The sequence below is a fragment of the Macaca nemestrina genome, chromosome 19 (assembly GCF_043159975.1).
Source record: "Macaca nemestrina isolate mMacNem1 chromosome 19, mMacNem.hap1, whole genome shotgun sequence".
NCBI lineage: Eukaryota > Metazoa > Chordata > Mammalia > Primates > Cercopithecidae > Macaca > Macaca nemestrina.
In genome coordinates, this window is record NC_092143.1 from 6,133,185 (window position 1) to 6,709,900 (window position 576,716).

At 41.0% G+C, this 576,716-nt stretch overlaps 2 protein-coding genes, 4 long non-coding RNA genes and 1 pseudogene across 16 annotated transcripts; 4 read left to right on the plus strand and 3 right to left on the minus strand.

Annotated features, from left to right (window-relative positions):
* Window positions 1–36,926: 36,926 nt before the first annotated feature.
* LOC105489336 (translocase of inner mitochondrial membrane 21) lies at window positions 36,927–46,546 on the minus strand. Its single transcript, XM_011754083.3, has 6 exons — window positions 45,948–46,546; window positions 40,126–40,188; window positions 39,930–40,027; window positions 37,631–37,704; window positions 37,442–37,547; window positions 36,927–37,342 (listed from the first exon to the last, which is right to left on the minus strand). The coding sequence occupies exons 1-6, from the start codon at window positions 46,246–46,248 to the stop codon at window positions 37,238–37,240; spliced, it is 747 nt and encodes a 248-aa protein (XP_011752385.2). The 5' UTR covers window positions 46,249–46,546; the 3' UTR covers window positions 36,927–37,237.
* Window positions 46,547–47,223: 677 nt separating this feature from the next.
* On the plus strand, window positions 47,224–124,118 carry LOC105489337 (F-box protein 15). Of its 5 annotated transcripts, XM_071085180.1 has the most exons (11): window positions 47,279–47,377; window positions 48,072–48,195; window positions 53,368–53,478; window positions 57,772–57,876; window positions 63,217–63,459; window positions 64,254–64,463; window positions 67,781–67,907; window positions 69,313–69,395; window positions 70,380–70,522; window positions 113,904–114,028; window positions 123,641–124,116. In XM_071085180.1, exons 4-11 carry the CDS (start codon window positions 57,773–57,775, stop codon window positions 123,908–123,910), a joined length of 1,305 nt encoding a protein of 434 aa, XP_070941281.1. In that variant the 5' UTR covers window positions 47,279–47,377; window positions 48,072–48,195; window positions 53,368–53,478; window position 57,772; the 3' UTR covers window positions 123,911–124,116. The 5 variants fall into 5 exon arrangements, with proteins under 5 accessions (XP_011752388.2, XP_011752389.2, XP_011752386.2 ...); XM_011754084.3 differs by lacking the exon at window positions 48,072–48,195 and having other exon boundaries at window positions 47,225–47,377; window positions 123,641–124,118; XM_011754088.3 differs by lacking the exon at window positions 47,279–47,377 and having other exon boundaries at window positions 47,413–48,195.
* A 15,422-nt stretch (window positions 124,119–139,540) lies between these two features.
* On the plus strand, window positions 139,541–412,822 carry LOC105489339 (uncharacterized). 7 transcript variants are annotated; one of them, XR_011616761.1, is made up of 7 exons: window positions 139,541–140,351; window positions 398,650–398,729; window positions 399,913–400,028; window positions 406,561–406,634; window positions 406,775–406,825; window positions 408,631–408,865; window positions 410,223–412,822. It is a non-coding gene; the product is annotated as an uncharacterized lncRNA (long non-coding RNA). The 7 variants fall into 7 exon arrangements; XR_011616764.1 differs by lacking the exon at window positions 139,541–140,351 and adding an exon at window positions 213,121–215,722; XR_011616765.1 differs by lacking the exon at window positions 139,541–140,351 and adding an exon at window positions 390,948–391,332 and having other exon boundaries at window positions 399,913–400,159.
* Window positions 347,925–361,485, plus strand: LOC105489359 (cleavage and polyadenylation specificity factor subunit 5 pseudogene; annotated as a pseudogene).
* On the minus strand, window positions 376,602–390,942 carry LOC105489340 (uncharacterized). Its single transcript, XR_011616767.1, has 3 exons — window positions 390,865–390,942; window positions 386,291–386,406; window positions 376,602–376,738 (listed from the first exon to the last, which is right to left on the minus strand). It is a non-coding gene; the product is annotated as an uncharacterized lncRNA (long non-coding RNA).
* Window positions 412,823–416,310: 3,488 nt separating the features above from the next.
* On the minus strand, window positions 416,311–460,262 carry LOC139359968 (uncharacterized). Its single transcript, XR_011616769.1, has 3 exons — window positions 459,177–460,262; window positions 421,620–421,750; window positions 416,311–416,435 (listed from the first exon to the last, which is right to left on the minus strand). It is a non-coding gene; the product is annotated as an uncharacterized lncRNA (long non-coding RNA).
* On the plus strand, window positions 418,354–421,838 carry LOC105489338 (uncharacterized). The gene is made up of 3 exons (XR_011616768.1): window positions 418,354–419,388; window positions 420,914–421,169; window positions 421,718–421,838. It is a non-coding gene; the product is annotated as an uncharacterized lncRNA (long non-coding RNA).
* Window positions 460,263–576,716: the final 116,454 nt, after the last annotated feature.

Genomic DNA, 576,716 nt, shown 5'->3' on the forward strand with positions numbered 1-576,716 from the left:
CCAGCTCCCTTCCCTCCGCCTTTGGACAGGCCGCACCTCCCACCTGAAATGTCCTCTTTCTGCCACCCACATTGCCCCGCTCCTTCTCGCACACGCAGCTTGGCTGTCGGCACCCTGTCTGTGTTTACTCCCCTGCCCGCCCTGGGGAATGTGTCACACTGGGTGGTAGCTGCCAGGTGCCCAACTGTTGCCCACACTGTAACGTGCAGTTTCCTCCATGATGGAGACTGAGTCTTTCTCGGCTTCCTATCCCCTGGGCCTAACCGAAAGCCTGGTGCAAAGTAGGAACTCAAAGTTCGTGGAATGAAGGAAGGAAATTTTAGTCTATGGCATCACTAGAAAGAACTTTACTTCCTTATTGATTAATGGCTTTTATTATTAGTTATTTTCACCATTTTTTGAGGGTGTTGGTGTTTAGCCTCTTAGTCTTCTCTGATTGTGAAATGTTTTCCTTGATTTTGATTGTTAGAATTGCAACTATATGTTTTTAAAATTGAGCCATCCATCGCCGGGCACGGTGGCTCACACCTGTAATCCCAGCACTTTGGGAGGCTGAGGTAGGTGGATCACCAGGTCAGGAGTTCGAGACCAGTCTGGCCAACACAGTGAAACCTCATCTCTACTAAAAATACAAAAAATTAGCCAGGCGTGGTGGCAGGTGCCTGTTGCCCCAGCTACTTAGAAGGCTGAGGCAGGAGAATGGCGTGAACCCGGGAGGTGGAGGTTGCAGTGGGCCGAGATCACCCCATTGCACTCCAGCCCAGGCAGCAGTGCGAGACTCCATCTCAAAAAAAAAAAAAGCCATCCATTGAGGGTGAGGAAGAGCATGGCCTGGGAGGATCAGCTAACCTGGGCTACTTGCTGAGTAACCTGGAACAGCCACTCCACCAGATCTCTGAATCTCAGCTTCCTCCTTGGACAGAGGGAGACATTAATAGCACATCTCAAAGGGCCCTGTGGTTGCACAGGGAGAGTTTAAATTAGTGGAAAAGCTCTGGTTGGTATTTCTGTTGCTGCTTCTTCTATTATGATGATGAGTTAAATAGCATAGAATGATGACTTCATAATTATTTCCACATCAAGAATTCTATGATCTTGGAAATAGAAGCATTATATTCCCCCGGCCCCATGACCCCAGTTTTGGATGATTTACAATTGACTCTGGAGTAGAGCATGTGTGTTTGTCTTAGATATTAGAGATGTGTGTGTGTGCGTGTGTGGGCATGTGTGTGTGCGTGTGTGCATGTGTGTGCGTGTGTGTTTGTCTTAGATATTAGAGATGTGTGTGTGCGTGTGTGTGTGTATGCGTGTGTGTGCGTGTGTGCGTGTGTGCGCGTTTGCGCACGTGTGTGCACATGTTTGTCTTAGATATTAGAGATGTGTGTGTGCACGTGTGTGCGTGTCTGCGTGTGTGTGCGTGCATGTGTGTGTGCGTGTGTGTGCGTGTGTGTGTGTGTGTGCATGTGTGTGCGTGTGTGTTTGTCTTAGACATTAGAGATGTGTGTGCGTGTATGTATGCGTGTGTGTGCGTGTGTGCGTGTATGCACGTGTTTGTGCACGTGTATGCGTGCGTGTATGCACGTGTGTGTTTGTCTTAGATATTAGAGATGTGTGTGCGCGTGTGTGCGTGTCTGCGTGTGTGTGCGTGCATGTGTGTGTGCGTGTGTGTGCGTGTGTGTGCGTGTGTGCATGTGTGTGTGTGTGTTTGTATGTGACAGAGACACAGACAGAGACAAAGCATTTTTGCAGGTATACATGCTAAAATGGTTGCTGAAGCAATCAGAAGAGTCCTGAGAGGAGAGGTCATCCAAGGAAGGCACTTCTTGAAACATAGATTTGAAAGTTGGAATGAGTTTTCTGTTTAAAATGATAAGAGGGTGCTCAGTCTGGCTGGAGGCCTGGTATTCTGGGGTGGAGAAGGCAGCTCTCTCCCGCATAGAGAAGACGCATGAATGTGCTGGCTGGATCGTAGCTGACTCCGAGACAGAGTATTGTGGGAAATAGACGATTATGTAGGGGAGAAGGAGTTAGAGAATGTTAGAAGTACGAGATAAAGGGTTGCAAATTGACTTTGAGAGGCAATTTGGTACCATGGCATATTTCTGAGCAGGGTAATAACATACTCAAAAGGAAAATAAGCAAGTTGTTTATATTTTGGGAACCACTGGGAAATGCTTAAAGTTTATAGATTCGATTCTAACCATACTAAAAATTTTCAACTCCTTAAGCTCAACAAATAATGACTGTTTGAACCTGAGAGTAGTCCTTAAAGGTAACTCTCTTTTTGTAGGAAATACTTTGTTTTGTTGCATACTCAGAAGTAGGGTGAACAGTGGAAAATAACATATTGCAGAGAATTTAAACAAAATGCTTGACTTGCCAGAGACTGCATCACAAATCAGAATTGCAACTTAATTTTTACCTAACAAGAACCAATTAGGGACTCCTCACAGAAGATAAGGAGGCAAACTGTGAAATTTGCAAAGGAGGCTCTTGGACAAGTAGCTGGGCTGGTAATTAGGATGCTTCACTGTTCCTCTGAGTCATTACCCACGGGAGTCTGTCCAGGAATTTTAAATCTTTGCCGGAGGTGCAGCAGAGGGCCAGGCGGACTGTGATTTCTTTAGTAGCTTCTGTCTGACTTCATGGTTTTAAATGGGGGAATGATGGTCTAATTTACACTTTAAAAGCATCCCTTCCAATGCTGTGTGGAGAACAGACAGAGAGGCAGGACCAGGCATGCAGGACCAGAGGTGCCCTCTTGCTGCAGACAAAGCGTGTTGGTGGTTTGGTCCAGAGAGGTCACAGTGGAGATGTCAGAGACATGTGAACCAGAGCAACTGCATCTTAAATAGGAGCTGGGAAAAATGAGGCCGAAATCTACTGGGCTGCATTCCCAGATGGTTAAGGCATTCTAAGTCATGGGATGAGAAAGGAGGTCAGCACAAAATACAAGTTATAAAGACCTTGCTGATAAAACAACTTGCAGTAAAGAAGCTGGCTAAAATCCACCAAAACCGAAATGGCAACGAGAGTGACCTCCGGTTGTCCTCACTGCTACACTCCCACCAGCGCCGTGACAGTTTACAAATGCCATGGCAATGTCAGGAAGTTACCCTATATGGTCTAAAAGGGGGAGACATTAAAAATCCACCCCTTGTTTAGTATATCACCGAGAAATAACCATAAAAATGGGCAACCAGCAGCCCTCGGGGCTGCTCTGTCTATGGAGTAGCCATTCTTTCATTCTTTTACTTTCTTAGTAAATTCGCTTTCACTTCCCAACTCGCCCTGAATTCTTTCTTGTGCAAGATCTAAGAAGCCTCTCTTGGGGTCTGGATTGGGACCCCTTTCCTGTAACAGAGATAATGAGAGAGGAAGAGATTTGGAAGGTACAACTGGTAAAACTTGTGGAAATGTTAGATCTGAAGTAGAAACAAGGAGGATGGTGGTACTACTTCTCAGGTGGGGAAGGCCGGAGGAGGGAAGTTCCTGAGTGAGAGAAAGTCAATGTTTTGCTTTGCATGTACAAAGATTGAAGATGCCCATTAGATATCCAAGCAGAGATGTCATATAATCTGCTGTTAAAGGCAGCCTCAGTGCTGAAGGTAAGTCATATATTGATGTTATTAAAAGACACAGGACCAAAACAGATCAACTAAGGAGAGTGTGTAGACAAAGAAGAGAGAGGGCTTTGGGCCAAGGCATGAAGTTTTTCAGCCTTTAAGGTTCAGAGAGAAGAGAATAAAGCAGCCAGAGTGATGAAGAAGGACCTTAGAGAGGTAGGAGGAGGCCGTGAGGGTAGCATCCTGGAGGCCAAGAGCATATGGCATCTCAAGAAGTTGTCACCAGCCTCTGTCACCACTAGTAGATCAAGTATAATGTGGGCAGACAGGTGATAACTGGATTTCACTACACAGAGGGTGCTGGTGACTGTAACAAGAGAGTTTGGGGATAGGAATGGCAAGGAAAGAAAACTGAATGGGGCTGGACGCAGTGGCTCATGCCTGTAATTCCAGCACTTTGGGAGGCCAAGGCAGGAGGATAGCTTGAGGCCAGGAGTTCAAAATCAGCCTAGGCAACAGAGTGAGACCCCCTCTGTACAAAAACTTTTTTAAAAAAATTAGCTGAGTGTAGTGGTGCATAATAGTCCCAGCTACTTGGGAGACGGAGGCAGGAGGATTGTTTGAGCCAGGAGGTCGAGGCTGCAGTGAACTGTCATTCAGCCACCGTACTCCAGCCTGGGTGACAGAGTGAGACCCTGTCAAAAACAAACAAAAACAAACACCTAAATAGAGTGGGTCAAGAAGAGCAGGGACTGGGGAATAATTTTATTTAAGCTAGATGATAGGCACATGGGTGTTTATTATAACATTTTTATATGCCTTAAGATTTCATGATGAAATAGTTTGAAGACAAATAATGTATCACTTATTCTAAAACATTTTTAAAAAATATGTGGAATTCTAAGGGTTAAGATTAATTTAAAATGTATAATGTGAATTTTATATCAACCAGACAGTAAGAGGAGGAACAGAGGGAAAGAGGTAAAGTGGCAAGGAGGAGAGAGGAAGGGAGGCCGGGAGGTGAAGACGTGGGAAGAGCACTGTTGTCTACTCTGGCAGAAGAAAAATAAGTCTGGAGCCTGGGTGGGGAGGGCCACGAGTGATTTATTTATCTATTTACTTATTTACTTAAGAGATGAGGTCTTGCTCTATCGCCCAGGCTGGAGTGCAATGCTGAGATCATGGCTCACTGTAACCTCGAACTCCTGGGCTCAAGGGATCCTCTTGCTTTGGCCTCCCAAAGTGCTGGGATTACAGGTATGAGCCACCTCACCTGGCCTGATTTTTTAAAAAAACATAAATGTGCAGAGGTGGTGCAGCTGGGATAAAGGAAAAGCACATCGTTAAGAGTTTCAACACCCTTAATATATAACGAGATGCTCTGCCTTGAAGCTTGTGCCAATTGCGACTCTCACCTGTAGAAAATCTGCATCTGTTTCATGACTCACCGTTAACAGCCTTGAGTAAATGCTCTAAAACAATCAAAATAAGCCAAAAGAGGCAGGAAAGGAGAGACACAGGAATTAAAAAGAGAGGAGGCAAATAGGAAGGCTGGAGTGGATGTATTAATGTAAGATAAAGTCCATTTCAAAGTGAAATGAATCATGAGTGACAAATAAGCACTTCATAATGAGGAAAGGATCAATTCAGCAGGAAGATATAGCAATCATAAATGTATATGCGTTCCATAACAGAGCTTCAAAATCCATGAGGCAAAAATGACAGAATTAAAGAGAGAGGTACACACTACCACCATCATAATTTGAGGTTTTAATATTCCTCTCTCAAACAGTGATAGAGTAACTGGACCAAAGTCCAGCAGAGATGCGGCCGATCTCAACAGCATGGTCAGCACCATGGCCTATGTAACATTTGCATCAATTGTGAAAGTGATGAGGATGGGTTCTGGCCCCCGTGGTACAGCCACAGCCTGGGCTGTGTTCTACAATCGCTGCTCCAGGACCTTGCATGGACTGCTTTCCCACTGGGTGCCTTGATTTTTCCATCTGTAAAGTAAAATGATAATGGTGCCGACATCATCTGTTTTAAAAAGTATTGTATGAGATGATGCATAAAAAGCAAGTCAGCATAACAGCTGACCTGTATTAAATGTTCAACATACGCTGTTTATTGCTGTAGAATCAGTTAGACAGCATTTGGTTACCTGGCAGAATCCTGTGGAAACACAGTCTTGCCCAAGCCTCACTCTGAGTTGCTTCCAAACTTTTTTGTGTTTCCTGCTGTTTCAGTTTCCCTTCCAATCCCAGGATGAGCTCATGATCCTTCCAGTATTTCAAAGCAGCCCTAGTGATACAGGAGTTGAAGGGAAATGATTTAGGCAAATAGTGAGGTAGGAGTGTCCTCAGTAAGGTTTTCTTTTTAATGAAAAGCGGTCCTCAAATCATTTCTTTTCTACCAAAGAGCAGCCTCTAAAATCAAGCTGCAGACATAGATAAGCAAGCTGGAAGCTTGCACAGGTGAATACTGGCAGCTGTGCCAATAGGAAAAGTCTGCCTGGGGGGCAGGTATGTTCAACACAGAGGCTCCATCTTCCCTTTTCTTTGTCAACCACATGTACAATAAGGAACAGACAACGTGGTGCTGGCCCAGTAGAGAACCCATCTGCATAATAAAAGATTAAGGTGGGGTGGCCAGCTTCTTTGCACACTGTGTAAATAGCATATCTGGTCCAACCAGTCTTTGGGTCCTATGTAAATCAGACACTGCCTCTTCAAGGCAGTCTGTAAAACCCGGTGCACTTTGCCGTGGACCAGAAGTCCCACTTGGAGGCCCGTCTCTCTCTGCAAGAGAGAGAGCTATTGTCTTTTCTCTTTCTTTCGCCTGTTAAACCTCTGCTCTAAACTCACTTCTAGTGTGTCCACTTCCTTGATTCCCTTCGCGTGACACAACGAACTTCTGGTATTTACCTCAGACAATGACGCTGCTTCACTAGGTGCCCGAGGCCAAACCTCAAAAATTCCAGTTTACCTACATTTACTGTCCCACACAGGAGGGCATGCAATTTTCACCTTTCCCACCCCTGCTTGGTTCTCATGGGCCTCAAAGGGGCCCTAAACTACAGCCCCGCTTTGAGACCCTTGGAGAATTTTCCAATGCCTTTAACAAAGGTGAGACGGCAGCTGCTCCCGGCACCACCTGGGATACCCGTCAAACCTGCATTTTCCACCTTTTGTGTTATTGGAACTTTAGAATTAATACCTCTGTATGATTAATGCCTCTGTATGATTATTAATATTGTCCTAGAATATATAAATTATAATTAAATGTAGTTAAGGGTCTCGCTCTTGAAAAGAAACTGAGATGAATGTTTGGTGAATGGAGGAATCCTCCTGTGTCACAAATCTTTTCTCCCTAACTGGCACATTTGTATTTTCTCCCTAAGTGGCACATTTGTATTTCTTTAGAGAAGAACAGTGAATAAAAGAGGTAAATAAAGCAAAGTAAATTGCCCTTTTCAAGTCTGCCACCTGTCAACACCCCAGAAGAGCGTTTTCTTCCTATTGTAAGAATCAAGGCTCATAGGTATGTGCTAAAGGGTAATGAGGCAAGTTAAGATCTTCTGAAATACTGCTAGTGAAATTTAGCCCCTTGTCACCAAAGACTTACAAAAACCTAAAGCCATTTCCCTTCATTAAAAAACATGAGCAGTGAAACCTACTACATTGGCTTTCCGGAAACCAAAGAAAAGGACCTTGCTAAATTTCTGTCAGACAAACAATACCTTGTAGACTGACCTTCTTAAGTCAGATGGCGGCTTTAGGGGGTGAGCCTGGAACCTTTCTCTGAAGTGGTGGTGAGTAGAGAATAATGTAGGGAAACGGAAAGGTCCTAGCCCCCAAAAACCTCCCTACCCACTGGCTTGTGCCTTCTAGATCACATTCTAAGCTCCTGTACTTTGGAGATCTGAATTTCCCAACACACACACTATGGGCTTCTTAAATGGAACTCTCAACAAACTGCAACAGAAAGATGGTTAATGAGTAAGGTGGAACTTATTAAAGAGAAAGAGGCATAATTACAGTTTGAAGACAGGTTTAAAAATTAAAGCCGATAGGTTGTAGTGGAAATAAAATAGAAATTTTAAACATTTTAATTAAATTGTTTAAATTAAATTACTTCATTTCCATTTAAATTAACTTTAATTAACATAATGTGACATTATGAGCTTTAAAAAAAAGTTTTTCCCTGATTTCCTCGGGAAATGTGGCCTAAGGAGTATGATGGCGCCGCCCCGCCGGGTCCTGTGTGCTCCCACTGCCTGAGTCACGGTTCTCTCCAGCATCATTCTCCACCCCTCCAGACAGTGCTCTTGGAGGAAATGCATTCCATATATCGGGCCTCTCAATGATATCACGACAAAGGAACTGGCATAAATAAACTTTTGATGGTCTCATTGCGGTAACTTGAGCTTAAAAAGAAAATGACAACGTTAGTTCAGGTAAGGTCAGTTTTTGCAGACCTGTGAATTTGTAAGGATGCTTGGGAAAGAAAAGCTAATCTCAAATGTACCAAAAAGGAATGTGAATGTATTAGGGTGTGCCTACTTTTTATTGGTGTTAATAAGTAGAGGGATGTTAGTGTACACATGTGTGGGGTTCACTCTCTTAAGTTCATGTCTACTACGAAGCACAGATATGCTCTTGTTTCCTCTGTGTAAGACGAGAGCAAGGAGTAGAAGGGATTGAATTGCCCAGTGAAAGGAGGATCTGTGTGTAGAATAGGAAGGGCTGCTGGGCACGTGGAGTGGAGAGGAGGGGACAGGTGGAGACAGAAGGGAAGAGATGGGGGCAGGTTGGGGACAGGAGGGGAGAAGTGGGGGCAGGAGGGAGGAGAGTGGAGAGGAGCGGTAGGAGGGAGAGGAGGGGAGAGGTCAGGGAGAGGAAGGGAGAGGTGGGGGAGAGGTGGGGAGAGAAGGGAAGACACGGGGGACAGGTTAAGGAAAGGAGGGGAGAGGTGGGGACAGGTTGGGGAGAGGAGGAGGGGAGAGGTGGGGGACAGGTTGGGGAGAGGAGGGGAGAGGTGTGGGATAGGTTGGGAAGAGGAGGAGGGGAGAGGTGGGGGACAGGTTGGGGAGAGGAGGGGAGAGGTGGGGGACAGGTTAAGGAAAGGAGGGGAGAGGTGGGGGACAGGTTGGGGAGAGGAGGGGAGAGGTGTGGGATAGGTTGGGAAGAGGAGGAGGGGAGAGGTGGGGGACAGGTTGGGGAGAGGAGGAGGGGAGAGGTGTGGGACAGGTTGGGAAGAGGAGGAGGGGAGAGGTGGGGGACAGGTTGGGGAGAGGAGGAGGGGAGAGGTGGGGGACAGGTTAAGGAAAGGAGGGGAGAGGTGGGGGACAGGTTGGGGAGAGGAGGGGAGAGGTGTGGGATAGGTTGGGAAGAGGAGGAGGGGAGAGGTGGGGGACAGGTTGGGGAGAGGAGGAGGGGAGAGGTGGGGGACAGGTTGGGAAGAGGAGGAGGGGAGAGGTGGGGGACAGGTTGGGGAGAGGAGGAGGGGAGAGGTGGGGGACAGGTTGGGGAGAGGAGGGGAGAGGTGGGGGACAGGTTAAGGAAAGGAGGGGAGAGGTGGGGGACAGGTTGGGGAGAGGAGGGGAGAGGTGTGGGATAGGTTGGGAAGAGGAGGAGGGGAGAGGTGGGGGACAGGTTGGGGAGAGGAGGAGGGGAGAGGTGGGGGACAGGTTGGGGAGAGGAGGGGAGAGGTGGGGGACAGGTTGGGGAGAGGAGGGGAGAGGTGGGGGACAGTTTGGGGAGAGGAGGGGAGAGGTGGGGGACAGGTTGGGGAGAGGAGGGGAGAGGTGGGGTAGAAGAGGGGAGAGGTAGGGGAGAGGAGGGGAGAGGTAGGGGAGAGGTAGGGGAGAGGAGGGGAGAGGTAGGGGAGAGGTAGGGGAGAGGAGGGGAGAGGTCCGGGAGAGGAAGGGAGAGGTGGGGAGAGAAGGGAAGAGGGGGGTACAGGCCGGGAAGAGGAGGGGAGAGGTGGGGAGAGGGAGAGGAGTGGTGGAGGACCTGTGGGGAAGATACAGGGAGAGGCAGCGGAGAGGAGCAGGGGAGTTGGAGGGAGCTGGTGCAGGGGGAGGCACAGCCTCCAGGAGGATGCAGCACAGAGGCACCAGGTGAGCCTCCTGGTTGATGGACCAGCTGATTGTCTTAAGCAGAAAGTCATCGATGCAGACCGTCTCCTGGGAGAAAATCTTTCTAAGTTATCATATTAATTGTAATGAGAGGTGAATCAGGCACAGGTTGAGGCATGAGTGCAGCTGAACCAAGCTTAGGGGCAAATCTTTCCTGGGAGAAAGCTCCAGATGCATAAGCTAACCCTCATGTAGAGCAGCCGCTGACCCAGGCCCCAGGGCTGGAGGGTCCCGTGGAGCCCCTGCAAGGCTGCCCCCTGGAGAGCCCAGCCCGGCCCTGGGGAGGATGGCTCGGAAGCAGGTGCCAGGGGGTCTTCCCGTGGCCCTGAGCTGAGGCTCAGCAGCCCAGGAGACCCCCCTGCTTTCCCACCCTGGGTCGCCTTCCTCCTTTCCTGTCTTGCTTCCCAGCCCTTCCTGGCGTTTTCTGGGATCACCTCCCCAATAGCCTAAGCGTCTGCTTCTGGAGGAGCTCACATGGAGGGCCTTGGCGACTGACAGGTGATGTTGAAGAGCAGGAGGGCGTCTGGCTCGGGCTTGAAGGGCATCGCCTGGCCCGTGTGCTTGGGAGCACTGCCCAAGGTGAACCTACGAGGCCCCAAGCAGGGCTGCTGTGTGCTGGCAGGGTCTCCTGATACCTGTGCCTGTGATGATCACAGTAGCATGATTAGGTCAGATGGACCGATGAAAGTGAGAGACAGAAGGCCTTCAAGTGAAGCTGTGGCAGTTCCTAGCCCAGAGCCCGTGAAGAAGATGGTGATGGAGGCTCGCAGACCTCCTCATGAGGTCAGCCTCCCTGCAGGGGGATCAGTGCTGCGACAGCCATCCCACCCCTGTCCAGTGGCCCCACCGGATGATAGCGTTTGCAGTGAAGCATTTTCCCTGGGTATCGGTCATGTGCAGGGGACAGAAAGGAGATTTATATGAAATTAAGAAGAGGAATGGACAGAGCCCGATAGACTGAGACTGCCGCGTCGGGGCAAGCCCTTCATCTGAAGAAGGTAAAGACGCTGGCCCCGCAGGGAACGGCCGCTCTCTGATGGGCATCGCGTTCCACTTCCCGCCTTCTAATTTTTCAGTCTTTTTATGACTCTCTGCCATCTGGTCTCAAAAGCTGAAGAACATTTGTGTACAGATGAGAATTTTCCTCCAGCGAGGCAGAACAGACAGCAGGCTGTAAATATTTTATACTTTCCAGGATCATTTTCTTTCAGAGTATTAAGAATTCATGCCAACATTTGAGAATGGATCGCGGGAGGAATGCCATGCTGAGTGGAACGCTTGCTGTGGACAAAGATGGAGAGAAAGAGCTCGAATACATTCAGAGCTGAGATTTCACAGCGCTGCCACAGCCTTTAATTAAATGTGGTCGACTCACCTACCCACTAACACACATTTTAACTGTCCCACACGGATTGCTTTTTTAGAAAAAACAATTTTTAAAAAACAATCTCCAACTTACAGGAAAATTGCAAGTGCACTATAAAAACCTTTTTTCCTGCGTCACCTGGAAATAAACTGCTGATATGATCCTACATTACTTCCACATCCTTTAGTGTGTACTTTCTACAAACGAGGACATTCTCCTACTTGATGAGCCGAATTGGGCCTCCTCTGTGAAATTTATATGTTGAATGTTGAAGTTCTCCTCACTAGTACCTCAGAATGTGGCTGTATTTACAGATAGTGCCTTAAAGAAGAAATGAAGTAAAAATGAGATCATTAGGATGTGCCCTAATCTAATCTGATGGGTGTCCTTAAAATAAGGAGATTAGAAAACAGTCATGCAGAGAAGGCCGACCATGTGTGGCCACAGTAAGAAGACGGCTTTGGTTTTATAACCTAACAAAATTTATGGTACAGTAGAGAAGGGTAAATCGATCTTTGCTCCAAGGATATAGCCATCTGAACCGACAATTCTATGAGTTTTACAATTCTTAGGGCAAGTTTGTGTGACTTTTTTGCTGCCTTCAAGTATAAAAAGGTCTTGCTACCTTAAAATCCTTTTCTTGACTCTCCCAAACACTCCTGGGGTCTGTCCCTTCTGGTTCCTCCTGTTGGTTGCCTAACTTGTTGGGAAGGTGATCTTTCAACTGATGTGGATTTTCACCCACCATCCCTCATGATGCCGCTTCCTCTGCTCCATGAACGTGCCCCTTATGGTCTCCAGGAATGCCCCCTTTGTTCTTCAATTCTGGATGCCTCTGAAGCAGAAGCCACTGCTTTCCTGTCACTGCGCAATGCCACTCGTGTTTTGGTTTCTGTGTTAGTTGACTGTGGTTGCTGTAACACTTGATCGGGAGCTGGGTGGCTTAACACGGTAGACATTTATTCTCACTCAGTTCTGGAGGCCAGAAGTGCAAAATCAAGGGATTGGCAGAGTGCTTCCCTCTGGAGGCTGCAGGCTGGGGGATCCTTCCTTGGTTCTTTCCAGTTTCTGTGGCTCCAGGCACCCTTGGTGTCCCTGGCTTGTGGCAGCATCGCTCCAGTCTCTGCCTTCATCTTCCTGTGGTTGTCTTTCATCCGTGTGTCCTTTTCTGTCTCTTCTAAGGATGCTCCTGTTGGATTTTGGGCCCCTCCAATGCAGTATGATCTCCTATCCGGCCTTACTTTGGTTACATCTGCAAAAACCCTATTTTCAATTAAGGTCACGTTCTGAGGTTTCAGGAGAACTTGAATTTGGTGGGGACAAGATTTGACTCACGGAAGCATCTATGTGGAGGCTTGTGTCTGATGCTCCGTGTCTGTGGCCAGTGCTGGATTAGGGTGTCTGTCAGACTGTTGCTCTCGACCCAGTGTCACACCCTGAGTCATGCCCTTCTTCATGGCTTCCAGCACTGGATAGTCCAAGTACGTGTCTGAATGACACACAGTTCTCAGTCTCCAGTACTGAACCGCGCAGAACCCAGTACTGTCGGCCGTCGGTCCCACACGCCAGCACACCTGACCCTGGAATCAGGCACGTCTAATGCAAACGTGTGTTCACTCTGTCCCTCCAGCCTCACCAGCCAAGCCCATGTCCCAGCTTCTCCACTGTGTCAGAGGTATCTTTCACTCTTGCAACTTCCAGGCTAAGCTTCTTAGTGTCATTTATGATGTGGCCACTTGAGAATTTACGGCAGTGAAAGAAACAGTGGGCCCTGTAATGGGCTGATTGAGAAAGGAAATCATGAGGAGACTTCCTTCTTAAGGTAGATTCCTTTTGGGTAAGTTATGAAGATAGCTCAGAGTTACTAAATAATGTATGCTTATAAATGATTATATTGTTCATAGCTTCAATTAAAAATAATTTTAATTTTTGCTACTCTTCAAGTATTTAAAAACGAAGACAAATGGCTATCACCAACTTGTAGGTATGTCAATTATAGAGGGTAAATAATAAGAAAGGAAGATAGATTTTTTTAGTGGTATTTAATAAAATAGAAGGGAAACGAAGGGCTTGCTTTTCCTTTAAAAGCAGTTAAATGCTGCATTGGTGGTGCTGAGATTCTCCTCAATTTCTCATTTTTACATTACTCTTTTGCATTTTGACATGGTGTGGGTCACATGTGTTAGGCTCTCCCTGAAAAATAACATTGAATTCTTGTTGTCACACATTTCCACTGTGTAGAAAAATGTGGCATTTAATTCTCAAAGTGCATTCTTAGTGAATGTGAATGGTTACTTTAGAGCAAGGGCTGGGTGACAGCGCAACAGCTCATGTTTATTGAGCCTTGAATATTCCAGAGATCATGCTGGGCTGGGGATGAATGTTTGCCTCTGACTCTGTCTCTGTATCACTGAGAGGTAAACTGATACTCAGAGGCTGAGCAAAATTATCCACGTCCCTCAACAAAGTCAGTGGCAGAACGAGGATTTCATTCCTGGGTCCATCTAGCTCTATAGCTATGCCCCTAACTACTTAACTATAACGATAGAAAACATTTTCAAATCATAGTGGAATACTACTGTGACTTTCAAAGTACTATTAAGATTTCTCAGGCCGGGCGCAGTGGCTCACGCCTGTAATCCCAGCACTTTGGGAGGCCGAGGCGGGTGGATCATGAGATCAGGAGATTGAGACCATCCTGGCTAACACGATGAAGCCCCGTCTCTACTAAAAAAAGAAATACAAAAAAAAAAAAAAATTAGCTGGGCATGGTGATGGGCGCCTGTAGTCCCAGCTACTCGGGAGGCTGAGGCAGGAGAATGGCATGAACCCGGGAGGTGGAGCTTGCAGTGAGCCGAGAAAGCGCCACTGCACTCCAGCCTGGGCGACAGAGCGAGACTCCGTCTCAAAAAAAAAAAAAAGATTTCTCAGAAGACTTCTTTCCTTAAAGAGTGGAAATGTAGGTTACCTAATAATTTCTACAACGTTCCTGCAACCATGCCTAGAAGAAAAGCCACACGGAGGTGACACCTTCCTCCCTCTGCCTCCTGGTTAGCTCAGCCCTCATGGTCTCAGGTCCAGCACCCTGGACAATGAGGTGAGGTCGGAGCTGTCTGACCTCTGGCTCCACTGTGCTTCAGAGACTGGGGAGCCGACGTTCTCTCACATGGGAAGCAATCAGAGGGAAAGACGAGAAAGGACTCTGACGAGGAAAACCATAATAATGAATAAAGGTGGAGGGGCAGACAATGATAATAAAAGTTATATGCAGAGTACACTGTATGAGAAAAGATTTCCAAGCATAAAGAAACGATTTCTCCTTTCGGTGATAAATCCAGATCATAACTTTTAAAACGTAGTGAAACTCCATGACAAGGTTTTAAAACAGACATACAGAGTAGCTTTACTACTTCCCCAAATAGTTCTGCTCAATATAATTTCAAACAAGGTATTTGAATTAGATGTTTTCAAAATCCTTCAGAGCTAGGGATTTATTTCCTTTTTGCCATGGAAATTATTTTGACCCAAAGACAGAATCTAATTAAGCTAAACCGTTTAAGTACACTAAACAATTGAGTCTTCCTTTTCGTTCTGAAAATATGTTCAAATTTGAAGACTGGTCTCCTATAAATTGTAATGAACTCTGACTTCCTATGAATACTTTTTCATGTCATAATTTCTATAAAGAACTATAGACTGTTCCAAAGTCCATTTCAGGTAAGCGGAACAATCGCATCTGAGATTTCTCTAGGGCAATAATGTCAAAAGGAGTTCACAGCAGCCTCTATAAGGGGCATTAAGGTGAACAGAGACCCAAATTATATTTTGAATAAGAGATAATCTGCACTTTCAACCTTGAGCGGGTGGTGACTGTAGCTATAACAGACTGAATCCCTTCGGTTCCTCCTAACCAAGGCTCCTAATGTCTCCTCAGATATCACAGAGCTCCATGTTCATGAATATCATCATTTCTGCCTTTATAGTTTTCAGGAGGAAAAAAAAGAAATGGCTCTGCGAATGGCAAGGTTGTTTGTAGTACTTTGTTAGTTACAGCCCACTCTATTCTCAGCACTTAGCTCGCAATGGCTTTTCCACACTCAGAGCACAGCAGAGGCTGAGCTGGAGGGAGGCAGCCTGGAAACCTTGCTGTCACCTTCGCTGGCCACTGTCCTCCGGCACACACGGAGCCCAGCAGAAGCGGCATTAAGGACATCTTTCTTTGCTCTCACCGGGTAGAGTCAAATCATTTACCTCTGCAGCAGGTTAAATGTCTTCCCAAAGCGGAGCCGCCTTCTGTGTGCCCACGTTTATTAAATTACCGCAGATGTCGTGTGAACAGATGGGCGCGCCCCTGAGAGGCGAGGCTGCGAGGGAGAGGGCCCTGCAGCGGGGGCTCTGGAGAAGGAGCTGCTCACTGGCAGCCCTGGCGGCATCTTTCCCATTCTCACCGCTGCATGTTTACTGAATCCTTGCAAAGGCCCTTGTCCCGAGAAAAAGGGCAGCAGAATTAGAGAGCCGGGACCAGCAGCAGGAAACCCTCAGAGAACAAAGTGGTGGCTGAAGTCATAAGATCCGAGCGTGGAGGTGTCCTCCTAGCCAGCTGTTCCCAATCACCGTGTGACTTGAGGAATTCACTAAAAATAATCAACTCTTGGGCCCTGTCATGGAGTAAAGGGTGCTCCCTCCCCATATGTCTGTGTCCTAATATCCAGACCCTGTGAACGTGAGCTTATTTGGAAAGGGTCTTTTGAGATGTAATTAAACAGATGATCTTGAGATGGGTCATCCTGGACTATGTGGGTGGGTCCTAAATCCAATGACAGTTGTCCTTAGAAGAGAGACGATGGTGAGACACCCAGAGAGAAGGCTCTGCAAGGAGGGAGGGAGGCCGAGATTGCAGGGAGGCACCAGAAGCTGGGAGAGGCAGGAGGGACTCTTCCCTGGAACCTGCAGAGTGAGCGCCGCCCTGAGGACACCTTGCTGTCAGACTTGTGTGCTCCGGACCCGCCAGCAATAAACCTCTTGTAAGCCAGGCTGTCGTTGGTTGTTTCAGCAGCTGCAGGAGAAAAATGCAGATCCTGGCCCGGGGCCTCCTGAAATGCAGTTTTAGGAAGCTCTAAAGTGCTTCTGAGGATCAGATAGACCAAGATATACCCTCCGTGTCACTGATCAGGATTAGAGGTTTTTGACGCCTGCTGCATATCAAATTACCTGGGAAGCTTTGAAATTACTCGAGATGTTCAGGGTGTACCTGCAGAAGTCCTGACTCAGGCGACCTGGGGCGGATGATTCTAATCACAGGACGTTTGAGACCCACGTCAGATGTTAACAAGCTAAGATGTGGATCTTCTTGTCCCTCGAGTGGAGGGGTTGGTTCCTGCTGACTCCACAGCTGCTGGTGCTGGAGGCCGCCACTGTCCTTTGCCTCCAGGGCACTGCCCACATTGCACTCTCCCATTTTCCTGCCCTTTCTCCACGGGCTTCCACCTTTTCTTTTAAACGGAGGCATTATTACAGAACACCCAGATCTTAGATATACGGCCTTGAGTTGTGGCAGCTGTGTGTATTTGTACAACTCCACGCGATGGCAGGATCTCCACCAAGGATCTTCCAAGGATTTCCACCCTGGAAGATCTCCTCCATTTAGTTCTCCCAGCCCACAAAGCAAACAACTTTACGACTTCTATCACTGCACATGACTTCTGTTTGTTCCCTTAAGGTGACAGTTTTTTTTTCTGACTGTTTTACGACTTCTTTATTTTGGCTTTCATCAATGGGCCCCTGACGTGCCTAGCTGTTGTTTTCTTGGTTTGTATATCTCACTGAGCTCCTTGGATTTGTGGGTTGTTGTTTTTCATCGAGTTTGGAATGGACTTTGGCCACAATGTCTTCAAGAATTGTTTTTTCTCCCCATTTTCGATTGATGCTCTCCTTCTGGGTCTCTGATTTTTTTGTCTTTAAAGTATCAATTCTGGCCTGGCACGGTGGATTACCCTTGTAATCCCAGCACTTTGGGTGGCCAAGGCGGATGGATCACTTGAGGCCAGGAGTTCAAGAGCAGCCTGGTCAACATAGTGAAACTCCATCTCTATTAATAATATGGAAATTAGCCGGGCATGGTGGTGCATGCCTGTAGTCCCAGCTCTTTGGGAGGCTGAGGCAGGAGAATTGCTTGAACCTGGGAGGTGGAGGTTGCAGTGAGCCGAGATTGCACTCCTGCACTCTAGCCTGGGCAATACAGTGAGACTTTATCTCACAAAAAAAAAAAAAAAAAAAAAAAACCAGACAATAAATAAAGTATCAAAAGTATTAATTCTATGCTAAAAAGCCCCGAATCAGATGTCTCCATTCCTGTTCTTTCTTCTGAGTTCTAAGCTTGCTGCTGAATGCCAGTGGTCTGTGTGTGAGAAGTGTTTCAAATTCCCTAACTGAACTTGTAATTTTACTCCCCGCGCCCACCCCCCTTTCTGTGTTACCAGCTTCTATGACCACTTTGAGGCCATTATTCTCCTCACATATAAAGTTGTACGCATTAAGGCAGCACTTTCCAAATGCTGTTCCTTGTGGAATTGCTTCTTGAGGTGTGAATAAATATTCTCTGTGTGTGTATCTGTGTGTTTCTGTGAGAGGAAATTCTCTCTTCAAATAACTTTGAGACCACCTTCATCCTAACTCCCCACTTAGATATTGACTGTTACAAGTTTTTTCAGTGAACTTAGACATCCTGCAGTTGAGAAGTGTTTTTAACTTAAAAGTTAAAGTGTCATTTCATATTTTTAAAAAAATCATTTTACCATAAAATTGTTTCTTAAAAATAGGAAGTCTGATAAAATCCATGGAGCAAATTTTGGAAAATATTACCACAGGGCCATCTTTGGCTAACTTTTCTTCTCCATGTACATCTGGTCGGTTTCCAATCCTCCGCATCCTACTTACCAACATCTCCCAATCCTGCTTCTGCCTCATGTCCCCATTCACTTCCGCAGCCTGGCCGTTAAGCTTCCGTCACCTCTCAGGCTGAGGGCATCTTCTCTGAGCTAGCTCCTCTCTTTTTAACTTCTCACCTTTTAAATCCAGTTTTCGCCAGGTGCAGTGGCTCACGTCTATAACCCCAGCACTTTGGAAGACCGAGGCAGGTGGATCACGAGGTCAGGAGTTCAAGACCAGCCTGACCAACATGGTGAAACCCCGTCTCTACTAAAAGTACAAAAATTAGCCAGATGTGGTGGTGGGTGCCTGTAATCCCAGCTACTCAGGAGACTGAGGCAGGAGAATCGCTTGAACCCAGGAGGTGGAGGTTGCAGTGAGCTGAGATCACGCCACTGTGCTCTAGCCTGGGCGACAGAGTGAGACTCGGTCTCAAAAAAAAAAAAAATAAATAAAATAAACCCAGTTTTTACTTGGCTGGCAGAGTGATCTTGAACACAAGTCAGTCTCTTAAAAACTTTCGATGGCTACCCATCACACAAGGAAGGAAACCCAGTCTCCTCAGCAAAGGATCAAGTATTTGTCACGCTCAGCGTTTCCTCACCACCCCCGCCCCACACCCAAGGCTGTGGCACCCCAGTGGGAGCCCTCCATGAGGAAAAAGAAGCAGGAAGCCGGTTTCAGGCAGGGTGGAGTTACAGGCCGGGAGGCGAGGCTGGCAGTGTTACCTAGAGGAGCATCCTTGGGACCACAGAGCTGGGCGGGGAAGAGAGATGGAAGCACCCTCCGTAGACTGCACCCAAGCCAGTTGCTGACAGAAACAGTGTAGTGAGTGCAGCTGGGAGGATTGGGAGGACTGGGTGAGGAAGGGAGGAGGAACCAGGGAGGAGGACAGGGCTGACAGCGCCGAGCAGGAAGTGGACTTGGCCACAAGGAAAGGAGGGCTGGCATTGCCAGGCTTTTCCTTGAGCGGGTTCTGACCCTCTCCTCAGGATGCAGGAGGTGGTGGCCAGGTGGGACCTTCCTCACCCCATCCTCACTGCTTCCCTACAAGGTGCAGTGATGGCTTAGAGCCTGTTTCTGGGCCCCTGTGCACAGGAACACCTGAAGCCTTCCCCAGTCCTGCCCTTAGAATGAATTAGCTCCCTCTTCTCTGATCTCAGCGCTCGCCTTATTTTTGGCATGTTGTCCTGTGTTGTTGATATTTTTGTTCCCCCCATGGGAGCTCACCACAGGGCCAGGTGAGACCATTGGGATTTGCCCGGTGAGATCCTCCTCTTGCTCGCAGCATCTTCCTGAGTGTGCAGCGTGTGCAGGTGCGGTGGGAAGATCCACACTACGGAGTTAGTACTTTCCCCGAGGAATAGATTGCACCCTTTCCTTCACTCCAGTCTTTCTTAGAACTTTACATGCAATTAATTCTCAGAAAGAATTACACGATCAGCACTATCATTATCCCATTTATAGATAAGGCAGTAGGCAATTTACGGAGAAGTAAAGTAAATGATCTGTCACAGTGATAGAATTCAGACTTGATACAGTTAAAGCTGTCTGAATTCTGAGCCCAAATGCTCAATTGTGAAGCTGTATTGCTCAAGAGAAGAAAAGTTGATTGAGTCTCTGGACCTGCTTACTGCAAACAAAAAAAGTGAAAATATGAGGAGCTGGTCTGAGAATGAGATGGGGTCCTGGTATTAACATTAGAAAGATCGGGGAGGGGGTGGGGAGCTCTCTGTGGGCCTGAGCTGACCTGAGGAAAGGGCACCTTTCTCACTTGATGCTTCTCCCAATCCACGAGACTCCTCCTTACCTTTAATGATCCAGTGACACCTAAAAGGTTCACTTTGCTGATTTTAAACCAAGAAGAAAGGATATCAACACCTGTCGACATGGTTGTGTTTAGGGCCTGTTTAAGGCACTAGTCTTTATTATAGCTTTTATTACAGTCTGAGAGAATATGGAGATGAGGAAACAGAGGAGTGGGGACAGCAGAGAGAGGAGGGAGGGACATCAGAGAGACAGAGAAGCACGAGAGAAAGGGCACAAATGGCCAGGCATGGTGGCTCACGCCTGTAATCCCAGCACCTTGGGAGGCCAACGTAGATGGATCACCTCAGGTCAGGAGTTCAAGACCAGCCTGGCCAACATGGTGAAATCCCTTCTCTACTAAAAATACAAAAAATTTGCTGGGCATGGTGGTGGGTGCTTGTAATCCCAGTTACTTGGGAGGCTGAGGCAGGAGAATTGCTTGAACTCGAGAGGCAGAGGTTGCAGCGAGCCGAGATCGCACCATTGGACTTCAGCCTGAGCAATAAGAGTGAGACTCTGTTTCAAAAAATAAAAAAAGAAAAGAGAAAGGGCACAAACAAGGGCTGTAACCTGGGGACACTGAGGCTTGATGGGCTTCCAATGAGAGTTAGCCAGAAGCTGAGTCCCGCTGTTTCCTTGGGACATGAGCTTCTGTGTGGGGTCACCTGGATTTTGAAGCGTTTCATGTCATTTAACTGCTGATCAGAACTCTCCACACACTGAAACACCAGTTCTTTTGTTGAGACTCTAGAAGTCTGTGGGTGCCCTTCGCACAGGAGAAATGCAAGCTGCCCCCTTGAAAAACATCCTCAGAGTTGCAACCACAGGGGCCAAGTCAAGAACACTTCAAAGACTGGATGCAATCCAGCCAAGAGGTTGGCTCGTCCCCTCAGCCAGCTCTCCCCTGTGCTACCAGAAGGAGAGCCTCGCAGAGCTGCGGCAGGCGGCGTTGGCATGGATGAGAAACTTCTACATGGGTCTTGGTGAATGCATTGGCATTCCTGGGTGAAATACATTAAAAATGAAATAAATCCACATTCATAACAAATAATGACACAGTCACCTTTGATAGGGTAAAAATGAACACTTTTGTAATCCTTTGATATGAAAAATAATGAGCCCATGAAGATTCAATTACATTATTTGCAGCTACTTGAAGCATATTCTTTTTATCTCATTTCTTGTATCTATAGGCTAAATACAAATCGATATCAATGCTGATGATGTTTAGCTTAATAAGTTTATGTCTTTTATCTGAATTATTCCTAAATAAAATTGACAGCAGTATTCACAGCTTATAACACAGAGCAGCCAGTGGCTTCCAGAAAAAGTATAGGTAATTCTCATCATCTTGTCAGAGACAAGGGGTCTGTTGGGTTCATCTAGAAATCAAGACATATTCCTTTAGAGGCTTCCCCATGGGCAGTAAGCTATTTGCCTCACTTGTCATTTATTTGTTGATAGCATTTACATGTCTTTGAAACAATGCTGACAACTTTGCCTAAATAAGTGAACATTCCCATGTCCATTCTCAGGTAGCCAGAACAGTCAGTGGGTGTGAGCAATACGTTCTCATAAATGTGACTCATGTTTGGACTAAGTATCATCATTGACCAGATCATTTTGTCCTTCTCCCCATTAGTCGTGCCACCCTCCCATGATGTTATAATACCCATCAAATAATCGTGACTGTCAGCAATAAATGCAGCAACTGACAGCAGCTGCAAGGAATGAAATCACGATTGTCCACGCGATGAATTTGACCTTTTCAACTAGGCTTTAATTTTGGTATGCTTTTCCCCCCTTTTTATAAACTACTCAGATCTCAAGGTAATAAGCATGTAAAGTAAAACCTGTTAAACATCTTATGCTGTATTAACCATTCCTTTAACTGTTTTTAAACAAATTCCATGTTCATCACAAATTCCAGAAAAAGCAGAGAGTGTAGAAAAAGAGGAGAGAGAGGAACATTTTATAATTTTTAGGAGATGTCGGTATTATGTTTATAAACCAGAAAAGCACAGACTAATCTTTTCCTAGGCTGGATGAGAAATCTGGAAATAGGATATTGGTGGTACAAGGGGAAGAGTGCCTTAGGAAGGGTCTTGGGGAAATTTGGGGAGTACCTTTCTTCCAAGCTACACACAGCCAACTGTTGGTAGCACCGTATTCCACACAGCGAGAAGCATGGTGGGGCCAAGATGTCACTCTGGAAGGTCAACAGATAAGTGCAGAATATCTCATGCGAACGATTGAAAGCAAATGGTGACTCTGAGCTATGTAGGAGCTTCTCATGTAAATGGCTGCGCCACCTTCACTGCAGAATAAATGTGTTATCATGAAAACATTCTCTTGTAAACATGAACAAAATCTGTAGGGTCAAATCAATAGATTCCCATTAAAGCATTTACTGTGGTTCTAGTAACTATTTGATCAGAATATCCTTCTTTTTTGGCATTTTTGTTTTGTCGTATTATAAAGTAAGTGGTCTTACAAGGTGATTGTTCCATAACCATTTTTTTTTTTTTTTTTTTTTTTGCTGCCTTATTCCACACCCTGAACAGCAGCATATGTGTTTCTCCTGCCAACCCTGCTCCTCATGGTGATTCAGCCTTCTAGAGGCATTAGATTTATGTTGCTAATGCAAGACCACGTTTGTGTGCAACGGGACACATCCGCCATTTTTGCAGCCTTCGATCTCTCATGGCCGGCCCTCCAGGAATTTGGTAGCTTTCTCAGTCACTTTTTGAGTAACGCATTGCTTGGGTATTAGAACTATAGGTACTTATAAGGTTTAGATTTAATACTTTTTTTCCTGAGAACCTATTAACATTCAAATACTGTAGTAACTGGAGGTACAGGAGTTAAAATGATACCTTCTCTATGTACAAAGTAAAAGGAAGGCAAGAAACACACCGACAGTTACGGGGTAACCAGGTGCCAGCTACTGCTGAAGCTCCTTCCCTATGACCTCATATGGTCCTTACAAAATCCCTAAGAAGTAGGTATTATTGACCTCATTTAAGAGATGGGGAAACTGAAATGTAGGGAGGTAAAAAAAAAAATAAACAAACAAAACAACAACAACAAAAAAACATGAAAGGCAACATTAGGTGATGTGTAAACACTCAGGATTTGAAAATCAGACGGGCCTGGGTTTCGATCCCCGGTTCCAGGCCGTGTATGGTAAGATGACCTTGGGCCACACGCTGCTGTAGCAGATGCTTTTGGTTGCCTCCCAAGGGGTGATCTCCCACAAGGTGGGTCCATATTTCAATCCTGGAACCTGCGGATATTATCTTCTATGGTACAGCATGTGCTTAAGTTAAGGATCTTGAGAGGATACATTCGTCCCGGGTTATGTGGGTGGGTCCTAAATTCTAGGGCATGTATTTTTGTAAGACAGACGCACAGAAGAGAAGACAAGTACGGAGGAGATTATGATGTGAAGATGGAGGCAGAGACTGGGGTGATGCGGCCGCAAGCCTCCGAATGCCTGGAGCCACCACATGCTCCAAGAGGCAAGAAAGGACCCTCCCCTGGAGCCTCCCTCGGGAGCTGGGTCTGGCTGACACTTTGGTTTTTGGACTTGTAACTTCCAGAGCTGTGAGACAACAAACTGTTGTCTTAAGCCACCCAGTTTGTAGAAATGTGTTATGGTAGCTGCAGAGAACGGACACACCCATTTCCCACCCGTTCCCAGCTTCTTTCTGGTCACTAGGTCCTCAGTGCTCTTCATGCATCCCTCCTCAGGGAAGCTGCTGTCCTCTCCAGCCCAGACGTAGTGTCTGACTAGTCTAAGACAACCATAGACGCCTTATTTTCATCACCCGTGAGGACTGAGGGCAGAGACACTTGGCAGTGTTCTTGCTCCTGACCCTTGGGGAGAGGCCAGATGACAGGGCTGGCTTCTGGAAAAGGTTTTATCAGTCAACCTAAGGGCAATCTAAGAAGGTGCCAGGTCAAAGTCAGGCAGGTCTGCAAAGTGGGGTCCCCAGAGCAACATGGAGCAAGACAAAGGGGATGCTGGGAAGAATTGGAGCTGGGTTGGTCTGGGGAAGCCGGTGGCAGTGGGAGAGGTGGAAGACTAATATGGTTTGGGTATTTGTCCCCCAAATCTCATGCTGCAATATAATCCCCAGAGTTGGAAGTGGGGTCTGGTGGGAGGTGTTTGGGTCATGGGGGTGGATACCGCATGGCTTGGTGTTGTCCTTGTGATAGTGAGTTCGGTTGTTTAAGTGTGTGGCACCTCCCATCCTCCTCTTGTTCCTGCTCCCGTCATGTGATACGATGGCTCCCCCCACACCTTCCACCATGAGTGAAAGCTCCCTGAGGCCTTCCCAGAAGCCGAGTAGATGCTGGCACCGTGCTTCCTATAAAGCCTGCAGAACCACGAGCCAATCAAACTCCTTTTCTTTATAAATTACCCAGTCTTAGGTATTTCTCTTCTTTTTTTCGATTTTTATTTTCAGTTCAGGGGTACATGTGCAGGTTTGTTACACAGGTAAACTTGTGTCATGGGGGTTTGTTTTACAGATTATTTCATCACCCAGGGATTATGCTAGTACCCATTAGTTATTTTTCCTGATCCTCTCCCTCCTCCCACCCTCCGTGATAGGCCCCAGTATGTGTTGTTTATAGCAACACAAGAAGGGCCTAAAACAGGGGCTGACCCAGGACAATATCTCATCTGAGGGTCGGGGGCCGAGGGTGAGTGTCTAAGCAGGGTTGATCTGATGAGCTCCAAATGGAAGGAGCAACCAAGCATTTGAACCAGAACATTCATTCAAAGTAGACACAAATATGGGACTCTCAGCCCTCATAGTCCTGCACTGTGGCACCATCGTGATCCTTTTAAATAGATTCCAGCATGGAGGGTGAGGGTGAAGTTTTACTTGTCCTCCCATTTGTTATATGATAGATATTTTTTAGAAAATTCGATTATCATTCCTATAGACATATTACTTCCCAAATTTTTAAATAAATTAAATGGAGAGACCATAGAAAATCCCAAAAGGGCTTTCAATGGATGTTGATGAAAATAATGCTAAATATTATGTTAAAGTAAAGAGCTAACATTAGCTAGAGTATTTCTGAACAAGAAGAGTAGGGAGAGTAGATTTCTTTTACTAGGTATCAGTATCTACTATGAAGCTATGTAGTAAATAGATTAGGGCAATATTGGTATTAGCAAAAATTAACCAATAGAATGAAAGAGAGCCCAAAAACAGACCTATACACATACAGGATTTCAGTGTATGACAGACATAGATGTCAGTTCAGTAAATGCAGGTGGAATGCATGGTCATCCATATGGAAAACATAAAGTTGGATCACTACTTCATACTCTTAAAAGAAAAATAATCAGCTCCAGATGAATTAAGGACTTAATATCAAAAACAAAACTTAAAATGGTTAATAGACAATGGAGATGAATATCCTTTCAATCTTGGTTTAGATTCCTTACATAAAAACTGGAGAAAGAGTACCTACATAAGACACATTACTTTTTACTTTAAAAGAAAAGATACTCTTGGTCTTGACTTTATTATTGTTAAAAACATTTGATCATCCAAAGATACCACAAATAAAGCAAAATAGCAAGTTTAAAACTTGGAGATAGTATTTTATGCACACAACCAGTGGAATATTACTATCAAATACATAAAAACCCTCTTACAAGTTAATAAGAAAATAGAGGCCAGGCACGATGGCTTATACCTGTAATTCCAACACTTTGGGAGGCCGAGGTGGGTGGATCACTTGAGGTCAGAAGTTTGAGACCAGCCTGGCTAATATAGTGAAACCCGTCTCTACTAAAAGTACAAAAATTATCAGGGATTGGTAGTGGGCGCCTGTAATCCCAGCTACTCGGGAGGCAGAGGCAGGAGAATCGCTTGAGCCTGGGAAGAGGAGGTTGCAGTGAGCCCAGATCATGCCACTGCACTCTAGCCTGGGCAACAGAGTAAGACTTGGTCTCAAAAAAACAAAAAAAACACACAAACAAAAAAGAAAATAGAAAAATACCAATAAAAGCACATGCAAAAGACATGAACAGGCATTTATCCAGAAGAAGGAACACATAAACCATATAAAAATGTTCATTAATGATTAGTGAACGGCAGTCAAGACCACAAAGAGATACCTTTTACACCATGTGGCTGGCAAATATGAACAAGACTGACAGTCACAGGGCAAGGCAGGATGCGACGCCACAGGGTTTCTTACAATGCACGGCTGGAAGTCGTGTTGTTATAATCACTTACAACTTCTTAAAGCTGGCTGCCGTAACAGAATACCACAGGCTCGGGGGCTTAAACAACAGACGTTTATTTTCCCACAGTCCTGGAGGCTGAAAGTCCAAGATCAAGGTGTCAGCACGGTGGGTTTCTCCTGAGATCTCTCCTCGGCTTGCAGATGTCCACCTTCTCGCAGTGGCCTCACATACTCTTTCCTCTGCGAATGCCTCCCTGGTGTCTCTGTGGCCCGGATTTCCTCGTTAGAAGGACAAATCAGATTGCATGGGGGCCCTCCACCCCCGAAAGGCCTCATTGTAACTTAATCACCCCTTTAAAAGCCGTATCCTCAAATTCGGCTACATTCAGAGGTGCTGGGGTTGGGCTTCATCACAGGGGTTTTGGAGGCCAGAGGGAGACATAGTTCAGTCTGTAACAGGGGGCGTCAGCCTCTGCTACCCTTAGCTTTCCCATCGCTTCTTTCCGTGGTTCTGTCCTTACTTCCTTTCTGGCCTGTCCATCCGTCCAGCCGTCTACGATCTGTGCATCTCGCCTGTCCATCCCTGTCATCCACCTGTCCCTCCTCTCCTGTGCAGGCTCCTCTTCTTCTCCTTGGGCCTCGGCGTCACTGTCCCTCAGCTTTCAGCCTGCTTTGCTCTCCTTCCTCATCTCACATTAGGGAGAGTCATTACCATTCACTCTCCCTAGTCACATTCTGAACAAAAGGCATTCCAGGAAACAAAGCATCCGGCTGCCACTGCACAGCGACAGTGACATTCTGCTTAGGTGCAATCCAGCGTCCCCGTTTCCTAGCTCTGTGACCAGCCTGTGCATCAGTTACTTCATAGGTAAAGCTGGACTGCTGGCAGTAGCTAGGAGTTGTCAGGAATGTGAAACCGGCTGATACTTGTGTGGTACTTAGAACAATGACTGGCATGTTGTGAGGGTTACATGGGAGTTTGTTAAATAAATACATAAAACCGCGAGAAACTCCTTACCTCATGTTTAACTAGCAAGTTCGTTTCAACCGTAGGGCTTCAACGGAAGAGTGCCAGCTGCTTCCTTGTGCAGCACTGAGTGCTGTGTTCTCCAGGTCTGTGCTCAATCAGTACTTGTTAATTTGGTAACAAATTACGAGATTTGTTTAAAATGCGCTTATACTCTATTAATTATCACTGATACAGAAATAAGTTGTAAGCGTGAAGACAACTATTCCACTTGGCTCATGGTTCTTTTGCGCAGTTTCTAATAAGATAAAAAAGAAAACAATCTTTCAAAAGAGCCTGGGTGGGGAGTGTGGAGAGGCAACCTTGCTGCAACAGGGATGAATTGCAGGGGCTCGGGCGGCCTCCAGCCCCGCTGCCTGTGAGTTTATCCTTAAGCTCATTGATCTCATAGCTTGAGCCGAGGCGAGCACTGCCTGTTTCTGCTTTGGGTCTAGCTTGGCACCCTGATCTCATGGCAACACTCACACTTCTCTAGGCAGTGGCAGAGAGGAGCTGCTCCTCGTGCCGCAGGCTCACCTTGCCAGTTCCTTTCTGTCCGTCTCTCTGTCAGCATCCCCTGCGTCCCAGCAGCTGCTCACCCCTCCTAACCACAGCCAGGGCGAGGGCAATGGTAGCAGCCACCCCTTCCGGCCTCTGCTCTGCTCTTTCAGGGCCAGCGACCTCTGTCTGGCCTTGGGCCCGTACTCGCGCCTCCAGCAGGCAGAGGCTGGCTGCCCGCCACCTCAGCTCCTCCAGATCTGTCAGGCCTGCGGCTCCACCCCTCACTTTCAAGGGCAGAAAAGGGCCTGGATTTTTCTGAGGTCTGGAAGGGACAAGATTGAGGATACTAACACTGAACATGGAGGATCCCTGCATGCTAGATCTCTGAAGATGAGGCTCCCATCCAATCAGTGGGAGGCACTACAGTCTCGAACCAGGTCACAGAAATCTTTGCGCCTGATCTGATATCTGATTCCTAGGAAGAGAAGGCCACCTTCTGTAGAGGGGGCAGGAGGATGAAAGGACACTTTCTGTTTTGTCTCATAAATGGAGGCATATTTAGCGTACTTAGACTAGCATTATGGCAGAGGAATGGATGGAAATTACAGAAATTTTGAAAGAATCATAGGAGTCAAAGACTAATTGGCAATACATGTTTAAAAATACAGAGGGTTTAAAGAACAATCTAGGATCTTAAGCCTGGGGAGGGAAGGAGTGGATGGCAATGGTGACTGCGGGCTATGGAAATCAGTAAGAACCTGGGGGAGCTGGAGCTGGTTGTAGGGGGATGGTGAGTGCAGAGCTGGGTGTGTGGAAGCTGAGGTGACGGCAGGACTTGTCACATGGAGACTGAACCTGCCCAGCTGCAGCAGGCAATGCTCAGAAAGCTCGAGGCTGGAGATGCAGATTTGGGTGTTACCCCAAAAACATGGCAACAGAAACTGCGACAGCCAAGAGTCAGTCACATGAGGCAGAGTTCACCTGGATGATGGTCGGTTATGGATACGGCCCCACGCTGTCATATCTGCAACCAGTACCTTTCCAAGAAACAGCACAGAAACAAATAGAACTAAGTATTCCAAGGGCTATATTTATGATTACCAAGCCTTAGTTTTCTGCAAATTTGGAATTCATGTATTTATTTATATATTTATTTATTATGTGGTGCCTTAGGGTTCTCCAGAGAAACAGAACTAATAGGATATATAGAGCTGTAAAGAAAGAGGCTCGGCATGGGAATTGGCTCACACAGTTATGGAGGCTGTGCATCAGGCTCGGCCACCTGTAAGCAGGAAAGCCGGTGGTGTTGGTTTCAGTTCCACTCTGAAGCCCTGAGAAGCGGAGGAGCCCAGTCTGAGTCTGAGGTCCCAAGAACTGGGAGCACTCATGTCTGGGAGCAGGAGGAGATGAACGTCCCAGCTCCAGCAGAGCACAACTTCTCCCCCTGCCTTTGTGCTCTATTCCAGCCGTCAAAGGACTGCACAATGGTGAGGGTGGGGCCTCTTTACAGTCCATTGATTCAAATGCCAACCTCTTCTGGAAATGCCCTCACACACACACACCCAGAAATATTGCTTTACCAGTTATCTGAGCACGCCTTAGCTCAGTCAGGTTAACGTATACAACTCACCATCATCTACGGAAAGAATCTTTTGATTTTTGTCTTTTTTCAGGATTAAAACCATGTTGGGACTCTCCCAGAAATAAGGTATGGCCTCTCCTCCCACCATTGTTGTATGTAAGAACCATCTTGGAAACGTGCGTATGTTCTCAGAAGACGTTTACAAAGGATTTCAATACAGGTTATTAAAGAAAAAATTATTCATGACTTTAAGGAAGACGTTATTCAAAGGGGGCCGTGATGATAGGAACAGGGACCACTTCAATGGGGTCTTGCAGTTGGGGAGAGATTGGACTCAGCTCCAACAAGAAGTGGTGATTTATGGCCAAGGACAGGATGGGGGTCAGTGGATGGAAAATTACTACGAGGAGACAGCACGGATAAGAGGGTTCTGGCTGAAATTATGACTGTTTGGGAAGGCAGGCCAGGGTGCTCAGATACCAAGGGTGGGGGATTTTTGCTAAGCTGACTTGGCAGGATTCCTGCTCACAGCGGATTTTACAAGGACAGAGGGAAGCCTAGGCTTGAGGCTAGTCAATCACAGGACTCAGGAATTCAGCTAAAGTTTTGGTTGAAGGAGAGTCTTCATCAAAGTAAAGCTGAGACGGCAATGATTATGGTCATGACTGGCCATTTTATGTTTCTAAACAGGGTAGTTCTGCCTTGGAATCATCACAGTAAAGGCAGTCTGTGGATTCAGCCCCTGGTGTTGACTTGGCCTGTGCTTTTGAACCTTGAAATAGCTGAGCCAAGGCCTCAGCCATGCTGGGTTCAGTGGGAGGGAGCACAGTTCAGCCCAGGGCTTTATGAATATGCTACAGAGGGCTTGTCATCAGCTTCTCTTATGTGACAGGCCAAGTGTTCCCCACCTCCATGATGGGTACAGCACATCCGGGCAGGAAGGACAGCAAGTGTCCATTTCCTTGCGGTTCTCCTACAGTCTGTAACCACTCCATTTCATTAGCAAATTGTGTGTTCTATCTATGATGCCAGAGGATGGGAGGTGCTGTAGGGGCTGAACTAAAATGGTATCAGGAAAGGTCCGTTCCAGACCCCTGGAATGAAGCGTCTAGCAAGCAGGAAGCCCTCGCTCTTGTTCCAGGTCAGGTGGCACTAAAAGCAGCGGGCTGAATGCATGCGTGAGAACTCATTTCCGGTTAGTGCTTGGGATGTTTTCAAGAACCCCTGGAGTCCCAGGCTCCCCATCAGTAAAACTGGGCTGCCTGGTCAGCCCCCCAGGGCTGTGATGACAGCAGGTAAGGTCTGGTGAGCAGGGCTTTCCCACATAGATGGCCGGAGGACTGTGGGCGATGGGGCTGGCTACCTTTTGTGTTCCATAAATGTACTGTCAATAATTATGGGCTACCAAAACATGTCTCGAGGACCTAATTTTTATGTGGAAGTTTATGGAATCCTGTAGAAGACTTTTGAAAATGCAACTGAGGGACGGAGAAACCTTACCCATAAAAACACCACTTCCATCACCGCTCTGGTAAGAAAGGAATATTCAGGTGGCCCAATGTTAAACATTAAGAAAATTCCAAGTACCTGGGAATGTCTACTACCAAAACAGACACAACAGTCTTCAAACAAAACATCACTAGAACCTCTGAAAATAAGGGTATAGAGGAGGGAACCCAGGGAGGGGCGCCTGTCCAGAAGCTGGACCGTGGTGGGAGGACCGGCAGAACGGTGGAGCCTAACTTCCCAATCAGGCCTTTGTGAACCGGATTCAGCTTTCTCAGGACCACTGGCGATCACTGAAGGACGTGGGGAGCACCAGAGTACAATCAGCTCCTGGGCAGCGAGGAGGACAGACACGCGGGAGTGATTTGGGGCAGATGGTGATTTCGGAGATGACTCTAATTTCCTAGCTGACAGCAGCTGTGAGCAGCAGACAAAGACAGGGCGGAGGAATGGGAGTAGCAAGTGGACTAAAAACCAATTTAAGGAGAATGGAGGAAAAAGTGTGTCACCAAAATTGTGAGGTTAGAAACAATTTAGGATATAGAAAGAAAAACATGAGTGAAAGAAACAAACGTAACAATACTATCGTGGGGAAAAAGAACAGAAAGCAGGATTTTCACAGATCTGTATATTAATGCATGGAGTTTGGGAAGACTTAAAAATTTCATGTAATGAGGCTAATAAAACCTAAGGCTGCGAGCAGGCTGAAGGATACACTCAGGTTTGGAACATAAGCCTGGGATGGCAAGCAGTGTAATGTACCCATGCTAACATTTATGAAATACTTGGTGTGTATAAGGTATAACTTGTATGCAGGTGTAGATCCAAGTTTTCGGGGTCCAAGGGTTAGACAGGTTTTGGAGTCTTCCATAAGAAAGGAAATAATTATAAACCTGAAATTAAGTACTGGGCTTGGGAATCTGTGAAAATGAGGGGCCCCAAAACTTAAGTTTTGTGACCTTCTGGGTAACTCACCCCCCGTAGTGAAAGGTATATAGTAACAGAATGAACACCCAGCAACCCACCACACCGTGTAAGAATTTGTCCAAGATGAACCCCTGGGAAACTCACTGTCATCCTCCTACCTCCTCACCAGAAACAAACATTCTCCGGAAGCCTCAGCTTACCTTTCCCTTGCATTTCTTCACAGGGTTTTGACACATACGTATGTATCTCCAAAGAGTAGTTACTTAGCTCCGTATTTCTGAACTCTATATAAATTCTGTCAGAATACCTATTTAATCTTGCAATCTGCCTTTTTTGCTCGAAGTGTTGGTTAGATTCATTGGTGCTGGCAAATGCAGCTATTAGCTCCTTTTCCCTTGCTTGTCGAAACAAAGGCAGTTCCTGCTTTCCACACCTGTGAAACTCACGTTAAGTCAGAACTCTCGCCTCAACTTGCACGGTCCCATGGCAACCGAAATTGGGCATCACAATTTTTTTCCACCAATCTTTTGTCAAAACTTGCCACTTTTTGTTCTTACATATGTTATATTCAGCTCCAGGGCCACGGGCAAGAGTACTTCTATGGTGAACACCCAGGGGAGGAAATTCTGCGTCATGGAGAATCTGCAGCTTCAACTTTTCTGAATAATGCCACGTTGGCCAGCCAGGTGGTTCCACGAATATACGTCCCACCAGCAGGGGATGAGAGTTCCCTCTGCTCCATCCACTGTGTTATTGATTAAAAGTTTCTTACCAATCCGGCAGATGAAAACTAGTAACCCGTTCTGCATTTTCTTGATTTTAGTGAGACTGAAAGTATTTTTGGAAGTGTATTGTCTTCACGTTTTCCTCTTTACTGAAATGGTCTTTTGCCCGTTAGGGCAGCTTTTCCCCCTTTTTTGGGGGCTCCTTTGTGTGTCTCAAAGTGATGTTTTCTTGGCTTTGTGTTCTTTAAAGTTTCTCTTTCGTGGCTTTTTTTTTTTTTTTTTTTCTGATAAAGTTCTTGATTTTAAAAATCAAACTTTTTCTTTATGGTTTCTAATTTTGTGTCTTATTTAAGAAATCCGTTCCAAAATGTCATAAGGATCTTCTCCTGCCTAGTTTTGCAAGCGTAAAGGTTTTACTTTTCCTGGAATGGACTCTTGTGTGGTATGGGGTAGAGACTGACTTTCATTTTCTCCCACATGGATACGTGATTGTCTCAGCACTATTTGTTGAACACTGAACCCTTTCCATTGCACTGTAATGTAACCTCTGACACATAACTAGTTTCCACAAGTGTGTAAGCCTGTTCTGGGGTCTCTATTTTGTTCCGTTTGTTCCACTGCCTCAATTGTCTATCGATGCATGAATGCCTTGCTGCGCTGATTACTGGCGCTTTCTAGGAAGTGCAGATACCTGGTTGGGGAAGTATCTCTGCCTCGAGCTTCCATAAGGTGTGCATTCTTCAAAGAAACAGGTCAGCTCGGAGTAGCCCAGCAGGCTCACCACAGATCAGTCCAGCGACCTGCCTCACCCATTCCTACACCTGCGAGCCCTGCGTGAGCGGATGGCACAGCTATGCAGACCAGCATCATCACTCGCTTTCTGTGGTATCTCACGCTGGCCACTGTTCCCTAGTCAGTTTCCTCCCTTCTCCTTCAGGGCTTCTTCCAAGCTTTCATCTTTCTCTTTAAGTCCCAACGCCACCCTGCCTTGCCACTCAGCTGACGACACACAGAGGCTGACCAGCTGGGCTCGGCTGCCAATGCGTCATCTTTCCACAAACTCCTCTGCCTGAGCTGCTCTCCTGCCTCCGGTCAGCTCTGCTCTGAGTCGAACCTGCCAAGACCTTACTCCACTATTCTCTTTGATCTTCCATGGGTTTCCAACCTCTCCTCCATGGCCTCCCTTCCTTTAGCACATTCCCCATTTCTTTCATCCTTAACAAAAATATAAATCAAACCAATTTACAACTCAAAACAAAAAATAAAATCCTTTCCTCAGAATCTGCTAACCATTACAGGGTAAGAGGGGATTGCAAGATGGTGCTGGCCAGATGACCCCAACACACGGCAAGCCTGCCTCAACTGGCCAGCGTGCTCTCCCCGGGCAATGCCATTGCCCCCTCGGCTCCAGCTACTTCCTCTCTGCAGGCCACTCCTAATCTCCTCCAGTTCAGACAGCATCCTGAGCGCCAGACTTGAGAAGCCTGTTGCTTCTAGGCCTTCACCTGGCTGACCGATGCACCTTGAGCTCAATGTACAACTGACTGTTTTCTGCTCATGACCCATTCCTGTCCTGGATTTTAAGAGTCGATCAGAGGCCTGAGTTATTCTCGACTCCTCCCCATGTGACTCTGGATTTTAACATAGTCAGAGGCCTGAGTTATTCTCAACTCCTCCCGCTGTGTGACTGGATTTTAACAATCAGAGGCCTGAGTTATTCTTGACTCCTCCCCCGTGTGACTTCCCACATGCACTTGGTCACAAAGTCCTGTCCTTCACTCAGCCCCACACATTTCTCAAATGTACCAACTCCTCTCTAGCTTTATCCTCTCTCATCTCAACGACTACGGTAACCTTTACCTGGCCTCTGCCAAATGCAAGCCGTCCTGCACACAACTACCGCTTCTAAATACAGACACAACAGCTTATTCCCACTCAGATTCCTACGATGCTCTTCAGGCCTACAGGATCAAAACCTTAACCCTGTCCCATGATACACCTGGCCCCTGCATTCTACACCCCGCCCTCAAGCATTTCGGTGGCACTGGACGACTCTAGTCTGACATATAGCATACCCTCAAACAATATGCTGCATGAAATCTAACAGATGGAACACATGAGTGGTACTATATAAAATCAATAGTAAGTGTAACCCTGAGTGGAAATCTATGAATTAGGAATTGGGGAACTGTCTCTGGATGAGAATAAAAGAAACAGAAGTAATATTGTAGTGGCTTACAAAATGGAAATGGATAAAGCATTACTAGCATCGATCAACAATAGTTATGAAGGCAGCTTGCAAGGCAGTCAGGCTGGAAATCTCACTGGGCTAAAAGCAGAACTTCTGATAAACTCTTGCCTTCTTCATTAAGGAGGAAGAGCAAACAGTGACTGGAGAGTCTGCTCTAGAGTTAGTTGTGAAAAGAGTTCACTGATCAGGTGTGGAGGAGTGACAGAGGCCTTGGAGGAAAATGACCAGAGCATTTGCAAATTCAGAAATATGACAGAAGGGGGATACCAGGCAGAGTCAGATATGTGCCCTAGAATTCAGAGCAAAAGTGGGAGTAAGCCCATGGACACAGACACCACAATCAAAGTGGATTAAAGAGGGTCTTCAAAAAAGGGAAATTGTAACATTTAGTAGGGTACATCAGAGGTAACGAAAACAGAGATCTAGAGAGTTACACATCACATTCTCCTGTGGCTATATGGAAGAATCTCTTACAGATACCGAAATTTTTCCTTTTGAAAAAGTAATTTAGTTTTATTTTTAATTATAAAAGCTGAATTTTTTCTTTTTTTTTTGAGATGAAGTCTTGCTCTGTCACTCAGGCTGGAGTGCAGTGGCATGATCTCAGCTCACTGCAACCTCTGCTTTCTGGGTTCAAGCGATTCTCCTGTCTCAGTCTCCCAAGCAGATGAGATTACAGGAGTGCGTCAACATGCCCGGCTAATTTTTTTTTTTGTATTTTTAGTAGACAGGGTTTCACCATGTTGGCCAGGCTGGTCTTGAACTCCTGACCTCCAGTGATCCACCTGTCTCGGCTTCCCAAAGTGCTGGGATTACAGGCGTGAGTCACTGTGTCTGGCCAAAAGCTCAGATCTTAAAGGGGCATGAGCATATTGTAAAATGGGAGGTACATAAAAATGAATCTAGAAAAAGCAAACGGTCTTAAGCCAAATGACAGGGCCATGGAGGGTGGCTAAATCCCCACCTGACCTCTGATGCTGGGCTTCTCCAGCAAGCTACAGTTTGAGCAGGTCCTCTGAAGAGCAGGGCTGCTGTTTTGAGTTTAGGATAGCAAGTGGAACTTCTCAGCCTGTTAAATGTTGACATTTCAGTGAATACTGAAACTGAACATTCTATAGCAAAGGAAAAAATGATTAGGAGAGAAAGTCTAAGTTAAGGACTCATCCAGTCAAAGTGTGTTACATCAGGGAGACAAGAGGCTCTGCTATGATATTTTCCATACTCCTCAAATGTTGGAAATTTCATCTAAAACAAGCAGTCAAACCAAGAAACTAACTAAATTAAGTAGGGAGATAAAGTAAACAAGCAAGATAGATTGCCTGGAGGTCTCTCTATCCTGAATATCCCAAAATTTCAAGAACACATCTGAAATTCCTCTACAGACAGTTCTAAGGGAGATGGAACAAACACATCAGAGGGGATACCTCACAATGAAGCCACCACAGATAAACATGGTTCTAGACCCCTCCCAATGCACATAGGGCTTATACAGATATGGAATTGGGATCTTGTAAGTGAAGGTCACTTTTTGCCAAATCTCCAGCAAATACTTCAAATAAAATAGAATCCCCCCCCCCCTTTTTTTTAAAGGGGGCCTCACACACATATTTGAGTATGTCTGTCATTCACTCCCATGCTCTTTTGGCAGTCAGAAGTATCAGTGCAAGCAAGTTCTAAATGGGATGAGAGCACTTCATGGCCGCCTTCTATGGTCCAGGCTTGTACCTCTCATCACACTGCCATCCTAACAACCCACACAACGGGGACGCCTGATGAGGCTAAGGTGCCTGCGCAGGCCCACACCCTGTTAGAAAAGGTGGGATGGGTGCCCAGGTCTACCCGACTTGGGAGTGTGTACTTTTCCTGCTATGTACAAGGCCCTTAATTCACAGAGGGGGAAATATGAGTCAGATTCCTAAAACTCACACAATTTTGAAGAATGTATTTACCATCTGGTTCCCTATGGTCCTCAACCATTTTCACGTTTTTTTTTTTTTTTGAGACGGAGTCTCGCTCTGTCGCCCAGGCTAGAGTGCAGTGGCGCGATCTCGGCTCACTGCAAGCTCCGCCTCCCGGGCTTACGCCATTCTCCTGCCTCAGCCTCCCGAGTAGCTGGGACTACAGGCGCCCGCCACCTCGCCCGGCTAGTTTTTTGTATTTTTTAGTAGAGACGGGGTTTCACCGTGTTCGCCAGGATGGTCTCGATCTCCTGACCGCGTGATCCGCTGGTCTCGGCCTCCCAAAGTGCTGGGATTACAGGCTTGAGCCACCGCGCCCGGCCCATTTTCACGTTTATCTCAAGTCAGATTCCAAAGTATGTGGAAGGCAGCTGCTAACGACATATTTGTTAATTTTATTCTGCAGACATTATACAGTTCTATAATATAAAATGAATACAATACTAAAATCTATTTCCTTTATTTACATGGCATAAAATTTTCAATAACAAACATCTAATCATGAAAGATGGTGTTAGAGCAGAAATACTGTCATGATTGAGTCAATAGGAGAACATAAAATATGCTGTATTTCATAATTTTTCCATAAGAAAATGTCTAGTTTGTTTAAATGCAACAAATACTGTATTAGATTCACTTTATAAACCATACACTCCTTCCTGTCTTTTGAACACATTCTGGAAGACAGCTGTGAAGAACAGAGTAGTGAGTCCACGCCATTCAACATCCGTCAGAAACCTGCTTGCTTGCTTATTTTAATCATCTTGGGATCGATTATCTTCAATGATAATAGTTCTTCTAGGATAAGATTCAATTTCTACAAATATATATCGAAAATCATATTCACCACTTTCTCGGTTCTGAAAAAAATGTAGTGTTTCCAGGTATTATTTTCCTTTCCAGAACTTAAATAACACCGCGCTCAGAACCTCTGACCCCACGACCCACAATTCCCACACCTCTTTTACTTCCGCATACACCGTTCCTTGCTTCCCTGGCTCAGAGCCCTCAATGTAGAATTTCACACGTGTGTGTTTCAGCTCATCTTTTACATATTCAGTGAAACTGTCAAGAAAACGAAATATCAGTCTAAGTTCCTTTCATTTAAAAATTTCCCCAGAGCTTCCTCTGAATTCAAGCCACGGTACCTGACGTGCTGCCGGCGACCCCGCCTTGTCACCTCCCCATAGCCTTTAACAGGCTCACCAAAGACAGCGATTACCTGCAGAACAAGGACAGTGCTTTATTTTGTGTTATTTTTTAAGCTTACTAAAGAAATAATTTCTAACAATCCAAATGATTTTAGGAAAAAAAAAATCAGAAAGCATAGGACCTTTACAAAAATGACTACTCCTGGCTCACGCCTGTAATCCCAGCACTTTGGGAGGCCGAGGCAGGTGGATCACGAGGTCAGGAGTTCAAGACTAGCGTAGTCAACTAGGTGAAACCCCATCTCTACTAAAAAATACAAAAATCAGCCAGGCGTGGTGGTGTGCATCTATAGTCGCAGCTACTCAGGAGGCTGAGGCAGGAGAATCGCTCAAACCCAGTGGGCAGAAGCTGCAGTGAGCCAAGATCGTGCCACCGCACTCCAGCCTGGGTGACAGTGAGACTCCGTCTCAAAAAAAAACCAAAAAACAAAAAACAAAAAACCAAACAAAAAATGACCACTCTAATAAGAAAACTGAAAAAAGGGTTATTATACAAAAATCATCCCATAAATGATTGAAACAAATATTTCATGCACACAGATTAAAATAGGTAGCTTTATGGTGTGACTTGTAGTTTCAGAACAATGTAGGTTGAAATGATGCAGTTCCTGCTCCCCTTATAGAAAACAAACATAACAACACAGAGTTCAGATGTTTCTCTACTAACCCCTTATGGTTTGAAGATAAAATATATGAATATTTTTAATGAAATTTAATTAATAACATCTAACACTAAAATATGAGATAAAAAAATTTTAAAGTCACTAAACACAGTGAAGAAAAAGAAAACAGATAATAATGACATTTAAAATAAATCAGAGCTACAGGTGTGAATCCATTATTTCTAATGAGAAAATCCACATGAAGTAGAAATGTAGATTTTATTGAATTCAAAATGCAAATACTGTGGAACCCCCCCAAAAAATATAAATTTGATATTAAACTAAAAAAATTTGACCCTCAACTCTATGAAATTTATCTTATTTTGTCCGTTTGTGGAGTATCTTCAGTATCACATTTTCCAGGATAAAAAGAAGTAATATGTAAGATGATATTTCAGAATTGTGTAGCACAAACAGATAGAACAATTTACTTTAATCTATTAAACATATAAATATCAACACCCATCAAGATTTTCTGTTTTTCAAGCAGACACAGTACCCAGCAAAGAGAAGGGTACCCCTTAAAAATGGTGACAAAATTGTTAAAGTTTCATTATTATTTGTAGAGCTTTTTCAGGCAGCAAATTAAGGTATGACTTTAATAGTATCTCACTATTGTATATTCTGTTTGTTCAAAATGCTGAAAAAATCTATGAAAGGCTGAGTTTGTGAATAAAACAGCAACTCTTCATCTCTTTCCAGAGACGCGTCCTAACATTTAATAAGGTTACACCCATAGGTACTTCCGGAGTCTGTAAAGAATGTTTCTTGTCAGATATAATTTGGATTCCCAATAACTATCATGGGAACCTTCCTAATTTCCTGGTTTTCACCTCTGAGATACTTTACCCTCCCTGCCTCTTTTTCCATGGTTACCACTGACTGTCCAGAGTTCAATGAAGAGAAATCAGTGGATTTAAAAGGAAAGATGCCAGAGATCCTTAGCTTCTGAGGTTTCCACCCTGACACGATTAGAAAAACTGGTGGAACATTCAGAGCCAGGGCCCCAGGGCAGATCAGCACTGGGCTCTATACTGAGCACACTGTGGATTCAAATCTTTCTCCTCTTCAGGGGCTGCAAATGCGAGCTAGGATGTTACCCCTTGGTCTGTGTGAAGAACACCCCTAATATTTATGATGATAATGGCAGACAGTTACCGGCTGTTATCTTTCAATGTGAATGAAGTTGGATTTCAATGAGTAATATTTTCAGTGCTGAAGCTTTCCATCAGGGAGTAAGAAATCTGGCACTTCCCAGGCCACACGACCATGAGGTCATGCATCAGGCTTTAAAAAGACTAGAAACTTACCATGAGTTTGGTATTTTGGTGTATTCTAAGAATTTAATATCTATGAACAACCAGCAAAATGACTCTCTTGTACAATTAGCATGAAAACATCTGTACACTGAGTTTTGGGTTCTCTTAAAGAACAAAGACCTAATAATGTAATGATAAGTCAACCATTATGTATTATTATGTGAATTTCACTAGCGTGAGAACTGGTTCTTGAATTCTGCCCACTTCCTCCTCCCAACTCATCAGAGTTCATGTAACTCAATCTTGAGAACTAACCTCGGGATGTAATCTGCATTTTTCTAAGGCTCTCCCATATATCTTGCTAGGACTGGATGAAGAAAAAAGTTCTTTGAAAATCGTGTAAAACAAGCCACCTGAAATCACAGAAAACAAAGATGAAGCAAAGCAAGGACAACAGAAAAAGGCCAGCTGAAAAGACATTCAAGGGCTTATACTTGCTGTTTTTTGCAACCTGTAATGCTGATTCCAAAAAGCACCACTATTAAATAGGTAAAATCTCTTCCGGCTTCTTTCACTGTAAAGAGAAAACACCAATGGGTTACGTGTGCTGGCTGGGAGCAGGCGTGCTTGTATGCTGCTTTTTGCTTCTTGTGAGAGAAAGGCAGCCTCCAGATCAAAGCAAGGGCTCTGCGTGTGCTCAGGAGCAGCTGTTCTGAAAACTCCCTGTGTGTCGGCGCCTCAGCAGAATTCTCAGAGCAGGGCTTGGGAATCTATGTTTTAATTCAGGATGAAGAAATCCTTTTAACAAGTGATCCAGTTCACAACTGCCATAGGTTAAGCAACACTGAACCAAGGTCTGCCACTCCCAGATTAGGAAGAGTGTTGGCTTCTGTCAACCGAACGGGTAAGGGACTGAATGGACCAAAATGGGTGTCAACTCTTAACAGTCAGTAACTAGCTTGAATGCCAGTCCCATCCCACACTGACTGGTGCATGAAAACAGAATTGTGTTCGGAACAGGAATTTGGTTGGCCAGAAAGATTTATGAATTAAACTTAGAAAATGAAGAATATACACAGACCAGACATTTGTTTTCCCACACTAATAAAATACGTGCATATGGGTTAAACAGATGCACTGAGAGCTAGAGAAACTCAATCAAGACAGTGTCAGGGGACAGCGTATATACGTATGTATAGCTATAAATAAATGTATTTGTATTATACAGAAATACATATACAAATACCCTTATTTGTCCCTATTACCCAAATCAGGTCATTGGTCTCAACACCCTAGATTCCCGATTGTCCCTCCCAACATTTCATTCCTGCCTTGCTTAGCATATCAGATGAATCTTCCTATTTTTTCACTTACCAACAGCTACTGTGTATCTACTATGTGTATCTTCATATATATGCAAAGAGCTATAACATTACACTTACACTACCTTAACATTACAATTATGACTATGCTTTTCACCGATGCTGAGAAAGTGAGTCACCTCCTGGCATTATGTTTATAGACTAATTTATTCACCACATTAGCAATTCAGACTTCAGAAATATAAATCTTTAAAACATTTTTAAGAAAAAAACTTTTAGAAGAAAATTTTAACAGAGGTTGCTGCTATTTTCTATTCTATATAAAAAGCTTCTATTACGTTTATAAAACAAAATTGTTTAAAGTAAGTCTTTAGCTAATACAACGCTTGTTTAAAAGTAGTCTTTAGCGTATCACGATCCTTCAAGTTTTCAGCAAGGTTCCCAACTTTGAAGACATTATTCAAAAAATAAAAAGACCTCATCTGCCAAAGTCTGTGTAATTCATGGGACTGACTCAAACAGCTGTCACAAATCCAATTTCCCTTCCGAGGTTCAGGAGTTGGGGCTCACTACTCATTCCACTCTCAGTGTGGAATTTCAATAAATATTACCTGCCAGTTATGTGCCAAGTCCCAGGTTGAGAACACAATAACAACTAATTAGTTCTCGTAAGTATCCTTATTTGTCCTTGTTACCCAAACCAGGTCACTGGCCCTAACACCTTGGATTTTTGACTGTCCGTTCCAAAAATTCACTCCTGCCTTGCTTAGGGTTTCTGACAGGTCTTTTCCACTTATTTGGATAAACAACAGCTCCTGTATATCTGTTATATATAAAGCCCTGTGCTAAACATTCTCCATATTCTACACATTTAAAACATTTCTGTTTGTTACTTTATAGCTGTCTCCAACAGAAGCTGCTCACTGTCTAACTTTCTCAACCCTATCAGACCTAATAGTTTCATGCAAAAAACCCTTGCGCCATTTATTTGCTTCTGCAATTCTCTACCTCTCCTGTAGTGGGTGCTGTGGTATGGGTGCTCCCAGCTGCAGGGAACACTGGAAGCTGACAGTTGTCAGCTGAGGTCCTCTCTGGGCATTCCATAAGACAGCTTCCTCACTTAGGTCACGGCACATCCCTGGACCAGCCCATACTCAACGCCTGGTTGATGCAGAAGCATAAGACTCAGCCCCCACATTAGGCAGAAGGACAGTGACTGGCCAGCTCAGCCCCAGAGGTCCCCAGAGCAGCAGCTGAGGCCCCAGCTGCAAATGTACTTCAGCTTCTCCCTCTCCCCAGTCCTGCTTCCCTCACTCCCAAGATGTATTCTGAGAGCACTCCCTGATAAACCTCCTTACGTAAATCCCACTTCCCTGGGAAGCCAACCTACAACGGTGCTACTGGGAGTGGTAAGCAGCTCTCAATTTGGATTTTGGAGCTGGCTCGCTGGCCACTGGCTGGCAGTGAGGACCCTGTCCCCGGTGGTAGGGGGCTACTGACAGCACCTGTCATATAGCTGTAGGGCAGCTGATGCAGCTCTCACCAATGGGGACCTGGGATGGAACACTGGTGGAAGGGAATGTACTGGCTGGTGTGTTATTCTGGGAGTTTAGGGGGAATCAGCAATTTTAAGGACTTATATCAGATGGCTGTGGCTGGGGCCATGGATAATCTGGGAGAGGGACGGTGAGATGATGTGTGTAACTAATCATCAGTGAAGGTGAGTGCCAAGGGCAGGAGCCTCCTCCCGGCAGAACAAGACTCAAATTACACCCAGAGGGCAGAAAATGCGGGGGTCAGGTCTGGGGCGTAAGCGCTTCAGGGAGTTTGGCATTTCAAGCACATGAGATCTCCTACACCAAGGCCAGGGTCCTGATTTGGGAGGAAAGGGAACCTAAAGCTGGGTAGGGGGCCCTTGAGGTCAATGTTGTAAAAAAATCTTGAATCCTCAGATTCTCCTGACCCCTCTAGCCCTGAAGAAGCCGCTCATTGTCTGGTTGACACTTCCTCCATCTTGGAAACTGGGTGAGGGGTGGGTGGGGGCTTCTGCCTAGCAAGATACGTGCTGCTCTCAGGAGGTCTCTCCACCTCCCCCCCGGCCAAGTTACAACACAACCGGGCATGAGAAGGATGAGAAGGAACAATACTTGGAAGGAGCTGGAGGCCACCCCAGCAGCAGCCAGGGGAACATAGACCCCACTGCTTCTTAAGGGTGGTGTGTCAAGGCACAGAACACAAAAACGGCTGAGAGTTGATCAGCATGGGGCACACTCCTGTGATGAATTTAGCAAACAGGCAAGCACCCTGGGAACTGATATGCAGCTGGCTAGGTTTGCTCCTGGAAACTTCGAGACAGTGATGGTCCACATTAAGTAAAAGTGACAGAACAGCCATGGCAAACTAGAGGAAAGGCTCAACAGCCTCCAAGAATGGGGATGCTACCACAGATATAAGATATAAAGCCCGAAAACCCACCAGCTGACGATGTTCTTAGGAGCGACAGGAGGACACTGTATACCAAAGCCACAAGGAAGCCACAGTTACATCTTTACAGAACACGATGCCCTGACAGAAATGGAGATGAAAGAATTCTGAAGCAGAGACCAGGTTGGGGTGTTAAACAGAAGTCAAGATGGATGCCACCATCATAACTAACGGCAAGGCTGGAGTAGCAGTCGGGAGTGTCTGACTTACAGAGGGCAACAGAGCTGATGACTAGAACAGTGTTCTCAAGGGGAAGACTCAAGGGCAGCGGACAAGGCTGCTTCTGAATTACACAGTCATGAGAAATTAACCTCAGATGACTCCTGAGGCTGAAGGCAGTTGCTCTAATGCAAAGCTCTGAACATTGCCCCGGTTTCTGGACCTGAACCAGTTTTCAGACCTGGAACCCATTTACTGAAGGAAAGTGTATGTGACTGACTACCCCGGTCCTTCACCAAAAGGACCTATAGTTATCAACTTGGACATAGTCTGTGCTGACAGAGATATCCAAGGACCCAAAGAGTCATGATGACCCCCCGACCACCCCCCACCCCCCCGACAGCATGTAAGAAGCTCACAGCTGGGTCCAGGGACTTATCTGGTAATAATTTCCTTGATTTCCAAATGTATAAATCAAGGGGATGTACTGAGTAATTGGCAACAATAACTCCCACTTTAGTTCCTTTGGAAGTGGGTTAAGAGCTATCAGAGTGGGAAAAGTCAAATGGAAGCCTCTGAAACTGCCCCAGTGACCAAGGTAATAAATTAAAAATGGTATCACATCCATGGGGAATGGCAGAAAGAGTGCAATTCTTAGAGACCTTAGATACAGGCATGGTGGCCCCTATCACAGTCCCTTGTAATTTACCAGTCTTCCTTTACAAAACACAAATAGGCGCTGGAGAATGACAGTGGTTAACTGCAAACTTAACCAAGTGGCAGCCGGGGTACACATGCAATGCCACACATGGTAACTTTACACGGCAGTGCATTAACACAATCTCATGGTATTGGCCATTGATTTGAAGAATGCCTTCTATTCAGAAGCAGCAGCAGGAGTAGTGTGTAGTAACATGAAACAGATAATAACAGTGTATGTTTATGATCCTGACCAGGATTTGCTAATTCTCTCACCCTCTGTTGTTACAGTCTTAAGGGAGTGAAACTTTCTGGATCTGGGCTGTCTAATACAGTAGCCACTCGCCACTCATGGGTATTTCAGTTCAATTTTAAATTAATTAAAATTCCGTTCTTCAGTAACATAATTTAGCAACATTTCAAGTGCTCAAAATAGCTACAAGTGGCCAGGAACTACCCAAATGGACAGCATAAATATAGGACATTTCTATGACTGCAGAAAGTTTTATTTGAATAATGCTGTTCTGGACATTCAGCAGAATATCACATTTGTCTACTATGTTTACACTATCGTGTTAGAGCCCAGAAGTAACAAGTGGCAAGTGTGTTAGAAGGCTTGGTCAGACAAGCTGCAAGTGTGAGAGGTGGGCCCAACAAAGATGCAGAGGCTCACCAACACATGAGCCGACCTCATGGGGCTACACTGGGGTGTGCCAGGACATGCCCTCCCAAGTAAAAGACAATTGTACCCTATACCTACTACCACAATGTTTCTTTGAATTCTGGACACAGCATATTCCATATTTGGGAATGTTGCTCCCATCCATTCATTCAGCAACAAGGACTGTCACCTCTGAATGGGGTGCAGATCAGGGAAGGGGTCCCTAAGCAGGCCTGGCATGCAGTGCAAGCAGCAGCACTGTTGCCTGAGCCAGATTACCTGACACACATGCTGTTTGCCACTTCTATGCCTTTCACCTCTGCATACGGATTGTTCCTTCGTGCTGAACTATTACGAATGAAAAACTAGGTTTTTGGCATATTCAGCAGATTACAAAACAATTGGTAGAATATGATTCAATTTTTTGGGTTAAAAATTATTAAAAGGTATGTGTATGAAAGTGCAAAATGTTAAAAATAGTCATCTTTGTGTGGTATAATCATGGGGCCTAAATTGCTTTGTCCTTTTTTTCCTACAAATCACATGCGAAATGAAGAAATTAAAAAAAAATCTTAAAATATCTGTGAACACATCTCTGACTTTCCCTGACAAATTACATTCCATCCTCCCTAGTTTATGTTTTTCTATTATTGCAGGTAACATACGAAAGTTTTCCCTATTGATTATGAGTCAATAATCTCTCTCTCTCTTTTTATCCTATCCAATTACTCTTTATTATATGTAACGGAGCCAATACAACTTGAGAAAAATTTCCCAAACATAACGAAAGAAAGTTATATCAAATTAAAGATCAACTTTCAAATCTGAGTTCCAATCTGTGAAGAAAACTGTAGGTCTATATGTTCTAGCTCTAAATTATGTTTAAACGGCTTTTAAAAATTCATGTTAATTGCTTTTTCACCTTTAGTAGTGAACTTGGTGTAAAAGAGCATTGGCAGCTCTTGTCACGTCTGTTGAAAGACCAATCATTAAAGTACTCCTTTTTACCTTTTTGTGATGTTGGGACGGCGGTTCCCTCTCTTTGACTCCTGTGTACAGACACTTGTTTGCTGCTACCCTCCTTTGCTTTCCGGGGGCTCGGTCCCTGCGTCCAGATGGTTTTCTGAGTGACTCCAAGAATACATCTAGGTCGCACTGTTTTCTTTTGATATTGAAGCCCCCATCTCAAACTGGGCTCAGTCTTCAAGCACGCTTTGTTAAGCACAATGTGGGGCAAAAGCAATCGCTTTGCCGAGGACCTGTGCAGCTTCTCCGTATACTGTATGGCTCGTAGAAAAGTACAAATCATGTTCACAGAAAATCGTTCCGCTTAGGGACGATGCTAGCTACAATTAGTAAAGTTTTCGGGTTCACTACATATCTGGCCGGACACGTACTCAAACCTATACGTTTACATTACATGGCGTGTTAGGCAAAAACGTTGGCTTCAGCAGCGTAAATGAAAACGAAAAATCTCCAGGGAGAACCTGATGTCTACCTTCCCTTCTGTTTTCTTTGAATCAACACGCTCTGATTACCTTCTGGGCTGACATTCACAGTGTCCCCGCCATGTCTTCGCAAAGTCACCTGGGAAACCCCCCGTCTTCCTGGGAATAGTAGTTTGAAGACCTCGCTCTTAACTGGGATGCGGCAATGGGGCGCGCACAAGAGACTACATCTCCCACAATTCAAGGCGGCCAGAGCACGGCGCAGGCCGTTCCCGCGCCCCCAGGCGCTTCCGTGCCCAGCGCCTGCGCAGACGCTGCGCGTCCTTGGAGAGGCGGGAAGGCGGGGAGTTGGTGGGGTAATTGGTACCACAGACCCTACGTAATTCAAGCGGGACTTGCAAAAGCCAAATTAGCAGTTACACACTACGTGTTTTCCTTATCCTTCTAGAGTGGACTGTGCACAGTGGGAAGTACTCCCTCTGACTGTGGTCTTTTCTATTCCGCGTGGGCAAATGATTTCGTTTTTGCATTTCACTGTGTTTTCAGAAAAGCCGGACAAAAAAGAGTCAGCAAGTGGAGATGAACGAGGCCGCTGCAAAGCAGGCACCGGTTTCCTAAATGGTTAAGCCGAGGACTTGCTTAGCGCCCTTGGTGGCAGAATGTAGGGGTGGGGAAAGAAGCTGGGGCCCGGAAGTTTCTAGAAGCCCGCTTTGCGAGCGGCTGTCTGGCGCGGTGCCGTCTGCGCACGCGCCAGGCCAGCGGTACTTTTGTACTTGCGCATGGGCGTAAGGGGTTGTGGCGACGCGCGGGCGTGGGGGCGGTGCGTGCCCTCCTAGTTTCCGCCCTTGAGCGGGTCTATGGTGAACTCGTCTCCATGGCGACTGGACGCGGTCGGATCTTGCAGCAGCACTGGCTCGGCCTCCAGACGCTGCGCGGGCCCAGCAGGGGAGGTGGCGCGGCCCGGGGGCGCGCCAGGACCTTTGGGTTCAGGTGACTGTAGGGCCTGCGGGTGGGGTCCGCTGGCGGGAAGCCCCTCACTGCGCGGCCCCACTCTCTCCACCGTGTATTTTATTCGTCCAGCTTGGCACAAGGCCCGCGGCCCTCTTCAACGTGAGAAGGGTCTGGAAGAACGACCGGAGGAAATCCTTTCTACCCTGCAATGTGGGGTTCCCTAAGTTATAACACAAGTAGAGTAGCCTCTCGGGGAAATATTTTTTCTCGCGGCGCCTGTGGTCGGGGTTACGCTCACTTGCCACGACAGCTGCAGGTCCAAGAGGTTGCTTCTCCGGGATGCGTGCCATAGATTCACGTGTGCCCCGCCCCTGCCTTCGTATTTTTGCTCTTCTGTGACCAAGAATCTCCCTTCGTCTTTTTCATGACCTTACAACTTAGGGAAGTAGAGTCTGCTCATCAAAACCTTATAAATTTACACCCTCATCCCCCAAGCAGATACCTCTGGCAGGCAGGTTGGTCTGGCGGGTAGGGGGTCAGCACTTTGTCCACCTCCAACATCAAGGCCAAGTTGCCATCTACATCACCAGGTCTTGCTCAGCTCCTAGTCCCGTTCTGCCTGTCTTCCTGTCTACATGCAGGAGCCTGTGGTACTCTTATTCTGCTCCCTAGAGGGTCGTCTCTCCATTTCTCTTGGGGTTTCCTGGAACTGAAGCGTGGTCCTCTCCTACAGTGAGAGAGAAGGCAATTTTGAAGACTTAGGAAAGGAGCAGGAGGCTGCATCTGCTTTCCAGAAGCATCTTCAGCGTGAAGAAGTAAAATGATCCAGTGCATCAGAAGTATCAGCATGCATAATGGTACCTTATGAAATCCCTCTCATTATATCGTGAGCTGTTCACTAGCTGTGGACCCATCTCTGCAGTTAGTTTACAGATGGAGGGATAATGCTAAGAATGGTTTACATTCTTGAGGATTATCTTTCTGCTTGTAAGACTCCTTGATTTATAAGTATGGAAAGTCATACATATTTTGCCTTCTAATAAATCAATGGTGTATGTTTTAAGCATACAAAGGGAGTCTATTATGTACTAGTTGAACTACTTGTTTTTTTCCCCCCTCAATCTCCAGAACTATGTCCTCACTAGGTCTCCATTACTTCCACTTAACTGTTTTCAGAAGCCCATCCCTGTTGCTTAGTGCTATGATAATAGTTCTTTTTTTTTTTTTTTTTTTTGAGTCGGAGTCTCGCTCTCTCGCCCAGGCTGGAGTGCAGTGGCCGGATCTCAGCTCACTGCAAGCTCCGCCTCCCGGGTCTACGCCATTCTCCTGCCTCAGCCTCCTGAGTAGCTGGGACTACAGGCGCCCGCCACCATGCCGGGCTAGTTTTTTGTATTTTTTTAGTAGAGACGGGGTTTCATCGTGTTAGCCAGGCTGGTCTCGATCTCCTGACCTCGTGATCCGCCCGTCTCGGCCTCCCAAAGTGCTGGGATTACAGGCTTGAGCCACCGCGCCCGGCCCGATAATAGTTCTTAATTGAATACCTATAATGCTAGATATACCACAAATCTTGTCACAAATAGAATGGTGACAGTGCCTGCAAAAATTATTTCATGTAGGAGAAAAAGGAGGAATTTAAATAGGAAACTTGAACTTTTAATAAATTTGCTGCTGTTACTAAAATTAGTCTTTACATAGTGCTCCATTGGAGGAAGCAGAATGATTAGTCTTTACATAGTGCTCCATTGGAGGAAGCAGAATGATTTTTATACGATGAATCTTATCCTTTGTAAGTTGAGTGAATTTCCTGGATTGATGTAATTAGAGGGCCTGTCATCATGCCTGGAATGGGAACCTGCATTTCAAGCTGATTTGGAAATGTACGCATTATTTTTGGTAAAGAAAAGTCCACTGCTAAAAATAGAACGATTGGCTATGGTCAAAGCAGGTGGTTGTTTTAATGTCTTTCTGTGGAAAATTAGATGTTGTTAAGGAATCAGTGTTCCCTTTTTAACACAAAATGTGAATAAGTATAACTGTCACAAACTGTAAGAAGTGTAGCAGAAAGCATATTAAGTTGGCTTAATTTGTACCTGGTGTAATTTATTTGATTTGCCAGATATTTAAAATGAAGCACAGTCTTTAGGTTTTTAAAATATTGGACTTATTCAAAGCTATCAGACAAAACCTATCACTTGAAAGAAAGTATTTTCAAATTAAATTTATCTTGCTAAATGTATCAGTGTATGTCTGCACTTAACCTTGTAGACATACAGATCTGTATAGAAACATAAATGGAACTTGCTGATTTGTTAATTCTGTGGCCCTTAAAAATGTGCAATTGGGGCCGGGCGCAGTGGCTCACGCCTGTAATCCCAGCACTTTGGGAGGCCGAGGCGGGCGGATCACGAGGTCAGGAGATCGAGACCATCCTGGCTAACACGGTGAAATCCCGTCTCTACTAAAAATACAAAAAAAAATTAGCCGGGCATGGTGGCGGGCACCTGTAGTAGCAGCTACTCGGGAGGCCGAGGCAGGAGAATGGCGTGAACCTGGGAGGAGGAGCTTGCAGTGAGCTGAGATCGTGCTACTACACTCCAGCCTGGGCGACAGAGTGAGACTCCGTCTAAAAAAAAAAAAAAGTGCAGTTGGTTTATTTTATGGAGAAATAGAAATGTGTTTTCAATAGTGTTAGAAGGTACATTGATGAGATATATGATCTTATATAAGACATGGTAAAGAGAGCTCTGACAGGACATTAAGGAGATGAGGGTCTCAGAGACTCTTTGCTTCTAGCTGGTGACCTTACGTCCCTTTAGTTGCCTTGTTGGAGCCTTAGTCTTCTAAACTGAAATGAGGGACTCAATGAGATCCATTTTAATTGTGAAAAAACAAAACAGCAAGAAATAAGCTTTGACGTTTTAACAGTGTGAAAACATGTTTGTAATAAAATAGCGTTCATATTCCAATTAAATAAAGGATGAAGTGTCTTAAAGCACTTGTACATTACCTTGTGCAGAGTGTATGACTAAGAAGTATTTGTAGAATTGACCTACAATAAGCCCTGTTCAATGTTTTAGTCAAAGATAGAGGCATATCCATTCGTTACTGAATTAGGGTTTCAGATTAGGGAAAAGGATTTGGTACTTAAAAAAATTAACTAGTACCAAACAGGATTTATTTGCTTAATCATTATTTTAAACTGTCTTTGAATGGGGAGAGTTACAGCATGATTTTAAGGAAGTTACTAAGATAATTTTATTTACATATATTTTATATGCATATATATTTACAAAACAGGTGACTTTATTTAATATCTTAAATATCTTAATTTCTTAATATTTAATATCTTAAATAAATTTATATTTGATGAACTGCAAGAATATTTATGTTTGAAGTATATACATATAATTATTCATATGATGCTTAGGGTATGTGTGGACTCAGACTCTAGTACAGCCAAGCCCCACGCTTCTATGGGGTTAAGGGTTACAGGTTTGGAGCTCCTGATAGGGATTGTTATTATTTGATGGAGGAATGATAGAAATTCCCTTTATTCAAAGCTTAAGTGTTAGAATCCTCTGTCAATTGTAGATATTTTATCTTTGAATATGTAGCATAAGTCTATGTAGACTTTATAAGAATAATAACCATTTAAAAATGTCATGCTTTTAAATAATTTTAGAATGTATTACAAATTTGTTTACTGTGTTGACTAGTGACAGTAAACAAAGTGTATTATACCTTCTAAAAGTTATCTGTGTCCACCTGGAACCCCAGGATGTGACTTTATTTGGATATAGGATCTCTGCAGGTGTAACTAGTTAAGATGAGGTCATACTGGATGAGGGAGAGTCCTAAGTGCAATATGAATGATATCCTTATAAGAAGAGGCACAGAGACAGATATGCCCAGAGGGAAGATTGCTCTGTGAAGATGGAGGCAGAGATTGGAGTTATGCTGACACAAACTAAGGGATACCAGGGATTTCTGGCAACCACCAGAAAAAGGAATGATCCTCCCTAGAGCCTTCAGAGGGAGTGCGGTCCTGTTGACAACGTGAGTTTTGGACATCTGGCTACTAAGACATGAAACAATACATTTCTGTTGTTCTGAGTCACCCAGTTCGTGAAGGCAGTCTTAGGAAACGAATGCAATTAGAAAATGATATTTTACTTCTGATTACTATTTTAGGACCACATTAATGGAGCCTAAGCTTTTCTCCTGTGGAAATCTGTGTTTAAACAAAATTTCCAACAGAAGTAGAAAAATACATAACACAGGCAGAATTATCTGATTAAAGGAAGAGAGGGTATTGCAAAAATTTCCAAATTAGCCTTTCTTCCTGTCATTTCTCCCTGTCTTCCTGCCCTGCAGAGCACAGATTGAAAACAATTGGCTAGAAAGTCATATAAGACCAAAAGTACATTAAGCACCTTTTACTGGAGCTGGAATGGAAAGGCATGTGGAGGCAGCATTTTTTTTTTACTTGGTGCATTTTTACTCTTCCAGGATCTGGAAAAGTTTACCTTATGCAACTTCTTCTTTGTTGAGATGCCAGTGGGGCAGCTGATCACTAGTATTCGTGGAGGGCCTACCCTGTACCAGCTACTGTGCTTTTTTCTAGAGAGAAAGATCTGCAAAGGGAAGAGGAATTTACTCTGTGACTGCTCGGAAGCATGTGGGGAATTGTGCCTGTTGAGCAGGGCAGGCAGGTGCCAGTGGGTGCTTTGAGTGCCTCCCGGCGTATGCATATCATGATGCTGTCTTGCGGTAGGCTCCAGGCTGTACTATCACCTGGCCAGCTGAGGCCTGGGCAAGGGCTCGTTTTTCACCACTTGTGTCATCTAATAGGTTGTGCTTAGAGTTGAGGGTCATCCTCTGTGAAGACCAGTTGTGTGTGGATTTCATACTTCAGCTTTCTTCCAAGTTCTTAGGACACCTCTGTTTTGCTCCCAATTGTTGCCCTCCTCTATGAATGTTCTTTCAAATGTATCTGGGGAATTAATGTGTTATGAAAAACTGAAGGTGGTCACTGCACAAAATACGTATTTGAAGCAATGGTGTTGGTGAACTGAGCGTATACCTAATGTACCCTCTAGGATTTAGCCACTTCTCAAATAGCACACCTAGAAGGAGGTGCGTCAATAACCAATACCTGTGTGTTGTACGTTGCTTAAAGCAGAAGCTTCCAAACCTTTCCTAGAGAAATAGTGTAACCACTCGTGACTCTCCGGGTGTGCTGTTGCCTAGACATGGAGGCTGTGAGCTGCATGATTTTCTGGTGTTTCGGATTCCCTCAAGGTGCTGTTGAGTACTGCTGGTTTTGAGGACTGATCTTAATAAAATTTATTTTAGGAACCTCTGAAAAAGACTCGCTGCATAAAAATATTATATGCTATTTCATTGAATCTATAAAACCATTGATTCTAAGATGTACTACTGTTTTCTGTACCACTAAAATAAAAAGATGGCCAGTGAGGTTAAAATGTAAAAGTCTGTGGATGAGTATTTGGTAGTTTGTCTATGACTGCAAAAACTGGAGTTGGAACCCTCAAAGATCAGAAAAGTTGTAGATTATGTTGACAGTTCTAGTTCACTAATTTCAAGTTTTTTTTTTTTAAAAAAACCTTTAATGATTTCTGTTATATCCAAATTGGCCAATCAATACACTAACTTTATCCTTTTTGTTTCCATTAAATGTATCTGATAGCACCTCTTTGATATGTTGAAAGCCTATAATGAGAGCATATATTTCTAAACCTTAGGGTGAAAGCACATCAGAGTAAGTACGGTCTTCAGGTTTCCTTACCAGGACACTAAAGGTTTCACTGTCTCTTCTTTCCTTCTCCCTCCCTTTCTTCCTTACTTACCATCTTTCCTTCCTCCGTTCCTCTTTTTCTTTGCAGAAATGGAGTTTTTCAATGAGTAATCTTTGGAGTTTAGGAATCCTTTGGAATTCTGTAGAAGGGAATAGATAATTCACCTCCTTTGATAATTACATAATTTGAATTTCCCACATTTACTTTCAGAAAGGGGCCAGGGGTCAAGTGTTCTGCAGGCTCTGCTGCCCCGAGATGCCATGCCAGAGGCGGACGGCACTGGGAGAGCTCTTTCTCCTGCTGTTCTGGGGTCCTGGATGGGTAAGTAGCAGAAGTAGACTGTCTCTTTTGGGGGCCTCTAGGCATGGGGTTATTAGAGAAAGTTATGATGCTGTATATACCAAGTTGCTATTTTGAGCTTGCTAAGAATAGGATTGTGTGGGAAGACAGTACAGCATGGAGCGTTTCATGAGTCATGGGCCTGTCACCACTATCCTTATGAGATGAACTTTATGAAACGAAACTTCAAGAAGTGACAAGTAAATTGAATTTTCCTTTTATTAAAATATTCTTCAAAAATATTCACTTTTGAGTTGATAAAGACCCTTGAAAAAGGAGAAAGAAGATTAAAGTGTGTTTTCCTGAAAGCTTAAGAGCTCTGTTCATTTCTCAGCTTTCAATATCTGGGAGCCCATTTGCCATAGCAAGATTCTGTACTGTGACCCTCAGCACCAAGAACCACAGAAGCTTTAAAAAATTATTATTTGTAATTGATGCTCAGAAGTCCATAGATTTGTACTGTAGTAACATTTATGGAACACCAATTATATGCTAAGTATCGTGGGGAGCCTGAAAGCTTGAGACGATCACAGAGACATTTTACACTGCAGGAAGCTAGGCCCACGTAGTCTGCATATTGCAGAACTGTGTGATTCAGATATAAGTTGCCTGATTTCAAGTTCTGGGCTTTTAACACTGTATCATAGCTAGCTCAGCTAACAATGTATGTATTTGTATACAAATTTCAGTGTGTTTTAAAAAAGAAAAAGCAAAAAGGATTTTTAATTCAGGTCATTAATTTCAGCTTAAAACCCTAGCTCTGGGAATAGGCTGTTTTACAGTCATCTGATATGAGAAACGGAGCAAATATTCAGTTGGTTAGTCCATCCATTAAATATTTGAGGACCTGCTCTGTAGCAGATACCGTTCTTGGTACTGGGACACAAGTGGTGAGCCCCTCACATGTTCTCACGAAGCTGATGGTTAGTCGGGGAGGCAGATTTAAAATACAGTGAGTTGGGATACCTGTTGTCGAGAAAACAAATGGATCCCCAAATCCAGAATAATGGGGTGGCATGGTGAGGAAAGACTTATTTGAGGAGGTGCATTTGAGATGAGAACTGAACATTGAGATTCGAGAGCTATGAGAGGAGCTTGCCAGTGAGGGGAGACCACAGGTGTGGTGGGGGCTCCAGATGCTACAGGAGCAGTGTGGGAGTGGGGGAGCCCATCAGGCTTGGCTACCAGGCTCTGGAGAAGAGGGTGGATGTCATGTAATTTCCCAGATTATCTTGTTTACTTATTTACCTCTCTTCTCTAGAAGTAGGGAAGATGCAGAGACAAGTGGCAGATATATTTGGAGGCATAGCTGACATGGTTCGTTTATGAATTAGATGTAGGTGTGAGGGGGAAACAGACAAGTAGGAATCCGAAGCTGTTGGCTGAAGCAGTAGCACAGATTGAGGTGCTGTTAGCTGAGATGGAAGAGAGGTGGGGTCGGGGCAGAAGAGAGGGCCGTGATGGTGACTTTGGACTGGTTACAGGTGAGATGTCTGGGATGCGTTCAAAGGAGGATGCCAGATGGATTATGGATGTGTCAGTCTGGCTCAGGATGAGGCCTGGTGGGGTCAGCAGTCATGGAGCTGGGTGAGGTACTTAGGGAAAGGGTGGGGAAGGGAAGGCAAAGGTGACTCAGGAGCAAGCTTGGAAGACCCGGGGCAGTGAGAACCAACCAAGCAGGCCAGGGAAGAGCCCTGAGGTCCAAGAAATTGAGGAGAGGCTGTGTGTGAAGCAGAGGAGGAGACAGCCTGAAACACAAGAGCAGTCAGTGACCTGCGGCCTGGGGAGGCAGGGGGAGGAGGCAGCAGGGCATGGTGGCCCCTCAGAGCTGTTGCAGGTGAATGCAAGGGAAGGGGCTGGCCACTCGTTTTCGTATTTGTGTGTGTTCTATTCCACACTGAAATGTAAAAAGCAAAAAAGGGGGCATGGAGGTGGAGGCAACAGGTGTAGACAACTGTTTTGTTTTCTTTTGTTCTTTCCCAGAGCTTGGCAGAGCGAGGGAGCCTAGAAATTAGGTGGTGGCTCCAGAGAGATCAGGGTGGGGAGAAGCAAAGGAAGAGTGTGGTTTCAGGATGAGAGATTCGGGGTGATTCAGAGGCTCATATCAACAGTGTGGAAGAGGGAGGCAGGAACCAGAGACTGAGGTCCTTGTGCAGAAACCGTGAGGACCTAGAGCACAGGTGCTTGGATGCAGGGAAGTGAGCGTTCTCCATCGGAATGGGGAAGACAGTGAGGAAAACAGGAATATTGGGATAGATCCACAATATGAAACAGGGACAAGGACGTGTTCACATTTGAATTCCCACAGTACTGAAAATGAACATGCACAAATTAACATTCTCAGGGAAGCTTGTTGGTTCAAAGCAGTTTCTTTGTTCTACATTTTGAACGGTCCTGCCTCTCACCTCCCCTTTCCCTTATCTCCCTATCATCCTCTCTCCTTACCCCATACAAAGTGAAATAACTAGAATCCAACAGAAAGTAATCCAATATGGGTATAAACATTGATTGTACTAGGTTAGAAGAAATTGTTTGAACAATAATTAAGAAGGTATTCTATCTCCACTGTCTTAACTGTAAAGTAGAGATTTTCTCCTTTTGCTAGGACACAGAGAAACCCCCTTTTCCTTAGGTTAGTCCAGTGGGGAGGAAGGTGAAAACCTGCTGAATGCCTGTCTTAAGTGGGATTTTATTCCAGTTAAATAATTCTGGTAGTTGCTGGATACTTTTCTGAAATGTCGTTAAGCCCAACTCTGTTTTTTTTTTTTTTTTTTTTTTTAAATTGTACTGATTTAAAAAATAATAGATAGGAAGTTTTGGGAAGTAGTTAAATCAAAATATGAAAATTATATGCAATGAATAATCCAAATGGTCACAAAAATGTTTTCTTGCAACTTTGCTGTCTCTAGCATTAGAGACTTTTTCTCTTTGAAAGTATCTAATTTATTGACTCTGAATGGGAGGGATTTGATTTGGGGGACTGATCTAAGTAATGCTTAAGCAAAGCTTTTTGTTTAAACTCTCAGAACGTCTCTGGTTAACTGTAGCTGGGGCTTTGAGCAGTGGGGACATTTACATGGTGATACATATCCAACAGGCATGGCGTTAACTGTCTTTTTTCTGAGAATCTGCTTTATTCCTTCTCAGTATTATCAGGATTTTGGGACTGATAACCTGTAACCTGATTTTCTTGAAAAAGAAACAAATTTAAAATCATAACAATCACAAGTAGACAGTATGGGCAAGCCCTTTTAAATTGGACAAAAGATTTCTCCCCTTACTCCTTTATCCCTAGAACTGCCCACCACCAACCCTTGATACAATCTGTGGTAGCTCTCACCTGCCCTTTTGCTGAAGATTCATAGAGGCATACTCCTGACTTCTTGACACTAGTGATACTTTCTAGTCACTTTCAGATTATTACTGTGTTTTATAGAATTTTGAGGTCATAGAAATAGGTGGAGTATAGAGACTACATCTCAATATCATATTTAGGCATACAAATAAAACAGACACTTCAGAAAAAATTTATGGCCCTTGGTGTCTCCTTGAAGCCCCAGAGGAAGCAGTCAAAAGCCCAAGGGTGCTCAGAAGGCGACGCCTGGGATTGGTGTGGGCGAGGTCGGAATAAGCTGGTATTTCCCATTATACTTACTTTTCTGGGGAAAGGGATTCTGTGTTTTTCTTATTACTACCTACGAATATGTTCTCTGATTCTCTTTATCTCACTAAAGAAACATACGTAGTTTAGTCCAGGTTTAGTGGTAACATGGTGAAACAAAAAATACAAAAAATTAGCCAGGCGTGGCAGCATGTGCCTGTAGTCCCAGCTGCTGGGGAGGCTAAGGTGGGAGAATGGCTGGAGCCCAGGAATTCAGGACTGCAGTGAGCCCTGATCATGCCACTGCGTTCTAGCCTGAGTAACAGAGCAAGACTCTCTCTCTACAAAAATAATAATAAAAAAAGACATAGTTTCATGGGGGACACTGAAATTCTGCCTGTTGATTCACAGTGTGTGAACATGATTAAAATGCGAGGAAGTTAGCTCTTCCAACCCTTGACTCTATTTATGGTTTATGTCATGAGAATTAGAATAACCAGAAAATTTCAATAAAGAAAATAATTGAAGATGAGGGTACAGTTTGCCTTTTGTACAGGAGGAGTCTGTCTATGGCCTTCTATTTACAGATGAGCAGCCAGTTGTTTTCTGGGTGATCTGTAGATTAAGCCCTGGTCCACTCTGGTGATTTGTTTTTCCTTTTTCTGTTTTTGCAGAATGCCTTCAGAAATCTTGCTGAAGATATTTTCCTACTTGGATGCTGTGAGCCTGCTGTGTGCTGGATGTGTGAGCAGGCGCTTTTACCATCTAGCCAATGACAAGTAAGCAGAAATCCAAGTCTCTGTTATGTTTTGATGACAGTTTGATGGAAGTCAGGAAGATTAGTAACTTTTTAACCATTTTTAAGAATTTAAGAGAATTCAGGAGTATTTTTGCACACGTGGAAATGTCGAATGCTTTAACTATGAAATTTTCAAATATTTGCATTTATATGCTTAAAATGAATATACTTTGCATGGAAAAAAATCAAACTTGTTATTGCTGTAGCTGTTAGAGAATGCAGCTTCAGGTCTGTTGTCAGGAGGTCTTGGCTGTATTCCCCACAGTATCAGACCTAATCACAGAGTCTCAGGCAGCACTGCAGGGACTTGCTGGCTTTGATCCTGGCGCTTCGTTTGCAGAGCAGAATGAGTGCTCTCTGCTGATGGCCAAGCAGATTCTAAAGAAAGAGAAGGAAGAGGCTAAGTTAGGTGTACTTAGCTTCTCCTCCCAAACATGCCAATCAAGTTAACTTACTCTGTGGGGAGAGCAAAGTGGACAGAGAGCGGCCAAGACTGTCCTCTCCTGGAGGCTGTACCCTTGGAAGCAGGGAGCCAAAAGTGAGGGGTTCACCTGTGGTCATCTGGGCTTGCAGGGGGCAGATCTAGGAAGGAAGGGGAGAAGCCTCTGCTTCTGTTTGTCACTGTAATCTTAGCCTGCATCTCAGAATTATATCTTGGAGGGAGAGATGGTGAAATCTGGCTTTTTAGGCCCCTCTCTCATTCAGCATCAAAAGATCAGACAAATATTGTTCCTACGTAGAACCTACATGTCAGCTGGGGAAATCAGCAAGATGAGAGGGAATGCAGGTTTTAACTGGTGGTTTTGTTTACTAGGTAAGGAGATGGAGAATGGCAGAAGGAGGGCTGTCATATTAGTTAACCCTGGAACATGGTGGGCAAGAATGTCATTTGGTGCAGTGGTTCTCAAATGCCATCCAGAGAAGACTACATATGAACCACCTGGGAAAGTTTAAAAAATTTCCATCCCTAGTCTGCATTTCTAGAGATTATAATTTAGTGCTTTGAAATCTGTATTTAAAAAATTCTCTGGTTGGGTGCGGTGGCTCACGCCTATAATCCCAACACTTTGGGAGGCCAAGGCGAGTGGATCATGAGGTCAGGAGATAGAGACCATCCTGGCTAACATGGTGAAACCCCGTCTCTACTAAAAATACAAAAAATTAGCCGGGCATGGTGGTGGGCGCCTGTAGTCCCAGCTACTCGGGACTTGGGAGGCTGAGGCAAGAGAATGGTGTGAACCCGGGAGGCGGAGCTTGCAGTGAGCCGAGATCGCGCCGCTGCATTCCAGCCTGAGCAACAGAGCGAGACTCCGTCTCAAAATAAATAAATAAATTAAAAAAAAAATTCTCCAGGTCATACTAATGAATAGTCAAGTTCTGAAATGACTAATCTAGTCCATCTTTGATGTTAGGTGTATGCCACTTAAGTGAGGAACTCAGAGTAAGCCCTCAGATCTCATTAAATCTGTCCTCAACCACTGTCATACTCTGAAGAGGACATACACTGTTCCCTAGTTGGAGAGGTGATTTTTCTTTTAATTTAAAGAGATGTTTCCTGTATGGAAGAATGTATGTCTGTCTATGTCAATACATGCGCGCGCACACACACACACACACGTACATATCAAAGAATGAACTAATAATGTTCTTCACAGTAGTTACACAATGAATTAGAGCATTTTCTACATTTCCCTTACTTAATGATTCTTGTAGTTTACATAGTTGAGATTTATTTGTTTTACCAAGCCTCATGTGGAAATTTGATCCCCAGTGTTGGAACTGGGGCCTAATGGGAGCCGTTTGGGTCATGGGAGCAGATCCCTCCTGAATGGCTTGGTGCCTTCCTTGTAGTTCTTGCTCTAGAGCTGGTTGTTTAAAAGAGCCTGGCAGACCTCCCTTCCTTCTCTCTTGCTCACTCACTCTATTTCTCTCTCTCTCTGCCATGTGATCTCTGCACAGTTGGCTTGCCTTGGTTTTCTGCCATGTGTAGAGGCTTCCTGAGGCTTCACCAGAGGCAGATGCTGGTGTCGTGCTCCTTATACAGCCTGCAGAACTATGAGCCAAATAAACCTCTTTGCTTTACAGATTACCCAGCTTCAAGTATTCCTTTGTAGCAACACAAAGAGACAAAGACAATGATCTAATAAGAGATGAAGGTGGTCACTAAAAGAAAGCACAGCAAGGCATTTTTCAAGGAAGGAGTCAACCAAATGTCTAAAACTGTAGCATTCTGGGGGGTTCCCACTTTATTTAACGGTAGAATTCAGACTCTTCAGATAAGCTAATAAATTGTATGTTTCTTTACTGTCTCCGCTCTTCACTTCACCTGCATGGTGAAGAAACCAGGCCTGGAATCAGATTTGGAGCACAGCTGTAGTGATGTTTTTTGCATACTTTTAGTATTACTCGTGTGCCCTCCTCACTTTCTTGGAAGTTGCCGTTTGGAAATAAGAGCTTCTGATGAAATTGCACTCACATTTCTTTTCTTTTTCAAAGGACATATTTAATTGTGCTAAGTTGAGTTGCACTTTTTAGGTCCTGCAAAAGGACCTAAAGAGGCATAGTCTGACTCTTAAAGTCAACGTCTGATCATGAAGTCAGACTACAGAAAAGGATGTGTGATAATTGAACGAGTAATCAATACGTGTTTTTGAAAAGTTTACAGTGTATTCTAAGCGTTGCTTCTGAAGAGAGGGCAAGCACACATAGTGTAGCAAGTTACGCTCTGATGACTTGTGGGCAGACATGCTTGAAGGGCAGGGGGCTCCCCAGTGCCCCATCCCGGGGGGGCTACTCTCTTCTGCATGAGTGCCAGTCTCTGCATGGGAATAACAAGGATGTGTGGATGAGGTGGCCTCTGGTTTATCACAAGGGGGTTTTATTTGCCATGTACTCTGGCAAACACTATTTATCTGAACATTAAATTGGCCCCATTTTCTAAACAACTTGGTTGAGTTTCCCTGAGCTTGTTGGTAGTTATATTGGATAAATATGCTCTTGTCCTTGAATCTGACTAGGCCTTCTAACAGGATGGAGCATTTGGGGATCAAGAAGTAAATATGTTTGGGTTTTTGAGACTGTGAAAGGCATCTGAACCTTAACATTTGTGTATTATAAAAAATCAAGGGGAACCATCTGCAATATAAAATGTTTTTACTTAGGTTCATTTACAGTAAGTAATATATGATCGTGTGTGAACATAGTTTATCATAGGAATGTTAGGTGTGGTTATTGTTACTAGCTTCATGTGGAGTTTATGCTGTGATTCCCATCTCTGCAACAGTGTTTTTGCAGTTGGTAAGTGCTAACACATGTAAAAATAGTATCAGAGGTTGTTTAGATAGTGCTGATGTGAGGAATTCAAGGCTCCATAAAGGTCCTGCTAAAGGAATACTTACATAGAGTGAAATGCTGAGTAAAATAAATGTGAAGAAAACACAAGCAAGCTTTTATGCAAAGGAAGTTTTAAAAGTGTCTATTCAAAGGATTTTGGTGAAACAGTTTCAGCTTTACTTAAATGTACTCAACTCATCATCACATTGCATCTATCCGCTTACATAGGAAAGTCTAGAAATTTCTGAATTGAAAACACTGACACTTTAATATAAAAGCTGGGCATGAAGTGATTTTTCGGATTTTTCAGAGTGAGAAATGACTTGAGAAACCCACACTAGGAAGAGAATTCAACCAGGGTCTGACTATGTGTGAGCTTGCATTTGTTGGGAAGTCCATGTAATGTCTGAGTCAAGGAGGTGGCGTTCTGAAGCCATGTGTTTGAGAAATGGCCCTTTTCTGCTGCAATAGTCCTGCCTCCCCAGAGCGCCCAGGCTTCTCCCCAGGGGTCCTGCTGCAGTTCAGGACCCCCGCTCTGTGGGAGAATCGCTTTCTCCCTGCAGCCTCCAGGCCATTGACTGCTTCATCCCATACTGCTCTGAGCAGTAATGTGGAGACATAAATGAGCAAATGATTCATGTTTAAAATGCAAAGTTTGCCTTTCAGGTAAGGAACTGATTTTAATCCCGGACTCAGTTTTCCCTGTGTCTTCCTTCTCTTTCCTGGTGGTGGTGGAGAGTACTGGCTGAGAGGGAGGAGCCCTCAGGCCAGCTCACTGCCACCACTCGTGGGGCTTCTCCCGGCCTCTTAGAAGAGATGAGGGGAAGGAACAGACTTTGAGTCAGAGCTGAGTTTGAATTCCCAGATTGAGGCTTATTGACTCTCTGAATTTGGCGAGCTTATTCAGTTTCTTTGACCCATTTCTTTGTGATTGAAGAGGCAGTGAAACCCAGGTGATAACAGTGTGAGCTATGGTTCAGATCCCAGCTTCACTATACACTTGAGTGCACATACCTGGGCCAGCTCACCTTGCATCTGAGCCTCAGTGACAGCATCTGTGCAGTGGGAACAGGAATACCAGCACCTCTTGGTTTCTTTGTGAGGAATAAATGAGTAACGTATAATACATAAAGTGGTTAAACAATGCTTGACACATAGTAAGTGTTGAAAAAACTTAATGTTAACTATTGTTTAGTTGTTACCATTAAAAATCTTCACTTTTTTTTTATCTTTGTGAAAGCCTATTCCTTGTTGAAAGTTAAAAAATAGCAAAAAGAATGTACAATTCCAGTGTTCCCTATTGAAATTTCTTGGTGTGTGTACATACATCCTTTCTGATTTTTTAAAAAGCATGTATATATTTAAAAACAAGAATCATATTACATATACTTTCTGTTACTTTTAAAATACTAGATTTCCTATTCCATTACTGATATAAGAGGCAGTGGTTTTTGGTGGTGTTTTTGGTGGTGTTGAATTTAAAACACTAAATCTGAAACTGCAACTCACTTTAACAGATGAACGTTCAACTGTAAATATTCAGCTTGACTTATTCATGGAATTGGATTTTTTTTTTTTTTTTTTTTTTTTTTTTTTTTTTTGAGACGGAGTCTCGGTCTGTCGCCCAGGCTGGAGTGCAGTGGCCGGATCTCAGCTCACTGCAAGCTCCGCCTCCTGGGTTCACGCCATTCTCCTGCCTCAGCCTCCCGAGTAGCTGGGACTACAGGCGCCCACCGCCTCGCCCGGCTAGTTTTTTGTATTTTTTAGTAGAGATGGGGTTTCACTGGGTTATCCAGGATGGTCTCGATCTCCTGACCTCGTGATCCGCCGGTCTCGGCCTCCCAAAGTGCTGGGATTACAGGCTTGAGCCACCGCGCCCGGCCGGAATTGGATTATTTGAGAATATTATGCATCTCTAATTTGATATATTATGACTAAGGTAGGTGACAGTGTCTCTTAGTTAACATATTTCCTCTTTTCCCTCCAGTTTTATTTGGATCAGAATCTACTCAACCGCATTTTCACCTACAAGATCAAATTGGAAAGTTAATTCAGTAGAGAAGATAGCTGTGTCTGTGAGCTTTCTGTCAGTTCAGGATAAAGAAGCTGGTTATTGGAAGAAAGAATATATCACAAAACAAATAGCATCTGTAAAAGCCGCACTAGCTGACATTCTCAAACCTGTCAACCCTTACACAGGCCTTCCAGTTAAGACCAAAGAGGCCCTCAGGTACGCAGTGTGTTCCAAAAGAGAATGATGGCATCAGCTCAAAGTATCATGTACATAGGACATATGTGCAATTTAGATTGTGTGGGACCATCTCTAGTATTTTTGTGTGTTTTGGGCATCTATAAAATATGTAGCATTTTCCTATTCCACATAGCCTTCTGCATTGCCAGTTCAACCAATTGCAGATCATAAGTATTGGTAGGGGTGGGGGGAACCTGAAACAATAATATCAGTGTAAAATACAAATAAAACCAGTACATTATACATAGTAACAGTTTGCACAGCATTTACATTGTATTAGGTATTATCAGTAATCTCCACATGATTTAAATAATACGGGAGGAGGAGCTTAGGTTATATGCAGATACTATGCCATTTATATAAGGGATTTGAACGTCCACAGATTTTGGTATCACGGGGGTCCTAGAACCAATTTCCTGTGGAGACAGAGGGATAACTAGTAAATAGCCTAAAGTTTTAATGAAAAGCAGAAGTAACCGACTTATCTGCTGTAGTACAGTGAGAATGTTCAAGGTCTCTTTTCTGGGCAGAATCTTTGTCTTATTTATATATTGCCAGTACCTGGAAGATCATGGATGTTCAGTGGGTGTTAGGTGAGGAGAGAAAGTCTGAAGAGAGTACTATTGTTGAAATGAAAATTGAACTGGGCATGTTCTGAGAATTTTGACTTTGGATTTTGAGGAACTAGATGCTTTAGAGAAGATATGTGAAATTGCCTTTAGCATTTTTTTTTCCAATGAGGCAAACATTGTTAGTTTTTTTTCTTTCTCCAGAATGTTTGGTTTAGGTTGGGCAATTATACTGAAAGAAAAAAGTGGAAAAGAATATATCATGGAGCATGTTGATCTTTCCGTAAATGACACATCAGTTACTGTTATATGGTATGGCAAAAACTGGCCGTGCCTAGCGTCATTGTCAACCTTAGATTTATGTGGTGTGACACCAGTTTTTATGGACTGGTATAAAACTCCCACCAAACATAGGTAAGTACCAATCAGCAGAACTGTTGAGTGAGAGCATCTTATGTGTAAATATTACTTGGCATTACTTTTGTAATTAAAAAATAAGAGCAGTGTTTTATAATTTTATCACATATTAAATGTACATTCTGCATTACTGTAGAAGAGGAAAATAATGCATTTTATCACATTTCTGATTAGGTCTAAATTTAAGTTCCTCATATCTTGGTTGTCTTTAATGGTAGAGAATGATATTCTAGTTAACAACATTTCCTGGATGATTGATGGCTAACCTTTGAGGTTTTTCATTTTAACCATCTTAACAGAAAGATATGTGGTATCTTCCTTCTTTAGTAAATGGAATACTAATCGTAGTCTAAATATGAGGAAACCAAGTCATAATGATCAGTTATTTTGTCTGCCTTCTGTTGAACTTACTAGATATGTGATCTTGTGCAAGTAACTTACTCTTTTTATGTCTCCATTCTCTCCTCTCTGAAATAAGATGATCATTATACTGGCATAGTATTTAGCATATATGACTGCAGTGAATAAGACTGATCAAAAGATATCACTGTAGAGTGTGTAGATCAGCTAAGTGTGCAGCACATGGGTAATGCTTAGTGAGCCCTTTACTATTCTGTTGTCAGGTGGCTTTGCACTGAGTCCATATTCACTATGAGGCTGGCATCTGCCTTTGAGCAGCTCTCTCAGGCTCTCTTTTTCATCATTGATTGCTTCCTCCTGAAAGCTGGATTATGGCATGCTTAGCATCCTCATCTCTGGAGCAAGCTAGCATAGCTTTATATAAGATATATTGCAAATATCAAGGTAATACCTGCCTTCTTCCACACTGGTTTCCTGCCCTCCCAATTCCTTCACTGTCTCAGTATTCTTTGACTTTTCAGGAATATTTACCATGTCGTTTTCTTACCATCCTTGCATGCTGCAGTTGCACCCACTGGTTTCTCTCCTGTCTGTCCTTGCTATGGAGGATGCTGTGATATCTGACATTAGTGCCTGCCGTCTCCATGGAGGGACAGCGTTCTTTCATGGTTTCCCTGGATACAGGCACTTTTCTTTTCTTTTTTCTTTTTTTTTTTTTTGCAGCTCTGTAACTGGGGACCCTGTTTTTGGCTCCTCTCCATGGCGCCTGCTCTTTGAGCACTGTTTTAGTGATTACTGAGCTCTCTTTCCATGCTCTGAATGTAAGACTTTTCAGACCTCTTGGTGCTGGCAAATCCAGGTTTTATTGTACTCTAAAAATATTCTTGACATTATGACAACAAATGAATTATTCTTCCTGAATATATTATGGAGAATACTTTGGAAACAGTTACCTTTTTAAAAAATTGTACTTTTATTTGGATAAATCTTTGAAATTTCTTGTGGTATCATGAAGGAAGTCAGCTTTTTCTAATGTGGTAATTAGACTTTATGCATTTCAAAATTACGTTTGGAGAATAAGTCCACAAACTGTACTAGTTTTGCTAAACAGTATGTTACTTGGCATATCATGAGATGTTATTTACAGATATTAGGACAAAATGGCTAACACTAATTCAAATGATCCTGAAGAATTAAGTTAAATGGATAATGTTGAGTTATAAAGCTCAGTTAAAGACAGTATTTCCCTAAAATGGTCATCAAGGTCAAAAGTAATAGATACTGTAGACTGCCAAATGCTAGAGTTCATTGGGAAAATTCATTTGATGTAATTTATTTCCATGGGACCTCAATGGACTTCAGCCAGCCTTTGATAAACTGCGATAAACAAAACTAAAAGTGTTTTTTAGGAATTTGTTTTGATCGACACTTTTATTGCAAGTTTGTAACTGAAGCTTTCATCATGCAGGAATATAAATCCTTGTGTGCGTCTGTGTGACAGCCCAGAGGAGACTCTGCGGTTTTTATTTGGGTCTTTCTTGTTTCCTCTATGAGAAGTTTTTCAACAACAGTGAAAGCCTTATTGATGTAATTTGGGTTCCCCTGTAATTTATACCTTTCTAGTCAGATTCTCAATTTTCTTCCTTGCCAGCATTTTCTGCTCTGCAGCTTGTGCCATCCCACCCTAAATTTGTGAGAACTGCTGGGGAAACTTCAGCCTTAGTTTCTGTGTCTGTGGCTGTGAGGCCAAGCACATGAGGACTCAGCACATTCTCAGAGTCTATTTAATAAGTACCTCTACAGCCAGATTTTCAGAGAAGAAGGTTTCTCACATCCCCACCCAGTTGCCTCTGTCCACACTAATGATACTAGCAGGGACTGCAATTTATTGAGCACCTGCCCCACACCCTGTGCTCTCGTCCCCACTGAGCAGGCTGGTGATTTCATACACGAAGAACCAGCCTGTGATAGTCACAAAGTCACTGTAGGTCGAAGCTAAGGTTTTACCTCAGGTTTCTCTGACTCCATGGTGAGGTTCCTGACCCTGCATTTATCCTCCTCCAAGTGTATTCTGCATTTTTGCTGGGTTTATTTCTAATTTCTACATCACACACGCTCACCGACCATCTCTCCTTACCCAGCTGTGGTTCTCTGCACAAGAAGTTATTTTGAAAAGTTGAACATGGGACTAAGGTCATGTGGTAGCTGCAGATCTGGTTTTGATGCCTCACAGTCCCTTCCACTTTGAAACAGGACTGCAGCTGGTGTCCTTTTTAACTCGCTTATTTAATGTACCTTTGAATACCTATTGCCTGCTGACTGTGCTTGAGGTGCTGGGCACCACCTGTCGAATGAGATGTGACCCCAGCTCCTTAGGGATTTCAGTTTAATGCTGTATTAGTGTCTCCTTTATGAAAACACTGGTGATTTAGTTTCAGTTTATTTCTGATGTGTCAACTTTCACCTTCTCTGAGTTATCCTTGATAATAACTGTAAAAGACCCATCTGCTTTCCAACCACCTCCTGAGACCACCCATTCTTATGTCACTTGAAATAGTGTATCTTTGCTTCTGTGGCGTTTCACTCACTTGACTAGGAATGCACAGTGAGTGTCTGCTTTAGATTGTATTGTGCTGGGTTTTGAGGGAATAGAACAGGAGACAGTTCTACCACTTCACCACTTTCCTGATATTTCAGCTTCCTCCTGGCTGGGTCATTGAGTTGACAGTAAGAGCAAGATGGAGGGGAAGAAAAACCGATTTGGGTTGGAAATCTGAATGTATCCATTTTGCCTTTTATTCATTTGTGTCCCCACCCTGCCAACGTGCCACTTAGTTTGAGCACATCATTAACATGCTCTTCAAACACATTTGTGATACGCTAAAGAGAACTGGCAACACTATAGACAGGAAAGCTCACTTCTCTCTCTCCTTTCCTTGGCATAACGTTCAAAGACTCCGATGGCATTCTTTAATTGCAAAGTACAATCTGAGTCATTTGACCATATCTACCATGATTGGCTGTGACAGACTCATTCGGATCTTCTGCCTGCACCCTGGCCTCCTGGTGGGAGTGTGGAAGGTAAGACTTGAGTGCCTGTATGTACTGTGTCATTTCCCCATCACAATACCACATTTACTTACCATTGTGTGTGACATCAAATGTAAAATGCTTTAAGTCTTTTCACTAACTGCAATCTGTTTTACATCTCACCAACCTCATTTTTCCAAACTAACCTGGCCCTCTGCTCCACCGAGGCTGTTCTGCTATTCTGGTATCATAGACAACTGTGCTATCTGTTGTTCTGCTGTTCAGCTGTCATAGACAACAACCTCTTCCTGCCTTCATGTTTTCCTTCGTGTTACTCCTTTAATGTCATGTGGCTTTCCCATTTCCAATCAGTCCATGTTCCTTCTCTTCCTTTCATGCTCTTTCTTTGACAACGTCTCCCCTTACTATGTGTTCAGCACGCTCGTCTCCCAAGCACGTTTCTGATCCTGTAGGTGCGGCTTTGAGTGAAATCTGCTCTTCAGGGTCAGGTGTCTAAGATGTTATCCTTTCTCTCTGCATAAGATTTCTTGTTTCCCCACGTCTGGCTGATATTTTAAGATAGTAGTTCACAAATCTGATTCTGCATTGGCATTATGCATTGGTTTACAATGACTAGATGGAATTAAGACCCCAGCTTCAGACAACGCAATCCTCTAGTCCCTTTTCCTTTCCTCAGCCGACTGTGGCCGTCAGTTTTTCTTTCCATTCTCCCCTTTCTGTGTGAAGGTGGCTTGTGGGTGAGACTGCAGCTTGCCTGCTCTGCATTCTGTGACTCGCATGCATTCAGCTGTGTCGGGTGCAGAGTTGTGAGCACTCTGGTGGCTTCGATTGTCCTCTGCCTGGCTACTGGAGAGTGGCACCTTCGGATTTACCATTTGGGGTCACCTACGCCCATCAGTGTCAGCTGTGAATCTGGGGAGAAATGGAGGTCAGTCCCCAAATAGTCGCATTTTCTGCTATTCAACCTGATGGACAAGTGAAGAAGTTGAATCTAATCATTCCCACCACGTTGGCCAAATCAGGCAGTTACTTGCAAGAGGAATGTTGTGTCAGTGAAGTTCAGTATTTGTGAAATTAATATGGTATCTGTGAAGGTCTTTGAAAAGCGTTTGAAACAGCCTGGAACTAACTGCGTAGTTTCACAACTGTCATATATATCTTTTGATATTTCGCAAGCTCTGGGCTGTGAGTTCTTTTGGTCCTGTGTGCTCTGCATATTTGGGTGAATTGTGGTCCTGCTGTCAATATGAAATGTAAGTCTTATTAGATAGTAATAACATATTAGCAGTAATAATGCATTAGCACTGTGGTGATCTTATGGTTGGAAGAAACTGCATCTATCTGCAAGATGAATGTGCTGTGATCTTCACAATGACCTTGTGAAAAATTTAAACATTTTGGTTGAAATATATATTCTTCTTAATTAACTTTTCAGAAGGAGGAAGAATTGGCTTTTGTTATGGCAAATCTTCATTTTCATCACCTTGTGGAGAGAAGCACATTAGGCTCGGCCACTATGTATGTATTTATATGTGGGTGTGTTGAATTTTTGTACGGTAAATATAAAGTATTAGAAGTTGATGCCATCTTAATATCCTGAGAATGGCTGCAGAGATATTCTGTTTTTAATCAGTAAACACAAACCAACAGGCATAATTATTTGGCTGTTGCTAAAATAATTGGATTATTCACAAGTACATATTTGCTGTATTTATTCTGGGTTAAGGAATTTATACCTAGTAGGATGTTATTTATATGGGTAGGACAGCTTCATTACTTTAAGATGCCACTACTGTCCTTCAAGTTCTTGCTCTTATGTGAATTTTCACATCTCGTGAGGCACGTAGATGCATGGCCCTTGGGCTGACCCTGGCCTGCGGATGATTCTGTCTGGTGTGGACAGTGTGTGTCTTTCAGTGAACTGTGTCTTTAGGTGGGGCACAGGCTTCCCATTTCACTACAGCTCTCACCCTTTTCCTGTGGACTTACACTCTTCCTTACTCACTGTTGTTTTTTTTTATTACCTGAGAAGCTCCTGAATATTTTTGAATTTGTCACCTTATGTAGTCATGTTTTTCTTGTTGAATAAAACTTTGTGTTGGCTTTGGGTCTGCCTGGATGTCTGTCTGTCCTGCAGATCGGTGTTCAGTGCCTTTTCCTGCTGAGCGCTTCTGTCCACTGGACACTGAGAACAACATGGGGGCAGAGTGGCCTTTGTAGAGTGGCCATCCTGGGATCAGCTGCAGAAACACGTGCACCCGTGCTGGGCTGTGGCTGCCTACAGAACTCACATCATTGCCTGTTGTTACAGAAGTTGGTAAAAGGAACATTGAGCAGTCTTTTAAGTTCCTGGTATTGAAGATTATAGGGAATCCTATGGTGTTTCATTTGTAGGAGGTAGTGCTTTCATATGGATGGTAATTTTTTAAAAAGTGTTTTCAAACCAAGAATTTTGTCCCTGGCACTGACAAATTTGCATGTCTCTTTTGTTTTGCTTTTCAGTCCCTATGAACTACCTCCACATAGCCCGTTTTTGGATGATAGCCCCGAGTATGGACTGCACGGCTACCAACTCCATGTTGATCTGCACAGTGGTGGAATTTTCTACCTGTGTGGTACATTTCGCAATCTCTTCACCAAGAAAGGTGACATTAATTGAGTTTTTATTTTATTATGAAATTAAAGGTTGAGATGAGGGAACCAATTTTTATGTCTGAGTTAAGAATTGCCCTCACTGGTCACTTTATAATTTTTTGGCACCAGTGTCCTCCTAGACCCGTGTGTCATCCCAGGGCTTGTGAAAGTCCTCACCGGACCAAGTCTCTTCAGCGCTGGCTCTGTCTCCTTCACCACCGTCACTCTCAATGCCACCTCCTGCGGGTAGCCCCTACTCATCTTCTCTACCGTGTCATTATTTTTCCATGCAGTCTGCTTTCCCCAGACTTCTTCCCTTCTTTCTCAAAGGAATGTGGTAAATTTGCCAGCAGGGCCTGTGCCACTCCAGGATGAGAGTAAAGAGAAACCAGCCTTTCTCCTCTACATACTGCATTGGTGTTTGCCAATCCTGCCAAAGCCAGGACAGAGGCTGGGCAGACAGAGAAAAGGAGGGGGCTTAGGCCAAGCAGGAAAAAAGTCAGAATGCCCCATTCTGACTTGTCTGATTATTTCCTTTTGGTTTCATTCATCTATAGCCAAGTTTCCTACATGAAACTTAGAGTTTCATGTAAGAACTTGGTTAGATTCAAGTTTAACATTTCTGGTAAAAATATTTTAAAAGGGAAGTTATGTACTTCATTTTGCATTATATTGAGAGGTATGTAATGTCAGGTTGTCCCATTATTACTAATGCCAGGTTTTATCGTCTGGTTAAGATGGTGACCACTAGATGTCTTCATTATTAAAAGTATTCTTTTCCAGATACCCTGCTCCTCCAAAGTCTTTCATCTAGTGGACTTGACACCCATTAATGATCTTTGCCTAAATCAAATATTTTGTTTAAAAATGTTGATTTTCTAATTATGTCACTATTTCTATATTTATCCACTGAGCTTTTGTAAATAACTTTCTCTTATCACCTGGGTGAACTTCTAAAAAGGCAGAGCAAATGCTTAATTCTTTCCTTTTAACTGCCAATTTTCAGATGAAGAAATTGATGTTACAGAGCAAAAGGGGCTTGCTGCCCGATGTGCTAGAACCCAATGCTGTGACACCAGGTTTTTGAGAAAAGAAAAGCTTTTTATGGCTGGTCCACTAACAAGGAGACAGGAGTCCAGCTGAAACCTATCTCCTCATGCTGGCTTTAACGCAGGAATTTTTTTAGAAAAGGTTTAGGGCGTGGATTCTGGGATTAGTAGGTGATTCGTGGAAGGAAAGGGGAGGTCCAGAAGGTCCTCAGGCATGGTGCAGTTATCTCTTCCTGCCCTCATGGGTCACTTGCAAATTCAGGAGGAGTTAATATGAAACGTGGTGGGAATTCGGGCTGTGATGTCAGAAAGCTCCATCTGTGAAAACTCCAGTTGGCCATATTGGTTCCGACGGATTTCAGCTAGTTTTGTCTTACAAGTGGAGGGAGTTTTAGTATTTCAGTAAGTCGCTTTTTTTTCTTATCTGCTATCTTGCAAACTCAAGCATTTCTGTCAGTCATTAGTTTCTTTAACTCTGTGGAACATGGTTTCATTGATGCAGTAGTCATCTACTGTGGTAGAAAAAATTTGAGCTCTTCTTCTTTCCTCCTCGGCCCCACCCTTGTTTAGTGTCACTTTGGACTCTGGGATATTTACTTATTCAATAATTTATAGTCAGTTATAGACATTTCTTTTTGAAGTTAAAATTGTCCCCAGCTTTTTGGGTGGGGTCTGCTTCAGGCTGCTCCTGTGTCCTATAGATAACCCATTTGCCTTTGAGTCTTCCTTGCTTTTTGGCTCAGGAAGATTTCTAGGTTTTCTTGTGTGTGTTGGCATTTTTATCAGAATTGTTCAATTCCATATATTAACCTGAGGTGTATTAACATCTTTGTTGTTGAATTGTTCCATCCAAGAATGTGGAACGTCTTTCAGTTTGTTTAAAAATACTTTTATGTCTTTTAGGAGTGTTTCAGAATTTTCTTCATACTAGTTTTGTACATTTCTTGTTAAGATATTTATGAAGTATTTAATTCTTGTTACTTCTCTTTTGTTTTATCTTCCAGTTGTTTTGTAATTTCTTTGTAAGGTTTTGGTCTCATAGAATGAGTTAGGAAGTATTCTTTCCTCTTGGATTTTTTGGAGGATTTTTGCATAGAATTGGTAGTATTTCTTCCTTGTTTGGTAGAATTCATCTATGAAGTCATCAAAGCCTGGACCTTTCTTTATGAAAAGATGTTTAACTACAGTTTCCTTTTCTTTCAAAGAGATAGAGCTATTTAGGTTATTCATTTCTTCTTGAGTGAGCTTTGGTATTTTTTTGTCTTTTAAGGAATTTGTCCATTTTATCTAAGTTGCTGAATTTATTGGCATAAAGTTCTTCATAATAGTCCCTTATTATCTTTTTCATGTCTATAGAATCTGTAGTGACATGACGTGATTCCTGATATTGGTAATTCGTGTATTCTTTCTTTTTTTCCTGATCAGTGTGATTGGAAGTTTATCAATTTTATTGATCTTCTCAGAGACCTAACTTTTGGTTTTATTGACTTTTTTCCTGTATTCTGTTTTGTATTTCATTGAATTGCATGTTGATTTTTATTCTTTCTACTTTTTTTCTGCTTATGTTTTAATTTGCTCTCTTTTTCATTTCTTGAGGGAGAAGTGGAAATTATTGATTTGGGAACTTTCGTATTATATTAAGATGTTTGATGCTATGAACTTCCACCTAAGTACTGCTTTAGTGGCATCCCACAAATTCTGATATGTTTTATTTCATTTTTATTCACTTTAAAATACTTTCTAATTTCCCTTTTATTTCTTCTTTGATCTATGGGTTAGATAGAAGTGTGTAATCTAGTTTCCAAATATTTGGGGATTTTCTGGAGATCTTTCTGTTACTGAGTTCTAATTTAATTCGATTGTGGTCAAGAAGTATGCTTTGTATTGCTTGAATTTTTTAAAGTGACTGAAATCTGTTGTATGTTCCAGAATATGATCTCTTTTGGTCTATGTTCTGTGTGTACTTGAGAAGAATGTGTTCTGCTATTGTCAAGTAGCGTGTTCTACCATAGTAATCAGGTCAGATCGGTTGAGAGAGTTGTTTTTTTTTTTTTTTTTTTTTTTTGCCTATCAATTACTGAGAGGGGGTGTTGAAATCTCCAACTCTAATAGTGAATTGTTTGCTGTTTTATCAGTTTTTGCCATGTGTATTTTGAAGCTCTGTTCTATTCATGAACATTGGAGACTATGATATCCCTTTGGCTAAGTACACACTGAGTACACTGTTGAGGGTGTCGCCAGTGTGCCCCAGTGCATGCCAAGGGTACAAACGCTGTGCCTTATATGCCAGTATTAGCTGAGAACTGAGTCTCTGCTCTCCATGTCTGCAGCCCTCATAGAGTGTTGAATTGGGCATCTAGCCTGACCTGTGCCACCACTGTGAGCAGCTGTCCTGGGAAATGGGGGAACAAGATGCAATTTCCACAGCGATGAGGTGAGATGGCTGGCCGGTCCCAGCCACAGCTGCTCCTCAGAGCTCTCCTTCCCCTTTAAACCTTGTGAACCATTATGGAGCCCTGTGTGTCCCCACTTTGCCTCCCCCGCCTCAGCCCACACTGCTGCTGTTCCCTCTCTGGCCTTATCCCTTTCTGTCCTCACCACTCTAGCTCTGCTGCAGCTTTAATGAGTTCCTCTCTGTTCCTTGACTGTGTCAGGCCTGCTGTGGCCTCAGATTCTTGGTGTGCCCCTCTCGCCTGCAGTGTTACTGCCCTGGATCTCAGCATGGGTCCCCGGGGTCGTGTTTCTCTGAGCCTGATTCACTGACTGCTTCTCAGTGAGGCTTTACCCACTTTGCTACACCTAGAAGCCCTCAGTTTCCCCATTTCTCACCTGCCCGGTTCAGTTTTTCTCCATAACACTATCTAACACACAGAGTTTACTTATTTAGGTAGTTTGTATGTTTAAGAGAAGTAACTTGAACAAGGCAGTATTTTGGTTTATTTTGTTCAGGACTGTCATGGCACATAGTAGGCATGCACATAAATATCACAGAGAATGGGTGGCTCCCAAAGGCCACGCAGTTGAGGGGCTCTTAGATAGACTCTTCTGGGCCTATTACCTTAAAGCTCTTTCTGTTTCTTTGGCTAAAGGATTCTCAGCTGCATTGGCCAGGATCTTTTTGGTCAAAGCTCTTGCAGTTCTCTGTTGCCTCTAGAGGCAAAGATGCAGCTTCAGGATGCTGCAGAGCAGAGCTGCAAGCTGGCGCTCCTTGTAGGACCAAAGCAAGGTCAGCGAGGGCCTGAGCCTCTCCACCAGGAGAGAGAAGCCCTGCCTCATCCTGCCTCTCAGGGTCTGGGGAGGCCCCAGGAGGCTGCTGTGTGGTTCCAGATCTTCCACTGCTGGTCTTCCTCCACTGCCTTAATTCCTTTTCTTTTACAACCCAGAGGAAGGGCATCAGAATTCCCCTTCTAAAGTACATGACTGTGTACTTCTCTCTGTAAAGAAAAAGCCTCACAAATTCAAGGTCTGGCAGAATACTTTCTACCTTTGTACCTATGGTGGGTTACTTGGCTAGACAAATAAAAATGAAATTTGTGTTTAGGTACTTAGTGTCTGTATCATCCTCTCATTACAAGGCAAACATCAGGAACTTGTGCTGTTTCTCATCTGAGATGGTTTATAAGACATAGCTTTTGCAGTATACCAACTATTCTATAAAAATTGCTTCCAAGATACTAGTTATATTACTTTCAATTTTTAAAATGTTTATTTTGAAATAATTTTACATTGTACAAATACAGAGAACTCCTGTACAGTCTTTATACAGAATTTACCAAATTACAACATTATTTGCCATTAAAAATCATTTTTTCTTTCTCTTTCTCTCTCTCTCTCCCTTTCTCTGGGTGTGTGTATAATGTTAATAGACCCCTTGATGTTTATATGACTTGTGTGTATATACATATATATACACATACACACATATATACACATACATATGTATGTATATATAAACACACACATATATACACATACACGTACATACACGCACACAGGTCATAAAATCATCAAGGGGAATATTAGCATTATTAACATTACGAATCTCAAAGTGCTGTTACAAGCATGAGCCACCACACCCTGACCTACCTTTATGTGGTGAGGTGTGGTGGCTCATGTTTGTAATCCTAGCAATTTGAGAGGCTGAGGCAGGCAGATCACTTGAGCCCGGAAGTTCCAGACCAGCCTGGGCATCATGGTGAAACCCTGTCTCTACAAAAAAATTCAAAAATTAGCTGGGCATGATTACATGCACCTGAAGTCTCAGCTACTTGAGAGGTTGAGGGTGGGAGGATCTAGAGTTCCAGGGTGCAGTGAGACATGATTGTGCCCCTACACTCCAGCCTGGGCAACAGAGCAAGACCCTGTCTCAAAAAAAAAGAAATATATATGTAGAAGTTGTATGTTAGAATCCATATACATGTAGAATTATCCCATCACTCTATTATTGAGGAGTTAGGCTGGTTAGGTGCTAGGTCTGTCTCAGGGGAATATCTAGAACTGCAGAGAAGAGGACCCGCCATTCATTATTGCATACAAATACAGCATAACATTGATTAATTTTTATATTGCATTCCTCATACCTAAAATATGCCCGTAATAATGATGAATATGATAGTAATAGGGAACATTTATGAGCACTCATTATAGGTTTCTGCTAAATGTTTCGTGTAAAGTATTTCACTTCCTCTTCATAGCAAGCCTGAGCCGTGGGTACTCTTACCTCCCCATGTTATTGATGAGGAGTCAGAAGCTGGTAGTGAGTCAGGTCTCTGTTCTGTAAAGCTAGCAGGTGGCACAGTCTGCACTCAGGTCTGTGCGACTCCAGAGCTGGGTACGTCCTGCTTCCTGCAATATACTTCCTGTATATTTTTGCCTTTTAAATGATGTACTTTTAGAGTATATCTTCTTGTGTGTGTGTGACTGTCAGTGTATTTCCAAAGTTTTGGCATTGTAACTGTGGTCAGGGTAGGCTGCTGACTTGCTGGAGTAATATTTAAGCCAATTTTGTGTTAACGTGAATAAACCCCTTGATGGTTATATGATTGTTATAATGCATAAGAGGTTAAGTTAAATGAAGGAGAATGGGAAACTGAGATAGGAATAATTAGCCTTTTATGATTTCCCCCCAATAAAAAGATGACAAAGTAGAATTTCCAAGGTGGGCTCAAATATATTTCCAGTTCCCATGGTTGCACTACTAGAAGTCAGCAGAGGGCGCTGTTGTCATCAGAGTGTCTTCATAACATTTTAAAAAGTATTATACAAATAGAATGTCCTCTGTAGTTTTTGAGAAACTCTCTTGTGGTACCATGTGGTATATTTAGTAAATTTCAGCTTTGTCATTGCATTTGGGGATAAAGCACTTTGCCCCCATTAAAAAAAAAATACTTTCTTCCTATCAAGGATAAAATGTTCTATCATCACGTCTCTGGAATGTGGGTGGCTCTCTGCTCTGTTCATCCTCCGTGAGACCTGAGAAGCCTGGCTGGACGCTAACCAGGCAGGCTGTAGGGAGCTGCGGGAAGTAAAGGGATGCGGCTGGGTGGTTTGGGGTTCATTCATTAACAAACAGTTACTGAATGCAGGAGATGGGCCACACAGAGGGAAGCCCCGCCTTCATGTGATCCCTGCCTGATAGGGTTAGGGACAGAGAGAGGCTGGAATCCAGGCACAGACATGAGCAGGGAGGGGTGGCATAAAGGATTCCTGGAAGGTTCTGAGGAAGGGCACACCAGGAGGAGGTGGGGTGGAGATGAAGTGACCAGTTGCAGTGTCCAGACAGGTTACTGGGGAGGGGTCCAGGCCTGGGTAGTAGGGTCGTGTGGTAGTGGAAAGGATAAAACTTCAACTATGACATAATTTATTAATAGAGCCAGAATTTGGTCATTCTGTATGGACATTTCCAGGATTCTATTTTTGAATAAGGGATTTTATGACTGCTCCAATTTAGTCCACCAAGTCATTGCAATCCTATTAAAAATCCCAATGGAAATTTATTAGCAAACTTGCAAAGTAGAGTCTAAAATCACTTTGGAAATGCACATATGCATATTAAATGGCTGAGAAATTTTGTTTTAAATTTTTAATTATGAGAAAGTATAATCTTTTCTATGTATACAGGCTACAGAAAAATAATACAATAAAAAACCATGTAGCCACCACAGTTTAGAAATAGGCCAGCACCACAGACTTTGAAGCCACCTGCGTGTCCCCAACCTCCTCTCATCTGCTTCTTTTCCTGCCAGAGGGAACCACCATTCTGACTGTTAATTGTTCCCTTGCTTTTCCTTTTTTTGTTTTGGTAATTAAACATCTTTGTATTGTGAAAAGACACACAGAGATATGCGTAAGACATTATTGTAAAGAAAACACCTGTGTGATCACCATCCAGGTCTTAAGTTTTGAAAATGAATTGAGAGGGGGCTGGCTTAGCAGATGTTAACCACTCTGAAACTACAGTAACCAAGAAAGTGCAGTATCACTAAAGAAATAGATTCCCGGGGGAGTGGAGCAAAATGTCTTTCACATCTTTTGCAGTTCCAGATTTTTCTGTCAAATTATTTTTGTATACATAAATCCTTTATTCACATTTTAATAAATATTAGACTCATAAAAAAAGCAATGAGTATCTATTTTGATTATACATTATGCATTATGATATATCTACATACCAGTGTTTATCTTCATCCTTTAAAAGATACATATGTATTTCTTTAGAAAGTATAGAATGCACTGTGTAGAATAATTTGCCTTATATGGCTAAAAGGATCTCTAGAGTTGTATATGTAGAGAATGCAAATAATCAAAGGATTTGTGTTTGTTTTCAGACAGAACAATCCCAATGAAGCATTCAGAGTGAGTTCTGGCAGTTTAATGTCGTCTACCTCTTGGTCACGATATTTTCTCTGAACAAAATATCCCTTTGTTCTATTTTCTTAACTCTGTCCCATGAACTTTGGTACAAGGTCCTTTGAGTTTTTTTCAATATCTGTTACTAAAAACAAACCAGAAGAAGCCCGTTAACTCTTGGTGCCTGGGATTAGGTTCTCAAGTCACAGAGTGGGAAGAGTATTTCCAAACTGACTCAGTGGTAAATGCTCAGAAATAAGCGTCACCTCATTGGCTGACCAGCAACATCTCCCAGCTCAGCCAGCGCTGCAGTCATCCATTTTGAGGCAACAGCTTATGTCTCTTAGCTTTGAGTTCTGACATGTCTCCAATGGGCTCAGCTCCCAGGCCAGTGGACACTAAGTCTTGCTCTAGTTTTCTTCCTCTGTTGTCCTTTCAGATCTGAGGATGTTCTATTTTGGCGTGGTTAGGAGGACCCTAGGTCCTCTAATTCCATAAAATATTGCTCATGCTTCTAGGCATTATTTTCCCTCAGTAAGAAGCTGTGTCTAGGGAAAGGCTTTTTGACCTGTCTGCACTACCCGATAGTGAATAAAAAGGATTTCTGTCCTTTCTTTTTTCCTTATAGGTTTATGTGACTGCTTCTCCTTGGAACTTTGTCATACTCCTCCCCCAAGGAACTGGGAAGTGTCCTTTCTTTGTATTTTTATGTGTTCTGCGACTTTGTCAAGTCATGGCTATATTGAAAATTTTAAAAAGGATCCATCTAATTTCTTCTCAAAGAAAAATGTATAATCCCCGGACTTGCACATATTGTTACCTGCTTCTTTGTGTATTGCCACTAAAATTAAGCTAAAAGGAAGTTTAGATGAAGAAATATTTTGCTATCTGAATTGGATTTATGAGGGGAAAGAAGGAATGTGCGTAAATAGTGAAGGAAATACTGAAAGAGTAATTTGTAAATGAAAAGTTAAGGTGAGCTTTTAACAGTGCCTGTGGGTTTTTCTGTATAACTTTTGTTTTCTGTTCTTTTGGGAATGTAAATAGGTGACATTGGCTCCCTAATTTCAGTGCTTCACTAGGAGGACTCCCAGGATTCAGGATATGGTTGCATTATCGGCTAAGATTTATGACAGTGAAAGGATACAGAACAAAGTCAGCAAAGATAGAAAGGGCATGGGGTAAAGTCTGCAGGAAACCAGTGCAAGCTCAGAATCCTTCCCCATGGGGTCGACACAAAGTGCTCTTAATTCCTCCAAGAATGAGTTGTGACCAGACGTGTGAAATGTCTATCATTAGACAGCTCTAATGAGAGCTCATTAGAGACTCAGCACCCAGGGTTTTTACTGGGGGCTTGTCACATTGGCAGTCTCTGCCTGGCACTGGCAGAATTCCAGACTCTCAGAAGCAAAGAGGATGTTCAGCATTAACCACGTTATACAAATTGTTTAGGTACGGGAACCACCCCTACTGGTTAGGGAATGGTGGGTGAGAACACTTCTGAAATCCAAATGCTTAGACCACATCCAAGGGCCAGGCTTGCAAGCAGATCTTCCTAAGAATTGACAGTGTGAGGCCTGCTGTGTGAACTCTTTTCAGCATAGCTGTCCATGAGCACTCTGATGAGGTGATGGTGCCACCACATGAAAGAGAAGACAGGAAATAGTCCAGTTGTGTCTTTGAAGTGTAAATAGAGCTTGCCAAAGGGGCCTGATCAGCAAGGCAAAGTATGAAGAAATGTATATTTATTTGATTTTTGTATCAGGCTAATTATTACCAATTTTCAGAAACTGAAGGAAAAAGGTTTTGCATGGTGCAGTATATTGTAGTATTTTTATCAGTATTGAGAGGAAGAGGAATACTAAAGAATCTAAGGGAGGTAAATCTTAAATAACAAAGTATGCTGCTTCTGTCATTTGAGTTTTTCTAAAAATAGACGGTACTTTTTAGAGCAGTTTTAGGTTCACAGCAAAACTGGGAGGAAGGTACAGAGATTTCCCATATAGCTTCTGCCCCACAAAACCATAACCTCTTTCATGATTAATATCCCACACTAGAGTGGACAATGTTGGCATATCATAATCACCCAAGGTCCTACTGTAGTTTATGGCAGGGTTTACTCTTGGTGTTATGCATTTAATGAGTTTGGACAAATATTAATGGTCCGTTTTCACTATTATGGTAGTATACAGAGCAGTTTCACTACCCTAAAAATCCTCTGAGCTTCACCTATTCATCCATCCCTTCTCCCTAATTCCTAGCAACCACTAGCCTTTTTGCTGTCTCCATCCTTTTTCCTTTTTCAGAATATCATATGATTGGAATCTTACAGTATTAAGCTTTTCAGACCAGCTTCTTTCACTTAGTAATATGCATTTAAGTTTTCTCCATGTCTTTTCATGGCTTGATAGTTCATTTCTTTTCAGTGCTGGATAATATCACATTGTCTGGATGTACCACAGTTTATTCATCTATTGAAAGACATCTTGGTTGCTTCCAAGTTTTAGCAAGTATGCATAAAGCTGGTATAAGCATCCATGTGCAGGTTTTTATGGACACAGGTTTTTAACTCCTTTCAGTAAATACCAAGGAGTGTGCTTGCTGGATCGTGTGGTACGAGTGTGTTTAATTTTGTAAGAAATGGCCAAACTGTCTTCCAGAGTGACTGTAGTATTTTGCATTGCTATCAGCCATAAATGAAAGTTACTATTGCTCTGCATTCTTACCAGCATTTGGTGTTGTCAGTGTCCTGGATTTTGGCCATTCTTTCAGATTCTTTTGGATTTTCTACCGAGATGGTTATGTCATCTCTGAACAAAGAGTTTTATTTCTTCCTTCCCAATCACGATACCTTCTATTTCCTTTTCTTGTCTTATTGCATTAGCTAGGACTTCCAGTATGATGTGGAAAAGCACCGATGAGAGGAGTCATCCTTGCTGTGTTCCTGATCTTAATGAGAAAGTGTTGAGTTTCTCACCATAAAGCACAATGTTAACTACAGCGTTTATGTAGCTATTCTTTATTAAGTTGAGAAAGTTCCCCTGTATTCCTTTTTTTCCCTGGATTTTGTTGAATGCTGTTTCTGTATGTGTTATGATCATGTGATTTTTCTTCTTAAGCCTGTTGTGTGATGAATTACATTAATTGATTTTCAATGTTGAACCAGCTATGTTGACCTTGGAGAAATTCTACTTGATCATAATATATAATTATTTTTCTACATTGTTGAATTTGACTTGCTGATATTTTGTTGAGGATTGTTGTATCTTTATTCATGAGAGTTACTTGTCTATAGTTTTCTTCTCTTGCAATGTTTTTGGTTTTGAAATTAGAGCAAAGCTGGCCTTATAGAATGAGTTAGCAAGTATTCCCTTTACTTCTATCTTTTGAAAGAGATTTTAGAGAATTGATATAATTTCTTCCTTAAATATTTGGTAGAATTTACCAGTGAACTCATTTGGGCCTGGTGCTTTCTGTTTTACAAGGTTATTAATTATTGATTCAATTTCTTTAATAGCTATAGACCTATTTAGATTATCTATTTCTTCTTGTGTAAATTTTGGCAGATGGTGTCTTTCAAGGAATTGGCCCATTTCATCTAGATTATCAAATGTGTGGGCATAGCTTTGTTCATAGTATTCTCCTATTATCTTTTTAATATCCATGGGAGCTACACTGATGTTCCCATTTTTCATTTCTGATATTAACAATTTGTAGTCTCTCTTTTTCTCTTAGTTTACCTTGCTAGATGCTTATTGCTTTTATTCTTATTTCCAAAAAACCAGCTTTCAGTTTCATAGATTTTTCTACATTGATCTTCTGTTTTTAATTTTACTGATTCTTCCTTTAATTTTTATTCTTTTTTTCTTATTAGTCTGGATTTAATTTGCTCATATTTTTCTAGTTTCTTAAGATGTGAAAGCTTAGATTGTTGATTTTAGATCTTTCTTCTTTTCTAATATATGAATTTAATGCCGTAAATTTCCATTTAAGCACCGCTTTTACTGCCTCCCACAAAATTTGTTAAGTTGTGTTTTCATTCTCATTTACTTCAGAACATTTTTAACTTTTTCTTGGAATTTCTTTTTTGACTCATGTGTTATTTAGAAATCTGTTATTCAGTCTCCAAGTACTTTGGAATTTTCCAGCTAACTTTCTGTTATTGATACCTAGTTTAATTGTATCAATTTGCAGACATTGTATGATTTCCAGTCTTGTAAATTTGTTAAGGTAAGTTTTATGTTTTGTTTTTTTGTTTTTCTGAGACAGAGCCTCAGGTGATCCACCTGCCTCAGCCTCCCAAGTGCTGGGATTACAGGTGTGAGCCACCGCGCCTGGCCAAGGTGTGTTTTATGGTTTTATGACCCATAATGTGGTCTGTCTTTGTAAATGTTCCACGTGAGCTTGAGAAGAATGTGCATTCTGCTCATATTGTATGATGTAGTCTATAAATATCCATTATACCCAGTTAATTTATGACATTGTTGAGTTCACTTACGTCCTTACTGATTTTCTGCCTGCTGGATCTGTCAATTTCTGATAGGTGTTGATGTCTCCACCTATAATAGTGGGTTAGTTTATTTCTCCTTGCTGTTCTATTAGTTTTTGCTGCAGATATTTTGATGTTCTGTTGCTAATCACATACACATTAAGAATTGTTATAGCATTTTGGAAAATTGATCTCTTTATCAGTATCAGATGGCCCCTCTTTATCCCTGGTAAGTTTCCTTGCTCTGAAGCATGCTGTGTCTGACATGTAGCTACTTACGTTTTCTTTTGATTGGTGTTAGCATGGTTTATTTTTTTCTTTCCACTTAATTTGTATGTATCTTTACATTTAAAGTGAGTTTCTTATTGGCCATATATAGTTAGGTCTTGTTTTTTTCTACCAACTCTGAGAATCTCTGTCTCTTAATTGGTATATTTAGACCACTGGTGTTTAAAGTTATTATCAATACAGTTGGAGAGGTATATACTGTATTTGTTATTGTTTTCTATTTGTTACTTTTGTTCTTTATTCCTATTTATGTATTCTATGCTTTTTCTGCATTTTGTAGTTTTAATTGAGCATTTTATAAGATTCCATTTTGTCTTCTTTTTAGCATTTCACTTATACTTGTTTTTAAACTTTTATAGTGGTTGCTCTACAATTCACCACATTTACCACAAATCCATTCACTTTCACATAACACTCTGCCACTTCACAGGTATTGCAAATACCTTACAATAACAAAATAATCCAAATTCCTCCCTCCCAATCTTTGTATCATTGCTGTTTCTCCTTTTGCTTATAAATAAGCATATATATATATATATATGCACACATATGTATATGTATTTGAATATATTATTACTATTATTGTTTTGGGCAAACTGTTATTTGTTAGGTCAATTATGAATAAGGAAGTGAAAGCTTTTATTTTTTCGCTTATTCCTTCAGTGCTCTTTATTTCTTTATGTAGATCCAAGTTTCTGACCTTTATCATTTTCCTTTTTTTTTTTTTTTAATTATTATACTTCAAGTTCTAGGGTACATGTGCACAACATGCAGGTTTGTTACATAGGTATACATGTGCCATGTTGGTTTGCTGCACCCATCAACTTGTCATCTACAGTAGGTATTTCTCCTAATGCTATCCCTCCCCCAGCCCCCCATCCCCAAACAGACCCCGGTGTGTGATGTTCCCTGCCCTGTGTCCGTGTGTTCTCATTGTTCACCTCCCACCTATGAGTGAGAACATGTGGTGTTTGGTTTTCTGTCCTTGTGATAGGTTGCTGAGAATGATGGTTTCCAGCTTCATCTGTGTCCCTGCAAAGGACATGAACTCATCCTTTTTTATGGCTGCATAGTATTCCATGGTATATATGTGCCACATTTTCTTAATCCAGTCTATCACTGGACATTTGGGTTGGTTCCAAGTCTTCGCTATTGTAAATAGTGCCACAATAAACATGTGTGTATGTGTCTTTATAGCAGCATGATTTATAATCCTTTGGGTATATACCCGGTAATGGGATCACTGGGTCAAGTGGTATTTCTTGTTCTAGATCCTTGAGGAATCACCACATTGTCTTCCACAATGATTGCACTAATTTACACTCCCACCAACAGTGTAAAAAGCATTTCTATTTCTCCATATCTTCTCAAGCATTTGTTGTTTCCTGCCTTTTTAATGATCACCCATTCTAACTGGCATGAGATGGTATCTCATTGTGGTTTTGATTTGCATTTCTCTGATGACCACTGATGATGAGCATTTTTTCATGTGTCTGTTGGCTGCATAAATGTCTTCTTTTGAGAAGTGTCTGTTCATATCCTTCACCCACTTTTTGATGGGGTTGGTTTTTTCTTGTAAATTTGTTTAAGTTCTTTGTAGATTCTGAATATTGGCTCTTTGTCAGATGATCATTTTCCTTTTCTTTTACAAGGCAGGTCTAGAGGCAACAAATTCCTTCAATATTTGTTTTTCTTTTCTTTTTTTTTTTTTTGAGACAGAGTCTCGCTCTGTTGCCCAGGCTGGAGTGTACTGGCGCAATCTTGGCTCACTGTAAGCTCCGCCTCCCGGGTTCCCGCCATTCTCCTGCCTCAGCCTCCTGAGTAGCTGGGACTACAGGCGCCCGCCACCACGCCCAGCTAATTTTTTGTATTTTTAGTAGAGACAGAGTTTCACCGTGTTAGCCAGGATGGTCTTGATCTCCTGACCTCATGATCTGCCAGCCTCAGCCTCCCAAAGTGCTGGGATTTCAGGCGTGAGCCACCACTCCTGGCCAATATTTGTTTTTCTAAGAAAGTCTTTATTTCCTTTTCACTTTTGATAGATAATTTTGCAGGGTAGAGAATTCTACGTTGGTGGATTTTTTCTCTCAACACTTAATGCTTCAAATGTTTTACTCTGTTCTCTTCTTGCTTGCCTGGTTTCTGAGGAAAAGTCAGATGTAATTCTTATCTTTGCTCCTCTATAGGTAATGTGTTCTTTTCCTCTAGTTTCTTTCAGGATCTTAAAATTTTTGATTTTCTGTAGTTTGAAGATTATACACCTAGGTGTAGTTTTGGGGAGCATTTATCCTGCTTGGTGTTCTCTGAGCTTCCTGTATCTATGGTTTGATGTCTGACCTTAACTTGGGGACATCTTCAGTCATTATTGTTTCAAGTATTTCTTCTGTTTCCTTCTCTTTCTTCTCATTATGGTATTTCCATTGCATGTAAATTACACCTTTTGTGGTTTTCTTGTAGTTGTTGGATATTCTGTTCTGGTTTTTTTTCTGTCTTTTTTTTTTTTCTCTTTGCTTCTCAGTTTTCGAGGTTTATATCAAAGTATCCCTAAGTTCAGAAATTATTTACTCAGCTCTAGCCTACTAATAAGCCCAACAAAGGTATTCTTCATCTGTTACTGGACTTTTAATCTCTGGCATTTATTTTGGGTCTTAGAGTTTCTACTTTTCTGTTTACATTGTTTACCTATTCTTGCATGCTGTCTTTTTAAAAAAAATTTTTTTATCCCTTACAGTCCTTAGTCTGTTAATCTTAGTTGATTTAAACTCCCAGTCTGATAATTCCAACATCCCTGCCACAGCTGAGTGTGGTTCTGTCGCTTGCTCTGTCTCTTCATACTGTGTGTTTTGCTTTTTAGTATACCTTGTAATTTTTTCTTGATAGCTGGACATGATGTCCTGGGTAAAAGGAACCACAAAAAACAGTAATGTGGTGGTAAGGTGTCTGTGTGTGGTAAGCATTTTCTAGTCCTTTGGTTAGATCTCAGTCTTTGAGTGAGCCTGTGACCCCAGATTGTGAACTTCACAGGCACTGCTCTGGTCCCCCACTTTACAACATCCAGAATGGCTGGAGGGATGGGGCTGCGGTTTAGTGTTTCTCTTCCTTCGGGTAGGTTAGGCTCGATAACTCCCCTAGTAGGTTATTCTCTAGTTAGTTTCTCCTGAGGAAAAGCCTCGTTAAGTAGCATAGAATGCTCTGGTATATTTCGGTGTTTCCTTTCCCCTTCATTTTCCAGGGGAGTGGAGGAATATTTTTCTGATACTCACTGTGAGAACCAGGTGAAGCTTCTAGAGGTAAAACTCGCATAAATGTGCCCACACCCCTTGACTGGGTTCCCCTTAAGTTTTTAACTCTCAGACTTGCCCACACTGAGTCTCTAGCAGCTTATCATTTACAGCTCAGGTTTCCCTTTTTTTTGGTACTGGTTCTTATGGAGGTTTTGGCTCAATGGAGCTACGACTCTCTGTATTCTCCTGTCTGTCTCTCTAATTTTGGGACAGTGGTTTGCCCTATGACTTTACTTTTCTTACAGATCTAACAAGACTTGATTTTTACTTGTTGTTAGGATGGAGTGGTGACTTCCAACGTTTTTAAAAATGAACTGGAAACCAGTCACATTTTACTTTTTATCTGAATTGCTATTAAAATACTAAGAAAATGTGGCACATATACACCATGGAATACTATGCAGCCATAAAAAAGGATGAGTTCATGTCCTTTGTAGGGACATGGATGAAGCTGGAAAACATCATTCTCAGCAAACTATTGCAAGGACAAAAAAACCAAATACAGCATGTTCTCACTCATAGGTGGGAATTGAACGATGAGAACACTTGGACACAGGAAGGGGAGCATGACACACTGGGGTCTGTCATGGGGTAGGGGGAGGGGGGAGGGGTAGCATTAGGAGATATACCTAATGTAAATGACGAGTTAATGGGTGCAGCACACCAACATGGCACATGTATACATATGTAACAAACCTGCACATTGTGCACATGTACCCTAGAACTTAAAGTATAATAATAAAAAAAAAACTAATGTCTTCTTTGACTTCAGCTTTTGAAATTCCACATATAAGTGGGATCATGCAGTATTTGTTTCTCTGTTCTTTGGTTATTTCACTGAACATAATGTCTTCTGGATTCATCCATATTATTATAAATGATAGAATTTCTTGTTTTTTTTTTTATAGAATATCACTGTGTACCCCATAAATATGTTTAATTATTGTCAATCAAAAGTAAAATAAAACAAAAAACAATTATCTTTTTGATTATGAGATTTGAAAATTCAGAATATATAGAATTTATAAAGAAGCAAATAAAAATCATTCAAGGACAACTATTGTTTATGTTTTGGTTCATTTTCAAATATATAGCTCTCTTTATATCCTTAGAGAACATTATATGAACAATATTACATTCTTTTTCCTTTTAAATTACATTGTGAGTGTTTTTCAAATGCCACTAAATAGTTCTTGAAAACTTGATTTTGAAAAATTGTATAATATTCCATTGTTTGGCTTTTTTATGATTTACTGACCCATTCTCCTAATGCTGTACATTTAGTATCCACTTTTCATGATTATAGCACTGTTATCATGACCATTATTTTGAAAAATATCTATTGATTTGAGAGGTGAAAAGGACATCTGATTGTTTTAAATTTGCATTGCCTGAATGTTAGGTTGACTATTTTAAAAATTGACTATCACAGAGGTTTATGGTTTTTATAGCAACCATATTGCAGGCTGTTTAAGGGGCTTCTTCTTAGGATCTGACTTTAGTACCACCTCTTACTATGTGTGTAACCTTAATCAATTACCACAGTGTCCTTGCTCACAAAATAAGGAAAACATTAGTATCTCCCTTATGAGGTACTAAAGAATGCTTCAAATGTGCTTGGTGCTGTTATTGTTGTTCATTATCATATTTCTTTTCTAATTGAATATTCATTATTCATATTCAATTGGTTGCATTGTTTTAAATGTTTATAAGATTCATATGCATTACATTTGTTGAAAATCTTTTCCCATTTTGTCTTTTGCTTTCTAATTTTGTACATATTGTTTTGAATCTCAGAGGTTTTTAACTGCATGTCAATAATTAATGTTGCATCTTTCAAATTTTTGTAGATATGGTAAGTTCTGCTCTTGAATAAAAGGCAAATACTCAACTATATTTTCTTTAGATTGAGTATTTCTCCTTTTTCAACCTATGCTTCCTTTTGATTAACATAAAAATTACACATAGCTTACAGATTCCTGTACCCTTACCTGTTAGGATTATTCTTGTCTGTTAAGAATAAGTACACCTTCTTTTATCTCTACCGGGCAAGAAGATACTTCAAGCTTTCCTTGTTCAATTTGTTGTGAAATATGTTCCCTAGCCCATTATAAAATTTTTTACTAGTGAACTTTGTCAAAGATTTCTTGATTATTTTTATCCATTTATGCTTTTAGATGTTTTTAATATTCACCTGGCCAGATTTTAAAATATCTTCTTTGTATTTTGAGCAGATTCATATGAAATCTGTATATTTATTTGGAATGGATTGATATATTTTTATTTGGAATTTTCATCTATCCCTCCAACTACAGACATACCTTGCTTTTTTGTGTTTTGTTTTATTATGCTCATACATACTGCATTTAAAAATCTTTTGAGGGCCAGGCACAGTGGCTCATGCCTGTAATCCCAGCACTTTGGGAGGCTGAGGTGGGCAGATCATGAGGTCAAGAGTTTGAGACTGACCAACATGGTGAAACCCCACCTCTCCTAAAAATACAAAAAAAAAAAAAAAATATGAACTGGGTATGGTGGCATGTGCCTGTAATCCCAGCTACTCAGGAGGCTGAGGCAGGAAAATCACTTGAACCCAGGAGGCTGAGATTGCAGTGAGCCACGATCACACCACTGCACTCCAACCTGGGTGACAAGGTGAGACTCTGTCTCAAAAAAAAAAAAAAGTCTTTTGGGAAATAATTTTTTAAAATTGATGCCTAATAGATGTACATATTTTCAGGATACATGTGATAATATATTTATATAATGTTTGCAGATCAAATAATATACTTGTGATGTTCACCATTTTAAGGGTTTTTATGTTAGAAACATTTGAATTCTTTAATTCTAACTATTTTGAAATATATAATAGACAATCATAAACTGTAGTCACTCTACTGGCCTAACACTAGGTTTTATCTCTTCTCTCAAACTATATATTTGTACTCATTAACTTCTCCTCATCTCTGTCCTTCCTTACCTCCAGTAATGACTAATCTACTCTCTGTCTTCATGAGATACACATTTTAAGCTCCCACATAAAAGTGAGAACATGCAATATTTGTTTTCCTGTTCTTAGATTATTTTACTTAATATAATTACCTCCAGTTTCATCTATGTTGCTGCAGATGGCAGGATTGCATTCTTCTTAGTGGCTGAATTATATTTCATTTTGTATATATTTCACATTTTCTTTATTCATTCATCCATAGATTTACACTTAGATTAATTCCATATTTTGGTTATTGTGAATAGTGCTGCAGTAGACATGGTTTGGTGCAGACATGTTAAAGCACCCCTACTATTATTGTATTATATCCTGTCCCTTCCCTTAGATCTATTAATATTTGATTTATATAATTGGAAGCTCTGCTGTTGGTTGCACAGGTATTTATAATTGTTATATCCTTTTGCCAGATTGACCCCTCTATCATTATTTAGTGACCTTCTTTCTCCATTATTACAGTCTATTTTATCTTGATTTGTAGTTTATTTTACCTGGTAGAAGTACAGCTACACTTTTTCTTTTTTGGTTTGCAATTGTATGGAATATCTTTTTTTAACCCTTTTATTTCAGTGGATGTGTGTCTTCACAGGCGAAGTGGGTCTCCTGTAGGCAGCATATAGTTAGGTTCTGTTTCTTTATCCATTCAGCCACTCTGCCTTTTAATTGGAGAGTTGAGTCAATTTACATTCAGTGTTGTTACTGATAAGGAAACATTTACTACTGCCACTTTGTTGCTTGTTTTCTGGTTGTTTTGTAACCCTTCTATCCTTTTCTTCCTGTCTTTTTTTATTGTTATATTATCTGGTAGAATATTTTAATTTGTTGCTTTTTATTTTTAGTCTATTAATAGGTTTTTTCATTCTTGTACCATGAGGCTTATAAAAACATCTTATAGATATAACGAGTTATTTTAAAGAGATGAAAACCTAGAACACAAACTAAAGAATAGACACAAATAAAGAAATGAGAAAAAAATTACATACTTTAATTACCACTCCCCACCTTATGTTTTGACCTTTAGTTGTCTCAGTTTACATGTTTTTAGGTTACCTATCTCCTAACACGTTGCTGTAGCTATTATTGCTGATAGATTTGTCTTTTGGGCTTCATAGTAGAGTTATGAATGGATTGCATACCACAGTTACAGTTTTAGAATATTCTGAGTTTGTGTGCTTAATTTTACCAGTAGGTTTTCTATCTCCCAGTGTTTTTTTTCACATATTAGTATTTATTTCTTCCAGACTGAAGAACTTCTTTTAGCATTTCTTTTAAGATAGGTCTGGTGTTGGTGAATTCTTTCAGCTTTTGTTTGTCTGGAAGATACTTTATCTCTCCTTCATATTTGAAAGACAGATTTTCCAGATACAGTATTCTTGGATGGCAGTTTTCTTTTTCTTCCAGCACTTTGAAAGTGTCATTTCACTCCCTCCTGGCCCATGTGGTTTCTATTGAGAAATCCATTGCCAGATGAATTTGTGCTCTTTTATGTTATTTGCTTCTTTTCTCTTGCTGCTTTTAGGATCCTGTCTTTGTGCTTGGCCTTTGAGTATTTGATTATTATACGTCCTGGAGTAGTCTTATTTGAATCAAATCTGTTTGGTGTTGTCTAGTATTCTTGTACCTGGATATATCTTTCTCAAGTTTTGGAAAGTTTTCTGTTTTTATTTGAGTAAGTTTTCTACTACTTGTTCTTGCTCAACTTTGAATCTAACACCAATAATTATTAGATCTGGCCTTTTGAGGTAATTTTCTATATCTTATAGTCAGTCTTCATTCCTTTTTCATTCTTTTTTCTTTTTTCCTCGGAATAGGTATTTTCAAATAGCCTGCCTTCTACCTCACTGATACTTTCCTTTGCTTGATCCATTCTGTTTTTGAGAGCCTCCTATGAATTTTTCAGTTCAGCAAATGTATTCATTAGTTCCAAGATTTCTGTTTGACTTTTTACAGTTATTTCAATCTGTTTGCTAAATTTCTCTGATAAATTTCTGAATTGCTTTTCTTTAGATTTATTTTGTATTTCCACAGGTTTTTTGGGGAACAGGTGGTATCTGGTTACATAAGTTATTTAGTGGTGATTTGTGAAATTTTGGTGCACCCATCTCCTGAGCAGTATACAATGAACCCAATTTGTAGTCTTTTATCCCTCATCACCTTCCCACCCTTTCCCCTTGAGTCCCCAAAGTTCATTGTGTCATTACAGCTTTGCATCCTCATAACTTAGTTCCCACTTATGAGTGAAAAATACGATGTTTGATTTTCCATTCGTGAGTTACTTCACTTAGAATAATAGTCTCCAATCCCATCCAGGTTGCTGCACATGCCATTAATTCATCCCTTTTTATGCTGAGTAGTATTCCATTGTTTACATATACCCCACAGTTTCTGTATCCATTTGTTGATTGATGGGCATTTGGACGAGTTCCACATTTTTGCAGTTGTGAACTGTGCTGCTATAAAAATGCATGAACAAGTATCTTTTTTGTATAATGACTTATTTTCCTCTGGGTAGATACCCAGTAGTGGAATTGCTGGATCAAATGGTAGTTCTACTTTCAGTTCTTTAAGGAATCTCCACACTACTTTCCACAGTGGTTGTACTAGTTTACATTCCCTTCAGCAGTATAGAAATGTTTCCTTTGTGCCACATCCATGCCAACATCTGTTACGTTTTGATTTTTTGGTTATGGCCATTCTTGCAGGAGTAAGGTGTTATCGCATTGTGGTTTTGATTTGCACTACCCTGATCATTAGTGATGCTGAACATTTTTTTGTGTTTGTTGGCCATTTGTATATCTTCTTTTGAGAATTGTCTATTCATATTCTTAGCCAACTTTTTGATGGGATTTTTTTCCTTGCTAATTTGTTTGATTTTTTTGTAGATTCTGGATGTTAGTCCTTTGTCACATGTATAGATGGTGAAGATTTTCTCCCACTCTAGTTTGTCGGTTTACTAACTGTTCTTTTGCCATGAAAAAGCTCTTTAGTTTAATTAAGTCCCAGCTATTTATCTTTGTGTTTTGCATTTCCTTTTGGGTTCTTGGTCATGAAATCCTTGCCTAAGCCAATATCTAGAAGGGTTTTTCCAATGTTATCTTCTAGAATTTTTATAGTTTCAGGCCTTAGGTTTAATTCTTTGATTCATCTTGAGTTGATTTTTGTATAAGGCAGGAGATGATGATCCAGTTTCATTCTCCTATATGACTTGCCAATTATCCCAGCACATTTGTTGAATAGGGTGTCCTTTCCCCACTGTATGTTTTTGTTTGCTTTGTTCAAGATCGATTGGCTGTAAGTATTTGGGTTTGTTTCTGGATTCTCTATTCTGTTCCATTGGTCTATGTGTCTATTTTTATACCAGTACCATGCTGTTTTGGTGACTATAGCCTTATAGTATAGTTTGAAATCAGGTTACTGTGTTGTCACCAGATTTGTTCTTTTTACTTAGTCTTGCTTTGGCTATGTGGGCTCTTTTTTGTTTCCATATGAATTTTAGGATTGTTTTTTCTAGTTATGTGAAGAATTACGGTGGTATTTTGATGGGAATTGTATTGAATTTGTAGATTGCTTTTGGCAATATGGTCATTTTCACAATATTGATTCTACCCATCCATGAGCATGAGATGTGTTTTCACTTGTTTGTGTCATATATGATTTCTTTCAGCAGTGTTTTGTAGTTTTCCTTGTAGATTTTTATTGCATTGAGGTATGTCCCTTGTATGCTGATTTTGCTTAGAGCTCTAATCATAAAGCAATGCTACATCTTGTCAGATGCTTTTACAGCATCTATTGAGATGATCATGTGATTTTTGTTTGTAATTCTGTTTATGTGGTGTATCACATTTATTGACTTGCATCATGTAAAACCATCCTTGCATCCCTGGTATGAAACCCACTTGATTGTGGTGGATTATCTTTTTGATATGTTGTTGGATTCAGTTAGTATTTTGTTCAGGATTTTTGCATTTGTATTCATCAGGGATATTGGCCTTTAGTTTTCTTTTTTGGTTATGTCCTATGCTGGTTTTAGTATGAGGGTGATACTGGCTTCATAGAATGGTGTGGGGAGGATTCTTTCTTTCTCTATCTTGTGGAATAGTGTCAATAGGATTGGTACCAATTCTTTGAATGTCTGGTAGAATTCAGCTGTGAATCCATCTGGCCCTGGACTTTTTTGTTGGTGGTAATTTTTATGTTACCATTTCCGTCTCACTGCTTGTTACTGGTCTGTTCAAGGTCTCTAATTCTTCCTTATTTAAGCTAGCAGGGTTGTATATTTCCAGGAATTTATCCATCTCCCCTAGGTTTTCTAGTTTATGTGCATAAAGGTGTTCATAGTAGCCTTGAATGATCTTTTCTATTTCTGTGGTGTCAGTTGTAATATCTCCAATTTCATTTCTAATTGTGCTTATTTGGATTTTCTCTCTTCTTTTCTTGATTAATCTTGCTAATGGTCTATCAATTTTATTTATTTTTTCAAAGAACCACCATTTTGTTCTTTTGTATTTTTTTTTTGTTGTTGTTCAATTTCATTTAGTTCTGTTCTGATCTTGGTTATTTCCTTTATTCTGCTGGGTTTGGGTTTGGTTTGTTCTTGTTTCTCTAGTTCCTTGAGGTATGACCTTAGATTGTCTATTTGTGCTTTTTCAGACTTTTTGATGTAGGGATTTAGGGCTGTGAACTTTCTTCTTACCACCACTTTTGCTGTGTCCTAGAGGTTTGATAGGTTGTCTCATTTTGTCATTCAGCTCAAATAATTTTTATATTTCCATCTTGATTTTATTGTTGACCCAGTGCTCACTGAGGAGCAGGTTATTTAATTTCCATGTATTTGTGTGGTTTTGAAGGTTCCTTTTGGAGTTGATTTCCAGTTTTATTCCACTGTAGTCTGAGAGAGTACTTCATATAATTGCGGTTTTCTTAAATTCGTTGAGACTTGTTTTGTGGCCTATCATGTGGCCTATCTTGGAGAAAGTTCCATGCACTGATGAATAGAATGTATATTCTGTGGTTGTTGGGTAGAATGTTCTGTAAATATCTGTTATGTCCATTTGTTCCAGGGTATAGTTTAAATCCATTGTTTCTTTGTTGACTTTCTGTCTTGATGACCTGTCTGGAGCTGTCAGTGGAGTATTGAAGTTTCCCACTGTTACTGTATTGCTGTGTATCTCATTTCTTACATCTAGTAGTAATTGTTTTATACATTTGGGAGCTCCAGTGTTAGGTGCATATATATTTAGGGCTGTGATATTTTCCTGTTGGACAAAGCCTTTTATCATTACATAATGTCCCCCCGTGTCTTTTTAAACTGCTGTTGCTGTAAAGTTTGTTTTGTATGATATAAGAATGGCTACTCTTGGCCGGGCGCGGTGGCTCAAGCCTGTAATCCCAGCACTTTGGGAGGCCGAGGCGGGTGGATCACGAGGTCAGGAGATCGAGACTATCCTGGCTAACATGGTGAAACCCCGTCTCTACTAAAAATACAAAAAATTAGCCGGGCGTGGTGGTGGGCGCCTGTAGTCTCAGCTACTTGGGAGGCTGAGGCGGGAGAATGGCGTGAACCCGGGAGGCGGAGCTTGCAGTGAGCCGAGATCACGCCACTGCACTCCAGCCTGGGAGACACAGCGAGACTCCGTCTCAAAAAAAAAAAAAAAAAAAAAAAAAAAAAAAGAATGGCTACTCTTGCTCGCTGTTGGTGTCCATTTGCATGGAATATATTTTCCCACCCCTTTACCTTAAGTTTATGTGAGTCCTTAATGTGTTAGATGAGTTTCTTGAAAGCAGCAAATAGTTGGTTGGTGAATTATCCATTCTGCCATTCTGTATCTTTTAAGTGGAGCATTTAGGCCACATTCAATGTTAGTATTGGGACTTAAGGTACTATTCCATTCATTGTGCTATTTGTTGCTTGTATACCTTTTTTAAAAATTATATTTTTGTTTTATAGGTCCTGTGAGATTTATGCTTTTAGAGGTTTTGTTTTGATATGTTTCCAGGATTTGTTTCAAGATTTAGCACTCCTTTTGGCAGTTCTTCTAGTGCTGGCTTGATAGTAGCAAACTCTCTCAGCGTTTGTTTATCTGAAGAAGACTGTATCTTTCTTTCATTTATGAAGCTTAGTTTTGCTGGATACAAAATGTTTGGCTGATAGTTGTTTTGTTTAAGGAGGCTTAACATAGGGCCCCAATCCCTTCTAGCTTGTAGGGTTTCTGCTGAGAAATCTGCTGTTAATCTGATAGGTTTTTATAGGTTTCCTGGTGCTTTTGCCTCACAGCTCTTAAGATTCTTTCCTTTGTCTTAACTTTTGTTTTTTTTTTCTTTGAGATGAAGTCTCGCTCTTTGCCCATACTGGAGTGCAGTGGCGTAATCTTGTGCAACCTTCACCTCCTGGGTTCAAGTGATTCTCCTGCCTCAGCATCCTGAATAGCTGGGACTAAAGGCATGTGCCACCACACCCAGCTAATTTTTGTATTTTTAGTATAGATGGGTTCTGCTATGTTGGCCAAGCTAGTCTTGAACTCCTGGCCTCAATTGATCTGCCCGCCTCGGCCTCCCAAAGTGCTGGGATTACAAGTGTGAGCCACCGTGCCTGGCCTACTTTTTCTTAACTTTAGATAACCTGATGGCAATGTGCCTAGATGATGATCTTTTTGCGATGAGTTTCCCAGGTGTTCTTTGAGCTTCTTATATTTGGATGTCTAGGTCTCTAGCAAAGCCCGTGAAGTTTCCCGATTATTCCCCCAAATATGTTTTCCAAACTTTTAGATTTCTCTTCTTCTCCAGAAATGCCAATTATTCTTAGGTTTGTTCATTTAACATAACTTCAAACTTCTTGGAGGCTTTGTTCATTTTTTCTTATTCTTTTTTCTGTGTCTTTGTTAGATTGGGTTAATTCAAAAACCTTGTCTTCGAGCTCTGAAGTTCTTTCTTCTGCCATGTTCAATTCTATTGCTGAGGCTTTCCTGAGCATTTTGCATTTCTCTAAGTGCACTCATTACTTCCTGAAGTTTTGATTGTTTTTTATTTATGCTCTCAATTTCACTGAAGATTTCTCTCCTCATTTCTTGTATCTTTTTTCAGTTTCCTTAAATTGGGCTTTACCTTTCTCTGGTGCCTCCTTGATTAGCTTAACAACTGACCTTTTGCATTCTTTTTCAGGCAAATCAAGGATTTCATCTTGGTTTGGATTTATTGCTGGTGAGCTAGTGTGAGTTTTTGGGGGATATTAGCCTTGTTTTGTCATATTTCCAGGATTGTTTTTCTGGTTCTTTCTCATTTGGGTAGGCTACGTTAGAAGGAAGGTCTAGGGTTCAAGGCTGCTCTTCAGGTCTTTTGTCCCATGGGGTGTTTGTTGTACTCTCCCAATTTTCCTAGGGATGTGGCTTCCTGAGGGCCAAGCTGTAGTGATTGTTATCTCTCTTCTGGATCTAGCCACCCAGCAGGCCTACCTGCTCTGGGCTGCTACTCGCGGGACAGGGGGGCTGTCTGCACAGAGTCCTGTGATGTGAACTGTCTGCAGGTCTCTCAGCTGTGGATACCAGCTCCTGTTCCAGTGGAGGTGGCAAGGGAGTGAAGTGGACTCTGCAAGGGTTCTTAGTTGTAATTTTGTGTATTGCACTATTTTTGTGCTGGTTGGCCTCCTGCCAGGAGGTTGTGTTTTTAAGAGAGCATCAGCTGTGGTAGTACAGGGAGGATCAGGTGGTAGGTGGGGCCCTAGAACTCCCAAGAGTATATGCCCTTTGTCTTCACCTACCAGGGTGGGTAGGGAAGGACCATCAGGTGGAGACAGGGCTAGGCATGTCTGAGCTCAGACTCTCCTTAGGTGGGTCTTGCTGTGGCTGCTGTGGGGGATGGAGATGTGGTTCCCACATCAATGGAGCTATGTTCCCAGGAAGATTATGGCTGCCTCTGCTGTGTCATGCAGGTTGTCAGGGAAGTGGGGCAAAGCCAACAGTCACAGGCCTCACCCAGCTCCCATGCAACTTAAAAGGCTGGTCTCACTTACACCACACCCCCCCACCCCTCTAATAGCACCAAGTCTGTTTCCAGGCAATGGCTGTACAGGGCTGAGAACTTGCCCCAGTCTACCTGCCTCTCAACTGTGAAAGCAAGGAGGGCTTTCGTGCCTCCCCACCTGTGGCGTCTGCACACGGGATTCACACCCTTCCCCAAGTTCTGGCCAGGAGACATTGTGTTCAGTTGGAGTTGTTACAAAGTTTAGCTGGAGGTTTCCTTTTCCTTTTGGTCTTTTCCCAGTTCCTCTGGCAGCCCTCCCCAAGGATCCTTCCTAGGCAAGACAGAAATGACTTCCTTGTGGACCCAGAGAGCCTGCAGGGCTTTTCCCGCTGCTTCCTCTGCCCCCGTATTTCACTCGGCTCTCTAAATTGACAAAGCTCCAGGTAAGGACCCATGAATCTTCTCCCGTGATCTAGACCTTCAGGTTCTCCAGTGAGGGTGTGTTTTCGGGGTGGGTGATTCTCCTTTCCTACTTCCATAGCTTGGGTACTCACAGTATTTGGAGTGTGTCTTGTGTCCTGCGGGAGTAATCTGCTTCCTTCGGAGGGTCTGTGGCTTTTCTCAGTTTATCGACATGTTTATTTTCCCGAATTGCTTTTCTGTGTTATCTTGGAGATCACCGAGTTTTCTTAAAACTGCTATTTTGAATTCTTGGTCAGAAAGCTCTTGTTAGGGTAACATATCGCCATCTTGTTAGGGTCAGTTACTGGTTTTTTGTTTGTGTTTTTTTTTTTTTTTAACTTTGGGAGATTATGGTTCCCTGTTTGCTCTTCTTTCTTGTGGATGTATGGCTGTATCTTTCCGTTGAATGATTATTTATTCCAGTCTTCTCTGTCTGGTTTCTTTTTTTTTTTTTTATGTGATATATTTGCTTAGCGATTCTTTACTGCCAGGTTGCTGGCTCCTTTTTGGCTCTAGGTGGTGCCTTAAGCCCATTTTCACCTTGGCTGTAGGAACTAATTGGAGTACTGCTTGTCTCAGATGCAGGAGGCCCCAAAGAGTATATCCTGGCAGTATGAGAAGGCTGGCTGGGGGTTTGTGCCCAGGAGTCAGTGGAACATCCATCCTGTGGTGTGGTGCTACTGAACAGCCACAGTGATTTGGTATCTCCTTTGGCTGAGTTACTGAGCTGCATTTCCAGGGCTGGGGATGATAGTCTCACCTCCCCACTTTGACTTTGCCTGTCCTCAAGGATATTTCTCTCTTCAGGCACTCGCAATACTTCCCATGGGTTAAAGTAGGGACAGGTCTCCTGCCAGGGAACCCAAGATGGTGGGGAAGCTGGTTGTCCACCTTAATCTCATGTTTCCATTGTGGATACCATGAGTTGCAGGGAAATTTTCTACGCCCTTGGTTATGGGTAGAGTGGGGGAGGGGTGTCACAGATGTGAAATCCAATTCTATTACCATCTGCTCAGGGTCTTTCACTTCTCTGTGGCCTCAGGAACTGCCTCATTCTCGTATTTGAGTTCTGGAATATTTCTGGTGATAATCTTAGCATTGTGCATTTGTTTTGGTTTTCTGTTGAGGGAAGTGAATCCAGCTTGCTTGTATGCTACCATGTTGGATCTGGAAGTCTAAGATACTGTAGTTTTTACAACTTGAAAGTTTGTGGCACCTCTGCATGGAGCACGTCTGTTGGTGCTGGTTTTCCAATAACGTGTATTCACTTCGAATTTCTGTGTCACATCTTGGTAATTCCCAGTATTTTAAACTTTTTCTCTGTTCTGGTGATTTGTAATCAGAGATCTTTGATGTTACTATTGCAACTGTTTTGGGGCACCTCAGACAGTGCCCATGTAAGATGGCAAACCTGATAGATAACTGTTGTATGTGTTCTGACTGCTCCACTGGCCAGGGATGTTCACCCATCCCTCTCCCTCTCCTCAGGCGCTTCTATTCCCTGAGAAACAAGAATGTTGAAATGAGGCCAATTAATAATCCTACAGTGGCCTCTAACCATTCAAGTGAAAGGAAGAGTTGCATGTCTCTCACTTTACATCAAAAGCTAGAAATGATTAAGTTTAGTGAGGAAGGCATGTTAAAAGCCAAGAGAGGTTGAAAGTTAGGCCTCTTGCACCAAACAACCAAGTCATTAATACAAAGGAAAAGTTTTGAAGGAAATTAAAGTGCCACTCCAGTGAACATACAAATGATAAATCAAAACAGCCTTATGGCTGATATGAAGAAAGTTTCTGTTGTCTGGGTGGAAGATCCAGCTGGCCACAGTATTCCCTTAAGCCAATACCTAATCCAGAGCAAGGACCTAACTCCCTTTTATTCTGTGAATGCTGATAAAAGGTAGGAAGCTGCAGAAGAAAAGTTTGAAGCTAGCAGAGGTTGGATTATGAGGTTTAAGAAAACAAGAAATATCCGTAGCATAAAAGTGCCAGGTACAGCAGCAAGTGCTGAGGGGAAGTTGCAGCAGGTTTTCTGGAAGATCGAGTTAAGAACATTGATGAAGGTGGCTCCACTAAACAATGGATTCTCAGTTTAGATGAGACAGTCTTCTATGGGAAGGAGCTGCTATCGAGGACTTTCATAGCTGGAGAAGAGAAGTCACTGCCTGGCTCAAAGGACAGGTTGACTTTCTTGTTCGTGGCTAATGCAGCTGTTTAAGTGCAAGCCAATCCTCTTTTACCATTCTGAAATCCTAGGGATCTTAAGAAGGCTGCTAAATCTACTTTGTCTCTGCTGTATAAATGGGACAACACAGCCTAGATGATAGCATATCTGTTTATAGCATGGTTTACTGAATAAGTCCACTATTGAGACCCACTTCTCAGAAAGCAAGATTCCTGTATATTAGTCTGTTCTCACATTGCTATAAAGAAATACTCAGGATTAGGTAATTTATAAAGAAAAGAGATTTTATTGGCTCGAGGTTCTGTAGGCTGTACAGGATATAGAGTGGCATCAGCTTTTAAGGAGGCCTCAGGAAGCTTACAGTCATGGTGGAAGGCGAAGTGGGGAGTATGCACATCACATGACAAAAGCTGGAGCAAGAGAAAGGAGGGGAGAGGCCACATACTTTTAAAGAAAACCAGATTTTGCAAGAATTCACTCACTATCATGAGAATAGTACCAAGAGGGTAGCACTAAAGCATTCATGAGAAATCTGCCCCCTGATACAATCAGCTCCCACCAGGCCCTACCTGCAACATTGGAGATTACATTTCATCGTAAGATTTTAGCAGAGGTACATATCTAGACTATATCAATTTCTTTCAAGGTATTACTGCTTATTGAGAATACATCTAGTCATGCAAGAGCTCTGATGGAGATGTACAAAAAGATTAATGTTGTTTTCATGCCTGCTAATGCAGCATCCATTCTGTAATCCACAGATAAAGGGTAATTTCATCCATTAAGTCTTATTTAAGCAATACATTTTATAAGTCTATTGTCTTATAAGTCTTTTTACAAGTCTATAGTTTTATAAGTCTATAGTTTCCATAGATGATGATTCATTTGATGGATCTGGGCAAAGTCAATTGAAAACCTTTCAGAAAGGATTCGCTATTCTAGATGCCATTAAGAACACACATGATTCAAGGGAGGAGGTCAAAATATCAACATTAACAAGAGTTTGGAAGAAGTTGATTCTAACCCTCATGGATGACTTTGAGAGGTTTAAGACTTCACTTGAAGAAGAAACTGCAGATGTGGTAGAAATAGCAAGAGAACTACAGTTAGAAGTGGGGCCTGCTGTGACTACATTGCTTTAATCTTATGATAAAACTTGAGTGGATGAGGAGTTGCTTCTTACAGTGAGCAGGGAAAGTGTTTTCTTGAGATGGAATCTACTCCGGGTGAAGATGCTGTGAACGTTGTTGAAATGACAACAAAAGATTTAGAATATTCCATAAACTTAGTTGATAAAGCAATGTCAAGGTTTCAGAGGCTTGATTCTAATTTTGAAAGAAGTTCTACTATGGGTAAAATGCTATAAAACAGCTTCACATACTATAGATAAATGTTTCATGAAAGGAAGAGTCAATTGATACTGCAAACCTTATTGTTCTCTTAAGAAATTGCTGCAGCTAGGCTGACTAGATGCAGCCAGGAGGAACATACGCCACCGAGGGACTGGGACGTGGGGAAGACAGGGAAGACTGGTGCACTCTGAGCAGATCTTTGGAAGGAAGGCATTGAGAGTGGATGGAGGGAGGATACACATGCCGGGCTGCAGGGGAAGGGAGCTGGGGACCCTGCATGGGGCTACTGCACACCATGACATGTTGTTCCTGGCCCCCAACAACTCCTGGGGAAGGGGTGAGTTGAGCAGACGAGGAGTGACCTACGCTTTCCATGGGCCTCTGGAATCCTGGCAGCAGGAGACCTCATGACACCCACAGACACTTGATCTGGCAGGGAGAGCTGCTTAGAGGGATGATAGGGGCAGGACACTAGCCTGTGTGGAGCTGAGAAGGTTTGGTGTGAGAATGGCTGAGAAGGTTTGGTGTGAGAACATCTGCAGGGGAGCATGGCCAGGGACACCTACTCCCCAAGGCTTGCCAAGATTCTCTAGGAGACTCTAGCCTTAGGGGAACTGCTGGACCGGAATGGAGCAGGGTGATCTTGCCCATGAATTGAGGCCAGTCTCACCTGAGCACCCTTCTGTCTGCTGGCCTCTCCCAGGGCACCAGCTTGGCTGTGCCTGCTTGCAGTGCTGCCTTGGAAACCCAACCATGGCTTAGACCCACATCATAGCTCCTGCACTGGCAGACCACACCTGACCATCAGAGAGCTCCAGCAGAGTGGCCCTCGCTGACACGCACCAGCTGACACACACCAGCCCACATGCATTCATTCCTCATTGCAGACTACCCTATGCCACTTTGCTAGCATGCACTTGTCTGCGGCCCCCCCCTCATTGCTTTGCCGGCACACATGTGTGAGTGAACCTTGCAATACCTTTCTTTCCAGCATGTGGGTGTATGTGCGCTCCACCATGCTATTGCTGCTGGCATGAGCACACCCCCCACCTGTTGTCCATGTGCATTGCTGGCACAAACATGTGCATGGACAACAGCAGGCCTGCCCCCACCCTGTGTTGCCACTTCTGCTGGTATGAACACATGCATGGAGGTCGCCAGCTCTGCGCCTGCCAGCACCCTGCCCCTGTGCCAACACAGCTGTGGGTGTGAATGTGTGTATGGACCCCAGCAGCCTGCCCCCTTCTCTGCCCCACCACCCACTTCTCTGGGCCCACCAGCCCTGTGTCTCAGGTGACAAGCATGCACCCTGCTGTGCTGCTGCTGCTCGCCCATGCAAACAAGCGTGGATCCTGCTGCCTCCACATGATGCTTTATCTGGCACCACCCATTAGAGTGTTGTGACCAGCATTCTGGGAACACTGGCTCCTCTCACACAGCAGGTTTCCATCCTCAGGGGGGTCAAAGAACAAAGCTGGGGTCCTGATATCAGTCTTCCAGAGTTAAAACATGCGGCCTAGGGGTGCTGAACTGAGCGTTGGCCCCCACAAAATCTACCAGAAATGAAACCAGTCAACTCAATCTACCTTATGTCACAATCAAACCCCCAGGGACATCAAAGATAAAAGCAAAAACATACACCTATCCAAAGGACAGCAACTTCAAAGATTGAAGAAATATCAGCCCACACAGATGAGAAGGAACTCGTGCAAGAACTCTGGCAACTCAGGAAGCCGGAGTGTCTTCTTACCTCCAAACGACGACCCTAGTTCCCCCACAATGGTTCTTAACCAGGATGAAATGACTAAAATGACAGAAATATTATTCAGAATATGGATAAGAACAAAAACCATCAACATTCAGAAGAATGTCAAAACCCAATCGAAGAAATCTAAGAACTACAATAAAATGATACAGAAGATGGAAAATGAAATGGTCATTTAAGAAAGAACTAAACTGAGCTGGTGTAGCTGAAAAACTCACTTCGGGAATTTCAGAATACAATCACAAGTAATAACAGAATCAATCAAGCTTGAGGAAGGAATCTGAGCTTAAAGACCAGCTCTACTGAAGATTTCGGTCAGACAAAAATAAAGAAAAAACAATGAAGAAGAATGAAAAAAATCTCCAAGAAGTATGAGATCAAAGAGACCAAATCTACTATGCATCAGCATCCCTGAAAGACATGAAGAGAAAGCAAACAACTTGAAAAACATATTTTATGATAAGATCTGTGAAAATTCCCTCAATCTCTCTGGAGAGGCCAACATTCAAATTCAGGAAGTGCAGAGAACACTTGTGAAACACTACACAAGAAGACCATCCCCAAGACACATAGTCGTCAGATTCTCCAAGGTCAGAATGAAAGAAAAAAACATTAAAGGCAGTTAGGGGGAAGGGGCATGTTACCTACAAAGAGAACTTCATCAAACTAACAGTGGACCTTTCAGCAGAAACCCTACAAGCCAGAAAAGAATGGGGGCCTTTAGTCAGCATTCTTAAAGAAAGTAATTTTCAACTAAGAATTTGATATCCAGTCAAATGAAGCTTCATAAGTGAAAGAGAAAGATCCTTTTCAGACAAACAAATGCTAAGAGATTTTGATGCCACCAGACCTGCCTTACAAGAGGTCCTCAAGGTAGTTGTAAACATGAAAGACTATTACTGTCCACTACAAAAACACACTAAGTGCATAGACCAGTGACACCGTAAAGCAACCACACAAACAAATCTACATAGTAACTGCTAACAACATGACAGCAACAAATCTAGACAAATCAACACAAATCTTGAATATAATCAGGCTAAATGGCACAATTAAAAGGCACAGAGTGGCAAGTGGATTTAGAGAGGCAAGACCCAATGGTTTGCTGTCTTCAGGACACCCATCTCACATGCAGTGACACCCATAGATTCAAGGGATGTAGAATGACAAAAATCTACCAAGCAAACAGAAAAGAGAAAAAAGCAGGGATTACTATTCCAATTTCAGACAAAACAGACTTTAAACCAACAAAAATCAAAATAGAGAAAGAAGGACATTACATAATGATAAAGGGCTCAATTCAACAAGAAGGCCTAACTGTCCTAAATATGGATGCACCCAACACAGGAGCACCCAGATTCATACAGCAAGTTCTTAGAGACCTATGAAGAGACTTAGATAACCAAACAATAATAGTGGGAGACTTCAGTACCCCACTAACAGTATTAGATCATCAAGGCAGAAAACTAACAAAGATATTCAGGACCTGAACTTGACACTTGACCAAATGGACCTAATAGCCATGTACAGAACACTTCACCCCCAAACAGGAGAATATATGTTCTTCTCATCTGTGCATGGCACATACTCCAAAATCAACCACACAACCAGACATAAAACAATCCTCAGCAAATGAAAATAAAGGAAACCAAAATCATACCAACCATGCTCTTGGACCACACAGCACAATAAAAATAGAAATCAATATTAAGAAACTATAACTCAAAACCATACAATTACATGGAAATTGAACAACTTGTTCCTGAGTGACTTTTTGGGAAATGATTGAGGCAGAAATAAAGAAATTATTTGAAACTAATAAGAACAAATATACGATATATCAAAATCTCTGTGACAAAGCTAAGGCAGCATTATGAAGGAAGTTTATAGCACTAAACACACACATCAAAAAGTTATAAAGATCTCAGATTAACAATACAACACCACAACTAGAGGAACTAGAAAACCAAGAGCAAATCAACCCCAAAGTTTGCAGAAGACAAGAAATAACCAAAATCAGAGCTGAACTAAAGGAAATTGAGACGTGAAAAATTCCACTAAATATTAATGAATTCAGGAGTTGTTTTTTTGAAAAAATTAAGATAGACTGCTAGCTAGAGTTATAAAAAATAGAAAAGATACAAATAAATACAATCGGAAATGACAAAGGGAACATTACCACTGACCCCAGAGGAATACAAAAACCCTGAGACTATTATGAACAACTCTATGCACATAAAGCTAGAAAATATAGAAGAAATGGATAAATTCTTGGACTCATACACCCTCCCAAGACTGAACCAGGAAGAAATTGACTCCCTGAACAGATCAGTAATGAGTTCAAAAATTGAATCAATAATAAAAAGCCTGCCAACCAAAAGAAAGCCCCAGACCAGAAGGACTCACAGCCAAATTCTACCAGCTGTATAAAGAAGAGCTGGTACTATTCCTAAGGAAACTATTCCAAAAAATTGAAGTGGAGGGACTCCTCCCTAAGTCATTCTGTGAGGCCAGTGTCATCCTGACACCAAAACCTGGCAGAGACACAATTAAAAAGAAAACTGCAGGCCAATATCCTTGATAAACATAGATGCCAAAATCCTCAACAAAATACTAGCAAACTGAATACAGCAGCACATCAAAAAGCTAATCCACCATGATCAAGTAGGTTTTATCCCCAGGATGCAAGGTTGGTTCAACATATGCAAATCGATAAATGTGACTCATAACAAATAAAACTAAAAACAAAAACCACATGATTATCTCAATAGATGAAGGAAAAGCTTTTGATAAAATTCAACATCACTTCATGATAAAAACCTTCAACAAACTAGGCATTGAAGGAACGTACTTCAAAATAATAAGAGCCATCTATTTCAAATCCAACATTATACTGAATGGGCAAAAACTGGAAGCATTCCCCTTGAAAACTGGAACAAGACAAGGATGCCCTCTCTCACCACTCCAACATAGTACTGGAAGTCCTGTCTAGAGCAATCAGACAATACAAAGACATAAAGGCATCCAGATAGGAAGTCAAACTATCCCTGTTTGCAGGCAAAATGATTATATGACTAAAAACCCCCATAGTCTCTGCCCAAAAACTTGATCTGATAAACAACTTCACCAAAGTTTCAGGATACAAAATTAATGTACAAAAATCAGTAGCATTTCTGTACACCAACAACATCCAAGCTGACAGCCAAATCAAGAACACATTCCCATCCACAAACGCCACAAAAAGAATAAAATACCTAGGGGAACAAAACACACTGGGGCCTGTCGAGGGGTGTGTGTGTGGAAAGAGAGAGCATCAGGATAAATAGGTAAGGCATGTGAGGCTTAATACCTAAGTGATAGGTTGATAGGTGCAGCAAACCACCATGACGCATGTTTACCTATGTAACAAACCCGTACGCCCTGCACATGTATCCCAGAACTTAAGAGAAAAAGAATAAAATACCTATGAATAGGAATACAGCTGACCAGGGAGGTGAAAGACCTCTGTGAGATTTATTTTGTAATTCTGTGAGAATTACAAAACACTCCTCAGTGAAATTAAAGATGACACAAATGGAAAAACATTCCATGCTGATGGATAGGAAGAATCAATATTGTTAAAATAGCCAGACTGCCCAAAATTATTTATAGATTCAATGTTATTCCTATCAAACTACCAGTGAAATTCTCCACAGAATTAGAAAAAACTATTTAAAAATTCATATGGAACAAAAAAAGAGCCCAAATAGTCAAGGCAATCTTAAGCAAAAAGAACAAAGCTGGAGGCATCACACTTCCTGACTTCAAACTATATTACAAGCCTACAGTAGCCAAAACAGCATGGTGCTTGCATAAAAACAGACACATAGATCAATGGAAGAGAATAGAGAGCCCAGAAATAATGCCACACACCTACAACCATCTGATCTTCAACAAAGAGACAAAAGCAATGGGGAAAGGACTTCCTATTCAATAAATGATGGAGGGATAACTGGCTAGCCATATGCAGATGATTGAAGCTGGACCAATTCCTTACACCACATATAAAAATCAACTCAAGATGTATTAAAGACTTAAATGTAAAAACTAAAACTATAAAAACCCTGGAAGATAACCTAATAAATACCATTCTGGATATAGGACTGGCAAAGATTTCATGATGAAGACACCAAAAATAATTGCAACAAAAACAAAAATTGACAAATGGGACTTAAATTAAAGAACTTCTGTACAACAAAAGAAACTATCAGCCAAGTAAACAGACAACCTATTCAATGGGATAAAACATTTGCAAACTCTGCATTTGACAAAGATCTAATATCCAGCATCTGTAAGGAACTTACAAGCAAAAAAAAAAAAAAAAAAAAAAAAAAAAAAAAAAAAATTAAAAAGTGGGCAAAGGACATGAACAGACAATTTTCAAAAGAAGACATACATGCTGCCAACAAGCATATGATAAAATGCTCAACATCACTAATCATTAGAGAAGTGCAAATCAAAGCTACAGTGAGATACCACCTTACACCAGTCAGAATGGCTATTATTAAAAATTCAGAAAAGTGACACAGGCTCACAAGGTTGTGGAGAAAAGGGAACACTTATACACTGCTGGTGTGAATGTAAATTAGTTCAGCCATTGTGGAAAGCAGTTTGGCAACTTCTCAGAGAATTGCAAAGAGAATTACCATTTGACCCAGGAATCCCATTATTGGGTATGTTCCCAAAGGAATATAAGTTATTCTACCATAAAGACACATGCATGTATGTGTTCACTACATCACTATTCACAACAGCAAAGACGTAGAATCAACTTAAATGCCCATCAGTAGTAGACTGGAGAAAATGTGGTACATGTACACCATGGAATGTTATGCAGCCTTGTCCTTTACACCAACATAGATGGAGCTAGAGGCCATTATCTTAAGTGAACTAATGAACAGAAAACAAAATACTGTATGTTCTCACTTACAAGTGAAAGCTAAACATGGAGTACATATGAACACAAAGAAGGGAACAACGGATACGACCAGGTCCTCTTTGAGGGTGGAGGGTTGGAGGAAGGTGAGGATCCAAAAACTACCTATCGAGTACTATGTTTATTACCTGGGTGATGAAATAATCTGTACAAACCCCTGCAACATGCAGTTTACCTATATAACAAACCTCCACATATACTCCTGAACCAAAATAAAAGTTTAAAAAAATGCCACAGCCGCATTCAGCAACCACCATCCTGATCAGTCATCGGTCATCAACATCGAGGCAAGACCTTCCACCAGCAAAAAGATAATGCTTTGCTGAAGACTCAGATGGTCATTAGCATTTTTTAGTAATAAAGTATTTTTGAATTAAAATATGTATATTATTTTTTAGACATAATGCTATTGCACAGTTAAAAGAGTGTAGTATAAACATAACTTTTATATGCGCTGGGGAACCAGAAAATTTATGTGACTTGCTTTTTTTGTGATATTTGCTTTATTCCTGTGGTCAAGAACCAAATCTGCAGTACATCTGAGATATACTTGTTTTTAAGTTTCCCTCTAGTACCCTGGAGAAATGCTTTTATGTAGATCCTGCATCTTTCTCCATTTATTAATACTTATTTTTGTGTTGCCTTTGTGAACAAATTCTTATTTATGATGTTTCCATATTTTGTTAGGTTTGCTCTATATCCTATAGACTTTCTGTAATATACTTTCTATTAAAATACCAATTTAAAACTATTCAGTGCTGGCTGGGTGCGGTGGCTCATGCCTGTAATCCCAGCACTTTGGGAGGCTGAGGTGGGCGGATCACGAGGTCAGGAGATCGAGACCATTCTGGCTGACATGGTGAAACCCCATCTCTACTAAAAATACAAAAAATTAGCGGGGCATGGTGGCGGGCGCTTGTAGTCCCAGCTACTTGGGAGACTGAGGCAGGAGAATGGCGTGAACCCAGGAGGCGGAGCTTGCAGTGAGCCAAGATCGTGCCACTGCACTCCAGCCTGAACAATGGAGCAAGAATCTGTCTCAAAAAACAAAAAACAAAAACAAAACAACAAAACTGTTCAGTGCTTACTCTGTAAGACACAATAGAAAATGTCAAGGGTATGAAAACAAGGTTATGGGCCTTAGAGGTAAGAAATTGTTCAGCTCTTTAGCAGCAGAACCTGATATGTGTAGGTGATCTCGTTATGAAATCCTTCTTTAATGTTTTTGGGTTTTTCTTCAGTTATTTTTGTATATATCATGTTATCATCTTTTTATTGTTGTAATTCCAAAAATAGGTGACTTTTTGTTCTTTCTTGATATTAACAAGTTTCTTGATATTAATTTTTTTTCTGTGTCTAGTTCAGGTTATACTCCCCAAGAATTTATAATAGGTAAAGCATTAGAAACAGTATACTCCTTTCTGAGTGGTAATTACCTAGAAAACTCAGAGCAGATAATTCATTATAGCATATTTATTAGTACTTGTTAGTACGTGTTTTCTTGGTTTGTACATCTGATGACTTATTATGAAAGTAAGTGTTACAAATTAGTGTTTCTCATTTGATGAAATCTAATCAATTTTAAATTTCGTGGTTGTTTTTTCCTGTTTTAAAACTTTTTCTATCCCAGGTTATAAAGATATTCTTCTTTGTTTTTCCTACCATTGTTATGGTTTCAGCTTTTGCATTTTGGTTTGTTATCTGTCCTTAACTGGTTTTGTGTAAATTAGAAGATAGGTTGATGTTCTTTCCCAGTGTGGATGTCCAGTTGTTTTTGTACCATTTGTGAAAAGACTTTCTTTGCTCATCGAATCATTTTGATGACTTTGTCAAAAATCAATTGCTTGTAAAAGTGTGGGTCTATTTCCGAACCCATCTATTCCATTTTATTGATCTATGTGTCTTTTTTTGTTGTTGTTTTGAGACGGAGTCTTGCTCTGTCACTCAGGCTGGAGTGCAGTGGTGCCATCTTGGCTCACTGCAACTTCTGCCTCCTGGGTTCAAGCGATTCTCCCACCTCAGCCTGAGGGATTACAGATGCCTGCCACTGTATTTTTAGTAGGATGGTGTTTCACCATGTTGGCCAGGTGGGTCTCAGACTCCTGCCCTCAGGTGATACGCCTACCTCGGCCTCCCAAAGTGCTGGGATTACAGGTGTGAGCGACCACGCCCAGCCAATCTGTGTGTCTTTTTTTTTTTTTTTTTTTTTTTTTTTTTGAGACGGAGTCTCGCTGTGTTGCCCAGGCTGGAGTGCAGTGGCTGGATCTCAGCTCACTGCAAGCTCTGCCTCCCGGGTTTTTACGTCATTCTCCTGCCTCAGCCTCCCGAGTAGCCGGGACTACAGGCGCCCGCCACCTCGCCCGGCTAGTTTTTTGTATTTTTTAGTAGAGACGGGGTTTCACCGTGTTAGCCAGGATGGTCTCGAACTCCTGACCTCGTGATCCGCCCGTCTCGGCCTCCCAAAGTGCTGGGATTACAGGCTTGAGCCACCGCGCCCGGCCAATCTGTGTGTCTTTATAAACACAGTCCCACACTGTCTTGATTTCTGTTGCTCTATAGTAAGTCTTGAAGTCAACTTTTTTTTTCCTTTCCTAGATTGTTATGGCTATTTTAGGTCCATAGCATTTTCATATGGAGTTTAGAATCATCTTGCCAATATCATTATTTATGTAAGTATTAATTATTTGTAAACAATTTTCTCAAGTACCTGTTGGGATTATGCTTGTGACTGTGTGAAACTATAATAGATAAGTTTGGGTAATTGGACATCTTCACTATATTGGGTCTTCTGATCTACAAACGTGGCACATCTCCACATTCTGCTTGACAATGCACTTGGCAGTCTTTAGATAGAATATTATTATTGAGATAAAGCATAGAGGGTACTTAACACACTTAGCTTGGCATACATAATCAACTACTGTATAATGTTAATATTTATTACCGGTTCCATTCATCCTCACAAAGCCTTATCAAGTGCTATTTGTATCCGTATTTTACTGAGTTTGGAACTTGACCATGGTTATACAGTTAGTAAATGGCTGAGCAGGGTTTGGAATGGGTCTTTATGAGTCTAAAGGCCATGCTTACAGGTACAGTGTCACTGGAAACCAAGGATGGTGAGCCTCAAATTGTATTTTGCTGAATTTTGCAGATGGTCTTGTGTATTGGTAAGTTAAGATTAGAGTCTCCAAGAACAGAATTTATTCTGAATGACTTAAGGGGCACGGGAATTTAATAAAGGATATACTTGCTTATAGTCGGTCTAGGAGAGCCACACTCTGTTTATAGATGCAAAGCCGTGCTCTGTGGTTTGTCTTGTGAAACTGTCACCACTATAGTAACCACTAGCAGCCTCTGGACCTCTGCCCCTGCCAGCATGAGGAGCAGGCCGCTGCCACTGCCTCTGCCAGCAGACGGCTCTTCCCATTCTGTCCCTTCTCTCAATGCTCATTTCTGACCCCAGGTTTGCAGGAACACATGTGTCTCATGGAAGGAGCCTGCATCACCAGTGACCTGCTTATAAGGAGGGCTGGGAGCGGAGGCTGAGCGTGGTGCTCACAGGCTGAGCCATTACCTCGAGTATCGGGAAGCCGTGGCGATTCCACGGTGCATTCTGCTTGCTGATTTCTAACAGACATTTCTCTTGGGAGTAATATGAAAACAAACATGACCATCTGAGTCTGCATTATAAATTCCTGGCTAGCAGATAATTACTTAGTGTATGTTTCACATATTTCTTACTCTGTTGTAACATAGACTCTGGACACAGAACAGGGTTTGGATCGTGTTTCTGCCATTGACCTTGGGCAAGTTACTATTAATCTCCCTGCATCAGTTTTATCACCTGTGAATTCAGAAAATTATAATGCCCAATTAATATTATTATTTGAGGTGTTAACGTATTCTTCTAAGCTATTAAGTGTCTAACTCTGTGGTTGGTATACAGTAAGTACTCAAAAACACACCTATTTTATATACACACACTTTCACACATCTGTTCCATGTGCAGATTGTTTAAATGTAGGAAGAGCTTAACCTTTCTCTGTCTTGTAAGTGGTTACAGAGGGTTGGCGGAAAGAGCTCTGACCTTTGGAGACACCACAGTGTTATAATTGTTCTGAAGTGGGAGAATACCTGGTAATAACAAAATAACAGTCTCTGCTTCCTACAGGGATTTGATGTTTATTAGCTCAGACAGTTGCCATTGAGACGTTAGTGGCTGCTACACTTTGGAGTGCATTTTCTGCCGTGTCCTGGGGACAAGCTGTGTGGAAGATGAGCTCCTGGTTTTCTGTAGGCACCGTCGGCTGCCTGTCTTTGCTGCACCAGTCGAAGGCCTCCCTTGATTTTGCACATGGATGCAGTAGTGCAGGACAGAGCAGAGTCACATCTGGTCCATTCAGAATGTGATTACTGTGCCTCCACTGAGGCCTCGCTTTTCATACACTTCCTCCCTGCCTCCGTGAAGCCCTGCTGAGGTGACGAGGTGATGAGGTGACGGTAGAGCTGTTACCCGGGAATGGTCCGTGTCATTTGGCATTTCTTCCTGCGCCTGGGGAGAGTGGAAGGGAAGCTACACAGTTCTTGCTAATTACTCAGCAGTAGAGAGGAAAATGTGGGCTGCCTCTGTCCTTGGAACAGAAATAAGACGAGGAGAAACCAGCAGCGTGGCATCTGGGCGAGGAGCTCCCCTTTGCGGGCCTGGAAACCCTGCCTCTGTGTCGCCTCTCACTTAAAGGCCCTTGGCAAAGCGTGGGCTATAATCTGGTGACACTGAAGTTGGAGAACACTGTATAACATTTCTAGAACAGAGCTTTGGCTCCCAAGACAGCTTGGCTTTGGTTTTATTTTGTCTCGTGAAATAATCAGGCCAGGGCTGGAGAACACTTGCTCTTTTCCATGATTTTTCCGTCTGCTCTGCCCGGTGACTTGCACCTTCCCTTTGTTCAGACATCCATCTCTGGAGAACTCTCGGGTATGAGTTGTGTTGCTGTGCCTGACGGTCGCTTCTCGGGGTGCATTCAGACGGAACCAGGAAGCTTGTGTCCGTGTGAAGCCGAGTGGTGCCGCGGCTCTCCCTGCCACAGGATGCCTAGGGCAGCAGGGCTAGCGTGCTGCGTGGGTGCGAGGGCTCCTCCATGTGGCCAGGCTGCCGTAGCTGGCTTGGAGCTGGCAGCAGAGGGCCACAGGGTTTGGCCTCCAACTAGGCGGGCATGTGCACGGACTCTCACTCAGTTACAAGCCTGTGCAGAGGTGTTTTCGTGTGAGTTTTTTATTTCATATGAGTTTCTTCCATTCCTCTTCATGTTCGGCTGCTCTCCAGCCCCCTTGTTTCTTTGCCATTTCTCCACCTGCTTTCTTGAGCTCTGTAATTATAGATACCGGTTTCCAGCACTGTTGGCTTACCCATATCAGAAGAACCCTTTCTTCCTTCAGCAACCACCTTTCCATCAGCGACAGGTGGCTATCCAGGCTCACCTCAGCTGGCTTCCCCTGACTCACCTTTGACATCACCTTTCTGGGTACTTGTTAATGTTGCTGTCTCTGGGACACGGATGCATCGCTCTGGCCTCAAGCCGGAGGCTGGGATTGCTGTGCCCATGTTGTCCCCGTCGGTGAGGCCAGGACTTACCAGGGTGAGGTATCCTCATGAAGTCACTGACTGAACGTGCTTGGCTTGTTGTCCTGCATTGGAAGACAGTGATTGAAACAATCTTATGTCTTTTCAGGAAATATTGAAAATGGACATGTGAAGCTCATTGTTATACATTTAAAAAATAACAGAGAACACCTACCTCTTATTGGAAAAGTTGGCCTCTCGTGGAAAACTGATATTTTGGATGGCTGTATAAAGGTAAAAAACAGAACCGTTTTCTTTTCTTCAAGTAACTTGATTTCTATGTAATAAAAAGTCTGTTTATATGTGTAGATGATATAATCATATACGTATGATGTTTCTTTTATAGTTCTGGATTTATTGTTCTAGTTTCTGAAGGTTGGTGCACATTCTGTTAGCCATTGACATCCAGTGGATTCACTCATGAGATGCTTATTGAGGACCTTTCATGTGTCACTGAGAGTTGGAGGGGCAGATAGTCTGCAGCAGCATTTCAGAACACTGTTGATTACAGCCCCCTACTCCCTCAAAGCACCTCTGTTTTGTGGAAAGAGAGTGGAACTGAAGGTTGGACCAGGCAGGCAGCATCTACTCAAAACATCTTGATCATCCATGTACCAATTTAAAACTTTTTGCAGTTATAAATTCATAGTCCAGGATATAGGGATTTCCTTGAACTGTTATATAAAAGATTAGCCACATGGGTGGGAGAGTTGATTTAGTGGTTGGGAAGTGGCAGGGAAGGAGGGAGGAGGAGGAACAGGAGAAAGATGTTCTCACAGTTTTGCTGTCTTCTGTCCTTGTGCCCATGGCTGCTCCTGGTTCTTGTCACTCTCCGTCTTTATTTTGTGGGATGAACAAGATATTTATGGTCCCGGGGACCAGTGGGATCAATCTCCTGTGACTGCGGGGCCTTCCTGTAACATGGCTTTATTCTGCGCTGTGCGTGGGCACCTTGTTAGAACTGTTCGTGATGACGACCGGGACCAAGAGTGGTGTTATCCTGAAGCGCTGTCCCTTGAGCCACTTGATATTTGATACAATGAGATATTTTACAAATCCTATTTATTCATAGCAAATGTTTAAATTTTGGTAAAAATTATGTTTATCACACACCATATTGTTTCATGCCTTTAAGAGAACAGACCTACCTTCTTTCTTTGTCTTCAGATTTCAATAAAGCTTATAATAAAAATAGGTACTAAGATAAAATATTCACATCAAATAGACCTTGAGGATCAAGAAAGGCAGAATATGAATGTGACGGTCTTTGAAAGGGTCAGCATAATTTTTAAGAATAAATTTATTCTGTGTTTTCTGGTAGTCCAGAGCGAGATGAGAGCAGTCGTTTAGTTCTCATTGGGAGAAAAAGGGGAAATGTAGTAATTATACAAAGAAAGCTTTATCCCACTTCTGATCATTAAAAACAAAATCTCCAATGGGACTTTATGTAGGGCAGACTAAGCTACATAATGGACTAACCCTAAATAGCATCTTAGCAGCAGATGCACTCACAGATTTCTCATAGAAGTTCTCAGAGAAGCTGAAGATACAGCTTCAAAATTGGACTTTTACATGAGCTCCAAGCAGTGATTCTGTAGGTTGCTAAACCAGTGTGACTCAGGTGCACAGGTTTTTAGAAAAACAGCTTGATCTGAAAGCAGGATTTTGAGTTTTTAAGGTAGGGAATGGATTGAATGTCCCTGGACAGTTTTCCCCATAAATTCCTCCTCTCAGATGGGCTTTGGGAAAAGATAGCGAATAGCTCAAAGGCTTGTACCTTCTCCCTTGGGCCTGGAGGGAAGATGTGGTTTATTTTCTGTTTGCCTTTTATGCTCTTGGGTTCAGTATTAAGACTAAGCTGTCCTCAGAATTCCCAAAAGAATAGAAAGTCAGATCAGTGATGTCATATTCCTTGTATTTGCTGTGCAGCTCAGATATTTCTCTCCAGGAGTCTGATCACCCTAAGAATAGTGAAATGATAACATATATTTTAAGAAATTGCTTGGAAGGAGTTAAAAACTTTTTTTAAAGCATGGAAAAGCTTAGAAAGTTTCTTAGGTACATATGACTTTTAAAAAAATGTAAAATAAAAACCCTACTCCTTCTGGAAATTGTAGACACAACCTCTGGTGAGGAGCTTCTACTACATAGTTTACGATGCCTGTCAGAGCATAGGCTACTGAGAAAGTGCATCACCCAAATATGATGCTGCTGGAAGGACAGAGAAGTGAGAACATATTAACGATAATGACGGAGGATGCTGCCTGGTTGGGTCGTGTTGTTTGAAGTGATGTGCGGTCATGAAAGGACTTCTGATGTCCTTGGGACCTGCTGTTCCCATGAGAATCTCCGCCTTCCTCCAACCTCAGAGTTGAGTGACCTCCAACACTTAGTGCTGTGGAGGTAATTCAGGTGGAAAGTATCTTTAGCTTGAGTTTCTGGAGCAAAAACTCAACAGATCATACGTTTAATGTGGTAAATCATTAAACTTTAACATTTTTTAAAAATCACATTATAAGCAGGTCAGTTTTTTATTCCTTTTTTTAAAAAGTCAAGCTATGATATCAAATATACTTTAAAGATGCTTTCAGCGGCCATGTGTTAGTACTGAATCCATGCAGGACACTTGCTCTATAAGTGGTTACCATGGTGTTTTACAAAGTCATGTTGAACAGCTAGGCTATCCTCTCAAGGTAACCTTGCTGCGGTCTTCAGTATAAGTCAGGTAATCAAAGTGAAATACTCTCCTGCTCTGTCTCCTCCCAGTGCCTATCAGAATTTCAGACGGATGGATTTTCTTTTGGTGAGGCTTTTCCCGTATGTTTCTTTTATGTTTTTCTTTCACTCCTTGGCATCTTTGATGTTATTTTAATGTTACTTCTAAATCCGTATGGAGATTGGCATCAATTTTTATTTAGACTAGATATTTCAGTGGAGTTCTGTGGTTCTGCTTTGTGTAAGAACAGTTGAGTTCAGTAGAGCCTGCTATGGGCACATCGTGGCTCAGCATGTTGTGGGTGGCCGTGACCCATGAGAAAGGCACCCTGGCCACTTTGCTTGACAAGTCCTGCAGCTGCATGGCTGATTAGGGCTGCTGGTGCTGATACAACTGAACAGCTCAGGAAGAACAGGACAGTCCCACATGTGCAAGTGCTGCCCTCTCCCCAGACGCTGAGTTTTGAGCCTGGCATAGTTCACTGGTCCATGGGGGTGCAGGTGAGCCCCAGACGCTGAGTTTTGAGCCTGGCTTAGTTCACTGGTCCATGGGGGTGCAGGTGAGCCCCAGACGCTGAGTTTTGAGCCTGGCGTAGTTCACTGGTCCATGGGGGTGCAGGTGAGCCCCAGACGCTGAGTTTTGAGCCTGGCGTAGTTCACTGGTCCGTGGGGGTGCAGGTGAGCCCCAGACGCTGAGTTTTGAGCCTGGCGTAGTTCACTGGTCCGTGGGGGCGCCGGTGAGCCCCAGACGCTGAGTTTTGAGCCTGGCGTAGTTCACTGGTCCGTGGGGGCGCCGGTGAGCCCCAGACGCTGAGTTTTGAGCCTGGCGTAGTTCACTGGTCCATGGGGGTGCAGGTGAGGAGAGATTTCCTCCTGCAAGGAGGGTGAGGTCTGCCGACTGCTCAGATGTGTGCCTCCTGGACTTTCAGGGTGCGAGGGACTGATTTAGGAGAGGACTGAAAACAAGCTCTGCGAGGAGAAAGAGGAAAGGGCCAGTGGGAGGAAGGCTCGTGGGAGGTTCTGACATGCATCCGCCTCCAGAAGATTGGGAGTGATTTCTTCTAGAGAAGGAACCCAGTGGAGAAAGAGATGCTTTGGACAGGATGGGAAATAAGGAGCGAGGTTCTAGAGGTGAGGGGCAGCTGGCCCGGGGAGGGGTGCGAGACCCATTGTGCCGCTGCAGCTGGTGCTGAGGTGGGCCTCTTCCTAGCTGGCTGTCCTGCCTGGGGTGGGCTAGTGCTCAGGGACAGGAGTGGGAGTGATTGGGGGGCATTGGAAAGGCTGCTGGGGCAGGTCAGGAGGGGCCTTGAAACCCTCAGGAAAGAATTTGGATTTTGGTGTATCTATGGATGTTGTTAAAGAGTTTGATGTGCGTATCGTGTGCTAGGCCATGTTTTAGGTTAGGAGGGAATTGGAGAACGCTGGACTTTGAGAACTAGGAGGGCTTCAGAAGAGAATCAGCTCCCAGCTCTTGATCTGGCAGCAGAGGGATTGGGAGAGCAGAAAGACTGAGACACCCACTGACGGCTTAGGGCTGTGAGCTGCATCCTCACCAAGGAGCCCATGTGCCCCACCGGCCGCTCCTTCCTGACTTCTGCCAGCGTTTCTCCTCCGCAACCTTCTTGCAGGTGATGGGACCCAGGGCTCCACCTCCTTCCTCCCATGGGATCTAACCACCATCTCTATGCTGGTGGGTTTGGTGAGGTTGTAAGTAACACAGTCAAGTGACTGCTAGCCCAGTGGCTAAGGTCGTGCAGGGTGGTGGGGTGTGGAAGATGGGTGCACCATGCAGTCCCACCTGCTGTGTTATCTCAGAGGTGCTTAGGCCTCAGAGCCTTCTCTCTAAAATGGCCACAGTGGTAATGCCCATTCCAGGAGGGCTCCCGCTGCCTGCCAAGGACAGAGCCATCTGCTGGCCCTCAGTATTGGCTTCGACTCCCCCGTTCTCAGCCTCAGTGAGGCTGCAGCATAGGGTGTTTTTTCTTCTTCCCCACCTGCTCCCCACTCTGGTGTTCTCCTCGCAGCCCAGGCTCTGTGTGTGGTGGTCCCATCATGCAGGAAGCAGTGGGTGCTGTGGAACAGGCTGTGTGGGGCTAGGCACTGCTGTTCCAGGACCACTGCAGCTGATCGCCTGGGAAGGGCATCAGGGAGCAAGGTCAGGTGTCTGAGGGGTTCCTGGGTGGTCTCACTGTGTAGCTTATCTGATGTGAGGGGCCTTAGGCTCTGGCATGCACTCTCCCATCAGGGATTAGGATGTTTCATGCTGGCTGGTGCTTCGCTCGGGTCTCCTGCACAGATAGCAGCCAGTTCATGCCAGTCACTTATTAAACCATCTCATTTTTTCAATGTTTGGAATGTCTTTTTCTCCTTAAATTTCTCTAAGATATACATTTATTGAGTCGAGACCCTTTGACCTGATCATACTGAGATCTGAATGGTCAGCATTTTTGGCCACATCTGATTAGTTATAACTTGTGAAAGTAGTGGTATATAGTTGCTCAGTTTTTGCTGATATCTAAGAGTAGCATTTATATTACAATTAATAAAACATGAATATGGGGCAGAAGTCATGGCATGTAATGAGCCATCCTGAAAAGATAAGCGTTAGAAGATTTTATCCTTGATGTTACTTCTTAGCTTCCTTAGAATTAAATAAAATAGTGAATGTAAACTACTATTTTTCTAGAACATACAACACGTTAAAAACATGGCTCACACCATCTACCCTCATTGATAGAGGCGTTAATCACAGTAGCCAAAAGGTAGAAGAAAACCAAGTGTCCATTTGCAGATAAGTGGATGAACATACTGTAGTCTATCCATGCAATCAAGTATTATTTGGCCTTAGGAAGGAAGGAAATTCTGACGCATGCTACAGTATGGAAGAACTTTGAAGACATGATGCTAAGGGAAATAAGCCAGTCACGAAAGGACAAATACTGTATGACTCCATTATTGAGGTTCCTAGAGTTATCAAATTCATAGAGACGGGAAGTAGAATGGTGGGTGCCAGAGGCTGGAGAAGGGGAAGTGGGGAGTTAGGGTTTAATGGGGACAGAGTTTTAGTTCTACAAAATGAAGAGTTCTGGAGATGAGATAGTAGTGATGGTTATACAACAATGAGAAGGTATGTAAGCCACTGAAATATAGAAGACAAGTGGTGAAGGTGGTAAATTTTATGTTTATTTTACCACAATTAAAATATAGCTCATTCATAATATTATTGTAATAATTATCAGTATCTCCAACTGTGCCTCCTCCCCTGACTCAAGCCCCCACCTAGCTATATCTGTTCACTTGGTGGATTTAGTGGCTTGGGTTCCTCATGGACATTGTGGATTCAACATGTCTAAAATTTGCACGTTTGTTCTTCCTCATATCATCTGCTTCTGTAATGGATAAGCAAATGATTAGGAGACAAAACCTCCGTTCCTGTTACTCCCCCATTCAGATGTGAGATTCTGCTCTGCTTACCTCGTCAGTGTCTCTTCCATTTCTTCTTTCCTGGTGTTTGCTGCCCCTGATGCATTAGGGCTCCTGCTGTCCTACCTTAGTGTTTAATAACAACCAGCATCTCTATCACTACTCTTACCGCCTCCCTCCCATTTTATCACACTCATTCGTTCATTCGGCACATAGTGGCTGAGCTTCAGTGACAGTGTGCATATGCAGGTGGCCAGGGACATGATGCTGAGCTGTGCTGGCCTAAGTCCTGCCCTCGTGGTGCTTAGCATCCATCTCTACCTGCTCTGGCCGGGCCCAGTCGGTTTCAGCACTGCAGCTGCATCAAGTTCTGCATTCAACACACTGGTGTTTCCGCCCATTGGGTACCTGGTCAGTTGAGATGAGAGTGTCAGGGAAACTTCCCCAAGGGACTGGTATTTGAACTGAATGCTGAGATGGACAACGAGAAGATGGGGAGAGGAGCTCTCAGCAGGGGAGTCTGGGTGGCTCTTTGTCAGCTGGGGGCATGGTGTCTTCAAGGGTGAAGGGTCAGTGTGGCTGGAGCACAGATGGCAAGAGGTGGCATTGTGTGCAATGAGGTGGAATGGGCAGATGAGGCCAGGCAAGGCCTTAATGGTAGCCGGAAGGCATTTGGTTCTTTCTTGAGAGCCATGGAAAGTTGTCTCAGGGTTTTAAGCTGTGGGTGGCATGCTCAGACTCATGTTTTGTGAAGGTGTGTCTTCTGAATGTGGAGAATGAGTGGGGGATGAGCTGGATGGCTGCCTTCTTAAAGGAAGAGCAGTCACTTGGTGTCTTAGTCGGCCTGGCCTGAGGTCACAAACCACCGTCAGCTGGGTGGCTTTTAGCACTAGAAACTTATTTCTTATTGTTGTGGAGGCTGAAAGCACCAAGGTCAAAGCATCAACAGATGGGTGTCTGGTGAGGGCCTGCTTCCTAGTTCCTGGAGGCACCTTCTAGCAGTGTCCTCACCTGGGGGAAGGAGTGAGACAGCTCTGTGGGCCTCTTGTATAAGGACCTCAGTCCTATTCATAAGGGCTCTGCTCCCGTGACCTAATCACCTCCCAGAGGCCTCACCTCCTAAAAACAGTCACATTGGTGATCAGATTTTAAGACACGGGGTTTGAGGGGCACAGACATTCAGACCATAGCACTTGGATTAGGGCAGTGGCAATGGAGACGGACAGAAGTAAAGCTGTTGGAAAGAGAGGTAAGAACTAACAGGACTGGGTGAGGGTTGGCGCGTCAGGGCTAGGAGGGAGTCCCCTAGAGTGACGCCCACATTTCAGGCGTGCACAGCCAGATGACTGATGATGGTTTCACCAATCCCTGGGATGAGGAGCACCAGGAGAGCTTTGCTGGGAGAGTCCTGAGTTTGGATGTAGTCCTGCTGGACTTGAGGGTCCCTTGAAAGATCCAGAAGTTGAGTATGCACTTGAATATTTAGGTCTTGAACTTGGAAAAGAAGTTCTGCTGGAGATAAACTTTTGGGAATCACAGGCACGTTGGTGATAGCTTAGGATGTGGATGTAGATGAGTTCCACTTATGGGGAGAGATTCCATAGGGTGAAAATAGGGCCTAGGACCAAGCTGTAGAAACCTCAGCAATGGGAGTGGGTAGAGAGCTACAGGGCTTGTGGGTTCTGGATGCATTTGGGGAGGTGGAATTACTCTTCATGTTTTCTTGAAAAACTAAACACTGCTGAGAGGCAGACTGACAGATGGTCACTAGATTTAGTGGCCTTATCGGTCAGATGATGGAGAAAGGATACCAGGCCAGAGTGGTTTGAGGAGTGAATGGGTATTAATGGACAAATCCAGCGGAGACAGCTCTTTGGAGAGGGCTGTCTGGGAAGCGAGCAAAGAACAGGCATCTATGGGGCCCAGGGAGGCTGTTTCTCTCTCTGTCTCTCTAAGATGGGAGTTACTTGAATGTGTTGAAGGCTGAAAGCTGATGGGAGGACAGAAGTAGTCACTTGAGAGAGGGACGTTGTGCCTTTGCGAGATGAGCTGTGCTGCAGCAGGAGGTTACTGGGCCACACCCGGGAGGAGCAGATGAGAAACACATGCGAGGAGAGGTGGGTGCAGAGGAGCTGGGCTGTGGATCTGCAGTGGGAAGTTGAGGAAAACATCCTTCTCCCCTCTCTGTGAAGGCCAAGGTCCTCTGCAGAGAGCACCCTCCTAGCAGGATGCGGAGGGCTGAGGAAGGAGATGAGGCATTGTTCCATGAGGCGGAGAGGGAGCCACCCAGAGAGCCAGGGTGGGACCCTCAGGCCATGCTGAGGATGGTGCGGCTACATGGGCACCCAGCAGCTCTGTATGCAGCCCTCCCGCTGTGCTTGGTGCTCAGGTCCAGACAGATAGAAAATAACTGGGCTCCTCCAGGGCTGGGGTTTTGCTGGACCTGGACCTCAGTTGTGATGCAAGGGGAACAAGAGAGGTATGTGCATTGGCAAGAGTGTTATTCCAGCGAAGGCCAGTGAAATCTAAAGTGGAAAGGAAAAAGTGGGAGAAGGAAGGGCTGGCCGGTGGGTGGGCTAGGTCCATGGGCAGTGCTCTTCAGGCCTTTTTACATACCCACTGCGTTATGGGCATATACAAACCACACATTCATGTGCAATGAAAACAGCGTTCATGAAATGACGTTTATGCTTACTCTGTGCAATGCATGCTGACTCTGTTCTCTTTCATCTTGTTTCATTTTATTTTGACGAACAGTTGTGTCCTGCTAAGTGTAATTCAGGATGCATTAATAGGTCGTGGCTTGCAGGGTGAAAACACTGAGTGAATCTGAAGTACAGTTGTGGTGGAAATCGTCCGGTGAGTCAGCTGGAAGACGAAGGTGGCAGTTAGAAGACAGGCTGCCTGAGGCGTTGACAGTGGTAGTGGACCACTTCTGGGAGGTGACGTGTCGGCGGTGTGACTGTGGGAGTGAGTAACTGAGGTCAAGTCGAGGAGGAGGTCATGGAGTCGAACAGCTCAGGAGTTGAGAGTCCTGGATACTGAGGCTCCACCAGGGTCCCCACGGATGTTGGGATCACTTGGGATGACAGTGAGACTTGGAAGACTTGGGAGAGAGTGAGAGGGAGAGGCAGGCAGCAGGACTGGCGCCAGAGTCCTGGAAATGAGAGTGGGCACACAGGAGGCTGGCACATGTCAGAGATGCGCATGGAGCAGGGGTGCCGAGCTGAAGTTCAGAGCCTCGGAGGAGCAGGAGGCCTCTCAGAAGAGGGGAGGGGACGGCCTGGTGGTGGCCGTGAAGACCCGGGCACACAGCCACACTGCTTTTCAGAGTGATGCCGCCTCACGCTCGGAAGCACTGACTGGTTGTTGGTGTGATTTGTGTCACATCTGTAGCCTCTGTACTTTAAGTTCCACGAGGACAGGGACAATATCTGTGACACATTTCTCTGAGCTCCCAGTGCTAAGTAAGTCCTAAACTGAGCCCTGTGAGTGCTCCTGTGTATATTTGAGAATGAATATTAAGCGATGAGACACAAGCCCAAGTATTGTCTAGGTTATGAAGTAGGCCATGGAAAACCAATGACAGTATTCTGGATTTGGATGCCACATGCAGCATTTCTAGTCAGTTTTACAGAGGCACGATTTTCTGTGAAAATCAGGTCTGACTGACCTTTTTATCCTTGTCAATCTGTGTTTATTTTGCAGAGTTGTTCCATGATGGACGTGACTCTTTTGGATGAACATGGGAAACCCTTTTGGTGTTTCAGTTCCCCGGTGTGCATGAGATCGCCTGCCACACCCGCTGATGGCCCTAGCTTCTTGGGACAGACGTACAGCGTGGACTACGTCGATGCGGAAGGAAGAGTGCACGTGGAGCTGGTGTGGATCAGAGAGACCGAGGAATACCTTATTGTCAACCTAGTCCTTTACCTTAGTGTCGCAAAAATCAACCGTTGGTTTGGGACTGAATATTAGCAGTAGGTGGCAATTTATTGTTGTTATCTAGTTGTTTATTTTTGACTGGCTTTGTTCTTCGTGTTGAAAGTTAAAATAAAGCAAATCTGCAGAGTGCTGTGTGATGCCTTTCATCTCACATTAGAAATTACGATTTATGGGTCATTTTTAAGTTAATGTTTGAAAGATTCAGTTAAATTTTAAAAATAAAAATAACAGTGAAACTTCATATAAAAAGAAAAAAAGGTATTTACTTCTCTTCCGCCCTGCATTAAAATCTAAGAACTTCTGCTTAAGCAAATGATCATGTGATCACTGTGTGTGGGTGTGTGTGTGGTGTGTGTGTGTGTGTGTAGGGGTATGTTCTTATAACGGTTTTTCTTTTTCTTTATTGGTAAGAAACTCAAATGAGAAAATATACGTAAATATTAATATAAACTTCGTTGTATTCACTAGAATTAGAAAGTGCTACATTCATGACAGTCAGCAGCCATATTGGTATTTAATAAAGTGAAATAGACCAGTGGCCTCATTCACAAGGAAAGATGTATCCGAGATCGTAAGGAAGTTATAGCTTAAAAGAGCAAGGCACGGTACAAGTCCAGTGGGGACACCAGCTCTGTGTGAGTGGGGATGGAGACGGATGAGTTACCGAAACTTCCTCTGCAGAAATATTTTAAGAAAATTGACAGATGATCAGGATTCAAGTAGGGGTGATAAGTATCTAAGCCTATGTTATTTTAGGGCATTTGGTTCTACGTTTGTTTTAGATTACGTTGGTTGCTTTGATTATATTTTTATTCCCCACTTGAAAGTTCCCCTCCAAGGTGATTTTCGACATCCTGCCATGTTCCTTCTCCTCAGGCGTGCATGAGCACATGGCCCGTCTCTGTGTTTCATTCTTCTCCTGTTTAGTGACCCGGCCACTTTCTCTCTGGAGGTGTGTGTATGATGGTGAGCGTGTGAGAGTATAGAATAAAGAGCCTGAAGACAGCAATCAAGTGAAGATGGGGAACAGATATTATGTTCTTGCCCCAAAAAACGTGAGAGTAAAAAGGATTTCTGCTGCTGACACCGTCCTCTGCACTCCTGTTCTCCACGACCTTGGGCCAAAGTCCTGGGGAAGAGAGGAGTCTGAAATGCGGTCAGATGTTGTGAGCACTGGGCTGTGTTATTTCATGGTGTCACCAGTGAGGGAATGTGGAGTGTCTGCCCCAGCTAAGTGAGCATCAGGGGAGGGAGGAGCCACTGGCCTGAGCACTGAGCCCAGATGAGGACCAGGAGTCAGGAGAGGCCAGGGATGCCGAGTGCCACTTACAGAACTGCGTTGGAATACAACCACGAGAAAATGCTGGAGGCCCCCTGAGCCCCCTGGGTTAAATTGTGAGGGACTAGGTGTCCTGACAGTACTGGAAACATAGTAGAACCAGAGAAGGAGCCCTGTTCTCTACCCCCTGTTTAATGATGTTTGGATGGAGGAGGGAAGCCAGGACCTCCAGGGATGGCAGAGTGGAGCTCTATGGATGTGAGCGCCTGCCTTCCCTGCCAGACTGCTAGTCCTGTGAGAAGGGACAATGACCACTCTGGTTCACTGCTTCATCCCCAGCACCTAGGAGCATGCCAGGTGCTCCATAATTGATACTCAATAATGACTTGTCGAATCAATGGAAACTGTTATAGGGATATACCAGCAGCTATGGGAGCACAAAGGAAGCAGGGAGCAATTCTCCGATGATTCTGGGAGTCCCTTAATCTCAGGTGACATCTGAGTTCACCCTGGAAGGGAGGTTTACTGGGCAGCAGTGGGGAAGGGTGAGGCGGAGGAGGCAGTGCTCATAAAGCCTTGGTGCTTTTAAGAGTCTCATCAAAACAGGTGTGCATGCCACACACAACCAAAAGATGCCAGCAGATACCCCTGTCCCAACGTAACTTACACATGTCTGAGATATTAATATTCAGCTTTTAAATCTGTCTCATATTTGCCTCTGTATTTCTAAATATATTTAAACATATCAGATTATGAATTCCACTTTTTGTTTCTCCCAGGACACTTCAGCCCTGGAGTTCCATCTCTTTGCTGTGAACTGCCTGTTCTCCAGCCTTGCTGGGCAGCTGTCATTCTGGGGTTCCCTGCATGCATCCTCCATTTTATGGAATCCTGTCTTCCTCTTTCCTGGTTCATATCCTTTTTTTCAGTGGTACACATTCTCCTGCGGCTTTCTAAGAAAGATGACTGGAAGATACATTTTGAATCTATGAATTTCTGAAAAATGTCTGATGGATAGTTTAATTGGGTACCAAACTGTAGGAAGAAAAATGTTTCCACTGGGAACTTTGAAGACAGGTGTTATCATTGTTGCTGTGTCTCATGCCACTTTGCCTTTTCTTCCTCTCTATGTGGTCTTCTCTCTTTCTCTGGTCGCTGGAAGCTTCTAGGATTTACTCTTCTCTCCTGGTATCTTAAAATCTCAAGATGATGTGCCTTGGAATAGGTTTTTGCGTTCATTATGGGTCATTTTAATCTGTGAACTTGTGTACTTAAGTCTTGGATTTTTAAAAAATCTGACAGTACTTTCTTTGCTTCTTTCAGTTTTGTTAATGAACTGTGATTCTTTCTGGATTAATTCTCTCAAATGCCTTATCTTTTCCATCTGTTCTTCTGTCTTTTAGTCTTTCGTTCTGCTTTATGGAATATTGTATCATTTTTGTATTTTATTTTTTATTTTGATGGTCAGGGTTTTACTTTGTAAGAACTCTGTTTTCTAATTCCTTCTGAAGCATTTGTGTCTGTTTTATAAATGTGATATTTTCTCTAAGGCAGGTGTTGGCAAACTTTTTCTGCCCAGGACCAGATAATAATTGAGGCTTTGTGGGCCATATGGTGTCTGCTGCAACTCCTCAACTGTGCCATTGTAGTGTGAAGTCAGCTATAGATGGGACACAAATGGGCATGGTTGTGTTCCAAAAGGACTTTATTTATAAAAACAGCAGCTGAATTTGGCCTTCAGGCTGTAGTTTGCCAAGTGTAGTTCTGCACACATCTCTAGGTTATTGATTTCAGTTTTCAATAAAGTTTTTATCTGAACCATTTGGCAAAACCATAGTAGTAATAATAGTCTTAGGCAAGAATCTTCAGTAGATACTAAAATATGTGGGTAAAAGTATGATGAGAAAGGAGATATTGACATAGTCTCAAAGATTTTGCCCCAAAATAATATTAGTTTACAAAGGAAAAAATAGGAAGTTCACAGTGAAGGAGCCTAGGACAGCACCTTAACCAGTGCTTAGCGGCGTCAGCAGTGGGCAGATGTTGCCTCCTGATCATGCCATGAGAAAGACACCTTATCATTTTGTGGCATTTTATCAAAAATGTGTAACAAGGATGATACATGGGGAAACATCAGACAAATACAGGTTGAAGGAAACTCTGCACTTATATTTGCACTTGTAGTCTACATTCCCCTTTAAAAGTATCGGGGTGGTAAAAGGCAATGTCTCCTCGACTGGAGGGGGCAGATGAAAGCAACACGTGATCTCAGATGGGACCCTGGATCAGAAGATGGCACTAATGGAACCACAGGTGAAATGTCAAGAGGGCCTGTAGATTATAGCATGTCAATGTTCATTTCCTGACTTTAATATCAAAATGTGATGTCAACATTTGGCAAGTCTGAATGAAGGGCATATGGGAAAGCTTTGTTATATTTTTGCAACTGTTAAATAAACCTGAAATTGTTTCAAAGTAAAAAGTTAACATAAAAAAAGGTTTTCACATCTTCCCATGCCCTTTGTTTTGTGGAATTCAGGCTGTCTTTGTCAGTCTATTTGCCTTGCTCTCAGGCTTGCCTGTTGGAGCCTCTGCTGTCTGCTCTTATTTAAGACTGAAGCCCTCAGAAACGCAGCAGGAGGTCTGCCGAGGGGACCCACTTGTCAGTTGATGGCTACACTGGAGTAATTGGACCTTGCACTGCGTTTGGTACTGGGACCTCCAAATATGAGTATTAGGAAGCCTGTTCTTTAGGGCTGCCAGTTTCTTCACAGAGTTCTCCCATTTCACAAGAGCCCAGGGTTGCGCAAGTGTCCCCCGTGTAAAGGACATGGAGAGGGGCTTGCTGTGGTCACAGCCCGGGGAAGGTAAACCTGACACAGCTTGGGCCGTGCTGAGAAGGGAACAGCATGTCCAGATAGAGTTGGACTTGATTCTTTACATAACAGGAAGTTTTTAAATGTTTTGCTTTGTTTTCATATACAGAGGTAATACATTCAAACAATAGGAAGATATAAATCAGAATATAAACAAAAATTTTGTTTCTAAACTACTCCACCTCCATCTGGCCAAAGTGAATTGTCATTGGTTGGACATGTGGTTTCCACACAGACGGGAAAGGATGGACTGGAGCAGGAGAACATGAAGGCAGGGATAACAGGTGGGAGGTCATGGTGGGAATCTGAGCAGAAGTAACATTTGTGTGCTGTTGGCCTCCTATAATTAAGGGTGTGAGAAAGGGAAGTGGACCAGGACACGGAGCAAAGGATCTTAGGGGAAAATAGTTTACCCTAGTAGTATTTAGGTGGTCAGAGCTTTCCAAACATTAGCAATTCGAAAACAACAGGTAAATCTACTTTGGGATACACTTAAAAATGTCTTTCTCCAGGTTCCTAAATGACAAGACAATATATATATTTTTTTAAATCAAGGGGTTCAGTTTGATATTTATGTTTAGTATTTTTCTTTTGAAGCACTCTCAAACTTACACAACTGTTACAAGTGCAGTTCAAATAACTCTTTTTCTTTTTTAAATGACTGAATCATTTGCGAGTAAATTGCTAACAGGTTGCACCATCACCTCTCAGTACTTTAATGTATATTTGCTACAAACAAGGATAGTCTCCTAATAACATAATCACAGCCACTACAAATCAGGAAATCAACACAACTGATTCTGATGATCTCATACTTAGACGCCCCCATTCACGTTTCCCAAGTTGTCCCAATAATGACCTCATAGCAGAAGGTCCAATTCAGGATCAGGTGCTGTGTTTGGTTGGCCCGTGGCTCTCCTCCCTTCATTCTGGAGTGGCTCCCCAGGCTTGCTGACTATTACAACCTTGACACTTTTGAATGTCACAGGTCAGTTATTTAATAGAATGTCCCTCAATATGAGCTTGTCTCATGTTACGTATTTGATATTGTTTGGCTGTGTCCCCACCCAAATCTCATAATGAATTGTAGTTTCCATAATCCCCACGTGTCATGGGAGGGGCCTGGAGGGAGGTAATTGAACCATAGGGGCGGTTACCTCCATGCTGTTCTCATGATAGTGAGTTCTCATGAGATCTGATGGTTTTATAAGGGGCTTCTCCCCGACTTCGTTCTGCACTCTCCTTGCTGCTGCCATGTGAAGAACGACATGTTTGCTTCCCCTTCCACCATGAAGGTAAGTTTCCGGAGACCTCCCCAGCCATGCAGAACTGTGAGTCAATTAAACTTCTTTTCTTTATAAATTACCCAGTCTCAGGTATTTCTTCAGAGCAGCATGAGAACAGACATACAGCATCTTTGTCAGAAATATTGCAGAAGGGGTGCTGTATTCTCACTGCGTCCTATCAAGGTCATAGGATTTCAATTTGTCCCCTTACCAAACTGTTCCCTGCAGCCGCTGGATGACAATGGTGTCTGGCAGCTTCTCTGAAGTTACTTTTCCCACCTTTGTGATAATTATTTTGTGGGAGGTACTTTGAAACTAGGTAACTCTCCTATTCATCAGCAAACTTTTAACATATTTGTTTCTATCAATGTGGAATCATGGTTTTCTTTTTTTCTCATTGGGTTGTAATCAGTTACCATTATTATTTATTTCTGTGCTCAAATTTTCTCAGGTCTGGCTGGCAGAAGCCCTGGTGAGCTGGCTTCTGTGTTCTCTGATATGTCCCCCACCACTCTCCGGACACTTCCTTTCTGGAATAAGGTGGTTCAGACTCATCCTGTACTTTCCCTGCCACAGCCCTGGAATCAGCCTTTCTTCAAAGAGTGTGCCTTCCTTCTAGTGGAGAGTATTTGGAAACAAAGATCTGGGTGCCAGGCATGCTCATTTCTACTGAGGTGTCACTGCCTCAGTTCCTCTCCAAGAACAGCATCAGGAATGTTAAGTATTCCCCCTCATACATACGCTACACGTTCACTTATATCCTTTCTATTAGGTTGGTGCAAAAGTAATTGCGGTTTTGACATTTAATGGCGAAAACCGCAGTTACTTTTGCACCAACTTAATATATCCGCAGATATTGAAAAGCATGAATTCACCCCTATATCTTCAGTTTCAATACAGCACCACAAGTTCATTCTTGTTTTCTCCTTTGGATGCTTGGCGCTCCCATGCCCACCTGACTCCCATCATCCTGAATCTCTTTCCTCCTCGGGGCATCCCATCCCATCTCCCATCACCCCTCTCCTGCAGATGCCTCGCTTCCTCTCCTGGGCTCTGACAGATTGTGATGAGAGGCTAAGGCATAAGGAGACCCTCCGCAGTAAGCCAGAGCCCCCACCCCTCATGCCTCAGGGCACCCACTCCTGTTTGTGCAGCCCTCACACCCACTCAGGCTCAGAAATGTCACACTCAACCACTGACCTGTAGGATTAAAGATTCTTTTTCATGCCCACAGCATCCTGGCATTCGGATGGATGATGGGCAGAACTCTTGGTTACTTACAGCTCTAAATAAGAGAAGGCTGCCAGATAGGGCCACTTAGGGGTTGCCCCTGAGGACAGGGTAACAGCAAGCTGGCATTGCAGGGGCAGCCTATTAATTGTGAGCTGGGTGTGGAGGGAAGCTAGCTAGGTCTCGCAGCCTCCCTGTGGATTGGCTAATTTGAATAATTCTGTGGTCATATCCTAGTTGTCTGGTACCTGGCCCCAGAGCTATTAAGGCTGGTATATAGTGGACATTGACGATGAGAGCCTGATAAGGGAATTGGTTGGGGTGTGGACTTAATTAACTGCTCAGAAAGGGAACTGACCAGCCTCTATCCTCAAAATCCGGTCAAGCATTAAATGGATACAGCATTAAAAAAAACTGATATGGTTTGGATTTGTGTCCCCACACAAATCTCATTTCAAATTGTAATCCCCATATGTCTGGGGAAGGTTCTGATGGGAGGTGATTGGATCATGGGGCCAGTTTCCCCCATGCTGTTCTCGTGATGGTGAGTGAGTTCTCACGAGATCGGATGGTTTAAAAGCGTGTGGCACTTAACCCCCCTCGCTTTCTCGCTCTGACCACAATGTGAAGAAGGTCCTTGCCTCCCCTTCATATTCTGGGAGGCCTCCCAGTCATGCTTCCTGTTAAACCTGCAGAACTGTGAGTTAATTACACCTCTTTTCTTCATAAATTACCCAGCCAGTCTCACGTAATTCTTTATAGCAATGTGAAAATGAACTAATACAGTAACAAACCAGTTTCCAGCCACTCCTTCTAAGCCCTGCCTCCTCTACCACACACCCCAATCACTCCACCTGGGCCTTAAGGAGTGCTTATTCCACCAGCTTCAGGTGCTGCCTTGCTCTGCTCCACTTAATGTCTTTAGGAATCAACAGTGGGTGAAGGGGAGATATTTCTAAAGGATTAAATATGCTAACATCATGTAAGTTCTGTGTGTCATAAACGTTCACAGATTATACCCAGTAGAAATACTAGCTTTTTGCGGGGACTGACCATCTTAATACTGTGTGTGTTGAAATGCAGTTGTCAGACACATGAAAAGAAAGCATTTACTAATCATACTCCTTTGTCAGAGAGAAAGCTTTTTGTTTGCAAAGCAAGAGGAATTATTGTGCTGGGGTATCTTGACTACAAAGAAAAAATCACGAGGCAGGGCTTGTTGAGCTGAATCAATTCAAGAAAAGTAACAGGTGCAAACTCTTAATCATGCAGTTGGCAAAGAAAATAAGTTTGAGTTACAAGAAAGCATACCTACCACTAGTGTGGAAAAAAAGGACATGCTTTTTATTTCAAGTAAACTCCAGATGCAAAATCTTGTCTGATTCAAAATTAGGTCAGAGATCTGACCATCCTTTGGAAAGTTGACTTTTATATGTAACTTCATAGTTGTCTCTTATTTTCATGAACATCCACCTAAGTCTAATGATCATAACTTCTTCGGAAACAAAATGTTCTCATGGGAAAATCTATGGAAACTATTTTCCCAATGCTTGTAATGGAAAGAGGTTGTGCCTTTAACACATTGGATGGTTTCAGGCACCTGTGAACCTTTGGTGCGTGGAATGTCATGGCATTTACCTGCAGGCTAGGGAGTGTTGTGGTCTTCTGTGGCTGCAAGGCATAACCCCAGGTTCCTGTGAGCTATGAGGAATATGAGCCAGGTCACTGCCAGGTACCTCTCGAGCTGCAAAAGCCCCTGGGGCTGCGAGGCAGGCTCACTAATCACCGCTCTGGGAATTCAACACAAGGCAAGAAAGGAGGGGGGTGCGTAGGACACCCAAATAAATGAGCGCTGCTGTGGGGAAATGAAAGGCATGTTCGAGAGCAGCTGAATGGCAGCTCTACTTTGCCCACTGCAGCCATGGAGGTCCACCAGGCTCCCAGGGAAGAGCTTAGCAGAAAAGGCTGGGCTGCGGGCAAAGCGGGTTAAAGGTGCAGCCACAGACCATGTCAGGTCCCCTGCCACCAGCACAACATGCAAGCCCCAGCAGGGATGCAGGATGCTTGCTCACACACCCATCACTGCAGCTGCGCAGGACGTTGTGGGTGTCAGTTTGTTCCTGAAAATGACATGCAGAGATGAGTGCATGCCCTGAGAAATGTGTAAACACTGGGGATTTGTCAGGTTTTAGAGTCACATGGGGTGGGGCACACAGGTCATCAGCCTCTTTCTCCTGCCTCAGCCTGGACAGCGGGTCTGTGCCAACCCCCTCACTTTACCTTCTGGCCTCCTGGCGATGATAAAAATGAACTCTGAGAGGTGCTCCTCGGGAAAATGCGTGTTTACCGCTTGACATACAGTCACATGATTGAGTTAGTGAAATGGCTATAAGAAATACATGAATCTTTGGGTGTTTGGTTCAGAAAAGTGCCCAGAGATGCAAGATGAAACACCTGTGATTTCTCACTGACTTAATCTTGGGAAAGGAGAAAGTGAAAAATTCACCATGGAATAATAGTAGCTTTCATTTTTAAAAGTTGGAACCTTATTGTGTACCAGGCATTATGCAACAAGCTTCACCTATATTTTTTAAAATCCTCCCAAAACACTATGGGCAGTTGGTATGAAAAGCGGCATTTACAATGAGGAACTGAGCAGAGAGGTTAAATACCCAGAGGTACATATCTGGTACTAGACAAAGCTAGGATTGGCCTGGACAAAGCTAGGATTGGCCTGATTCTAAAGCCCACGGCCTGTTGTCCCATATCTCCACCTGTGCACCCATGGTGCCGGGCGGTGGATGATGGATTATGAACATTTCACACAAGAAAAGGTCGTCATGTAGGTATTTAGCAGAGCTTAAATAAACACATGCAGTAAAGCTCATTCTGTCTAACAGGGATAAGGCTGTTTGAAAGAACTATGTCTTAAATCAGTGAAACTGGTATGTACTAACACAAAGAACTGAGAATAACCAAGTCACTTTGAAGACGTGGAAGGTGGCAGGGCTTGCTCTACCACATGGGAAGGCTTTCTGTAACGCCACAGGAAATTAGAGTGCCCTTTGGTGCAAGAAAAGAGTAAACAGACAAATGGGGCAGAACACAGAACTCAGAAACGGACGCACACCGAAGGACAGCTGTTTTAAGGCAAAGGTGGCATCTCAGAGCAGTGGGGGAAGAATGGACATTTTCATAATGACGCTGGGACAATTATATAGCCATCTGGAAGAAAGAAAAGTGGACCTACTTATACCAAGCCCTAAATGTGGAAAGCAAAGTAAGGAAGTTTCAGGAAGACAATATGGGCAGTATTTCCACGTTCCGTCATCTCTGACGGGCACTCAAGTTGGGAACCATTCTTTTACTTTTTTAGAAATAGGACTCTCACTTTTCTTAGGAAACATACTCTCTCTTTTGATAACTCTTGCTGGAATATTCCTCTCCAAGTTGAATCAGCCCAGAGGCGACACCTGCCCATAAGTAACCTTCAGAAAAGTATGACTCATTGGTCTTATTTCCCCCCACTGGGGGTTGGTAGAACTCTAACCCTGACTGGTCTCACCTGAGTTTTTAAAGGGGAAGAGGAGATGGGCCTCAAAGCATCAACTAAAAAAGCCGTAGGAACAATCTATGTTGCATCAAAGCAGACAGTGCTCTATCTTCTCAGGGCTATAAGGGACATCTTAGTCATCTACAATCAACTCTGAAAAACAAAAGGAAAGTTTTATTATGTAATGTATATATAAAGAGAGCAGGGCATTTGACTCTGCCATTTTAGCCACAATGATGTTTGTTGGGTGCATTATTTTAACAAACTAGACTTGGTGGAAATAACATCTAAAATAAAACTCAGAGGAGTTAAAACTTCACATAAGAACATTAGCCTGGGAAGAAATAATGGTCATTTCAGAAAATGCTCAGGGGCAGACAATTTGATAGGGATCAAAAAAATCAATGAATCAAATTTATATTGTGAAATTTACATGGACAAGAATTGGTCCCAATGAGAAGGAAAAACTGAAAACAGTTCACTTACGCAGTCTTGGTAATTAAACGATCAAGTTGCTTTAATGGCATTTAGTCTTGCTATAATTCTGAGAAAAATATTTTATTGATAAATAGAGCCTAAACATCCTCAGGGTTAAAATAGTAAGGTTAAAACATTCTAAACATTCTAAACATTCTATATTGATTTGAAATATCAAGTGCCTCTTAACTGCACTGTTCTTTAAGCAAAAGTTAGGTATTTTAATAACAGAGACTAGAAGTAATAATGAACAAATAAATGCAATTTGATTTGTCGAAGTCACGAGATTCTAAGTACAGTTTATTTGTAATTTTATTAATGTTGCTATAGTAAAATATTTTAAAATGAGAAATTTAGTTCACGGTTACATTAATTCCACTATTAAACTCTGATGTAAGTAGACTCGAGCCAGCAATAAAAATGATTGGATCTTTTATTTACATGTAACCTACATCCCAGCAGTCTTATATTGGCCCCAATTCTTGTGTTTGTGCAATGCACGCTGATCTTTGCACTATTAGGGCAAGAATTGCTGTTGTCTTGGAATAAGATACTAAGTGACTGTCTGCTTGCTTACAGATTTATAGACCCCATCTACCCATTTTCCCAGAACAAGATACTTTCTTTCCATAATAAGATTCCGTTGGCCACTGTTTTGCAGCTAAATTGCGAATTTGTTCTATTATTGGTTTCACTTAAGTGGAATGAATGGCCATGCCGGAGAAATGCGCTTCTGTGGCAGCCCTGTAAAATGACTATGCTGATGTATCTGTTTAGTAAGGGCTCCATGGACAGCTGAAATAGACCTGTATGATGCCTGACCTGAAATTGTAGGCGTTTGCTCTTCTCTTTCACAAGGAGATAATTATGGTACATCTATAACTGTTGTAAAAAGAGATTCTCAAAGCTATATTGTATAAAAAAGTCCCCAGTCCCCAGATGGTAAAACTTTGTTTCACGGAGGGGCAAAAACGGAAAACCTGCCACACTGCCATTAGGAAAATGTTGAAAGTTTTATTCTGGAGGCAGATAATGCATTATAGTCTCATGGTTTATATTCCCATCACTTTTATTCCTCAAGGGTGTTATTAAATTAGGAAGTATAACCATGCATTTTAATCACTATGATTTAAGAAAATCCTAATAGCAACAGTGAATATTACTTCTGTGTACAGAATCTCCCCTGTCCCCATCTGTGGATGTGAGAAAATCGTTCCCTTAGTTGTGAATATGGGTTTGAAACTTGTTCCTGTATCAGGAGTTAAATATGGCTTCTCGGACAGAATACTTAGGATTGCCTTCAATTATTTTAAATACTCGAGTCTCCCCATGAAAATGGTGAGAGGATCGTGTAGCACATGAATGTGAGCCCTTTGTTTCAGATTTCAGCATGAGCTCCGGATTTTAGATGTACACATTCTCTGTGAGCCACAGCTGATACTTCACACTTAAGTAGCAGGCTCTTGCTCACACTTCATGCCACTCATTCTAAAACTCAGGCCAAGAAAACTGTTCTTCCCCTAACAATAACAAGGGACCCTCAGAAGGAAAGTCAGCAGGCATTTATTTTGTGCTTCTTCAGCACAAGGCAACACCCTGGCTACTTTGGATTCCAAGAGGAAAGGACATGGACAACCAGAGAAACAGACCATGACGTGTGCCATGTCCCAGTTCTGTGCTCTGTGCAGGGAAGAAGGGGAGATGAGGTCTGAGGAGGGAATGAAAAAGTCACCATGGACCTTTGATGCAGGGCAGGTGAGCCCCAACTTGGGGCCTAACCCAGGAGGCTTCCTGGCTTCAGCTAGGAAAGAATTTAAGGGTAAGCTGGTGGTAGAAGAAAACAGGTTTATTAAGGTGGCAGTTATAGCTCCGTGACTGCACCTGCAGAGCAGGGCTACCCACAGGTGGTGCACTGAGAATAGCTGCTCAAAGGCCCTTCTGCAGCCGTATTTATACCCACTTTAAATTACATGCAAACTAAGGGGCAGATCGTGCAGACATTTCTAGAAAAAGGGTGGTAACATTTGGGTCACCAGGTTGTTGCCATGGAAAGGGGCAGTGGCGTCTGCATGTTACTATGGCAATGGTAAACTGACATCCACACTGGTGGGCGTGTCTTAGGAGAGGTGTATCTGCCTCTTCCTTGTTTTAGCTAGTCCTCAATTTGGTCTGGTGTCCAAATTCCACCTTTGGAGTCCAATTGTGCTTCCTACCTCATCTTGAAATACGGGTTGATTTTTGTTTTGTAAAACTGAGGTTATCCAGGTAGGGAGACAAGCATAAGAAAAAAGAAAAGGGAAGAACATGTGGGGAAAATGCAGCTTCCTTTTCAGTGTTCAATAGACCCAATTTTTAAACTAAGTATTGAGTATAACAGTTGATCTCAAAGTGCAGCAAGTGCTCAACAAGTGTGTGGAAAGGAGAAGGTAGGAGATAAATCACAGGGCCGGGAGAGAGGTAGGCAGAGGAGGAGGAGAACTGGAGAAAAAGAAAGAGCTGGGGTCGGGCTTTGGGTAGAGGCCAAAAAGACACCAGGCAAGGTGGCCTGGAGCTGAGGAGGGCCCAGGGGAAAGTGGAATGGGCAGGCTGCTTTCTCCCAAGGCCCAGTGTTTTCCTCTTCTTTGCCTACATAATCCAAATATTTTAATATTCTTATTACAAAGTCTTTTACTCATAGATATTTTTGATATGGGTATAACATTTTAACTTTGTTGTTTGTCAGTGTTTGTCAGTAATACCAGTATGATTCTTTATTTTTTCAATCCATGCATGCTGCTTACATACATAGTCTATACATTATCTACTGGCACTCTTTTTTTTTTTTTTTTTCTGAGACAGTCTTGCTCTGTTGCAGTGCAGTGGTTCGATCACGGCTCACTGCAGCCTCAACCTCCTCAGCTCAAGTGATCTTCGCACCTCAGCTTCCTGAGTCGCTGAGACTACAGGTGGATGTCACCACCTGCAGCTAATTTTTCTATTTTTGTAGAGATGGGAGTCTCCCTATGTTGCCCAGGATAGTTTTGAACTCCTGAGCTCAAGCAGTGCTCTTGGCTCGGTCTTCCATAGTGTTGGGATTATACGCGTGTGCCTCCACACCTGGCTACTGGCACTCTTTAGTTAGATATTTTCATAGATGCCATAAATACTTGGTGTATGTTGCCAGAGGCGATGACGCATTTCTGAGTTCTATACAACAGGCAGAAAGGTTCATGTCCACCATTTCAGGAGCACAATTTTGGGAAAAAATATTAAAATACTATATATTTTATATAGTTTGCTATAATTTCTTTTTCTAAATAAATACATGACCACATCCAGCTTAATTGATTTCACACATGAATCACCTCAAACCTTCAAGTTTTCCCTTTTTAGATGACCTCAAATATGTACCCTTCATGCTATATAGGCCACACAGCAGCCTCTGTAAAAATAGAGTGGAAACATGTTTTTGTGCAAAATTCAAATGCTCCGTCTTCTCTGTTAGGGCTGCAAGGGACGTTCCTGGTCCAGGAGATATTCATGGTCTGGGAGGCTTCCTGTCTCAAACTCTGGCTTAGAGGTCAAGGCTGCCACTGACTGTCTGGGCCAAGCCAGGCTCTGCCTTTCTTTGGCCCTGTGATGTCAGGTGGGTTCCTTCAATTTTCTGTGTCCCAGTTTGCTTGTAAGTGAAGTTGCCATGGCAGAAGAACCTCATGGGGTGTGAGAGGAATAATGGGGCCAAGCACCTACACCAGTAACTGACTCCCATGTCCATCTGGGAGGCCAGCTGACCAGATGTTGAGGTGAGGGAAGGAAATCACTGCCTTTGCAGTACTGAGAACCTGTCAGCTGAAGCTGTTGGTCTCAGAGTGCGAAGCGTTGTTCCCTGTACCTTGAGGACGTCTGTGAAAGGGCCACTTGAGAGAGCTGTGGTGGGAGAAGCAGAGGGAGAATGTTCGCTGGGCCCCACAGCAAGAGAGCATCGCGCCTTGCCCACAGGTCAGTGGCAGACACCCTCATCTGGGCCGCAGCCTGTGCTCGTCACCCACTCTGATCTGCAAACCCTCGGCTCCTGCGTGGCACACTGCAGGCACCGGCGGTCCCAGCCTGTCCCCAGCCTCCCGAACGCAGCTTAGCGAAGGATCCTGGGGCTGGTCAGAGTGACTAAGTGGGCCCCCAGACGATCTCTTGTCATTTGGTTCAACCCCAAAGCTTAGAGCCAAAGGGAAGCCCAGGAAAAAACAGCGAGGGAGGGACATTTAAGTGTTTAACAGCTAAGCGATGAATGATCAAGATCCAAGGAGGAGCCACGTCCTCAGGAAGGCCCCTCTCCTCTCCCACCCAGAGCCACTGCACTGTGGTCGGCGCTGTCTGTCATAGCCACAGGCCATCCATTGGCCACAGCGTCTGCAGTCTCTTCTGCTCTGGTGTGATGGAGATCCAAGGCACTGACTCTGCAGATAGATTGTGGATGCAGCCAGTGGGGAGGTGGCTGTGCCACTGACTCACGCCAGACACAGTAATGGGCAGTCACCGCAGGTCACGAGGCCGCTGGCAGTAATCCTAGCAGTGCATCCTCATCTGCTGGGACACAAGGGCCAGCAGGGTGTGTGGCTGATGGGGCTGAGGCTTTGCTTTCATTGCTCAGATGAGATTTCACCTCATCTGTGCCAGTCATATTTCCTACCTGGTACTTCTGTCTTTGTGTTTGTCTCTATATTCTATTTATCTCTTCTTCTGTCCCTGTCTCTCTGATTCTGTATCTGTCTCTCTGCCCCCCACTTTTTGCCTCTGTCTTTGTTTTAGTCCCTGTCTCTCCGTTTCTGTTTTTCTCTCTTGTTTTCTCTGTCTCTTCCCCCATCCTCATCGGGGACACAGAATTCTGGCTGACCACACTGATTTTAGGGGTGGGTTTTAGGTGGAATCTGCTGTATGTTGACAGGCCTCTTCTGTGCAGTGCAAACACCAGGATGAGTGGAGAGCTCATTTCTTACCGCTGTCTGGGTCTAGGAGGCTAAGTGCAGAATGTGTGGTGAAACCAAACCAGCACAACTCTGTGGAAGTGGCTGTGAGAGGATTGTTAGCCGATTAAACACCAAGACCTTAGATTAATTTAATAATGCCCATGTTTTGATAGACTTCAGAGATGTTTGAAGGCAACAGCTCAACTGATCCCAGGAAGAAGATGAAGGGTGATGGAAAATATTAGTGGAAGAACTCATGAGAGCATCAGGATGCCCCGATCTGCTGAGGCTCTCCTCTGTCAGCCCAGCCACCACTTTTAGGCTGATTGTTTTAGGCTTGATGGTTTAAGAGATTAAAAAAGAAAGGGGGGTGTTGAGAAAGACCTGATCCTGCTCCTCTCCCATCCCAGCCTTATCTTAGCCACCTGCTAGTATTTACCTTTGCTGAGTGTGGGAGTCAGTCACCTGCTGAGCTTGTTACAGCACAGCTGTGGATTCAGCAGGGCTGGGCTGGGCTGGGGCTGGGATTCTGCAGTTCCAAGAAGCTCCCAGGAGATGCTGACTGTGGGTCTGTCCAGGGACTGCGCTTCCAGCAGCAAGGGCAGGAAGTCGAGAAGAAGCTATTCCTGTTACCCAGAGCGAAGGACATTGGCTGACACTCATTTTACTCAAAGTCAAGATTACGGTGCCTTAAAATTCAGAGCCCGGGGTTGGCACCTCTTTTCTTTTGTGCTGCCTGCCTCAGAAACAGACGGGATGTGGCTTTTGGGAAAAGTCGGACCCTGCATCCTCTCCTTTTTTTAGGAGACTCTGCACAGACAGTTGAGCCGGTAAGTAGGACAGGAAATATTTCAGAGCTGGTGTTTTGTATCCCTGAACTTGATCTCAAGCCTGGGGGGGAGGCAGCAGATCCCACGCCCAAGCCACATCCTGCAGCTGAGCACACACACCTCTCAACTGCCACATGGTCGCGTTGTATCTTCAGACAGTTTTGCTATCTAATTGAACTTTGTAGCAAGAGCATTTGTTTTATTTTTCAGATTTTGCCAGGAATTTCAGGAAAGGGAATTTCCCCCAATGTAATTCAACTATTTTTGGGGTGGGAGAGATTCATGTAATTAATTAAACTATTAGGCATATTAATAAAAAATAAAATATATTAATATCAAACTTAGATTTAGCTAATAATTAGACAAATGACCTTCAAGTCAGAGATTCTGCCTTATTCACTGAATATCCCCAGTGCCTAATTTAGCGTCTAATAGCTGCTCAAGAAATACTGACTTCAATTCCTAGTGCAGGTGTTGCTGTGGACTGAATGTCTGTGTTTCCCCAACCCAGGTTCATACGTAGGAGCTCAAATCCACAGCATGATGTGATTTGGAGATGGGGCCTTTAGGAGGTGAATAGGTTGTGGGACTGGAGCCCCCTGATGGGATTAGTGCCCTCATATGAAGAGACACCAGAGAGATTCTCGCTCTCTCTCTCTCTCTCTCTGCCATGTCAAGACACAGAGAAAAGGTGGCTGTCTGCAAGCCAGGGAGAGAGTTCTCATCAGAAACAGTCAGTGGGCACCTTGGTCAGGCATGGCAAACTTTCAGAAGTGCGAGAAATAAATGTCTGTTGTTTAAGCCACCCAGCCCCTGGATTTTTTCTACTGCAGCCCAAGCTAAGGCAGGTAGCAAAATGGATTGATTTCATGTGAGCTTCTAGCCAGGTGTTCCTGGGGTGAGACCTTTTGAAGAAGCATCATACTTCTGCCTTTGTGGAGGTCTTGACAGTCAGTATCCAAGGACTTGGGTGTCCTGGAAATTGCAATCTTAGTTGAACTGTTTTATCTAATGCTGGTCCCCGGAGAACTTTTGCATAAGGGAAATCTGTCTTTGTTGTGTGCGATGGGTAGCTTTATGTGTCCACTTAGCCAAGCCATCGTACTCAGTGAAGTTATCAAACATGAATGTAGGTGCTGCTGCTGCGAAGGCGTTGTGTGGATGTGGTCACAGTCACAGTCAGCTGACTCAGCAAAGGAGATGCCCCTCTGTAATCTGGGCTGCGTCCAGTCACTTGAGGGCCTCAAGGGCACAGATGGAGGTTTCTGGGAGGAGAAGGAATTCTGCCTCAAAACTGCAGCATCCGTTCCTGCCCGAGTTTCCATTCGGCAGCCTGCCCTATGGATTGTGGCCTTCCTACCCCACAAACATGTGAGCCAACTCCTTCAGGTCCCTCTCCTGTTGGATCTGTTTCTCTGGAGAAGGCCGATTGACACCATGTGCTCTACATTGTTTGCTGAGCCCCCGCCTCTGGCGTCCTTCCTTCCTCTCTATGCCCAGTGGCCTCTCGCTGTCACCTGCTGTGGGTCCCCCCTACTCAGATGCACTCCTCCAGTAGGCCCACTCCGTGCTCCAGAACTGACCTTGTTGCTCAGGACCATGTGTCTCGACCCAGGGAGCTCTTGGGAGGTTGTCAGGAGAGAGACAGTGGATTAGGGCAGTGGTCCCCCAAGTCCAGCTTCCTGCGAGTCACTGGAGTCAGTTAACATGCAACTCGCTGGGCCCCACCCCCAGAGTTTCTGGCTCAGAGCATCTGGGTTGGGGCCATGGAATCCGAATTTCCTTTTAAAGAAATTTTTTAAATTATACTTTAAGTTCTGGGATACATGTGCAGAACATGCAGGTTTGTTGCATAGGTATACATGTGCAATGGTGGTTTGCTGCACCCATCAACCCATCATCTACATTAGGTGTTTCTCCTAATGCCATCCCTCCCCTAGCTCCCAACCCCCAGCATCACACACATGGGGCCCTGCAGTGTGTGATGTTCACCTCCCTGTGCCCATATGTTCTCATTGTTCAACTCCCACTTATGAGTGAGAACATGCAGTGTTTGGTTAGCTGTTCCTGTGTTAGTTTGTTGAGAATGATGGTTTCCAGTTTCATCCATGTCCCTGCAAAGGACACGAACTCATCCTTTTTTATGGCTGCATAGTATTCCATGGTGTATATGTGCCACATTATCTTTAACCAATCTATCACTGATGGGCATTTGAGTTGGTTCCAAGTCTTTGCTATTGTGAATAATGCTGCAATACACATATGTGTGCATGTGTCTTTATAGTAGAATGATTTATAAACCTTTGGGTATATACCCAGTAATGGGATTGCTGGGTCAAATGATATTTCTAGTTCTAGATCCTTGAGGACTCACCACACTGTCTTCCACAATGGTTGAACTAATTTACACTCCCACAAACAGTGTAAAAGCGTTCCTATTTCTCCACATCCTCTCCAGCATCTGTTGTATCCTGACTTTTTAAATGATTGCCATTCTAACTGGTGTGAGATGGTATCTGATTGTGGTTTTGATTTGCATTTTTCTAATGAACAGTGATGATGAGGTTTTTTTTTCATTTGTTTGTTGGCCGCATAGATGTCTTCTTTTGAAAAGTGTCTCTTCATATTCTTCACCCATTTTTTGATGGGGTTGTTTTTTTCTTGTAAATTTGTTTAAGTTCTTTGTAGATTCTAGATACTAGCCCTTTGTCAGATTAATAGATTGCAAACATTTTCTCCCATTCTGTGGGTTGCCTATTCACTCTGATGATAGTTTCTTTTGCTATGCAGAAGCTCTTTAGTTTAATTACATCCCATTTGTCAATTCTGGCTTTTGTTGCCATTGCTTTTGGTGTTTTATGAAGTCTTTGCCCATGTCTATCTCATGAATGGTACGGCCTAGGTTTTCTTCTAGGGTTTTTATGGTTTTAGGTCTTAGGTTTAAATCTTTAATCCATCTTGAGTTAATTTTTGTATAATGTGTAAGGAAGGGGCCCAGTTTCAGTTTTCTGCATATGGCTAGCCAGTTTTCCCAACATCATTTATTAAATAGGGAATCCTTTCCCCATTGCTTGTTTTTGTCATATTTCTCAAAGATCAGATGGTTGTAGGTGTGTGGTGTTATTTCTGAGGCCTTTGTTCTGTTCATTGGTCTATATATCTGTTTTGGTACCAGTACCATGCGTTTTGGTTACTGTAGCCTTGTAGTATAGTTTGAAGTTGGGTACTGTGATGCCTCCAGCTTTGTTCTTTTTGCTTAGGATTGTCTTGGCAATGTGGACTCTTTTGGTTCCACATGAACTTTAAAGTAGTTTTTTCCAATTCTGTGAAGAAAGTCAATGGTAGCTTGATAGGAATAGCATGGAATCTATAAATTACTTTGGGCAGTATGGCCATTTTCACAATATTGATTCTTCCTATCTATGAGCATGGGATGTTTTTCCATTTGTTTGTGTCCTCTCTTATTTCCTTGAGCAGTGGTTTGTAGTTCTCCTTGAAGATGTCCTTCACATCCCTCATAAGTTGTATTCCTAGGTATTTTATTCTCTTTGTAGCAATTGTGAATGGGAGTTTACTCATGATTTGGCTTTCTATTATTGGTGTATAGGAATGTTTGTGTCTTTTGCACACTGATTTTGTATCCTGAGACTTTGCTGAAGTTGCTTATCAGCTTAAGGACTTTCGGGGCTGAGACGATGAGGTTTTCTAAATACACAGTCATGTCACCTGCAAACAGGAATAATTTTACTTTCCCTCTTCCTACTTGAATACCCTTTATTTCTTTCTTTTGTCTGATTGCCCTGGCCAGAACTTCCAATACTATGTTGAATAGGAGTGGTGAGAGAGGGCATCCTTTTCTTGTGCCGGTTTTTGAAGGGAATGTTTCCAGCTTTTGCCTATGCAGTATGATATTGGCTGTGGTTTTGTCATAAATAGCTTTTATTATTTTGAGATACATTCCATCAATACCTAGTTTATTGAGCGATTTTAGCATGAAGGGGTGTTGAATTTTATTGAAGGCCTTTTCTGCGTCTATCGAGATAATCGTGTAGTTTTTGTCATTGATTCTGTTTATGTGATGGATTATGTTTATTGATTTGCATATGTTGAACCAGCCTTGTTGTGTCTCTGCCAGATTTTGGTATCAGGATGATGCTGGCCTCATAAAATGAGTTAGTGAGGAGTCCCTCTTTTTCTATTTTATGAAACAGTTTCAGAAGGAATGGTACCAGCTCTTCTTTGTACCTTTGGTAGAATTCAACTGTGAATCCATCTGGTCTTGGGCTTTTTTGGTTGGTAGGCTGTTAATTGCTGCCTCAGTTTCAGAACTTGTTATTGGTCTATTTGGGGATTCTACTTCTTCTTGGTTTAGTCTTGGGAGGGTGTATGTGTCCAGGAATTTATCAATTTCTTCTAGATTTTCTAGTTTATTTGTGCAGATGTGTTTATAGTATTCTCTGATGGTAGTTTGTATTTCTGTGGGATCAGTGGTGATATCCCCTTTATCATTTTTTATTGTGTCTATTTTATTCTTCTCTCTTTTCTTCTTTATTAATCTGGCTAGCAGTCTATTTATTTTGTTGATCTTTTCAAAAAACCAGCTCCTGGATTCCTTGATTTTTTGAAGGATTTTTATGTCTCTATGTCCTTCAGTTCTGCTCTGATCTTAGTTATTTCTTGTCTTCCGCTAGCTTTTGAATGTGTTTGCTGTTGCTTCTCTAGTTCTTTTAATTGTGATGTTAGGGTGTCGATTTTAGATGCTTTCTGCTTTCTCCTGTGGGCATTTAGTGCTATAAATTTCCCTCTAAATACTGCTTTAGCTGTGTCCCAGAGATTCTGGTACATTGTGTCTTTGTTTTCATTGGCTTCAAAGAACTTATTTATTTCTGCCTTAATTTTGTTATTTACCCAGTAGTCATTCAGGAGCAAGTTGTTCAGTTTCCATGTAGTTGTATGGTTTTGAGTGAGTTTCTTAATCCTGAGTTCTAATTTGATTGCACTGTGGTCTGAGAGACTGACTGTTATGATTTCCATTCTTTTGCACTTGCTGAGGAGTGTTTTACTTCCAATTATGTGGTCTAATTTAGAATAAGTGCGATGTGGTGCTGAGAAGAATGTATATTCTGTTCTTTTGTGGTGGAGAGTTCTGTAGATGGTCTGCTCTATCCAGAGCTGAGTTCAAGTCCTGAATATCCTTGTTAATTTTCTGTCTCGTCATTCTGTCTAATATTGACATTCGGGTGTTAAAGTCTCCCACTATTATTGTGTGGGAGTCTAAATCTCTTTTTAGGTCTCTAAGAACTTGCTTTATGAATCTGAGTCCCCCTGTATTGGGCGCATATGTATTTAGGATAGTTAGCTCTTCTTGTTGCATTGATCCCTTTACCATTATGTAATGCCTTTTGTCTTTTTTTTTTAATCTTTGCTGGTTGAAACTCTGGTTTATCAGAGACAGGATTGCAATCCCTGCTTTGTTTGCTTTCCATTCGCTTGGTTAATCTTCCTCCATCCCTTTATTTTGAGCCCATGTGTGTCTTTCCACATGAGATGGGTCTCCTGAATACAGCACACCGATTGATATTGACTCTTTATCCAATTTGCCAGTCTGTGTCTTTTAATTGGGACATTTAGCCTATTTACATTTAAGGTTAATATGATTATGTATGAATTTGATCCTGTCATTATGATGCTAGCTGGTTATTTTGCCCATTAGTTGATGTAGTTTCTTCATAGTGTCGATGGGTCTTTACATTTTAGTATGTTTTTGCAATGGTCGGTACCATTTTTTCCTTTCCATATTTAGTGCTTCCTTCAGGAGCTCTTGTAAGGCAGGCCTGGTAGTGACAAAATCATCCCTTAGCATTTGCTTGTCTGTAAAGGATTTTATTATTCCTTCACTTATGAAGCTTAGTTTGGCTGGATATAAAATTCTGGGTTGAAAATTCTTTTCTTTAAGAATGTTGAATATTGGCCCCCTCTCTCTTCTGGCTTATAATCTGATGGGCTTCCCTTTGTGGGTAACCCGACCTTTCTCTCTGGCTGTTCTTAACATTTTTTGTTTCATTTCAACTTTGATGAATCTGATGATTATGTGTCTTGAGTTGCTCTTCTTGAGGAGTATCTTTGTGGTGTATTTTCTGAATTTTGAATGTTGGCCTGTCTTGCTAGGTTGGGTAAGTTCTCCTGGATAATATCCTGAAGTGTGTTTTCCAACTTCGTTCCATTCTCCCTGTCACTTTCAGGTACACCAATCAAGCATAGGTTTGGTTTTTTTACATAGTCCCATATTTCTTTGAGGCTTTGTTTATTCCTTTTCATTCCTTTTCTGTAATCTTGTCTTCATGCTTTATTTCATTAAGTCGATCTTCGATCTCTGATATACTTTCTTCTGCTTGATCTATTCAGCTGTTGATACTTGTGTATGCTTCTTGAAATTCTCGCGCTGTGTTTTTCAGCTCCATCAGGTCATTTATGTTCTTCTCTAAACTGCTTATTCTAGTTAGCAGTTCCTGTAACCCTATATCAAGGTTCTTAGCTTCCTTACATTGCATTAGAACATGCTCCTTTAGCTCAGAGAAGTTTGTTATTACCCACCTTCTGAAACCTACTTCTGTCAATTCATCAGACTCATTCTCTGTCCAATTTTGTTCCCTTGCTGGTGAAGAGTTATGATCCTTTGGAGGAGAAGAGACATTCTGATTTTTGGGATTTTCAGCCTTTTTTGCACTGTTTTTCCCTCATCTTCATGGATTTATCTACCTTTGGTTTTTGATGTTGGTGACCTTCGGAAGGGGTTTTTGCGTGGTTGGTCTTTTTGTTGATGTTGATGCTATTCCTTTCTATTTGTTAGTTTTCCTTCTAACAGTTAGTCCCCTCTTCTGCAGGTCTGCTGGAGTTTGCTGGAGGTCCACTCCAGACCCTATTTGCCTGGGTATCACCAGCAGAGGCTGCAGAACAGACAGGAAAGATTGCTGCCTGTTCCTTCCTCTGGAAACTTAGTCCCAGGGGGGCACCCGCCAGATGCCACCTGGAGCTCTCCTGTATAAGGTGTCTGTCGACCCCCGCTGGGAGGTGTCTCTCCGTCAGGAGGCACGGGGGTCAGGACACACTTGAGGAGGCAGTCTGTCCTTTAGCAGAGCTCGAGTGCTGTGCTGGGAGATCGGCTGCTCTCTTCAGAGCTGGCAGACAGGAGCATTTAAGTCTGCTGAAGCTGTGCCCACAGCCACCCCTTCCCCAAGGTGCTCTGTCCCAGGGAGATGGGAGTTTTATCTATAAGCCCCTGACTGGGGCTGCTGCCTTTCTTTCAGAGATGCCCTGCCCAGAGAGGAGGAACCTAAAGAGACAGTCTGGCTACAGTGGCTTTGTGGCCCTGCGGTGGGCTCCACCCAGTCTGAACTTCCAGGCGGCTTTGTTTACACTATGAGGGGAAAACCACCTACTCAGTCCTTAGTAATGGCAGATCCCCCTTACCCCACCAAGCTAGAGTGTCCCAGGTGGACTTCAGACTGCTGTGCTGGCAACGAGAATTTCAAGCCAGTGGATCTTAGCTTGTTGGGCTCCGTGGAGGTGGGATCCACTGAGCAAGGCCACTCGGCTCCCTGGCTTCAGCCCCCTTTTCAGGGGAGTGAACGGTTCTGTCTTACTGGTGTTCCAGGTGCCACTGGGGTACGAAAAAAAACTCCTGCAGCTAGGTCAGTGTCTGCCCAAATGGCCGCCTGGTTTTGTGCTGGAAAGCTAAGGCCCTGGTGGTGTAGGCGGCGGAGGGAATCTCCTGGTTTGTGGGTTGTGAGGACTGTGGGAAAAGCATAGTATCTGGGCTACATAGCACTGTCCTTCACGGCACAGTCCCTCATGGCTTCTCTTGGCTAGGGGAGGGAGTTCCCTGGCCCCTTGCACTTCCAAAGTGAGGCGACGTCCCACCCTGCTTCTACTCACCCTCTGTGGGCTGCACCCACTGTCTAACCAGTCCCAATGAGATGAACCGGGTACCTCAGTTGGAAATGCAGGAATCACCCACCTTCTGCATTGGTCTCACTGGGAGCTGCAGACCCGAGCTGTTCCTATTTGGCCATCTTGGCTGGGAATCAGAATCTGAATTTTTAGCATGTCCCTGGATGGTGCCACTGGCCGTCAGGCCCAGTGCTGAGAACCCTGGAGTCTCCCATCAGCGTCTCACAGCTCAGGAGTCACCAGAGAATCTGGAACCATAGCAGAGGAAAGGTCAAGAGGGTGTCCTCACTTTAGGAAATAGCTCTTCATCCACATATAGGGTGAGAGGAGTGGGGTGGGGCATAGTCAGGAGGATGGGGGTCAGGAGATGGTGGGGAGTCCAGTGAGAAAATGGCCCTGCGAGAGCCTAAACCAGGAGGGGCAGAGGCTTGGGGAAGAGGGTTTATACCCTGGTGCAGGATTGGGGGGGTTGTATTCACCATTGTGTCCCCAAAACATGTTCCTTTGCTCATGAAAAAGACTTACTCAGAAAATGCTCATTGAAATAGATTAATATCCCCCTTTGAAAGTCCTGACTAGATGACAGACTCCAGGGTAATGACAGATATTTGGTCAGGGTGGGAAGATTTTTCCCTGTTTGTATCTGCCCTGAATCAACCAAGTGATGTTTATTCATCTCCCTGAGAAACTGCAGCTAGCAGAAGGAGCTACACAGCAGAAAATGTGTCTGAGAGGTCTACATTCATGCGTTCATTCATCCATGTACAAAACTCTCATTAAGTTCCTAGGGTATAAAAGGCATTGTTCTGTATATGCGGGGGACAGCCCAGATCTTCACTGCCTTTAAGACTCACACAACCTAAGCCAGGGACTGTTGAAACTGTGATCTCAGTGTGGGCAGAGGCAGCACTCTGACCGAGCTAAGGAGTCTGTTGATCTCTTAGCGGGTCAGATGGAGCAGCACTGACTGCAGGACAGGAACCATCCTGCCTTGGACTTGGGAATATGCTGCCTGCCTGGGGGACATTCCAGGTGCTCAATACCAAAAGGTTACTGCTGTTTATCCTGGCATTCCATGCTGAACAACGACATTACTCTCTGAGCAAGCAACTCTACATTTCTTAATATGATGACAATCTTCATGTCCCACAACCCAAAATGGAATTCTCCAAAGAAATCAATGAGAGATGAAAGTAACAGTTTCTGATGTGGAACAAGTAGAATGCAACTCAGCAGCACTCGTCCCTATATAAAAACTTGCAGGGTGATAGAGTGTGGATTTAGTAGCTTGCAATGACAAACACACAGTAACACTCTTAATACACAAAGATATATTGTGTCTGCACACTCCCTCTCTCCTCTCTTTCCTCCAGAAACATTAACAGGGCTAATTTTCTGGGAAAATATTCCATAAGCGTTCTGAATCTTAAATCAAGGCCATCAGGACTTCACCCTGAGGTAGATAATTGTGTGCTCACTCTCCCATTGGTGCAGTGTACAGAATGACAAATCACATCGTAATGAGAGGAGAATCCCTTGTGGGGCTAATGCATGTCCTTAGAAAGTCTGGTGGAGGACAGGGTTCGATACTGAAAAACACAGGAGAAACTACAGCTGGGAGCCAGTAAAAAACTGCTTTTATTCACACCCCTTCCCAAGGTATTACATTCAATTCAACAAATAGTTACTGAGTACATAACAGGTGTAAATTATTACCTGTCTCCCTACAATATTTACTCTATTATGATCCATAATATCTGTCTGTGATTCAATAGTCATTTCCATGTTTTCAACCATCAGTGTCTATTTAACTTGAAGATAACGCCTACATTTTCAGAGCCCAAATGAAAGTTCCCGGGCAACTTGTGGCGAGAATATAGACACTTTCTATGAATTAAAAATGGGTTCATGACTCTGTTTTTTTCACTTGCCATGTTGGAGTCTTAGAGAAATGGCTCCACATGAGAGGAAGTCAGCGATGCCTATCCTGGGATCAGAAATCCAACGTATATATAACAAGCAGCTGCAGATGGTGCTGGATGCCGCAGTGTAGTTCTTTCCCTCCTCCTCAGCAACTCCCCTGGCATGTGTCTAAAGGAAGACGGTGGATGTGTGGATGAGCAAGGCGGGATGCAGCTGAAAACGTTCAATTTTAGAAAGTTACAAGCATTGTGACTGCATGGAGGTTAGAGTGTTTATTGTAACCATCTGGACACTGGAGAGGGACTTGACGATGTTATCTGTCCTGCTTCTAACTTTGAGGTTCACTTTCAGAAAGACCTTTAGGATGTCATTGAGAAGAGAGTCTTGCTGACCAAGTTGGCATGCTAAATAAAGCCCACAAAGAGAACACGTTGAATTGATGAAGCTTCAGACTTCATTAGAGTTTGCCAAGGGAGAGAAATTGCAGTAATGAACTGATGTCATCCTTCACACAGTAGACAGTCAACAGATGTGAAATCCAAGCAAGTTTGTGGCAGTGAATGCAGCTACACATCTTCTCCTGACTTGACTTAAATAATTAAGCCGCTAATATCCATTAGAAAAGCAGTGCTTTGTTTATGTAATTAGGCAAGTTATTTTTAGAGACAAATGAATACTAGAAATTGTGCCCACATCTCTGCCCGTGGGACATTGTATAGCTGCCTGTGTCCAGAGAAGTTAACAGCTTAGTTTTGGGGATGTAGCTTTAGTGTAATTCCTCAGCCAGAGCTGAGATCTCTGAAAGACCTGTGTAATTGGGATGGAATTCACCTAAGAAACAGTGGGATAAGCCTCCTTTTATTAATCCATGAATCTTACATATGATGTTCCATCTTTTGTCATTTGTAGATTTACCTTCCAATCCACCAACTCTGCAGACAATGTGGAGCAGGGAAGAAGGGATGATTAGTTAGCTAATCTGTCTTATGAGCAGTAAAAATAGAAATTGATAGTTATATCTGACCTGTGAGGATGACAGTTTTCACTTGTTTGCTGTACAATTTAAAATACAAGATAAAGGCCAATTGAAACCATGTGGTAGTACTATTTAAAATAAAAACTGAGATGCAGCTAAGCAGCATGGAAAATATAAAGTAAGGTATTGATAGATGACTCCTGGCTAAAAAAGCAAATAATTTTCCTAATACATTGCATTCCTACATTCTCTCACAGAATATTAGAATTTGGTGACAATAGTTAAATCCACTTTCTTTCCATTGGGGAAGTGACTTTTCTAAATATGTTGCCAAACATTTTATTCCAATACCGAGATGAATTATTTCCATAAAGATGAACATTATGCTGACTTTCAGGATATTACATGCTTACTTTTCTTCATACTTTTCTTTTCTTTTCTTTTCTTTTTTTTTGAGACAGAGTCTTACTCTGTTGCCCAGGCTGGAGTGCAGTGGTGCAGTCTCGGCTCACTGCAACCTCTGCCTCCTTGGTTCAAGTGATTCTTCTGCCTCAACCTCCTGAGTAGCTGGGATTACAGGTGCATGCCACCATGCCTGGCTAATTTTTGTATTTTTAGTAGAGATGGGGTTTCACCATGTTGGTCAGGCTGGTCTCAAACACCTGACCTCATGATCCACCCGCCTCGGCCTCCCAAAGTGCTAGGATTACAGGCATGAGCCACCGCGCCCAGCTTCTTCATGCTTTCATAATCTTAGTATGCATTCCTAAGTGTTTCAGTTTCTTCTGTTTGTGAACCTTATATAAATGGCTTGGATGGAGGTTGTGGACAGTGCAGGAAGTTTGGAAAGAGAAAAAATGAATAAGAATTAGAAAGCGGTAACTAAGCTATTATTTGCAAACGATGTGATTTTCTACATTGACACCCCAACTAACCTATTGACAAATTTTAAAATAAGAAAGTTCAGTAGAACCTCTGGATAAAATATCTATGTATGAAAATCAATTTAATTCTGTTAAAAACTCACCAATCAGAAAGTTAAACAAAATAATATGTTATTTATAATTGCCAAAAAGCCTAACTGAAACTCCATGATACTTGGGAACAAGTTCAACAAAGGACATATAAAAACCTATATGGAAAAAATTTACAACTTTCTCAAAAACCACAAACAAAAATGTAAATAAATGGAGAGTTACCATTTTCATAGATGGAAAGGCTCTAGCAATGTCTGTTCCCACTAAATCTCCAAATACAATATCACTGCAATCTAATTGCTAAAGAATTTTTTTATTTAATAAGTGAATTAAAAAACATGGAAAACTACAGGGCTAAGAATGGAGAAGACGATTCTGAAGAACAGTGGAGGGGCATACTTTCAAGACGTAGCTTGAGGGTAAACGTTGCTTTATAAACAAAGTCATGCATAATGCAAACAATTTACAGCAAAATAGCATTATCAATTAGATGGAAATGATAGACCATTTAATAAATTGGATATCCATATGAAAAATAATAAAATTAGACTTTTACTTTACACCATATGCCGAGATACATTCCAGGTAAAGATATAAGCAAAATTTCAAATTTGAGATGAAAATACTGGAGAATATCTAATCCCAGTGTAGGGAGGGATTTAAATAAAGACACAAAAAACACAAGCCCTGGGAAGAATGCAGATCAAATTGTCTATATTTAAAACAAAAATTTCCATACATAAACTACAGAATGAGAGATATTTGTAAAACATATAACTGATAAATGATTGGTGTTGAGAATAACTTAAAAAACCCCAAACTCCTTCAAAGCAGTAAGCTGCAGACCAGAAACTCACTAGGAAGATGATAAAGAATATGAACAAACAAGTCACAGGAGATGAACCAACATGAAAATAATCAACATCACTAGTCCTCAGAGAAGTTCACATTAAAACCCAAGTGAGATACCATTTCACATTCTTCAATTGGCAAAAATGTGAAAATCTGACAATTCCAAGGGTTAGTCAGGATGTGGAGCATAAAAACTCACATGCCCTGTGATGGGAGTACAAACTGGTATAACCATTTTGTAAAATAATTTTGCATTCTCTAATAAAGTTCAAAATGTGCATAATCTACAATCTACTAATTCCATTTCCAAGCACATGCCAATGGAAACTTGTGCACATGTACACAGGAGAGATGAAAAATGTTTATAAAAATATTGTTATAGCAAGAAATGGGAAACATCCTATATATTTCTCAACAGGAAAAGGAATAAATTGTGCTATATTCATAAAATTGTAATATTATACAGCAAAGTGAATGTGCCAGAGCCACATGCATGAATATGGATAAATCTAAAAAACAGAGCATTGCAGTATGATATCATTTATGTAAGACTCTAGGACCTTCAAAACCAACACTCAATATGTTTAATGAAAACATGCATTTATAGCAAAATCATTAAAAATATGAATGGAGATGATAAACATCAATTCAAGTGAGAGATTATGTTTGGGAGGGGAGGGAGAGAGGGTTAGTGGGACTGAGAATACTTTAAAAAGTGATAAAAAACCAATATGGCAAATATGAAAAAGCAATGAAGAATGATGGTATGCTTGAAATATTTCACACAGAAAGGAAAACCATCAGTATGTACTATCATCTCACTGTGCTCAATTTTGATATCTAAACAGTGTTCCTTAGTAAGGTCATATCATAGACATATTGAATAGCAATTTCATGATCATACTTATATATGCATATAAAGTTTAGATTGATTTAAATTTTTAGAAACCGATATAGTTAAATAAGCCCAAATATGCAATATATAAATTATATACACCTACAAACTCATTTACTATAATTAGCAATTCTCAAGAACATCACATTAAAAAAAAAGTGGATAGATGTTGTTAACCTCTGACCTCCTTCCAACTCTTCTCACTCAGCCCTTCCATGCCAATCCCCTACACCTGAAGGCCTGAGGAAAAGATACTGTCAATGCAAGTTAAACCTGAGATGTAAAAGTGGGATCTAGGAAGCATCTGCAGAGTTTTAAAATATTAATGTATCAGGCCAACAAAAGAGTGATGTGATTGCAAATGTTTCCATCACTTTCCTTGATGTTGTTTTCTTTATATGCTAGATTGACAGCCATTAGACTACACTAGGAGTGACCCAGTCTTTGACTGGAAGAGAATTAACTCTGTGTAACACTAGAACTGATGCAAAACAATGGGTAATTTCTGCTCTGAGAAAGTAACCAGTAATGTGCGACTGTGTAATCTAAGCTCTGCGGTAACTTACAGATTTAAATGGGAAGAATGACAAAATACCACTGTCTTAATTTCTCAGGCAACGACACCAAAATACCATTTATCAGGTGGCTTCGACAGCAGACATTTATTTCTCACAGTTCTGGGAGCTGGAGGTCCAAGATCAGGTTCCAGCTGATTTGGGCACCCGCCTTCTTGCTGTGTCCCCACATGGCAGGGGAAGGAGAGAACTCTGGAGTCTCTTTTTATAGGGACACTAATCCCATCAGATCAGGGCTCCATCCTCATGGCCTCATTTAACTTTAGTTTCTTCCTTACTCCAAATACAGCCACACTGGTGGTGAAGACTTTAACATACAAATTTTGGAAGGACACATAGGTCCATCCGTCCCATATTACCAACTAAGGCAATTGTCCTCAAGCCACCTGGGGCCATTTGTTATTATGTATCATTTGCACAACCAGTTAGGCGATGGATACATCAACTGGGCTTGGTTTTCAGTGCTACTCCGTGCACTTCCTGCTGCTCTCTTGTTAGGAATGAATATCAAAGACATTGGCATCAACTTTGGGCTCTCATAAAGGGGTTTGAAAAAATAGGACTATGCTACCTTTCAGAAAAAAAGATGGAAATTTAGATGAAAATTTTCAAAAAGATCTAACCTAATAGCTCTAACCTAATAGCTCTTATTCAACTGCTGGATGAAAGATTGTTCTGAATAGTGGAGACAGACGAAATATTTGGGCTTCTCGTTCCTCCCTAGAGCACTGATAAAACACAGTGCCTGGCACACGTCAAATACCCAATGAAAATGTAATTTACACAATGAACAAATGAATGAAAATTCATTAATGTTTTGCCACCATAGCCCAACTTGGCTTAGGGAGTGACTTGTTAATGGCTTATATTTCTGAATATACCACACTGTCTTCTTTGCTATGCTTGGCAAGTTCCTTAACACTTCTACTTTTTTGTAGGTCAAGGAGATAATTGCTACTTAATATTTAAAAGCAAATTGATGTCTTGGCTAGTGAAGGACAGTTCTGAGGCTTTTTATTTATAGCTGTATCTCCCATGTCCCCATTTCATTCTCTGACTTGTCCTTTTGGTTCTAACCATTATTTGCTTGGTGTGAATCAGAAAGCCCTAAAGAAGCTGCAAAGAATAAATGAAATGATATATCCAGTGGGCAAGTGCTTTGGAGATGATACAATGAAACACTGTAAATAAGATGTTTGGCCTTATAATTTTGATGACTTTTTTTTTTGCAGTGATAGAAAATAGGGGACGGGCCACCATCCTTTGGTTTTGGTTGCCAGGATCTGCAAGGTGGCAGGCATTAGGAAGAGGGCAGGAGTTCTGCTGGGCCGGAGAGAGCACAGAGAGGCCAACGGGCAGCTGGGGCTGAGGAGGCTCTGGCCAGGTAACGCTCTGATTAAAAGGCACTAATTTAGGAGCTTTCGGCCCCACAAGAAATTGTCTTCACCCCCACCTTTGCACTTTGGCTACCTCTGTTGGCTGTATTGAAATAAAGTCACTTTAAAAATCTGAGTTACTTAGAGAAACTGCTTGATAAACTTGTCGAAATAGGAGATGACGTGGAAAGCATGAGCACTTGGAAGTTGGACCAATCCAGATCCCAGTCGTGGCTGTGTCAATGACTAGAATGTGATCTGGGTAACATTTTTAAGTTCAGATCCTGAGTTCTCCATCCATCGACAGGAAGCAACACCTGCCTGTGGCAGTGGGTTGTTGCAGAGCGAATGGGAGGAAGGCAGCTGGCCGTGCATCTGCATGTGGGAGGCACGGGTGCTCCTTTCGTTCCTTTGCCATTCCAGGTGGAATTTTGGAAATCTGAATGGACATGAAGCCAGACAAGCAATGTAAAGTGGAGAACTAAGACTTCTTGGGAGCTGCCAGTGGCCCAGGGTTGGGCCAAGAGCGTCACACCCAGAGGAGTTGTGGGCATGTTTCTGTGATAGAATATTGGACGAGCACACTTTAAAACTCTGACTTTGCTTTTTTCAGTTATATTAGAATGACACTTGATGGTACTGTGTTTTTATCATATGCTCTGGACTTCCACATATGGTTTCTCTTGTGTGATGTGGAAGTGACAAGCTTGTGCCTTAAGGGTGCAGGAGGAAAGGGAGACTCCTGTGCTGCCCCCCCAGGCTTGAGGGATGTAGAGGTGGATACAGGATTTATGCACGGAGTCATACAACAGCCTCGGTTGGATAGACGCTGTAATTAGCACATTTCTTAAAATATATTTTATGACGGCTATTTATACTGTGGCATTTAGTGTGGTTTGCCTGTCTTAATTTGCTAAACTGCTTCTTGTTTCTTTTTAGGAGACAAGAAAATGAAAATGGGGGGAAGTCATAAGGATAGGTCTTTGTGTGCGTGTGTGTAAGCAAGAGAGGACGAGGGAGAGAGAGTTTTTTAAATTTAATTTAATGTGATTTTAAGTTCCTGGATACACGTGCAGGATGTACAGGTTTGTTACACAGGTAAACGTGTGCCATGATTTGTTGCACCTATCAGCCGATCACCTAGGCATTAATCCCTGCAAACATTAGCTATTTATCCTGATGCTCTCCCTCCACCACTACCACAGGCTCCAGTGTATGTTGTTCCCTTCCCTCTGTCCAAGTGTTCTCATTGTTCAGCTCCCACTTATAAGTGAGAACATTTGGTGTTTAATTTTCTGTTTCTATGATAGTTTGCTGAGGATAATGGCTTCCAGCTCCATTCATTTCCCTGCAGAGGACATGATCTTGTTCCTTTTTATGACTGCATAATATTCCATGGTGTACATGTGCCACATTTTCTTTATCCAGTCTATGATTGATGGGCATTTGAGTTGATTCCATGTCTTTGCTATTGTGGATGGTGCTGCAATGAATATACGTGTGCGTCTATCTTTATAATAGAATGATTTATATTCCTTTGAATATATACCCAGTAACGGGATTGCTGGGTCAAATGGTTTTTCTGGTTCTAGGTCTTTGAGGAATCGCCACACTGTTGTCCACAATGGTTGAACTAATTTACATTCCCACCAACAACATAAAAGTGTTCCTATTTCTCTGTAGCCTCGCCAGCATCTGTTGTTTCTTGACTTTTTAATAATCACTATTCTGACTGGCATTAGATGCTATCTCATTGTGGTTTTGATTTGCATTTCTCTAATGATCAGTGATGTTGAGCTTTTTTTTCATATGTTTGTCGGCTGCATGTATGCCTTCTTTTGAGAAGTGTCTGTCTGTTTATGTCCTTTGTCCACTTTTTAGTGGGGTTGTTTTTTTCCTGTAAATTTGTTTAAGTTCCTTGTAGATTCTTTGTCAGATGGATACATTGGAAAACGTTTAAGGAGAGAGAGTTTAATAGGAAACATTGACGCCTTCAGAGAAGAGAAGGAAATATTTAAATGTTTTGAGAGAAAAGGCATAATTAAGTTGAAAAGGTTGTCTAGCCTCCATATAAACATCCCCCCCCAAGTTTTTAGAAAAGTTTTATTATTATTATTATTAAGATAACTTTGAGATTTTGGTGTGGTGATTTAATAGCAGAGAATAAAGAAAAAAATGTGATAGAGACCAGATAATTTAAAAAGTTGAGGAGTGTTAGTCTGTTAGTCTCTTTTGCGATAAATCACTACTAGTCTTTCAAATTCAGTTTGCATTTGTTTGTAGTTGGCCTTCAGGGTGGAGCCGCGAGGACGATGGCTAGAGCGTTGCTTTATCCACTGGAGCAGCTTTGTTTCTGTTCTGCGCTTTGCTGCCCATTAATCGAGTCACCTTGTATGTGTGATTTGGTTCTCTGGGTCTCACTTTTGTCATTTGTGAAATGTCATCTGTGTAATGACAGAACATGTCTCATAAGATTGCTGTGTTAAATAACACAGGTAGCACCTGGCCCATAATAAATGTCCAGCTAATACAGTTATCATTTCTCTGTGTTTCTACTGAGCAGTGTATTACAGAGAATTATGTCTGTGCGTATTATTTAGCAGCATGGCTGAAAAGGAAAAAGTGGAGCAGAACTGGGACTCAGGTACAGAGACTTGGAATTTACTGCAAGAGTTGGCATTATTTCTTTTTGCTTTGTTTCTCTTCCTATCCTGTTGAATCATGTCCTTGGAAAGCTGAAATTAACCTCGTCCTAAAATCTGAAACTGCTAGTATAATACATACAAAATACATACTCTTCTCATAGTTTGCATTCCTTCTGATTTAAAATAAGTTATTATTGAAATATTTGTTTTCTTTTTCCAGTTCATTTATGTGATCATTTCAATGCACTTTTACTGGCTTTCACAGTGTGGTATACATTCTGCTGAATATGAGCCAGAAAACTGAGAAAAGAGGAAGAAAAATTCAAAGAGGAAGAGTAGGAGAAAGCTTTGGTCTGGGAAGAGCTTGCAGACCCATGGGGCAAGTGGTCCTGAGGGCGGTCCATGTGTTGCAGTCTATGGGCAGTGGTCTTTGCATGCTGTAGTCTCCACATGCAGTGGGCTCCGCCTGCTGTGGTCTCTGCATGCTGTGGCTTCTGTGTGCTGTGGTCTCTGCATGCTGTGGCTTCTGTGTGCTGTGGTCTCTGTGAGCTGTGGTCTGTGTGTGCTGTGGCCTCCATGTGCAGTGGTCTGTGTGTGCTGTGGCTTCTGTGTGCTGTGGTCTCTGTGAGCTGTGGTCTGTGTGTGCTGTGGCCCCCGTGTGCAGTGGTCTCTGCATGCTATGGCTTCTGTGTGCTGTGGCCTCTGCATGCAGCGTTCTCTGCCTGTTGTGGTCTCTGCTTTTTGTGGGAAGGCCTCCACGGGAGCCACGTGGAGCAGGCCTGCTGCCCCCTGCTGGCGGAGTGAGGAGGCATTACAGAGACTGTTCTGTGGTGGGAAAAGGAAAGTTGTAGAAGAAAAATTTCACCAGAGGCCTGTTAAAAATGGCAAGAAAGACTTTACCCAAGACTATTGCAAAAGGAGAGAGAGAGGGAGGGAGTAAGCAAGCGCTAGAACTCAGCTCTGTTGAGATGAAAAGCAGGAGTGGTTTGAAGGGTGGAAAGCTCTAAGTATGTCAGGGCCGAGGCTGGTCATGGGATTAGGAAACCTAGGCTTGCTAAGTGGCCTTTGTTTTCAAGGTTCCTACCTTCCCATAGAGACTGAGGAATAAGGATACTATCTTTCTGTCTTTCTTTTCCTCCAGCTTTATTGAGGTATAAGTGACAAATACAAATTGTATTTCTTTAAGGTGTACTTTTTGGTGTCTTAATATCTGTGTGCACTGTGAAATGATCACCATAATCAAGGAGGTATCGTTCTTGATGGTTATATTTCAAAGTGATGGCCCCCAGGTTCTTGAGGAAGACAATCCTGGGCTATAAAACTGGCTAGAGGCTGGAGGAAGCTTTACATCTCAAAGGGGCAGATAAAGGAATCACAATGGCAAGTTTTCTAAAGTAAATGCTCTAGGAAAAGGGAGATCAGGCTCTACAGTCAGGAGGAAGCCTGCCTAAAGTTTAGCGCAGCTGAGGGGATAGTGAGGCCCTGTGGATCACAGTGAGGGGGCCAGGGAAGGATATGAGGGGCTTAAGGCCCAGAGAGGCTATAGAGTGAGAATGCCCAAGCCATGGCTCCAAAAGTCACCTGCTGGCTCCAAATCCAACTCCCCCACTTCCTAAGTACGTGACAGAGCCAAGTGACTTGAGCTCTTGGGCCTTGACTTCCTTTCACGTAAAATGGGCATATTGTTAGAAGGATTAAATCAAGTAATTCCTGTGAATGCTTAGCCAACTGCCTGGTGTGTGCTACGGGGTAATGTAAGGGTTTTATTTGACACGATTGCATAGAGATCCCAGGCAAAGAGTGTGCTTTTCTTGAGTGGCAGGGGTTGGAGCTGAATATCTTCACCGGGCCAGGATGGGAGGGGCCTGTGTGTGTTCCTAAGAAGTTCAGCTTCAGGGGGGACATGAGAGTTTTAAGCAGGGTTGTGACATGGTGACATTTAGATTCTTAGGACAATCTGTTGTTCATGAAGAGGGTATGTGTGTTAGTCCATTGTCACACTGCTATAAAGAAATATTTGAGATTGGGTAATTTATATAGAAAAGAGGTTTCACTGGCTCGTGGTTCTGCAGGCTGTACAGGAAGCATAGTGGCATCAGCTTCTGGGGAGGCCTCAGGAAACTTAAAATCATGGTGGAAGGCAAACGGGAAGCTGTCACTTCACAGGGCCAGGAGCAGGAGGAAGGGGGAGGGGAGGTGCTACACACTTTTAAACACCAGATCTTGTGAGAACTCTATGGCAATACAGTACCAAGGGAGGAGGATGCTAAACCATCATGAAAACTCCGCCCCCATGATCCAGTCACCTCCCACCAGGTCCTACTTCCAACACTGGGGATTACAATTCGACATGAGATTTGGGCGGGGACACAGATTTAACCATATCAGTCCATTACATACACAGAGCAGTACTGTTTTTCTGTTATTTTTGGGAATGAGAATTTTTTTTTTTTTTTTTTTTTTTTGAGACAAAGTCTCTCTCTGATTGCCCAGGCTGGAGTACAATGGCATGATCTTGGCTCACTGATTCGAAGTTGATCACATGAATACGTTCTGAGGATATTTGACACATGTCCCACTGTATTCATCATGTGTTTTATTTTCTGTATTTTTTGATGCTTCAGCATCTTGGGAGCTTTGGTTGTTGCGGTGAGACAGCCCTTCCCAGGGTTGGTGAGTTCCTGGAGACAGCAAATGACTGCCCTGAGAGTGCGCCTTTCATATGAAAAGCAACAACCCAAAGCCTGTACCCTGTCCACTTCCTTGATCTGCCTCTCACATCCGCAGCCAGTGTTTCCCCTGCCCTGAACCACCCCAGGGCCAAACACTGAACTGAGGATCACCTGCCCCTAAAGTCTGCTGAATAACTCAAGCTGTCCAATCCTAGACTTGCTCACACTTGCCTCTCCTGCCACACCCACTCCTTCCTGTGGCCCACACAGTGTGGGCATGGGACCATCCTGTCCTTCCACGTCTGCTGCCTCCTGACTGCCCTGGTGCTTCCTTCCACCCATGGCCCTGTGCTGCGTGTCCTGTGGCCCCTTGCCTCGGGAGCTGTAAGAAAGAATCCTTCCTTCAAGGGCATTGATCTGTCTGTCTAGTGCAGTTACCTCTGCAGATTAAATCTTGGTGTGATGGACCATATGCCTCACCCTTCTGTTCTTCTCCTGTGCTGCCATCTCCTTTCCTCTTCACAGGCAGCTGTTGGCCCTGGGTGTTCCCTGGCACCTGCCTGCCTTGATGGTTCTTCCTGCTTCCTGGTGGGCTCACATCCTCCAGGTTTAATGGCCCACGGCACACACTCAGCAAGGCTCCAACCTTCCTGCTGTCGTGGGTGCATGGCCAGTGTGGAGATAGGACATCTGCCTATGAACCACAGCCACTTCAGAGAGCTCGCGACCTCTGCTTCTCCCCGAGATCTTCTTCAGTTCAGAGACAGAGCCTTGCTTCTGATTTTGTGTGCATTTTAGCTATGAGGGTTTATTTCATGCCTTGCTTGTTGGATGGATGCCAAGCCATTTGGGCAATATGCTGGGCCAAGAGGAACCGGAAAAGAGGGATGGCTCAGCCAGGAGAGGAAGCAGAATCAGAGGTAGGCGGCTCATCTTCTTTGAAAAGTGACAGCTATTTGTGTTTTGGGGGCAGTGATGAGAACACTGTGGGACTTCTTTAGAGTCCTTACCCAGTCTGAGCAGGGGTGACGACATCCTTCTTTCTCACTGAGGGTCGGGGACTCTTCAGGGAGTGAGGGCAAGGCTGGAGAATGTCTTTCCAGGGAAGGCAAGCAGAGCCTATGACAGAGGAGTGAGTGGAAGAGGCCACCCAGGCTGCAAGGACAAGTGAGGACATGCAAAAACACACAGGGAGGTCATTGTAGAAACAGGGAGGTCATTGCACAGTGAGAGATGTGAGGACATGGGGCCAGGAGACATCAAAGTCCTAATCCCCAGCACCTGTGCATGTGACCTTATTTGGACATAGGGCCTTTGCAGAAGTGATCAAGTAAAGATGAGGTCGTTGAATGGAAGTTTACATGATCATGATCATGTTCTTATAAAATGGAAGTTTACATGATCATGATCATGTTCTTACAAAAAAGGGAATTCTGGACACAGACAGACAGTCCTGGAAGGAAGACGGAGAGAAGACACAGGGAGAAGATGGCCATCACCAAGCCAAGGAGGGCATCCAGATCAGGTCCTTTTCTCATGACCTTCAGAAGGAACCAGCCCTGTGACACCTTGATCTTGGACTTCTGATCTCCAGAACTGGGAGAGGATATATTTGCATTGTTTTCAGCCAGGGGTCCCCAACCTCTGGGCCACAGACCAGTACCAGTTCATGGCCTGTCAGGATCTGGGTTGCACAACGGGAGGTGGACAGCAGATGAGTGAGCGAAGATTCATCTATATTTACAGCCACTCCCCATGGCTCACGTCACCACCTGAGCTCAGCCTCCTGTCAGATCAGCAGCAGCATTAGATTCTCATAGGAGTGCAAACCCTGCTGTGAACTGCACACGGGAGGGATCTAGGTTGCGAGCTCCTTATGAGAATCTAAGGCCTGATGATCAGTCACTGTCTCCCATCACCCCCAGATGGGTCTGTCTAGTTGCAGGAAAACAAGCTCAAGCCTCCCACTGATTCTACGTTATGGCAAGTTGTATAATTACTTCATTACATATTACAATATAATAATAATAGAAATAAAGTACACAATAAATTTAATGCGCTTGAATCATCCTCAAACCATCATCACCAACACTGATCCGTGGAAAAATTGTCTTCCACAAAACTGGTGCCAAAAAGCTTGGGGACCACTGTTTTAGGCCACCCTGGTGTGATATTCTGTTCCAGGAGCCCCAGGAAGTGAATGTGCCTTGTTGAGGGTTAGCAAGCTCCCTCTAGCATCTCTGGATATTCCTATCCTCAGGAAGATGTCTGAAAAACCAACTAAATCAAGGGGAAGTTTACCAGCAGGACCCTGGATGTCCTAGGAATCAAATGAAGAGGGATACAGCCCCACCCTGGCAAGACCAGCAGGAGTGGACCACAGGCTGCCAGCCATGAATCAGAGTGAGAAGAGCCGGGGTGGGGGGTGCTTTTTCAGCTGTTTTCTTTTCTGTTTTTCCTGTCCCTGCTTGTTTTCTCAACCTTCTCAAGCGTTGGGGGATAGAACTGCTGGCCTCTTTGAAATCACAACCTTGGGACTCCTCAGCAAGACACAAGGCAAAATTTTCTCCCTTTTCAGGTAATGCCCTGGGAGGGGCCATCCCTGGCTGATGGCAGGGATGGAGGCAGAGGCAGAACTCTGATGGGCAAGTGGAAGAGGAACCGTTCCCAGAGTAGGGTGGTCAGCTGGCTGGCAGGCAGAGGGGAGGGCTGGCTCTGATGCATGCTGCCTACCCCGTAGCCTTCCCTCAAGCCCCAGTTGGCATGGGAGGAACGCTGCGCTCCATGAAGAGGGCACGGGCCTTTCTCTAAGTATTTATTTCTGTGGCCTCTGGGGCAAGTTTGTGTGTTTCACCCATTTGGTCTGGTTTCCAGCTATAACCCTTTGTTCTGGGTTTCTGCTGCAAGTACCTCCCTGGACCATGTCATGATCGGACAACTTCAGCTCCAATATATACACAGCTCCTGTCTTGATTCCTGCAAACTCAGCCAGTTCCAGCCTTCAGTGTTTCACTGATTTTATTGAAGGTGTGAGAGTGAAGGAAGGCCCTTGTGATTCTGAAAAGGAAAATGTAAAGTTCATTAGAAGCTCCCAGAGAACCTGGAATCGGTCATGATCCTTCTTGAGGGGGAAGATCAAGCTGTTCGTCCCTAAGCCTTGCTTTTCCACCATGCTGGAAGAACATCGTTCGCTGTTCTCGAAGATCAGTTTCTTCACTTCTCCTCTCCCCTTCATAAGAATCTTCATCCTCCAGAGAGAAAGGCCAGGTCCTCCTTGATACCAATCTAAGATCAACTTCATTTCTCCACCTCCAGATGAATAAGAGGAGGAACACCCATTTTCTTCAGTGTCAGATTGGCTTCGCATGACACAAGGAAGATATTCACAACGCAATCCACTTCTCAAAGTCTGAGCTATGCAATAGTAAATGCAGAAGAAGCCCCTGTACCTGAAGTACTCCAATATTTGGACAGTTAATTAAAAGAATCAGTTAAATGGGGAATCATAAGGAAATGCTGCATGCATGCCTGAATTTATTTTAACTTCAAACATAAGTATGTGGTTTCATTTGCCAATCTTTAGATGAAGAACCAAGGTTAATTCTCTGAGTATAGTGTTTAATTCTGTGTCATCTGTCTTGCATAAACCATGGCCATATTTCATCATCTACTGTGTTCAACTTTGCTTTCTTGAAAGTAGTATAAACCAAAACTATCTGAGACAGGTCTCAATCAATTTAGAAAATTTATTTTGCCAAAGTTAAGGATGTGCCTATGATACAGCCTCAGGAGGTCCTGATGACATGGGCCCAAGGTGTTTGGGGTACAGCTTGATTTTATACATTTTAGGGAGACATGAGATGTCAATCAAGGCATGTAAGGTGTACGTTAGTTCAGTCCAGAAAGGGAGGACTACTCAAAGCAGGGGCTCCCAGATCATAGGTGGATTTAAACATTTTTCCAATTAGCAATTGGTTGAAAGAGTTATTATCAATAGAAAGGAGTGTCTGGGTTATGATAAGGAGTTGTAGAGACCAAGGTTTTATCATGCAGATGAATCCTCTAGGTAGAAGGCTTCAGAGAGAATAGATTTCAAATGTTTATTATCAGACTTAGAGTCTGTTCTATCAGTATTTCTAAAAGGAAAGGGGGGTACAAATGAGGTATGTCTGGCTCCCCATTCCCACCATGGCCTGATCTAGTTTTTCAGGTTAACTTTGGAGTATGCTTGGCCAAGGGGAGGGATCCATTCAGATGGTTGGGGGACTTAGAATTTTATTTATGGTTTACAGTACAGTGAGGACTTAAAGACGCAAAGGAATCTGAGTTCAGAATCCCTTTAAAAATATATTTTTGATTAGTTGTAGAGAGTGGGATTAACCTGATTCTTCAGGTCATAATGGACTTGTCATAGGCTCCTGCAAGGGTCCTGTCTTTGTTATGCTGTATTATGAAATGAGATTACATCGTGTCATGTTATATTATGCCACATTGTGGAATTTCTACTCTTCCTCACCTGTCTTGACTCCTGCTGCCCTCCCCTAGGTTCCCATTCTTGTTGATTACCCTTAAACAGATGTGTATCCTTGTAAAGTGGATGGTGAATTTTTCTGTTTTCAATTCACCAAAATGGTGTTAATTTATAAATCTCATTCTTACTCTTTTTTTCTGTTCACTTTTTTTTGGTAGACTATTCATACTGCTAAATATATACTTAGTTTGGTTTTTTTTTTTTTTTTTGACCAGAGCATCATAATCCACAGTCTATATTTTTCCACATGTTTCTTATTCATTTCCCATAATGATAGCACAATTATTTCTTGCTGCATCACAAAACGCCTCAAAGGTTTGTGCCTGAAGATGATGCTTTACTTGCTCATGATTCTGTGGGACTACGGTTTGAGAACTGAGCAGTTCTTCCAGCCTGGCCCCGGATCTCTCATATGCCTGTGGCCATCTGGTTCCTTGGCAGGGGTTGGATCATCTCAGGTCCCAGTACCATGTCTGGAGGCAAGTGCTGGCTATCTTCTGGACTCTGTGTCACCAGTGTCTAGCAAGTAGCCTTGGTTCCTTTACAAACCCCAGTGTACAAGAACTTTCAAGCCTCTGCTATATCATGTTTGCTAATATCTTATTGGCAAAAGCAATTCAAGTGGCCAGCCTGAGAGTGCGTGAAGATGGGTGTGCATACAGGGAGGCGCGATTCATCGGGAGCTGTTGCCGTAACGACCTACCACAGACACTGGGATACCTTGACATCCTGTTACCCAAACAGATGGATAGGCTTGTACATGAGTCTTACAAATCTGTTTGAGTTGGGGTGTGTGTGTGTGTGTGTGTGTGTGTGTGTTTTCTGGGAATTATAGGTAGGAGTGAGACTACTGGATCCTGGAGAGAGAGAGAGAGAGAGAGAGAGAGAGAGAGAGAGAGTGTGTGTGTGTGTATATATATATATATATATATATATATATATATATATATATATATACTTTCTTTAACAAAATTGTACCACTTTGCATTTCAGAGCTGTGATAACAGTTTCCATTTCACCAGTTGTGCACAGAGTTTCTACCTCCCTACTTTCTCACCTATATAGTGTATGATATTATCTGTCTAACTAAGATTTTACCATTTTGGTGGTTGTAAAATGATACACTATTTATTCCATATTTCTTTGATTACTTGTATGAGACCAATGAACAGTTCATATATTAGGCATTTGGGCTTCTCTTTCTTTGAATTGTATATTTCTATCCTTTGCCCATTTTCCTATTAAGTTTATTTTTCCTTGTTGATTTGTAGGTGCTCTTTATATATCATAGGAATTATATTTTGCATTCTCTCATCTGCCAGCTTTTCCCTCATGGTTTGTGTTTTTGTACTTTTAAAGAAGGTTTTCTCCTCCCCACCTAGATCATAAAGTTATTCCAGTGCATTTACTTCTATTAGCTTTTTAGTTTTACACTTTACATATAGGTCTTTAATTTGTATGTGGTGGAAAATAGAAATCCACCTGTTTTTCTCCTTGCAGAGTATGTGAAGTTTTCCTATCATTAATTACCTGTTTGTTTTCTATTTTCCTTGTAAAATTACAGGCAAATCTGTGAGCTCTCTCTTTTATCCCATGGGGATCTGTCTCTGTCTCTGTGCTAGTACAATACTACTTTTGTTACCCTAATCTGTAGTATGTCTTAATATCACATAGGGAGAGTCCTCTCTGCTTACTCTTCTTTTAAAAAGTTTACTTAGCTATTTGCAGACCTTTATTATTCTCTATGTATTTTAATATGAAATGCTTCAAAAATTTTCTTCTGGAATGTTGGTTGGGATTATATTGATAATTTATAGGTTATTTGGGGGGGGGGGATTAACATCACACAAGCCCAAAATAATGAAAGCACAATGATAGCGGCAAAAAACCTAAGAAAATTTGAAGCAGTAATTATAGCCATTACCCCCGCATTCCTTGATCCATGGGTGAGCTTTAATAAACTTTCAAACACACCTATTCTGTTTCATCATGCACTAATTTTGTCATTTTATATTTTTATAAAAAGTTATAGTACAAAAATATATAAGTGTAATTTATTTTTGTATAGTGATTTTGGGTTTCATGACTTTGATAAACTCATTTATTTGTTCTGATAGTGTGTGTGTGTGTGTGTGTGTGTGTGTGAGAGAGAGAGAGAGAGAGAGAGAGAGAGAGAGAGAGAGAGAGAAATAGAGAATTTCCTTGGGATTTTCTGTGTCCAAGGTCATAGATAGTTTTACTTCTTTATTTCCAAATTGGATGACCCTATTTTTCCTAACCATTTCTTTGGCTTTTTCCTCTTCACTCCTCCTCTTCTTCCTTTCCTTCTCCTCTCTCTTCCTCCTTCTTCCACATCTCTTTCTTTCTCCTTCTTCTCCTCTTTCTTTTTATACTTATCTTACTGCATTGACTAAAACCATTCAGTTCAGTGTTCAATAGAAGTTTCTGATCTTGTTCTAAAACTTAGGAACCAAAGCAATCTGTCTTTCAGCAATAAGTACGATACTAGCTGTTGGTTTTTCATAGATATCCTTCACCAGGCTGATGAAGTTCCCTTCCATTCCTATTTTGTTGAAACTTGTTATCATGAATGGATTTTGCATTTTGCCAAGTACATCTCCTGCATCTATTAAGATGATCACGTGTTTTTTTGTCTTTTTGTCTATTAATATAGTTTATCGCAGTAATTGATGTTCAAGTGTTAAACCAACCTTCCATTCTTGGGAAAATATCACTTGATCAAAATGTATATTCCTTTTTATATATTACTGGATTTGGTTTGCTGATATGTAATAAGCATTGCTGTGTAAGTTCATGTGGAATATTGATTTGTAGTTTTCTTGTCCTGGGATGTCTTTTTATGGCTTTGTAATGTTGGTAGATAATAGTAGTATACCAGGAAGTACTACACATTAAATGATTTGAAAAGTCTTCTCTATTTTCTGAAATTGTGGGGGATTGGCATTATTGCTTTAAATATTTGCTAAAATTGGACAGTGAAGTCACCTGGGCCTTGGTTTCTCTTTGTGGGAAATTTTTTATGACCATTTCACATTATTTTCTTGTATTGGCTTGTTATTTTCTTGTTATAGACTTATGTTAGAATATAAATTCTTCTTGAGTCAGTTTTGATAGTTTGTATTTCTAGATTTTGCCCACTTCATCTCAGTTGTCTCATTTGTTAACATATCATGGTTCCTATACTCTCTAATAATTGTTTAAATTTCTCTAGTTTCCTTAATGACATCCTTTTTCTTTTTCCAATTTTGCTAAGTTTTGTATTCTTTATTTTCCTCCTGGTCTTGTTGAAGATTCGTTTTTGTTTTTTTTTTTTTTTAGATTTGTGTGTGTGTGTGTGTGTGTGTGTGTGTGTGTGTGAAAGAACACACTTTTGATTTCATTGATATTTTCCTGCAGTCTGTTTTCTATTTCATTGATCTTTTTGATCTTTGCTCTAATTTACTACTTAGTTTCTTCTGTTTACTTTGGGCTTAATTTGCTCTTCTTTTCCTAGTTTCTTAAGGTAGAAGCTTAGGTTATTTATCTGTTACCTTTTTCTTTTATGATATAAGGTTTAAAGCTCTAAATTTCCCTGTAATTACTTCTTTAGCTCCATCCCATAAATTTGATATTTTAAAAACTTGTATTCATTTCAAAGTATTCTCTAATTTCCCTTATGATTTCTTTGACTTGTGGGGTATGTAGAAGCATGTTGCTTAGTTTTCCAATATATAAAGATTTTCCAGATTTTCTTTCTATTGCTACAGACAATTTTCTCTCCAGTATTAATACCATTGTAATTTGAGAACACACTTTGTGTAATTTCAAGCTATTTAAATTTTGAAAACTTGTTTTTTGAACCAGCATATGGTGTGTGCTGGAGAGTGTTCCGTATGTGCTTGCAAAGATTGTGTGTTTTGTAGTTGTTGTGTGGCATGTTCTAGAAATGTCAATGTGATGGACCTAGTTGATAGTGCTTTTCACGTCTTCTGTATTCTTGATTTCTGTCTTAATATTCTAATAATGATTGGGAGCAGGATACTGAAATCTTCAACAATTATTGTTGTTGAAGATTCTAATCATTACTAGAGTCATCCCTGTATTTGTTTCAATTCTGTCAGTTTGTATTTCATGTATTTTGAAACCTTGTTATTAGGTATGCATATGCTGTTATATCTTCCTGATATATTGGCCCTTTTATCATTATAAAATGTTTCTTTTTATCTTTAAAACTAGTCTTAAAGTCAATTTAATACGAACATAACCATTCTAGCTTTATTATAGCTGCAGTTTGCATTGTATACCTTTTTTCAATCTACTTATTTTCAGTTTATTTGCATGTTTGAATTTAAGGTGTATCCTTTGTAGACAGAATATATTTGGATCTGTGTTTTTTCCAGTTTGACAGTGTCTTCCTGTTAATTAGGGTTTTTGAACATTCACATTTGATATAATTGTTGATACAGTGAGATTTACACTTGACATTTTACTGTTATTTTCTTTATGCCTTCTGTCTTTTCTGTTTCTCCCGTCTTCCCTTACTGTTTTATTTTGTGCTAAGTATTTTTAATGTATAATTTAAATTCCTTTGTAGATTTAAAAATAATTTTTGTTTTTAATAATTTTGTGGTTTTTGAAACAGGTGCTCTATGAATTAAACTATGCATTTTACTTTATTGCAATCTACTTCTTACTTAATTCTGGCAAAATGAGAAACTTACTCCAAGGTAGCTCCATCACCTCCTCCTCTGAGCCATTGTTGTCATATTATTACATATAAATATGTTAGGAACCTAACAATATAATATTACAATGATCACTTTAGGCAATTTCATGTCATTAAAGAAGTTAGAAGAAGAAATGAGAAGAAATACATTTGGCGTTTTTTATATTAACTTACATATTTACCATTTCCAGTGTTCTCCATTTCCTTCATTTCCTATGGATTGAAGTGACATCTGGTGTGATTTCCTTTCAGCTTGAAGCTTTATAGTTGTTTTCTGGGTCATTTCACCCAGTTGTTTTCAGCCATTTTTAGTTGGCTGTAGCCAGAACCTATCAACCAACTAACCAACATACTTTCCTTCCTTCCTTCCTCTCTCTCTCTTTCTCTCTTTCTCTCCTTCTTTCCTTCTTTCTCTCTTCTCTTCTGTCTGTTCTGTTTTTCTTTCTTTCTTTTTTGGTCTTTGTATTTTAACTCTGAGTTGGATACTTAGTCTATTTGTTTACAAATAGTTTTTTTGTGTCTATTTGTTTACAAATAGTTTTTTGTAACTATTTGTAATGAGTTTTTGATACATTTATTTAAAGTTATATATTTCCCTATAAATAATTGCTCTTTCTGTCATCACAAAAATTGTTATGTAATATTTTCAAGATATTCAGTTTAAATAATTCTTTAATTTTTCTTTTCATTCTTCTTTAACAAAATATTGCTTAGTAGTATGCAACTTGTTCCTAGGTGTATTATTTATTTATTTATTTATTTACTTTTCAGTTTGTTATTTATTTCTAATTTTAAAGCAATACAATTACAGAACAGAATTTTATAATGTTATTTTTTTGGAATTTATTTGAAGAATATTTTGGGGATTAATATTAATCATTTTTGTGTATGTGTGCGTGTGTGTGTGTCTGTGTGTGTGAATATATTAAATGCAACCAAAAGATTATGTGCAATGTGCAGACTTGTTAGATGTATATTACTGGAAGTTTACTGCGTTATTTAAAATTTCAATATGTCTGCTTCTGTTTCATCCAGTTGTATTTATCATTTTGAAAGGGGTATGATTTAAAAATTACAAGGTCAATTTCTTTAAGTATTTGTTGCTTCCCATTTTTTGACAGTTGTTTTATAAATTTTAAAATCTGTATTGTTACATGTAGATCTGTTCATAATCATTTTTTTTATATACTGCTCCTTTTAGCAGAAGACAATATTCCTCTTAACAATATTTAGTTTTCTTTGCATTCCATTTCTTCTATTATTAAGTTTGTTACCTCAATTGTATTTTAGTTAAAATAAAATTTGGTGTCTCATTTTCTTCATGTATTTTAAACTTTTATTTAAATTTTTTATGCATGATATAGTACTAGGTCTAGTTTTTCTGGGTTTTTTAGGTTTAATCTTAGAATTTCTATCTTTTGATTGGCTAATTTAATCCTATTTTATTTATCATGACTACTAGAATATTAGGAATTATTTATGCCTTCTTAATTCCTATTTTCTATGTATCAAATTATTTTTTTCTGCCTTTCATGGGATTAAATTTATCTTTCTATTGTCATAAAAACCATGAACTATATTCATTCTTTGTTTGGTTACTCCCAACTTATTGTACTTATTATCTTTTTTTGAGATAGGATCTCACCCTGTCACACAGGCTGGAGTTCAGTGGCGTGATCTCGGTTCACTGCAACCTCTTCCTCCCAGGTTCAAGTGATTCTTGTACCTCAGCCTCTAGAGTAGCTTGGATTACAGGCATACGCCACGATGCCCAGCTAATTTTTGTATTTTTAGTAGAGATTGGGTTTCATGTTGTCCAGGCTGGTCTCAAACTCTTGGCCTCAAGTGATCCGCCTACCTCGGTCTCCTAATGTGCTGGGGATTACAGGTGTGAGCCACTGTACCCAGTCTATACTTATTATCTTAAACTTATTAATTTCAGTATTACTTCTTTAAATAGGACAAGTGATTTAATATGACTGACTTTTCTCTGGTTCCCTCTACTTCCATCTCCAAGATGCTGTCCTCATTTAAAAACAACAACAACAACAACAACAAAAAACCACTTTTAGGCCAGGCATGGTGGCTCATGCCTATAATCCCAGCACTTTGGGAGGCCGAGGCAGGTGGATCACAAGATCAGGAGTTTGAGACCAGCCTGGCCAATATGGTGAAACTAAAAATACAAAAATTAGCCGGGCATGGTGGCGGGTGCCTGTAATCTCAGCTACTTGGGAGGCTGTGGCAGAAGAATTGCTTAAACCCAGGAGGCAGAGGTTGCAGTGAGCCGAGATCGCACCACTGCACTCCAGCGAGACTCTGTCACAAAAAACACCACCACCACCACCACCACCAACAACAACAACAAACCTTTTAAAGTATGATAAATATACATAAAATACACACATCGTAAGTGTATAGATAAGTGAACGTTCACAAACAATTCACACGTGGGTGCTGCAGGCACATCTACCAGCAGAACACAAAGAGCATTCCAGACTGCTGTGTCCTTAATGCACCTTCCTAGTTATTACCTTGCCTCCACCACCCAAAAGGACGCCTAACAGTTCGGATTACTTTTGTTTTAGTTCTTCACACAGATGGAATCATGTTGTGTCATCCACATTGTTGCACTTAGTTGTAGATGATTATTTCCTGCTTTTGTTTAGTGTTCCATTGCATGCCTATACAGTTTATTGATTGATCCTGATGTTTAAAGACATTTGGGTTGCTTCCAGCTTTTGGTATTGCAAATATTGCTATGATGAACATGGTGGTGCCTGTCTATTGGGGTTTGAGCCTATGTGAGGCTTTATTTTGGATGTATGCCTTGGGAATGGAATTGCTGGGGCATAGGTTATGCACACATTTAGCTTTAGCAGATGCTGCCAAACAGTTCTCTGAAGTGGTGTTCTCATTCACATTCCCACCAGCACTTTATGAGAATTTTAATTGTTTCACATTCTTATCTATACTTGATACTTTCCTTTGTTTCCATTTTAGTTATTCTGGTGGTGTGAATTGCTATTTCATATTCCTCCAGCTTCTAAATTCTGGGTTGTTATAGATTCTCATCCTCGCTCCCTTCCTCCTTTACTTTACTTTTTGTTTTTGTTTTTCTTTAACTCTTTTTAGCTTCTTCTTTTCTTAAACAATAGTAAACCCTACTAATTTATTTACTCATCATTCCCATATATTTCATTGTATCCTCCTGTATACATCTATCAAGGGTGTTTTAGGATCATTGTATGATAATCCTTCTGAGTCTGTATGCCTCTGAGAATATATTTTTTGTTTACTCACCTTTAAATAATTCAATTGTACCAAAATCATAAGCTTGATATTCTTTTTCTTTAATTCCTTTACAAAGTATAATTTTTGAAAAGTTAAAAACAAGAATCACATGCAAATAAGAAATGAGCACATACCAAAGATTTTATGCAACTTATTATTAATGAGGAAACCATCAAGATTCAAAAGAGTATTTGAAGAACACACACAACACATATGAGTTAAGCATTCTGAAATCAATTTGCGAATAGATGCACCCTTATAGGGGAGTAAAATGTAATGTGTGGAGTTATCTTTTCTAACCAGAAGAAATTAATTTTATCTCTTCCAGATTAATTTTTTTGCATAACTGTGGGCAACGACATTTGCATTTCTCACAGTTTTCTACAAGCAAACTTCTACCCCTGCGGAGTTGTAAAGGAAATCATTCAATAGATAATCAATCAAAGATGCATGTCCCTATAGGAACAGTTGATCCCAGAGGCCCTCTGAATGACATCCTGCACTGTACTGAAAGGATGCCCATTGCCTCTTCTGCTTATGTTCAAGCATTGGAGATTTTTTTTTTTTGATGCTTTGAAAATACTACCTCATGGTTTATTCAAAGATACTTTTGAGAAGCCTGATGCTAACTCATTTTTTTTTAGCTTTGGAGCAATTTATTATTGTTGAGCAGCCCTTCTAGAATTTTCTTTTTAACCTTAATGTCCTTAAGTTTTATTATAATATATGAATATCTAGGTATGAATTCTCTTTCTTGTTTCTGCTGTCATTCCAGAAGTCTTTCACCTTTCTTTAACTCAGGACATTGTCAGGGACTATTTTTCCAATATTTTCTCTCAATTAATTTTTTTCTCTTTCTCTGATATGTCTCTTATTAGTCCACAAACACTTTTACTACTTAGGTCACATAACTTTTATGTATTCTTTTATATTTTCTGTCTCTTTATTCCCAATAATGATTGGTAAGTTTCTTTACCTAATTGTTCAGCTCCTGAGATTTTATTTACCTTTATTCAGTTTATTTATTCCATCGACTGAGTTTATTATTTCAAACCCAATGATTTTTCTTGTTAACTGCCTGTTCTTCATTTATGTTATTCATATCACCTTCTATCTCTTTGTCAAGCTTATTTTACAGTCTCAATCTGGCGGTTCTATCATTTCTAGTCCCCACAGTGCTGATTGTTTCTTTCCACCACTGAGGGTTTTTCTCCCTTGAATGTAGTAGCCCAATGTTCCCTGTGAGGAGGGAGGGGAGGAAAGGGGCCGCAGGGGCTGGCCCATCCACCTGCATTTCTTTCCTGTCACTCTTCACCTTCCTGGGCTCTGGTGAGTCACTAGCAATATCTGTAGCATCTGTGGCATGGGGTGGTCTGCTAGTTTTCCAGGGCTGTTGCAGCAAAATACAGTCATACACCACATAATGACATTTGAGACTGCATATGCAACAGCCACCCATAAGACTGTCAGCCATCATGGGGCTGAAAATTTCGTATCATCTAGTGATGCTGTAGCCATCGTAATGTTGTAGTACAGCATATTACTCATGCGCATCCACGACAGAAAAAAGAAGCAAACCAAGCAAACCACCCTGAACACATTTCAGGAAAGGGCAACACCTCCTTAAGAAGAGCCTCAGGCAGGTCCTTCAGGAGGGTGTCCGGAGAAGGCATTGTTATCACACAAGAAGGCTTCATGCATGTTATGGCTCCTAAAGGACCTTCCTGTGGGACAAGATATGAAAGTGGAAGATAGTGATATTGATCATCTTGATGTGCGTAGACCTACACTAATGTGTGTATGTGTGTGTGTGTCTTAGTTTTTTAATGAAAGAAGTTTGAAAAGTTAAAAAATAATAAGCAATTTCAAAATTAGAAATAAGCTTATAGAATAAGGGTATAAAGAAAGACTTTTTTGTATAGTTGTACAATATGTTTGTGTTTTAAGCTGAATGTTATTACAGAAGAGTCAAAAAGTTTTAAAAAATTAAAACATTTATAAAGTAAAAATGTTACGGTAAGCTAAGGTTAATTTATTATTGAAGACAGAAAATTAAAAAAAATTGTTTAGTGTAGCCTAAGTCTACAGTGTTTACAAAGTCAATAGTAGCATATAGTAACGTCCTAGGCTTTCACATTCACTCACCACTCACTAATTTACCCAGGGCACTTCCAGTCCTGTAAGCTCAGTAAGTGTCCTATACATTTTTCATCTTTTATACCATATTTTTCCTGTACCTTTTTAATGTTTAATTGTTTAGATGCATAAATACTTACCATTCTGTCGCAGTTGCCTGTAGTACTCAGTACAGTAACATGCTGGTCAGCTTTGTAACCTAGAAGCAATAGGCTATACCATGTAGCCATGTGTGCAGCAGGCTTTGCCATCTAGGTTTGTGTAAGTGCACTCTGATGTTTGCACAGGGGCAAAATTGCCTAAAGATGCATTTCTGAAGTGAGCCATTACTGTACCACAAAAATGCTTAAAACAATAGAAATGTATTCTCTCACGCTTTGGAGCCTAGAGGTCTAAAATCAAGGCATTAGCAGTTCCATGCTCTCTCTGAAGGCCTAGGGGAATGTCTTAGTCCATTTTGTCTTGCTACAAAATAATACGTGAAACCGGGTAATTTATAAAGAAAAGAGGTTTATTTGGCTCACAGTTCTGCAGGTGGTACAAGAAGCATGGCACCCACATCTGCATCTGAAGTGAGGGCCTCGGCTGCTTCCCCTCAACGGCAGAAGGTGAAGGGGAGCTTGTGTGTGCAGACATCACATGGGAATAGGGGAAACGAGAAAGAGAGATGGGGAAGGTTTCAGGTTCTTGATAACAACCAATTCTGAAGGGAACTAATAGAGTGAGAACAGACTTCCATGCCCCTCCAGGGAGGTCATTAATTTATTCATGAGGGATTCTCTCCCAGGACTCAAACCCCTCCCACTGGGACCCCCCTGCAACACTGGGATCAAATTTCAACATGAGGTCTGTGGGGACAAACATTCAAACTTACAGCAAGGAGGATCCTTCCTTGTCCCTTTCAGCTTCTGGTGGCTCCCAGCAATCCTTGGCCTTCCCTGCTTGTCAGTGGATCACTCTACCTCTGTTATCCTCTGGCATTCTCCCTGTTTCTGAGTCCACCCTTACCCTTTCTTCAGAAAAGGACACCAGTTATTGCATTAGGGCCTGTGTGAAGAATCAAAGATAATCATTCTGCATTCATTTCCTAGAGCTGCTGAAACAAAGTGTACAAGCTAGGTGACTTATGACAGAAATGTATTCTCAGAGTTCTGAAGGCCAGAAGTCCAGAATCAAGTTGTTGGCAGGGCGGTTTCCCACTGAGGGCTCTGGGGAAGACTCTCTTCCAGGCCTCGCTCCCAGCTTCTGGAAGTTTTCTTGCAGTTTTTGGTATTTCTAGCTTTCTTAAAGCATCACCTTGACCTTTGTCATCACCTTCTCGTGGTGTTCTTCCTGTGTGCATGTCGGTCTCTGTTTCCAAATTTCCCCATTTTATAAGGACATAGTCGTATTGAACTCAGGATTACTCTGATCCAGTGCAACCTCATCTAAATTGATTACTTCTGTGAAGACCCTATTTCCAAATAAGGCTGCATTTTGAGGTTCTGGGACTTAGGACTCCAACGTATTTTACTGGGGGACACAATTCAACCCTCAAGAGGAAGTACTGCTGTTTTCTAATCTTATGGTGGTCGGGAGTGGGGGGTGGTCTGTCAATAGCCTTCCCAGGGGAATGTGACAGGGAGCAAAGAGCTCAGAGGGGAAGCCTTCCTCCCAGCTCCTTTCCACTGCCAGTCTTTGCCCCCCGGTCATCACTCTCTTCCACACCTGCTTCCTCCACGACCCAGTAGGTTACATAAAAATAACTTAGATAAGTAAAATAAAATAATTAAGTAAAAGTCATTTGTTTAAGAAAAGCTTATTGTGGAGTAATGACCAGTCCTTTCTGGTTTACCAAGAAAATTCATGAGAATTTATGCCTTTAAGTTAGCAAAAAAAAAAAAAAAAAAAAAAGGGGGGGGGTGGAGAGAGATATAAAATTGAATATTATTACCAGGGCCAACAATTTTTAGTATGACATCCTGTTAGAATGTCAAGTTTCTTAAATGGGCACACAACACACCAATAAGGACTGACTATGAATGTCATACAAGATTTCTTTGCTAGAAATAACATTTGTCAGGGCAGTTTCATAATGCGTAATATCTGAATTTGTTTAGTTGAAGGAATAGAAGCAGAATTTTCAACTTCTTTTGCTGAGATTTCTTTCATGTGCAGTTAGCACCTGCATTTTTTTGGCCAGACACTAGAATTATAATAGTTAAACCTCTGGGTGGGTTGCAGGGGTGGAATGTGTATGGTTGAGAAAACAAAAACTTGCAATATAGAAGGAAAAAAGCAAAGCGGGATGAACAGTTGGAAGTAGGGCATGTGGTCTTTTGCATCGGCATAATTTTCATTTTATTCTCTAGGTCCTGTGTCTTTCTTGTCACTTGCGTGGGTTCTCTAGCATTGGACGGGAGGAAGGAACCGGCATTTCATGCTAATTTACCATCTTGCTGGGGACTCAAGATCATCCCTATAGAATTTTAGATACATTTTCCTCAACATTTTATTATGAAAATGTTGAAACTTACAGAGACACTGAAAGAATTTTATAATGAACCTGAATAGATGCAGGACCAAAATTCTTTAATTCATTATTTGCTAGGTCTCTTCTTTGGATTTTGTTATTCTTCCCCTTAAGCTATTTTTTGTTTTTTTTTAAATGGAGTCTTGCTCTGTCACCCAGGGTGGAGTGCAATGGCACAATCTCGGCTCACTGCAACCTCCACCTCACGGGTTCAAGCAATTCTCCTGCCTCAACCTCCTGAGCAGCTGGGATTACAGGTGCATGCCACCATGTCCGGATAATTTTTGTATGTTTTAGTAGCGTGTGTTGGTCAGGTTGGTCTCGAACTTCTGACCTCAGGTGATCCACCTGCCTTGGCCATCCAAAGTGCTGGGATTACAGGTGTGAGCCACCACGCCTGGCCCCCCTTAAGCTTTTACAAGTGTTTCGACAATATCTGAATTGCTCCCTGGTACAGTTTGGATCTGTGTCCCTGCCCAGGCTTATGTTGAATTGTTATCCCCGATGTTGGGGTGGCCTGGTGGGAGGTGGTTGGATCATGGGGCAGTTTCTCATGAGTGGGTCAGCACCTTCCCCTTGGTGCTGCTCTCATGATAGTGAGTGAGTGCTTTCAAGATCTGGTTGTTTAAAAGTGTGTAGCACCTCCTCGCTCTGTCTCTTGCTCCTGCTCTGGTCATGTAAGATGTACTTGCTTCCCCTTTGCTTCCGCCATGATTGTAAGTTTCCTGAGACTTCCCGTAAAGTAAAAGCCACCATGCTTCCTACAGAACCATGAGCCAATTAAACCTCTTTTCTTTTACCTTTTTCTTTAATTAATTAATTTATTTATTTAGACAGAGTTTCGCTCTGTTGCCAGGCTGGAGTGCAGTGGCGTGATCTTGGCTAACTGCAACCTCCGCTTCCAGGGTTCAAGCGATTCTCCTGCCTCAGCCTCTGAAGTAGCTGGGACTACAGGTGTGCACCATCATGCCCAGCTAATTTTTGCATTTTTAGTAGAGACGGGGTTTCACCATATTGGCCAGGATGGTCTCGATCTCTTGACCTCATGATCTGCCCGCCTTGGCCTCCCAAAGTGCTGGGATTACAGGCGTGAGCCACTGCACCCAGCCTAAACCTCTTTTCTTTATAAATTACCCAGTCTCAGGTATTTCTTTATGGCAGTGTGAGAATGGGCTAATACTACACCATTTTTAGCAATTCACATTTAATGAGTTTTTCTCAGCATTCAAATTTATAGAAATAATGAATCTCCTTTTGCATTCGTATTTATATGCCATTCAGTTGGCTTAGAAAACTATAATTTCTGTACCAACAAAGCTTTGGTATGTGCCATTTTTCAGTCTTGAAAATAGACGTGTCCTTGTTGGTGTGCTTCAAGGTGCTCTTTGGGATGCATTGTACTCTGGATCTGAGTGTGAGCTTCTGCAGAAGGCATGGAGGGCATTGACAATTTAGAGAGTTGAATACTGGAGTTTGGTTAAGGGAATCCTAGCACAATCCCATGGGTGGGACATCCAGTTCCAATGGTTCTGTGCTAAGTCCTGTATTGTTTCTGGTCTTCCCTTCAGACTGAGGTGTAGAAACCATGTGACTTTCCTGGTAAGATGTGCTCCTGTGAGCACGTGATCAGGCATGTGTGCCTGTGTAACCCACGAGTGCGTGCACATGCGCTGACATGTTATGGATAGTCCTGCCTTAACTGGTATTTAGATAGAAAGAAACCAACAAACAAAACTAAGCCATACACCTCTTTGCCAGGCCAAAGGTGCACTTCCATTCTTTTACCAAACAATGTGCTTAACACCTGGGCCCCAGGAGCCTGCTTGAAATGACATCATCTATACACCCATCTCCCAAGTCAAGCATTGGATCCCTGCCTGACACCTGGCAGACTACAATGTACCACCAAGGTAAGCACAGACACCTGCAATGTCCCCACACAGAAGCTGTTATGAACAGCAAAGCTGGAATCTTTCCAGCTTTGGTGTTTTCACTCTCCAGAGTCTACCTTCAGCAATGGAGAAAACAACCTACTGTCAATTCAAAAAGAGCAGTTTATCCCCACATCACAAAGAGTACCATTGCTATTCAAGTCCTCCTCCTAATTTTCCACTTAATATTCACCTCCGGTTGAATGATTACTGCTTCTGATTGCCTTTACTGGCCTTCAACTGCTCCCCCTGCTTCCTGCGCCTGCTGGACCACCGCTTCTTGAGGTTGTGAGATCATTGCAGAGCATTCTCCATGGTTTCCCATGGCCTTAAGAACACAGCCCTCATTTCCCAGCATGGCTTGCAAAGTGTTCAATGATTACTGCCTCTAAAGTTCATGTTCAGCCTGACCTCGGATGACTTCCTCCCACCTCTCCCTCCTGCATGGACTGAGGCAGCCTCATGTGAGCTGGCTCCCCAGTGTTGCCATCCCTCCAGCGTTCTCTTTGCCATTATCATCCTGATATAATTCTGCAAGGGCCACAGCAAATGCCACTGTCCTCTGGCTGAAGGTAATGCCTGTTTTGTCCATGCTGCAGAGTTCATTATCCCTCCTGTGCCTCACCTGTCTAATCTACCTGTGTAATGGATGTTTGTGTGGCGAATGCTCCTATTCTAAAATCAGCTCCCATTGGTAGAGACTGTGACCCCCTCATCTTTATTTTCTCCTGGACACTTCCCTCAATGCCTTCTACATGGTCATTGCTCAGTTGTTAATTTGAATCACACACCACTTACTAAAGATGTTACCACAAAGTGTCCTTAACTCCGAAGTCATTATGTGTCTGTAGGATAAGAGCTTGCACATTTAGGTGATAGAAAAAATTATGAGACATTTGCAGAAATACTGCTAATCGGTGATTATGTTAGCTGGAAACCTGTCCAACTCCCTTCTTTGCATAGGGAAGCTAAGCCATAAAGCTCTTCTCAGAATGGATGTCTACTGGTTCTATAGCTATAACTACAGCTATAATCTCTAAGTTGATAATACTATATCCAAATGACACCTTTGAGAGAAGGAGGCAGTAGCAAGACTCTTGTTATACTTTAGAAGCTTCTGGATTTGCATACCATTTGAGATCTTTCACGTTTGATATTAAATCAAATGTAGCATGCACCCCTATTGTGCAGTGAAAAGTAGAGTCTCACAGACAAGCTGTCAAATGCCAAATTGATGTAAGCGATTTTTTAGTTTGCATCCTGAGATGAACAGAAGGCCAGGAGAACTGTTCACAAGTACACTTTGCAGAGGAATGGTCAATTCCAGCATCTTCCCTGCACCTGAAGGCTTATCCGGGCTCCTGTGCCGAAGCCAGAGGCTTGGAATGGCTTTCAAACCCTAATGCTGCTTTCAGAGCCCCTGGGGTCCTACTGCCAGGATGTGCTATCATGATAATTGTGTAGAGAATCACTAGAGCCAAAAATTTAGAATCTTCTGTAAAAGAGAACTTCAAAATTACTCATTTTTTGTTGTTCTTGTTGTTGGAAATAGCTCGTAATTATACACAGCACAAAACTTTCTGCATTGTCACTGAAATGATCATTCTTGGTAAAAAGAAATTACCTCCACTTTCTGCACTTTTGTGGTGGCAGTTTATTACAAAACCCCATAAAGAGTGAGGAACGATTTCTCTAAGACTTATTATAAATATGACATCAGCAGTTGAAGTTGAAGAATCTTAAAAAGTTTGAGATGCTTCATTTGTATTCGCTGGGCCATTTGGTTATTCGCCAAATTTATCTTTCAACCAGCATTTTTTGAATGCACTTTTGTACTGGACTATAGGAAAAACAGAGTTGAATAAAACAATTTCCTCCCAAGGAAATAATAATCCAGATGGAAAGACATGACATGTTCCTAAAAAATGACAATACAAGGCAGAGCCAGATAAATATCATCAGGGATGTTTGGACCGAGTGCTGTAAGACTCGCTGGAAAGGAGGGAACTTGGACTAAGCAGATGCTGGGTGCTAAAGGACCATGTGATCTGGGTCTTAAAAGATGGAACCTATGCTGAGGTTAGAGGAAGGAAGATGGGAGCGTAGTCAGGCCAATGGAGCGAGCAAAAGCTGGGTTGAGGTGGGGACATGAAACAGAAAGGGGTCTGGCGGGCTGGGCACGGTGTCTCATGCCTATAATCCCAACACTTTGGGAGGCTGAGGTGAGTGGATTGCTTGAGCCTAGGAGTTTGAGATCAGCCTGGGCAACACCGTGAGACCTCATCTCTCAAAAAAAAAAAAAGAAAAAAAGAAAAAAAAAAATCTGGGTGTGGTGGTGCACGCCTGTTGTCCCAGCTCCTCCGGAGGCTGAGGTGGGAGGATTGGTTGAGTCCGGGAGGTTGAGGTTGCAGTGACCTATGATCATGTCACTGCACTCCAGCCTGGGCGATGGAGTGAGACAGACCCTGTCTGAAACAAACAATTAAACAAACAAAACTGTGAAAGTGAGCAAGCATTTCCAAAGACTAACAAGATGGAAAGGTTTAGACCAAACTGTAGAGGGCCTTGGATACCAATAAATTATTTGGACATTACTTTGTAGGAAATGAGAAGTCACCACAGCTTTTTAAGCAAGAGAATGATGCAATCAAAATTATTTTTTAGGAAAATTGACTTGAATGAATTCCGAGTTTGCTTAAAGCTCATTCCTGAGGTGGCAGAAACTGAAAATGAGCTAAGAAAATACTAGAAAAACAAAAAACAAAACAACAAAAACAAATAAAAATTAAACGAGAGCTCTCCAATGTGGGGAAGATGGTGCAATTTAACATCGTCTATTCTCCCCAGATGGCCCCGTCTTGTTCCCTCCTGGTGCTTATCATTAATGGATCACTCTATTTGTTTACATGTTTGTTTTTAAGTTTGTCCCTACCTCCACACTAGAATAGAATCTCAGGGCCCTTGTCACAGTTGTTCATCCTCTGTGCCAGGGATGGTGTCTCACATATCATAGACAGTTGTTAATTATATTTTGAATGAATAAAGATTGCTAGAATGCAGGGAGAGGTTAGAAATACTCAACCCCTAGTATGATTTGATTTTCTCCAGTAAGAATAGATTTAGAGACTGATATGGAGAAAGATGAAATTTCTTTACAGAAGCCTGTACTGATTGTAAAGGACTTACACACATTTATTCCTCCTAAAGCCACAGAAGGCGATCTGAAAGGTAGTCATTCATTCACTTGGCATTTATTGAGCACTTACTCTGGGCCAGATGTTGTCCTTTGTGTTGTGTTTGCAAAGATGCATTTGGGGCAGTTCTTGCAATGTAAGATCTCATAGTCTGATGAAGAAAATCAATGTATACAGAGAATTATAATACAATGTATCTGTATTAATGTTCTCCAGAGAAATAGAATCAATAGGATGCATACAGCTATATATATATAAAAGCACACACACACAAAGAGATTTATGATAAGAAATTGGCTCAAGTGATTATGGAGGCTAAGAAGTCCTAAGATCTGCATTTGGCAAGCTGGAGACCCAGGAGAGCCGATGTTTCCGTTTGACTCTGAAGGCAGGAAAAGCTAATGTCCCAGGTTGAAGATAGCGGGGCAGGAGAAATTCCCTCTTACTCGTGGGAAGGTCAGCCTTTGTGTTTCCTTCAGGCCTTCAACTGATTGGATGAGGCTCACTTACATTAGGGAGGGCCATCTGCTTTACTCAGTCTACCCACTCAAATTTTCTCCAGTAAGAATAGGATTTTTTTTATTTTTGATGACATAAACTTGGATCCAGTGCCCATCCTGGCACCTTGCTGGCTAGCCCACCCCTTCACAAAGAATGCTGGGGGATATTCTAGACAAGGGGGTGGGCTAAGCAGGAGTGTTTGCTACAAGAGTCCTACTTCTGGCTGGTCTAAGAGTGCAAGTTGCTTATCTCTTAATGACTGAGTTTGCCAAAGACTCATTATGTGACCCCTGGGAACCCAGCAATTATGACTTTTCTTCCCACCATTTTCAGGGTCCTCAAGAAACCACAAGGGTGTCACATGCACCCTGCTAAATATTGCTGAGTTACAGAAGGAACAATTGCATAATCTCTACTCCCAAATCTGCAGTCAAATCACTTTCAGGCTGTCCTCTCGGTGTAGATTTTCAATTGCCATCTGAAAGGAGCGTTAGTCATCTTAATAACATGAATTAATCATCAGTCCGGCCGGCTGGACAATACTGCAATCACAACAACAGAGAAATGTTCCAGCCAGAATGAGAACGTACGAACACAACTTAACTCAGAAATATTGCAGCTGCATTCAACAAACTTCCAATCCAAAGAGACCTACTAGTCATTTCTAAAATTTTTTGGCTGTTATTTCAGACTCAAACAAGTAACAGAACTGCAGGAATTATGAACATTTTGTGATCAGAATACCTTTAGCCAAATGATAAAGTTATATTTTGTAGAACAAATTGAATTCTGTCCTGTGTATCAATTTCTGAAGAATGTAATTGTTATTAATAAGACATTAACAGGATGTAATTTCCTTTGACAATAACTTGATCTCCTCATAAACATGTGTGATTAGAACAATTAGAAACTGCATTAGATTTTACGATCTAACAGGATGCAGTGTTTTCCCCATTTCTGACATATTTGGTGCTTTTGAAAATGTGCCCAATCCTTTATTTTTTCCAATCTGTTTTAAGTGTTACTGAGGTGGAAGGTGGGACTCTACTCCAGGGACAGGGCTTGGACTGTGGACCAGACTGAGAACTAGCTGAAATGGTGAAGAGGCAAAAGTCCCTCTCCGTAAGACCCACCCACCAGTGCCGTGTCAGTTACATTGCCATGACAACACCCTGACGGAACCAACCGTTTCCATGGCAACACCACAGGGACTCAGAAGTTACCACCAATTTTCTAGAAATTTTTGTATAATCTGCCCCTTAATTTGCATGTAATCGAAAGTTGGTAAAAATGTGACTACGGACCTGCCCCTGAGCTGCTTCTCGGGACACCCTACCTGTGGGGTTGCCCTGCTCTGCAAGGACTGTATCTCTGCTGCCGCTGCGCATGGCCGCTTCAGTAAAAGTTGCTGTTTACACCACCGTCCGCCTTTGAATTATTTCCTAGGCAAAGCCAAGGCCTCTCCTGGGTCAGCCCCAATTTTGGGCTCACCTGTCCTGCACCATTATGGGAGCCAAAAACTGCCCCTTCATTTTTTATTTTATTATTCTTTTTTGAGATGGAGTTTCACGCCTGTGGCCCAGGCTGGAGTGCAGTGGTGCTGTATCGGCTCACAGCAACCTCTGCCTCCTGTGTTCAAGTGATTCTCCTGCCTCAGCCTCCCGAGCAGCTGGGATTACAGGCATGAGGCACCACTTCCGGCCCTTTTGTTCTTTTTGAAGATTTCACAGCAACTGCTTTTGGAATGATTGTGCAACTTTAGAATACAGTGTTCTCCTTATTGTTAACCTGATTGTAAAGCCTAATAGAAAAGAAGAAGAGAGATCATCATCCGCGGTGCGCCGCCAGGCCCTGCACCAGGTCCTGCAAACATCTTGGTTTATCCTCACAGCAGCCCTGGGACACATGAGGCAACTGAAGGTCACTGAATGGCAGAAGTCCTGTGTGACACTCAAGATATCTGAGCCCCAAGTCCAGCTCTGTCTTCCAGTTCCCCCTAGAACTGTAATTGATCACTTAGCAACTGAAGTCTTTCTTAGATGTCAATTCATTCTCAAGCCAGTGTCACAAATGCTGTCGATGAGGCCGGAAGAAAGGGCGCTCTGCTGTCTCCCCACGCCCTCTCCTCAGAGGGTTCACGCCACATCAAGCACCTAATTTAAGCTGTGGTCCTTCTCCAGGTAATAGAGCCGCCACTCAATAGCAGGTGTGTGAGTCCAGCTCTCTGGTGATCCTTTAGGACTCAGCACAGCAGTGGGGGTCCCTTGACACTAGGGGCACAACCTGTACCCCACGAACTAGGAAAATACTTTTCTCTCATTGCAAGTGTCGGGTTTGCTGTCTCTGAGGGAGACATGCTGACCTTAGGAGTTAACTTATAAAGGGTCTGTGGAAACTTCATCCGTGAAAATACAGAAAAGGAGCCACATGAAGGGTCAGCTTTCGGAGCTGCCCCCAGGATAGGAACCCATCCATCCATCCCGCGCCCGTCCCCTCGCTCTGCCCCACCCTGCAGGGCGCTGAGACTGACAGCTGCGGGCATCAAGCAATGCGATACCCTCAGTGACCAGGGGGAGGGGTCCCCGGAGTGGCACTATGCTGAGAAAGTGGGTTGAGTTTCCTCAGTGGAGAACTGAAGTTCTTGGGCTTATAAACTAGGAAACAGAGGTCTCCAAGAGCAGGTGAGCCATCTGGGTAGTGTGTATGTGTGACCCTAAATAAGTGTCCCTTTCTTATGAGGGCCAAGTGTCGCTTCTCGTTGTACTTTGCCTTTGAAATTACCTTTATCCTCAGGGACAAGGTCTGCCTCTCCCAGCACAGTTTGGGGCATTCTTCTTGTGAGGGCTGAGAGACAGGGTGGCCAGGGGGCACTGGGACCTGCTCCTCCATCCCGAGGCCTCCTGGCCTCAAGTGGAGAGTGGCATTAGGTTGTGGGTGGTCCTGGCCTCCCGGATAGACGGCACTGAGGATAGGAGACAAACTCAGGGAGGCTTCTGGTGGTGGCAAGACCCCATTCTCCATCAGCAGAGACAGCAGAAGGCCATGCCTTCCTTCATGAGCCCCAGAGATGAGGGAGCTGCCTTCTTGGCAGAGGAGAAAGGAGCGGCAGTGGCCAGCTTCCAGCTCCTTGTCCACAGAACCTCCCTGGGGGGAACGCAGCGCTCTGCAGGCTCAGTCCTGCCACAGGCAGTTTGCACTTTCTACATAAAGCTGGGACCTGGAATAGGACCACTCGCAAGAAGGGCATCCTGAAGGTCTAGAATTGTCCTGGGAAAAGATGACCTGATTGCCCCCCCACAGCTTAGCAGCTCTATTCCTAAAGTGGACGCCAATATACCCTCAAACTTAACAACACATGCATTCCTGCGGAGGGATTTAAAAAATCCTCATTCACTTAAAAACTGAGCTTTCCCATGGCAATGACCATCTTAATAATATAACATAATGTATGTCTATATTATCAAAACTATAATATCTTGATCATATATTTATCATCATAATGTAACATTAGCTGTCTAGTGGAAAAAACAAAACAAAACAAAAAACCTCATACGCAATAGTTTCTGTGTGTGATGATAACGGACTTACCAATGTCATTTCCATGGGGTCAACTACACGCCCACACCTGTGGACTTAGGACAGCAGAGGCTGCTCACTGCAAAGGAAAGAGAAACTGTAGCCTGAGGGGGTCCAGGACAAAGCCTTAGTGAAGTTCCCTGGCGCTCTGCGTACCCTCCAGCGTCTGGGTGCAGGAGTCCTTTGGCTCTGAGGTGCACATCTCAGGAAGGCTCCTGAGCACCGAGGTGTTTGGATGAACTCAATTTCTAGGTGTATTCTCTTCTGAAATGATGCACGTCAAAATGACAGCTAATTAACCTGGGAAAAGTGACCTCTGTAGTAAAGAGGAATGGAAATCCAGCACAAACTGTGCTGGGAAGACAGAAAACCTAAGTGTGAGGAAGAGAGGCATGGAGGAATTGCTGAGCGGCGACCAGCCTGCCTTCAGCAGATGTGGTGGGGCTGGGGCTGGAGTCTGGAGGTGATGGAGCCACCCAAGGCCTTCAGGCAGGGATGTGAAGCTGCCAGATTTGTGTGTGGGGAAAATGACTCCTTCTGCGGTGCTGAGGGGTGGATTGAAGGAGGAGCAAGTGAAGACCAGGAACAAGCTGGCAGGCTGTAGTCCTATTACAAATTGAGCGAAGGAGACCATTTGGGAGATATTTTAGAGGTGGAATTGACAGCATTTTTAACCTGACTTCTGTTTACTTTGCACATGCTGTTCCACCCACCCGGAGCCTCCCACCTCTGTGTTAGGGTTTCCCATTTTCCTTCAGGTCTTACTCCCCACTTTTTCTGGCACCCTCACCCTTGCTGCACGACAGGTTGGCCTTAATTTGTATCTTGTGCTATGCTTTTATGCCATTTCATAGAATGACTTTTGTGTACATTTCAATGGATTTTCCATCTTACCCATGAGAACGTGGGAAAACAGGGTCTGAGTTTACAGAGAGTTGTCCGCTGCTCTATGTCCAAGGCCTGGCATACAGCACATAGTGCAAGTGTGCGGGGGAAGGGGACAGGAGAGTCGCAGGGTCTTTGGGTCTCCAGTGTGGATCATCACATAACTAGCATAGGTCTATGCCAAACAGCAAAGGTCTGTAGAATGGGATGCAGGTTTGCGAGGAGAAGCTAGGGTTGGGTTTCAGGCATGTCGGTTTTGGGGTGGTGCCTGTGGGACATGCGGTTGGCAATGTCTCCTGGGGGGACTGATTCATGGGGCTGCAGCACAGAGAGAACTGGGACTAAAGAAATAGACTTGGACACACTCTGGTGCTGCATATCGACACCGAGTTTACTGTGCCAGTCTAGTCAGAGAGTATTTTACAACTTTGGCAGGTTACTTAACCTCTTTAACTTTCAGTTTCCTCATTTGTCAGTCAGGGCCAATAATACCCACCTCAGGCTACTTTGGTTATTAAGCATCCGCAAAGACTGATGTCTGCAAGGAGCTTAGCCCAGTTGCTAGCACACAGCATACAAATAATAAATAGTGGCTGAAAGAAGAGAACAAAAGCAGAACCTGGGGGAAATATTTAATGAGTTGATGGGGGGAGTACAATAAATGAAGTATAAACCTACAAGGAAAGTGAGCAAAAAGTAAGTTACTTTTCTTCTTAATAAAAATGGGGAAAATGCAACTTAATTCTAAAGTTATATTTGTGATATTCTCTAAGATAATAACCCCGTGTGGAATCTAAATATCTAAACTTTTAAGCCATTTTCTTATTTCCTGTCACTTATCTTTTCTCAAATAAGTAAAACTAAATAAAAATTTTCAATGAAGTTGTTATTTTAATAAATTCTGTTTTTATAGCGTGTCACATTATAAATGATGTTTGCTTAGACCTGTTCTTTGTTTGATGATACTTGCTTCTTTTGGTGCCAAGAGTGACTTTTCACCTATAATACCTGTTGAGGGTTACACGTATTTAATTAAAAATTTAGGGCTGGGCATGGTGGCTCATGCCTGGAATCCCAGCACTTTGGGAGGCCGAGGCAGGTGTATCACCCAAGGTCAGGAGTTTGAAACCAGCCTGGCCAACATGGTGAAACCCCGTCTCTACTAAAAACAACACAAAAATCAGTCGGTTGTGGTGGCATGCGCCTGTAATTCCAGCTCCTTGGGAGGCTGAGGCAGGGGAATCGCTTGAACCTGGGAGGTGGAGGTTGCAGTGAACCGAGATCCTGCCACTGCACACTAGTCTGGGTGACAGAGTGAGATTTCGTCCTAAAAATTTTTTTTTTCTTGTGTGGAAGAGAAATTTGAGAATTAGTTTCTCTTAACTAAAATTTATAGTACAAAATAATTGTCTCTGAAGTTTTATCAGGTTGAAATTTATTTTCACAATTAGTGGTTGGCTCAAGAAATGATTTACAGTTTCCTATAAACATAGGTAACAAAGATGAGTGGCAGGTGCAAGTGCCCTAGAAATGTCATCACCAATCCAGGCGATTTTAAATCAATGGATTGTGAAATTCTTCTGTCAGGGAAATTGATTATGACTCTTTAGGCCCTACGATAAAATTATTCCTGTCATCCATATATTAAAAATATTCTTTCCATCATGTAGTTTTCTTAGTAGCTTTGTTCATTTAACCTTGACTGTCAGATGGTGTTATGTACGGCGTGATTCTGCAGGCAAGGCAGCCGAGCACAGAGCGTGGGCGTCGCACCCTCACGAGGAAAGGTCTAACCCTCATTAGTGAAAGGAAAATTAAAACAAGCATGAGAATCCATTTGTCATCTGCCAAATTGGAAGACACTAATGAAAAGTACCTGATGTTGCTAGACCATGTGTGAAGAGAGTAGAGCGCTGGTTCCTAGATGGGGGGACTGTAATTGGGGAGTTTTTGTTGAGGGCAATTTGGCCAGAACCATACAAATATGTAGTGCTTTAATGCTCGAATAACATGCCCAGAATCCATCCAAAGGATATAGTGGGATATTTGTGCAAAGATTTGTGTCGACGAAAGCTCACTGCAGGTCTCATGTATAATAAGGAAAATGGAGAAGCCACCGATTGCACAGCAATATGGAACCCTTCCATGAGCTATGATATCTCCAGGTGAGATACCTTGTGGCCACTAAGAAGTCAAGTTACAGAAGAATGTAAATATTCACTGAAAGTGAAAAGTGATTCTAAATAAGAAAAGCAGAGTACAAAATAGTTTTGAATATGCATAGAAACATACATCCATGTATACAGAGAATATCTATGAGGATGAAGCCTTAGTTATCCATTAGTCTTAGTTATTGCTACGTAACAAACCACTGCCAAATGTAGTAGCTTGAAACAGCAGAAATCTATTATTTCTCATTCTGTGGCTTGACTGGGCTCCGGCAGTGGCTGGGGATGGGGTTCTTCTGCTGCAGGGGCTTGGCAGGGGTCCCTCACTGTATCATATTCAACTGGGGCAGGGCTGAGCTACTAGATCCAAGAAGGCTTCACTCACAGGTCTGGCGCTCCCGTTTTGTTTCATGCCTCTCTCCATATGGGTGGCTGAGGTTTCCTAACAGCAAGGTGGTCTTGGGTAGTCAGAGTTCTTAAGTGGCAGTTGGTTTTTCCCTGAGAAAAGACAGAAGCTGCCAGATCTCTCAAAGGCCAGTCTGGAGCTGGCATAGCATCACCTCTGCCACTTTCCATTGGTCAAGATGATCCACAGGCCAGGTGCCAGAGGAAGGCAGAGGATTTACATCTTCAGGGAGAGAAGCAATAGGTAGCAGCCATCTTTGCAGATGCTCAAGTGCAACTTATATCACAGTTTTCAAAGTGGTTCTCTCTGAGTGGTATAATGGCAGATTTACAATTTTTTCCTTAATACTGTCTCCTTCAAATTGTTTACACTGCATTTCTGCTTTATCACCATCGAAAACAAAACAAAGCAGACCCCAAACATTCGCTACACCAAATTATAGCTGCATATATGAGGACGTTATAATAGGGTTTGAATTCCAACTTTATTATTTTCTGTGCATTTGGGATGGTTACTTCCATTTGCTGTTACAATGTCTTCATACATGAAGTGGGGATAATCAAAATGAGGCAAGGTCTGCAAAGAAAGTAGCACAATGCTCACCTAGCAGGTGTTCAAGAAAAATGTCTTTTTCTTCTTCATAGGCCATCTTTTCCTAGAGCTTTTATATGCAATTGACATACCAGGACCTCGTGTATATTTTTGTGCTTTTTTTGGGCTTCGTGATATTGCACATCATTTTATTTATGATATCGTACCAATAACCTCAACACAGAAAATTTCTTTGCTCAAACAGAAAAATATTCTTTGGTCATATGGTATTTCTTGGTAGGAGAGAAATTCTTCAATCTCTTCCACTAGGTGATATTTACTTAGGGCTATGTAGACCTGTCCAGAGAACCAACGTTTCCTCTTACAGGTATTAATTGCAGAATGCTGGGCTGCTCAGAACATGGTGTGAATTGTACAGGACATCATGTGTATAGCTCACATCCAGGTTTGGGACTCAGAACACCCAGTTTTTAATTTAGGTTCTGTAGCTGAATAGCTATATGGTTTTAGGAAAGACTTTTTCTGGGTTTCATTTTTGTAATATTTAAGATGAGAAAGATCAGACTAGGGCAATTTCTAAAGCTTCTTTCATCTCTCAAATATTGATCTTGCAAGTTTAAGTTCATGTCAAGACTAGATGAAGTGTGTAATAACTCTGTGTCTTTTGAGAGAGAATTGAAGGCGAATGCTTAGCAAGGAAACTGGCATTGTTTAATGGATGGGGCAGCCATGGGGCTTTGGACATTTTGTTTCTATTTTAAATATTACACTGACCTGCAGGTTGACTTGTGGGAAATTAAATCCTATCTGTTTGCTTCAGCTCACTTAAGGATCTAAGAGCAATTTTTCTTCTTACCTCAAAAGGTTGTTATGAGATGACTATATCCAAAGAATGACATTGTCCAAAAAGGATATTTATAATGGTTATATAATAATGTTTTACTATTAATGAAAAGATATAATAATGTTTTACTATCACTAGAAAAATGACCCAATATTGTAGCCATAAACATGAATCGACACTCACCATCAATCTAGAACTGTGTTGGCATAATACCTGTTTCCCACAAAATCTCCAACTCAGGTCTGCATCTGTAATTGTGACTGCTACACTGAACTTACAATTTTGCACTAAAACAGACACTCTGGGGAACATCGGGCGTGGACAATGTTGGAAAGGCTGCTAACGACTCCAGTTTGGAACCATGCTCATCTCATAAACCACAACTTTTGAGATACAAGATACCAACATCACATCATGTTGCCTGATTATTTTTTCAAGCTGATTTTTTAAAAAGTTTACAATTTGAAAAATCAATGACAAAAGACACAACAGATAATGGTGGTAATATCAAATGAAAATGAATCAATGAATCTAACGAGTTATTTCACTGAGAAGATTAGTAAAAATGAAAAATTCTGATGATAGCAAGTTTTGGAAAGTTGAAGGAGCGGAGGAAACCATTTTATACACTGGTGCTGTATATACATATTGGAGCATCCACTTTCCAAACAATTTGCATCCAGTCCCAGGCATCACAGAGATGCTCATATGTACATACCATGAGGCATACATTACTACGTCCATAGCAATATCATTGAACACTACAAAACTGGAAACAACTCACCAGCAGCAGAATGGACAAATAGACTTGGTGTACTCAGACAGCAGCAAGAACGAGCTCCAGGTACACATACCAACCTGAAGATTCTCACAGAATTACTGTAGTTTCTAAGGCTGCCCTGACAAGTTCCACAAACTGTTGGCTTAAACAACAGAAATCAATTGTCTCACAGTTCCAAAGGCTACAAGTCTGAGGTCAAGAATGTGAGCAGGGTTGGTTTCTTGTAAGGCTGCGAGGGAAGACTCTGTTCCAGGCCTCTCCCTTTGGCTTGTAGATGGCCACCTTCTCCCATGTCCGTTCACATTGTCTTCCCTCTATGTGTATCTCGGTGTTCAAATTTTTCCTTTTTTTAAAGGGCACTAGGAATATTGGATTAGGGTCCAGCCTAATAATCCCATTTTAACTTGATAACCTCTGAAAGACCCTATTGCCAAATAAAGTCACATTCTGAGGTACTGGGGGTAAAGACTTCAACATACAAATTTTGAGGAATACAGTTCAACCCAAAATAATCATTCTTTATATTTTATAATTAGACTATGAACATTTATTTGTATTAAATCAAAATGTGTCTATACATTAGTTTACCACACTGAGCAAGATGTTCATGGCTGTCAAAAGGTTCTCAACAAGATCAATGACCTGGAAGAGAGGTAGAGTAAGATGGTGGAATAGAAAGCTTCACCAGTCATTTCCTTTGCAAGGACATCAATATAACAATCATCAACACATGAAAAGCACCTTCATAAGAACCACAAGTCAGGTGAGCACTCGCAGTACCTGGTTTTAACTTCATATCATTGAAAGAAGCACTGAGGAGGTAGGAAAAACAGTCTTGAATTGCCAATACCACCCTGTAGTGTGGTACAGAGGACATTGCTGTGCACTGGGGATGGGGAGAGTGCAGCAAGTGTGAGGCATTGAACATAGTGCTATCCTGTTATAACAGAAAGCAAAGCCAGACCAGACTCAGCAGATGCCCACCCATGGAAGGAGCATTTAAACTAGCCCTAGCCAGAGGGAAATAGCTGATCCAAGTGGTTGAAGAGTTCCTGCAAGCCTCACCACTGCAGGCTAAAGTACTCTGCAGCCTGAAATAAACTTGAAAGGCAGCCTAGGCCACAAGGACTCCAACTCCCAGGTGAGTCCTAGTGCTGAACTGGGCCCAGCGACGGTAGACTCAGGGTTGGGGGGAGGGGGGCACATGACCTACTGAGATACCAGCCAGGGCAGATAAGAGAGGGCTGGCATCATCATTCCTCTAACCTCAGGCCGCAGAGCTCATAGTGTCAAAGGAGACCCCTTCCTTCTGCTTGAGGAGAAAAGATGGAACAGTGGGGAAAACTTTGTCTTGCACCTTTGATATCAGCTAGACTACAGCAAGATAAGGCACCATCAAAGTCATGAGGCCCTCTTTCCAGATCCTAGCTCCTGGATGACATGTCTAGATACATGCTGGGCCAGAAAGGAACCTGCTGCCTTGAAGGGAAGGACCTAATTGTGTCAAGATTTATCTCTTGCTAACTGAAGAGTCCTTGGGCCCTGAATAACCAGCAGCAGTACCCAGGTATTACCCTGAGGGCATCACCATTGAGTGAGACTCTGAGACTTGTTGCCTTCTGGTGAGACTCAACACATTTCCAGCTGTGCTGGCTAAGAGATGAGACTCCTTCTGCTTGAGAAAAACAGAATAAAAAGTAAGGGGACTTTATCTTGCACCTTAGGTACCAGCTCAGCCATAGGGGTGTAGAGTACCAAGCAGGCTCTTGGTGGGTGTACTGAATTCCAGGGCTTAGCTCTTAGATGGCATTTCCTGATCTGCACTGGGCTAGAGGGGAGCCCACTGCCCTAAAAGATGAATCCCAAACCAGGCTTTACCACAAGCTCCCTGCTTGGGCCTCAAGGGAACATTGGCGGTAGTCTGGCAGTACTCCCCATGGACCTATGATGGCAGTGACCATGGGGTGAGGCTCCTCTGCCTTTGGAAAGGGGTGGAAAAAGTAGGAAGGGCTGCATCTTTGGTTTGGGTGCCCGCTCAGCTGCAGTACAATAGAACACTGGGTAGGCTTCTAAGGTTTCTGACGTCCCTGGCTCCTGGATGGTAACTCTGAACCCAACTGGAGTCTGGGGAAACTTTTCACCCTGAAGGGAAGGAAACAGGCCTGGCTGGCTTTGTTACTTGCTGATTATAGAGCCCCGGGGACTTAAGTGAACATAGGCAGTAACCAAAGAGTGGTTGCAGCAGGACTTGGGGTAGACCCAATGCTGTGCTGGCTTCAGGTCTGATCCAGCATAGTCCTAGTGGTGGTGGCCACAGGGGTGCTTGGGTCAATCTACCCTCAGCCCCAGGTGGCTCAGAACAGAGAGAGGCTCCATTTGTTTGAGAGAAAGTAAGGAAAGAGAACAAGAGTCACTGCCTGGTAATCCAGAGATTTCTTCTGGATCTTATCTAAGACCATCAAGGTGGTATCTCTATGAGTCTGAAAGAACCACAGTGTTAAAGGGCTTGGGATGCCCCTTAAAGCAGATACAGCTTAGATCAAAACACCCAAGACCTTTCAAATATCTGGAAAGCCTTCCTAAGAAGGATGGGTACAAAGAAGCCCAGACTGTGAAGACTATAATATATACCTAACTCTTCAGCGCCCAGACACAGACAAACATCTACAAGTATCAAGACCATCCAGGAAAACATGACCTTGCCAAATGAATTAAATAAGGCACCAAGGATCAATCCTGAAGAAATAGAGATATGTGGCCTTTCAGACAGAAAATTCAAAATAGCTGTACTGAGGAAACTCAAATAAATTCAAGATAGCACAGAGAAGAAATTCAGAATTCCATCAGATAAATTTAACAGAGATTAAAATAATTAAAAAAGAAGCAGAAATTCTTGGGCTGAAAAATGCAACTGGCATACTGAAGAATGCATCACAGTCTTTTAATAGCAGAATTGATCAAGCAGAAGAAAGAATTGGTGAGTTTGAAGACAGGCTATTTGAAAATACACAGCCAGAGGACACAAAAGAAAAAAGAATAAAAAACAATGAAGCATGCCTACTATATCTAGAAAATAGCCTAAAAAGGGCAAAGCTAAGAGTTATTGGCTTTAAGGAGGAGGTAGAGATGGAGATAAAGGTAGAAAACGTATTCAAAGAGATAACAACAGAGAACTTCGCAGACCTAGAGAAAAATATCAACATCCAAATACAAGAAGGTTATAGAACACCAAGCAGATTTAACCCAAAGAAGACTACCTTAAGGCATTTAATAATTAAACTCCCAAAGGTCAAGGATCAAGGACAAAGGATCCTAAAAGCAGCAAGAGAAAATAAACAAGTAACATAAAATGGAGCTCCAATACCTCTAGCTGCAGAATTTTCAGTGGAAAATTTACAAGCCAAGAGAGGGGCGTGACATATTTAGAGTGCTGAAGGAAAAAAACTTTCATCCTAGACTAGTATGTCTGGTGAAAATATCCTTCAAACATGAAGGAGAAATAAAGACTTTCCTACACAAACAAAAGCTGAGGTATTTCATCAACATCGGTCCTGTCCTACAAGAAATGCTAAAGGGAGTACTTCAGTCAGAAAGAAAAGGATGTTAGTGAGCAATAACAAATCACCTGAAGGTACAAAACTCACTGGCAATAGTAAATGCACAGAAAACTACAGAATATTATAATGTTGTAACTGGTGTGTAAACCACCGTTACTTTTAAGTAGAAAGACTAAACAATGAACCAATCAAAAACAACTACAACAACTTTTCAACACATAGTACAATAAGATGTAAGTAGAAACAACAAAAAAATAAAAAGTGGGGAATGAAGTTAAGGCATACCATTTGTATTAGTTTCCTTTTTGTTTGTTTATGCAAACAATATTGAGTTGTTATTAGCTTAAAATAATGAGTTATAAGATGGTATTTGCAATCCTCAGAGTAATCTCAAACCAAAAAATCATACAGCAGATACACAAAAAATAAAAAGAAACTAAATCATGTCACCAAAGAAAATCACCTGCACTAAAAGGAAGACAGGAAGGAAAGACAAAAGGACCAGAAGACCACAGAACAAGCAGAAAACAAATGACAAAATGGCAGGAGTAAGCCCTTATTTATCAATAATAACATTAATTGTAGATGGACTAAACTCTCCAGTCAAAAGACTTAGAGTAGGTGAATGGATAAAAAGACAAGACCCAATGATCTGTTGCCCATAAGGCACACACTTCACCTATAAAGACACACATGAAGTGAAAATAATGGGATGGAAAATGACATTTCATGCCAATGGAAATAAAAAGAGCAAGAGTAGCTATACAAAATAAGAGTAGCTATCAGACAAAATAAATTTCAACACAAAAAGCGTAAAAGACATAGAAGGTCTCTTCTTATCTAATGATAAAGAAGTCAATTCAGCATGAGGATATAACAATTTTAAATATATATATGCACCCAACACTGGAGCATCCAGATACATAAAGCAAATATTAGAGCTAAAGAGAGAGACCCCAACACAATAATTACTGGAGACTTCAACACCCCACTTTCAACATTGGGCAGATCTTCCAGACAGAAAATCAACAAAGAAACATCAGACTTAATCTGCACTATAGACCAAATGGACTTAATAAATATTTACAGAACATTTCATCCAATGGCTGCAGAATATGTACTCTTTTCCTCAGCACATGGATCATTCTCAAAGACAGGTCATATGTTAGGTCACAAAACAAGTCTTAAAACATTTAAAAAAATTGAAATATTGTCAAGCATCTTCTCTGACCAGAGTGAAATAAAACTAGAAATCAACAAGAAGAGGAATTTTGGAAACTATACAAACACATGGAAATTAAACAATATGCTCCTGAATGACCAGTGGGTCAATAAAAAACATTAAGAAGAAAATCGAAAAATTTCTTGAAACAAATGTTAAAGGAAACACAACATATCAAAACCAATGGGATACAGCAAAAGCAGTACACAGAGGGACCTTTATAGCTATAAGTGCCTAACATCAAATAAAAAGAAAAACTCCAAATAAACAACCTAATGACGTGTCTTAAAGAATTAGAAGATTAGAGCAAACCAAACCCAAAGTTAGTAGGGGGAAAAAAAAGATGAAAGCAAAAATAAATAATACAAAAGATCAATGAAACAAAAAGGTATTTTTGTTGTTGTTTGTTTGTTTGTTTTTTTGAGATGGAGTCTTGCTCTGTCACCAGGCTGGAGTGCAGTGGTGCAATCTCAGCTCACTACAACCTCCACCTCCACCTCCTGGGTTCAAGCAATTTCCCTATCTCAGCCTCCTAGTAGCTGGGACTACAGGCATACACTACCATGCCTGGGTAATTTTTTGTATTTTAGTAGAGATGGAGTTTCACCATGTTGGTGAGGATGGTCTCGATCTCCTGACCTTGTGATCTACCTGCCTTGGCCTTCCAAAGTGCTGGAATTACAGGTGTGAGCCATGCCCAGCCACAAATATTTTTTTTTTTTTTTAAGTTAAACAAAATTTACAAACCTTTAGCCAGACTAAGAAAAAAAGAGAGATGATCCAAATAAAATCAGAGATGAAAAAGGAGACATTACCACTGATACTGCAGAAATTCAAAGGATCATTAGTAGCAACTATGAGCAATTGTATGCAAATACATTGGAGAATCTAGAAAAAATGGACAAATTCCTAGAAACAAATGAACTACTAAGATAGAGAGCCATGAAGAAATCTAAAACCCAAATAGACCAATAACAAGTAACGAGATCAAGGCCATAATAAAAAGTCTCCTAGTAAAGAGTCCCAGGACCTGATGACTTTACTACTGAATTCTACCAAACACTTACAGAGGAATAAATATCAATCCTACTCAAACTATTCTGAAAACTTGAAGAGGAAATACTTCCAAACTCATTCTACAAGGCTGGTATTACTGTTATATCAAAACCAGACAAAGACACATCAAAACAGAAAACTTAAGCCAATCTCTCTGATGAATACTGACATAAAAATCCTCAACAAAAAATTGGCAAACCAAATTAAAAAATACATTAAAAAGTTCATTAATCATGATGAAGTGGGATTTATCTCTGTGATGCAAGGATGGTTCAACATATACAAATCAATGTGATACATCATATCAATAGAATGAAGAACTAAAACCATATGATTATTTCAATTGATGCTAAAAAAGCATTTGATAAAATTTAACATCCCTTCATGATAAAAAACAAAAAACTCTAAAAAACTTGGATATAGAAGGAACATATATCATCATAATAAAAGCAATACATGATAGACCCACAGCTAGTATCATACTGAATGGGGAAAAATGAGAGCCTTTCCTCTGAGATCTGGAACATGACAAGGATGCCCACTTTCACCACTGTTAAAAGTACCACAGTACTGGAAGTCCTAGCTAGAGCAATCAGACAAAAGAAAATAATACAGGGTGTCCAAGTTGGAAAGGAAGAAGTCAAATTATCCTTGTTTGCAGATGATATTATTTTATAGTTGGAAAAACCTAAAGATGCCACAAAAAACTATTAGAATTGATAAAGAAATTCAACAAAGTTGCAGGATACAAAATCAGCATACAAAATTCAGTAGCATTTCTATATGCCAACAGTGAACAATTTGAAAAAGAAGTCGTAAAAGTAATCCCATTTACAATAGCCACAAGTAAAATTAATTACCTAGGAATTAACCAAACAAGTTAAAGATCTCTGTAATGAGAACTATGAAACACTGATGAAGGAAATTTAAGAGGCCACCAAAAAATGAAAATATATTTCATGTTCATTGATTGGAAGAATCAACATTGTTAAGATGTCCATACTTCCCAAAGCAATCTACAAATTCAATGCAGTTCCTATCAAAATACCAGTAACATTCTTCACGGAAGTAGAAAAAGCAATGCTAAAATTTATATGGAGCAGCAATAGACCCAGAATAGAAAAATGTATCCTAAGCAAAAAGAACAAAACTGGAGAAATCACATTACCTGACTTCAAATTATACTGCACAGTGATAGTAATTAAAACAGCATGGTCCTGGCATAAAAGAAAAGGCACACAGACTAATGGAACAGAATAGAGTACCCAGAAACAAATTGTATCAGTCTATTCTCACACTGCTAATAAAGACACACCCGAGACTGGGTAATTTATAAAGAAAAAGAGGTTTAATGGATTCACAGTTCCACGTGGCTGAGGAGGCCTCACAATCATAGTGGAAGGTGAAGGAGGAGCAAAGGCATGTCTTACATGGTGGCAGGCAAGAGAGCGTGTGCAGGGGAACTGCCCTTTATAAAACCATCAGATCTCATGAGACTTATTCACTGTCATGAGAACAGCATGAGAAAACATGTCCCCATGATTCAATTACCTCCCACCAGGTCCCTCCCACATGTGGAGATTATGGGAGCTATAATTCAAGATGATATTTGGGTGGGGACATAGCAAAATCATATCATTCCACCCCACCCCCTCCCAAATCTCATGTCCTCACATTTCAAAACCAATTATGCCTTTCCAACAGTCTCCCAAAGCCTGAACTCATTTCATTATTAACTCAAAAGTCCACAGTCCCAAGTCTTGTCTGAGACAAGGCAAATCCCTTCTGCCTATGAACCTGTAAAGTCAAAAGCAAGTTAGTTACTTCCTAGGTACAATGAGGGTACAGTCATTGGATAAATAAATGCATCTGTTCCAAAATGGAGAAATTGGCCAAAACAAAGCAGCTACAGGCCCCATGCAAGTTCGAAATCCAATAGGGTAGTCACTAAACTTTAAAGTTCCAAAATGATCTATTTTGACTCCATGTCTCACATCAGGTCATGTTGGTGCAAGAGGTGGGTTCTGTGGTCTTCAGCAGCTCCACCCCTGTTGCTTTGCAGGGTACAGTCCCCGCTCCTGGCTGCTTTCACAAGCTGGCATTGTGTCTGAGGCTTTTCCAGGTGCATGGTGCAAGCTATTGGTGGATCTACCGTTCTGGGATCTGGAGGACAGTGGCCCTCTTCTCACAGCTCCACTAGGCAGTGTCCCCAGTAAGGACTCTGTGTGGGGGCTCCTACTCCACATTTTCCTTCCACACTGCCCTAGGAGAGGTTCTCCATGAGGGTTCCGCCCCTGCAGCGGACATGTGGATGTTCACCTCTACTTGGACATCCAGGCATTTCCATACATCCTCTGAAATGCAGGTGGAGGTTCCCAAACCTCAATTCTTGACCTCTCTACACCTGCAGTTCCAACACCATGTGTAACCTGCCAATGCTTGGGGCTTGCACCCTCTGAAGCAACAGCCTGAGCTGTACATTGGCCCCTTTTAGCCATGGCTGGAGCAGCTGGGGCTCAGGGCACCAAGTCCCTGGGCTGCACACAGCAGGGGGAGTCCATGAAACCATTTTTTTTTTTCGGCCTAGTCCCCCAGCCCTGTGATAGGAGGGGCTGATGCAAAGGTCTTTTATACGCCCTGGAGACATTTTCTCCATTGTCTTAGTAATTAACATTTGGCTCCTTGTTACTTATGCAAATGTCTGCAGCTGGCTTGAATTTCTCCCCAGGAAATGGTTTTTTCTCTGCTATTGCATTGTCAAGCTGCAAATTTTCCAAACTTTTATGCTCTGCTTCCTCTTGAATGCTATGCTGCTTAGAAATGTCTTTCACCAGATATCCTAAATCATATCTTTCAAGTTCCACTGATCTCTAGATCAGGGGCAAAATGCTGCCAGTCTCTTTGCTAAAGCATAACAAGAGTCACCTTTGCTCCAGTTCCCAACAAGGTACTCATATCCATCTGAGACCATCTCAGCCTGGACTTTATTGTCCATATCATTATCAGCATTTTGGTCAAAGCCATTCAATAAATCTCTAGGAAGTTTCGAACTTTCCTACATCTTCCTGTCTTCTGAGCCCTCCAAGTCTCCAGGAAATTCCAACCTCTGCCTGTTTCCCAGTTCCAAAGTCACTTCCACATTTTCAGGTATCTTAACAGCAGCATCTCACTCCCTGGGGTACCAATTTACTGTATTAATCTTTATTCCATGCTGCTAATAAAGACATATCCAAGACCAGATAATTTATGAAAAAAAAGTTTAATGGACTCACAGTTCCACATGGCTGTGGAGGAATCACAATCATGGAGGAAGGTGAAGGAGGAGCAAAGGCATGTTTTACATGGTGGCAAGCAAGAGAGCTTGTTCAGGGGAACTTCCATTTATAAAACCATCAGATCTTTGGAAACTTATTCACTATCATGAGAACAGCAAGGGGAAACTCGCCTCCATGATTCAATTACCTCCCACTAGGTCCCTCCCATGACATGTGGGGATTATGGGAGCTACAATTCAAGACGAGATTTGGGTGGGGACATGGTCAAACTATACCACAAATCTACACACCTACATTGAACTCATTTTCAACAAACATGCCAAGAAAATATACCAGGGAAAAGACAGTTTCTTCAATGAATGGTGCTAGGAAAACTGGATGTTCATATACAGAAGAATGAAACTAGACCCCTATCTGTCACCATATACAAAAACAGAGTGAAAATGAATTGAAGAGTTAAATCTAAGACCTCGAACTACGATGAAGCTACCATAAGAAATCACTGGGAAAAATCTCCAGGACACTGGTCTAGGCAAAAGTTTCTTGAGTAATACACCATAAACAGAGGTAACCAAAGAAGACAATGGACAAATAGGATCACACCAAATTAAAAAGCTTTTGCACAGCAAAGAAAACAACAAAGTGAAATACCAAATTAAAAAGCTTTTGCACAGCAAAGAAAACAACAAAGTGAAGAGACAACCCACAGAATGGGAGAAAATATTTGTAAACTACCCATCTGACAAGAGATTAATAACCAGAATATATAAAGAGCTCAAACAACTCTATAAGGAAAAAAAATCTAATAATTCAATTTTAAAAATAGGCAAAATATTTCCATAGTGATTTCTCAAAGGAAGACATACAGATGGCAAACAGGCATATGGAAAGGTGCTCAACATCATTGATCATCAGAGAAATGCAAATCAAAACTACAGTGAGGTATCATCTCATCCTAGTTAAAATGGCTATATCCAAAAGATAGGCAATAACAGATGCTGGCAAGGATGTGGAGAAAAAAGAATGCTCTTTCACTATTGGTGGGAATATTAATTAGCACAATCACTAAGGAGAACAGTTTGGATGTTCCTCAAAACACTGACAATAGAGCTACCATACAATCCAGCAATCCTACTGCTAGGTATACACCCAAAAGAAAGAGAAACTAGTATATCGAAGAGATATCATGCTCCCATGTTTGTTCCAATATTGTTCACAATAACCAAGATTTGGAAGCAATCTAAGTGTCCACCAACAGATGAATGGATAAAGAAAATGTCGTACTTATACACAATGGTGGACTAATCAGGAATAAAAAAAAGAGATCCTATCATTTGCAACAGCATGGATGGAACTAAAGGTCATAATGTTAAGGGAAATCAGCCACACATCAAAAGAAAAACTTTGTATGCTCTCACTCATTTGTGGGATCTAAAAATCTAAACAATTGAGATTCAATCTCATGGGGATACAGAATAGAATGATGGTTACCAGAGGCTGGGAAGGGTAGGGCTAAGGTGGGAATGGTTAATGAGTACAAAAATAGAAAGTACAAATAAGACCTAGTATTTGACAGCGAACAGGGCAACTATAGTCAATAATAATTTAATTGTACATTTTAAAATAACTAAAAGATTATAATTGGATTGTTTGTAACACAAAGGATAAAGTCTTGAGGGGATGAATACTTCATTCTCCATGATGTGATTATTACACATTGCATTGCAAACATCTGATGTACTCCATAAAAATATACACCTACTATGTAACCACACAAATTAAAAATAAAAAAATTAAAAATCATTACTGACCTTTTAAAAAGTTGGGAATCATTCTCAGATTAAAAGCAGAATGTCTACCAGGAAGGGTTGTTAATTGTTACAGAAACTCATAAGGACTCCATGTAGAATCTTATTTGTAGGGCATTTAGGACGTTTTTGTTGATATGATTTCTATGTGTTACTGTCGAGTTGTTTTAATAAGTCATCTAGTCCACCTTCTTGTCTTTAGGAAGGATTGTTTTTAAGCCATTTTAGATATATTGTTGCTCAGGTTTCCATGAGAAATCTCTTTTAGTGTATCATTTATCAGCTGACATGCTTTCTTTATTGTGTGCTTTTGGACATAAGAAATGTTTAAGACAATATAAGGGAAATCATATGGTCCATAAACTTGCTACCAAATTCTCCCATACAGAGGCCTGTTTGCAATGCCATATTTTACAGCTATAATGAGCAGCAAACCCAGGGAGAATAACTTCATTAAGTAACCCTCACTACTTACCTGCTGTGTTGCTTTGGGGCCTGGGAGTCTCAATGATTATAGTCAGGTGAATGCCCGCCCACCCCCCACCCTGCCCATCAGGCATCTACATGCTGGCAACATTGAGACTAGGGTTCTTTCATGGGGACTTTGTCAAAAAGGACACAAAAATTTGTTGAGAATGATTAAACTCATAAAGAAGTGTTTATATTTTACTATAGATTAATTGAAACACACTACAAAACACTTCAAAGCTTCCTGTGGGGTTCTGATGGAAACTTTCATTTCTCCTTCACTAAGGGCATAATGAGAGTGCTTAACCAGAAGGATGAATCATGGAAAGCTTCATTGTCCCCATCTGGCCCTGAAACCTTTCCCCATTATATAAATCCTCCTGGTTGCTGATGGAAAGAGGTCCTTCTCGACTGACGTCCAAGCTGCACACAGTCTCTTCCATTGGATGTCAAGCACTGTCTAATTTCAGTCAGTGTTCCTTACAGCCAGCAGCAGTGGGGTTGGAATCTCCAAGCCACAGAATTATTTTTAAAGAATTTTAACAATGAATTTTCTATGGAAAAGTCATGACACTGTTTGGAAGGTAGAGTGAGTATGTTGCAGGGTGCATTGTGTGGGGAAGTGCCTGCCACTGGGCAGTGAATGTCATGGCAACTCATCCTTGAGAAAAGAGGAGAGTGGTATGGGTTGCAGGGGAGAATTTCAGTCCCATCAGCGGGGTTTTTGTAATGCCTAATTCTGACCACTCTTTTCATGGGTTGGAGGATGACACCTGTTGGGAGGCACTGCATTGCAATTGTGTGTATGCGCGCAGGTATATGTGTCTCTGCATGTAAGTAGCCAGGGATAAAATGTCTCTCCTTCATCCCTATGCTTTTTCAGATTCAGGAAACATCATTTTAAAGTACTTTTTGATGTATTAGTGAGTCAGATTCTCTGCTTGCCCTCTATCTGCTGTTAAGTGTTGAAAAAGAGGTCAGGGATTGCTAATGGCAGATAGGTCCATAGGGTCAGGAAGAAGGAAGGTACGGATGAAGGGAGAGTTCCTATGGGATATCAAGGGCATGTTGCATTTTTTCCTGGGCATGAAGAATGATTTGAGAGGGTAAAGGGGGTGATAGAGAGATGAATCCTAGTGTTTCCACTTTTTTGAGTCTCATCCCTCAAATAGAGGAAACATTGGCAAAAGGAGAGAAAACCATAATAAATATATGAGGAAGCTAGAAGTAGAGTGGCATTTGCTCGACTCTGCATCTGGAAATCTGGGATGGGGCTGCCTACAGGGATGCACCCCACCACGTGGGGTGGCTACAGCAGGTGGAGGGGACCATGCAGGATGGGGAGAGTGCTTGGGATAGCCCCTACCTTGCTCTTGATCTATGCGGTGGATACACCTGGATGTACCTGCTTCCTTCCTGGGGAAGATGCAGGAGGCGGCTGAGAGAGAAGCTCCACACAGAACTACGGTAGCAAGGGGTTGGTCCAGGTGGAAATTAGAGCATAGGTGGCCCCACTGCAGGGAGACGGGGCCCCATCAGGACCTTCCCGGTGACTGTGAACGAACAGGCTGGTGGAGGCCTGCAGGTGTGGGCCTCTGCTTTCCCAGCCCCAGATGCCCCTACACATGAAAATGACCAGGATATGAAGGAGGATGGAGAAAATCTGAAAGCTAGGCTTTTGCCTAAGACTAGGATGAAGCAGAAGCATGGGCTGTAATCAAGCAAAATTTGAGGTGTTGGACTAGTCAGCGTGATACTATTCACTGCAACAAATAAACTCTCACATTTCAAAAGGTTAACACAATAGGCCTTTTTCCTCGATCCCATCATACTTCCATGTGCGTATTGCGGGGCAGTAGTTGCCTTTCTCCCACATGGTGTTCCAGGGACCCAAGCTCCTCCCCTCTGAGACCTTCTGTCTCCAGCCAGCAGAAGGGAAGAGAGGGTGGACTTCTGAGAACCCCAGCCTACAGGTGACACATTTCTTCCTCTCACATTTTATTGGCAAGACCATATGTCAAATGGCTGCACCTAATGCTGTGGGGGTTGTCAGCAGGAAAAGCGGTCCCTGTCACCTCCTCAACACAGCCACACACTAAGGACAGAAAGCATGAATTTTTGATAGGCAGCTGTTTCTGCCCCAGACATCCTTAATTGAGATCAAGACGTGGCTCTCAGCTTTACTCTCTGCTATGCAGCCTGATAATGTTTAGGTGAAAAAGAGAGAAATAAAGAAAGTTGTATTTTTTTACTTCCAAATGGTAGCTATAAATCATATCCCACTATAGTAAAATAGCTAAGTTCTGGAATTTTCCTTAATCAAGGATGTTTCAGTTTGCATTTTATGGGCTGTATTAAACTTCTTTTCACAATCAAATTGAACCTCTTATGAAATGTGCCTGTGTTATTTTACTTACAGGCAGGAAAGAAAACATTCCATACTCTGCCTTTATAGAAGTATTTGACCCAATATGAGCTTAATTTATGCACTTAGTCTCTAACCCTACATTTGGAACTGTGCTAGTACAAAGGCTCCTCTCAGCAGCAGCAGCAGGGAAAGAACTAAGGCCTTGAGGAAGGACTTGGAAAAGATGTCTGTGCTTGGAGTGGGAGTTACTGAATGAGGCAGATCCAGCTCCCTCTACTGATGAGCTGCACTCTCTTGGTCATGGATGCTGTTCTGCCTGCTGGAGGCTTGCAAGACTGCACTGAACAGCAGACCACAGCCTTTACTGGTTTCTTCACTCGGTCTCTTATTTTTATACTTTCTCATGGAGGACAGTGCCAGCCCAGTAGAAATGTTGGGAAATAAGTGGAAATCAAGAAAGCTGAGGAGAGGGGTATAACTGCCTGATGGGTTCATCTTGCCTGCTGCCCAGGCAGACACAATTTATCAAGACAAGGGAATTGCAATAAAGAAAGAGTTTAGGCCAGGCACGGTGGCTCACGCCTGTAATCCTAGCACTTTGGGAGGCTCAGGTGGGTGGATCATGAGGTCAGGAGATCGAGACCAGCCTGGCTAACACAGTGAAACCCTGTCTCTACTAAAAATACAAAAAATTAGTCGGGCATAGTGGCGGGTGCCTGTAGTCCCAGCTACTCTGGAGGCTGAGGCAGGAGAATGACGTGAATCCAGGAGGCAGAGCTTGCAGTGAGCCGAGATTGCGCCACTGCACTCCACCCTGGGCGACAGAGCAACACTCCGTCTCAAAAAAAAAAAAAAAAGAAAAGAGTTTAATACACGTAGAACTGGCTCAACAGGAGACAAGAGTTTTATTATTACTCAGATCAATCTACCTGAAAATATGGAGGCTAAGGTTTTTTAAAGATAGTTTGGCAGGCAAGGGGCTAGGAAATGGGTGATGCTGATTGGTTGGGGATGCAATCATAGGAGTGTGAAAAATGGTCCTCATGGGCTGAGTCAGCTTCTGAGTAGGGATCACAGGAGCAGTGGACTCATGAGTCATGGATCTGGGTGGAGTCGTCTGGTCATCAGAATGCAAAAGTCTGAAAAGACATCTCAAAAGGCCGATCTTAAGTCCTATAATGGTGATGTTATTTACAGCTTTAATTGGGGAAGTTACAAATCTTGTGACCACCGGAACACTGGCTGATAATTGTTTACACCAACATCGTAGCAGAATTCAGGCCCTTCTCATAATCCTAACCTTGTAGCCTTTATTAGTTTTATAAAGGCAGTTTAGTTTTGGGAGAAGCTATTGTCATCTAAACTAAATTTCTCCCAAAGTTAGCTGGGCCTACACCCAGAAATGACCAAAGTTAGCTTGGCCCACAGCCAGGAATGAGCCAGGCAGTTAGGAGGTTAAAAGCCAGATGGGGTTGGTTAGATCAGATCTCTTTCACTGTCATAATTCTCTCAATGCTATACATTTTGCAAAGGTGGTTTTGGGTGGGGAGGGGTGCACAGTAAGTAGGGGTGTACCAGACACCTCTAGTTTGCTCTAGATTTAATAATTGATCTCTCAGTTCTGAATATGCAGCTGACCCTTAGACAACAATGCTTTTTTTCATGGAAAGTTTTTTAATTTGCCAAATCATGTATATTCTCATCCATTATAGTTAAAGAATAAATTTATTTGCTTTGGATGCAGAAGTTGTATTTCAGGAAAGAAAACTCTTTCTGAGCTGTGGAAAGAAGAAAAATCTAAGAACTATTGTAGAAGAAAATAAATCATATTCTTTGTTTTAAGCTGAAGGAGAAAATTAATGTTTTAAACATATGCAGTGCTGAAATTCATTGTGTTTTGAAATGAATCACTGTATGATTTAATCGTTACTAATCTAGAACAGAATAAATTTTGGAAGGCTCCCTGCCACTGACTCTGTTTAGTTTAGGATTTACTACCTTTTATTATCCTTAGAGAGTAGGAAGTTTGAATAAATTACCCCTAGATTTCAGGCCTCTGCTTTCTAACTTATTTTGCTTGTGTTTAATTGCTCTTAGAAGAAAGATAAATAAGTTATTTGGATGCTTTCCATTGTATAGAGCACATGTTTCCTTCACAGAACCTAGGTCTCTTGTGAAATTATACCATGCCTTAATGATGAAATTCCAGTGCATTTCATGTTCATATCACTGGTCAAAAACTGGACATGATAGAGTTCCCATCAAAGCATAGCTGGTCAATAAATATTGCTGAACAGCTCACTAACTGACTTAATGCACTTAAAAATAAGTTTGGTCTGTTGGCAGTTTTGGTTAAATTCCCTTTAAGAAACATTGTAGCTGGAGTTTTATGTATGCAGGGATAAAGATTCATAGAGTGAGTATGCTACTGGTAGAAGACAAATGTTTTTTGTAGGGTGTTTTGAGGAGTGCCAGGAAGCTACAACCCAATGCCTGCAATCCTGACGTTATACTGTGAGATAATTTTTTCTTAGGAGTAGGGCACATTCTGCATTAAAGTACAAATATATCCGTTAGGTGGCAAATTGCTTCATTATTACCAGTAGTAACATCTTTGTGTGAATTAGTTGTTTAAATCCTTTATGATACATCTTGAGGATAGGTTGTGATGAGAGAGGAGACACAGGATCAGGACAAGGGTTACTGTATATGGGACAGCTGGTAGTTTACAATCCAAACTGGTCCATCTGGGGAACTGTGTGTGTTGGGGGCAGCATTTATGTTATCTGCTACAGCAGGCATCAGCCAAGATTATCTGCTCAACATTTTGCCAAGGTGAGGGCGAACATTGTCTGAGGTCACACTTTTTCAACCTCACAGTCATCTCAGGCTGTATTTTGGGGAGTGGAGGTGGGAGGCTGATGGACATCTGTGTGAGATTCTTGGTCCACATATCACACAGGACCATTATGGTCCTGGCACGAGCAGCTTGTCTGCACAGGTGAGGTCTGGAGCTCCCATCCAGAAGATTCTACCCCTCACCGTGATGCTCTCAGGGTCCCTCTGCTCTGTTTCCTGTTCCTTCACTGATGTGATCTTGTCCTGTATTTCAATCCATCTTCATTGCTGAGCTCCTCCCACTAGAATGAATCAGGCCTTGTGTGCAGTTTGTTTTTGAACCTTGACCCTAGAACTGTGCTGGGTCCGTGGTGCTGAGTCCAGGTAGTGGAAAGAATCTTCCATTCAGTCAAGTCAAGTAGTCTCCAGGAACAAGGGTGGGGCCTGGTGAAGGTGGCAGGAGGGGAGCCGTGTGAGTCACAGACTAGAACTGCCTAATCTGTGCTCACCAGTCAGAGCTTACCCTCACCTTGGTCTTGACCATGATGGTGGTGATGGTCTCTGCTGGGCAGTGACAGCAGTTCCCAGAAGGACAGGGTAGAAGAGATGTGGATGCATCTCACGACAACTCCAGTTTTCACCTTAGAAGAATGATGCCTGCCTTGGTCTATTTATTTTAATTAATTAATTAATTAACTATATTGTGGTTGGAACATAACATGAGATCTACACTCTTATCAATTTTTTCAGTGTGTTGCTTTTAATGGAAACTCCCTAATATTCCTTAAATAAGTGATGTTTTTGTGAGCAGTCAGTTCCATGAGCCCTCTTTCTAGGAAATAACACTGTAGGATTACGAGAGGGAGCTGTGCTACTTATAGGCGGACTCTGTGATGAGATGGGATCCTACAGGAAGGGAAGCCCCACCAGCTTAGAGTTTGAAGCCTTGTTGAGATTCAATCATTAGACTCTTGGTCTCGACTTAACACCTACCAGTAAAGAAGAAAAGCATGATGAGGAAATTTTGCAGTGAATCTTTGTTAATGTTAGGATAATGGTCTTAGCACTGTTCCCTCAAAAGTGTCCATGTAGAAAGTCTTTAAAAAGTATACGTTCACTGGGCATGCATGAACTGCCTTGCTGCCTAAAACCATCACTGCAGACTCTTCAGTGGATAAGGATATCTCCAGACTTCAGGCCCTGTTCCAGATAACTTCGGAGCATCCTTCCCTGGGGACAGAGAGATTTTATACAAGTCAGAGTTAATGTTGGTGTCTTTTTGACAGAGTTTATCAGATCTTGTTCAGCGTGTGGCCTAAACCACTACTCTGAGGAGCTGGTGAGCCTCCTGTTTCAGCTTAAGTGTGGTTTCGTTTCTTTTCTTTTCTTTTCTTTTCCTTTCCTTTCTTCTCTTTTCTTTTCCCTTTTCTTTTCTTCTCTCTTCTCTTTTCCCTTTTCTTTTCTTTTTCTTTTTTTTTTTGAGACTGCATCTCACTCTGTTGCCCGGGCTGGAGTGTAGTGGTGTGATCTCGTCGACTCACTGCAACCTCTGCACCCCAGGTTCAAGCGATTCTCCTGCCCCAGCCTCCTGAGTAGCTGGGATTACAGTCAAGCACCACCACACCTGGCTAATTTTTCTGTATTTTTAGTAGGGACGAGGTTTCACCATGTTGGTCAGGCGGGTCTTGTACTCCTGACCTCGTGATCCGCCTGTCTCGGCCTCCCAAAGTGCTGAGATTACAGGCGTGAGCCGCTGTGCCTGGTCCTTAAGTGTAGTTTCTAAGACAAGTTGGAACCCTTTTAGAGCAGAATTTGTTGTTAAGTTGCTGACACCACTTAATTCAAACTAGCATAATTGGTGGCTCTGCAATTATCTCCTCCACATAAGAAGACAGACCGCAGCAAGCATGGTGTTCGCCTTCCTAATGAGTGCTTTATAGAGGTGGTGGGAGGCAAGAGCTTGGATTATTTATGAAGTTTCTTGATTGACTGTTACATTTGTTCTCAAGTGACAATCCCAGCTATGTGCCGAGACAGCCAGATGACTATTTAAGGGAACACCTTATTTTTGGAAATTTTATTTTATTTTATTTTTCCTGAAAGGGTAAGAGACTTTAGTGACTTTTTTTTTTTTTTTTGGGTCCTAGAGAACTTTGTCAGTTTGATGATGGCTTGACGGGGGTGAAGTTTTAAGGAGGAATATACAGTATCATTGGATTTGGGAGGTGGAAGGGATCTTAGAATCATCCATTGCAACTGTCCTTGCTTTACAGAACAAAAAAGGAAGTGCAGACAGGTGAGTTGATCCCTCCCAGGTCACTGGATGGGATGGAAAGATCAAAGACATGGTGCCTCCTGACCTCTGGGCTGCTCGGATTCTTGCTACTTCATTTTCCAGATTGTAGACTGCATTTTCCTCCCCTGCTTCTGGACAGTTCTCCGAGTAGCCTTGGGCCGACTCAGTTCTCCCTGCTTTTTCACTTGTTCTCAAGAATAAATGTAGAATGTGCCAGGGATGCAACCTCCAGAGGTAGGAAGGGACTGGCGGAGCAGCGGGGGCTCTGTCCCAGTCTCCTCTGGAGAGAGGGTGCCTGTGAACACTTTTGCCAGTGAGTAACACGACCCTGGGATAGGAAGCCCATGGTGGGCTGCTTTATGGGGTCTGTCACCTTCAGTGCAAGTGGGGCATGTGCAAATGCAAGTCCACCCACCCAGTGGCTTTCTGGAGCTTGAGGAATGGCTGACAATGAGTCCTAGGCTTATGTTGTTCCTCCCTGTCTATCCGGAAGTAAGAAATCTGCTTCATGTAGCCTGTGCCTGGGTGTTCTGTCTCATTGGACTCAGATGGGGTGATCCCCAGTGCACAGCGGCCCTGCTGCATACCCATCACCCACAGAGTGCCTCCTCCTAGAGAGTCTCTACTGCCTTCTCCTACAGAGTCTCTAAATGTGTGTGACATCTGGGCAGAGGTTCTTAAAATTGGTCTAAGGACTTCTAGAGATTCAGATGTACTATGAAGGCATGTATGTCGTGTGAAATACTCATAGATGATTTCAGATGTGCACTTCTCAGGGAAAAGGGCTCAGCATTTGCCATATTCCCTCAAAGCACTTTCTGTATTCCACATTTAAATCTATTGTATGTGACTTAAAGCAATCTTATGAACCACTGTCATTAGGGTGCCCCCAAGGCAGGGCTAGGTGGATAAGCTCTGGTCTTTTCACTCCTTTCCTCAAGTAGCTTTTTTTTTTTTTTTTTTTTTGAGATGGAGTCTCATCCTGTCACCCAGGCTGGAGTGCAGTGGACGACCTTGGCTCACTGCAACCTCCGTCTCCTAGGTTCAAGCAATTCTCCTGCCTCAGCCTCCCAAGTAGCTGGGATTACAGGAGCCTGCCACCACACCCAGCTGATTTTTTGTATCTTTAGTGGAGATGAATTTTAACCATGTTGGCCAGGCTGGTTTTGAACTCCTGACCTCGGGATCTGACCACCTTGGGCACCCAAAGTGCTGGGATTATAGGCGTGAGCCACGGCGCCTAGCCTCAAGTAGCTTTTTATTAAGCACTGACCGCGTGTATCTGGCTTTGTGCTAGGCTGATTGGTTCTTTGCAAATCTGGTAAAAGAACCTGATATCGTAAGAAGTTGGTTAGCCTTGAGTTTAGATAAAGTTTAGTTGACCTCTATTATTCTCATTTCCAATTAGTCTACTGGAGGCCGTGTGTTTTATTTCACCTGACTGAAGCATCATTAGGAAAGGTGGCGGTTGCAAACCTGCCAGTCATCTGCATGAGCAGAATATGGAAAATACTGGAAAAGCCAGAGGAAGGGGTTCCTGGTATCAGTGTGCTCAGTGCCCTGCAATCATGGAACAGCTTGGAGTACACCCTCAATCCTAATCCGGATCTTCTCACTGGGAAAGAAGGAAAGGCCACTCGCTGTGCAATGGCAGTGGGGAACGAAGATACCTGGGAGGAAGCCCGGTTCTGATGGAGTTTGGCGTTTGCTCCAAGAATGGACAACTGCAAGCAGGGACTTGACCTGAGGCCTCTCAGGGCATAACCCAGAAACACAACTGTGGAGGGGTTTGTTCTTATAAAATGTTAGATAACTTACTGCTGCCAGATTTAGTTCATTTTAGATACTTCTGGCCTGAATTCAAACGGATGAATCAGAGATATATAGATTTAGATCTTGGCATCAGTTTCCTTTCAAAATCCTTTCAAAACTTCTTTATCTTGCTTTCTACAGAATTTAATATAAATTGGTATCTTTTTAAAAGTTCTACATGAGTCTCTTAGGGGCTGTGAGGGAGCACGCAAAATACAAGTTATTTCTGTTTATGGGAGACTTAGACTCATTTCAACCCATTGATCAACAACTGTTTATTGAGAACCTATTATTTACTGGGACTCAATGTTAGTAAGACACATTTTCTGCCCTCAAGAAGTTTATCTTTTACAGTGGGAGAGAGATAGTAGACATGTAAGCAAATATGTGAATTAGATCATTTCAGATGGTGATGAGTACGAACCAGTCAGAGTCCTTGGTAGCAAACAATGTATGTCGGAACTGTGGCTAACTTAGACAAGGACTTTTGGAGGCATATGAAGGGCTTACAGAATGAGCTAGAAGACTTGATCAGCGTCAAAGGAGGCCGGGGCAGCCAGGATACTGTTCTAGCAATAACCAGTGCAGGACACCCCTGCAGGTGCCCTGCCCCCAGCACACTGCCAAGGCCGGAAACTATTCACCACTCAACCCTCAACTCGGTGCAACCTGCAGCAGCTTCGTACCCTCCATCGGAGGGCAGCTCCTCTGAGTGAGAGTCTCGGGGGCAGCAGAGTCTCTGTGGGCTTGGATCATTAAGTCTTGCTTGTGTTCTAGTGCACCGGGGGATGGGAGAGAGAGCAACTCCTTCCCTGCGTCTTTAGCTTTCACAGTAGATGTGAGAGCTGGGCCGCTGGAGAGGCCGAGTCATAGCTTAGACGGTCGTCAGTCAGGGAAGGTTCAGGGTGGTCAGGGAGGGCCTCTCCCAGTGGGTGATATTTGAGCTGAGATCGAAGTGATGAGAGAGAATATTCCAGCCAAAATGTCCAGTCAGAGAGAAAGGAGCCCAGCAGAGGGAGACAGAGAGAGACGGAAAAGCTGGTGGGAGGATGAGTAGTAAGGAGGAGAGGCGGGTAAGGGATGAGTGTAGAGGCTTGGAGGTGTTTTACTATGCAGGGCCTTGCAAATTCCAGCAAGAGGTTTGGCTTTTACTCTATTTGTGGAGGAAGCCATTGGAAGTTTAGGTGTTACTTTATTTGGGAGGGAAACACTAACCAGAGGATACTATGAACTAAATTAAATTTTAACAAGATGACTGTGGCTGCACGTGGAGAACAGGCCATTGTGGCTGCCCAGGAAAGAGGTGATGGCAGCTTGGAGGAAGTGGTCAGAGTGGAGTTAATAAGATGTGGTCAGCTTGTGGAGGAGCAGGTCTCGTTGGGGTTGGTGGTGCTGGTAAAAGGGTCAGTAGTTCAATTTTATTCTTACAGAGTTTAATTGTTATCTCCTCAAGTGGAAATGTTCAGGATGGAGATGGATATGCAAATCTGGAATTAAGGGAAGGAGCTGGGTGACTCAGATTTGAGAATCCTAATTGTGTAAATGGTATTTAAAGCTATGAAGCAGGATGATGTCACCGAGCAGTGAGTGTAGACAGAGGAGAGGGATGAGGGAAGCACGCCAGCTTCTACAGGCAGAAGAGGAGCTTCTCGAAGGGACTGAGGAGGAGGAGACTGCAGGTAGCAGAAGACACCGCTGAGCGTGGTGTCACAGCCTGGGGAAGAACATTTGTCTAGGATGTCTAGAGCATTACTTTTAAAATAGAAGAGTCGATTTGTTTTGCATTATTTCAGGTAGGTAATCCAAAAACATACCGTGTTTTTTTAGATCACAGTGTTATTTTCCCTCAATGGATTTTGTTTATTTATATTCATACTGTGTTTACCTCTATATAAGGATTTGAGGGAATTGGGTATAAAGTGGTATTTCAGGTAACCCATTAAAATAGAAAATTAAGATGAAATGGAAAGTAGGAAAAGCTAAATATTACTGGTGTTAACCTGCTATACCTTGTTACCATGACAGAATATCCCATTTAATTCAATCTCCCAGTAGCCAACATCAAAAGGGATGGTTAGGTTTTATAATCATCTTCTTCAGATATGGGGAATATTAAAATTTAAGGGAGACAAAGTATTTCCTAGATGCTAAAACTAGAATTTATTCTGAGAGTCATCACATACATAGTGGCACACAAAATGCCACCAAAAAAAAAAAAAAAAATAGCCCAGTGCTCATCCTTATTTTATTCCTACAGAAGCAGAAAATCTTTGAATTGGTTTCTGCTATCATCCCTACTTTATAGATGTGAAAACTGAGGTTGGGAGGGGCTAAGTGCATTGGCCAAAGCCACATGGATAAGAAGTGGCAGAGTGCTACGCCACGACGGTACACAGATCCCTGTGTAAGACATGGAGAGAATAAGGAAGGAACGATGTCAGAAAGGATGGCGGGTCCCACTGTGAAGGTCCCTAAATGTACACTTCTTCCTGCTTCCCTTTTCCCTGCCATCCTCCACCCCTTTACTTGGCCACAACTTCTCATCTTTCAGGCCTCACTTTGGACACGCCTTTCCCGGTAGTGACATGGTTTTCACTGGAAGCTTCTCTCATTTCCCTTTGGAAGCTTTCCTCACTCTGCTTGCACCACCATGTCTCCTCCAGGTTCCCCTAGCCCTCTGTGCTCACCCTGCCTGCTGGTCACCATGCACAGATGTATTTCTCTTTCTTGGTTTCCATGTGAAGGTGAGGACTCCCCAAGGAAAGATGCCTGGTGTTAATACCTACTGTCAACTGGGATCTCAGCTGGGGTTGTCCCACTGCAGCTCCTCTGTGGGGCCTGGACTTCCTCACAGCATGGTGGCTTGGTTCTAAGAGCAAGTGCCCTGGTGGGGGACAGTGAGAGAAAGACAGATAGAAGGAGAGGGACACAGGTAGAGACTCAGAGAGATTAGGAGAGAGATACTGAGAGAGATCAAGAGAGATGTTGAGAGAAGCTGGGAGAGATGGCTGGAGAGTTAGAGAGGCACAGAAATACTGAGAGGGATGGAGAGAGAGTTGAGAGCGAGTGAGCTGCATTGTGCTTGCAGGCCTCTCCTGGGAAGTCACCGTGTCACTGTGCTATGCTGTCAATTGAGATCCTGACAAAAGTCCTCCTTGTTCAAGGCGGGTGCAGAGACTGCACCTCTTGCTGTGGTTCTGATGAGGCCATAAGGCCGTGCTGTAAGAAGAGAGCACGCACAGCAGATGTTCCCATGGCTATCTTGCGAAAATACAAGCTCTGCTACTCTAGCAGAGAAATTAAGTAGGATGAAAATTCAGTGGGCGTGGATGTGAATGGGTGAACTTGGGGCGGATTCAGAACAACACAAGAAAAGGCCAGATTCGAGGGGCAAGTGTAGGCAGGGGATCTAGGGCCACGCATGGAGTATCCTTGGAGAAATTTGGCCTAAAGTTGAAGAAGGTGGGGCCAAGGGCCAACTCCAAAATATTTTTCTATGGATGTGCTTTGTAATTTCTTAGTTTATCCATCGGGTTACCCTTTGCTAGTCTGATTTCAATTGGCTTATTTACCTGAGACCATTAAAAAATAACAATTCAGGGCTTCAAAACATTCATGTTGTTATATATTTCCCTCGATTCATCTGAACTGGCAAAATTTTTGAGATTAACTTTCTTTTCAGGTTCCCTGCTGGGTGTCTTTGATAGCAAGAACCAAAAAGAACCAAATCCTTCAAGTTCAATGCTGATCAGTCTTCTGTGGTACACTCTGCCGTTTCATTTCTTGTAGAGGAACAAGGAGTTGGTTTGGAGCAAAGCAGAGCAGGTCATTGCTGGATTTAGAACATATCCTTAGGATCATGTTACTGGGACTTCTGTGGACCCTTGATAAATTGTTTACTTCATGGTTAATTTAAGGCTGCGTGCTAAAGTTTAGGAGCCTTCATGTATAGTTTTATATACTAGAAGTGACCACATTTCCTACCAAGTTAAAACTCTTTGGCATGTCCATGAGGTGCTGGAAGATGTGGCCTTTCCTATCCTTTCTAGTTTGCCAATAACCTCCTACAAGATGTGGTCCTTCTTATTCCAGGGGCTCTGTTTCCTTCCTTGATGTCCTCACTGGACCTACTGGAGTAGCTAGCACGTGTTTGCGTGATTGCTGGGCTTGTTTGCTGCTACTGCTGAACCGTGAGGTTGTTAGAACAATGTTTACTTGATCTATCTTTGCTTCTCCACTTCCTAGTATGTTCCTGGCATAGTCGTAGGTATTCAACACATCCTGCATAACTAAAGATGAAATTGTTATCCAAATGAATTTAGCGTAGTAAATTATAATTTTGGAGAACTGGTGATCTGATGATGATCGCCAATTTTTAACATTCAGAATATTTTATTTTTATAACCTGCATAATAGGAAATGGAATAAATCCATTTTTCTTTAAAGGTTGGCAACATTCATACAATTTGAGTCATTTATCATCAGAATGGTACCTCTTCCTTTTTGGTTTGTTTTGTGTTCGATACTGAGAAAATATTTTATTTTAGTTCCCCTTCTTCCAAATATGTGTCTTAAACTTATGGGAGGAAAAAACAATCACTTTCTGTGGCCATGACAAAGGTTTGCCCTGACTGTCAAGGCTCATGCCACAAGGGGAGAAAAATGGGTGTTTACAATTGTTAACTCATCAGCCTGAATCTTGCCACATCAGCTATGTACTTTTCTAAATAGTCTCTTTTTAATGTGGCAGTGAGTTGTGCATATGTAATATACCTAGTTGGAATGCTGAAGGGATGAAATGTAGTCCACGTGCATATCTAAAATTGTCAAGTAGCATGAGTAAGCATAGTATGTACTGAATAATGCCATACGACTTCTACATAAAATTAAAAGTTGTAAATTTACCTGTCTTTTCAGATTTACTTTTTACGATTTTAAATTGTTTATGCACCTCAAGTACCTAGAATTTTATTGCAGAGGATTTTCAGATGCCTCGCAATAAGATAAACTTATTTAGTATTAATGGAGTAAAATTTGACACTACAGCCATGCTATCATAAATATCTTCAGCATGATCAATAAGACAGTTAGCTTTTTGTGATGCCTCTCTGGATTTCTATTAAACCACAGTGACAAGTGGAATATTATCTCCAATATGTCTTTTTTTCCCAGATGAAGTAGAGGGTGAGTAGAATGTGTATAGTAAGAAAAAGACAGTTTCTAATTATTTTTTTTTCAAGCAACTTCAGCAACTGTTATATAAATTATCTGCAGAATGTTTTGTGTTGAGCACAGGGAACTCTTTTTGGTAGTCACAAATCTTCCTTTTTTTCTGTCTCAGAGAAAAAATAATCTTCAGGAGATACTGGGCCGAGGGATTTAGATTGACAAGAAATTTCACTTCAATTTTCAAGAGGATTGAATGACTTAGAATAATCCATAGGAGGAGACACACAGATAATTCTGGGATTATGATGGAGAAAAGGGGGTAGATAATAAAAGTCAGAGAAAAAGTGTGCTTCAAAAACAATCAGCAACATTTGAAAAGTCATACAATGTATTGTTTTTTATTTTTTACTTTAATTTCTAAATGTTTTTGAAACAATCTAAACTTACAAAGAAGCTGGAAATACATTGCAAAGACCTTTTATTTTTTCTAAACTATTTGAAAGTCAGCAGCCAACATGATGCCCTTTCCCTCCTGAACACTTTGGGGTGTATTTCCTGGCTAGTCCTCAAAATCAGGAAATTCACATCCATACACCTTAACCACCCCATTCAGGTTTTACCAGTTGTCCCACTAATGCCCTTTATGGGAAAACGACCCTGCTTAGAATTGCGAGGTACATGTATCGTCATGCGTGTTCAGTCTACTTCGAACTGGAACATTTCTTCAATCTGTCTTTGCTTATTATGGCCTTGATGCTTTTCAGGATTACGGGCCATTTGCTTTGTCAAAGGCTCCTCAGTGTGGATTCGTCTGTGGTCTCCTCTGGTGGGACGCAGGTTGTCTGTCTTTGGCAGGAGCACCCCTGCCGTTGCCTCATGTGCTTCTCTTCTCCCTGCTTCCTGTTACACAGTGCATTGTCTCTGATGGACCCACTGCTGACAGAGGTCACCTGGCCACCTGATGAGGGTGCTGCCAGCCTTCTCCCCTGGAAAGCTCCTCTTCTCTCCTTTGGGTTAATAGGCATTTTGAGGAAAAGATTTGTTAAATTATTTAAATCCTTCCTCATCAAACTTCAACTTATTCCTTTATTTTATTAGATGAATCTTGCACAATGGTGTCCAGTTTTATTCATCAAGTTGTCACTCATTATTGTTGTTATTTATTTTGAGGCTCATATGGTCCCAGATTTGGCCAGAGGGAGCGCCCCCAATCTCACTTCTGTGTCTTTCTGATACCCTCCATCCTCATCCCTTGGGCATATTCTTTCTGGAATAACAGGATGTTGAAGGAGTAGCTTGTACTTTTCCCACTCCATCTCCAGAATGAACCATTTCTGTATTCAGTGCAGACACCCTTTATTGAGGAATGGCATACTTAGAAACCGAGATCTGGGCACCAGGTGTGCTCATTGCTACTGGAGTAGCACCGATCCCAGGCCGTCTTAGTGGTCAGAGGTAGGGTATATGTGCATGTAAACACAACACACACCCACACCCCCACACACACACCCACACCCCCCCACACACACCCACACATACCCCACACACATTTATACTGTATACATTCCCATAACTACTTGTCTATTCATTCATTCAATCTATCTATCTATCTATCTATCTATCTATCTATCTATCTATCTATCTATCATTTACCTACCTACCTACAATTTACGTAGATGCCTCCAATTATAATCCAGCACCATAGGGTTCATTCTAATTTCCTTTCCCTATTTGTAACTCTTCTCTGATAATGAGAAGTCTGCCTTCCATTATTTTTAATATCTCCATTTATCTGGACACTTGTCCTGGATGTAACCATCCTTCCATCACCATCCCCTCCTCTGCATGGACGCCCTCTCCTTGCATTGCTCCAGCCTTACGTGCTTTGCTCCCCACCCACCGGGGAGGAAGTCCATCCCACCCACTGCAAGTCTGACACCATGTGCCTCCATCCTGCTCAGGCTCCAACACACCACTCAGATCCTCCAGTGCTCCCCTCCTCCCCATTCCCCTCTCCTTATGGGCCTGTATGATGGCTTTGCCCTTCTTGATGGATTTCTAACTGCATTGTCTAGGGAAGGAGGGGAAGAGCAAGGGCACAAGGAAGTGGAATGAAAGCAATGCTGTGAAGCAACTTATTTTAACTGTGAAGGGCAAGATCCAGGGTAGAGGAACTCAGTGGTTTGCTTGGCAGCACTGCCTTACATGAGATATGCCTGAAGAGCTGATTCCAGCTGTGTGTTGGAAAATAAATACTAACTTCCGGGAAAGATACACTACCTGCAAATGTTTAGCTGTGATGCTATTGAAAATAAGCACTGTGTTTGTAAATCCCAGAGAGAGGATGAAAACGCTGCAGGAAGCTGTGGAGAGTAGAGGAGATGCAGAGGAAGGCATGGGCAACACGGAAGCTCTTGAAAGTGCCTCACGGACAGGACACATGCTGCCGTGGAAGAGAAACAAAAGGGCCTGGAAAAGGCAGGGATTCAGTTGACAAATACAGATTCCAGAGGAGACTCAGGCCAGCAGTTGTGGAAGCCTCTAATTCTTTCAGATGTGTCCTGAGAGGCATCCTCTGGCAGCCCTGTAGTGATGTCTTCCACCGCCCTCATGCTCTCTCCAGCCCTGCTTCATTCTCTGTAGCACTTGACGCTTGCCGACACACCTTGTTTATTCCCTGTATTCCCCACTTAAAGGCCAACTCCATGATAAAATAAAGTTTGCTTTGCTTGCCGCTATATTGCCAATGCATAAAAAGTGCCTAGCACGTAATAGCTGCTCATTACGATTGGCGTAAATGGAAGGGATGAAAAGCTAACCAGGAGAAAGGAGAGCAATGGACATTGGACTAAAAACAACCCAGAAACAGTCACATTTCAACAAGGTCTATTCCAGAGCAGTCTGCAAACAGTGACCTCCAAGAACATCATCATCAAGGAAAATAGAACAGACAGGACAGACACGTGAAATTATAAGAGAGAGAAAGATGGAAAAGTCTGAAATATTGAAATGAGAGTAACTTCTTGTCTTGTTTCTAAGAAAAGCAGTGGCGGGGAAATTGAGTTGATGAATGCAAAGCCCAACCAAGTGGACCGTTCTTCCCACCACCTGCTGGGCAAATATTTCCAACACCCAAGACCTCCAGCTTTCGTGAAGCCACCCCTGCGGCCAAAGACAGACCACAGAGACCGTGGAGATTTGAGCAGATGAAATATCTGAGAAGCAAGATGGATTAAAGTGTTCACAAAGGGCCAGGCTCATTGTGTAAAGTAGAATTAGAAATGAATAATGATGAAATTTAAGGGTGCTTAATTCTATAGAATTTAAAAAACTCAAATAATGTCTGGTCCTCTAAGAGATTAGAAATACAGCCGCAGAGTATTTAAATATTGTGAAAATATGAATATCACATACCAACACTAAAGACATGCCACCAAAACAGTACTTAAAAAAACAGATTTTATCCAAAATATTTGCATTTAAAACAATAAAAACAATGAAAACCAAATGAGGTTAAAAGAAAACGATAGCCAAAATGAATAACAAGAAATTAACAGAACTAAGGAACCAAACCTATTTATTTTAAGAAAAATTAACAAATTGGTAAGTCTTTATGAGACTAATGTGACCACCTTGTCCGCTGGTGCCTCCAGGAGACTCAAAGGCTGACCTGGGCAAGAGGGGCTGCCCCAGATACCCGGTGGTTGTCATCACGAGGGACTTTGAGAGACGTGTGACTTTGGCCTTGTCAAAGGAAAAGGAAGGAAAAAGAAGTCCCTTCACTGGGGAAAGCATATTACCCTGAGGTCCATAAGGAACACCCAGGTGGATGTGCAACTGGCGGACTACTGGGCCCAGGAGGCACTGGAATCCACATTTCCCGGCTCACCCTCCGTGGCTCCCATGAGCAGACACTGGGGAAGAGCTCAGAGCCTTGTTCTTCAGAATCGGGTGTGCTTGCTTGGGGTCCCCAGAAGGAACTGGGAGACTTTGAAGGAGGAATTATCCAGTTAGAGGCTAAGAGTCTGATCTTTCTGCATATTTATGAGAATTATCCTAAGGCCAAGGAGGTGAAATTCGGGTTTCTTATAATTCCAACCCTAGAACGTGATTAGCAAAAATACTTACTTTTTACCAAAGGAAAATGCTAGGCCAAATAGGTATGCAGACTGTCAAAGATGAACACAGCTGGACATCAGTTAAAGCAGTCAAAACACATTTTATTCAGTAACTATTCACAGTAGTGGGCTGGCTGTATTTTCATTTGTGCAGAGGTGATTTGGAGGTTTTAAAAGGAGAATGAGGGAGAGGAGAGGGGAGAGCAAGGAAACGTGGAAAAAGTCCAAAGGGCGGTCAGTGTCCAGGTCACCAGACCAGCTGTGCCCTATGGTGGGCAATCGCCCCTCAGGATCCATCTTCCCACAGACACCCCGTCCTTCCTGAGGGTCCCGTTTCCAAGGAGTGGTTCTCTGGTTCTTGGGAATGGGCTTCTGAGTTAGAGACACGTGTTCACAATCATAAGCCCTTTCCATAAGCCCTCTAAGAAAGGGAAGTCAGGACTCATGTGGGGTGTGGCTGGAACAGTAAATTCTCCTAACAGCCTTGAGCTTTCTCAGGCAGGCATTTTAAGCAAGGATAGGTTCATCCTAGGGAAGTGGTTTTCTGCTGCTAGAAGCCAAACTAGCTTGGTTATTTCTTAGGACAAAGGTTTAGACCCCAGTAGTTATATGCTGAGATTTCTGTTGTTCTCAAAACAAAGATAACTGTTCTCAATAAGATATTCACACAGACAATCCACATGAATTGTTCCCTCACTATCCTGAGTACCTAAAGCTAATGTGTCACAATACTAGTATTTATAAAACAAAGCAATTCTATCCCCCTCTACTGCCTTTTAACAAGTGCAGAGGAAGGCTTCCCATGTGTGTAAGAGTGGGATACAAGGCCTCCCAAAACACGCAAGACACATTGATGTCTTTATATGCAGTGATTGAAAGATACAGCTTGTTGGGAAAATAGATTATGTGAATGAAGACTTTACAATCTGAGAAATTAAAAGTGTGGAAGAAGAAATAGAACTATCTAGACGTGAAAGTAAACTATTATTTGCACCCAATTACCCTGAGGCAGAAAGAATAGTCAATACATACATCATTGTCTTTGCTGGACGCTTTGTTGAATACCCTGTTACTTGCTATGCGTGCAGTGTGGTTGTCCACTCACAACTTTATATAAATTAAAGGAAATAACATGTACTATGATCCAAGTGACATGTGGATTAACAGCATCACAATTTCATAAGAAATTGTATGTAGCCACATTGTACATAATATGTGATCTATAAGTAATTGAGGTACACTATTAGTATAGGCTCAGCTTCTGCATACATTTGACTTTAATAAATCTTCCTGCTTCTATGACTAGCAGCCAGAACCAAAAAACACAGGTAGGAGAATGAGAAAGGAATCCATAAATACCAATCAGGTCATTATTTGTGGGCTTGTCACTGTTTTCTCTGTGTGATTTCTACAATTTTAAATCAAGTTGTGAGCAAGTCAAAGATCATTAACCAACCCTTCAAAATATAAATAAGCTGCAGCAATTTTTATTTTTACTCAGGTTATAATTTGTATGTAATAAAATGCCTAGATTGTAAGTGTGAGGAGTTTTGAGACTGCCTTGTCCAGATATAAATCATTTTCATCATCCCAGGAAGTTCCCTCCTGTTCCTTTCTGGACAATTGACACCTTCCCTAAGGCAACCACTATTTAGATTCTTATCAACATAGCTTGGTTTGTCTAATTCTAGAGCTTCATAGAATTGGAATCATATAGTTTATAGTTTTTTGTGCATCACTTTGCTGTATGTAATGTCTACAAAGTTCCTCTGTGTTATTTCATGAATCAGTAATATATTCTTTTTCTTTAATCACTGGGTGGCATGCAGTTGCATGAAAAAACAATTTGTTTATCCATTCAACTATTGATGGATGATTGGGTTGTTATCAGTTTGAGGCAATGATGAAGCTACAGTGAACATGCATATACAAGTATTTTTTTGGACATATGTCTTCTTTCTTTTCAGTCAAGTCCCTAAAGTGGCAGTGTTGAGTCCATAGGGTAAGTGTGTGTTTACGAAACTGCCAAGTAGCTTTCCAAAGTGACTGTGCCATTGCCACTCACCAGCAGGGCGTGAGGTAGGGTTGCTCCACTGGAGAGTCAGTGCTCGATCAGGCCAGTCTTAAATTTTAGCTGTTGTAGTGTGAGCCAGTGGCATTCATTAGAGTTTTAATTTATATTTTCCTGAGGATGAGTGGGCATATTCTCATATATCAGCCATTCATACTATTTCATTTGTTGGGGTGAAATGTCTGTTTCAGTCGTCACTGTTTAAAATGTTTGGGTTATTTGTATTGTGGAACTGTTGGAGTTTTCTGCACATTCTCTAGATACAAGACCCTTACCAGAATATCTCACCCATTCTGAATTGTGTCCCTTTATCTTCCTCATGGTGTGTTTGATTGTTAGTTAATACTTAACGATTTTTTATGGCTCGTGCTTTCAGCCATAAAGTCCTAAGAAATTTTTTCCTACCTTAAGATTACAAAGATACTCTCTTCTGTTCTATTTTTCATTTTTATATTGTACACAACACTTAAAACATAAATCTAAGGGTTACTAGCTGAGAAATACCAGAAACTGCTTGCATACATGCTGAAACCTAATTGCTGCCCCTATTTTGGATTGAAATGGATTTGAAGGGGGAAGAATGTTGCAGTTACTTCAGCCTCATTTTCTAGCCCTGGAACTCTAAGTGGACATGAGTGAAAGGAACTTTATTATGAAATATTTAGAGAAATGTAAAATATCTTTGTGTATCTTGGGGTGTCTTTGACTAGCCTGTTTGGCCAGTGAGGCAGGAACTGCCTTCTCTCTGCATGGTTAGTGCATGGCTGCGGTGCGGAGGGTTTGGACTCGAACGCTGAGTTCATGGGGAGACAGACAGGCAGCTGGAAGGAAAGACGTGCCCTCCATTCGAGCCTGGGAGGAGCTGATGAGAGCTGAGGTTCTGCAGGCTGGCTCCCTCTGGAAATGGCACTAAGACGCCTCTCAGCCAGGGTCCCAGAGCCGGTTGATGTCTGTGTTGAGTCTATTTTAAAGACACAAAATGCCCCCTTTCTTTTTCTTTCTTTCTTTCTTTTTTTTTTTTTTTTTTTTTTTTTTTTTTTTTTTTTTTGAGACGGAGTCTCGCTCTGTTGCCCAAGCTGGAGTGCAGTGGCGCGATCTAGGCTCACTGCAAGCTCCGCCTCCCGGGTTCCCGCCGTTCTCCTGCCTCAGCCTCCCGAGTAGCTGGGACTACAGGCGCCGCCACCTCGCCCGGCTAATTTCTGTATTTTTAGTAGAGACGGAGTTTCACCGTGTTAGCCAGGATGGTCTTGATCTCCTGACCTCGTGATCCGCCCACTTCGGACTCCCAAAGTGCTGGGATTACAGGCGTGAGCCACCGCGCCCAGACTTCTTTCAAAAAGAAAGAAGCAAAACATTTTTGGTCAAACATACACTGAAGAATCTCACCTCAGCGTTAGATAAAATAAGGGCTTTTATGTTAAGTGGGAAAAATTCTCCGGGACAGTCACCAAGAAAACAAGATCTTAGTAAATATAGGAAAAAATAATAACAAAAACACCTTTAGTGTCCTGCATTTCATGGGATGTTCAGTTTTACCAGATCATTATGTTAAGTAGGTAGCTGGTCAGGCCTGAGCACAGCAGGAGAGGGCTCCCCCTGCTCCATTGCCCACCCCCAACACCAGGAACGTTAGGCGACCATCAGGTGATGGTCAGGTGGTTGTTAAACTCTCTCTCTAAAATGATAATTGGTCACAGTCAGCGCCAGGGAAAGGCAGTCTCCCAATCGATAGAAGCACCTGAAGCTGGTGATGAGCAGCTTCCCGATGAGCGCTCAGGAGCTGAGTGAGTGGGCGTGGGCTCGAGCATGCGCACTAAGGGGCAAGATGGATGGCGTTTAACGGGTATGTGACCTTCCTGTAGGAATGCTAGACTGGCTGGGGAGGAATGTCTCAAGTGCGCATGCGTACAGCTCCAGTAATCACACTGCACACACACCCCTCCCAAGTGCTAGCAGAGCACCGTGCACGTAGACAGCCCACCCCAATGGAAGAATCAGGGGAGAAACAATGCGAGACCCCGGAAGCAAGACAGTGTATAAAACTCCAAGTCCAAAGGCCAAACCACGCACCTGATCGCTCAAGTCTCCCACTCAGCCCTTTTCCAAGTGTACTGTACTTCCTTTCATTCCTGCTCTAAAGCTTTTTAATAAGCTTTCCCTTCTGCTGGAAAACCTGCCTCATCTCTCCTTCTGCCTTATGCCCCTCGGCCAAATTCTTTCTTCCGTGGAGGCAAGAATTGAGGTTGTTGCAGGCCGGTTCAGATTCTCCATCCGTAACAATCATGTGGGTAGACGCAGATTTTTCTCTGACTCAGACCAGAGAAGGAAGGCATTTGGTTGGCAAATCTTTTTTCCTTAATCAGTTAATTATCATGATAATAATGTTTATGTAAAGTCTGGATTTCCTTTGAAAAGCTAATCTTGCCCTCATTCTATTAAAAGAGTCTATGTTTATAATTTCTTTTTATAAGGCTTTCTGCCTGGGGTTCCAAGTACACGTGTGTGTGTGTGTGTGTGTGTGTGTATGTATGTGTGTGTGTATAGGCAATAGAAATTTCAGTTTTCTCTTAACACAATTTTAAATAAATACTTTCTCCTGTTATCACAATGATTCCTTTTAGCGTGTCCAGGTATTTTTGTGATTTCAACAAGACGTACCATCCCCCTTCACTGACGTGCCATGGCCACCGTAAACAGAAAGTACACACTCGGGGGGTGCCTTATTTTGTGCTTTTAGAACAGAGAAAGCTTGATTTCCTTGACTCACTCACAGGCTTCGCCAGTAAGAGCCAAGAAGGTGCATGCTTCATGGAGAGCTTTCCTCTGCATATGCATGAAACGAATCTGGAAATTTTTCTATTCTGAAGTCTAGTTAGTTAGTTAGTCCTAAGAACTAACACAATTAATCTGCTGTGTTCCTTACTCCACATAAAGCCCTGTCCATTGGGGAAAATAAGTTGTAATTGTGAAGCACACTGGAGTGTGAAATCTGCCTGATGGACCTAATGGACATGGATTTCCTCTCTATGTAAATTTCTCTATGGAAAGGCTAACACCTGAGTGAGTCAACCAGGTCAAACTCAGCCCCAGGCGGCCCTTTGCTGTGAGACATTTGTATTTAAAGCATGGAAGCAACTGTGGAGATATAGATTTTGAGCAGTGGAGCTATTTTTTTCTGACAAAATTCTGCATTTAAGATATTTTCCCCTGCCTTAACTAGCAGTGATCTTACAACTCTTCCTGTTCTCTTGGTCAGGGCTCTCACTGACATCCTGCAGGGAGATAACTCTACTACACACTCAGACGAGCAGAGAGGCAGAAGCTGCCCTCAGATCATAGCACTGTCCTTTACAAGTTACCCTTATTACAATTTCATTTTATCATCTGTGAAACGGGAAGAGTAATACCCATTTCACAGGTCGGTACAAGAGTGAATAAAATAACCTGTGGGAAAATTCATGTAAGCCACATATAAGAAATTTAAGTTTCTCAAGCTTTCTCCTGCACTTCTTACATTGCATTGGTACCTCTCATTTGGGCTCCTTAAAACTTAATTAGCAGCCCAGGCTCTTCTGGATGAGCCTATATTAGTCCGTTTTCACACTGCCGTAAAGAACAACCAGAGACTGGTGATTTATAAAGCAAAGAGGTTTAATTGACTCACAGTTCTGCATGGCTCGGGAGGTCTCAGGAAACTTAAAATCATGGCGGAAAGTGAAGGGGAAGCAAGGTACGTCTTACAGTCTTACATGGCAGCAGGAGAGACAGAAAGCTAAGGGGAAACTGCCACTTTTAAAATCTCCCCTGATTTTTTAGAGAGAGAGAGAGAGCTAAAGAGAGACTGGTGCTTTTAAAGTCACCAGCAGATCTCATGAGAACTCACTACTATGAGAACAAGATGGAAAAACTGTCCCCATGATCCAATTACCTTCTGCCAGGTCTCTCCCTTGACATATGGGGATTACAATTTGAGATGAGATTTGGGTGGGGACACAGAGTCAAACCATATCAAGGCCCCAAACATATATGCCATAGGGGCCCCAGGAGGCTCATTCATTCATTCACTCAGTATTTATTGAGCACCTAGCATAAGTTCAGGCACTGGGTGCATGAATTCCATTCCTTCCAGAGCCACGTGCTTTGGTTTTCCATGATCTTAAGGCAGTAGTTTTCAATTTGGACAATTTTGCACCTCACCTTTCTAGTAAGAGAAAATACTGAAATAACACACACACACATACACACACACACACATACACACACACACATCCCCAGAAGAACCGTAGGCAAATAATTTTTGTTGGTTAATGTGAGGTCTTTAGTTAAAGTGATAAACTTTGAGCAATTCTAACAGACAGTTTGCTACAGTGAATATATCAGTTGAAGCAACAAACTGGGATTAACTAGTGTGGAACACCTGGGGAAATAGAGGGATCACTCAACTAGTGACAAAATTGCCATGATCTGGAGGAGCCAGGATAAACATGGACCTAGCGTTTTTGGCTAGGAGCTTGGCCAATGCTCCCTTGAGAGGTGGGATGGAGGCAAAGGCACTGATGGTGCTAAATGCTGAGTATCAATAGGATTGAACAGAAAAACAGAGTCATTCAATATAGGAGTTCCATTTACACAGAAGTGAGATGAGTCAGTGAAGTTCAGTAGTAGAGCTGTGACCAGAAGGTCACTGAAGACCTTAGCAAGAAGCATCAGGGCTAGTTCTCAAAAACTCACCAGAAAGATTCTGAGAGAGGTGCCACAAACTGCATCTGTCTGCGGCAGTGCTGTGGGTCTCATGTTCCTGAGAAGTCTTCATGATATGGTTTAGATTTGTGTCCCCACCCAAATCTCATGTTGAATTTGGATGAGGGGCCTGGTGGGAAGTGATTGGATCATGGGCGCAGTTTCCCCCATGCTGTTCTCATGATAGTGAGTGAGTTCTCACAAGATCTGATGGTTTAAAAGTGTGCAGCACTTCCCCCTTCACTATCTCTCTCTCTCTTTTCTGCTCTGCCATGTAAGACGTGCTGGCTTTCCTTCCACCTTCTGCATGATTATAAGCTTCCTGAGGCCTCCCATCCATTTCCTGTTAAGCCTGTGGAACTGTGAATCAATTAAACCTCTTTTCTTTGTGAATTACCCAGTCTTAGGTAGTTCTATACAGCAATGTGAGAATAGAGAAATACAGAAAATTGGCACCAGGAGTGGGGCACTGCTATAAAGGTACTTGAAAATATGGAAGTGACTTTGGAAGTGGGTAATGGGCAGAGGTTGGAACAGTTTGGAGGGCTCAGAAGAAGACAGGAAGATGTGGGAAAGTTCAGAACTTCCTAGAGACTTGTTGAGTGGTTTTGATCAAAATTCTGATAGCGATATGGACAATGAAGTCCAGGGTGAGGTGATCTCAGATGGAGATGAGGAACTTACAGGGGAATGAAGTAAAGTCACTCTTGCTATGCTTTAGCAGAGATTGGTGGCAATTTGCCCCTGCCCTAGAGATCTTTGGTACTTTGAACTTGAGACAGATGATTTAGGGTATCTGGCAGAAGAAATTTCTAAGCAGCAAAGAGTTTAAGAGATGACCTGGCTCCTCCTAACAGCATATAGTAATGTTCACAAAGGGATGGTCTGAAATTAGAACTTATGTTTAAAAGGGAAGCAGCACATAAAAGTTTGGAAAATTTGCAGCCTGGTCATGTGGTAGAAAAGGAAAATCCATTTTCTGGGGAGAAATTCAAGCCAGCTGCAGAAATTTGCATATGTAAAGAGAAGCTGAATGTTAATAGCCAAGACAATGGAGAAAATGTCTCCAGGTCATGTCAGAGACCTTTGCAGCAGCCCTTCCCATCACAGTCCCTGAGGCCTAGGAGTTAAAAATGGTTTTGTGTGCAGGCCCAGGGCCCAGCTGTTCTGTGCAGCCTCAGTACAAGGTGCCCTGCAACCCAGCTGCTCCAGCTTCAGCCATGGCTGAAAGGGGCCAATGTACAGCTCAGGACATTGCTTCAGAGGGTGCAAGCCCCAAGCATTGGTGGATTTCATGTGGTGTTGAGCCTGCAGGTTCACAGAAGACAAGAATTGAGGTTTGGGAACCTCTGCCTAGGTTTCAGAGGATGTATGGAGTTACCTGAATGTCCAGGCAGAAGTATGCTGCAGGGGCAGAGCCCTCATGGAGAACCTCTGCTAGGGCAGTGCGGAAGGGAAATGTGGGGTGGGAGCCCCCACACAGAGTCTTCACTGGGTCACTGCCTAGTGGAGCTGTGAGAAGAGGGCCACTGTCTTCCAGATCCCAGAATGGTAGATCCCCTAACAGCTTGCACCATGCACCTGGAAAAGCCACAGGCAGTCAACACCAGCCAGTGAAAGCAGCTGTGGGGGTTGTACTGTGCAGAGCCACAGAGGTGGAGCTTCCCAAGGCCATAGGAGCCCACCTCTTGTATCAAGTGTGCCCTGGATGTGAGACATGGTTTCAAAGGAGATTATTTTGGAGCTTTAAGATTTAATGAATGCCTGGCTGGGCTTCGGAATTGCATGGTGCCTGTAGCCCCTTTGTTTTGACCAATTTTTCCCATTTGGAATGAAAGCATTTACCCAATGTCTGTACCCCCATTGTATCTTAGAGGTGCCTAACTTGTTGATTTTACAGGCTCATAGGTGGAAGGGACTTACTTTGTCTAAGATGAAACTTTGGACTGTGGACTTTTGAGTTAATGCTGGAATGAGTTAAGACTTTGGGGAACTGCTGGGAAAGCATGATTGGTTTTGAAATGTGAGAAGGACAGGAGATTTGGGAGGGGCCAGGCAGAGAATAATATGGCTTGGATTTGTGTTCCTGCACAAATCTCATGTCGAATTGGAGGAGGGGCCTGGTGGGAGGTGATTGGATCATGAGAGTGAATTTCCCCCTTGCTGTTCTCATGATAGTGAGTGAATTCTCACGAGATCTGATGGTTTAGAAAGTGTGTGGCACTTTCCCCTTTGCTTTCTCTCTTTTCTGCTCCACCATGTAAGATGTGCCTGCTTCCCCTTCACCTTCCATCATGATTGTAAGTTTCCTGAAGCCTCCCATCTTCCTGTTAAGCCTGTGGAACTGTGAGTCAATTAAACCTAATTTCTTTATAAATTACTCAATCCCAGGTAGTTCTCTATAGCAGTGTGAGAACAGACTAATACACTCTGTAAGCTTGGATCTGCCCCTGTGCACCATCATCCCCCAGGACAATCGTGCTTCCCACCATAAGTACTATATAGCATGTGAATGCTAGAACCTAAAAATATAAATCTAGAATCATTAGAAACGTTGAAAAGAAAGAAGTGAGTTGAAATTTTCTCTTTTAATAAGTTTTTCACTCAGGCAGACATATTCTGATTGGAAGGTGAGTCTTGAAAGAACTCATGAGTTGCTAGAATTTTCTACTCAGACCATAGAGGTGAAAGAATACAAAAAGTCAATTTTCTCTTTGGAGGGGCTGAATGGAGAGAAGAGTTTCAGCAAAAGCTAAGTGGAGGGAACATATTGCAACAGATCAAGTTATGGGTGGATAATAAAACACAAGCATGGCCAGAAATGCATCTGGAAAAGTTTTTCACATTGAAGTTAAGTATCTTTATGAAGTGTTCAGGGCAAGATAATTCTTGAAGATTAAAGAGTTATCACAGAGGATGACAAGGAAGTCAGCTGGAGGGAAGAAAAGAGAGATACTTGTTCCAAAGCACACACGTGTGTGTGCTCTCTCACACACAGACACACATATGCACACACACACAGTGTTGATGATGCCTTACGGAGCATTTCGTATGTTACCATACACTGAGCTAGTTACATAAATAGCCCTGAAGGACTTGTTATCATCCTCAGTTATGGATGAAGTAATGGAATCCAAGCATCTTCCAAATTCACAGAGGTAGTGCAGAGCTGGCCTTTGAACCTGGGCCTTCCACACTGTGATGGGGCTGTGATGTGTCAGCTTGGCTAGGCTGAGCCATAGGCCTGGGGATTTCCTCTCTAGTATGTTTCCAACTAGTATGGGCTATGAAAGGGGAAGTGGTTATTGAGCAGCATGCACCTTCTTCCAGTTATTCAATCAAACTCTGTCTTGGGTGCTGTTGTGAATGGATTTTGCAGATGTAGCTAAAGTTTTCTATCAGTTTAGTTTTGAATTAATCAAAAGATAGATTATCCTGGGAGGGTTAGACCTCATCAGATAGAAGTCTTCTAAAGGTAGTCCTTCCTGAAGTCAGAGATTCCAAGCTTGTGTTTGTGGGACTCCAGCCTGCCCTGGTATTCTTTCCTACCTGCTTGCCTGTGGCCAAGAAGCTTCAGAGTATGTTCATGAGGTCCTGTCTGTGTGTGATTTTGCTGGCTGCCTGTCCTGTGGACTTCAGGCTTCCTAGCCAGTTCTCATAACTAAGTCAATACTTTGTTATATGTAGATGTAACAAATACATACTAGCAGGATACATATTTTTTCCTACTGGTTTTTCTTCTCTGGTTGAATTCTGATTCATACACCCACTACTGCATCTCCATGATAGTATTCCTTTAGTTCTTGCCCCAAATGCTATTTTCGTCTTATAGGTTGCCATGCATATTTACATTTTTATGCTTTTCATTTACAAAAGTATTTTTCATGTACCAAGTATGTTTAAGAATAGAAGACAATGCTCTATCACACTTCATTTATGGAAACTTTCAATCTTTTCCATGTGGCTTAGGAAATATTTCTTGAAAATACGGTACATTTTAGTGTGGCCAAATATTAGAAAGCTTCATGGGATTTATCTTATGATTCAGCACTGTGAACTTAATTGTGTTTATTTCTAAGTTTTAAAGCTGACTGTACGTGTTATTTCCAAGCCTCAATGAGACTTTACACTGGTTGTAATAGCCCATAACATTGTATACTTTTCTCAGGAGTCTTAATAAATAACCAGGAGGAAGTTGTACTTTATGAGCATCTAATGACACATTTAGTATGTCTTGACTCAGCAAAAGTGTCTTAGTTTTTTCTAAAAGGAAAGCACTTGGCTGTGATACAAGTTTAGCGAGTGGTGCAGATAATTCAAAGGCAGTAAAAGATCTGGGTCCTAGGCATTCATGGGCAGCAAGATAATTGGCCATAGCTCTGACAGTCTCCTGAAGATGTGTAAATCTTGGGTCAATATATTAACATTGTACACTTTCAACCTTGGTTCCATAAAAAAATCCCATAATTGCAGTTTGGCTGAATGTACCCCACTATCCAGAGCTTTCTAGACTATCTAATGTGATAATATTAAAATAATTTTTATTTGAGAGGGCACTGGGGGAGGCAGTGGGCCATGAGCCCTAAGTACCATTGCACATTTGTGCTGAGTGTGCTGGATTGCAACGCTTAGCTGTCTAATTTCTGGAGCTAGACACACAGGAGGTGAGGGGAGACCATAGCAGCACAACCACAGCGTTGCTTGCTCCCGAGGGGGAGGGCACTGGCTTTCTGGCTGCTGGTTAGGGTGTTTGCTATAGTGATTAAAAAATGCTGGGCCCTGCGTTCCTTTCCTGTAATGCAAAGACTCTGTGTGCAGCCCTTTATCTATGCTTGCTGTTTCAGCAGCTTGAGATGCTGGGGCAAGGGGAGCCAATGAGAACATGAAGCTCTGGGAAATGCTATTGCCATGAATAATAAAGTCCTTTGTCTCTGACCCAGGAGACTCGTGTCTTTTGTCATCACCCATGAAATAGTAACAGGTTCACATACTGCTTTCAAGTAGGGAAAAATCTTAGATCCTTCATATTTCTATCAAGTGGTTTGCCTTTGTTTAGAACCATTGTAACGCTGTTCTTCTGTAGTGGTCAGTATTAACAGCATTAAAGACCACCACAACAAAATATTACTGAGCACTGCCTGCTCCACATGTGGCACTCACAGGCACTGCACTGAGAGCTCCAATGGCAGCATGAGTGAAGTATTTCACTGGTCTATGTGCAGTAGATAGGTAAGTGGCTTAACCAAATAAGGTGTTTTCTGCATGAACAAGAAATCCAGTTAGGTAGCTACAGCCTGGCTTGGTGGCTCTGCAAAGACATTAAAGCCTCAGACCCCTAACTGTTCTACCACCTTTATCATGTGGCTTCAGTTTATTTCACACCTCCTACTTTCTCTTCTATCTTCTTTCTTTTCTTTTCTTTTCCTTTCCTTTCCTTTCCTTTCCTCCTCTTTCTCTCTTTCTCTCTTTCTCTCTTTCTTTCTTTTCCTTCCTTCCTTCCTCTCTCTCTTTCACTTTCCTTTCCTTTCCTTTCCTTTCCTTTCCTTTCCTTTCCTTTCCTTTCCTTTCCTTTCCTTTCCTTTCCTTTCCTTTCCTTTCCTTTCCTTTCCTTTCCTTTCCTTTCCTTTCCTTTCCTTTCCTTTCCTTTCCTTTCCTTTCCTTTCCTTTCTTGACAGAGTCTTATTCTGTTGCCAGGGTGTCCCTGTAGTGGTGGCATCATGGCTCACCACATCCTCAACCTCTCGGGTTCAATTGATCCTCCCACCTCAACCTCCTAAGTAGCTGGGACTACAGGTATGTGCCACCACACCTGGCTAATTAAATAATTTTGTCTTTGTAGGGATGGGGTCTTACTATGTTGCCCAGGCTAATCTCAAACTCCAGGGCTCAAGCAATCCTCTTGCCTTAGCCTCTCAAAGTGCTGGGATTACAGATGTGAGCCACTGTGCCCGGCCTCCACAAATTCTCACACCCTGTGCCCCTACTCACTCTTAGCTAATGACCTTGCTTTTTGCTTCACTTAGATAACTGAATAACTCTAAAAATCACCTGCACGCACTTCCTCTTTCACGTCTGTCCAGGTGCACCCATATGCATGGCCTTCCCATCTATTGCTGTCAGTGTGTTTCAAGACATGGTCCCTGGACCAGCCGCAGCATCATCACTTCAAAACTGGTTAGAAATGCAAGTTCTTATGTCCTGCCCCAGAATGAAATAATCAGAAACTCTGGAGGTGGGACCAGCCTGTGTGTTTTAACAAGCCCTGCGGGAGATTCTGCTGCACAGGCAAGATGGCTGAATTCTGACTGCCCATGCGGCAGCGCACTTTGGATGTTTAATAGACGTCTAATTCCCAACATTTCAAGAATGAAACCCTTAACCTTTCCCACCAAAAGCTGCTTCCCCAGCGTGTGTTATCCTCACAGCTCTTCAGGCCCTAGCTTCAGAAGGACTGTTCTTCTCATCTGTCTGTCTCTCATAGTCCATATCCAATCTCTTAGGAAATCCTGCTGATTTTACTTTCAAGATATATCCATAGTCAAATCACGTCTTATTTTCTCTATTGTCACCACCTTGGCCCAGTCAGTCATAATTTTATCTGGATATTGCAAAAGCCTTCTTTTTACTCATGCCACCCTATAGTTCCTTCACATGGAGTAGCTGGAATGACCTTCTGGAAACATTAGTCAGAAATATCACCCCTCTGCTCACCCTTCAGGGGCTCTTCATTCCACTTGATGAAAAAGCCAGGGTTCTTCCAGTGGCTCATCCCTCACGAGGGCTGTTCCTTGTACCCTCTGACCCCACTGCCTTCCCAAGTGCCCCCTTGATGTTCCTAGAAATACCACCCACCCTTTTAGGGTCACCTCAGGGAACTGACTGTACCCTCTGCTGGGGTGCTTCCCTTGAGCATTGGCCTGGCTCCCTTCCTCATCTCCTTTAAGTCTGTGCTCAAAAATCACCTCCGAGGTAGAAGGTCCACCCTTCCCACACTATTTATAATTGTTACTGACCCCACAGCAGCCAGTCTTTTTTTCCTGCTCCCTTGCCCGTGCAGCATTTATGAGGATCTAGCATACTGTATCATTTACCTACTATATTTGCTTATTGCTACCCATGTCCCACGAGAATGTGAGTTCTGGCTTTGTCTTGTGCCCTGAGATGCTGAGAACATTGTAGGCTCTCAGTAATGTCTGTTGAATTAATGATAATTTTCCTCTCATGGACATGAGATAGAGGCGCTTCCTCCAACCTCACACCCACATTTTGGGCAGGAAAATAAGAAAATAAAGATGAATGCAAAGACAAAGATGAACAGGAGTAAGAGGAAAGAAAAAAGGAGTAGAATGGGGACAAAGAGGAGGAGGAAGAAGAAAGAAGCAGGGTCTATCTCATGAAAAAAAATCTGAAATACTTAGCAAAGCTTTGCATCTGCCTCACTGGCTAGAACTGAGTCGGTGAGGGTGAATATTGTGAATATTTTGTCAAGTTAAACAAAACTAGAATTTTTGCTAATAAGAAAGGAGAGAATCAGTGTTGAGTAGCTAACTGGTAGTATCTTCAAAAATGTTACTATCTATGTAGTCTTCAAAATCGCCCATTACACAGGCATTATTATTTCCTTTTTATAGATATAGAAGCCAACATTGAAAAGGGTGAAGTTGCCCAAGGTCAAACCAGTGGTAAGGTGCCAAGCTAAGACTGAGGAGTCTCTCTAGCTCCATCCTGTTATTGTCATATACTATTGCTGATGGCCCCGCATTCCTTTTAATTAGTTCAATCAACTAACAACTACTTTTTAAACATTACTCTTCATAAAATATTATGCTAGATACAATGGATAGAAACTTTTGCCATTAAGAAGTTTATGCTCCAATGGTCATGGTAAGATCAAATTACATGAAAGGATGATGAGTAAATTAATTACACAAGGAGTCTATGCTGTCAGTTCAGAAAACAGGAGCATTTGCGCTGGTCTGAGAAGGCATTAGAGAAGAGACAGGATTTGATGTGGACCTTGGGAATGGATCCACATAGGAGAATAGGGAGGGATGTATAGGTAGCAAGAAATTGTGTCTTGGCAGAAATGATGATCGATCTGTCCTTTCTTAGGATAGTATCTGAGAAATAATACTTTGGAGATTAATTATCATCTTAATGTATCTTGACAGTAATAGAGACAGATTATTTTAACAAGAATGCTGTTGGTAGATTTACCAGTTAGTAAGGTGCATGAATGTGAATTTATAGCCATCTCATCTCATTAGTGAATAGAAAATTATTCAGTTGGTAAAATCACAGGTGCAGAACTCCCTGAGGGCAGGCAACATGCTGTCTGTATGGTCGTCTCCTTCCAAGGTTCATAACACCCTGGATTAGGTGTACCTAATGCACTTCCAGATTCTCAGTTTGCTGGGTGGATCAAGGTTGAACACATCATGTTTCAGAAGCTATCACATACAAAATGACTTTTTAATGGTTATTGGTTTCTTAAAGATATTTTGTGCTATTTTTGCAACTGTTGGTTTGTGATATGGGCAACCCCAGCTGTTAGTGTGGCCATAGTTGATTGGCTCAGGGTGGCTGCATGAGCCAGAAGACACCAATCTTGGGTGGGTCTAACAGTGTCCCAGCCACCCTGCCATAGTTTCTCAAGTCCTGCCCTGGCGTGTTCTAATCCAGCAGGCACCCAACCAAGTCAATGCAATGCAGACAGCTGCCCTCGGTTTTCTGCTCCTCATGTTAGAAGCAAGAGTTCTATACAGTTGATAGGGAAATTCTTGTTTTATTACACATCTGATTAGGTAAAGGACTTCCAACTTTTGACACAGGTGGTACCACGTGGTGCGTTCGCTGGGAAATTCTCTCCCACTACTTTGTGCTACTTCCCAGTGAACTGGAGGCTGTCCTGAGAAGCTTCTAGCTATCCTCTGACCAGATCCTCCTGAGGCAGGAGGTGCAGGAGAACAGAAATGTGCCCTGTGCTCTTCTGAGCAGAGAAGCACCGTGAGCTGGGGCAGGCAAACCCCACTGGGGCTGGCACGTGGAGGGAAGTGCTACCTCCCCAGGCCTCTGCTTTAATGATCAGCTTAGTCACTGGTGTGACTGTGCTCTGGCTATTACCTGAGGTGAAACCTTTACCTGCTCCCTGGTCTGTCTTGGTAGAATGGATCTATTTCAAAGGTCTACGGCTAAACAGATTCTTACTTCTGAGAATACCACCTGTGTGGCACCTCCTTTCCAGCTCCTGAGGGAATATGAAACATAGGAGGAGCTGCCACACTCCTTGCCAGTACTCACAGGACAGGTTTGTTAAAAAGTTAAAGTTACCAAGAGGAATATGAGTGTCGAGTCACCTGATAGTGTTTGCAAGTGGAGCATCCTTCTTATCACTGATGCCCAGAGTAACACAGGAAGTGGGGGCATCTTCCTATCCTGACTTTTTGCCCCTCCCCTCCCTGTGTCTTTTGACACTATCCACTGACCCCTACGTCACTCTGGAGCTTGCCAGGTTCGTGTACAGCCCTTCTGATGCCCAAAGCACCTGATTGTCTCTTTGTGTTGTCAGCTTGGGGCTGGGCTTCTTGGCTTACTCTGACAGCCACAGTGGACACACACACGTAAAATCTTCAGCCCATACGTTGGAGAAAAGTTAGGATTGCCTCCTGTCGGGGCCACCAGCATTTTTCCTCTTTACTAGGAAGGTGGCGGATGGCAGTGCTGCCCCAAACCTTGCTTGCCTTCAGCATTCTGCACGGAGGAGACTCCATTTCCCAGGCTTCTTACTGTTAGGCAGGGCCGTGGGACTAGTCCCAGGCAATGAGACACAAGGCTAAGTGACGTGGGGACTTCTAGTCTGAGGCACTCAAGAGCTTCAGTGAACTGTCCACGTTCCTTTATTCTCCCTGCTGGAGCAGCCCGGGTGGCTACATGTTGAGATAAACGCAACCTGGATCGTGAGTAGCCACAGAGAGAGATGCCCTGGTGCTCCTCCATGCTGTGTGAGTGTGAAAATTCACTGCTGTCAAATCACTGAGATTTGGGGGTCATTACTGATGCAGAGTCTAGCCTCTTCCGGCTAATTTAGGAGCCATTCACGAATGTTTTTCTCAAGTGATATGCCCAATGAATCCTACTATGTTTCTCTGGGGACACAGTCAGTAATGTTGAAATGAAATTTATTTCTTATTAACATACTATTGGAAGATGCTAGAAAGTTATCCTAGAAAAGAGAGATAGTCCAGAAATAGAATAGTTTGTAATGAAAGGAAGAATAGAATTGAAGAAATAAGAAAAGATTACACAGAAGTTCTGTCTGGAAAAGTTCCCATAGGAGAAAAGGAAAAGAATTCAAACTTGCAGATTCACAGATCAATCACTCAGGCGGGAAGAGGAAGATGAATAAATTTACACAGGTTTACGAGTACAGGGGCTCATACATGAAGGAAGGAATGGGGAAAGAGAAGGCTAAATGCAAAAATATACAGCAAATTCGGAAACACCTAAACGGCTCTGTTTATCAGGGGATGTTTTGGAGTCCTTGATTCTCCTTAGATCTTCTTTAGATGCTCAGTAAACTGGACCTTGGCAGGGAGGAAAGAGAGGAGAAAGGCAGAGTGAGGTAGTGCAACCAACACACCCCCAGCGTTCAGTCCCAGTCTCCAGAACCATGAACCACTTTGTAAAGAACCAAGACTCGACCAACAGCCTCTCAGTAAACTATTTAGAATAATAGCATCCAGAGGCAGCTGGCGAGGCCTGTCAGTTTTTTGCCTAACTATTTTGCATAGGAAGACACTTGAGCCAAGATCTTTGTCACCGTTAGGAGGCGACAAACACTGGATAGTATGTCTCCCCCCAGGTTGGGGCACTTTTCCAATTTAGACCTTTCTGGTTTCTGAGCCTGGCTTCTCCACTCTTGCAAACTGGTCTCTTTGTAGCTTAGGGAATGTGACTGGCATAGCACAGGTTCTGATGGAATAAGGAAAAGAGATAGCATTTCCAGTTCAGTAGACACCTCCACCTTATCTAAAATCACCTGGTCATTTTCCCCCTAATGCCGATTTCAGAATTTAGACTAATTTATGCTTTGTTAAATCTCCACACAAAGTTTTGTGGTTAAATAATGATATTTTATTCTTGGTACTTCACTTGTTGTTTGTGAAATATGAGACAGCAGGGACTGTCCTGATTGTAAAAGTTAAATGTTGTACAAAATCACTACTCTAGTATTTAACCGCAGGGCCACAAAATGGGTTGATGGTCATTACTTTGGCTCAACCTGTAGAACTATGAATGATTTACTGAAAACTCTGCAATAACATAATATCTACATGATGACAATTAAAGTAACAAGACAACCTTAAAGAGTAAATATTTTATGTAATGAATTAACCATGCAAGGTTCATTCATGAATGTTAATTAGAATCCTGAGGTTAAATTGCTGTGTGGTATAAAGTCAGTTTATGCTAAGTAATCAAGTAGATAAAGAGTAATGATGCAGGGTTTGTATTTTAATTTACTGTTCTTTCTTCCTACCAAAAATGAGAGATCACTCATAACAGTCAAACGAGCAGCTCTGCTCTCCCTTCCCTTCCTAAGAGAAAACACACGACTTGGTCTCCTCTAAGCAGAGCTGCATAAAGGTTCGAGCCTCTTCTGGTGGTGTCAGGTTAAAGGGACAAAGGCGGGACAATATCAGCCTGAAATGTCACGTAGCAGATTCCCCACTCACATCAAGTTCCGGGACACAGAGTGGGATGGGCAGAATAATATCCCCTCAAAGATAGCCTTGTCCTAATCCCTGGAATCTGTGAGTTGATTTCCTTTATGTAGCAAAAAGGATTTCACATGTGAGATTAGGTTAAGGACCTCGAAGTGCAGAGACTATTTTGGGTTATCTGGGTGGAGCCAAGGTACTCATAAGCGCTGTTAAAGAGGGAAAGGAAGGCAAAAGAGGAAATCAGAATGATGCGCTGTGAGGACTCCATCCACTGTGGCTGGCGTTGAAGATGGGAGAAGGGGCCATAAGCCAAGGAGTATAGGCAACTTCTAGAAGCTGAAAAAGGTGAGAACTGGATTCTCTCCTAGAGCCTCTAGAAAGGCATGCAGACTTGCTGAGACTTTGAAAGTCACCCTCTGAGACTTGTGCTGAACTTCTAGCCTCTGGGACTGTAAGACAATATGTATGTGTTATTTAAGCCACTAAGATTTTGGGGTTTGTTACAGCAGCAACGGGAGACTAATGCATCAGGGACTGAGTCTAAGTGGGCAACTTAGACTCAGTCCCTGATTTGCTTGCAAATCACATGAATATTTGTGGAGTGAATGAAGGAATGAATGACTGGAACTGTGAATGGTGGAAGAGATCCGAGTTACCCCAAGTTACCGGTGGCATAGTCATGTGGGTCTGCAGCATCTTCAGCCCTTGCCTCCTCAGAAGAAAGAATTTGACTGAGGGGCATAAAGCAGAAAAAGATACTGGGGCTAGTGTCAGAGCAGGAGTGAAAGTTTATTTAAAAAGACTTTAGAACAGGAAAAAAAGGAAAATTCCCTTGGAAGATACCCAAGGGGGCACCTGTAGGTCAGAGAGAGAGAGAGAGAGAGAGAGAAAATCAAGGGGGCCTTTACCTTCATCCTGGGACTTTAAAAGATGGCCCCTTTCCCATGATGCTCCCCTTAGGGTGGGATGCCCACACAACGCACAGTTCCCTCCTTCCCTTGGGAACTGAGCACACTCAGTGCAGTTACGGAGTTGCATGCCCATCCGAGGCTTCCTTCCCTTTTCTGGTGGAGTGTCACCAGAAGGTCACACTTCACCATTATTGTTTTTTTAATGTGCATGCCCAGGAAGTTGTTCTCCCTGGGGTCTGCCTTTAATTAACACTTTAATGTTAACAGGTGTGGACCATCAGGAAATGGTCTCTCCCTGACACCCCAGTTTATCAGTGGGGAGATAAACCCTAGTTTATCATTATCACCCAATGCAATGAATTCATTAGGGAATGCATTCATTGTCTAACCATCACCCCACACTTCCAGTGGGTTGGGGGGAGCTCTCTCATGCCTCGCTCATGCCTGTCTACCTGTAATGGAACTACTTGTTATGCAAATATACCTCGACTAGAATCTAATTGACATACACCTGTGCACACCTGTTGTCTAACGGTAACTGAGGTTCAAAATACTAACCCTCTAATACTGCAAAATCCAGAAACACCTGTTTAAGGAATCTTACCCATATTTACTGTTGGTTTACAGGGAGAGAAGTATTTCAGTGTATTCAGTGTCTATACTGGATCAGATGCTTTATCCATTCAAAATGTTAGCCTTCATTTCCATTGCTCGTCATCCCTGTTTTTTTTCCTTATGGGAGCTATCACCTTCTTAAGACATCCGTGTTCACTGTATTTCTTTGCATGTTAATTTCTCCTTCATCCTACTGAAACACAAGCCCTATAAGAGCAGATACCTTTGCTTAGATTGGGTTTTTGAAAGTGGTAATTGATCACACTTCTCCCAAACAGAAGGATTAAAATATCAGCATTTAACAGATCCAGTGCAATTCGGAATGTGGTCTTACCTAGGGCTCCACCAGAGCTCTGATGTCCCCTCCCAGTGCACTGAACCCCATCTGCCGGTCTGCTCCTCACAGCGGGAGCAGGATCAGCCCCAAGAGCTCACAGACAGAAAGGACCGCACCCAGGGGCAGCTGCTTCCTCTGAGTTCACACATCAAATAATCTGCTAGTCACTCTGGCGGGGAGGTGAGGCCAGTAGGGAGGCAGGCCCAGTGTCACCTCTTGCAGAAGAAGACCCTGAACATGGAGACGTGGTCCCGAGCGCCGAAGCTTCAAATTAACTCTGCTCTTGATCCCTGCTGCATCTCCAGTATCTAAAACAGCTCCTGTCACATGGGAGACACTCAATAAATATGGGTCAATGAATAATGAATCAATATATTATCTCATTTCATCTTCAGAACAACTCTAGAGAGCCGATTTTATGTCTGTTCTACTGGGGAAGTTTGGATAAACTTAGTGAGGTTGGATAATCACTGAACAGCAGAGCTGGGATTCAAATCTGGTTCAGCCTTGCTCTAAGGCACATCCTGCTGTCTCCCATGCACACTTGATGTGGTTCTACTTTGGAAAGAGGCCACTGTCTGATGCGTTTTTGCATTTTTGCTCAAAAGTCTGCTAGATTCAGAAGTCAACTTCAAGGTCGTGCATGCTGGGCAGCCCTGAGTGCAGGGTTTCCAATAAGTAGGCAGTGTCATCTTCTCAGCTATAACACAAACCCCAGTGCCCACTCAGGGCCAGACACTTCACTGGTGCATAAGCATGAAACACGGGTTCTCAGACTGCCCCACTGCTGCTGAGGCCATTTACAGTGCTGAAAGCATCATGCAAACTGCTTGTATTTTCTCCTTGCCTATATAAAATTCCTCTGAGGAACTTAAGGCCTTTATAGCTATTGTTACAATAATAACCCCCCAGATTGGGGCGGGGAAAGGTTTTAAAAAGCATTGACTACGCACTTAGCAACTTTCTCAGCAATTCAAGGACTGAGGCTAAGCACCGCTCTGAGTTTGTGGAGAGCATATTTTAGTCTCTTATTTCCTAGGAGTATTTAATTTTCACCTTAACTGTAGAGAATGCATTTGAGAACACTTGTGTCTGCAACCAACAGGAGCACGGCAGCATTGTATTCCGAGAAATTTGGGCTGGGTGTGGTGGCGCATGCCTGTAATCCCAGCACTTTGGGAGGCCAAGGTTGGCGGATCACCTGAGGTCAGGAGTTTGAGACCAGCCTGTCCAACACAGTGAAACCCTGTCAATACTAAAAATACAAAAATTAGCCAGGTGTGGTAGCGGGCACCTGTAATTCCTTGGGAGGCTGAGACAGGAGAATCGCTTGAACCTGAGAAGCAGAGGTTGCAGTGGGCTGAGATTGCACCATTGCACTCCAGCCTGGGCGACAAGAGAGAAACTGTCTCAAAAAAAAAAAAAAAAAAAAAAAAAAAACTAGCTAGGAGGAATTACCGATTCAATGAAAATTATAGCAGAAGTTTGTTTTTTGAGACATTTTTTGAACACATCCTCTCTCCCATGTCAACACATGCATCTGTAGTATGCCCTCAACAGGTACTTGATAACAAAGTTAGTCGATTTTCCAACTTAAAATTTATCTGGATCAGTTGCTGCAAGACATATGGTTCCTCATTACACCATGTGATGCTCTGATAATGACTCGTTTCTTTCTATTCCAACTTGGAAAGAAGCTTTTGCCACCCTCCCACCTGTGTCTTGATCTCAGCCAGTGAGCATAGGTGCCTCCTTCTTAGTTCCTTGTTATCAGCTCCATCTCTTTCCAGCTTCCTTTTCTGCTCTCACCATGAAGTTTAATAGTCTCAATAAACTTTTATCTTGCCTTTTATGTGGTTGCTACTAAATCTCTTATGCTGTCATTTTAATGACTCACTTTTATCCCTTCTCCAATTGCTCTCAACACTGCAGTGCGGGGACTCAGCACGTGGATCTTTTCTGAAAGGTGATGATTCTATATCCTGTTACATCCCACTGGGATGTCAGATTACAGAAACAGTCTCAGGGCTAAATACACAGAGTCCTTCCTGTCACCGTTCCTTGCAGTTCCCATTCTCCAGGGGGTTGAAGGCATGAGGACATTGTTTTGTAAACACATTCCAGCTTATGATGACGTCTACCTCTCTGAACTGGAGCTCGTGTTGGTGCTATCCGCTGGGCTCTTGGCTGTCTTCTTCCTGTTCATGTGTTTTGGCATTGTCACGTTGGTGTGCTTTGTATCTCTGCTAGGACTTTCTACTCCTCTGTTACAGGGTCTGCAGCTTCCACATAAACCCCTTCTAGCACCCAACACAGTGATGGATGAGAGGGAGTCAACTGACAGGTGTCAATCAAATTTCAACGTGCACTGCGTTTTGTTGCACATTGTGGTCCTCTCGGGCTTTCTTGTGTGATGGAAAGGAGGCAGCATGACCACCAGGTAGAGTCCTCCTTGGCTCTGTGTTCTAGAAAGGGGCAGGTAACCAGGTTGATCTACTGTGATTGCCAATTACACTACTAATTATTCTACCCTAGAACTAGTTAGATCTACTGTAGAATCTCAGTCCTTTATGCAAACCAATCAAGTGTTTCTCAATAAGTATGAATCTGTACTTTGAATATAGCATTCATGAAGAGTACACTTGGGTATAGTGCTGATGCTGGTGATTTCCAAAGGCGGTTAACGTCAATGTGGTTCTGGTGTTAAACTCACATCCTTTCATGTTAAGTTGCTTATGAAACACATAGCCAGAGCTGTGTTAGGCAGTTCCTATTTTCTGATATGCATTTTTGCTCATTTTCCCTGATGTCTCTATGTGGCCTGTACTGACCTGCAGCAATTTATAGGGCAGTCACTTTCTTATCTCAGAGTTTATATTAAAATTCTGTATTTCACAAAGGGTATTATTGGTAGAAGTTATATAACAGAAGTATCCCGTGTCAAATAGGTTGGTAAGATGCCTGGTTAAGTATATTTCTTGACGACAAGATTTCTTGGAGTCTCGAATGCTCTTACATGCATTGCCAGGGGCCCAGCTGAGCTGCCAGGTGTTGGAGTAGTTGATGAAGTCAATAAGCTAAAAGGAAAGTAAGTCACTGCGCAGCCTTTAATCCCTTCCTGCAACAATGGCACAATCAAGGGGCTGAACATGAGGAAGCGCCAACCAATCCCTGCCCCGTTTTTCCCCATGGAATGGCACAAGGTCGAAGGTCAGGTGAATCAGCACAGACCTGGAGGGTGGGGGGTATCCCATTGCTGAGGGAACCCTGAACAGAAAAGGCTCTGGCAGTTTTATGCACTGGGAGCCAGAATGTGGGAGGGTTGGAAAAGTGCTAGAACTGGAAAAGAATCAAGTACTGAGTCAATGTGGAGAAATAGTTTCAAGATTCCCGCTCCTCTCTCTCCAGAGGGGCCCGAGTGTGCCTCTGGGTAGGCCCCCGACAAAGAGGGCTTGGCATGCAGGTACCTGGGCTAGAAGTGCAGATATGTGTAAGTGCATGACTGGCCTGGCCTGCAGCTACCCCAAGAGAAGGTAAGACACCATGTGCACCAGGTCCCCTGTTGGGAGGGTGGTTTCCCTTGTGGGGTCTGCCAGGTAAACCTTTGTAATTGTCTATAGTCATGCCTGAAAAAATCACACACAGGAATTTGGACAGGAGCTGAGCTCCTCGTGCATGATGGCCTTCCAAGAAAATAATGTATACAGTAGGCCATTTCTCAAATGTATTTGACTATGGAGTTTTTGATCGCATGTTCCTTGTGACCGGTATTCTAATTACATAAGTACCAGTCTTTCTATCTGAAACTGTTCAAAGTTCAGTGTTTAAACGATGGAAAAATGTTCCCCCTAAGTACACATATTTCATTAGTAGCATTTCTTTTGATGTAGCTGAAAATGTGGATAGCTGTGCCTTTCCTTCAGTGTGCTTGTGTTTTTCCAAGGTCACCTGCAAAATGCTCTATTTTGTCAGATGCCTGTGAGTTTCATCTAAAGGTTATCCGGGTCAACTTGGGTCAGAGGGATTTTTGTAGAACATCCTGAATTTAGCAGCAAGGAACTCTCAGCCCAGCATGATTCATGAATGTTTCACAACCTCATGTTTTCTGACCTCCACCACCAAGGCAAAGATCCTAGCGCACTTGTGTCTTATGGTATGATTGTGTGTGTGACTGTGTGTGTGTGTCATCATTTACCATCCATGATTTCAGAGGGAATCAGTGCAAGATAATGAAAAAGGGTATTTTTCATTTGTCCTGTAATGTCCTAGGTTTGTTGATTCAGCAGATTTAACAAGTACATTTGACTTCACTCACTTTCACATTAAAATTCCTTTGCACTCTCTATAGGGAATTGGTAGGAGGAGAGAGAGGCTTCCTAAACCACCAGGCCAGTTCACACGACTGCCCTATCTTTGGGTCATAATTCAAACTGCAGCAAAGTGTTCACTATTGGGGTGCCAGATTCGCCAAGTGGAATTGATTTGTTTCTGTTCAAAGGAATTGAAGCTTTTGAGAAACAAAACTATAACTTGTAGTTTATTGAATGTATCCTTACTTATAAGGTTTTCTTGTTTATATGCACCAACACTAGATTAAAAAATTTGGCTGTGCAGAACCAAGGTTTCATCCAGGCAGGATTCTGTAGACTCAGCTTAGGAGAGTGGTTTTCATAGTAATTTTTACATATGGAATGCTTTCTTCCAGGGAACTCTTATGAAGAATGCCAATATTAAAAGTCAGAGTGGGTCATGGTTGAAAGTAGGTGGGAATACATTAAGGCCCTCTTCTTTTTTATAGTGTCCCTGAGGGGCTATGTGTCTATCTGCTAGAGGAGAATGCTGATCTGACACACTGCTTGGGTCCAACTCCTTTAAGACAACTTTCCTTAACAACACTTATAGATTTCCTAATTCAGGATTTTAGCAACAACAACAGTAACAATAGCAGCAGCAGCAGCAGCAGCAACGTTTATTATGCACACTCAACAGGTGGCAGGCAGTGCATTTGGCACTTTACATGGGTTGTCTCTTAAGCCTCACAACAGATGAATGAGGTGTCAAGTCAGGGAACAGTCCCTAAGACCACTCTCACTTCTGACACCAATTGCAGATTTGGGGGTCCTTGAGAAAATCTTCAGTTTTGATATTTTGCTAGAAGGGCTCACAAACTCACTGAAAGGTATTATACTCATGTTTACAATTTATTACAACAAAAGGATTAAAATCAGCCAGGGGAAGAGGCACATGGGGCAGATCGAGGAAGGTTCAAAACCTGGAACTTCCAGTTGCTCCTCCCAGTAGAGTCATAGTACTAACTTCTCCCATCAGTGACGTGTGACAAAACACACAGAATGTTGCCAGCCAGGGAAGCTACGCAACCCTTGGTGTCTAGAGTTTTTGTTGGGGATTGGTCATGTAGACATGCCTGACCTCAGCTTCTAGATCCTCTGAGGTGGAACTGATGACACATGTGACCCGAACCCTCTTCCTAAATCACATTGTTAGACTGGGGTGGCCGAACACACCCAGCTAAACTAAGACACGTTTATCAGGACACTAAGATGCTAAGGCTTTCCAAATGCTTAGAGAGCACCTCCCAAGAACCAAAAGAAAAGACCAGATTTCTCTTTGGACGAGGTTGAATTCTTTATTTCATAGATAGCTACTATAATTATTTTCCATTTCATAGATGAGGAAACTGAAGCTTAATAAGTCTAAGTAACACTTCATAGTTGGTGAAGCTGGGTCTTGAAGCAGAGCAGATGATGCCGGAAGCTAAGCTTTTAACTTTAATGTCTTACGAAGGTATTTGTTAGTCCAAGTTGCACCATTTTGTAAATCCCTGCCATTTTGCAAACTCTGGTCAGAGTGGAAAATTCCACTAGGGCTCAGGTCATAGGGCTCAGGCACTTTCCAGACAAGTCCCAGGCCTAACCGCCTGACCCCAGGAAATTCCTCCCTTATCATCAGCTAACCACACTGCCCGCCCCATTTCCCAACAAGCCCAACCTTTCCCTCCCAGAACTGCAATTACCCCAGCCTGTAAGTGGGTGTGGGCTCTGGTGCTAGCTGATGTCCCCCCTCCATAAATCTTTGTTCAGTAAACCTTTGTTGCCGTAGAGCCACCTCCATTCATTCCTTCTCCCTTTCCTACTCTAACGGTATTAAAGAGAATTAGCGGTACTTGACCCAGTGGTTAATTTAGACATAAATACACATGCTATTCAAAGAAATTATAGTCAGATAAACTCACAGCAGAACTTGATATTAACAGGCAGTCCTGTCATCTCCAGTGTAGCTAGGAAAAAGCCCATTCTTGTCCATTTGTCCCAGGTCACTCCTGACCATGTGCATAGATCATCAGAATTGCCAGTCTGAGTGCTGCACCCACCCAAGTCACTCCATGCTGCCTGTGTCTGCTACTCTCAGTGTTCAGTCTTTAAAGTCTTCATTAACTTCATTTATAATGGTCTAACTATTTCTGTTCTTTAATTGCTAATTCCACAATGCCAGGGTGAGCTTTCCTCCAATGCAAATGTTTTCGAAAATGCTGGCTACAAAACATTTTTGCTGCAACATGCCTATGATTGCTTCAAATTGTTTCCTTTCTGCACAACTACCTTTGAAAAGTTTAAAAAATGTATGGTTTGCTCTTCCATATCCTGTGATAATTATAAGAGACGCTATCCTTTCACCCTGGAGCTGCTTCCTGTGCCTTCTTTTCTCTCAAAACCCCTGCTGCAGTGACTGGAGTTACACGCGTCACCGGCTACATTGCTTGGGTTTTGCAGTAACTGTTTATGTTAGCTATAGTGGCCATATTTTCTCAGGCAAATTTGGGACACATGGCCCAGCAAGGATGACTGTGCATATGGGTACACAGGACATAATATTTCTTTCCCAGAAAACTTGAGACATATGGTCTCCATATGTAAAGAATAGATGGCCTCTTGAATGTCTCTTTATTGATGCATTTCTAGTCACATGAATATGGAACAATAGTAATGTGATTTTTATAGCCTTTCTGTCAGGAGTTTTTCATTTGAAAAACATATTCATCATTTCGGTTTGTGGTAAAATTACTGCTCAATTTAGTGGCCAGCTTTACATGGTACGTGATGTATCTTGATTTTGATGTTCTTTAGTGAATATATTTTCTTACTTCTATTTAGGGATCTGTGGTCTGTCTAGGCCAAAAAAGCAAACAACCAAAAAAAAAAAAAAAAAAAGGCTGTGTGTATTCATTTGTTCTGAAAATGTCTGTGGAGGAGGTGGCTTGGTGGCGAATGATTCCACGGTAGGCGTGTGGGAGGAAGCTTCAGAAAATAGATGAAAGTTTATGAAGTTATTTCGCTGTTGGGGTCAGTGAACATGGGTATTTTGAAAGGCAGAATAAGTGATGAATGAAGGGGGAATAAGAAAATGGCAGAAAAATGGAAAACATAATGGTGTAGAAGGTATTTTTTTCTTCTAGTTGCCTACTCTTTAGCCTGCTCCCAGGTGGCTAATGGAGGAAATAAATAAATAGGTGGCTTTAATCCACAGTAGAGCAAACCACAGTGACAGCAAGCAGAGCAAACTTCCTGCAAACACAAATTAAATGTGTTTGAGTGCGAAAGATGGACCATAGTGAGCACTTATTAATAAAAATTCGGTGAGCAGTAATTAATGACACTCTAGTAGACAGAGATAACCTCCAAAGTAAGCAAAGGATGATATATTTGATTGGAATAACTAAAACGAGAAGCTTCCAAAAGAAAAATGATCCCTTATCAGCAGTTAAACTAAACTGGACAGCGGTGCAGCTCACCACAGATGACGAGGGGCTTCCAGTACCTCGCAGGCCAGGGGTCACATTGACCTTCAGAGAGTACACGGAATCCAAGCTCGAAGTACCAAAGAGGGTGATGAATGTGATGGGAAGCCCTGTCAGAGTTTTCTCTTTCATCAGGTTGTTTCACACTCAATGTAAGCTCCATCCAGAATTCTTTGGTTTTGGGTAACATCAATTATCCGGTACCTCTAATGTAGTCTTGATTTTCCCATGGGGTCACAGAGGTGATATTCTCCACCATTTCTTCCGTTCTGTGAAGGAAAGCAGTCCTAACTTTGCTTAACTTTTCAGTCATTTCCCATTATTCTTAGGAGAAGGAAAAAAAATCTTCCACATGGCCTGCATTCCCTTGGCCTGCTTTCTCCATTGTACACAAATGTCCCCGAAGCGTCTGTGCAAGCTCCCTGGCTTCCAGCACCTGTGATAATTCTGACTCCCCTGGAGAAAGCACCTTCCCTTTTTATCCTAGTTAACTCCTTCCCAACTGTCAGGTTTCTGCCCATGCGTCACCTGCAGAAAACCTTCTCTGACTCTCAATCCTAGGGAAGGTCACTCTGCTGAAGATCCTCATTGTGCGTGGAGTACTTTCCTTATGGTATTTAATACAAACATGAATATTCTCCTTTGCTAGACTAAGCTCTACAAGGTCAGGGGTGCCATTTTGTTCACCTGTGCATCTCCAAATGTAGCATATTGTTGGGTGTGCAGCATGGTGTAGATTATGTGCTCATCATATGAGATGAAGCATGGTGTAGACTATGGGCTCATGGCCCGGTGTGGAGCATGGCCTAGATTATGTACTCATGGCCTGGTATGGAACATGGTGTAGAATATGTGATTATCATCTAGTCTGAAGCATGGTATAGGCTGTGCACTCATGGCCTGGTATGGAGCATGGCCTAGACTATTGCTTATGGTCTGGTATGGAGCACGGTGTTAGACTATGCGCTCTTCATCTGATTTGAAGCATGGTGTAGACTATGTGCTCATGGCATGGTGTGAAGCATGACCTAGACTATGTACTCATGGCCTGGTATGGACCATTGTGTAGACTATGTGCTTATCATCTAGTTTGAAGCAAGGTGTAGGCTGTGCACTCATGGCCTGGCATGGAGCATGGTGTAGACTATGTGCTCATCATCTGATTTGAAGCATGGTATAGACTATGTGCTCATCACCTGATTTGAAGCATGGTGTAGACTATGCACTCATGGCCTGATGTGAAGCATGGCCTAGACTATGCACTCATGGCCTGGTGGTGTGGAGCAGGGTGTGGTGTATAAAACCATTGCATGGTCTGGAGTATGTACTCAATACATTTTCTAGAATGAATGAACATTCTTGTTCTCAAATTGACTGCTTTCATGGGAAAACTCCAGTTACTGAGGCCAAATGGGACTGAGCTACCCCAAGCTCTGCAGTGCCATGTCTTAAAATGGCTTTGCTTCCTATTTGTCATCCTCCCAGGGCAATGACTCAGGAAGAAAATAAATCCAGGACCTCTATTCATTAAAAAACAAAAAACAAAAAAAAAAAACTCTGGCATTCATCTTCTTTCCTTCTGAAGATTTGATGTCCATAGGCTCCCAACCTGAATTATTACGAATCTTTGGGAGAAGGAGAACTCCTAGAACATCAAGGCAGGAGAGAGGCAGTAAAGTAATAATAACAGGGGCATGCATGGAGGACACACTGCTTTGGCTTTGAGGGTGTACGTATGGGGGCCTAAATTCCCCACGTGTATCAGCTCGTTTAATCCTCCCGGTAACCCTAGGAGGCAGGTGCTATTATCAATCACCCACATGGTTCAGATGAGGACACTGAGGCATGGAGGAAATAGCTAGTCAATGTGAAAGAAGGATTTAAACCCAGTCATTCAATCTTCATAACCTGTATTCTTAGTCATTGTGCTAAACTGTCCCTCAAGACCAGAAGGCTTCTCCCAGACTTTCTTCCTTGATTTGCATGCCTTCTTTTCACAGGAGGGTAACCGCGTTTAGTTGTGTTCATAAACCTGAATGGCATCCTTCCATATATCAATTCGTTCTTTCACAAAGCATTTCCACATACTTAGTACATACTGGGTATTGCAGTTAGCGCTGAGGATACAGAGTTAAGCTACTTCATTCTTGTCTAGAGGTAGAAATATATATATATATATAATCTATATATACATTTGTCAATATACATATGCTAATCAATATGTATGTATGTAAATCTGTCTCTCTCTACCTATCTATACATGTACCCAGACTCTAGAAGTTGAAAGTCTAATATAAGTTTTAACAAATTATTATGGCCATCTAGCAGACGGGTTTAGTAAATGAGTGTCTTTGAACAAGTGTAGGAGAAGAAATCCTCATGGAGGAGTTAACATCTGGATCTGGAATGATAAAAATGAATTTGGCAGGCAAATAAGTAGAGAAGAACATTAAAGGAAGAAGGAACAGCATGGCAACAGTGGGGAGGGGGCCGTGGCTGTGGAGAGGGCCCAGTGGAGGGGCTTTGTGGTGTGGGTGGAGCTATGGGGTGGGAGGTGGGACGATGGACTGAGGCCAGATGGTGCAGGTTTGTAAATGTGATTGTTCATTCGGAGTGAGAGATCCACTGGGTTTGTTGGCAAAACCTGCATTGTTTTTTTAGCAAGACAGCCAGGGACCCTCTGGGGATGATGGACTTGAAGTTGACGGGGGTGGGGGCGGCTATTGAAGAGAGGGAAGGGGGTGAGCCCATGGAGCCAGCTGGTTTCCAGGTTAGAGAGGTGACAACGCTTCCCACCCTGGCGTGTTCTGCCTCCCAGTGGTTCCACCACTCTTTGTGAGCTGCATGGCCCTCCAAAGGATGATGCGTCTATGGATGGGCCCTCTTGGAGGTTTGCAATGTCTGGCAGGCAATTCCTTTAGTGCAGTAAAGAGGTATTTAAAACAAACACCTGTTAGATGCTTCATGGGGGCTCGACGAGGAGGAAGAGTAACCTGAGCCTGTGGGCCCCGTGTATTGGTAGAAAGGGCACAGGCTGGTGGCCCTGCCTTTCCTTCTCTGGAGACATGAGCAGAGTGAAGGTTTTTCATGGGAGAAACTTGCTGTCTTCACCTGAGCCCCTGTGTTCTTTCACTTTTTAATACTCAAAGCCTCTGAGCCCCATGTGAGCCCGCTCTATAGAAGTGCAACTGAGAAGCCAGGCCACAGGCCGCTGCCTTCCCCTCTGGCTCCGAGCAACACTGGCTGGAATACTCACTAATTCCGTGGCATGGAACCTGGGTCCCAGGTTCCCCCCAGGACACCCATGAGGGTCCAGGAAGCTCAACTTGCCTTCTTGGCTTCCTGATGCACAAGGGCTGCTGCTTAACCATACTAAGTTGAAATAGACCCCAGTCCCTTCCTACAGCCCCCAACCCAGCAAAAAAACAGCACACCCAGAAGCATCCAAATATGTCATGGGCCTGCCTTCGGATCTGGAGGCCCTCGGGAGAGGGAATGGTGCACACCTGGGGCCTCCGCCATCTTTCCAGCCTCTTGCTTCCTTGGTCTTCTCTTGAGTTCCAACCTTTATCCTTATGTAAAAAAACTCAGCTGTTTCTAGCTTCTGTTCCCAAACCCAAATACCAAACACAGCAGGGCGCTAAGCAGCAGGACAGGTGCTTCTTCGTGGGGAAATCCATCCTACTTAGGAGGCAATCATGATCGTAATAACTCTAAAGTGGGCAAACGGCCAGGCTGTGCGTGCTCTGCGTGTGCGTGTGTGGGTCCATGTGTGTGCATATGCACGTACATGTGTTTCTACATGTGTGCGTATACAGTTGATATCCTGAGAACGTGTAAATAGGCCACATTTTGATGTGGAAGTAAATTTTCAGACTTCTCAGAAGGGTTTCAGAGCAGCAGTAACGCGTATTAGGAAATGACTGCCAGGCCAAGGACTGGAGGAAGCTTCCAGCAGTTCACGTGTGGCAGAAGCAGTCATCTCTGGTGCACACGCTGAGGTGTGCGAGCCCCTGAAAGTGACTTGTGCAGCAGGTGGCTCACCGGGGTGCCCTGCCCCCTGCCCCCCTAGTAGTTCAAACCCCGGACCTTGGAGTCAGTCTTATCCTGACTCTATGAACTGCATTTTCCTCACCTGTAAGCTGGGGGGGATGAGTATCCATCTTACATGGTTGCAGGAAGTGCAGACCAAACGTGGCCATGTCAGTAAATTGCTTAGTGAAGTTGCTGCCTTTAGGCAGTTCTGATGGTGTTGCCATAGTGTGACAGGTACCTACCTGTGCCCTGGCCTGGGATTGCCTGGCCTCCTCTCCCAGTTCTGATATTTACTGGCTGTGTGATCTTGACTAAAATAGCTATGCCTTGGCTACTTACTACAAAGCAAAGCTACTAACACTTCCTCCCCCACCATGGGATGTAACCTGTGTAAAGCCCTTAAAATGATGCCTGCCATCGAGGAAGGATTGGGGATTGTTATGATGAAGATGCTAACCCTGGGAGCAGAATCTGACTTCCTAGAAAACCGACGTGAGGACGAGTGTTCAGGTCTAGAAACCTTTATTCTATGATTTTCTAATTTTTAATTTGATAAGCTTTGAATTTTTTTCTGGTTGCAAATAATTCCTTGGTATTTTATTTACATAGCACCTGTCAGTTTATTATGGGGGCACAGAGACAAGTAAGCTATTTTAGTTGGAAAACAATATTTTTGTTCTAACGCAGTAAAAGAGGGGAAGAGAGACCTACTCTGAAAGTCAGCTAGACTGTGTGGGGTCTTCCTGACCTCATCAGCATGGCCTGGTGCATGGACCTGTGCCTCTCACTTTTCCAGCCTGGGGTCCATTTCACGTACAAACCCACCTCCCCACTCATTAATCTTACGAGTGGCTCTTGGGTGTCTTCCAGCATGGGGGCCAGAGCCAAACGTACTCTGTTCCCTGGGGTTGTACCATTTACAAACAAGGTAAGCAGAGGCTGGAGTGAGCTTCTACATGAGGTGAGGTCGCCCGGGCACAGATACACTGGCTTCTTTCTTCAAGGATGAATGGCTACAGTTGGCAGTGACTCATTACCTGAGAGGCAATGTTAAAGAAGCCTGCTTATCGTTTCTACTTGTGACAAAAGAATGTATGTTTTGGAATCTGATTTCAGATGCATTATTTCAAAACTCAAAAACAAACAAGCAAATAACAAACACCCCTGTTCTGACCAGGTACATCTGGAACTAGTTTTAATGGAATCTGTCATAGAGAATGAAGTTCAACGTCATTTGTAAGGCTCTAAGATAAAGATATTTTCTTTCGATGATGTAATTATTTATCCAACGGCATGGGGCATAAATATGAGTTGCTGTTCTGTGTCCTGGGGAGAGAAATCCAATTTGATCTCTTTTATGTGGCATGTTCATTTTTGCAGGAAGATTCAATTATTCCCCCACTTACAAGGCTATAAATGAGTTTGCTGGGCCGGTTCCTGACACAAGCGCTCTCATCATTATTCAGATTAGTTTTCACTTTTCTAAACTGGTCTTCTGCCTACTGCTTCTGGAGCTCAGCCAGCATTTCGGAAGAGGATTAAATAATCTTTCTCTCACAACTTCCTACATGTTGTGCTATTTTGTTCCTTCCCAAATGTCATCCTCTGCTCCTGTGCACGTTTCCCACGGGTGAGGGTTTCAGACGTCCCGGGGCTTATTGCCCTGTGGGTGGTCAGGCCCAGGCAAGGCAGCCCTGGCCCCGACTCCCAGGTCCTCTAGATGGGCTCTGAGCTGGAACCTGGGACTGTCTTCGCCACAAGAAGGTACAAATCATTGCTTACCCAGAAACGGATCAGCAGTGCTTCATCAGAAGCAGAGGCAGAGGAAATTGACGGGAATACAGTCCCGGGCTAGGGACAGAAAATGAAGACACCTGGAACGGAGAGGCGGGAATTTAGGCAGCTGAAGGGGAACCTGTTGCAGCCTTGAATGCCGGGGTCTCCTTGGGCTCATCTCTCCCTTCACTCTATTAGTAATGGAATCCTCCTAAAGAATTCTCGAAGCCTCCAAAGAGCATGGAGGACAAGCAGTGGAAGCAGGAAGAACGCCCTGGCCTCTTGTTTTGTAGGCATGGAGCATGTTTCACATGAATCACACTGTCATGTAGGTGGATCCCGGGAGCAAGGGCTAAGAGTAAGGAGAATTAAGATAATCTTTCACCTTCCTCTTCTACCCCATGACATGACGTAGAATCTTCTTATCTCCAATTTCTCCATCTGGCTTGAGCACATCTAGGCAAATTCTAGCCCATCATGCACTTACCAGGAACTCCAGCAACTTGGCTTCCAGCCTTGCCGTCGCTTGGACTGCTGAATTCGTCCCCCCTTGGGTGTCTGAGTGTGGGGGTGTCTTCCTGCTTCCCCTCACTCACATCTTCTAAGTTCTTCCTTGTAGAAATCTCTGCCAGTGATTTCCTGTTTCTCACTCTGGTTCTCGGCTCCAGTTGCCCATTTTAATCACCTGGGGAGCTGCAAGATCCTATCAGCCCAGCCCTGCCCCATCAAGGGAACTGGAATCTCTGCAGGGAGGCCCAGGCAGGGTTGTAGGAAAGATGCTTCCCAGGGAGCTCTAGTGGGCAGGCAGGACTCAGAACAGGGGAACTGAAATGTGGCCAACCCTTGGCTGCTTTTGTCCTCAAGAATCAAAGAATCAAAGGATTCAAAGAGGAGATAGGAGACTTGTAAATATAGACAACCAAAGAGATAAATTGCAAAATACCCAGTTCACTTGCAGGAGGCAGGGATGGCTCCCAGGAGATGTGGCCTTTGAACAGAGGGTTGGCTTTTTAGGTGGAGAGGATTTAAGTGGAGACAGCAGCAGATGTAAAGGCAAGGAGTCTGTGTGCATTCGGGGAACGGCAAGGACGTCGGGAGATGGGAAGTGGTGGGGCGGTGACAGGATAGCTGTGCAGAGCAGGATAGGGCTAGGCTGTTCGGGGCTCTGTGTTCCCAGGTCAGGTGTGTGTCCTTAGACCAGGGGGGTGGTGGGCGCTACAACTGGGTGGTGAGGTGGTCAGTTTGCTTGCAAAAGTTATACCCCTAGTACCATGTGGAGGATATACTGGAGTTTGAAAGGCTGGTGAGAGGAAGGAGAGGTCAGAAGCAACTGTAGGTTAGCAAGGTGGTGAGGAGGGCATGGACTAAGGCTGGCGGAAAAGGAAGGGGAAGCAGGTGCAGTTTTGAGACGAACTCTCCACAGCTTCCAGAATGACTGGGCTTCCCCAGCTAAGGAGATGGATTTGTGTTTGGGGGCTGGACAATTGGGTAAAGGGTAAAACCATAAATAGAGGGGGAGGCCCTCTCCTTTCTCTTTCAGAAAAGAAAATAAGCTCAGATTTTCTTTGTTAAGCAAGAGATAGCAACAAAGCACCAGAAAAAGCGATGGCAGGTGGATAGTTTGCCAAGAGTCAGGTGAGGATGCCTGTAGATTCTACATCAAGGTATGGCTGGAGTCCTATGCCAGGGCGTGGTTGTCCTATGAGAGACAAAGCACAGCCTTGAGAACTGGGGGTTCTGGACATTATCGCTGCTGAAGGAGGGTGGTGGGGGAGGAGGGCTTCATGTGAGCCTGAGGAGGAAGAGAGAGCTCTGCAGAAAGCGAGGGGTACCGTCTCCTGCCCCAGACTGCATTCCTGAGCTCAGCACCCTCTCTTCACTGCAGGACACTTAACAGGCATGTCCCAGGCAGCAATACTTCATGTGTCCAAACTGGGCTCTGAAGCTTCCCTCCCTCCCAGGCACTCCCTCTGGGCTCCTCTGCTCAGGTGCTCCTGCCAGGCACCCTGGAAGGGAGGTTCCCCCAGCTGCTAAGGGAGGCCTCTCAGTCCATCCCTCAAATACCCCTCCCAGAGCTCCTGCCACTCCTGGAGGAACCTGCAGCAGGTCCCCGGCTGTCCCCGCCATCCACCCTCACCCCTACTGGGTCTTGTCTACACAGCACAAAGATGGTTTCAAAAACGCAAACCTGAGTCTGTCTTGCTCCTGCTTACAGGCCTTCAGTGCCTTGTTCTGACCCTGGGGACAGTTCAGTCCTTACTGAGGAAGGGTGGGTGGGTGCATGGGGGGCGTCCCACCCATGGGCCCCCCTCCTGCTCTGCTCAGCAGTTTCATCCTCCAGGATGGAGCCACCTTGCTCTTTCAGGTTCCTGACTGTGCCAGGCATAGCACACTGCCTGAAAGTAATACAAAATATTTGCATGAAAACACATTTTTAAAAATGCACGTTGAAAGTGCACTAAAAACATAAAATTCAAGTAGTTAAAAAAATAGGAAAATTAAGTAGGTTGATGTTGCGGGAAGTCAGGGACCCAAACAGGGGGACCAGCTGAGATCACGGCAGAAGAACATAAATTGTGAAGATTTCATGGACATTTATTAGTTCCCCCAAATTAATGCTTTCATAATTTCTTATGCCTGTCTTTACTGCAGTCTCTGAACGTAAATTGTGAAGATTTGATGGATACTTATCACTTCCACAATCAATACCCTTGTGATTTCCTATGCCTGTCTTTCTCTTAATCCCATCATCTTCTTCGTAAGCTGAGGAGGATGAATGTCGCCTCAGGACCCTGTGATGATTGTGTCAACTGCACAATTGTTTGTAGAGCATGTGTGTTTGAACAATATGAAATCTGGGCATCTTGGAAAAAAAGAACAGGATAACAGCGATGTTCAGGGAACAAGGGAGGTAACTTTGAACTGGCCCTGGTGAGCCAGATGGAACAGAGTCATATTTCTCTTCTTTCAAAAGCAAATAGGAGAAATATTGCTGAATTCATTTTCTCAGCAAGGAACATCCCTGAGAAAGAGAATGCACCCCTGAGGGCAGGCCTATGAACGGCCCCCTTGGAAGCGTGCCGTCTTTTATGGTCCAAGCTGAAGGGATGAAATAAGGCCCGGTCTCCTGTAGTGCTCCCAGGCTTATTAGGACGAGGAAATTCCCGCCTAATAAATTTTGGTCAGACAGGTTGTCTGCTCTCAAACCCTGTTTTCTGATAATATGTTATCAATGACGATGCGTGCCCAAAACTTCGTTAGCAATTTTAATTTTGCCCCATCCAGTGGTCCTGTGATCTCGCCCTGCCTCCACTTGCTTTGTGATATTTTACTACCTTGTGAAGTATGGGATCTCTGTGACCCACACCCTATTCGTGCACTCCCTCCCCTTTTGAAAATCGCTAATAAAAACTTGCTGGTTTTAGGGCTCGGGGAACATCACGGATCCTGCCAACATGTGATGTCTCCCCCGGACACCCAGCTTTACATTTCTCTCTCTTGTGCTCTTTCCCTTTATTTCTCAAACCAGCCGAGACACTTAGGAAATAGAAAAGAACCCACGTAACCATCGGGAGCCAGTTCTCCTAATAGGTTGAAATGGTTGAAATTCAAGCAACTGGATTGACCAATTATGAGGTCACTGTGACTTCTGTATTAAGACAAGTTTCAATAAAGTGATAGAAGATGCAGATTTCATAGGGTTGAGGAATTATTTAAGGTTCAAAAGATGGAGACAACATTCTCTGCTTCTTCCTCCCCCAAAGAACTGAGTGCAAAATCCTTCATCCTTCCCCTGTTCCCTCTTCCACTTTTGGTAACCTCTAATTTCTTGATAGTAACAAGAATAAATACTATTTATTCACCACCCAGGCTCAAAATTTCACCCCAATCATGGCCTTTTTCACTGGTCCTCAATTATCACAAGATCTCTTAATTGTCTTTCTGACCTCTAATTTTGCTTGTTTAAAGTAACCAATTTCGTTTATGAAAATGCTTCTTTCATTTTATAAATCCATTGCTCCAGAATGTTCTGTAGCAGCCTAAACCTGGTCTTCACGGCAAGTTGTAATCTGGTTCTCCACTTTCCAAATTCGGCTCCTGGTGCTCCTGGATACAGAGCCTGTTCTTCACTCTTCTCCTGCCCTGGGCACTAAGTTCAGCTTGCTCAGCAAAGTCTGTGTGTCATGCATCGGTCAGCATTTTTCTCCCATTGCCTTTCCAACTCCGACTTTTCCTTGAAGGTCCAGACCAAGTTTGACCTTCTCAAGGAGACCACATTAGCCTGTCGTGGTTTCTATGCACTGATAGCTCTTACTGTCCACACTGCATGAGCACAGACACCCTCACAGCACCTTCATTTTCCAAATGTGCTTCCACACTCCTAAAGGCAGGAGACAGGGTCTTCTCTTACTAGGGAAGAAAAAGAATATTCCGTCTCCCATGTGCCCTCTGGACTGTATGTCTCCACAAATTCAGGTTAAGCCTCCCTAATCCAAAAATCTGAAATGCTCCCAAATTCGACGCTTTGAGTGCTGATACGGCACTCAAAGGAAATGCTCATCAGGGCATTTCAATCTTCTGATTTTTGGATTACGGATGCAAAGTACAATGCAAATATTCCAAAATTGAAAAAACTGTGAAATCTGAAACACATCTGGTCCTGAGAATTCTGGATGGGATTCTCAACCTGTAGTAAATAGAACCTCAGAGTTCGAACAAATAAGAAAAGACTTAATTGACATCAATTTAAAAAGATGCATGACGAGTATAAGTGCAACATCTTAAATACATTGGGGATTATATCTCTGCTGTTAATCATATTGGTTTGAAGGTAGAAATAAAAACGGTCAGTTTGTAATGTAGTAAAATGTAATGATTTTAACCTTTTAAAAGTCTTTAGAACAACAAAGCACAAGGTAAGAATTCTCTAGTCCAGGTAAGAATTCTCTAGTTCAGAATTCCAAGGTAAGAATTCTCAACAGTCCCACTCTGTTGACCTTGGGGCTGGTTAACTCCTTGATGTGATGCCGTCCTGGGCACTGGCTTTGTAGGATGTTCAGCACATCCCAGGCCTCTGCCCACTTTATGCCAGTAGCACCCTGTCTGGTCGTGACAACCAAATAGACTGAGACGTTGCCAAATGTCCCCTGGGGGGAGCAGAGTGGCCCCCAGTTGAGCATCACTACCCTGAACTTTCACACTGTGAGTGACGTTTACACCCCTGGAAGTGGCAGATTGATTTCTCACTCCAGTGCCAGGGTGGGAAGTTGGGGCCTCAGTCACCATGTGCACACACAACCTGAGAGAGTGTTCGCATGGCAACCCCCAAACTCTGGGTCTGAACACAATCCTTCGGGGTACACAGAACTTGAGAGGTCCTGGCTTGGGACCAGCCTTGCCCAAGTGCCTCTGGTTTAAACGATGACTGTTGTCCTCAGGAGCACCATGGCAATTGGGCTAACATAGCAGCCATTCTTACCAAAGCAGGAACTACTGCACTTTGCAGGAGGGCCTCCACCCCTCCCAAGAAGGTGGAAATTTGCCTTGGCAAGTCAGGGGTGAGGCCCTGCTTGTTGCTGTGGTACCAGAGTGTTGAGGGGGCCTTAAAAGAACGTGTCTAACCCACAGGGATCTTTTAAAGCTGTAGGTACCTACTGGAATTTGGCCACTTTTACTGCACACGATTCCAGGACCACCTGACTATCCTGACACTTGCCTGGTTTATGATGCAGGGACACACGTGCGTGAGATTGAGAGTGAGGATGCTCGGAGTTTAATTAGCACGCATCTGTCTTGGGCATGTGCCCAGACACTCTGTGATGGGTGAATCTGAAAATCAATACTAACAGTAAAAGACAAATAGGGTAACACTAATGAGCTCAATAATAATAATTTGTAAAACAAATCCTAACTTTACAGCCTTCTTAGGTGGGGTTTGGGGCTTACTCCGAGGAGGCCTGAGTGAGCCAGGTTGGGGGGAGGTGGACAGGAGCCACACGTGCTCAGACCTCACCTGGCTGCCCACAGGTGTTCTCACTACTGAGCCCCAGGTCACAAGAGGAAGGAGCGCCGATGGCCCAGAGGAATCGAGACAGGCCCAGCCCCCACACCACCACTTAGGAATTCACTATTCTCAGAGACCACTTTACCTTTCTGTGTCTCCATTTACACTTCTCAAAATAATAACACAGCCCTAGTCCCGGTGGAGGGGACACTACATGCGGACAGCTCTTCCTGATCTGTGAAATGCTGTTTGGATGGTGCTTGGCGTTGCCGACCCCACGCGCAGCTCTCCAGTCAGGGAAGAAGGCCTGGCTGTCCTTCCTGGAGGATAATTTTCAGTGGGGCCAGGAGTGGGGACTTTCTACTAGCTGGAAAAAGAGACCCCTCCAAGCGTTCTGGGAATAGAGAATTAAATATAGGAATGAGAGCTTGCCAAGGTAGGGAAGACTGGGGAAGGAAAAGCCTGGAAGGGTCAGAGAACTAACCCCTTACCCTCATTGCCCTGGTGCACAGGGACAGGCCTGAGCTGCAATGTACATTGGCATGCAGGTGTTTGCTAGAGTCCCTGCTTTTGATTGTTTGGGGTACATGTCTAGGAACGGAATTGCTAGGCCATCTGGTAATCCCTATGGTTAGTGTTTTGAGGATCCGCTCTAATCTGGAACTGTATGGAGAGGGAGACTCTGGGGAACATAGTCCCGGGCATTGGGGGCATGGCGGTTCCATGCTGACAACACAGTCCAGCAAGCTCTATATGCGTCTGTCTTTGGCAGTTCCCACAGCGGCCTGGTGAGGAGGGCTCTGTCTGAGAAGCCAGTAAGACTTCCTCCTCTGGAATCTGGACAGGAAAATATAAATAACGTTAATCACTCAGAATATCCCAGGCAGTCAGAGACCACGGAGGTGCCATTGAGGCCATAGGAGTGAAGTTTGCCTTTATCCTTAGTGATTCTCTGATTTTGATTCTGGTGATTCTCTGGTATCCTTATATGCTGTGCTGAACCCCTATTAACTTCAGTGAGGTGGTACCAGGTTCAAGAGGCTGAAGAAAAGGCCCAGAGCGAGTCCAGGGACGGCGCGCTGGGAGAACTGAAAACACTCGCAAACAGCATGCAGTTTATACAGCATTTTCACTTAATGCCTTCCCCTTAACAACTTCCACCTGGCAGCCTTCATTTCACTCAAAACTCAGGGCTTCAATCCTCTGTACAGCCTGTGTCCTATAGGCCAAGTCTGGGGTTCCAACGCTCCTCACAGAGAAGGAACGAATCTCCAGGTTGGCTACTCTCAGAACACACATCCAAGTGCATCTGCCATACAGGGTCATTCCATGGCTATGCTCAAGTTATTGCTCTGATTCCTGTCAGGTGCATTTACCCTACATTATAACAAACAGATTTGCCTCAAAGTAGCCTTGTAGTTGTCTGTACAGCAAAGATCAATATGCACAACTTCTCTGGGGAAGTGGGTCTTGGATAGTTCTTTATTCTAGAATCTCTTAAGGCCATGTATACAGTGACCTTCTCATCTTGGTCTTTCAGCCAACGTGAGCCTGCAGGCTGATGAGAGCTCTGGCTGGAGAGCCCTCCTGAATGGCAGTGGGGCTCTGAGGTGGCTGAGGACAGATCCTGTCAAGGGGAGGGGGCGGTGAGGCAGGAGAGCCACACAGCAGCAGAGGTGCACAGACACAGCGCCTGGGAGTAGGTGGGGGTCACACAAGACCCATCAGAAGGCTGGTACAGTGAGTACATGCAGCGGGAGAAGGCTGTTATGTCCTGAATGAGACACCATCTTCCCAGCCACTTCCTTCACCACCTGTGTAGAGGAGAGATAACCCACGCTTCCTTATTTCCAATACGTTCCATTACTCAATGGAAACACTTGTCTCTTTTCACTGCCAACTGAAAGAACCTAATTAAAACACACACACGCACATATATGTGCATCCACACACACACACTTGTACACACACATGCACACATCTGTGCCTAATCAGCATCTTTCTATATCTCTGCTTCTCTCTTTGCCAAGGCTGCAATTAGCAATCTCAGTCGTACAACTTCCTTAGCACCTCATCCCTGACTAATACAACCTCTTGGCAAGTTCTCTTTGCTCCCATAAATTACCTACATACTCATTTCATTTTCAGCTCATAGGCTTACACAATACAAACCGAACCAGAAAGTATAAAAACCATGTTGTAAATTTAGGCTGTAGAGAGTGCCAAACTGGTTAATAAAAATACAACTATAACAAAAGTCTTTCCAGGGGTTGAATTAGTAAATTTGGACAATTTCCTTCAGTTATTTCTAGACCATGATAGGGAATGTGTGTATACAATTGAATAATGGATTTGGTTATTTGTTCAAAATAACTGATAATCAAACATTACTTTGTCCCAAAATGCTAATAAAAACTGTATTTCTTCCCACTCTCTTTAAATGCATGGCCCAGAATCAAGGCCAGGTATTAAATCAAGCCAGAGAGAGTTGATGTGGATGAGCTTTGGGGCCTGGCCTTGAATTCCAATCGGACTTGCAGGTCCCAAGTGGGTTCTGCCTGGGAAAGTCTTGAAATCTTAGCTTGCTTCTTACACCTACGTGCTGTAGGCCACAGTGGGCTCAAGAGACCTGAGGCCCCCATGTACAGAGTTCCCTTATTTTGTCAGCTGTTTTCATTGAAGTCATGTTCCTTTATCATGTAAACCAGAGTAAGCATATCGTCCTGTACTCCACCCAAGATGAGGAGTACACCTCCCACCCCAGGACTCCGGGCCAGAAGGCTGCTTCTATCCCTCACCAGCTGTGTGTCTCTGGACAAATATGCAACGCATTTCTCACAGCCTCAGTTTCCTCAATTCTGAACTGGGGGTAATAGCCACTGAACTAGGGGTGAAACCCACTGCATGGTTGTTGTAAAGATTATTCAGAAGATACAAAAATGTATATTTCTGGGCAACCAGAGCTACTTTTATCAAGAGTTTCTGTACTTAAAAGCAAGACAGAGAATTCATAGACACCTCAGAAGTGATGGTTTTCCTTTCCTGCAGGAAAGGGGTCCATGCAGCCTTCAGGGTGTCCTTGACCTGCTAGAGACAGCTTGTAGCTTTCAACATATTCTTAAAATAATCCTCAAAAGTAGAAGAATCACAGCTCTAGTGTTTTCAGGAAATGCTACTGTGATCCCTTTTAGAAATTCTTCAATATTCTTTCTATTATTGGAACCAAACTTAGCTTTTCCATTTGGCCATTCGATTTAGTACCAGCAATATTCGTGGGTTCCACACTCCCAGGCTTTCTTCTTCACAGCAGTTTCCCAGGTAATGTGGGAAAAGTATAAAATGCTTTCAACTGTTTTGGTTTGGGGAATTGGTTCTGCTTGATTAAGAAATGGCTCCATTTCAGCCTATGCTTTAGCTCATTATTTGGATTGAACTCATTTTGCAAATAACTGGACCTCCCCAACCAAGATACAAATTCAATACCTCCTTCACACAGAATGATTCACGGCCATTTTAGTCAGTTTCTGACCAAGGTAGGCAGGTAATAAAACTCGGTCCCCAGGTGTGCAATAAACAGCACAAGAAACTATCCAGTGTGAGTTTGTGTCTTTTCCTATAAAAGCACATTAGAATTTACAACAGCTACTATTATTCTATCCAGCTGGCCTGCTAACTCAAATTCCACCTCTAACTAGGCAAGGAAAGAATTCGAATCAGGTGGGTAGTTCATTATATTATGTAAGTATGAATGCACTTTGGAAGGATATAAAGAGGCCATAAAATGTGTTACAATTCAAATGGTTTAGATCCTTTTCCTGGTTATTCAAATGTAAGAAATGATAGGCTGAAGTCAGAGTTTCTTTGAACTAAACATTTCCTCTCATATGAATGTCTCTGTATTAGCCCATTCTCATGCTGCTAATAAAGACATACCTGAGACTGAGTAATTTTATGAAGAAAAAGAGGTTTACTGAATTCACAGTTCCACACAACTGGAAAGGCCTCACAATCATGGCAGAAGATGAAGGAGGAGCAAAGACACATCTTACAAGGCAGCAGGCAAGAGAGGGTGTGCAGGGAAACTCCTATGTATAAAACCATCAGATCTCGTGAGACTTATTCACTATCATGAGACCAGCATGGAAAAAACCCACCCCCATGATTCAATTACCTCCCACTGGGTCCCTCCCATGGCACATGGGGATTATGGGAGCTACAATTCATGATGAGATTTGGGTGGGGACACAGCCAAACCATATCAATCTCCCTGTCATAAATTTGCATTTAGCAAATCATAGGCATTAATAAAATATTTTGGAAAACAAAGGAAAAATAAATTTGAACCCAAATAGCTTATGTGTCTCTTTTGACTGATATGTAGTGCCTATAAAATGTGGTGTGTTTGTGTGTGTGTGTGTGTGAGTATGTTTCAAATCTACTTACCCTTCTGCATGGTTGGACAAAGAATATTAGCAGAAACTTGTTCTTTGAAGGAAAAGGTAAAATATACAGGAATACAGTTCTTCAATTTTGGGGGTTACAACCTTTAATCTGATTTTTTTCTCTTCTGGTAGATCTGGAGAGCTAGAGAGAAAATGGTGAGAAGTGTTCCTTCATCTGGTATAACTATTGAGAACAAATGTTCTCTCTCTTTCTCTCTTTCCCTCCCTCCCTTCCTGTTCTGTCTGTTACAGCTGCATAAGTTTGACTTCAAGCTCCTTGAAGGCAAGCACTAAGTCAAGCTACTGCTAGGGGGAGTTTAATAGGTAATTTAATTTCAGGTTATAAGAAGTTAGCTTTTTTAATGTCCATCTTTCCTCAGTTCCTTTCAGTTCGTCCATTGTTGCAGTGTTCACTGGTTTTAGAGGTGTGGTTTGTGTCCCTGGCACTCACAAGATCATGTGCAATGGGTAAACAGCATTTTCAAAATAAAACAGGACTTATAATTAGGGATGGTTTTAAGTTAAAACGTATCTTTTAGGAGGGTACCTAGCTTTATTTTACCAATCCAGGTAGCCTCAACAGCTTTGATAAGGGGTAGAAACTCAAGAGGGACTTCATACCCATGAACTTCCACACAAAAATCTCCCTAAGGGGCTCAAGCCTTCTATAACCACAAAATTGTTCTTTTAATTCAATTTGTTCATTTAATATGTATGGAAAGCGGATTGTACAGTGTTTACTATTCTTAATTCCTGCTGTTGACTGATTATCCAATTAATGTGTATGAGGCAGGGAAGAGGTGAAAATTGCTTTTCCTATTTTTCAAACTGAACAGACGCAAAGCTAGAAAGGAAGTAAAAATCTCAAGAAGGCTACCCATGAATTCTTTGAGGGAGCTCTGTCTCCAATCTCCTGCATCTATCAATTAGGTAACTTCACCTCCAAAAGGAGGAGGGAAGAATGATATAATATATGATTCATTTCAATTATTGGATAAAAATTTTGAGGCAGGAGATGATTGAGTTCTCAAATATTGTGTCTCATTAGAAATAAAGACCAAAATGTATCCAGATGGATTATCCGCAGACTTAGAATGACAATCGTTTACTGATACTAAAACATTACTGGTATTAAAATGTGAATTTTACTTAGATTTTATTAATCTCTTTGCAAAGGAAAAGAAGTCAGTATGATCTCTATTGAATTTCCAAGACGATGCCTTCAACAATAACAAATAAATCGCAGCAGAATTTTTCAAATTGAAAAAGTCAGCCAAACACCTTCTGAAGATAAAATACAAAACTTATTGCTATGCCATCTTTCTAGAACATTCTAGGAGATAATGGGTGAAAATTCTTTAAGTACACAATTAAAAAAATTAAGATCAATTAGTGTCTTAGGTTGTCAAAAAAAACCAAATGCTTATGTTGAAAAAAGTGGTTTGAGCTCAATTAAGTATTAAAAATGATGAATGTCAGTACTAATCTGTAATGAAGTCGTTGTGTGATGGTGAACTCAATCTGATGCAGATACCTTATAATGAGACTTGATCTTGGCTTATTAAAGGGGTGGTAGAAAATCAGTCATGGACAGCCATGTGATCTTATCTTCTGTCTGCTTTCCCACTGAGCTTATAATCTTAAAATGCATCAGCAGAACCCTAACATTTTAATCCAAATTTTTTCCTTATTTTTTTTAAAGCATTAAAAAACTTACACACACAATGTTCATTGCAAAAATTTCAGAGAAATAAAAAAAACTTCACTCATCTCACCCACCAATCAGATAAAACCACTGCTAAGTTTCTGTGTATTTCAGAATGTATACTTCCTTCTCAAACTATCAATTCAGAAACAAAACTGGATCATATTTGAAATACTTTTCTAGATTCTGCTCTTTTTGCTTGATATGTCATAAATATCTTTCCATATCAATAGAGTATACACTTACGGTATCATTATAAATGAAAATGTTATTACATAATTTTGTTAATAATATGCTCAACTCAATGCCAATTGTTGGACATTCAGGGTCCTTATAATTTATTTTATTGCACACAGCACAATAAACATCTTTGCCCTCATTGTCTGTTATTCAGTAATTTTCTTGGGATAAATTTCTAGAAGTAAAATTTGGGGGCCACAAATTTACATATTATTAAAGTGTTGGCTAAATTACTCTCAAAAAATTTCCTAACCGTTTGTACATTTTTTTCATTTTGGCCAATTTGATAGAAGATTATTGCATTTTATTTATTTTGGTTTATATTTTTTTATCATTAGTAAAGAGCATTTCTTCATATATTCATGGGAAATCCTTTTATAATTTATCTATTTGTGTACTTTACATATGTTTTTATCAAGATGGCCATCTATCTCATTTATTTCTAAGGGTTTTAAAGATTATATTAAGCACGTTGACCCTTTGTATAGCATTTCTTTTGTAGATTTCTTTCCAATTCAGGTAGCCTCAACATCCTTGACAAGGTGAAGGATTTTGATTTTTAACTACCTGAATTTTATGTTACAGGGGGTTAGGCTTTTACTTTTTTGTGTATGCTTTGGGTATTCAAACTTGTAGTCTTTTCTTTAATGGGTTCTGCCTTTTGAATCAGAATTAAGAATCACTTTCTACAAGGTTGTGGGAGCATTCATCTATATTTTCTTCTAGTAATTATTTGGTTTTAATGTCTATGGCAGAAATTTAATCAACCTAACAGAATAAAGAAGAATCAAAGTTTCCCCCCAAATGGTTCCTGATTTATTGAAAAATCTATCCTTTTCTATTGATTGAAAAAGCTGTCCTTCCTTCCTTTATGGAATCAGGCAGCCAATCAGCAACAGGCTAATGGTGTCTGACTATTTGCCAGGGGAAAGGTGCATATTCTTTTGGCTGACTTGGCAGATCCTTTTTTGAGCACAAATGGCTCATACTGGACTGTTTTATCCATTTGTTGGAGGCCTCAGACTCTCAGCTCCACATCTGAATCAAAACTGTTTTTTTCCCCAATGTCAATGCCCCCAATTTGGATATTACTGTAGGGTTGTTTCCTGTTTTCTCTTTCTTTCTACCTCGTTGTTTGGGCTATTCAAGCGGAAGGTTTTTCGGATGTTTTCTTCCTTGCTACTCACCACTGTAGAGAAATAGCCAAGGAATTACAGAGTTCAAATGAGAGATGAGGAGAAGCTATGGAAATCCTCAGAGCAGGGTCTCTGAACATAGGTCCCCACTTTCCACTGAGAGCCCAGAGTCTGTTTGTACCTCTCCCACCCACCACACCCTGAGCTGTTTTGGTTCTGCCTCTGGCGGACACTAAGGTAGAGAGTTCAATGTTTCTTTGCTTGGGAGGACAAGTGGCAGCTCCAAAGCCCTCCTGGGTTGGATGACATGAGGCCCCCTTGGCCTCTGTCCTTTCCAACAAGGAGCCCCTTAGGGAAATTTCTCAAACATTACCCCTCTATGGTACCTCAGTTCCAGTTATGCATTCAACATGTATTTATGAAGCAACTGTAATGTACCTGAGACTGATCTAGGTGCTGGAAATAGAGTAGAAGATAAGCCAAACGTCCAGAATTCATGGAGCTGATATTGCATCAGGTGTTTCTTTTGCTGCTGTCTAGATTAGAGGTAGTGATTCACATACCTTTCCTGCCACTCTCCCCATCCACCTCGCTACTGGATTACACTTTCCCAAGCCAAGGCACCTGGTTATTACTGATCCTTGGTTTCCCATTTGCATCCCAGCATACACCAAAGAGCCAGCTTTCTGTTGAATTAAAATCATTGAATAATGCTCCCTATCATATGGATTTCATCTTTGTTCTGAAACCCGACCTGTGGCTCCAGGGAATTAGTAATTCCTTACTCGTATTACAAAGAAAGACCTTAAAACAGGGCTTCTCAACCTTGGAACTGTTGACATTTTGGGGAGATAATTCTTAATTCAATGTTGTTGGGGGGCTGTCCTGTGAATTGTAGAGTGTTTAATAGCATTCTTGGCCTCTGTTCACTAGGGACCAGTAGGAACTCCCCCTCACCACCCTTCCCACCGCTAAGACAGTCGTGATAACCAGAAATGTCTCCGGATATCACCGACTGTCCCCTGTGGGACAAATTTGCTTTGGCTGGGAAGTACTGTGGTAACAATTTATGATGAATTAAATATGGCCACAAGTTGACTCTCTACTCCTTGAGACATAAGAGGGTCTTTGTCTCCTGCAATCTGGATGAGCTCTGTGATCACTTTCAGTAGAAGGAAACTGCAAAGGGGATGCCAAGCTGGTTCCCGAGCCCAGGCCTTAAGTGAATACTTGACTTTAGAGCTGGAGCTCTTGGCCACTGCTTAAGAAGTCTGCTTACCCTGAGGCTGCTATGCCGTGAGAGTCCACAGCACGGCAGGTGGAGAGGCTCTGGAAGATTGTGTGCGTGTGTATGTGTGAGTGACCAAGGAGCAATTTGGTACCTTCTTGGGAATGGAGCCTCTATCTCCAGTGCCCTAGATAAGAAACCATGTGAATCAGAGCTGAACCACCTGGAAATCTGGGTGTGCACTTCCTGAATTCTCAGCCAACAAAACTATAGTAAAACAGGTTGTTTTAAGTCCCTGCGATAGTTTGTACACGACAAGACAACTGGAACAAAATTCTTTTTGAAGGTAAAGCACTTCAACCATTGATTATTTATCATGTATACATCACTGATTTAGGCAGTTAGCATAATTTTTATAAGCAAAGAGCTCATGGACATCAGACACTCTTTGTAATACTGTAATTACTCCTGTTTCTAACACATAGTCTTTACGTTGTTCTTTCATTCATCATCTCTCTATTTGGTTGAAAACATGAAATGCAGAATGTTGAAATGCTTTCTTCTTCCTACTAATATTATTTAGCTTTTACATTAAAAATAGTTAATCATTTATTAATTCAGAATTTAGAAGACTGTTAAAACAACCTTCTAAAGTATGCAAATCATATCTTTCTCAATTAGCATTTGATAATAATACAATAAATTGAAAGAGAACTTTTTACTTTATTCTCATTACATTCAGATATAGTTCACTGAAAGATCTGTTTGTTTAGGGAATTATTTTGTTCCAAGTCAGTAAGTGAATATAATTAGGGGAAAATAAAATACGCCAAAGACAAAGAATATGAAATTGTGGCTTTTCGAAGGCCACTTTCATTTTTATTTTTTCTTCTAACTTGAGTGATGATATTGTGAAACCATGTTACATTACACTTTAGGTATCTGTAATGACCTAGCAAAATAAATGATAAATAAATCAAGGTGGAAAATCTATTTAGGACTGTGCCATGAGGAATGCTGAATAAAGCACAGGTAGCTGGCTAAGGGGCCTCACATGCCTTCTCAGGATCTTTGCTTTTTCCTGGAGAATAATGGAGTTCGTTCCTGATACATAAGACTAAAATTTTAGGTTGAGATAGTCCCAATTTTCAGCAAATAGAAACCACATTAGAGTTGGCTTCAACTATAATGAAAAAATAGGTGAGAAAGAGCATCTTACTAAAAAAAAAAAAAAAAAACCCCACAATTTAATTAAGTAATGTATGCTATATGCAAATATATACTTATATTTACACAAATAATATGGTAACTGATACACATTCTTTCATTTAATCCTCTGAATCCAATATTGTAGTTTTCAACAGCCCTATTTCATAAATGAAAAGAAAAAAAACAGACTCTAAGAAATTAAGTCATCGATCCAAAATTACGGAGTTATTAAACAGAAAATCCAAACTTTGAATCCTGGTTCTCTGGATTCCAAAGCCCATGCTGTCCCACCTTCGCCTCTCCCAGCCCTCTTAGAGGAGGATTGTTTTTGTTTGTGTCACTCAGGATGGAAACGTTGCTAATCCTTTGTAGTGGGTTGGGGTACAGCACAGTCAGTATTTCATCACTTGTCATCAAGCGTGTGCTGGTAGGTTAAGATGGGAGAAGGTGGTTTAGATACTCCTACTAGTAAAGCCATCACGGCTGCTGTGGGTTGCTGGGTTAAGTGCTAACATGTAAACTCATGGTCTGGTTAACTTGCTTGGTATGCTGGCCTTCGTGAATCATCTGTACTGAGAACACACAGCCAGCTGGAGGAGTGAGCTCCAGTAAGTCCCAGGTGTGATTCTTAACCCTGGCTGCACTTTCAGACCACCTGGGGAGTTTGGAAAGAGCCAGAATCCTGGCCCCAGACATGCTCATTCAAATGCTGTGTGTTGGGGCCCCAGACATTGGCGACTTTTTACTCATTTCAAAAGGAATACCATTAGTTTGGAATTCTCTAGTTCCAAGAGTTCCCTTTCCCTCTTCTGGTAGATACATTCAATGTAGTAACAGTATTTATTCCATATCCCAGACTGGCTTCTGCATTGTAGGTAAGATTCGTGTGTACTGACCTCTCAACAGTTGTTTGTTCTTGTGTGGTAACATGACATTCCGGTGACCTTCCTTCCTGTTTTCCAGTCTCATGAATGACAATATCATCATTTCAGTAATAAAGTCCAGGTGAGCCTTTGTCATGCCACTGCTGCAGGGGAACTTGAATCTAATTCCATTCACACCAGGCATTTGCATTTGCCCCTCGAGCTGCAGAAGGGACCGCTCCCTGCCAGCCAGTGGCCTTGCCCTCTCACACGTTCCTGGGTGTGACTGCTGTGATCATGCGTTTCCAACATTTGCTCCCAGATGATCCTTCAGAGTTTCATTGTCCTTTTTAACCTAGAATTACTCATATAAAATGCAATCTAAGGAAGGCTCCTGCCCTTCTTACCTTCTGTGCATTTTCTGCCATATGCAGGCAGCAGTAGCCTTCAGTGCTCCAGCCCTGAACCCTGAGATCTGCTGAGGGCTCATGGCCTGGGGGAAGAGGGAGTGGTGTGACACCTTAGCTTTGTCCTAATGATCCCCCACCGGCTTCCCACAGAGCCCTCCCGGCTCTATACAGATCCCAATGCCCCAGTTTACATGCCTCACACTAAGCTCACTTTTTTATGAGCAGCTTTTGATACAGCCTTAAGTTTTTTGAAAAAATGGCCCTCATTCACAGGCAAAGGAAACAGGTTCTTGGATTTTTCTGTGATGAATCTCTTTGGTCACAGATCTCTTTTAAAATAGTGTTTCTTAATGTGCAAAACACTGTTGATAAAGGAAACCAATTATATTAAAATGCAGTTATCTAAGTATTAAAAATAAATTTGTGATACACTGACATGTGTTTTATTAATAAATGACATCTGGTGCATCGATGATTAAGGAATTTAGAAATAGTGATAAGCATGAGAGATTTGCAACAATTGTGATGAAAAACGGACATATAATTGTGTTCTCTCAGGGACAAAGGTGCAGTCCTGCATACTTTGGTGAGTTAGTCACATTCATAATTGAGGGAGATGCTAACGTTTAGTTAGCGATGAGTGAAAAAAGACATAACGTTTTTCCCATCCAAGGGCCCGCTGAGTTCTCCCCACATCTTCTTTAGATATTTCCAAAAGGGAGTTTCGTGGGCTGCTGATAGGTGTTAGGATTTAGTAGAGCGCTGCGGTTAGGGACGCTTGGAACATGCTCTGTTGAACACAGTAAAGCAAGTTTCTTTATTGCAGAGCTTTTAAGATCCTTCATGTCTACCCTGAATCTCCAAGGTGGCTGTTTTTGAACACTTCCACCAGGAAACTCTTTTTAGAGGAGCACGTAGTGAAAGCAGGACTCACTTTGGAAAATGCTCTCCTAGGCGACCCCCAAGGGAGACAGCGGGACATTCCTGACAGAGTGCCACCGAGTCCCATTAAAAGTCCTTGTCGTCAGTGTCATTCTCCCTTCAGGGAGACAAGGGTACACCTCTGGGAAGGTTTTCGGGGAGTATGGCAATAAACTTGCACACATTTCTGGAAGGTACAGTACATCTTCTTAGGCTGGCTGTGTCAACATTTGGTAACCTAGGACTCTGTAGCAATCAAGTCTGGCTTTTAGGAGTGAGTTAGGATTCTCGAAGAGAGAGGAGAGAAACTGGCTGTTTCTCAGCACCCAACCACTGACATTCCTCCGGCCACACAGCCGGCGCCTCCACCCTGCTATCCCTGACATCATCAGCTCTTCTTACAAAGACTTCAGTGAAACCAAAGGCACATCCTTCTCATAGGGGGTTGACGTTTTCTCTAAATCCTTCTTACTCAAAGGCAAACTTGAAATTGTTTTACTTATATCAGGGATACAGGTTAAATGGTAAATGCCGCATAGTGGGCGTGTGTTTCAGGCCAGGGACTATGCTCAGAGTTCACACCTGCCCGATGCTGTGGGGATCGGGCTACAGATTCTAAACCGCACTCTCCATAGAGGACATGGCAGGTGAGCGGCCAGCTTCTGTGGGTCTGGGCCTCGTGGGCTGGTGTGGGCTACATGGCCCCAAGGCTGGGAGCTGTGTTGGGATCTGGTGGCAGGGGGTTTATCTGACAGCCTCACTATTCCGTGTCTCCTCTGTGTGTGGAGGAATGGGATGCAGTGGGGAGGCCAGGTGGGAGTTCTGTGTAGTGTAAAATTCTGGATGTCGTCTCAGCCTGTCTCCTTGAGAGGACCTGCTGCCTGCCCTTCTGGAGCACATCATTCTCTTCTTGGATGACCAAAGAAATCATTCAAGAGTGAAATGAAAACTCCTTATCTCCTTATAGGATCTGAGCTCAGTGATGAGAAGTGGAAGGACAATAATTGACCAATCACACATTTAAATGAATAAATTAGGCTGTTGGTGTTCAGCAGCAATTTCATGCCATAATTGACAATAAATAGCTATTTTGAAAATCATCCTGCAATGTACACTCAGACACAGCAACCCAAAACCCACGGGGGCTGCCGCCACATATGTGTGCCATGGCCTCTCTATATCCCAGTAAGGTTGGAAGAAGTTGTTCAATGTCAGAGCAGCATTCCCAAAGTTCCCATGCCCCTCTGCACTGATGGAAGAGACCACTCTGGCTGTCCCAGGCCAGGATTAAAATCAGCTGGACAAGAATCTTCCCACTGGAACCATCCAAGTACAGAAGCCAGAAGTGGAACCATCCAAGTACAGAAGCCAGAAGGTCAAGATAACCCCCGCTTCAATGCTGCTATTGTTTTCCGGAACCATATCTCCATTGCTGAAAATACAGCCTCCCTTTTACCTACCACAAATCCACCAGTTCTACAAACTCAATGCGTTCACATCCTTCCAGATTTCCTCCCTGCACTTAATGATTTTTTTTTCTTGTTTGAAGTTTGAAAACTTTAAAGCATGAGAGAATATATCTAAAACTCAGAAAAATTGTATTGTTATTTGACACACCCCCAAATATATGAGCAAGATAAGCTGACATGTGCTTCATGTCTAAGTATTTTCTCTTAAAGATGTGGTGTGTGTTAACTTGCTTCACTGTAGTAACCATTATAGTGTCTTTATGTATCCCATAACATCATGTTGTAAAATCTCAAAGATACACAATAAAATGTATTTTAAAAAGGAGGTAGTTTATCATATATGCATCAGAAAAGCAATTTGAAGCTCTTTTATTACACAGTTCTGATTGAAAAAGCTTATTTTCTTCAGAAAAGACCCGTTCTTTAAAATTGTTTTTTTACAAAGATGTACTTATTGGACACTTAGCCAGGCACTGTTTTAGGCATGTGAATACAGGAATGTGCTTAATACAGCCTTGCTTTTGAGAATAGAACAATGGAATAATTTCTATGTTGTGAAAGAAACATGTTAATCCAGGTGGCTAGAATTTTAGAAAAGATTAAAATATAATGTTAAGTAATTTTAGTTATCTGAAAGAGATTATCTGAGGAAAGAAATGTTAAATTCTTAGAAATTATTTCATAATCTTATTTTGACCAAGATGACTGAAGCAAAAGTTAATACAATATTTATTGCCCATACTTGAATGTGTGCCCAATTATATAATACATCTAAGAGTATTAAATGTGAATGTAAATATAATAGAATCAAGTTAAAATGTTTTATTATGATCATGAGCTAAGTATTTGAGCATGATTGTGGAATTCTCTGTGTGTTTATGTGTGCTTGTGTATGCATATTTGTTGGAGATTTGTGTACAAGCTTTAATAAATCTGAATTTAAGGTTTAGGCTTTTATCCAGAAAATGTATTACAAAGACTCTGGAGAAAAAGCAAGTTCATCATTTAACGAAAAACTTGGAAGATTCAATGAAAACTAAGCCTAAGCTGTGCGCTGCCACAGGTTTTCCTAAATTCTTCAGAGCTTATTTTAGCTTCAGGTATTTAAAAGTCAGCACTGTTTTGATTTAAAGGTTTAAAGAGCTTAGAGTTTTCTAATGGAAATTTACATAATGTGTGGAGGGGCAGGCCAGTTAATCACAGATGTGAATTCAGTTGAAAAACTTGATTCAATTTTTAAAAAATATCATCATAGCAGAAGTTGAAAAGCATTTCATTCACATTATCTACCACTGATGTTTGAATTTAGTCTTCAAATACCTTTTGTAGATCAAAGGTTGACAATCGATGTACCTTGGCAACTCTGCTGAGTGAAATCAAAATGTGCACACACCCTTCGTGATCTTGTACTCAGCTAACACACACACATTTTGCATAGGCCACTTGGGTTGCTGCTTCCCAAATACATCAGTGTGGTGTGGTGGCATCGCCGATGGGCCCTGGTAGAAACCCTGAGTTATGAGAGGGGAGAGGCAGAACTTTGATGGATGGAATAACACGCAGTGATGGAGGAAAAGGCAGAATAGTAAAGAGGACGTACTCAAAGCCAATACTGGGATAAACCCCCGTTTCTTGGCACAGTGGGATGGAGTCTGAAGTATCCACTCCTGGCATTTGGAATTTAAACCTCAAGTGGAAGAGGAGAACATCCTGGAGGCTCCTATAGTATAATGGAGAAAACCCTAAACAGAAAGGTCTGGAAATCTGGATCTGTCCCTGTGACGACCCTTGTAGAGGGTTGCAGGAGTGGCAGTTGATTGGAAGAGGAAGGAGACTCTTGGGGATCACAGTTTAACTCCCTTCTTTCCCTTCCAGCAGCTCCCACGGGGGATACCACCAGTCCCTATTCCACCGTTTACTCATTGATGGGTCCTTGAGCAAACGATTGCCCTTTCCAGCCTCAGAATTCTCCCCATGGGTCTTGTCCAATGCACCATGTTGCGTTAGAGTCGTATTAAGCCACTTATAGAAAGTGATCTGCTTTCAACAACTATGAACATTTCATGCATGAATTCATGTGACCTATATTTGCTTTTTATTAAACCTTGGTTTTCTACTCTACTTGTTGTACATCCTCCTCATTATTTTATGACACTGAATGTAAGTAGGCAAGTAAGAGAGACAATAGAATAATTGTAACTTAATTATCCAAATAAAACTCCTTATTTTCCTTAATTGTCTACTTCAAGCCAAAGCATTTCCATGACCCAAATATTTGAGGCAAATATGACTTCACTTTCCTGTTCTAGGTCAAATCAGAAAGGCAACTGGATTTCCCAGCAAAACAGGGCACTTTGGATGAGTTCCTTCTAATTTGCCAAGTGCCTCGGAAACACTACTCACCCTGTACAATATACCAGTCTCTTGCTTTTTCAATGAGGCCACAGTTAACCTATTTAACCTGATTGTTGCAGGAAACTGAGTAAGATCTTCACTGCTTAGTTACACATGAGAAGCTTTCTAAGTTCCTGGTGATAATGGTGATTTTGACAATGGTTGAATAGGAGACACCTCAGTGGGAAGTGGTTTTTCTGATGTCTTAGTTCTGATGTCTTCTCAGGCTTGCCTTGGCTCCTGCAGGCCCAGATACTGCAGGGGGGCAGAAGCCATTGCACTAAAGGGCACATTGCATTTATGTGGTGCAGGAATGAGATCTGTGATCCTGCTGCAATGGCAGTTAGCGCTGGGCACCTGGGAGGAAGACCACACTCAGAGGCTGTAGACTTGGACTGCGATCAGCCTTGGCTCAGTCATCAACTGCATTCCCCCAAAGTCTCTGGGGAGAGTGTATGCAGGTGCATAGGTGGGGGTGATATTAAAATATTTAACACCCGCAAAGCAGGGACATGGGCATGGCTAGGCAGGATTGAGGGAAGGTGATAGGGCCCTGGAAAGCAGCTAGGATGGCTGGGGCAGTGGGAATGGGGACTGGGACAGAGCATTGGGGAGGGCTGAGAAGTGGCTATTTACCAACCAATGCAAGATGATTTCCATGTTTCGTTAACTGGTGCAGCTGTACTAATTTGAGCGCTCTGCCCTACAGAAAGATCTGATTTTGATCTTAACCAAGATATTGGCCTTGGAAAATTCGTTTACCTCTCTGACTTTCAGTGCTTTCTTCTGGAAAGCAGGGATGTTAGTGACACTTTGTAATGTTGCCCTGAGGATTAAATGAGATAACGTATGAAAAGTGCTGAGCCTAGTGCCTGGCCCGCAGAAAGTGTTCAATAAATGGCAGCTGTTATATTATCATGGTTATACGCTTTCTGTCTGTTGTGACTGATATTTTAAAGGATTTTAAATGGGAACAGCTTGTTGTGTATTGGGTCTTTTCTGGAAAAGTTTAAACATTGCTGTTTGGATTTCATTTGTGCATAAATTTCTGCTTAAATTTTCTGATAATCTTAAAAACACAGATAGGAAAAAATGCAAAAATGATGCTTTCATTTGCCTTACTGGTATTACCATAACTAAATAGTAACAGTGTCGTAGATTTAAGAATTTCTCAGATATACAGAAAGTCTTGTTGTACGCAACTTAAAAACAATTTCGTAATTCTTTTCAGTTATGAGGGGGGAACTCGACTGAATTACAGGTATGTCTAGAGGGTTTTTTGTTATCCTGCTTTGGTTAAGGTCATTGAAAAGGATAAATAAAATGAACTCAGAAGAGAATGAATCTTACTGATGATTACCTTAATCTTAACAAAATGCCTTGGAACATTCAGGGCACGGGCACTGGGCAGAGAAAGGTTATGAAATATTGTATGAATAGAATTATTTGAATACCAGAAGGAACTAAATTTTAAAGCAGATAAATTTCTTCAGTTTTTTAGTTTGTAAAATTTCTTTTTCATATATTTACTTAAATTGCTGCAGGCGTGGTGTGTGTTGCACGTATGTGTGTGTGTGTTGAAGTGTATGCTTCTTTAAATAAACAGCTTTATTGAGATATAATTCCCATACTATATAATTTATCCATTTAAAGTATACAATTTCATGGTTTGTAGTATATTCACAGAGTTGTACAATGATCGCTACGATCGGTTTTGAACATTTTCATCACCCCGAAGAGTGTTTCATTTTCACATATTTATGAGTTTCCTATATTTCTTTTATATCTAATTTCATTCCAATGTGGTCAGAGAACAAAGTTTGTTTGACTCCAATCCCTTAAATTTTCTGAGGATTGTTGTATGGCCTACCATATGGCTTAGCCTGGAGAATGTTTCATGTGCACTTAGGAAGAATACGTGTTCTGTTGTGTGCTATGGGTGTTAGCACACTCCACCCAACAATGGTCTAGTTAGTTTGCAGTGTTGTTCAAGTCTTCGGTTTCCTTGCAGATCTTCCGCCTAGTTATCCCATCTATTACTAAAAATGGGATATTAAGTCTCCAACTACTATTGTTGAATTTTCTATTTCTCTCTCCCATTCTGCCAGTTTTTGCTGCGTGCATTTGAGGATTTGCTTTGAGATACTGTGGGGGAGCCCAGCAGGCAGTGAACCCTGTGGTCCTGGCAGTGCTCTTCAGGGGTGGAGTTTCCACCTTGCTGAGCTGGGTGTAGCACAAAAGCAAAACCTGGCTGTTCCTATGAAGAGTTACTAGATTTTATCGAATACATGTTTTTCTATTTGCTGTATGCCCTGAGGAAATTTACAGCGATTAACTTTTTAGGAAATAAATTTCACTAACTGTAATTGTTTTGTTGGGAAGAAGGTCCATGATCCTCATGCCACTATTCTGCAAGTTTCCTCTCTGTACGTTCTTTTAAATTATTAAAAAACAACACCACAACCCACAGGTGTAAGTGGTGATTTGGAGCACAATGCTCAAATGTTACCCTAAGACCTAAAATTTATGATGCTTGTAAAATAGTTGTTGCTACATTTTTTGTTTGTTTGTTTTTCTTCTCATTACATGGCACCATATGTATGAAGAAACTGAAGCATACAGTCGTGGGCCTCAGAAGCCTCCAATACAAAACAGTTCTTTAGTAGGCACTAAAGGAAGTTCTTGCTGAGTGATTACCTAAATAAGTGAACATCTAAAAAGGAGTTCTCTCTTGTTTCCAGACTATGAGATACAAGTCTATTTATATTTCAGAAAGGAAATTACTAGAAATCTTGCTTCCCAGGAATTCTGAGAATTTAAGAGACTGTTGCAACTGCTAAAGTTAATTTAATGTTGTCTGTCTGTCTGTCTATCTATCTATTTTTTTGTCACGATAAACATTCTTGCTTTTTTTAGTGACGTTTTCAAACGCCTTTGACTTAACTTGTGATTTTTAACTATTGTTTTTTAATTTCCCAAAATGGTATTGTATAGCATTATTATCTAATTAATTCCATATATCTTTATGTATCTCATTTGGGTAAAAATATTAGGTTGGTGCAAAAGTAATGGCGGTTTTGTCATTACTTTTGCACCAACCTAAGAAATGGTTCTGAAGGCCGCTTCCAATAACAAGATAACTTCTGGCATCCCGATCTCACCTCCTGAGTTCTATGTGCAACTTCATGTTCATTGTGTCTTTACCCCAATTTGTTGCCCAGATTTTTCTCTTTGTTACTCATATCTGTGTTGCTACTGATGCGCTCTTTGTTTGTTGTTTGGCTACTTGCTTGCTGTTCTGAGACCATTTCTCAATCAATCTCATATCTCCCCCCTCATTTTTGTGTATGTGTTTCTTAACCTTTGAATGTGAAATAGTGGCCCTATCACAGTGACCCTATAGAAAGCTCTCTGTAAGGTGTGATTCCTATCAATATAGGCTGCATGTGTGATTTATAGTCTTCGAATATGAGTAGTCATTGGCTTTATAGAGTATGAATAATTAATAAATTGATGTAACACTTGCGATTACTCTTTCCCTGGCCTCTGTGTTATCGTTTGCATTTAGGAAGAAGCCGGCCTTATCTATTTTGTCAAATGGGTTGTACTAAGCTTTAAAATGCAGGTTATTTCAAATCCTTCCGAAATATCACAAATCTCATGTAGGCAAACATGTATTTTCTGTTCCAAAGTATATACACCATTTTAAAAAACATTCTTCCCATTTTACAATAGTTTCTTACACAAAATGAATATATAACCTATGATACTTCAACACCATGCAACGTTTGAACCTTCATTCGTTTTATTTAGTTATTCATATGGTATTTACTAAGCACCAGTAAATACTGTGCACTTATTGAGTATTTACTCCAAGTATATATACTCAGCTCATATATATGATCCCATTTATAATTGTAAAGCTACATTACTTAGAAACAATTGTTGCCTATTTATTGATGAATCTGCATCTTTAAATCCATAATCTTCCCTTGATGATTATAAAGACTGTATAACAAGGATGGAAGGAGTATTTGTAATGTATTTTAAAATTCTAGTTTATAAATTCCTTTTTAGTTACTTAAGAATAAAAATCACTTTTTTAAAAAAAACTTTATATCTACACCCATTCTTCACATTTGTAGGCAACAGAAAGAAATTCTTCACAGGAAGTGACTTGAATTTAATTTGCCATGGACTTCTTCAGCGGGAGACCAGAAGTAAGGGCTTGTGTCAAATTGTGGGGATGGGGGAGCTTATGTATGAAGGTGCGGCACAGGCCAGGAACAAGCATTTGAAAATGAATTTTTTGGCCCACATTATAAGTTTAGTGGGGCAGCCTATTTTCAGGAGAAAATTCATCACAAAGAGTGCTTGAGGACATTTGTCCTGAAGAGCACACGTTTTAAAAATGTGGAGACTAAATGAAGAAAGCTGGGAAGGTGGAAACCGTTGTAATATTCATATTCACAGATCCATTCATTCTGTACCGATCCTGCACCGAGCACCCGAAAGTGCTGAGACCCAATAACGAGGGTGGAACACTGGGCCTCGGAGAGCACACGTCATCCGGCAGAGAAAGAAATACACCACAAATGGGGCATTTCGGAGGTTAAGGGAAATTCCCTCCCCCCACACACTGGAGGCACTGAAGAAATGAAAACACGATGCGTCCACTCTCACGCAGAGATTCAGAAAAAAGCTAAAGGGGCTGACTTGCTCGAGTGTATGCCCCCGGGAGGAAGGTGTGTAAGGTTATGAAAGATGGAACCAGTTTTATCCCATGTGATGCTAGGAAAAGAACGCAAAGCCACACTGCAGAGAGGTCTAAATTGAGCAGGTTGCGGTCAGTGTTCAGCCCGAGCTGAGAAAAGAAACCAGGCTCCCCATGGGGAGGCAGGAACTTTCTCAGTGATTGTTGAAGTCCATGTAAATAAATAAACAGCTAATGCTTCTTGAGCATTTGTTATGTAGGGCCTCTTCTGAGAGATTTGTGTGCATTGATTTATTTTCATCACAGTAACTTGATATGTGATCATATAGTCTAATGCGTACTGTTGTTTTCCATGGTTTATTGATAAGGAAATTGATTCTATAATATAAGCTGCTATACCATATGTATCACCTCTTTGGTGATAGGCCTCCTAGACTGTGCTCAAGTCTTGTCTCTATGTGATGGGCCGTGTGTTGTGAGCATGAAGGTTGCACAGCCAGGTTGCAATTTGAAGAGACCACCCTGGCTACAGGGAAGGCAGTGACTTGGATAGGCAGTGACTTAGAAGATTGGATTGGGTGGGTCCACTGGGGACCCTTGTGCAGAGACATGTTGAGCTGGGTATATTGTCTGAGTCACCCCCAAAAGACTACGCCAAGTAGGAGTCTATTTGGGTTTTAGGTTACCTCGTTAATATGCATCATTTTATCTCAACAGCTAACGCTTCTTGAGCATTTGTTATGTGGTCACTCTTCTAAGAGATTTGTGTGCATTGATTTATTTTCATCACAGTAACTTGACATGTGGACAGCAGGCCTTCCATGCTGTGCCTTGCATGCCTGCTCAGCAGCCCCACCTCGCAATGCTCCCCCTACTCTCTGCACATACTCTCGGGCCCTCTCCCATCCCTGAAGTTTGCATACACTCTGCCATGAGAGTGCTGCACACGCTGTTCTTCTTTCCAGGCTCTGTTTGTGCACATCTGTCTGTCCAATTCCAACTCATTCTCTGTTTCTCATTATGCAACCATTTTATCTATGTTGGGGCTCAGAACCTGGTACATCAAAATATGGCACCTTAACATATTGTGAGAAATTGAGAAAACTGCAGAAGCCAAAGGGTCACCTTCCCCAACATTTCTGTGTGAGAACCGGCCATGAAGGAGTTCTCTGTCCTACCTCCCCAGAAGATAGGTCATAAGACCCTCTTATGACAGGCGTCCTGCCCTGGTCCTGGAGGCCAAGAGGAACTGCCCAGGCATGCCTTGCTCTGTCCCCCACCCCAAGTTTCTTACCATTAGATCTCACCCTTTTTTGTCCAGTCATACTTCTAGATAACTGTCTACTCCATCACAGTTTTCCCTGGATTTTATTTCTTCATTTCTGAGGACTCTTGTGTTATGTAAAACTGGTTAAACAAATTTGTTAAGCATTTTTCTTGTTAATCTTTTGTTATTGGGGTGTCAGCCATAACCCTTGTGATAAGTAAGGACAAGATATTACTTTTTCTCTCCGACATCTACAAAGTACCAGAATACGGGGAGAGTCAGACAAGACTAAATGTTATTATTTAATGAGGCTCTAAGTATTACAGAAGTCTCACAAAAGCTGATTATTATTCCTACAAGTTAGATAATTCATTCATAGGCAGGAAATTCATCCTGATACTGGGGTCATTTTCTCAGAGAATTTGAGAAAAAAAAGAACTGAAGTCTTCTCTCTCAGAGAATTTAGAAAAAAAAGGCTGTTTGATTTATGTTTTATAAACTTCAGTATCAAGGTTATATGAGTATCATTTAAACTCACGACTTATTCAATCTTACCTTCTTTGGGACTTCAGTGTATGGTAATGATAATTTTAAACTAAGCCTGTAATGACTGCAACCATCTTCAGTTAGGCCATTTAATAAAAATAAAACTGCTTGATAGGTGTCCTCTTCTCTTGTAGGTGTAGGTACCCACCTGCATCTTGGGTTTTTAGGTATTCTCGCTTATAATGGAAAGAAATTCCCCACTAAAATTCAGCAACTTACAACGTGCCATTTAGTTTTCTCTGCTTAATAACCTGTGTATTGACAACTCCCAGAGAGTTTGTCAGCCTCTGAGGACAGTGTGGAGGCTAAAGAGACAAACCACAATGGCCTCAGGATTGGTGATGTGTACATCACAGAGTTTCTGAAAAATGGTACCTACACCTACAAGTGGATTAAAGGTTGAAATAAATCCTTGGATGAATGAGATGATACAGGGCATCATGGCAGATCTTGCAAAACATTTAATCTAACAGTGTGTTTCAAGTAAAAAATGCCCTGCAATTGAGGGCAATAATTTGTGTTACGATAAATCTAAAATGAAAGTCGTTTGTTAAATAAAAACAAGCAGAAAAACCTTAAGAACACAAAACTTCACCCTTCCAAAGTTGATATGTCCTGACAGGTCCATTATGTTTAGATATCTTTTCAGGGCTTTCTTGGTTTTGCTTACAGTACGTAGTAGTTCCAAAGACCATTGTGAGAACACTTAAAGGGGTCAATGTGGTATGAAGAAATGGATTCAGGGTAAGGATGTTCACAGCAATACAATGTGCTGTAGTTGGAGAAAATCTCTGTATGATGGTATCTAACTACCACAGAAACAAATATGCCTCATTGACTATGGTTACATCCCAAATAATACATTTTCAGTCTAAGCCATATTCATTGATGTTTCTTGCCTGTGGACTATTGGTAATGTATACAAAGTAATAAAATTCTGATTATATCAGGAGGAAAGGCTACACTTGATGGACAGAGTTCATTCCTTCAGTAAATGTGAACACCTATTGGCCAGGTACAATGGAAGGTCCTTAGAAGAGAGCAGAAAACAGGTTATAATTCTTACTTTCAAGGAGTGTATAGTCTAGTGGGAGAGACTGACCGTTAAACCAGCAACTACATACTATATATAATGAACACTACTCTATGTTAAAATACAGAACCAATAAGAGGGACACGTATAAAGACAGCTTTTCCGGAGGACTTCACTTCTTTTTAATTATTTTAATTTTTGTGGGTACATAGTAGGTGTAGGAAGTCACTCCTAAGCTGAGTAGGAGTCAGCCTGGGAAAGGTGAAAATGGGGCTAAGGAAGGAGTTATTCAAATAGAGGAAATAGCACGTAGTAACCCTGGTGGTATGGTGATATCTGGGAAGTAACACGTTTACTGCAGCACACAGAAGAAAGGATTTAGGGCAGGAACATCAGGCTTAGGACAAGACCCCGCAGTGGCACAGGCTCCTACCTGTTGCAAGGTTCAGCCATGATTAGCCCCTGTGCTCGATGAGACAATGTAGTCAAGGCCTTGGGATTCCAGCAGATTAGGGTGACAGATAACAATCAGGCCTGACACTTCTCAGGGGAGCTACCTGGGCTTCCTAATTCCTTTTTCCCTTCTAGATATTGCAGACTTGCTGCTTCCGCACAGAAAATCAGGGTATTTAAAAGGTCCTGGATTGTAAGGAGAAGAGAACACGTCTTTGCCTTAGAGACCTTATTTTAAAGGAGGAAAAATAATTTCTGTTGTTCACAGTTGTGATTCCTTCAGTTTTCTAAACTTTCTGTAATTTATAAGAATTTTCTACAAATTCATTGTTGGATGATCCTCTTTGCTGTTTAAATTAAGGACACAGAGCAGGTGCTCATACAGAGACCCATGACATGGCCCTAGCCAGGGAGTGAGCCCTGGAGGCATCACGTTCGGGTCTAAAAGTCAGCCATCCCATTGTGAACGGAGAACTTCTGGTGCAGTAGGAGTAAGGCTTCACTGTGGACCAGCCTGTGCTCCTGAGGGGCCTCGGAAAGAATTCCCAGTGGCTTGCGTGAACCCGGGAGGTGGAGGTTTCAGGGAGCCGAGATAGCGCCACTGCACTCCAGCCTGGGCGGCAGAACGAGACTCTGTCTCAAAAGAAAATACAACACAACACAACACAACACAACACATCTCAGTGGCTTTGCTGGAGAAGACAGTGCATGCTGGTTTGCAAGGAAAGCGCAGCTGGAGCTGTCCATGGTGCTTTCCGAATCCACAGTCTGTTCTGTGCCTTCTCGGACTTTGGCTCTCAGCCAAGCTGCAAGACATCTTGCTTCGCCCTTGTTCAGGACCTCCATCACACTCGTCACGTCACTGACGTTTCTGGTGAAATTATAACCTCATCCTTAGCTCCTCACTTGACTAGCTACACGCTCTCCTACTCTGACTCTATTGCTGCAGTTTGAGCTCAGGAGATTGTATTGTCTTGCTTCAGTCTCCACTTCCAGATTTCTTTTCTAGTCAAGAGGGAACCCTGTTCTTTTGAGAACAATTCAAATATTCTAGGCTTTTTCCAATTTCAATGAACATCTGAAAACAATTTTCTGTCCATTTGATTTCTAGAGGCTGAAAAGCAGCTCCCCTCGCTGTCCTGATGGTGGATGCCGAGACAGGCCACTTATGCAAGCTGTTGTCCTCTAAGGCTGCAACATATTTGATTCAAAGTTATACAATGTCATTTGCAATCAGCGTATCTAGTCTTTTATTCTATAGTTATGCAGAAGTGCTAGTTTGAACCTTAAAATGTGAAGAATCTCAAATTACTTAAATTTCTGGATATGCTTCACGACAAATGACCTATCTTTCAATCCCTGATGAAAATCAAAGGGTGCCAGACAATTACAGGTAAATGTTGACTCCTCCGTCTCATAAGAAAACATTTTATGGACATGATGGATGAAATTAAAGGGTGAAATGTGGTCTCTGAGCCAAAACAAGAACTCTGATAATAGTCCTGATTTTTCTGTTTGTTTACAAATAGATCACTCAGAAGTGTCCCGTTAGCAATTACCAGCCAAGTTTTAGCATTTCAGAAAATTAAGTGACTTTGTAGGTCTAAATTAGAAACCACCTGCAATATAAAAAGTACTGAATAAAATCTGCTACAGAGTTGAGGCATGACATGTAAAAATACCTCTGTCATATTCAGAGATTAAAAATAAATTATTGGAATAAAAATTGACAATAATGCAAAGTTTACAACTTTTTTAGTAGGCGGGAGCAAAAGTAATTGAGATTTTTGCCATTTTACTTTTATTAACAATCGCAAAACCTGCAATTAGTTTTGTACCAACCTAATACATGTTCTACCCTGATTGCTCAGATAAATTATGCAGTGTTTATCATTTTTTAATTTTTTCTACATGTTCCTTCTTCAGTTTAACACTTACCTGCTACATTTCTGAGCCTCACTGTGCTTTTTCTCAGTTCTCTACCTGCCTCTAGTTGTGGAGTAAGATAGTACGCGTAGGAGCAGACACCTCGAGCGTTCCGGGAAGATGTCAGTTTGAATGTATTCCTGACGTTTTCCCTTACAAACTATTCATTACTGACCATCTTTTCCTCATCAAGTTGGACCTGTCATCATCACAAGAAAAGGCCCCAAAAATATGAGTGAGACTCAGGTCCTGCCAGGACCCAGATATGCCCATTTTTGGCCTGCAGATGAAAAAAACGGAGCTCTCTGAAATGAGGGTTGGTGGATGATGGAAACTCTTGGCTTTGGAAGTAGGTCTCTGAGAAGATGGGTAGAGCTTGCTCATGGGTAAGAATTCGTAGAAAGATCTGCTACACTTCTAGAATGCCAAATTGCTGAGTTGTGGGCTGGGCTTCTGTCCACTCTTCTTTTTTTTTGTTTTAAATTTTTCTTTTTCTTTTTCTTTTTTTTTTTTTTTATTTATTATACTTTAAGTTCTAGGGTACATGTGCACAACGTGCAGGTTTGTTACATATGTATACTTGTGCCATGTGGGTGTGCTGCACCCATCAACTCGTCAGCACCCATCAACTCATTTACATCAGGTATAACTCCCAATGCATCCCTCCCCCTCCCCCCCATAATAGGCCCCAATGTGTGATGTTCCCCTTCCAGAGTCCAAGTGATCTCATTGTTCAATTCCCACCTATGAGTGAGAACATGCGGTGTTTGGTTTTCTGTTCTTGCGACAGTTTGCTGAGAATGATGGTTTCCAGCTGCATCCATGTCCCTACAAAGGGCACGAACTCATCCTTTTTTATGGCTGCATAGTATTCCATGGTGTATATGTGTCACATTTTCTTAGCACCCTGAACGCAACCGAGCTCTTCTGTCCACTCTTCTTAAGGCTACGGAGGCTGGCAGGGAGAGCTACTTCCTCTTGGTACTGAAGCTTACTTGCTGACTGGAAGGAGCTGAAGCTTACCTGCTGGCTGGGAAGACACGTTTCTCTGTGTGCGCACACACCCTATTAGAGGAGTGATTGCTCTCATTTAATGTTTCATAGAAGCTTCATCTGAACCCCAGTGAGTACAAACAAACTCACAAATAAGCAGTAGCAAGGGAAAGAAAGAATGAATGACAAGTGAAATTGTAGAAATAATTAGAGCATATAAGGAGATTTATTACAGCACAAAAGACTTTCAGAATTAAAAACATGATATTGAAAAAGCATAAGCACTATTGAGCACAGAATTACTGCTGGGAGGATTAAGAGGAAGAAATACCTCAAGACACAGAACAAAAATATGAAGAGATGAAAAGGAGAGATCCTGAAAATGTAACACATGAATAATTTTAGTTATGGAAAGACTTTCTGGACGAAATGCAATAACTTCAAAAATAATAGCAGAATATAGAAATAGAATTAAATATATTACTTCAAAATCCCAGAAATTGATAATTTTATGCCTGAGTTCTATGTAGCACTTAAGAGCTAGATAATTTCAAGGTTATTTATATTAGCTTGGATTTTATTTAAAGGTGGAAAGACCTCCAATCTATCTTTTAAAGCCTGTAAAAAAAATACTAAAACACACAGAGGTAATACAAAGAAAATAGTGCAGACCAATCTCACTTACAAATAGAGATACAAATTTTTTTTGAATGTTAACAAATACAATAAAAAGAAGAACATACAATGACCAAAATGAGATCACTCAAACAATGCAAGGATGGTTCCATATTAGGAAATATATCAACATAATAAATTACAGCAAAAAGTGGAGGAGAAAACCAATATAGTCATATCATGAGGAATAAAAAAGTATTTGGTACAGTCCAGCAGCCAATAAAAACACTGAGTAAGATACAAATAAATGGAAACTACTTATGTATGTAGAAGGCTTTCTGCAACAATAATTGTCAATAAGCAAAACGTAAAATCAATCAGGCACAAAATTACATGGTATCATTATTCAAACTGCTTTGGGGCTTCTATTAAATTTCAAAGGTAAAACAAAGGAAACAATTGTTGTAAAGGTTGGAAAACAAAGCACCCTCATGGTAGGATCCCTTATGATCAATTTGCTCTTACAGAAAAGGTCAGGGTGAATTCCACATCACACAGCATTGGCTAAGAAATAGACTTGCTGATAAAAAGGAAAACTCAAAGAGCAGCATCTGTAAAGGAGAGAGACATGCAGTCCCCCAAATTCTCACCATGAAGAGCTATGATGGGCCCAAGGCATCTATTGGACATACCATGTATTCCATTCCAGTAGAGAGATTCTATGCATCTCTTTTGCTAGAGGATGAGCATAAGAAAGTAGCTTTGTAGGTGGAAGAATAGCCAAGCAGACTGGATGGACAGATATTCCTGGTCATTTCTGGGTGAGCCCAGTTGCCTTGCACCTGTGGGTTTTGGTGATGGTGTGTGGATCTTCACCTGCAGGACACATAGTGACCTCAGCCAGAGGGAATAAGTCTCTCTGAACTGAATCTGAGTTTAGCTGCTCTTGCAGGAGAAGGTGGGGACCAGGGTCTACTTTGAGTTGGAAGAGCAGCTCCAACTTCTTTGAATAATGGGAAATAAATGAAATATTTTATTTGGCTGCAGATAGGATTTTATATAAAGAAAATCGAGAACACTTGACTTAAATAAGATTATAAATATAAATTAATAGTTTTCTATCTATTAGCAATTACCAGGTAAAATGAAAATGTGAAAAATTTAATTCACAATGATAAAAGCTATGAAATATTCAGTAATTGCTTTAATAAAGAATCTATAGTATATGAAAAATAATTATAAATTTTTTCAGGGATAGGAGTGTTTTGCTCAAGTGCAAAAATATAACCTTGGATAAAATTATTTAATAACATAAAATAAAATCCTCTAAAATTTATATATTATAGATAATTAAATACTAATTAGAATTACATTTATGTAATTAATAGAGTATTTATCTAATTAATACATTAGCTAAATTAGATAACATCCAATTAATTACATTTATCTAATTAAAAGATTAAAAACTTCCTATAGAAGGTAAGTATTTGAGAATAGATAAGAAAATAATGACAAATACTAAAACATGCCAGGCAACCTCAAATAGCATGAAAGTTAAGGAAGACCATAAAATAACCCAGATATTTGGTAATATGTGACAATTGTTAGTATTTAAATTCAATCACAAAATCTTCTTCACTAAATATTGGTAGCTCAAATATAAATTTATCAGGAAGAAAATAAAATAGGTCTCTTACCTCGCATATGAAAATAAATTTTAATTCAAGATCTTAATTAAAAACAACAATACCACTGAAATCTAAAAAGATACTAAAAGGATAAACTAAATAACTAACTCAGGACCTTTTTTAAAGGCAGACAAGAAATCCAGGGCTATAAAAAAAGATACCACACAAACAATGTAAATAGAAAAATGATGGTTTAAAAATCATTTGCAAACCATGTTCTATTTTTTCTTTAAAACACAAATAACCCAGCTGAGAGAAAAAAGCAATCCAAATAAAATTGTCATATTAAATATAATCTTTTGTGTGTATGTTTTAGAGAGAGATATATAAAATATGTTTACTGAGTGCTGATGATGGTTCTTTCAGAATAGGTTTATTTTAGGTGACTTGTGCTTATTTAAACTTTTATGCACTGCTCAAAAATTTTAGCATGATTATTTTCAATTTATATATCCAGCAAAAAGCTTTTTTCATTTCGAAGAAAAAGAGAGAATCTCATCTTTCTGGAAAGATAATCATGGGTTTAGACCACCAAGACCTCTGGTATTCTGATACTTGCATGAAACTGTCTCTGGTTAAAAAAATAACCTGTCACCTCTGAAATTGCTTTTCTGCCTGAACCATGTTATCAATATTGGATTGATTTTTAGACAGAAGCCCTTGGTCAGGCAGCATAATGAAGCTGGTGATGCCCTATTCTCAGGGTTTGACATTCATATTTGTATCTTTTATTCAAGCCCTGCTGATGGCAGCAGCATCTACTCCCCAGCCGGTGTTTGTGGATTTCCTGGGGGCTTCTAGCTTGCACATACATGCATCACAGGACAAAGGGACAAATCGCAGGAATGGCATCAAAGGTACTCTGTCATTTATTTTTTGGGTGTTGAAAGGCACCAGCTGCCCTCCAGGAAACCAATAACCACTTTCAAAGAAAATGGTATATTGTGTGCTTTCCCTGCTTTACTTAAAAATAAATATGACAGCAATTTCACCATATCCCACAATTTTAGGTTATTAGTATGAGGAATGACTTTTGATCAGATATTTCCTATATTGAATATAAGTTGATTTTAGTATTTTAAAACTTCATTGATATGTTGATAACCAGATTTTGAAGTGAGACTCACTGAGCTTCCCAAGGACACATGAAAGTTAGCCAAGGACATAGACAAAGAACTCTCGACAGTTAAAAGCAAACGGAGGTTGGGTGCAGTGGCTCACACCTGCAATAGACCAGCTTGGGCAAGAGGAGATGCGTCTCTTAAAGAAAAAGCAAAAGGAGCTTGGGGAACTTCAGGAGTCATCAGCTTCTACTTCCTGATACCCAAGCACAAGCACATTTATTGTTCATTCTAATTTATTTTTACAATGTTCTCAAAACTGGCTAAAACAGAGACTAAAGGAGATTACTTAACTAGGGACATTGTAAAGATGATCAAAAAATGATTAAAATGGACTGAAACTGTACTGTAGAATGAGGAAGATATGTAGATATGTAATCAGTTAACCAAGGCATCATTGCAGATGTAGTCAATACATGAGCGTGTCTGCCTGTGTGTGTGTGTGTGTATGTTTATGAAGATGGAGTGGCCTCATCTCTTAGAAAACAACTGGTATATAGTAGGCGCTCAAAAGACACTGGCACTGTCATGGGTTTCTCATGCTACTTTTCAAAAACTACTGAAAACCATCCATTTCAGTCTAAGACTGGCTGCTTTTCCTTTATCATTTCAGCTGCATATTGTCTATTAAGCTTTCCTTTGTCCATAGCAATTATATTCCTGAATAATCTTTCACTTGTATAGTTGAATACCAGTTGGTCTATAACTGCTCATTCCAAGAAGCGCAAGTCTTCCTCTGTGCTGGGTGGCAGCTCTCTCTAACCCAAGGGCCCTACCCTGAGCCCCAGGGAATGAGTATGTCTCCTCTGGCTTTTGTCACAACGCTGACGTGGCTCAGGAAAAGATGTTATATTGCACAGAAATTGCTGAACTTCTGTGAATCAGTATTAAATACCCCTTTGGCCATTGGCACTTGGAATTTTGTGCCTAAGCATTTTCAGTCAATTAGATTAAAGACTCAGAGCATTAAAAAATGAATTTTTATTACATAATAGTCATCACATTTTCATTATAGCTGAGTGTTTCTGTCTCTTTTTTGTTATAAAATTCTTAATTGTTTTTGTTCTCTCTATCTCAGCACAGTGCATGATCCATGTTGGTATGCACTAAACCTTAGGTGTCAGGTGTCTCCTTGCTGATGGATTCTGCCATCATATTCTTGAATAAGGCAAATCACATTAAGGAGCTTGTTTATATTTCCTGTTGTTTAATTAAAACATCAGATTCTGAGTGTTGAAATCAAACACAGTCCTTTAGAAAGTTGGGATTTCTGTACGGGTGATCAGGTCCCAGGGTAAAGATAATTTTGAAAAATACCTTTGGTTTTAAGAAAACCAGAGTTAGTAGGTGGAAAACACTTGAAAAAACAAAAATTACTGTTGAGTAAATTTATAACAGTATCACCATTTGGGAAAGACCTTATATAATTTTCTTGACCATCATCAAAGCATACTTGTATAGTAAAAATGGCAGTGGAGTAAAATGCAAAGATATAAGAATTAAAAAGAATTTTCTGATTGCCAGCTTATTTATGAAAATTGGTGATATATAGAAATATTATCACTTATTCTTCTGAATTCTTTATAGTACAGTACCATTTATGGAGTTTGAGTACAAGAAAGGAAAAAAAATTAATGCCTATATATGGGACATAGTTGTATCTTACAAAATAGTTCCATTTTCCTTGGATTTGCAGGAAACACATGGGTCATAACTGGTTTTCTTTTTTTTCTTTTTCAATTTTAGACCTAAGAGTTGCATAAAGAGCAGAGATTCAATTAGATCAACCTGTTGCTTCTTTATTGCCATGTCATTCTATATATTTAGAGTATATAATTGTTTTGCGAGCAATAAATCCGTGTCTATTGACCTGGTTTCAAAAAAAAATTGTTCTGAAAAAGATGGAGAAAACATGTTTATAATGAAGAGTAAGAAGGTTCTGGCTTTCATACAACTGCCTCATTTCAAAAGTTTCTTTGGGACATTAGTTTTTTAAACACAGAAATGGCTATCTATGTAGTTTCCTTTACATGGGAGGCGGTCTTGAACTTGTGGCTTCGAGAACTTGTTTCCACACTGGATAGTAATAACCAGCAATCCCTTTGGATCGGAGCATGACAACCTCAGATGTCCTGGCAGATGCGGGCCGGGTGGACCTGCCTGGCATGGGGTGTATGCCTCGACTGAGCGCACCTTCTGACCTGGCACCCACGGGGCTCATTCACGGCTTCATGCTTTGTGACTCTCACTTGTTGCTATTTCAGAGGTTTGATGAGATTCCTATTTAGCTCCAGTATGAAGGCTCTTCAAGTCCAAAAAGGGATTTAAGATGGGACTGCTTTCTTGCTCTTTAGTTTTCATTCCATTGTTGATTCAGACATTATTCACCAATGTTGACTCTCTTGCCCAACATTTTTAGATGCATTTGACCCCATCTTAACTTTCCCTTTGATCATCTACCTTCATTTCTCCTCCCTGGGAAGGTGTAGTTTTGGAGGCCCAGAGTAATGTCAGTGTTTTGTTCTGTTTTTGTTTGTGTGTTTTTTTTCTTTTTTTTAGGAGAAGCATTTTGGGGAATATGTATTAACATGCATAGGACATCTTAACTAAGAAGAAATACTTTATGCACTGTAGAAGGTTTGCAAGTTCATTCCTAGTGCACAGGACTAGAGTGCATTCATTCCATGCTGAGCCCTGAGATGTGCAGAAGATATTGGACTATTCCTTTCTCTGCCTTCCCCACTACTTCTTATCCCTCCTCTAATAGATAGGAATCAGACAATAGGGAAATTGAAAGGCCTGTGGTTTGGTGTTGCTTTTTAATTCTTGACTTCTTTTATTTTTCATGTCTAAATTGTAAGATCTGCTCCATCATCCTACTAAACTTACTTTCTTCTCAACCCTCAATTTTTCTACTTGATAGTAGCAGTATAGTTCTTTCCCTTTGTCATAATTGGACTTTAGATTCATGAGAAGCAATAGAAAAAAGAAAGACTTGAGAAAGTACCCTAGGGATATTACAATGGAGTTTTATTCTTGAAAAATTGCCTTGAGATTGTTAAATAAAAGGAAGGCACTGAAAACTTGTGTCCTGTTGGTGTAAACCGCTGGTGAGACCCAGCTCACTCTTTACTGGATGTCTCTGCCTGGGTTCTCCACAGAAAGCAAAGCTGAGACCAGGGCTTGCATACAGGGTGCTAGTTATAGAAAATGATTTCCTGGGAACAGAAGTGGGGTTGGGGAAGTAAAACCTGGAAGGTGGGAAAGCCACTCCAAGTGTGTTTTACCAAGCTGGTCACTATTGGACAACTGGAGCTGGATCTGTCTGAGGAGTCTTGTGGGAGGTGCCTCAGAGTTGATCTGCCTGGGATAAATAAGAAGGGATTATGGATCCACTGGCTTCCAGCTGCCACTGGTCAAGAGCTCAGCGCTGGGGAGTTAACACTCCTCTGTCCTATTTGTCATGTGCATAAGCAGGTTCCCAGCTGGTCTTACCTTTTCAGAAAGCAAGATGTGTGCATGTCAGGTGGGGTGAAGAGCATTTTCCACTCTATGAACACCTGCAAGAAGCTGGTTACTGTAGTAATGGCTGCAAGGAAAGGTGGGCTGTGGGACTGGGAGGTCAAGCCCAGAGGTTTCTAGCTCCGCAAACTTATAGGGAGTTCACAGAACACCGTAGGAGAGACTGTTGGAGTAGGAACGACACAGTCGCAAATGAAATTGGCAAGAATTTTGGAAAGGGAAGATGACTGGAAACATGAAAAGTTCTTAATTGAGATTAATCACTTTATATTAGAAAATAAATGTAGAGGGTAACTTCTTTTTTAAGAGACAGGATCTCACTCTGTTGCCCAGACTGGAGTACAGTGGCATGATCATAGCTTGCTGCAACCTCGACCTCCTGGACTCAAGCAATCCTCCTGCCTCAACTTCCAGAGTAGCTGGGACTACAGATGTGTGCCATCACACCTGGCTAATATTTTAGTTTTTTGTTAGGACGAGGCCTTGCTATGTTGCCTAGGCTTGTCTTGAACTCCTGTGCTCAAGCTATCCTTCTGCCTCAGCCTCCCAAAGTACTAGGATTACAGCCCTGAGCCACCCTGTGTGGCTGGTAAACTACTCTTTAGGTATTAATCTTATAATCAATTTTTGGAAAACACATATCCAGGTCATGTCATAGCATCTGCGACTTTAAAGAATAAGTGTTTAAAATAATCTTTGTTTAACCTTATGAGCTAAACAAAATTGGAAGCCCTGAGGGAGTGGCTACAACAGCTGAACCTGCAACCATGCATATGATCATCAATCACACAATCTAGAAATGACTTAGGACCTATCAGGTGATTCGCTTTCTGCTGGGCACTTAGCATAACAAGATCCATCTTGTTTCCTCCCCACAAGGATCCTTCAAGGTACATAATTACATAAGGGCACAAGGACACATGCAAATAGTTACAGCGTGATGTGATGAGTGTTTTGTTAGAGACAAGGGACAGACATGGAAACCCCGTTTTAGGATGCATGCACTGTTTTTTTCTTAGTTAAGATGCCCTATGCATGTTAATAACCATTGCCCGCAAATGCCTCTTCTAATAAAAACACTGGGATCACGCTGGGTCTCCCAAACAATGGCTTCCCAGGACACGGATGGGGCCTGGGTGAGTGCAGAGGTGCCAAGGTGATGCCGGGAAAGGGTTTAGAGAGCGAGAATCAAGTATTTTCAACCCACTGCTGAGCTCTATGTTCTCAAAACGCTGAAGGATTGCAGTGTCTTTCTTATGGCAATGAGCGCTGTTGTGGTCTATCCTGGCTCTCCTGGCACTATCTGTGGAATGAGAGAGTGAGTGAGTGACCCAGTCGCCCTGTAGCCTCTTCACCTTTCGGCTGGGAACCCCGGGCCTGTAGCTGGCAGCCAACCCTGCCGACCCTGCCGTGGGCCCTGCCAGCCCAGTGCGGGGTGAGATCAGCTTCCTCAGGGGTCAACTTTTGAGTTGGGTGTTGTACCCCTTCTCCCTGAAGAGGCCGTGGCTTAGGCAAAATTAACAAATAACCAAATTGAGAAAAAATATGAATTCATCTAAACTCACGGGCTGAACTCATCAGTCCCATTCACCTTATTTCAAATTTCACTCTTAACAGGGGTACAATTTAGAGTACTGTTATCTGGGGTCCTTTTTTTTTCAGTTCAAAAACAAAAACTACATGCCTATTACTGGTGAGCCAGAGATACTCTGTTCTGTTACGGACACCTTTTCTCATCTGTGCTTTGAGAAAGGCTCTCTCAAATTTGGAATGTGAAGCTGTTCGTACTCCAGGGAGGCCAGGTGTGTGGGCAATTGTCCATCGTGCAAACAGGGGTTCCTCTTCTTTTTCACCACTCACCAAGGAATTTAATCCTCATTTACTCATCAGTGGGTCAACACTGCACTGGGGCTTAAATTGCAGCATTGCGGAAGGCCAAGTGTCGGGAGTGTTACCTGAATACAGGACTCGTTTTCAACCGGTCAGTGATTAGGGAGTCTGTTATTGGATTTGGATCGTGTTAACTATGGGGTCAATCTAGTGTCAGTGCTGGGTTAGTAAACAAGGGGGATTTTTTTTTTTTTTTTTTTTTTTAGTTAAAAGTGTGAGGAGACAAATTTATTTACTATTCTGGACTCACTCTCTTCCCTTGTCAAAACCTGCCCTTGGGAAGCTGCTAGAATTTGTTCCCGTTAAAATGGTGAATTAATGCTAACAGTGACAATAAGGAAAATACAAAAAAAAAAAGAGAGATGATAAAGAGTGCCTAATATGTTCTACACATTGCATTAGGTGTCTTTTTATTTCCTTTATTTTCCTGCTCACGAAGCCTGGAGAACAGATGCCGCTATCTCCATTTCAGAGCTAGGCAACTGAGGCCCTGAGAGGGCTGGGGACTGTCCAGAGTCTCACATCCCCGCCCTCCTGCACATCTGGGTGGAACTTAATTCCAGATCTCCCCCTGCCCTGCCCACCAGTGGCTGTGTGAACACAGGGACTGTGTGTGTGTGATGCGAATAGCTTCCAGAATCCTGGCTGCCACATAGCAGGCATTCAATAAATATGTTTGCAGATGTAAAATGTTTGTCTTTCCCCATCCCATTCTCATCTTTACCTTCTGGAGCTGGTAATAATAATAGCAAACATTCAGCATGCACTTACTCTATGCCAAGCACTGACCTTTACACACATTTTTTATGTGATAGATTCTCAGTAAAGCTTTGTAGGAGAATGTCACATTCTAAGCTGGGTCTCTCTAACCTAACATGTCCACAGACCATCCTGGCTGCACTCCCCAGGCCCCTGTTCAATACAGGCCGCATTCACACAGTAAAACCCAGAGACTTAGTGTGCTGTGGGAAGCATGACCCCTGCTTGAAATAATCAGTCCCTCTGCATTGATGAATTGCTCTCTTCTGGTGCATTTGGCCCTGCTGTGGGTGTGAGAGGAAAAGAGACTTAGAGGAATTGGAAAATATAAGAAGTCTAAATGATTCACTATCAGGAAGATTATTTAGTTACAACAGTTTTGCAGAGTGGACACAATGACCAACACCTTTTCAGCCGTAATTTCCAGAAACAGGGAAACAAATTAAAAGAACAGATTCTCACCCTGATGTCTGGTGGCTTTGGGCAAGTCACAGATCTCTGGAACCTCACTTTCCTCCCCTTCTGCCTAGTTTGTGAGGGTTGAAGACACAGGGGTCAAGATCTAATTTTTCCATGCCTAGTAAAACAAGTGTTGGTTGAGAGTGGGCAGGGCAGGGCAGGAACTGATTTCACTCTGTGGATGATGCTGGCAAACCGAAGAAAGGGTCTCACTCTGTCATCCAGGCTGGACTGCAGTGGTACAATCGCGGCTCATTGCAGCCTTGACCTCCCGGGTTCAAGCGATCTTTCCACCTCAGCCTTGTGAGTAGCTGGGTCCACAGGCATGTCACCATGCTCACCTAATTTTTAATTTTATTTTGTAGACTTAGCTTCTTATAGAGCCACCTTTAAAACATGTCCCTCTTGTTTACTGGAGTGGCAAAAATGCCTAAAGATGGTTTCTTGCTGAAGCCGGGGCAGGGCCACATGGCTAACTGACGTCAGCAGAGCTCAGTGTCCTAAGGCTGCATGGCTTCACCTCAGAATCAAGGGGCAGAGACCCTGTCACAAAGTTTCTACCGATTCATTCACGAACATGAATCACAACTGACACGTTTAATTGTATTTTATTGTGGCAAGAATATTTAAGGTGAGATCTATGCTCTGAATACATTTGGAAGGGCACAGACACTATTGTTGCCTCTGGGTACCGCGTGACCCAGCAGGGCTCTTGCGTCCTGCATACCTGAGAATTTATGACCACTGATGAGAAGCTCCCAATCTCCCTCATCCCCCAGCCCTGGTCCTACGAGGTTGACTATTTTAGATATTTTAGATTCCTCATGTAAGTGGGATCAGGCAGTGTCTGTCCTTCTGTGCCTCGAGTGGCATAATGTCCTCCAGGGCCATTTGTGTTGTGGTAGATGACAGGATGTTCTTATTTTTAAAGGCTAAATAATATTCCATTGTCTCTCTCTGTGTATATGTGTGTGTGTGTGTGTGTGTGTACACCCCACACTTTTAAAAAGCCAGAGTTTTTAGACATATAGGTTAGCCAAGTTTTACACAATAGTGATGTTAGCGCTTGATATACCTGGGTCGGGTCTAAATCCCACCTCATTCTTCCAGCCACCCAACCTGTGTCAGTCCCGGCTCCCTGCACCCCTCGTAGGGCTGCTGCAGTGACGCCGCCTCCCACAGTGGGCTGAAAATGAGCCGAGCTCGTGTTCCTGAAGGTTGCACAGGTGTCAGGGCAGCTAGTGCTCTCATTATGATCACACTCTTCCACCACTAGAGACCAATATCAGACATGGTGCTTCTCGCGCCACGGCTCTCTAGACTCCTGGGCTCTTGCTCTTCTTCTGCAGCGGACGGCCACTCCTAGGATCTGTTTCTTGGTACGGGGTGATAAAGCCCCTTTTGTGGTTTCAGAGTCTCCCAGAGCTCCGTGAGTCTTTGTTCTTCTTCCTGTCAACATTGTTCTGTGGCCATGAATTATACAAATTTGTCTCTTGAATTCACTTCCAATACATGAATAATCAGAATTGACTTCTTTCTCCTGACGTGCGGTTGTACACATAATCTACTTTACCTCTCACACGATTTCCATCCACTTTGTATTAATTTTGGTGTTCCCAGCTCATCTATTTCCCTTTTAGTTTTCCTTTCTATGTTGATGAAAAATGGGAGATAATTCCAGTAAATAGCCTCATCTTCACAGTTTATACATTATAGATTCAAACAGAAGTTTAGAGAGAAATTTTTCTTGAAATGTGAAACATTAAGCAAACATACAAGATGGCCTTATTAAGAAGGATATTCCAACTAAGGAGTCATCTGCCATGGGATCCACTGAATTTATGTATTGAGAAGATGATTCAGAAATCTTTTGATTTTTTTTCAGTGAAGTATCAATGTGGTGGTGTCAGCCTCTTCCTCTAAAATCTCTATTTTCCACTGAGCTCGTTTCATGCTGGTTTTATAAATCATGGTTTATGGAGCTTGAGGTGTGTTATTCTTAGAAAGTTGTGGAGAGGAATTCTAGTGTGCAGATGGAGATTGCTCTCCCCAGCTGGTTTTGAATAAGACAATTATCACAGATTCTTACTCACAACTCCTAAATACAGTTGAATTTTGGAATGTCTGAAAATAAACACTTCTTTATTTCTTTGCATCTTGGTTTAAAATTATAGGATGCTTTACAATGGTTTCTCTGTGCTAAAGGTGCCTAAATTATGTTCTATCTTTCCCTTTTGTTATTAAACATTTATTTTTAGGTGAAAGAGAAATGAGTGTGTGAGGGGGATGCAGGCTGGGTCCCACGGAGCCTTTCCTCTCTGATCATTTAGAAGCCATGGCAGGGGGTTTGCTTTCATTGTCTTCATCCCGGTTTCTCAGGAATGTGTGCCATTCATCACAGGTGCATGTGGAGGTGGGCGGCTCAGTGCACATCCACCACCTCTGCTCTAAAATAACTCATGCACATCCTGCTGGCTCTGGGTCTGAAGTGTCACCTGGCGCATGAGGGATGGCATACGAGCAAGATGCAAGTCTTAGAAGGCGGTATTCTAGAGCCTTACCAGCCACCCCCCCCCCCCACTGCACCCCTGTTCCAGGTATTGTCCCCTTCCTCAGGTAACAACACTCTGTCTAGGTCCTCAGAACTGAGACGAGGGGCTGGTCAGAAAACAGCACTTCCTATCTCACAGTTTGGGAACTCACAGGAGTTGATCTCCAAACCCTCCTTCTAGAAAGAACAGAAAGAATGAAAGAAAAAGAAAAACAGGTAAAATGCCTTGATGCTGAAAGTAGAGAGGCTTCAGGCACAGGCCCGCCACTCCAGGCACCCTCCTTGCTGCAGGGCGGACAGTCCAGCCTGGGCCACATCCTCAAAGACTGGCTCACGACGCCCCCCGAGAAAGCCAGCTTTGGCGGACAGGAGGGACATCTGCAGGGATAGTTCCGGGCCTTCACCACCTGCAGGGTTCATCTGGAGAGGCGGAACTGGGGCCACTGCTTCCTCTCTGTGGAGATGACTTTCTTGTGTCTTTTTTCCTGCTGCTCGGGGCCTGGGAGAAGCAGTAAGGCCATAACTGATCAAACATCACCCAGGCAAGCGGGGTCTTCTCTGACCTTGTTCCTTACTAACAAGGGCTCACCTCGACATGGAGGAACTCCTTCCTGAATGGGGACACTGCCCGGGTTCGGTGAGGATGGATTGGGAAGGCAGACACCGCTGTATCAGTGCCCCTTTTGCTGCTTGGGCTCAGAGTGGCACGGCATCTCCGGCTGCCCTGGGTGGGCCCTGGTAAGTGGACATTCCTGAGATATTTGCTCAAGGGGGAACAGCTCTTTAATTTCCCCTGAACAAACTTTGTGTCCCTTTTCATAGTCAAAAGAAGGGATTCACTGTATGCACCTGAACATAAAGCTTTCACCTAATTAACATTACCCTTAATTTCATATTTTTCTATCACTGGTAACTGCGTAGTGCTGGTTTATCACAGGTATTAAGACAGGAAGACTCTACTCTCACTGAGTAGACTTAGTGAGAAAGCAAATCAGGCATTGGCGTTTGAAGAACAGCCCAAGGCAGCTGGCATGGGTTTTCTGAAGGTCCTTCAGTCGTGAGGCCTCTGTGGAAACCCTGCCCACCCACCTTCAGACCTGGCTCTGGGTGACTTCATGTGAGCTAAACTCCAGCCAGGCAAACGTCTTGGGCTGCCTGCACATGTGGCCCATTTTCACACCCGTGTGTCTTTGCACCACTCTTCCTCTGCCAGGCCCTGCTTCCCTGCCCTTTCTATATACGAGGCCCATTTCAGCCTTTTCCTTATTTGACACATTGTCTGACCACACCTGAGTCAGGTTATTTCACTGCTTTCTCTTTTGTTATCTCAGAACACAGTGCTTGTGTCACTCACGGGCACTCTTCTTCCTTCTGCCTTTTCTATCTTTTCCCGGGGTCTATCCTGGTCTGGGGGGCGGCGCCGATGCCTTCCCCACCATTGTATTCCCTGGAGTGCATGGCACAGTGCCTGGCACCAGGGAGGTGTTCAACACAGGCTGGCTTTTCTTATCCAGAATGCCAATAATGTCACTTATGTGTGTGCAAAAATTCACAGTCTACTGCAAATCAAAATCTCCATGTTTTCTTTAAATGGCAACATAATTAATGAAGTTATTTTAATTAGTTTCAATCTATACAGTAGATGATGCTTAACTTGAACATAATATAATTTCTCTACGGAAACTCTATACTTTGTTATAATTGCGTTTTTACTAGAGGAATATTCACCTCACCATGAATTTTTTATTTTTTAAATTTTTTGTAGAGATGGGATTTCACCATGTTAGCCAGGCTGGTCTCAGACTCCTGAGCTCAAAGCAGTCCACCTGCCTCGGCCTCCCAAAGGGATGGGATTACAAGGCATGAGCCACTACACCTGGTCTCACCATAGATTTTTGTCCTGAAAAGTGCAAATTGCAATCATATTTATGTCATCATTACCAATCATTTCTAGGATTAGATACCATACTATATATATATATGTGCATGTATGTGTGTGTATATATATGCATGTATAGTCATTTTGCATTTTAGTTTATTTTCCCAAACTTCACAAGGAAATAATTTACTGGCCGGGTGTGGTGGCTCACGCCTGTAATCCCAGCACTTTGGGAGGCTGAGACGGGTGGATCACGAGGTCAGGAGATCGAGACCATCCTGGCTAACACGGTGAAACTCCGTCTCTACTAAAAATGCAAAAATTAGCCAGGCGCGGTGGCGGGCGCCTGTAGTCCCAGCTACATGGGAGGCTGAGGCAGAAGAACGGTGTGAACCTGGGAGGCGGAGCTTGTTGTGAGTGGAGATTGTGCCACTGCACTCCAGCCTGGGCGACAGAGTGAGACTCCGTCTCAAAAAAAAAAAAAAAAAAAAAAAATCAGCCAGGCACAGTTGTTCACGCCTGCAGCCCCAGCACTTTGGGAGGCCAGGGTAGGAGGATTGCTTGAGCCCAGGAGTTTGAGAACAGCCTGGGAAACATCGTGAGACCTCGTCTGTACTAAAAATAAAAAATTAAAAAAAAAAATAGCTGGGTGGGGTGGCACATACCTGTAGTTTCAGCTACTCAGGAGGCTGAGGTAGGAGGATGATTGCTTGAGCCCTGGAGGTCAAGGCTGCAGTGACCTGTCATTGCACCACTGCACTCCAGCCTGGATGACAGAGTGAAACCTTGTCTCAAAAAATACATATAAAAAATAAAACGAAAACGTGTAAAAAGATCCCACTAAACTCTGAGCTGAAATGTAAACTTAGCTGTTGTATTACTTATAGGATTTTTAGGAGAGGAGAAGGAGACAGCCTGAAGCAGCCTGTGATTCCTGGGTCATGAAGAACATGGAAACTCATGTCAGCCTGATTGTCTTCCACGTACTTCCAAGCTAGGAAAGCAGGAGTTTCCTTAGTATCCTTTCTAGGATCTGGGGCTTTAGACTCGGGAGGCATTTGAAGGAGAATAATGCTATACCTCTATGTGTTTTGACTGCATCTCCATCATTTCCTTCCTAAAGAAGTGTGCATTTTACAGGTTTGCCAACAATGTGCAAGAGTTGGGGAGCTGATTTTCCTGCTGACATTCAGGTGCTGAAGTTGGAACATTTTCAGGGCTTGAGGTCTCGTATCTCTTGGCATTAGTTCAGTGGTTTCAACTTTTAAAGACTTGCAGGCTATGAAATTTCTGCCTTAATAGATTCTCTTAAAACCAGGCAGTGCACACAGGAGCTGTGACCCCAGGGCGTATGCCCAAGTAGAGGATGGGGGCTCCAGCACGTGGACTCCTAAATGGCCGTAGTCCCAGCTCTTTAACACAACTAAACCAAAGTGTGTCTTTCTATGAAACTCAGCAAATGGGCGAATTCACCTTCTCTAATAGTGACAGCGAACAGCAGTAAGTGTGTACAAATAGTGTTAGGGACTTCTAAACACCCTCAGCGTGGCAGTAGTTAGAAAATAGTTGACTCTAGGGGAATGTTTTCCCCTAGTCTGAAGAGCATTCTTTCTCTTATGCAGAGAAAGATTGTCTACCTCTTAATCAGTCAGGACAGGCCCGAGGCAAGGGCAGAACTGATGGCTGAAGGCTTTCTGGTACTGCTGTTGCCTGCAATTCCCAGCCAGGCGGATCTTGGCGCTTGGCAGAGTTTGTGCTGAGAAGAAGGGCTCATTACTGGCCTTATCCACTGTGGCTCCAGAATTGTGACCTGAGGTGGGAATATATCCATCATCAAATCCCCGCTTGCTGGAGGGCTGTCTGCAAGGGCCTTGAGTGACCCTGGAGCTACCCCAGTTTCCCAAGGCTGCTGGGGCTGATGTTCAAAGTCACACAGGACACTCACTGGCCTCCATTCCTTGCAGGAAAGGCACACAGATCCCTGAGTGACAAGGTGAAAGCATTTTCCAGATATTAAGTTTCTTAGACAAGAGGGCGATTATCAAGCTTGATTAGGAAATGAAGGAAAAGTTTGCTTTGGGAGTACTTTTTAACAAAGGAAAAACACGAAGTTAAGTTTGTGTAGTGCTTCGCACACTGCAAGCCACTTTAGCAATTACCCATTTTAGTCTTTGCCATCATGTTGTGTATTATTGTTACCATTTTGCAGATAGCAAAGTTAATGCCCAGAGAAACTGGGACTTGCTGAACATCACAAGGCTGGTTCATAACAGGAGATGGGTAGGAAACAGATCTCCTCTGACCTCTGAGGATTAACTGCTGGTGGCCTGCTGTGCCCTGGCTGAGCAGATAGGATCAGAGATTGGCTTTCAGGGATGAAAGCTAGAGTGGATGGTTGATATCTCAGACAGGATGGATGCCGAAAGCCATAAAGGAAGGCCAGGTCAGAGTTGTGGGAAACTCCAGTGCCTGGGAGTCCAGATACAAACACGAACTGGGTGATGCAGAAGGCAGGATTCCTATGTGGGATGCCAAGCCAAGCTCAGACCCGAGATACAAAACCAGAACAAGAACAATGAGGGAAGGACAAGGCACTTTAGGGGAATGGTTGGAGCCCTGGGCAATTTCTGCCAATGGTCTTTCTGTAAGACCATTTCTGCTCACTCATTTGTCCTTAAGGGCAATGTCTTGCAGCTTCTTGTAAAAGTTGGCCATTATTGGGTGGCAGCGTGCCCTCTGGCTTCAGGGTTCACAGTGGGAACACTGTCTCTCCAGCTCAAGCTGGTACATGATCCACACCACTTCTTCCCGTGTAGTTATCAGTCCATTAAATAATTACATGTTTTCATCATTAAGACTCTGATGCAAGTATGGGTAATGACTATTCTTCCTACTGGAGTTTATTTTATTTTGTAAAGTATAAGCAATGTAGTTCCTACAAATCTGACTTAGTTGAAGATAGTTGTGATTGACAATTGCTTTTATAATTGGCTTTTCGTAAGTAGAAATGGAATTTTCCTAACTCAGCTGGTCATCTTTTTCCTCTCTTCAAAACGGCATTTGAATGTAGCAGGAAAGGAATGCTGCCATTGCCTAGGTTTTCTAATAGGACCCTCTTGAGGTATACTCAAATGAAAAGAAAAGTATTTTTTGGCTATGAAAGAAATATTTCTCTTTTGTCTTCAATATATAATTTTGAAGGAGGTCAAGCAATCATTTGAAAAATAAGCAATTTGTTTTCCCAGACAGGTGCTCTGTTCAACAAAAATCACCATGTTAGATTCCTGGTGCAGCTGAGAGCTGGCATTTTGGAGGGTTAAGGGGATGTGTTTCTAAGTGATTATGAGGGTGGCCATTTACCTAGTGAGTAGAAATAGAACCACATGATAGGGGAGGTCAAAGGGGTTACAGCGGCACACAGCACACAACTCAGCTGCTTGATTTTATAGATGAGAAAATGAGATTTCAGGCCTGACTTTCTTCCAGTTACAGAGCTGGCTCCTGGCAGAGCTGGATTGGAATCCAGTCTCCTTCCCTCCCAGCGCTTTTGTCTTGTGTGTGACTCAGCACCCCCAGACATCCCACTCTCTGTTGAGTATCTCGAAGGAAGACATATTCAAAGCCCTGGTCACTACTCGTGGGTGGACATGGTTTGTTTTTGTTGATGGCTCCTAAAGGACAAATGAGTGAGCAGAACCATTGCAAGAGCATTACATAAGCTTGTAGTTATAATTTTGGTCCTTTTTAAAAATCTTTTTATTTTTATTCATTTATTTATTTTTTGAGACAGAGTCTTGCTCTATCACCTCGGCTGGAGTGCAGTGGAGTGATCTTGGCTCACTGCAACCTCTGCCTCCCAGGTTCAAGCAATTCTCTTGCCTCAGCCTCCCAAGTAGCTGGGATTACAGGTGCCCGCCACCACACCTGGCTAATTTTTGTGGAGATGGGGTTTTGCTATGTTGGCCAGACTGTTCTCGAACTCCTGAGCTCAGGTGATCCACCCACCTCCGCCTCCCAAAGTGTTGGGATTACAGGCGTGAGCCACCACTGTGCTCAGTGGTCCTAATTAAAAAAAAAAAAAATTAGATAAAATGATATTTTTTGTTTTTATGCAAAATTCTTTTAACTGCTAAAACTGTCCATCCACCCACTTATTTAGCAAGTATGTTTTGGATACTACTACGGGACCTACATGCCCCGGGACACTGAGATGAGCTGCACAGTCCGTGCCTGAGGACCTGGGGTCTGATAGCTGCAGTCATCGGTGTCATCACTGAGACCCTTAGAGGAGTCTGCAAGGTCAACACTAATTTCATAGTGATGGCAAGACCTGATTCCCCCGCTTTGCACTCCTCCCCTTTCATGAGCGTGTGGTGCAGCTTTTCAGAGGCGATGTGATATTGCAGCAGACGGGATGCCGGCAGATCAGAGGATACAGGCCTTTTATGTTAAGCCAGGCCTCAGGCATCAAAGACATTTGCCAAATGTAAATCAATGCCACTCTCCTCACTATTTATTCTGAAAATAGCCATTTTTAATATGTTAATGTTAATTATGCTTAACAGGGTGTGGATTTATTATTGTTATTTTAAATAAATGTATGAACATTATAAAATCTTCTCAGTTTTAGAGAAGAATAGTGGTTACTAGGGGTGGGAAAGGTTGGGGGCAGATAGCAAGAGGTTGGTTAACAGATATAACAGTAAAGCTAGAGAGAAGTGCCTTCTAGCATTCTACAGCACCATAGGGGGACTACGGTAACAATTTATTATATATTTTCAATTGCTAATGTTCCCAACACAAATAAATGATAAGGTGAGGAGGAAGTAAGTTACCCGGATATGAACACTACACTCGGTATTGAAATATGGTATTGAATATGTATTGAAATATCACACTGTACCCTGTAAATATGTAAAATTATTATGTGTCAGTTAATAATAAAAGCAAAAAATTAGGAAAAAAACCTCTCAGCTTTAATTGCTAACATGGTACATCTTGATAGGTGTAAGTCACACATAAAGAGTTGTTTGGCATTCTGAATTTTTTTTTTTTTTTTCTCGAAATGGAGTCTTGCTGTATCTACCAGGCTTGAGTGCAGTGGGGCAATCTCGGCTTACTGCAACCTCTGCCTCCTGGGTTCAAGTGATTCTCTTGCCTCAGCCTCTCAAGTAGCTGGGATTACAGGTGCCCACAACCATGCCTGGCTAATTTTTATATTTTTAGTAGAGACAGCGTTTCACCATTTTGACTGGGCTGGTCAACTCCTGACCTTGTGTGATCCACCCACCTCGGCCTCCCAAAGTGCTGGGATTACAGGCGTGAGCTATCACACCCGGTCACGTTCTGAATACTTTTGGTGAATGTGAAGGGAGTCCTAAGACCAAAAAGTTTGAGAACCACTGGATGACATCCAGGGCATCCCCCAGCCAGTTTCTGGACAATGGGTCTGATGGGGTCCCTCAGCCCTGCACCCTCCCTCAGGCCTTGTAGAGAACAGGGCTCTGCAGTTGCCTGCCCAGGGTTACTGGGTTGCTCCAAATTATCTTGTGGTTTGCCAGTGTCTTACTGTTGTCTTTGTACAATTTTTTTAAATTATCCTTGAGTCATTTTAATTTGGGGATGCTCTCTGTTCCTTGAGAGGACCCCAGTTGTTATATTAAGTTTGATATTGAGAAAGAATTGTGTTTACTGCATCATAAGAACTTGCTTGATACTGTAAAAATTACAGAAAATTATATGCATATGTTCTCCACTGGCTTGCCAGTTTTTTCTCGATATCAAACAATTGAGCTTGTTCCTATTTACTTTACATATTCTCTGCCAGTATCAAGCTAGATTGTATTTTCATAAGAATAACTGCAAAGATAAAAGTGGAGTTGTTACATGTTCAAGCTTTATATCCCCACAGAGTCCATAAGTTGACTGTGTCTTTTGCATTTTTGCATCTTTCATAGCTCTTAGCATAGTGTCTTACAGGTAATAGACTAGTTCAGTTCCAGGAACGTTTGCTGAGTGCAGTGGTTGGTGCTGAGGATATAAAACTGAATCAGAGAGTCTTCTTGACTGGAGGGATCTCACCGTATGGTGGCTCACACACAAATAAACAGTGCATGACCCTGCAGAGTGGCATGTGAGATTGGGAAGGGGTCAAGAAAGGTTTCCCAGAGAAGGTGACATTTGCCCTGAGTCTTGAAGTAGGGGTGCAATTCAAGGTGGAGCAGGTGTTGGTGGTGGAAATGGTGGTGAGAACGGTAGAGGAGGCAGAGTAGGAGCCCAGGCATGTGTGGGACCCACATGCAGTTTCTACTTAGCCTCCTCACTGGGATGGCTGTCAGGCACCTGCAATTCACCAAGTGCAACTCACCTTCCCCACGGCACCTGTGCCCTCACTCCCTGCAGTGCCTTCATCAGTACCCGGCACCCGACCCACCAGGTCCCATGCCTGAAATCTCCTCTAAACCTCATCTGCTCCCTCAACCCTCACACCCACACTGTGTCAAGTTCTATTATCCCTACACAAGTTCTATTAACACTAATAGAACCCTATCGACTTCTATTTTCTCACAAATCCCTCCCTTTCTCTCCATTCTCCCAGCAAATGCTTCAGTTCAGGGCATTTGGGGTTATAGGTTTGAATTTGGGAATTGATAAAACATACAAGAAAGTAAGTCATTTGAAAAATGCTGCTCCCTTGTTGAAAGTGCTTTCTCAAGAGAGAATGCCAGGCTGCGGAACACTTGCAAGGTAATGGAGCGAGGCCAGAGTGATGGAGGGAAAGCCAGGTGAGGTGGCACCTTGGAGGCCAGTGGTTACTTCAATATGGAGTCTTGCTGCCACCTGGCCTCCAGAGGGATTCACGCCCAACCAGAGGCATTGCCTTTGGCAGCATGGGGGTCTCTGGAGGGCTGGGTGTAGAGTTGCCTGATAAAATACAGGATGCCCAATTAAATTTGAGTTTCACATAAGCAATCTCTCTCTCTCTCTCTCTCTCTCTGTGTGTGTGTGTGTGTGTGTGTGTGTGTGTGTGTGTAGTATAAGTATGCCCCAAATGTTGCATGAGACAAAATGATTTTACAAATATTTAAATATTCTTCAAGAAAAGTTTTAATAACAAAATAATCCATTATATAAGATGTCATATAATTACATATTTTAGTCTGTACTTTTTTTTTTTTTTTGAGATGGAGTTTCACTCTGTTGCCCAAACTGGAGTGCAGTGGCGTGATTTCAGCTCACTGCAACCTCTGCCTTCCGGGTTCAAGCAATTCTCTGGCCTCAGCCTCCCCAGTAGCTAGGACTATAGGCATATGAAACCACACCCAGCTAATTGTTTGTGTTTTTAGTAGAGACAGGGTTTCACCATTTTCGTCAGACTGGTCTCGAACTCCTGACTTCAAATGACCTGCCCACCTTGACCCCCCCAAAACACTGGGATTACAGAGGAGAGATTCTTAAAAGTAGAATTAATGGTTTTTAAAGGAAATGAATACTTTTAAGACTCTTGATATAAGTTGCCTAAGTACTTTTCAACATGGTTTTACCAAACTTACTTCCACAAACTATGTATGAGAATGTATTTTTCATCACACTCTGATGGGGAAAAATACTATCTCATCTTAATTTGCATTATTTAGTTTTATTTATTAGTAATTTGCATTTTTATGACTGAATTTTATCTCTAGCACCACTAATGATGTAGAAATAAGATAAAATGACAACAAACTGTAATTTCTTTCTATAAACAATGGAGATAACATCATTAATACATAATAGTAGCTTAGTAATACAGTAGAAGTAGTAGTTTTTAGATTTTAAAGTGTTCTACACTTCCTAATCCTGTTTTTTGGATGCCATCTAAGACCACATTATCAGAAATTATTTTGAATCTGGGAACTGAACACTTACATAAAAACCTTAATTTTCTAAACAATAAAGTTAGCATTTTTTCAATTAAGTTGCTAATACTTAAAATACATTCTTATAGATTTGTATGGATATTTTATTCCTCATCGTGGCTGTGGCGGACATTTTTTGTTTTGATTTGTTTGCGAATGAAGAGATCTGAGTGTATTTAGTTGCCGACAGGAGATCCTGGTAGTTGAGGGTAAGGGTTGCCAAGAGGCAGGTCTCTGAGCAGGTGAAATCCAGTGTCTGGGAACCTGTGGGCAGTGATGACCAGAGGACATGAGCCAGAGCCTTGCTGCTTTGGCTCCAGCAGCACCTGCACAGTCATTTCTTAAAGCAGAGCAGCCTCCTGCAGGGGATACAGCAGCCCCATAGGACTTCTTTCAGGTGCTGCTTCTGCTCCAGGCTTTTCATTAGCACCATGATCTTTTCCTTGTCTACCTTTCCCTGTTCTTTCTGAGAGCTTGGGAGTGACCTTATTGTTTCCTGTTGAGATACCAGAAGTGTGGGGATTTTAATGAAACTATCAGCAAGTACACAATTTGTGTTGAAATATTCCTCACTGGCCACTTTATCCCAAGCATCTACCCTGGAGCACAATATCAGGCCGTACCCTAAGGCTCATCTGGAAAGAGTAGGAGAGGCCAATCTCAAAACATGCCTTTGAACAGGCAGCATGATACCTTTCCTTTGTTTTTTGGTAAAAGTTATGATATTGTTACCTGTACTTCCCCATCAGCCAATATAGGCCAAAACTGTTGGCCGGAAAAAAAATAGTCACCAGAATGAGAAACCTCAGAAGAGGAAGTGATACATGTTTACCATCCGTGCTCAATTCAGAATAGCACGGGAGATTAGGGTATGCCAGTGGTGGAGTGTACAGTCGGCTCCACCAGCTCTCGCTGGCAAAGCGGTACAACTCAGGCCATATATACACGTAGAGATATAGATATAGATACACAGAGTTTATTACAGTTGTAGTACACAGTCCACTATAGTCTCTCTCTACACACACACACACACAGACACACACACACAGTTCTACAGTGAGCTGCCTATGTACATCTTAGCATTTCAGGATATGATTTGTGAAATATGTTGCAGTAGAGCTAATCATCACTGCTGCAAGGTACAGTTAAAAATAGCATGTTTGGCCGGGTGTGGTGGCTGATGCCTGTAATCCCAACACTGTGGGATGCCAAGGCAGGCGGATCACCTGAAGTCAGGAGTTCAAGACCAGCCTGGCCAACATGGCAAAATCCTGTCTCTACTAAAAATACAAAAATTAGCCTGGCGTGGTGGCACACGCCTTTAATCCCAGCTACTGAGGAGGCTGGGGCAGGAAGAGTCGCTTGAACCTGGGAGGCAGAGGTTGCAGTGAGCCAAGATCACGACACTGTACTCCAGCCTGGGTGACAAAGCGAGACTCCGCCTCAATTTAAAAAAAAATGACATGTTCATCTGACAAAGGACTAGAATCCAGAATCTATGAGGAACTCAAATCACCTAGAAAAAACAATCTCATTAAAAAATGGGCAAAGGGTCATGAATAGACACTTCTCAAAAGATATGCAAACGGCCAACAAACATATTAAAAAATGCTCAGCATCACTAATCATCAGGGAAATGCAAATTAAAACAGCAACGAAATACCACCTTACTTCTGCAAGAACGACCATTGTTAAAAAGTCAAAAGACAGCAGATGTTAGCGTGGACGTGGGAAAGGGAACACATACGCTGCTAGTGGGAATGTAAGTTAGTACAACCTCTATGAAAATCAGTATGGAGATTCCTTAAAGAGCTAAAAGTAGATCTACCATTCAATCCAGCAATCCCACTACTGGGTATCTACCCAGAGGAAAAGAAGTCATTACATGAAAAAGACACTTGCACTGTTGGAACCAAACTGTCGATTCCTTCCTGGGCAGGGGTCGCCGCGAAGGATCACCGACATGAGATTCACAGCAGAGAGTTATTTATTACTAGCGCGCTAGGGTCCCAAGCTCTAAGTTGGCCCTGGGACCCCGACTGCTTGTTACAGGCTGTTTATATAGGCGAACACAAGTTCAAACACAGCTTAGGGCGCGAAATTCAAACAAAGCTTTAGGCGCGTGGTAATTGGGTCTGTCTATGGCCTGAGCAAGGTGTCTTGTTCTAATTGGTTAGAGCAGGACCTTATGAGGTTTTTTTTCCTGGAGTTGTTGATTCTGGGAACTTCGAGGCAGGGTGGGACCCCCGGAATTGGCAGGGTGGGACCCCATGAGGTTGTTTCCCGGAATTGGCAGGGTGGGACCCTATCGAGGCAGGGTGGGACCCTATCCAGAGCCACCTGGTGTTAATTTTTTTAAGTTCTTTTTTTATGAGGCCTAGTTTCTAAGTTTTATGCGGCCTAGTTTCAGCACATATATGTTTATACAAGCACAATTCACAATTGCAAAGATGTGGAACCAACCTAAATGCCCATTGACTAGATGGGTAAAGAAAACGTGGTCTAAATATACCACGGAATACTATTCAGCCATACAAAGGAATGATATAATGTATTTTGCAGCAACTTGGATGGTGCTGGAGGCCATTATCCTGAGTGTAGTAACTCGGGAATGGAAAACCAAATATCGCATGATCTCACTTATAAGTGGCAGCCAAGCTATGAGGATGCAAAGGCATATAGGGTGATATGATGGAGGCTCAGGAAAGTGATGGAGGGAGCAGGGGTAAAAAACTGCATATTAGGTACAGTGTAAACTAATCAGGTGACAAGTGCACTGAAATCTCAGAATTCACCACTGTGTGATTCATCCATGTAACTGAAAACCACTTGCACTCCAAAAGCTACTGAAATAAAAAAATTATGCCTTAAAAATTGGCATGTGTATTTTGCCTAGATAACAATAATTCTCAGAGTTTAAATAAGGTTAATTTAACATGCTCTGTTTAACACTAGTCCCATCAGACGATATGAGAGAAAAGGTTTCATATATTGTATTTGGGAAATGTGCCAACTAAATAACAGCTTAAAGATTTTCTGTATACCTTAGTAATTAATAGGCTGAGAAAACTCAACAGTAAAGAAACTTTTCATGTTATGTAATTATCTTCTAGTGCTTTTCCTACTTTTGTTCATTACTATTTTTACTGATTAATTCAACAGACTTTCAGTTGAGGGTCTGCCATGTCTTCTAGACCCAGCTGTGACTAAGACAGATAAGATCTTTTCTCTCATCAGCTTATACCCTGCGACCTTAATTTCTGTCCTCCAGTAATCACAATTAACATCCCATGGAACTTGTGCTCCCTGCCAGGCAGGTTTAAGTTGACAGCTCCCAAGGAAATTTTGTGTTTGCATTGGAATGCTTCCAACCGTGGTTTGAGATGTGCAAAATTGGAGTAAGAATCTTGTGGGTTGTGAATGATGTGAGAATTGCTGGTAAACTAGGTAAAAGGGGAGAAAAGCCAAGTAAAATCTGTTACCCTCTCCCTGGATCGGAGCATCCTTAGCACAGTGAGGACTTCAGTCCCCGAGGACCCTGTCCATGCCCGGGGTACTTTGGATAGAGCTTTCAGTCTCCTATTAACCTGAGGCAAATTTCTGTTCCTGAAACTCCCACCGTGGCCCTGTGGAGGGAGGAAGTGGTGAACAGCACTCAAGACTGTGATGGGATCCATTTTGCCTCATTAATTCTGTGAGGCTGGTTATGCTTCATTGCCTTCCACTGTTCACTGAGCTACCTGGCAATTAGGAATGCTTCGTTTCTTTTGGGGGCCTATGAATGCTGTCTCTGTAGGTCTTTCCTTGTTACCACTTCACTAGATACAAATCCATGACCTCATTTGAGCACTGTGGCCATGTCCAAATCAGGTTTTAGAAATAAGTTCACTATAACGATTGCATAGAATGTAATCGTTTCATTGTTTTTAAATGAATTTTGCTTCTGTCTCTTTTCTGTATCCCAATCTTGTTGGTTTGCATAGAAACCCAAATTGTGCTTGGAGTTGTTGAGATGGACTTTAGAGGATGCCTGCAGCCATGCAGAGCTGTATTCGAGCACAGAGAGGCAACTGAATGTGCATTGCTGCAGGCAAACTTCAGATGCCCTGTTCTTACAAATTCCTCAATTTAACTAAACACAAATATCTCTTTTACAGTTTCCATCAAACCTCAAATTCTGTGCCAGAAATTAATATGCTGGAGCTCCAGATGACCAGCATTATGAGAAGCATTTCTACTTTCCATGGGCTGTGGCTCCGTGTTTAATATCCAATTAAAGAATAGGGACTTTGCTGGTAATGATAAGAGATGAACAAAGTAGTAATTACCCAGTAAGAAACGGAGGGCCTATGATTACAAAGTACAGAATGAAACACTGGGTGACATTTTCACACCTCAACTAAATTATGCCCAGAGTATTTATTGCCAAAACACGATTTTGTTTTGGGGGATTGTGTAAGTCTATTCACAATGTACTCTTGTCCATAAAATTGTACGTATGATGTATGCAATATTTCCAAGGCGAATTATTTTTTTCGGGAACTACTTGTAAGTTTTAGTGGATTGAGTTGATTTAGTGTGTAATTAGGAATGAAGTTTCCTGATTACATTGAGACCAGGTCTCTGCATCTGGGAAGCAGGAATTAGGGATGGTGCCAGATCTTCCCCAAGTAACTTTGACTGGCTGCCCTTCAAAATCCTGACAGTTTCAGAATCAGCATCAGGATACCTATGAACAATGATGGTTACTGGGACACTGAACAGTAGGCTGTCTTTCTGTCTTAGGAGACACACATTACTCACACATCAGTGATTAATTTCTAATTTTCTTCCTCCCCTGCCACCTTTCAGAGCCATGGCTGCCCCATATTGTGGGGTAACAGAGAGTAAACAGTAGATGGAGATCACCATGGGTTTCAGTATCTTGGGGATTATTTTTGACCTTATGGTGCATCACGGCATCAAAGGAAGAGCTACCACATCTCACATTCAACTCAGAGGGTCAAAAGTTCCTGGCATTTATGTAAATGGGTGTGTTTTTCCATATCACTCTATCTTTTCAGAACCCCTTAATTTACCCTAAACCTTTTACTGTTCCTCCTACATTCCATTAGGAGGAGGGCTTCTGATGTATCATTTCAGGGGTCCTCTCTGGGTTTTTATCTTTTTCTGTGTTCTTGGCATTTGAAATACACCTTCAAGAACACTGTGGAAGTTCCCAGATTGTTACAGGCACTCCTGATGTCTTAGAACCAGGCATGGCATCTAACTCCATGGGTGTGCTCTCAGTATCCACTATCCAGAGAGCAGAAGGCAAGAAAGCAAGTTCCATCTGTATGACAGGTAGGAAAGGCAACAGCTTCTAGCTCTGATGTTATAAAGATGCCCAAACATGAAAGGGAGACAGACTACATATACCCTGTCTTTCCGTTTAAAAAAAAACAGCCGAAGTTAGAAAAGATGACACCCATCCTAAACAGTCTGAAAGGCTGCTGACAATTAGAAGGGAAGTCAATAATCAAAAATCTGTGGGGCCTATAAGAGGAAAGAAAAAAATGAAACGGAGAACCCACTTTATGCCAGGCATTATGCTAGATGCTTTGCAGATATTTTGCTATTTCATTCTCACAACTGCATTATCAGCCAAATTTTGTCTAAGGAGATCTTCCATCTCCTTAGACAACTTTCTCCATTTCACACAGCTCATACAGAGAAGAGCTGGAACTCCACCAGAGGATGCCAGGCTGATTTTCTGTAATAATAGCAACAACTGCACCTCATATTTGAAGTTTTGCAGTTTACAAGTCACTTTTATACATACATATATGTGTGTATATATAATTGTGTGTGTATATATAAAAGTGTCTTGTATGCATGTGTGTGTATATGTATATGTACATGTATTTTCTACTCTATGGCTAATGGGTTAAGGGACACAACCTGAGTTGGAAGGGCAGTAGTTTCATGACCCCAGGCTGGGAGCACAGGGAACACAGCTTTGTGAGTGTGGAAAGGGTAATCTAATCAGATTTCATGCCTTTGTTTCCTTCAGTAATTACTCTTCTCTCCAAAAATTAGTATTGAAAGAAGAACATGGAGATCATGCTTTACAATTGGGGTTCTATTGAGAAGGCACATAATTGAGCAGGAGTTAATATTACCAGTAGTATAATAAAAGAAGGGTAATAATAAAAACACTTTCCACTCGTGGAGGTCTGCTACAGCAAGCCCTCTGCCAGATGCTGCGTGCCACTTACAGCTCCCAGCAGCCGTACTTCAGAGTGGAAAAAGCTGAGAACGGAAAAAGTTAAGTGCACACTCATTAAACATGTACCTATTAGTGATATGACCCTAATTTTTTCATCCTATTTCACTTTTTAAAAATCTTTTAACCTTCCATTAGCTAAATGACTTTTCTAACAAGCTTCTGAGTATTTGGAGAATAGAGATGAAATCTTTCACTTTCTGTATCACTTAGAGTGCATAGCTCTTTGTACATAAAAAGGCACAATAAATACTTCTGGATTTCATTTGGATAATATAATCATGAATCCAAACAGTATGCCTCTATTTAGTCTTATGATGCCAAGGCAAAACTTTTAAGTAAGGAGGTTTCCTTTGATTACAGCTCTTAATACGTAGAGGTTGATCCACTGAGCCTTGCTCCTGTGTATAAAATGCAAGACCTAAGTGCATTCCAATTGAGTTTCATGCACCCATGGGTCTAATCAAGAAATCCTTGAATAGCTTTGACATTGGAAACATGAAGAAAACCACGATGCATACATTTGACAATTTTGTTGGTATTATGAGAAGTTTTAGTCTCTTGAGGCTACATAGAATTACTTTCCCCTTTTTCAAGGGAGACTGTCTCTGTCCTCATCCTTCATGGAAACTCCATGACACCAGTTTAAAATCAGAGATGGACATATGATGTATGTATTACAAGAACGCTAAAAACTGCAAAATATTTCCTACCCATCTTCAGTTGATGACTACTTACCTTTGACACACTGCAAGTTTATTGATGGGACCCAAATTAGGAGAGAGAGTACTGTTCTGTCAAAGCCTTGTATGACATTCCCCTGATTAGGACTGTGCATGGTGATTTATTTTCAGCATGGATGCCTGGCACGATGTGCCATCATTATTCAGCATCTCAACTGAGCCCTGGAAGATTCCTCAGAGCTTTTATGCATAGGCAAGTTCTAGGAATATTTAATGTGCTTTACAACAGTTGATATTCTTCATCACTACAAAATAAACTTAACTGCATAAAGATTATGGATACAAAATTAGTTCTAACATTTTGCTTCCCTTTTCCTTTTTTATCAACTTGTGTCAATTGTATTTAGTTACAGAAAGAATATATAAATTTCCTTTAGTTGTTAGAAGTTTTAGCTAAGCGTGCTTCAATAAAAAGGGAGGAAAGGAAGGCAAGGCATTTTATCTTCTGAACGCTGTTTTCCTTCTGTTTATGACAGTTTTCTCGCACTGTTGGCAGGCAGTATGACGTAGTATGAACTCCAAGAAATTTGGGCCCTGAGTTGTAATTCTGCCGTGTACTAGACATGTGACCTTGGGAAAATCACCTGGGTTTCCAATTTTATAAAATCAAAACAATGATATAATAATATTCACTCTAATACGACCTCATAGATGAAGTCATAGCATCACTTTGAAATCTATAAAGAGCGATGAAAATATAAGGGTATCTGTTTCCTTTCTCTGTTCTGTGCCCTTTGAATGCTTTTAAAATTGATTTTTAGTTTACTTCTTTTAATCCTTATCTGGAAAATCCTTTTGCTCACCTCTTGAGACCATCTTGATGCGTTTGTGCTTTTGATCGAGCACACATTTTTATCTCTAAGCCTTTGCCCCTAGGGCCTTTTATTAACATGCTTCCCTGCTTCCCCCTCCTTCTTCATTCCTTTCCTATTGCCTCTGCCTTCGCCAGACTCTTGTCTCCCTCCTTCACATCACAATGTTTTTCTCCTCTTACCCACCTGTTTCTTCTTTCTGCTTCTATTTTGCAAAAGCCAAAAATACCTAAAATTCTAAAATTAATTCATTCTCCTCCATGGATACACTTTATATGCTCATTCCTGAAACTGGAGTGTTTCCATATACTTCTCTAGAGGCCGCCCTCACCTCCCACTGGGGCTTGCCTAGTCGCTCCTGCCAGTGAGTTCCTCCCTGTCTCTGGGCTTGGTGGATGCTTATTCCCTCACACGTGAATGACCCTGCTGAAGTTGCTGTTATTGCCATGCAGGTAGGTGTGCGTGTGTGTATGTGAGTGCACACACATAGCAAGCATAACAATAAGCTTGTGCATTTCACAGCACTTTGTGGCCTGTGTCCATATTGACAATGCCACACATTGATCCTCACACCAGTTCTTTGCTGTGATATAGGATAATTACAATCTCATCCATTTGTACAAAAAAGGAAACAGAGACTGGGTGAGATGATGACTTGCGGAGGTCGGCTAAATGAGCAAGTTGGGACTTGAAGTCTTGTTTTCTGGCTCTGCATCTGGTGTTACTGGCCACAAAGGACTTGTCAGTTGCACCCTGTGAAATCGTAGGCAAATGGTTACATTCCAAGGTGGTTAAGATGTTTAGCTCTCAACGAATACTCCAGTGTGCCTCAGTGTTGAACCAGAGGGGCTCCGTTGGAATAAAATTATACAATTAGTCAACCAGGGGCCGTTCGAAGTAGTTCATTCTGCAACTCTTAGTGGCATTATGATCAATGAGATGATATTTATAGCAAGTCAGAGAATAAGAGCGTCTGAAACCTCATCCCTTCTCACCCTCACCCCACTGCCATCTCCTGTTCCCTATTCTCACTGTTGTCACCTAACAGCAAGTGAATGAGTCGGTGACATTTGTTAAGTGCCCCTGCAGATAGAGGACTGCGTTTTATCCAGGGGAGACTTACGAAAGGAGTAGAGGATATGGCCTCTTGGGTGAAAAATGTTCATGGTCTATTCTTTCTTGATGGAAAATGAAACTTACACTTAGGAGTTGATGTTAATGTCAAATAGCATGAAGACTGACTTTTCCCCCATGACAATGTGCAAAGCTTCAGGCAGCAAATAAGATGAATATTTAGTCAAAACACAAACACTGAGACAATTTCCCAAGTTCGAAGCCTGACTGTTGCATATAAAGAATCAATTAAATAGCACCTGCCAATAGAAGCCACAAAATGCAATTGTATTGATAGATCTGATTTGGATGTATGTGTATCTCTTTTTCAAACAAGATTCTGGTCCAATTATGACATGATCTTCCTTCTCCAGGTGATTAATGAACCCCTGAGAATTTCCTTTGAATGGATGATTGCCATCTGTCTGCTTGCAGTATAACCACTTTCATGCATTCTGATTGATTTTTAGTGCTATTAACAGTTGTAGTTTGTCTTCTAAATAGGAATTGCATTATTCTAATGTTTGGGGGGGTCAGCTTTTCTGTATTACTGTCTTTGCTAGGAGACCATGGAAAGTGTCATGTATTTATGTGCATTTGCATAGCTGACTCTGTGATAGGCTGAAGTGAAAGAAGATCAGATTTGATGGAGGTAGCAATTCTAAAAGGCGATAATGCAAGCAATGTGTCAAGGCTATCTGTAATCGCGACTACACCTGAAAAACCAGACTGCATTTGCTGAGCAGCATTAAATTCTGACAGCTGTAAAAGTCACACACATTTATTCTTGCCGCACATCAGGATTTACTGGATGGGTTTACTTCAACCATCATGTTAAGCTGGCAAAGTAGGAGAGGAGAGAAGAGGGAAACATGTTCACCACATTCAGAGCTCTAAAGTTAACGGCTTAAAAAAGCATGCTTTTTTTTTTTTTTTTTTTTTGAGATGGAGTTTCACTCTTGTTGCCCAGGCTGGAGTACAATGGCATTACAGGTGCATACCACCACACCTGGCTAGTTTTTATATTTTTGGTAGAGATGAAGTTTCACCATGTTGGCCAGGTTGGTCTCAAACTCCTGACCTCAAGTGATCCACCTGCTTTGGCCTCCCAAAGTGCTGGGATTCCAGGCGTGAACCACTGTGCCCAGCTGGATTTTCTTCATAGTCACTGAATCAGACAATTCTGAGTCTTTGCATCCCAAGTCTGCTGGTTATCCTCTTCTCCCAAGCTCTTCACAGCTGGCCTGTTCCTACCCTTGCCTCGGTGTCTGGCTGCTCCTCACACTGTCCTGGCTTTCTGCATTGCTTCTAGGGTCCGTAGACAACTCTCTCCCTCATGTCACCTGGTTTTCAGTCACACCACAGGACGGCTATTATTCCAGGCTTACATCTCCTCCCTTAAGATAAACTTTCCCCACTGGCTAACTCCAGGGATGTGAAACCTAGTTTTCTTTTACAAATTTTAAATTGAACTCTCAGGGGTTTCTTTGCAAGATGCTGCCAAACGGGCCTGTGGAAACTAGACTCTTTAAAAACTGCTTGAAATTCAGAGTTTTCTCCATATTGTTGTTTATTGCCTCAAACTATTTTTCAGCACAGGCATTTTTCTTATATGAATAAAAATATCAAACACTTTAATGGGAACATTAAATGTGGCTCCACTTGGTTCTCCCAACGGCCACAGGTCTTCACTGAACACCCTGACAGCCGCACTACTTCTTTAGTTGCCTTTTTGTAAGGACCTTGTTTATAAAAATCTATGAAATTAAAGGGTTTCTTTTCCCCTTGGGTTATATGGCCAAGGGTAATGTATACTCAATTATTTTGATTCGGGTTGAAAGACGATGGAATTCAGGAATCATTGAGTTTCCATGATCTGTTGTCAAGCGGAACAGCAACCGCGAATTCCAGGGTGAATGGCTACGTGAGGCATGAGGGGTGAGGTTTGTCAAAATATCAGACGGGTTTTATATCCTTTTATTCCTTTTGGTTGTGCTTCTAAGAATAAATATTAGTTTCATTTTCTTTTGGAATAAGCACTTCATCATTTTTGTTTTTAAATTTATGACCATACAAATGTTATAATTTGTATGTTATAATTCCAAAATTAAATGAAAAGTCATCATTACTGGAAGGAAAACTAAAACCTCCTAGATTTCTAATGAGTATAGAATGCTAGAAGAGTTTGCTTAAAGAAGATTTTTGAAAGCTGGTAGCCATGCTTAGCTCCCTATACAGCCCCAAGGGAAGACTCTTGAGCCCCAGATAGCGCCTAAGGGGAGCAATTTAACCCCCACACCTCATGGTTCACATCAAAAGGGGATGCTGTGCTTGGCTCTCCAGCACATACAGTAACCATGTGGCTGTTCTGTGAGATGATATGCAAATGACAGTCACAAAGAACCAGTGCTGTGACAAGCGAAATGTGTCACATGCCCTTCACTCAAAATCGTGAACTATAAATTTGATCAAGACCTAACTAGTTAAAAAAAAAATTTAATAGACCTTCAAAGTCCCACTTCAGGCTGCTTCTTCAGAATCTCTGTTTACATCCCATTCTTTCTCCTCCTTCTCAATCTACATCTTCCTACCTCTTGCTTTCTGCTGAATTTCTACCTCCTCTTGCTGAAGCCATGAATTCATCAGCTCTGGAGTTAAATTTTCTGGCATAAAACCCCACTGTACAGTGACTGACCATAGCACCAACGTAGAAATTTCTCAAGAACATGCCCCTTGAGATCTGGAGCTCCTAAAACAACAGTTTCAGGAGGCATCAACTACATGCGTGGGTAGATCTGGAGCTACTGAGTGAAGAAAGTGATCCTAGAGTCACCCTGACAAACTTAGTATAACTTGGGGTATTGCTTTTTTCATGAACCATGTAGAAAAGTGAGTGCATGGCTGGGCACGGTGGCTCATGCCTGTAATCCCAGCACTTTGGGAGACTGAGGTGGGTGGATCACCTGAGGTCAGGAGTTCGAGGCCAGCCTGACTAACATGGAGAAACCCAGTCTCTACTAAAAATACAAATTAGCCGGGCATGGTGGTGCATGCCTGTAATCCCAGCTACTCGGGAAGGCTGAGGCAGGAGAATCGCTTGAATCTGGGAGGCAGAGGTTGCAGTGAGCCGAGATTGTACCACTGCACTCCAGCCTGGGCGACAGATCAAGACTCTATCAAAAAAAAAAAAAAAAAAAAGAAAGAAAAGAGAAGGAAACCCAAGGAGCAGAGCTAGAATGATGGGAGCAGGCATGAGAAAAGGAGACAAAGGGAAAAAAGTAAAAAAGTATTTTGTATTGATTTAAGAGAGGTGGCTTTCAACCCAAGGACCTTTACCAAGGGAAGGTGTGTGGAGAGCCAGTGTAATAGCACGCATGCGGCATGGTCCAGCAAAATCTCATGGGCTGGGGCATCCTCAACAAGTCAATGGTATGAGTCCAAGACACGTAGTTTTGACAATTCAAATTTATAAAAATATGACGTGTGCTATGCTTTGGCTTAGTCCTGAAGAACTAGCTGGAGATGGGGCCAAGCCTGCCGGAGAAGCTCAGTGGTGACTCCATCTAGTTGGAAAAAATTTGAAAAACAGGTTTCATTATCTTCAAATGGAAAGAGTAAACCTGGGAGATGCAGTGCTCTAATTAATTGTAGACATAAATGGGAAGAAAGTTATCTTGCAAACGTGACTGCAAAGTTAGAAAGTTAGAATAGGAATACGAATTCAAACCATGGCAAGGTAAGATGTGGTGAGCAAGTCTTCACTGGCATTTTATTTAGAGGACAAGAAAAAGTTTCAACTAATTCAGGCAATAGCCAAAAAATAAAAAATAAAAAAATAAAATCAGCTCAAGAAATCATCTGTATGTAATTGACAACTAAGAAATGTTTCAGTGGTAGGGAAAAAACGGCAGTGTCTATGATAAAAAGGGAATTGTATATAGTCTCGATAATTAGGAAGGCTATCTTTGAGTAAACTATCCCAAATTGTCCAAGGAGACAATTTGTCTCTAGTTATGACAGATTTACAAGACTTAAACCCTGTGTACCTATATGGGAATATCTGTGGCAGTAGGTTTCAATAATATATAGACAATAGCGGAAATGAAAAGCTCAGAGCCTCAAGGGACATTAATAATAATTTTTGTTTTTGAGACGGAGTCTTGCTCTGTTGCCCAGGCTAGAGTGCAATGGTGCAGTCTAGACTCACTGCAACCTCCCTCGGCCTCCTGTAGCTGGGACTACAGGCACTTGCCACCACGCCCGGCTAATTTTTGTATTTTTAGTAGAGACGGGGCTTCACCATTTTGGTCAGGCTGGTCTCAAACCCCTGACCTTGTGATCTGCCCACCTGGGTCTCCCAAAGTGCTGGGATTACAGGCATGAGCCACCGCGTTTGGCCAATGATGATATTTTTAAAGGAAGAGAGGGAAACAATTAAAAACTGTTACCTCCACTGTAGAAGTTAATTTTTGAAATGTCGCTTAGGGACTCCTGATTTCAGAATTTATGATCCCTTCTCAATTCAATTTCTATTCAGCTTGGGAGAGCCATCCTTTATGGCTGGCTCTTTAATGTGGGCATTCCTGGTCCTCTGTCCTGGACCCTCTTCTCACTCTCCCTAGCTGATTGGTTTCCTCGGGAGATGTCCTTTCTTTCGAATTTATTTCTTTACACCTCTCCAGATATCCACACATCTAGTTCTAACCTCCGTAGTACAATTTGACCCAAGTCTTCAATTACTCATTATCATTTACTTGTTAAGAGCTTAGAAATCTAGAGAAAGGGCTAAGCATAGAGGTGCAGATGTGGAGTATGTTATAAGGAGTTGGTGAAGCAAAGAGGTGTGGAGATGGCACAGCTGGAAGAAGACGCGAGCTTGCCAACTTGGAGAGGTGGAGTGGCACGTGGTGTGGCGAGAGCTTCGGGAGGGCAGGGTGTGAGTGGAGTTTCTGCTTCTGCAGGTCGGAAGGTGGGCGGTGATGCGGAGGTGGGTGGATGGGTTTGGGTCAGAAAGGGCCCTTTGTGCCCTGTAAGGAGCTGGGTGTGGGTTGTATAGGGAGCTTTCAAAGGATTTTAATGAGAGTTGGGATGTGCTTGGATTTGCCTTTTAGAAAAATTACTTTGGTGGCAGAGAGGAGGATGGAGTGAGAGGGGCTCAATTTGGAAGGTAGGGATCTGTTAGAAGGCTGCTGTGGGAACCCAGGTGGGAAGTGTTGAAAAGCCCAAACTAAGGTCCTGGCAGTGTAGGATTAAGAGGTCAAAATTTGGAGTGTCATTTAGGGGAGTGAACTGGGAGAGATTTATCATTAATTGGACATGGGAGTGGCAAGAGAGATGGAGGGATCAAGGGTGACTGTCAGATTTCTGACAAAGAAATTGAGCAGATGGTGACATTTCTCATCAAAAGGACAGCATAATGGAAGTGAGTTTCAGGAAGAGATGGTAAATTCAGATCATCCTCACTGGTGCTCTCTCTCTGTGTCAGGCACACACACAATGCCATCATGCTCTTGCTGGGGAAAAAGCAAGTTATATTCAAATACAAATTCAGTCATTGCTTCAGGAAGAAGTCCTTGGGAAAAGTAGTTTGTTTTGTTAATGGCTCTCCCATACACCCTCCGGGATGCCCACGTGCTTCCTGAACATGGAGACGCTCTGTGTGGCATGGGCACATTTGGGGGTAATTTGTAGGTCTGCTGCTTACATCAATGACCTTGCAGTCCTGACCTCAAAGAACTTTGGGTACAGAACATCTTATGACATTATTGTTCTTAAAAGGTCTGACATCAGATTAGCCCTTACTAAAAGAAGAGTCTTCAAAATAGGGAATTTGGTTGAAAATATTTCCAGCAGGCTATTTAGTATTTTGCTAAACTTCCCTTTACACACTTGTGTTTTTTCATAAACCCATACATAAAATTTCTTCACAATTCTATATTTTAACAATGTCCCTATTGACTTATTGATATAGAATAACTGTTCTTACAGTCATTCACTTTGTCAAACAGTTTCTGGACTCGCCGCAGTCCTGATGGCCAGCCTCGAGTGTGCCTTGGTTTGAGGGTCTCCTCTCTCCCTCACGTGCTGTGGCATTCAGACGTTCCATGTGGGGCTGACCGGCCCAGGTTAGGCTGGCCTCCCGGCTTGCTTTCCGAATATCATATTCAGACTCCCAATCTCATCATCACCCTGCTGACTGATCTTGAGCACAAGGATAACTAGAACTCCAGTTCGTTCTATAATGTCACTTTTTAGTCACATTTTCATCCAGATAAATTTTGATTCCAACAGCTGACCTTTACACTCACCCATAGGCTTGATGCCTTGTTCTAGCCTGTGGTTTATTAAAATAACATAATGTATAAAATGTAATACAAAATAACAAATATACATAAATACACATAGAATTCCCCTATCATATTAAATCATATCCAATACTCAATACATTTAAATCATTATATATTTGACATGTAAATTGTAATAATTTAAATATATATTTATAATAAAAGTAACTCTATTATAAAAATAATGAGATATAAAATTAACAAAATACATACATACATGTATATAGTCAAGCGCACACACACAAGTATGCATGTATGTATGCATATATGTGTGCATATATGTGTGCATATGTATATATTTGGCAGAGTGCAAGTTTCTTTAATAAGAAAGGGAGACGGACATTTTGCTCTCGGTATATGAGTAGTGTGAAGGCCAAGACACTGGTCTGAGGCAGGAACCTTGCTGGAGAGGGCAGTGCTACTCCTCTCCCAACTGTGTGGTCCTGGGACTGGCTGGAGTTCACATCTCACGTTTCAGTCCCACTTACCAGCCCTATGACCTTGGGGAGGACAGTGAACCTCTGAGCTGTGCCTCCTCGGCTGTAGAATGGAGTAATCATGGCACTCACGTTGCTGTGTTGTGGAGGAGATTGAATGAAACAATGCTTTGCCAAATGCCTTGTGCAAAATAAGCCCTGGGTAAGTCAGTTATGTTAATGCATGGTGTTAATTACTATCATTTCCCTCTTTCTAGTGTTGCTTATGCTGTTTCTCCAGGTTAAAGATTGATTTAAATAAGCAGAAACTTCTTGAACTGTTTTTGTAGAGGTTGGTTTGTTTGTTTTCTCTTCTTGAGCAAAATCATGGCTGCAGTAGATTTTTAAGTTACACCAAATACCTCAAACTAAAAAGGCAACTTATAGAGCACGTCACTAAAAATCTTTTTGGGAGATCTTGCAAATTGATCCAGGTGTGTTGTGAATCTGAAAATCTAGTTAGGTTGAAGGTACTGTGCTGCTTTCAGTTTTTTTCTGAAGAGACAAGGGCTTGTGAGGGTCCTGGGGTTATCCAGAAGACAAATGGATTCCAAACTGGCGCCAGACCTCCCTGAGCTGAGTCCCTCATCTCCCACAGAGGCTAATGGCTGTTAAGATCCATAAAAACGGCTGGGCGTGGTGGTTGATGCCTGTAATTCCAGCACATCACAAGGTCAGGAGATCAAGGCCATCCTGGCTAACACGTGAAACCCCATCTCTACTAAAAATACAAAAAATTAGCCGGGCGTGGTGGCGGCACCCGTAGTCCCAGCTACTCGGGAGGCTGAGGCAGGAGAATGGCGTGAACCTGGCAGGTGGAGGTTGCAGTGAGCAGAGATCACGCCACTGCACTCCAACCTGGAGACAGAGTGAGACACTGTCTCAAAAAAAAAAAAAAAAAAATTCCACAAAACCACAAGACGCAAATGGTAGCCAGCACCTGCTGTAAACTCGAAGCCTCCCTCACAGTCACTCTACTGATGTGGTTCTATCTAAGTGCCGTTTCTTCCCGAGGTGTTTTTACCTTGAGTGTGATGTTGCTGTTGTTATTTCAGAGGCTGCTGACAGCTGTGGCTTCAGTGTTTTTGATTTCCTCTTGTTGCAATGGCTTCAGTTAGAACCTCAGCCATGGGTGCTTGGGAACAGGCCTCATATTTTGGCGTCTGTGTCTTTACCGGGCTTCCACATGGCTCTCGAGTTAGGCAATGTCAGAAACTTCATTGTATCAAAGACCAGGATCTGTGGCACCAGCATCAGCTGTGAAATTACAGTAGGAGCAGCATCTGGTTCAGGACCTGAAACTTTATTCTGTAACTACCTATGGAATACTTACAGAGTGTCTGCGATGCATCAGGTGTCAAACTCTGTTGGGGATACGATGATATGTGAGATCTTCCTGTCTTCAAATCACTTACAGTCTGATGGAGGAGAGGGAAAAATACACAGGAAACGCTGTAAGTGCAATGACTAAGTCCAGGGGCTGTGGGAGTGTGGATGAAGGGCCATAGTCCAGCCTTCCTGGGGAATGGATACTCAGAGAAGGTTTTGGACAGCTGAGATGAGTTCCAGTTGGGAGCAGCTGGGGGTAGGGAGAGTAGGGAAGGAATTCCTGGCAGAAAGAAGAGTGTACTCCAAGTCCTGGAGGTGAGAGAGAACATGCTGTTTGGAGGAACTGTGCAAAGTTAAGTGTATGCCTGGAACATAGATTCTAGGGGCTGGGGGGTGGCAAGATACAAGCCTGGAAATCAAGAAAATATTTCATTATAACAGCTTTGAAAGCTAGATGACAGAGCTTCATCTGTAGGGTTGTGGGGTCACATTGAAGGGTTTTAATCAGGGATAAAATGATCTGACATTTGCAAGGCCCCCTTCCAGAATTCACTCAAGAGACTAAATCGCAGAGCTGAAGGTTGCTTGATGAGCAAACAATTAGAGCAAAAGAGCTGAGTGATTGGAGGAAATGATCCCAGCCAAGAAGTTGAGCTGGGTGATGTATACCTCTGTGATCCTGGGGTATTCTGTCTAAAGAACTGGTTCAGCCATGCAAACTCCTTCCCAACCATGGAGCGCACCCACTCTCTGGATAATCACCACCTCCAAGGTCACCATTGCTGCATCACCATGCCCGTGTTCCCAGGGTGAGTGCTTATTTCACAGGGTTTCTTGTTAGAATGATGCTTTCCCTGTGAACTCCCAGGTTCCATTCATTAGCAGTACACTCAGACTTCATTTCTTCGGGTAGGTTACCGTGGGAACGACGGCTGCAGGAGATGAGCTCCTGCGGTCTCACTGTGGGGATGGACCCTGCAGTGGTCGGCAGCTCCCAGTGCACTGGCCATCCCCACTTCCCGGTGGATTAGTAACAAGAACAACAACAAAAATGCCTGATTGGAGGAGAAGCAGCATGGGGCTCGGAAAACATGAAATGTGAAGCAGAAGCAGTTTGATTTGATTTCTTCTCTTCCATTCACTCCCTGTTCGACTTTGGGCAAGTGTCATCATTTATCTGAGCTTTAGTTTGTCTGTGTGTAAAATGGAATTAATGGGGCTGCTCTCCTGTGGTTGCTGAGAAGACTGGAGGGGTGAATGCCTCTGAAAATGTTTCATAAATTGTTGCTTTATGCACAGTGTAAAAACAAAGCATGTACTGGAATGCTTATGTTTTTACAAAAAAATTTACCTGCACTTTTCAAACCTAATCCTCAAAATAACCCTTTTTTATAAGAAAACAGAGCCTGCAGGAGACGGATTGTCTTGCTCATGATCAAGGAGCTATGCAGGTGGGGACAGAATGGATTGTCACTTCTTCCGATTTCTGGACCAGGGCTCTCACGACCACGCTGCTCAGCTGCTTAATGCAAGCCAAAGGTTCTTCTTGCTGGCTTGCACTGCTCAATCAAGGACTCTGTGTACTTTCCTCCCTTGGAATTGGAAGTGCAGACACTTAATTATAACTTTCGATTGCTTGAAATTATAGGGCTATAGAGTGACTGGCACGTGTTTCTGAGGAAAATCACATTCTACATCCTGAAATAACCATCTCCTTTTTTCATATTCAAGACAAATGCAGGGATCTAGCCCATGCATCATACACTCAAAGTGTCCCCTAGGATGACTTGGGAGCTTTGAAAAGAACTCTTTATGGAAATAAGGGGTGGGCTATTACGTCACGCTTCTCCATCCAGTCGTTTAGGTTTGAACTGATGCTGCCCCAGACCATTGGGAAGAATTTGGAGGACTTATTTATGGCTTCTAGGTAATAGCGAGAGCACTGGCCTCCTGAAAGAGGACCTCATATTGGAGGAGGTGGGGCATTGGGCACAGGGTACATAATGGAATGACAGATGGAAACTTCATCAGGGAGCGGCATTTTGTTTTGAGACAGGGTCTTACTCTGCCTCCCAGGCTGGAGTGCAGTGGCACAATCTCAGCTCACTGCAGCATTGACCTCCCGGGCTCAAGCAAACCTCCCACCTTAGCCTCCTGAGTAGCTGGGACCACAGCGTGCACCACCATGCTCAGTTGATTTTTTTGTGATTTTAGTAGAGATGGGGTTTCGTCATGTCACCCAGGCTGATCTCAAACTCCTGAGGCCAAGCAAACCACTCACCTTGACCCCCCAAAGTGCTAGGATTACAGGAGTGAGCCACAGAGCCTGGTCTAGGAAACAGCATTTAAAAAACAAAACAAACAAACCAAAAAAAACCCCCAAAAAACCCATAAATCTATTCTCCCACAGTTCTGGAGGCCACAATTCTGATTTCAAGGGGTTGAGAGGGCTGTGCTCCTTTTGAAGGATTAGGGAAGACTCTGGCCTTGTCTCCTCAGTGTCAGATGACCCCCAGTAGATCTGGACACTCTCTGACCTGCAGCTGTTCACTCCCATCCTGGCGTCTGTCCTCACATGGCGTTCTTCCCTGCATGCCCCCCTGACTCTCCCTCCCCTTTTCCTTATGATGACACCAGTCTTTGGACGTAGGGCCCACTCAAATCTAGTGTAAGTTCATCTTAACCAATTCCATCTGCAAAGACCCTGTTTCCAAAGATGATCACATGCTGAGGTTCTGGGTGGACACGAATTTTGGGGGAACATTATTCAGTCCCCTATAATCTTCATTTATAAAGCAGGAGAAAATACACCAAAGCACTTCAAGCAAGTGAAGAGTGTCAAAGATAAATCATTGTAAAGGCCAATATCAACTCAGTCACTGGGTTTTCATTAATTACTAGTAAAACCACCACACCAGCCTCATCAAATGTGTCCACACTACCTAGAGCAGCACAGGAGGGGGGCCCAGTCTTCCACGTGCTTTCACTGAGACCTCCCTTCCCCGGCGTCGGCAGAGCCAGCCTAATCACTGCAAACTGGCCACTTACAGGAGCAGTTCTAGGAAGCAAGCTATAATTAAAGCTGATTGCTAACCCATTCTCATGAGAACATCGGCACAAATCTCAACTGATCAGGAATTATTAATTTTGTGAAAAAACCTCCATTGGAGGAAACTTGAAATTCTGTATTTTCTCTGTACACACTGGCCAAGTATTTGCATTGGACTTCAAAAAAAAATGATTATAATTACAGCAGATGGAGAAAGTCATTTTTGACAGGATAAACATGGAGGAAAAACACAAGTAAAGACCCCAGGGTGTAAGGAGTCTTGTTGCATGGTTGGTGTGGCTGCAGCAGTGGGTGTTTGGAGAAGGAGGCAGGAGATGGCACCTCCTTTCCCAACACCATGCTATTTGCCCTCCAAGTCTTGGTGTGGGCATAATGTCCTGAGTGGACCTGGCATGACTGGGTGGTCCTCTCTTTCCTCCAGCAGCACCTGGTCAGTGTCTTCATTACGTCACCCATGCCAGTGCATCCCAAATGTTGCTTTGTCCCAAGACTGAGTTTTCAGAGGGAAGGTTCTATGTCATTTCTCTGTCTCTCTCCTCTTTTTTTTTTTTTCCTGAGACATGGTCTCACTCTGTCACCCAGGCTGGAGTGCAGTGGCTCAATCACAGCTCACTGCAACTTCTGCCTCCCAGGTTCAAGTGATTCTTCTGCCTCAGCCTCCTGAGTAGCTAGGATTACAGGCACGCACCACCACACTTGGTTAATTTTTGTATTTTTCAGTAGAGATGGGGTTTCACCATGTTGGCCAGGCTAATCTTGAACTCCTGGCCTCAAGCGATCTGCCTACCTTGGCCTCCCAAAGTTATGTCATTCTTCTTTGTAGCTCTAGTGCCAAGCACCTGCCTGACCAGGACTCACCAAATGTTGTATAAGTAAAATGCTTAGATCAGGGCAAAGCCATATGTCAAGATTAAGCAATGCCTTGGGAATGTTCCAGAATTCTTCAGACAGCTCTGATGTTTGAATGGAAGAGACAATTTATCTTTCCCTTCTCCATCCTGATCCCTCTGGGGCCATTCAGGCGTTGAGGTAAATAAAGCAGGGTTCATGTACATATATATAAGCCTTGTTTTCTCTTATTTAATCTGGAAAATCAGAGAGACCCATGATTTTAAGGAAGGCAAGGACCAAGCACTGAACAACTCAGATGAATTGTCATTGGAATTTCTGTTTGATGGACCAGAGTCGGGGTGGTGGAGGTGGGAAGTGTGTGAGGATATTGGGAAGGTCATTCAGCTGCATATTCACAAAGCAGGAAGGAATCACTGAGAGCAGCGTTTCTGCAATAGATTGTATTGTGTTCTCCAACTCCTCGGGCCTCTACCTATTGGAGGGTGTCATGTCCTACTTGTTGCCGTGTGACTGTGAGTACTGCCATGGAGGGGACACTTCTCTGTCTCTCTGCCGGGTTTGGCCACTTGACTTCTTTGGCCAGTGGAATGTGGTGGATGTAGCATAAGCTAGGTCAGGGCTGAAGCTTTAATGCCATTGCTGTTAGCTCTGCCAGAGGATGGGTGTGACTAACACACAGGTTACTCTCTGGGATAAGGAGACACATGTCACAGGGGACCCGCAGCTTTCATACAGTATGAACAATATATCCATCTTTGATGAGAAATAAGTCTTGATATTGCAAGCAACTAAAATTTTGGGATTGTTAGCACAGCAAAGTTTGGCAATACAATTTCAGATTCGAGCAATTTCAAAAGATCCACTTTTAAAACAGCTGCAATTGCTGGGTGCGGTGGCTGACGCCTGTAATCCTAGTACTTTGGGAGGCTGAGGTGGGTGGATCACCTCAGGTCAGGAGTTTGAGACCAGCGTGGCCAACATGGTGAAATCCCGTCTCTACTAAAAATACAAAAGTTAGCCGGGTGTGGTGGCACATGTCTGTAGTCCCCATTACTTGGGAGGCTGAGGTGGGAGAATTGCTTGAACCTGGGAGGTGGAGGTTGCAGAGAGCTGAGATGGTGCCACTGCACTCCAGACTGGGTGACAGAGTGAGACTTGATCTAAAAAAAAAAAAAAAAGAAAAGCTGCAATCAAAGTAAAACAAAAACACACATTGTGTTAACATAGTACATTGTATTTTTCTAGTTTATTTTTTAATGCTTTCATGTTGCTATTTCACTGAATCCTGGTGGTCACTTTGTTAGGATAGGTATTGTAATCTGTATTTCCTGGGTCTGGAAATAAACAAGACGTACTCACATCTCACAGACAGCAAATGGCATAGCTAGAAACTGAGCTCTGGATTTTTTACATTAAACCTCAGGCAATCACACCATGGCTTCCACTCAACCCAGAGGGGGATGGTTAACTGAATCCTGGTGATGTGATTTGGATCTTTTTCCCCACCCAAATCTCATTTTTAATTGTATTCCATAGTGTTGGAGGTGGGGCCTATTGGGAGGTGATTGGATCGTGGAAGAGGTGTCTCATGTGTAGCATCTTCTGCCCTCTCTCTTTCTGCTGCTGTGGCCATGTGAAGTTCTGGCTCCCCCTTTGCCTTCTGCCATGATTGTAAGTTTCCTGAGGCCTCCTCAGAAGCCAAGAAGATGCCAGCATCATGCTTTCTCTACAGCCTGCAGAACTGTGTACCAATTAAATCTCTTTTCTTTATAGCAATGAGAGAATGGACTAATACACCTACTGATGACCAGAACTGCACTAGTTTGGGGGTTCTATTTTGGCCAGGGCTACAGTGGCTTCAACTGTGAATTCTTGACTTGCAAGGATGGAAATGATGCATTCAGTAGTGACCCCTAGGGATGGGTCTCTGTCTTGTTTACAGAAGGGTCAAAATAAATGCACATTCATTTCCATACAAAATATGCTGGAGAAAGTGCTAGAACACTCATGCACATTCCCGCACACATCACCTTAGGAATGGTATGAATCAACATTGCTGGTTGCAAATCGAGTTGATATTAAAAATGTTTACCAGTGAGAATGCACAAACACTGACCAATAAGAAAAAATCCATAATCTGGAGCATCTCTGGGAGAGGGTCTTTCCACATTTTTTGGACAGTAATGAGGACTTTGTCAGCAAAAGTGGCAGCAGTAGTTGTGGGGTGTGCCTTATGGTGATTTGGGGTATTTTAACCAATGCATGTAGAACTAGTTCAATGTTTAATAATTGGTGCAACAGAATCTGTGCATAATAATTAAATACCAGCCATATTTATTTGCAAAAGGGAAAGTGATTGATTTGTTAAGAGGTTGTCTGGTAGTTCCCATAGTTGAAGAAGGACCTGGAGGACCAGGCCTGAAAAGGACTCGAGGGAGGTGCAGCACAGACAAGCTCCTGCTAGAGGCTGGCTGGGGCATGGCATTCATTCTGAGGTGGCCACCCCTGAGCTCTTGTCTGCAGTGCAGCTGGAGCCATCATTAACAGTTTGCCCTGTGCCTTTGAGCCACTCTCAGGGATCATTCCTGAGCAAAGAGCTCCCTGGCTGTCTGGCAGCTACTAGGTGTCAAGGAGGGAAAACATCTTTCTTTCTTCAGCTCCCTACCAACCTTGGCAATACTTCCCACCAGGAGAGGAGCTTGGGTGCTGGACAGCCGGCAGGACGGATGTCTCTTCAGCAACTGGATTTCATTATGTCCCAACGGCCTCACAATGGCTGGCCACCCACTGAAAGACCACTTTGAGAACAGGTTGTGCTTTTCATCTTAACATACACAAACCCTGGTAAATATTTCCACGGTGCCCTACATTTATTTTTCCTTCACAGATTGGGCCTTCCTGTAACTGCATGGTCCATATTTGTCTTCCATGACTGATTGAAAGCTCCATGAGCATGCAGCTCTGATGTCCTAGACACAGCTGTATTCAAAGACCTGGAACTCAAAATAAACTCTCAACAAATGAATGAGTAAGATGCATTGCGCCTTACTCTATCTATCTGTCCCACTGAGAATGCACATTCTTAGGGCAATGCTTTTTATTTTATGGCAGGCACTGTATGACTCGCTACAGCTTCAGTAAGTGCTACACACTGACGACAGAAGTGTAGAGTCTCACAGTTCGGGAGTGAGAAGTTCAAGGTCAAGGTGTTGGCAGGGCTCATTCCTTCCGGGGCTGTGCAGGGGAGTCTGTTCCAGTCCTCTCTCTCAGCTTCTGGGGTTGTCAGCAACCTCTGGCTTTCTTTGGCTGGTAGAAGCATTACTCGAACTCTGCCTTCATCTTCGCGTGGCATTTTCCCGTGTGTGTGTGTCTGTCCAAATTTCCCCTTCTTATAAGGACACCAGTCATATTGGATTAAGGCTCACCCCAACGGTATTATTTTAACTTGATTAACTCTGTAAAGCCCTATCTCCAAATAAAGTCACATTCTAATGTATTGAGGGTTAGGACCCAACATACCTTTTTTTGAGGGGATATAATACAACTTATAACAGGCGTTACATTTTTTAATTTTTTTTCTGTAATTTTGTGAGCCCTGGCAACTGATATTAAATATATCATTGGAAAATCCAAATAAATTTATAAGATAGGGAAAGACTGAAGAAGGATTGATAAAAGGAATCCATCATACTCCTCTCACTCCCACTCCTAGGTTAAAAAAAATGCAACCTTACGTGGAAAATGAGGTGTATGGTGCTGTGGTGCCTGTCACCTGCCTGCTGATATAATTCGTTCCCTTGGCTGCAAATCAGCCTGTGATACTGAGCCCCCTCCAAATGCCCTCTTGAGCTGCACCCCCAGGTGGTCCCTCAGAGGCAAATCAAAAAGATTCATTCCTCCATTGTGTCTAGAAGAGATAGATCTGAAAGAAACACAGAGCCCCCATGCTATTTTTATTCAGAAAATAGGAGGTAAAATATCTCGCTGCACTTGCTAAGCTTTGCTCTCTCATTAGAGTGGAACAGGGCCCCATCCGCCTTGTGGAACAAGTTTTCTTCCCTACTAAATGGAAGATGTAAGTTCAATGGGTATCGGATCAATACTAATTTTATATTTAGGCTCAGGATTTATTTGCTGCAAGGCAGGACAGGGTGAGCCATTCTGTCTGCTGTTGGAATTGCTGGGTATGTCCCATGCAGTAGGCTGGAGGGCCAAATGTTTCCCTGGACAGCATCTTTAGGGCACTGATCTAATGCCACTGTCAACAAGAGAAAATAATAAGGTTGCACTCACTAAAGGGAATTCTTTCTTCACAGATTTGTATTAGCTGTAAAATTTGTCTGAAACCCTGACACAGACAGAGGGAGAAGCTAAAATAACTGGAGGGAACAACCAACTAAGGATAAGTGAGTGGTGTGTGCATGTATGTCGCATTTAATGGTGTGTGTGTGGGGGGCCTGTCTCTGGAGACTGCTCTAGAGAGAGGCCTAGAGACAACACAAAATGAATTGGGAACCTGTAGGAAAAGGAATGCGCTACAGTTAAGGGACACATTTTTACCAACTCACATTTCCACCTGGCATTTCTGCAAAGTTCTGCCATAAAAATGACTTTGGATTTTCTGACAGAGCTTTGAGATAGGTAACTATACCGAAAATGAAACGAATTGATTTTTTTTTCTAGACATGTGGACAGAAAAATGTTTAATTTGTTTTACCTTTGAAACTGTCACTTGCAAGTTCAGCTCTGGGTTATGGATTAGTTGCTGGGCAGGGCTGGCCTTTCTGAGGGAGGCCAGCTGCGAGGGTCATGGTGGAGCCTGGGATTGGTGGGAAATGACAAACACCAGGTGAGTCTCAGGGGACGAGGGGCAGGGCTGCCCTGTAGAGAGGGTGTGGGGAGCCTGGAATTTAGCTATCAGGGGGAGGTGTCCACTCTACCAGCTAGAGGTCAATTTAAAAAAGAGCCGGCCCGGCCAGGCACAGTGGCTCATCTCCGTAATCCCAGCACATTGGGAGGCTAAGGTGGGTGGATCACGAGGTCAGGAGTTCGAGATCAGCATGACCAATATAGTGAAACCCCCGTCTCTACTAAAAATACAAACATTAGCAGGGTGTGGTGGTGCGTGCCTGTAATCTCAGCTACTCAGGAGGCTGAGGCAGGAGAATCGCTTAAACCTGGGAGGTGGAGGTTGCAGTGAGCTGAGATTGCACCACTGCACTCCAGCCTGGGCAACGGAGCAAGACTAAAAAAAAAAAAATAAATAAAAGAGTCTCAGTCAAGTTGGACCTCAGGAAAATGCCTTTTTGACGCCCAAACAATTGATGATTGTCGATTTCATATCCAGGGACCCAATTGAATTGCCATGTGAAATTAACCATGATGCCAGGTGAGAGGACCTTGCTGGTGGCAACTGACCTTCACTGCTCCACTGTCCGCAGCTGCCCCTTCCTTCCTAACCCCAGGGGCAGCCGCTCAATTGTTTTTCACAGCAAAAGGTGCCCATGCTCGAACTGTTTAACCCCAGGAGAAGATGCCCAAGAATATCTAGAGATTCAGAGACTTTAAAACTGCATCACATTTTACTATTTCTGCCATTCACTTCCAATCAAAACTCTCTTCCCCCTCATCAATCTCCATTTATAGTTAAGTTGAAAAGTAAAATCATTACAGGAAAGTTAGATATGAGAACTAGTACATGGTTATCTTAATTTCCTTGATATTGTTTGATGCATATTATGGTAGAGAGCGTGGGATCTGGAGCCATCCTGCCTGCATTTGAATCCAGGGTTTTCCCAACTGCCTGTGTGACTTTGGAGACATTGTTTGTCTTCTCACTCCCTCAACTGCCTCATCCTTGAACTTCACTGATGACCTTCGCTTACAGGACATTTTGAAGAAAGGGTCTTTATCAAATGACATCTTGCCCATTTCCGTGCCTAATGCCAAAACGTGCTTTACTAAGAGGACACGAGGATTTTATTAACCTTAAATTTGTTGAGTGTCTGCCCTGTGCCAAGGGTGTGTTTTTGTTTTGATCTGCCCATCCACTATTTGCCATTCCGGCTTTCAACTCAGAAGATAAGTGCTTTGCTTGAGTGCTGAGTTGATAGGTGGCAGCCCAGCAGACTGAATCCTGGCACTGGAATTCTGGATTCAACGTTCTTCCCATTACGCCATGGCCAACCATCTGCTATGGGAGGTGGCCCCGCCCTGAGCTTGCACATAGTGCCATAGCGGAGAACCGGGAGGAGGACTCGCACTCTGGGCTGGATAGCCCTCCCTCCCTCCCACCGCGGTGATATGGTTTAGGGCAGCCTTTCAATCTTTCCGAGCCTCTGTTTCCTCACATGGCTTAGACATTCTACAGATTTGCTCTAAAACTACACATTTTAAGAAAGCGGTGCTGGTGGAAACTTTGTACTAAAATTTGTGCCAGGGCCTCCCATGGTTGTTGTCGGCATGCCTTCCTGAACGTTTTGAGAATTTCTTGCTCTCTTCTTCTGCATCTTCTGGCACACACCATCCGCCCCCCGCCCCCACCACCATGCACTGACATTGTGATGAGCCTTGCGACATTTGGAATAAGGCCTTTGTGTATGGAATTAAATGTCAACCTGCTTGAGTTGCTTCCAAATTTCCCTGAGAAACTTATGCTGGCATTTAATTTCTGATTAATATTATACTCTGAAACTTCTGGAGCTCAATATGCTTTTGTAGAAAGCATTTTTATTTTTTATTTCTTAAAGAAACCTGGGAAGTTCACACCGGAGAAGTTATTTCAAAAACTCAGTTCTATCCGCTTTTGCCGACGCTGGGAGGTGCTGTGTGCAAGAGTGAGGTATTTTCACATCTGAGCTTGGTCTGGCCCGCTGATGCGAGCCGGTTTACTTTTGTAACAGCGCTCAGGATCCTTTCTACACACTGCTAAGGTCATTGCGATTTGCTTGCTTGAAGCTCTGAAAGGCCTTTTCAAGGCTTGAGGTTGTTTTCTCATCAGTATGCTGGCTCAATTTCCTTGTTCTAAAACTTCTGCGTTCTGACTGATGATCAGTTCAGATTGGAGGATGCCTGTGATCCCAGAGAGTTAATGGTCTTTCAAAATCTAATTTCAGGGAGAAGATCTAAGGAGAATTAATAGTAAGAAAAATGTGTAAGGGATCATATTAATCAGTTTGCAATCATTCAAACTTCAAAGAAAATTTCCTTTGAAAACAACTAATTTGCACAGCTTTCAGCCCATAATGACGCTCTATAAATTATCAGCAGAAATTTTATGTCAAAAGTCATATGCTTTAAGCTTTACGTGTTAACCTCTGTTTAGCTGGCTTTTATGCATGGAGACTAATTTTATCTTCCTTTAGGCCTCATCCCCGACTCTTTGAAAAAAAAAAACATTTCAGAGGGGTTTTCTTGCATCACCTGCTTCTGGGGCACATTATTAAGACAGCTACCCCAGGTCTCTGCCCATCACATTTCAAGAATATTTCTTTGGAACTAAAGAATCATAAAGTTCACCTGCTGGCAGGTTGTGCAGGCTGGAGGGACCTTTCCCAGACCAGCCTGAGCTGCGAGCAGCCCTCTTACAGCAGCACTGAGCACAGCGCTGTGGTCTCCATAGAGTCCTGCCAGAAGCAGGATGTACCGCTTGACGTTGAACCATGTGAGCCAAGATGGAATCACTGGCAGCTGCGTATTGCCTTTCGTCCTCTGATCAGAACTGAGTTTGGGGAAAGGGTTTTAGATATACAGACCGTTTGCTTTCATTTAACTTCTATTTTAAAATTAAGTTGATGTAAGCGACTCTTAAAAGCCTACCTGGTGAAATTTGTCTTTTCCTAAATGATAGAAGAATCTTAGCCAGACCATCACTCTGTGGCTTGAAGAGCTGACCCAGTTAAATTAGAGCTAGATTAAGCAGCAACAATAACAACAGTAACAACCAAACAGGTCAAGTTGTTTGTGCCATATTTAATCTTTGCAAAGGTCTGCTCACATCTTAGGCTGGTCTGGGATAAGTCTTTGCAGCCTGCACAACCTGCAGGCAGCTGACCTTCATGACCTGGAGGGAAAATGCTTCCAGATAATGATATTCCAAGGGACGACCTGATTGACCACAGTTAACTCTACCAATTTGAAGCAAATAGGAAAAATGTGGATTATATGAGGCATATGTCCCACTTCTTTTCATTTTGGAGAGTAGCTTGGTTGGGTCTGGAGTTTAAAAACCATGTTTAGAGGAGTGATCCTATGCCTTTATATCAACTCCAGGTCAGTGTAAAGTTTCATTCTATTTTATCAGACCTTCATAAGGTCCTGGGGGCAATGTGTCTAGCAAAGTTGTCAGGGTTTGCTATATGTGAGCCAATCGAGCAGATCTCTTGAGGAAGAAAATTAAGGAAAAGACATAAAAGATTTAAGAAATAAAGGGATGGATCATGAAATGGATCACCTTTAATGTTCACCCTGAGATATAAATACAATATGGTTATTCCTTTTCTTAATACCTTTGGTTTCTGAGGGGGGGGTGTGTGTGTGTTTGTGTGTGTGTTAATGGGACTCTTGAAGACACGAGGTCAATGGTCCCCAAGTATATATTAGCGTTACATCTGAAAAGGCGCATTCCTGCAACATCAAAGGATTCTCTTCACACAGGACAACGCGGCTACAACTAGAGAAGAAAATTAAGCCAGCACATTTTAATGTTGTTTTCCTAAAGCCTGAAGAACCTACAATAAGACCCCAAAATGTTATATTCCAGAGTTGAGTATGATTTTTTTTTTTTACCTCTTAGCCTTTAAGATGTGTGAATTTTTAAAATATGTTGTCTAACCAGTGCCAATATAACAGTTTGGAGACAAGATACTGAAGTAATATGTTTTCTACATATCGGTTTTAGTGTTTTAATGAGGACAGGCTTATTGTTAAAGCATGTGGAAATTAATTGCTATAAATCTAAGTAGTGGTAGAAAAACACTTAAATGAAGGTAGTTATTGTCTCACAGACATCTTTTAATTTCTCACCATCTGACTGTCGATGCAAACATCATCTGGGAGGGCCTGTGCCTAAGCTATTGCAGCAGTATTTGAAGTGCAAAGACCTCCTGTGGGACACTGATTAATAATAAGTGTACTGAGTTTTGAAGTGCAACTTGAATTTTAATATATTCTATAACATAAAATGTTGAGATGACAGTTTATCAGAAATACATTACTCAAAGTGAAACCACATTTTATTTGTTATATTGTCTATCAATATAATCTGTTGATATCTTGTATGTATATAGTCATGGATATATATATATTCTGTTCCGTCTATTTTAATTAGAATGTGGACCAATAGAGAACAAGTACACTGCCATGTTCACAGTGGAATATTTATTAAATAAAAGTTATTAAATATTTGGATGACTATTGCTTTTAAAAAATATTTTACTTTTGGCTGGGTGCGGTGGCTCACACCTGTAATCCCAGCACTTTGGGAGGCTGAGGCGGGCAGATTATGAGGTCAGGAGTTCAAGACAAGCCTGGACAAAATAGTGAAACCCTGTCTCTACTAAAAATACAAAAATTAGCCGGGTGTGGTGCCGGGCGCCTGTAGTCCCAGCTACTTGGGAGGTTGAGCAGGAGAATTACTGGATCCCGGGAGACAGAGGTTGCAGTGAGCTGAGATCACGCCACTGCACTCCAGCATTCCAGCCTGGGCGACAGAGTGAGACTACGTTTCAAAAAAAAAATTACTTAAAAAAATGAATAGTTAAAAGTGAATGTATTAACTATATACAACATGATGTTTTCAAGTATACATACATTGTGGGATGACTAAATCTAACTAATTAACATATGCATCACCTCATATAGCTCTCACTTTTGTGATGAAAACACTTCCACTGTCTTGGCATTTTTTGACAATAGAGGATAATTAGCTACAGTCACCATAGATCTCTCAAACTTATTTCTCCTGTCTAACTGAACTTTCATATTCCTTACCCAACATCTGTCCACCCCACTCCAACCCACCCAGCCTCTGGGAACCAGCATTCTACTTTCTACTTCTATAAGACCAACTTTTGTAGATCCTAGGTACAAGTGAGGTCATACGATATCTTTCTTTTCGTGTTTGCTTATTTCACTTAACATAATTTCTTGGAAGTTTATCCATGCTGTCACAAATGAAAAGAGTTTGTTATTTTTCAGGGCTGAATAGTATTCCTACTGTATTTTCTTTATTCATGAATCCATTGATGGACACTTAGGTTGATTCCATATCTTGGCTGTCATGAATAGTGCTACAATGAATATGAGAGAGCAAATAACTCTTCGACATACTGATTTTTCTTTCTTTTGGATATACACCCTGTGGTGGATTGTTGGATCATGTGGTAGTTCTATTTTTAATTTTTTGAAGCACCCTCATGTTGTTGTCCATAATGGTTGCACTAATTTGCATTGCCATCAACAGTGTACAAAGGTTCTCTTTCTCCACAGCTAACACATATCATTTGTCTTTTTGATAATAGCCATTCTAATAGGTTTGAGGTGGTAATTTTAATTTGCATTTCCCTGATGACTAGTGATGTTGAACCTTTTTTCATATATACCTGTTGGTCATTTCTATATCTACATTCAGATCATTTGCCCATTTTAAAATCAGGTTACTTGTTTTCCTACTATTGAGTTGTTTGTGTTTCTTATATATCTTAGATATTAACCCCTTATCATATATATAGCTTGCAAATATTTTCTCCCTTTTCCTGGTTGTCTATTCAATCTGTTGATGGTTTTCTTTGCTGTGCAGAAGCTTCTTAGTTTGGTGAAATTCCATTTGCCTATTTTTGTATTTTCTGCCCGTGCTTTGAGAATGATATTCCTAAAGTCATTTTCCAGATCAATGTCATGGAGTTTTCCCTATGATTTCTTCTACTAATATTCATAGTTTTGAGTCTTACATTTAAGTCTTTAATACATTTTGAATTGATTTTTGTTTGTAATGAGAGATGAGCATCTAGTTTCATTCTTCTTCATGTGTATATCCAGTCTTTCCGACACCATTTAATAAAGAGATCGTCTTTCCCCATTGTTTTTTGTTAGCTCCTTTGTCAAAATAAGTAGGATGTAAATGCATGGATTCATTTCTAGGCTCTCTATTCTTTTATATTGCCCTTTGTGTCTGATTTTTATACCAGTACCATGCAGTTTTGGTTACTAGAACTTTGCAGTAAATTTTGAAGTCAGATAATATGATGCCTCCAGCCTTGTTCTGTTTGCTCTGGGTTGTTCTGGCTATTCAGGGTCTTTTGTGGTCCCACACAAAGTTTAGGGTTATTTTTTCTATTTTTATGAATAATGTCGTTGGTACTTTGATAGACGTTATATTGAATCTGTAGATCACTTTGGGTGGTGTAGACTTAATAATATTTATTCTTCCACTCCATGAACACGAGATATCTTTCCATTTCTCTTCCCTTTCTCAATTTTTTTCATCAATACATTACGGTTTTCAGTATCCAGATCTTTCAACTTTTTGGTTAAATTTCTTCCTAAGTGTTTTATTTATTTTTTTTTTGTAGCTACCGTGAATGGAATTTTCTTGATTTTTTTCAGGCATTTTTAATACGTAGAAACGCTACTGATATTTGCATGTTGGTTTTATATCCTGCAACTCTGCTGAATTTGTTTGTTAATTCTAACAGTTTTTTGGTGGAGTCTTCAGGGTTCCTGTATATATAATTATGTCATCTACAAACAGGGACAATTTAACTTATTCCTTTTCAATTTGGAATTTTACTGCTTCAATTTTAGAAGTAATTAATTAGGTAAATTTTCAGTAATATACAACTTTTCATTTTACTGGCAAACAATGATGGATTTCAAAAACAAATCCCGCTTTAAAATAAATTATATCTACAAGATATCTTGAATGCATGTTGTATAAGGCAGAACATATTTAGCAACCTATTTAAGGGAAATTACCTGTGGCATATATCCAATTACTGTATCTTTATTCTAAAACTTCAATTTAAAAACAACTAGCAAATGAGAAACGAATATTTCTCTACTACAAACTACAAGATTTTTCTTTATCTTATATGAACAGGAGATATTACTTCATACCTAGCGAGGAAGTCAAGCTAGAAGTTGCAGGATTTTGTCCCTTTGCATGGGAAATAGGACAGCTAGTAAATTTCCTCTAGAAATCACAACTTTTATTCAGAGCTTCAAGTTCAGAGATATTTGAGCTTTCTGCAAATGGAAATTTACAGCAAGGCTGGAAACTGGGTACCTTTTGATAAATAATAATTCATGTTGAATTTCTGGCTGCCTCCAATTTTAAAGTAGAGTGGTATTGTCTTTTTTTTCCCCTTTCCACTCCATTCTGACCCATTTTTGCTAGATTATTTCTGAGAAATTCAATTTCCCTTTTGTTTTCTCTATCAGCTTATCACAGCCCTGGCTAGTAGGATTAAATAAAGACTGCTTTTTTTCCTAATTTCTTATTTTCTGTTGCCCAACAAAGGACTATGCTTTAGCGGATTAAATGGCAACTGACAACTCATCTCATTGGGGAGGATTAAGCTGTGTCATAGTAGTATTTTGCATTAACTGCATTCCAAGTATATTACAGTAACTTTTGGCTGCTTATTTCTTTCACTTTTTCCCCCAAACACTTTTTTTTCACTTTTAAAATGGGGAAGTTGTATATGACTATATTATTTGAAAAAAATCATCAAATGATAAACATGGTTTTGGAGATTGCATTAAAAGCCTACATGTATTTTATTATTATTGGAAAGTATTTAATACAGTTGTCAAATTTTAAAATAATTCTTCAGCGTATTTGCTCAAAGCTAACATCTCAAATAAAAAAATTGAGCAATGTTATTACATTTCTAATTCTTCATTACATGTTTTATTCTTTAAGATTTCTCAAATACTATATGCAACACTTCAGTAATCTCAGCTATCAGTTTTTTATTTATCTAGGATTTCACTTTGGCAAATCTTACTTCCTTAAAAATATCACATGATATCGCTCTTCATAGGAGAACAGCTCTCAGAAGATAACATTAACTTTTCCTCACAGTGGTAATGCCGGCTTGGATGCCTAGGCTGAAACTATAATCCCAAAACACAGTTTCATCCAAATATGCATCAAAATTCAAAGGCAAGGATTCAGTTAGAAATCATTTATTCAACCTGAAAGGGGAATCCAACAACTTAAGGTTAAATATGTAATGAGTTAAAGATGTTCAAACAGCCAATTTCAATGAAAAAGCAAGTCAAGAGTAGTTCTTCAACCCATATACGAGCATCTTTAATCTCTCCAAAAGAGGGGTGTCCTGCACAGTAAAGAAATTCATAGGAAGTCCCAGGTACCTCCCACTTCTCCATCAGATCTACTCTCCACCTGCTGTAAGTCCCATGATCTGACTCTTCAAAAGGACCCCTTTGCCTTCTGGCCCTCAGTTTGGTTCAGCCTATCAGAATATGAGCAGGGATATATAAAAGCAATGACAAGAATGACAAACTATGAAGAACCAATTTAAACTCAATTTAAAACATAAGAGGAAGACTTTGTGACGTTGGTCTGGGCAATGATGTTTTGGGGTAAGACCCCAAAAGCACTGCCAATAAAAATGAACGTAGACAAATGGGGTTATATCAAACTAAAAAAGCTCCTGCACAACAAAGGAAACAATTAACAGAGTGAAAAGATAACCAGCGTTGTGAGAAAATATTTGCAAACCATACATCTGATAAGGTATCTAAGATACTTAGGGAACTCAAGCAACTCCATAGCACAAAAACAAATAACCCTCTTTAAAAATGGGCAAAGGAACTGAGTAGGCATTTCTCAAAAGAAGACATACAAATGGCCAACAGGTATTTTACAAAAAAACAGCATCACTAATTACCAGAGAAATGTAAATTAAAATCACAATGAGATACCACCTCAAACATATTAGAATGTCTATTACCAAGAAGTCAGAAGATACATATTGGAAAGGAAATGGAGAAAGGAAAACCCTTGCACACTGTTGGTGGGAATATAGGTCGGTACAGCCATTATGGATAATGGTTTGGAGGTTTTTAAAAAAATCGAAAATAGAGCTACCATATGATCTAGCAAACCACTACTGGTATACATCTGCAGGAAATTAAATCAACATGTCAAAGAGATACTTGCATTCCCATATTCACTGCAGCATTATCCACAAAAACCAAGATACGGAATCAATCCAAGTCTTCATCAAATGATGAATGAATACAGACAATGTGATATGATACACCATAGAATACTATTTAGCCTTGGAAAATAATAAAATCATGTCATTTGTGACAACATGGATGAACCTGTAGGATTATGTTAAGTTCAACAAACCAGTCACAGGGAAATGTCACATGATCTCACTTATATGCGGATTCTCAAAAAGTTAAACTCATGGAAGTAGAGAATAGAACAGTGGTCACTAGAGGCTGGAATGAGGGTGATATTGATTACAAAATGTCTGTTATGAGAAATAAGGTCAAGGAATCTATTGTACAACATACTGACTATAATTAATAACAATTTATTCTCGAAAATTGCGAAGAGAGTAGATTTTAAGGGTTCTCACCACAAAATATTAGTGAGGAAATGCATGTCAATTAGTTTGGTTTTGCCATTCCACCATGTATTCATATTTCAAAACATCGTGTTGCATAAGATAAATATATATATAATTTTATTTGAAAATTATAAATTGAAGAAAAAAAAGACTATAAAACAATGTCTAGAATATTTATTGAATGCCTAGTAGCGAATAATGATACAGATTCCAAAATTTATTAGTCAAGTCTAAACACATGGTTAACGGAGTAATTTTTTTCCATTTTGCCAGCTCTTCTCTAGTTTCTATGAAATTTATGATTAGAAAGAGCTTTGGCCTTCTCTTGAGTCTCCTGTTAATGGCAGGCAGTGGCTGCTGAGTGGGTTGCAGATAACTTAACCGTGCGCCCTGCCTCCCCCTCCGTGCTGTCCTCCAGGGTTGAGCTCACCAGCTTGTCTATGGCACCACCCAATTGCTCACAGAATGGCTGGCCCCGGGGTTCAGTCATTGGGCAGCAAGTACATCCAGCAGACCCAGCCCCTCACCCTAGAGCACACCATCAAGTTGCATCCTCTTATCAATGAATACTTTTGGTACAAAAGAGCCCCTCTGTGTGAAGGACAGCTCGGTTGCAGCCAGATTTGAGTGCATGAGGAAAGGATTTGATAAAATTAGAATGCAGAAGACTCCAGAAAGGGCTCCGCTTGGACATGAGCCCCGGCTACCCCATGTGTTACTGCTACAGCTAGGAACAACTTTCTTCAGATCGCCTGGTCGCGAACTTAACCCAGAAGAAGATGAAGTTGGAGGACTAAAATGCTTAATGTCAGAGACAATGGGTGATCAAGATGGAGCTCTGAAGACTGGGTGATTGATGGCTGCATTGGTCACTGATGGAGAGCGCATGTTGAACCTCCTCAGTATCCTTATGTTCCTGCACATATTACAAAGTCTATGGGACACAGGGAGTTGTTTTTGGTTCAACTTCAAGAAAAAGCCTTGCTTGCAATCCCTAAAAATTATAAGTCGGTAGATACACCGTTGTTTTAATTGTATGGCAGTGCACCGAGATGTGGACTCATCATTTCCAGTTTCCCTCAGCTGTTGAGCAGGTCCAGTTGGTTTTTTTTTTTTCAACTGAATCCCTGCATGTGGAGAAGTGAAAGAAGCCAATTCTGTGAGCGCAGATATACACAGTGTAGAAGAATGCATGTGGTAGAAAGGACTTTTTTTTGGGGGGGGGGGTTTATCTCTTTCCCAATCCCTAAATTGCCACCTACTTTCTATTATCTGAATGGTAAAGTTAATATAAAGAACTAGATAGTAGTGTAAAGAAATGTGATAATGTTTATTTACTTTTGGTTCTATTCATACTTTTTGTACATTAAATAAACTTCTTTCTGAAAATGGGGAGTAGCTTGAGCCATTTCATTGCAATCATAGTAACATAACTTTATTTGTTAGTGCTTTAAGGTAGCTCATAGACTCCATAGCAGAAAACCATCTTGCATACATTATTAAATGTTATATCTATACAGCATAAATATTTACATTCATGTAGCTCGTATATTCATATTCAGAATTAAGAATCAACATGTTTTGCAATTTTTACTCCTTCATAAGAGGTTTTGAGCATTCACTGACTTACATATGTGTTATTTTCCTTTGTTATAGAATTTTTAACAGGCAGACAATGTATTACTGTTAGTAGCCTGTATCCATTTTGCCATTGTCATAGATTTGTGACAGACAATCAAATAAATTTAAAAATATTAACAAATTTTAAAAGTAGGTTAATTTAAATTCTAATTGTTTTCAAAGTACTCTTCCCTTATTCAACAGAAAGTTGCACTATATTACATTAGGTTCACTGGTAAACTGAAAACAAATGCTTGCTGATGACAACCGTGTAAGTGGAAACATGAAGAATGAAGACACAGGCTTAAAACTGTACAAGGATTTTACAGCATTTTCTCAGTAAACAGAATAATCTCCCTGTACTCCAGCCTTTAAACAACTTCATGGCTAGATAGTTAGGCTCTTCTGAAGATAAAATTAACTCTTGCAAGCTTCCATAGAATTTTTGTTAGGAACAATCTGAAGATGGCGTTCTAGAGAGCATATACATATAGTGACACACTTTGTGCACCATTAAATGCTGGATTTATGTTATATAACAATTTTCGGTGAAGTAGGCCACTTGTTCATAAAAAAAATGATTCTATATTTCTCTGACGCCTTGATCTTTATGGATACTTAGGGGTACATTAATGTTTTCAACTTATCATGATGCAATATTGTGCATAAAAAATATAAAGTATAATACTCAAAGTATAGCTTAGACTCTGGTGAACTATAGATCATTATCTTTGCCAAGGTTTGATGGTTATGAGCTTTGTTTTCTCAGTGCTTTAAATGGACAAAAATAGAATTTCTTTACCAAACATCACTTACTTATAATGTTTCCATATTAGGTATAAAAACAACAATAATTGTTATTGTGCAAAAGGACTTTAGATAAAAAGCACTTGAAGAATAAAATACAATTGACTGACTGGGCGCAGTGGCTCACGCCTGTAATCCCAACACTTTGGGAGGCCAAAGTGGGCAGATCTCTTGAGGTCAGAAGTTTGAGACCAGCCTGGCCAATATGGTGAAACTCCATCTTTACTACAAATAAAAAATTAGCCGGGTGTGGTGGCGCAGGAGATTGGGGTATGAAAATCGCTTGAACCTGGGAGGCAGAGGTTGCAGTTAGCTGAGATCGTGGTGCTGCACTCCAGCTTGGGCGACAAAGCAAGACTCTGCCTCAGAAAAAGGAAAAAAAAAAGAAAGAAAAGTACAACTGACTGTGAGAATATACCCTGTGGTTGTCCTATATTTTAAAAAGTTTTTACAGGGTATACAATAAAACAGAATCAACTGATAACCTGGTTATTGAATCATTACAAAATAATATTAAAAGTTTTCACGCCTTTGGCCATTTCGTGGAAAACCAACAAAATATCAATGGGAATTTATTTTCAGAATATCATTCTGAACTGCTAGAAGACATATGCAGCCTCCATATATTTGAAACAAAAGTAAAATTATTTTAGTTAATTCACTAAACTTTTCACCAGTTTCCTATACAAAGTAAATTATTCCACATGGCACTTCTAGGCATAAGAATTCTACCAGCAGGAACCAGTGACAAGGTGAGTGAGTTCTTCAGGTTGTCCTTGGTTTTTCACCCAATGTACAACAAACTTCTAGAATGAGCCAAGAAGGCAAACACAATCTGTATATCATAAATGTGGAAAGTTAATAATAAGTAGAATGACCACAGTGAACTGCAACAGTAAAAGCTACCTGTAGAATTAATACATTATTTATAATAGGTTTAAACTGTTATTGTTTGATTTTAGAAAGCTGCACAATATTAATTTAAGGCAGTTGTTGGAGTTACTATGTGATAATTTTATTCTTCTCATTCTACCTCCTGCTTAATTTTCCTGGTTAATTCTTGAAAACCAAGCCTGGTGATCTTTCTTTTGTAATTAAAAATATGTCTTGCAAATTTCTCTAGCTAGAGTAGATTTATAACAGCTTCACAGTATTACAAGGAAAATGTAAGCTGTTTCAAGATAGGTGGCAAATACTATATAACTGTAAAAAACAAAAAAGCAATATTTTATTACTGATTTACAGTGATTGTGGATTACTTCCGATTAAGATTGCCTGACTTAGAAAACAAAATTTGCAGAATTTATAAGACACTTAGTCAAATACTTTTTATTATAAGTGTGTTCATGAAATATTTGGAGCATACTTATAGGAAAAGTCAGTATTTATCGAAATTCTAATTTAACTGGGTTTCCTGTATTTTAATTGGCACGCAATCTTGGACGTTTATTAGTCCTCTACAACTTGCACTTTGACCCTCAAACCAAATACGTTGTGTCTGTGAAAGTCAATTCACAAATCCCATGTAAAAAGGTTTTTAAGATGCATACAAAAAAATACATAATTACGTAACTCAATAAATTTTAACCATGTAAAATGTCCAGGTTATTGGCACACAGGTCACAATGCAGAATATTCTGAGACCCTAGGTACATTCAAGCTGTGTCCCAGTCACACCCACCCAAAGATAATTCCATCTCAGCAAACTCATTTTATCCCTGAAGTGCTTGGAGAGGGTATCAAGAATGAATTAAGGATTTTCAGCACCCTGGGCAGTGTCTGTCACATGATAGAGAGTATATGTGAGTGAATAATTTAATAAATATGGCAAAATATTATTATATATAATACATATGCCTGTAAGTTTTGCATAGAAAATTCAGAGTATCATATTATTCAATCCATTCACTGAATGAACTTATATTGAATTCCTACTTTGAACAAGGTTCTGCTTTGGGACAAGTCATTGTCCTTATAAGGCCTTAAGTAAAACACATTGGCTCAGAAACTGTATGTTGTCTAGGAACCATGACCCACTGACTCACTTTTCTTTTTCTCACAACTTCCAGTTTGCTGTTTTAGTGAAGATAAGCAAAGCTGTTGATGAGTGAGATTACACGACTTTACTAGGAATGACTTGTATTTGCCTTTTTTTTTTTTTTTTTCTATTTTCTACCCTAGGCCTTGCTAATTGGGCATTACTAATATAACACTACAGCATGTGTTTGACTAGATTAGAATGAAATTAGAAGTTTTGGTAAGAATAGCCATCCTTCCCTGTAAAGGGTCCACTGGCTAATTTTATAGAGGCAGAAAGTGAATAATGAATGAGCCACTGAGTGGAAAACAGTGGGAACATTTCAATGTGTGCTTTATACTCCCTGGACAAGTTCATCAATAATGACATCTAGCATCGTAAGTCATGCAAACTTTCTCTTATCCCAAGGTTATACTTAGGATGTGCATTTACCTTAAGATTAAAATGAAGTCATTATTATTTTTCTGATAAAAATGAGTTAAAACCAGAAGAAATAGCTAATTAAAACATGAAGTATATTTATAATTTGACTCTTTAATAAAAATTGGAAAAAAAAGGTTATGTTTATTGACACAACCATCTAGGTTAAGTATCTTAATAGTTGGTAATTATACCATAATTATGCTTCAATCATTTTATTCATAATAATGTCACTTTAATTCTGAATCTCAGGAATCCTAATGTATAGTTTAATGAAGCATAAAATGCAATTTTAATCTTTTAGACATTTAGATGGGAGAATAAATGGCCATATAAAACAGATAAAGATATGTAAAAGGTCAAAAATAAAAAGGCAAATTTTAATATAATTATTTAACTCTCTCAATTAACTAGGTCTAGGTTTATTTGCACTGTGAGACACATACTTTATAAGTAAATATTTTAAGCTTTGACATGGGTGAGTTATTGCTACGTTGTTCAGTTATACCCTAGGTGAGTCTATGAAAGGAAAATGAAATGGAAAACTACTAATTAGCCAATAAGTTCAGTTAATAATTGTGATAAGGTGGATAAATATAATTTTTACAAAAGTAAAAGTGCACATAGTTTCAAGAAGATGGGTTTTATCCATGTCACTCTGTTATCCACCTTAATGTTTTTATTTATTCAAATCTACATAGGACACAAAATTGTCTTTCTAAAGTTTGTCAACTAGATTCTTAAGATTTATGGATTTGGAAAAAGCTCAAAACATGACAGAATTCAGCAACATTTATCCAGATGTTTGGCCCTTAAAGACCATAGCCTGGACATTCTGCCTCTCCCAGGGATGTACAAAAGTAGAGCGTTATTCTTACTATAACATAAGAAATCATAACTTCTATTTTGGCTTATTGTGTTGATATATCATAGTTGCAAATGTGTTTGGGGTGCATGTGATATTTTGATATATGTATACAGTGTGTAATTGTCAAGTCAAGGTAAGTGGGATATACACAGTCTCAAACATTTATCCATTCTTTGTGTTGGAAACATTATACTTCTTCTCATCTAGCTATTTTGAAATGCACACTAAATTATTTTCCTATAATACCACTGAATACTGGAAATTATTCCTTCCATTTAACTGTATTTTTGAACCCATTAACCAACTTCTCTTTATCTCACCTTCTCCCATGCCCTTCTCAGTCTTTGGGAACTATTGTTCTACTTTCTACTTCCACAAGATCCAGTTTTTTGCTCCTACGTATAAGTGAGAACATGCAATTTATTTGCCTGACTTATTTCACTGAACATAATGTCCTTCACATCCTCCCATGTGGTTTCAAATGACAGGATTTCCTTCTTTTAAAAAGCTAAATGCATTTTCTTGTGTACGTTTACCAAATTTTCCTTATACTTTCATCCGTTGATGGACACTTACGTAGATTCCTATCTTAGATATTATGAACAGTGCTGCAATAAACATGGGAGTGTAGATATCCCTTTCATGTGCTGATTTGTTTTCTCTTGGAAATGTACTCAGTGGTGGGACTGCTGGATCATACGGTAGTTCTATTTTTGTTTTTAGAGTGAAACCTCCATACTGCTTTCTGTAATGGCTGTACTACTTTACATTCCCACCAATGGCATATGAATGTTCGCCCTTCTTCCTATCCTTGCCAGCATTTGTTATTTTTTGATAGAATCCATTTTAACTGGGGTTGAATGATATCTCATTGTGGTTTTAATTTGCATTTCCCTGATGATTAGTGATGTTGAACATTTTTTCACATACCTGTTGGCCATTTGTTTGTCTTCTTTTGAGAAATGTTTATTCAGATCACTTGCTCATTTTTAAAAAATAGAATTATTTGGGTTTTTCTGATACTGAGCTGTTTGAGTTCCTTATATATTCTAGTACTGATCTTTTATTGGATGCATTGTTTGCAAATATTTTCTTCCACCTTGGCCTATCAAAAAGCTGAGGTTTCTTAGCAACAATTACACCCAAAATTCAAGGGAAATCAGATCACTGTGAAGAGAAACAGAATGAATGACCTAGAGTATTATGTTATACTTGGAAAGAAATAGTGGTCATCAGACAGCCACCAAAGAATGCACTTAAAATTGGAATATATTGCTATTGGCTGAGTGTGAGCTGGAGTAAACAGCATAAACAAAAATCATGGAAACCCCAGAGACAAGGAGGAATCCCGACTCACAGAATCCATCGAGTGCTCAAGGAAATAATTGTGGGAAGACTGGAAAGAGACTCCTGTATCGGTGCAGAAATGAAGGAAGGGATTGGCCCCCACTAAGGGAAAGGTATGTGGTTCTACCTCCCAGCCTTGTCCCTTCTCTCTTAGCAATGGAAAGGTTTACGGTGCTGGAAGAGGGGCAGCAAATCCTGTCACTCCCACACTCAAAGGAGATGAACAGTAGTCGAGGGTGGAAGAGGTGGAAGGCACAAGGCCCTGCCAACTGCCTGATCTTCTCTTCTACCTACAAAAGTCTAAAATCTTTGGGAAGGGAGGTGAGTAGGAAGGTTGCAAAGCCTCTCTCTCAGGATCACAGAGAAAACACTGGCTGGCTGGAGGAGGAGTGCAAGTTTCTCTACAGCTGGGGGAGACGCAAGAACTAACTTAAGCCACTGTGGTTGCAGTGAGGAGGAAACAACCCGTTACCTCACAGGAGGGTCGGAAACAGTCTTGTGTCCAAGGTTCTACACCAACACGAGAAGGGGCTTGAAACAGCAGGCAAAGAGGGAGGAGACTCTGTCCCTGAGCAAGAACCCACCATGTAAAACAGGAGATTGACTGCCATTGTAAGGCAAGGCAGGAATGCTAGGAAAGACACATAACTGGGACTGTTTCAGCTACCTACGTGGAAGCTGGATCAACACAATAGAAAACTGTACACGCTCCACCACCATAGGAAGCAACGCATAGTCAGCAGTAGAAGGCTACCTGTGGGAGACGGGTAAGGATGTAGAGAGAAACTCCTCTGTAATGCAGGTATGCAGAAAATGCCCACAGCTGTGAATGAAACAAACATTTAGAAAAACTCCCAGGGGCCACAGCCAGTATCCTAGGAACAATACACTAAACAACCTACAGTTAGAAGAATTTGAAGATTTTGATGCACTAAGCATAACCATAGCAACCATAAATCCCAAATCCAGCCCAGATCCTCACCAGATTGATGTCACTTTCAGTTCTAATTAGCTTAAAACAGAAGAAGCATGTTCATTTCTAGATATAAATACTATTTATTTCAGTCTCTGATATTCCTTACATACTATTCAACATTCAGTGAAAACAGAGACATACCAACTTAAAACACAACCTATTGTCAAAATAAAACAATTAACATATCTAGATGTAGAAATGACCCAGATGCTACAACTGTCAGAATGGGGAGTAAAATGAATGTGATGTATGTGTTAAATAACCCAGTGGAACAGATGAACAATTCAGGAACAGATGAGGGATTTCAGCAGAGAGGTAGAAATTACAAGAAAAAGTAGAATGGAAATCCTAGAGATGAAGAATTCCTTTGATAGTCTTATTAGTAGACTTGACCTGGCTGAAGAAAGAATCATCAAATGTGCAACAACATTGATAAAAATAATAGAGCACCAAAAATGGTGGAGCAATATCAAAATATCTAATATATATGTGTAATTTTAGTCCCAGAATTGGAAGAGAAAAGGTAATCAGTAGAAGAAAACATATTGAAAAGAAAATGGCAGAGAAATTCCAAATATAATAAAAAATGTCAGGCCACAAACTCAGGTAACTCAGAGATCCTCCAAGGAGGATGAACACCAAGCAAACCAATCAATGAATAAATATTTAAAACAAAGAAAAAGAATCTTAAAGGCAGTGAGAGAAAAGGAAACACTATATACTGAGGAAAAAAATATGAATTACAGTAGAATAATTATAAGAAATCTTGCAGATCAGAACAAAATGGAGTGATTATTTAAAGGAATGGAGAAATATGTAATATGAAATATGTAATACATTTTTATTAACTGTAGTCACTAAGCTGTGCAATGAATCCAAAAAGCATATGTCTCCTCTGTAAATAAAACTTTGTAGCCTTTCACCAGTTTCTCCCCTGCCCCTTCCTACTGTCTGGTAACCACCTTTCTACTCTCTGCTTCTATGAGTTCAACTGTTTTAGATTCCACATGTAAGTGAAAACAGGTGGTATTTGCCATTCACGTTTTCACGACTGACAGAATTTCATTCTTTATTAAGGCTAAACAGTATTCCATTGTGTATTATACCACATTTTCAAATTCATTCATCAGCTGATAGACACTTAGGTTGACTTCATATCTGGGCCGTTGAGAATAATGCTGCAATAAATATAGGCATGCAAATATCTCTGCACCATACTGATTTCATTTTCTTTGGCTATATGCCCAGAAGTGGGATTGTTGTATCATCTGATAGTCCTATTTTAAATTCTCTGAAGAACCTCCATATTGTGTGTGGTTATACTAACCTACATCCCCACAACGGGGTACTGAGGAATAAAGTGTCCTTTTTTCTCCACATTCTCTGCAACACTTGTTATATTATGTCTTTTTTATAGTAGCCATTCTAACAAATATGGGGTTATATCCCCTTGTGAAACTTTTAATTTTCCTTTTTCCTTATTATTAATGATGTTGGGCATTTTTTTCACATAGCTCTTCATATGTTTGCTTTTGAGAAATGTCTATTCAGGTTCTTTACCCATTTTTTAATCAGGTTTTTTTCCTTCCAGTGACATAGGTTAAAAGTAAAATGATGGGGAAAGATATATCATGCAGAAATAAAACTGAGGTGGCTATATTAATATCTGACGAAATAAGCATCTGGAAAAAAACCTTACCATTGATAAAGAGTAATGTTGCATATTGAAAAAGTGGTCAATTCAACCAGAAGACATAAATATCCTCAATATGTGCATAACTCAAGGAGAGAGCTTTGAAATATAAGAAAAGGAACAGATGACTTCTTGTGTAGATGAGATGTAGTAGATTTGTCTCTCCCTGCTATCCTCCTAAGTATAAATTTAAGCCTTGGAAATAAGAAAAGAGGCAACTAAAAGAGGTCTCTGAAATATGTTAAAGGAAAGAGGAACTAGTTGGGGGCTCCAGGAGTAGAGGATCAACACAGTGGCAAGGCATCGTAGGTGACCTACCAGACAAGGCAGCCAGAATTCATGCCTCCCACCTCCAACACAGCAGCAGAGGTATCCCAGGTAGCTTTATTCCTTGAGCTCAGCACCACTGATAGGGGATCGATAGGAAACCCTAACAATAAGGGGCCAGGTGATGGATTTGTTCATGACTTTGATTGTGGCAATCATTTCATGGTGTATTCGTACATCAAACCATCCCATTGTACACCTCAAATGTATACCTTTTTGTCAATTATGAGTATAATTAAATACACCTAGTAAAATTAATGCAAGAAAGTAAGCACTATGTCTAGTATCAAAATAAAAAAGTGATTAGTAGAACTGTCCTCCACAGGCCTCCATTGTCTGGAGGCTCCTCTCTGACACACCAGGTGACAGGGTGGTACAATCTAGAGGCATTCCACCACAACAAGTGTCCCAACTCAGGAAGCCCCTTTGTCCCTAAGGATTTCATCCCTTTTTTTCACTCGCAGACAGCAGAGAAACTGGGGTTACTGGTGAAAGGGACTATGCCACAAGTGACTTGGCCCAGTGTCCATATCCCAATCACTGTAACTTGTGAATATGTCATTTCATGAGGTAGAAGGGACTTTGCAGATGTGATGAAACTTGGAATAAGAGATTATCCTGGGTTGTCTAGGTAAGTCCAATGTTATCACATGGCTTCTTAACACTGGAAAAGAAGGCAGAAGGCAGGTCAGAGTGATGCAATGTGAAACGGACCTTACCTGCCATTGTTAACTTTAAAGATGGGGAAGGGGCCATGAGACCAGGAATATACTTGGCCTCTAGAAGCGTCAACAGACAAGGAAATGAATAGTACTCCAAACCTATAAGAATGCAGCCCTGTCAACCTTGATCTTATTCCACTGAGATATGTGAGAGATTCTTAACCTCAGGACTATAAGATAATATATTTGAGTTGCTTAACCCACTCAGTTTATGATTATTTGTAAAGGAAACAAGAGAAAATCTATACACTAGGAAATCCTCCTTATCCCTGTGGACTTTTGACTCCCGTTCTGGCCCAGAAAAGCAGGGTGGCTTATGGGCATTGCCCAAAGAGAGTTCACCATAAAATGTGGCCCAGCCAAAGAAGCCTCTTTGTCCCCACAGACATGAGACTTTTCCCCAGAGACATGGGTGGCTGGTGAGCACTGATACAGGAGGTCCCACTCCTGCAAGTGACCTGCTTGGAAAGTCTTCTCTATCCAAGGCAGAAAGATCTCATCACAACAGGCACTGAACCAGCGTAGCCTCTTCACGCCCATAGACCTGAGACTTCCTTCCTCCACTGAGAGACAGTAGGTGGCCTGGAGAAACCCTGCCCCTTCAGGCAACAGCAGCAGGGACCAGTGGAAACCAAATCAGCACCAAATAAACTAAGCAAACCAAAATAATATTGCAAGGCGTCTGAAAATTAAACCATCATTTGAAATACAGCCCACAAAAGCAGGCTAGCAAATGCATGTTAAACATAAACAGTGAGGCTTCCTACTAAATATTTAAGCAGGACTCATTCTCCTATTATAATAGACAAAATGGCCAGAACACAATCCAAAATCAGAAATCAAGAAGCAAGAAATCAAAACTTCATTGGAAAAGACAATCAATTGACAATGCTGAGATAAATTGAATGTTGGAAATATCTGACAAGGATTTAAAAGCATCGATCAAAAAAAAAAAAAAAGCTTCAACAATCATATAAATTTACTTGAAAAAATTCTCAGCAAAAAGTATAAATTAAAAAGAAAGAGGAAATAAAGATTATAGACCTAGCAAATACAATAAGCAAAACTTACTTGATGAGTTTAACAGTAGATTGTGAACGATAAATAACACACTCAGTGAACTTGAGGACAGATCAATAGAACTCACTCAATCTAAACAGCAGAGATAATATAGTCTCAAAAAAATTTAGCAGTCTCGGGAATATATGATAAAATAATAACAAAATAGTCAACCTTCTTATCACTGGAGTCCTAGAAAGAAACGAGTAATAAATAGGTAAAGCAGTTGTAAAACCAAGACCCAACTGTACGTTGTTTACAAGAAAGCCCTTCAAATTTAATGACCTAGGTAAACTGAAAGTAAAATACTAGAAAAAAAGATATACCATGCAAACAGTTATTTTTAAAAACAAGAATTGGGTATATTAATACCTGATAGAGTTCAGAGCAAAAGAAATGACTACAAAGAAAATTATAACATAATATCACACCCATTTTAGCAACTGATACAGGTACAGGACAGGAAATATACAAGGATATTAAATATCTGAAAATACAATAATCCAACAGGATCTCATTGACATATATATATGATTATATATATATTAGATTATATATATCAGATAAAATAATCATATATATCTTCCAGTCAACAACAAGAGAGTACACATTTTTTTCAAGTACCCATAAAACATCCACCAAGTTAGACTACATTCTGAGCCATAAAATAGACTTCAGTATATATACCATCATGCATTGCTTACCAAGGGGATACATTTGGAAAAATTCATCATTAAGCTATTTCATTGCTTTGTGAACATCATAGAGTGCACCAACACAAACTTAGATGATACAGCCTACTACACACCTAGGTTATATGGTATAGCAGATAGCTGCTATGCTACAAAACTGCACCGCATGTTACCGTACTGAATTCTGTAGGCAATTGTAACACAGTGATAAGTATTGTGTATTTAAACATTTCTAAACATAGAAAAGGTACAAAAAATACAATATTGTAATCTTACAGAATCACTGTCATAGATGTAATTGTCTTTGATCAAAATATCTTTATGTAATGCATAAGTCTAAAAGAACAAAAACTATGCAGAGTGTAATCTAACTTAATAAAATCAAACAAGAAATCAATAACAGAATGACAGCAGGAAATCTTTAAGCATCTGAAAAAAAAAACACAACTCTTCTAAATCCATGGGTCGAGATGTCTCAAAAGAAATAGAAAATACATAGAAATAAATATAAACGGGCCAGGTGTGGTGGCTTATGCCTGTAATCCCAGCACTTTGGGAGGCCAAGGCAGATGGATCACCTGAGGTCAGGAGTTCGAGATCAGCCTGGCCAACATGGCAAAATCCCATCTCTACTAAAAATACAAAAATTAGCCAGACATGGTGGCGGGCACCTGTAATCCCAGCTACTAGGGAGGCTGAGACAGGAGAATCACTTGAACCCGGGAGACGGAGGTTGCAGTGAGCCAAAATCGCACCCTTGCACTCCAGCCTGGTGACAAAGCGAGAGTCTGTCTCAAAAAAAAAAAATAATAATAATAAATAAATACACATGAAAAGACAATCAAACATGTGGGGTTCATATAAAACAGTTCTGAGAATGATATTTATAGCACTAAATGCTTGCATTATAAACAAGGAAATGTCTCAAATTAAAAATTAAATGACTACCTTATGGAAACTGAAATAAATAAAAATATATATTATATAAAGGTAGCAGAAGGAAGAAATTAATAAAGCGCAGAAATAATTAACATTAAACAAGGAAAAAATAGAAAGAACCAATGAAAATCTGGTTTCTCAAAAAATTTAATAAAATTAACAGACGTCTAGCAAGACTTACAAAAATAAATATAGGGAAGATACACATTATCCCTAACAGGAATGAAAAGGAAGATGTCACTTCAGATTCCTAAGTCATTAAAAAGATAATAGGGGAACACTGCCAAAAACTTAACACTAAAACATCTGACAAACTCGTGAAAACCACAAACTACCAAACTTGACAATCATAAATAAATAATTTGAACACTCCTATAACCATTAATAAAATTTAATTCATTATTAATAATCTCAAAAATAAATTTCCAGGTTCAGGTGGTTTCACTGGAGAATTCTACCACACATTTAAATAAGAACTTATACCAATTCTACACATTTACTTCCACAGATGTATGGAAGTAAATAGATGGAAAATAGGGAGAAACATTTTCCAATGCATTTTATAAAGCTATTATTACCTTCATACCTAAATTAGACAAAAATAGCACACAGAAAAAGAAAACTGTAGACCAATATTTCTTATAAGCTTAGATGCAAAAACACTCAACAAAACTAATTATAACATGACAAAAAATAAAATATACACAATAACCACGTGGAACTTATTAGTCATGCAATGTTGGTTTAAAATTCAAAAATCAACTAACATAATCTACCATATCAACAATAATCATATGATCAAATTAATTAACACAGGAAGTCATTTGACAAAATACAATACCTATTTATGTGCAAACTCTCAGAAAAAAATAGGAGTAGAAGGAAATTTGTGCAACTTGATAGAAATCATATGCAGAAATCCTACAGTGAACATTGTACTAAATGCTCAGTCACCCCCACTCAGATTGGGAACATGGCAAAGATGTCTGCTCTCAGCAATCTAATTCAAGATAGCTGGAAGTTATAACTAGTGCAATAAAGCAAGAAAAAGAAATAAAAGGCTTAAAGAATGGAAATGAAGAAATAAAACTTTCTGTTTTCGGATTATATGATTGTCTATGTAGCAAATCTCAAGGTGTCCAACAACTTCTGGATCTAATTAGTCAGTTCAGCAAGTTGCAGGATATAGGAACACACAAAAATCAATTGAATTCTTCCCTGCTAACAACGATCATGCAGAAATCAATTTAAGAAAAAACATTTAAAATTGCTCAATGACAAGTAATTCATATAACACTTAACAAATATATACAGTATCTATATGCTGCAAATTATGAAACACTGATGAAAATAAATCAAAGATCTAAACGAATAGACATGAACAAAGTTAATAGATTGCATGTCTTATAGTAGTAAAGATGTCAGCTTTGACCAAAGTGATCTATAGGTTTAATGCAATTTTCATAAAAATTCCAGCAAGGAATTTTTAGCCTTCTGGCCTACTGCAAACCTCAAACTTGCCATCCTTCACAATCTCATGAGCCAGTTCCTTAAAGTACAATAAATGTCAATAGATAGATAGCTATCCATCCTGTTGGTTCTGTTTCTCTGGAGAACACCAATCAATAAAAGACCTAATTAGACAGAATTCAAGTCTGAAAGCGTATCTTTTGCAATATTCAGAAAATGTCTACCATGGCCCTGGGTATTTATACATTCAATTCACAAATTCATATGGAAGAAGACAGATTAATCTCAGCTTGTAAGATGCAGAATCTCATGGTGAATAGGTTCATGGGCTCTAGAGACAGATTTACTGCTTTTAAATCACAGCTCCAAAATGGCTAGCTGTGTGAACCATAAGCAAGTTATTTAATTTATCTGTACTTATTTTCTTCCTCTGTAACCTGAGATAATATGAGAACTCATCTCATATGGTTGTTGTATTAAATAAGTTAAAATATAAGGTGTTTCAAATAGTGCCTGGCACATGGGAAATACAGATACATTTTAACTATTAATTTTGATTATTATAATATTCATTCAGCAGGGTCCATTGATTTATCCATTCCTTTAATTAAATACCTTTACCTTCCATATCATATTCCAGAGTATTATTATATAATGTTTTGTCAACAGTGCCTTGTACATTTTTTAAAAGCCTCCGCACTTCATTTGGTAGCAGTTTTTAATATGGAAAAAAAGATGCATCTGGGAGGTGAACCCTCTACAAAGATATTTGTATCTTTCCCCAGATAGTTTCCTAGCCAGTAACGGAATTGGGGCATGAATAATAAATGTGGTTCTTACATTCTCTTCCAACTCTGAATTTCTTTTACTTAATAAGTAATTACTTTTAACAATAAGATTGATTTGATTTCATCTCATTAAAAATTTTAAGGGTGACTACAAAAGTGTGTATAATTGCAATTTTAACAGTGCTTTATAAAATACTAAGACATATATTTCATTTTGAGAAATTGCTGTATTCTTAAAAGCACATGCATCTATAATTACAAATATACAGTGCAAAGCCAATTTTCAGAGAATAATTCTACAGTGTTTACAAGATATGGGATGATGTACTAGGTAAGGCACTCAGATACCTTCGGAACCTGAGTCCTAGATTGGGATCTTATACCCCTCTGTCTAGCTATGTGTACTTACACAAGTTCACTCTCTTCAGTCCAATATTCCAATATGTTAGTGTCCATACTAACATTTCTAATTGCTTACACTATTGAGCAATTTTAAACCAAAGCACTTAAGAACATTTAATAGGCTGCACGGTGGCTCACGCCTGTAATCCCAGCACTTCGGAAGGCCAAAGTAGGTGGATCACGAGGTCAGGAGATCAGGACCATCCTGGCCAACACAGTGAAACCCCGTCTCTACTAAAAATACAAAAATTAGCTGGGATGGCACGTGCCTATAGTCACAGCTACTCACGAGGATGAGGCAGGAGAATCACTTGAACCCGGGAGGTGAAGTTTGCAGTGAACTGAGATCACGCCACTGCACTCCAGCCTGGGCGACAGAGTGAGACTCTGTCTCAAAAAACCAACCAACCAAACAACAAAAAGCAAAGAAAACATTTAATAACTTGTAAACCATAATTCAAAGATAATATCTTATTTAGAATCACGCTACCAAACAAAGAATCATTGATTTCTAATGTCTTAGATCTATGTGGCAACAAAACATGCCAGATGGCAAAATCCTCTTTAATCAAAGCATTGAGTGTTAGTTTTGGAGCTTCACAGCGTTTTAAGTTTAGGCATCATTTCATTAAGCCAGTCAGTCTAGACGTGCCAGTTCTAAAGTTCTTTGTCTTCATGATGATTTGGTTCCAATGTTAATACAAAAAGTTCTAAATTTGTTTATTTTACCAGTAAGCGGTGGTCTTGTTTAGGGAAGTTTCAGGAGTAGTTTGCATTCATTTGTTAATCTTGTTGCTGGATGCATTTTCTGATTTAGATTCCACTATCATCATTTATTCAGTGGTGGATAACAGGGAGAGAGATTGATCACAAAGTTGTAATTCAATCTGTAGATTGTGATGTTTATGATATCATCAGTATCATGAGATTAAATTACAAGTTGCAATCTATCTTCCTTCTCTTTGCTTATTTGTTTTCCTAATATATGAGAAACATCTCAACGTTTTGTTGGCACAGACTTAAATATTTTTTGAAAGGAAATGTATCCTAAAGTTTCTGAAATGATGTAGCATTGTGATGCTTAATTAATCTGATTTTTCTTCAAGATAACACACTGATAAATTAGTAAAATATAAACAAAAAACACTAGAGTGTTCATTAGAGTGGTTTACTTTCATTAAATTTTTAAGAGCTGTTAAACAGTACTAATACATCTACCAATAATAACTGTCCAACACCTCATTGTAGCTTTTTCTGATTTCACTGCAGATATAACCAGTGGTAACTCATACTTTCCAGTTTCTTTCACATGTGACTCCATGCCTGCACTCTGTGTCAGTATCTAGAATTATAGATATACGGCAAGGTTCTCATGGTTCCTCGTGTGCTCATTTGTATACGGGGAAACCCACAGTTGAGGGACTTGCCCAAGATTATCTTAAATCTTCTGGCCATTTTATTACCATGTATAGAGGCTAACCTGGCTCATTTCTGTTCAATAGTCTTTGGTAAAATAGTGCTTCCAAAATTCAATGTGCATAAAGAATTGCTAGGGGTTATTTTTTTTCCAAAATATATCCTGAGCCTAGAAAGATGCACAGGAATCTATATTTTTAACAAGCATATTATGTGATTCCAACATACTACTTTCAGAGACATATAACTCTAGAAATGAAGCACTTAATCCAAGTATTACAAAGGAATGGTTGACTTAGTTCTCAAAACTCTCATCATCAGTTAAGTACAGAAATACAGAGGAAGGTAAAAATGTATTGGTCTTTGGAACAAATCGAATCTCCATATTTGGAGGCTGCTCTCATGCCCCCTTGGGTCTTTTTTTTCCCACAAACAATGCCCAGTGATCCTCGAACTGAGCCTCGGTGGCCTCTCACACTTGCTCTAAGTATCTCCTACGTTTTCTAAACTGCCTTTGAAGTTTAACCTGATGCAGCATGAAAATTACAGAGTTGGATGAAATCATTAGTGTCTTCCTTCATCTTAAAAGTTAATTGCCTAACTATATCTTTCATAAAGTGAAATGGAAATAACCCTAGAGAAGACTTATTTGAAGAAATGTAGAATAGAGGAGAGGACAGAGAACCCTGGGTTCAGAACTAGTCTTTAAATTCAGAGGCTAAATTTACAAGGTATATGACCCTGAGCAATTTTTTACCTGTAAAATGAGAAAATAAGAAACACTATTGTTACTTTGAGCATGGAAGTAGGTAAAAACGTATTTCTTGCACAACTGCTAATAAGCTTTACGGTAGCATATTTCTCTTATCTAAAGTAAACTCTTCCCTCCCAAGTCATTCTCTGTATCATACTCCATTTTATTTTATTAATGTTTACAACTATATAAATTGATTTAATTTGTTTGTTTATACCCTTAATAAATGAATTAATATGATTATTTTTCCACCTCATTAGAGATATGTTTCCCTCCAAAGGATAAGGACTTCAGCTGTCTTCGTCACTGATAACATTTTCAAGGCTGATACATAATAGGTACGCAATAAATATATGGTGATTGAATGAATGTTTGGCACATGGTAGTCATACAATAAGTGTTAATTACTTTTCAGATGAGGTTTTGAAAGCACAGAAAATATCTATTTAAAAAGTATCTTGTATTCCCAGCACTTTGGGAGGCCGAGGCGGGCGGATCACAAGGTCAGGAGATCGAGACCACGGTGAAACCCCGTCTCTACTAAAAATACAAAAAATTAGCCGGGCGCGGTGGCGGGCGCCTGTAGTCCCAGCTACTCAGGAGGCTGAGGCAGGAGAATGGCGGGAACCCGGGAGGCGGAGCTTGCAGTGAGCCGAGATCGCGCCACTGCACTCCAGCCTGGGCAACAGCGTGAGACTCCGTCTCAAAAAAAAAAAAAAAAAAAAAAAAAAAAGTATCTTGTAAGGAGTTCATTAAACGTTTTGCAGAAAATTCTGCAGATCTTGCAAAGGTGTAAGATAGATAAGCTTAAGCAAATGGTACTTCAGGTTTTGCAGAGGGTAACATAGAATGTTATTATTCCAAAAACCTGTTCTTTGTTTTTCATTAAATAGGGAGTACATTCTGACCTTTAGCTGAATACGACTGTTCAAAATGAACCCTCTATTCCCAGCTCCCTTTGCAGCAATATGGGGCCACAGAATAAAGCTCTGTCTAACTACATGCAATCAGAAGTGACAAGTACAAATTTTTGGAAGTGCGCCCTTGTTGGCACTCTTCCTCCTCCATGACAGTCAGAATGGAGGAGTTTGGTGAGCCCTCATGAGTCATGTGAATAAGAGCAAAAGGCTGGGGGGGGGGGCAATGAGGTAGAAAACGCCTGCATCCCTGATTCCTGACAACCTCGTGGAGCAGAACCACAACAGCCTGGGAAAGAACCGTTTTTCTTTCTTTACAAAATAATTATTTGGAGTCCCCATCATATTTAGACAAACTTATGTCCTGAATATAAATGCACACCATCAGTTCTTGTAATATCCTCATTTAATGGCATCAATATGTTCTTGGAAATTGAAACTATAAGTGACATGACATACACTGAAACCAATTTTTTTCTTTTTTATTTTTTTTTTTTTGAGACGGAGTCTCGCTCTGCCGCCCAGGCTGGAGTGCAGTCGCCGGATCTCAGCTCACTGCAAGCTCCGCCTCCCGGGTTCACACCATTCTCCTGCCTCAGTCTCCGGAGTAGCTGGGACTACAGGCGCCCGCCACCGCGCCCGGCTAGTTTTTTGTATTTTTTAGTAGAGACGGGGTTTCACCGTGTTAGCCAGGATGGTCTCGATCTCCTGACCTCGTGATCCGCCCATCTCGGCCTCCCACAGTGCTGGGATTACAGGCTTGAGCCACCGCGCCCGGCCGAAACCAATTTTTTTCTTATCAACGTGATAAGAAGATGAGTTGAAGGAGATGGTGTTATTGGAGGACCTGTTGTTTGCTCTTTCATTTAAAGTTGCAGTTTTCAAGACCCAACCTATAATGTTAAGTGTGGACTTACTTGTCATTTTAGCCACTTAACACAGGGTTGGTAATATATTGCTTATCATCCTTATACAGCTAATTTCTCTGTTTTTATTAACATATTCAAATTATCTTCTGCTAAAATAGCGATTCGATAATGTTTTTAATAGTGAAGTAGTGAGTGAATAGAATAGCTCCCCCTCTCCCCCCTAAAAATGTTCCAGTCCACTCAGAACCTCAGAATGTGACTTTATGTGGAAATAGCATTTTTGCAAACGTAATTAAGGATCTCAAGATGAAATTATATTCGATGTGGGGTGGGCCCTAAATCCAATGACTGATGTTTTCATAAAAGGAGAGGAAGATTTACACACAGAGACACACAGAGGTGGCTCCATGAAGACGCAGGCTGAGACTGGAGTGTTGTGGCCATAAGCCAAGGAACACCAGGAGTCACCAGAAGCTAGAAAGAGCAGGGGAGAAGCTTTCCAAGAGTCTTCATGGAAAATGTGGTCCCGCTTCCATGGTGACTTAACTTCTTGCCTTCAGTACCGTGAGAGAATAAACTGTCATTGTTTTAAGCAGCCAAATTTGGGAAATTTGTTATAATAATTCCAAGAAACTAACACAGGAGATAAAACTAGATGACTGTAGTTGAAAGGCCCATTTTAGCCCCCAATGTCTCATTTTCCCAGCGTCCCACCAAGAACAAAATCAATGGCACATAAAAGGATTAAACTGAATAAAGTTAAGATTAAGGGAGTCCCCAAGGGCCAGTAGTACACCAGCAACAGGAGAAACCATTTCAGCCCTGGAACTGAAGACAGACGTGGGGACAGTCTGTCTTCTGGAGCCTGGTGAGATGAGGAGCCTAAGAAAAATGGCCACTGACAGGAATTATGACCTTAGAGGAATGTGTCACCACCAGAACTACAAATGCAACAGGGAGAAATGTAGTCATAAACACCCAGAACTGTCTCCCAGCCTAGGTCCTCTGCCAGTCCCTCTCCTTGACCATTTTCAACTAAAGTCAGGGGAGATCATGTTAAAGAGTCTATGGTAGTTGGCCCATGAGGCACAGAGCAGGGCAGAAAGGGGCAGAAAAGGGATCTGGGCCCTAATTCAAATGGGCAACACTCAGCAGGGATTTCATGACTTGATTTGGCAGAATGTGCAACCATCTGAAAGCGTTATCCCAGTACTGAGCTCCTCAAGGGAGAATATATTTAGTCATTTTAGCAAACTCAGCATCTACCACAAAGCTAGGCATCATAAATCTTCTTATATATGTGAGCCGTCTTTGGTAGCAAACATTACTTATTCCCATTATAATCACTCCAAGTTAAACTATATGTCATCTAAAATCTTGTCTACTCAACAGGATATTAGGCACATGGTATATAAAATGTGACTGCCAAGTATATAGATTTGTTATGCATGTGAGGAATGCTTGTTAATCCCAGTTTGTACTCTCAGTAAATAGTGTTTGAATGCCTGACTGGATGAATAAAGATTTCTCAGATTTGTGCCTTAAACTCCTAGAGGTATTAAGAAAATATCAGGTCCAACATGCGCCCGGCCAATCTAATCTGTTTGAAGAATGCTCTGTATTTTCTCATAAGAACTGTTTTCCCAAAGCACAGAAAGATATCATAAATGTACAATTCTTAGAGACTCAGACTTTGAGTTTTTCAAGAAAATAAAATAAGGTGAGCATGAGCCCTGCTAAAGGTAAAATCCCTTATCATGAAATTCCTTTCACCTTAGAAATAATTGAGCTCTATTTTCTAGCAGCGTCTCCTTCCAGATGATCAGTGAAGCGATATGTGCTCTGTAGGTCTAGGTGCAGAGAATATTAATAGAATGTATCATATGTATAATTTGAGTGGAAAAAAGCACACAAAGGGAAACTTGGGGGAAATGAATTAGAAAATTGGTCACATTGAAAAGAAAGAGGGCAGCAAATTTGCTCGGACTCATGAGACTGATTTAGACTTGATGCCTTAGGGCATCATATTCTAGAGAATGAGGAAGCAACAGAAACATTTACAGGTAGCAGCTTCTCCTTCTCCCTCATCGTGATGAGCCCAGGATGGTAAGGACAGAAAGCAGAGCAAAATTCCCTAAAGCTCGCTAGGGAGCTAGGGAAACTGTGCAGTTTGTGAAAGAATACCGAGATAGAGGATGCCTCTCACTAGTCATCTGTGATCAAGTCACCCCCCAAGTTAGCACCCACCAGATGCTAAGTGCTGTGGAAAGTGGAAAGAGTGATATTAAAGAGCATGATTCCCACTCTGAAGGGCCTCTAGTCTAGCAATGAAAAAACTAACTAGAACGTTGATTAAATGTGGTTTGCTGTCATGATAACATCTCAACAGTGCTATAGAAATAGAAGACTAACTCAGCTTCGGGAGCTTAAATAGGCTTCCAAGAAGGAATACTAGAGACGAGGTGCATAGACTAGTAGAGGGTGAAGGATGCATGGGGAAGGAGGGTATGTCTAGTGAAGAAAGTCGCATAAACAAAGGCAGGGAAGTATGAAAGTGCTGGTGCTGAGAGACAGCTCAAACAGGTCCATGGTTGTTGGTGAGGGGTGTGGCGTGGTAAGGGGTGTGCTATAATGTGGAGTGTGGTGATCATGAAAGGTGCGGCCATAGTGAGGAGTGAAAGTTTGGTAAGCGGCATGGCTATTAGTGAGGGGTGTGGCTATATAGTGAGTTGTGGGTGTGGTTAGGAGTGTGGTGAGGGGTGAGGCTTATTACTGGGTGTGGCTGTCAGTGAGAAGGTGTAGCTGGTGAGGGGCATGGCTGTAATGAGGGACATGGCTGATGGTGAGGGTCTTAGCTATAGTGTGGGGTGTGAACCTGTAAGAGGCCATGGCTGATGGTGAAAAGTGTGGCTGTTAGTCAGAGGATGTGGCAGTATTGTGGGATGTGGTGTGGTGACACGCATGGCCATTAGTAAGGGGGTGTGGCCATATGTGGGGTGTGGCTGTAGTGAAGGGTGAGGCTTTAGTGAGGGGCTGTGGCTATAGCGTGGGGCATAGTTGCATGAGGGGCGTGCTTATAGTAAGGGGCGTGACTATTAGTAAGGGTCATAGCTATAGCATGGGGTAAGGACATGGTGAGGGGTGTGGCTTAGCTAGCTTTTGGTGTATAATGAGGGGCATTGCAACACCATGAGCATGACCACAGTGACAAGGTTGTTTTGAACGAAAGAATATGAAGCTGAAAATAGATGGAGTATGGAATATGTAATTTATTGATTGAAATACATAGATGTGAAGCTAAACAGGTGAAATCATTCTGAAGGTAATGGAGTGAGACTAGAAAGTTTGCACTTACGAGAAGTTTCTCTAGCCACAGTAATAACAGGTGAATTAAAACAGAGGGATTGGAGGAAAAGAAAGAAATTAGGAAACTATTGAATAGTCCAGAAAAATAATATAATAGCATACACTAAGAGAGTGGGAATGGAAGCGAGATGACAGAGCATCAAAAAAGATACACCAGTCAAGAGTGTTTAACTTCGCTCCAGCCCGGCCCCCTTCTGTGCCTCAGGAGCCCACAGTGTGGCCGCATCTGTTACGTGGTCATCTGTGAAGAGTTCCCCTTCTGAAATCTTTACTTCACTAAACCATCTTGTGCATAAATTATTAATCTCTAGAATCTCTCCTGTTATATCACTTCTTTGACCTCATCAAAGCCACCTACACCTTTGCTTTTTCTTTAAACTCCTGTGTTTGGTCGCTCATTTAATGCTGCCTCCATCAGCTGGCATGTGTGTCTCTCTTCAGTGCTCTTCAAGCAGTCCAAGAAGTCCAGGAGACCCATCTGCTTTCTCCATTCAAACACCCAATGTGATGAGTACTGTTGGAGAAAATCACCATTATACTTTTCTCTGGATTTCCAAGGCCTGCATAAAAACCTGTTTCCTGGTGATCTCCACCTTCAATTTACTATATCCAAAAATTAGCTCAAAATCTGTATTAACCCCCATTCTGAAGCCTGACTCTTCTTATCTTGGTGAATAGTCATCCAGTCATCAAAGTCAGGAGCCAGGAGTCAAGCCCAATTCTTCCCTTTCTCTCACTGAAACCATGTCCCAAAGAGTTAAAGAAACCAATGACTAACAGAATTTCTTGAGTTTGCATAACACACACACACACACACACACACACACACACAGCACTGAAATTTCCTTTGCTTGTAAGATAACAAAACTGGCTGAAATCAGTTAAAACCAGTGTAGCAATTAGATTATCTGCAGAACAACCTTGCTGAAATCACAGCCTGAATTTCAACAGCATATTTCATATGAACGCCTCCTGAATTTGCACATGGGACCTATGAGGTAACATGAAAGAATAGCTGCTCATGCCTTTTTTCCTTTCCTTTTCCTTTTTTCCTTTCACCAATTGCCTGCTAATCCCGCAATCCACCTTTAAATCTTTTTAGTAAAAATATGGTGGTAAAGTCAGCAGAAGGAGACAGATTTGAGCTGGACACCTGGTCTCCTTGTTGATCGACTCACAATAAAAGCCAGTATCAGCTTCCAGTGCACTGGGCAGCGAGCCCTCTGCTCAGTAATATCACCTCCTATGTTTGCTTGGTCATCAAGTCCTGTTGAAGAGTGGAAATTAAAGAATTGTGCACTTTAGTTTTTCTCTAGTTCCTCTGTGAAAGTAGGTTTCAGGTTCAGTTTCTAAGAGTAACAGGGACAGACCTTAAGGTTATTAGGCTGGGCATGGTGGCTCACATCGGTAATCCCAGTATTTTGGGAGGTCAAGGCGGGTGGATCACTTGAGGTCAGGAGTTTGAGACCACCCTGGCCAATATGACAAAACCCCATTTCTACTAAAAATATAAAACTTAGCCAGGCTTGGTGGTTCGCACTAGTCCCAGCTACTTGGGAGGCTGAGACCGGAGAATTGCTTGAACCTGGGAGGTGAGCTTGCAGCAAGCTGAGATCGCACCATTACACTCCAGCCTGGGCAACAGAGTGAGACTTGGTCCGAAAAAAAAAAAAAAAGACATTAAGGTTATTGGCTGTTAAATTCAAAAGGCAATTTTTTGAGCTATAAAACATGAGGATGGGAAGTAAAATAATCTCTAAGATTCCCTTCAGTTTATTTACATTATAGTTAATGATCCCTGAGTGCAACCATTTCAAAAATATATTTTTAGGTATTTTTTGAAAAATGTCTTCAGCGTTTTATATCATAGACACCTCATTATGGAAATCTCTCCACCCTTTAAATTCAATTCACTCTCTGTCACAAAGAAATTATATTTTAATAAAATTTTCTGAGTTCATAAATACATGCAACACAAGAGACACAAGAAGTATAAACCTAAATGCCTAAAAAGGTAAAATATGCCAAAATAAAATGTACTTATGAGTGAAGAAAAGAAGTAAACCAAAAATAAACTGACTGAATTAAGACAAATGTATGGGAATTAGTGCATTTGTGTAAAACAATATATAATAATGCAAAATATAATGAAAGTCACTGTCTAACTTTTTTTTTTTTTTTAATGAAACAGGGTCTTGCTCTGTCACCCAGGCTGGAGCACAGTGGTGGGATCATGGCTCACTGCAGCCTTGACCTCCTGGGCTTAAGCGATCCTCCCACCTCAGCCTCCCAAGTAGCTGGTACTACAGGCACACACCACCACTCTTAGCTAATTTTGTTTGTTTGTTTGTTTTTTTGTAGAGGCAGTGTTTTGCCATGTTGCCCAGGCTGGTCTCGAACTTCTGTGTTTAAGCGATACCCCTGTCTCGGCCTCCCCAAATGCTGAGATTACAGGCATGAGCCTTCATGTCTGGCTCTAATTTAAATAGAATAAAGCACATAAACTCTTGTATACTGAGTTTTCTGTGGCTAAATTGTACTGATTCATATGTAGAAGAGTATAACATTAATAACAAGCCTTATTAAATTGTACATTATGTACATAGGTATTTGCTGTTATTAAGATGCATGGCTGGCAAAAGGAACAAATAATGTACTCATGCCCTTTGTTTCTCAGAAATAGCTGCAGCTGGGCAAAGCCCTTGGATGTCAGAAACAAAATGAAGTTGTATTTTTCATGCCTTCTGATTAACTTCCAGTGCCTCCCAAGCACCAGTAACCAAATGAAGAATGCTAAACATTTTGTTAGTAAAAAAAAATCTAATAATTGTCAGAGGACACAAATCAAAAGCTAACCATGAAAAGAGTTTCCATACTCTGTTTTCACCCTAATTCAGTTCATTAAGCATAAGCTGAGAAAAATAACTGCAAGAATGAATTTTTAAATGTATTATTTCCATAACCAAGAATGGCTCTAACTTCAGTGTTTGTGTGACGTGTACGTATGTGCATGTGTGTGTGTTGTGTAACTTCAATGTCACAGTATTTTATGTCAGATTGTTTGGATTCAGACCTCATAAAGTACTTGCTGTGGGGCCTTGAGGAAGTCAGCCCCTCTGAGTTTACTCTTATGTAAAATCAGGACAGCAAGACCTACCTCAGAAACTGCAGACGTGTCTGTGACGTTCAAGCCCCCCATAAATGATAGTTTTTATTGTGATTTGCACATATAGCTGTTTAATAAAGACATGCTTTTAGCTCTTATTGACTCATGTCCAGCTCAACAGAAAAAAAGTGCCTGGAAAAGAGAAACAGCAAAAAATAAACGTGATTTCATATATATGTATATATTACGCTATGAATTAAAGGTAATACACACAAAATGATAAGAAGTTGAGACACCACATTGTTTTTGAAAACAAAATGAAGTTCTTTCTAATTAATAACTTTCAAATGGATTTTCCCCTTTTTACGTGACATATCACTGTGAATTATAACACTCACAAGGTTCTGGTGGTGGGTCTGCAAGAAAAATCTAGTATGTCTCCCACTTCAGAGACAGCCAGAACTAGGAGGAGCATTGCCGAGCGTGCAGCTATTTCACTCTCCTGGGGTCTAGTTCACTGTCCATGCTGGTCTACACCACTTCTAATCCCTTGGAACTCAACATTCAGTTTCTGATCTGACGTTATCCAGTCTTTTAGGAAAGCAATTGTCATGAGAAAGAACACAAATTACCCATTCTCTGTCACAGTAATGCAGCGAATGTCTGAGGGAACTGGATGCTGGTAATGTCATGAGGCTCTTGGCATGTGTTTGTATCTAAGAAGCTCATACAGGGTACGGTAAATTCAACGACAGAAACAGATCTTCAGAACACCTATTTTATTTCTCCCCAAATTTCAGATTGAGAAATGTATGTCAGAAAGAGTTGTTTATCTGAATTAAATGTATATTGTGGACAGAATAACGAATAAGCAGAATATCAGTGCACTTATCCATGTATCTTTACCCAGATCAATTTCTATTTTCTATCTACCCCTTTGTCTTCAAACTGTGCTTCTTGAGTTATTTTCAGCATATTGTTCTATCCAAGAAAAACACAAAACCAAGACCAAGGAGTCTAGAAAATGATTTAAGTTGTTACTAAAAGTTCAAAGACAGAATGAGCAGGAGATCTGCATTAGTTAAAAATTCAGGCTCTGAAGTCAAACTCCCAGGATTCTTTTATCTTCTCGGTCACTGGAGCATTTAACCTCTCTGTGGTTCAGTTTCCTTATCTGTGAAATGGCCATAATAACAGTTTCTGCCTCTTCGTTCATTGTGAGAGTTAAATGAGTTATTTTAAAACTATTTCTCACATGTGGATTGTAGTGTTGATAACATGATACACTTTCATCAAAATGCATAGAACTGCATGCTTAAAAGCATGTATTTTACTGCATATAAATGAAACTTCAATGCATCTTATGCTAAAAAATTTTCCTGACACACATAACAGCTGAATTATAATCACTATAATCATCAACCTCGCACAACTCAGAAAACACCTTCCTGAAAATTGTATTTGCATTATCCTTATCTAAATTCCACATCGTCAGGCTGCGAATCATATTCTCTGTTCTCGACTCACCCTCACTCTTGTTTTCTTACTTCCCCCTTCATCCTCAGGCACATTGTTCTCTCCTTCATCCTTCCTTCCACTCCTATGCACTCTTCCTTACATATAATAGCTTAGAATAGGAGAAGAGGAAGTAAAATGGGTGCATATTTTGGATTGTGCTTTGATATGTGTGTGTATGTGCAACATGTGTGTCCAGTTGTTTAAACCAAAGTCATAAAATACTAACTCAAACAAAACAGGGATTCTTTTTAGAAGAGTCCTTTATTGTCTCTTGGACAAACTAATGGGAAAAGCTAGACAGCAGCCGAGGCTCAGGAGTAACTAGCAGCTGGAAGTGACCACAACTTCTTTATTCTTCCTGTACGTGAACTCCAAAGGCTCCTGAGCATCAGCTCCGAGGTTGAGACAGGATCTTTTGGTGGGTCACAGTCCAACCCTAGTGGAAAGCACGATGTTCAGAAAACCCCTCAGCAAAGTAAGTACTGGGGCCATGTTAAATATTACAATATGGATATTATAAAATATTATTTTACATAAATATCATGAGCAAGTTTTTATGTTGGCTGGGCCAGCATGGTATTAAGCAAATGTCTCCAAGTAAAAGCTGGACACAGAAGGGTCAACTAGCTGAGTGGACATTTGCTCAGAAGCTTCTGCTCCTGGCGGCCTGGCTGAACTTCACAGCGGTCAACTAGCTGAGTGGACATTTGCTCAGAAGCTTCAGCTCCTGCTGGCCTGGCTGAACTTCACAGCTGATGGTGCATAAAGGGGTTTCTTTCAGTTGGTGCAGATATGGATCCACTCAGCTCTCCAGGTGGCCAAGTGAAGAAATATAAACATTTTTGTGTGTTCCATGACATACAGAATTTAAGAATCCCTAGCTTGGAACTGGCTTTTAAACTGCCATCAAAATGGGGCTAAGAAGACAAAGCCTGAGGTTCTATTAGGATGGGAGTTTGTATCAGACATTCAGGAAAAATTCAGGAACTTGAAAGACAAAATTCTAGAGGAAAAAATAGAAAAAGAAAATAAGGCACCTTGAAGATACGCTTTGTTCCTGTCTCGGTCTTAGCTATGGGTAGAGAGGAGACAATGAAATGAATTTATGAGCATTCCTAAACATAAGCCCAGTTTCATAACAATTTTTAGCTTCCTTTAGTACCCTAAGAAAGCACAATTTGGAATTAAGTTCAATGATCCCAGCATGATAATGGCCCTAGTGCCCAACTGCATATCAAAATTCCTCACAAATATGAACCCAAAAATTACCAAAAACTAGCAAACTGAATCCCACAACCCATTAAACATACTATACACTGCAACTAAGTGGGATTTATCTCAGGAATGTAAGTGTGGCTCAATATAAGAAAATTGATCAATGTAATATGCCATATTAATAAAGTACAGAAACCACATGTTCATCTCAAACTGTACTTCTTGTGCTTCTTCAGTCAAATGCGAAATAAGCATTTGACAAAGTCTAACACCCATTTATGATAGAAACTCTCAACAAATAGAAATATAAGGTAACTTGATAAAGGGCATCTCTGAAAAAAACCGTAACTATCATACTTAATGGTAAAGGATTGAAAGAACTCCTCTAAGATTAAGAACAACAAAAGAATATCTGCTCTTACCACCACCACCTCTTTCTACTAGAGGTTGTAGAGAGGGCAATTAAGAAAGAAATGAAATAAAAGTCAAATTCTTATAAGACCATCTCTCCATTCCCATAGTGAATGGAACATGCATCACATCAATTTCCCATGGACAAAGCCATTAACCCCGACTAAGGGTGCCAGGTAACACAGAAGGTATCTCCCAGCACCCCTGTAGAAACTGGCATCTAAGCTCAGACTCCTTGATTTCTGAGCATGCAGTGCATATTCCTCACGTCCAAGGATGCTATCACTGTTGTCATGTGAATAAGAAATAGCATTTCTCTGCTGGAATACAATATCATAGTGTATGCAGCTGCACCCAAGTCCAAGGACTCCTGTCTGCAGGAGATCAAAAGAATGAGGGACCAATGCCACCCACCAACCTTCAGTCCACAACTTTTAGCTGCAGCAAGTGGCATTGTTGATGTTCACCCAAAACCTATGCATCACGGTTTCTAAAGAAATTAAGGGTAAATTTATAAAGTTCCACCCTCCACCCAAAGAAAGACCAATTGACTATCATAGAAGTATGTTTTAACATACCTCTCTCAATAATTGATAGACCAAGGAGGGAAAAGATATATGAACCAGAATAGGGAAGCTCTGAAAATTAAAATTAACAGTCTTGATGTAATTAACACACGTGGTACCTTACAACTGAAGAATACATATTAACTTTAAGCACACATAGAATTCCCATGGAAAATAAATGTCTATTAGGAACTAAAGGAATTGTCAACAAATTTCAAATAACTACTATAATCCCATGCATCTGATTGATTGATTGATTACAGTGCAATTGTGTAAAAATAAACTTTTAAATGACAACTGAAAATATGCATTTGGAATAAAATAGTATTGAAACATAACACAAAACACAAAATAAATATCCATAACCCACACTGTTGACTGAAAAACATAAGGGAGAAGAGACAAATCAATCATGCAGAATTCCAAATAATCCAGATACATACTTTCCCATAAAGAAGGGGAACATAACTCATTGTTCCTTAAGTGGGTGTTGCTCACAGCGACTGAAAGGGCAACAAAAGAGTAACTTGTGGAGAACCTATGGAGAAACCTGACACCACCATCCCAGCAGTGTTCAAGGTCAACACCAACAGTCAAAAATCACAATGGTAGTGCATATCTTTGATTGGATGTGATGAAAATGACACTTTATAATCTTTATCCCAAAAATCTACAATCTCAATCTAATCATGAGATAAATGTCAGACTAACTCTAGTAGAGGGGCTTCCTGCAATATACCTGATATTCCTCTAAACTGTCAAGGTCATCAAAAGCAAAGAAAATCTGGGAAACCATCACAACCAAGACAAGAGTAAGGAGAGAGGATGCCTAAGTATAATGTGTTATCCTGGATGGAATCCTGAAACAGATAAAAGATGCCAGGTAAAACTGAGGGACTCAAAGTTTGAACTTCAGTTATACTAATGCATCAATACTGATTATTTATTTATAACGAAGGTACTGTAAAGATGTAAGGTGTTAACAACAGGGGTGTCTATGTGGGGGATCTATAAGAATACTCTACATTGTCTTCTCAATTTTTCCGTAACTCTAAAATGTTTCTAAAAATAAAGGCTATTTAAGAATAAAATATCTGCTTTGAATTCTAATAACACACTTCTAAGTAATTCATGGGTCTAAAATAAGAAACAATGATTTTGAAAATACTGCATTTTATAACAGAATGTAGCAAAAAACAAAAAATGGTACTTGGAAATTTATACCCATAAGTATTTATATTAAAAAGAAGAAAGTCTGAAAATGAAACCTAAGTTTCTGGTATAGGAAAGCAGAGAAACAGCAAAATTACTCCACATAAATTAGAAGAATTAAAGAATAAAAATTAATGAAATAATAAGAATAAAGGAGACAGAATTGTTCTCCACAGGTTGATTTCATCCACTCTCATAGTTTTTAATTTCCACCACTTCTCTCCTCTGAGGTTTAGAATAAAATTTTCAATCACCTATAAGATATCTCCACCTAGATATTCAGCAGGTATGTTAGAGTCAAAATATTCAAATCTGAACTCATCATCTTTCCTGATAAAATCCTTTCTCCTCTTAATTCAAGATCTTAGATGATGGCATCAGTCTGTCTAGTCACCTACATCACCTACATGCCATTTGAGACTCCTCTCTGTAGATAATCATCAAGTCCCATAGAAATTTTTTGAATCTGCTTTAGTTCTTTCTTGAGACAGGATCTCCCTCTGTTGCCCAGGCTGGAGTGCAGTGGCATGATCTCAGCTCACCGCAGCCTTGAACTCCCGGGCTCATGTGACCCTCCCAACTCAACTTCCCAGGTACCAGCTGGTACTACAGCGGTTTGCCATCACACCTGGCTAATATTTGTGTTTTTTAAATACAGAATTGGGGTCTGGCGTGTTGCCCAGGCCGATCATGAACTCCTGGGCTCAAGTAATCCTCTCACCTTGGCCTCCTAAAGTGCTGGGATTACAGGCATGAGCCACCATGACCGGCTCCTAGTTCTTATGTATCATCTTTCACCTAAAATACCTCAATTGTCTTTTTGGTTCTAGTTTTGATGTTATCTCTTTCAATTCATCTATACCTCATCCATATTTAAAAATAAAATATGACCAAGTATTTCTCCAAAATAAGATCCTTCATTGACACCCCAACATCCCAAGGTAAAAGATGAACTTCCTTAGCATGTCAAGCAAGGTCCTCATGACTAAGCCTGGGCCCATATTTGCAGCCCCTTTTCATGACGTTTTCCTTCTTGCTCATTTATACATTTAGGAGGGAGCTGCTTGTAGCTTCCTGCGTACATGATGTGGTTATGTATCTCTGGGAGCTTGTGAGAGTCTTCCAAGGACTCTCATGCCACCTTTCTTTGAAAAATACTCATCTTTAAAGCTCCCATCAAGTATCATCAACTCTGGAAATAATTTCTTTACATCCCACTGAGCTCTGCCTCCCTCATCCCTATTCCTCTAGCATCCTGTGCACATCTACATCTCGGGACTTGGCAATGCTGTGTTGAAAGTATGTGTGCTTGTGTGACTATTTCTTCCACTGACTGCAACTTCAGAGTTGAACCACTTTGTTCAGCTTTTCACCTCTGTAACCTAACAGGATACCTGATACAGAAAGTTAAAAAATATTTGTTAAAAAAAGCTGAAATAAACATCCATGAATTATTATCTAACCAAATCTGATGGAAATAATTATGTTCACTGTTTTTCTTTTGTTTCCTGGTCATTTTTTATCAATATGGAACTCCTAAGACTTCTTCACTCATCTTTATTTTTCCAAAACACTCTGTTATCTTTTCCTCCCCTTCTCCTTTTACTTTTTCCACTTTCTCCAGCTTCCCTTTTCTTATTTCTGTTTGCCGCCTACGATTTTGCTTTTAGAGAACCCCTGCTCATTCTCCTTCAAATGTGTCTAATTCAGTATTTCGATTTTTATTCTAAATTATTTAATTATGTATAATTCTTTGAAACAACCACCTTCTTGGTGGTGAAAGTACATAAAAACTTCTCATGATTTCTAAAATGTTATAACCTCTCACTTAATTTTCCTCAGTCTTCTTTTATTTCCCCTAATCCTTCTTCTTTTACGCTGGTATTATTTTTGGTGTTTAATTCTTATACAAAATCATGCAAGACAAGCTTGTACAACAATATATTTTTGAAATCTTTATGTGATTCCAAAATATCAACCATGCATTTTTTTTTTTCAATTATTTAGGGAACAATGTGATCATGGTTAAAATTCCCTATATGATTTTCTATCATCCTTTCTCATTTCCTATAAGCATTTGTTTGTAACCTTGGAAATACAACATTTGTCAATAACTGCCAAATGCCAGATCTCTATTAGAATTAACATTTCATGAAAAGTATAATTTCACATGAAACATTTAACAAGGGAATGAAAGCAAATGAAAACATCAAGGTTAACAATTTAAAAATTATGATACTTTCAATCTCAGAGAAACATTGGAATCCGTAGGTAGATGAACTACTTGCATTAGAAATATCAGCCTTACATGTAGGTCAATGGAACAAAATAGAGAACCCATAAATAAAGCCAAATACTTAGAGCCAACTGATCTTCAAGAAAGCATACAAAAACATAAGCTGGGGAAAGGACACTCTATTCAATTAATGGTGCTGGGAAAACTGGCAAGCCACATGTAGAAGATTAAAATTGAATCCCCATTTCTTATGTTTCACAAAAATCAACTCAAGATGGATCGATCGAAGACTTAAGGCTCGAAACCATATATATTCTAGAAAATAACATCAGAAAAACTTTTCTAGATATTGGCTTAGGCAAAAAATCCATGACTAAGACCCCAAAAGCAAATGCAATAAAAACAAAAATAAATAAATGGGACCTACTAAAAAGCTTCTGCACAGAGAAAGAAATAATCAGCAGAGTAAACAGACAACTCACAGAGTAGGAGAAAATTTTTGCAAACTATGCATTCAACAAAGGATTCATATTCAGAATCTACAAGGAAATCAGACAAATCACCTACATGAGTACAGTGTATACTGCTCGGGTGACAGTTGAACCAAAATTTCAGAAATTACCACTAAAGCACTTATCCATGTAACCAAACACCACTTGTTCACCAAAAACTATTGAAATAAAAATAAATTTAAAAAGAAGTAACAGCCTTAATGTTTAGCATATAGGATGTAACTCTAAAAGCTTCTGCATAAAACCTCTTGTCCATTGTTTTACCTACTGCAAGAATAAATCAATGAAATTAAATTGGTAATTTAATCACAAAGCTAGGATAAATAAGATAAATTTTACTCAATAGTAAATACTTGGTAGGAGGAAAGACAATCAGGTGAAATTATCAAGGTTCTCAGTAGAGAGGCTCCGAAGGTCACCACCACCCAGCACAGAGAAATTACTAGTACTTACTCTTAACAAAACTTTATTGAAAAAAATCACTCTTTTACCCACTTCTCAATATACAGGTACAAATACAAAGGTGAAGTGACTGCAGTTTCTGCAGGGAGAGTTAAGCCAAAGAGGTGACCTCTTTCCTCTCCTTTCCTTCACAACTATCACTTTACCTCAGTCCAAAGACACTCTCATCTCATCCATCCTAAAATAGGAAAAGTTTTCTCTTGTCTTATGTGGTCCCTTTACCCCTTATTATTTCATTTATTCATTCATCAAATATTTACCGAGCACCTTCTCTGTGCCAGCAACTGTTTTAAACACAGAAGAGTGTCTATAACACTGTAAAACCAGGCAAAAACCCTTGGGTTCATGGAGCTTACATTCTGTTCTCCACTTCTCATGCCAAAAACAATCTCCACTCCTCCCACCCCATTCAAAATTATCTCAATATTATCTGGTAAATGTCACACTACTTATTTTTGTAATACCTTTATTGAAATACAATTGGCATACTATACAATTCATCCAAAAAAAGTGTACAGTGATTTTTAATATACTCACAGTGTTGTGCAACGAACATCACAGTTGATTTTAAGATATACATAATTTTTGATCTAGAGAAAAATCACTATGGCTGGTGTCTTGCAGAGAATGAATTAGAGGAAAACAAGACTGGAGTTGGGAAAACCAGTACCAAGGCCTTAGCTTAGGAAAGATGACGATGTATGCACTAGATAATGCAGGGAAACTGGAGAGAAGTGTCCTGGCTTTGGGAGAATCAGAAGGCAGTTTATGTGAGATATGTATAGATACACACAACAAAATACTATTCGGTCTTTAAAATACTATTCATCCATGTTGACATTTACAACATGGATGACCCTGGAGGACATTATGTCAAGTGCAATGAGACAAAAACAGAAAACAAAATACTGAATGGTATCACTTTTATGTGGAATCTAAGAGTCAAATACATAGAAGCAGGAAATAGAAGGATGATTACCAGGAGTGGAAAGTTTGGGGGAATGGAGCAGGTACAAAGTTGCTTTAGTATAGAGATCTAATGTGCAACATGAGGACTACAGTTAATTATATTATAATGTATATTGAAATTAGAGGGATTTTGCTGGAAATTTGCTAAGAAAGAAGATTTCAAGCATTCTCACCCCTTAAAAAGTAACTATGTGAGGAGCTGAGCATGTTAATTTGTTTTTGCAGTAATTATGTCTCTATGTATATCAAAACATTATGGTGTATACCTTACTTATATACCACCTTTATTTTTAAAGTGATAAAAATTTCAAAAATAGATGGAAAATTTCCAAACTTAAAAATCATTCATTGCCGCAATTAATGGACTTCCCTGAAACAGTATTAACATTGTTAATTTCCTCTTCCTTCTCTACGTGTTCTTTTCTTTTCATTTCTGCGTTGCTCTGCTTTGACCGTTCTCTCCGGAAGTTCTGGTTGTTTTTTTTCATGGGTCTTTCTTCTTTTATCCAAGGTAGTTGATGACGGCATTTCACTAGGTAGGTTCTGTCTTCAGCCTACTTTTTCTCTCACTTTACACAAGTTTCTGTCCAATCTAATCTTTTGTCTTCTGTCTTCAGCCTACTTTTTCTCTCACTTTACACAAGTTTCTGTCCAATCTAATCTTTTATCTTCTGTCTTCAGCCTACTTTTTCCCTTACTTAAGCTTCTGTCCAATCTAATCTTTTGTTGTCCAAATAATAATGAATATTAAGTTTATATCTCAAGTCCAATTTGATTATATTTGCTTGACATTTCTATACTCATCTATTCATATAAAATTCCCATTAATTATAAGCATATATGTTTATTATTTACTGATTGCACTTATTTATCAATATGTTTATTCATACTAAAATAAGCTTGCCTAAATGTCAACAAAAGCAACCTTGGGAAAATAATTTTCAACTCAGATCTGAAGAATAAAGTGGTGTCATTCTCAATGCAGGAAGAAGGAGCTTATTGGGAAAATATATTGGCAGAAATATGAGAATATTTAGTTATTCAAAATGAGAAAGAACAATATACTTCCAAGAAATACCAAAAAGTATAATGTGATTGGAGAGTACAATGTGCACAAGAGTAATACATACAAAATGAACTGTTTTCCTACATTACACAGTCCCTGGTGCCTGGGCTGGAAGGATGCCAAGGCCATCTCAGCTGATACTGTCACTAGATCACCTGTAAATAATCTCTCCAGGTAGCCTGAGCTTCTTACAATATGGCGGCTGAGTTCTGAAAGGAAGTGTTTGGCTGGGGAGTCTCCAGAAAGCAAGTGCCCAAAAGGATTAGGTCTTTCTCGTCTAGTTTCTGAAGTTGCATAGTATCATGTCTACAATTCTCTATTGGTCAAAGCAGTTCTAGTTCAGCCAAGGTTAAAGAAGAGCAGACATAAATTCTACTTCTCAATGAAAGAAGTGTCAAAGAATTTGAATTTCACTTTGTAAACTTTTCATATTAGAATTCATTCGTGTCAATGTCAGGTAGCATATATTGATGGAAGTCAAGCAGAAAATAGTTGACACATTCAAAGAAATAATGGAGGACATTTTAAATGAAAGATCTATTTACAGAGATGTGGGTGGGGTTAAGGAAACCAATAATGAATGGCAAAGAACCCAAGGAACATAATAGCAGGAGGCCAATGGCCACCCCTAGACGTGAAGGGACAAAGGAAAGACCCAATTAGAGCTGCAGCCATAGGACAAGGACTGCTAGTAAGAAGCTCTGCCTTTATGTAGAGGAATGAATCTGCCATTTCAATAAAACCCAGGGCGCAGTGGCTCATGCCTGTAATCCAGCACTACGTGAGGCCAAGGCAGCTGGATCACTTGAGGCCAGGAGTTGGAGACCATCCTGGCCAACATGGCAAAACTCCATCCCTACTAAAAATACAAAAATAAGCTGGGCACGGTGGCACATGCCTGTAGTCCCAGCTACTCGGGAGGCTGAATCATAAGAATCGCTTGAACTCAGAAGGCAGAGGTTGCAGTGAGCTGAGATCATGCCACTGCACTCCAGCCTGGATGACACAGCCAGACTCTGTCCGAAAAATAAATAAAATAAAATAAAAAAGTCCAGCAGAGAAGAAAGGAAGGAAATTAAATTCACAGTGTCCTTCTTATCCCAACTCTTGTTTCCTGCCAGTGACTCTAGTGAGAGCTAGATTTGACCAGAAAACAGAGGGCAGGAGAGCTTGAGATATGTCTGTTCTAAAGTGCATCCTCTCAAAGCACAAAGACAGGCAAAGAAGGACAGAGAAGGAAAGTGAAGGGGTGTTTGTAGAATAACCAGCATAATTTCCCACCCCCCTTCAACCTCAGCATCCACTCTCGACTTGTGTTCAGGTGCAAAATTGCACATACCTAATTCAGACAATACTCGTATTCCTATCACACACCCCATCACTGTGGAGTGAGGTTGTTTCAGTCAGCCCAATGTAGACACAAAGTCAAAAAGTTAGCCACCACCATTGCTTCTCCTAGAAAGGAAGGAAAGGGAAATGAATGACAAATAATTCATATGAAACATAACTGCTGTGGTCCCTGCCTTGCAGCTGGCCATAGAACTGTGTTAATAATCACAGATTTCTTCTCCCTCATTCATTATATATTCCCCGACTTTCTGCCAGTACCCTAGCTAGTCAAAGATTTTACCTGGTGATGAGTCAAACCTTCATTCCCAGTCTCCAAATCCTTAAAGTCTACTCTCTTTATTACTTCATCAGAGTTTCTTATTAACCATTATTATTTAAAATGAGAATATCAAGAAATATCTCAGTGAAACCCCTAGCTTTCAGGTATACTCCCCTGTGCCTACCTCCACCCCAGTCTGTTTAGCAGCAACTCTCTTTCCTCTTGACAACCAGGATTAATCTTCCTCATCAGGAAAGAGACGACCTTGTCTGTTTCTTGGTTCAGCAGCAAAAGTTTCATATGTAGGTTATGCAATGGATATTGCATAACTTTTGCAATATTTATATTGCAAGTGCCAAGGGGAGAAGGAATCTGTGATTATTAACACAGCCCTCTGGCCAGCTTCAATGCATGAACTATGGCAATTATGTTTGATATGAATTATTTGTTACTTATTTATTTTTCTTTCATTTCTAGGAGAAGCATTGATGGTGGCTAACATTTCAATTTAGCTTCTCTTTGGGTTGGCTGAAAAGACTTCTCCCCACAGTGATGAGCAGGCTGATAGGAATATGAGAATCATCTACATTGTGTATGTGCAATTTATTTTCATCCAAATACAAATCAAGAATGGATGCTGAGGTTGCAGGGGGAAATTATGCTGGTTATTATACATAAGCCCCTTCACATTCCTTCTCTGTCCTCCTTTGTGTTTTGCAAGGATGCACTTTACAGAAGACATTTCTCAAGTTCCCTTGCCCTCTGATGTATGGCTGAGTTTAGCCAAACCTTCTGGCACTGAGTTTTTTGAAGAAAATTTATATACAGAGAAGCAGTAGAAAGTATGTGGATACTCCATTGCACCTTGCGTTCCAGGGTAGTGTACACAGATTTAACAGGACTAGACACTAGACTTTGGGAGAAAGATGCTAACATTTGGGCTGTTAGAGTAAACTGCATGATAGGAAACACTGGCTTCATTCCTAGTATAATCAGGGGCTGGAACATAATAGCATGAGGATGTGGTGGAATTGTAGTTCCAGCTCTATCCTGCCAGCTCAGCATTCATACTTGGTGATAAACTAGCCTCATCCCTGGCATAAATAGAAAGCTGGGGAAACAAGCCTCCTGGCTACAGATGTATTGTGTGGTTTGCTAGTAGCATGACTCACTACCAGAATATTCAAGGTTGAGACTTAGAGGTAGAATAGCTCTTCTCTGGCATGATGGAAGGTGAAATGGATTCCAATAGGATTTATTGCCTAGGCATGTAGCTAGTTTCCTCAGAGCTTTGAAGGGGCACCACTTCTTTTCTCTGTGGCCAGCCTCCATGGGGTTAATCTTGGGCTAGTTAACCCTCACTTCTCCATGCAACAATAAAAGAAAGCACTAACATTTCCACATCTTAATAATAAGATCTGTGTATTCTGGCTCTGGAGAGAAGACATCATTTTGGTTGCTGGAGGTTAAGAAATATACCACGTCTTATAGGACCCCAATCCTTCAGTCTAATGCCTCTGTATTAGAGGTGCTGTAAATGAGCCTTCAGAAGATTATTTCAAGATCATATCAATTGCTTAAAAGTGATGGAGCATGCGGATTTTATAGGCTTTCACCAATTACTACACTTCTTTTACCCTGCAAAGAACTCCTTAATCAGAGCTTACATTGCTTGGGACATTGCCGTGATGAATAAAACATTTAGTAAGTCCACAAATTGTGCCGCTGGTAGAAGCAATGTAGGAAGGGAAGGCAAATATAAACTTGGGACATACATCTATTCTCGTGAGGATGAATCATTAACCGCCCCCCACATAGTGGAAGTAGTTCAATGTAATAATCCTAACCAGTTGATTCCTGTGGGTCCATCCTGAGAATTTTGCTTTTGTCTTTGTCATTGGCAGTGTGAGTAATTAGTAACAGTAGTAGCCAGATTAGTCTTGGCAGTGTGAAATCCTAATTGTTGAGTCCATGCATAGCCTCCATTCCTGTTGGCACGGCCCTTCTGGACAAAGGCTCATTGAGCAAGCAGCAGGGAGCACGGAGCAGAGAGGAGAGGAAGAGGCTGGATAATACCCACTGGATGGATGATCTTCTCCACCTAATAAGAGCATTCTCTGGGGGCATTTGCACAGTACATGGATGACTTGGCACAAGAAGTTCATATACACACAACTTCCTCTTTGTTCTTCCAATAATATTCCCTTAGCCTTACATTCCGCTACTTCCAAATTTCTCACCATTCAGCCCACCTATCATCGATGTTTAAAATAAGAGTTCTACCTCACTGTCATGCAAAGTGGACAATCAGATAAATTACCTCATGCTATGCCTACTCTTCTCTACAGAAATGTATTTCATGGCCAGCCTTGGTGTCATTCTAATGTAAGTAGCCATCCACAGCTGGCTGGTGCCAGCATACCTTGTAGACCCATTTGTAAGCCATGTCTGTGCTTTTTGTTGCTCTCGTAATTCGTCCGTGGAAACTCCCCATGAGACCAGAGTGTAGGTTGCAGAGGTGATGAAATAGCAGAATTGGGATTCTGAGCTACCTGCTCATGCAATATGCTCACACCTACCTTCCCTCCTCAGGCCAGTTTTCTCTACATCATTTTCATTTATTTAAGAATGTTGCTGTTACAGCTACATTTATGATTTCATGGATGGTTAGTTCAGTTTTTGATTGGTAGAGTCTAGTTCCTGACAAGGAGCTCATGTTATATAATCACTTGTGGGTCCACTGTTAGAAACTCAGTCTCTACCAGGGCTCAGTGGCAAAGCAAGTGTTGCCTTGAAAATGTAAGAGAATGGTCAGCAGAAAGAAAGGCTTTATTCTAAGCTCTAGGTGTATGTTCTCTAATTCCCTTTAGTGGGGTGGCAAGAGAACCCATAAAGCATACGTAGTTTTTTATGGACAGTGCTTGAGCCAATTTATTAAATTCTAAATCCTGAGTTCATCTATTTTAATAAATTAATCTTCACCCAATCTTATATTTTGTTTTCCTTTGTCTAGTACTCTTATAATATCTTCCGCCATATGTTTCCTAGATACCTAAGAATTAAAATAGGCAAAACTCCTTTAGTTTAATCGTTTCCTCACCCTGAGCAGGTCTTCCCCTTCTCTGTCTCAGCTATGCTAAGATTTAATTATCTTTATGCATTAGGAGGCAATGAGTTTTAGTGGGGATAGGGCCTGAGAAGAATTAGCATCTCCTAAGAAAGCACCTCTACGGGAAGAGGCATTAAAACATTTTTATGCAAAAGAAGATTCTTATAGCTTCCTAGGTAGGAACAAGGAAGGTTTGAGGACTGGAGGTTCAGTGTCTCAGACTCATCCCTTTATCTTCAAAGGTTCTCATCTCACATCTCAGATCCCACTGTTTCATAACCAGTCCCCTACTTTAGCACAGAAAATCTGACAGGACTGAGCACTTGTTTTGGCCTTGTAACCTTGTGACACTTAAAAGCAGTCCATGGATTTAATACTCAGCCAGGCTGACCCTGTAAATACAGGAAATAAGACCTCCTGTTAAAGTCATCATAGAGGCTTTCAGATTCTTCATGATGCATTGAGACAAGCATTCAAGGTGGTCAGTTTGTCTATATTTGTACAGTGAACATTGGAATTTTTTGTACCATGTAGTATCTCACCGACAATAAAATGTGTAATATTTCAGGGACAATAAAAAACAATCAGATATTCCATAAACTCTGTGGTCACTATTGCCCTGTAATGGTTTAAAATATGTCCACAAATTCTTAGATAGCCTCTTTAAAAGGTAAAACCTAATCCCACTCTCCCATCCCTGGTTGAGTGTAGGTTAAACTTAGCTACTTACTTCTAATGTTCAGAATGAGCTGGAGGCAATGGTTTGTGAATTCTATATCAGACACACAAAAAGCATGTGGCTTCCTACTTACCCTCGACCTGCAAGGAGAAACCAGTTTCATGTCAATACTTAGCCAGCCCCTATGAAGAAGCCTACACGGTAAAGAGCTGAGTCCTCTTGCCAACAGCCAGCAAGAAACATAAAGGTGGGACATCTTCAAAGCAGATTTCTTATCCTCAGTTAAGCCAACAGATGGCTGCAGCCCCAGCAGATATTTCAACTGCAACCTCTTTGAAGTCTGTAAGTCAGAAATACCTAAAATACCAGGTAAGACACTCCTGACTTCACGCCCTACAGAAACTGTAAGATCATTAGTGTTTATTGCTTGAAGCCACTAAATTTTGAGGTTACTTATTACACAGTGATGAATAACTAATACACCCATGAAGTGAATAAATATCACGAGATATTGACCTGTGAGTGTCTCATTCTTCCCTCCATCTCAAGTCACTACCCAGAGAAACTTGAGTAGTCTTGATATTACTGTGTGAGCTCATCAAATATGCGAGCAACACAATCCCAGAATTCCGCTTTGGAAGTCAGTTTCCTAGGTCTACTCTTGGTAACAAATTCCGCATTTATACAGAAAGAGGAACATGGCTAACCCAGAGGAGCAATGAATGAAGCATAAGACTCCTTATAGCATTGTGAAAAGAGTTAAGGGACCAGAGAAGAAATAGTAAAGAATCCAGAAACAAGAAACTGTAGAAATGTGTTCTTTCTGCAGAACCTGGAGAGAGCTCTAGTTGTGATCCAAATGACCTGTGGCCTCAGAAAGCAAGGAAGGGAGAAGAGCAAATACCCTGACCTCTTTCTCAAGCTTTTACCTTCTCATGTAGTTCTGCTATGTCTCATTGGCCAAACTCAGCTGGAAGCCAGACGGTAAGGGTTCCTTGGTGATGTAGACAGTAAAGCCTGCCTCAGGCCACAGAGCAGATGAGAAGAAGAATGAATGTCTCAGTCTGTTCAGGCTGCTGTAACAGAAATTCCATGGGCAGGACCAGGCGCAGTGGCTCATCCCTGTAATCCCGGCACTTTGGGAGGCCTAGGTGGGCGGATCACAAGGTCAGGAGATTGAGACCATCCTGGCTAACACGGTGAAACCCCGTCTGTACTAAAAATACAAAAAATTAGCCAGGCGAGGTGGCGGCGCCTGTGGTCCCAGCTACTCAGGAGGCTGAGGCAGGAGAATGGCGGGAACCCGGGAGGCGGAGCTTGCAGTGAGCCGAGATGGCGCCACTCACCCCAGCCTGGGTGACAACGCGAGACTCCGTCTCAAAAAAAATAAAAAATAATAAAAATAAAAATTCCATGGGCAGGGTGGCTTGTAAACAACAGCTGGCTTATCATCATTCTGGAGGCTGGGAAGTCTAAGATCAAGAAGCCAGCCGATTCTCTGTTTGGTGAGGGCCCATTCCTCACAGACGGCACTTTCTGGCTCTGTCCTCATATGATGGAAGGGGCAAGGCAACTGGGGTGTGTTTTACAACAGCACTCATTCCATTCATGAGGGCTTCATCCTCATGACCTAATCATCTCCCAAAGCCCACACCTTACAATACTTCCACATAAAGGATTAGGGTTCAACATATGAATTTGGGGAAACACAAACTTTCAGACCACAGCTGTGAACAGTGTATCTAGAGGAAGGAATTGAATTTTTTTTTTAAAGAAGCAAATGGTGTAAACTACTCACCAAATCATCAGTCAGTGATTGCTTATAAACCATCCTATAATACAAACCATGTTTTAAAAGTTATTTGCTATAATGTAAGTCACATAATATTCCCATTCCTCAATGGAGACTATAAAATGAGGAGGAAAAGGCCATTCAGCATCTCTTACAGAGATTTCAGGTGGTCGTAGCTATAGCTCTAAATTTCCACTGGGGCAAAAAAAAATAAGATAAATTAATTTCCTTTTTGTTCAATTTATGCTCATTTTCCACTCAGCCAAGAGAACAGATCACAAGTTGAAAAGAACTATTAAAAAATTAGTATCCCCAAATTCTTAGAATTGTATTCTTATTCATTAGTTTTTCACAACAATGATGAGAATTACTTAAGCCATCAAGCTATGCAAAGTTAAAACCCTTGAAACCTTCTCAACTTTTATTGAAACTGAAGGAATTAAACTTTATTTCTTATAAAATATTATCATCTCCTTTGGAATGATGAGATTTTCATCCCCCATAAAAGGCTGGGAAGTTTCTAACTCATGTTTTCTGAAGAAGTAGCTTAGCAACTGGTGTGCCCTAGACATGGGTGGCCCTTATTTCCCCCACCTTCTTGCAAGCCCTACTTCATACATAAACCATTATTAAATCATCCCAAGAGAGAAATGAGACTCTGAAACATGAACAAACCCTGTTGATCTAGATATACTTTTGTATCATGACACACAACATGTTTAATTGCTGAAAGGAACAGAAAGGAAGCAAGGACTAAACAGAATGACTTGAACATGCTCATCGTCTGGTTAAAGGACTGTTCGGCTGCAATTCCTTCATTTGTTACACTAATACCAGATGGTAAGCTGAAGTGTTCAGAATATCTAAACTCTGTAGATAACCAATGAATAGTCATACTTTTTAGCTGCCAACAGAAATGTTTAATAGGAAGGCTGCCCCTGGAAAACCCAAAATGACCAATTTTGCTTTTGATGTCTCTGCTGGCTGTAGAATCCAATCCTTTTCAGTATTGACCCTAAAAATGTTCATACCTTTCTTTGCTTAGTGGCATATACAAATATCTTTGTTGTCTTTAGATCTTCACAATATTCCTAACCTTAATCATATTAAAAATTCTATGAGTTATGAATTTACATTGGGTAATGTGATCGCTGCAGCCCCTGACTTCAAGGATTTCACAGCAGGAAAGACAGACAAGAAGCAATAAAAATGCAATGGTATAAGAAAGGTGAAAGCTGTGTTCAGAGAGGAGTATAGGCATAGAGAAGAGAAGGGGACTGGAGATACTCACAAAATAGGTGATGCCTGAACAGGATCTTGAAAAATACATAACAGCCATAACATCCAGCATTTTTAAGTAACAAGATACTATTAAATTTATTTAATACACATTATCACTTGTTCTTCACAGCAACCCTATGTGGTAGATATTGATATATGTATGTTGTAGATGATAAAACAGCAGTTTAGTGTTGACTTAGCATCCTTCCCAAAGTGAGAAAACTAATATTTAGAATTGAGGAGCTGTGTGGAGGGAGGAATGTGTCCTACAGAAATAAAAAAAAAAAAGGAAGAAAGTGCGATAGGAAATGGAGTCTGAATGGAGAACTTTTTATGTTCCCTAGACCTTGAACTTAATTACAATAGGGAGAAACAAATCTCAAATTAGAAATCAACTGAATTTGCCCTAGGGTCTAACTTGAGACATGTGTTGCAGATGGGAATCTTGTCCAAAATGGAGAAAAGAAATGTAGTGTTTTTTTTGTTTTTTTTTGTTTGTTTTGTCAGTCCTTGAACTATACAGAACACTCCACCTATCAACCACAGAATATACATTCTTCTCATCTGCACATGGAACATACTCTAAGATCAGCCATATGTTCAGACATAAAGCATGTCTCAATACATTTTTAAAAATGGAATACATACTAACCATACTCCTAGACCAAAATGGAATAAAAATAAAAATGAATGCCAGAAAGATAGCCCAAAACCACAATTACATGTAAATTAAACAAATTTCTCCTGAATTACTTTTGGGTAAACAACAAAATTAAGGAAAAAAAAAAAAGAATTCATTGAGGTAAATGAAAACAAACACACAATTCACCAAAAAACTCTGGGTTGCAGCAAAAGCAGTGTTTAGAGAAAAGTTTATACTGCTAAACACTTACTTCAAAAAGTTAGAAAGATCTCAAATTAAAGATCTAGCAGGCATGGTGACTCACTCCTGTAATCCCAGCACTTTGGGAGGCCGAGGTGGGCAATCACTTGAAGTAAGGAGTTTGAGACCAGCCTGGCCAGCCTGGCCAACATGGTGAAACCCCGTCTCTACTGAAAATACAAAAATTAGTCAGGTGTGGTGGTGCACACCTGTGATCCCAGTTACTTGGGAGGCTGAGGTAGGAGAATCACTTGAACCCAGGAAGCGGAGGTTGCAGTGAGCTGAGATTGCATCACTGCACTCCAGCCTGGGCAATAGAGCAAGACTCTGTCTCTAATAATCATAATAATAATAATAACAACAACAACATTAGACATAAAGGAAATTGAAAAATAAGAAAAATGGTCTTCAAAGATAGCAGAATAAAAGAAAAAACTAGAAAAAAAAAGAGAAAGAACAAAAATCAGAGCAGAACTGAGTAAAATAGAGATAAAAAATCCATACAAAGAATTAATGGAGCCAAAAGTTGATTTTTTTGAAGGAATAAACAAGATTGATAGACAGTTAGATAGATTAGCAAATAAAAAAGAGAGAAGATCCAAATAAGCACAATCAAAAATGACAACAATGACAAAAATCACAACCAATCCCACAAAAATAAAAAAAGATCATCAGAGACTATTATGAAAACCTTTATGCATATAAACTAGAAAATCTAGAGAAAAATGGATAAATTCCTGGAAACACACAACCTCCCAAGATTGAATCATGAAGAAATTGAAACCCTGATCAAGTAAATGTTGAGTTCTGAAATTAAATAAGTAACAAAAAACCTGTTTATAGCCCTGGATCAGATGGATTAACAGCCAAATTCTATCAGACATACAAAGAAGAGTTAGTACCAAGTCTACTGAAATGATTCCAAAATAATGGAAGCAGAGAGACTCCTCCCTAACTTATTCTACAATGCCAGGATCATCCTGTTACTAAAACCTGATAAAGACACACTGTAAAAAGAAAACTGCAGGTGAATGTCTCTGATGAATGTAGACACAAAATTCCTCAACAAAACACGACCAAACTGAATCCAACAGCACATCAAAGGTTAATTCATGACTATCAATTAGGCTTTATTCCTAGGATGCAAGGTTGGTTCAATATATGCAAATCAATATATGTGATTCACCACACAAAGATAATTAAAAACAAAATCCATGCTAGCTAAGCTACTTAATAAATGTTGATTAACTGATGAAATGTGATAAGCTACTAGCATCAATAGCTGTATTCTCTTTCAGAAGAGAAAATATTCTTTTTTAACCTTGTCACTATTCTAACGGAAATTCAATTATCCCTGTCTCATATTTGCTATAGTAACTATAATTCATAGTTACTATAGTTTAAAGGCACAACAAGATTATTATAAAAATTAAGTATAAATGATGTGGAAGTATTTTCTTCCACCACTCTGAATAAGCTGTACATTTTTTGATGAGTTGCAGAATTTATTGTATGTAAAATCTGTATTGCACAACCAAAATATGAAAAGGTAAATAATGTAAGAATGTAGAAAAATTTTAAAAATCCCTACACTAAATATCTAAACACCCTTATACAATATAAATATTTACACATTTGTCTTTTACACTTTTTGTGCATGTGTGTATGTGAGGGGGCACATTGTTTCTAAAGAGAATCGCAGCTATTTTGTTTCTCTTTGAAAGCTGTAGTCAGTATCCAAACAAAAAGCAAACAAACTAAAAAATATTTCATATTTTAGGTAAACTTTGATCTTCAATTCATGGAGTATGGTTTCTCTTTATTCTATGGCCTTTGGTCAAATACAATATATAGATTATGTGAGTGGGTAAAATCAATAATCATATACTGAGGTTACAAAGAGCAATATTTTGATACTGAATATAGAGTCCTTTGCTGGCAGAAAACGTAAGAATTTTACAAGATTATAATAAATGATAATGTTTTCAACCTCAGTAACTGGTTATCTCTTCCAGGATCCCAACTAAAATTAACCCAGGAGTCCAATAGAGACAAAAAGTCAAAACTGTTGCTGGATGGAGATATATATATATCTATATATATATAGATTTGAGAGTTCAAATCTTTCATATATGGATATATATATCTCTCCATCCAGCAACAATATATATAATATATATATTAGTGGATAGTTGAGATGTCAGTTCATGGATATAAAAATATATATGTTATATATATTTTTTATAGATATAATGAACATTTTAAGTAAGTGATGGAACTAACACACATTTTGTAGCACTGAAAACGGTTAATAAAAAAATTTCTGTGTACTGTTAAGCGGCTCCTTGAACTGAATAATATTGGTATGCTATACATTTTAGATCAACTACTGAAATTGCTTTACTCCACTCTTAAACCTTACATTAATTAAAATAGAAAAAGATATTAAAAGATTTGAGAGTCCATCTCCATGTTTAAGATGTTATGACCTTGACAGAAACTCTGAAACTAATACAATAAATGTAATAAAGTAAATGATCAAAAAGTGTGGCAAAAGCAATAAAGGTTAAAATAATAACTCCAGAGTCAATACTCTAAAAAATGAAAAACAATGGAAAGCCATGGAGACTGTGGACATGTTTGGAAAGTTGCTGACAGAAGCATTGTTACTAATATAATGACTTCAATGAAGTACTGTTTTTGCTATTAAGAGCTATTACTTCATAATTTAATGGACAGTGATGTGATTAGTAAATGAAGTCACATCAGTGTTAATAATACTTTCAAATTTACCTACTTTTAAAAATTGCATTTTTTTTCCTCTGTGTACCCATCTGAACCTATCTAAACGATATTGAAAGTCATATCTTTTCTACAACACTCTTTCAGGTCAGTGACATCTCAGTTAACTATCCACTAGGGAATTGGAGATTTGGTTAATGGATTTTTTTAACCAGATGCAACATACCTGCCCGTATCACATAATCACAGTCTTTCTAGCAGATCTCTCATTATTTAATCATAAGGTGTTTAGCAGCTTAATCGTAAGAAATTTCCAATCTAAAGCTAATTAGTAAGTACATGTTAGAAGTTGAAGAGGCTTATAAAGTAAAAAGACATTTCTTCATGACGTCAGCACCATGAGCCAGATCTGCTGGACTCCTGTCCTTCCTCCTCCTTATGTCCTGCTCTGGCTTTCCCTCTTTCATCTCCAGGAGATGGGCTGGTGCTTCTCAATACTCAACCTAAATGGGACCTTTCCTTCCAGTTCCTAAATTCTCCATGAAGATTCTTTCTGATGGATTTAAACCAAGGAATACAGGGTTTTTCTCAATATCCATGGAAAGTAAATCAGGGTAGCATAAGACTGATAACTTCAGTTCTAGCTACATCCATTAATATCATCATCAACAACAGATGATTTAAAATGTCTAGGGGATGAAGAAAGAAACTAGAAAAAAAAAACTCTTGACATGGAATCCTGTGACCATTTAATATGTTGGCTGAATAAAGTAAGACCATTTACTATATAAAGTATAATGGTGCCTATTATTTTTCATTGGATATGAAGTTAAAATGTGCCACTGAGCCAATAAAATGATACTCATGTTAATATAAGTAATTGCAGAATGATCCATCTAACAAGTAAAAAAGAAAAACTAGTTTTACTAAAATTTTAGTTGAAAATTATCCCATTTAATAAGAATATTTGAAACATTCTGATTCTATAGATATTTGTTTCTGAAAATATTGATCTGATTCAATAACATAAATTTAGTTTTTGAACAGTCTCTTAGTTAAGATTTTCAGGTTACATCAATATTCATTACTTTATTAACAATTATAACAAGTAATTGCTTGTCTAGCAACCAGGACACAAGACCTTGGGAAGAGATTTATCAAGAAGTAGATATAATAAGGGAATTTAAAAAATCTATTTTAAGGATGTAAAGGTGTTTGTCTAGGATCACAAATCCTCCACCAACTGCCCAACACGGCTAGAGGTTCCTGGGGGTGTCCACTGCTGAGCGGACCTGCTGAGTCAGTGCTTGCTTAACTCCTAACACTGGAGCCAGGCATAATCTGCTATCTCAGATACCTTGGCTAGAGCACTTGTGAAATGTAGGTACTCATTTGCCTCTCTGGCTTAAGACTTAAAAAAGAAGCAGGTGCAGTTGTCTGGCCTATTTTACTCGAGTTACATCATCATCAGAGTTCTCCGTTATCTGTTTATCACTTGGACAATGAAAGAAGACAGAAAATGAATGCAAGTGAGAGAAAATCCCCCTTTTCCCTGCTGAACAAATGAGTTCAAGCCCCTCACTTCATCTCTCCTTTCCCGCAGATCCCACACTGAACTCAAGGGAACTTTCAAGAATATGCACAGGGGCTAAAGCAGGAGAGACCAGTGGAAGGTAAACCCAGGTATGATGCAGTGTATGGAATGTGGGATGGGAGGGGGCAGAAAAAGAGTGTGTGAGATAGAAAGAGATACAGAGAAGCAGAAAGGGATGGTGAGAGAGGGAGAGAGAGAGAGAACAGAGAGACAGAGAAAGGCAGAGACAGAGAAACAGGAAGACAGAGAGAGAAACAGAGACAGAGGCAGAGAAGGACAGTGCGTGTGCTAAAATACAAACATATTCTCAAGCTCTTTAGACAAAAGACTATTCCAACCTATTACCATTCCTAAACAGAAAGGCACAATTGGTGAGGGAAAAGGCATGAGGGAAAAAGATTTACTGATAAAATATGTTTGGCTTTTTGTTTACCACCACTGTTTCATTGCATTGATTATATTTTAATTAGAAAGGCATATACACATTTTGACAAAGTCAAACAATTAGTTTACAAATAAAAACAGTAAATCCCCTTGCTTCTTTGACCTCCAATTCCACCCCTCAAAGCAAATACTCTTAACTATTTGATGAGTCTCTTTCTAGTATTTGTTTATATGCTAGTAAAACTTGGGCGGCTAAATTCTGATGAGTATCACAGGGCAGACAGAAGGGGAGAACTGCAAAGAGAAACACGTGTTTCCAGCCCTGTGCCAGATATATTAAATGCATAGTAAACTCCATGAGGTCAGAGACCTCGTTAGTCTTGTTCTGATAAACCTCAAGCCTCAGAGCACCATCCAGGACAGAGTCAATACTTTAAAAATATTTGCAAAAAGAAGGAAGAGGGCTGGGTGCGGTAGCTCACGCCTGTAATCCCAGCACTTTGGGAGGCCGAGACGGGCGGATCACGAGGTCAGGAGATCGAGACCATCCTGGCTAACACGGTGAAACCCCATCTCTACTAAGAATATTAAAAAAAAAAAAAAAAAAAAATTAGCCGGGCGAGGTGGCGGCGCCTGTATTCCCAGCTACTTGGGAGGCTGAGGCAGGAGAATGGCCTGAACCCGGGAGGCAGAGGTTGCAGTGAGCCGAGATCTGGCCACTGCACTCTAGCCTGGGTGACAAAGCGAGACTCCATCTCAAAAAAAAAAAAAAAAAAAAAAAAAAAAAAAGAAGGAAGAGAAGGAGAGATGGTAAGGAGGAAAGAAAGGTAAAAGAAAGGAATGAGACGAGAAAAGAGGAAAAATCTAAAATGTTAAATTCTACCACAGCCCAATTGAACGAGTTTTATAATGCTGATTTTTGAAGATTACAACAGTGAGGCTTGGAGAAGTGAAGTAATTAGCCCAGAAGTCCATGCTGTTGCTACTAAAACAAGCTGCCCGTGGTAGGTACAAAGTGCTCTTAAGGAAGACCTGTTCTGGTGAGCTGCCATGAGGGAAGTGAAAGGCACACTCCAGGAAGACAACTTATACTTCTTTTATTCAATTTATTACTAAGAAACTATTTCATGCTATTGTGAGTAAAATTATTTTCTTAATTTTCAGATCATTTGTTGATATCATAAATGCAATTCATTTTTGAATACTGATCTTATATCCTGAGACTTTGCAAAAGATTCTGTTAATGTGAGAAGTTTTGTATGTGTGCATTCCTTAGAAATTTCTACATACAAGGCCATACCATCTGCAAATATAGGCAGTTTTACGTCTTTCTTTACAGTCACTATTCTGTTTGTTTCTTTTTCTTGCACAGACTAAAAACTCCAATAAAATTTTTGAATAGAAATGTGGGTATCTTTCTCTGTTCCCAACCACAGGGTGAGACCATTCAGCCTTTCACCAATATGAATAACGTTAGCTATAATTTTGGGGCAGATGGTTTTTATTACTTGAGAATGTTCCTCTCTATTTTTATTGTCATTGAGAGTTTCTATCATGAATAGAGATTGAATATTGTCACATGATGTTTCTGGACCTTGGTGCTATGTGATGAGACTGCATCTTACTTAAACTTTGGCAGTAGCTGACTTCCTCTGAGACCACCGCAGTAGGGGAAGAGGATACATCATCTCATGGTTTCCAGGTTTCTCACTCTGTCTCTGTTGACTCCCAGGTTGGGTGGGTGGGGGGAGACTCCTTGTTACTGCTGGGTGGGGATGGGATTTTCCGTTTCCCTCTAGGCCTCACCTGACACTTCCTCTGCTGGGAAGGGTGGCAGTGCCATGTGGGTGCTCCCCTATGGCCTCCAGTGCCACAATGGAAGGAGAGGCCTGGCCCCTAGCCACACTCTCTGTACCACCCTGGTGGGGTTGGCGTGCTTTGTTACAGTCTCAGAAAGTCTTGACTTCTGGGGCTGTGATGTTTGACTGGATTCGAGCAGTTACTGTATAACGTTTTCTGTTGTGTTAGGACGTCTCTTTCCAGATTCTTTTATTGACAGAAGAGAATTTTTCTGGCTTTGAAGAGGCTTTTTAAAATCAATTAACTTATTTTCACCACGCTCACTGACATCTCAAGGTTGCCAGCTGCTTCAGCCCCAACTTGGCATAAAAAAGGCAAAAGAAAAGTCAAGGAACTCACCTTGTGCTGTTTCTCAAGATCTCCTGCCAGCCTGCCTTCTCTTCCTCACCTTTTGCAATTGTCTCATGTTTGTTTTACAGATGATGTTCAGGGATTTTAGTTATACTTAGTGGGAAGAGTAAAGAAAAGTACAAATTTTAAAAAGTACATCTACTTCCTGTTTAAGCTTTTCTAATTATGAAATGATTATTTTATCCTAGTAAGATTTCTGGTCTTAAAGGTATATTTTGTGATACTAATTTAAAGTGCTAGGTCGGTTACGGTTACAGTAAAGTTTAAGCTACTTTTTGTTTCATTTTCTTAATGGTTGTTCAAGGGGTTATCATATATATCTTAGATTATTATAATCTATTTCAGATAATTACTTTATTTTGGTAAAATGTAGCAGGTTTGCTCCCATATGGTTTTATTTTCTACCCTTTCCTGTGTCCAATTGTCATCATTTATATCATATAAATAATTGTTATAAACCAGCAAATACTCTTAATGTTATTGCTTTTAAATTTATTTTTCATTTTATTTATTTATGTATTTTCTTTTGTTTTCTTTTTATTTTATTTTTTGAGATGGAGTTTTGCCCTTGTTGCCCAGGCTAGAATGCAGTGGCACGATCTCGACTCACCACAACTCTGCCTCCCGGGTTCAAGTGATTCTCCTGCCTCAGCCCATTGAGGAGCTGCAATTACAGGCATGCACCACCATGCCCAGCTAATTTTACATTTTTTAGTAGAGACGGGGTTTCTCCATGTTGGTCAGGTTGGTCTCAAACTCCCGACCTCAGGTGATCTGCCTGCCTCAATCTCCCAAAGTGCTAGGATTACAGGTGTGGAAAAAAAAAAGTTTTAATTAAAAAAATAAAGGAGAAATTACACATTCACAAACCCATATACACATCTATACACGTATTTTCAGTTCTCCCCATACATGATAGTTGTGTTCTATAATGTCACTGCAAACAATCAGTTAGTGAATACTGAACTGTCGCTTCTAGGGAAAATTATGATTATGTTTCTTTGACACTCTGGTCCCGACAAACTTTAGTCAACCAATCAATATTTAATCTTGTTTATGTGTGTTTCTGTTTAAACACACCTTATTTAATATACTGTATATTGTCGGTTCATTAACATTGAACTTATAGCCAATGACACTATAACTCATACATGAATGAAGCTGATGTAATATACGTATTTTCTCTGTAAGGCATACTACAGCCTTCTTATACTTAGGAATGCTAGACAGTACTTCATCACTATGCTTGAGGGCCATTGTCGGCAACAAAATCACCAAAAAAGGACAAAAATATGGTACTCAATAGACCATAAAAAAGATACTTGTTTACGGTAGTACAGTGAAATAAAGCAGAGCATTGCCTTGGCCTGAACTCCAGCAAAGAGTGTGTACATTGAGTGACTTTGACTTTTTACTGCTCTGTGTATGCCTCTGAATGACTGCAAAAGCCCTGAGTATTGATTCTGGAGTTGTAAATAAATTTCAGTGAGTACGTGAATACACAAATACAGAATCCATAAAACCTTAGGGTTCATACACACACATAATATTTTCTATTTAAACACATCCTTTTCAATGGTGATCTTCATTACTTTCTGTGTATCTGAGATACTATCTAGCGTTATTATTTCCTTTCATCCTGTATCTTCCTTCATCTAATACCTTTACGCACTTTTACTTGTATCATTATGAAACTCCTATTATATGCATGTTGACACACAAAATGGTGTCCTATAGGTCTCTGAGTGTTTATTTGTCTTTAATCTTTTTTCCTCTGTTCTTCAGATTGGACTCTTTCCAATGATCTATCTTCAAGGGAAAGTATTTTGTTCTATCATCCCAAGTTTGCTGTTGAGGCTCCCTTGTGATTTTTTAACTTCAATTGTATTTTTCAACTCTAGAGCTTCTATTTATTTCTTTTTTATAGTTTCTACTTTTCTGTTGAGAGTTCACATTTATTGATTTCATATTTACTTTTTATATTTTATTTAACATTTAATCATAGTTTCTTTTAATTTGTACATGGTTGTACTAATAAATGTTTGCCTGATTTTCAGCACATCTCAGATATTTTTTTTGAAAGCTAAACATTTTACTTAATACACAATACTCAATATTTATCTTTATTTTCCTGAGATTTGTGGGGTTTTTTCCCCCTCTTCTTTTTTTCCTCTGTGGAATCCATCTCCCTTGCTCCGTTGACTATGTGGCTACTGAGGACTCAATGTTTTTCAATCTTTATTTTTTTTACCTTAGCTTCCTAGTGACTGCTTCTATATATCATAATTTATAGCTCAACCAATGATTTTGGCACACACTGTGCTCAAACACTTCTAACTGTAAGGATTACCCCCTTTACTTACCAATCTGTGTGGAGGGCATAGAGTAGATTCAAGGTTCAATCATTTTTCAAGTCTCCCTTGGCTTTTATTTTTCACCTGGCCCTCGCCTGTCAAGCACATTAGCTTGTGATGTACAAAGAGCCTAATTGGCCCTTCCATGGCTCTCTCATGTCCAGAATCTTCCACATTCTATTTTTGGGTAGTGTATCATTTACCCCAACAGATACTACAATCTCGGGCTAGCAAAGTGGTGGGTTTTCCCTGCTTGTTTTCAACAGTTAACAATACCACAAAGTTTATTGCCTTGCTCCAAATCGAGTCAGCTCCCTTTGCCTGAAAAGCTGCTGCTTTTCTGGCTGAACTTATGCTGGTAAAACTTTTTTCACTTACTGATTTGTGGAGAAGGGGGAAACAATTTCAGGCAGAAAGGCAAGAGACTACTGCTCTTCTTACTCAAATCTCTACCATGTATAATTTTTTAAGAAGAAAGATGATCAATTTGTTGTCTGTTTTTAGTCAATTTACAGAACTCTGAAATTGTTGCATTTGACAATTGTTTGTTTTTGTTCTTCTTTGTGTAAAGAAAATTAACCTACCACTTTATCCCTTGATAGCCAGAAGTCTCTCCCTCAATCATCACACAACATAAATTTTACATACATGGAAAACAAGGTTAGAGAAATAAGTAATTTAATGGACCTTGGTTGGAATTTTACTTCTCCTAATTCCCTGTGCTATGTTCATTTCACCAAAGCTTGCTGCCATCTCAAAATGATGTATTATCCTGTTTTCCCTCTCAACTTACTAGAAAGGCTGATTTATTTTATGTTTTCCAGTGGCCACAAATTTACATTTCTAAAAAGTAAGAAATATACCATAGCATACCATACTAGTACCTTAAAATAAAAAATACTTTTTTTAGAGTAACTGGGTGATTTTTCTTTAAAAATAAACATATAAAAACAGCACATGAAGCATTTTGTTGTCTAATTCAATATTTTGCTTTTGATTGGCTGCTTCTCCAAAAGAATATTGGTTTCTCAATGTCATTTTTTCTAGTTTCTCAGCTGCAGACTTCAAATATTGCATTAGGTGCTGACTATATAGTAATAATCTGCTTGATAGCATCTGTGGTTCACACTGGAATTGTATCCAGAATCAGACATTATTTCTTTACCTGATTTAAGCAAAAATAAGCCTAGCTAGGTTTCATGCATTGTGTATCAGTATAAATAAATAATATGCCTTCTCAATAAACCTCTTCTTATCAGGTAGCCAGATAAACAGAAAAAGGTGCCATGACTCCAGCTGATATGTCAATCTCCTTATTTATACATGGAGAGGAAATAAAGTGTACTCCTTTCAACAGTCAATGTCAAATTTGATCATTTCTGACTCCAGCTAAGCACTGAATATCAGATAATTTCTCTAACTGAATGTTTATATTAGAAGAGGTTACCTGAACAGATAAATGTTATAAATAGTAAAAATGTATATATTGTCTTTGGATGGGGAAAATATAGGACTCATTTTTATTTCAAACTAAGAACATTTCGAATCTTTCGGGATGTTTGGGTATTATAATTTTCATTACAATCATTGTGTTCTATATTCATGGTGAGTTACAAATGACGAGCTCTTTGCATCTCCTTTTGTGAGAAAATGAGGTCTATTTCCCCATCCCTTGACTGTGGGCTGGCCCTGTGACAAGCAGAAGGTAGCATGAGTGATACTGTGTGACTGACAAGCATTGGCCACAAAAGGTCTTCCAGTTTATAATTTCCCCCTCCGTTAATGCTATCTGTCATTGTGTGAACAAGTCCAGGCTGGGTTCCATGAAGATGATACACCAAGTAGAAAAACAGGCCTCTTAGGGGAGACATTCCATCAGTCTCAGCCATTTCAGATGTCAATGTTAGGACCCAACTATCAGTGACACCCTCCAGAAGCAGCTACACCTCCTTTAGACCCTAACTGACCACAGTGAGCCTGGACCACTCTGCAGGGAGCAAGAAATAGATCCTCTTGAGCCCAGACCAAGTTGTCAACTAAGAACTGTGGGCAACAAAATGGTGGTGGTTTTGGGTCAGGTTTTGGAATCATTTATCCCATTAGAAATGGATAACTAATATGATTTGTTTCATAGAATAAATTCAAACATGCTTTTCAAATGCTTTGAGCATTCAAACAAATACATACACACACACACACACACACACACACTCCTACAACAACCACCACAAGGAACAACAACTTAAAAATTAACCATGATTCATGCTTATAATGTGTAGTCAACATCTCTTAGTTCAGATTCAAAACTTAGAAATTTAGGTGTCAGAAATAATAGAGTAACAAGTAACAACCTTCTAAAAAATGACTGGGATGCACTTAAATTCTCTTTAAAATGAGTCAAATACCTCCTAAGCAGATATGTTAAAGGGGATAACTTTGTATAATAAAAAGGCCTTAGGCCTTGAAGTAAAATAAACTCAGCTGAGACACCAGCGTTGCCAATCACTGGCTTTGGGAGCTTGCTTCTACTAGGTCTGCTACTTAATATCCCTATCTCCTTATTTGTCAAAATGAAGATAAATGTACCTACTTCAGAGGGTTAGTGTAAGACATAAAGATGTGATATACAGAATATACCTAACATTGTATCACATGCTAATATATATCACTTTCCTTCCCTGACCCTGATATTTACCCTTAGGGCTGAGAAAATATTGGAAGCTCTCTCTACATAACCCATTACAAGTATACACTTCAAAGAGCTAAGGAAAGAAAGCGAATATTTATACAAAATGTGTAAATGAATATAAAATATAATGTAAAGATACATACATGGAAATAAATTAAAAACATAAAGTATGTAATCCCATAAAATGTACAAATGAATATTGATGATAGCTCACAACTTTTTAGCAATACTTGTAAATAATGAATATATTAGACTAATAAAAGTGTTTACTCTTAAAAACAGCTCAGGAACAGCAGATGGCATGGCTGTAATTTGGATCCTAATCCAAGGCCTACTCAAATCACAGCAGGAACCAGGTAAACTAATCAAGATTTTCCCTAAAACACACAAGGGGAATGGAGAATAGGAAAATCCCACAGCACACTAACAAATTCCATAGCAGCGGACATACCTGTCTGCGCTTCTAATTTGTGTTCTTATCTTTGCCACATTCTAGGTATCTCTTGGGCATTTGTCTAAGGAAAAAGCAGTACCCCCTGTGTTGAAGGTGAGTTCTTCAGTGTAATGAGACTGCTTTGAAAACCAGACACCCAGGAAGAATGGGGAATACGTGTCTGAACAACGCCAAGATGCCTCCTAGACGCCATGCTCTGTATTTCTAGGCAGTTGTGTCAATCAATTGTTCTTGAACATTTTTCACTAATATGAAAATCCAGACACTTATATCTTTTATAGAATTAAGGAAACACGAAGGTCTGGATTTTTTATATAAATCTATATTTACACAAGGGGACTCAAATTACATAGAAATGTTCAGCATACAGTTTTACAGAGGATCAAAATGGTAGAGGTCTTCCAGTGTTATATTTTTATAATATTTTAATAAACATCATTTATTAATCTGCAAAAAAAGTGCAGTCAAAAATCCATTGAATAAACTTTATATAAAAACTGCATTATAGAAATGAGATTTTTACAAATATTTAACAGCCCTTCTTACTTCAACACTAAACTCTGAAGATTATTCTTAGCTTTTAAAACGTTTTCACATATACTCTAGACATATAGCCAGACGTTTATGCTAATTTATGCATATTGTAGAAATGCAAAAAATACTAATTAGCATGAAAATTGCCATGAATAGAAACGGGAAATATATTTTATAATGGGAATTTAGATGTATCACAAGTTGATAAATGTGTTACCTATTTAAACATCCAATTTGAGCACAGAAAGGCTTGCATATATATTGCACAATTTACATCATTAAAACAATTTATCTCCCCAAAATATTGGTCTGTACTTTATAAATTATCATCTACAAAGAAAGTATATATTCTTGCCTGCTGAATTATCAATATATTCACAGTAAATTCTTTATAAATAGTCAGATAGTCAGTTATTTCATCTTAATCATTGATATTCCTTTTTACTATTCTTGCTGCCTTTAAAAACACAAAGAAGATTAAGTACAACTTCCTGCATTCCTCTCATGGGAATATTATGTTTTAGAATCTGTTCACTGGTTAGGAATCTAGATAATAGCATTTGAAGCACAGTCAAAAAAAGTTTATAGCTGTTTATTTGTAGCTCTAATAAAACATCTGCCTGCTCTTTTAAAATTAGTAATTTCCTACTTAATGTACAGTTCATACAATATTTTAGACACATTGAAACTTAAAAATAAATACCAATGCAGCACCACTGTTTTAAGATGCTTGATAAGTATGTTGGAGATTTTTAATTTAAATGCATGTCAGTTTATGCCTCCAGGCCACGTAAAGAAAAGATACTGAATTTCTGATAGTTGAAGAGTGGAAGAAAGAAAATATCCAACGTTTCTTTGCCCACGTTGGATGTGGTTTCTATTATTGTTTCTCTAACTCTCTCAGATATTCCCACTAAATCTTAATTTTCTTTCTTTGCCAATGAAACCCCGCCTTTGTAAATTTCAAAATAACTGGGAGAAAAATTTGGAATGTTCTCAAGACAAAGAAATAATAAATGTTTGAGGGGGATGGATACTCCAACTACCCTATTTGATCCCTACACAATTTTTTTTTTTTTTTTTTTTTTTTTTTTTTGAGATGGAGTCTAACTCTGTCGCCCAGGCTGGAGTGCAGTGGTGCCATCTTGGATCTTGGCTCACTGCAACCTCTGCCTCCCAGATTCAAGCGTTTCTCCTGCCTCAGCCTCCAAGGAGCTGGGACTACAGGCATGTGCAACCAGATCATTACACATTTTAGGAATGCAACAAAATACTCTATGTACCCCAAAAGGACATTACATATAGAGTAAAAATTATTTAAACAGCAAAATCGATGTGACTGATTCAATTTCTTTATCTCCTAGGCATGATGATCTCCAAAGTGTGCAGGTGATTTATACGGTTCAGAGAAAAACTCTTAGGGTGACCCACTGGGATACAGGGAGGAAATATTAAGCCTCTACTCATTTCATCTGAAGCGTAAGGTACCAGGAAGCTTCACTACTACATGAAGCACAGTTTGACTGGGCCACATCCACTTGGTTCATGTGTCAACTGGGTTCAGACCTTTCCTGGTGCAGAATGTTCCAAGGGAAGCATGTGAGTGCCCATGGCAAGGAGCTGTTCACTGGCTCTGTTGCTGCACTTGTCTGTTTCCTTAAAGTTTACAGTTTAGGTGCATCCGTGTAAGAGGATTTAAAAGATTGTGCAATTTAATTTCAGTCAAATCGATCCCTACAAAGCAATTACTAGTTATAGAAAATTCCTGAAAAGGAATTATAAAAGGTAAGACTAAAAGAATACTGAAAAGAAACCATAAAAGGTAAGACTAAAAGATTCCTGGAAAGAAACCATAAAAGGTAAGGCTAAAAGTGGAAGCCCAGGCAGGGCTGATAGATCCTCCACCAGGAGGGACGAGGGCAGCTCACAGACCAGAATCTGCTCCCACCAGTATGGTATCCATTCCAAAATTTGAGCACTGTTTGGATTGGTTATTAGAGATGTTATGACACAAAAGGGACAGAACTTGATCCACTACAGTTAATGAGAAACTTCATCAGCTCCACATTAAACTAAGTGGCAATCTGGTCTTCATCAGATCTGCTACAGAATCAACCAAACACTGTCACTAATAGAAACATGGATTTATGCCCAAGATTATAAACAATAATAGGGCCCTAAGTGTATATTATGCTGTGAGTTATTATTATGATTGTAGGAATCATCACATTTATCACACAGAGCCTGTGCTGTGATTATTAAAAATAAGCACATAGAGCATGAAGACAGATATCTATGATTTTTTTTTGGCAATGCTTACAAAATTTTGTTAAATCTTTATGTTAAATGTCTACAAGTGTCATTTATGGTTCACTAACATTATCGTCCTATATGCGTATCACTTGTAAATATTCTTAAATTTATAATCAAAAGGAACATATGATTTTTATTTTTTATTTTTTATTTTTTTGAGACGGAGTCTTGCTCTGTCACCAGGCTGGAGTGCAGTGATGCAATCTCAGCTCACTGCAATCTCTGCCTCCTGGGTTCAAGCAATTCCCCTGCCTCAGCCTCCCAAGTAGCTGGGACTACAGGCACGTGCCACCACGTCCAGCTAATTTTTTATATTTTAGTAAAGACGGGGTTTGACCATGTTGTCCAAGATGGTCTCGACCTCCTGAACTTGTGATCCACCTGCCTCGGCCTCCTGAAGTGCTGGGATTACAGGCCTGAGACCCCATGCTCGGCCAGAACATACAATTCTTTTAAAATGTTTGGAACACTGTTCTATACCACTGATGATGAAATAACTTTGATGTAAACAAGGTGACCTTGTTAAGAGTAAAGATTCCTGGCCTACCCTGGGAGAATTCTGGTACAAATCATGAGACGATCCCACCCTGAGGAATGTTTTTATTGAACAAACTCCTAATTTGTCCCTTTCTTTCTCTCCTAGTTACAGCACGTTTGTTTTCAAGAAGAATTAAAAAGAAAAATGCATCTAGTGGTGCATTATTCCAATGTCTGTTGCCATTTTTCTACTGGAAGTCATAGAAGTAAGGAAGGGGTACGATAAAGAATGGCATGCTGGCAGAGACCTAACCAGGGTGATTGGAATGGAAGAAACACAAACAATTTGGCTTCCCCAAATGCTGCTCTCTGCAGGAACTTATCACCATTACAGGAGCAGGTGGCTCTTTCCAATGCTCCCATCACTCTGTAGAATTTGGTTGGGAATCTCATGAGTAGATAACAATCATTTTCAAATGGTAGAAAGCCAGCACACACAGGAGCATGTACAATAGTTCAGAGTCATATTGGGTTCTGGCTACTTTCCTTTGGAAGATTGCTTTTTCCCGTGTGTATTAGAAAATACTTAAATACGGGGGTTGTTTTTATTTTTTTAAAGATAATGTTTAGTTTTAAAAGGTTAATTGATGGCCATTACGGGAACATCGAAGAGTTCTGCTCCGTTTTATGCCACCTGTCTCTGCCGAAATGGCAATGGCCTTGGACAATTATGTGAAATCAAAGAGTTTCATTTTGAAATTGAAAAATAATTTATAGATTTAAAAAATAGACTTATGGCATTTAGCCCAACTAGGAAACTAAATTTAGAATCAATTGCACAGCGCTTTGAAACAATGCAGGATGATAAAACATAAGCTATTATGATACAAAAAGGCGAATGTTTGTGCAACTCAGCTTTATTGTGTAATTATCTTCTGGTAGCAGACTTCCCAGAAAAAGCTACATGAGCTGGGCAAGTCACTGGGCCTTGGTTTGCTTATTTTTATGTTGATAATAATAAAACACTCAACCCACAAAATTGTTGTAAAGATAAAAATGAAGTCATGTTTATGAAAGGATTCTGATGTATGTTTAAAGCCCTACAGAAATATTACTTTTACATATACATAAAATGAGAAGATTGAAATTTTTTACATTTTAAAAATAATTTTGAATGCCATAGATCTGTTATAGCTCTATTACAGAAACCATTGAACTTAAAATTAAGAGACTTGCATATTAGTAACCAACATACATTTTGCTAACTATGGAACTCTATATAATTAACATCCTTAGAGTTCTCATTTATGAATATTTCCTTCCTAAGTTACAAATATATAACTGGCAGTAAACCTTATTATACATTATTCAAATTTCTTGAAGTTCTCCAATGCTCCTGATTTTTGAAATTATTCTTTAAAAAAAACATTGGGGAAACTCTCAGGACATTAGCGTGGGTGAAGGCTTCTTGAGCAATACCCTACAGGCACAAGCAACCAAAGCAAAAAGGACAAATGGGATGACATCAAGTTAAACGGTTTCTGCCCAGCAAATGAAAAAATCTACAAAGTGAAGAGACAACCCACAGAATAGATGAAAATATGTGCAAGCTATCCATCTGACAAGGGATTAATAACCAGAATATATAAGAAGCTCAAACAGCTCTATGGGAAAAAATTGAATATGATTTAAAAATGAGCAAAAATCTGAATAGACACTTCTCAAAAGAAGACATACAAACGGCCAACAGGTGTAGGAAAAGGTGCTCAATGTCATTGATCATCAGAGAAATATAAATCAAAACTACAATGAGATATCATCTCACCCCAGTTAAAATGGCTTTTATCCAAAAGTCGGGCAATAACAAATGCTGAAGAGGATGTGGAGAAATGGAGAAAAGGAAACCCTGGTACACTTTTGTTGGGAATGTAAATTATTACAACCACTATGGAGAACAGTTTGGAGGTTTCTCAAGGAGAACAAAAATAGAGCTAGCATATGATCCAGCGATCCCTCTCCTAGGTATATACTCAAAAGAAAGAAAATCAGTATGTTGAAGAGATGTCTACACTCCCACATTTATTGCAGCACTATTCACAATAGCCAGATTTAGAAGAAACCTAAATGTCCATCAACAGACGAATGGATAAAGAAAATGTAGCACTTATATAAACCATGGATTACTATTCAGCCATAAAAATAAATGAGATCCTATCATTTGCAACAACACAGATGGAACTGGAGGTCATTATGTTAAGTGAAACAAGCCAGGCACAGAGAGACAAACGTCGCATGTTCTCACTTATTTATAAGATCTAAAAATCAAAACAATTAAACTCTTGGAGACAGAAAGTAGAGGGATGGTTACCAGAGTCTGGGAAGGGTTGTCAGAAAGGTGGAGGTGGTAGTAATGGGTACCAAAAAAATAGACAAATAAGACCTAATATTTGCTAACACAACAGGTGCTAGTAAAAAATAATTTTATTATTTTTTATATTTCATTAAAATAATTTAATTATTTTAAATGTATGAAATTATTTTTATAGTAAAAAATAATCTCATTATACATTTTAAAATAATTAAGACTATAATTGGATTGTTTTTAGCACAAAGGATAAATGCTTGAGGTGATGGATACCCCATTTACCCTGTTGTGACTATTATGCATTGCATGACTGTATCAAAATATCTCATGTACCCTATAAATATATACAGCTTCTATGGACCCAAAATTTTTTTAAAAATAAAACTCATGTAACCCATAAATATGTACACCTACTATGTACCTACAAACATTAGAAATAAGCAAATCAAATAATTATTTAAATATTACTACATTGCTTCCATAATTGCATTAAGAAGCCTTATCCCAAGAACATGAATAGATTAATGTATAATGAAAACATGTGATCTTTGATCAAGAATAGTATTTTAACGAATGGTGATTATTTGCTCAGAACAAAGGGTTCTTAAATTTATTCGTGCCCAGTTATGAAGATAAGGCTTTAAGGACACTGTGTCATGGCAAAATTTACAACATTTTTTGGCTGAACATATTTTGGATCTACCAACATTCTATCATACATTTTATATCTAAGTAACATCTAAACCTAAGTCATCATAATTCCTGTGTGCATTTTTCTGTGTTCACCCATTCTGCATCAGAAATCGCATGCATATTGCTCTCAGTGTTACCCCGAAATATGTTCTATAAAGATCAACACTGACGTTCCACAGTAACAGTGACACACAACATGTGCACAGCACAGACACATGGGATACAGTAATCAGAATCTTTGTCAACTCCACTGCTGAAGTACTTTTGTCTCTAGTTACTAAAGGAAGAAAGAGAATCATAGACAAGTTTATCGTGAGACTGAAAAGGAAGCCAGTACTAAGGAGTATTAGAATTTAAAATGTGACTCATGCTTTTTACATTGCTTTCTCTTCCACACACACACACAAAAGTTATTTTGTAATCAGAATCCACCTTTTGTTTGAATTTGTGCATTCTTAGCCAAGTCCATCTATTTCATATATATATTTAACTAATGCATTCATACCAGAGCTTTGTGTCTTTTTTTGGTAATAGAATTTGTCTAGTAAAATATTTGGCTCTTGTTTAGAATATTTTATTTATAGTAAAGAAAAGCCTTGTGAAGGATTGTAGTACCATGAAATTCAAAAACTGCATTAGCATTAGTTCAAAGAGAGAACTGCTATTTCAGAAGCCAATATTCCATGATGTTAAAATTAGTTTGTAGCATTTGGAGAAGAAACAAACATGTTACAAAACATTCTTGTATCAAAAATAATGCATATTACAGTCAGCTCACTATACACAAGGTGGTGGAGACAGAAGTTAGGATTTTGGCACCAAAAGGAGCCCCACAGGATTAAAGGGAAAATAAATCTTTAATTAAAATGTCATTAGGGTTAATACTTTCTCTATGTGGACCAATAACTAGAGAATGAAGAAACTCACCAAAAAAAAAAAAAAAAAAAAAAAAAATTAGTTGGACCTAATGGGCCATCCAAGAGGCGGCTGTGGAGCCCCTCTGCACAGATCACATATCCTGTCTCTTAATCTCCAACACCCATCTGCAGCTGGATATAATGGTTCACAGTGTAAGATGAAAGTATATTAGTTGTCTGATGATTTACGATGACTTCCATTAATTAATTTAAAATAAATTGAAAACACCAAACAGGTAAATTGATACACTAAAGTAGATCATTGTTTCTGGGTCCGAAAGTTAACATTTCTTTCCCTTCTCCAAATTACTCTGTGTTTATTTTCTCTAAACCCAGAACACCACTGCTCTGAATCTTTATTTTAGTTCTTCTGCCATGAAAACTGAAATATGACGCCCATTGCTTCCTCCTGCTGTTTCCCAATTGCTCTAAGCCAGGTGTTTCAACCGGCCTTCAGGAAGCTGGCTTCCTGGTACACTTTTTCCCCATAAATCTGCCCAGATGATGTTCTTTCTCCATGCACCTTTCTGTCCCAGCCACCCACACCTCAACACATCAGCTCAAAAACACACCATAAACCACCCCAACGCTTCTCTTGTGTCATATTTGGAGCAGGTGTGTGCCGTTCACCTCTCTCAGCCACTGACATTACAGCCTCCATTTAGTACCATACCCAGACCCCACTCTGACACGCTGTCATTTCACATCTTTTTTCACCCAAAGATCTCCAAACCAGCTGTACTATTTAAATCATAACACACTTTAAAGCTGAACAATATTCACAGTTTTTATCCTGTTTCCTTCATTGTTTCTACTGCACTTTTTCTCCAACAGCCACTTCTTTCTTCCCTATGATCAAATCAGTCAGGCACTTGGATGACATTCCTACAACTTTTATCACCTTTTCCTACCCAGGATGTGAATCACAGCAAAAAGTCCCTGGACATCATCCCAATACTTAAATTACTAATGCCTTCAAAGCTTTGTCTTTTTCTCCTTAAGACATTTTCAAAAGCAGATAAAAATCCTCTTTCTGAATGACTCTACCCACTGAATTGTTTCTGATGATGGTGTTGTTTTACCTTCAGGTGCTTAAATACGTGGGACAAATGATTACAGGTGTTACCATGCTATTATTGTGCCTATTTTATACCGAGTAAGGCATGCATTTACCCAGAGTCCCAGAGGCAACTACAAAGAAATGATAAAAATCCAAGCTCCTTGCCTCCCAGCTCTCTGACAGCCTTGTAGGATGCGCTCTATTTGTTTCCACAAAAGGCACACACCTTATTTCATAAATAACTATAAAAGTCAAAATGTTGGTGCTAGTAGTGGGAGTAGTGGGCAGATATAGGTTTCTGTTGTCCTTTTTCTAAAATTACCATATTTGAGGACTTTATTTAAATAATTTCTGGGCCTCAGTATATTTTTCTGCAAGATAAGCAAGTCAGCTCAGATAGTCTCAAGAGACCTTTCTGCAAACAGCCTATCCATATATAGCTGGTTCCTTATATGTGTAGTCAAAATCTCAAGCTAGATCAGGACATTAGCAGCACAGATGGCCAGGGTTAGCCACGTCATGTCTTACCATGAAGCAGAGCGAAATCTTGGTTCATACGGATGCAGATCTCCACTGTGTGGCCGCAGTGTCTTGCTTGACAAATGCAAATGTGGTTCCAAATCACAGGACACATTTCCTGCAGATAACTGGTCTTCAACCCGGACTTCATCTTGGGTCATCGGGGGAGCTTTTACAGAATCCTGATACGTGGAATCTCATCCCAGTTCAATTCAGTAAGAATTTCTTAGGTGTATTTTTACGAGGTTCACAGGTAACTTTTGTGGAGCCAGGGTTGGGAACCAGTGTCACATACTTTACATGTGTTCTGGAGGGAGGCCCACCCCAGTCTCCTCTGCTGCTATGGACCAGCTCGAAGTAAAGCAAGTAAGTCTCCATCACCTCCTGCCCATAGGCCAGTCCCTCACTCGGAGCCCACAGTGGATGTCGGCAGTCCTTGCTCTTTCATGTGGAGCTGTGGAAACTAAGATCCTCTTAAATGTCTTCCAAAAGCTCCCGGGCATGTGGAGGGTAATGTCCCATCTTCTTCCCAGGCACAGTGTTCCATGGCTCCTTTTCATCTTCCTCTTTTGGACTATACCAGTATTCCAGCATTCCAGACCTTTTAGAAGTCTCTAACCAGAAGCAGCTGCCAATTTATGGAAATACAAATGTCCCCATACTCCAGGAGACACATGCTCTTCTAGACATTTATGCCAAGGCAGACCTGTTAGCTCAGCAGCCTTCTCATAGGGCAAAAAGATGCCAGCTTCCCATTTTGGCAAGTGAACTCATTCTCTGGGGTAATTCTCCTGGTGTGGTTCAAAATATTCTTTCTTCTTCCCCCTAAAGTTAGGAGAGGAAAATGAGTTCCTAAGCAAGCTTCTTTGTATCTATTTATTTTTAATTGACAAATTATATATATATACAAATATATGTATTATATATTATCTAATTCTATTAAATACATATTTATTATACAGCATGTTGTTTTGAAACATGTATACACTGTGAAATAGCTAAATTGAGCTAATTAACATATGTGTTACCTCATATGTATCATTTTTGTGGGGAGATGTAAAATCTATTATCTCGGCAATTTTTAAGAATGCAACACATTCTAATTAGCTATAGTCACCATGTCATGCAAGAGATCTCTTGAACTTAGTCCTCCTAACTGCAATTTTGTGCCCTTTGACCAACATCTCCTCACCCCTGGGGTCCCCAGCCCCTGGTCATCTCCTTTCTACTCCCAACTCCAATGAGTTCAGTGTTCAAGGAGTCCTAAGACTCACTCAGCTCTCTCTCCTTCCCTCAAATTCTCTGCCCATAAGGATGTGTTTGTAGTGCCTGTGGCTGCCTCTGAATGAGCTTTAAGGAGTAGCTGGCCCCACTTTTTTAGCTCTCTTAAGGATATAGGAATACTAAATGCCTTTTATTGCTCCAGTTTTGATTCAGATGCTAATTCTGAGGAAAGAGGGACACCGCCCTCAACATCCTGTTAAACATAAAGATCTTTTACAAAACTGATGCTTTTCACTATAACATCGATTTTAATCGAGTTGCTGTAAAATCTTGCCTAAGACCCACCCACCTTTGTGTTATTTTACACTATTGGAATCTAGAAAAGGAAGAGAATTTAGATGATAGTTAATGCCCTTATTTTAGGGGCATAAACTATCATCTACTTCATGATACTTGATGAGATTCAAAATGGAGAAATAATTTGCCAAAATTATATAGTAGCAGAAATGGGAGCAGTACACAAATATGCATCTCCCAACGCAAGGTTCAGCACACTCCCCATAATGCAGAATAAAGTGGTCTTGAGCCCAAACATATCAGGAAAACTTTCTTGTAATCAGAGAAAATAATGTTTTATCAGATTCTAAATAATGTATTAGACTCTGCTGGGTGTGTCTTCAGGTTCTCTTAGGAAACGGTTACTTCTTATTTTGGAAAAAAGTATCATGGGTTAATGTCAAAAACAGACACAAGTAATTGTAACTCATATGGCAGTGTTTACAACATCTGTCTGTTTTGATATGGAAAAAAGAAGAAACAAAATTTCCTCTCTGAGTAATTTTTTTCATATATGTATAGAAGATTTGCCTATGTTCAAATATGTGTTTTGGTATTTTCTTTAGATAAATCCATGAAAAATTCAGTTTAATAACTTATAATCAAGTAACATTAAACTCTACTTTTTGTCACTTAGTCTTATATAATTTGTACACTTAGAGCTAATCACTATTAAAACTTATTATTTTAAACAAGAAATCTATCATGGTTTTGTAAGTCATACATCAACCTGTTTTCACCACAAGGTGTTGCAAAATAATTGACTACGTTAGCAAAAATGTAAATCTGATAATAGCACTTCTTTTCAGGTAGAAATACAGCAACTATATTGATTGCTTGTGTTTACATCACACGATGCTAAATTCAATACTTAGCACTCAAAGCAGGAGCATAAGATGAGAGCAAAGGGGAATATGTGGGCCAAGTTTCTTTCTCTTCCATGAAAGTCTCCCTTTTAAATAATTGACAGGATGTAACCTGTGGAACCAGATGGTCTTCCATTTCACAGAATTCTGTTGATCTTCCAAGCATTAGCAAGCAGGTGACAAAGCTGAGTATGATTTAAATCTTCAGATCGAAGATGAAAAGAATGTCATCAGAAATATGGTGTGCAAAACATATGTGACATAAGTTTTAAAAAATAGACACCTGATGAGCACTCATGCACGTAGAATTATGTAAATATAAAAATAACTTTAAATATCCTCAGTTTAGTTTAAATAGTCATTGCAACAGTTGTTTTTTAAAATATCCCAATAGATGGGAAATGCAGAACCCCCTCTTCTTGGCAAAAGCTGATTTTGCAACAATTCTTTAAGGATAGAGTCTGGGGTTTTAATTGTCTGTGTATCAGTTGGACATCTATCACTGTGAGGTCAGCAAAGGGCTTCTGGTTCTTTTAACACATTGGCTTAATTTGGAAGGCAGTTCACATACGTTTTCTCTAAGGGGTACTACGGGTTTAGCCTAGAGAGCCTACGTCTACTCACATTTACCAATGGAATTATGTTACAGTGGGGAAGTATGATATTTAGTACTTTATTACAGTTAATATATTGAGAATAATATTTTTAATCATGGAAGTATTCTAAAGCATATTCATTCATCAAATCATGATTAAGCAACTTCCATGTCGGGCACTGTTTGATGATGATGGCATGTGAACATGAATAAAATGTGGCCAACTGCCCTCAAGCAGCTTAGAATTTAGTGGTAAAAACAGAAACAGAGCGAGTGGTATCACTGCCATGGTGGTCCAAGGATCATAGAGCTCAGAAATGAGAACTGTTCATATGAATTAGGGAGCATGTGTCTGCACATACAGAAGTTCCTCTTTGTCTGTAGGGGGATACGTTCCAAGACCCCCCAGGGGATGCCTGAAACCACAGATAATATATCCTATATATACTGTGTTTTTCCTGTACCTACGGTCAAGTTTAATTTATTAAAGTAGACAAAGTAAGAGATTAACAATAACAATAAAATAGAACAATTATAGCAAGATGTTGTAAAAAGAAAAATGTTATGTGAATGTGGTCTTCTCTCTCTCTATTTCTTGTTGCACTGTACTCACTTATTTTTGGACCACGATTGACTGTAACTGAAACCACGGAAAGCTAAACGGCAGAAAAGCGGAGACTATCCCCAATAATTTCATCAGTTAAAGGACGGAAGTATGGGTTGGCACCCCAAGAAAAGGAGATGGATTCAAGTGGAGGTATTTGGGGTTTGAGTAGCTTTGGCATTGTTCTAACAGAAAGTAAATTAAAAGAGAGAAACTGTAGCACAAGAGGAAGGGCAGTGAGTACTGAATTCATTTCCCAGAAGAGAAAGGGGGGGTGGAGGTCAAGGGGAACGCCTGAGGATTCAAAGACTCACGCAGCCACAGGTAGGTGTGGGGACGGAGAGCAGAGCAGTTGCCCGAGTTTACGCCACGGGCAAAGGAGGAAGGCAGAGGTGGGAACACTGTCCTAGGAAGGGAAACAGATCCGGAGTGGGAGACAAGCAGAAAAGATGAAGGTGCAAAACAGTGACTTTAAGGAGCGGGTGAGAAAGGTCCCTGTGATGTAATGTTAGGTGAGCAGCCCTGAGAGCTGACCTCAACTTGGAGAGTGAAGGAGAGAAAGTGACTGCCCATGTAAAAGCCTCAGTGACGTCCCTTACAGCCTATCCAATGGACTTGTTCATTCCTTTCTTACTTGTCAGTAGCACTCAGCATTTTCGACTACTCCTGCTCTCTTGAAACACTTCTTTCTTCCGTGAAACCACACTCTCTTACCTGATTGCTCGCTACTCAGTCTGTCACTCCGCTGTCCAATCTCTGAAATGTTAATGCTCCTTAAAGCTCACCACTGAATGCTTTCCAAATCCACTCTTGTCCTGTGAGCTTTCATCCACTCCGGTAGCTTCCCGTCCGACCCAAACACAGGTGATGCCCACGTAGGCAGCTCCTTGTGAACTCGGGCCCCAGTTATCCAACCAGCTACTTGATATCTCCCTTCGTGAATGTCTCACAGGAGTCTCAGATAAAGCACATGCCCTTTCAGGTGTTTTTCTTAGTATCTGATTCTCCATCAATCGTCTGTATCTCATTAAATTTTAATTCCATCAAACCTGTTGCTCCTGGTGAAAACCTTGTAATTACCATTGGTTTGTTTTAATCCTTTTCTTCCTATATCCAAAGTAGGTGATTATCAACTAAAATTCCAAAATGCATTATTACCCCTCCTTTTTTTTTCTATTTCTACAGTTGTCACCCTATTCCACTCGGAATTCTATGGAAGCTGTAATTTCCCGCAAGAGCTTTCTGAATTTCCCTCCAGACTTTCCTCATTTGAATTGAATTATACTTCTCCTCCACTGGGGAAAACAGCCTTAACGTATAAGACCCCAAATCCTTAACTTGCCCTGCAACATCCTGCAAGACCCCAGCACCACTGTCTCGGGATCTTCTCACAAAAGCAGCCATGTCGTTCTCTATTCTTTGGCCACGTCGGTCTTTTAAGTTCTTCAAAGGTGCCATATCATTTGTCTCTTCAGAGCCTTGCACTTTTGATCCTTCTGTTGGGGACGCTTTTCCCTCGACCTCCCTGGCTCCCTCCTATGTATACTGCAGTTCTCAGCTCACCTTCTCTTCCTAATGTGTATCTTTCATAATATAAATTACATAAATGAAATATTTCCTCTATGTTTGCTCTTACTGTCTCTCATTTGCGTTATTTTATGTTTGTTTCCCCAACTAGATTGTCAGGAATGCATCTGTTCTGCCCACCATGGAAGCTCCAGTCCTGACACACAATTCCTGGCATGTGGTGGGTGCCGAGGAATATTTTAAAGAGGAAGAAAAGAAGGTAGAGAGAGAAGAGGAGGGAAAAGCAGAGATGGGAAGAAAAATATCAGTAAATATTTTAGGGAAGATACTAAGCTTGGCTTCAATCAACTATGCAAAGCAAAACAAAACAAACAACAACAACAAACAAAACCAGAGCCTATTCCAAGGTGAGGGTCTAGGAAACCCTATATGAATCAAAGCTACAGAGAGGTTAACATAAGCAAAAGGAAAAATAAAAAATAAGGGGCTGCACAAAGACAAGAAGTAATTTCCCACATAAATTAGAGGTCTTTCATTACTCATTAGACCTGATTATTCCATGGTCTTTCAGAATACCAGGGGAACATAGTGACACAGCAACCACAAATGAGAGTGTCAGGCTAATAGTAACATGCATTATTGTATTTCCTCTGGTTTATAGGAAGCTAGAAAATATGATTTTGTTATGGTTCACTGGGGAGATATTACTAAGTCATCACCAGTTGGCATGGTGTGATTATAGAGACAGAACATGTCTGTTCATGACGAGTGAAGTGTGTGGCCCAGGAAAACATTAGAATTTATTGGATTAGGACATTTCAGATGCTTTGAGTCGTATGAACCAGGGCTTAACCCACCTCCAGACTGATAGTTACATCCAACAATCCATAATAAACCCAGATACCATCACCTCTTGGGATGAGGCTCCAGGTTTACCAGTCTTCTGATCTGACAGGTCGTTAGAGATGGAATTCGAAAAACTTCTGGTCTAAAGACAGAAGGAAGGAAGAAAAACCAAGTGCATGTGAGTAAGGCTAATTAAAAGATTTAAACATGTTGAATTTTTCTTTCACCATGAAAACAATTAAAAAGCAAAATTGGACACAGTGCAGATAAAAAGATTTAACTGTACTTAGCTTAACATCTACATTTCTCAAAAGATAAAATGTGAGATTCCTCACTTGATCCTTCTGTTTTTTCCATCACGTGGACTGTGTCCTCTGACGTGATTTCACTCCTTATTGACTTGCCCAGGGGAGCACTTCCACCCAGACTAACAGCTGTGGAGAAGGGGCTGTCACTCTCCACCTCTAACGCCATCACAGCATTTAGCTATCAGTACAGACACATCTACATTTTCTCCCATTTAAAGAGAGTCTGAAAATCAGGTAACAGCTGACATTTCAGGAAGATGTGCTCTCCAAAATAAAAATCTGATTCTCTCAGACTCACATTATTAGATCAGATTGGTGAGGGCCATTTCTGTTATCATGACTGAGGGAAATACTGAGGTGGAATTTGGCAATATTTCATGAAATTTCTTCCCAGAACAGGAATTTTTGGAAATGGAAGCTCCTGTTATTTTAAATAGGAAATATCTTCCCGTCCAAAAAATAAAACAGAAAAATGGAGATTTTGACTTTTGACATTTGGAATCAAGCTTATCTCCACATTTATACTTCTTACCACACCACAGTTTGTACCCACTGGCATGTCACTGCCCACAGTTCTATGCGTTTTTACCTTTAGAAAACATTTTAAAATCCCAATCTTGCAATCTTGGACTGCACAACACGGGACTTCTTAGGTCAGATGATGTAGTAGTCTGTTCTCAAGCTGCTAATAAAGACCTACCCAAGACTGGGTAATTCATAAAGGAAAGAGGTTTCATTGACTCACAGTTCAGCATGGCTGGGGAGGCCTTAGGAAACTTACAATCCTTGTGCAAGGGAAAACAAACATATCCCTCTTCACATGGTGGCAGCAAGGAGAAGTGCAGAACAAAAGGAGGAAAAGCCTCTTATAAAACCATCAGATCTCATGAGAACTCACTATCATGAGAACAGGATGGGGGAACCTCACCCGTGATTCAATTATCTCCACCTGATCCCTCCCAGGGCATGTGGGGATTATGGGAACTACAATTGAAGATGAGATTTGGGTGGGGACACAGCCAAACCATACCAGATGATGCACAAACCTTTATTTGATTAAGGGGCTTGTATTAGTCAGGGTCTAATCAGGAAAATGCAATTAATTCTTCCTATTTCAATGAAGACAACATAACATAGAAAAGGGAATCGGATGCATAAAGACGATACAGTGCACAGACGAACAAAACGAGATTGCTCCCTCTCTGAAGGCCACAGAGAGAAGGGAAGAGTCAGGCAGTGCTGCGGGACCCCCAGACAGAAGGGAGAACCAGGACAGGTCTCTCCAGGCGGGAGGTGGGGCTACAGAGGACATTCGGACCAGGGTCGTATTGCCACCAGACACAGAGGGACAGGGAAAATCATCCTCTCACCCTCCAATGCTCTCACTGGAAGAAATCAGCCAGAACCAGCCCAGAAAGAGCAGGAAGGAGTCATTTCCTGATCTGCACAATACAGAGTGGGCATATTTCATTGACAAAAGGCACATTGACCAAATATGTACAGCACCTCCATACTGGTCACAATGTGGTTTTGAAATACATATACACAAAATGTTAGAAATCATTATATTTGTAGCTACAATGCAAAATTTTAATAAATACTTCTCAAAAATCAGCATAGCAACTAGAATAAGAGAAGGAAAAACATAAAGGCTTGAGTAACCTACTGTGTTTTAATAAATATAGTCACAGAACTATACATACTAAACTGAATATCCCAAGTTGTCAATTATTCATGATCTATGTAAGCAAATTAAACACATATTAAGCCATGAAAGAATTACTAAATTCCAAACAGTAGGAATCAAATCAATCATATTCATAGGTTATGATCTCCATGGAGAGTATAAAGAGAAGTTTGAAAACATCTTTTGAACTAATTCTTGAATATTTTAAAAGTGAAAATTATAGTCTAGTCAGGGTTAAATAAAAATGATAGAATTTGGCTGGGTGCTGTGGCTCATGCCTGTAATCCCAGCACTTTGAGATGCCAAGGCAGGCGGATTATCTGAGGTCAGGAGTTCAAGGCCAGCCTGGCCAACATTGCGAAACCCCGTCTCTACTAAAAAATACAAAGATCAGCTGGGCATGGTGGTGGGTGCCTATAATCTCAGCTACTTGGGAGGCTGAGGCAGGGAGAATTGCTTGAACCTGAGAGGTAAAGGTTGGAGTGAGCCAAGATAGAACCACTGCACTCCAGCCTGGGTGACAGAGCAAGACTCTGTCTCAAAAAAAAAATATTTACAACCTCAAGTACTAACATTTATAACATCAAATTCCTGTAATAGAAAACAGGAAATACTGAAAATAAAATTACTAGTTATTCATTCCTCGATTTATTTCATAAAAAGGCACAAAAATAATCAATTATGAAAGTAAGATAGAGTCAAAGAAAATTTCAGTATAAAGTAATCAAATTTTAAAAAACAGCAGTATTGATCAAAAACTCATCTTTGAAACAACAATAAACACTCATTAATTCTGATTAGAGAAAGTGAGAGAATGTACGAATAAATATAATAATGAAACAAAACCAGAACTAAAGATGCAAGAAACTTTCTCAAAGGAATAAAAAAGTTTTTATTACAAAATAAAAAAAAATCAAATCAGTGGTTCCTTAGGAGAGTGTATATTACAACAATTGCCTTATATTTATATTTCTTACAAATTGAAAACTTAATTTTCAGTTTTTACAAATCTCCCTTGAAAACGTGATAAATGCAACTTTTTTCCCCTAGTAAATTCTACCAAATCTTTAAGGAATAAATATTTCCTATATTATTTAAATTACTCTAAAACACATTGTCTTAGTTCACTAGGGCTGTCATAGTAAAATACTGTAGACTGTGAGTTATACAATGGAAATTTACTTCTTAGTTGTATAAGCTGGGAAGTCTGAGATCAAAGTTCTAGCTGATGTGGTTTCTGATGAGAGCTGTCTTTCTGACTTGTAGATGGCTACCTATTTGTCCTCACGTGACCTTTTCTCAATGGTCAGCTACAGAGAGAGACAGAAAGAATGCTGTCTGGTCTCTCTTCTTTTAATACTGCCAATCTGCTGGGATCACAGACCCACCCTTATGACCTGATTAAACCTAATTACTTCCAAATACAGGCATACTGGGGATTAGGGCTTCAACAGGTAAATGTGTGGAGCAGGGTGACAGGACAAATACTCAGGTTATGCATACTTAAAAAGAAGAGCAAATTTTTTCAACTCATTCTATAAAAAATCTAACTTAGAAACATACATGCAAAAATTATTCAATTAAATATTAGCAAATTAACTCCTGTATTACAATAAAAGATTAATGCAAGTAGGATTTATCTCAGGAATAAAAGAATTGTTCAATATTAAGAAATGTGCAACTGTAGACTGTGATAAACTGATGCTTTATATTTCCCCAAAATAGAAGCTTCTTAATCCTTATACAGTAACAGATATGTGTTTGTAGATAAATGAGAGAAATAAAGGCTTTTCTTGACTGCTGAATATCACATGCCTTTGAGTCTGCACAGTTGTTTAAGGTGAGTGTCTTCGGTACTTGCTTTACTGTAAGGTTTTTGTACTTTCAGTAGAGACATTTCATTTCTGCTGACATTATTTGTGGGTAAATGCTTTCATCTGTTATCAGCACTTGGCGGCTATTGTTCCTCTTAAATGCTTAAATTGCACTTATTATGTATAGGTGATGAATTTAGTAGCTTGGCATATTAGCTTTAAGCAAGAAGCTGTAATTTCTAATAAAAGAAGTCAAAGGCCAACTAATTGCAGAATAAATAACCTAGCAACAACTCAATTTATATGGAATTTAATTGAGATTTCAGAATTAAAATGGAATGTAATATTATATAGAAAGTGTCACTTTCAAGGAGATCGGAATTTTCTCTATAAACAAAATATATTTTTCTATTAAAGATCAAGAATATTTATTTATTCTTTATATCTGCAGGCGTCCTCAATCTAGGCATTAGCCAGCTTCAGCCTGGATTACCTCAGGATCCTCCATACTTCAAAACTACCAGTCACTCATATTTTATATCCATGCTAAATGCTGCCTGCTTATTTTTTCTTTTGAGTATGTCATTCATTTTAAACCAATACACTTTTCCATGGCAAATCTTATCTAAATCTACTTAGCACTTTTTCTTCACACAAACATTATTTTTCCAAAAATTGAATAATAACTTTAGTCTACAAAAATATTTTAGTTTTTCTTCATTTTTCTCCTTTCCATCCAAAATAAAACGATTTTGGAAAACTAGAGATATCAAATGGAGAAACAATGTGTCAGTTATTTGTGTAAGTCACAAAAGAATTGTGTATTTTGTTTAAAAAAGCTCAAAAGAAAATCAACTTAAAGTTAAGCTAACCTGTGAACCAATGACGGAAAGAGGCTTGGTAAAATTATTATCTCAATCATAGTGTACAATGAGGCGAGAGCCATTTAGAAACCTCATGTTAGAGGAACCTATTAAATATAAATGGGATTCAACAGATTCATCCACACAACAGATCCTTATTAAGAGCTATGTTTTTGACACACTGTTCTAGGAACATCAGGCAGAACACTGAACAAGACAGACATAAATTTTGTTCTTGTGAAGAGGACAGTATGTAGGGAAGAACAACATTTCACAAATTATTACAGGTAAATGGAGTATTTAAATAAAATTGTCATTGTTGGTATGGGCAGCATATTATAGGCAGACCTAATATTGTTGAAGAGTTCAAAGCATCTCAGCTTTGCAACCTAGCCTGTAGGATTTGGGGTGAATCATTTATATTTCCTGATGTTTATTTTCGTATCTATAGTTGAGACAAATATCTTACAGTGTTCTGATGACACTTAAATGACATTACAGTGTCAAATCACCTAACAGTACCTGATATATGGTAATATGAATAGCTAAAATTTGCTCAGTGAGCACTCTATCCCTAGCAAAATTTATGTATCCAATATCAAGTTCTCAAAACAACCTATGAGTTTAGGTTATGCTATTCTTTTGTCCCTCCCTCACCATTTATGAAGCAGTAAACTGAGACAGAGAGAGTTAAGTGGTTTTCCCAAATTCTCAGATTTAGTAGGTGGAAGGTCAAGGGTAGGCAGTCTGATTCCAAATCTAAGTTCAGAATCCTAATCTGTGTTGCAGTAGCCCCAACTTTACCCAGGGAGCAGGAGAAGCTCGGCCCCACTCAAGGTCAACATGAAGTCCTCAGCAGGAACCCAGGTGCCTGGCATCAAAACAGCACAATAATTTCATTGTTGTCCTAAAAAGATGCTGATATTGTATTGAACTTTAGAGTGTCTGATCCCTTAATGACTGTAAGTTGAGACAATCAGTTTATGAGTTTATCTGTCCTATTATTATTATTATTATTATTATTTTTTTTTTGGAGGTGACTACTTCCTTGTTGATTGTTGTTATTGTAGTTCTAACTGTGAAAACAAGCATCTGTTTATGTTGTTGACATCTTTTAGTTCTGGGAGTGACGCTGGAGACATTGTTGAAATAACACAAAGGTAAATAGTTCAGACCGAGGTGTTGTTTGTACCATCTGGAGAGGGTTACCCCGCCAGTCCTTCACTTGTGAACAAGGGAAGAAAACCTGGCAACCTCCCTGCTTAGGAACATATGTTTTGGCCAGAGGATGTGAAAAGTTTAATGAGCAGAGAGAGAGCTTCTATGTGGGCATCCTCTTACGGCGGAAGTGTTTGGACCCACAGATTTTTGGACCAGGTTCTGAACACAGAGCAAAGGAACCAGGGGCACTCGCTGCAGTGACGGAAAGGGTCTCTCTCTGTGCTGTCGAATACGGCAGCCACTCATGAGATGTGGCTGTTGCACACCTGAAATATGGCCATAGTGATTAAGGAACTAATGTTTACAATTTTATTTAGTTATATTACTTTAAATAGAACATGTGGCAAATGCTATCATACTAGACAGCACAGGTCTAGACAGCAGTTTCCATAATTTCAAACTTTTACGTGCTGGGGGATAAGAAAAAGGGATCGGGGAAAGATTCCCCAGCCCTGAGAACTGGCCCGGTATCCGGCTTGTTGGGTGATAGCAAGGCCGGAAGTTCTTAAGCGTGCTCAGTTCATCACTTCCTTCCTGTTTGAGTTTTTTGTTTGTTTGTTTTTTGTTTATTTTTGGTTTTTGTTTGTTTGTTTTTCATAGTGCTCCAAAAGCTGAAAGAAGCACGTAAGCACTCCATGTGCTAAGTAGTAAGGTCCAAACAATGTGATGGCTTTAACGGAATTCTCAGCAGACATTGCTGATCTTCCCCCCAAAATTTAAATTATGCCAAGGTGCTCTCGTGAATGTACTTTGGAGTCCAGAGATGCCTCTACACACTGTTTCAGAACCATGAAGCCAGGCCATGGGTTTTCCTACTGAACACGAACAATTCCCCAGAATGTCAGCCTCAGACAGGTCACTCCATGACGGTTGGAACAAAAATAAAACATGGATACCAAGCTCCCACTAAGTGATCAAACATTTCTCCTTCCTGACCAATGTGAGCACCACCACTGATGACACCTCAAGACCCACTTCAGTGCTCCTTCCTCCTAAGCAAAAAGTGTTTAGAAAATTGTCATCAGCCGTGCTTTCTGGCAGCATCCAATTCAAATTAAACCTCGTTTCCTTAGAGTCTCTATTCCTTAATGTCTTCTTTTCCCCCCAAATCAGAAGCCCAAACTGTATACAAGCCCACGCTAACACTCCCTTACTGAGACATCCCACGATTGCCTATGGCATGCAAGTTAATACACCTACATTTGCTTGACTACAGGTAAAATAATGTTGTGTTTCTGATGGTTTGTGGACACCGGGATTTATCGGGATGGACTCTAAAACCTCACATAGAATGACAGTTTACGCAAGAATCATGTTGTATTTTATCAAAGGGATGATGTTTCCCTGTGTAACTTCACTTTCAGAGAGCTCTATCTGTCCCTGTGTAAACCAAGAACCATTGCTTCAGTCTTTTGCAACAGACTAGTATAACAGTAGATTGAAAAAAAAAGTTCACCTCTTTTACGTTTTCTGAAATAACAAATACTTTCTTTAATAAAATCATTGTTCAATTACCTCCTCCAGTCAATTATTCCAAAAGTCTGTACATACAAACAGATAATGGCCAGACCACATACAAAAACGGAATCTAACCCACAATCCGCAGCAACTGTACTAGGAAAACCACTCATTTCCTAGAGTAACCAACCCAGGAAGCCAGCCTACCACCTATCAGTCGGGCCACACTAGCAACTTAGCCAGGAAGCCAAATAAGACCCCCTGTAGCAACTGGCCCCAAATGGCCATGACTTGATTAACAACTGACAGGTTCCCTAATTTTTGACCCTATTTTTAATGTAGGACCCACCAGGAAAAGTCAGATATGTACCTTTAACCAATCACATAGGATTCCCTCTAGTCAGCCCACCAACAGCTTCCCCAGACCAACAGCCTCCAATCACGGCAAACACCCTCCAATCACAACACACCTGAAGCCTTCCCTGTTTCCTGCTATAAAACTTTCTACTCTTCTGCCTGCCTTTGAGTCTCTGCCAAAGCGTAAATGACGGTGCTGACTCCCTTGCTATAGCAAATTCTGAATAAATAGCCTTTGTCCATGCTCGTTTCGTTGTTCTTGGTTTATTTCCACAACTATATTTAAAATCCTACTGCATATTTCTAAACTACCCTCAAGGAAGTTTGCACCAATTTATGTACCCATTAATGTGCTTGAGATTTCTGTTTCCTCAAAGCCTCACTAAATCTTAAGATATATCAACCTTTTTAACCTGGCTGATCTGTTAACAGGCAATGGCTCATGCTTTTATGTACATTTATTTAATTGCACAGATGTAAATCATCTATTCTTGTATTTGGCCTATTTTATGGGAAGACAAGAATGTTCAGTCCACCTTCTAACCCTATAATTACTATCTATAATTTCTACTGAATTCGTACCTATAATTTTCTACTGTATGTCCCAGAAGAAATTCTGCTGAGAGTTTTACTTCTTAAGAGTTATACCTAGAGCAGGAAATTCCCATCAAGAAAATGTATAATGCTAGACCTAGGAAGTGAAAACCATGTTCATAAAAGAGATCTGAATTACAATCCTATGGAGCACGTGAATGCCAAATCTGGATAGATCCAATGAATATCCTGGAATCGTAAGCAATGAAACAGGAATTCAGAGAAAGGAGACAGGATGGAACAAATGCAAAGGAGACAGGATGGAACAAATGCAAAGGAGACAGGATGGAACAAATGCAAGAAGGAATTAATCAAGAGTAATCAGGATTGGCTGGGCGTGGCAGATTGTTAAGCAGTGCTTTGAATGATGTCTAAGTTTTGCTTCTCATCTTTATGGGCTGCAGGACATCACTGCATGGTAAGGTGGGCGATTCTGAGTTCCAGTAACTTAAGTCTAATGCACATATGAGCTCCAACATGCGCAGGTATCTATGTAGAATCAGGTACTAAGAGTACTTCAACACAGGACATGATGGAGAGTACAAAGAGGTTTCACTTCAAATCACTCACTAGAGGACGAGATGTATTTTGGTGGTTTCTAAAACTATGACATTTTGAAGTTGGTTCTGATTTCACGTTATGGTTTCAACTGATCAAAGGAGATTATCTTCTTGCAGATTCTGCTTATCTTTTGTGATCTGCACCGTTCTAACCTACATTCTCTTCACTGGAATCGTCTGCTCAGTGTGTTTGGGAACCCTGTTTCGGACAGCTTCAGCTTGCTTACTTGCTTTGCATTCGCTCTTTTTGAAGTGACCACAAAATCCTGCATCAAGGGTCTCTGCCAAGATTAACGTTTTCTCTTCTCTGCTCTATAGTGATGATGGACACTTTGCATGCTGGGGCTGAAGGAGGGACTGACTCCCTTCTGCAAGCCTGCTTTGTCCTCTTCTCAATCCCCTTTCATTCTGCCACTGTTCTGGTAGCAGTGCTCTTTAGTCCTTTAAGATTCAATGGAGCTGGTCATTCCAGGACATAGTACTAAATGCAAGGTGTCCTGGATGGGACTCTTTTCCAAAGGCACAGATGTCACAGAATTGTAGCTTGCTTTCTTTTTCTTTTCTTTTTTTTTTTTTTTGTGATGGAGTTTCACTCTTGTTGCCCAGGCTGGAGTGCAATAGCATGATTTCGGCTCACTGCAACCTCCTCCTCCCGAGTTCAAGAAATTCTCCTGCCTCAGCCTCCCAAGTAGCTGAGATTACAGGCATGCACCACCACGCTCAGCTAATTTTGTATTTTTTGTAGAGACGGGGTTTCTCCATGTTGGTCAGGCTGGTCTCAAACTCCTGACCTCAGGTGATCTGCCCGCCTCAGCCTCCCAAAGTGCTGGGATTACAGGTGTGAACCACCACGCCTTGCCAAATTACAGCTTTTAATCTTATGGATTTCCCCCCAGTTTTTATCATGAGAGTATTTTGAATCAGTATATATTTCTGTATCTGTATTTACATTTGTGTACCTTCCCACACTGTTAGAATAATTCACTGATCAAAGTTTTTTGGTGCCTGTATCAGCTCTGGCACCTTCGAGGGTGGACGTCCCTGAAGTACTGCAAGAATCATTGTACATAAAAGTCAGATGAGTCTAACCCTTGAAACTGTGAGTGTGCTATTTGCACCACGATCATCCCCTCCTCAAAAATTTAAAGGGCAGTGGATGCTTTTGACGAGGCAAATTTTTATTTTTTGAGCTTCGGAGACTTCCAGCAAACGTCTCTAAGGAACAAAGGGGAATAAACTGAAACCTTTCTTCCTGGGGGATTCTATGCCCAGTTGTTGATGTTATTGCTGACTTGTTAATAGATGGACACAAACTCTCCTTAGGGACTCTGAGTTTGAATGCTTGCCAATCCAAAACTTGGACCAGCTTTTGGCACCTACCACATTGGCCTGGGGTAATAGAGCTAGTAAAAATTTAAACCACAAGCACACAATGCCAAATCTTGCAACTCTGAGCTTGTTTGAAGGAATAATCCCCTTTTTCTTGGATTTTCCTTCCCTCTTCCTCTTGGAGAATACCCTCGGGCTCTTTTAATGCCATATTTTTATATAAGTTATGAGTGTATTCAAGGTCTTCTTTGTATAGGGCCAGACCCTTTTTCACAAGTAGAAAGTTAGAGTGAAATTGTTGCCTAAAGGAAGCAAACACAACAGTAAATCTTAGACGTGTGAAATCCCAACAATGTGAAGCCGAGAAAGGAATAGATGCTGTATGTGCAGGTAACCCATCAAAAGAAAAAAGGGGCCGGGCATGGTGGCTCACGCCTGTAATCCCAGCACTTTGGGAGGCTGAGGCGGGCGATCACGAGGTCAGGAGATTGAGACCACCCTGGCTAACACGGTGAAACCCCGTCTCTACTAAAAATAATAATAATAATAATAATAATACAAAAAATTAACTGGGCATGGTTGCGGTGCCTGTAGTCCCAGCTATTCGGGAAGCTGAGGCAGGAGAATGGTGGGAACCTGGGAGGCGGAGCTTGCAGTGAGCTGAGATCGCGCCACTGCACTCCAGCCTGGGTGACAGAGCCAGACTCCTTCTTTAAAAAAAGAAGAAAAAAAAAGAAAAGCAAAAAGGAAGGTTTTTGTGTGTGTATGCATTTGTGTACCATAGATTCAAATTGATTAGTTAATACCTTGTCAGGAAAGTGAATTTAACAAATCAATAAATTATGAGTAGAATTAATTAAACTGGCATCATAATTAAGGCACAATATGTTACAGAGGCTTATGAATGCTTGAGTTTCACAGCAGACCTGTCAGTGCGATCCCGAATCATTTATTTGCTTCTCGTTCTTTCTGGACACAGGAGTCTTTTGCTTTACCATATCTAAAAGGTAGATAATTCAGTTAAGGCTGATGAGACATTAACTGTCATTCTCATTAAGACATAACGAAATTTGGCTAATAAATCACTTTCAATATTATAATTTAAACAATGAAAACAAAAACCAACATATGCTTATTAGGAAATATATATATGTACACATGTATAATTCATTTGGTGATTTATGACTGAGTTCCTTAGAGATGTTTACAAATTCATCCACTGTCCTTGAATCACAGAATTTGCATTTGGCTTCTCTCATTTAGCTGAAAGGGGCTGAAAAGTTCAACTGGCACTTAAGGGCCTAGATGGTCACATTTTTCAACAGATTTGTGGGAGAGTAAGTTATTGTACTTAAGGTCAATAGGAATTTATGCTCAGCTAGAGAACTCTGAAACTGGAGATTTCAAGCCACTCTGTACAGGAAAGCAGCAGCTTTGTTTGGGGAGGGATCACAAGCTGGTTTCCTATGGGGATGGAGCACTGGCTGGTTTTCCTTGGATCAGAGCTGCATTTGACGCAGCTGTAATGAAGAATACATGACATCTCATTTAAAGTGATTGTATACCCATACTCTGATATATATATATATATACGTGTGTGTGTGTATGTGTATATATATGGATATATGTGTGTGTGTATGTGTATATATATGTGTGTGTGTGTATGTATACACACACACTGACAAACCCCGGTGTGTAATGTTCCCCACCCTGTGTCTAAGTATTATCATTGTTCAACTCCCACTTATGAGTGAGAACATGCCGTGTTTGGTTTTCTGTCCTTGTGATAGTTGGCTTAGAATGATGGTTTCCAGCTTCATCCATGTCCCTGCAAAGGACATGAACTCATCCTTTTTTCTGGCTGCATAGTATTCCATGGTGTATATGTGCCACATTTTCTTAATCCAGTCCATCATTGCTGGACATTTGGGTTGGTTCCAAGTCTTTGCTATTGTGATTAGTGCCACAATAAACATACGTGTGTATGTGTCTTTATAGTAGCATGGTTTATAATCCTTTGGGTATATACCCAGTCATGGGAACACTGGGTCAAATGGTATTTCTAGTTCTAGATCCTTGAGGAATCACCACACTGTCTTCCACAATGGTTGAACATGATTGACACTCCTACCAACAGTGTAAAAGCGATCCTATTTCTCCACATCCTCTCCAACATCTGTTGTTTCCTGACTTTTTAATGATCGCCATTCTAACTGGCATGAGATAGTATCTCATTGTGGTTTTGATTTGCTATTCTCTGATGACCAGTGATGATGAGCATTTTTTCATATGTTTGTTGGCTGCCTAAATGTCTTCTTTTGAGAAGTGTCTGTTCATATCCTTTGCCCACTTTTTGATGCGTTTTTTTTTTCTTGTAAATTTGTTTAAGTTCTTTGTGGATTCTGGATATTAGCCCTTTGTCAGATGGGTAGATTGCAAAGATTTTCTCTCATTCTGTAGGTTGCCTATTCACTCTGATGGTAGTTTCTTTTGCTGCGCAGAAGCTCTTTAGTTTAATTAGATCCCATTTGTCTATTTTGGCTTTTGTTGCCATTGCTTTTGGTGTTTTAATCATGAAGTCTTTGCCCATGCCTATGTCCTGAATGGTACTGCCTAGGTTTTCTTCTAGGGTTTTTATGGTGTTAGGTCTTACATTTTGCATGCCCTAGACATGCTGAATCCATTTAATTTTTACAATTGCAATAAGCATTCTTTCTATTTGCAATTTACTTTGTACAAATAAAGGTTCCCCGAATTTGGGAAATTTAACTTTGTTAAAATGTTCTGATGAGTTCTTAAGGAATTATATAACTATTTTTGGAAATTAATTCAAAGAACATAGTGAATAATTAAGAATGTGGTTCAGGCCAGATGTGTGGCTCACATCTGTAATCCCAATGCTTTGGGAGGCCAAGGAAGGAGGATCATTTGAGGCCATGAGTTTGAGACCAAACTGAGCAAATAGCAAGACTCTCTCTCTACAAGAAAACCAACAATAAATGTTAGTCTCAGCTACTCAGAGGGCTGAGGCAGAAGGATTGCTTGAGCCCAGTGGTTTCAGGTTGCAGTGAGCTGTGATCAGGCCACTGCACTTCAACCTGGGCAACAGAGTGAGACCTTGTCTCAAAATAAATAAATAAATAAATAAATAAATAAATAAATAAATAAATAAATAAAGTGGTTCACTCAACATTCTAGAAATATCTCATAGATCTAAGCAGAAAAATAGACTACCTCTGATATCAGAGATAAAAATGATCACAACAAATGTCATTTATATGTAAGTTATTTGTGAGGAGGGACCTTCTATAATTTATTAAGAAAATAAATTACCTGAAAGAACTCCCTCAACAATGTTACTAAGACAGGCTGGTTAAAGAAAAACCTCACACACTGCCCAAAATAAGCCAAAAAATTATTCAGCAAGTTTAATGCCAAGACTATAAATGACTTAACACAATTTAATGAAATTTAAATACAGTGAAAGGGTAAAGCTTTGTTACACAAATACCTATTTCAACATTTGAAGCTATTGAGTGAGGAAAAAAATGCAATAACCTTACTTAGGCATTTATCTTCATAAGCTTTTTCTGCTCATTTAATGGATGATTATTATGTATGTATACTGTTAAGACAAATTCAACTTAGGAAAGTATTTGGTATTTTAGCATTTTCCTCAGTGCATATAAAGAAAAACTTTAGATATTGGACAAATCTCTGATTTTCCCTGTTTTGAATATTATACATGGTCTACTCTCATCTCTTCCTTTTTCTTTCTCAATTTCTACATACATTAAGAAAATGAGGTAATCAATGAATGTATTCCTCTACAATAATGATGGTATTAGCTAAACTGCAAGGACATGAACTTCTGCCACTAGCCAGTTCTGCCACTGAACTGCCATTTGAAAAGAAATCAGGAAGAGAGAGAGATGGATGAGTTTTTCCATTATGGATCATAGAAAAATGTTATTTCAGTGTAGTAAAGACATTTATGTTACTAACAATTAACTACAAAACAATCATGTTTTTATTGTTTAAAAACATTTTATTTACAGGTATGTAAATAAAAACAAGGTAAGAAAAAGTCATCCATCATCCACCCTTGCAGAGAAATCCACTTCTGTGTATAAAAATACAAAAATGCTGCCTGTGCTGTTTTATGTCTTATCTTTGTATTTAACAGTGTATTGTGAATATCTTGCCAAGTCAGAAAATGTACTTCTATCCCCACATTTTCATGGGCATATTGCACAACTGTGCCATGATTCTTTAACCAGTCATCTGTTTGATCATTTTCATTTTTGCCTATCATAACAAGACTGCAGTGCTCTCCTTGTAGCTGTTTTGTTGTATAAACATCTTCAATTATTTCCTTGAGATAGTTTCCTAAAAGCAGAATTGCTGAGTCAAGGGGTATAGGGGTTTGATAAATATTGACAAATTGCTTTCACAAAGTTTGTGCAAACTTAGAAGCCTACTAGCAGTAAGAAAGATTTCCATTTCCCCATATCCTTCTTGACATTTAATTAGTATTCTTATTAATCTGCACCATTTTGTGGACAAAATGTATCTCTTACATTTAATTCTTATTTCTTAAAAGTAAGTTTGAACAATTGTATATATGTATTAGGCGTTTGTGTTTAAAAGAATCATGTAGCATATATTTGAATGACTGTCTTTTGAAAGATCATACAGCATATATTTGGATGGTTATTTTTAAATTATGTAGCATATATTTGAAATGTCTGTAGAACACTAAAGATCTATTTTCTACCAAAGAATAAGGTAATAAACAAGTTATAATTTTATTGGGTGACCAAATAATGCTAAAATATAAATATTTAATTTCAACAACAAAAACACAGACACAAACTACTCATGTTTAGCAGCTTAAAGTATTTGTTCATGAAGCAGAAGAACGTATGAGCAGGTAAGCAAAATCCAATTATTCTTCTTATTAAATGGGTTTATAAATTGATTGATGCAGATAGATCCATCAAAGAGAACTGCTGAAAGGTTGGACTGTTCTGGTCTTGTAATATTTCTGTCTATCTTCCAGGGAAGTTTCATATTCTAGGAACCCTTTTTCAGGATTCTTCACCAATTGAAAACTGCCACATACAAAAAAGTGGCAGATTGAGATAAGGCAACTCAAGGCAGCACCTGGAGAACAGAGGCTGCTGAGGAAGGCCTCACACCATCAGCTACCACAGCCTCCAAGAGAGCCCAGCCCTTCTTACTGGAGAGGGGATGGCAGGGCCTGCCTGGACCACCTCCTCCTTAGGGGAGGAGAATAGGAGGGGATGGAGAAAGGGAAAGGTTGAGGAATTGTGACAAAAAGAGTAGAACCAATAACATGAAACTGTCTCAATGAAACATAAAGACGGGCTAAAGCCCCATTGTTATGTCTTTAAAGTTTATTTAATTAATACGAATTTTGTCCTGTATAATTTTTATAGAAAATATTCAACAAGGAAAAAATAAACACCTTTTTTCTAAGTATATCACATAGCAGATCTTTGTATTAAGTGAAACCATAGGAACAAAAATGTGAAGGTAGAATGCCAAAGGAAAATAAATGGATGCCTTGGAAGAAAATTCCGTTACATAATCCCACAAGGCAATTACAGAAGGCCCAGGCTGGCTTTGCACATTGGTTTGCTTGCCTTGGCTAACATTGCCAGTATACTAGGAATTCAGGGTGGGGGTTGATCACTCTGTGGATTCCCCCAGGGTACCCGGAGAGAGGGTTTCTCATATCTAGAAGTTTTAAAAACAAAAGCTGGAGAAAAACTCAGTCTGATTATTCGATGGCTTGGAAATTTGTGGACCTTTATAAAGAACACAACCTTGCAATTTTATGACACGTACAGAATCCTTTCACATACGTGAATTGTCAATGAGGCATTTGATCATCACTTTACAGTTGGAGAAGCTGAGCCACGGCATTGCCGGGTGATTTAGCAGAGCTGTGGTTTTAATGACAGAGCTGGGACTCAAATTCAGAAATGACGATGCCCCCAGTGCAGTTTTATTTTCATTACAACTTAATCAATCCACGTTCAATTAGAAATAGTGTGTGGTGAATTTCAATTTTTATTTCTTACTGTCTTTTCTTCCATCTTCAAACACTTTGGAAGTCTATCAGTATGCATGTTTGTTGAACATCTTGATTTTCTGACTGGTTAACAGGCAGGAGTTTGCTTTTATCCACCCTCAATTATTTGGAGGCAAAGAAATGGATTTTGACCTTCAGGAATTTTCTAAGATGCCAGGTACAAAAGCCCCAGGCTGGCTTTTTTTTTTTTTTTTTTTTTTTTGTCATTCTCCTCAGAGGTGGAGGTGAAATTAATGTAGCTCTTGGCTATATTAGGTGACTAATGGAAGAAATCAATTCAGAAAATAAGATGTGTCTTATTTGTGAAAGCCAAAGATAAGAACAGAGTCCTTTATGATTAATATTACCTGGGTGCAATGCATCATTTCCTGAATGACATAAATCACATTTGATTGAAATAAAATGGAATCTCTATCATCCCAGTAAAGCATGAAGATATCAATATGTTCCTGTTTTAACAGAAAAAAAATCAATTTCCACTTGTATAGATATTTCCCACTCATAGTAATAATTACTATATATGAATGAATCTGGGCAGACCCTTTTTAACTAATTAAGACAATGCGATGAGGTGCTGAAGAAACGAAGCTAGTGAGGTATGTGGGGAGATCTCTGGAGGGCCTTCCCTGTGGTAGGGAAAGAGCATGGGTCCAGTTTCCAGATGCTGAGAGGGAGATGCTTCTAATGGAGTCATTAGACATGCACTGGAAATACAGATGCAAAGCTCAGAATAACAATCTCAGCAGGAGACACAAAGTAGCAACACTCTGGGTATTAGTCATTGCAGTTACAGGTGTGCATGAGTTTGCTTAGAAAAAGAGTCGCATAAGAAAAGGTGGCTTGGAACCGAAACTGGAACAACATCAACGTTCAAAGAACCAACTGAGAATGACATTCCACTATAAGACACGTGCACACGTATGCTTCTTACAGCACCATTTACAATAGCAAAGACTTGGAACCAACCCAAATGCCCATCAACGATAGAATGAATAAAGAAAATGTGGCATATATACACCATGGAATACTGTGCAGCCATAAAAAAGAAGGAATTCATGCCCTTTGCAAAGGACATGGATGAAGCTGGAGCCCATCATTCTCAGCAAACTAACACAGGAACAGAAAACCAAACACTGCATGTTCTCACTCATAAGTGGAAGCTGAACAATGAGAACACATGGACACAGGGAGGGAAAAAGTCACACACCAGGGCCTGTTGGGGGGTGAAAGACAAAGGGAGGAAGAGCATTAGGACAAATACCAAAGGCATGCTTAAAACCAAAATGATGGGTTGATAGGTATAGCAAACCGCCGTGGCACATGTTTACCAGTGTAACAAACCTCCGTGTTCTGCACATGTATCTGAGAACTTAAGGTAAAATAAAAAATAAAAATAAAAAAGTAAAAGTGAGACATGAATAACTCTCCCTGGACATTATAAAGATCACACTATCTAGCTTTATCTAATCAGTCATACCTGATGACAATGGAGAATGAGGAATGCTCAGCCAAGAGGGGGGTTGGCGCACATGCGAGAGAGAGATTGTGAGAGAGAGAGAGAGAGAGAGAGAGAGAGAGAGAGAGAGAGAGAGAGATGGGGGAGAAGGGGAGGGAGAGGGAATACAGTGTCAAAAGGAGGAGAGTGTTCAACTGTGCTGAAGATGATGGAAAAGCCAAGTCAGAAAGTCACCCACTGACTTTGTGGAACTGGGTGTTATTTGGGCCCATGGAAGCAGCAGATTCAGTTGAGCAGAGGCACAGAACCAGAGGAGATGGCAGTGAAGACCGTGAACTATCACATAAGAATATTTCTTTAAAAAGGTTGGACTCTGATTAAATTAAACTAGATACTGTGTTCTTTATAATGTCCTGAGAGAATCACTCCTGTGCCGTTTCATTTTTAAAATAGGAGAAACTAAACCACATTTCTCTAGGGATGGGAGGACTAAGTAGGGAGAGAAAAGCTGCAAATACAAAGTAAAAATAATCAGTAGAGTAACTTTATTAAGAAAGCATGAATAGAGTTATTCCTAGAGGAGGCATTGGTTTCCATTGTTTATCAATAGAAGAAGGGCAATAGACGGGGAGAAGATGGGCGCCAAATATTTAGATGTATTTATAGATGCAGGAAATTTGATGGGATTTCTGTCTAATAAGTTCTTTTTTCATGGTTAAGTAACAAGAGCAGTGATCTCCTGAGATTCAAGTTGGAGGAGGGAAGGGTAGAGGTTAGAAAGTTTGTAACAGTTGAAATAACTATTTCAGAGAGTGAGAAAGCAAACCAACCAGAGAAAGCTGGACAAGCCAGGCAGTTTTGAGGGAGTCCGTCCTTTTTAGTGCCTATGAATTAGAGAGGTGTCATTTTGCCAGGTAGTGTAAATATAAACCCAATGTTCCCTATGAGAGAAATTTTGATTCTAAGGGAAGCAGAAGTTAGCAAAAGTTCATGACCTGGGGCCCAAGAAGGAATTTTGGAATTTGATAAAGTTGGCTAAAAGAAAAAAATAATCTGACAACTTGAAATAGGTTCAAAGTTAAATCATTTCTGTGTTACTGACAATGCAACATGAATGAAAACAGAGGCCAGTTCTCAAGTTGCCAGAAAATCCGGAAACAAAGGGAAATAGCAGTTCCTAGCACCACTTGGGTGCTGGGGACCAAAATCCAATTTACCGCATGATGGAAGAGCTTGTGTTTAATAGATAGAAAGGGACATTTATATAGCCAAATGAAAGTATAAGCACCGTCCTCCTCCACTTGACATTAACCTGGACTCTTCCAACCACTTGCTTTCTCTACCCATGCCTTTTAAGATCTCTGGCTGGGCAGGAATGGGAGGCTTTATGTAGAATTCTGCCACCTAACAAATTATACCCCCACCTACTCTACCCCTTCCTCAGACACTTTGAACTCAATTTCAAACATCATATCATTTTGTCCTTCAATATTACTATTGTATCTTCGAAAAATAAGGACTCAAATAAACAAGCAAAATATTATTATCCTTCCAAAATTAATACTAACTCACACCGTAATACTGCTAAATATCCAGGCAGTGTATACATTTTTCCCAAGTGGAAAAATTAATTTTATATTGTTTGCTTGGGTCAACATCCAAATAAAGATAATTATCTGATGTCTTTTTTCAAACCATAGTAACACCTCTTTTTTTCTGCTTTACTTTGTCTTGTTTTGCGATTGCTCACAATTTATGTGTTGAAGAAACCAGATTGTTCTGTAGAATTTCCATCAGCCTGGACTCTGTTCATTGCGTCACTGTGGTGTTACCTAAAACATTTCCCTTCTTCCTGTATTTCCAGTAAATTGGTAGATTGCAACAAACGCTCATTCCAGGTTTGATTCTTTGGCAATGATACTTCAGAGATAGAATAGTGTACATCCACTGGGTACACAAAATGTTTAGTTGTTTTTCTTTCCATGAAGTTAGCTGATATTGATAATCTTTGTGTGGATTTATGACCTTCATAAGTGAATTGCAAATAAGTGATATTCTAAGTTCTTCATTTTTATGTAGAATAATCCCATAAAGAGAAATCCCTGCTCATGAGCCATTTAATTGCACTGTTACAATTTACATTTTTAAAAAGTGATGTGCTTTAATCAACTACAATCACATTCCTTACTGATGGTCCATTGACATGACCTTGGTAGTCCTGACCCTGAGAGCCATTGATAGCTCTGATTTCTGGAACAACAACCTGTTCCAGGCTCATTCTGTATATTTTCTCCTAAGACCTGGAATTTATATTTTTTAAAAGAACTCCTGGCCCCTTTATGTGGGAAATGTTTAAAGACTACAATCTGGGCACTGGGAGCTTATAAATTTTTGACCAATGCGCCTGTTTAATGGATGTTTTTTCTAAAGATTTTAAACACCTTTGATTTTTTTCCTTCTTTTTGCCCTTCATTGTGACAGTGTGACAGCTCTTCCAAAAGTGCACAGATATTTTCTTTCACTCGGGAACCAGTGATGCGGTCAGTCTGACCCACTGAGAAGGTTCAAGGAAGCTGTCGCATGGCACCAAAGCACTACTGCAACTTTTAGAATAAAATTCCACAGCTGTGTCTCTGAAGTAACGATGTCCTCTTCAGTCATCCTGTGCCTGTTGGGTGAGGGTTAGGAGGAATAATCGGCAGTGACTGCTGCTCTGCTCATGCCCTTGGTCACCTCTTCGGACAACTGTAGGCTACTCTAAACCGCTAGGAGGTGCCGGGTGGGTGGGAGGCTGGCAAGCCCTCCCTGGGACTCTACTTCCCAACTCCCCCTGCAGCCCCGAGCCCGGTTGGCAGAGAGGTAACCAGGCACCATCACATCAGCCCAATCAACAGTTTTAAACATACTTAAAAGGGTTTGACTGGCAGATGCTTGGGCAAGATTTCATCAGTAGTAACAGAGCCATTCTGGCTTGAGTGAAACTCTAGCCACGTCACAATTAATCTTTATGGTTCAGAGGACAAGAAACTTTGTACTCTCCTGAAGGTTTGCAGTAGAAAGACAACGTATGGGTTCGAGATATTAATAATCCTTTAAAAGTAGCAACAGTGAATACATCACCCCTATTATCCCTCCCAGAAATAAACATCTGAAATAAAATGACTGAAATTTGTTTATTTAAAAAGAAAACTCCCTCATTTCAGTCATTTATTTCTGGGAGTTTCTGTCATGCTTCTTTTGATAAATAATTCGGTATATTTCTCAACAGTAAATTAATATAAAGTTGGTTTGAGAGACATTTGTATAAAAGAGTGATTGAGTCATAATAATCATTTAATTATTTTAATATAAAGTTAAAAGTTTAAAATTGGAAGACATAGCCTACATTTATCTGCCCTCACCGAGAGCTTCTTTCTCAGCTGTGAGAACCCAAATCTCGAGTGAAACTGTTTCTTGTTACCTCTGGCAGATGAATGCCCATTCCATTGGATACTCCTTGGTTCTTATTCTCCTCACCTATCTGTGACTGATGACATTAACCCTTCATCCTTTCTTGAGCCTTTTTTAAAATTAGCAATACCACAGTTTTCTGAGTCTTTCTACGTCATCTACATAATAATCTTCTTCCTTGCATATGTATCCCATTTCCACCCCTCAAGTCTCAGTGCTCACCCATGTCTTCATCTTTGGCCTTTCTTTTCTTCCGTATCTCAAAGATAATGAGTCATCTTTGACTCTACAGGCCTGCCTTCTCTGTTTCCTGTAGCGTTAAATGACTGGGTGCCGTAACTGGCTGTTCACCCAGAAGGTGGCAGTCTCTTGGTTTTCCTCCTCTTCCTGAAACTCCTTTGAACTCACCTTTTTATATTTATCCCCACTGCCACTGGGAAAAATCGTGTTTTTCCCACCGTGTCTGGCTTTACGTGACAGTTTCCTTACGAGTTCCTCAGCCTCTCACCCTGCCAACCTCCAAATCAAGGCCATCCAATACATAGCCACTATCATGCCTGGCTCTTTAAGTTTTTATTAAGTGAAATTAAAATTTCAGCTCCTAAGCCACATGAGCCACACTTCAAGTGCCCAGTAGCCGCACGTGGTAAATGGCTACTGCATTGGACACTGCACATTTACGACATTTTCATCATCACAGAACTTTCTATTAGGGATCACTGTTTCAGTTACTTATAAAATTTTAATTTATGCTTCACTGCTGACTGAACAAAACTTCTTCCCTCATTATCTAACACCTAGAGCTCTCTCAAAGCCATTTCAGCCTGTAGAAAGCCTTCCCTGCCCCTGGGAGGGCACACGCGGACTTCTCTTTACCATGGGCCTAATTAAAAGTGCAACAAACATTTGTCTATTTCTTCCACAAGGGCATAACCTTGAGGATAAGAATTAAGTTGGTATCTCCAGGTGGTGGTACATGCATCTAATCTTCCATTCACGAATTCCACAAACATTTATTGAGCATTACTAGGTACCATACAGCGCTAAGTATACAATAATTTAAAACTCTCCAGTGTTTACATGCTACTATATGTCCCATAAGTGTTTGTTGACTCCATAAGTAAACCTTGACTATGACTCTAGAGGGTCAGCATCATGTAAATCAACTGATATACTTGCTGAAGTAATATGTGTGGCAGTCCTGACATAAACAGACTGTTAAGATTCTATGAACTCTAAGTTTACCAGATAGAGATTTCTTTGCTTTCATTTGCTGAAAGAGCAGATTTTGAGGGGAATGTTGATTCAGTTGACTACAATCTTCAGGAAAGTAAAGTCTATCTTTCTTTTGCCCAAAATTGTATCCCACACCTAGCAAAGTACCAAGATAACAGGTCTTCAATAAACCAAGCTGAGTAAACGTTAAATGCACGCAGTTATCCGGTCTGTTTCCTGAGTTCTTTAATCATAAATCAAAAATACTCCTGAAAAGTTTTTCTCCTGATGCAAGCCAGATATCCTAAAAGTTTCGTTTTTGAAATTAAAAGCGTTTATGTGATATTTGAAAAAGACAGAACTTTTGGGAAATTTTGAAAGAAACATTGTATGTGAACGAAATAAAAATAAAATGCACTTTTGTTAAATTTGTTAGAATCCCTATGTGGGAAAAAATGCCGATTACATTATCTATTTTATTAAAATTGGATCATTTACACCATAATATTCTTCTTTTGTTACGTATCCTTGGAGAAAAGAACAAACTATAATAGTATCAATAGTTGAATAGTGATAAGGAAGAGACATAAAGCAGGCAGAATTGCATGATGCCTCCCTGTAGACTCGTTTGAGGGACATACAGAGAGTGGTATCATCAATTTAAAAGATTTCAAGGGATGAAAATTTGATAGAAGATTATTGAACAAGTGTCCCATATCATTGCTTTAAGTATTAATTCTCATAAAAGAGTTGAAAGCATGTGCTTTCAACTGAAAAGCTTCACTGGTCATAACTGACAACATAAAACTGAATACATTGTTTAAATGATAAATCCAGTCCCCTGAGACATCCAAAACTCAGTTTTTCCAGTGGAACTTACAAACTTCAAATGATTTTTTTTACTTAACTTAAAATAATCTAAAAATAAATTTTTCTTCCATTTGATTGAAATAGCAAATCATTAAATTTTATATCATAGTGTTACATCTCATTCATTAATCATAAACAAAGATTTATGACATTATCAATAAGTCATTAATATGACAATTTCTAAATGTTACTGGAAAATGATAGGCTCTTAAGTTATTTAAGCGTCTTTATGTTGCCTATAGAATCTCAACTTTTCTTTGTATTTTTCTATGCTTTGTTGGTTTCAAATGATTCCACCCTTATTTACTGTCTACCATTTATTCAATATTTAGACCAAACACTATTTCTTTGGCAAACTTTCACAATGTTTTGAAATTTATAAACTAGGGGAGTCAACAAGAATGTGAGAAATTTATTGATACTTGGCCTGTGTCCAAACCTCTTTACTACCGCATTCTGTTCAAGTATGGCAGACTATGTTAGCAAATAATGAATTCAGAAAAAAACTGCATAGACCATATAGCTTCAATTGATTTAGTTCCAATATAATGCCTTAAAATTGTTATTAAAATCAAAAGTATATCACAGAATATAAGCAAATGAATTTTTTCTTTTTTAATTAAATAAAAGGAAAACAATCTGTTAAAATATTCTGTTTTACGTATGGTTGCAAAAATCTATGATCAAGTTGCTTTTTGTCAAATACACACACAGATATAGATATAGGTACAGGTAAATACACACACACACACACACACACACACACACACACAAACACACACAATATTAGGAACATCAAAATATATCTGTCTCCACTTCCAAACTAGGCTTCCTATAATCTTGGGATCTACAATGCTGCCTCATTCTATGTTATATAAATTAGTGTATTATTTATGTCAGTGCAAATATACCACGGAGTAGAATGTAATATTTTCCCATACTCCCTTGCACTTAGCAATTACCTGACAAATATTCAAGAGTTATCAATTAGTCGAATAATTCAATTTAACGTAAAATATTTGGAGCTGGCTACAAGCCAGTTTACAGCTTAGATATGAAAGCACTAAGTCACATTTGCCTTTAAAAATATTTTAAGAGCATTTAAGAGACATCATGGTGTTTGGCTCATTCTATGTGACTATTTCACCTTCATTTACTGAGAAACATTTTCCCAAAAAACAATTCTCTCCAAATTACATATACCAGTCTCACTTTCAAAGGTTTACACTATGAAATAATACATTACAAATCTAGAATCACAATAAAGAGCTCACATACACCATAAAAATTACAACTGGAAATACTGGTATAGCAAAGGAACATAAATGCCTCCATTTTATCAACTGAACTGTTCTCAAAATGGCGAAAGCAAGTGACTAGAAGTATAACTCCAACTCGGCAAATTTATTAGGTAAAATAAAATGATAATGCAAAGTAAAATGAAGACTCATTGTTTGGTAGAATTGAACGAGTTACTAGTGAGAATTCAAGATAGGGCAATTGCTACTAAAATGTTAACCAGCATTTAACAATAACAACTTGCATGTAGTAATTAGCATGTGTCAGCCTTCTTTTAATTACATATATTACATCATTTCATATTTACAGTAATTATCTCAGTGAATACCACTACCATCCCATTTTACAGATAAGGAAAATTAGGCAGAAAAATGCAAGGTAACTTTTGTAAAGCTGAGCTAGAATTTATATTCAGTAGCTGTGGGTGCAGAATCTGAGGGCCTAATCTGTATGCTATTCATCCTCTTTATCAGCAAGAAACATCTACTAACATAAGAAAAGATATTGTCCACCCACATTTATATCACGCATATTTGCTCAAATTATTTTACAACTTGCTTTCAAATTCTTTAAAAATGTGTAAGTTGTGTTATGTACATTTGTGTGGAAATTCTAGTAAAGAGAGTGTCACACAATTTAATAGGTCAACGTTGGTTTGGGATTCAACTTCCATACGAGGGAACAAAGACAAACAGTTCTGTGATTTCACTGAAGTCATTAAGAAATAGCATTAGAGCCGGGCGTGGTGGCTCACGCCTGTAATCCCAGCACTTTGGGAGGCCGAGGTGGGCGGATCACAAGGTCAGGAGATCGAGACCATGGTGAAACCCCGTCTCTACTAAAAATAGAAAAAATTAGCCGGGCGCAGGGGCGGGCGCCTGTAGTCCCAGCTACTCGGGAGGCTGAGGCAGGAGAATGGCGTGAACCCGGGAGGCGGAGCTTGCAGTGAGCCGAGATTGCGCCACTGCACTCCAGCCTGGGCGACAGAGCGAGACTCCGTCTCAAAAAAAAAAAAAAAAAAAAAAAAAAAAAGAAATAGCATTAGAGATAGGACTCAAATCCCCTGGCAGCCAATTCAGTCTCATATTATTTTTCCAGATGAGTCGTTAACAAAGAAGCCCTCCAATTTCTTTATGCTATTCCACTGGTTGACTTAGGACTGCCTTATTTATCTCAGAAGGCTTAGCACGCATAAACTGAGGAAATGTGTAAGTATAAACTTGCAATGTAATTGTGAAGTAGTATTGTTATTCTCGTCATTGTTGTTATAAAAGAACCCTGGACAATACACAAAAAGGAAGAGTGCCTCTCTCTTATCTAGATGAACTGAGAAGTCACCGCACTGCAAAGAACAAGATATTTTTCTGAACATTTAAAAATAAGTGCATTAAATAGTAGAAAATAGGGCCATTGTAAACCTGTACAAATATATTGGCCAGCTGCCTGAGACACGCCCTCTTTCTGGCACAGCAGTGTTGAATGAACATAGCATCAGTACCTTCTGCTGTACTTTTCTCACTGGACTTCGTTCTTTTTAAAATACTTGTTTTGTGTCTTTGTGAATATCCTTTATTAATTCTACTTGTCTGATCTATGGTAAAACTTGGTGAAATATCCAATATGTCAGTTTTTCTTGATGTGAGTAATCACGCTGGCTCAGAGACAACCAAAACCACATGTGATAAGAGGCCTCCCTTTACACAGCAGCACCTCCTTGTAAAATGGAAAAAGAAACATGAATATTTCACCCATCACTAGGCGCTTCTACCGAGAGCTCATCTATCACCTCTTAGCAGCAACGTTTGATCATTCGTGCCTTTTGGGATCACTGCTGACTAATTTTTGAGTAATTCTACATCTGGCCTCAATGAGGCATTTACTAGGAAATACATTCAATAAGATGACATACACAGTTGCTGAAATCTTGCACCATTAATTGAAATGCAAAGTGAAAAAATACAACTAAAACTGTGTATTTTCATTAGATAATTATCCACCATTTGTAACAGCCTTGTTCATTTTTCTTGTGACTTATTTTCCTGTTTTTCTCCCCCGTGGGCCAGATGTCAAGATGCTGCTGTCTCAAATGACTCAGATATCCTTTGCTGATTTGTGCTTGACTGGGTTTTTCTTTGCTTACGCCATGCTCATTTTACAGATGAAAAGAAGGGAATGTGATACTTGTGAGCACAAAGTGACCCTAACGCAGGGAATTCGTTGCTGCAAATGAACCTTCATAAATCTGATACAGTAATGGGGTGACACTTGCTTCAGATACCAAAACATAAAGAAAACAAATTATCTCAAGGTAAGATAGAAAGCAACACAGCTTTAAATTATTTATCTTAAATCGCTAATTGTCAATACAATTTGATGAATAAAAATGTTCAATTGCAATAAAAATTACAAATAGCATTCACATCTTAGTTCATTTTACCTCTCACAACCCCAAAGCCTCTACAAAGTAACTAACTTTAATCAAGACAGTGATTGTAATCACTAATGCTAAGACTCAACATTTAATTCTACAAGTTGATTAGTGTGATCAACGTAACTGTCTCTTTTGTAAGATGATTCTTGTCTTACTTGAGGATCCTATCTGATTGTGGGGTGGAGAATGGATTAAAATGTTAAGGTTCAAGTTTTAGTGTCTTTCATATGAATAGACTAATTTTTTTCTTTTTCTTTTCTATTTTATTTTTTTTTCTTTTTGAGACAGTCTCGCTGTATCTCCCAGGCTGGAGTACAGTGGCACAATCTCAGCTCACTGCAACCTCCACCTCCCGGGCTCAAGAGATTCTCCCACCTCAGCCTCTCTAGCTGGGATTAGAGGTGCACACCACCACACCCAGCCAATTTTTGTATTTTTAGTAGAGATGGGGTTTCACCATGTTGACCAGGCTGGTCTCGAACTCCTGACATCAAGTGATCCTCCCGCCTCGACCTCGCAAAGTACTGGGATGACAGGCGTGAGCCACCACACCCAGCAGATTATAGTCATTTCTGAAATAATAGCCAAATTCAGTGTCCAAAGTTTATTACCAAGGTGCTTTCTCTTTTCAAATATTTGCCCTTCCCTCTCTGCCCATCCCACCCCAATGAGACCAAACATTCTGGGCCTCAGACTTAGCCACTCCCTAGCACCTGGCACAGGTGATACACCTATAGTGTCTCCTGTGGGATCAGCTCAACCCCACAACCACAGAACCTCCATAGAGTGATAAATTTACACACTCTCAGGGAGATGGTGCACGGTGCTTCATCTGCTGTGACTCTTATCCTGTCCTGGGTCTTTCTGGTTATATAGTTCTGTGTAATAAACCACCCTAAACTTAGTGTTGTGAGATGACAACTATTGTATTATGCTCATGGATTCTGCGGGCCAGAAATTTAGAGAGTTTCGTTCCAACTCATGATGCCTAAGGCTTCATGAGGCTCATGATTTTGGGATCACTCCGGGAGCATCAAACAACTGCTGACTGTTCTCAGCTGGAAGCATTTTCGCTCACATCTGGTTCCTGAGCTGGATTGGGTGCAGTAAAGCCTGGGCATGCCCAGGACTCTTGACCATGGGGCCTGGGGGGTGTCTGCAGAGTCAAGTGCTCCAAAAGAACCAGGGGGAAGCTGCAGGGCCTTTTATGACCTGGCTAGAAAAACCACAGTACCCTGTCCATGACATTTTACTGGTTCCAAGTGAGTCACTTAAGCCAGTCAAGGTTCCGAGGAGAGGAATTAGACTCTATCTGTCTCTGTGGAGCAAACAAGGTCACCTTGCACTTAGAACACGTGGGAGGGAAGGTACCGGTGTTTGGAAAAACACAACCTCGTGTGTCCCTCGTGGGCATGTCACCTATCCCTAAAGTTCATGGCTGGTGATGGTCTGGGTCAATCAAAGGCAGAGTTCTGCCCTATTGCAGCCACTTCACTTTTATATGATTCCGACGTGTTGGATAGGACACTGTAAAGTCAGTATTTGTGTTTTAATATTGATTTCAGATACGTAACTGTCAGATTTCCACTGTCACGTTGAGTATCGATTCAATTCATTATTCTTTCCTTTTTGTGCTATGCCTGCTTCTACCTAAAACCATTTTGTTCTGGAAGACACACATATAGAATATTTGCGATGAGAAAACAAGACAATCTCACAGAACTTTTAAGGAGAGTAATCTACAACAATTGCATGAGACTAAACATTCAGAACCTCAGGCACAGCCACTGTCTGGCACCTGGGAAAGATGACACACCTGTAGTTCCTCCCACGGCATCAGCTCACCCCCACCACCCACCCACAAAACTAACCCCATCGTGGGTCTACAGCCTCAGTCCAGTTGACCTTCTCATTCCCTCAAGGATATATGGAAAACTAAGGATTGCTTTCTGCAGCTCATGAACATGGGGAATTAAGATTTCCATAAGTGTTGGAGGTTTTCACCCTCTTTTCCTAATCACTTTTCTCAGCCATTTCTAAATGACTGCTTACAAGTTTAATATTATCAAGTACATTTTGCTACTATGTAGTTTTGTGGCGTGTTTGTTTGTTTGAGATGCAATCTCACTCTGTCACCCAGGCTGGAGTGCAGTGGTGCGATCTCGGCTCACTGCAACCTCCGCCTCCTGGGTTCAAGCGATTCTTCTGCCACAGCCTCCTGAGTAGCTAGGATTACAGGTGTGCACCACCACACCCAGCTAATTTTTGTATTTTAAGTAGAGACGGGGTTTCATCATGTCAGTTAGGCTGGTCTTGAACTCCTGACCTCGTGATCTGCCCTCCTCGGCCTCCCAAAGTGCTGGGATTACAGGTGTGAGCCACCGCACCTGGCCATAATTTTGTTTTATGAAGCGTGACATACATATATGGAATATAAATCATCTGTTAGTTATCCATTCTATTCTTTTGATATTTGTGATTTTCTGATCATATTCCCTTTTACCCAATAACAGGAGATCCACCAGAAAGCAGAGATTGTTACACTCTATCCCTTCCTTCTCTGGATCAGGGGTCAACTATAATATCAAAAAGAGATATAGACATGTAATTTTATATGGATATGGATATATAGATGTTTCTCAATAATAAACCATCTATAATGGACTAATTGCAAAAATGGCCCTGAATTTTCACCTTTTTCTATATTTATTCCATTTGCAAAGTTACATTTTAGCTCCTCCCGCCAAGAAGTAGAGGGTGTTACCCAACTCTTGTGTCTGGGCTGAGCTGTGGCTTGCTTTAACCAATAGAATGCAGCAGAGGTGACTTGGCTTATTCTCAGAGTAGGCCTCCCAGGCCTCAAGTGTTTCCACTTCCTCCCTCAGACCCCTGCCTCCACTGTAGGAAAAGCCGAGACTAGCCTATCACAAGATGAAAGACCAGAGAGCAGAGACAATCATGCAAACCAAAGCTACCCTAGGCCAGCCTGCCCCAGGCCAACCCACCAGCTGATGCAAGAGCTAGCCCAGCTGCAATCAGTTAGGCATGGTCCAGGTCAGCAGAAGGGCTTAGTCATCCCTTAGGGCATGAGCAAAATTAATGCTTATGGTTGTCAGCCACTGAAAAGTGTGCTCAGTTGTCTTACAGTGTTTTTGTGGCTATAAATAACTGATACATTATCAGAAAACTCTCCATGGGAATATGCACCAGAAGCTTCACGTTGCTCATGTTCAGGTGCCCAGCAGCCAAAATGTCTTAGTAGGTGCGTCTCTGACTCTACTCCATTGTTCCCCAAACACATTACTGTTTCCAGATGCAGCCACCATCGTTTCAGGACAGGTCACACATTGACTTCACTTTTGCCAATCAGTTATCAATATTCATATCTCCTGATTGAGTCCATGAGACAAGAAGGCACTTGTATCTGTTGAGGGAATTCAAAATCTATCATGAATATGCAGTAACATCTGGCAAAAGGAATGTTTCCCTCCACATCCTAATAGTTTGTCACTGCATAGAAGCACAGTGCCTTCTGAAAGATTCAACATAATGCCTATGTTCAAGAGTGATAATACACAGGCCAGAAAAGTCAAGAACAAGTTATTTTCCCTTCTTGTAACTAGAAGACTGATGTAGACAAAGAGGATGAGTTTTTATTTAATTAGGATTCACAATCATTGCTTAAGTTGAGCCCTTTGAATATGGGGAATTAAGATTGCAGAATACTTTTTTAAAAATCTCTCTTTTCATATCTGTGGTAATATGAAGTTTCTTAAGGGTATTCATTTAACAATAACAAATGCATATAGGTATAAATGAGGTTGCAGGTAAATTTATGGTATCAATGTCATGGAGAAATTAATAGGATTTACTATACAACAGGATTTCTTATAGAACTGTTCTGAACATATTAACAATGCATATGTAGTAGGATTGATTTTTAGCTCTTGGCTTTCAAAATCTTCACCATGAAAGAACATGCAGCAGTGGCATTGATTCCTTCATGAGATAAATATAGCAGGTGATTGAGTCCATGACTCACACTGGAGGCACTGTAGAGGAAGACTTTCTTTTTCCTTATTTTAAATATCTTAGTTGACTTGCAGTTCATTTTCACAAAGCAAGTTAAGCAAAAAAAAAAAACAAAAAACAAAAAAAAAAAACCTTCTGATTAGGTATTCGTATTAAGTACCATTTTAAACGGCAGATCCACTAACAGCAAGCTTCTATTGCAACTTGATATCAAGACACTAAGGGGGAAAGGAAGGTTACAGACAAAGTCTTTGGATTTAGGATACTTTACAAAAAATGTTATCTCCTTTTCCCTAAGAGAAGAGCATTACTTTTTATAACTACTTGTTAGATTGCATTGTCCTTAAGAGTTAGCACCCATATAAGAATATAAGAAAGGTAAAAAGCTGGTGAGTAGCTAAAATCCACTAACTCTATCTTAAGAGGCTTGTAAGGTTTTCCCAAGCATTTTGCAACCAGTGGTACTATGAGTACTATTGTTGTTAGTGGCACTGCTATTAATGTTATCATCATTACTTCCTTTGATTAGATAGAAAATCTATGTTATGACACAGAATTTAAAACCCTAAAACTGAGAATAAATACTTAATTATTCTCATTGTATTGAATGTATTCCCTAAAGGAGATACAATGTGTTCTTAAAACAGCAATTGAAAGCAGCGAACAAAATAAACATAAAAAACAGTAAGAGAAAAAGTGTTTGATAACAGTGCGCATTCATTGTCTTGTTTACACTCCGGATGGGTATCAGATGAGATTTGCATATTGTGTTTATTGACCTTGAGGTACCTGGAATGGGGCAGCAACGTCTGGAAGGTGTGCAAAAGAGTCTCTGCTATGGCTGGAGTGGAATCCCGTGGAGGGAAGAAGTCTTCAGGCCATCGTTAGTCATGAAATTTGCTGTTGTGAGAAGGAGAAATTACCAAGGCTTGTGATGACAAAAGTGAAGGCTGATACAAGGGAATCCAGACAGCCACTGAATCCTAAAATTAAGTCTGGAAGAGCTTCATTAGTTCTTCATAAGATGTGACGGGACTGAACATTATCCATCTACATTAATGAAGTAAAGTTTGAGAGTGGAATAAAGATGATAGGATGTGCTGGAAACAACTGGAAATCTTTACACTTAGAGACCCCGAGGCAAAGCGTCCTCAAGAAAGAGGCTGAAATATTTGGAGTAATATAAGTCAAGGTACATGTGTGAAGAGGTTCAGAGGATAACTTTATGACGAGGTTGCTGAACAGTTTAAAAATAGTTTGAAATCCTCTTTAATAGAGTGTGCGACGATATGAAAATTTTCTGCCTTATAATACATAGAGTATGAAACTTGTTAAAATCAAATATTTACATTTAAATTGAGCAAATTTATATATACTCCGATTTATAAAATAGGAGACATGAGTGACAGATTCCATTTTTACACAGCCCGTCCGCCCTTTGTTTTTATATTCCATATGTCTTCATATCGCATTTTGTTCTTCAGTGTATTTCCGGAAAGAAACATTGTTTCTGAGGCTCCGAAGCAGAACCTCTTTATTGCTTGTGCCTCCCCATTTTCCAGCAGGGCCTGGTCTCGAACCTCAGAGAACAAAGATGGCGGTGGGTACTGTCCCTTCCAGTCCCTCCTCCAGCAAGGCACACTGTATGGCCCAATCCTGCCAGAAAGGTTTTAAGGTGGATATTGGAGAATTTTTTCCTTATTCATAGAAAGTATCAAAGGATAAAATGCCCGTCTTCATGAGATGCCCGGCTATCTCCATGTGGCACCTGGAACACTGCATCCCTCTTGTAACCAGAGCAGAGGTGAACATGTTGATGCTGCAGAGAGGGAAGGAAAATACAACTCCCAAGTCCTAAACAACATTGTTGAACTCCTGCCCTGAGTGTGAAACCACCCTGGCTCCAGACCGTTGATAATGTGAGATGACAGCGTCGGTCCTGGAGAAGCCGCTTATTCACGGTGCATTCTGTTTCTGGTGCATTCTGTTTCTGGTGCATTCTGTTTCTGGCAGCAGAAGCCCCTGACTGTCCCATCCCACCACCCTTTCAGAATCACCAAAGAATCCAAATCACATCTGGATGTAACCCCCCAGGAGCTGTGAAAATCCAGAGCCAGTGGTGGTTACACCCCGCTCATAATGGGTTGAGTTGCATCTGCCCTGACTCTGGCGTGGTGCAAAATCCATTCACTTTGCAAGCCTTCATTAGACCTGCCCTGCAGCCTCAGCACCTGCCAAGCACCAGCTTCCTTAAACCCTGGGGAGCCCCGTTGACTTCCTACATTCAGGATGTGGCGGCTGAAATGAGCTTAGATGAGTCCCTGGCCTAAGACAAAGATGTGTGGACAAAACTCAGAAAATGTATCACTTGATGTTTATGCGGTGGCTTTGCTTCTCAAATCCCACAGTATAAGCCACAGAAATGGACTTTTTTTTTTTGCTTTGAGTTTGATGTTAATTTGCCAAATCCTATGGGAATACAAAAGATGCATCTAGTAAAAAATAAGAGGTAACCTTTATTTCTGTGTGTAGGCAATAGTCTAAGACCGTTTTGTTTATTAATACCTCCAATGTCTATACTGTTGGTGTCATTCCATTTTTAAGTTTGTAAGTGAGAAAACTGAGTTATAGAGAGGTGAAGTAACTTGACCAAGGTCACACAGCTAGGACTGTGTCATGCAACCGAACAAATCCAGGTCACCTGGACCTCAAGTGCGTGTGATATGCTGCTGTACCATCTCCCCACAGAGACCCTAACGATACAAGAGCGGCATGTGAGTGAGCAGCAAAAGGAGTATTTCAGAAAAATGAATGACACAAACCCTCTATTTCTGGACATGTTCATGCAGAGACAAGAAAACCCAGCTGACAGGTTTATGGCAGAGATGCCTTCTACCTCGTAAGAAAAGTTAACTGAAATGTTCTCAAATACCATTCAAAATCATGTTCTTCAGGGCTGTGAAAAACCCAGACAAGGCTGGCATTGCAGGATGGAACATTGTAGAAGGGCTTCATGGAGCAGCAGAACTTTGCGCACACGGGACAGTGAGGATGTGTGAGGAAGATGATGGAAGTGGAGCAGGAGGGGGCTTCCATCAGCTGTGTTTGAAGATGTCCATGTGTTCTGGTTTACATGCCCGTCATTCCATGCACCCCACGTGGATTCAGCTGATTTACCCACACAGGCAGGCATCCCCTTTTCCCTGCCAGTCCATGTGTTTTCCTCCTCTGGATAAATATTTAGTAACAGGAGACAACCTTTGTGGGCAAAGTCAATTTCTTATCAAGGGTCAAAGGTTTTAAAATAGAATCCGAAGGTACATAAAAGTGTTCTTACTCTTTATCCATCATTATTATGTACCAGAAGCTCTGATGGAGTGAAGATAAATATGTGAAGAACCAATCCATGTTCAATAACAGAATTTGGGGCAAGTAGAGCGGGATCCGGAGGCACTGGGTTTGTGATAAGTGGAACCGTGCAACAGTTTCCGGAAGCACACTGAGATGGTTTCTGCTGATAAGGGATTCCATCCATTGGTCATGTGACGCATGGAACAAAACGCTCACTAGTCACTAGTCTGAGCACCCAACCACATTGTAAACCAAAAAGTGTCTGAGACAGGTCTCAATCCATTCACAAGTTTATTTTGCCAAGGTTAAGGACGTGCTTGGAAGAGACAAAAAAACAAAAAACAAAAACAAAAACAAAAAAAAAAAAACAACCATGGAAAAACCCATGGAATCACAGAAACAGTCTGGTCTGGAATCAGAAACAGCAGTACTGGTCTGTGCCTTTCTCCAAAGATGAGTTTGAGGGCTTCACTATCCAAAGGGGAAAAGTGGGCTGGAGGCGAAGATGGGAGGACATGGTGGTCCATGTGTGGCAAAGAGAAAAGCAGCAGGTAGGAAACTGGTCAATTACAACTCCTCTTGTACTCCGTAAAATTGACACTTTACATGAGATAAAATGAACGTTGACTAGATACTTAACCTGTTGTCTGCTTGGGAACAAAGGGAAAAGCAGTTGCTTGCATGACTTAGCTTTCAGCTTAATTTTTTCCTTTTGGCATAATGAGTTGAGGTCCTGAGTTTTTATTTTCCTTTCACAAAGCTAAGTTATTTTGGTTCTGCTGAGAGTGCTGTGTAACCTGACACCTTTAGCTAGCAGTCCCATCATAGACCTGACCCCACTGTTTTAGAGAAGGCTTGAAGAGTTCACAGTGCCTGCCAGGCAATACATTTTGAGGCATTTAGTCAGTACATTTTGAATAAATGAATAGCTGTTTGGCTACGAATGCACAATGTAATAAGCACTCTATAACCAGACAACCATGTCAAGCACGTCTCCCACAAGGAGACAATACATTGGAGACTTCTCTAAATGGTCAAGTGCACCATGATTATTTGGTAATACAGTGCTTATTACATGAGTGAGGAACGTGCCTCAGTACAATTATGGCAAGAAATGCAATGAACTATGCTAAATGGAGTTTGTAACGCTCATGAAAAGTGCTTTGGAATTTTAATGTGTGATTAAAGCATCTACTGTTGACATTATTCCACAAAGAAGAGCTTTACCTCTGATAACACATTCCTTGGTTGTCTGTCACTGGGTCTCTGTGCTTGACAGAGTTGAAATTTTGCCTGTGTGCTGTCACACAGACATTGTCTCGGCATCACTTCCTAAAACGCACATTTGAATTTAGGATTCCAGGAAACACGGAAGGCACCGGTGGTTAAAGTGCTTCTATTTAGAAAATACGCTAAAAACAGCAGCTGGAAGTGCTCATCTGTCCAGGCTGAGGGCTGGCTTTCAAGATGTGCTTTCAAGCAGTGCCACGAGGAGCAGCCTGGGCTGTCGCTGGCGTTGCTGTCGGCGCCGTGCCTTGGTGTTGCAGGGTCTCTGCCACATGGAGCATCAAACTTTGGATCTGAATGGCGATACAACCTGACTTTTCTGACAGTCTCAGGCTATGTACAAAACAGACTATAAAACATGTAGTCAAAATGCCATGTGTTTGAATAACACGTTACCGTTTTCAGTTTGCATTCATAGTCAAACAGCTATTCATTTATTCAAAACGCAGCAACTAATGCCTGGCAGGTGCTGTGAGCTGTTCAGGACTCCACAGGGGAAGCCAGAGCCTTGCCCTCAGGTGCTTACACTCTAGCAGGGCTCAGTCAGAACGTCACCCTGTGAGGAGCTCTTTGGACCATGCAGCCACAGCCTCGGAGGCTAGAATCGATTCTAATATCTATATATAGATAATTTCTTGTAAAAAAAATAGCAACACTGTGCGGTCGATGTACCTGACAGAAATAACTCAAGAAATTAGGGTTGCCACATGGAGGTTGCTGAGGGGAGGGTGCCACGTGAGGGTGCTATATAAACTGCATGCTTTTTACAAGCACTCATCATTCTTCTCTCTAGCTTGCTGCCGCTGAGTCATCACTGTATGTAAGTTTCCCCAAATAAACCCATGTTTTATTCAAAATAATAACAATAAAGTCTAGAATCAACACGTTGGTGCACCGGGTGGGGGCGCTCCATCAGACAGGGCGAGCAAAGACTCTCTCGTGGGCAGTGTCTGAGCTGGGACCTCAGAGACAGGAAGACAAGGAGAAAAGCATCCCCCGCAGAAGGAAGAATAGGAGTTAAGATGACACGGGCAGGAGCCCATTGTCTGCAGTCCCAGAGGAGGTCAGTGTGGCACGAGCCCCGCTGAGCAGCTGGAGGGGGCGGTGAGGAGAGTCAAGAAATAAAGGGGCTGAAAAGGAACCAGGTTGTGTATGCAGCTAATAAGGGTGTTAAATTTTATGGCATATAAAACGGCAAGATGTTGAAGGATTTTAAACAGGAGAGTGAAAATAGATTTGAAAATAGAAAATAGATTTGAAATGTAAAAGTGTCGTTTTAGCATCACATTCTGATAATATTTATTCTAATGAAAACTGTGGAAGGAAATGTATTGTTGACTCTACTCAGTACACGAGGAAACTGAGGCTAAGGGAGGATAGCGTCTTTCCCTAGGAACTTCAATGAGTGAGGGAGAGCATCAAATCCCTGGTCTCCTCATGCAGGGCTTCCTGCTCATTTCTTTCCACCACAGTTGCCTCCTTTATATCTGCCTGTAACCAAGTTATGTGGAACAAAATCAAATGTCAAATAGGAACATTTTCTTTAAATGTCTACATACCTAAAATTATTTCGGATTATACTTGTGGCATTAGGTTGAGCTGATGAGAAATGAAAGTGTGGCTGAAAATGCATTTGGAGACTTACTCTAGAATAAGAATAATGAAAAAGTTTGAAATAAAGATTTAATCTGATTGACGGAAATAAGTTACATGTGACCAGGCTAATAGGCTATATTTAAACATTCCACTTCAAAACATTTTTTAAATTCTTTTCTGTAGATATGAAGTCATCTGCCTGAAGACTTCCCCACTACAGCCCAGGCCATCCCTCCTTAGAAGCTCACTCCACGTTTCATGACACTTACCCTTCATATCATCTTCAAGCATCTGTCAGAGGCGTCTGAACCAAGGGCGTCTCCATCTTGAATAGGGGCTGGATCAGATGAGCTTGGGAGCTGCTGTGCTGCATTGCCAGGAAATTAGGCATTCTTAGTCACAGGATATTTGCAGTCACTGGAACAAGTTCATATGTTTACAGAACCGACTCGGTGTTACAGTGGGTAGCTAGTCAGACATGAGCAGGGCACGAGAGCTTCCCCCTCCCCACACCAGGAATATCAGGCAACCATCTGGTGATGGTCAGGCAGTTGTTAAACTTTCTCTCTAAAGTAATAATTGGTCACAGCCGGTGCCAGAGAAAGCCCATCTCTCAATAGATAAAAACACCTGAAACTAGTGATTGGCTTCCCAATAACATCTCAGGAGTTGGGCGAGTGGGCTTAAGCACGTGCACTAAGAGGCAAAATGGTGGAGTTTAACTGGTGTAGGACCTCCTAGGAACACTCAGCCTGTAGGGGAAGAACGCCTCAAATGAGCATGCGTACAACTTCAGTAACCACACTGCCCATGGGGTCCCTCCCAGGTGCTGGCAGGCCCACGCGCGTGCAGACAGCCCACCCCAGGGAAGACTAAGGGGAGAAGGGACTCAGAACCCCTCCCAGGTGCTGGCAGGCCCACGCGCGTGCAGACAGCCCACCCCAACGGAAGACTAAGGGGAGAAGAGATGCAACACCCTGGTAGCATGCCAACATATAAACCCCAAGTTCAAACCGTGCACTTGTTCTCCCAAGTCGCCCACTCAGCCCTCTTCCAAGTGCACTTTACTTCCTTTCATTCCTGCTCTAGTGCTTTTCAATAAACATTTACTCCTTCTTTAAAACTTGCCTCTCACTCTGCCTTATGCCCCTCAGCTGAATTCTTTCTTCTGAGAAGGCAAGAATTGAGGTTGCTGCAGACCCATATGGATTTGCTGCCACCAACACCAGGATTAACAGACCCAGGAGATAACAGACCCAGAAAATGTCCTGATGTCCCAATATCTTAAGAACAAGAACATTCTTAGTTTAAGAATAAGTTTTGCCTTAAAGATAATAATATAGATTCTTGTGGAAGAGAGTAGTTATGCAAGGATTAACAATCCTTCATCGCAAGCTCTTGTAGCAGAGCACATCTCGCCCATGATTTTTTTGCTTTGATGTGTTATGTATAAATGAGCATTGTACCTAAGGTGGATATGTTCCTTCTTTTGCTTCTGGGAACACCATGCTCTGTCTATGGAGTAGGCTTTCTTTTATTCCTTTACTTTCTTAATAAACTTGCTTTCACTTGACTCGGTAGATTTCTCCTGAATTCTTTCTTGTGCAAGATCCAGGAACCCTCCCTTAGGGTCTAGATTGGGACCCCTTTCTGGTAACACACCTGCCATGAAGAAAAAGCTCAATATTTTTATAATTAACGTCATTGCTCTAAATGCATCAAAAACACAACGAAATAAGAGTTGCTGACATATTAGGATAGTGTTAGAAATTGCTAAGTTATTGTCCAGAAAAAAGGGATAATTGAAGAAATAAAAATTAGAAAAGTAGGTCCTGAAGCACATTAAGAATTTAACAAATCATATAATTGAGAATGAAAATGAGCCGTCATCTCTGGAGGTATGAATGTCTAGATACCTTGACTATGCCATGGCTAAAAACAACTAAAAAGGTTGGATAAAATGAAAAATATATGTAAATGCTTTTCACCTCTTATCAACAAAATTAAAGAATACGTATCAGAAGGCCAAAATAAAATGAAAGTATGACTTCATAGAAACAAGCACAGCAAGGAAACTGATTTTTCTCTTGAAAATATTTACGGACTGGGACACATGGAAACTTTGGTTTGGCAGCCTGTAGGTTGGGAAAGTCAGGAGACAAGCTCAGGCTTGCTCACTGTTGGGGGTAAAATAGAAGACCTCTCTGCAAACAAACCTAAGCTCACAAAGGAGCAGTCTTGACTGTGAAGAGAATGTTAGAGCAATGGTCTGCCTTAAACCAGGGCACAGAGTAGAGAGTTGAAAAATAAAGACTCTTCAGTCTTACCAGGAATACTGGAAAAAAAAAAAAAAAAAAAGAAGAAGGAGAAGGAGGAGGAAGAGGAGGAGGAGGAAGAAGAAAGAAGAAAGAGGAAAGGAGGAAGGAAGAAGGAAGAAGAAGAAAAATAAAGACTCAAGAAGAATTAGAACAGCTGTACATTTCCATAATCACATTTGAAATTTTATCAATAGGTCAACTCTTTCTCCAAAGAAACCACCAGGCCTAGATTACAGAAAGTTCCATCAAAGAACTCAATGCATCTTCCATAAATGATTTTAAGGTGTAGAAAGAGAATGTGTTCAGTGTAAGTTTATCATACTGACACTGACAAGCTCAGTACAGTACAACCTCCATTGTGATCATAGATACAAAACCAGAAACAAAGTTACAAAGCAAATCCAGCAATGTACTAAGAGGATAATACCATAGGAGATGTTTATTTATTTATTTTTAGTTTAGTTTATTTATTATTATTATTATTATTATTTTGAGATGGAGTCTCACTCTGTTGCCCAGGCTGGAGTGCCATGGCACGATCTTGGCTCACTGCAACCTCCACCTCCTGGGTTCAAGTGATTCTCCTGCCTCAGCCTCCCGAGTAGTTGAGATTGTAGGTGCGTGCTACCACATCCAGTTAATTTTTGTATTTTTAGTAGAGACAGAGTTTCACCATGTTGGCCAGGCTAGTCTCAAACACCTGACCTCAGGTGATCTGCCCACCTTGGCCTCCCAAAGTGCTGGGATTACAGGCATGAGCCACCATGCCCAGCCTCAGTAGGAGATGTTTAATAGAAGAATTAATAGAAAATAAATTAATGAATTCTACTACATGAACACATAAAAGGAGTTAAATTCTATGATCATCTCATTAGATACAGAAAAATTATTGAGACAATTCAATGTCCATCCATGATAAAAATGTACAGAAAACTGGGGAAAAATGACTTTCTGAAGGTGATAATTATACAGCAATTATCAAGCTCAGTGATTAAATAATTACAGTCAGGAACAAGTCCCGAATTGCTTTAATAGCAGTTCTAGTCACCCTTCTCCTGAAGGTGCTTGCCAGTGCATTGAGGCAAGAAAAAAAAGTATAAATATTTGACAAAATTAAAATCATTGTTATTTACATATAGCGGGTATTGAAAGCAATGAGTGAAGCTATAAATTGGAATCAAAATCACTATGTAAAACCTACACATAAGTAATAAGAAAATGTAACTTAAAAGATACCAATTACAGTCAATATCAGTTATTAATTTCCTAAAAATCAATCTTAAAATATACAAAAATTTTATGGGGAAAATGTTGAAATTTTAATAAAATGCAGTCATGCACCACATAACTACATTTTAGTTAATGATGGACCTCATATTACAATGGTAGTCCCATAAGATTATAATGGAGCTGAAGAATTGCTATGGCCTAGTGATTTCTGTTCCAGTTGCCTACAGTACTCAGTAACATGCTGCGCAGGTTTACAGCCTGGGAGCGATAGGCTATACCATACAGTCTAGGTGTGTAGGAGGCTATACCACCTAGGCTTGTGTAAGTAAGCACTCTCTATGATATTCACACAATGATGAAATTGCCTAACAATACATTTCTCAGAATCGATTCTTGTCATGAAATGATGCATGACTGTATATTAAAGAACAAAAAATGAAAAGGAGAATTATATCCAACTAACATATTTTAACACTCAACATCACAAAAATACCAATTTTGTACACATTTATATACTTATACACCGCAAAAGGAAAGCCTTCGTCTCTTTTTTCCCTATCTCTGTAGACACAGGGCTAGAGAGAAAAGTCTAAACAAGTAGGCCGTGCTAAGATCCCCCCAGCTTATTACCGTTGGACCATACCTCTGGTCTAATCATACTTTTTCACAGTTATCCACTTCTTCATCACACTTGGCAGAAAAATACACAGTCTTCTCTGTTTGTTTGGGTCTTCATTTCCTTGGGAAGTCTCTCATGTCACATAAAAATTTCATGACATAAGAATCTGTCTGCTTTTTTTGTTATTAATCTCTCAATTGTTGTAGGTGTTTTCACCATGAACCTCATGATGGAACAAGGAAAGAAATCTTTTCTCCCCTACACACTCAATAAGAGACTGAGGCACACCTCAAGAAATGAAAGGACAAAGTGCATACTTCACCTAATATTTAAAACATGATGATGAAAGCACACTAGTGTTGTGCTTCTTCAGACTCCAGGTTCTTTTCACTGAAGCCTGTTCTAGCCAGGATACCGGCAATTGGGGATAGGCAGAAAGAAACATTCAGCAACCTGGTTCTTACACACATGCGTATGTGGTTGATTTAGTTCATCCACAAAGAAGAATGCAATTGACCCTCCTTCTCCAGAATGACATTATCAGCACATGCAGTCAAGTGCCTGGGTAAGAAAATACATGTACCTGCGGCAAAGGTGTAAAATGTTAAAAGATTAAACAGATGAAGAAAATCCACATTGTCAAACACACAGTATTCAAAACAGTTAGCGTAATTTTTCTCGATCTTACCTTTAAGTAAGTTTGCTTTAAGATTACTTAACGTGGCATTCTCCATCACACAATTACAGTCTTCATAGGCTCAATCATTTGTTCATCTATTCTACAAGTATGCATTCAGGCAGGGTTCTATTAAGTTTGGACATTCTTGTCTCACCTTGAGTAAGCAGTTTTAGAACTAATTATCCTATTTGTTAATATCTCAGGAAGTATAATCTTAAAATACTGCTTTTAGGAAATGTTTTCCGAGATCCATACGCCAGTAACGAAATAAGGCTTGAGAAAACTTTGTGCTCTTCACTGAAGTCTTTTAGCCATCCTGGACTGTTGTATGTGTAACGAAGAGCTTGAATGGGCATAGAGGCCGTGGGAGGAGGCCCTAAGCGCTGGCTTCCACCTATGCACTAGGGCAGTTTGCATTTCACTCAGGCAACCCTGATTATCGTAGTGAGGACTCTCCACTGAGAACCAGAATGCCTAGAATTCAAGTCATGCTTCCTTACTTACTAGCTTAGGGAATATTCAGAATTTCTACTTCCGTACCTATAAATAAGGGGTAAAAACATCTACCTGAGGAGGTTTACTAAGAATTAAGTGACACATTTTACCTAAGAGTCCTCTGAAATGAAAAAGATGTGTAACAAGCATAAGTTACTGCCAGGGCAAGGTAGTAAGTAAGTAGCCAAGGGGGGATAGGAATATTTTGAAAGCCATTCCCCTTGACTTATAGGATGGTCAAGAAACTAAATGTAATGAAAACAAAAATTGAAGTTTAAAATGTGGGCATATCAAGAAATTTTAGCTGTGGTCCATTGTAGACATGTAGGATATATAAGAGCATTACAAAGGGTTAAGAAAATCTGAGTACCCATGGCCAGATTAGCAAAGAGAGATATAGTAGGCATACTCAGCATTATCCTGAGAAAAATAATGCAGTGGAAACCCTGATTTCAAGCCAAAGTCAGCTGTTTTGTAGAAGCCGCAGTAGTGATTTTGGCTAGAGATTGTTTCAAATACAATCTCCGGAGAGAATAGCGATATTATTCTGGTTTAGATCCAACTACCAAAAAAAAAAAAAAAAAAAAAGCACACTTTAAAATATTACAAACAATTTGAAATCTCCAGGTTTCACAGCAGCAGCAGAATTGGCCCTATGCAGTAGCTGTTTATAAGTGGCAAAGCCCTTTTTCTGTATTTTGAGGGCTCAGAACATAGGCAATAGCCCCCATTGTGATGTTGTGGGCATGAAACGCTTAGACTTTGATGGAAAATGCAAACAAGACAACTTTTCTATGTGTTCAAAGATTAGCAGGAATTCAACATTTTTAATTAAAAATTTTGTGGAGGTAATTACAGATTTATGTGCAGTTTTAAGAAATCATACAAAAGAGATCCTATGTGCATTTAACCTAATTTGCCCTGTATTAACATTTTGTAAAAACTATAGTATCACAACTAAGATATTGACATTGATACAATTCACCAATCTTATTCAGATTTCTCCAGTTTTACTTGTACTCATGCTGTGTGTGTGTGTATGTGTGTTTAGTTTCATTTGATCTTATCACGTGTATATGTTTATGTATCCACCGCCACAATCTGAATTAAACATTCTGTCACCATGAATATCCCTTTTGTTGCCCTTTTATAAGCACACCCACCTCTTCACATCCAGTCCCAAACCCCTAGCAACCACTATTTTACCACCATTTCTAAAATTTTGTCAAAAATGTCATATTAATGAAATCATACAGAATGCAACCTTTTGGGATTGGATTGTTTTACTCAGCATGATTACCTGGAGATTCATCTAAATTGTTTTAAGCATCTATAATTTATTTCTTTTTATTGCTCTATAATATTCCATGACATGTGTGTAACACGAACTGTTTAACCATTCATCTGATGAAGGACATCTGGGCTGATTCCAGTTTGGAGTTATTATAAATAAAGCTGCTATTAACATTTTTGTATGGGTAGTGGTGTAAATATACATTTTAATTTATAGGGTAAATGCCTATGAGTGTAATTGTGCTGGATGGTGTGGTCATTATGTGTTTAGATTTTTAAGAAACTGTCAAATTATTTTCCCAAGTGGCCAAACCATTTTACATTCTCACCAGTAATGTATGAGAGATCCGGCTTCTTCTTCTTGCCATCATTTGGTGTTGCCACATTTTTTTTCTTAATTTAGCCATTCCGATAAGTGTTCAATAATATTTCATTGTGGTATTAATTTGCATTTCCCTGATAGCTAAGAATGTTTAACATCTTTTCATATGTTTATTTGTCATGTGTAGATTCTCTTTAGTAAAATGTCTGTTCATGGCTCTTGCCCATTTTTTAATTGAATTATTTGATTTTTACTCTTGAGTTTTGAGAGTTATTTATATATTCCAGATACTAGTTCTCTATATGATGCATAATTAATTTGAAATAATAATTACAAATCATTTTTCCTTATTTAAAGCTTCTCTTTTCACTCTATTCACATGAATTTTCACAAATAGACAAGTCCAATTTGTCAAAGTGTGGAGAACAATTTGTTAATTATTCCTTTTATGGCTCTTGCTTTTCGTGTCAAGCGTATGAACTCTTTATCTTGCCCTATATCTCAAAAATTTTCCATGTCTTTTCCCCAAAAGTTTTATAGTTTTATGTTTTACATTTACTTTCACTGTCCAATTTGAATTTTTTTTTATATAAAGTGAATTTTTTATTGAGGTTCTTTTTTTTTGCCTTTGAATTTCCAATTGCTGCAGCACACTTTGCCGAAAAACTCTCCTTCCTCCAGGGAATTGCATTTGCACCTTTGTCAAAAATCAGCTGAGCCTATTTCTTTTCAGTCTGTTTTTGGGTTCTTCTGTCTATCCTGTTGATCTATAGGTGTGCCCCTCATCCAGTGACATACTTCATGCCACACTGTCTTGATTACTGTAGCTTTAGTAGGTCTTGAGATAGTGGAGAATGGTTTTTGTTACTTTATTCTTCTTTTCCAAGATCATTTTAGCTTTTCTGTGGTATAAGTTTATCTATATTCACACAATACCTTGCTGGAAGTTTTGACAGGAATCGTATTAATACTATAGATCCTTTTGGGGAAAAATTAGTATTTTTACCGTGTTGATCACTTTAGAAAAAATGAACAACCTTGCTATGGGGAGTCATCTAATCCAGGAACACAGTGTGTCTTTCCATTTATTTATGTGTTACTTAATCCCTTTCATCAACTTATAATTTTCTTCATACAGATTCTGCATATGTATTGTTTAGTGTGTACTTAGGTAGCACAGAAAGTGTGCGTTTTGGGGGGGTGGTTGCAAGTGGTGTTTCTTTAATTTTTATTTTCACATGTTTATTGTGAGTATATAAAAATGTGATTGATTTTTGTTTCTTGTCTTGTATCTGCAACCTTGTTGAACTCCCTTAGTTCTAGGATTTTATTTTTTATAGATTTCTTGGAATTTTTGACATAGATAATCATGTCCTATGTGCATAGAGATTTCTTTCTTTCTACTCAATCTCCATGTCCTTAATTCTTAGTCTTTCTTAAGAATGTATAATTTTAGCTGTAGGATTTTGTAGACATTCTTTATCAAGTTGGGGTAATTCCCCTCCATTCCTACCTGGCTTAGAGGTTTTATCAAGAATAAGTATTAGATTATGTAAAATCCCATTAATTAACTTTTCTGCACAACTTGTATGATCAAATATTTTTTTCCTTTTCTTATTTTGTTGTGCATTTTCATTACATTTTGAGTGGTATAGATGGTCACCATAAATTATCATATTATTGTTCATCTGTATCACCAGTCAGAGATAGTTTTGTCTCCACTGTGAAGCTATTTGTTGCTTTCCTCCTTTCTGTTCTGTGCTTTTTGAAAGAAAGTTCTCATGTGGAGCCCTCACTTAGGGAGTGGTGAGTTATTTTCCACCTCCTTGAGGGCAGAGTTTTTACATAAATTATTTAGAATTCTGCCTAAGATATTTGTCTGTTTTCCTCATTTATCCATTTATTCTATCATTTATTTCCGTATGGACCTATGGATATTTATTTTATATTTTGGGTTATAATTCAATATAATTCAGTGCTTTAGTATGTTGCCAAATTCAACTTTGGCCACTGGAAGCTCCTGCAGCTAACCCCTCCGTCCCTTTGACATGCCCACATCACTTTTTTCATCGCTTCCTTATTTTCTAGCACTATAAGATGCTCCAAGTTCATTGTATTTGTATGTTCTCATGTTGCTAATAAAGACATACCTGAGACTGGGTAATTTATAAGTAAAAAGAGGTTTAACAGACTCAGTTGCACATGGTGGGGGAGGCCTCACAATCATGGCAGAAGATGAAGGAAGAGCAAAGGCACATCTTACATTGTGATGGGCAAAAGAGAGCTTGTGCAGGGGAACTCCCATCTGTAAAACCATGAGATCTCATGAGACTTATTCACTATCACGAGAACAGTACAGGAAAAAACCGCCCCCATGATTCAATTACCTCCCACCAGGTTCCTCCATGGACACCAGGGAATTATGGGAGCTACAATTCAAGATGACATTTGAGCCAAACCATATCACTCATCTTGTATACCCCTTGCCCAATTCTTGAATTAGCCATTTGTCCAAGGAGCCCTGTTTTCACTTATTGAAGAACAATATTGAAGCCCAAATATGGGAATTCAGTGTGCTGATTGCTACTGGCTGTCATTGCTTCCAGGTCTTCTCAACTGACAGAGCAAGGAGACAGTTGTGTTTATGCTAACTGGTATATGCACATGCAAGTAGAAACACATGTCCATATGTAATCATCTTCATCTATATCAAGTTAAATATGAGTTCATACTAATATCTCCAACTCTAATCCACTGCCACATGGACCATTGTAGCCTGCTCCCCTTGCTTATCCACTTCAATAGTGAGAAATCTGGCTCCCACCACGGTATTAGAAATGTTAATCCACACCCTTTTCGGAGACAGCACTATCAAATCAACCAGAGTGCTTGCCTGCAGTCTCTATTTCCTTGAGTGTTACATATCCACTTATTTACAAAGTTAGTTAGGTCAGCATCTTTCTTCGTCCTCTTCAGTGAGGTTCTTTCATATATTTGTAATACATTTAGATTATTTTGCTGTAGTCTACATTCCATCCTGGGATTCCCCTAAACTGCTAAACAATAATTTTTTTGTGTATAGATTTATACTAATGCTTTGTGCTATAAAATTCTGTGAGTTTTGATAAATGCATAGTGTCATTTATCCATCATTATAGTATCATACAGAGTAGTTTCACCCCTATAAACATCTTCTCTGATTTACCTATTCAACTCCCTCCAGTATTCCCAAAGTAATGGCATCTATGTTTTTACCATTTATCATATATGACATTTTGCATTTTCAAAAATGTAATATAATTGCAATCACAATGTATTTAGCTTTCCCAGACTGGCTTCTTTCACTCAACAATACATATTTGAGATTCATTTATGTCTGCTGTGACTTGGCAGCTCATTTCTTTTCCTCATTGAATGATATTTCATTGCAAGATGTACCACAAATGGTTTATCCTTTTATCTATTGATGAACATCTTTTTTCTTCAAGTTGTTGGTGATTATAGATAAGTTGTTATAAACATTTTTGTGTGGACATAGTTTACAAATCAATAAATATCTAGGAGCACAATTGCTAAATCTTATGGTAAGACCATATTTTTCTTGAAATGAAACTCTCAAATTGTCTTCCAAAGTGGCTGTACCATTTTGCATTCCCCTAGCAATGAATGAGAGTTTCTGTTGTTGTTGCACGTCCTCTCCAACAATTGTTATTTTCAGTGTATTAGATTATAGCCATTGAAGTTGGTATAAAGAGATTTTTCATTGTTGTTTTTTCAATTTTCTAATTATAGATGATGCATCTTTCATCTTCTTTGGTGCTATGTCGGTTTATATCTTTAACCATTTTTAGGACTTTGTTTTGTTTGCTTGTTGTTGAGTTTTAAGAGATCTTTATTCACTTGGGATCCAACTCCTTTACCACATGTAAGTTTTGTAAATATGTTCTCCCATCTGCAACTTGTCTTTTTATTCTTTTAACAGAATCTTTAACAGAGCAGATTCTTAACATTTTAATAAAGTCCAACTTATTTTTCTTTCAAGGTTCATGCTTTTCTCACTGTATCTAAAACCTATTACCAAATCCAGGGTCACCTAGATTTTTTTCTTTTTCTTATTCTAGAAAAAGTGAAAGACTATTTCCTCCACATTTATTCTTTGCCTGATGCCCTTCCTTTCCTTATGTAGATCTGAGTTTCTGACTTGTATTACTCTCCTTTTCCCTGAAGAATATTTAAGATTTCCCGCAGGGCAAGTCTGTAAACAAATTCTTTCACTTCCTCTGTGAGAACGTGTTTATTTCAGTTTCACTTTTTGAAAATAATTTATACTGGAAATAGAATTGTCATTTTTTGTATGTTTTTCAACATTGTTATTACTGTCCACTCTGCCTGCTTGCATGGTTTCTGGGGAGAAGTCTGCTGTACTTCTTACGCTTGTTCTTTCTGTAACTGGAGGGGCCAGAGGCTTCAGATTCCTCTGGGGTCCTTGTTTCTGTGTCCCCTGTTGACTTATCTTGCCTAATTATTTATGCTTGAAGTCTTGCGAGTCTTTGAGCCGTCAGCCCTATGATGACCCTGAACCCTGTGAGTGTGGTGGTAAGGAGTGGGGTAGGGAAGGTGTTCTATAATCTTCCAATTTAGTCATTAGTGGGCCAGTGTCTCTGGGCTGTTACCGCCCCACGTGTTTTTCTGGTATGGCCACTTCCTGCTTTGTTGAGCCAGGAAGGCTAGAGAGGCTGGAGTGGGATAAATGCCCTTTTCCCAAGTGGGACAATACTCTGGTCAAGACTTCACTTGGAGGGCAGGCCTTTGCACTGAAGGATGCTCTGGGTACAGTTCACAGTGATTGTTCTTCCTCTCCCTTACCAGTGCCATAAAGGACCCTCTCTCAGCTCTTTACTGTCACAGTCTCAAGGGGTTTCTGGAGGCAAATAAAACCCACTAAAGTGTGGGGTCCTCCCAAGACTTCAATCCCTAGGAGTTTCTCACTCTCATGCTCATTCACACTCCACTTCTAGCAGTTCATCAGAATGACCACATCAGTGTTCTGGCCAGTTAATAGCTCCAGCAGCTTCTGCTCCAGGTAAGCAGATCTCCTTTGTGGCTCCCTCAATGCACCTGTTTCTCCAGACTTCGAGGTGGTAGTTTGCCCTGTGACCTCAATTCTATTGGGTTTCGAGAAAAGTAATTGTTTTTCAGTTTGTTCAGCTTTATCGTGGAGTAAAGACCTCAAAGTTTGCAGCTGCCTAATAAGACAATAACTTATTCAAGTTTTAGGCTGGGTGAGTATTATTTATAGTTTTACAATGAATTCCATGGGGACAGAGTTCACCTATGTTTTGTTCATCATCTTGGAAGTAGTAGCTACCACAGTGCCCTCAGAGGGACTAAACTGTAGACAAGCTGGTTCCTGACTTTAGGCCCTGACTTTTCTTTTCTTGGAGCCTTTACTTTTAGAAAATTTGTAAATCGTCTGCACCTTTAAGATATAAATTTTTGTAAAATCTGCTTGCCAGGTTTATGACCCAGAACTGTCTCTCTCAAGGACTTGGAAACCATCCCTTTCAAATGTAATCATCATGGATGATAGAGCCACTATCCCCCAGTCTGTGTGGGAGTGTGGGAGCCTAACTTTGGAGGGTGCTAATTAGCAAGCACAGCTACCCTATTCACCGGAGAAAAACATTTGCAAACTCAGGATAACTCAACATTCTGAACACACACTATGTTTAACCTTACTTAGTATCCTCCATCACTTTTTCAGTAGTTTTCCCAGCACTTAAAAACCCTTTCTGCCTTTTGTTTCAATGGGGTTGACTTCAGACTGCATTCTAGTTTCTCTCCTCTATTGTAAGAGCATTGAACAAAGTTTTTCTTATTCATTTAACTTTGTCCAGTGCAATTTTGCTTTGACATAGGTCTAAAATCATCCCACCACACTATGTTTTCCTGGTTACTAGAATAAATTATTACTTTGACTACATTACTTATATAAAAGAAATTTGGGGAATTAGTCACCTCCAACTTAATTAATTTAGATTAATGATTAAATCTCTACATATGACAAAATATTATGTATTTGAATTTATTTTTAAGTAAAGTTTATATCTGTTTATTAATTGAGGTGGAGTATCATATATTATTAACTGAAATTACATTTTCCTGTTCATGCAATATGGAAGTATCAGCTTTTTAGTTTAAGGAGCTTTTAAAAATCACCTTTCCATAGAAGTATTTTTATATTTCCAAAATTTTAACTGCCATACTAATGTGGAAACATGAAAAATTGATATGTAAAATAATCAAAACACTTAAGTTACTATAAGAAAAGAGTAAATTGGTTTGAGATTATATTCATGAATTGTAAACGTACCTCTCAGTTATGATTTTTAAAATAAATGCAGTTAATTTGTAAAACTGGAACACTTTTTTGGGGGGAATGAGAAGAGAAAAATATGGAGTGAAAGCATTGTAGAGACAGAAATCACAGTGAAAAAGAAAATAGGACAGAATAAAACAGAAACAAAATAAATGAGCTTGGCCATAAGAGATCAACAAAGCAATATGGAAAAAATGAAAATACAAATAGGATAGCGTCTATGGAAGTCATACAAAACATAGACAGAAAATCAATCTTTTCATGGGAATTATTTTCTTCACTTTGTTAACTCTACAGAAAATGAAATTCGGTTGTTTAACAAATTATTCCTTGTTTTTGCAGCTCTAGGCATAAAAGTGCTCTAGTAATGCTATACATCTTTGAAAAACATTTACAGATTCTAAACTACTTCCACATAAACTGTCTCATTTAATATCATAATAAAGGTATAAATTAAGTATCCTTAATATTACTTTCATCTGACAGGTAGAAACCAATGTTCAGAGGAGTGTTCCTATCCTCAAATTGTCAAACATAGTTGTTAGAATGACATTTTTGTGTACAAGTAAGGTCTTCTGACATTAAACTCACACGTATTTCCTTCTATCAGGGGCTTTCAAATCTGTTTGTGCATCAAAATATCATATGATACTTTAAAAGATAAGTATCCAGGACCCACTTTGGCACCTACATTGTGAAAGTTATTCTGGCAATTCTGATGTACAGTCAAATTTAAGAAACACTGTGTACGTACCACTATGTAATGGTAAAACCTGATTGTACATGCCTACAAGACGTTTAAAATTAATTAAACATAAAATTGGGAATTGACGATTTCTGTTATATGTTAGTCAATTTTTATAAAGGGAATACATTGGGGCTTTTCATGTATTAAGTTTCCAGTTAACAAAACATCATAAATTAGCTTTTGGTCTACACTATCCCTAAACATGTGAAAGCTGAGGTGTCAAAACTCTTCAGTCCTCTGTTACACATCAGTGGTATTTTGTGCACCATCTATAGGGGACCATTTTTTCAAAATTATAAGTAAACATATGCTTAGTTACAGTAATTACACTTTGATGTATAGCTGAACCTGTAGAAATATCATATGTGCAAGGTGTCTTTAGTAAGGGTAAAACCAAAGCAGCCATAAAGAGAGACTCAAAATACCATGGCTTAAAAAACAGAAATGTAAATCAATCTCTCTCTCCCCCCCACTCTCTCTCTCTCCAGTTCCCCCTTTCTTTCCCTCTTTCTCCCTCTCTCTCTCATGGAGTAATCTAGAGGTCAAAGGATCAGTACAGACCAAGGAAATCCATCATCCTCCACATGGGTTTTCCATCTCTGGGTGTAAGTGAGACCATGCATACTGATTTGGTCCTATGGCAAGCGTACACAGCAAACACTGGCTAAGCCTTTGTGATTTGGAAATATCCACCCATTCATCCACTGGTAGAAAGCAAAGGCATCTAGTCATCTTTGCCTCCCAAACAAAGTTCAGGAAACCAATAAGGACATGCTGAAATGATTGGCCCCAGATGATGCTCTTCCTCCCAGGGTGTGGGATCAGAATCTAGATGGTGGCCCTGTCTGGAAGGTGAGTAATACTTCATGAGAAGACCAAGGTGGAGATCTTGCCTGTCTCACCTGTGTTTCTAGAATCCTCATTCCACCAAACGTGTGTGTGTATGTGTGTATGTGTTAACCTCTAGTCCTGCATTTTTGCCAGCTGTCATGTGTCTAAGTGTTTAAAGAGGAGCTGGAAGGAGTTAAAAAGTGAATCATATCCATGAATCCATTAAAAAGAAAGTGTGTGTGTGTGTGCATGTGCATGAGAGAGAGGGACTGGGGGAAATATTGGAACATTAGTTTTGTGAAACTCAAGCACTAGAAGTAAAGTAAATATGGTTTCAGGAGGATTTGCCTCAATTCTGGAGAAAGATGATCACTTTTATTTAAAATCGTTTTTAACTAAAGAGATTGCTTCTATAGAAGAAATTCTGGATTTGCTGAAAACAGTCTGCATATGTATAATAGGGTATAAAGTTTTGTTGTGAGGAGTTTTAGATACCGCAGCAAATAAATGATCTATGAAAGAGATAGTTAATGACTGGACTTACTTAAAATTAAAAATATCCACCCTGGCAGAGACACTGTCAAGAGAATGAAAAGACAACATACAGACTGGGAGAAAATATTTACAAAAAATTGTGTTAGGTTGTTGTAAAAGTAATTTCAGTTTTTGCCATTACTTTCAATGTGTACTATTTGATCACGGACTAGTATGCAAAAATTACAAAAAACTCTTAAACCCAAAAACAAGAAAACAAAAGCCCAGTTAAAAACTGTGCCAATTACCTGAACAGACATCTCACTCAATAAGACACATAGATGGCAAAGAAACAAGTGAGAAGAGGCCTTAATTTGCATTTCCTCATGTGTCATCAAGGAAATGCAAATTGAGGTGACAATGAGACACCATAACACACCTATTAAAATGGCCAAAGTCCAGAACACTGAATGCTGGTGAGGATGTGAAGCAACAGAAACTCCCATTCATTGTTGGAGAGAATGCAAAATGGCACCACCAGTTTGAAAGACAGTTTGAGCATTTCTCATCAAACTAAAATAAGCTTATCACAAGATCCAGTAATCGCAGTTCTTGGTATTTACCCAAAGGAGGTTAAAACTATGTCCATACAAAAGCCTGTACATGGATGTTTACAGAAGCCTGATTCATAATTCTCAAACTTGGAAACAACAAGAATGTCCTTCAGTAGGCAAGCGGATAAAGTGTGGTATATTCAGCCAATAGAATATTATTCAGTACTAAAACAAAATGATCTATCAAGACATGAAGAATCACAGAAGAACCTTAAATTTGTATTACTAAAGGAAAGAAGTCAATCTGAAAATGCTACATACTGTGTGGTTTCAACTATATGGCATGCAGGAAAAATCAAAACTATGGAGACAGTAAAAAGACCAGTGGTTCCCAGGGGTTAGAGGGAAGGGAGAGACGAACAGGTGGAAAACAGGGGACTTTTAGTAGTTTTTAGTGAAACTTACTCTGTATGATACTATTATAGGGAATACATGTCATTACATATATGTTCAAACCCATAGAATGTATAACACCCAGAGTGAACTGAAATGTAAACTGTGGGCTTTGGGTACTAGTGATGTGTATTAGTCTGTTCTCACATTGCTATAAAGAAATACTTGATACTGGGTAATTTATAAAGGAAAGAGGCTTAATTGGCTCACAGTTCAATAGGCTATACAGGAAGCATGGTGCTGGCATTCCACTCGGCTTCTGAGGAGGCCTCAGGAAACTTCCAATCATGGCAGAAGGCAAAGTGGGAATAGTCATCTTACATGGCCGGAGCAGGAAGAGGGAGAGAGGGAGGAGGTAGGTGACACAATTTTAAACAACCAGATCTTTTGAGAATGAACTCACTGTCATGAGGACAGTACCAAGTGGGGGTGGTGCTAAACCATTCAGGAGAAACCACCCCCATGATCTAATCACCTGCACCAGACCCCACCTCCAACACTGAGAATTATAATTTGACATTAGATTTGGGTGTGGACATAAATCCAAACCATATTATTCTATGTCAATGTAGGCTCATTAGTGTTGATGGTCATACTCTCTGGGGGAAGATGTTGCTCATGGGGGAGGCTGTCTGTATGTGGAGACGTTAGGTACATGGTAACTCTCTGTACTTATTGCTGGATTTCGTTCTAAACCTAAAAGTGCTCTAAACAAATAAAATCCATTACAGACAGGAATTGTGGGTAAATAGGCATTATGAGGGAAGGTGGTTATGAGATATAGTTTGGTGGTGTATGAAAATGCTTGTGGGAAATGTTAAATTAAGTAACCAGCAAAGAGGGATGAGAATGGAGAGGGCAGCCATGTGTACTGGGGGACTGCAGTGTATGGTAGTGGTAGGCTGGTTAGTCTGTGTTCCACAAGGTGCGAGTCCTGGTTTGTAATATGGCCAATTTCCAAGTTGTAAACATTCCCACTATGGCTGATTTTGAGCTACCAATGTTGCCATTACTGAACATAGAACAGGGAATGGATGTGAGCAACTGGCTCTTGCAAACCAGGATGAGTTGACTCCAGCGCACTGCAGTGTGTGATGCAAAATCGCTCCTTAAATCTGCATCTCAATTTTCATTGCTCATTCAAGTTTTGGAATGGGATTCCTTGGAAGGCATAGGAGGGAGAGCAGAGTTAACACGAAGTTGACAGGGAGCCAGTGCAGTCTGCCCAAGTGGGCCAGTCACACGGCAGTCACAGTAGAGGAGGACTTAGTGCTAAAGCACTTGCATCTTGAGTTATGATTGCTTCAAAAAATAAAAATCTAGCATTGTCAAAACACTTTACTTTCATCACCCACAAAAAAATGTTTCTTGTTAGAAGAAAATTAGATGTACTGTTTTTATAGTAGGCTGTTTTATGATGCCAAAAATAATAAACCACATTAAAAAAATGAAATTCTACCCTTTGGTTTTAACTTGCAAATTCCTTTCTTTGTCACAAACTTTCCTACTTTTCAGTCAGTTAACAAGTTTGAAAAATAATATAATTAAAAATTAGAATGAAACTTAAGTCTGTTAAAAATGACAATTATACACTGTAAGATTGCATAATTTACATTTTGAAAGCCATTGATTAGATTCATCAAATAATAATTTTATCTTATATCTTTATCATTTATAGATATTGTAATACTTATTTTGGAGTCATTTATATACTGATGTCCACTCTAAGATATAATATTCGAATTGTTTTGTAAATAGAAGTTATTTAATTGGTTACATGGATGTAGACTGAAGTTTAAAATGTAGAAAACTTTTATATAGTTGAGTAAATCCTGATGACATGACAGAGTAAGAAAAGATCAACAGCTTGTAAGTAAAGCTATTTTGTTAAATTCCAGAATCTTCGCATGCCTGAAATTAACCTCAGAGAAAGAGACATGGAGTTCAGATATTTTCCTTTTTTTTTTTCTTTTTCTTAAACTTGGTGGCAGAACAGATTTTTAAAATTATTCTTCAGATCATAGTGTGCCTCTAAGTGACATAAAAGAAAACCCAGAGTAAGACATGTAATTCCAGCTGTACCTAGAACCACATGCTACTGACAATAATAAGTCTAATAATTTCCACTTCTGTACTACCTACTCCATGCCAATAAATGCAATTCAATTCTCATGAAAGATTAGACTTTATCCTTGCTGTCTCCATCCCTGTGTTGACTTCACTGTGATGGTCCAGCTTTATCACATTATCACACCACTGTGACAACTCTGACAAGAGTTAGCACTGATGTCTTTTATGAAATTCAATGCACGTTTATACTTTTCAATGGCCCTTTCCTTCATTTGATAGCGATATTTGTCTGAAATGTTTTTTCTTGGTTTCTGGTCTCCTCCTACCCAGCATCTGCTTCTTTCGTCTCCTTTGCAGGTTACGTAAAAGTTCTTATTCCCTTGCCAGGGGTGCTCCCAAGTGTTCTGCCATTGATCTACCTCCCCTCTCTGTACACCGGCACTGCATGGACATTCTAACTTTATTTTCTAATGAAAATGAGTTGTTGAGAATCAGAAATACCTTGAATAGAAAACTGCTTTGTTTTCCAATGAGGACAAAATAAGCTTAATGGTCTCTGAAAACAAGAAATAAAGAGAGAAATAATTGCTTCATCTTGTTGAGGGTAGTCATCTCTGAAATTGGATAAAATAAAACAAGGAATCAGCTGGTCCTTACCATTATTGTCGTGTTGAAAATTAACAAAAGAATACTAACAAAGAAGTGGAATACGCAGAGCCTATGGAAGCCAATCTCTTTATTTCAGACATAAATATTCTCTGTAAATTCATTGATTAACATTAATGCCAATATTGTTTTTAATATTGAAATTAACTCTAATATGTCTGTGAACTGCCCAGCATTCATGTTGAACTACTAATTAATTATAGCATGACTAGGAACACCTAGGGATTTATTACCATAGAAAAAAATTAAAATGATGAAAAGTAATTCCGTGGTAAATATTGCTTTAATAACTGCAATTATATCCAACTACAATGAAGAGAATTAATTATAGTGAACTTGAGATACACAAATTATTTTCAGTATTGAAGTTCATTTGTGGATCTGCTTGAAGGTAAATCAACTACTGCTGTCACTGAGATGAAAAAATGCTTTATAGTACTTGAGAGAATATATTTGAAAATTTTAATATTAATGGTTGATATATTTAGCAAATATTGAAAATTAAAACTGGAAGAAATTCCAAACAGTTTTTTTAGAAAGCAAAATATCTTCCATATTTCTATAGGATGTTCACAAGAGAACCTGTTCAACTCATCACACAGGCTTAATATTTCTTTAACAAAACACAATGTTCTTTTACTAAGTAATAGAAGCTCAGATTGCATTATGTTCATTTGTTTTATACCAAAGTCTTCCAAATACGTTTAAAAGCACTATCTGAAAAAGAAGTATGTCTTCTCTTTATTTTTATAGCCCACCATATTCACTACAATAATATCTAGTACAATGCTTCAGGCATCGAATAGTTTACCAGCAAAAAAAAGTAAATTAGACTTTTACTTTGTATTATGTGAATTTTATACCCAGAAAGGCCTCCTGAGTTTAACTCGAATAAACCCTTAAAAATTTTAATGAGAACAAATTAGTTTTACAAATGCACATACGAATTGAACATAAAATCAACTGTCTTTGGGGACATCAGTTCCACAGACACATAATTAATTATAGCCATGAAATACAATATAAATAATGCACATTCACATTTTTCACATTTTGAAATGAAAGTGCAGACATATTTAATTCATTTTACCTGACAACCCAGAACTGTCCAAATCAAATACAGGCCTTGTTATTACAGAGCAATCAAGTCTCTAATTAGGGCTGGCATTTCACCCATATCTTCCTGTCATTACCATGGCAGCTTGTGCTTTTGACAGCCTCAAAAAAAGCTGGGTGGGAAAAAAAACAGGGATGAAAATGCCTATTTTTATAAAAGGAAGAACTTCTGCAGTAGAAGTGTAATTAAACTAAAAAGTTCTTAAAAGTATGCAAATTTCAAAAGACAAACTTATATGGATAACCACAAACAATTAAAAAGATGTTAAAGGGGAATTGTGCACTCTCCTTTAATCAAAGCACAAGGGTCAGAGCCAGTAATCTTTTTTTTTTTTTTTTTTTTTTTTTTTTTTTTTTTTTTGAGACGGAGTCTCACGCTGTTGCCCAGGCTGGAGTGCGGTGGCGCGATCTCGGCTCACTGCAAGCTCCGCCTCCTGGGTTCACGCCATTCTCCTGCCTCAGCCTCCTGAGTAGCTAGGACTACAGGCGCCCGCCACCGCGCCCGGCTAATTTTTTGTATTTTTAGTAGAGACGGGGTTTCACTGTGGTCTCGATCTCCTGACCTTGTGATCCGCCCGCCTCGGCCTCCCAAAGTGCTGGGATTACAGGCTTGAGCCACCGCGCCCGGCCAGAGCCAGTAATCTTTTAAAATTATTATTGATTTATGTATGTATTTATGTATTTATTGAGATGGAGTCTCGCTCTGTTGCCCATGCTGGAGTGCAATGGTGGGAATCTTGGCTCACTGCAGCCTCCGCCTCCCAAGTTCAAGCAATTCTCCTGCCTCAGCCTCCTGAGTAGCTGGGATTACAGGCACCCACCACCACACCCAGCTAATTTTTGTATTTTTAGTAGAGATGGGGTTTCACCAAGTTGGCCAGGCAGGTCTCGAACTCCTGACCTCAGGTGCTTCACCCCTCTTGGCCCCCCAAAGTGCTGGGATTACAGGTAGGAGCCACTGTGCCTGGCTTTAATTATTATTTTTATGAACAAACTTCCAACCCTGTTTTCCCAAATTAGAGGTCTCTTTTAAACTCTGCCCTGTATTTCCAATTTCCTCCTAAATATCTTAATTTATATATGTCTTTGACTCCTAAAATTCAGCATGCCAAAACTGATATTACTCTGGCTACTCCTAAGTCAACCTCTAGTGTTCCCTTGTTCAAGAAATGGCACCCAACTTTCTCCCACACAACTACTCTTGAACCTTTAAACTCAATTAGAATGATTCACTCAGTCATCAATCCAACGATATCCCAGCTCTCCAATATTGCACTCTAATTGTTCCCTATATCTCGTCTGCTGACAAGGCTCTATCACATGTTCTTGTTAGCTCTTCTCTGGATGATGCAAGGGCCTCTTAAATACCCAAACTGAAGCTGAAGTTCCATCCAGCCCACCCTGCAGTCACCTCACTGAAAACACAATCTGTCTCCCACAAACCGTTGATTCTTCTTGTGCCCTAAAGAAAAAAGAAATGAAACCCAAAACTCTCCTGGATATAGAAAACCAAGTTAAGTTCTATTTAATGAAAAGAAAAAGGGAGGAGGGTTCCAAGCCCAGAGGAAAAATAATAAAGTTCAATGCAATGTTTCCAAAACTCATTGGACCATAAAATTTTTTTTTTCCACGTAGACATACCAGTATTTAGAGCAAGATGGTTTGGGATAGGATGGTGTATATATTTACTCTGAGATTCATAATTTGAGAAGCTTCTCTTGAGTCATGTATCAGTAGAATTTTGGATATGTCTAGAAGAAAGAAAGGGGAGGATTTCAACAGACAAATTAGGAGAAGGGAGTTCCAGAGAAAAAAAGTAAGACATAGAGAAGTATGCATGTTTTAAGGAAGTAGTATTTGCCAACAAGTATATTCATTACTTTTGTGACTGATTCTGTTTATTGCAGATTCTTTTCTAATTGCAGATAATAGGAATAGTACTTTGGAGGAAAATAAGGATGTGGACCAAATCTTTCCTGCTGAATGCATATCTGCCCCTTTGGGTAGGTCACCACCACCAGTGCAACTAGGAGCTGAGATAACTCAAGCCAATATAAGATATTTCCCCTCTGGTATGACTTGGAAACTTATTTCATGACATGAAATAAGAACACCTTGACATTGCCATGGTGATGCAGCTGTTAAGAAAAGATCATATCAAAATATAAAATCAGTTTTCAAATACCAAACAACATGCACAGCTGTCATTTCTCACCCTTCCTCTCTAATCCTAACTAACCCTAAGGTGATCTAGACCCAGGGGAATCGGAAACAGAAATCAGGTGTGGTGGAATGTGTTTCTCACAGTGCTTGGTACTTCCTTAAAGCTGAAATTATTTTTGTATTAAGTCAAACTCAAAATGGCTCCACATCCAATGATACAGCCATTCACATTAAATTAACTGTCTCAAAGTAGAGGTTTCCCAATGGATTACTTTGTTCCCATGTTGCTAATAAACACATACCCAAGACTGGGTAATTTATAAAGAAAAGAGGTTTGATTGACTCAGTTCAGCATGGCTGAGGAGGCCTCAGGAAACTTACAATCATGGCAGAAGGGGAAGCAAGCATTTCCTTCTTCACATAGCGATGGTGGTAGCAAGAAGTGCCAAGCAAAGGGTAGTGGGGGAGGCTGTTATGAAACCATCAGATCTCATGAGAACTTACTATCACGAGAACAGCATGGAGGTAACCACTCCCACGATTCAATTACCTCCCACTGGGTCACATGACACATTGGGATTATGGGAACTACAGTTCACTATGCGATTTGGGTGGGGACACAGCCTAACCATATCATCAAATGTTAATTCTTCTTAGTTCTTAAAGTCTCCCATTTTATCTTGGGGGTGATCATGATATTAGTTACAACCAACCAAAAGACTGCCAAGTCTGAGGCACTGTGCTCAAATCTGTGTATATAGTACCTTATTTAATCTTCTCAATGACTTTTATTTGACAAATGAGGACTGAAGCACAGAATGTTGCACAATTTGCCCATGGTCTTGTATGTAGGAAATCATGGGGTTAAGATAGAACCTGACTCCAGAGCTCCTGCCCTTAACCACACAAAGATAATATTCTCTATCTCTGTCCTGTGAACACTTGACTAAATTCTTCCACACTTCTGAGCCCAAACTTTCATTAATAAAACAAGGCTTATTTTGCCTGCACAAGACATCACATATAATATGCCCTCAGTACAATATAAATGTGAGGCCTAGTAATAACAAAAAAAAAAAAAATAAGCAGATATAGTAAGGAACTGCCAGCCTTGGTAACACAATTTTATCTCATGCTTAGCCCCACTGATGCTGGGTTTTCACATGTGGGAAGCTGAGGATGATGTCTGTGTAAAATGGCTGCACACTAATACTGTCTATTAATTCCTCTGCACTATCCTAATATGTAGAACTGGCAAACTTGATTTTCATAGCGCCTGATCCGTTCTACTTCTGGTAAAACAGAAATACGGTCCATATTTTTTCTCTAACTTTGAGATTCATTTAATATAACCGTTCTGCCTGCCTTTCATGTCTCTTTGTGTTTCTGGCTGAACAGCTGCTGTACATCATGGCCTCAAACTTGTTAGCTTCAATTTAATTACAGCAGGAGGAACACTTGAAGCAAAGAGGAATCAGCTAGGACAGCGGGGAGAAATTTCCTACAGCATAAGACACAAAAATTCTAAGAAATTCTGAAGGTCAAGTATCGCCTTCAGAGTGAGAGAAGATCTCTAATTTCTATGACTGAGTCTGCAACTATTTGACTTTGTAGGGGGCAAGGAACCTGGGGTCATCTCTTGCATAACTGTCCAGCTCTGTATCATGGTCCAGGGAACCACTGTGAATTTGAAGAGAACATTCCTCACCAAAGTCCTTATCAGTTTTTATTTATTTACTTTTGTGGGTTTTTTTTTTCTTGTCTGTCTGCTTGTTTCATTTTCCTCCACAACCAGAAAATTTAACCTAAAACTCTAAGATTGGTGAAGAATGTGTTGACAAACAGCAGACAAATATGTGCATGCTTAGAATGCTCTCCACAGACTTAAATACTTGAAAAATTAAAGAAGAGCAAACATGCAGGAAAATTCAATAGCTTGAAATTAGACAAACATTTCAGCAAGGTCAACATGTTAGTGAGTGTCTGTCTAACACCATGTGTTTAATGGACGAGAGCTTGAGGGAGCATTGTGGCGTGCTGGAGCCTCACTTCACTTCGTCTTTCTCATCTGCCAGCGGAGACATGCCTGTTTCAGAACATCGCTGCTATTTCAAAAGAATCAGCAGCAGGACACGCCGCTTGTCCAGACGCCTGGTGGTGGTTGTTTGTCGGTCAAGAGTCATTTGTGAAGAAACGCTGCAATGCTAAGGACGAGGATGTGAGCACAGCCAGACGCACACCAAAGCGTGATCCAGCCGCTCCCTCCCACAGGAATCTCCTGAATCAAACACAGAGGCGCTGCCATTGGTGACTGTTGGATACAGTAATTCCTGCTATTTTAACCTTGCTTATCTAAATGCCCACATTTCCGCTGGATGAGGTTGTATGGGAGTATCCTTAACGGCATTTTGCCATAATTAAGGCCTCTGGCAAATTGCTAGACATTAGCACAAGGAGCACCAGTGAGGAAGATGGAGCTGCATCATTTCCTCATAGCTGGCTGGAGTTTCAAATTCCCTTGTTGTGTCCATTATTCTCCATAAGCCTGTATAAGCTTCATTACTTTAGACCCTTTTAATACTGCCTGTAATACAAGGTTAAATATAGTTTTTCAGGCCACATTAAATCTTATTTTAAACACCCTGTTGTTAGAAGTCATGGATCACCATCATACTAGACCATTCACACCATTATAGTTAAGGTTTGAGCTGCAGCTTCTGTTGGGAGAAAAAAAAAAAAAAAGCTCTATTAATTAAGGACTTGTAAACGAGTTATAGAAAATTCCTTCAAACTAAACATTGGTATAAAAGTTCTCTCTGAAAACTAGGGAAGATTTGGAAATTAAAATATTGTAAGGGGACTATCACCGTATTAGTCTGCTCAGGCTGCCATAACAAAATACCATAGACAGGACAGCTTAAACAGCAGCAATTTCCTTCTCACAATTCTGGAGTCTAGGAAGTCCAAGACCAGGGCGTCAGGAAGGTAGTTTCATCCTGAGACCTCTTTTCTTGGCTCAAAGGAGGCTGCCTTTTCACTGTGTGCTCTCTAGACCGCTTGTTTTTGCACACATGAAGAGGGGGAGAGAGAGAGAGAGAGAGAGAGAGAGAAAGCTCACTCCTGTCCTTGCCCATCAGACCCCCATGACGTCATCTGGCTCTAGTCACTTCCCAAAGATTCCATCTCCAAATACCATGACGTTTTGGAAAAAGGGATTTTGGAACATGTGAATATTGGGAGGCACATGGACGTTCAGTCTACAACAGTTGTATAATAGTTCTCTACTACAGACTCCTTCATATAGATATTTTTTTTAATCTTGGACTTCTGGATGTAATTGCAGCAGATGTTAAGGTACCTCATAGACCTATTTCATTATTGGTTGCACTCCAGTGGTGGGGTGGCGGGCAAGATCTTATCCAAGTGCAGGCATTGGAGGGGAGAAGGAGGGAGATTCACTGATTGTAGAGAATTTAAAGCCAACAATTAGCAGACTGCCTGCTTTTTATTAACATCATGAAATGGCAATTCTAAATAAGGTCAGTGATAAGTTATATCTCCCTTAGGAGAAAAAAAAAATGGTCTAAGTTTTAAACGTGATTACTACTGAATTTTAAAACTAATGTACAAGCTACAAATTAACATATTTTTATTGTTCTTCTTTAGTAAACATCATGGTCTACCTGGAAGTTAAATTTAGGGACTTTCCAGTTAAATGATCATTTTCTGACACTGGAGGAATGAGAGTAAGTTCTTATTTATTTATTTATTTATATTATTATTAATTTTTTTTTTAGACAGTCTCACTCTGTCACTCAGGCTGGAATACAGTGGTGTGATCTTGACTCCCGGTACCCTCCACCTCCCAGGCTCAACTGATTCTCATGCCTCAGCCTCCCAAGTAGCTGGGATTACAGGCACATACCACCACACCTGGCTAATTTTTGTTTTTAGTAGAGACGGTGTTTTGCCATGTTGGCCAAGCTGGTCTCAGACTCCTGATGTCAAGTGATCCACCTGCCTCGGCCTCCCAAAGGAGAGTAAGTCTTAGTAGCTCAGAATGGTACGAATTTCCTGTGGATGCACTTTGTGGGCTCTCTGCTGCCTCACCATCTAGTGCTGCATTTAAACAGTGTATTTAAGAATATAGCATAGTGATGGGAAAGACTAAGAAACTGAATTTGTGTTGCTTCATTTTGTCATTCTGTATGACCACTTGAAAATGTTTATTTGTGTTTAAATTTTAATACAGTGAAGTAGAGTACTAGTTGTGAGATGTGATATTTTTGTTTGATAAGTACAAATTCTAGTACAACATAAAACATGCAGACAACATGTGACTGGATTTGAATATTAACTTTAAAATTGAAAGTGAATGTTGTTTTATAATTCTTCTTTTTTTTCATCTTAAAACTAAAGAATGAAGAAAGAAAACAAAATCTTTCATCAACAGCATGATTTAGTGGCCTAAATTGCTATATGGAGGAAGTATCAGGAAATGATTCACTCTGGGTGTCTGAGGCACTAGGAATCTCATTGTCGTCAGTGTTTTTCAAATTATTGAATGTGACAAGGTGAATCTCTTTCACTAAAGGAAAAAAGACACAGGCTTCAGTCTAGCTTGATTCTCATCACAATGAACTGACCTAAAGACCTGAGAGTCTTCCTGCTAATATAGTCATCACTGAATTTCCAAACAGATTTCTGTTAATATGACATTTCTCCAGAGCAGGAAAACCTACCTTGTAGCAATTTAGCCCTTTGTGTGATCTGGATGTGGATATCTTAATATCTTCTCCTTTCTGCCTAAAACACTCTCAGAATCCAGCTCATGCAAGAATCAATCCCGCACCTGAGGAGCTCAATCAAGGGGTCTGGCAAGTCACTGAACATCCTGGGCAACATGTAAATGGTTCAGTGTCCCCGGGCATCCAGATCACCTTCTCTATAATGAGGATAGTGACAGTTGTCATTACCAGGGTTACAACTGCAGGAAAGCTTAGTGAAGATTTCTCTAAACTGACACTGAGTCCTTAAAACTAAGCACATGTTTGCATAAGTATCAAACTGCACATTTTATGAAAAATTGTTTCTTCAAAAGGTGAAATGAAATATGAAAGGAATATTAGCCCTCACTCCTTTGTCTGGTTATTCAAATGATTGGGGTAATTCACATTTAGCATAGTAAGATTTTATTCCTGGAGAGAGCAAGAGTTAAAAACAAAATGGCGGTCCTGTAAATATTAAAGCTGATAAAAAGGTGTGAGACAGATACAAATCCCTTCAACTTTCAAAACCCTAAATGTTAAGCACTACGACACAACTGTAACTTGGAAAATGTGAAGGTAAGAATGAAGATCGTAAACAGGCCTTTTTATACACAAACATTTATACATACAATCATTCATATAAATACCCATATCTTATGACATGTTTATGCATGTGCATGAATACTCAGGAATACAGAAAAACTGATATATGGATACCATTTCTTTATTAGACTGTCTACAAAATGCTTCCTCACAAGTTTGTGAAAAGATCAGGGGTTTTTTTGTTTGTTTGTTTGTTTTAGACAGCGTCTCACTCTGCTACCTAGGCTGGAGTGCAGTGGCGCAATCATAACTCACTGCAGCCTCAAACTCCCCACACTAAAAGAGTCTTCCCACCTCAGCCTCTAAAGTAGCTGAGACTGCAAGTGTGCACCTCCACACCTGGCTAGTTTTCGTATTTTTTGTAGAAGTGGGGTTTTGTCATTTTGCCCAGACTGGTCTCAAACTGCAGGACTCAAGGGATCCTCCTGCCTCGTCTTCCCAAACTGCTGGGTGGCATGAGCCTCCGCATCTGCTCAATCAGTTGTATTTAAAGCATACTTTGTTCGTAAAGCTGCCCCTAACTCCCATGTGGGAAGGGTGGGTATAAATTGTTGTGTGTTATGGTAGTATACACATACTAAGCTTCTTTCTACATTCCAGACTATTGATTGTATCTTCCTCCAGGAACCCATATTCCTTTGTTAATTCTTCTCTTCTTCTTTGTTCTTCATTGTGGGCTTATCCTGCTTTCCCTTCTTCTTAAGCACTTTTTCCTCAAAGTTTCACACTCTTGCTTTTCTTCTCATCTAGTGTTGCACACTCTTTTCTGGAAATACTTTCATAGTTTTAGCTATCAACTCTATGCTAGCTAAACCTTTCTTTCCAACCTTGATCTTTCCACTAAATTTTAGACATATATATACATACACACACATACATATGTAATATACACATGCATATATAAATATACACATATATGTGTACACATGTATTATATGTAGGTAATATATACATGCATATATACACACATATAATACATATGTGTTCATATGTGTACATATGTAACATATAATACATATATAACATAAACATGTATATACATACACATGTAAATATAGACACTTATGGGCACCTGCTCTAGAAGTCAGTCAAAACCAGACTCATCATCTTTCCTCTGTATTTACTCTTCCAGTGTTTTGTTTCTGTTTCCTGCACCAGGGGCCCATCCACCTCCTAGGGCAGAAATCTGGGACTCATGCCAAAGAACTCTCCTTCTTCCCCGTGCACAAACTCAATCACTGCACCTTAATACTTCAGCTCACCAACACTCTCCAATGCCTTTCACTTCATTAAACGAATGAATTGTAGCACTTCCTGCTACAACTGTCCTCATTCCATCTTTGCATATCTCATGGACGATTGCAGTAGCCCAATAACAGATCTTCTTTCCTCCCATCTTGTGCTCCTCAAACTCAAGTCACAAACACTCTGGAAGTGTCTGACTACACGCAAAGTGGTCGTGGTAGTCTCTTGACTAACACTTAACTCTCATTGTCCAAAAGCAACATTTCTTACAGAGGCAGTACCTGCATGTGTGGAAATGGATGTGTGGGTCTGGGACCGTCACAGTGGTGGGCAGAAGGCTATGGCCATGAGCAGTGAGGCCAAAGACACAGATGTTCTGCAATGTGTGGGACGGCCCCACACTCTTTGCCCGTCGACCCGAAGCACTCATACAGTTTTAATGTGCACTGATTTTTCCAGGAATGCATCTACGTTGCATTGTGCTTTATTCTAAAGGTGGCAAATGTTATTGATCATTTTAAAAAATTGCATCACTGTAATATTCTCATGCATCCGAGTCATCAACATGGCACACCTATGTCAGTCTACATTTGAAGCTGTCACACTTATTGTTCTATGTTTAATTTAAACTTCTTATCATTTTATCATATTCCTTAAGGAGGTTATATTAAAACACTTACATCCTTAAATAGACATCATTTTATTATAAATTAATTTGTCTTTTATATTTCTTCATATTACAGTAAAAAGATTATATAAATGTTTAAATTTAAGTTACAGATAGATAAGTTATATGATCTGCAGATTTCAAGTCAGTAAAAAGAGAATTATTAAACATTTAAGTAGAAGGAAATGTCTAGTAGGGATGAGAATCTCTGTCTTGCAGGATAATGTCCCAGTCAGTTAAAAGTAGATCTGACCCTGAATGAGCTGCCACCACCTATCTGTCCAGACTCACCTCCTGCCAATAGCCAGCCAATCTCCTTTGATTCATAATTAAACTCCAGTAATAATGACTGCTAACAATTCTCCAATACACGGTGTATCTTTTATTACATGCCTTCACTGAATGCTTTTAATGTCTGGAATACGTTTTCTGCTCTCTTTCCCTTGGCCAGCTTCCACACCACTAGTCAGAGTCACTTCAGCAGAATGTCCAGGAGTTCTTCACATACAGCCTTCTCATACCTGGTCCTCCAAGTGACAGTCTAGATCCCTGATGGAAATCCAGAAAATAGCTGTAGATTCCTATGTTTAAGCATAAACAACACCACAAAAATATTCTGTTTAAAACGTCACCTTTCTCCTTAGATTGTAAATGCGTCTAGGGCGAAGCATGCCTCATAGTCCATGCTGTACATCAAACTTAACTTTAGTAGCAAGGCATCAGTGCATGATAAACTGATCATTCATTCATCAGATATATCAGAGTGCATGTGCTTGTCTTTCCAATGTATGGTGAGCCCTTTGGGAGTGGAGCCTGTGTTATGGATCTTGTGATCACTGGTGTGGGGCCTCACGGGGGCAGATACGCACGTGCTGAACACAGGCATGGATGTGTGTAATGAGTAAATAAGTGAGCAAATATGAACTGTCATTAGGAAAAACATAATGACAATGAAGAATCTCTCATGTGGTAAGGTGAGAGTTGTGGCAGTCTCCTCAGCAACATTCTGATTGGCAAAACCCATCCTACAAGACCTAGCCATGGCCCTGCAGAAGCTTGGAAGAAAGATGCAACACGGCACAAGCTGAAGATACATGCAGAGACCCACACTTGAGCTCTCTATGAATACAAGCAGCGTGAGCGTACTCAAAGAGAAACATTTGTATTTGCAGATAGTCCCATCAGCACTGTCTAGGCTGTGCTTCACATTAACTGTCAAGACAAATGTAACCATAAAATGCATGAACTGTTTTCACATAGAAGGTGACCCTCTCAAGGCCTGGAAGGTTGATCTGCTTCAAGTATGTGGCACCATGACTCCAAGAAAGTCCTGTGTGTGAAACAAAGAGTCAGTGAAGGGGGAGTCAGAAGAAAGACACTGCAAGCGAGGAGATGTACAAGTGAATATGATGCACCCAAATGAAAGTTGTATGAACAGCCACCCAGTGAACGACCACAAAGAATGAGGACCACTCGCTTACACAAGACCATGTACGTGGGACACAACAACTGTGCACACATAACACTTGACATCATCAGTTCAAATAATTAGCAACAACAAGAAAAATCTGTATACCTTGTTGCCACTTGACTATTAGTTAATGTATTTAGAGCAGCATCTCTGTGAGGCCAACATTAAACTTTGATATGGCCAGTTACCCAAAAGCTCATCCACAAACAAACAAACAAAAAACAATCTTTGACTCAAAGGAGCCATGTATAAATCTGAGTATTGATTAGAAAAAATAAAAAGTGCCACTGTAAGGAAAACATCTAAGAATACCTTTTCCCCTAGTTGTGGATGAGTAATATTGGCTTTACAACGAGAAAGTCTAATTGAGCGTTTTATCCGAGTATCATACTGGTCAGACCATACCACTGATAGGTGAAATGTTCTCATTTCAATCTGGCATTTTATTTTTAGGAATTATGTAAATATAGTCTAAAGTGCAAGAACAACTTATAATAACTTCTAATTATATAGTACTCCTGAGATTAGTACATTTTCATGCTGCTAATCATTTTCATGCTGCTAGATCATTTTCATGCTGCTACTAAAGACATACTGGAGACTGGGTAATTTATAAAGGAAAGAGGTTTAATGGACTCATAGTTCCACAAGGGTGGGAGGCCTCACAATCATGGTGGAAGGCAAATGAGGAGCAAAGTCACATCTTACATGGCGGCAGGCAAGAGAGCATGTGCAGGGGAACTCCCCTTTATAAAATCATCAGCTCTCATGAGACTTACTCACTATCATGAGAACAGCTTGGGAAAGACCCATCCCCGTTATTCAATTATCTCTCACCACGTCCTTCCCATGACATACAGGAATTATGAAAGCTATAATTCAAGATGAGATGTGAGAATTTCAAAACCTACAATTCAAGGACACAGCTAAACCATATTATGCATCATGCACTGAAATTCCATTCACATAGTATAATACACACATAACCAGAGAAATATTTATTATTAGGGCAATGTTTGGTAAAGTTAACAACATTGACCTTAATTTTTTTTTTTTTTTTTGAGATGGAGTCTGGCTCTGTCGCCAGGCTGGAGTGCAGTGGTGCAATCTCAGCTCACTACAACCTCTGCCTCCAGGGTTCAAGTGATTCCCCTGCCTCAGCCTCCTAAGTAGCTGGGATTACAGGCACGTACCACCACACTTGGCTAATTTTTTTTTTTTTTTTTTTGTATTTTTAGTAGAGACGGGGTTTCACCATGTTGGCCAGGATGGTCTCGATCTCCTGACCTCGTGATCTGCCTGCCTTGGCCTTCCAAAGTCCTTAATTTAAAATAAAAAGCAAGAATAAATCCAAGGACAAGAGATCAAGATACAAAGAAGACTGACAGCTCCAAGGAAGAGAGGTCGAACAAGAAGCATTTAGGAGTGTTATTTGAATAGAAGTCATTTTGCTTGAAATTAATTTGAAGATATGGTACAAAAAAATCTAATGCGAAGAAACTGGAGAAATAAAATCAAACAGTCTAAAAAGTTTCTGAAGTATCGTCTTAAAGTCAACACACACAAAAAACAAAAACAAAAACAAATCGTCTTTTCAGTCTTTTGAAATTGCATACAGAAACAGTGTCATTTTGCACTGTTTGAATGTTTAGAACATTCTAAATAAGAAAGAACAATTTTTTTAGCAATTTTTCTACTGAACTACAGTCTGATTGATGTGGATAATTTGTTTCCAAGGTAGACATTAATCAGAAAAGATAAGAGAATGGGAAAAGAGCCATGAAATACTCCTCGGAATTCTCAAACGGATCCGTAGAATATGGTAGGTTATTTGGGTCAAAGGTATCAAAGCCATAGCTGGCTAATGAAAGGAGATGGATAAGGACAGTTGGATATCCTCTCTGGGGTTACCTAGTGTTATGAGATTATTGTGTCCTGCTGCCAAAATTATATGGTGAAGCTCTCACTCACGGCACCTCAGAATGTGACTGACTGTATTTGGAGATAAAGCCTTCAAAGAGGTCATTAAGGTAAGCTTGAATCAAATGGATGGGCCCTAGCCCAGTGTCCGTATGAGAATAGGAGATTGGAACGCACACATGCTTGTGCACAGAGGAAAGACCACGGCAAGGTGGTCCTCAGAGCAACATGAAGACACAGCAAGAAGGCATCCATCCACCTGTGGCCCAAGGAGAGAGGCCTCAGAAGAAACCATCCCTGCCCACACTCGGATCTCAGACTTCTGGCTGCCAAAACTGTAAGAAAAGACATTTCTTTTGTTTCAGCCACACCATCTGTGATCTTTGTTACTGCAACCCCATTATACTAATACACCCAGTTTGACAAATTTGGGCAGATCAGAAGTTAATTAAACTTGTGAAACAATGTTAAGCATAAATTTGTCATAAAATGCAATATATTAGCCTGACCCAAAATATTAATAGAATGCCCTCATTTAAAAATTCCTAGAACTACCGAAGACTCAAAAAGGCATGGATGTTTTACACAAACTTTTTTTGTATTCATACATACATACCCATTCCCAGATTCTATGCTGTCTAAAATCTACACTGTCATGGCAAAATTCTGACAGTTCCCTGCCTACCCCAGGGATAAATGTCTGAATATCTGGGAGAGGCCTGGAGCCTAGCCCAGAGGAAATAAAAACAATAGCTATCACCATGTGACAGGTCATAAAAGGCACTTAATATATGTTCTCTCATGTAATACTTTTCTACCAACCCAAAATAAGAAAATATAAACCTCATCAGAACCAAAGCCAAGCAATTCTTCAAAAGATGTTATTCTGCATATATTGGGTTAAATAAAACGTATTACTAAAATTCACTTCACTTGTTTCTTTTTTAGTTCTTTAACGTGTCCACTGGGATATTTAAAATTACCCATATGTGGCTTGCATTGTGTTTCTGTTGGATAGTGCTGATCTAGAGAATTGGGCTTCAGGTGCAGGTTGAAGGAACAAGAGATCTGACAGGAAGGGAAAAGGAGACATTGCTGGAAGAAAGAAGATTTTCCTTGAGTCTAAACAAGAAGCAGGAGCATGAAAGGAAAAGAAGGAGGGAGTTAATTATGGAGTATGGACATTTATTCTGGGAAAGTTGCCCATGAATGGAGAGGACCAGCTGTCCTGAAATGAAGAGTGAGTGGATCTGGCAAAGCTCATTGTTTGTGCACCCATGGACTGTGTAGGGGCCCATAGATCACCCAGCATTCACTTGATCAAAGACTTTCCTTAGCCGCCCCCAGACACCATACCAACCATATTTCCCATTGGCATCTAGTGGTCACTTTATTGCCAACTTCAAACATATCAACCATTTATGGCCCAGCAAAAGGAATACTTACTTGTATTGCAAAACTTGGCTCAGTCTTCTCGCTACCAGGACACACATAATCTTATGAAAAGGGTGATAAAGTCCTAGAAGACTATTTAGTTGGTGATAAATAAGTTATTCACACACCTACCAATAGAAGATGAGAACTAAGAAAGGCAGCCACCCCTAATTGGTGAGTCCCAGCTTTACAGTCTTCAAGAACTACAACTCATTTACACCACAAGTATGTTGACGTAATTTTCAGCTTACCAAACATATGAAAATTTCTCTCTAATAAATAACCTCCAAAGCCCAGAAATTTGGCTTGCTACTGACACTCCTTTGTTAAACCACTACTGAAAGGTAAAAGGGTATAACCTCACAAAGCTGCGATTATTTGGAATTTGAATATGTTTCTCCCCTTCTACACATATTCCTTTCTCCTCTAAGGCTGTCCATGCCTTTCTTGAGGGTGAGGACCACAGTTAGTGTTGACCTTGCTCTATAAGTTCTCAGACTCTACTTTAACAAATAACGCCAACATACTTTCCAAATAGTTTTACTGAGGTAGAACTGATAGACAGATATACAAAGAACTGCCCATACTTAATGTGTACAATTTGATGAAGTTTGTAGATCTCATATTGAGTGATCTTACCACAAAGACAAAAAACAAAGAGATACAAAAAAGCCTTGGAAGGTGTGAGAAAGGCCAGCTTATTAACACAGACTAGGAATCCCCGTCTCTTTTCCTGGTAGAAAACTATTTTAGCTCCAAAATACTCTTTACCTTTTACATGAAACACTGTTTGCTCTTTCCCTAAAAAATAAGATAAAATACCTGTCAATCTAGCTGACATTTGCTTTGACAGCACTTAAGTAGCTGAGCCACATGCCAGCATCCTCACTTTCACCTTATTCAGGACAGCAAAAGGTTAATTCTGCATCTGATTCTAAACTGCAGAGCAGGGTCCCTCAACCTTGCTGTTGTTACTTTAGGGCCAGATAATTCTGTTAGGGAAGCTTCTTAATGCTTTCTAGGGTGCTGAACAGCCTCCATCCACTGGATTTTGGTAGAGTCTCCTGATAAGAACTATCAAAAACACCTCCAAACGTTGCCCAAATCCCCTAAGTAACAAAATTGCCACCCAGTTGAAAATTATTGCTATAAATGACCGGAAGAATACTGTATGCCATATTATAGCATAAGATGGCAGGTATTTGTTTTTTTGCACCAGGATTTGAAAAAAAGACATGAAATAGGTGAAATGCAAGGGGTCACTAAGTGGCAAAGCAATGGTATATTATCATGTCGATATTCCACTTTTTATCACAACTCTATCAAGGAAAATTTTAAGATTGGAAAAACTGATAACCTCATATTGGCAGATCAGGTGACTTTGACCCCACTGGAGCTAAATAAAGAATGAAATAAGATATATCATTGCCCTCACAAAGTCCATGTGTTTCAAGAAATAAAGAACTAAAACACACACTCTCAATCCATAATCCAATTGGATCAGCACTGTTTATATATTCATGCCCATGCCTTATAATTTCAATGCACTCAAAGTTTCAAAGACTTAAATGTACAGCCATTTATTTATAGGACTTTATTTATAGTATGGACATAAAAAAGCATTGCAAACACTGCTTCTAGTTCATAATTTTAAATGGATTTCAAAGTTTTAAAATCTGGGCAAAAGTCTCCAATTACTAGTGCCAGGGTGCAGAAAACCTTTGTGTTCTCTGCGGGTGACTTTGTATAGAGCACATTGTCTCCCTCCTCTCTAAAGAACATGGAGGAATACATTCTCCTAGCTCTTGCAAGTCCCCCGTACCACTGCCTGCTGGGCTTGCCTTGCCTGTGGGAAAATCTTTCATCATTTTTCTCCATTGTACCAGGTTCTTCTTACCAACATCTAGTTGAAAGGCGTAATTTACAGTTTCACAATATGAGATGCAAATGATGTGTCTAAAGTACTGGAAGCTTATGATCAGGACAAGCTACATAATTTTTGTGGCCTGGTACAAAATTAAATGTATGAAATGTACGGCCCCTTGTTCAAAAATTATTAAAAATTTCAAGAGTCTCAACAGAGCATTAAATCAAGCACGAGACCCTCTCTAGAGCGGGAGAACTCCAGGCTGCACAGGTCTCAGGCACTGCTTATGACACTGGATTGGCTGTGCCATCAATTCCCGGTGTAGCCTTGGGGAGGTCCCCAAAGCTCTGCCCATTTCCCCTAACCAAAACAAACAGAAAATTGTGCCTTCTTAACCCAAGAATGAAGAGCGTCAAGGAAATCACTGACTTTAATCCTCTCATTTTTGGAAAGCTCTATCCCAGGCTAATCTAGGATATTTATGGGCATATATTCAAATCATTATTATTTCTGCCTTCAGACACATCTACCTGGCTTATATTAACTTGCTTCTTGAATAAAGGAAGAATTAAGTAGGTTGTCTCTACACTATAGATATATTACACCCATGAAGTAATGAGAGCGATTTTCATAGGTCACAGAGGAAAATCCAGTCTCATTATTGTGCAGTGGCGCATAGACAGATATCATTATTTGTTGTAGTCAAGGATTTCTTTGCCTGTGACAGTTTTTATCACAGAGAAAAATATGATTGAGGGTTGAGAGGGCACCCTGTCATGTCATGTGGCTCTGTTGTAGCTGCTTTTAAAATGTGTAGTTGCAGCCATTGGCCAAAACCAGAGTGCTGTGTCAGCCTGTGGAGTGGATGTGGACAGTATTAGAATTTAGAAAGCATCTTTCCATAAAGGACAGAAGAAACCGTAAGCACCTGAAGTCTCTCTTTGCTGTTTGGCATATAATCCTTAAATAGGACTTCAGAACTAGAATTTGGAACTGCTGCAAAGTCTCTTAGGACCCTAAATTTGGATACTGTCTGTCAGTTTGGGCTGCCATAATGAAAAACCATAGATTGGGTGGCTTAAATACCAGACATTTACTTCCCAAAGGTCTGGAGGCTAGAAGTCTGAAATCAGGGTGCTGGTATGTTTGGGTCCTGGTGTGGGCTCCCTTTCTGCTTGCTCTGTCTTCACAGGCTGGAAAGAACATGCTCTGGTGTCTCTTCTTATAAGAACACTAATCCATGATGAAGCCAGGCCTTAATGACCTCATCTAAACCCGACCACCTCCCAAAGGCTCCACCTCTTAATATCATCCCATTGGGGTTAGGACTTCAGTGTATGAATCTGGTGGAGTGCGGAAAACAAGCATTCACTCCATAACAGACATGATGCCTGTAACACTTTGGGAAGAGTCATACAGGACAGTGGGCATGAGCAATAGGCATGGGCACGCTATTAAACTCATACTGTCCCTTGTAAATGGAATTCTAAGCAAGCAAACACAGTATAGCCAAGGGAAGAGGCAGGGGCGTGTGCTGAACTTCATCAGGAAGGATGGCAGGAGGCTGCTAAGATTGCAGCAGCCAATGTGCTACCTAAGCCAACCCAGACAGTTTGAAAACCTTCCTTCGTGAGCCAGCTTTGGCAGAGGGGAGAGGGAACTGAGCCACTGACTTTAGCTGTCCCCTTCCTGTGGTTCTGAAAAGTAATGTGGAGCTAGTTGTCTTCCTAGAGACCTACTCACTGCTTAAAGCGGAACATCTTAGGCAGAGTCTCCAGCAGCCACATATGGGAGGCTAAACCTTAGCTGTGGGTCAATTGGTCATCAAAAGCCACTCTTTTTTTTTTTTTTTTTTTTTTTTTGAGACGGAGTCTTGCTCTGTCCCCCAGGCTGGAGTGCAGTGGCGCGATCTCGGCTCACTGCAAGCTCCGTCTCCTGGGTTTACGCCATTCTCCTGCCTCAGCCTCCCGAGTAGCTGGGACTACAGGCGCCCGCCACCTCGCCCGGCTAGTTTTTTTTGTGTTTTTAGTAGAGACAGGGTTTCACCGTGTTAGCCAGGATGGTCTCGATCTCCTGACCTTGTGATCCGCCTGCCTCGGCCTCCCAAAGTGCTGGGATTACAGGCTTGAGCCACCGCACCCGGCCCAAAAGCCACTCTTGAGAGAAGAGATTCAGGTCTTCTATCCACTCAATGTATCTGAGAGCCAATATTATTGGTCTTTTGTTATATCTCCATTTCCCCCAAGGAAACTGGTGGAGGTGCAGACCTGGTGATTCCTGAGGGGGAAATTTGGTGCCAGAGGCCAGCTAGAATTTCAGTAAGAGGAAAAGTTGGTATACTTGCATTTATTGTCCCAACCATCTTCTGTATATTCTTTTTTGTTTTTCTAGTACCATTTAGGATAGGAAGAAATTGTTTCCATTTACTGTCAGTTGATAAAGGAGAATCATGATATAAAAAGCATGCTTTGCCCAGGCACGTGTCACAGCAACTGGTCTGAACAAGAACTGCGGCATCTCAAAGCTTTAATCCTCTCTCTATAGAGGGTAATGCACACAAACTCATCCTCGACTTTTGTGAAGGCTGCAGATGACTGGAGATGCTGCTGCTTTATGGCAGTGTTCCAGCTTTTACTGTACTATGAAACACACCTCTCTAGAATTAAAATCTCTTAGAAAATTGTAAATTTGCCCCTTATTCTGTGAATAAGAACATGTGAAGTTATAAAAGAACCACAACATCACAAAATATTGAAACTGAAAGAGACTCAAAATTCTGCCTCTTTTAATACACTGTATCTCTTTATTTTATGGAAAGGAAAAAAGCCCCCAAAAGGCCAGTGGGTTTTGTAGGATCTTACAAACATTAAATGTCAGAGCAGTTGATCAAAACCCATATATCCCTCCAGTCCAATAAATTTTCCAAATCTGAAAAGCCAAGTCCCTAAATACTGTAGGTAATTTTAATGCAGAAGTATTGGCTTTCATGTTTCCAAACTAGTGCTTTCCTGAATCTCTTTATTTCAATAAATAAAATCGATTTTAAAAACTGATTTTGATACAATTTTAGTCTTACTTTTTTCATGTGGAAATATGAAATCTTGAAAGAGAAATTGAATTCTCCTCTCTAAGCCTTCACCTCGCAGTCATACCTCAACACACTGCAATGCGATTTCACCTCCACCCCTCCACTAAAGTTGTTCTAGCTAAGCTCATCAGGAAGGGCCCCTCTAATTGCTCGATTTAGTACACATATCTTTCTTTTTGAAACTGCCTACCCCATGAAAGCCATTATGCCACACCCTTCTAGATCTCTTTGAAACTTTGTAGTCATCCCTTTACTGCTTCCTAGTGGCAGACATGAAGCGGCCCCAGGGTCCCCAATTTCTGGTGTGTAATTTCCTCCCTGCTGAATATAGAAAGAACTTTTGGTTTGCTTACAACCAATAGAATACATCAGGGTCACAGGACATGTGTGAGCATGCGTATGTGATTACACTACACACAATAGTAACACCCATCCTGCCAGGAGGTCCTCTCTCCCTTGCTGGCTGTAATGAGGGAGGATCCCATGTTGGGGAGGCCACATGTCAAGGAACTTCAGGTGTCCTCTAGGATTTGAAGGTGGCTTCCATCAAGAAACTGAGGCCCTCAGTTCAGCAGCCTGCAAAATAATGGAATACTGCCAACAACCACATGAGTTCAAGTAAAATGTTTCCCCAGTCAAGCTTCAGATGAAACCACAGCCCTGGTTGATTCCATTGATTACAACCTTGGGAGATTCTCAAAGCAGAGGACCCAGCTAACCAGGTGCTGACTCCTGACCTATGTTACAGTGTGTTGTAACAGATAACTAAGCATCCTATCTAGGCTTTTTTCTCCCCCTTTCTCAGTATACTTTGAGGTTTTGTGAAAGGAGCATTGCCTCTTTTACTCTACACAACTCTCCTTGATGAGTTCATGTGATGGCATTTTAACTATCCAAATGCTGATGATTTCTGAATTTTTATTTATAATCCAAATCCCATTGTGGGCTTCAGACGGATATAGCTGCTACCTACTCCTGTTCCCCAGAGCCAACATCAATTCAGTGTTCTTGAACCCCATTCACCACCTGCCCACTCTCTTCCTATCCTTTATAGCTCTGTCCGTGATCCTATACCAAAACCCAAGTGAAAAACTTGAACTCACTCCAGACTCTTCCCTCTCTTTCCCTTTGGTCTCAAGGTCATACCAATTTTCCTTCTCAGTGTCTTCCAAATCTCTCACTGTCTCATTCCTGCTATCATGGTCTTAGTACAGGTTCCCATCATTTCTCACCTCCTTACCATTGTTCCTATTTTAATAGCCTCCAATATGAACAATGTGATCCCTTGTATACAGCACATCAGAGGCTCCCTCTGCACGGTGCAGGAGGCCCCCAAATCTCAACTCTGTGCTGCTTCAGCCTCATTCAACACCCCTCACAGCCTATGCTCCTGTGAAAACTTGGGGCCCACCAGATGCAGGAAGGCTCTAGGCTTTGCTCATTGTGTCTCTCCTCTCCCTTCTTGCTCAACTCCTTTTCACTTAAGAAAGCACCTGGGCCTCCCCAGGTGTGCAGATGTCTCCTGGATACCCCCATAATACCTGCCTATCCTCACCTCATGTGGTCGCAGTTGGTTTCCATTTTTCTGCCTGGACACACAGTGTGCCTCACAAGCCTGCAATGTGTATCAACGCTGTGCTCCCACCATCTGACCTAACACCAGATGGAAAAAAGGACCATGTTTCTTTGCTGAGGTATCACACCATGTAAAATCATGCCTGGAACACTATGGCTACTCAACAAACATTTGTTTAATAAATAGACATTACAAACCATATTTTTAAACTAAATGCCAAAAACATCCCATTTGTACTATGAGAGAAATGCTTGCAACTTAATTTAACAGTGTCAGGTCAGGCAAATGGAGTATGAAATGAAAAACACCCAAGAAGGTGTATTTTTAATTATAATTAAAGTTTACAATGAGTATTAATGAGCACATTTTTGGGGCTCCTTATTTTGTTTCAATTCCATTTGTAGATAATTATAACGCAGGTTTCAACTTTCTGTTATACTTTCAAGAAACTGTAAAAGGAAGTTATAATAGAACAGCAATTTTATGTCACCGAAGAGTTCAGTCTTTATGATATCTGCTCATTCTTCCAGTTCAAGTGAGCTTAAAAAAAGGAAAGCTATTTTACCAAAGAACAATTACAAAATGAATTTCCTATCATTGTCCTATACTTTACCACTTTTGATAATCACACATAAAAATACCTTCTAGTAATAAGAGAAAGATAAAAGTAACAAAAGGTTTTGTGTAAAGGACAATTACTCTCCTAAGTTTTTCCCAGAATAAATGCAGTCCTTCCAATTCTTCCATCTTCTCCATTCAGGTGTTAGAATAAAAAAGTAGTCAATGATCAAACAACTTTTCATTTCCTTTCAATTCTCTTTTTACATTTCTTCTGTCACTTTTCACACAATGGCCGGCTACACTCTAGAGATTACAGATGATGACAAAGTGGACAAATTAGCTTAGAATAAAAGTAAAGCTTATTCTTTTCTCTGAAGCAGTCACTTAAAAGCAAATGCAATTTTGATGACAGAATTGTTCGGATCTAATAATTCAATCCTAGAAATTCAAGAAATTGTAAGAATGATGCACTCAACAAAGCTTGTTGAATAAATCCACTTAAAAAATTCATTTTTAAAATCCTTATAAGTTCTCCTCACATGAGTTTTCAGTATTATATTCTGGGCCTAAAAAACTCTTTATAAATTCAGTGTCAAGAACACCTCCTAGAAAATAAAGAATGGGTTCAAGGAAGAAATTTAAGCATCTGTTAGAATGCTTGCAGCCCCACTTCAGGACACAGGAAAAGCAATGCAACTGACGGAAACTTCCATAGAAGAAAAGCCACTGAGAAATAAGGGCTTTAAGAGCCATGGTTGTTATGTTTTCCTTTATATAGGAGACAAAATATGCAGTGGTGCCAGACAGGTCTGGAGCAAATTTGGCCTAAGACCTATCTAAGGAGTAGGAGAAATCAATTCTAGAGAAAAAAAAATATTTTAGTAGTATTTTAATAGCCAGACTTCAAACCCTGTACAGCAGAAATAAATTATAGAAGGAAAACATACACCAAGAAAAACTCAGAGTAAAATATTTTTTAATCCCGTGGAAAACAAGCTTTAGTTTGGAAATAAATGGGTTAAATAGGTTAAGATATTTTGTGTGTAAATTTATGTCTGCCAAGATTACTTAGAATATCACTTTATTTTTACAGGTAACCACGTTAATAAATTTTGTACTTTGATATCTACAAAATTGTATTTTTGTCACTTTATTTGGCTAAAGCTTTTTGTTATTGTTATTATTTACTGCACTGTATAAAGTAGGAACTCATTTTGTTTGTTTGAAACCATTTTTTTTTTTTACTATTAAGAGAAACCCTCATGAGAGCTGGGAATTACTCTTCAAACTGCAGCAGACAGACTTTTCGAGTAAAATGGAGTCATTTGTCTGTGCCTAAGCATATGTGCATACATGTGGATGAGTGTGAGTTTCAATACTTTGCTTACACACAGAGACTCTGTTCTTATTATAGGTACACTCATCTTTCCTAGTTATTTTCTTCTTACTCACAAGTAGCCAAGTTTCCTCTCCAGTTTGGAAGTATTTGGCAATAGTAAACAAGCCAGGAAGAGGACACACTTACCTATTTAATCTGACTACACATATTTACTGTGAAAATTGGATGCAAGTAAATGATTAAAAGAATCAAGCCACATGGCAGGAAAGTGTCCTGGGAAGGGTGCCATTCGGGTCCAGCCAGCCCAAGGCCCCCTGAAGACAGGTCACTTGGGGACGTGAGCATCCTCACCTTAGGGGAACCCAGCCTGGTTCCACAAAGCCACAGATCTGGGTGGCACCAGAGTGGCTGTTAAACTCAACCAAAAGTAAGGCCTATTGTGGTGATGCTGTCAATTAAGACTCTTTTCCCAAAATAATTTTGTAAAATAGAAATGAATGCAAATCAGTCTCTTCTAGCAGCTAACTATTAGACAGTTTTACCACCCACTCCTGTGCACCACTATTTCAGAACTCGGCGGCAGAGGGAGGTGGTTGGAGGATTACGTAACACTAATTTTGTAGCTAGGCTGTAATTCGTGAAGTTTCTATGTTCATCCTAGAGACTCATTTCCATAGTCAGCCCATGAGAGTGCAACATAGTGGGCCATAAATAATGAGGTGATATGATTACTTCTTAAGAAAACAAAGAGAGACTTCCAATTACTATTCTACATTTTGCTTTCTGCAAAGTTACATTCTATCGTTTAAGAAAACGCATACTGAATCTGCCATCATGCATTAGATGACACCAATGGTAATTACAATGTAGCCTGACCTTGCCAAACTGTCGGCATCTGCAACTCAAAATCTCCTGGTATTTTCTACATCAAGTCTGCTATCACCCAAGCTCTGCCCTGTACTCCATACATAATCCTGTAAGGACCTGTCCTTAGTTGCAGAAGGACATGTTTACCCTCTTCCAAACGCCCAAAAGCAGGTTGTCAGAATTTTTAACTACCTTACAATCCACATATTCGACCTTGAGTTCCTTGGAGGAGCAACTCTATCTTGAACCTCTTTGTATGCACTTTAAGTGTTTAATAGTCTAGTTTATTCTAGTGAACAAATGCCACTGTGAAGAAATGATGGAAAAAATTCAAATAAGAGTAAAGACTGGCCTACTTGTTTATAAAAGTTTCAAGATGTCAATGAACGTATTGACACCAGCCAAGTAACCAAATGTATATGGGATAAAGTTACTTTCCTACCACAAAGACCAAAAACTTAACACCTACTTCAGAAATTCCAGAGTCCAGTACAAAATCCAGGTACGTGGCTTGCAATTCATGTATTTGCCATTTTTAAGCACGAGGGACCCTGCAGTAAATAAGACAAACAAGATACCTCGTGGATCATCTCTTGGAAAATTGTGGCTGGCAAGGCATAAATGCTTAAGGGGAGGGATACCCCATTCTCCATGATGTGAGTATTTCACTTTGCATGCCTGTATCAAAACGTCTCATGCACCCCATAAATATACACTACTATGTACCCACAAAAAATAAAAATTCTAAAATTTTAAATAAACAAAATATGGGTAACTGTCAGCTCAAAGTTAAAAAAAAAGGAAAGAAGGAAAAAGGAAAGTGGTGGCAGGAAGAGAAACAGAAAAAAAATTCTCCAAAAATTATGTATGACAGAGAGTGACAGCTGTAATGAAGATGATGAAAAGGTAGAGCAAGGAAGTAAGATGGATGAGGAAGCAGGTAGAGAGTTAGGGCAAGCCTTGCAGAATGTGACTTTCTGATCCAGATAGAGGGCAGGAGCAAGACCTGGAAGGAGCTGGGAGAAATCTTGGGTGCTGAGGAGCAGCAAGAATCCCTTTGGATGAATCCCTTTGTATACACTCGGGTGTTTCATATTCTAGGTCATTATAGTGAAGAATTACCACTGCAAACTAATGATGGAACATTCAAACAGGAGCAAAGCCTAGTCTGCTTGTTTACAAACATTTCAAAGCCCCTGAGCAAAGAGCATGCCTGGGAGCTCCAGGAGCACCTGCAGAGTCCATGGAGCCATGCAGGCCAAGAGAAAATGTCAGTGGCAAAAGAGGCAGTCACGGCGACATGCCAGGGAAAGCTCACACAGGGCCTTGCAAACCAGGGTAAGAAATTCGGACTTTGTTTTTCTAAGTGTCAGGAAAGGCCACTGGAGGTTTCGAGCAGGAGAGGGATATCACAGGATCGGTAGAATGAGAGAAGGTCACACCTTGATCTAAGTTAATTACTGGGCAGATGGCGGAAAGAAGTCTGATCTAGAACATGTTTTGAAGGTAACTCCAACAGGATTTACTGGTGCTTGAATCTTGTGCGGGGGAAATCGAATCTCCAGGATTCGAGGTATGAAAACTGCATTAAGCGTGGTACTGCTCTCTGAGGCAGAACAAAGTGGAGAAGGTGCAAGTTGTGGAGGAGAGGGTGATGGAGAATAAATTCCAAGTTGTGATCCGGATATGTCAGCTGTGAGATGCTAAGTTGGCAGCCTGACATCTGGAGGAGAGGGAGAGTGGCAGAGTGAAAGGAGCTGGAGATGTAAGTTTGTGTTTCATGAGTAGACAGATGACATCTAAAGCTCTGGGACCACAGCTAGAGAGGAGGCCAAGCGTGGCTACCTTTGATAATTCTGATCTTTGCAGAGTGGGAAGGGGAGGAAGGGTCATCAAAAACTGAACAGTGAGAACTACCAGGCAGAGAGGAAGCAAGAAATCAAGGGAGTTGTGGTTCCTGGAAGCAAAGCCAAGAAAATGTCCCAAGAAGGAAGGAACAGTGCACTGTGTCCAAGACTGTGGGGAGACTACGTAAAAGAAACTGTGGCTTGTCATCATGTACGATGGTGATTTTAGTGGGAGTAGGGAAGAAAGCCCGCACTTGAAGGCGATCTAAGTACTTTCTCACATAGTTTGCATTTTAAAACTTTCAGTACCCAGAGCCTGTAGATTGAGCATACATTTATATCATCACACCTCTTAGACCAACCGTGAAAAGAGAATTCAGGAAGAGGACATCCATGGAGATGCAAGTATTAGCAGGACTTACTGAGTGTCATGTGTCTCTATATAAAAAGGAGTCAACTGCATCCTGGGGAACTCTGAGATGAATCTAGTATTCTTGAAAAGAAGGGAGGATGAACAAAGAAGGAAAAGTTATTATTTAATTCTACATTTCAATAATTCAGATTAAAGGGGATGAGAGCCGGGTTTGATCATTACACAGTCATGGATCTGAATATGCAAGATTATCTCTATATTTTATAACTGTGTACAGAACTTACTATGTGTCCTCAATAAATATATTTGATGGCCATAACCTGACAAGAACACAAAGTAGGGAAATGCTCCACGGTGATTTACAGCACTCATGTGCTGCGGCATTTTCCTAGATCTTCCTTAAGGCAAACAACGGCAACAGCAGAGGCCATTTTTTAACTTTTTATTTAGATTGTTTCTATAGACTCACAGATGATTGTAAAGAAATGTGCAGGGAAGTCCTGCCCACTCTTCACTCAGCTTTCCTCCATGCAAATACCTAGCATAACTATAGTGCAATACCAAGGTCAAGAAACTGACATGGATACAATCCACAGAGCTGATTCAGATCTCACTATCTATACATGCACTCATTTGTATCCGTGTCTGCGCAATTTTATCACATGAATATCCTCATGTAATGACTACCACAATCAAGATACTCCCTCTTGTCAACACAAGACACTCTCTTTTTACCAGTTATAGCCCCACTTCTCCTACCATCCCTGACTCCTGGAAACCACTATGTCCTCTGTCTCTATTTGTTTTTTCATGAATTCATGTTATTTCATGAATGCCACATCATCTGACAATACAGTATTTATCCTTTTGAGACTGGCTTTTTCTACTCAGCATAAACGTCTTGTCATTCATCTAAGTTGTTGCATGCATGAAGAGTTTTTCATTGCTGAGTAGTATTCCATGGTACGCATGTACCACAGTTCATTTAACCATTCACCTACTGAAGGACAAGTGAGTCATTTCGAAGTTTTGACTTTTACGAACAAAGCTAATACGAACATTTGTGTACGAGTTCTTGCATAAAAATAAATATTTCTATCTCTAGGATAAATGCACCAAAGTGTAACTGCTAGGTCACAGGGTAAATCAATTTTTCATTTTGAAATGAATTGTGGATGCAGAAACAATTTTGAATCTTATCTGACTGGATAGAAGCTAGTTTTGTGGTATACCACTTGCTTTTACTTTCCTCTCAAATATTTCTTCCCAACATCTACTATCCTAAATAGGCTGCCCTTCCTTGACTCTGGCCTCAATCATTGAGAGAACTAATAGCCTCATTGCCTCCAGGCTTTCCTTGCTCTCACAGTCTGGAACAATGATCTAGAAATTAACTTCCAGGGAGGAAGGAATGGTGTCAACCCATCAGTCCCTGATGTGGCTTTAGGAACCACTTCCCCCCAGTCCTGCTGCTTACTCTCTAAATTGGGACCACACAGAGTTTCTTAATTATTTAACAGGCAGTGTTTCCTCTCACCACTATGTCATTGTATAATATTGTTTCTTCCCCACATATTTCTTTTGTGCCACTGATTTGACCAACCAAACACATGGACAAGTGGCAACGTGTGCTCACATGGACAGCTCAAAAGCGTGTTTGTAAGCTAAGAAAGAGGAACAAGAAACCAATATTCTTAGATGGGGTTAAAGAAGTAGGGAGAGTAAATACTTACCGTTTGAAATCAAATCCTCAACTGTCAATCAAAATACTTACCATTTGAAATCAAATCCCCCACTGTCAGTCAACAACCTTCTCTGATTTCCTAAATCTGGGTCAAGTGACTCCTCTATGTCCCATGGAGACACATAGAGCAGTGCTTATTACAGTTGACTATAAGTGCCTCAGTATCTTCTACTAGACCTGCACCCTTCAACGTGGTAGCTGCTACCTGCGTGTAACTACTGAACACCTGATATTTGGATTAGCCACTAGTCAAAGTTGCAAAGTTACGACATGCTGGAAGTGTAAAATATACACCATATTTTGAAGATTTAGAACCAAGAAAGAGAAATATTTTCATGATACCAGTTTTTGAATATATAGGGATATGTATGATTTAAATTAATTTCACCTTTTTATTTATAGCTTTTTAATGTGGCTATAAGAAAATTTAAAATTACATGTGTGGCTCATAATATATTTTTACTGCACACACTACATTAGATTATTGCCTCTCCATGGATATATATACTTTTCTTTACCAGTTTATGTTCTGCACTCAGAATAGTGCCTGAATGTGGAAAGAAAGTAAGAAAACAAAGACAGAAGAAAAGAGGGCAGGAAGGCGGGCAAGAAGGAAGAAAGGAAGAAAAAATTCTAGGTTGATGAGATTTCTAAAACTAGGAATGATTCGACATATATAAGTTTAAGTTGCCAAGTGCAGAATAAGAGATTCTTCACTTTTCTCTTACTTTTCTGCCGCAACTAAACTGACAAGTGGTTGACTTAGTCAGGAAATTGAGCTTAGAGAGGTTGATGCTTTTGCACCATATCCCTGGGAAAATTAAGAAATAATTTCTTTTATGAAAGGCTTTCGCAACTGCATTAGAGAGCTAAATAGTGAAAATCTACCAAGCACTTTTATCCAGTTTGGTCAGAAGTTGCCCTCACATGTAGCTGACTGCCTATCTGGATGTGGAACCCCAGCTTCTGGGAGCTCTGAAGTCGACCCCACATCCTGCCTTAGATAGATGCCAATGGATTACTTGAATGCCAGAGATGGGTTTCCTTCCATTGTTCCCACCTTCCCTGTGTTATTTTTAAATAATAATGAACCAAGATGACTCATGCACAGCCTTGCAGGAAAGGAACAAACCTAAGTGGCATTAATGTATGGTTTGCAGACTCAGCTTTTAAGAAAAATCAGCCCACCCTGCTGTGTCTCTTTGGAAGACTTTCTTTCCACCTCTGTCTTCAAGTCTAGTGAAGGACTCCACCACATCTGGCCATCAGCAGGGACAGGTGAGAGAGACACACACCACTTTCTCTTTAATTTTTATTTGGTTTTAAGGAAGTCTTTAAATAAGGATGTCCCCAGTATTTACTCTTCATATTTCTTTAGCCCCATCTAAGAATATCTGCTTCTTGTTCCTCTTTCTTACCTTTAAACATGCTTTTGAACTGTTCACATGAGCACATATTGCCACCTGTCCATGTCTTTGCTACCTGTGGCCAAGGTTGCCATGTGTTCACCAAAACCTGTTTCCTTTTCACCTGGGCTAGAAAATACTTCTTAAACTTTCTAGTTAGATGTAGCCATTAGTCTTTGCCAATCAAATACAGGCCACTTCCATATGTGGCTCATATGAACCTTCCCAAGTCATCTTCCATCCTCCATTGTACCATGAATAAAGGACCCAGCAGGGACCTCTGAGGCCCTAGGGGTGGGAGAGCCATGAGATGCAGGAGCCTCGTGTTCTGAAGCACTGCCCAGATGGTCACTAGCTGAACAGTCACACGGCACAGTTGTGTAAATCCAGCCAGGCAATAATTGGGAAGAAAGCCCACATTCTTGCTGAGCCTCTACTCTAGAGGAAGTGGATGAAAGGGTTCTGATGTGTTGATTATTGTTGACTGACATTAGTAGGAATCCAAGAAAGACACAAGCACCAACGAGGATCGGCTGACTTTCCAGCAGAGATCAGAGGAAAGAGCCACGTATGGTAGGAAAAGCTACCTGCAAAGAGAAACAGCAAGGGTGCACACTGGGCTACAGTCACAAGGGCCCAGCAAAACTTTTCAGTGAAACAAGGGATCTCAGCAAAGGTCAAATTAGGAGTGTCACCAAAGTCTATTATTTGAAATTAAGCTGTCATTACACTGAGTCATGAGGCCAAAAAAGCCACAGAACAAATTGGGCTTGATGATTATGTGTAGAAACAAATGCTGGGTGTGGTTATTAAAGCATGGGGAATTACCTAGAAGCAAAACCATGTGATACCTACTGAATTTTGAGAAAATGTTATGGACCAAGAAACTTTCAATCCAGTTCTTACTCTTTGTACTTTTTGATGCTTAAAACAACTTTTAAGCCCCAAAACTCACCTGATCAGAAGGAAGCAATACTATTGGGTGGGTGCAAAAGTAATTACTTTTAATGGTGAAGACTGCAACTACTTTTGCACCAACCTAGTATCTCTACAATCTTAGAGAGAACATACCATCCTCACTTAGATGTGGCCATGGGGAATAAGAGGCAAAGGACACAAAATAAGAGAGAGGGGCTCCCCTAGAGAGCAGAGTCAGGGCCTTAACTAGTCCTCTTGCTCCTGTGTAGAACAGGGACCGCATAACACCTGTTTAGAGGATTTCACAATGGTTGGAGACTAGGGCTTCTCTATGTATTCTATTTTTCCTTTTCCAAATAAAAGTTTTACCATCCCATATGTATCAATACACACGGGTGTGGAAGCAAGGCCCACGCATCATCAGAAGATGCCAGCTTTGGCCCTCGATGCTATGAGTGGGATCTGGAGCTGTGTACACTGGGAGGTGGGAGTGTATCCTACTGTGGTCAGAAGACTGGAGTGTATGTTCTGGCTAAAAGAGTAGACCACGGCTGACACTTTTATGCGTTCACAACATCATTTTCCTTCTCCTACTGAGCACATGACTCATCTGTGGGTCCCAGTCCCTTACAGGCAGGTGTAGCCATGTAATAGTTCTAGGCAGAGACTGTAGGCAGAAGTACTGGTTTCTTCTTTTAGGACTGACCCATAAAATCCTCCCACAGAGATCCTCCTCTCTCTCTCGCTCTTTTTCTCATCTACATCCAATGCAGCAGAGTCAACAAAGGACCCCAGAGCTTGAGGAGACCCAGGTAGAAGGTGCTCGAGTCCCTCAATCACCACCTGAAAGGCTTGTTGAATCCCCACATTGTCTTGCTACATGAAAAAGAAAGAAACTTCTATGTTAATCCACTCAGATGTGAGGATATTTTACTATAACAGTTGGACTACCCTAGCTAATAGAAACCTTTTTATCAAATAGAACAAAGGTAATAGGAAAAGATATTGTGTAGTTGAATTCTACTCTACAATTTTATAATTATAAAACACCTGAGTGTTCTCAGGAATCTGGAAACCAACAGAAGGGCAATTTGGTCCCTCGGAGTTTTTCCAAAGGTCTGTAATTTGTGAAAAAGTTGAGTAAGCACCCATTCCATAACAGAAATTTTCTGGTAGTCACAGAATACAAGAGGGTCCCTATCCTCAAGGTGCTCACAATCTAGTAAAAGCCACTTTATGTCCACTTAGAGAATTAAATTTATTATGCAGGTATTTTCACTTCCAAAATCTCTGTCATAATAACAAACAAGGATATAAGGTTAAGAAAATTTCTTTTCCAAAAACATGAGCACGTTGCAAACTAAACTTGCTGAAATTTCAAACCCTTTCACATTCTCTCAATATCATCTTGCAAAGTAGACAATAAATGATCAAAGAACAAACACCAGAAAGAAGAGAGAGTCTACATAAGAAAATTATCCGTTCAGTAAATAACGTTGATTTCTTTTCCAGCTGACCCTTCTCAGGACATTAGTCAATCACATGCTAAAGTGATTATAATGCTCTAGAACTGCACAGAATTTTAAGGATGATACAAAAGGGTTAAGTGACTGGACCAAGTCTGCCAGGCTAAAAAATGATCCAGATAAGATGAAAAGCCAAGCTAATTCCAAAGTTTGCATTTCCATTAGAATGGTTGTAATCCTATCATCTCTTTGTGCTAGTGAAACTATTAGCAATTTTCATACCATCTCGAGCAATTATCATCAAGAAAACCAATTCTTATTTCCTACTCTCCTTAGGCAAATCATGGACCCAAACTCTGTATGCATGTAGAAAATCCTAATCTTTTTTATTCCAGTGCCTTACATCGGAGAAAATAAAGAATCTTATGTCAGCTGCTTAGTCTACATTTTAATCAACCCAGAGATTTTCCCATGCCCTGATTGCAAATACTGTATTTCAGCTTCCTGCACATTTTAACATCCTATTCCATTTTATATTCTGCTGCAGATTTTGTTCCATGACTTCAAAATCCTAGTTCAAGTATTTTCAAATAGAAAAGAGCAAGGAAATGTTTTAGGCAGAAGCATTAACCTGCGACCACAAAAAAACTGTTTGCGCTGAAGCCAGAGGTGATGTAAGAATATTACCATCCTCTTGTAGAAAGAATAAGAAATAGTGAAATGCAAAAGGGTAGACAGCCTAGCGGGGATTGAGTTGGGGTGGGGATTTGCTTACACGTGGGCTTTTCACTTGCAGGTGAAATGTTTTCACTTATTGTCCATCAGAAGAATGAGGAGTGCTTTTATACTGGGAAGGAAACCTGGAACAAAGGCAGGAAAGTTGCCTTAAAGCCGTGTTAAACATGGCTACCTGAATTTTTAGGGTGTAAACGCACAGAGAAACATATAGAGTTGTTAGTGCCCTTGATTAACTTAAAAAGTTAATATTATACATGACAAAGACAAAAGCAGCCCACATACTGTTTTATCTTCTTCTGCATCCAAGCCACAGAAGGAAACCAAGCGGGGAACACAGCCTGCAGGACCTCAGAGGCTGAGCCTGCTGTCAGGGCAAATGCGTGATTCTGGGAGTCCAACCTGCCTCTGTCCGACCCTGGGCCTCAGCTTCTTCCCTACAAACCGAGAGACCTAGAATTGATGCTTATGGTCAGGGTTTGTTTCAGTTCTAATGTTCCATGAATCACTACCAATGTATTCTTTCCAAATTCAGGAAGACTCTTGCTCCAGTTCAGGAATTGCATATTTTAGTTACTTCTTATTAATTTTTGGAACATATCTTCAATGGCTATTCTAAACTATTGTGTTTTCTCTTGTTTTAACAGCATGCTCCTTCTCTCTGGGATCTAAAATTGTCTTGATTACTAAGTAATTTGACTTCCAGTTAGTTACAAATGAGAAGGCTGCTTTTGTTTGATCCTTGGAATTGGGGTCACCTTGGGCCGGCAGAGTCAACATTTCACCTGCCCTTCCCGCCTTCGCCTCATCCCTCACTCCCCATCACTGGCAGCTGTTTTCTGTCTCTTGTGTCCTACATCTTTGCCTTGGATAATTCTCACCCTGGGCCCCAACTCTCCAACTTCCGGCTCCCCATCCCACCTCCCACATACACTTATTCACCTCAGCCCACTAAACACAGCCCCTCCATCCACCCACCCCTATTCTACTGCTGACATGAAAAGGAAAATTAAAATCTAAAAAACTTTCCTTTCCAAACCTGTGCCAGTCTCTCCTCCCACCATCTTCTAACCTGAACACAATTTTCCCATGATGGCACCACCTTCCTCACAACCCTTTCCAACACGATTTCCTCCGCAGTGTCCCAAGCTCATGACCTTAGGAAGGGACCAAAAGCACTGCTATTTCCAGATCATGATTTCACCACCATCACTCTACAAAGCAATTGTAATTGAAAGTCAACACCATCCAGTTCAACAATCCAGTGTGCACCCCCACATTACACAACCCCATTGTCACCAGTCACCTGTCACTCAAAAGTCTCTGCTGCAGGTGTTTGTAGGGGCAGAGAGAGGAAGCTTCCCTTCTGCCCTCTGAAGGGTCCCTGAAATAAACTCCTAATAGACAGATCAACAGGAGAAAAAGCTATACAAATGTATTCACATTCATGGGGGCATCACAGAGAAGATAAGTGATAGCCAACAACTCAATGAGATTTGAAAGTTTATATAGCCTTCTTCATGGAGGAGAGGAAAATGGAGGCAACCTAGAGAGAGTACATGGTCTAAAAAAAATTTCTTTTTAAAAAGCATCCTTAAAAGAATAGGTACTACCCTGTCTAGTTGAGATGTCAATTTCCAGTCTCTTCAAAGTTAGACTATGATTCTTGATGCCTGCAACTCTTCCTCAACAGATAAAGACGCCCAGGGAGTGTTTTCATGACAGTTGGCTTCCTTCTAAAGAATCTGCCTTTAATCAGATGAGGGAAATTCAGGAAAAGCCCCTCCGTGCATTTGCTGTTTTCCAAATGCCTTCAGTTTGAAGTAATCAAGAAATGTAGCATGATTTGAGACACTATTTTCTGGATTCCTTCATGCTCATAGCTAACTTCTCATAAGATTCACAAAGGGCATTTGTGGAAAATTCTAAACAAGGCTCTCGAATGAAAGGACCTGATAATCTGTGTTTTCAACTACTGCTGATACAATTCTTATGATCAGGTAAAAAATAGTGTTACTGCCTTTTGTAATAGGCTTAAACACATACAGGTTAGCTGCTACATATTAGCTATTCAGCCTATAGCAAGTTCTATAAAAATGTTCTAAATTGCTTAATATTTAAAATAGGAAAAAAATAAAAACTAAAATCTTTTTTTAAAAAAGCCGCTGGATATGGTGGTGTGTCTCTGTAATCCCAGCTACTTGGGAGGCTGAGGCAGGAAAATTTCTTGGGTCCAGGAGTTCTGGGCTGTAGTGAGCTATGTGGCTGAGGTGTCTGCACTAAGTTTGGCATTAACACAGTGACCTCCAGCAGTGGGGGACCAGCAGGCTGCCTAGGGAGAGATGAACCTTTTGAGGATGAAAATGGAGCAAGTCAAAACTCCTGTGCTCATCAGTAGTGGGATTATGCACATGAATAGCCACTACACTCCAGCCTGGGCAACAGAGAGAGACTCCATCTCCTAAAAATAAAAATAATAAATAAATAAAATAAAATCGAGTTAATATTAGTGTCCTCATCAGTCTAATGTGAGAATATTTTACAAATTGCTCAATATGATGCCTGATAACGAATCATGACCACCGCTCCCATCCCCCAACTGCTAGTCATTATCATCCATTCAAGACGGTCTCAACAAAGGCCTCAGAAGCCACAGTGATCCTCTCCTCACAGCCCAGTCTTTGGCCTTTTCAACGCTAAAGAGTCAAACCTCCAATCTCTTTCAGTTTCAAAGGTCCAACTTTGACCTTTGTGAGGCAGACACTAAAGATTTAAGAAAGAGAATTACGAAGAGGCAATCAAATTCAGTAATGAAAAGGACACGGTTTACAGTCAGCAGACATGCATTTGAAATACTGGCTTTGCCAATTAAAACCAGTTGCCTTAGACAAACTTTAGGTTTTTATGTCACGGTTTCCTCATCTGTACAATGGTGGTAAATTTGCTTCAATGAGTTGTAAGAATTAAGTCAGATATTTATATACAGTATGTATCAGGCATTAAGAAGATGGTAGCTAGGATACTGCTGATGGACTTGATGACACAGGAGTGTTGGGGAAACATAATTAAAAAGAAAATGTCCTGTCAAATCAGAAACTCTCTCCACAAAGGTGAAAAAGAAAGAATATAACTTCACTAATCAGCATCTAACTAGAATGCAGTGTGCATCACAGGCAATCTTCTAAGAGATTGCAAAGACAGAAGGAAATTTCACCCTTTTAGGTAACTCAGCAGACACAACCCATTCCGTACATGTTCTCAAGATAAGCAGTAACTAGTCTTTGAGTAAGAAAACTAGACAGCACCACTTATCACCAATAGCTCATCCTAGATTCAGGTGGGATGAATCTACTTGAGATGATCATGTGTGAGCTAACAGCTTCATGCCAAGGGGAAAAAATCTCATGTCTTTATAAGAGGAGGTAGTGTTGGAGCAAGGCACTCACCTAAGTAAAGGTTCCATCCTTCCAAAGACACTGGGAGATGAGGGTTATCTTCCTTCCCAATCACATTACAAAGGAATGCTCCCAGTCCCCTGAGAAAAACATTACCAGGCCCTCAAACTAGCAAAAAGGCTTATTTAGCTTTTTGAAAGATTTACAGGCATTTCTAAGAGACACACAGAGAATTTACGAGTTTTCTAAAGTCAGTGGTCTAACACAAAGGAGGGGTTAAGTCTCTTCTTTTATTTTCAATGAGGGAGAATTAAGCCTCCTATTTTAAAATTTGTATTTGCCCACACAATGGGTGAGCTGCAAAAAGAAGAGAAGACTTCTAAGAGGAAAGGAGAGACAAAGAAACTCAGAACAACAGGAGGTATGCTGGTCCCTCACCAGTCTCATGGCCTGAAACACATCAGCATATCAAAGTTGTAACAGGTGGAGGGAATATCTGCAGGAAATTAAGAGAATAGGAATTAAGCAAAATGAAAATTGTTTGTAGAATCACCGTGAAGAAAATGCCAGGGAACAGTATTCAGTAATAGTTGGTACTCAGATCCTTGTTCCAACTATCAGGTCATGCTGCTGATGCCATGGTAGACAAGAGGAACACAGTCGCTTCCTCACGGGAGCTTACAGTCTGAGGGAAAAGATATCACAGTGAAACTACGGCAATGCATTTGTGGGGTAACCATTTGACCAAGCTGCCTCGGCTGCTTTGAAAAAGGTATAGACCAAGCTTATCCAACCCGCAGCCCAGGAAGGCTTTGAAACTTTGAATGTGGCTCAACACAAATTTGTGAATTTTCTTAAAACATTATGGTATTTTGTGTGTGTGTGTGGTTTTTGTTTTGTTTTGTTTTGTTTTTTTTGAGACAGAGTCTCACTCTGTCACCCAGACTGGAGTGCAGTGGTGCAGTCTTGGCTCACTGCAAGCTCCGCCTCCTGGGTTCACACCATTCTCCTGCCTCAGCCTCCCGAGTAGCTGGGACTACAGGCGCCCGCCACCACGCCCAGCTAATTTTTTGTATTTTTAGTAGAGATAGGGTTTCACCGTGTTAGCCAGGATGGTCTCGATCTCCTGACCTCGTGATCTGCCCACCTCAGCCTCCCAAAGTGCTGGAATTACAAACGTGAGCCACCGTGCCTGGCCCTGTGTGATTTTTTTTTTAAAGCTCATCAGGTATCATTAGTATTAGTGTATTTTATGTGTGGCCCAAGACAATTCTTCTTCCAATGTGGCCCAGGGAAGCCAAAAGTTTGGACACCCCTAGTGTAGACATTAATGATGGATTGCACAAAAGATTAAGGTTGGATTAGACCTTGAAAACCTATAGAGGGATACAAAAATGACTAAGCTTTTTGTATTTTTAGACATTTCTTTTTTTCCCTGCTATCAAGTCTGATGCCACAGAGAAAGCATAAAGATAAAAGACATCAAAAACCCACTCCAACTGGATATTGAACCCAATTTATTTTCCTACTACCAGCCATAAACATATTTTTTTTGTCCTCTCATAAGTGATTCAGTAATATGCTACTTAGGTAGTAGAAATTAGGTGGACTCTTTCATGGTATTTCTATAAGACAATTAAGGTTTGAATCATAACCCTTTGCCAAGTTTGGCTATTCTTCATCTTCTTTGTTTAAAAAATTCATGTCAGTTGATTAAACTATGATGACTATTAAAGGCAATCTAAAATTAATTGTAATACTATAGGGCCACAGTCACCTGCATTCTTGGATAACTGGATATTTGACTGGGTTCTTCTAATCGGTTTTATTTGCAAGAGATTCCAAAATGCCCACAAGCCTTATGAGTTTCTCGATTCCTTATTATACCTTCAATCACGACAACATTGAATCATTGGCTTGCTCCACTTTGTTCCTTTCTAGCATCTGGTGAATAAATCAGAAAGCAATAAATAAAAGAAGAGCTTAAAGAGCTTAAGACATTTCCCTAACATGCCAGACTCTAGGTGTTGCCTCAGCCTTCAAATCCAGAATTTGAGCTCTGACTATTACATGAAGGGGCAGGACAGACAGAGGAGACACTGTGACCTGGAACTACACACCAGTCGCTTGGCAAGAGCCACAGTGATGTTATCCCCCATTAAAGATGCCTGGTGCGGATCAACCTCCCTCCTTCTGATTAGAGGAAAAGGCAGAGCTTCACTTCTACGTGTCCTTGTTTTTGCCTTTAGTTCCTAAAGTTCCATTGACAAATGTGCTGTTTAAAAACTTTCTCCTCCCACCCCAATAACTGAATGTTATTGAAAACATGCTCATTTTCTCTTCATTACATTTACCAAAAATATACTCTTCAAAATCAGCACTTTGTATTAAAAAGACACGATTTTAAAATCACACTATGTTAGTGCGAACACTAAATCAGAATTCAGTGTTTTAGCCTAAGTTTTAACATTAACTCCTTATTTGATCTTGAGTAATTTTATTTAATTTCTCTGTCACGATTTTCTGACTTCTAAGGTTTCTGTCAATCTGATACTAGGTTGTAAGTTTTGACTTATGAAGCTGAAAGTTCTGTAAGGGCTAGGACTGCTTCTTTTTATAATATAATATTTTATTTTATATAATATTTGTATTTACATCATTCGTCCTTTCAATTACCTCAACCTACACATAGGAAATGTGCTGTCTACATTTTTGAATGAGGTAAGGCAGGCTAGCTGCAGAGATCACTTGAGTGAATGGATTTGAGATCATTTTGAACATCATAAATTGATTTATACCTATTAGGTCTTATTCTGAAAAGCATCACTGTGACATTTCAGGAGAGCACATTACCTTGGAACTGGCCAATGGAGCAGCACACCAAAATGTCTAAGGGGTACATTGTTATAAAAGAGAATCTATTTCTGCACACTGATGCACTTGTTAAAATGTGTTCACAAAGACAATCAAAATGGAAGATATGTGAAATGATTTTCTCTGGTTCAAAAGTTATGCCAACTTTCCATTCTCAAAGGTCAAATGAATCAAGATGCTGTGTGCCAGCACATTGTCATTAGTATGCACTCGAAGTCCAAGCACTATTAGTGGCATTTGGGTACAGATTGCTCACTGATCGTATTTAATAAGCCACATGTTGGGAATGTGAGCCTCTCTATTTTGTTATGCTTCCTTTTATCTTTGGAAGAGCTGCATTTCATCCAGCATTTTAAGAACAATTCTTTTACATACTTGCCTCCAAAATTAGACTCCTATAATCCTATTTCTTTTTTTCTATTGAATTGCTATTTGTCTAGATTAAAAATTCACATAACTAAGATGTTTGCCAAGAAAGAGCTCAAATTTCTAATAATTAGGAAACGGAAACAGAATTATTAGTGCCAGAATTAAAAATGCAACCTGATTTTACAATAGAGTTTGTTCAACCTATGCATTTTAAAGGAATTTTACAATAGTGCTCCAATTTGTAGCCTAGTACATAACTACTCTAAGATTTTCCGTCCAGAACAGATGCTGGGAAAGCATTCCTTTGACTTAGTTTACCACTGTCCAGTGCCTTGTTATAATTCCACACACAGTGAATGCTCAAGAAATATCTGAAAAGCATGAGGATGCTCTCTGCATTTACTTCAAGCACATGCTGGGACATGCAACAAAAACATGTGCCTTTGAAAGCTACAGCCAGACTTATATTTTAGATACATTCTTACAGAATGAGTGATGTAGTGATCTCTAAATAGAAAGAGAAATGGGAATGTGATATGAAAGATCAGGATAAAAACAGTTTTTAAAAATGTGTTCCTATACTCAAAGAGAAGGAAACAAAATAAACTGAGGATAGTGACTTAATACACATTTAATACCATCTTTACTTCTAGATGGGATAGATTGAATGTTCTATTCACATGCTATAATAAATTTAAAGGCAGTATAATTCTGTATTCAATAAATAGACAGCAGGTCATATTAAAACTATACTGAATGTTCATACCAGAAAAGAATAAACATATATAGAAGCAGAAAAAGAAATGTGTAAATACATGGACCCAGAGAGACCTGACAAGTGTTATAGGAATAAAAATCTAACTGATCTTTTGAATTTTAAAGACAAAGTCTTTAAATATGAGGTCATGTTTATAAAACCACAAGCCAAGGTATAGATATCACTTTTTTATTTTGGGAACAGATATTTCAATATCCAAATTCTTCCTGTGTCCCATATGAATTTGTTGATGAAAATGGAGGAAGGTGGCTTTCCCCAGAGTCCCTCCAGTTCCCTAACATGCAACTTTTAGTGAGCATTTTCCTGGGTCAGTGGAAATGTCTAAATGAGCTCAGAAAAGTCTTCAGGCCAGAACACTCATGGACTTGCTCCATACTGGGAGACGACTAAAATTTTGATGAGTCAGATTTCAAGGATTCATGGCTTTTGATACTTTTCTTATGACTTTTCTACCCTAAACATTTCTTTCTATTTGATGTCATAAAAGATATCTGAAGTGTATGAAGCAATTTTGCTGCAATAACAAATAGCCCCCAAAATCTCAGTGATTTATAGCAACAAAGGCTTTTTATTTCTCACTCGTGGCTTTGTGGTTCAGCTGAAGGCCATGATCCATGGTAAAGGCAGGATTCGGGTCTATTCCATGTATATGACATCCTGAGATCCAGGACAAATGAGAAGTGGATACCTAGGACATACTCCTCTCATGCAGAGGACAAGAGCACAGAAGGCCAAACCAAATCTCACAAGCACATTCAGAGCATCCATCCCATGCCTCGCTGTCACACCCATTCACATTCCAGTGCAGGTTGCATGACCAGGCCAACATCACTGAAGCAGGAAAACCTGCTCCTCCCGCATGAAGGAGGACTGAATATTTGCTGGAAAAAAAAAATACAATCAAGCATAAAGTAGTTCTAAAGAGCATGCTGATATTCTTTATATCATCTTGCTGTTAATTAATAAAAAATGCCTTATGCTTTATTTCACACTGCTGCCCACTCTTCTGGGCCACAGCAACCACGGAGTGACCCTGGACATGGGTTTGCAGAAAGCCAAGGTTCAGAAATAAGCTCAGTTCTTCTATTGTCTCACTTAATGCTTAAGGCATCCCAATGAGGCAAGTATTGTAACCCATGTTGCACGGTGACTTCTGAAATTGCTCACCAGTTAGAGAGTGCTATGTGAACACAGGGCAGAGTCAGATCCACACCCAGGCCTATCTGACTCCAGCATCTTTTCTGTGAATCCCTCCACTCTGCATCCCTGACTACATCATACTGTCTTTATGCTGTACTACAAGTCAGAGCTCATCACCTCTCGCATCTGTTCTAATTAAGTAAAAGACCCTAACTTGTTCTCAGACCACAGATTCATGCATGTACTCAGAGATACAGAGAATCAATTTAAATATTTAGTGATAAACAGGGTGACTAAACCAACAAAAGATGCCAGAAAACGAAATCTGCCTCTACCAAAAATTCAAAATACAATCTTTACGACCTCTGTCTTTGTTTTCTGCACTCCAATTTGCTGCCTGAAATATAAGACTAGCCAAGAGTCTCAGGACCAAATGTAGCCAGGCTGCACTTTCTGAGACTGTGAAGTTGCAGGGAATCGAAGCTGCCATTCGTAATCATTAGTTACAGAATTCTTACTCTGCGGGTCAGGACAGACTCATATTTCGTCGTTCCTTCGCCTCTGCTGTATTGGAAGAAGTGATAGCCAGGTCACAGAGAAAGTCCTTTTTATTCATTTTGTCCTGATCTGGAAAGTATTGAGTCTCCCTAAATCAGCGGTTTTATTAACAGTGGAATCCTTTCTTCACATGGTATTTTATAGCATGCATCGTTTCCAGAATCTTTATATGCACAACAGAAAACCCTTTACTCTGATGGGAGTTGCCCTGGTTAAGAAAGGGGCAGGACTGGCTCGCCCTTTCCATCATCATCTTTCTACCCTGCTGCTTTCTCTACAGGAGCCCAGGTAACCCATGATCTAGGTAAGAAGAAGGTCACATCTGAAACAGGCCTGATTTTTTATTGCAAAAGCCACATGAACTGGATGTTACTTCCTCAGGGGTCCGTCAACATCCAAGCATGCACCTGTGTGTCCCACACCTACTCATGTCATTCCCTTTACCTGTAATGATCTTCGAGTCCTGGTGACTTCTACGCAACCTTACAAGTTCAGACCAAATGTTTTGAGCTCAGAAGAGGAAAATAATTTCTTCTCCACCTTTCTCGTGTACACCAATGTCAGGGCATTTCACAATAGGCTGTAGTTAATTTCATCCTGTTGGTGTCCACTATTAAACTTTTTCTTGAGAGTTACACTGGTTTCTCATTCAGCAACAGATCCTCAACAATTTGTATAGTATCTAGCACAGAGTAGCCTAAGTTTTATCTCATTTATCTGAGTTGAACGAAGCACATGTACTGAAATGCAAGTCTTACATTTGGAGCTATCCCATGTCCCTGTCAATTTATCTATGGGAAGACAGCAGGTAACCCCATTTTTCCATGAAGGAAATACCAATTAGTGTTCTGTTGAACTTTAATTTGCTAGTAAAAATTGATTAAGAATTTTCCTAATACTAAGGATTACAGGAACAATAGGAAAATGTTGTCAGCCAGACTTTGGAACCATGTGAAGTTACAATATGTCTTGGTCTACTCAGCATTTAATTAGTCATTCTGTCTGTCTTAACTTAAAAAATGGAGTAGGCATTTGCTTAATTCAACAGGCTTTACAAGGACTTCTTTTTAATTTGTCCCTTTGCTTTTAAATGGTTTAGAGTCTTATTTTCAGGACAGGCTCTCTTTAATCAACAGATGGTGCAGAGCAGCAGCAGGAAAACAGAATCATAAGGAGAGAGAAGTTACTTCAATTTCCTTGTAAATGAGTCATATAAGGCTGACCTCATAGTGACAAATACAAGCTTGCTTCAGAAAACACCGCCACGGGCAATGTTTCTGAGGTGGTGGCTGGTCAAGGGAGCTCAGGCAGCAGGTCTGCCAGACTCAGTAGAAAGTAAGGAAACACCCCCTCATTCCAGGGGTACATCCATTTACTGTGAATGAATGACCTGGAGAAGACAATCTGGAAACTCTTAGAATTCTGGAAGCTACTTTTAGCTTGGGGAGGATACACACAATATCCACAGGTTCCAGTGTTCTCCATCGGATACTGATGCAAATACTGTAACATTGTTGCTCTAAGGAGAAGCCATTGTGTCTAATGCAGTCATATGCTGCATGACAACATTTCAGTCAACAATGGAGCACATATAAGATTGGGATCCCATAACATTATAATAAAGCTGAAAAATTCCTACCGTCTAGTGATGTCATAGCCATCCTCATATCATAGTGTGAGGCATTATGCACGTGGTTGTGGTGGTGCTGGTGTAAACAAGCCTATTGCACTGCCAGTCCTATAAACGTCTAGCACATACAACTGTGTCCAGAACATAATACTTGATAATAAACTACTATGTTACTGGTTTATGTGTTACTATATGATACTTTTTATTATCTTTTAATTTTAGAGTGTAATTCTACTTCTAAAAAAAGAAGTTAACTGTAAAACAACCTCAGGTTGGTCCTTCAGGAGGTATTCCAGAAGAAGGAATTGTCATATAAGAGATGGCAGCTCCATGCATGTTATCGCCCCTGAAGACTTTCTAGTGGGACAAGACGTGGAGGTGAAAGAGGGCGATATTGATGACTCTGATGACCCTGTGCAGATCTAGGTTAATGTGTGTGTTTGTGGCTTAGTTTTAACAAAGAAAAGTTTTTAAAAAATTAAATTTTAGTAGAAAAAAAAAGCTTATAGAATAAGCATAAAAGGAAACAAAAATTTTTTGTACAACTGTGCAATGTGTTTTTGTTTCCTGCTAAGTGTTATTACAAAAGAATCAGAATGGTTGAAAAACATTTAAACGTTTACAAAGTAAAAAGTAACAGTAAGCTAAGGTTAATTTGTTATTGAAGAAAGAAAAATATTGTTAATACATGTGGTATAGCCTAATTCTACAGTAGTGCACAGTAGTATCCTGGGCCTTCACATTCACTCACCACTCATTCATTGACCACCCACGCAGTTTCCAGTCCTGCAAGCTCCATTCATGGTAAGTGCCCTAGGTAAGTGGCAAGTGTACCAAATTGCATGGGTGGTCAATGAATGAGTGGTGAGTGAATGTGAAGGCCCAGGATACTACTCTGCACTACTGTAGACTTAGGCTATACCACATGTATTAAAAATATTTTTCTTTCTTCAAGTATATATTCAATCCTCTGATTTTACCATGCCTTTTCTATGTTTAGATATGTTTAAATACACAAATATCATTGGGTGGCAATTGCCTACAGCATTCAGCACAGTACATGCTGTGTAGGTTTGTAGCCAAGGAGCAATAGGCTACAGCAGGCAGCCTAGGTGTGTACAGGCTATACTATCTAGGTGTGTGTCAGTGCATTCTGTGATGTTTCTGCGGTAATGAAATTGCCTAATGAAGTCGTTGTCAGAATGTATCCTCACTGCTGAGCAACTTATGACCGTTGTTAGAATATCTGTTCTTCTTGGCCGGGCGCAGCGGCTCATGCCTATAATCCTAGCACTTTGGGAGGCTGAGGCGGGCATATCACAAGGTCAGGAGATCGAGATCATCCTGGCTAACACGGTGAAACCCCGTCTCTACTAAAAATACAAAAAATTAGCCGGGCGTGGTGGCAGCACCTGTAGTCCCAGCTACTCGGGAGGCTGAGGCCGGAGAATGGCACAAACCCAGGAGGCGGAGCTTGCAGTGAGCCGAGATCGCGCCACTGCACTCCAGCCTGGGCAACAGAGCCAGAATCCATCTCAGAAAAAAAAAAAAAGAAAAAAAAATCTGTTCTTCTTAATCAAACTGGGTTTTAAATTTCTGAATAAAAAATTCCGTCCTATGGTGTATAAAGTCCAACTCTGCAGAAGATTGGCTCCTGCAGATACTTTTTACAACCATGGATTACATAAATGCTTACATCTGACCTCCAAGATAAAGTACATTTGAATACAAAAACAGGGCATTTTAGTCCGAAGGACTAAAGGAAGAGTGAGCCCACTAGGGTGGCGTCTCAGTGCCTCAACAACCTGATGCCCCCAGACCAAGTACACCCATACCCTTTGGAACCGCTGCAAATGCGATGACAGCAGTCACAGGAGCTAACTGAGCAGTTACAGAACTAGGTCATCAAGGAAAATCTGCAGTAATCTCCTTTGGCATAAGAAGTCATCTGGTGGATGCAGGGTGGGGGACCATGAACATAATCCCCTCACCCGCCACCCGGGCAAAGCATTTTCATGCTGTTTTCTATGATGTCATGTCACTCCCCATTCTAAACCCCCAGTATCCCCTAGGATAAAATCTAAATTCCTGATCGCAACTCCGAGTCCCCGCAGGCATCCCCAGTCTCTCCTGCTCTCCCTTCCTCCCTGCGTCACCTCTCCAGTCCTCCCACACACCCTTGCTTGGCTGCCCCACTCATCTTCTGCTCCCAGCAGAAAGGACGTATCTTCAGCGTCACCTTCATCTCTGCAGCCCTCACCTAACTCAGGACCCCCCTTTGATTCTCTCATGCACCCTCTATTCTCCTTGATTGCTTCTCATATGTGATGCTTTGTTCACAGCTGTCTCCCACCAGTACCGGGAACTTCCTGAAAACAAGGCCGAAGCCTGTTGTTTGTTTCACCACTGCATTTCCGTGTCTGCTAGACATGGAAAACAGCAAAAACGTATGCTCTTTTTAAATTTAATTTAATAAAGTTTGTTTAATTTAATAGCCTTTTTTTCATTGAATAAATCAATGAGTAAGTTATATACCATGAATAGAAAAAAGAATGTAGTCAAATCTAACATCTGGACAACGTGTGTGATCTGTGCAGTCATCAGCACTAGTGCGAAAAATCCTTTTAAAAAGTATGAGTTACATGTCACTTAACTACTGACTTAGAAGGATGCATACGTGTTTCCCATCCATCAGGTCTGGATTGCGCCAAGTGCTCACATTTGTGTCCTTGGCCTCAGTGACAGCACAAAAGCATTCGAACAATATACAGTGTTTGTTAACCCTAAGTGCCCCCACTCATTGAATAGCCACTGTTTGCCAAGTAAGAGTACACGTGCTCACGGTTCACAGAGGAGGAAACTGAGACCCAGAGGTGTGAAATGACTTTCTGAAGACAGTAATGCTAACACATTGTAACACCAGAAACTTGGGACACCATGTCCATGCTGTCTCATTCATTCTTCACTCGTTTATCGATTCAGCAGATGTGAATCACTGGCTGCATGTAAGACCCTCCACTAGACATCAGAGATCCCGCTGTGAACAAGCATCACAACGGCCCTGCTTCCAGGGAGCTCGGGTCGCAGCAGATGAAGAACAAAAGTAAACAACTGAGTACAGGTAAGTCCATCTGTCCATAGGGGCTGCAGGAAATAAGTCCTCCGTGATATGATGGTGAAGGGCAGGTGGGGAGACGGCACCTCCGGCCGGGGACCAGGGAAAGGTTCTTGGGGCCACGGTGTCTAGCCTGAGATGTGAGTGACAAGAGTGAGTTAGCAGGGGCTCTGGGTCTGCGGAAAGCCTCCAGGGTGAGGAGCAGCAAGTGCAGACACCACTGCAGCCCAGAAAGGTGAGTGCGAGGGCCTCAGCCCATCAGGGAGAGGGCGTGGGGTGCCGGGGGAGTGGAGCTGGAGACCCTGGGCCGAGCTCCCAGTGCAAGGTAAGGTGCAGTGGCATTGGGGGTGAGTGCTTAGGAAGCTAAGTCAGAGAAGAACACAGCGCCACGCAAGCTCACACAGCACATTCACTCAGGACTGCAGGGAGGTGCAGGTGAAGTGCAAAGGTACAGTAGGGCCCAAAAGAGAGATGATGTGGCTTGACTTAGGATGGCAGCAGGCAAGAGGAGGAGCAAGAAGCAGAGGCAGAGGCAGAGAGGATTGCGGGGAAATGTGTCCAGAAGAACTCATGCCATTTACCTTCAAGGAGCCACAGGCTGGGGGCAGGAGGGTTGGGAAGCAGCAATCAGGCTGTCATTGACCTCATGAAGATGGACAGCCTGCTGCAGGTGGCACTGATTATGAGTCTCTGATTGTGGGCCCTTCTTATAAAAAGAGAAAGCCAAAATAGGAATACGAGGTTTGTATTTTGCCAAGACGTTTTTATAACAAATATGTGGGAAGACCTTGATCTTGGAATTAATGAAGCTTCTTAAATGTACAAAATTAGTTTTATTAAATCTTAATAAATGATGTTCATTTTGGTGTTTTGCGTGTGTGTGTGTGTGTATTTGAGACAGAGTCTGGCTCTGTCACCCAGGCTGCAGTGCTGCGGGTCAATCTCAGTTCACTGAAACCTCTGCCTCCCAGGTTCAAGCAATTGTCTTAGCCTCCTGAGTAGCTGGGACTACAGGCATGTGCCACCATGCCCAGCTAATTTTTGTATTTTTAGTAGAGATGGGGTTTCACCATGTTGGCCAGGCTGGTCTCGAACTCCTGACCTCAAGTGATCCACCCACTTTGACCTCTCAAAGTGCTAGGATTACAGGCATGAGTCACTGTGCCTGGCTGCTCCTTTTTGTTATTTCTCGGTTGACCAGTGAATGAAACCTTCTACACGTAACTGGACGTTCCTCAAAGGGGCTCTTCTTTCTGTGGACGCTGGTAACTGATGCATCCCTCCCTCTCCTAGCCAAGTTCTGTCCCAGAGTTCCCAGATGCACACCCAAAGAGAGCAGCCTTGTCCACTGGGATATCTCACAGGTGCCTTTAAATCATGTCCAAACCCAAATATCTCCTACAAAATTTTCTCCTCCAGTGTTGCATGTCTTAGTCAATGGCCCTCCCTTCGATCCAGGTCACTTCATTCAGAAACAACTTCAGTGAGGCCTGGGGGCGGGGGGTTGGAGGGACTCACTTCCTCACCACCACTGTCCCCAGCTAATCCAGGGACAAATCCTATGGATTTTCTTCCCACCAGCTAAGCACACCTCCCCCACCCCCAACTGCCACCATCCCGGCTCAGGCCACTGCCATCTCTCGCTGGATGATAGCAACACCATCTTAACTGGCATCAGTGCCTACAACGTTGCCATGGTGAAATCCACTTTTGATAGCACCCCTTTTTTTAAAAAAATATTAGCTACTGCTATTACATATTTTTTAAATGACACTGGGGATTAATGTGCCATGGATGAGCTTACCCACTCCTGCCCTGCAAGCTTCACAAGGAACACCGGGGCTTTAGAAAAATAACTAAATGGATGCAGTATTGACAATAGCCAATGTGGAAATATTAATATTTGAAGAGGGTTCTATAAGAAATATTGCTACCATTATGATTCCCTTCAAAGACAGAGAGATTGTAAATTCAGTTGAACAACAATCCAATGCTTATTCATTATGCAGTCACTGTTTTAATGGTTACAAAGAAAAATAAAACACATTTCCTAACTTCTGTAAGTCCAGAATTTAGAGGAAACACACACATACATATAATAGAAGACATGCTGTGATTAATGCCAAAATATAAATTAATGTCTCAAGCGTCAAGCAGGAGGTGTGATTTAAATTAGATGTAGAAGAATAAACAGGAATCACCATCTTGTACAAGACATCAGAAAACTAAACTTTGTTTTGTTTTGTTTTTTTTGAGACAGAGTCTCGCTCTGCTGCCCATGCTAAAGTGCGGTGGTATGATCTCACCTCACCGCAACCTCCGCCTCCCGGGTTCAAGAGATTCTTGTGTCTCAGCCTCCCAAGTAGCTGAGATTACAGGCACAGCCCACCATGCTGGGCTAATTTTTGTATTTTTAGTAGAGACGGGGTTTCACCATGCTGGGATTACAGGCATGAGCCACCATGCTGGGCCTAAGCTGTTTTTTGAAGCATTAGCAAAGGTTCTTCCTCCTGGACTGTTCAGAAAGGGACCCCTTGGCTATCTGCACAAGCCTAAGAATCTAGAAAAGAGTAGACCCGGGAAATCTGTTCTTAATGCCCAGAGACCATTCGGGTGAGCAGAGCAGCCCTGGGAAACCCAAAGTTGCTCATGCAGACCGTGAGGTCTCCACCCAGCTATCAGGGCGGCTGGCACTGGGATCTGGTACTACCAGAGAGGTCACATCACTCTGTAAGAAGAAGGCACGAGGGCAAACTCGTCCCAAAGAGCAGCAGGCGACCCGGACAATGGCACAAGCAGACCAGGGCAGTGCCCCATCACTCCTGCCTCAACCCAAAGGAGCCGCTACAGCAGCACACCCCAGTCTCCCAGGGCCGGCCTCCCTCAGATCCAGGGGAACAGCCTCTATGTAGTGCAGGGCGATTTTCTCTGTGTGGTGACCCAAGGCCACCTTTGTCCTGCAGCCAGTTCTCTTACAGATCCCTCTGCCACATGGACACAGCTCTCCTGTACTTGCTGAGAAACGACCGCCTTTGTGTGAATGGAAGGAGGCTGGTTTGCACAAAGAAAACGGCTTTAGGATCAAGAAACTCTTGCCACCCACACACCTATTCTTCCCCACTGATATCACACTCTCTATGCATTAACGGCCTGTCAGATCTTATTACAGATAAGGGCTATTTATTCTCAGAAAGATGTTTGAGATAGCCCAGAAAACAGACAAAGGGGGAAAATGCCTTATTGGTTGTGACAGACCTAGTAAACTTCGTGGATTTCCTGCCGGATTATTTCCAGGCAGCCCTTTCTGTAAGGGTGGCCACCACCGTTGACTCTCTTCCAGCTGCACAGTGAAATGGGGAGATGCTCTGCGCCCACCTCTAGATGTTTGTCTGATTTAAGACACTACAGCATCGCATATCTGAGCAGACTGGAGCAACTGGCAGATACAGAAGCTCCTGGCCCCAGGGAGAAGCTGGCACCCCGGCCCCTCACTGGCCAGTTCACCTCTCCCCACCCTGAGGGATGGCCCTAGGCCACTGCTGACTCAGGACTCAATTTGTGTACCCAAAGCATCTCTGTGACATCCCCGCTCTTTTCTCCTGCAGGAAGCCTTGTCACCTGATGCCTCAACACAAACTGCCCTGGACGGTGCCAGCTGGAGAAAGTGCATGCAGGCAGCAGTGGGCTTTGCCAGTGGTCAAGAGTCTCCTCCTCATTGTCCTGTAAGTTGAGACACACCACTGTGGCTCTCATGGTTCAAATGGAAAGCACATATACACACCCTCACAAACACACACCGGTAGGTAGGAAACTCATCACCCTCTAGCTGCCCTTGCATTGGATGACTTCCTGTTGAGCAAGACGGCCCTGATGTTCCCCTCAATTTGACTTCACTTTAGGCAGGTTTCTTCCCAACTTGAGGCCCTGACCTCCCTCTTCTTAGAGCCTTCCTTCAATTCCTCATTGTTAAAGGCTCTTCATTGTCTTGCCCCTTGACGATGTAAATCTTTTTCAAAGCCTCCTGCCAGTTTCACAACCCAGGATGGTCTTTCTGGATGATCTGGAAGGCATGGCTTTAAAACGTAATCAGCAGGGGACAGAACTCTCTCTCCTCACTTCTGTGGGAGGGTAGGAACTAACTGTAGTGGGCACCTTACTCTAAGTTGTAAAACTACTTCTTGTCTGAAAGAAATGAGAAAATTTGATTTTCCATTAGGTAAGGCCAAGGGGCAAACACAGTTGGCCTAAGATGCCCCTTGCCAGCTCTGCACCTCTCCAGCCACTTGTTTCAGTGGAGCTGAGTTCAATTTGAACTCCAGCCTTTCTGCTCTCTTGCCGTAGACTTGCCTAAAGTCTTCCTGACATGCTTAACTATGACCAGTGCCATTTTGGCTTAGACACTATGCAAGATTTTGGAACTTGAGATACGCTCTGTAATGTCTGTGAAGAATAGAAAGGAGCACTTATGTTACAGAATGAATTGTGTTTGGTTTACATGAAACAAGCAAAGAAGAGAAACTCTTTAAAACAGCATTTGATATTTCTAATAAATGAAGCCTATTGAAAAATGTGTACATACTTTTAAAATGGCTCCAAAGTTGTGAAATGAACACACAGAATTGTGAACTGGTTCCTTGGTCTAACTTGGATTCCAGAGGACACAGTCTGCCAGATCCTGTGAGGGGGACGTTAGGACACTTTGGGGTCTTGGTCTAAATTGATATGATTTTGGGAGTACTCACTGTAGTTCTTCCAATATGCCTGTAAAGCAGTTATGAGAGTGCATAAAAAGATGAAAACTAAAGGCACATTCACAAAACAAATAAGTGCAAAACAAAAGCCAGCTCTTAACCTGAGTTAATCTGCTATCTTAATTAGAGAAATTTCCATTAACTCCAGTGAAAATGAAAATGGATGAAAGAAAGAGTAAAATGAGTGAGCAGTGCTGGCTTTCCCATATGAAAGACAAACAGACACTATGTCCACCCTCCAGAGCTGCCTTTGTCTCACAAGCAGTATCCACACACCAGCCCGAGGCAGGGCAGCTACCCTTCCAGAGGGGCCCTACGCCGTAGGCATCGAAGGCTTTGCAGCCCACTCACTCCCTTGTGTGTCATTGCCCTTGTGTGTCTATCCATATTTAGAAGCCACTTTGCCCCGTGGGCCAGGGCTGGAGCGAGAGGCACTCTGTTCTTAAGGTGGGTTCCTGTGGGCAGGAACAGAGAGGAGAGGGGCTCTGTGGATGATTCAAGAGGCTATTAGTTGTAAAGAGAGATTTCTGAGGGGCAATTCAATTCATCTCTTGGCTGGTTCTCTGAGCCAGTGGGGCCCTCACCAGAGGACTCATGGAACAGGCCTGAGAGCATGGTGGGCCTGGGCACTGTGCACCTCCTGACCCTGAAAGGCCCCCCAAGCTGAGCCCAGAGAAAGAATGGGTCAAAGCATGCACAGATCTCCAAGACATGAAGTCCAGTACACCAAGAGAAGAGGGAGGTACAGATGCAGACATACGCTCACACACATTTTCATACATGTGCTGTATGTTATTTGGGAAAGAACTGTAAGGAGTTGCTGATAATTGGGATGGGAAGAAGGAGGTAAGGGAATCAATGTCCGTGATCCAGGAGGTGCCTCCTGGTTTCCTAGTTTCCCCTTCTCTGTCTCCTCTCTCCTACTCCCCCTTCCTCTCTCTCTTTATTTCCCTCTCTCTCTCCTTCCTTCTCTTCAAAGATAAAGGTGTTCTTATCCCCCTTCCCCGACAGATCTCTCCCTCTTTCCCATCCTGTTCCTCTCCTGGCTTCCACTATGTATTCATGCTTCCTTGGCTGATAGTAATTCCATGTTAATTTCCACTCAAATTACCACTACAGAGTAATTCTCTTGTCTCCATCTCTTTCCAGCAACTTTCTCAGGAAGGTATTTTAATTAGTCATTGACCGGCCAATGGACTGAAGAATCTTAGAGCCAGTTCCCAGTCCTGGTCAAATGAACCATGGCCTGGCTGGGTCTTAGGACTAAGTCATAGACACAGATGCCTTTACAGAAGCTGTAAAGGTGCATTTCTCTAAAATCCATTAAATTGATCAAGAACATGCAGACCAAGTTGTGTGCTGAGGGCCAGAATTATTCATTATTCCACAATTTTCACAGGTCCATACCATGCAACAGGGTTGGAATGAGACCTTGCTTTGTCACAAAGAGCCACACTCCTCAGATCAGGAGTCCTCAACCTCTGGGCCACAGACTGGTATTGGTCAATGGCCTGTTAGGAACTGGGCCGCACAGCAGGAGGTGAAAGGCAGGCAAGTGAGCATTACCGCCTGAGTTTCACCTCCTGTTAGATCAGCTGGGGCATTCAACTCTCACAGGAGCACGAACTGTGTTGTGAACTGAGCATGCAAGGGAACTAGGCTGTGAGCTCCTTACAAGACTCTAACTAATGCCTGATGATCTAAGGTGGAACAGTTTCATCCCAAAACCATCCCCCCACCATCCACCACAAAACCGGTCCCTGCTGCCAGATGTTTGAGGGCTGATGCCTTAGAAGATGAGGCTGGAGAGAACCTCTGAGCCTCAGGCCTCTGCCTCTGCCCAGTTGACATTCATGAGACAAGACAAGAGGAGGAGATCCTCAAGGGGCACAGGATGAGAACACACCACCCACAATCTATTCTTGCAGTACACTTGGAAATAGACTGTAACGAGAGCCAGGGTACAGAAAATGAGGACGAGAGTCAGGAAAATGTCTCCGAAAACATGACATGTATGCTGACACCTGAGGATGGGAATATGCTACTGATGTCAGAAACGTAAGAGAGATGCATGGATAGACAAGAGTTGGAAGAAGCTTGGCATCTCTGAGGAAATGAAATATGGCATCTACAGCAAGGGAGGGAAGCAAGAGATGCAGTGACTTGAGGGCCGCAGTAAGGGGTTTAGGGAAACTGGGCTGCCACGTGAAGGTGGGGCCTTAGGGTGCTGGAGGTTAGAAAGGAGGCACTTGAAGGATTGTTTTGCCATCCAGATGAAAATCTATGTGACCTAGACCAAGGGGGTGGCAGTGCGAATGGACAGAGATGAGAAGCTCTAACAAATACAAAAAATAAATGGTTTGATTTAGAATTAAAAGCACTTGCTAATTGCTTGAATGTGGAGGGTGAGGTAATAAGAGGAATCAGACACCATACTTTATTTTATATTAAGACACAAACTTTTCCCAACTTTGACACCTCTGAAGTGGGGATGCAGCTGAAATCGCTGTCGGGAGGACTGGAGGCAGTCAGCAATGGGCTGCTGTTGCCCGTGTATGCAAAGCACAACCTGCAGAATGGTTTCACCCACCAGGAAGAGACATTCTGACACAATGGTGGGGTATCCGTTCATCTGCCTCATCACTGTTCTTGATGGTGGTATTATCTGTACAAATAATGATCTGGAGTCTAAGAGATTCAGAAGCATAGAACTCAATGTGAAAAATATTTAGGGAAACTTTAGATTTATTCTACTTGTGTTTTATTCATATGTATACACACATGAAACAAAACTAATATATGATTTTAAAAAGCTGTCTCTTAAGAGATCCAAATAGATTTTAATAACTATAAAATGGAATTCTAACTGGTAAGATTTATTTTAGTCACGGTTTGTTAGGTAGCATTTTTCTTCCTTCTCACTAGTACATAAACAATGATGTATTTTAACAGTGATGGTATCTTAGATTCAACAAAATAAGGTAAGTCTTAAGTCGCATGGATATATAATCAAGTCATTTACCAAGGTGTAAGAGAGACAAAGACACACACCCAAACACACACACGCACACACATATACACACATGCACAGAGATTGATTGACTTTAGAGCACTGAAAGAGATTCAAGGTATCCCTATTCATTTTATGAAGCTACCATTACTCTAACACTAAAACCTAAAATTGACAGAAAGGAAAATGAGTCTATAGTTCTCTCTTTTATTTATGTGATATATGCAAAGACTCTAAATAAAATACTTGCAAACCTAGGTCGATATAATATTTAAAAGTATTACCCCGTGACTATGAAAAAACGTAAGTGCAATAGGACATTAGGAAATACATAAATATAATGAATCATATTCAAAGATTAAGACACTTAGGAAAATATGATAAAATTAAAAATCTACTCCTGAAAAAACCTCTTGGGAAACCAGAAATTGGAAGATGCTTCCTTAGACTGGCTATAATGAAACAGCACTATTATTTAAAATACCTCTTGATGTTCCAGCCCATGTAACACCTGAAACAACAGGAACTAGAATGATCAGAACAAGGGGGATAAGTGACCACTCTACACGCAGGAACACATTCTGCATCTTAACAAGGAAGGGGGAGGGAGACAAGGAAAGGAAAAAAAAGAAGTGTCCATTGAGGCCGATACTGTGTAAAATATGCTAATTTAACCATTTTATATATACTTATGTCATTCAATCCTCCCAACAATTCTACAAAATGTATTAAAAATACACTCAGAATGTACAAAAAAGTTCAGTTATGCAACTTAAACCAGGAAAATAGGTCAAAATCCTTTCTTATATATTAGCAATAAACAATTCAACATATAATTGTTAAAATAATTAATTTACAATAACAACTTAAAAATAAAATACCTTTGAATGATCCTAACAAAAAATAAATTAGTCATTAGGAACATTTTTTAAATATAGAACTCTACAGAGAGATTAAAATAATATTTGAATAAAAATAGAAACATACTGTGATACCTAATGAAAGTGCAACATATTGGAAGGATAAGAATTACTTCAAAAATTAATGTATATATTAATGTTCATACTAATCAAAATAGCAATATGATATTTAGAGAATATGATAGAGGAATTATCAAGATGTGAAAAAAAGCACACATATAATAGCAAAAAATATTTTTAAATTAGCATGGGAGGAAAATGTTTCTATTTTATCCTAAGTATTTTTAATATTTTAATAATTAAACAGAAAGTCACTGGTAGATAAATACTATAAAATCAGTAGCTCAGAAAGAGAATTGATGCAAATGCATTTTTTTTTTAATTAACAAATAACTGTGCATGACTGTGAGCCAGATGCCATACTGGTCATGGGTACACATCAGAACACACAACAGATATGGTTCCACCCTATGAGTTCCTCAGTCAGTTGAGGAAGATAGATAATAAACAAGAAAATAATAACATAATTTAAAATGTTTAATGCAAGTGTAAAACCGTAGAAAATAACTGAGACAAGTTCTCGATCAAGTTTAGAGATTTGCCAAGTTTGAAGATGTGCCTAGGAAAAAGGGACATAAACCTCAGTAGGATCTGTGACCTGTGCTTTTGGTACAGCTTTAACGCATGGTATTATCTGGGGGTGACCAAGACACTTGGTACACCCGGTGACAAGGAGAAGACAGTGGGAATTGCCATGTTGAGTGAACCCAGTTTCTAATGGCCTGCATGTGGGTATCAAAGCTTGCTGGCTCCGCCCTTTAAGCTGCCTTTTCTGTTGGAAAAGAGATGGTTCAGGGGTTGTTCTTTATTACAGGGAAATTTCCACAGAGAACCTTTACCCTTACTATGTGCCTAAAAATTATTTCTTATGTTGTATTACTTTTTTCAAAGAGGATTTCGGAACTTCAACGTAAAGAAGAAAAAGTGGGCCGGAGAGGAAAGGAGGAAAGAAAAAACCAGGGAGGGTAGATAAAAGAGAGAAGCAGTCACATTCTTTTGAGGTTTTGGTCAGCATTCACTAAATCCACGCTTTACATGTGAAAGTGAGGGCAGAGGCATTCATCTTGCACTCGGTGAAGCTGCATTTCTACACAAGATGAAGAAAAGCTCAAGAGGAGGAGGCCGTCAAACAGGCATTTGTCTCCAGTGAGCAGAGGACGGCTTCTAGTCCTGTCTTTGACCCACGTCTGTGAAGATAAGCTGTTAATTGATATTGTCAGGGTGAAATTCAATGGAACTCTGCTTTAGGGTAGAGATCTTGGGGTCCACAAGGAATTTCCTTGGGAGCAAATTGGGAGGGAGGCCCCTGGGGATCTCTGCGGCCCGCTGTCTTCACAGCTATGTATTTAGGAACAAAGCGGGAGGGAGTTTTGCGTGACTCAGTTTCCAAGCCTAACTTTTCCCTTGGCATAGTGAGTTTGAGGTCCTGAGGTTTGTTTTTGTTTTTTTTTTTTTCATACAAGCTATTAAGTAAAAGAACAGGGGACAGGAAGCAAATGTCATGGGTTGGAGAAACAGCATGTTCTAGATTGGGTGGTCAAGGAGAGTCTCACTGAGAAGGTGACGTTTAAACAGAGGCTGGAAGGAAGGAAAGGGCAGCGATGTACAGACGGGAAGCAGGCATTGGCTTTTTGGTGGGTACCATGCAGTGCATTTGAGGAAGCAAACGAAAACCGGTGCTGAGAACACATGTGCAAGACGGTGGACGTGTCAGGAGGTGGTTGCTGTCAAAGTTACCACCAACTTAGGGACCTAATGCAACACACGTTGATGATCTTACTGTTTTAAGTATAAATCAGCTCTTCCTGGGCTAAAATCAATGTGTCTTTGGGGCTGCATTCCTAAGCTTTAGGAAAGAATGTGCTTCCTTGCCTTTTTGAGCTCCTGGAGGCTACCTGCATTCATAGGTTCATGGCCCTTCCGTCATCCTCAGAGCCCACAAAGGTGGGGGTACAGGGTGTCTTTCTCTTGTCACTTCACTCCAACACTCCTACCCTCTCCCCCACGTTTAAAGACCCCTGTGATCACATGGGACCACTCCAATAATCCAGGATGATTACACTGATGATCCCAATTAAAGTTGTCTGCAACTTTCATTCCTTTTTCCACGTAAAATAACACATATTCACAGACTCTAGGGATGAGGATAGGGACTTTGTGGTTGGGGTGGGGGTTGCATTATTTTGCCAGCCACAATACTGAATGTCATTCTATCCATTCTAGGCAGATTTAAAGTCTCTCCTTTTTTTTACTTCTTTATCTAGGATATCAAGGTCTTACCATTTTTTCTTTTAAATATTAATGTTTACACATTTCCTAAATTGTAGAGAAAGGTGATTTCCCAAATAAAGGCAGCAATCGGTTTGCAAGGTAAGAAAGGGGGATGAATTTAGGATAAACGAAAAAATGTCAGAGGCATGCCCTATTTAAAGTTTCTTTGGAATATTGTCTTTTGGTTATCATTAACTTTCTGTTTGGAGCTTTGACTCAGCTTCACTACACCAGGAATTCTTCTAAAGGCAAAATGAAAGTGGGAGGGCTAGGGCTATGTTGTTCTGTCTATCTGTCTGTCTGTTTTTAAGCTGGACAAAACACATACACAAGCACTTATATCTTCCCAACCTACTTTCTCTTTTTGAAATAGCTTCAATCCCAGACTGTTGATTGCCAAGCAGAAAATAGTAGGTGTCTGGCAGGAAGAATTCTGTGCCCATCCGTGGTTTGCACAACTGGCAACAGTTGGCAGTTGGAAAACAGCCAAGAAACTAGAGGTAAACACAAGAGTGACTGAGTGCCACTAACTGACCCTGCTAGACAGTGGCACAGAGTAGCATTAGAACCACCTCAAGGCAGAACCTGGGTTCCAGTCCCAGCTAAAGCATGGTAGACAAGCAAGACAGCAATGGAACGAAACGTGCTTGAAGTGCTGGCCACAGGCCTGGTTTATGGAGCCACATGAGGACCCAGCGAAGCTCACCCAAGACACACTGACATCCGGCAATGCAGTGCCCATAGGCCATACCAGGACAGCATGCCCAGGCAGAAACTCTGGCGGCAATGCTGGCTTCATTTTTCTCAAATTCTGGACAAAGACACCCTCCAATTTTCAGCTCCAACTCCTGGACTCAATTCCTGGCCTAAAGAGGCAGGAATCACAAGGGATTTCATCCATTTTCAAATATCTTGTTCATAATGTCCTAGGTGCTAGTTTATTAGGAGAGTTTGTTTTTCCTTTCTTATGCTTTTTGGTTACCTAGTCTGTTTAGCTGTGTCTGTCTTTCTTGCGGAACTAGCTAGAGGAGAGGTCTTAAAAGTAGTAAGTGGTAATGACTGTAACAGATTGAGCCTCAACTACCTGCCTGGCTTTCATACACATCGCACTGAATTCTCCCAATAATAATCTGGTTAAGCCAGACTAGGACAGTGGTGATGAATTAGGAGTGCATCTCCCCATGCTGCATTTGTATTTATTACACCTGTGAATGGCTGGCGTCTTCTTGCATTTTAAACACAGCCTTACTCTTAAACTAAACCTCACCCAAGCCATCTCTGCATTGAGATCTTCTCTATACGTGCTATCCTCTCTACTGGAACAGAGTGTCAAACAATTTTATCAAATGGACCAACTCTAGCGGAAACTACCGAACAGAAAATGGCAAAGGATACTCTTAGGTTAATAAAATGTATTTTAAAGCATGGTTACTATTTACTTGATAGATGATTTAAATAAATCTTTTGTTTATTAAGTGGATATATTTTTTGAAAATTTAACAACTGGATATTTCAGATATTTCAACTGTAATAAATAAATACAGAAAAATCTGTGGCTAAAGTAGTTCCAAGAAAAATCCATGTTTTCCATTTCATAACTACCTTAAAAATGCCACATCAGGCCGGGCACAGTGGCTCATGCCTGTAATCCCAGCACACTGACAGGCCGAGGTGGCAGATCACAAGGTCAAGAGAAAGACTATCCTGGCCAACATGGTGAAATCCCGTCTCTGAAAATACAAAAATTAGCTGGGCATGGTGGCACGTGCTTGTAGTCCCAGCTACTCAGGAGGTTGAGGCAGGAGAGTCGCTTGGACATGAGAGGCAGAGGTTGCAGTGAGCCGAGAACACGCCACTGCACTCCAGCCTGGTGACAAAGCAAGACTGTCAAAAAAAAAAAAAAAAAAAAAAAAAAAAAAAAAGCCACATCATTAAGATGTCTGAATTGGTTAGTGAATTACCAGATTGATTTTACCAAAAAAAAAAAAAGTTAAACCTAACTGTTTAACTTTTAGGTTAAAATACACAGCTAACCTAGCTGTGTATTTTCTGTACGCAGAAATGATGTTTATCAAAGTATTTTTCTTGAAACAGTCACGTGCTTAAACATGAATGAATTCATGAGTTTGGATTCCTCCACCGCAAGGTCATAAGGTACTTACTGCCCAAATCATATTTGTGGGTTTCAAAACCTTTTCTATTGCTGTATTTGATCATCTGAAAGGTAGTGAGTAGAGGTGAGTATAGCCTTTATATCACAAATCAAAAATTTGTTTTCAAGGAAGAAACATGACTAAATGGAAGTCTCAGGGAATTTAGGGAAAATTAATTAATAGACAGCAACAATTTTCAAATTCCTTTACAGCTATGCCCACCAGTGTTTTGGACATAGCTATCAAAGAATCAATGGCTGACCACTGCTGAGATTTTGCCCTGGTCTAGACACTGATGCAATTCCTTATCATAAGTTAACTCATTAAATTCTCACCACAACCCCAGGAGTGGGTTTTGTGGCCCTTATTTTCCCAACAGAGAAATCCCAGCTGGAAGACCGGAGGAAGATGGGGGTACGGAGGAATCACCTGTCCATTGCAATCCAGCGTGAGAAGTGCCATCCAGGGACCACACCACTTCAGTAACCCTCCAAAAATCTTGGTGGACAGAAGAGCTGCCAGAAGACCGGAGATGGCAAATGAGTCGTTCCAGATGGGCAGAAATAACACAATTCAGAAACCACAGGTCAGGAAGATGGGTGCTGACACCCAACAAAGCTTTAGGAGTGATTTTTAACAGAGTGTTATAAAGTTTAAAAGGTGTTCATTAGAAACCACAGTGATTTATTTAGTACAATCATTTTTAAATGGTTTACTACATTGGAAAACGTGGAGACTATCAACGAAACTATGTAAATTGATTTCAGCAAGACATTTGGCCAAGTTCTTTATATTACTGGATCCTGTGAGGAAATGTGGTTTGGAAAAATATGTGAGTAGATTTATACCTGGCTGAATAAATAAAGGTATGGAAAATTATTCTTATCAACCTGTCAAGGAGCTCCAGAAAGAAGTTGCTAGTAGGATGAAGATACAGGAATCTTATTAAGCATCTTTTAATGTAAATGCTCGTAAAACTTGCAGCTGACACAAGCTAGGATAGATGGCAAATACCTCAAATGACACAACCAAGATTCAAAACAATCTTTATAGACATAAATGATGATTGAAACCAGTAATGTGACATTTAACAAGGATATGTGAAATCTTCTTATATATGATGGGAGGGACTTGAACAAACATGAATTTCAGTTGGAAAAAAATCTATTTTGTTTTAGTTTACCATAAGCTCAAAATGAATAAGCAATATGTCACAATAATTTTAGTATCTTTTAAGAAACACTATCAAAAAAAGGTAGCAAAACTTTACTATGACAAATGCTATTTCCATTGCATCTAGATTATTCCCTTCTAATGTGAAATCCCTATTTTAAGAGCAGTATCAATCAACAAGTAGATTTGCTCAGGAGATTGTGCTGATGAAAGTTATGGAAACCCTCCCACATGACGGACGGCGGAAATGGGGGTGAAACATGTTAGTTGCCTTCAAATATTGAAAGAATTGCCTTCCTCACTCTCGTTGCTGAGCTCAGTTTTATTGCCTTCATTTCTCAGCCTGATAACTTCCTCTAGGAAGCTTAACTTGGTCCCAGTCTCTTCCTACACAAATTTGAAATTAGGTTAGGGACCCCTCCTCGGTGCTCTCAAAACACAATGTCCTTTTCCTGGGAGGGCACTTTTTAGACTGCATTCTAATTGCCTGAGACGCCCTCACACACACTGGACCACATAAGCTCTGCAAGCCAAAGGTCCATGTCTCCCTCTCTCATCCAGCGCAGTGAAATGCTTAAACCAATGAATATTCTATTTTTCAAGAGAAGACAAATTTAAGACCAAGTAGGAAAGTAGCAAGAAAGAAAAAAAAAATGCTCAAATTAAAGAATTTTCTCTGTTCTTTGCCTGCCCTCCTAGACTGAGACACCCTGCCTCCTCTGACCTCTTGGGCTCAGCTCTGCCAAAGCTCTGTACCCACCTACATTAGGAATGAAAATGGGTTTGACTCTTGGGACCCCAGCCCCAGAGAGACCTAGTGTGATCCTGTTGCATGCTGCACCCTGGACAATTTATAAATTAATGAGAGAATTTTTCTTTTATTCTTGAGGCAATTCCTTAGAGGAATATGTGTTCTGTCTGAATGATTGGCACTTCACATTCTGAATCTAAATGCTTCTCTAGGTATTGAAATTTAAAAGGATTAGTGAACCCATTTACAAAATGCTATATTTGGCATGTCAAAAATAAAAGAATGTTATTTGTTAAGAACTAATAGTTTCTTTCAAAAACACACACTTCCACTTTGTAAAAACCTTTAGGGCTAAGAATACTAATGAAGTGTGTGGATCTGAGAATGATTTATTCAGAACTTTAGATTATCCTGGAAGGTTAGAATCCAACAGAAATTATTTACATGTGTAATCTCTTAACCTATATTAACATAATAATGAGAATGCATTTTATTAATAGTGTATGTTCCCCAAACATATGTGAGGCAGGGATGTACCTAAGTCTCTCACACGAGGGTCTCTTCCAAATTTAACTTGTAAAGAGATACGTGTGTATGTATGTGTGTATTTATTTATTTAATTTATTTTTTGAGACAGAGTCTCACTCACTCTGTCCCCCAGGCTGGAGTGCAGTGGTATGATCTAGGCTCACTACAGCCTCCGCCTCCTGGGTTCAATGGATTCCTCTGCCTCATCCTCCCAAGTAGTTGGGATTACAAGCACCTACCACCACACCAGGCTAATTTTTTGCATTTTTAGTAGAGACAGGTTTTTGCCATGTTGACCAGCTGGTCTTGAACTCCTGACCTCAAGTGATCCCTCGCTTCAGCCTCCCAAATTGCTGGGATTACAGGCATAAACCGCTGTGCCCCTCTCCCCGTCCCCAAGTATTTATTTATATTAACATCAGTCAAAATTCCCCATCTCAAAAAAAAAACTTCTTAGTAAAAATATGCTTTGTCCATTTTCTTTCCATTTGCTTGAAATATAAAGTATTCATTTTGTACTGGACCCCCAAAGGCAACGGGGAGAAGCACATTTGAGAGATTCCATTTGGGGTGATCCTGCAGGTCACACAACTATCGGTGCTGTCATTTCTGTGTTCTGACTCAAATGTCCTCTTCGTGGCAGCCAGCCAACTTCCCTACAAAGGTCACTCTTGGGCAGGGATTGGGACGCATTAAAGAGCTTTAAGAAAGAGAAGATAATTTAAAAATATCCAGTTCATTTTATAAAAGCCTACTAAAGTCTAATAAAAAAATGTCTAGATTATAAATTGTGGGATTATCTTTTACAGCAAACTGTATTCCAAACAATATAAGGAAAATAAACTGCTTTATCTGCATTTAATCTCTGCACAACGTAAACTTTTCAATTATCCTGAAAGTGCACAGGAATTAATTTGAAAAAAATGCATTCTCTGAACTATGCCCATAAAATGCTGTGCTATGTTTAGTCTTTAAAAATTAGGTCAAAATTTATTTGCTAAGAATGTTCACCCATTAATGATGGAGACCCTATGGTATCCCAATATCCTATCACCGTCACAGAAAATGTGACATTTCATTAACTGTAATGTTCTGAGAGTCAGGGTTCACTTGATAGTCATCTGCGTTTAATTTGAATTCAAATTGTGTGAACCTCCCTGTAGTGCTCCTATTGGTATGAAAGGCGATCATATATTAAGGGAGTTTGGGGAGTTATTTTTAATGTCTCTTCTCAGTGTGAGAGCTTTTTATTTCTCATACATTCAAAAGGCACTCAAAAGGTTAGAAAAGAAAGGCCCTATCAAAATGTTTAACTTGTGCTGCTTGTCCAGGTCACTTACAGGCAGAATATGTGGACTTCCGCTGAAACCGTGCAACAGCCATGAAAAACAAGAGTTGGTTGGGAAAAGACCTGCAAGGCTGCGTTTCGAGGGACTCCCATACAGGCCTTCTTAATTCTGCAGATCCCGTGCCAATCCCCCAGTACACAGGATGATACCATGGGAAATATTTTTTCTAAGTGAATGGGTATTCTTTAGAATACTCATTGTGGAAGCTATACAGTTACCCAAATGAGGCTGCTGTTGCTCCAAATATATTTAAAAATTAGCTTAGAAGAATATCATTATGGAACAGTACACAAACCACATAATAAAATCATCAGGTTCATTACTTTTATTTGCTCAGTTTTACAAATCCAAAACAATTCTGTTTGGCTTGATGGTTCTCATTATTCAGTACAGTTGGTTTTATTGTGATCCCTCTTGTGTCTTTCCAGACCTCAAATTCCCTCTCTGATGATGAATTTTTACTGTCTCTAAAAATATTCAAAAAAGAGTGTCGACAATCTGAGGGTCATCCCAGAAACTCCATGTCATGTTCTGAACGGAAACCTCTCCAGAGTAGCATGTCGCCGCCCAAGGTGATTGTAAAGGGACATTGCTTAGTTTGATGTGCAATTATAGGAGATAATTAAGAAACTAATTTGCCCAAATCTATAAAGGTAAATAAGTTGCAATATTGAGTGAGATTGGATGGAACTTCTAGAATTTCTAATGTTACCTAATATAGTTTATACCATATCCCTAATGAGTTTGTTTTCCAATAGTACGGTGAGTAGATCCCAGCCACATGATGATACTTAATTATTTTGGAGACCAACATCTAAGATATTTTACAGTATTAGAAAGAAAGTGCAGTTTCAGAATTTTCTCTGGCTCAGTGCGCCAGTATTTTGGTTCTAACAAAAGTGGCGAGATAAAGCAAACCAACAAGGAACAGGTAGATTCCACAAAGGTAGAATAGAACTTCATCAAAACGTTCTTTTCTCATAGATTAATAAATCAGATGGCACAGAGTTGTCAAAATACCCCCTTTCAATTTTTTAAATTTTTAATCTGGGAAATTATTCATTATTATTATTATGGGTTCTTAAATTACCCACATCTTTATTTCTGATTAGCAGTGAAGAAAAACTAAACTGCAAATGAAAGCAGAATTAGGTTTCAAAAAAAGAAGTTGGAAAACGCAAGGAAAGAGAAGCCGTTTTTTCCATGTTGGAAAGAGGAGTGAAGCAACTGCTGTAAGAGGGCAAGATTGAGAGGCGTGTGCGCATCAATGCACGCCCCCACCCGGCTGTCTGGCTCCACATCCCGTGCCTTTGAATTTCGAGCCTTCAGGTCGCCCTGCTTGCTCCTGGCAAACACCCGACCCCGCAGTGCCGTCTAGGTAGGAAATGTTACCACACAGCAACTCATTCTGCTTCCAGTTTCAGCTGCCGCTCTGCTGGCTCCTAACGCAGTCTTGGCAGTCATGTCCAAAAACTATTTTTATATACCGTATCACTTTTCGCGAATTTGTTTTTGAGGAAAAGTGCATACCTGGTGCTGAAGTTTGATCTGGCCAATAAATCATACCATATCTATGTGGGAATTTGGCTAGTAAACCCTGGATGTGTACTAGCAATCCAGGAAAGTGCCTGAACAGGCTAGGGAGGTTGGTTGTGGGAGAAGGAATAGAGATCAGAAGAAGGCACAAGGGTCCCCTCCCTGGGTCCTGGCATGGATTATGCTGAAAAATTCGTCACACTTTATACAATTCACTTACCCCTTTTTTTGTATACAGGGCATGTTTCTCCTTAAATATGTTCTATGGTATCAGCATTTTCAAATATTTAGTAATAACAAAAGATAGGAACTCTCCTCCCAGAGAAACTAAAGAGTTCCATTATAAAATGTTAAAGAAGACCTATGGAAATACAATTATATCATGCTCTTGGCTGGGAATACTCAATATTGTAAAGATATCAAGTCACCCCAAATTCATTTGTACATTCAATACAGTTCCAGTCAACATTCCAAGCCATTGTGTGCATGTCTGTGTGTGTGTGTGTGTGTGTGTGTGTGTTTATGGCTTGATCAGGTAATATTTTTATTCATTGGGAAAAAAAGGTAATACAAATCCAGACTGTTTTGAAGAAGCAGAAAAACAAGAAGGTGGCCTTGCTGTTCCAGATATGGAGATTGGTCAACAGCGCGTGATACTGCTGCAGAACAGAAGAGAAGCAGGGCTCCGCCTCAGTCCCAACCCTACATGGTCATTTGATAGAGGTTTGAGGTTTCACTTCCGAACAGTGGGGTAAATGATAGATTTGCAGTAAGTCCATCATTAAATTAATGTATGATGCTGCTGTGGTTTGAATGTGTGCCCCTTTTTGTAGAGATTTAATGACGATTCTAACAGTATTAAGAGGTGGGACCCAAGGAGGTGATCAGGGCATGAGGGTTCTGCCCCAGCGCATGGATTAATGCTGTTATTGTGGAAGTAGGTTCATTATCAATGAGATGTGTTCCTTATAAAAGGAGGAGTCCAGCCCCCTCCTGCTGCTGCTCTCTCACCCTCTCTTTGCCCTTCTGCCTTGGGATGATGCAGCAAGAAGGCCCTTGCCAAATACCAGCTCCTCAGTCTTGAACTTTCCAGCCTCCAGACCTGTGAGCCAATAAACGTCTGTTCTTTATAAATTACCCAGTCCGTGTATTCTGTTAAAGCAACACACCACGTATGAAGAGACATACTGTGATGTTTACAACTGCATACAAAATAATAATTTTTTTTACAATTTACCCAGAAATTAATTCCAGATTGAGTATTGATCTTATATGAAAAGCAAAACATTAAAGCTTTTAGAAGATAATATATGAGGATTTCCTCACTGTGACTTCTACCCAGGAAAAGATTTCTAAAACAAGACCTAAAAAGAAGCCACTACATATAAAAGAAAAACATGATACGTTTTACTACATAAAAATCAAGAAATCCTGTTCCTCGAAAAAAAACCTCAAATGAGTGAAAAGATGAGAGGCTTACAGGTGGAGAAACCAAGTTCCAAGAAGTTAAATAAGTTGCTTAAAATCACACAGCAGTAAAAAATGAGACAAAGAGGCAAACCGGGCTCTCTAGCATTTCTGCTTTTCCCCCACACCTCAGAAGGGTCACGCAGTTCCCTTTAAAAGAGCTGGGTTGTAACATTGGGTCCATTACATTTCACTATGTTTCTTTAGAATCTACTGAGCGCTGGCAGCCTCAGAAATGGCATTCTAATAAACTCAGCATCATGTTCAGTCAGCGGATGCCTCAGTTCCTTAGAAATTGACCCAACACTATTTTCTGAAAACTCTAAAGATAGGCTTGTACCACTAGTCCACAATGACACACATAACATGTTTCTAAACTCTCATAAAAATAATTTTCTTCATTTTCAGTCAGGAGGCACTAAGATTGAAATTCATTTAAATTCGATAAAGGAAGCCAATTTTTATCACCCTAGACTGTATCTTCCAACATTCAATACAGGGAACACTATTTCCTGCATTAACCTTCAGTCAATGCAATCTTCACATCCTGAGAAAGCCCATATCCACCACAAGAAATTACATTCATTACAAATGCACTGACATGCTAAGGCAGGTCTTTAAAGTCAGCAACTCTGCAAACACACTGCAAGGGGAAAGGGGAAGAGAATGGCAAGAAAAAGAAGGTCGTGAGTTAGTTCTTAATGGAGCAAGACTCTTATTCTTTGGGCATATTTTTAAAATTGTATAACAATACCAAACATGTTCAAGCAGAGATAATCAGTTTTGTTCACAAAGATAACCCACAAATCAGTTACAATATATTGGGAGGAGCCAGTGAGGGAGTGCTTCAGGCATCAGCCTTTATTGCCTGTGCCTGACTCTGCCTGAAGTTAGTAATAATATGGAAAGGCTTTTTGTGTGTGTGAAAGAAAATGAACATCTTGATTACTAACCAATGCATGTCTATCCTGGAGATACCTCAGATTAGATTTAACACAAAGGTAACGTCAGAATACAATGGAATTCATGTAGAGGGGCAAAAAGATAGTTAAGTAGGAAGGAATTTAAGAAAAAAAATGCAACAGAAATGATGACATCAGACTTTTGGATACATTTTTACAGTCTGAATTTCAGAAGGAGTGTTTCCTCTGCAGCTTTATGAAAAACATGCTATGCAAATGTTGATATAACAAGGGACAATTTTATTACGTTAACAGTGACACCAGAAATAATTCTGGAACTTCTGTTTCCTGACAAGATGAGTACATAATTACCCCTCTCCCTTTTCCAGGAAAGTAGTTAGATATCATACCACTTTCTGCAATCCATGGGTATTCAATTTGGATGTTTCCAGCAGCAGAGCTGAGTCGTTGAGTTGCGTGTATATATTTCTGATTTTGAGCTGGACATTTAGGTTCATGAAATCTTGTCTACCCCAGGGCGTGGTGTTTAGATACAATGAGACATGATTGTCAGATATGAGAAGCTGGGGACAACGGAGGCCAGATTGCAGAGCTACAACAGGGTCCCTCAATATAAAATTTTATGATGAGTCAAGAAGCCTTTGGCATATAAGATCTGGAGTTATTCCTGGGTACAGCGATACCAGGCTTCTCCCAACCCATTCATTTGGCAGAATATGTCTAGACATGAGGGAGTGAGGTTACTGTGTCACTGCAGGACACACCATGATGAAATGTAATACAGAAAGAAGGATTCTTCTCCCATCATGGAAGTGTTGTGGCTTGGGAGGATCATTGAAGATGTTACACAGAGAGAAGGGAAGCAGTAGCATCCAGGGCGGGAGAAAGAGTTGGCTGGATCGAAGCAGTGATCATGCACTAGACCAGTTGGTTGGCCTGAGCACCAACCACTGCCCTGTGTTCCTGCAAAGTTCAAACTCTCATGGCAATGCTGGTGGCAGAAGCACCTGCAGCAACCCAGACCATCAAGTCTGGGTCACTTATTCGAAATGTGACTTTGTGTGATGTTTAAAACTTGGGCTTAGCTAGCCATACCTAGTGGTACATGAAAGAGCTACGTTATGAGATGCTCAATATTTTAGAGCTCAAACCAGAACCTTCTGTACCACATATGATCATAGTACCCAAGGGCATTTCTACTTCCCAAGAGAGATTAACCAATGGGTGACAAGGAGGTAATTCCTCAAAGAAAATGAGCTTAAAGCTTGGGACAGAGTGCTTCTCAGCACAGATACAAGTCTCAAAGGATGCTCATGGCACATAAAACACAGGACTCTTCACAATCGGGGATGGGGGAGGTGGGGTCTCAGGAAATAAAATTTTGAATATCTGTGTTCACCAACTGGTGAAGCCGAGAACTTCAGGGTCAGCAGGCTGGGGAAAGTATGCTATTTATGTGTGGTGAGCCCATTTTCACTAGGGAACCCTCCCATCCCTGGGGCAGAACACAGACACCAGGACACCTTGTCATTCTTCTCACAGAAAATGGCCACAGATCTATGTGTTCCAGAGGCTGCCCCAAGCACCTGGCTTTCTGTGTATGACTGTCCACTGGCATCTGCAGACTTCTGCATGTTACTGCTTTTCCTCCCTCCAAAACAAAAAATTTGTGGACAGATTGTTATTGCCCTCCAATAGTAGATGTATAGACACACAACTCTTCTGATTTCACTCATAAGAAGTGCTTTTTAGAACCAACACTATTCAAAAATAAAAAGTGCTTTTTGAATATTTGAAAGAGACACACACACACACACACACACACACACACACACACACACACACTCACACAGAGAGAGAGAGAGAGAGACAATATGAACTGTCCTGTTCTCAGTAAATCACAAAATAGAAAAGCAACCTTACCCAAATTTACCATCTGCTGGCTGGTGACCCACACATAAACAGATGGCATTATTGTTCTTGCATCTGGAATCCAGTAGATACTCACATCACAAGAGCTACGGCCACTCCAGGTAGAGGAGATAAATATAGGCTGTCTACTGGTCCCCTCCTGTTTAGAATCTTTGCCTTCCAGTGAACATAGAACATTTGATGGGGAAAGTAAAACTTACCCATATATATTCTGCACGTGTTTTATGGGGGAAATTATAGACTCTAATTTGAAGAATCCAACCTTTTCTGAAAGGTCTAAATTCAACAAGGCTGATGAGAGAAGTATAGTCTTGCAGAGGAAAAAAATCAATTTGACGAGCAATAAAAGCTGTGCCACAGAATATCTATCCAGATTATTATTTAATTAAAAATAGAATTTGCTTTAAACTACAGACTCTTTTGTTCATTCCAGTGATCATTTGAAGTCTGAATGCAGGAGTCTTCTTATTCTTCCCAGTTCTTCACACTACCCCCGCCCGATTTCTGCATTTCATTAAAGTCACTGAGGCATTTGAGGCTCCCTCCACACCTGCCTGACAAACCAACCCTCCCCAGAACGAAGAGTCTTCAGAACACCTCCTGGAGTTGCAGACCTTCTTTTTCCATGACAACAAAACTTCTCTCTAGGCCCACGTGGTGGTTAAGCCCAAACTGATAAGCACTTCACAATAGAGCGTTCCTGATGTGTAATGGCGACGTGGGTTAATCGCTTAGAGGGTATTTGTTTGTATTTTTCTTGAACGTTATTGTTCAATGTGCTCCAACGACTCTGAAGTCACTCATTCTGCCCTCAGATTCCTCACAGGCCTGGGACCGCAGCATTTGATCAGGCAGTCATTTCTTCATGTTAGGCTGCTAGGCGTTAGAAATACTGGGTTGATAACTCATTTTTTATTAATATTTATTTATGGTGTTACTTACAAGTAGTTGTAAACATTAAATACTTAAAGAGCCCTAAGAAGATTATAACAACAACAGAAAAGCAGCATTATTTGTCTCCTGAGTGTCCACTTTATTGTTCTCCCCTGGAGGACACCACATTCAACATTTTCTGCTGTTATCTCCTCTGATATTTCCAAACGACATATATATTCAAAAAATATTTTTCCCAATAATTGTATGTAATATCAACCCAACATTTCATTAACTATGGATTTTAGTGCATTTGGATGCTCTTTTTTCTCTTTAAACTTTCAATATAATTTTATTTTATTTTGAATTAACCCAAGATTAATACTTACCCTGTTATACACACATAATGATGTATTGCCAGTCAAAATGTTGATATTTTCATTTTTATGCCACCTTTTGTTTCACCTACATTTAATATGTGCATCATTTTATCATTTTTTAATTTTTTTGAATATTTACTGTTGACATCCTGTGACACTATTCTTTCACATGATCAAATGTATCAGAAAATTCATCAATTCCATTTGCTTTCCATTTCTCCCATTTACTTCAATCTGGACTGGCTGCCTTCTGGGCAGCTGCACGGCTATTGACCTGAAATTGCTTTGCTCTCATTAACAATTCCATTTTCATCTCTTCTCTGTTGTATTCTCTGTTCCCTAGAGCCCACGTCTATCTCTTTCTTAGATTTCCCACCCTTCTTTTGGTTGAAATACGTCTTCTAGCAGATTCCTGAGAAAAGATGCACAAAAAGTAAATTCTTGACATTTTTTTATACCTCAACTTTTTATATTCCATCCTCAGTCCTGAATGACAATTTATTTAAGTTTGGAAGTTTAGGTTGAAGATAAGAATTTTGAAACTGTTCTTCCTTTATCTTCTAGATTCCAGTGTTACTTTTAAGAAATCAGATGTCTTTCAGTTCCAGGCTTTTCCACCTGTCTCTCTCCTCTGGAAGTTTTTCAGAACTTTTTCTAATCATTGTTCTGAAATATATAGTAATATGACCCGGGGTGGCTCTTTTACTCATTGTGCTGGACATTTATTGAGTTATTTCATTATGGACATGAGCTATCTTTGATTCTAGGAAATATTATATTACTCATTTGATAATTTTTTGTATAATTTTCTGTTTACTCTTTCTGGAGCTCCTACTCTTAGATATTTGGACCACCTGGATTGAACATCCAGTTCTCTTACCTTTTCTCCCCTATGTCTCTATTTCTTTTTACTCTAAAACCTGAACACTTTTATTGAATATTACATGTAGGCTTTTCCATGTTTTTATATATAAGAGCTCTCCTTTGTTGTTTGAATGTTCAAAAAACATCCCCTTCTTTCTTCATGAATCGATTAACTTTTTCCTCTTTCCAAGGGCATTAATTATGATCTTTTGGAAAATTGTTCATCTCACAATGTTCTCCGAGTTTCTTTTTCTGTTGATTTGGTTTTTGATTTAGACTTTCTCTTCCATCACCCCTTGCATATCTGATAATCTTTGTTTTTCTTTTTATACTTAAAGATGGAGCACCAACATGCTGACTGGAAGTTGCTGGGGCAGGCAGAGCTGTAGGTCAGTGGACAACTGTGTGGCATACAGGAGTGACTTTTGTTAGGGACAAGTCATCAGTATCTAAGTCTTTTCTCTGGGATGTTTCATCCTCTCCAGAGGAGGATGTCCCTACGTCTTACCTAGAGAAGCATCATCTGACTCTTTTCTGGCACTGGGTAGAGAAAGAAAATAAAGACTGTACTTTATACCCCTGTTGTCATTCAGTTCTTCTCACCAACCCACAGCTGTGCCTGAGATGCCTGGTGGGATCCCCACGCCCTCCATGACCCTGCTTGCCACGTGCCTCTTTCCAAGGCTGGGATGGCAACCAACTTGTTATCATAACACCCGCCCACATTGCCACCTGACATGTACAGTTCCTTTTAAGTTTCATTCATGGTAGATTTTGTGTTTTCTGTTTCTTTCTTTCATTTGTTTTTGTTTGTTGTTGTTGTTTTTGACGGTCTCACTTTTGTCACCCAGGTTGGAGTGCAGTGGCACGATCTTGGCTCACTGCAACCTCTGCCTCCCAGGTTCAAGCTATTCTTGTGCTTCAGCCCCCCAAGTAGCTGGGATTACAGGCGTGCACCACCACACCTGGCAATGTGTTCTAATTTTTTAATTTTTTTTTTTTAGTAGAAATAGGGTTTCGTTGTGTTGGGCAGGATGGTCTCAAACTCATGGCTTCAAGTGATCCGCCCTCCTCCTTAGCCTTTCAAAGTGCTGGGATTACAGGTGTGAGCCACTGCACCCAGTCCTCTGTTTTGTTTCTTCTTGTATTTTGGAATGATTTTTTAGAAAAGAAAAAATGAAAAAAATCTTTACTGTACCACATTGAAACCTTAAAGCAATATAATTTTTATTTAGTTTTGTATTTTTAAGTCAGTATAAAATTTGTTATTAATCATAACCTACTACCTTTTCCTTCTCCTAAAGCAGCAAATACATGGCCTTCTTAGTGTAAATACTGATTACATGTAAGTACTGAAAGGTTCAGGGCTATAAATCATTTTATTAATTGGAGCTAAAGGAAAAATTCTTAAGTAACACCTGTTCCCAGGCCAGCTTGTTACCATCAAAATAAAAAAATAATATTTATCTAGTGGATGTTTCCATAAAGAACATTCAGATAATTTCTGATGACCTTTAAACTTGTGTGAAAAATTTGGGTCTAGTTTTACTGGAATGTCTATTTTAAAAAGGCTCATTTCTTTAACAGTAATTCCATTTTCCATTTATTTAACAATAATTCCATTTTCCACTCCCATCATGGAGCTGCCCTGGCTCTTTATATCTGTGATGTATGAAAAGTGTGACTTCTGCTGAGTGAAGGCTAGAGCTCCCATCACAGGTGCGGAGTAATGTTGTAACCAAATGAGTGACAATATCTAAAGTTCACGGTTTAGAGCTATGTTCCTCTGTGAGGATTTCAGACTCCTGACAAATAGTTTTTAATCATGCATTTTATTTGAAAGTCTAGGATATAATCAGATTTGTACTTTAGATCACAATATACATTTTTTAGAAGAGATTATTTTTAAATCCTAAATCTCCCATGTACCTCTAATTTATGTAACAGCAATGCCACACTATGGCCAGGAAAAAACACTCAAAAAAGTGATGTTGAGAGAGAAATGGAGAGATAGATTCACTGCAGTGAGTTCAATACAGCTTTTTCAAGCTTTGCTGCAGGAATCATAAAAGTAATTTATATTTCAGCTTTTCAAAAAAAAAAAAAAAAACAAAAAAACACATAAAGTTTGCTAAGCTCTCTCCTTAAAGCCAGAAATCTATGCAACTCCAAACATGGAAAATATTTTAATTGAGAATAATTTGCTATTCTTTACTTGTTTTAATATAAATTAAAATACTTTGGCAGCCATCCAATTATTCTTGAGATTTCCCTCAGGAATTAAGCAAAATACAGGCTTTAAATGAAATGATGTAAAGGTAATAAACAGCATATTACAAATGTGAACTCATTATTACCATTTCAATGTGTCTATCCATTTAAAATATGAAAATATATATGTTATGAGATAAATGAATAATAGCTATGTCAAGGAGGCATAACATAATCAAATATATTTCAAAATGAGAAATTCGAATGTGTATTATAATCTGTATGCTAAAAACATCTACCAAGGCTATTCCCTCAATATATAGTTTCTATTTTGTTCGCCCTCTACTTTTATTCTACTTTTTTATTTTCTTCTACGCAGGGGCAGTGCTGGCAGGATCAGCTCAACCATGGGCAGGGCAAGAGGAGCCTAAATTCACAATGTCCTTCCAAGGACTTAACACCATTTGTCAGTTCTCGGGACTACGGAGCCTTCCAAAAGAAAACAGTAAGCCATTGTCACCTTCAAACACAGTATCTCCATATTTTGGGGGAAATGGGACAAGCAGGTAAATATGGAGCCTTGGAAAAGAAAAAAGGAAAGAGAAGAGAATTTATTAACTATGGGATATTAAAATACAGAAATCTACATTTTTACCCTGCTTCCTAAGAGATTCTGGTACAGATGGCACAAAGATCAGGTATTGGTTCATTTTCACACTGCAATAAAGAAATACTTGAGACTGGGTAATTTATAAAGAAAAGAGGTTTAGTTGGCTCATGGTTCTGCAGGCTCTATGGCCAGGGAGGCCTCAGGAAACTTACAATCATAGCTGAAGGGGAAGGGGAAGCAGGCATGTTTACATGGCCAGAGCAGGAGGAAGCGGGTGGGGAGGTGCTATACGCTTTTGAACACTCATATCTCAGGGGAACACTACCACAAGATCTGCACTAGGGGATGTGCTAAACCATTTGAAACTGCCTCCTGATCCAATCACCTCCCAGCAGGCCCCACCCCCAGCATCGGGAATTACGATTTGACGTGAGATTTGAGTGGAAACACAGATCCAAACCATATCATACCAATTTTGAAAAATGCTGGAAGATGGGAAATGTGGGATTAAGGAACATAAGATGAAACAAAAGAGTCTGAAGTGATGAAAGATCGAATGAGGCAGCTGGACACACGGGTTAAGAGGAGGAAAAGTAGGAAAGGAGGAGAGGAAAAATGGAAATTTAACACAGTAGAAAAAAAAAAACCCAGATGGAAATGGAGATGCCATAATAAAAATAAAATTCAATATTTCACAATGTTTTTTGGCCCAGCATACCTGCAGTTGTTTATTTATTATGCAACATTTTGACCTAAGCATTGTATTACTGACCTAAAAGATATTAAACTCTATCTACTAACCACGCAAATGCTTGACCCATAACCCATTCTCTAAGCAGCTTTCTCTTGTGTAATAATCTTCTCTACTGAAGTAAAAACAGTTTTTAATTCTAATGGAATTAATGAAAAGTGAATTAAACAAACATCAAAGTATAACAACTTCAGCATTGCTAAGTGCAATTGTTAAAAAGACTTTATCTGATATTGATAGTTACTATTTTTTATACTTAGTTTTAATAGGTAAATCTCTAATGATTTCTACAACCATAGAATATCAGGGTTGATGCTGAAGAATGCCAGTCCCACTGCCCAGCCTGCCATAGCATTCAACAGCACAAGCATCACAGCCCAAGCTGAGCACAGCACATCCACACATCTCAGATGCCTCCCTGAACCCCTAGGTGCTCTCCCCATGCCCAGTAGACTAGCCCAGATACTGCCTATTAACCACACAGAGACACACAGATTTTGATTCCCCAGCAGGAAACATTATGATGGCAATTAGATGTGTCAACTTGGCTAGGCCATGGTACCTAGATATTTGGCCAATCACCAGTCTGGACACTGTTGTGAATGTATTTTTTTTTTTTAAATAAAATGAACATTGAATTCAGTAGAACTTGATGAAGGTAATTTCAAGTTACCTTCATCCAATCAATTAAAAGTCTTAAGATAGAAAGGAGGAGGTCCCCTGAGGAAGAAGGAATTCTGCCAGCAGACAGTCTTCAGGCTGGAGCTGCAACACCAACTCTCCCTGGGTCTCTTGACTTCTAGTCAGCTGGATTTTGGATTTGCCAAACCCCATAATTGTGTAAGTCAGTTTCTTAAAATAAATCTGTGTGTGTGTGTTTGTATAAACATGCCCATCCTATTGACTCTGTTTCTCTGAAGAATTCTGACTCCTACAGAGATGCTGGTTTTCAGCTCTACACACCTGCCTGCTCCATTCCTGAGCATCTTCCATTAGGGCCAACCAGCTACACTGGGTTCACGTCCCTGCATGGCTGTAAAATTTGCTCTTGATGCTCAAACATTGTTTCTAAAGTCTTATTTTAAACGAGAGCTTAGAAACTTTTCAATTCAATCCTGTCATTTTTGTTTGAATGAATTATCGCTCAGAGATGAATCCACCTGCCAGGGTCTTGCTAGGAGAACCTGGCAGAGCAGAAATGAGAATCCCCTCCCTAGCTCTGAGGTCTTTCTGCTCCTTTGTGTTGCCCAGTTCTTCTTTTCTCACATCTGCCTTGCTTCCACATGACATGTTAAGCTTTCATGCTCTTTCAAACTCTAGTTAACCACACAAAGACACCAGGTTAATCAGATGAATGTTTTAGATATTGGGTTACTAATCCTAATAGCTTGCAGGTGATATTTGGGAACATGAGGGAAAATCAGGGGCTCTCTCCAATGCCAACATGAAAAATCTTATTATAAAGAAACATGGGGTCGGGCATAGAGGTTCACACCTGTAATCCCAGCATTTTGGTAGGCCGAGGTGGGTGGATCGCTTAAGTACAGGAGTTCAAGACCAGTCTTGTCAACATGGTGAAACCCCATCTCCACTAAAAATACAAAAATTAGCTGGATGTGGTACAACATGCCTGTAGTCCTAGCTCCTTGGGAGGCTGAGGCAAGGGGATCACTTGAACCCAGGAAGCAAAGGTTGCAGTGAACTGAGATCACACTGCTGCACTCCAGCCTGGGTGACAGAGTGAGACTCTATCTCAAAAAAAAAAAAAAAAAAAAAGAAACATTGGTCTCCCCAAAATCAGAACTTGACTTTTGATTTAGTAAAAGTAATTTATTAGAATGTGTCCCCAGGAAGAATCAGTTGAGAGTAGGGGAGGAAAAACTAGACCAGGAAGATAGGTCGGCCTAGCAGTGCTGTGATGGCAAGAAATTCCCTTGGAGGGTAACCTTAGCTTAGTAGCAAAGAAGCCCTGAAGACAGAGCCCCTCACACCTGTGACTCATCTCCCTCGGAGCAGGGAATCTGGCATAGAGATGCTCCCTGTACATCAGTCCTTGGTGGAGGAGGGTGTAATTAAATTCTCAGTATCTTCCAGAACTCTATTCACGTGGCAGCACTCCTTCAAAGAGCTGCAAGAGACAGCTGCTGAGAATTAAAGGGCAGCAGAAGCGACGTGCACAAAAGTGAAAAAGGCATCCTGATGTGAGGGTATGAAGGTGAGCCCTTGCAGATTCAGCTTCAACCTCTGATGACTGGATCAGAGCAGACTTAGACAGTGCCTGGAAAAGGACACAGAGTCCCCTGGCCAAGTCCGGACTATCCTGATTGGGGAAATAACACATGCCTCGACAGTTTACCCATCTGAGATGAATTATCAATGTAGAGTGATAGCAAAAAGAAGAGTCCGAATGACAAGACTGTCAGGGTGCCTCCGTGCCGGTCCTGAATTACTAACTCACCTGAGAAGTTTACCAGCAGGGATCTTGGGGCAGAGATGGAGACATCAGCTTGACAACTCGTGCCTCTGGAACAATTCAGTCAAAGCTTCTTGCCCTCACTCTTTGCTCACCAAGCAGCCTCTGAATTCCAATGTGGCCTCTTAAGGGGCTCTGCTTAAAGTGAGAGAATATATAAACCAACCAAAAAAGACTTTCAGTCATCTTCACAGGAATATTTACCTTCAAAAGAAAGGAAATTGGCATTCTTATTTTAACCATTAATCTGTGTAAGTGTGGTCAATGCATGTCTGCCCCTGAAGACTTGGCCCTTTCCCTAGGCTGGAGGGCTTGGAACTCAGCACCCCACATTGCCTTTAGGTTGTCAGCAATGTCCCATCACTGGGGCAAGTTCAGTCAACTCTTGTTTCTGCAGGAACTCATCAAATAGTCTCAGTGTTCTTGTTGGAGTTTGAACTGTGATGACCTTTTCTCAAGTTAGGAAACAATTAAGGAATTGATGTAGGAATTGGGGAACAAAAGGTCTACTTTATTTTTGGCAATGCTGGATTGAAGAATAAAGCTCAGTTCAGGTGCCAAAATGGATGTTGGCCACTACGCTGGAGGCGAATTCACCATCTCAGCCATAGAATGCACGTGGGGAGTGCCTGTGGGTGTAGGGTCAGTCCTGTGGGGCATATGGAGAAGAAATGAGAACAACTTCATTGTGCAGGTGGGCTCCCAAGGAAAGAGAGGTTCTGTGGTAGGCGGTCTACAAAAACCTACCCCCAAAGTCCAAGGAAGCTGAGAGGCCAAAGAAAGAGGCTAAAAAATTCAATTTCTCAGAAAGAAACATTTAATAGGAACTTACAAACAGCAGCCACTTCTATGTCTCAGATGGCAGCAAAACAAGATGTTGGATCCCTGCACTATTATCCCCCCTGGCCCAGGGTGTATACACCATAGGAAGGTACAGTGACTCAGAAGAGATGGGAGAGACAATTTCTCCAAGACAGGACTTATGGTAGCATCAAGGTTGTTTTGACCTATGGGCAGGATTTATAGTAACGACCTTTTCTTACACATGGAACAATAAACTGGAAACCTTAAAGGAATTCCTGGAACTGGGGCTAATCAGAAGACAACGTGGTAGATTAGCATCCAAGATGGAGCTGCTTTGGCCTCCATAGGCATGGTGAACCAACAATTAAATCAGTCACTCATTGTCTGATGAGGAAAAAACAGGGAGGGGATGGAAAAAAGCATTGGAGGTCTCCCCAGTGCTTCCCAAAGAAGAACTGTAAAATTCATTTTACAGTTCAAGGCAAAATAGGAAAGAGAGGGATAAAAATATATAGTACCCCCTGTAATCCCAGCACTCTGGGAGGCTGAGGCAGGCAGGTAACTTGAGGTCAGGAGTTTGACACCAGCCTGCCCAACATAGTAAAACCCGGTCTCTACTAAACATATAAAAAATTAGCCTGGCATGGTGGCATGCACCTGTAATCCCAGCTACTCAGGAGGCTGAGGTAGGAGAATCAATTGAACCTGGGAGGCAGAGCTTGCAGTGAGCCAAGATCATGCCACTGCACTCCAGCCTAGGCAACAAGAGTGAAACTCCGTCTCAATAACTAACTAACTAACTATATAAATAAATAAATAGTACCCATGACATAGCAGTTGTCTGTCTGGCAAACTTTCTGTATGTATCAATTTACAAGGAAAATACCCAATACTATTTCTGTATTAGTAAGCTTTTCTTTAATTTAATGATTTAGAAGAATTTGTGATGTCTCTTGGAGGCCTGATAATCATTCAGAGCAATGTCTATATTCTATAGTTCTAAAAACTACAAACCTCAACTTTATAGTTTCTACAGTTCTTAGAATTTTATGATTCTAAATCTTTATTGAACTCTTTACAAGTTCTAAATCATTACCAATAAAAAGCAATTCTTTGGATATAATTTAAGAGTGTGTGTGTGTGTGTGTGGTGGAAGAGACTCTCGGATTTCTAAAAATAAAAAGTTAGCTGAAAAATTCTAATCACATATGTGTTTCATTCCTTCTGGTTCAGATAAGTAGAAGTGCAAAGCCTTACCTTTATATTCAAATTGAGAAAAACTAAGTATGAATTCAGCTCAAGTTATAAATTGTAGTCTGAAAATAAAGCTAGATGTCCTGTTCTGGATACAGCACTAAAGCCTGTCATAGCTCACACACCCAGTGTTGAAGAAGACAAAGATCAGCAGTAAGTAGGAGGAGCCAAAAAGGAAGACATCAGGTTAAAGACAAAAGCCAGCTATTCTGCAATGCAGTTACTACAATAGAGAGAAATAAAAACAGACTGTAAAAAAGAAGAAAGAAGATGCTTTAGGCCAAACTTGAGCTTGGGAAATATTTTTCACAAGGCCCCAACTATCTCTCTTGACCTATCATATTAGAGAGGGGTTCATTAAGAGAGAGGCCTTCTTCTTGCATTCCAAGAAAAAATAAATAAAAATGTCATCAGGGTAATCCTTAACATCTCTAGTTGGTGCCTGTGAAGACAGTCATTCATTCATTCACTCATTCATTTATAACATCCCATGAATTAAGCTTTATAAAGCAAAGTGTAAACTTCAGAGGAAAGCAAAACATTCATTTTCAAGGCAGAGCTAATCCCAGGAAAAATAATCAAATCCACGAGGACTCCCCTTCAACTCCCCATCTCTGATGACCTTTTAGGACAAAGAAGGCTCTGCTCCACAAGCCAACAACCTCTGTTAGCAAACTCTCCATTGTCAAAACTTGCTTTAGGAGATGATCTGATGAATTCATTCTCCTTAATGTAATGCATAGTAAGACTAGGCAGTGAGTAAAGCTACATGCATTAACATAGCCATGAGTGTTCGCATTCTAACCAGGGGAAAAGCCTCAAGCAAAAGAAAGAGCTCACGGTGGTATTTTGGAAACCAGGTAGAGCAGTGAAGATTTATTTAGCATGAGGGAAATTCTAAGAAAACCTCAAAATACAGTTTATAGACGTGTACTCAACCTGGAAGACATAGATAATATACATCAATAAAGTCATTGTCCATCTAAACCACAGGGCATGGTATGGGTTTCTCTAACTGCAGCCTTCCTAAAGGTCAAAAAATAACTCTGAGTCCATAAGGCACTGCTATTCCCCATCAAGAACCTCTCTTCTTTTCTAGAAGAGCGCTGCACAATGACTGTTGCCTTAATAGCCATTGTCATTTATTCCTGGCATGAGAAGAACATCTGCAATCGATTATGTGCAGACATTTCAGCGATGTTAATGTGGTCAGAAATAACCGAAAGGCATATAAGCAGATGAAGACATGCTATTTTCATTTCAAATAGGGATTTGATTCTCGGAGAACCACTAAACGACAACCACAAGGGTTTGTATTTATGTGGACAAATTATAGACTCATTTGTAGAAACTGGGAAATGGAAAAGATGGGCCAGCACGTGAATTGGATTGCATAATGATAGTAATTTTTGGAAAGGTTGGGGAGGAGAGGCTGGGAGAGAAGATTTGGTATCAACCTTGAAATAACTATCACCTCTCACTTTAAAAGCCTTGAAACTCAGTGGCATAACTGGCTATTGAAATTTTGCCCTCCATGCCAGATTTTGAATAATATCCCCTTTAACCTTTTCAGGATTGATGAATCAACGCGACTATGTATGGGGATAAACGTTCAGAAGTTGTGAGAAATTGCTTCACCTTGCATACAATGGCAATCCCAGGAGACCTACCCGGTGCCATGCAGTTAATCACAGCATCCTACCACAACTGGCTGGATTTATAATGGCAGTTCTCACACTTTATTTGAGGACTCCTCCTCTTTTTGTTATTTGGGGGAATTGGATTAGAAGGATGTCAAGAGTCCCATTTTCAGCTGATTTAAGAGTTTATGGAATAAGTCACTAGGAAAGACAAGATGATTGAAGATTAATGCAATATTTTTGATAAGTTATAGCTATAAAACCTCACTGCAACCCAAACAACACTAGACGAATGGAATAGGAAAATGAGGAGGATTCAAAATTAAGTCTACTTCAGATTCTTTGAGACACCAGGTTTCCCAGACCCTATTCCCATCCTAGAATGACAAGAATCAATGGACAGAAAAATTGCCCTTATTACTAAAGAATGCTTAACCCAACCTGTGAAATTATCTGTATTATCTATTTGAATTATTAAGGTCTTCACGCTTGGATGAGAAAAATTATGTCTCTGTTGATATACTGACCTCCTTTCCTTTCCAGTTCAACAAATAAGAATCTCAGTCTCTTAAACATGAGCATGAAGCTTGTGTTTATACAGGACAAAGGTCATAAAAGGTTATTTAATAAAATCATCCCAAGATCCTCTCCCTCTGAACAAAAGGCACAGGCACTCATTCATCACATTCTGTACATAATACATGAATTCTCTTAATAATTGTTTACATCAAATATTGATCATCAAATTCTCTCCTCCTTTTCCTCTACTTCTTCCTCTGTGGACCATCTTTCTCTAAAGGGTCCTGTGCCTCATTCTCTCCATACATTGAGCATCCACACCAGGTGTGCATCCCCTATTGGCATTAGGCTTGCTCTCCTGTTCTTGATTCACCTTCCGTAACAGCATTTCCACTTCATCCTGTGGGTATTCCTTTTTTATTGCTGCTGGACCATAGGAGCTACAAATGTGGCAACTTAAAATAGTGCAAATTTCTTATCTCCCAGCTTCTGTGGGTCAGAAGTCTGGGCAGGTTTAGCTGAGTCTTTGCCTAAAGGTCTCACAATGTTCTCTGAATAAGAATCAGATTCCAAGTTCAGCTGGGCTGTTGGCCACATTCAGTTTCTTGCAGCTGTAAGACTGAGGTCCCTATTTCCGTGCTGGCTGTCAGCCAGGGGTCCGTGTTTGCTCCTAGAGGATGTGGCTCTCTCTAGCACTGGTAGGGTGAAGCCCTCTGACACTTCAAGTCCCCCCAACTTCCCTTCTCTGGCATCTCTCTGACTGCAGAGCTCATGTGATTAGGTTACAACCACCTGGAGAAAGCAGAATAATTTCCCTATTTTCACAGACTTTATCACATGTGTAAAGTCCTTTTTTGCCATGAAGCATAATGTATGCACAGTGCCCTGAGATTAGAGTGTGATCATCTTCAGAAGGTCATCCTGTCAACCAGAATCCACCCTCTGGACACAAAGACTCACGTCCTTCCAAGCTATTAAATACCTAAGGTCCCCAAAGGTCTCACCCCCTTTGATGTCCAAAATCTTATCTAAATCTTCACAGCTCCAAAGTCCCCATATCATCAGCTAAGTGGTTTGTCAACCTGCTTCCTTGTAGCAGAACTTTGAAGTCCAACAGTTTTCTTTCATTTCATACTTTCTCTGTCCCTTTCTGTACATTCTGGAAATGTTTCTGCTGATCAAAAAACCTCTCAAGAACCTTTTAAGTTTTTTAAGTTTTGCATGAAGTTCACAGAGATCCCCTTCATTAGAAAGAAGTCTATGTTCATGAATCATTTTGAGATAATACCTCTCTATTTTTGGCTTCTCCTGAGATAGTTGAAGAGCAACATTCTTCAGTTTCTCCAGGCCCTCTGGTTTGATTGAAGAGATCTGTGAGTCATCCTCTTATCTTTTCAAAGAACTTTTTGTGAGACTGAACACTCTGGTCTTTTCATGCCCCTAAAGTTTAAGGGGAAGATTGTTTGGCCATGAAATCAGCTTTTCCCAGGGTCCGGGATAAATCTGTGAACATCTTTGGGGGCCATTCTGCCTTCCAGGAAATTTCTTGCTATTTATCAGATTTCAGACTAACTAAATTATTTAGTTCCCCAATAGAAAAACAGTAATTGCTCTAGTTAAATATTTGCCCTTTCCAAAACTCATGTTGAAATTTAATTGCCATTGTAACAGGATTAAGAAGAGGACCTTTCTAAAGTAATTAGGCCACAGGGGACCCTGGGCTGCCCTTCTTAAAAAGGCAAGCTCAGCTTCCTCTTGCTCTAGCTCATGCTCTCGCCTTCCACCGTGGGAAGAAGCAGCTGAAAGGACCTTGCCAGATGCCAGTACCTTGATATTAGAATTCCCAGCCCCCAGAACTGTGAGCCAATAGATGTCTGTTCATTATAAATCGCCTAGTCTCAGGTAGTCTATTACAGCACCACAAAATGGACTAAGACAATAATGAAATAACATAACTTTTCAATCATCTTTCAATCCCAAGATGGATAGGATGAGAAAGAAAATCAAAATCAAAGTAATGAAATCTTCACTTAATGAAGATTACTACAGAGTCGAGAGCAGGGTGATAAAGGGCAAAGCTGGCACCATAACCTCTTGGAAACTTATCCAAATTCTAAATGTTATGCCCTCACTGACAGACTGGATCGAAATCTCTGGATGGGAAGAGTTGAGAATTCACATTTTAAATAATATCTTCAGAAAATCCTGATGCATGTCAAAGAAAATAACTCAAAAATATGATTAATAAAATAAAATAAAAATTATTAGAGGAATTAACATTTTACACTAGAAAACATTAAAACAAAGATATACAGATTGTTAGTAATCACGAGAAAACATTATTAACATATTTTGTCATTAGGAAATTGCAAATTAAAACAACAACGTAATACCGTTATATTCCTATTAGAATGGTTTAATTATTTTTTATAACTGTCAATACCAAGTGCTGGCAGGGATGTAGAACAATAGAAACTCTCATTCATTGCTGGTGAAAATTATAAATGGTACAGCCATGTTGGAAGACACCTGGCTCCACAACCAGCATGCAGATGAAGCTCAGCTGTGATAGTTTGGCAGCTTCTTGCAAAATTAAACATAGTCTTACCATGCAATCCAGAAATCCTGCTCCTTTGTGTTGACATAATTGACTTAAAAACCTAGGTTCACACAAAAACTGCATGTGAAGCTTGATCATAGCCTAAAACTGGACACAACCAAAGTGTCCATCAATAAAGAATAAACAAAATGTTGTTTAACCACACAATGGAATATTATTTAGCAACAAAAAGGCATTAACTACTGATACATATTACAGCATGGATGAATCGCAAACACATGATCTTCAGCAAAAGAAGCCAGAGACCGGAAAAGTACATGATTTCATTTATATGAAGTTTCAGAAAAAACAAAATGAATCAAAACTTTTATGAATCAGATCACTGATGGCCTGGAATGGGGGTTACAGGATTGTTTTCAAGGGGTCATGGGCAATTTTTTTGAAGTGACAGAAATGTTCTCCATCTTGATATGGGGTGGTGGTGAAGCAAATGGGCCTATTTTTCCAAATTCACCCAACCGTAGACTTAAAGTGGAAACATTTTATTTTATTCAAGTTCAGGAAAGACAAAAATTCCATGACAGCTAAAGCGAAGGAAGAATCAAATAGTTCTGTTTCAGTCCTCTTTCAGTATCTAAAAACCTTTGGTTTGAATGGCAATTTGACCATTATCTGGCCATTTGTCTTGAGTGCGGTGGTATCGCATTGTGTCTCTTTGGAATAGTAAATAGGTTGGGAAACTTTCAATTTTAATTAAAAATCCCAGTACGCCACACAGATAATCTCCATTCTCCTTTCCACAGCTAAGCCTGGTCAACACCTGGAAGATCTTTTAGGGAACCAATATCAATAATTCCAAAGGGAATTGCTATCATGGACAGCTAATGAAATAGCTTCCCAGAAGCAATTTGTACATCTTTATTTTTCCGCTTAGAGCCTCCCATTCTGAAGGAACATTCTACCTCATATGATTTTTATGATTTCTTTGATATTGGTGGTGACTACCATTCTCCCAGTATTAGCTTCATTTGATTTTCTAAACAATTAGAACTGAAAACAATCTACCCCAAACCCTATGTGTTTTGTCCAACAACATCGTCCTCCTTTATTGACCTTTGTAGCTCTAGATATTTGGAAGAATAAATATTTTTATGAATATTTCCATACTATGTAAATTAAGTCATCATATGAATTCAGTTTTTATGTATCACCTAGAATGTAATAGATGGCCTCCTGTTTTTTGTGCTACCTTTTTCCGCTGGTCTCAGCCTCTGTTAACTCCCAGGCAACTGTCTCCTGTCATGTGAACTCACTTGCTTATCTAGAAACAGTCAGTATCAACTCTCTTTAAAAGTCTTCGTTTCCGGGCCAGGCGCAGTGGCTCACGCCTGTAATCCCAGCACTTTGGGAGGCCAAGGCGGGCAGATGATGAGGTCAGGAGATCGAGACCATCCTGGCTAACACGGTGAAACACCTTCCCTACTAAAAACACAAAAAATTAGCTGGGCGAGGTGGCGGTGCCTGTAGTCCCAGCTACTCGGGAGGCTGAGGCAGGAGAATGGTGTGAACCCGGGAGGTGGAGTTTGCAGTGAGCTGAGATCACGACACTGCACTCCAGCCTGGGCAACAGAGCGAGACTCCGTCTCCAAAAAAATAAAAAAACAAAGGCTCTTTTTCCAAGGTAGGTGTATATGTGTGCATGTGTGTGTTTAACTTCCAGTTGCTATAAAGTAATAATGCAGAAACATTTTGTGACATATAATATAGTTTATAGCAGTACTTTCAAGTATATATACAATGCAAGACACTTTTGTAATTTTAAATATTCTCATAGCTACATTATAAAAAGTAAAAAGAAATGAAATTTCAATAATACACTTATTTAAACTAATATATTCAATGTGTTATTGTTCAACATGCAATCAATATAAAAATTATTAGTAAGATATTTCATACACTTTTTTATATGGTAAGTCTTGGAAATCAATGTGTATTTCACAGGTAAGGCACATCTCAGCTCTCAGTTCAGACTAGCCATATGTCCAGAGCTCCACAGCAGCATGTGGCTAACGACTATCCTGATGGGTGGTGTGGCTCTATAGGAATAGGTTTCTTTAAATAAACTGAAATTTGGGCTTTACTAGGAACTGACTTGTATGGCCTAGGCCCAAATCAGGTAGAGTCTATGCAGGTCACAAAATAGGCACCTTTCCGTTTATTAAATCAAATTTCGGTACTTAAGGAGAACTGAGAACCTTTTGTAAATGCTCTCCTGGAGGGGGGTAAAGATCTATAATTTTTTAAAAATTCAATTTTAGATACACAAATGTGCTTATGTTTCTGGGGCAGTGGTGTGGAAACGGAAAAACACGCATTGTAAGGGCGAGAAGTGAGAAGACTGGAGGGAGTGGAAATTAGAAGAGGAAGACCATGGGTAGCTATGTAAGTCATGGCAACTGCTGAGAGCTTCTGCAAATCGTATGCCTTCGAGTTACATTAGCTCGAGTGTTCTCAACCTTGCAAGGGATGAAAAAATAATCTTATCAAAACCTGATATGCCAGGGAGATACTCCACCCTAAAGTGGGAGGATATTTGCCCACTCTGTACGTGTGCGCTGTGCATAACAACTTCCTTCCAAAGAGTATCAAAAGGAAAGAGGGAAAGCAGCTTTACAGAAAAGAAACCTGATGAACATGTACTACACCGGGTGATCAAAGTCAACATCAAGAGTCAGACATCGTTTTGATAGCATGAACCCTTGATATGATGCAATAATGAAAATGGCATTTTACCACAACCGTCTTCCTCTTGAAAACCCATAACCCCAGTCTAAAAATGATAAAAACAATCTGACAAATTTCAATAGAGGGACATTCTACAATATACTGCACCAGTACTCCTCAAAGCTGTCAAGGTCATCAAAAACAACAAATGTCTGAGAAATTGTCACAGCCAAGAAGACCCTAAGGAGACATGACAAGAAAATGTGATGTGGTATCCTGAATGAATCCGGGAACAGATTTTTAAAAAGAAAAAAAAAAGGTAAAAACTAAGGAAATCTGAATAAACTGTGCATTGCAGTTAATAATGTATCAATATTGGTTCATTAATTATAACAAATGTATCATATACATTTGTATATGTATTGACTAATATAAGATGTCAATAATAGGAGAAAATCTATTGGGGCAGTACTGTATATAGAATTTTCTACTATCTGCTCAATTTTTCTGTTAAGTCTAAAATTATTCTTAAAAATAAAGTCTACTAGTAAAATACCTTTTTAAAAAAGTATGATATGCATGATGCACATCTTACCAAAAATGAAAATACTTTTTCAAACACCTTAACTTTCCATAGCATCCTCGATACCTAGCCAGATTCCAGGGTTACCTTAAGACGTTGATGAACTGTCACTCTTGATCTCTGCACAGGGCCATTTCAGACGGATGGATTCTGAAATTTTTCTGCTGATTGGAGGCCAGCTTCCTACTACTTTTAGGACAGCTGCTATGAGCTCTAGTATTCACTGCTGAAGAAGGTACCAAAAGGTATGTTCCAGGAGCCCCAGCTGGTGCAGAAGCCATCTGACAAGCAGTGGAGGCCAGGAGTGTGCTCCCAAGACAGCCTAGGCTGAAAAGTATGGAGAGGACAGCAAACACACTTGGCTCCACAACCAGCATGCAGATGAAGTTCAGCTGTGAATAGAACTTTCTGGAGATTCTACAACTTTAAAGTCAACACTCCTTTTCCCATTATCAGGCTCTACTACATGATTTACTAGGACCGTTACAGAACCAGCTCTTTTGATTAAATACTTTTGGTAAGCGCCTATAGTAGAATCTATAATATTGACAAGTTTCTAATTATACATTCTATGAGAAGACCTTGCTCACACAAACTGTTGAAACATGAGCTCTCCTTCAGGCAAATAAGCTGGGTGTTCACATGTGAACCAGAGTTCACTGATGGGATAAAGGTGCCCAGTTATCTAGCTTCCCTGATGCCGTTGGGCTTTCTTGACCCACCTTCTCATCTCAGTTACTTTTGAGTCTCCTGTTCTAGCAATAAACTAATTTCACCTTCATTTGTCCTATGCCATTTTCGAGTGACAGCTCTTGCTGCCAGTTCTTTTCAGATCTTTCCTGGCTCAAAGCTGATCGGTCCATCATCTAAAATAATACATTCTAAAATTATACATGCACTTTTCACATCCAATAAAGTTCAACTCATTATATAATTAGACTACTTTCTATACTTTCTAATTAATTAACTGGGAGGATAATGATGAAGAAGCAGCAAGGCAGGAGGAAAGAAGATCTTCACCTCACCAACCATGATGGGGGCTTGCCAGCTACAGATTCAGACTTAAGAATCCGAGAAGTCACTTAATATAACTTGTCTCAAGGTCTTGGATCCTAGACAATGTAGAAAAATTTGAAAACAGCCACTTTGCCAATTACCTCCTCTGTATCTCTACCTGAAATGCTGATGACATAAGAGCTGAAATGGAACAGCTATAGTAATCATCTAATTAAACAAGGAAAATGTACCCATCGTGAGTACCATTATTGTGCTGTGATGGGACAGGGAACTCACTCTTAGACCCTTGCCAGGCATTTCTACTTCCTATACACACTATTCAGGACAAGCACTAGGTAAAAAGGAGAGCTGCAACTTTTCCTTTAAGAAATGCAGCAAAATCTAGGAGCCCTTTACCCTCAATCACCACCCACTACTGGTGCCGAACATCTAACACTCACACCTAAGTTATCCACACCCTCCTCCCAGTCATCACAACTGAACCAATAACATTCCATCAGGGACCCTTGAAGCTACACTCTGATTGTCATTTTAGTGAATCTTTACTTTTGGGCCATTGAAGAGATGATATTCTGAGCCAATCTTATCTTCTTGAAGTAGAGCCAGGCTGCTCACATTACAGCATGTTCTCCTGAGCACTATTAAGCAAACACAGAAGAATCCTTCCACGCTGGTTACTCTGCAAAGTATTAAAAGTCACCTCATCATTTCCATTGGCAGAGTGAAATAGCTCAGAATCTTGTCCCTTGGCATTGATTCCAAGAAGAAACTAGATGTGCAGGAAAATTCAATGGCCATATTGCAGATTGAAAGAAATCCCAAAGAAACTCACAAGAGAAGATGACGTAAGAACTATTCACAGACTTCTATCAAGCTAGTCTCACGCTGTCCAAAACCAGCAGGATTTGGAGGTTTAATCTCAATAAACACATTACTAGAGCTGAGAAAGGAAAGTAACCCAGTTCTTGAACTGGCCCAAGAAATGGAAGATGGATGATTATGCCTTGTTTGTTTATTAACTACATAGTTGTTTAATTCCCTTTCTAGCTTTCATGGTGAAAGTCTGAAGAGAAGCAAATGAACGTCTGGAGAGTAAAGGAGTAACAGCTAACATTTAATGAATTGCTACTATGTGAACTCACTTTTGTTAACTCATTTAATTCTCATAACAACCATGCTAGTATTATCTCCATTTTACAGACCAGGAAACTGAAACATAGAGAGGTCAGCAAGTTGCTCAAAAGCATGCACCAGTGTATGCAGAGCTGGGATTTGAACCCAGGCAATCTGACTATATATGAAACGATTTCATGCTATTATTATTTTTTTTTTTTTGAGACGGAATCTCGCTCTGTCGCCCAGGCTGGAGTGCAGTGGCCGGATCTCAGCTCACTGCAAGCTCCGCCTCCCAGGTTTACGCCATTCTCCTGCCTCAGCCTCCCGAGTAGCTGGGACTACAGGCGCCCGCCACCTTGCCCGGCTAGTTTTTTGTATTTTTTAGTAGAGACATGCTATTATTATTAACCTCCACCTGGAATTCAGCCATGGACAGAAGGTCTGGAAATAGAGGAAGAGCCACAGCTTAGAAAGCCACTGGAAACTGCCTGGGCAGCTGCAGCAGCTGGACTGGACAGGGTGAGCTGGTGCCACCTGGAGGTCAGCAAACCTAGTCTTTCAAGATAGCCTTCCTGGTTATGGGAAGCGCAGGACATGAGGGTCCCCTATCCCCAAATGTGGTAAGATGGTTTCCCTTCCATTTTCCTCTCTCTGCAAAGCAGCAAAAACTTAAAAGATTAAATGGAGGGATAACTATTTTGTTTTTAAACTATTCGCACCAACACATACTGCTAATATCTTTCTTTCTCTAATCCTCTCTCTCCCTTTCTCTCTGTCTCCTTTCCTCCCTCTCTCTCTCCCTCCTCCCCTCCCTTTCTCTCTCTCCCTGTTCCTCCGATATGGCTTGGCTGTGTCCCCACCCAAATCTCATCTTGAGTTGTAGTTCCCATAATCTCCACATGTTGTGGGAGGGACCTGGTGGGAGTTAATTGAATCATGGGGAGCAGGTTTTCCTGTACTGTTCTCATGATAGTCAATAAGTTTCATGAGATCTGATGGTTTTATAAAAGGCAGTCCCCCTGCACTTCTCCTTGCTGTCACCATGCGAAGAAGGACGTGTTTGCTTCCCCTTCTGCCATGACTGTAAGTTTCCTGAGGCCACCCCAGCCATGCTGAACTGTGAGTCAATTAAACCCCTTTTTTATAAATTACCCAGTCTCAGGTATGTCTTTATTAGCAGCAATGAGAACATTCTAATACACTCTCTTTCTGTGTGTCATTTGCATGTATAAAACAGTATTGAAATTCACATCATTATTCAACATTACCTTTTACCAATTCAAACTCCACTCTGTTATTCAACCAATTTTTCTTCACAACTAACTCTGGAAAATTGAGACAATAAAAACATATTTGTTTATCTTTTAACCTTCAACAGTGTGCTTTATAATGCATTGTTTGTTTAATACTTCATAAGCTATTATGCCTTGGATGAGATTGGAGAAGATTCTGATCACACAAAACATAGCATTACTAGTAAATTATTTATTTCCACACTATGTACACTAAAATGATCTAAAACCAGAGTTTTAGATCATTCATTGCTTCCCACCAAATTTCCTCTGAATCTCAAGGTTTCTATCTTCAACAAATAGTAACAGTATGCTCCAATCAATCAATATCTATCTCTCACACATGTTTATAAGTTACTCTTCACCTCTGTAGAACTAATGTGATTATTTTAGTTGACTGCCCAAATAAAGGTAAAATATTCTCACTATTCCTACAAATATTGTCAGTATACATAATGCCAGAATTAAGCTCTTTCCCCGGGATTCCACTCCTTAGAGGAAGGCAGGAGAAAAGGGTAAGAAGAGACCAGAGTGTGTTTCTTTTCCTGAGAACCACATAGACCTTACCCCCTCAATCAAGCACAAAGCGTAGTGCGAGGGCCGCCGCCCATCAGAGTCCCAGCCTGAACACTCACCATGGACATCAGCACCAAAGCTAGGTTCTGGGCACAGGGCACCTCTCACAGTCTGCTCAGGTAAACTGAGATCCGTAATCAGTGGATGTGATCAGGTCTCTACTCTTAGCTCTTTATTACAGTAACAACACTGTCCAGTGATTACTGATTACCTTCTCAACTTCAGCATTATTTAAACTATTGCTTTAGATATATTACACCTTCAAATTCTAATGCAATTTCCAAGTGTATATAACTTAATTAGCAAATATTATAATTCAATTCTAGGATTTAAATTTAAAAATAGGAAAAGTAGATGATTATTTACTAACTATAATGAAGTGTAAGTCTGTATTAAACTCTTCCTTAATAGGAATTGGGCATTAGGTAATAGATGTTATATTTTAGTATTTATAAGAGAAAATACATTAACAGTTTATGATTACTTTTATTGTTTTGCACATTTTGAAATTTTAGATTTGTAATCTTTCCATCTTTTTAGTCTATAAAGTTATCAACTCAAATAAGGTTCATGTACAAAGAATGTAAAAATTAGGAAATAATATTAAATATTTATTAAGATCTTAATGCTTCTGAAATTATACCTTTTTATATCCTAAGTATTTAAAATAGGAAGACTTCTTTTTCATTTTCACTTGACACTGAAAAACATCTATCTACCATCTGTATCTTAATCTCCAAAGATAAAACTGTGTCCCCATCAATAAGACTGAACTTTCTACTGAAATCTGAATCAGCGCTCTGGAATAAATCCACCTGGTTCATTGCGAGCCACAGGAACAGGTGGCAGCAGGTTGTAGCTGCAGAAACCAGAGCCAAAGAAGTAAAACGAGGCAGGGGATGAAAGAGAAGAGAAATAGCAGAAATATCAGCATGGAAATCATGGCCAGAAACTGATAAAAGCTGCAGAGCCTGGAGCCAAGAACCCATTGAGCCATGTGAAGTGAAAGTGAGGAAGAAAAACATCAGCTGATTCAGCAATAAACACTAACTGGGCAATACTACATGCATTATAGGTACTGGGGATTCAGCAACGGCTGCAACATTTTCTCAGGTAGAACCAGATCAGGTTGCTAGGAGTGGAGAACATCTGAGCAAGTGGTAGCCCAGAGGTAGATAGGATTCAGATTATCAATGATCCAAAGGTTAAAGCATCCTAAGCAACCAAACTCAAGTGCAACAGTTAATGCACAAGTTATATCAGCAGCCCATGAGACCTGGTTTAAATTGAAAACCCCCTTAAATCAGGGCTCCCTTATGATGAAGAGGTGCATTGGGAGTTGAGAAGGCTGTGTATCTCGGGTCCACGGATTTCCCAGGGTTTCAGTGAAGCTGACTGGGTGATACATCCTGAGACAGGATTCTAGCTTCTAGCTGACCTTAAACCAAGGCTATGTTGCATGGGCAGGAAAACCCTGATAGCAGCTCTCACAAAGTCAGGGTAAAATATCCAAACTATAGAAACAGTAAATGTACCAGTTAGAAGAAGGAAAAGGTAGTCCTTTTTTCCTCACAGTTCAAAACTTATCTATGCAAATGATCCACAATTCTAAGGGCTTCCTCTGGGGACGCTTGTCTTGGAAAGTAGGCCAACAAGCAAACTTGCATTGTGACTGACAGAGGTACTATGGCTTACTAAAGGTAAATGTTCATTTTTCCTGAAAACAAGGGTTCAAAGAAGCCTCCTGGTGATCCTTAGAATTTAGAAAAACAACTAAGCCCTCTCCTACATCACAATATATTAATACTCTCTCTGGATATTTCTCACTTCCTGCCTCTTAGGTCTAGAATGTTCTACCAAGATATGCTCTATACAGAAGAGAGGGCAAGGTTTCTTTACAACACAGGACAAAGGGAGCACCCAAACACACCCACAGCAGGGCACCCATGCACCAAAGCCCTGGCAACTCACAAAATATTTAACATTTTCATAAAGAGGAACCCCTGGCTCCACCCAGCATGGAAAAACAATACTAGAGTTTACATACAGCCATGGCAGGAGAAATATGGACTTTGAAGGCCAAACTCACAACTGATTTTGGAAATAACCATATAATTTTTTTAAATTTTATTTTTCCATAACTTATTGGGGTACAGGTGGTGTTTGGTTACATGAGTAAGTTCTTTGGTGGAGATTTGTGAGAACCTGGTGCACCTATCACCCAAGCAGTATACACTGCATCATATTTGTTGTCTTTTATCCCTCACCTCCCACTCCCACCCTTCCCCCCATGTCCCCAAAGTCCATTGTATTATTTTTATGCTTTTGCATCCTCATAGCTTAGCTACCACATATCAGTGAGAACATACGATGTTTGGTTTTCCATTCCTGAGTTACTTCACTTAGAATAATATTCTCTAACCTCATCCAGGTCATTGCAGATGCTGTTAATCCATTCCTTTCAATGGCTGAGTAGTATTCCATCATATATATAGATGACATATATATATATATAAAAAACATAATACATTTTGAGATATATATACACACACATATATACATATACACATATATATACACATATATGTGTATATATGTATATATGCGTACCAGAGTTTCTTTATCCACTCTTCGACTGATGGGCTCTTTTGGGTTGGTTCCACAAAACTTTGCTATTGTGAATTATGCTGCTATAAACATGCACGTGCAAGTATCTTTTTTGAATAATGACTTTTTTCCTCTGGGTAGATACCCAGTTTTGGGATTGCTGGATCAAATGGTAGTTCTACTTTTAGCTCTTTAAGGAATCTCCACACCATAGCATAATTCTTAAGAGTTAAAACTCTGAAGAATCATCGTACCTATGTAACTCACAGTCCTCTTCCATTTTGTCTAAATTGTTAATAAAATTTTGAGCACAGAAATTTCTAGTATCTTTCACAATTAAAATTAATAAATAAAACAGAGGTTGGGCATGGTGGCTCATGCCTGCAATCCCAGCACTTTGGGAGGCCGACACAGGTGGATCACTTGAGGTCAGGAGCTCCAGACCAGCCTCGCCAACATGGGGAAACACTGTCTCTACTAAAATTACAAAAATTAGCCTGGCGTGGTGGCCAGAGCCTGTAATCTCAGCTACTAGGGAGGCTGAGGCAGGAGAATCGCTTGCACCTGGGAAGGGGAGGTTGCTGTGAGCCAAGATCACGCCATTGCACTCCAGCCTGAGTGACAAAGCAAGACTTCATCTCAAGCAAATAGTAATAATAATTAAATTAATACATAAAACGTATTTGTGGAAATAACCAGTGACACATATGACAATGGCATGGTTTTTTTTAATTGAAGATTTTTTTTTTAATCTGAGAAACTGTTCTTTTTCCTTTTTATTTTAATAATAAGATTTGGTCTTCAACCTGTATTTTCATGTTTTCATTAGAAAAGGAAATACTGGAATGTATTACAAATGTGTGTCTTCACACTCTCTGCTCTTTTGACAATGCAACACAACTAGCAAAGTAGACTTTCTCCCTCTTGTCATTGTGCCACTCCAGTTTTCAGGAGCTAAGCACCAAGGATGACTTCTGAGTCAGACAGTCACTGTGCCTTAACCCATCTAAATGACATCCGAAGAGTGTCCCAGACACGTCCCCTGACTTTAACATGCTAATACATTTGGAGGTATGCTACTGCAGTGAGGTATAAACTAGTCAATATTTTCTAGAAAATGAATAATAATATTCCACTGGGTTGCACCTCAGAAAGGACTTGATTTTACTTTCTCAAATTTCACCCAAATTTTGAAAAAGAACAGTATATTCATTGCTTCAATATCTGCTGATTGCCTACTATGTGCTGTGCAGTGTTCTAAGCACTCATCATAGAGCCGTGAGCAAACACAGTTAAGGTCTGTCACTTACGATATCTAAATCATAGCAGAAGGAAACATACTATAAACAAGTAAACAAAGATCTCTTCAGTCATGACAGGTGTGATGAAGGATAACATGAAGTAGAAAATGCAAAAGTGATGGCCACTTCAGAGAGGATGTCAAGAATGCTTCTCTTAGTGGGTGGTGTTTGAACTAAGACCTGAATGATGAAAGGAAGCACCCATGTGTGAATACACAGAATGCTATTGCAGACAGAGCAAACAGCAGGAGGCAAGGTAGTGAGGCAGAAAAGTTCAAAAAAGTCAAGGTATGCAGGGAAGAAAGTGTGGCTTGAACACAATAAGTACAGGGAACTACAAGAGGAGATAAAGCTAAAGACCAAATGTAAAACCACAAAGATTTTTGGATTATTTTTCCCTCTGGATGACACAGGGCCATTGGAGAATTTAGGCCAAAGAGATTTTGATATTATATTACTATATATCAAATGCTTCTATAGGCACTGTTCGGAGAACTTTATTATGGCTTTATTTTCTGGCAGCAGAATTATCACTTTTTGGTATTATAGCATATGTGTGTTTGTTTACTTTGTGTTTCCCACATCAGTAAGCAATTTCCATGAAGGCACAGGTTGCTGCCTTTCTACAACACTGCCATGTCACCACTGTCTATGATAGCACCTTGCATATAGCAGACACTCAGTACATATTTCAGGAAAAGTGAATGAAGGAATGAATGTTAAAGACCTGAGATGGGATAATTTTTTTTTTTTTTTTTTTTTAAGATGGAGTTTCACTCTGTCGCCCAGGCTGAAGTGCAATGGTGTGATCTTGGCTCACTGCAACCTCCGTCTCCCAGGTTCAAGCAATTCTCCTGCCTCAACCTCCTGAGTAGCTGGGATTACAGGCATGTGCCACCAGGTCCAGCTAGTTTTGTATTTTTAGTAGAGATGGGGTTTCACCACATTGGTCAGGCTGGTCTATGAACGCCTGACCTCAGAAGATCCGCTCGCCTCGGCCTCCCAAAGTGCTGGGATTGGGGGAATTTTAAGAGATAAAAATCCAGTGTCCATTTTGACTATGATTAGCATGAGATATTTTATTACACACGACCATGAAAGATGTCAAGCAAGTAATTGGTTATATGAGTTTGTAGCTCGGAGAAATCAAGACCAGAGAAATAAATGTTGGAACTATTCACATATATCCATGGAACTTAGTGAGATGGTTGAAAGAATTAAAAGAATAATTCAGGTAATAGTAAAATAGTAGCATTATTTATCAAGTGCTTATGACAGGCCAGAAACCTTGCTGGAAAGACAAAACACTTCCCTTGGCTTCAATCAGATCTCTCTTCTCATTTTTGTTTTTGAGTTCTTAAAGTCATGTCTTACAAGCCAGAAGAGGTCATTGCTTAAAACATAATTTGAATGGAAAATTTCCAAAATAATTATCTCCATTCTAAAGGAAATGAAAGTTTTCACTTCTTGAGAACATAAAAGAAACTAGATTTTTAATGTCATAATAAATATAATAATGGCCTTAAGTCTGCCTTTGGGAGCAGCAAAAATGGACAATGGCAGAATTCATTAATAACTGTCCCCTTCTAGGTCAGAGGCTACATCCATGCATTAAATGAAAATTTCATATCGTGAGATTTTTAACACTCTTTGCTGACCTCAATTCTCTTCCATTCTCATGTGTTGATCTGGCTGAAAGTCTTCTCCTATGAGCTGTATATTTTTTGTCTTTACTTTCGTAGTAAAAATACCTTCTACTGCTATTTCCTACAATTCTGAGGAAGAACACAAGCGCAATTTCTACTAACTTGAGGAAGTACTCGAATGATGCCCAAGGCCATTCAGTGAATAAAAGGAATTAGGGAGTTTAAGAGCCTGCTTTATATGATCAGTATAATCTTATTGCTACTTTTTATAACAATCCAGCAAGCTATATAAACTTTATATTTTTTCTATTACCATCCAATGTGTTTTCACAGACTTGCAAACTCAAGTGAGTCATCTACAGAGAGAAATCACCAGAGAGGGAGTTAGAAATATTGACTCCCATGTAGGTGGTTGGTTCTCCTTCAGTTAGGTTACATAGTAGATCAAGAGTATTTCTATACCCATTCCTGGTTCAGGAAGGTTCTGGAATCTGGGACCCACTGGACTCAGTCCAGATGTTTAACAGTTTCATGGCATTTTGCCAAGCATTTGCTATGTGATTATTTTTAAATATTTAGAACTTCCCTGGTTCTCCTGCTCCCACTTGACACTACTTGTCCCTGAAAAATTAAGATCAGTGCCCCTTTTATGCTTACCAAATGACCCTAAGTGGACAATACATTAGATAACCATGCTACTAACTACTAACATGGGTTCATTTGTGTTCACTTTAGCTTGGACACATTTTACCTGAACACTAAGCAAGCCTTCCCAGAGCTGGAAAAGGAATTCTCTACCATCACAGACTTCAACAAATTCAATTTCAATTATGGGGTTTCCTTGAGGGCAGGAAAATACCTGGTTTCCCTAATAATGTAAGAAGTACATATTTCTCTTGGTCGAATAGAATCTTTCATGTTCACTGCTTTTCTTGAAAAGTCACAGCATGTTCCCCAGCCCCTAGCTCATCTCCGGTTTCTAAAATCTACGTGCATTTGTATTTATAAATGAAGTGTCG

Bases quoted from the DNA above. Each gene is read 5' to 3' on its own strand.
- LOC105489336 (XM_011754083.3), bottom strand. From the start codon at position 46,248: ATGATTTGTACTTTTCTACGAGCCATACAGTATACGGAGAAGCTGCAC. The intron at 40,028-40,125 runs GTTGCAAAAAAC...CTGTGATTTCAG, and splicing joins TTTTGGAATCAGCATTACAG to GTGGCTTGTTTTACACGATT. The intron at 37,548-37,630 runs GTACCGTGGCTT...TTTTCTTGACAG, and splicing joins GGTCGCCGGCAGCACGTCAG to TTTCACTGAATATGTAAAAG.
- LOC105489337 (XM_011754084.3), top strand. From the start codon at position 47,262: ATGGCGACTGGACGCGGTCGGATCTTGCAGCAGCACTGGCTCGGCCTC. The intron at 53,479-57,771 runs GTAAGTAGCAGA...CTGTTTTTGCAG, and splicing joins TGTTCTGGGGTCCTGGATGG to AATGCCTTCAGAAATCTTGC. The intron at 114,029-123,640 runs GTAAAAAACAGA...TTTATTTTGCAG, and splicing joins TTTTGGATGGCTGTATAAAG to AGTTGTTCCATGATGGACGT.